Source organism: Cydia fagiglandana, chromosome 20 (assembly GCF_963556715.1).
Source record: "Cydia fagiglandana chromosome 20, ilCydFagi1.1, whole genome shotgun sequence".
Classification (NCBI taxonomy): domain Eukaryota; kingdom Metazoa; phylum Arthropoda; class Insecta; order Lepidoptera; family Tortricidae; genus Cydia; species Cydia fagiglandana.
This window is the reverse complement of record NC_085951.1, coordinates 11886530-12463245: the sequence shown is the minus strand read 5'-3', so window position 1 is coordinate 12463245 and position 576716 is coordinate 11886530. Positions and strand designations below refer to the sequence as shown.

At 39.5% G+C, this 576716-nt stretch overlaps 18 protein-coding genes, 3 long non-coding RNA genes, 1 other non-coding gene and 1 pseudogene across 28 annotated transcripts; 9 read left to right on the top strand and 14 right to left on the bottom strand.

The window, feature by feature from the left end:
• Positions 1-87094: 87094 nt before the first annotated feature.
• LOC134674456 (uncharacterized) lies at positions 87095-114766 on the bottom strand. Of its 2 annotated transcripts, none has more exons than XM_063532527.1 (9): positions 111358-114766; positions 103119-103296; positions 102931-102997; positions 93965-102848; positions 93629-93729; positions 92548-92733; positions 89810-92013; positions 89006-89413; positions 87095-88443 (listed from the first exon to the last, which is right to left on the bottom strand). In XM_063532527.1, exons 2-9 carry the CDS (start codon positions 103286-103288, stop codon positions 87423-87425), a joined length of 13041 nt encoding a protein of 4346 aa, XP_063388597.1. In that variant the 5' UTR covers positions 103289-103296; positions 111358-114766; the 3' UTR covers positions 87095-87422. The 2 variants fall into 2 exon arrangements, with proteins under 2 accessions (XP_063388597.1, XP_063388598.1); XM_063532528.1 differs by lacking the exon at positions 111358-114766 and adding an exon at positions 110860-110925.
• Positions 114767-122397: 7631 nt separating this feature from the next.
• Positions 122398-166846, bottom strand: LOC134674488 (eukaryotic translation initiation factor 4E transporter-like). The gene is made up of 25 exons (XM_063532588.1): positions 166264-166846; positions 158794-158965; positions 157368-157446; positions 156433-156661; positions 155611-155734; positions 154877-154969; positions 153847-153915; positions 152276-152375; positions 149235-149375; positions 148358-148465; positions 146819-146930; positions 146053-146181; positions 144408-144520; positions 143508-143591; positions 142542-142655; positions 141913-142033; positions 137706-137827; positions 136851-136953; positions 134961-135020; positions 133609-133769; positions 132148-132252; positions 130812-130889; positions 129953-130015; positions 129091-129199; positions 122398-127483 (listed from the first exon to the last, which is right to left on the bottom strand). Exons 1-25 carry the CDS (start codon positions 166541-166543, stop codon positions 127281-127283), a joined length of 3072 nt encoding a protein of 1023 aa, XP_063388658.1. The 5' UTR covers positions 166544-166846; the 3' UTR covers positions 122398-127280.
• Positions 135547-201630, top strand: LOC134674503 (uncharacterized). The gene is made up of 2 exons (XR_010099620.1): positions 135547-135664; positions 199791-201630. It is a non-coding gene; the product is annotated as an uncharacterized LOC134674503 (long non-coding RNA).
• Positions 173605-201630, top strand: LOC134674462 (protein suppressor of white apricot). The gene is made up of 17 exons (XM_063532540.1): positions 173605-173857; positions 174415-174584; positions 178669-178829; positions 180067-180283; positions 181028-181089; positions 183045-183255; positions 183635-183766; positions 184501-184651; positions 185409-185521; positions 192559-192833; positions 193466-193754; positions 194426-194568; positions 194752-194842; positions 195138-195183; positions 195911-195946; positions 197958-198402; positions 199486-201630. The coding sequence occupies exons 1-16, from the start codon at positions 173664-173666 to the stop codon at positions 198400-198402; spliced, it is 2736 nt and encodes a 911-aa protein (XP_063388610.1). The 5' UTR covers positions 173605-173663; the 3' UTR covers positions 199486-201630.
• Positions 201631-203264: 1634 nt separating this feature from the next.
• LOC134674893 (uncharacterized) lies at positions 203265-204925 on the bottom strand (annotated as a pseudogene).
• A 2544-nt stretch (positions 204926-207469) lies between these two features.
• Positions 207470-225442, top strand: LOC134674329 (inositol oxygenase). The gene is made up of 7 exons (XM_063532353.1): positions 207470-207564; positions 219822-219999; positions 220308-220516; positions 221251-221387; positions 221989-222123; positions 222775-222870; positions 225296-225442. The coding sequence occupies exons 1-7, from the start codon at positions 207553-207555 to the stop codon at positions 225402-225404; spliced, it is 876 nt and encodes a 291-aa protein (XP_063388423.1). The 5' UTR covers positions 207470-207552; the 3' UTR covers positions 225405-225442.
• Positions 225443-232693: 7251 nt separating this feature from the next.
• Positions 232694-329679, bottom strand: LOC134674458 (cytospin-A-like). 4 transcript variants are annotated; one of them, XM_063532532.1, is made up of 24 exons: positions 329603-329679; positions 289069-289124; positions 288570-288751; positions 288113-288491; positions 267688-268024; positions 266958-267113; positions 266061-266246; positions 264078-264202; positions 263592-263751; positions 262197-262292; positions 260491-260615; positions 258122-258263; positions 257310-257492; positions 256441-256572; positions 255071-255208; positions 253723-253885; positions 249241-251874; positions 243452-243556; positions 242327-242442; positions 240274-240418; positions 235555-235656; positions 234573-234696; positions 233534-233690; positions 232694-233218 (listed from the first exon to the last, which is right to left on the bottom strand). In XM_063532532.1, the coding sequence occupies exons 2-24, from the start codon at positions 289110-289112 to the stop codon at positions 233129-233131; spliced, it is 6021 nt and encodes a 2006-aa protein (XP_063388602.1). In that variant the 5' UTR covers positions 289113-289124; positions 329603-329679; the 3' UTR covers positions 232694-233128. The 4 variants fall into 4 exon arrangements, with proteins under 4 accessions (XP_063388602.1, XP_063388605.1, XP_063388604.1 ...); XM_063532535.1 differs by lacking the exon at positions 249241-251874 and having other exon boundaries at positions 329603-329678; XM_063532533.1 differs by lacking the exons at positions 232694-233218; positions 233534-233690; positions 234573-234696; positions 235555-235656 and adding an exon at positions 238546-238720 and having other exon boundaries at positions 329603-329677.
• Trnac-gca (transfer RNA cysteine (anticodon GCA)) lies at positions 288786-288857 on the bottom strand. Its single transcript has one exon. It is a non-coding gene; the product is annotated as a tRNA-Cys (tRNA).
• Positions 329680-338756: 9077 nt separating the features above from the next.
• Positions 338757-346229, bottom strand: LOC134674892 (uncharacterized). Its single transcript, XM_063533047.1, has 6 exons — positions 345773-346229; positions 344981-345115; positions 343947-344256; positions 342482-342655; positions 341506-341757; positions 338757-340944 (listed from the first exon to the last, which is right to left on the bottom strand). Exons 1-6 carry the CDS (start codon positions 346074-346076, stop codon positions 339771-339773), a joined length of 2349 nt encoding a protein of 782 aa, XP_063389117.1. The 5' UTR covers positions 346077-346229; the 3' UTR covers positions 338757-339770.
• A 461-nt stretch (positions 346230-346690) lies between these two features.
• LOC134674314 (protein mago nashi homolog) lies at positions 346691-347323 on the top strand. Its single transcript, XM_063532340.1, has one exon. The coding sequence runs from the start codon at positions 346832-346834 to the stop codon at positions 347270-347272; it is 441 nt and encodes a 146-aa protein (XP_063388410.1). The 5' UTR covers positions 346691-346831; the 3' UTR covers positions 347273-347323.
• Positions 347324-348353: 1030 nt separating this feature from the next.
• Positions 348354-349178, bottom strand: LOC134674769 (large ribosomal subunit protein uL18m). Its single transcript, XM_063532901.1, has 2 exons — positions 348917-349178; positions 348354-348755 (listed from the first exon to the last, which is right to left on the bottom strand). Exons 1-2 carry the CDS (start codon positions 349081-349083, stop codon positions 348404-348406), a joined length of 519 nt encoding a protein of 172 aa, XP_063388971.1. The 5' UTR covers positions 349084-349178; the 3' UTR covers positions 348354-348403.
• Positions 349179-349439: 261 nt separating this feature from the next.
• On the top strand, positions 349440-384933 carry LOC134674427 (TBC1 domain family member whacked). Of its 2 annotated transcripts, XM_063532493.1 has the most exons (8): positions 349440-349955; positions 370769-370890; positions 371963-372155; positions 374785-374968; positions 375891-376052; positions 376275-376307; positions 383483-383715; positions 384267-384933. In XM_063532493.1, the coding sequence occupies exons 1-8, from the start codon at positions 349819-349821 to the stop codon at positions 384274-384276; spliced, it is 1074 nt and encodes a 357-aa protein (XP_063388563.1). In that variant the 5' UTR covers positions 349440-349818; the 3' UTR covers positions 384277-384933. The 2 variants fall into 2 exon arrangements, with proteins under 2 accessions (XP_063388563.1, XP_063388562.1); XM_063532492.1 differs by lacking the exon at positions 376275-376307 and having other exon boundaries at positions 375891-376085.
• A 2647-nt stretch (positions 384934-387580) lies between these two features.
• Positions 387581-393522, top strand: LOC134674420 (uncharacterized). The gene is made up of 2 exons (XR_010099606.1): positions 387581-389624; positions 389758-393522. It is a non-coding gene; the product is annotated as an uncharacterized LOC134674420 (long non-coding RNA).
• Positions 393523-396342: 2820 nt separating this feature from the next.
• On the bottom strand, positions 396343-411313 carry LOC134674944 (phagocyte signaling-impaired protein). Its single transcript, XM_063533102.1, has 14 exons — positions 411152-411313; positions 410841-411065; positions 409774-409967; positions 407472-407770; positions 406288-406505; positions 405751-405920; positions 405197-405365; positions 404414-404536; positions 403136-403305; positions 402751-402941; positions 401131-401308; positions 400161-400284; positions 399273-399487; positions 396343-398640 (listed from the first exon to the last, which is right to left on the bottom strand). The coding sequence occupies exons 1-14, from the start codon at positions 411216-411218 to the stop codon at positions 398287-398289; spliced, it is 2697 nt and encodes an 898-aa protein (XP_063389172.1). The 5' UTR covers positions 411219-411313; the 3' UTR covers positions 396343-398286.
• Positions 411314-412711: 1398 nt separating this feature from the next.
• LOC134674479 (uncharacterized) lies at positions 412712-453873 on the bottom strand. Its single transcript, XM_063532577.1, has 2 exons — positions 453731-453873; positions 412712-414621 (listed from the first exon to the last, which is right to left on the bottom strand). Exons 1-2 carry the CDS (start codon positions 453734-453736, stop codon positions 413644-413646), a joined length of 984 nt encoding a protein of 327 aa, XP_063388647.1. The 5' UTR covers positions 453737-453873; the 3' UTR covers positions 412712-413643.
• Positions 453874-460598: 6725 nt separating this feature from the next.
• On the bottom strand, positions 460599-490959 carry LOC134674891 (eukaryotic translation initiation factor 3 subunit A-like). The gene is made up of 22 exons (XM_063533046.1): positions 490772-490959; positions 490323-490551; positions 489291-489465; positions 488108-488296; positions 486776-486884; positions 486143-486347; positions 483162-483328; positions 481862-481999; positions 481344-481548; positions 480838-480937; positions 480108-480337; positions 478262-478454; positions 477674-477778; positions 475459-475588; positions 473879-474081; positions 472744-472895; positions 464905-465152; positions 464482-464578; positions 464053-464220; positions 462921-463008; positions 462017-462353; positions 460599-461527 (listed from the first exon to the last, which is right to left on the bottom strand). The coding sequence occupies exons 1-22, from the start codon at positions 490818-490820 to the stop codon at positions 461481-461483; spliced, it is 3564 nt and encodes a 1187-aa protein (XP_063389116.1). The 5' UTR covers positions 490821-490959; the 3' UTR covers positions 460599-461480.
• A 653-nt stretch (positions 490960-491612) lies between these two features.
• Positions 491613-494883, top strand: LOC134674784 (uncharacterized protein F58A4.6). Its single transcript, XM_063532915.1, has 3 exons — positions 491613-492037; positions 493467-493581; positions 494447-494883. The coding sequence occupies exons 1-3, from the start codon at positions 491682-491684 to the stop codon at positions 494729-494731; spliced, it is 756 nt and encodes a 251-aa protein (XP_063388985.1). The 5' UTR covers positions 491613-491681; the 3' UTR covers positions 494732-494883.
• Positions 494884-507636: 12753 nt separating this feature from the next.
• Positions 507637-529851, bottom strand: LOC134674890 (bleomycin hydrolase). The gene is made up of 13 exons (XM_063533045.1): positions 529829-529851; positions 529193-529353; positions 522955-523112; positions 522036-522166; positions 518590-518704; positions 516125-516262; positions 515372-515492; positions 514738-514865; positions 513207-513334; positions 512279-512377; positions 511383-511503; positions 509263-509373; positions 507637-507880 (listed from the first exon to the last, which is right to left on the bottom strand). Exons 1-13 carry the CDS (start codon positions 529849-529851, stop codon positions 507758-507760), a joined length of 1557 nt encoding a protein of 518 aa, XP_063389115.1. The 3' UTR covers positions 507637-507757.
• LOC134674828 (uncharacterized) lies at positions 523416-524805 on the top strand. Its single transcript, XM_063532980.1, has 2 exons — positions 523416-524656; positions 524754-524805. The coding sequence occupies exon 1, from the start codon at positions 523416-523418 to the stop codon at positions 524511-524513; it is 1098 nt and encodes a 365-aa protein (XP_063389050.1). The 3' UTR covers positions 524514-524656; positions 524754-524805.
• Positions 529837-533705, top strand: LOC134674310 (uncharacterized). Of its 2 annotated transcripts, XM_063532337.1 has the most exons (4): positions 529837-530180; positions 530325-530426; positions 531600-531885; positions 532111-533705. In XM_063532337.1, the coding sequence occupies exons 1-4, from the start codon at positions 530034-530036 to the stop codon at positions 532152-532154; spliced, it is 579 nt and encodes a 192-aa protein (XP_063388407.1). In that variant the 5' UTR covers positions 529837-530033; the 3' UTR covers positions 532155-533705. The 2 variants fall into 2 exon arrangements, with proteins under 2 accessions (XP_063388407.1, XP_063388406.1); XM_063532336.1 differs by lacking the exon at positions 532111-533705 and having other exon boundaries at positions 531600-532085.
• A 6631-nt stretch (positions 533706-540336) lies between these two features.
• LOC134674506 (uncharacterized) lies at positions 540337-546135 on the bottom strand. Its single transcript, XR_010099623.1, has 2 exons — positions 546058-546135; positions 540337-540450 (listed from the first exon to the last, which is right to left on the bottom strand). It is a non-coding gene; the product is annotated as an uncharacterized LOC134674506 (long non-coding RNA).
• Positions 546136-555145: 9010 nt separating this feature from the next.
• On the bottom strand, positions 555146-571291 carry LOC134674792 (aldo-keto reductase AKR2E4-like). Its single transcript, XM_063532923.1, has 7 exons — positions 571229-571291; positions 563984-564079; positions 563281-563448; positions 561596-561712; positions 558943-559110; positions 557188-557388; positions 555146-555796 (listed from the first exon to the last, which is right to left on the bottom strand). The coding sequence occupies exons 1-7, from the start codon at positions 571262-571264 to the stop codon at positions 555608-555610; spliced, it is 975 nt and encodes a 324-aa protein (XP_063388993.1). The 5' UTR covers positions 571265-571291; the 3' UTR covers positions 555146-555607.
• A 3678-nt stretch (positions 571292-574969) lies between these two features.
• LOC134674320 (protein roadkill-like) lies at positions 574970-576320 on the bottom strand. Its single transcript, XM_063532346.1, has 2 exons — positions 576254-576320; positions 574970-576009 (listed from the first exon to the last, which is right to left on the bottom strand). The coding sequence occupies exons 1-2, from the start codon at positions 576286-576288 to the stop codon at positions 575154-575156; spliced, it is 891 nt and encodes a 296-aa protein (XP_063388416.1). The 5' UTR covers positions 576289-576320; the 3' UTR covers positions 574970-575153.
• Positions 576321-576716: the final 396 nt, after the last annotated feature.

Sequence of the window (576716 nt, the reverse complement as noted above, 5' to 3'; positions counted from 1 at the left end):
TTTTCATCTTGAGTACCTAAATTATGTGTATGAGTTAGTGAGTGAGTGTTATGAGTTTTAATTTTAATGTTTAGTTTAATTATTTTAATACATTTTTTTGTTAATAAATTTCAAGTTATAAGAAATAGTAAAAAAATACGAGTCACAGTCTCATAAATAAACTTGGAATTAATTTAAAAGTGGACAATTAACTGTCTTCTGTAAGTATTGAATTCACAGCGTCTGGCTCGATACTTCAGCGCTCAGCCATCTGAGCCTCGGAGTAGTTAACAACGGAGACGCCATGTCTAAAATTTTCGGTACAAAATAGTCTGCCGTTTTTTGCGGGGGAGGGGCACATCAAATGTATAGGTACGTCATGTCAGATAAACGTCAGTCCATACATATGGTTGACCATTGGCCGCCTTTTTTCGACAGAGGGGAACGCCTGTTAATGGCGGCTCCATTGTTAATTACTCCGAGATCTGAGCCACCATCAAGACCTCATCCATAGCCAGCAATAAATACCAAACACACAATCTCATATACCGTAAATCTGGGTGAGTAGGTTTCGCGGGGAGAGTTGGGTTATGAATGGGGAGAGGTTTGAGAGGGGGGTGAGAAGGGATTTTAAGGCTACTGCTACAAAAATAATGTATTCCAATTTAAAATGGGGCTATAGTAATACGCATAATAAAAAAACTCGATCCAACAATCTTCCATAGTCACCTTTGTATGAAAAACCCTCTCACCCCAAATACGAGGCACTACGGGTTGAGGTGGGTTTTCCTCTTTATCGTCAAAGTAATGAAATGGAACTACCCAAAATAAAATACAAACTAAAATACAATCGTCCGAACCACTTATTATATACACCATTCAGTTTTCACATGTAAAAATAAAATTTTATCGAGGTTTGAAAGTCAAATTTCACCCAACTCAGCCCATTTTACGGTACTTATTGAAAAAAAAACCTGATCCAGATTAGCCGGAAAACCGTCTATTGTCACAGTAGGTCCTATTGTGCCCACTTCATAACGGATTTTGTTCGGGAAGGAAAATAAATTGTGCAAGTAAACTCATTTCCCGTCACACGTTGGGGAATGTATTCTTTGAGGCGATATAAAGACTGTTTGGTGGAGCGTTGGAGATGGCGGATATAGTCGAAAGTTTGCTGCAGTAAGGCAATGCATCCTAATGCCTCTACATAAATTTCTACCATTTAAGGCACTGATTTAAAGTAACAGTCCATTTCCAACGACAGCAGCACTACCATTCGTTTTACTATGGAAATTGACAATAACACCGACGCGTTTAGTACTAGTAGTGCAGCTGCGGTCAGAAATGGAATGTTACCCTTAAGGATGACTCACGTTAGACCGGGCGTGTCCGGGAGGGAGCTTCCGGCGCATCATTTTCTATGGAAAGCATCACGTGATCACCTGTCATGTCATAGAAAAGTAAGCTCCGGAAGCTCCGATCCGGACACGGCCCGGTCTAACGTGAGTCATCCTTAAGGGTAACATTCCATTTCTGACTGCAGCTGCACTACTAGTACTAAACGCGTCGGTGTTATTGTCAATTTCCATCGTAAAACGAATGTAGTGCTGCTGTCGTTGGAAATGGACTGTCACCTTAAATTGTAGAAAACTATAGCATTTAAGAGTCACACATAACCGCTAGCCGTTACAAATGAGCCGCTCCCATACTCATGCTCTCATTTTAAGACTTTATACAAAGACAATAGAGCGATTACATAAGTTCTGTATATACCAAACATAGTACCACCCCACACTTATCTTATCTTATCATTTTCAGCCAAACTTGGACTTTAACTAAGAGCAACCTAAACAAACTACAAGTATGTCAAAGGTCCATGGAAAGAAGTATGATTGGAGTTAAATTGAGAGATAGAATTAGAAATAAGTTGATTAGATCTAAAACACGTGTAGAGGATGTAACCATTAAAGTTAAATCACTCAAATGGAGGTGGACAGGACATATGATCAGAGGCAAAGAGAAATGGAGCAAGAGAATTATATGGTGGTTCCTGAAAGATAGAAAAAGAAAACAAGCACCACCAAAAATGAGATGGGAAGACGAAATTGTAAAATTCGCAGGGAGACAGTGGACTAGACTAGCGAGAGACAGGGAAAAATGGAAAGGGATGGAAGAGGCCTTTGCCAAACGGCATACAGACCAAACCGATGTTGTCTGAAATAGTAATAAGTTAAATTATATATTTTGATAAGTTATGTACAATAATATGTAAACTCTTAAACTGTAATTTGTCTGAATAAAAGGCTTATATTATTATTATTTGTTTCTCCACTTTGGAATTCACGGGCCTACAAATCCCGGTCTTTTGATAGGCTTGCGTGGGGATATAGATCCAACACGTAGAGGCCCCTTGGAGAGCTTTAATGTCATGTAGAACGCCTGCTGGAACCCGTTCACAGGCGCAACAATAAACACTCATGAACCGGTCGCAGCAGGCATTGGGACTATTGCAGAAAAAGTGATTAGTATACCGGTCTATGGATTTGAAGTTTGGATGGACAATGAGACTGGGCTATTGTAGAGAAGTCCGGACACCTGCCATAACAATGCTAAAACACGTTATCGAGGCAGATGGTGACTTGCCGCTGACTAGATGGGCCCCTGAAACTGCCGTCGCGAAGACGATCAGGAGCAACATCGGTGTGAGCGGCTCAGGGGTGTCGAGAGGTGTGCGCCGCTTTCTACCCAGTGGCTGTTAACAGCCACTGTGCCAACTCGCGTCTTATGCATCTTTCACTTCCACCCCTGGAGCATATAGCTCTAACGACTCCTCTCTGAACGGCCAATCAAGGCAAGCCAGAGCTGAGAGTCCTGCGGGTCCCTTTGGGGTCCACTCCGACCGACGAAGACACGCCGGAGACGGAGACCCTGACCGACTCTCGGGAGCACTCGGGTCCGTGGGGTCGTTACTCCCCAACAGCTCGCCACAAGCTGCCCTGCGGGCTTATTATTATTATTATTATCATTTTCGGGGGTCCTTGCGGATATACACTTCTACCCATAGTGATCTTTTGTGCAATTACCCCCTAGGAAAGATCCGTCGACTACTCAAGAGCTTTTCCTTTTCTCACCATCTCCATTTGCCGGATGATGGAGCTCATGGGTTGCGTTTTAAAATCCTTTGGTTCCAGATATCCTGCTCGAAACTCCTTCATTCTTTGTCTGGCGAGGGCGTGACATTACCACATTAGGTATTTTACCTACTGTCTCCTCCTCTTCGCCACGCATACGACAATCGGTGTTGTCATAAACCTGTCTACAAAGTGTTTACAAGAACCTCTACTTGTATATTAATTGCCGTACTGCAGTGAGGTGGGTGCTATTACGCCCGTGGGCGTAATATCCGTCCTTTATTTCCCCGGACCGATATCCAGTGGACGTTTTTAATTCGGGGATTAATCCACCCAACTGATTGAGGTTCGGTGACAGAGGTCTAAAATGGGGTTTTTGACAAATTTACTCTTTTACTCCCTTGCTGAAGACCGATCTTATTTATAGGTAGAACCCGAAACAAGTAATGAATAAAGGATGACTCATATTCACATGCGCTGGTGGCCTAGCGGTAAGAGCGTGCGACTTGCAATCTGGAGGTCGCGGGTTCAAACCCCGGCTCGTACCAATGAGTTTTTCGGAACTTATGTACGAGATATCATTTTATATTTACCAGTCGCTTTTCGGTGAAGGAAAACATCGTGAGGAAACCGGACTAATCCCAATAAGGCCTAGTTTACCCTCTGGGTTGGAAGGTCAGATGGCAGTCGCTTTCGTAAAAACTAGTGGCTACGTCAAATCATGGGATTAGTTGTCAAGCGGACCCCAGGCTCCCATGAGCCGTGGCATAATGCCGGGATAACGCGAGGAAGACGAAGACACTAGACCGGCCCGAGGCGTCCGCCATGTCATTTTCTAATACGGCTGATCGGTGATCACGTGGTGCTTTCCATAGAAAAAAAGCGCCGGAAGCTCTGCCCCGCCCCGGTCCGGTCTAGCGTGAGTTTATAGTAGGTACCATAACAATAAAATACAATATTACTTATACTCCTACACTACAAAGTGAATGCGCCAAAATGCCAGGAATCCAGAACACCCCAATGTCCCCAATATCCCTTCAATAAATCAAACCAGCATTGTACTGGGTTATACAAGGGACTAGAAAGTATTCAAGACGAATAACTTCCATAAAACGCGTTTCTTGCGTGTCTTTTTATTATATTACCATTTGAGCTTTATACGTTTAAAATTTCAACTAGGGGAGACCGAGGTGAGTTGTGACAGAGGAGAGTTGTAATATCGTCGATTTTTTGGAATCTATTAACTAGAAACTAGGTCGCAACAGTGTGCGTTTGTTAGCTCGTAACTTGAACTAACAAACGCAAACTGTTCGACCCAGTTTCTAGTTAATAGATTCTAAAAAATCGACGATGTCACAATTCTCCTCTGTCACAACTCTCCTCGGTGTCCTCTACTTGTACATATATACTTCTCTTATGACATCTTATCACATTCAAACGTAAAATTTGACGTTTTCCTGCAGTAATATATGCACATCAGTACTAAGTCCTAATTAATGCATCATAGAGGTAACCATTTAAGTACTTATTTAAATAGTGCCATCTAGTTATAAAATATTTATACCTTTTCTAAGGCCTTAGTATGCTTTATTTCTGCTTAAAAACAGCTTTTCTCACTATAACTCCAGACAAGTCCAATTTTATACTTATAGCAACTAGTTACCCGTCCCGGCATCGCACGGCTTAACAAATTATACACCAAAATCCTCAAGAATCACTTTATTGATAGATAAAAACCGTATGAAAATCCGTTAAGTAGATTTTGAATATACATCCAAATAGACAGACGCGGTGGGGGACTTTGTTTTATAAGGTGTAGTGATAGTCGTGGCAGGTTTCATATGCAAAAAATTAAAATGGTACTTAATTAGTTTTTTTTTCAATATAGTTATTACTTTATGACAGATTAAGAAATTTGGTAAACAAATAATTAATTGACAATAATTGGTAATAATAAAACATAAAAACTAACTATGAATTAAAGATTTAAAAACGAATCTAAAATTAAAATAAACCTATTTAAAAATTAAACTAATACTTATAATATTATATAAAGAGTATTAAAAAATAAAATATACTAATAAAATAGATGAAAATTAAAATGTATAAACAACATTTAATGTCATCTATATCATATCATACCTAGACGATTATTGCGGCGTTGTATGGAGGTTTTCAGTCTTCTTTATTCACTAGTCTGCTTACACTGAATTATGTATGTAACTTACAGTGATTTATTTAGATTGTTTTGAGGGAAAACACTTGGCTACTTGGGCAGATTGTTTCTAAAAAGCTAGGGAATATGAAGTTTTCTAGATTGCTTTGTAAATAGGTAAGTTTCCTCTGACTTGCTTCAAAATATCATACGATATTTGTAATAATACTAATATACGTAAACCTTTAAAAAAATTGGAAAGTCACTAATCGATTATTCTTTCATATAACACACGTATAACAAATAATCGTCAACAGTTATGAACTTTGAGTAATAATCCCTAATTAGAACATTTAGAACAGAAACTTTTTATGTGGAAACTTGCATGAGAATTAATTCATCAAAGTTTCCAAAAATTGCCGAAAAGCTGTAATTTTCAGAATGTTCTGCAACTTTAAAAAGTAACTGTCATACAAAAAAAATGATTTTAAATTCTTAAAAAAACTGCAGGCGGAGTATATTTACGGAGAAGGATAACTTTCAATATGTGATAACGATAAGTGTCATATGGTTCGCTGTTAAATAATCAATGGCAGAAACTATATCCCTTGGACTAACCAATAGTAACATAGTTAATCACAGCTCCAGCTATCACGTGTAGTAATTGGAATTGAAATTGGAATCTCTTGCCATTGATGAGAGCGCTTTGATACTGAGAGCGGCTGACCTCAATATCGGTTAGCCAAAGGACCCGATTCACTGGTGTATTTTGCTGTTGGACCATTCAGTGGTCTCTTACGATGTCATCTTGGCTAGGCAGATAATTTTAGGCATCGACGCCACATGTGCTGCCCGATTCGATTCGAACTTTAGGATACGTCAAATATTACGGCAAGATACGATATGGATTAGATATGTCAGTGTCAAAAGTGTCATTTTTCTTTGAAGACGTCACATTTGACACTGACATATCTAATCCATATCGTTTCTAGCCGAAATATTTGACGTATCTTAAAGTTCGAATAGGGCCGTTAGTCTCTTTTCTTCTGTTAAGACTTAAGAGTCAAACGAACCCGACGCCAAAAACGGGACCCTAATTACTAAGACTCCGCTGTCCGTCTGTCTGTCACCAGGCTGTAACTCATGAACCGTGATAGCTAGCCAGTTCAAATTTTCACAGATGATGTATTTATGTTGCCGCTATAACAACAAATACTAAAAACAAATACTAAAAACAAAACGAAATATATATTTTAAGTTGGCTCCCATACACCAAACGTGATTTTTTGCCGTTTTTTGCGTAACGGTACGGAACCCTTCGTGTGCTTGTCCGACTCGCACTTGGCCGGTTTTTATCAATACGATTTAACTTAACAGTACATTTTACCTATTTTAAAATTGCCCCTTCCCCATTGAATTATGTTGCACAATAACTTTACCTCCCGCCAACTTTGCCACCCGCAGGCACAAAATGTCTTCGGCCTTTAGGATAAATTGTGTCGCCACTTGCAAACGTTTTACTGCATGTTTGTCGTTCGAAAATGCAGAAATATTGGCATTTTGTTGCATGCTATATTTGACTTTACTTTGTATGGTATTCTTTTGAAATGTTTTGCTAAACAACTGTGCTTTGGCACAGAATAAATAATGGTACTACGTACAGAAGACTCACAACTGTTTGACAATGATGACTTGATGACAATGATGAAAATTCAGATTTTCGCGTTTCGCGGTAGGCCACCTGTAAACAAACCGCCTTGATGCATCAATGTCATAGTAAAAATTTCTCAAAATACTGTTTAAGGCCCAGCATGTATCAGTTACTCTATGGTTTAGTATGTGCCCTAGTGCTGCATTCTGGCGGCAGAACATGCAGTAATACTCCCTATTGTCATCTTTGTGTGAAGTGAAGAACATATCGTGCAGACATTAATAGCCTATAACAAGAATATCGAAGATAATATAAACGACCAAACCTATACAAGTAAAAGTTAAATGGAGTCAAGTTTCTAACCATTAGCCGATATCTGCCCTTTGCATCCGCGGCACGCGCGCAAACGAATTTAGATTGGTCCGCTTTAGCGATTTCGTGCCATTACCTTCGTAGAATCGAGAGTTTGCTGACCATAATCCCAATAAATGGCCGCTAAAGCGATTTTTTACCTTTAGGGACAGAATAGATTTGGCACAATCTAGCGCCTAGCTATCAGTGGCTTCAGATTTTGTAATGTCTAAGTAATCAAACTCTAAGCGTCACTTGCAACATTCCACTAACCCGGGTTAACCGGTTAAACCTGGAGTTACCATGGCTACCAGTACAATTTGACACTGTGTTAACTGGTTAACCTCGGGTTAGTGGATGCTGCAAGTGACACTAAGATAAGAAGTGCATACGTAATTCACCTAAACGTATGAAACAGCTATTTTATAGGGTTGGCCCTATTCTATTAATGAATTATGGCTTATGACATTTTCACCCTTCAAAGTATGATCCGACATAAAATAACAGTTATAAAATAATGGATAATACTTAATTAATGTCGTTAACGGGTCTAACGCGATTAAATTCCATTCATCATTATCATCATTATCTCAGCCATAAGACGTCCACTGCTGAACATAGGCCTCCCCCTTATGGGGAGTGAATGCCATAATCGCTACGCTTGGTATAAATTCCATTATTTTACCTTTTTTCCGACGATAACACTTGAAAACTTCTTCTTGGTGGTCTTATCACTAAAGAGCTATCTCATCTAAAAAATCTTTGTCTATTTGTCTAATGTAATTCCATGTCGCCACCCACGTAATATTTACAAACTTAACCAAGACACAAGAGAAAGAACTTGCCTCATTTCCTGTGAAGGTTCAATAAACCTCGGTGATATGTTTATATCGACAAGGAGGTTAGGTTAAAAGTCAGCGATAGCGTTAAAATGTGTGTTAACCGATAAACTTCGGATGGCCCGTACGTTAAAACAATGGGCACGGATTTGGCTTTATCGGTGTGGCTTTAAATAGCTTGCTCGATAGCGAGAGTGGAATAACCGAACCATACCTATATGTAATTATTGCAAAATTTTCCAAGTCAAAGATAACTTTAAATAGAAATATTGCACGAAAATTATACTTAATCTTTTTCATTGGGCCCATATCCAGTCAAATCCAGAGATTGAAAAATAAGTTTTAATCTGTTTGATTTCTGGTTTAAGTTAGCGATTTAAAATATATTAGAGATTTTACTTAAAAATACCTATGTACATACTCATTCGTAAAGACTTTACCTATTAGAGATTATTAGGTTCCAGTGTAATAAAAAATAAATAGTGCGCCAAACTAAGCAATTATAAATAAAATTGTTAATTAACAAAATAACTCTAAATGATGACGTATTACTTAGCTATTATTTAGCATTAAGCTTTGACATGTTGAATTATTTTTTATTTATAATGATCGTATTGTAAATTAGAAAAAAATATCTGTCGTCATTTTAAGTATGTATATCCACCAAATGCGAAAACTTCAAAAATAACTCATCATACAAATAAACTTTAGGTTTGTCTTTTTAAATTCTTAAACGTGTACCCCTTATTTAGTGAACCACTTGTACCACTATCATCCATTTTATTAGGGATCCCTGTTACGCCTGTTGCGTGTCCGGGCACCTTTACGACCGTACATTGGTTTATGACCGGCGATAATGTGTAAAGGGTACTTAAGAAATTACCCTTGAGATCTTATGTGGGTGAAGTTAGAATGCGTAAAATTTCATTCAACTATTTATTTTACAGGCATTCTTGGAAATATTCTTTCACCCAAATGCAATTCTTCACTAAAAGCTTAGCTATACCAGTGTGACTATAGGTACCCTGTATCTTTAGGTACTTAAATGAAAGTAAATAAATAATGTGTACATTTTCGGGTAGTTATAAGGTTATAACATTTATTGATTAACCAACCAAATACAAAACCACCTGGATCTGTCACTGAACGACCTGACTTTAACCTACATTACTTATTTGATCATGTAATGTTTTCATCTACCCTCAACTGGCTTAAGAAGCTAATTAAGGGTAGATTTTGTTTACTCTTTTTTAAATATACAAACCATTTATTTACATACAATATTATATTATATTTTTAAATACCTAAAGATACAGACTAACTGTTTGGTACTGACATACGAGTAAACGCTATTGAGAACGTAACTAACTTTCTATGCATCTCGCTCTTATCCGGTCGTTTCGGGGCCCCCATCGTCAGGCCCCGAAGGACAGACAGTAACAGTATATTTGATTACCTACCCATAGTAAATAGAGGATCATAGTAGAAAAATGTTACTTTAATTCGCTTTATTTACTTTCCAAAAAAGGGCCCCAAATTCTAATGTGCTCAGGGCCCAAGCATAGTTTAAGACGGCCCTAATCATGGTAAGGCCCCAGTGTTAGATTATTCCTAAATATTTACTTATTTACAATTTCAACAAGCCGCTTCTCAACAATACCACTAAACACATTAATACCGTTAAAAACAAAGCCGCAATTGCAAACGCCGGTTCCGAACCCGCACTTAGCAGGTACAATAGACCGCGTAAAGATAATTGAATGGCCCAAATAGTGCTATTAAGCTAAAAGGACTTATTTTAACGTGCCTTTCGTGCAAGGAAACTTATGTAAATTGGCGCTTACGTCATTTTAAATAAAGCTCCAATACAAATTTAAAGTATTTTCACGTAAACGCCAATTGCATTAAGATCTTTGCCGTATACGCCTTTAGAATGCGGAGCCTAGAATACTGCCCGGGGAAGGAGGGGTAATGGAACTTGTATTGGGCTAACAATAGTTTTGACAACCGTGACAGGTATTTGTTTGTTTAGCTGAGAGTCAGGACTATAGTAAGTACCTTTTAATTGTTGTATTTGCCATTATGAGCGAATAATTTATAGATGTGTCTGACTGTCTGCAGACAGATCTGTGGCAGATAGGTCTCTATATATGTGACCATACATTGACAGGTCCGGTCTGCCTGTGAGATTTCTAGTCGGATAGATATGATGGACAGATCTGGATATTATGCATATCCTTAGAGTTAGACCAAGAAAAGTCTGCAGCGATTTTCATACCCCACGCAGTGCAAGTGTTATTTATTACGTCATAGTTTCATAGAAGTTTGACGCTTATTTATAAATAATGCACCGCGTTAACCGCGTAGCTATCAAAATCGCTACAGACTTTTCTTGGTCTAAATCTAGCTTTTCTTATTCAAAGGAGACCGACGATAGCAGATAGAGATAGCTGATTTCGTGAATTGAAGTCGTATTTCGTGATTCTATTGGACCCTATCTATAAATTTTGACTAATCATTCGAGATCCGGTTTAGTCGTATATGCTTCAATTCTGGATCCAAGCTAGTGCTTCAGTCTTCTTTGCATTACATATAAAGTACAAATAGTACTTTTAAAACATTCTGCAGCGCCATGATATTTAAACTATACTGAAAAACGTAATTCAGGACAAAAAAAAGTAAGAAAATGTTGCCACTTTTTACTAGCGCGTCTTGTATTTATGTAAAAATAAGTAAATAAAAGTACTTTTTTAAATCGTAGGAGTAAAACTACTTATAAATAAATTATCTTAGCGTGATTATTTATCAAAAGGAATTTAATATTTTACAAACAAATTATTACGTGTGGCAACATTGTCTTACTTTTTTTGGTCTTGAATTACGTTTTGCAGTTTAATCTAAAATGATTGGACAATTCTACCAACATTACATTCTTATTACGAGTATCTAGACCACAAAGGGGACCTGAAATTGCCTGAAATCGAGGATTACTACGAATAAAGGAGGAAAAACGATGGAACCAATTTCACGGGACAAATAGGGAAGGGAACACCGAAATGATATTGGATAAAAATATAAAGAAAGTAGAAAAAATAGGAGTAAAATACCAGCCGTATTCGAACAATGAGATACGTCTAAAACTAGATATTGAAACGATATGGTTTCATCAAACAAAAACGTCACTTTTGACACTTGTTTGACACTGACATATCCGATCCATATCGTTTCAATATTTGACGTATCTCATTGTTCGAATACGGCTGTACATTTTCTATATATTGTTTTATATAAATAAATAATAGAATGAAAATCTTATGAAATTCTTGTTCAACAACCTAATTACGTTCACAAGATTATTTAGAGATTAAAATAGCTTATGTTTATTTATTTATTTCAGCCATGTCTAGGAAGTATTGTAATATTTGTTATGAACACAAAAAAAAATTCACTATGATTAGAACCCAGGACATCCGGCTTCGTAGGCAGACTACCAACTGGGCTAGGAGGCCGTTAATAAACCGTTTTCCTTCACCGGTGGCTTGACGTTACATCATGATCCCCAGCCAGATCAGCCAGAGGACGTCCACTGCTGGACATAGGCCTCCCCCAAAGAGTGCCACAATGACCGGCCTTGCGCCACAATACATAAATACAAACAAATAATGCAGAATGCATAGGCCTATGGGGACCGTGCGCGATGGAGAGTCTGCCATCTTGTGGCCTGAATCGCAAATATATGTCCACATGTATACATTGCCAAAGCAAGTTCTACCATCTACCGTTCTCGTCGGTACGTTTCCTTGTGCTTAGTAGGTTTTGCCATCTTGTGGGCTACATACAAGCATAAACGACACATTTACGCCTAGCGCCAAAAATCTGACGGCTCCTATGCTGCCCCCTATAGTTCATGCACTGGGCCTCTCATCAATTTCGCACCACTACACTAAATTATATTCATTCGTTTGAAATAATAGTGATCGAAGCTCGGTAAATGTCAAGCCATTTGTTACAATTACAAATTATAGGCCCAATGGAGCCGACAATTTAAATGACAACGCGTAATGGGTGTCTAGGGATTAGGGACTTCTCATAAAGTAACACTTGATGTTCAGATAAAAGATAAGATTAAATATATTTTATAAGTATAGCGACCCTCCCCGGCTTTTCACGGGTTACACTAAACCTTAACAAAGTATACACCTAAACCTTCCTCGAGAATTACTCTTTTGATAGGTGAAAACCGCATGAAAATCCGATAACCGATAAGTCTGTAGTTTTCGAGTTTTTCGCGAACATACATACACACAAACAGACAGACGCGGCGGGGGACTTTGTTTTATAAGGCGTAGTGATGTAAACTTAAACTTATACAATTTAAGGTGGAATTATAATTTAATGAAGTTTAGTTAAGGCGAAGGTTCGTACTAAGAAAGTAAAGCAAAGCGCGAAGAATTTCGTACAATTACATGGCATTTGTTATCTCTTTATTTATCTACTTTATTTGTACCTATTTGCAATTGTAATATGTGTTTTAGTGATATGGACTTGTCTGAAACATTTTTTTTGCGTAGTTTATTGGCAAATTTAGTTTTTCAACGCTTGTTTTCAATGAACTGCACGGCGTTCACGAGGTTCGCTGATATCAAACAAATTTAATGAACGAAACATTAGCGGAAGTAAACTTTGAAACATTCAACCCTCACTATCGCGATCTTACAACCCCTTGCTGAAACCCTAATCATTTGTTACACAAACTTTTTAGAATCAGAATAAATTATGATTGATTCGGGCCAAGTTGGGTGCGCAGTTTGAGGAGTTTATTAAAACAATTTGTTAATGGAATTAATTATTAAATACGAGTTTTGGTATCCATCTTGGGAAGTTCGGATAACAGTGAAGTGCGGAAGTTTTCGGGTGATCTTTCGAATTCGTGATAAATTATTAAACAAGATGAATGTGATGAATCAAAGTCCTGGGTACAATTAATTACTTTTATTCTGCTCCAAGTTCTTACTTCAACACTTTCGATATTCTTAACTTAACACGCAGTAAGCCTTCCTACTCAATGTTACTGGTTCAAGCGCCAAAGCGAGAATGCCCCCTCCATCCCATGGTAAGTTACATTTATACTTTTTCATCATTTTAATTGGTGGGTAGGAGAGAAGGGTCATTTTCGCGACTACCGACAGATTAATTAACAAATGTTCGGGTAAACACAAATGACATTTCTAATCACTACCCACTGAATGCCATAAGTTTAACATAACTCACATAAAATAATTATAATTTATTCTTGAAATCTTATGAAATATCACACTCGGCCATCCGACTGCGTGCTACCTCCGGTGCACGATCAACAATAATATCACACTCCGCCGTGTTGCCCAATATCTTTTCAATCCTATTATAGTTACTCTGTTTGTACAATACCAGTACTCTTCATTGTACACCAGAATACAATAAAATAATACAAAGAATTACAGCAACTCTAGTAGAGGTAAACTTCAAATTATTTAATTTACTCATGGTATCAGGTATTGCAGATGGAAACTGTATTCATTCTTCAGATTAGTATTGCTGTTACATAAAAAGGGATACCTATTTAAATACCTACTTATACTACTGATCATGTTAACGTTCACGAAATACATCGTCCACACTGTCAACCCCATACGATTTGATAATTTAGCTAATTACACGCAGGATTGCAGACAATATTAGCGGCACGTACTTGTAGAATAAGCCCAAATTTTATTGCATTGATTTTAGCACTGTAACATACTTATTTTCAATTAAGTTTTACTTATAACAAACATGGCACGAGCAATAAAATTTAGCCTGATATATCAGAATAAGAAGAAAGACAACTACCACAGCATAAGCAATAATAACTGACATCAATAATCAAATTTGTAGACCTTTTATGGTAAATGTAAGAACTGTTTATGGGAAGCTATGTAATTACATTAATGGCTTAATCAGGTTTGTAATTAACAGTTGCAATTATATAATGTTTTCTCTCTGAAATCAAACATTTTTTTTCAAATTACAATACTAGTTACATGCTTGATGACGTCCTCCACTGTAGGTCCTTCTTGAGCGTCGCCTTGACTCTCGCGGTCCTTCTTCGTACGGGTCATCTGAGCGAGGCCCTCGTCGTCAGCGCCTGCTGTGGTGACGACATCTGTCTTCAGGCCCCTCACGCTCGGCTGTCGCAGTGCACAGCGTCCTCTGTGGTAGACCGTCGCTGACCTCCAGCGTCTACCGCGACTCTGCGTAAGTCTTGCTCGTGACGGCAGTCTAGGTGATCTCGGGGTGTCAATATCGGAATCAATTTTACCCTGTAATTAAATTTCAGTGCGCTGCATGATTGGTCGTTAAACTTTCATTCACCCTACACCAGCATACCAATGCTTTTTCCTGTTTAAACTCTTTAAACTCAAGGTAAACTCTTTAAACTCAAGGTAAACTCTTTAAACTCAAGGTAAACTCTTTAAACTCAAGGTAAACTCTTTAAACTCAAGGTAAACTCTTTAAACTCAAGGTAAACTCTTTAAACTCAAGGTAAACTCTTTAAACTCAAGGTAAACTCTTTAAACTCAAGGTAAACTCTTTAAACTCAAGGTAAACTCTTTAAACTCAAGGTAAACTCTTTAAACTCAAGGTAAACTCTTTAAACTCAAAAACTCTTTAACTCTTTAAACTCAAAAAAAAACTCTTCAAACTCAAATTAAACTCTTTACTTTAAACTCTACAGATCCTAACTCTGACTTTCAACTGCAAACCCGTACTAAATACAACATCAATGGACTCCGGGGCAGCACACGACATGGCCGCACTCATAAACAGCACATCTACATGGCTGTCGACTCTAGCAGCACACTACATGGCTACACTCATAAACAGCACACCTACATGGCTTTAGACTCTAGCAGCGCACTACATGGCCACATTCATAATCAGCTCTAGACTATTCAGACAATTCGTACTATATACTCATATTTAAACTCAAACTCTTCTAACTCTTATTTAAACTCAAACTCTTATTTAGGCTCAAACTCTTATTTAGACTCAAACTCTTATTTAGACTCAAACTCTTATTTAGACTCAAACTCTTATTTAGACTCAAACTCTTATTTAGACTCAAACTCTTATTTAGACTCAAACTCTTATTTAGACTCAAACTCTTATTTAGACTCAAACTCTTATTTAGACTCAAACTCTTATTTAGACTCAAACTCTTATTTAGACTCAAACTCTTATTTAGACTCAAACTCTTATTTAGACTCAAACTCTTATTTAGTCTCAAACTCGTATTTAGTCTCAAACTCGTATTTAGTCTCAAACTCGTATTTAGACACAAACTCGTATTTAGACTCAAACTCGTATTTAGACTCAAACTCGTATTTAGACTCAAACTCGTATTTAGACTCAAACTCGTATTTAGACTCAAACTCGTATTTAGACTCAAACTCGTATTTAGACTCAAACTCGTATTTAGACTCAAACTCGTATTTAGACTCAATTCGTATTTAGACTCAAACTCGTATTTAGACTCAAACTCGTATTTAGACTCAAACTCGTATTTAGACTCAAACTCGTATTTAGACTCAAACTCGTATTTAGACTCAAACTCGTATTTAGACTCAAACTCGTATTTAGACTCAAACTCGTATTTAGACTCAAACTCGTATTTAGACTCAAACTCGTATTTAGACTCAAACTCGTATTTAGACTCAAACTCGTATTTAGACTCAAACTCGTATTTAGACTCAAACTCGTATTAAACTCAAACTCGTATTAAACTCAAACTCGTATTAAACTCAAACTCGCATTAAACTCAAACTCGCATTAAACTCAAACTCGTATTAAACTCAAACTCGTATTAAACTCAAACTCGTATTTAGACTCAAACTCGTATTAAACTCAAACTCGTATTAAACTCAAACTCGCATTAAACTCAAACTCGTATTAAACTCAAACTCGCATTAAACTCAAACTCGTATTAAACTCAAACTCGTATTAAACTCAAACTCGTATTAAACTCAAACTCGTATTAAACTCAAACTCGTATTAAACTCAAACTCGTATTAAACTCAAACTCGTATTAAACTCAAACTCGTATTAAACTCAAACTAGTATTAAACTCAAACTAGTATTAAACTCAAACTAGTATTAAACTCAAACTCGTATTAAACTCAAACTCGTATTTAGACTCAAACTCGTATTTAGACTCAAACTCGTATTTAGACTCAAACTCGTATTACACTCAAACTCGCATTAAACTCAAACTCGTATTAAACTCAAACTCGCATTAAACTCAAACTCGTATTAAACTCAAACTCGTATTAAACTCAAACTCGTATTTAGACTCAAACTCGTATTAAACTCAAACTCGCATTAAACTCAAACTCGTATTAAACTCAAACTCGCATTAAACTCAAACTCGTATTAAACTCAAACTCGTATTAAACTCAAACTCGTATTAAACTCAGACTCGTATTAAACTCAAACTAGTATTAAACTCAAACTAGTATTAAACTCAAACTCGTATTAAACTCAAACTCGTATTAAACTCAAACTCGTATTAAACTCAAACTCGTATTAAACTTAAACTCTTATTAAACTCAAACTCGTATTAAACTCAAACTAATGGATTCTCTGGTAGCACACTACATGGCCACACTCAAACAGCTCATCTACATGGCTGTAAACATTAGACCCGGTTATATGATACCACCTACATGATATCTATAGAACCATTAAAGTCTAGTACACCACATACATGGTGACTAACTACATGCTAACTACACTCTTACCCACATACATAGGTAACTAAACATTAGACCCGCCGGTTATATGATACCACATACATGATATCTAGAACCATTAGTGTCCGACTATAGTACACCACATACATGGTGACTAACTACATGCTAACTACACTCTTACCCACATACATAGGTAACTAAACATTAGACCCGCCGGTTATATGATACCACCTACATGATATCTAGAACCATTAGAGTCACGACTATAGTACACCACATACATGGTGACTAACTACATGCTAACTACACTTTTACCCACCTACACAGAGAACCATTACAGTCTGGCCATAGTACACCACATACATGATGACTACCACCTACATGATATCTTTTGAGACACCCTTCATTCATTTGAAAACTAACCAGAGGCGTTTATCAGTAAGTATTTCATATGCTTACTAGGAAATTCCAACCTTGATTCTTATTTTGTAAATGGTAAGAACGAAATAAAATCATTTTCATTTTTTTTTTATCAAGCACGACTTGCTATTGGATCATTTAGCTCATATTAAACATACCTATTAGGTATTTAATAGATTAGGTTCAGTATTCGAAACTCAAATATAGGATGTGCATGTGTATGTAGACACTTTCATTTAACGACAGTACGTATTTCAACTAAATCTGCACAACAACCGATAACTTTCTGCATATCTCTTTACAATATGGTCATATTAAAATTTAAAAACCACTCAGTTAAATAAAATTGTTACTTTAACGACAATAAACGTACTTGCCTTTAATGGTACATGTACAGATGTATTTTAATTGCTAACGGATTCATTAAAATTTATTCAAATCGTATCCATTGTATTAAAGTTCGCTAAACACTGATAATAACATACTACTGCCCTGTACACACTAATCGTAACATGACTCTTGTAAAAAGTTAGGTTTTCGACTCGCAATCGCTATCAATTTTGATTACCAGCAGAGTCATAAATTACGTAACAAATCTACATTCGTTACTTCAACTTGACCATGATTGCGTATCTGCATATTATTAATCAGGTTTTAAGATTATTAGCATTACAACTTAAAACTGTCTATCATAAAGTCAAGAGTATATAAAATATGTATTATGTAGATATACTAGGTACTCACACGTTCTGGTCCTTTTATGGGCGCCGTTTACCACCACTTCTGACTTGTGATGAATCAAAGTCCTGGGTACAATTAATTACTTTTATTCTGCTCCAAGTTCTTACTTCAACACTTTCGATATTCTTAACTTAACACGCAGTAAGCCTTCCTACTCAATGTTACTGGTTCAAGCGCCAAAGCGAGAATGCCCCCTCCATCCCATGGTAAGTTACATTTATACTTTTTCATCATTTTAATTGGTGGGTAGGAGAGAAGGGTCATTTTCGCGACTACCGACAGATTAATTAACAAATGTTCGGGTAAACACAAATGACATTTCTAATCACTACCCACTGAATGCCATAAGTTTAACATAACTCGCATAAAATAATTATAATTTATTCTTGAAATCTTATGAAATATCACATGAATGTTAACGAAAAACACGAATTTACCAAACAATTTGCCATCATTTTCTGGTCTTAATCAGTAGGTCCACTTCACCAAATGTCGGACATTGATTTTAAAGTAGCAAATAATATGTAGGCTTAAAATATAATATTTCCTTTGAATGGCCGATAATATGTATTTCAAAATTGATTTCAAGACACTTTTTAAATTATTATCTTGGCTTTTTTTCTTCTCCAGATTTTCCGTATAAATTAGTAACTCAAGTTTCTTATTATTTATGCTAGACGACATTTTTTATACCTAATAGTTGACTTTGATAAAGCATAAACTTGTAAAACAGTCTTCCGGTGAAGTTTGACATGACATGTTGACATGACAATGACCGATAACATCACACTTGGAGGTCACAGCTCTATAAGGTCAATGGACTCTAATCTCAACTATTTTATTTTCCTATTGTTTATAAACTGACGCCTAGTTAATTAGATCGGGGACTTATTTTGCCTAATGTAAATATATTTTGTTACGGATATTTGAATCTAGATTTTAGATAATTATTGAATTTGTTTTCGGATAGAATAGATACCTACTAGATATAACTACAGTTTGCTTTGTTAAAAATTTAATAGTTAAATGTTACAATAAATGTGAATATTTCTATAAATTTTCTATTATTTTCACGACCTCTTTTGATAAGGATGACTCACGTTAGACCGAGCCGTGTCCGAGCCGGAGCTTCCAAAGCTTACTTTTCTATGACATGACAGGTGATCACGAGATGCTTTCCATAGAAAACGATGCGCCGGAAGCTCCGGCCCGGACACGGCCCGGTTTAACGTGCCATCATTCACTTCGAATGTTGGGAGCCGCTTTTTGGCAGCGAGTTCGTGTGGCTCATTAAGTTTGGTTTATACAAACTGCCCTAAGTCCTTCAGTAATATAGTAGAATAACTTTCAAACTAAACTCCTATCTATGTTTGATCAGGCTTAGCACCCGTTTCAGCGAAAAGTGACAAGAACTTTAGTGGAACTATTTTGGTAGTTCTATTTCCGTGATACCTATAGTAACGCTTTTGTGTAACACGTCCGCTGAGTCATCGGGTCGATCGGCCCAATAGGCAAATATGCGACTAGGGGCCCACTGATTAACAGTCCGCCGGACGGTATCGACCTGTCAGTTAGAACAAAATTTTGACAGTTCCGAACAACTGACAGACCGATACCGTCCGGCGGACTGTTAATCAGTGGGCCCCTTACAGTCCAATTTGATTCAATGTTATTAGAAAATCGAACATAACTTGTTTCTTTTTAAAATTGAAATTAAACAAATGCAACGTTGTTCGGCTTGATAATGATTATAAATAAATCATTAGAGGTAATTTGTATAGTCACCTGCAATAATATGTTACACAACGAAGGCCGCAAAAAATATCTGACACGATCTTATGGCTCTACAAATAAGATCGTGTCAGATATTTTTGCAGCCTTCGTTGTGTAACATATTGCAGGTGACTATACTATATAGTACTAGGGCCATGGGACGCTAGAACCTTATTCAGGCAATTCGCTTGACTTGGCATAGACCATGCCATGGGTCTGGTTGTGCGTTCAAATCCTGGTGCAAAAGCAGAAATCTCTGATGACAAGCACATACGCTCGAAGCTCATAAATAAATAGATAAAACAACAAACAGGTTATTCACCTCATTCATTTGTTTTCATTTTCATGCGATTTTTTTTCCTTTATTAAACCTACTTAAATGCCGCTAGAGTCTGACCAACTGTTACTTTAAGCGTCAAATTTCTATGAAATTATTTCGTTTACTTAACACTTGCACCGTCTGGGCTACCAAAAACGGTGCTAACTTAGCTTGGTTTCACTCTATCAACCGACAGAAAGATAGCTCGTTATTGCAACCTGATTTCTAGATGCGATGCCATCCGCACAAGGCTAGACCTTTAGATAAAAAAATGGAGCAGGTTAGTGGCCCACGCGTTTGTAGCCCCGTCTTACAAGAAACGACGCAAGAACTTAAATGTGCCTTTCATCAGGTCCTTAAGGTTCATGTGCATAAGGACCTTTCCATCAAAAAACCGGGCAAGTGCGAGTCGGACTCGCGCAAGAAGGGTTCCGTACTATAATGCAAAAAAAAAAAACAAATAAAAAAAACGGTCACCCATCCAAGTACTGACCACTCCCGACGTTGCTTAACTTTGGTCAAAAATCACGTTTGTTGTATGGGAGCCCCATTTAAATCTTTATTTTACTCTGTTTTTAGTATTTGTTGTCGATACGGCAACAGAAATACATCATCTGTGAAAATTTCAACTGTCTAGCTATCACGGTTCGTGAGATACAGCCTGGTGACAGACGGACGGACAGACGGACGGACGGACGGACGGACGGACAGCGAAGTCTTAGTAATAGGGTCCCGTTTTACCCTTTGGGTACGGAACCCTAAAAAGAGCCCTTATGCTCCATTACATACAAAGGAAAGCATATTTCCGATTGAAAGACACAACTAAATAATTCACCGTAGGTGCCTACATATATTCCGTTCCGTTAGAACTATCACGTGTTCCTAAATATAATATGTATTATACCTAGTACTAGCCTAGCCTCTGCAATAATGTCAAAAATTTACCTATAGCTATTACCTATTTTACTTTTTAATTTTAGTTATAGTTCGTTTTTTTTAGCATTAGAAAGAACTCCACAGAAGCAAGCGTGCAGTTTTTATCAGGCTCTTTAATTGTTAATAATTATTGAATTATCTAATGTAGCATGGTCAATACATATAATTTACTTCAAATGATTACCGCTAAAAGTGCCAGATTTGGAACCACACGCTTACTTCTGCGAAGTTCTTTCTAATGCTAAAAAAAACTAACTATAGTCTATTTTATTAAATTTGATTTGTGTTAATGCTCAATAGGATAGCACAAATTCGCGCATGGCATAAAAATATTTGTTTGTTACATCTAGTTCGGCAAGAATATTTCCTGCTGCCTTAACATATATGATGACTTCATATCATCATAAAAGAGGAAACTTCCATGGCCAAAGATAAAAACTTGCGAACTTTTGTCTTTAGGCAAAAACCTCTCAAAGTTGACTTCAAAGAAAAAGTTGTGAAACTTAATCTGTCTCACCTCTACACTTACAAAATTCAAACTTAAAACTAACGTATCAAGGTCCAAATAAAAAAATAAAAACCGGGCAAGTGCGAGTCGGACTCGCGCACGAAGGGTTCCGTACCATAAAGCAAAAAAAAAAACGGAAAAAAATGCAAAAAGAAAACGGTCACCCATCCAAGTACTGACCACGCCCGACGTTGCTTAACTTTGGTCAAAAATCACTGCCTGGTGACAGACAGACGGACGGACGGACTGACGGACGGACAGCGAAGTCTTAGTAATAGGGTCCCGTTTTACCCTTTGGGTACGGAACCCTAAAAAGGACTTCAAAGTTTATTGTCAAGGGACCACAATAGTCTTTTAAAAGCCTTTAGCACCTCATTGTTAAAAAGACAATACAACCTTGTCGGCTTAACTAACTTTAGGGCTACCTAGTAAATGGTTCTAATAGGTGAGGGTGATAGGTTTTTGTTTAGTGATGTGCCATTCTCAACGTGCCAAGGAATATTGACAATTAGTGGGAACTTTAGAATAGAATAGAATATCATTTTCAGTATAAGTACACAGTTATATATATACAATACATACACAGAAAGAAAAAAAAGACATAACTAACTTGTACACTGTAATTACACAGAAAAAGGTGAACACTCAGCATAATGCCGGGTCCTACTGGAGTAGTCCCCGACGCTGTTATTCCGTAAAAATTTAGTTAACTTTGTAACAGTTATTTATTTTACAAGGGGATAAAATTAATGTTGAACTGCCTTGTACCATTGTTAAATTACCTTTTATGATAAACAAAGATATTTTTTTTACCGCTCTTGCTTTTGATACCCGATCAGGAAACAACTCAAAATTTTCATCACTTTGCCACTCTTGTGGATAAAATGTAACTTTCTCATCAGTGTTTGAAGAATAAAAAAGACCCTATAGCTAGTGTAGGAAAAAAAGGCAAACGTAAACCTTAATAATATGTATTGTAAATGTAAAAATGTGTAAGGATGCATAGGTTCTATGTCTATGACGTAAGTCTTTCACGCAAACAATCCGGGACGAAAAATTACCTTCAAATAAATCATATTCTGTATCCATGCTTTATCCGCAATCATCGAAACAAATTAAATACGAAAATTTTCAGACGACATGTGCTGAAGCCAATATTATAGTTTCTACTTAAATTATAGTTGTAATTAAAACTTTTTGTTTGTACACGGTGGTATTAATTACAACATACTCCGTAATTAGTACGAGTGTGAACTGTGAATTAGGGTATCGATTTATAGTAAGGTCAATGAATTCAATTTCAGTGCCATTTCGTAACTAAATAATGAAAATGGTCTCATACTATTAATCATTAGGGACTTACTTAAGGACCTCAGTCCCTAGCGACTTTCATAAATTTAGAAGTATGTCATGTGTGCCCATAGACTAGGAATCCTCTAGACCGAGTTTAGAGCAATTATTTCATGCAACCGATGTTGCCAAAAATGCGGGGGTGCGCGGGACGAGGTGAGCGAAATCCCGTGCCGCGATTGGGCCGTTCAAAGACACGGACGTCACACAAACACACTTTCGACTCGAACATGGAGTAAAATTACCGTATGTGTGGCAGAGGGGGTAGCGCGACTATGCTCAGTCTGGAGGATGTTTTGTCTGTGTGTGTGCCCAACGTGTGTATAGGTACCAACATGGTAAGGTTTGGAGGATTAGTTTATTAAGCTACAAGAACTGCTAACTAATATGTAACCTAAATTCAACACAGAATAAATATTTCATTTCATTTCATTTCATATTAATGATTGTCACTGTGACAAGGTACGAAACGGTACGGGAATTAATTTCTTTGAATGTACATCACTATTTAAGGTGCTTCATTGTGTATCGGTTTTCGGGCATAATTTATAATAGGTATGGTATACCACCCGCAGCTAATTTATGGTAATGAGTGTAGCGTTGATGTATTGTATTTGAATGAATATTGATTAGTTTTTAATATGGGATGAGTTTCAATTTTTTTTAATTCCATAACTAGGCAAAGCACGCCATTGTCGCCATTTTATAAGTTGGTTGGTTGGTGGATTCGTGAAAAAATATTCAATGAGAGTTAAAAAAAATTATTAATATTTGTATTAATCATATTTACAAGTGTTTCTTGTTGCATCGGAATTAGAAAATATTTTTGATTAATTTATTTATTATACAAATATTTACATATTTTGATAAATTACCTGTATATTAAATATACGTTTAAATTATATATTATAATTTAAAATCAGTCTTCAACAATTAAATATTACAAAAAGAGCGTCAGCATTTATTTCAAAGCACAGACTTCATAGTTCTGTGTTTTTAAGTATGTATTCATTAATTATACCTAAATTGAAATACAGGGTCATTTTTGGACCGTTAGCCATATTGTGCGAGGTGATTAGGTAGGCCATACTGAACAACTTTTTCTATGAGACCAACTCCGAAATCACAATTTATTTTGGCCGTTTCATACATTTTGGTCGAGTGGATATCGACATTGTCTATGGGAAGGCCAATTTCTTTTTGGGATTTCAGGGTTGGTCCCATAGAAAAAGTTGTTCAGTATGACATACCTAATCACCTCGCACGATATGGCTAACGGTCCAATTAGGACCCTGTATATGTCAATTAGGTACCTATTCAAGATATATTTCAGTATAAAAACGGAAAAAACTGATTGAAAATGTTTTTCCCAAAGAACAGTCCAGAGTTGACCGTTCCCTTCGCCGTGGCTCTCCGACATTTGTAATTTAATTACTCTCGGAAAAGTGATTAATGTTCTTGCGTCACTTTCTTATATTTGTAGGAAATTTCCTGTTATAGGTTCCGCGATAAATTTCAATTAAATTGGCGGATTTTTTCAACAGAGGAGAGATTTTATTAATTAATTAATATATTTTAAAAGAAACTAGCCTTGGAATAATCGTTACCTACTGGGAAAAAATAACACAAGGTGGTTGATTTTGTTTTTCTATTTCAGAATTTTAGTGCTTACATAGTTATATTTGTCGGTAAAAAGTTTTGTAAGTACGAAAACACACAAAGTATTTTCTATCACTTCAAAACTAGCTACTATTTGTAATATCTACATCAATTAATGACAGTCAGTTTGTGCTTGAATATATGAAAAGTCAAGCCGCCAAAAAAATTAATTCTAGCTAACTAAACACCTATTTTTTTCATTATCCTACAATCTCTGAACACATTTTATAAACGTTTTATTTCTCTACATTTATAACATTAAAAAGCCTTATAAATTTTGACTTTATGTGAACATAAGCTTCTACGCCATACAAAAAAAAATCACATAAAATGGCCAAATACCAACACCATAAATTAAAAAAAAAACTTACTTGTCTCCCGTCAAAAGCACTGACACTTCAACTTTTTAAAACTACGTATTCGTACGGGTCCGAATCGCGGCGCGGGACGTGCGGTCTCCGCGGAAACCGGGAGAGGTATGACGGAGTACTGAGGGCGCGTAGGGTGATCATACTGTATTGTATGTAACCTACATTTGTGTAGATTATTAAGCTTTGTCTCATTTGTATACACTATGATACAAGATTATTACATTGTTTAGGTGGTTTAGAGATCTTGCTGGTAATAGTAACAACATTTAATTTGCATGTTGATTTATATGATTATATCAAATCAAAGCTATATTAAAGCAATAAAGGAGGGTGGGAAAATTGGCCTATATGACCAATAAGGACAAGCAACATGTCACTGGACAGCTTATTCCAAGTTCAAATACTTTTACTATGGCAGATAGTCCCAAAACTTTGTGTGAAAAAAATTATCACCGCAAAAAGTAGTGTGAGTTGAAACGTGACTGTATAGTTTTTTTCGATACCTACCTACTAAGTTCCTATGTCACAGATCATTAACGTTTTGTTATTGTGGATGATTTGGTGACACGATATTTGTGACGTCCCACAGGCAAAGGTACCTTATAGCGGGTATGGAGTTATGCATACCCCAGTAATCTACAATAAATAAGCTATCGATAACACAAAAGATCAACCTTCTAAGTTGCGTAGTTACAGAGATATGATTTTTTGAAAATAATGTTGTGAAATGAGCAACTTTACAATAGAGAAGTTTTAAGTTTAGCCGCCTAAAAAACTATGTTCCTGAAGTAAGTTACATAGTTGACTACAAATAATAATACCTTATATATCTGAGATTAAAAAAATGTTGCGACTTGTTCTGTAATGCAAATAGAAACCTTTGATATCGACTGATTTATGTGTATACTAACCAATCTCTTGAAAATAAAGTTTTATTTCATTTTCACGATTGATTGCAATGAGCTCTCAAGATTTAAATTGTATCTATTAGAAAACGACACTGGGAGACAGTTTAAGCTAAAAGCAATACCGATTTAGAGGTGAAAATGTATTTTCTGACTTTTTCATATAAAATCAGAAAATTGAATATTTTTACTTTTAATGTAACAAACAATCAATTTTTCTGAGCACATATGAAAGAAATTCTATCATTCAAATGAAATAAATCCTAAAACCCCAACTAAATACTATATTTAACCCCTTATGCCACTTTAAACTTACATAACAATTACAGTATTTGCTCCATACATTTACGAAAAGGTACCTTATGGAAATAAATCTAATAATGCATCACTACAAAACATCAATCACATTGAAGTTTATCTTTTATGAATAGAAAATATTAATTTACATTAAACTGCCACAAATTTAATTAGTTCTTCGTCATAATAATCTTAAAAAAGACCAGTAATTTGTATGTAATGAAAAGGTACCTTGTGGTTAAGTTACATGATGAGGCATGATGATGATGGAACAGTTAGGATAAACTAATAATATTTTGGGGTAAAGATGGTATAAATAGTCTATTTCTTATCAATAATATATTTTGGTTGCCATTGAAGACAAGCGGCATTGAGGTTCAATGACCTCAGATATTTCATAAGGTAATGGCAGGTAATGGCGTCGGGTATTGGCATTTTTCAGCAAACCAATGGCTGATTTATTGCATGCGACCAAACCAAATGAAGATTATTCTAGTTAAGAAAGACTTGACGAGAGTAACTTTGGTATAATAGCAGGCTACTTGGATTTGTAATGTCGGTCGATGTACGGTTATAATATTTGCTAGGCGCCCCAACCAGAACTGAAATTATCAAATTAGTTTTGCAGAATGCTAATACAGTTCTCTACCAAACTTCTTTTCCCGTATTGACTAGTTTTCTTGGGAATTTTCAATCTTTTTTCCATAAGGTACCTTTTCGACTAAACTCTGAGACGACATTACTAGGCTTATAACTAACTTATAACAAAAATAAAAACAGGTAAACAAACGTTACGCATTAAGGTTTCAGATCACACAATAAAAAAAATTGAGCATTTTTTCACCTCTTTACAAAACATTTCATATCTCCGAAACTAGAAACCCTCATAAGGTACCTTTTCCCGTGGAACGTCACATTTTAGTTTTTTATTAGTTTTCTTATGTTTTTTGTGTCATATTTTTTTTAAGAGAGATTTGGCAAGTCTTGACATACAAAAAATGGAGTATACCGATATAAAAACCTTTCCAATGGTATGTCGCTTATTTTTATTGGTTCATAAGTTCACCCTAAACGCATGTACAGTCGCCATTAGATATATCAGAGCGGCCGAGATACTCAAAAATATCTGACCACACACTAACGACTTGACGTCGACTTGACAATAGAGGCGTGTTCGGATATTTGTGGCGCTTTGGCCGCTCAGATATATCTAATGGCGACTATACTATCTTCGTTCCGTTGTAGGTACCTATATACTACAAATTCATAATTATGTACCCATAATAAATACGAGTACATACCTAAATAAATAAATAAATATTATAGGACATTTTTACACAAATTGACTAAGCCCCACGCCACGGTAAGCTCAAGAAAGCTTGTGTTGCGGGTACTCAGATATATATAATATATAAATACTTAAATACATAGAAAACAACCATGACTCAGGAACAAATATCTGTATCATCATACAAATAAATGCCCTTACCAGGATTCGAACCCGGGACCATCGGCTTCATAGGCAGGGTCACTACCCCCTACCCTAGGGCAGACCGGTCGTCGGTATAATTAAACTTAAGTAGAACAAACTCAACATACATCATTCTCCGACACCAACTCATTACAGTTTCTGCAAAACGACGATTGAATGAGTTTATTTATAACGGAAACGAAAGTCTCGTTTCAAAAACGGTATAACTCACACTGAAAAACAATTACGAGTAGGCCGAGCCACACTGGCTTGCGTGTGCGTGACGTGCGCGTGTGCGTGCGCTAAAATGTTGGAGCCGCACACGCACACGTCACGCAAGCGGTGTGCCGTCTCTCATAAGGATCTGTATACTACAACGCCGCATGCGCACGTGCACGTCACGCACACGCAGCCGGTGTGCACAGGCCAACTCTATCGCTCTCAAAATATTTACATTGAAGGAGATTTCTCAATTTTTTTTATATTTACTAGTAGGTAAGTCAACTTTTAACTATTTTAAGTGAAATTTGGAAAACAGTTTAACTTGCTACATGATCTTAAGCCTACTTATCCTCTAGCTACCCAGGGCCATAACCGTGAAAATCGAATTTCGCAAATTGCGGGCATTTTTCTCTGTCACTCTAATTACGCCTTCATTGGAGTAAAAGAGAAAGATCCCCGTAATTTGCGAATTTCTGTTTTCGCGGTAGCCCCTCAGACGTCAAAACGTGCCAAGTCAAATGCAATTTTTGATTTGTCAAAATACTTTAAAGATTCAAATTGGAATGGAACGGGAGACCTTTTAATATGCCTCTGGGCGGTTTGAGGATATAATTAGTTAACAGTAGGTAGAACTGTATCACAATCAAGACTAGTTTTGCTCTACTTTACAAGTTTTACATCGCCTCTCTCCATTCTTTCTAATTTGTGTAGATTCCTATACTACTTTGAATCAGTGTTGCCAACTAGGATTTTGAAAAAATGCTAGACTAATGTCTAGATTAATATGCCAAAATTATGCCAAAGTTTTTTGAAATACCTATGCTATAAAAATGCTAAAATATCACTTGAAATTAGACACTTAAAACACATATATTTTTCAAATTTGCCGCCTTCTTCTACAGACAAGATCTGCTTGATCAACTTTATATAGTCCGTCGACGTCCATCCGTCCACTAAAGTCAAAATTCATATGAAAATATGAACCACATAAGGCGATGGCGCATATTGTTGCTGCCAATTTGGTGCAAACTTGGCTTAGACTAAAAAATATGCCAGATGCTAAATGGAAAATTTTGGTGCTAAAGCGAGAGCGAGTGAAAATATGCCAGATCTAGCATCATTTATGCCAAGTTGGCAACACTGCTTTGAATAAGTTGAGTATGACAGTAGAATTGGACCATGTTAAGTTTTCATCCCGAAGACAACGTCAAGTCAGAGAGGATAGATACGGAGTTATATATTACAATATTTAGGGTACTTTCCCTCCATGTGACATAGGAGCTATTCATAAATTCCGTCATTTCAAATTAGGGGGGGGGGTCTGGACATCGGATGATCGTAGTATGACGTACGAGGAAATGGGGTCATTCGAAGCATGATTTTTGGATGATTTTAGCGGGGGGAGGTCCAAAATCGTCAAAAATCGATGACGTAATTTATGGACAGCCCCATAGCCGTGGTACGCCCTGTATAATATATCTTTGGTCACGTATAAACTTTATACAATTAAAGCTTATAGGTCTATGTATGAATTCTTACTGCCAAGTTTGTGCGAAGTCAGCATGGCCAGAGTGTAATAGGCGCTTAGGTCTTTACGTAGTGCAGTGGCTGGCAAGCCATGTGGCCACCCCCGCAAGGCGTCAATTCTGACGCATTCACACTTTTATTTCTTAGTTTTTTACCCGTTACAGACACAGTCAGGATATCGTAAATGTTACAAGTAGTTAAACACCCCAACAGTTTATTCCTTGTAACAGAAACAAAAATTAATAAAAAAAAATTCAAAATTTTATTCTTGGTCCAATCTTTTATCACTGACTAATACCTACTCATCGAGACAATACAACAAACAGAACTAGGTTGCGTTCGCAGAGTTGTTATGCCCACCTCCTGTGTCCATCATCAGATCAGCTCGATGGTACCATACTATTGTGTTGTCACCGAACTTACATATATTATGTATGTTTTGTGAAGTTTCAGCTTCGGGACCATCGGCTTTATATGCTTATCAAGGTTACTACCCACTAGGCCAGACCGGTCGTCAATTGAATTGTTAAGTTGAAAATAGAATGTTTCAATATTGACTCTTGTTAATTCCACCCGGTATACTGTCTATGCTTATAAAACTTACTTGTATATTTCAAATGGCTCTTCAGGACCGGCTGCTACAAAACTTGCTGAACTTTTTCGAAACTTAAATGCTGAAAAATATTCTTAAAACTAAACTACTACTGAAACTTAAGAGTCCCAAGCTCGGTTCTTCATACAAACGTAGTTATGCTCTCATTTTAAAACGACTAGCTAGTTTGCTCTGAAACTTTGTACTTACAATAGGATAAGGTATATCTAGTCCTGTTATTAGTTTATGTAGCTCCAGGTACCATAGTTAATAAATACAGCGAATTTAATTAATTAATAGAATTTATTCCTACAAAACTTGTTTGTGCTCTATTTCTATTGTTTTATAAACTGGTGCTATATAAATTAATTACAGGTCTAGATATACCTCATGTCATTGTATGTGCAAAGTTTCATTACTATTCAACACGTAGTTTTAAAATGAGAACGAAACTCCGTTTGTATGGGAAGGTGTAATTCGGCCGAGCTTGTTGGGGACTCTTAAGACGAAAAAGGAGCTGAGTTATTAATATTTTAGGTAAATGTACCCGTCTTGCTAACGGAAGCGGCTCCTAAGACTAGTGCGATAAGGACAAGGCGAAAAATCGAGGTTTCGTACTCGACTGTTTCCTCCTCCAAAACTTAACTAATCCTAACCAAACTTGGAAATCTCAATGATTATGAAATTATCTGTGTTAGACCGTTTTGCTTTTTTTGCTAATTGATATCAATTTTGAATACTACGCCTCTCATTGCGGCATAGTCAATTAGGTCATTTTGGCCATCTTTGAAGGGCTCTATTAGCGCCTTAAAAAACAAAAATATCAAAAAAAAGCAAAACGGTCCGACACAAATATTGACAGTATAAATCTGTGTTGAAAAAATCATTGCTCTAGCATCAAAACCCACGGAGGAAACAGTCGAGTATGTACGTTTGTATGGAGAAATGACCACTCCTGTTGGCTCTTAAGAACCCATCAACGTGCACACTAGCGCCACTGCTAAATAATGGTGATTATTTAAATTTAACGAAAGATATTAAAAAAGGGGGGCAGCTACGTACTGTATTTTGTGTTTAAGTACCTTATGAATAGATCCGACTAGTTTTTATGTTGCTGGATTTGTCAATCTATGCGTCCAAAGTTAAAACGGCCGTTTGAGTTCATAGATCGACGAATCCGGCAACATAAAAACTAGTCGGATGTATTCAAAAGGTACTTAAATACAAAATACAGTACGTAGCAGCCCCCTTTTTAGGGTTACGTACCCAAAGGGTAAAACGGGACCCTATTACTAAGACTTCGCTGTCCGTCCGTCCGTCCGTCTGTCACCAGGCTGTATCTCACGAACCGTGATAGACAGTTGAAATTTTCACAGATGATGTATTTCTGTTGCCGCTATAACAACAAATACTAAAACAGAATAAAATAAAGCTTTAAATGGGGCTCCCATACAACAAACGTGATTTTTGACCAAAGTTAAGCAACGTCGGGAGTGGTCAGTACTTGGATGGGTGACCGTTTTTTTTTTGTTTTTTTTTGCATTATGGTACGGAACCCTTCGTGCGCGAGTCCGACACGCACTTGCCCAGTTTTTTTTTAATATCTTTCGTTACATTTAAATAATCACCATTATTTAGCAGTGGCGCTAGTGTGCACGTTGATGGGGTCTTAGGCCGAGCTTGCTTGCTCTTAATTCTTGCTAATGCTTTTACCGAAAGCTGCAAAAGCTTCGGAAGTCCAACTTGTAAAGTAAAAGCTTGTGTCAGCGTACAAACGAGTTGTTTCCAAGAAGTTTGTTTCCACAAAATGAGCGTTAAAACGTAATAACTCCTTAGGATTTTTAAGGCGGTTACGACGGTTTAAAAGTAAGAGTGTAAAGTTACTTTCATGTAGTGTGCATGGACAGGCGTGGCTCACTCCGCGATTTCGTCGCTTTGCTACAGGTAGCTAAAAGTACATCCGTTCGACCCCAATTTTGGGGTTTGCCATAAGCCGCGCGTGGCGCTGTCGCCACCTAGCGGCCATATCTGTGCTGATCGTGATCGTGACAGACGCGTTTTGTTAGAGAGTGAGTCTTCTGTACCTAGTACTATTATTTATTCTGTGGCATGGATCGGAAAGATTCATAAATGTTTTTTTAGAATTCCGTACCTCATAAGGAAAAGAACGGAACCCTTATAGGATCACTTTGTTGTCCGTCCGTCTCTCAAGAATCAAAACCCTTTAGCTCGGGAACGCTTGGAGACTTTCTTCTGAGAACCCCCACTATACTATATTATCTATGCTCGGAAAGCTTCGACTATATAGTCAGAACAAGAAGAGACTGCAGCGGATTTGATAGCCCACGCAGTGAAAGTGTTATTTTAAACGTGAAACTTCTATGAAATTATGACGTATAAATGACACTTGCACTGCATGGACTATCAAATCCACTGCAGAATTTTTTTGGTCCGACTCTATCTCGGAAAGCATGATCAACAGACAATACCTTATTTGCGCACCTGCCAGCCTTGTTCGTAATTAAATCGCGGATCAGGGATTCCGGGATACGGTATTATTCGGAAACGTATAAACATATTTCCTTGACACAATACTGGATTATGCGGAGTTGGTGACGATGTTTGTTTCTTCAATTTTGTCACAGGATTGTTTAAATTATCTAAAAGAAACTCAAAAACCAATAGAAGAAGAAGGGTGATGTTTTCACGAATAAAAAATGACATTGCAATGCCGGAAAGCCGGGATAACGCCAAGAAGATTAGCGAATTTAATAAATATCATAAAAAAGCGCCACAAGACTCATACCTACGTGTAAATGGTTGTGTGTAAAGTCGGTTTACGGACGATAATTTTGCGTGATAACGTCATAAGAAAACGTGGCCGTAACGTTACCATGGAGACCTGTCCACAGCGTTAACATGGAGATTTGTCCACAACGTGACACTTTTTCGTGCATGCTACCGGTGTTCATCGATTTATAAGACGTTATCACGTCAAAACTCAAAACATATGCATGCCATAGAGTCTGTGCGGAAAGAGAAGAGTCGTGGATTCTATGGGACCCAATACATTCCACGACTCTTCTCTTTCCGCACAGACTCTAACAATTTTCAACTATATCTAGTCCAAAATATCTCAATACACTCTGAAATAAATAACGCTATGATTTTAAATGAAATTGGAATATTCGATGGTAGTAAATTGAGGTCATAAAATTGCTGCCTACTTAATTAATACTGTTTGATACAGACTTCAAAAGCCAAACAGTCCAATTAACTTGTGATATTCCAATAATTGCTTACTCGTGTGTTCTCGATGACGAACACTAATTTTATTTGACATTAATTCCATTTTATTATGACTTAAATGATGTTGCCATTATATTGCCACAATAAATAATCATACTACCGTATAAAAAGGAAACTTTCTACAAAACCGAAGTTTGACAGCGGTTCAGGATCGAATCATGCTGTCCCTTTCTAATATATGGCACTATCCCTTTCGGCTATTTAGGGTTGTCAAAATTCAAACCATTATCTTATCTGTGGTCGCGCACGCAAAGGGACGTCAAGATGTGTTAACCCTAAATAATTGCTCAGAGCAATGCTGAGCCGAACCAGGCGTGGCTCACTCCGCGATTTCGTCGCTTTACAACAGGTACAGCTACAAGTACATCCGTCCCACACCAATTTTGATGGCTAGCCATAGCCGCGCGTGGCGCTGTCGCCACCTAGCGGACATATAACCGTAACAGACGCGTTTTGTTAGAGAGTGTATTTTCTGTACCTAGTATATACTATTATTTGTTCTGTGGCCGAACGGAGCCGAGTTTGACCGAAGGGAGGAGTTTCCCCCGGTTGACGAGCAAAATTGTAAACATAAGTATATTTTTAGAGTAATTGAGAGAAAATGATAGCTAAAAACCACACACACCTACTGTATTTACAAATGACTTGGTTTAGCTTGCGGCTTCGCAGCGTGTTTTTTTGAAAATATTTTAAATTTCCCTCGGGAGTATTGCATTTTTCGTACAAAGCAAAACCTTTATGGACACTATCGGTCCGTAGTTACTATTTGCGCATAAATCAGAAGATAGTGTATGCATATACAAGCTTGGCAAAAAAGAGTAGAAATTAAAAAGTGGCAACACTGTAGTGTCGTCCCGTTTTCTTATAATTATATATATTGGTTTGAAAGGGACGACACAACAATGTTGCCACTTTTTAATTTCTACTCTTTTTTGCCGAGCTGTAGATAGTGTAGGTATAGTGCGACATAAAGAAGAAGAAATTAAATAAAATGGAACTAAAAAAAAATCCATACTAAATTGCTACCATGCTTAAGCATTTTACGTCAAAAATGTGATAGTTACGTAGGAAATGGCGCCCTCAATAATTTTCTACAATTTCTTGTAGGACTATACATTATTGTAAATTTCCCTACATAATTCTGCACCCTTCGTGCTCTCTCTCTCTCTCTCTCTCTCTCTCTACTACTATACAATTAGGTTATCTGAAGTATTTAACAGATGGCACCAGCGTCAAATTCTTGTTTTTTTTTTTAATTTCTTGGTATTGGTTCTGGCCCTTTAAGCCAAATCTACTGTGAATATACTGCCACTTTGTCAGTAGAAAAGGGCGGCAAATTAAAAAAAATGTAGGCGCAAAGGGTTGATCTCCCATAGACAATTTAAGTTTCGCGCCTTTTCTACTGACATGTTGGGTGTTTTTGAGTAAACCTATGGTGCTTTAGTCTATACAAACCTTTGACAGTTGCCAACCCCGCTTCTATGGGGTTATACATAAAGGTATGGCTGTTGACAAAACTTCCGCCTGTAAAATAAATGAGGGTAGTCCATAAAAAAGCGCGCAAACCAATTTGCAATACATCGCCGTCGTTAAAAGTAAATCTATTCCTAGTTAAATTGAAAATGGCCTTCTACAGTAGAAAAATGGTGCAGAACAAGGAGATTATTAAAGCGTGGAGAGCCGGACATCGGAGGAAAATACATAGTGATGAAGAAATCAGTTTACCTGTGATATGGTACGTAAAACGTTAATATAAATGAATAAAAAAATATTTATTTCAGACGTAAGTCCATTGGGGTTAGTATCATTATTACTAAACATAAAATTAGGGTTAATTTTATATAAAACTAAATAATACATTAAAATTTTAAAATAAACTAAAACGAAACTAACTTAATCTATGTAGTATATATATAACTAGTCTAGGTATGTACTGGTCTATCTTATGTACCTACTTATATACTGGTCTATCTTGTGTACTTATATAAATAAAATTGTCACGTGTTATATATGTAATAGTGTTATGAATAAATGAGTATAGTATAGGTAATAATGAGTACTGTAGGGACAAACTGACCCCACGTATGTCATGTATGCAATGCATTAGGAAATCTGGACCCTGAATTTTGTATGCTTGGAAACATGCTTGTCATACGCAACGCAACGCATGACAAGTATGATTCTAAGCATACAAATTTCAGGGTCCAGATTTCATAATGCACTCATAATTGTCCATTAATATTCATAAATTTATTTACTTAGTTGGAAAAATCCGATTTCTCAGAGGGGATTTACGTTTTTATATTTTTTTCTGGCAATCGAAATCATTAGTCGTTCAACATTTGAATACGTAATTTTTCCAACGTATTTGGTCCGATGCTAAAGTTGTTTGCTTAGTTTTCATTTCATCCTGATTTATTTAAAAAATGTATGAAAGTAAGTAGAATCTTTAACGTTTAAAATTAAAATAACGCTTAAAATATGTGTTAGAGGTTCAGCCAGCAGAAATATTCCGTTTTTTTGCCATTTTGGCTTGGCTTTAAAACAATTAAAACAGGATGCCTCACCAAGTGTCACCATACAAAATTGTCCATTGCCGTCAATGGCTACTTGCTGCGCGTTGACCCAGCGTTGAGTTGACCACAGCATTTACAATTTCGCAGCGGTTTACCGCATACGCGCGCCGTGTGTAAACCACCTAATATTCAGTTTGCATTTGCAATGTGACGAATAAATTGTTTGAAATATTTTTGTAACAATTTATGACGTATAACACTTTATGCTAAAGCTCCCGGGTCTCCTAGAAGCTTGTATTTTGGAGTCCTGTAACATTACGTTACGTTTTGTATATTCAAGCGGCCGCTATGGAGCTAAAGTGGTCACGTTTTTTCCTTCATTTGTAATCTCTTTCGCACTCATGATTGTTCATTTTGCACACTTCAATTTTTTTATGCGTCATTTTAGATCTGAGGGCGTACCGCGAACCACGATCAACGTGTTGCCTCCCTGTCACACTTACGTACGAATTTACATGTGCGACAGAGAGGCAACACGTCAAACGTGGTTCGCGGTAGGCCTTCAGTGTTCTGGCTCCTCTACACGATGGGCCAACGCCGACCACTCCAAGGGACGCATTTATGCCGCATGGCTACGTCCCTTGGAGTGGCCGGCGCTGGCCCATCGTGTAGAGGAGCCATTCTACGCATGGGAAGTCAGTAGTTAGAGGTTAATAATTTTTTGTAGCGGTGAGATTGGCCACTGGATGCGGCGCGACCGCCACCCCCGCAACCGTCTCTCTCTGCGCAGCTTCTCTGTCCTGCTCTCCGGCGCCATACGGCTCTACAGGGACCAAATCAATCTCTTGTTGAAAGGTAAAGGGCTACATGGACCTTGCAACAAGTTGCAATTTTCGATACATTGCCGGCTAAGTATGTGCAAAGAATGCAATCGATCGATCAAACGCCGTAATGTATCGAAAATCGCATGCGATTTGTTGCAATGTTAGTGGAGCCTTTAACATGTATTATTAGTAGTAGGACTGAACTTAATGAGTACTTAATTAATAAAATTTAATAAAAAGGAAGGAATTCATCAAAAATAGCATGATAGAATAAGGAGATATGGAAATGTACTGCGACTTTCTACGAAGCATGTCTTTTTGTGTTTATTATGTAAATTGTATGTGTTTGTACGTTATATTGGCGAGAAATAAAAGACTTTTTTATTTATTTATTATTAGTAGTAGGAGCAATTAAATAAGATGAGACTACGTTACTCGTTGGCCTCGTTGCAATGCCAGATTCCTTGTTAAATATGTATGTGTAAAAAAAAATTATTGTTTTGTACCTTCTATGCCTAGTACTATTATTTATTATGTGCTATTATTTACTTTTTGGCCCCTATGCGATCGTACTTTTGAACTGTAGTTACTTTTGGTTAGTGATATTTAATCTAAAATTCAAATTGGAAAGCAGAATATCTTGCATACTTCAGCCGAGACCCATCACGATAAGATTGATCGAATGGTGCAATCTCGGTTGAGAGCTGGCAGAAAACCAAATCGGTCTATTCGTTACCCTAATAGCATTTTCTTGTAGGGATTTTGTTGGGCCTTTGTTTACGTATTAGTTGGGCAACCGTTATATTTGGCCGTACGATTTGCTGGAGGGCCCTCGACAAAGGCCCTCCCGAAGATTCCCAACAGAGGGCCATAAGAGTATTTTTTTCGTTCGGCCTATTTAAATAAATCATACAATTATTCAACGGTGGTGGTTTTGGTTGGGCCGTGGTTGGGCCTATACACATTTGTTTGATGGTTGGTTAATCGTTACATTTGGCCGTACGATTTGCTGGAGGGCCCTCGACAAAGGCCCTCCCGAAGATTCCCAACAGAGGGCCATTAGAGTAATTTTTTCGTTGGGCCTATTTAAATAAATCATACAATTATTCAACGGTGGTGGTTTTGGTTGGGCCGTGGTTGGGCCTATACACATTTGTTTGATGGTTGGTTAATTGTTACATTTGGCTGTATGGCTTGCTGTAGGGCCAACTGCAAAAAAATAAAAAAGGGCAATTTTTTCGTTGTGCTTCTGTTTGCAAATTCAACAATTACCCAACGGCAAGTCAGGTAGGTCGGTAGATAGTCGCGCACCAGGTTGAAGGCCCAACACAGCTTGTCCCACAAAGGGCCTACATTGTAACTTTAACGTTGGGCCTTGTGTAGGATTCTTACAATACTACCGTAGGTAAATAGTTGTGTAATTTATAGTGGGCCTACAGTCTAATTATGTAATGGGCTTTTGTTTACGAGTCCTACAGTTACCCTACGTTAGGTAAGTGGTTGTGTAATACGACGTTGGGCCTTTGCTGATAAATATTACAATTACACTACGGTAGGCATTGGTTGTATCCACATGAAGGCCCTAGGCAGCAGTTGTTGTTAATCTTCTCTGTATCGTTCCAATTTTAGTATATGTACTGCCGAAGCCACACTACACACTACACACTCACACTACACACACTACACACACACACACTACACTATGTGTACACTTACTATACACTCTAATTTGTATATATACTAACCGCACTTCGAAACTTCGTAAGCGAGATTTATGTTTTTTGAGATTTAAATTGAGAAAATGTTGGTAAAATACAATTTTTTAAATTTATCTATAAATTTTATAGTTATAGTTATTAGATTTATAAGTTACTTTTAAAAAATATTATGATTATATCCGGAATAATCGAGAATATAACTATAACTTCGATGTTTGGAGACAGTAACGCCATCTAGTGACGCCACAAGCAAACTCAACTGGTAGCTATTTTGATGACGTCACGCAGCCCCTGGCCTCTGTTAAAATGCTCGTGTGATATTTATTTGTTTGTTTATGGTGTTATACTCTGTCAAGCCATTTCCGTCATTAGAAAAGAGCGACTAAAAAATGTAGGCGTGAAGGGTTATCATCCCATAGAAAATTTGAATTTCGCGACCTTTTCTAGTGACAAACTTGCTTGACCGGCTATAGTTATAAATGCGATATTTGTCCTCACTGGGCCATCGAATGATATCGTTGATTAGCCAACGTTACTAAAATACACAAAGGCCCATTGTTGGGCTTCAGTGCCACAGCCAATGTTGGTAAATGCGATATTTGTGCTCACTGGGCCAACGAATGTTATCGTTGTTTAGCCACCGGTACCAAAATACACAAAGGCCCATTGTTAGGCGTCAGTGCCACAGCCAATGTTGGTAAATGCGATATTTGTCATCATTGGGCCATCGGATGATATCGTTGACTAGCCAACGTTACCAAAATACACAAAGGCCCATTGTTGGGCATCCGTGCCACAGCCAATGTTGGTAAATGCGGTATTCGTCACCATTGGGCCAACGAATGTTATCGTTGTTTAGCGAACGGTAGCAAAATACACAAAGGCCCATTGTTGGGCATCAATGCTACAGCCAATGTTGGCAAATGCGATATTTGTCGTCATTGGGCCATCGTATGATATCGTTGATTAGCCAACGTTACCAAAATAAACAAAGGCCCATTGTTGGGCATCAGTGCCACAGCCAATGTTGGTAAATGCGATATTTGTCATCAATGGGCCATCGGATGATATCGTTGATTATCCAACGTTACCAAAATACACAAAGGCCCATTGTTGGGCATCAATGCTGCAGCCAATGTTGGTAAATGCAATATTTGTCGTCATTGGGCCATCGGATGATATCGTTGATTAGCCAACGTTACCAAAATAAACACAGGCCCATTGTTGGGCATCTGTGCCACAGCCAATGTTGGTAAATGCGATATATGTCATCATTGGGCCATCGGATGACATCGTTGATTAGCCAACGTTACCAAAATACACAAATGCCCATTGTTGGGCATCAATGCTACAGCCAATGTTGGTAACTGCGATATTTGTCGTCATTGGGCCATCGGATGATATCGTTGATTAGCCAACGTTACCAAAATAAACAAAGGCCCGTTGTTGGGCATCAATGCTACAGCCAATGTTGGTAAATGCGTTATTTGTCGTCATTGGGCCATCGGATGATATCGTTGATTAGCCAACGTTACCATAATAAACAAAGGCCCATTGTTGGGCATCAGTGCCACAGCCAATGTTGGTAAATGCGATATTTGTCATCATTGGGCCATCGGATGATATCGTTGATTAGCCAACGTTACCAAAATACACAAAGGCCCATTGTTGGGCTTCAGTGCCACTGCCAATGTTGGTAAATGCGATATGTATCGTCATTGGGCCATCGGATGATATCCTTGATTAGCCAACGTTACCAAAATACACAAAGGCCCATTGTTGGGCATCCGTGCCACAGCCAATGTTGGTAAATGCGATATTCGTCACCACTGGGCCAACGAATGTTATCGTTGTTTAGCGAACGGTAGCAAAATACACAAAGGCCCATTGTTGGGCATCACTGCCACTGCCAATGTTGGTAAATGCGATATTTGTCATCATTGGGCCATCGGATGATATTGTTGATTAGCCAACGTTACCAAAATAAACAAAGGCCCGTTGTTGGGCATCAATGCTACAGCCAATGTTGGTAAATGCGATATTTGTCGTCATTGGGCCATCGGATGATATCGTTGATTAGCCAACGATACCAAAATACACAAAGGCCCATTGTTGGGCATCCGTGCCACAGCCAATGTTGGTAAATGCGGTATTCGTCACCATTGGGCCAACGAATGTTATCGTTGTTTAGCGAACGGTAGTAAAATACACAAAGGCCCATTGTTGGGCATCACTGCCACTGCCAATGTTGGTAAATGCGATATATGTCATCATTGGGCCAACGAATATTATCGTTGTTTAGCCAACGGTACCAAAATACACAAAGGCCCATTGTTGGGCATCTGTGCCACAGCGAATGTTGGTAAATGCGATGGTGGGCCAATACAAAATTAATGTTGGCTACGGAACGAACCTCGTCCCAACGTTTTCCCTACCGTTGGCACCGTGGGCCCCAACGAAAATGCTACTAGGGTAGGGAGGTGTTATATAGTAGGTACTTCTACTACGTGGTATATACCGAGGAAAAGGTGGATGGACTGTGTGAGAGATGATATGAAACGAACGAAAATGAATGATAAGATTGATAAGATAGAGGTATGGAAGAGAAAGACATGCTGCGCCACAGAATAAATAATAGTACTAAGTACAGAAGACTCACTCTCTAACAAAACGCGTCTGTCACGATCAGCACAGATATGGCCGCTACGTGGCGACAGCACCACGCGCGGCTTATGGCAAACCCCAAAATTGGGGTCGAACGGATGTAGTTTTAGCTACCTGTAGCAAAGCGAAGAAATCGCGGAGTGAGCCACGCCTGGCTGCGCCGACCCCAAATGAATGGGATAAAGGGCAATAGAATGATGAGTGAAGGTAAGAGTAAAGGTGGCGATATTGGACAAAGCTCATTTTGTACCGCCTTTGACGTGACAAAGAGTCATCATCATCATAATTTTAAGAGCCTGCTTCTTGTCGGTGAAGTAGAAGCCAGTTTTCACGGTCCTCGGTTTAGATATTGTATTGTAATTACCTGAATAAATAATAATAATAATTTCCAACTACTACTGAAAACTGGCGTGACTACGCACAGGACCAAGTAAAATGGCGCGCTCTTGTGTTGGAGGCCAAGACTCATTTTAGGTCATCGCGCCAAACTATTAGCATAGAGAAAAAATACTATAGCTAGTGCTCACTCCATTCCATACATATTCCATACATTCTATACATAGCTGGTCAAGCAAACCTTGTCAGTAAAAAAAGGCGCGAAATTCAAATTTTCTATGGGACGATATCCCTTCGCGCCTACATTTTTCAAATTTGCCGCCTTTTTCTACTGACAAGATCTGCTTGACCAAGTATATTTTCATAGTCGAGTATTTCTCTATCCTAGTAGTAGGTACCTAAGTAAAGTTAGTATATTCCAACTACTAATACTATAGTAAAGTACTAATAGTAGTATACTTAGTACTAACTAAAGTTAAATTTTTAGAATGAAAGGTTTTCTTTTCTTTCGTTTCAGATACTTTCAAATGCAGTATAAGCCCAGTATCAGTCTTTCCACCTGTTGACCACACAATCTCAGGTCAGATTTAAAGAAGATGATAAGTAAATGTAATTATAAAATAATCACGATTATTTAAATCAAAGGAAATCTACCTACTTATCTTACGTATTATGTAATTATATAGCTATTTTAATAACAAAAGTTCCGTGAGACACAGACATATTAAATATATTAAAAACGGGTCACTCACGTATTTTAAGTCGAAAAACGCTCGACATGTTTCACTCCGTACCGAGGAGTGTCATCAGGAGCTTGCGTTTACGGTGACGGACCGGCGCAGACGCGCGGCTCGACGGTCGGGATGTCGAGCGTTTTTCGACTTAAAATACGTGAGTGACCCGTTTTTAATATATTTAATTATATAGCTACTTTAAACCATAGCGAAAATAGCGAAATATAGGTAAAGAAAGAGTGGTAACTCCATACAAATTTTCTTACCAAACCGCGAATTATTTCGAAGGCGACATCTAGCGTCAAGTAGCGGAATTTATCAGTACTGCTAGTCGACAATAGATGTCGCGACGAACGAAAAAGTTTGACGTTTAAAATAACACTTGCACTGCGTCAACTGCGTGTGCTATCAAAATCGTTGCAGACTTTTCTTGGTCTGAATCTACCTAGGCCGTTTACCTGCAAAATTTCTATGAATTGAATACCTAATGTTTTTTTTTATTTCAGGGTCTTCAGTAGAAGAATTAACCGAGTGTATGCCCGGTATAGAAGCAACTAACACGACAGGTAATTAATTGTCATATTTTTCGCAAATACAATTGTATTGGTATAAAAAGCAATATAGGTAAATCATACATTTAAGATCAGCATCAGATCTTACACTTTTAAGCTTAAAGCAGCACCTAAAACTATTATTGAACATAACAAATTATATATAATACTTAAATAAATAAATAAATATTATGGAACTTCAAGAAGGCTTGTGTTGTGGCTGCACAGGCAACAATATTATATAATACAAATAAATAATCTTACACTATTTTCAGAAAATAATACTGCTGAAAACGAATATCCGTCTGAATCGACTGAATACAATACGGACACGGAATCATTACCTTCTGATGATTCGTATGAAACTATTGCTGAGGAAGACTCTACCGTGTTTACAGTTACACCTAAAAGTATAGAGGTAAGTATGTATATTTATGTATATCTACATTTTTTTTTTTAAATGGCGCTATCTCAATTACAATAGAAGTTTGTGTTACAAGGGATCAAAATGATATATTTCCGTCAAGGGCGTAAATTGAATCCTGAGCGTAATGAGGGATTCAAGTGTTAACGCCCAAGACGAAATAAATTTGATACCGTGTGAGTCATGACACATACTGCTTTTCACATCTCCTATGAGGGAATTATGATGCTTAAACAAAATAATTAAGCTAAAAAAATAATGTGCAATAAAATGTAAAAATAGTCTGCTAGAACAGAAAATTGTTACTTTGATCCCTCCTAGCAGGGAAGAAAAGTTCCACTTTGATGGCCTAGCAGGGAAGAAAAAGCCCTTTTTCAAATTGGTGATGTGAACATATTTTAAAAAATGGAACTATCAGCTACAGAAACTATTAAATTAAGTATAAGTTAGCAATATTTTTTCTGTTGAGATAGCGCTATTTGGCTTGACATAAATCATCGTAAGGTTTTGTTAAGGTGTTGATTTTAAGTTTGAATAAAAATCCATCTAATATTTCCCAATAATGTAAAATAATTTATTTACAAACAAGATATATTATATTTATACAGTGGTATTACTAAATGAAATTAATAACTAGCTTAAATTTAAAATAGGCCCTTGAGGCATTGTACCAAGGATGCTGGCGGCATTTCCTCGCTGTATCGCAATGCCGATACGTTGTGCGAGGTAGCCGCCAGCTTTTCGGTCACCAGTTACGTCAACCAGATGCTTCGCGATTTCTGCGAACAACTTAGGGTCTCCCCAAATATATCGACGCGCATTCGGCAAAAGCCGATAGGAAAAAGCTTTATGTCCGCGCAATAAGAGCGAAAAAGTCGTCGTTCGGCTCGGCTCGCATCGACCGGCGCCGGCCGACGCGTCGTCGGCTTCTTCGCTCTTATTGCGTGGACATAAAGCTTTTTCCTATCGGCTTTTGCCGAATGCGCGTCGATATATTTGGGGAGACTCTTATGCGCGCTGGGACCCCATGGACCTAGAGTTTCAAGTCCAAATGGTACAAAATGGTATACTCTCTCCCAATAATTAGGTATCATATAAGTTCTGAAATAGTCTATTTTTTCAGCATTCTTACTCCGAAGAACAAGACACGACCGAAAAAACAAGAGACCAAATGATCCAAACATCGCCAACTCCATCCGAAAACTTCACTAATTTCGACCCAAGCCTCCCGTTTGGGTACATCATAGTCCACGATGACTTCCACTCTAGGATACCTAGCAAGATATTATTTTCTAGCCTTTCTGAAAACGCTAGATTCCTGCCCATTCACAGAACAATGCACTGAGAATACTTTGCCAGATAAATATATACCGTGCCGAAATTTCATTCATTTTGTTTAGTCCCCGTTAGAGAAAGTTTTAGTATTTTCTTAAGGCTCCTCTTCACGTTGGGCCAACGCCAACGCCAACGAGGGACGCAGCCATGCGGTAGAATGAGATAGCAATATCACTTGCTCCCTCTAACGCATAAATGCATCCCTCGTTGGCGTTGACCCAACGTGAAGAGGAGCCTATCGGGCTGATGATTTGAATATTTTGTTTGTTACTTTTTTTGTTTATTTCTGGAAGAATTTAGTTACGTTTGAATTCAATATATATTATTAATAGGTAGCAGGTTATTAATTAAAAAAATGACGACAAGACGTAACCTACAATTCCTATATGCATATTACTTATAAGCAGACATAAGTTAGGTACCTACATTACATAATCATAATTTAAGATAAATAATATTTAGTTGAAGACGATCTGTCTGTGATTATGTTTAAGTACGTTTATACAATTATTAGGAGTAATACTTATATTTACTGTGTTTAATTTCGAAATCCCCAACCTCAAGATACCTAAGAAAAATCACATCACATTGGATGCAACGCACGTCGCTCCGATGTTAGAGCGGGACAACGTTATGTAAGTGCTCTGTTTCGCTCACACACCGGATACGCCTTAATGTGATAATCGCTGTTTAGAGGTACGATCAAATAATTCAAATTTAGTAAATTTTAAGTCTGCTCAAGCCTATATGTCGGCGGCCGATCGTAAGATCAGGCAGATCGTAATGTTCCTGTGTAATGTTTTGACGATAGTCACATTAAACCAATGTATAGGTAGGATAGGTTCGTTAGGTTGCTTCATATGCCCGAAGGGCAAACTGCCCAGAAATAGGTGCCCCGCGTAGCGGGGCTCCGTCGTCTCAGAGAACGGGTCAAAGATTTTCACGTTTCACGACATGCTTAGGAATTTCACTATATGCCTGATCTTACGATCGGCCGCCGACATATACATCGATGCTATTGTGACGTACATTTTTTTTCCATTGAACGTTCCTATAAAACTTTAATATTGCATTTCAGCGCACTCGGATTATTTTTCAACAACTTGTAATCTAATCTACAAGGCGGCGTTGCTTTCAACACCCGTGTGGAAACTGCACGGGACTAACTTTAATAATGCACCGAGGCACTTTCAAGGCACTTTCGAGGCACATTCGAGGCACTTTCGAGGCAATCCTGTCGCGAGCTTCTCATATGTCAAAGATAAGTACGAATTAGGCGCGTAGTCACTCAGCCTCAGGAGCACTATCGGACTGGAGGGGCGTCTACGGTATACAGGGTGTGGCCTGTAATAAGAGCAAAAAAATAAAGTACATACCCTTTAACTAATCAGGAATCAAGTCCAAATAGTTTCAATTAATTAAAATGAAAAATTATTTTTTTATTATTTTCTAACAAAGTTAATCGACCCAGCAATGTACTGCAGACATATATTGCTTTTTAAACATGCAGTTCTAATGAAATAGTCACATTTTTCAACATTACTTAACAGTTTCCTTATCAAATAGACCTGATGGGCAAAAGGACGAAATGAGTAAAATGCTAATAAAGTAACTTGAGTTATTTATTAAGCAGTTCCAACTAAAATAGTGCACTTTAATAAAATCACTGATAATAATTATGTCAATCTTACTGGATAACCACTTCACAATTCACGAGAAAACTTACACTTTTATAATTTTGTAAGAATGTTTCCTTTTCACGACAACGACTACGAACGACAGTTCAACCTGTTCTCCGTTTGACTCCGCTCCGCTCCGACACGACATCGACATATGCACTACTAGGTGTAGGGCCTTCTCAAAAGTCTCAAAACGAACGAAGAATTTCACAGCTAATTCATCTGGCTGTACAACAGCGTACGGGCACAATCAGAATCACATTTGGTGCACCCAAATTCGTAGCTCTGAGTTAACAATAAAGCTCGGTTAACATTTACTCTTGTTTCGTTGTCACTATGTTACATAATTTCACGTGCATAATTGATTAACTTTATAATTTTATTATTTCTATTTTGCTTTATTTTGATTTAGCAACTTGACGAACATTGTCATGTATGTACCCACTAGTAATAGAGTAAACAAACTGAAAAATTTGCAATGCGTGGTTTATGTCTTGTTACTGTGAAGGTTTAATACAATTATTATGAACTTTTTGAAAGGCGACGCAAACGCAAAAGGGGTTTTTGACAAAACAGTGGTAGTTCCACGACTCTTCTCTTTGCGCACAGACAAAAGTCTAACCAAACTTTTATTAACGTATGCTGTCTTTATTATTTCTATGAACTGGCAATAATAGAGACAAGTGTATCTCTGATTCTGTTGTCGCTATCTCTATCATCATCGTGAAGGTTTGAGACAGTTTGAGATAATAATTATAAACTTTACTTATAATAAAAAGCAACGTACTTGATGTTTTTGCATGCAGTCTTTGTAAAAGTACTAAATATGTACAGGGTGCTTAGCCAAGATGCCAATCGTTTGCGCCGTAGTGAACGATACGCTAATGTCTCTCTCTCTCTCACTGTCGCACTAATATCGACGAGTGATATTAGTGCGAGTGAGATAGAGAGAGATAACCGTTTTGTTTGCTACGGCGCAAACTCAGCCCTCTGTTCTTTTCAGTGATAAAGTACCTTCGATAACACTAAAAAACACCCAACCAATTTGGTTGGTTGGCCGCTTCAGAGCCATGTAGAGTACAGATGAGGAAGTTGCGGAAAGTCAAAGTTTCTAAGAAGTTTTTGGAATGGAAAGTTTTATTTCTCATACAAAAATCACTTTGACCACGTCGTAGCTACGTCTATCTCTCTCTCTTCCTAGCTATTTATCCCAAATAATGAACAAAAACTTATACTTACTGCGTTTATTAATCTTAAGCAACTACATAACATTAGTACTTACATTAACACAACCAACAAACAAGAATAACACTTTTCAGTTTCCATTCAATCTTACCCGATAGATTGCTTTTTTGCTTTTTCTATTTTCGATGTGATGTGTCATTAGGTACCCATATTTTATCAAATTACTGATAAAATATGGGTATGTATGTATGTATTTTTTCTCCTCTAGACGACTTCTGGGTTAGATCAATAGAATACACATAGTTCTGATATTTTGATACTGGTGGTTGTTGAAAATTGCGGAGTATTCTCTGGTATACCGCCAACAACAGACTCGAATATCACCGCCTGATGCACGCTGGCCGATAGGATGCACCGCCGTCCTGAGCCCCGGGAAGGCTCGTTGTCCCGCAAACGTGGCACTACGTTCAACGTTGACGATGACACTGTCAGTCTGCCTCCGATCGGGAAATCGTTTGCTGTGCAACAGCTTGGTTTGAACTTCTTCTAGCTGCACCGTTCAATCATGTAATTCAGTCATCTTGTTTAGATTGAATTACATAATTAATTGTTATGCATACGCTTGACAGTTGTCAATATTGACAAAGTTCAAAGCATTTTTCAAATAGGTAGATAATGAAGTAAGTGTTTTATGGAGGTTTTTATTACGAGAATAAATTATTTAAAAAAATGTTTCCATTACATAGCAAAAAAAGTTTTTTGAGTTTGTCAACAAAACATAACGTGGCATTGCATATTGATAGAGTTCTGATTTCCTAATAATAAGAGCTACTTTTCTCTGTATTAATTTTTAAAATAAATTGTACTAAAAGGCGCGTACCAAGACGTCCCGGTACCATGACATCTTACGACAGATAAGCGACCGTAACGCAATGTGAAAATCCATTGCTTGCTAAACTTGACTTTAAATTAAAATTTCTCCTAAATTAAGAATTTTGAACCATCGGGACCACTTGGTGGTAACTTTGGGTACTCCAAGGAATCTCCAGTTTGATTTTTTGCTCTTATTAAGGGCCACACCCTGTATAAAGTGAAGTGCTATCAAAACGGGTCACTATGGAAATGCCATACTAAGTTTGCTCTGGAGTGTACTTCGAGTAAAGTTATAGCAAAATACCCATACAATGTACAAGATTGCCTGTCGAATATCAAAAGTGCGCCAAACGTAATGACGTCAACTTGTGGAATATGTAGGTATACTTATTGCTTATAGCAATGTGCCAAAGAGCATGTTGGATTGTAATGTAACTTTGCATAGTCCATAACGTAATTAGTTTATACCTACAAAGGTATAGCTCCAGTTTATAAAACAAACTAAATAGAGCAAAAACTATACTCTGTATCTTTAGGTCATAGATATAAACTATGGATGAGCGCATGCATATGAATTGCCCGTTGCGATCTTCATGTCAGCAAAAAAGCGCCATCTGTTACACACTGCGTACAACTACGTGAGCTCGACTCTCGCGATAACTTTGTACGGGCGTACAAGGCTTGTTAAGTTTATTCGCGGTTTATATCAGAAGAGCGTCGATTAAGTTTATGGTTAATCAAAATTATTTGTTGTATTTGTTGGCGTTGTTTGATATCCGTGTCGTCGACACTGACGCTCCTTCTTACCTCTCAAGACCCGTGACATCTGTACTAAAATCAGCTGAAGACGAAAAACAGAGAAAATATTCCACGGCCTGTGAAATGCGACATGCAACTTTCACACCACTTGTAACATCTGTTGACAGCGTCTATGCACCCCAAATGTCCTCCGTTATAAAACATATGGCAGAAACCATATCTCAACGTTGGAACCGATCTCTAAGTACTGTACTGGGCTGGCTGAGATGCAGGATCAGTAACGCCGTTATACGTGCCACCACCATGTGCATCCGAGGCACACGCCACCGGTTTAAGTCCCCCGCCTGGTGGCTTGGGTTCGACGACGGTGCCGCCCTTCCACACATCGACTGAAACCCCTTTTCTACCCTACCTACATATGTCTTAACCTAACCCTTTGCCTATGTATTACTTATGATTCTCGTAATAAATGCTTTAGTTAACATATTTATTGTATTAAAATGGGCGAACTTATCCTTATAAGTTTCCGTTCTTCTACGTTATTTCGTGATGTCATTATCGTCTCAGGTGGCAATGCAATATTTTAAACATTCGCGCAGTGCGGTGTGCCGCCCTGTGTAAGCCGGCTCTGTCAAGGTCGACAAGTTGGCCGAGCTACTAGCTACAGCAGTACAGTTCGATAAGTACCTCCCGAGCTTTCGCGAGTAAAATGCGGCGAACAACTATTTCTGTTAGTTTCTTGCTTGCAAAACAGGTAGAGTAAAAAAGAAGGAAACAGCAATACAAACTAACTATTTTGGCTCAGTGATCCAAAGAGAATCTTGGCCTCCGAAACGAGAGCGTGCCACCTGTCCACAAATATGATGCAAAAATATAAGTAGGTAATGGAAAGTATTAAATACAGCGATGTGAATTAATCGGTGTTTGAAAATGCGCGCTTTGTTTCTAGCGCTCACCTGTTAATTTTTTTTGAGTTTTACCTACAGTTAATTAAAAACTTTAACCTGACAAGAATTAATATACTAGGTACCTAAGTCAACGAATAAAACAATAACAAATACTTGATCTTGTTATTTCGAATGTTTTTAATAATTATGTAAAAGAAACGGGAACAAACTCTGTAAGACAGACAATAGGTACTTTAATTTCGGTAATTATATCCGGTAGGTAATCAACTAATCATATTTAAGTAAATTTACCTATACAAATCACGCAGTATGCATTTCTACTTCATAATAACTTCCAAAGAGAAATGACGTCCTTACAAGGTTAATGCATTAGCGCTATGACGTACGAGCGAACATTAGTTGCTCGTGAGAATGAAATAAAATTATCGTTTAAAATTGGTTTTAAGCAATAAATAAACCTAATTGGAAATTACTTACCGATGATATGAGATCCCATTTTTTTTCTTATACTTCCTATAATGGTTTTTGCACCCTTTTACAACGCAATAAGGCATTTTTGTGTTATGCTGCGTGACAACTTTCTACTGCGCAATTCGCCACACGACTGAGCGCCGGGGTGTGATAAATGCAAATATCACACCCATGTAGCGGCCCCCTTTTTAGTGCTCGTTAGCCGCGTCCTTACGAAGTAATATATATGTCCATGCTTTAGGTACTTAACCAAAAGTAAACAAATAATTTGTACATTTTCGGGTAGTTATAACATTTATTGATTAACCAACCAAATACAAAACCACCTGGATCTGTCACTGAATGACCTGACCTTAACCTACATTATTTGATCATGTAATGTTTTCATCTACCCTCAACTGGCTTAAGAAGCCATTTGAGGGTAGATTTTGTTTACTCTTGTTTAAATGCCTAAAGATACAGAGTATACCCATATAACCATTCCAGTCGCAGAATCATCAAGGTGGTAACTAAATGTCAGATGTGTCGTAACAGAGTCCACACAATGTGTCTAGAATTGTTTCGAAACAAAGTGTCGTCGCCGTGTGTACACTTTTCCGTAACAAGGTGTCGACACATTTGTGTGCACTTTGCGTGCGGTTTGCGACTAAATCGGACAGCAAATTTGTGACAGCAAATGTCAATATAAAATACCTCTTGAAAACCAAGGTTTGTCAAACTACTATTAGTGTCTCGTGTGCTCGTAAGTAATTCTAGTAAGTCATCATGGGCGATGCAAATGATAATAATCGACCAAAACCATATAAACACCCAACACCCGTCAACCTTTTACAGAAAAGTTTTTAAAGAAATGCAATAAGCTACTTAGGTCAGCCAACGAATGCTCAAAAAAGTTGTAGAGGGAAATGCTCGGAACACAATTTTTGACTCTGTAACTTGGTTTGGACAAGTTAGGAGGTAAACATATCAAAAGTCCCCGGCCGTAGCCCTTGAGCGGGGGGAAGAGAGGGGGCTTTGAATGTCCCATTTTCCGGTTTTTCGATTATATCTCGGAAACTATATTTATTACAAGTTTATTCAGTCAATTTTTTCGATATGTTGAATAGTTTTTGAGATATCCGCGCTTTAGGGCTCTCAATTTTATCTTGATATATCTACATCAGTGAAGGTGCTAGGCCGTGTATGGTATCGTTTTCCTATAAATCTGGGTTGCTGAATCCATTTAAGGTATCACATTGACACCATTCCACAAAATTAAAAAAAATCTTTTTAGGGTTCCGTACCTCAAAAGCAAAAAACGGAATCCTTATAGGATCACTCGTGCGTCTGTATGTCTATCCGTCTGAATACACAAAATAGTTATTTACCTATAGATGACAGGAAAATCTATTAGAAATGTGCAGTCAAGCGCGAGTCGGACTTAATGTACGGAACCCTTAATACGCGAGTCCGACTCGCACTTGGCCGGTTTTTTTTAAACTCCTCTTGACGCTTAACCGCTGAACCGATTTCGTTGAAATTTGGTATAGAAATAGTTTGCGTCCCGGAACAGGACACAGGATAGATCTTATAACCAAAATCATCTTTTTAAGGTGTGAAAAGTGGCGTGGAAATTTGTACGGGAAATCAATAACCGCTAAACCGATTTATATTAAATTTGGGATGGTCTACATCTTTGATTTAGTTAAAAATGATAAAAAAACATGACTTCAAACCTAAACTTAAACAGTATTAACTTCAAGAAGTCAATTCTGAATTCCCCCCTACACCTCATTTCACACCTTTAAAGGATGATTTTTGAGATAACTTATTATGTCCTGTCTCGGGACTCAAAATATATGTGTACTAAATTTAAATTAAAACTGTTCAGCAGTTTAAGCGTGAAGAGGAGTTTAAAAGAAAGTATTTTAATAAGTTTATATGTTTTTACTTTGGAATGGTGTCAATGTGATACCATAACTAAATTTGGTACTGCGAATTTATACGAAAATGATACCAAACATGGCCTCGTAGCTTTACTGTTGTAGAAGTCAAAATAAAATTGAGAGCACTAAATTCTTATTACTTGGCCAAACTTCTGTAGAAGGAAAAGGAAAAATAAAAGTCTTCGGCAGGAATATAAGACACAAATATATTATTTTTTTTGCGTTACTATTTCAATCATCAAATATAAACATACCTTGATTATATTATTCTAGTGAGATCCTCATTTTTTAATAACATTTACTCAAAAAAATTACAAGGTCGAAATGTCACGGAACTTGTGAGAGTAATATGTGAAAAATAAAAACTTTTATGACAAAAAAATTTGGACACAATTTAAGCAGCATCCAATTGCGTCGAGGAATCATCTGTATTTTTGCTTGTTTCATTACCTCCTCGCTTCTTTTTTTGTCCTTTGTATTCTGTAGCAATTTGTTAGATCTGAAAATAAAGATAACTTGCGTCGTCACGGATGTCGATTTATAGGTTTTAGGGAGTGCAGAATTCGAAAACGATGATCATTTTATAATCCAAGATGGCGGCTACGTATTTTGTCATAAAAGTCGTCATGAATATCGTTTTATAGGTTTTAGGAAGTGCCGATTTCGAAAATGATGACCAGTTTGGAATCCAAGATGTGTGCCGTGCACTTTGTCATAATAGTCGTCATGGATATCGTTTTATAGGTTTTAGGGAGTGCAGAATTCGAAAATGATGACCATTTTGGATTCCAAGATGTCTGCCGTGCACTTTGTCATATAAGCCGTCATAGATGTTGATTTATAGGTATTAGGAAGAGCAGATTTCGAAAATTATGACCATGACCAATAAAACGACATCCATGTCGACTTTTAACATAGTGCATGGCCGCCATCTTGGATTCCAAAATGGTCATCGTTTTCGAAAGCGGGCCCCCTAAAACCTATAAAACGACATCCATGACGACTTTTATGACATATTCAGTCGTGCGCGGTCGGCCAAACGTCACTAACGAACGTTCGTCAATTTTGCAATATTAACGGGCAAAATGGAGAAAAGTGATACGAATACATTGCAAAACTTGTTAATAGACCTAATTAAACCGATCGAAAACAAAGTGTCGGAGTTAAGTGCAAAATTAGACGACTTATTTGCTGAAATACGTGAAGTGAAATCAGTTTTACCGTTCAAAAATACTGTGAGGTCAACCGATCTGTCCAATAACAGCGTAAACAACAGCGCCTCGTCTACACCATGCAGCGCGGTGTCGACACCGACTAGCCGTCCTGCTCGCACTCTGGCGCCTGCGCCGCGTAAAACGCGCGCTTCCGCCATCCGAACGAAAGAGAAGCTGGCTGCGCTTGTAAGCAAACCGTCAAATTTCAAACAAAAGAACCAGCTACCAAAACCGGAGCCCCAGCGCATACCGACCGCCATGACAATACAAAATGACAACGCAAAAAATGCGGAAATTATCAAACCAAAAAGTGACCAAATTATGAATGATATTGTACAAACGGATGATTTAAGTAAACAAGTGAATAATACCCCACAAAACCCTGTACCGAAAACAAACAGTGAAAGTTCATCTACCGAGCCCTCAAACAAAGAGACCCAGCCCGACGAGCCTGGTTGGGAGCCCCCAAAGAGCCGTCACCAACGTCGGCGCAATCATAAACCTGCCCCCGTATCAATAAAGGGGACCGCAAAAAACACCGAGGTTGCCGGAGTAGAAGTGCTTAGATACTTACACGGGTGCTACTTCAAGTACGATTCAACGCCTGAAAACATTATTAGCCACCTAAGAAGTATTTGTGATGATGTCCAGTACACCGTGGAAGCTATACCATCGAAAAGAAATACTTACAAGTCATTCAAGATAGGCATACCTACAAATGTTTATGACAACTTCCTAACGGCATCTGCATGGCCCTTAAACACCTGCATAACCGAATGGCGGCCCTTTCTCCGGCCCAGGGAGCCAAGAGCTCCCAATGCAGATGCCAACTAGTCAGACGCCCACACCTGCAAAGGCTGCAAACCTAAACAATGATAACAGACCATTGAATAACACCGTACAAATGAAGATTTTACATCAAAACATAAATCGGCTAGCAAACAAAACGTATAAAATTGAATCTGAACTACAGATTAGTGATCAAATTGACGTGCTTTGTTTTACTGAGCACTGGCTACAGGCTAATCAAATAGATTCAGTGAACATATTAAACTACAACTTGAAGGCCCAATTCTGCCGATCAACAAAGAACGGTGGAGGGAGCTGTATCTATGTCAGGACCGGAATCCCATGCATCGAGCGAAAAGAAGTCATGGAACTTGCAATTGAATCCCAGTTCGAGATCTGTGCTGTGGAGTGCATCGGACTTGACCTCGTCATCGTGTGTGTATACAGACCCCCGAACGGTGATGTACCTTTATACCTATCTATGCTAAATAAGCTTTTAAGTTTTAATTTTATTCAAAATTATAAGGTGATAATAACTGGTGATATCAACATTGATTTAATACCTAAATGTAATAATGTAAAATTCCTATTAAATACAGTACATCAATTTGGGTTTAAGCAACTAGTAAATGTACCTACTAGGATAACTAATACATCAAAGACCTGTATCGATCACGCATATAGCAATATAAATAAAAATGACATTAAATCTGTATCGTGTTATGACTTGAATTTATCTGACCATTTCTGTGTATGTATAATTGTTGACATCTCAAATAATCAATTAACTCAACTTAACCATATTTCTAAAAGATCATTCACATTTCAACGAAAAAATGACTTCACTCAATGTCTTAATTTTTATCAATGGGATCAAATTCTTAATAAAAGTGACTGCCCTAGCAAAACAACTGAACTCTTAATGAATGTCATCAAACATTATTATGATATCTATTTTCCTATAAAAAAACATTTAGTAAAAAATACTGTAAGTGTGTGGGTCAACGAAGCTGTAAAAACTTTACGTAAAAAGATAAACAAAATTAAACAGGTTTTATCATCGCACTCGCAACCTGACAGCACTGAGTCACGCACCGATCGGCTGATGCTGCAAAGTTTAGAATGTGACTACTGGACAATGTTGAGGCAAGTACGTAGTAATTTTATTAACAACCTTATATCAAACAGTAATGGTGATAACATGTGTAGAAGTGTATGGCGGGTAATATCGGCAGAGACGGGCAAAAATATGAAATGCATGGGCGGTGCAATTGATGTATTTGTTAGTAAGGCTGCGGGCGGCAGCGTCGGCCAGCGTGCAGCCGCTGCCGCCGCGCAGCTAAACAGGTATTACATTGATGCGAATGTAAACAACTCAAACCCGTGCGCTCGCACCGCGCTCGCATATCTAGATCAATACCTACAAGATGCACCGCCTGCACCCTACATGTTTGAACCATTCACGTTGAATGAAATATTAATAACATGTAAAAAAATTAAACGCAAAAAATCCAAAGACAACAATGACATGTCTACTGAAATTATTGACTGCTTCCCGCCGGTTGTAATCTCATTATTCCTATTATTATTCAATAAGTGCATCCACGCCGGAGTATATCCTGATAGCCTAAAGGAAATTAAAGTACAGCCTGTTTACAAAGGCAAAGGTGAGATGCACCTACCTAAACATTTCCGCCCGATATCACTGATACCAGTTATTTCAAAAATATTTGAGCGAATGATGAGCAATAGGATAATGAATCATATTACATCTAATAACTTATTAAACCGGCAGCAATATGCCTACCAACCCGGGCGGTCGACGGCGGACGCGGCGCGCGATGTTGTGACGCGGGTGCTGGCGCACCTGGAGGGCGGGCGACAGGTCGCTGCGGTGTTCTGCGACCTGTCGCGCGCCTTCGAGATGATCGACCACTCACTCTTACTAGCCAAACTCTCCCGCTACGGTTTCAGCGGAAGTTTTCATGATGCTGTTGCCTCGTTTCTAAGCAATCGAAGGCAATCTACATACGTGCTCAATACGAAGTCAATTCTGGAACCGTTAGGATGTTCTGCTGTTCCTCAAGGATCCGTGATGGGCAATAACTTGTTTCTGGTCTTGGTAAACGATATCACAACCGCTTGTCCCTACCCCGAGTATGTGATGTTCGCAGATGACACCTGCATCATAGTCAACGCCGATAATTTAGACAACTTAAAATTGAAACTTTCCCACGTAATGCATCAAATGGCCGAGTGGTTTACGGCAAATGGTATGTTACTAAACGTTGATAAAACTAATATAATACATTTTCAGTTAAAAAAGACACACAACCCAATAAATATAAAAGTAAACGATATCACAGTTCCCCAAGTAGACACGACAAGGTACTTAGGGTACATGATCGACGCCGGGCTGACGTGGGCCGCGCACGTCGACCACATGTGCGACAAGCTGTCCTCGGCGTGCTACGCCCTGTCCAGACTCGCGCCCACCCTGTCTGCCAATAACCTACGTAAAGCGTACTTTGGATATTTTCACTGTGTCTTAATTCAAGGAATTGACTTATGGGCCACGTCGGCCACCTGGGAAAGACTCTTTAAATTACAGAAACGTGCCTTACGCATCATTGATCGGAAACCACTCGACCATCCGGCGAAAGAAATATTTAAAAATCATAAGATTTTAACCTTGCCAAGTATATATATACTGACAGCTTGTAACTACATACGCGAGAACCTACAAACCTACCAAACACTAAATAGGACGTCACGTAGGCAACCGCTGCTAATAGCTCCGAACCGGCGGCTGGCGAAGGCCCGTGCAGCGCTCAGTGTTGCCGGGGCGAGCATATATAACCATGTTCCTCTAAACATAAAAGAGGCTAAAACCAACGCTGTATTCTCTAAAAACCTGAAGGCAATGTTAATGGACCTAGCGTGTTACACTGTCTCAGAGTTTCTGCAAATGACCAACCCGTTGACCCTAACACATCAAATACCTAATATGTAAATCATAACCTGTAGGTATGTTTACTAAAAACAAATTAATGTAATAAATAATTTTAAGGTAATAAACTTAATGCATAATGTAAATAATTGACTAATTATGAACTGTGTGTACCTATTATGTGACTTATAAATATGTATGTGATATTTACGAATAAATGATCTGAAATCTGAAAGTGCATGGCCGCCATCTTGGAATCCAAAATGGTCATCGTTTTCGAAATCTGCGCCCCCTAAAACCTATAAAACGACACCCATGACGACTTTTATGACATAGTGCATGGCCACCATTTTAGAATCCAAAATGGTCATCATTTTCTAAATCTGCGCCCCCCAAAACCTATAAAACGACACCCATGACAACTTTTATGACATAGTGCATGGCCGCCATTTTGGATTTCAAAATGGTCATCATTTTCTAAATCGGGGCCCCCTAAAACCCATAAAACGACATCCATGACGACTTTTATGACATAGTGCATGGCCGCCATTTTGGAATCAAAAATGGTTATCATTTTCGAAATCTGCGCCCCCCAAAACCTATAAAACGACACCCATGACGACTTTTATGACATAGTGCATGGCCGCCATTCTGGATTCCAAAATGGTCATCATTTTCGAAATCGGGGCCCCCTAAAACCTATAAAACGACATCCATGACGACTTTTATGACATAGTGCATGGCCGCCATCTTGGAATCCAAAATGGTCATCGTTTTCGAAATCTGCGCCCCCTAAAACCTATAAAACGACACCCATGACGACTTTTATGACATGGTGCATGGCCACCATTTTGGAATCCAAAATGGTCAAATCATTTTCTAAATCTGCGCCCCCCAAAACCTATAAAACGGCACCCATGACGACTTTTATGACATAGTGCATGGCCGCCATTTTGGATTTCAAAATAGTCATCATTTTCTAAATCGGGGCCCCCTAAAACCTATAAAACGACATCCATGACGACTTTTATGACATAATGCATGGCCGCCATCTTGGAATCCAAAATGGTCATCATTTTTTAAATCTGCGCCTCCTAAAACCTATAAAACGACACCCATGACGACTTTTATGGCATAGTGCATGGCCGCCATTTTGGATTCCAAAATGGTCATCATTTTCAAAAATGGGGCCCCCTAAAACGTATAAAACGACATCCATGACGACTTTTATGACACAGTGCATGGCCGCCATTTTGGATTCCAAAATTGTCATCATTTTCGAAATCGGCACTCCCTAAAACCTATAAATAGACACCCATCTCGACTTTTATGACAAAGTGTTTGGCTACCATCTGCATGCAAGACATTTCTATTATTTTTACGTACAAAAATGGCCCCCTGTCAACTTCCAACCGAGATTTAATCGATAATTTATTCGATTAATGTTCAGATTAATTCAATTTCAATCTATGTTAGGTCGACTAAACTAATCGTGATTAAAATTTGAAGATTAACTTTTTTTATTCCATTAAGTCCCATCTCTGACCACGTCATTTTTACACTTTGAGAATATCTGAAAACAAATGAACACAAGGAGCCATTTTGCAAATCCAGTAACTTTGTTATTACTTTTGACAGCGCGTGTCATGTGTCTACACAGAGTCGACACAAAGTCGAAACATTTGCGACTACTTTGTGACTGCAATATTTCTCAGCCTTAAACCATATTTATACATCATAATTAACAAGTTTCGTAGTATGTAAAGCGTTATTTCTGTTATTTAAGTATAGTATACGCATCGAAGTACTAAAAATGCATCAAATAATATATTTATGAACACAAGCACTGAGAAGTAAACAATTTCATTTCCGGCTAAACTAAAACAATGTGGTGGCGCGTTGATTATATTACACTTAGTTTATCAAATCACTCGAGCAGTTTAATTCCCCATAATAATTTAAGTCCTATTGTAATATAAATGCAAACAATATATAATTACGTCTTGTAATCCGTTTTAGAGATGGCGTATTAATGTCACTTATTTTTATTTAACTATTTTTCCATCTGACAGTTTCCATTTGACAGGAACAAAATGAACGAATGAACGAATGATTTTGGCATAAAGTAGTCGCAAACCCGAAACAATGTGTGCACACGGCGACCACACTTTATGTCACTTTGTGTCATGTGTCGACCCTTCCCCATTTCTGGTAACTGTGTCGACACGGCGACGACTCTGCGACTGGAATTGTGACCGAAACAGACGGTGTCGACACAAGATGTGTCTACACCGCGTCGTAACGGCGACTGGAAATGGTTGTATGGGTAGTTTTGTGTGAAAAACTTAAATTCGCTGTATTCTTTGACTATGGTATTTGAATCCACATAAACTAATTATATACAGCAGGCGTATTATGGATGGCTTTATCCACGTTTATCCGCGTGATAAAATAACTGTCACTTTTTAACACCGGGGGATAGAAAGTGACGGATACCGTTTTATCACGCTGTCCGTGACTAGATATACCATATACCTTATCCTATTGTAAGTACAAAGTTTCAGATCATTCAATCATGATATGAGGGTCGTTCTTGTCTACGTGACAGCGTGATAAAACGGTGTCCGTCACTTTCTATCCCACAGTGTTAAACAGTGACAGTTATTTTATCACGTGGATAAAGATGGATAAAGCTATCCGTAATACATTTATTTATATGTATCTACGTTTGTATGGAGAACCAAGCTTGCTTGGGCCTCTTAAGTGCTACGTACATAACTTAGGGCCCGATTCGGTTTTTGAAATAGACATCTATTAGACATCTTTTAGACATCACCAAGATAGGATAACGATATGTTTAAGATCTAACCTGTCAAATTTGACATTTGCGCGATTCTGGAGATACTCTTGAACGATTTCCGCAGGATATGGCTTAGAGATCCAATTCACATCTAATAGATATCTTACTCTATCTAACGTAAAAGTGACATTGGTTGCTCGGATTGCGCTGTAAAAGAGAACTAGTTGATATCTAAACTATAACGTATCTAGAATGGATCTAGTGCGTGTCGTCTCTTGTGAATATCTTGAAGTTCGAATACAGCAGTTAGTTCTTTTACGCGTGTGGTTAGCTACTTTAATACTACATCTCAGAGCACTCTGCAAAACTCTAGATAAAACGCAATAAATCGGTACGATCAGCGGGTCTCGTGTAGAAATGCACCGGATATCCGGTTACTATCCGGTATTCGGCCTATCCGGCCATTATTACACTATCCGGCCGGAGACCGGATAGTAACATTTCTTGATTTCGGAGTAAACAAATTGGATTTAAGAAACAGACACGGTCATTATCATGCTTGTTTATTATTTTAAAACAATTTAATCATTCCACTGACTTGCACGCGCACTCATTTCGAACCTAGAAATGAGTCCGTACGAACGTTTACTAGGAAACAGTACGGTTACCATCAGTTTGTCACGCCGTCGAGAACGTAATTTACTTTCTATACATCTCGCTCGCACTCGCATATTAGTGCAAACGGGATGTATAGAAAGTTTATGTCAGTGACAAACTGATGGTAACCGTACAGGACAAACCTGCAGAATGCGCACCTAAAGAACCGAAATGTAGGTATAGTTCCGCTGGCCGAATATTCGGCGGCCGGATACCGGATAAACGGCCGATGGTCAGGCCGAATATCCGGTATCCGGCCATACAACTATCCGTTGCATCTCTAGTCTCGTGAAACTTTAAAAAGCAAAGTGCTGCGATACGTCGGAATCAGGGAGTCTTGCTTGCTTTTAAAACATAAGATAAATGCAATATATTTATTACTATTGTTATGCGAAAAACAGTAGTTTTGTTTTGCAGTCCTAGGATTTAACCAGAGAGAGTAACGGGGACGAAACTAAGGAAAAACATTATTGAAATAAAAATGCAGCCGAATGCAGCCCTGCAGCATTACGTTGCAATGTCATAGGTACATTGTAAATTACAATTTGTAATTGTAGTTTTACCCCCTTATTCATAAAACTTTACGAGCCTGATTTAGTTAAATTATGTTTTGTCCCTTTCTTACAAATACATAAGTCAAAATGACAGATAAAGACAAACGATTATTAGCTAATCGAGGTTTGTAGCGCGTTTATGAATAAGGGGGTTAGCTTTTATATTGCATTCTCTTATTACACATTTCCATATTCGATAAACCGATAGTACAGTACCGTAAAACGGGGTGAGTAGGTTTCGCGGGGAGAGGTGGGTTATGAATGGGGAGATAAGGTTTGAGAGGGGGGTGAGAAGGGATTTTAAGGCTAATATTGCTACAAAAATAATGTATTCCATTTTAAAATGGAGCTATAGTAATACGCATAATAAAAAAAATCGATCCAACAATCTTCCAAAATCACATTTGTATAAAACCCCTCTCACCCCAAATACGAGGCACTACGGGGTGAGGCGGGTTTTCCTCTTTATCGTCAAAGTTATGAAATGGAACTACCCAAAATAAAATAAAAACTAAAATACAAACGTCCGGAACACTTATTATATACACCATTCAGTTTTCATATGTAAAAATAAAATGTTATCGAGGTTTGAATTTCAATTTTGACCCTACTCACCCCTAGTTACGGTACCTAGCTAATAGGAACTGTCTAACAAATGTCCGCAATCGGGCGATAAAAGTAAATCACGTGGCTCGAGCGACTCCTAGATAGAGGTGTCTTAAGCTTGAGTTATAGGAAGTCGTGGAGAGAAATGAATGCGTTTTCGACTTTACTTGCACTTCCAACCCCCTTGCATATATATACCGTGTTTTTAGGGTTCCGCACCAAAGGGTAAAAACGGGACCCTATTACTAAGTCTCCACTGTCCGTCTGTCCGTCTGTTTGTCACCAGGCTGTATCTCATGAACCGTGACAGCTAGACAGTTGAAATTTTCACAGATGATGTATTTCTGTTGCCGCTATAACAACAAATACTAAAAGTACGGAACCCTCAGTGGGCGAGTCCGGTTTTTTTTCGTTAATTTCAAGAGTGCATTCATGAACCCAAATTTAATAGTAACTTTCTCAAAGACCCGGTGTCTTTAAGTATTCTAATTAACTCCAATTCGGAGATAATCAATTATTTAATTTTTCCGATAGGGCCCCTACGAGCGTGTACACTTGCCTTAGGGCCTGTTTACATATTGATTTGTGTTTAGTACGAGTTTATACAATTTCTACTAAAATTCCTCATCTACCCGGGTTTCATAATTCATATTTCTATAAGGAAAACATTCATAAAAACCTTTTTAATAAAATAAGACCGATATTTCACATGCAATAGGGGTTGATTGAGCTACAAATGTGGCTTATTCACTGGCCCTGCCGTGCCCCGTCATAGCATTAAGACTAGGGTTGCCATAAGTGTGGGGGCTCAGACCGGGACATTTAACGAAAACCGGCCAAGTGCGAGTCGGACTCGCCTTCCAAGGGTTCCGTACATTACACAATTTTCAACAATGTATATTTTGATGTTAAACGTGAGTGAAATGTTTAAAAAAGACCCGTAAGGGACGATCAAAAACTAAGTAATAAGGCCGACGCACGCTTGACTGCATATTTCTAATAGGTTTTTCTGTCATCTATAGGTAAGGAACTATTTAGTATTTTTTTTTTAATTTTAGTAGTTTCGGGGATAAAGAGGGGAAGTAGTAATTTTTTGTCTATTTACTTAAATTACTTCTAAACTATTAATCATAAAATTATTAATAAAATATATTTGAGATTCCCACAGCTCTATCACTTGATATATAACACCATATAGTTTGCAAAACTTTGTTTATTAAAGTGTCTCATTTACCCCCCAATAAGTGCCCCCTATGTTTAAAATTCATTTTATTTACGTTAGAATAGAATAGAATAGAATAGATTTATTCGTAAGCACAAACAATCGGAACAGTACATAGTATAAAAGAAAACACAAAATAAGATTAAAGTGCCACGAAATGGCCCCATCTCAGCATGTTGCTGGTGGCTTCCAGCGCTGATCTTCCGATGAGACCATCAAGTGAGAAGAATCACGGAAGGTAACAAACAAGAAGAAAAAAGACAGAAATAACATACAGTCAACAGTTAATTAAATAAGAAAAAAAAAGTTACACAGCAAGAAGATACAACATAATGACTATTTACAATTAAGATTAATTAATACATAAAACAAGCATCGTGCTCTAAATCGCTGTATCGATCCGGTCCGACCATATCTTGGCTGAGCATTACAGCTGTATATACTACTAGCGCCAACGGTGGCTACACTAACTAAAAAGCAATGTCAGACCAAATCAATATCGAGCGTTCATTAAATCTACGTTAAAAAATCTTGTAAGATTAGCTTATTAGCAAAACAGCATTGTAGGATGACGAATTTACGAAAATGTACGAAATACTAACATAACAGCACTCTACTAAGTATGGCGTATAAGGAATGATGAACCCTTGTCAGGCCAAAGGAACAAAACACTTGAGGTAAGCATAAGTAAAATAACAAACTACAGGCAGCTGGTATCAAGTCTGTAGGTTTCTTGGCTAAGTTGGTGATTAAGTAAATACAGTTTAATCTTTGACTTAAAGCTATGAATACTTTGCAGGTTTCTCAAAGGCGGAGGTATATTGTTCCAGACTTTCGACGCGGCATAGCGAAAACTTCCCCGAAACGCTGCTGTGGCATGGCGTGGCATTAACAATTGAATTCCACAGTTACGGCGTTCGCGGAGCTTAATACAAGAAAGCTTATTGAAGAGATAAGGCGGAGTACCATATTTAAGCACACCAAAGAGCAGACAAGCCAAATGAAGTTTACGACGGTGTTGCATCTTGAGGATCTTATGGCTGTTCAGAAATGGTGTCACGTGAGCTCTCAACGGAATATTGAAACAGAAGCGAGCACAGGCATTTTGAACACGTTGAATGAGTCTCTTTGTCTTTGCAAGAAGTCTAGGCCCAAACACTACATCCACATAGTTTAATTTTGATAGGACAAGTGATTCAACTAGTTGACAGCGTAGGTTTTCGCTTAAATATGGCCGAATTTTATATAAAACTTTAAGCTTGTAAAAACAACTCCTAATGGCCTCGGAGACATGCTTCTCATAACGTAGTCCACAATCCATTATGAGACCTAAATTACGCGCTTCATACACCCTCTCAACCGGTGTATTCATTAGCATAACATCGGTTGATATACTGACACCAGCCAGTTGTTGCCTGCTGCCAAATACTAGGTATTTAGTTTTATTTGGATTAAGCAACAGGCAGTTTTCTGTGGCCCATGATGCTATTGAGGTGAGATCTTGGTTTAATTTTTCTATAGCACTGTCAATGTCAGCTGGCTTACATGATATATACACTTGTATGTCGTCTGCATATATATGGTATTTGCAATGCGCGTTACATGTCCGTCTTCGGGTTATAGATTGACATAATATATGTGTACCAAATTTCCACTTGACTGTCACAAATAATGTAGGTACCTACCTAAATGAAAACGCGAGCGAAGCGAGCGCGAAATTTTTTCGAGATAATAGTAGGTAGATTTTTAGGATTCCGTACTTCAAAAGGAAAATAACGGAGCCCAAATAGGATCACTTTGTTGACCGTCCGGCCGTCTGTCTGTCTCAATGCCCCCTACTAAATAACTATGATTTATAAACCGGGACAATTTGCTTATGGGCCGGGACACCGGGACATCATGCTTCAAACCAGGACATGTCCCGGCGTACCGGGACGTATGGCAACCCTAATTAAGACTCATACGGCGGGCGGCGACAAGGAGAAATGTGTGCGCTTTATAAAATGCATGTTTTTCCTCTACTCTGCCATCGGCCGCCTGTCACACCAAAACAACTACACGGCATTATATGGGGCATTCTATGAAATTGCCTACCGTTTGTCTCGTACAAGCGCAAATTTTCTGCCCATTAAAATCGGCAGTGATTACCGCGGTATGTACAAAAAGGCGTTTTATAAGAAAGCCAATTGACTTTATAAAAATTTAAGTACACACAAATAAATCCTTCTCTTTTGACTGTCGAATAAGTATAGGACTAGTAAAGAAACACAAAGAAATTGATTCGAAAATGTAAACTTCCGAGAAAATACGATGGAAAAGTAGGTTCGTAGCTTTGTAATAGAGCCCGGCGGCTAATCCTATTGTCTATTGTTAAGTAAAACCGCACGTGCTACTTACCTGCAAAAAATGGTCATAATTATTCTATTTGGCACCTGAGCGCGGGCTAGTCCAACGCTCAAAAAACCAGTGTAGGTGCGCTCTCCGATAACGCGCCTTTGTTACGCATCTCGATGACACATTTTAGACTGGTTCTGGCCGCGTAGCCAAGATGCCAATCGCTAACGCTCCGTAGCGATCGAAACGCAACTGTCACTGTCACACTAATGGGGAAGAGTGATAGAGATACATAATGCTTTTCGTTGTCGAAGCGATAGCGATTGTAACCTTGGCTAGGGGGCCTGGTAGTGTTCGACTCGCCGGCACTCAGTAACCGATGTACTGGCCGCGTAGCCAAGATGTCAATCGCTTACGCTCCGTAGCGATCGAAACGCAACTGTCATTGTCGCACTTATATGGAAGAGTGATAGAGAGACGTAAAGTTTTCGTTGTCGAAGCGATAGCGATTGTAACCTTGGCTAGGCTGGCTGTACTTTTTATGCAGGTGGTTGTGGCACGTGGCACGAGCGGTTTTACTTAACAATAGACAATAGGATTAGCTCGGGCTCTATTAGAAACCTGAGCATTATTATACCTACATTATTCGACAAAACCATCCGGTGTGACGGACAGCCGGAAATGAAGAACGGCTAACCCGGCACGGTATCGGGACGTTTCATGCACGTTGTATACTGTATATAAATAATTTATGTAGCACATTGTTGCTGCCGGACATCTTGGGTACTACCATATTGGATTTTTAGATGAATTATTGTTGCAAAATTTTATAAGTAGGTATAGGTATATATACTGTAGATAGATTATATGTATACACGTTCATGCGTCGAATGGCAAAATAGAAATTAATGAAACAAACCTGTACCTGGGCATTTTCATTTTAACTTGTACTTTAAAGCGGGACTTTATAAGTCGTGTTTCTGTAACACTACCGGTACTGAACGCGTCGCTGTCATTGTCAATTTCCATAGTAAAATTGACAGTAATGCAGCTGCGGTTAGAAATGGAATGTTACCATAACCGTCACATTCCTGACAAAATGTCCGGTTTGACATTGACAATGACCGTCAGTTTTGTGACGATTGCTAACCGGCTGTTAATGGTACACGGTTAAGTGATTGATAATGCCCACCTACATATTTAAAATGGACATTCACATCAACATCATTAGAGTTGGAGCGGCTAACAAACCAGCCTTCGTAAAACAACTTTCAGATATAGGTTACAGGTAAGTATGTTTATATGTTTGTAGTATAATTTAATTGGACACTCGGCGATGTATCACCGAAACTGTGCCCTCGAGTACCCTCCATCGCTCACGCCTGTCACACGCTTAACCTTTGTGCAGCAACCCTTTCATATGTGACGTTTTAAGGGTATGGATAAACTGAGCCCACGCAATGCAAAGTATGCAATGCATTATGAAAACTGGACCCAGAAATTTGTATGCTTAGAATCATACTTGTCATGCGTTGCGTTGCTTATGAGTTATGACAAGTATGTTTCTAAGTGTACAAATTTCTCTAACCTACCCTACCCCCTACCAAAGAATAAATAATAGTACTAGGTACAGAAGACTCACTCTCTAACAAAACGCGTCTGTCACGATCAGCACAGATATGGCCGCTAGGTGGCGACGGCAAACCCCAAAATTGAGGTCGAACGGATGTACTTTTAGCTACCTGTAGCAAAGCGATGAAATCGCGGAGTGAGCCACGCCTGTCCCTGCCTTTTATCCCTATAAATGATGTTCGGATGTCAGCTGCAACTGCATTAAGGATGACTGGAGGCTCTGGCCCAGCCCCGGCCGGGCTTGAAAAGATGTTTGCCGAGTTTGTTGCCGGTCCCGTATTGGGATACCCTCCTCGGGGATGAGGAGGGATTTAAATCATCTCGAAGCAGAGGTGTAGGGTTGGAGCCGGTGTAGCTTTATTCGACGTTCATAAGCGCATTGTAATAATGCCTACTAAAATAATTAACTATAATTATAAATTTTTAACTTAAAAACCTGTGAGAAACAAACCGTGGTAGAAATGAAAATATTGGCAACAATACACTGCGGCTGAAAACCTCAGACAAGTCGCGGGTTTCATCACGGTGGCCCCGGGCAAGCTTTAATTAAATGATGAAGCGTGTGAAACCATTGTTATAAACTCACTCATTAATTTGTGGAAGAATAATGATCATAATTAAGTAAGTTAAGGATTAAAATTTAATACGTAGGGACTTGAGCGTAATTAAAAAGTTAATAATTTAGACTAAAACTACAAACCAATCAAAATTAACACAAAGACCAAACTTACGTACTAACTATTAGTAGAATAGAAGTATTAGAACAAATTAAATTATTTTCAGAAAATATTTTAATAACGCGATAGTAGGGGAAGCTGGTTCAATTCCAGCCTGGGGCAATAAACCTATAGCACGTAGCGACCCAGTACCTAGTACCTGGGGATTTGAGAAAAAATTGTACTTATCATTTAATTTTTTCGAAAAACCATCAACTTTTGGGTTATTTAGACTATTTGGAACTAGAAACTGGACTAGAAATTTTGGGTGTCAGGTTTGTAACGGTCCATACAAAATGTATGTGAAAAGCGTTACAAAACTGACATTTTTTTTTTTGTGACACATTTTTTTTTAATTCGTTAGTCCTCGTGATTCTGAGTAGAAATAGGTAACCCAAAACTTAATGGATTTTCGAAAAAAGTAAATTGGTACACTTTTACGTGAAAATGCCCACCTACACTTTTCATTGTGCGGGTAACGGCTCGTTAGCGGACAATAGGCACTCGTTCGTTTGTTTCACCACTTATTGCCACTCAGTTTTGATTAATTCGCTCTTCATTACGAAGGGTTACTTCATAATGGAAACGTGGTAGTTTTCAAGACACGTACCTAAGTCCTGATAGTGATGCGTTTTAAGGATGACTCACGTTAAACCGAGCCGTTAGCATAAGAGCATTGTTTTGTTTTCTAACTCCATTTTATAATTTCTGATGGAGCCTATTATAATAATATTTAGAATATAACGTCTATGTAGGCCCCGTTTTGAGAGTTCAAAAATGTAATAGGTACTTACATAACATCTTTTTTAACCAATATACCTACATACGTGTGGCATAACCACTAGTTCTTACGAAAGCGACTGCCACGATCTCTTCCTCTGCTGACTGAGTTACCTATTCCAGTTTCCTTCACCAGACAGCTTCAAGAAACTCTTTCGTAGGTGTTGGTACAAGCAGGGGTTCAAACTCGCAATCTCAGGTTGAAAAATCACTAGCATACAAACACTTAATCTCCAATATACAAAAGTTTACACATAAAAAGAATTGAATCCGCCCCATTAATTCAAAGTTCACCGAGGCAGACGAATGCATCCATCTGAGAACTGTCACGTCCCGAAATGGCCGGCGATTCAAAATGGCGCCGTTCCAATGGCCGCTCAAAATGGCCGATGATTTGCGGCCAGGCGCAATTGATGGATGAACATGTCGCTTGATGCTGGCAGCTTTGTTTTAAATCAGAGACGAGTGAACGTTATAGACTATTAATCTTTATACAGACGCCTCACCTGTACTTTTTCCTTGCTTTGTTTCTTGATTCTTTATCTTTCTGTTACTCCCAGAGTGCTCACTAGATGGTGTTGTGCTTTTATTTCTATATCCGAGTAATTTTTTGGTACTTATAGCTTATAACTAAAAGCCTAGCTAGTGGTAAGGTTGCGAATAAAATAGAGCGAGAAACGTTTTCATACAAAACATTATACTCGCTATATTTTCTTTATATAGATATAGTCAGACCGTAAAAAGTCTGCAGCGATTTTGATAGCCCACGCAGTGTAAGTGTCATTTTAAACGTCAAACTTCTATGAAATTATGACGTATACATAACACTTACACTGCGTGGGCTATCAAATCCGCTGCAGACTTTGTTTGGTGCGTCTACCTTGTTTTTACTTAAATGTTCACGCCATATTTTATGTTATTTCTGGAAGTTGTTTATAAAACGCAAGCGAAACATCGATTGTATTCGATTCCATGTAGAGTCAGACCAAGATAAGTCTGCAAAGATTTTGATAGCACACGCAGTGCAAGTGTTATGATACGTCATAATTTCATTGAAGTCTGATAACATTTGCACTGCGTGTGCTATCAAAATCATCGCAGACTTTTCTTGGTCAAACTCTAGCGGCGTTTTAGTAGCGGGCTTTTGACACTTAACATATTTTTATTGGACAGCACTATTAAGAGTCCTTATTATTTGCTCGTCTCAAATTTAAAGCGCATAATGCGAAATGTGTGTCAATTCATTGAGTTTTTTGTGCTCAGTGAATAGGTGGGCAGAGCGTTTCAATTTGATTAATTACTCGGGGGTGCGATTTTATGATGTGTCTATCGATCGATATGTACTGTACACTACATTTATATGTACATTATAATATACACACCTACATAGTTACTATTTTGTCGCAATCTGTAAAGAAACTAAAGAATTAATAGAATGCTTAGATGTTCCATAAAAAAAACCGGCCAAGTGCAAGTCGGGCTCGCTCACGAAGGGCTATCCGTACCATTACGCAAAAAAATCACGTTTGTTGTACGGGAGCCCCACTCAAATATTTCTTATATTCTGTTTTTAGTATTTGTTGTTTGCATTAAGTGACATTTTGAATGGTAGTTTCCAAAACGTCCCACTTGGCGCGCTATTAAATATCCCATACAATATATATATATATATTCACTTTCTTTGCGATTTTTCCTAAAATGGGCATTTCTAACTAAAGGTGTACCAAAAATTTTTGTATTAGAATTGGCAATTGTTATATTATTTCTATTCAGAATCACAAGCTTTTTCCATTTTTACTGAAAAAAAAGCGTCCCCACAATTTTTGGCCCGTTTGGTTACGGTTTTCAATACAACCTTCTATGACCGTAACAAAACGGACAAATAATAAATTTGTATGAAATTTTGGGGACACCCTACCTATTAGGATCGAAAGAGCTCGTGATTTCAGAATCAGGAGCTATTTCGAAAAAAATATAAAAATCCCAAAATGCAAGTTGGGGTACAACTTTAAATATAAATGCCGTAATATAATAATAACATTTATAGCCAGTTTCTAGAACACAATATCAAACATAACAACTATCTAGAAGAGTTGAAGTGATATTAAAATTACATTTCCGAGTCAGAGGCTGTCCGTGTCCGGGGCAGCTGGTGCAAAAAGACGCAAAAGTTTGACTACTTTTTGCGCAGCTTTTTTTAAATAGTTAGAACTTCGTTCAGTTGCAGTCTGAATATTTTATTTTGCGCAGAAAGGTTTCAAATGTTACGCTCCGTTTGACTCGAGCCGGGCTTCTATTTCCCATTGAGGTTCTAAATATCAGCTCATGTGTAAAAGTGTAGTGTTTTCATTGGTGCCAAACGGTTCTAAAAGGTTTGTGCTTTTCGTTTACTTTAGCGCCACTTGCACCATCGCACTAACCCGAAGTTAACCGGTTAAACCGTTAACCCAGTGACAAAATATACTGGTCACTATAGTAACTCCAGGTTTAACCGGTTAACCCCGGGTTAGTGAATGGTGCAAGTGACCCTTAGGCCTACTTGCACCATCCCACTAACCCGAGGTTAAGCGGTTAAACAGTCAACCAAGTGTCAAATTGTACTGGTAACCATGGTAACTCCAGGTTAAAGCGATAAACCCCGGTTTAGTGTAATGGTGCAAGTGGCGCTTAGTCTGTTAGGTACTTGCCTCGCTGATTCATACACACACATATATATATATATATAACTGATCAAAAAGTTACTATGATGCCCAGCCAGCCTTATAAATTTAATTTTTTTAATTTTTAAGTTTATTTCAGTAAAAAAAGAGTATACATTATACCGGGTGTGGCCTGTAACATGAGCAAATAATTAAAACATAGATTGTACTCCACAAACGGTGACACTTTTGTTCTACAGCTTTTAAAAATTATGAATTATTTAGACTCTCTATTTTTCATACAAAATAAATATTATCTTCAATGGACTACATCGCCACGCCATATCATTGTGATTGACGTTGCTTGTCACGCCTTAAACAAAACAAAATTCGCAATACATTGCGTCTTAGAATAAACTTTAAAGTGTATTAAAAATCAAACCACAAGTTATTTTTAAAAGTCGCTGAACAAATGTTAGTCAGTATGAGGAGTCCAGCCTACAGTTTAATTTTTTGCTCATATTACAGGCCACACCCGGTATACCTACTTACTCGTAATATTAAACTTGACAACTAATCTTAATTTTGAAAGGTCTTATTTTAAATATTTATACATAATTTTTTAGGCACCTATTTAATAGGTCATATAATTAAGTGACTTCGGCAGACTGCCCTCTCATTTTAATTAAGTATTTTTTAATAATATTTCTTGCTTGTCTACTCGTCCATCCTATAACTTTTAATAAAAGGCCTTTTTATTGACTTACGAAAGGTAAATTCAATATTCGGCCATGCCCATTCAGAACTGAATACAGAATCGTGTAAACCCTTAACTCAAGCTCTGTTTGCCTTGCACTCCTCAATACCTAACTACGGCGATTAAATATTGGTTCGGATTACGTCTGAAACTCTGAATCTTGTAGGCCTGCGTCCCACGCCTAGAATTCTCATATCATCGAGTAGGCAAACAAAAAGTCAATAGTCAATACCTATGTACAACTGACAATTGTACATCGAAGATTCATTGATGTACAATTAGGGTGGGTCACTCGTGTATGGAGAAAAAAAAAGTATTAGTTATCCTTCGGGCACACTTACAAAAACTTGCGTAATAATGCCAATAAACAGTATTTCAAATTATTCTGTAATCAGAATTCATTTTCTGCCTCTGGATCGATTTCAAAGTTTTCATATAAATATTGTTATATTTTGTATGGTCTGCTGAGTATATTTATGTATCGTCTCTTTATTCAAACTTTAGCTAAAAAGTTATACCATTTTTAGCTCGAAATAGCATGGTAAAGGTTCAGAGCCAATAAATATACCAAAAAAGTACTCAAAAAGAAACATTTTTTTTCATAATGTCCATACATTTAGCAAAAACTTTGACTAAAATCCGGAGGCAGTAAAATTAAAGCTAAAAATAAAATAAAAATATGTGCAATAATTAATCACCAAATGGCACCTTTTTTTTAACTGTGCCCCCTATGAAATAAAAAAAAAGTAAAAATGACCCACCCTTGTACAATCATTATTACTACTATTAAGTAGGTACATATTTGTCATTAGGTACAGTGAAGCTAAATAAAAGTTTGTCTAGTTTTGGTCGCAATCGGCCTTTACGTCTTTATGTTTGATTGCTCTTAAAACCATTTGAACTTGCACCTCTCTATGGTCCCTACACTTTTAGGCACCTTTTAGAAACGGTAAATTCAATACTTATACCATAGACGAATTTTTAGAAGATGACATGACATAAAACATTATTATAATTTTTTTTTTTCAATCAATCAATTTATTAATATACATATACATTTACATTTTTTTTTTCCTTGTATAAAATTAATTGACATCAAGTAGGTAATACTCTAGTGTTTGAATTTAGTTTAAACCTAGTATTGCATGATAATTACTTTAAAGTTTAAATCATTTACTTTGCTATTATAATTAGGCTACAAATATAATGACCACCAAAAAATACTTTGGTACCCTAAATAAAAAAATCATGCTTACCAAAAAAAAATACTGAACACCAAAAAAATAAGGCCTAAAATTACAAATGTACCACCATTTTAATTACGACTGCACTTCAAATTGTATTCGAATACCAAATATATTGAATGATTACCAAAAATCATTAATGATCACCAAATCTTGAAGACCAAATAAATGCGATATTTTCAACTAAATAAACCACTATGATACCAAAAAATTTATACATATTACCAAATAAAGTAAAATGATGCCAAAATTACTAGCCCCTCCCGCTCAACCCCCGTACCCCGCACCGCATAACTTAGGTAGGCATACTGAAATGCTACTAGAAAAGTATATTAGGTTAGGTTTGTACTGCTATCAGTTAAGTGGGCTAGGTTAACACTGCGACCCTTACAGAAACGAATTGCTACTAGAAAAGTGGGTTAGGTTAGGTTTGAACTGCGACCCTTACAGAAAAGAAATGCTACTAGAAAAGTGGGTTAGGTTAGGTTTGAACTGCAACCCTTACAGAAACGAAATGCTACTAGAAAAGTGGGTTAGGTTTGAACTGTGACCCTTACAGAAACGAAATGCTACTAGAAAAGTGGGTTAGGTTAGGTTTGAACTCCGACCCACACAGAAACGAAATTCTACTAGAAAAATGGGTTAGGTTAGGTTTGAACTGCGACCCTTCCAGATAAGAAATGCTACTAGAAAAGTGGGTTAGGTTAGGTTTGAACTGCGAACCTTACAGAAACGAAATGTTACTAGAAAAGTGGGTTAGGTTAGGTTTGAACTGCGAACCTTACAGAAACGAAATGTTACTAGAAAAGTGGGTTAGGTTAGGTTTGAACTGCAACACATACAGAAACGAAATGCTACTAGAAAATTTTGCTTTGCTTTAATAGGATAGCAAGATTGAAAAATTTGGTTATAATTTTACATTAAAATGGAGTTCTAATTTTGGTGGTCATTTACTATTTTTGGGTTTACAATGATTATTTTGTAGTGATGTACCGACTATTGATTTGGCCGACTAGCCGACTAGCCGACTAATCGGCGCTCGAATGGCCGATTAGTCGGCCGACTAGTCGGCTAGTCGGCCAGATCATTAGTTTCGTATAAGTTCAGGTGAAAAACAATAGTTTTGCTCTTTAGGTTGCGCTATTCATATATTAGCTTGGCTAAAAGGTGTTCTCTACAGGTTCAAAGACCTATCACAAGAATCCTCGTTCTATTTCTGTCTTTCTTTTATTTTGCGATCCTGAGCAGACCGTCAGTAGGTACAACTTGTAGGAGGTATTTCCAAGGCTCTATTTCTCGTACGCAGTCGCCAGTTAAGAACCCTCACCCTGACCCTGTGGTCAGCGTCTTTACAAGCAACGTGCCCTGTTTATAAGTCTCTAAATTTTGCAATAACATTAATAGTTCCCCATGGTTCCTCCATTAAAAAAAACAAAAACTGAATTATAATAAAATCCTTTAAGTATAAATTACACGAGAATCAGTTGAGATCGACCTGTAGAGGAAAACACCAGCCCACCACCATACGATAACGATCAAACGGTCAATTATATGAACAAAAGTTTTCACACCCTGAATAGGTATTTTGGTAAAATAGACATAAAACATATGGTAAATATTGACTGTTGGTTTCTTTTTTTTGTTTTTCTTTCACTAATAAGGTGCCGACTAATCGGCCATTTTTGCCGACTAGTCGCCGACTAATCGCCGACTACAAATGTGGCCGGATAGTCGGCTTTCCCGACTAGTCGGCGACTAGTCGGTACATCCCTATTATTTTGGTGTCATTTTATTTAATAGGATAGCACGATGTAAAAATTTGGTTATCAATTGACATTAAATTGGGGTTTGAAATTTGGTAATTATTTACAATTTTTGGGTTAATAATGATTAATTTGGTGTCATTTCCTTTAATAGGATAGTAAAATGTATTAAAATTGGTAATCATTTCACATTAAAATGGTGTTATAATTTTGGTGATCATTCATTATTTTAGGGTGGTAAAGTAGATTTTTTAGGTATTAAATTTTATTAAATCTGGTGATCAATTAAATAGCAGCCTTATAATTACTGTAATTGTAAATTTTATTTAGTTATTAAGTTTAGTTATTAAGTAACATGTCCTGTATTGTATACCTACCCTAGCAGGGTGTCATGCACCTACGAAGACTAAAATGTAAGACCTATTGTACTGATGAGCATGAGAACAATGGATTAAATGAATATGAATATGAATATGAATACTTATTTCCCCTTTCGCATTCAGAACAGGACAAACTAGTGGAACCCAGAAAAAAAAGTACTTTTATTTACTTATTTTTACATAAATACAAGACTCGCCAGTAAAACTGGCAACATTGTTTACTTTTTTTGGTCTTGAATTACGTTTTGCAGTATAGAAATCTCAAAGAGCACGCTATGAAAAATGCTATATATATAAGCACATACATTATACAGATGTGTCAGATAGAAGAGCATTGGTAGCGTAGCGGTAAGGGCGTCAAAACTAATGAAACTTTCTCTAAGAATAACTTTACTGAAAGAGGTATCTAAATATCTATCTATGTTTTTAGATGTAATAAAATTAGATTGACTTCTGAGTGAAAATAGAGTTCTGAGTTAGAGTTGAGTTCTGAGTTAAATAGTAGTTAACTTTAAGTCTAGCTTTAAGATTACTTTGCATGCTATTGTATAGCAAAATATGTCTGTGTACTGGATTTTTTTTTTCTATTTATTTACCACCTATTACTGTACCATATTTTATGCGAATAAAAGAACTTTACTTTACTTTACTTTACTTTAAAACCAAAAAACTTTCTTAATTTATTACAACTATACAGATTTAGCTCTGGAAAAGGTCTAAATATTTAAAAAAAGTGGGTTTCAAATAGTCACAACAAATAAATCGCAAATTTGTATTTTTGAAATAAGTTAAGCAATGACTTTTTTTTACAGTGTTGTATCGCTAGTACCTATAGATGTCACTACTCAATAAGAAATTAATTTAGATTTATCTATATAACTAGTGACCTTAAGTTTAAAATAATAATGTGCTCTCGGTCTATATCGTAAATATTTCCCGCGATTCCAGTTGATCGATTCAGTCGTATTTTAAATCGGAGGCACTGACAACGGTACCCACCTAAGGGTGGTAATCCACCAGAATAATATCTTGGCCCAATGTTCATTGCGTCTCAGGGCCCGATTCGGATTATGAAATAGACATCTATTAGACATCACCAAGATACGATAACGATATGTTTAAGATCTAACCTGTCAAATTTGACATTTGCGCGATTCTGGAGATACCCTTGAACGATTTCCACAGGATACTTATGACTTAGAGATCTGATTCACATCTAATAGATATCTTACTCTATATAACGTTAAAGTGACATTGGTTGCCCGAATTGCGCTGCAAAAGAGAACTAGTTGATATCTAAACTATAACGTATCTAGAATGGATCTAGTACGTGTCGTACTTGTGAATATCTTGAAGTTCGAATACAGCAGTTACTCTCTCACTAAGCAAAATGTGAGAGGCAAATACAAATTGGACAAAGAAATTGGACAGTATTAGGTAGAATACCCCCTAATCTAGGTTTGATTTGAGTTGGCGCGGAGCATTTTACAAACTTAGCTTTTCTCTGGGGACATGGCTAGTGCAGTTTTTAGGGTTCCGTAGTCATCTAGGAATCCCTATAGTTTCGCCAAATCCGTTTGTCTGTCTGTCCGCGGCTTTGCCCGGTGGTCGTTACGAACCGGTGCGTGACATGGCTCCTCTACACGATGGGCCAACGCCGATCACTCCAAGGGACGCATTTATGCGTTAGAGGGAGCAAGTGATATTGCTATCTCTCTACCGCATGGCTGCGTCCCTTGGAGTGGCCGGCGCTGGCCCATCGCGTAGAGGAGCCATCAGAGGGCCTACTGCGAACTACGTTCGACGTGTTGCCTCCCTGTCACACTTACGTACGAATTTACAAGTGCGACAGAGAGGCAACACGTCAAACGCGGTTCGCGGTAGGCCCTCTGTGCCCTTAGGGGCACTGCAAATTACAATTAGCTTAATTAGAACCATAACACGTAAATGACACTAACACAGCAAATGTAATAAAACTAAGGCACTAAGTAACAAGTTGACATCACACGCCAGCATAATTACTAAGTTATATCCTCAAGTCAAACCTTGCCAAGCAAAATGGAATTTTATTTTGTCAACACACAGTTCAAATTAGAATGGAACAGGAGACCTTTTTATAGGTCTCTGGGCGGCTAGAGGTTAATGCATTTACTAAGTAGGTTTAACTGCACACTACAAAGTAATTGTTACGTATATATATACCTGTAAAGTCTATTCCAATAGAACTTGCAAACTATGTAAACAAACAACGCAATTTTGATTTATCACTATTTCTCTTTGAATTCTCACACCACCTCATCAAATACCATTGAAACCATACACATATACACTATTGAAACGATCCGTTCCGTAAAATACATAAATATGTAACTGTATCTTGGATATTTAATTAAAAGTTTAAAATGGTTTCATAAGTTAGGTTATTAGGACCTGATGGAATGGCGGTTTTATTTCTTTTAAATTCTACAATTGTCTATGATGGGTAGTGTTGTGACTAAAGTTTGTAATATAAACCCGCTACACACTACCCAACCCACGCTCTGTACCTACCGCCACGGTTAAAAAATACATCAATACATGATTCTTAAGTACTAATTTGTCTCCTGATCGTGATTATACAAATTAAAAATAAGTAACTACTTGTTTTTTACTTTTGGTATTTTATTATTCGATATGGTTTGACATTAGTAAAGTAGTATGTAGGAGTCTTGCCCATCACTAGTAAATTGATCATTCAGAGACAATTTCAATATGGCGGTTTGTTTACATAGTTAGCAAGTTCTATTGAAATAGACTTTATATTATACCTGTACTAGCACTTAGGTACTGAATTTAATCGCCTAAACTACATGAATGTGGTAAGTTAAGCAGCTAGTTAGGGCTTGTGCACAAATCACGCGAGGTTCGATAGGGAGAGGGGGTTCAAGAAAAAATCACGATAGATCACGGTGGGGGGAGGGGGGTATAAGGAAACCTCACGTGTATTTTTCTACAGTGAACGAAACTAAGAAAAAAACCTACCACATCAGTACATACTTTTTCTCGGTTTCGTCAAAGGGCTTGTGCACAAATCACGCGAGGTCCGATGGGGGGAGGGGGGGGTCACGAAAAAATCACGATAGAGCAAGTTGGGGAAGGGGTACCCCCCTTAAAGGAAACCTCACGTGTATTTTTCTACAGTGAACGAAACTAAGAAAAAATTAATAACCTACCACATAAATAGATACCTTTTCTCGGTTTCTTTAAACAAAATAGCGAGTCTAAGTATTTAACGAAAATATAAAAATAAACACGATTTTCTATATTCAAGACTATTTATTTTATTTATATATACTATTACTACTACTACTACTAACTATTTATTCAAGACTATTTTTTTTTTATTTTATTTTTTTATTATCTTAAAATGAGGTCGAATGAAAAATTTTCAAAAAAATACACATGAGGTTGTGTGGGGGGAGGGGGGTAGCCAAAAACCTCACCAAATATCACCAAGGGTGAGGGCGGGTCAAAAAATAGCCGAAAACACCTCGCGTGATTTGTGCACAACCTCAAACATAAATCTTCACTCTGCACTTCAAAAAAGCGAGTCGATTTAACGAAAATAGAAAAATAAACAAGATTTTCTATATACAATAATACTATTTATCTTAAAATTTGGTCGAAAGAAAAATATTCAAAAAAAATACACGTGACGTTGTGTGGGGGCCGGGGAGGGGGTAGCCAAAAACCTCACCAAATATCTCCAAGGGGGAGAGTGGGTCAAATAGTAGCCGAAAATACCTCGCGTGATTTGTGCACAACCCCTAGGCAACCTGACAATACTTATTAGACTATAACCACAAATTACTACTTTGAAACTTTCTCTTGAGCTAAGTTAATCTTGGGACGTTCTAGTTGTCCTAATGGGATTAAAACATTTAAAACCAGAGGTGCGAACCTCCTCGCTTCGGGCAAACTCGGCTCCGTTCGGCTCAGCATTACTCCGTTCACTCCGTTGTGTCATCCTTAATTATTAAGGATGACACAACTTGAATTTTTACAACCCTAAATAGCCGAAGCTGGAGTCTAACCCCCTTATTCATAAACGTTTACTAAAGTTAACAAGCCGATAATACTCGTTTGTCCCTTTCCGACGTATTGGTATGATGGAAAGGGACAAACGATTATTATGGGCTTGTTAACTTTAGTAAACGTTTATGAATAAGGGGGTTAGTATATAATAGGGTCCCGTTTTTACCCTTTGTGTACGGAACCCTAAAAACGAAATGCTTTCAATCTATTCAAGACTGCAGCAAAGCAAAAATCTAAAGAAAATGTTCATAGCTAAGTAATCTTAACAAAAGATTACAAACTGCAAAGTGAGTGCAAAGCAAGCCAATCTAATTAAGACTCGTGGTTCCGAGTGGTTTCAAGACGTTGGCTTGGCTTGCTCGTCACAGATAACTCACCCTAGACGCATGACTTGCGTTGTCGCGCGCGACTCCATAAAGGATGACTTACGTCTAACGTTATAGTTGTTTTTTTTAGCATTAAAAAGAACTTGAAAGAAGGTAAGCGAACTTGGCATGTCTTTTAATTGAAAAACGCTTTTTAAAAATCAATAACTATTACTTATGAAAGCAGAAGAATATAAATGATCGTATTAAATTCAAAATTGTTACATATTTGCCGTAACTTATTTTAAAATGTGTTTTTCAATTAAAAGACACATCAAGATTGTTTACCTAATTTCTAATGCTGAAAAACGAAGCCCGACCGAAACGAAGACCGGGCCGTTTCCAGGCCAGAGCTTCCGGCGCTTACTTTTCAATGACATGACAGGCGATCACGTGATGCTTTCCATAGAAAATGATGCGCCGGAAACTCCGGGCCTGACTCAGCCCGGTTAACGTGAGTCTTCCTTAACTTGTAGAGGCTCCAGTGCCCGACACAGCTCCAATAATAGACATTTTCAATCAATAATAAAATAAGACTAGTACACCAATATGAGAGCGATAAAGATATCCTATTTTTATTCTATTCTATGTATAATGTCATAGCAATAAAGTTGACAGCAAGGTGTCGAATATTGGTTCTCAACATGTCGATTATTGGGGTGTTTACGCTACCTATGTCAAGAGCAAGAGCGACTTCTAGCAATTACGGAGTCACGCGTGAAACGCTAGTCATGCTAGCGATCAGGAGCATCTGAAGCCAACCATACTAAGTTTTCAAGCCAAGTTCTACGCCTAGTCAAAGCATCTACCCAAAGCATTAGGAATACGTATAAGGGAAGTTTACGCTACACCAGGTAAGGTGAAGTTCAATAGTCATAAAACGGCAGTGCCGTGTGGTGCCGGCATCAGAAAAGAATAGCACCACCCCATCTTGCCCGTGGGTGTCGTATAAGGCGACTAAGGGAAAACTGGCGACAGATATGCATATGAGCAAAGCTCGCCCGTATCCTTAGCGGGGTCCTTGCTCACAAGAGCTGTGCGCGCGCCACATCGACAAAAAAAAGTCATAAAGCGGCATCTAGGGCAGGTAATCGATGGGACTTGAAGTGCATTCGTCGGGCTTTCAGAGGGTCTAACGCGAACAACGTTCGACGTGTTGCTTCTCTGTCGCACTTGTAAATTTTTTCGTAAGTGCGACAGGGAGGCAACACGTCGAACGTGGGTCGCGGTAGGCCCTCTGTAATTACATGTTGGTATACAGCCATTCTCGGAAAACGAGTTATTGTTAGCTAATGAATGGTAGTTAGGGTAGACCGAGGCGAATTGGATCACAGGACGAATCGGATTAGACTAAGAAATCTGTTGATTTAAAATATGTATCACTACTAAATATTAAATAATAAATCTGTTGATGTTTACTTTAAAATATGTATCACACTAAATAATCCAGTAACTTTGTCCGATTGATGCATCAATGTCATAGTAAAAACTTGTCAAAAAATGTTTAAGGCCTATATGTATTAGTGAGTATTACGAGGGCTGCTACTTATGTATCGGGAATGGGCCACTTACTGGAACTATATTAAAAATATATTTATAACATATAAAAATGGAACTCTTTGGAAGCAAAATACAGTTTGTTTCACATGTTTATCAATTGGTTTTACATTGTAGCATTATTTAAAAAAAAACTTTGTTGCACCATCAACGGATTTCCTTGTGAAAATTTTCGTGTAGATGTTTTTTTACGATGTTCGGAGTGGATAAACTCAAAAATAGTGCATGGATCGACTTTTTTCGACTTTTGGGGAGTAAGTTCCATCGAAGGTCAATGTTTTAGTGAATAAATTGTGGTCGTAGTATATTACGGTATTTATGGTAGGACGAATAAAAAAAAAACGCTCAAAATCGGCTGTTATCCCACAAAATATAGATGCTGTGAACGAGCTTATAATGCAAGATGGTTATAGTATATATCGCAAGATAGAGGCATCTCATGGCAATAGTATGACGAGCATTTGTAAGATATTACATGAACATTTGGTTAAAAAAAAAAAGAAAAACTCGCGAAAGAGCCGTTCTTGCCTACAAAATGCACGTCTTGTATACCAAGATCAGAATGGAAAAAGTGCTATGAAAAGTCGTTTCTACATTTGCAAAAGTGCATCATTCATCTTGGTGGACAAATACAAAGGCAATGAAACCATTTATAACTATAGATATTTGTTATTTTTTGTGTTTCCGGATACATAAGTAGCAGCCCTCGTATATTCTTTGTTATGTATAGTATTAGTATGTGTAAGTTATTCTATGGTTTACTTAAACAACATAGTGCTGCACTCTGGCGGCAGAACATTGCTGTAATACCAGGGGTGCGAAACTCCTGACTTCGGTCAAACTCGGCTCCGCTCGGCTTAGCAGCATTGCTCCGAGCAATTATTAGGGTTGGCACCACTTGACTTCCTTTTGCGTGCACGACCGATAAGATAATCACTTGATTTTTGACAACCCTAAATAGCCGAAAGGGATAGTGCCATATATTAGAAAGGGACAGCATGATTCGACCCTGAACCGCTGTCAAACTTCATTTTTGTAGGAAGTTTCCTTTCTGTACGGTAGTATTATTAATTATTCTGTGGTAGTCAGTGCCGGATTTACCACTAGGCTGAGTAGGCTGAAGCCTAGGGCGGCAGATTTTAGGGGGCGGCAAATTTGGGTTAAAAAAAATATTTCATGTGCTGTTAAGATAGGGTAGACCAGAATTTATTTGTAAAATTTAAATAACAAGCATAATTTGTCGATTTTGCCGCCCTCTGTCATGTCAAGGCCTTTTTGAAGCACGGAACCCTAAAAATGTACCTACCATTTTCTCGAAAAAATTTCGCGCTCGCTACGCTCGCGTTTTCATTTAAGTACCTACATTATTTGTGACCCATCTGACTACATTCTAAATTTGGGATGGTCGTCGATTCTTGTATCTTAGTGGTATTATGGGTTCCGTATTTTTCCTTTTGAAGTACGGAACCCTACAAATTTACCTACGTACTATTTTCGCGAAAAAATTTCGCGCTCGCTACGCTCGCGTTTTCGTTTAACTAACTACATTTTATTGTGACCCATCTGACCACATCATTGAATGATAGCACAGAACCTACTTAGTAGAACGCCAGCGGTAATGTCCACGCTATCGGAGCAGCTTCCGTCTACTATACGGCTCATATGCGTCTACCGGATAAAAAACTAGCGATCCATTTGTATGGGATAGTCTTTCGAGCAGACTCAATGCCAGGCCCGACCGAACTCCTTAGCTATATCCAGCCTGACTGCCAATGCCTCACCTTGATTCTCAATGGCCAAAACCTAGCGGTACCCACCGGTAACCGATCAGATCAGGCAAATATAAAGAGGCTGCATCGTCATTGAGTGACAAAAACGGCCCATATAAATCTGTATCTAGAATGTGACATTTGTGACGTCACCTTATATGCATTTTAATATGGCTATGGTGTGTTGTACTATAAAATAAAACGCCTCTGACAGGAAAGCACTTTAAAAAACCTATAAGCGAGGCGGATAGGGGCGGCAAAATCGGCATAGCCTACGGGCGGCAAATGTCTAAATCCGGCACTGGTGGTAGTACTCCATATTAAGTGGTACATGTTGGTATTATACAGCCATTCTCGAGTAACGAGTTATTGTGAGATGAGCTAATGAATGCCAGTTACATAAAGCATTAGGAATACAAGGATAAGTGATTTAGACTAAATGGTGGTCATCAGATGAAAGATAAAGGCGCACAACTAAAGTAATAATAACGGCCATTATCTTAGCATTGCTTAATTCAAGACCATTAGATTACATACCATAACGCCATCTAGTTAGGCTGTCAAACCATAGTATAAATAAATAAGGACACGTCCTACAAACCCGAAGTTTGACAGAGCTTTTCGTTTCGAATCATGCTATCCCTTTCTAGTATATGGCACTATCCCTTTCGGCTATTTAGGGTAGTCAAAATTCTAGCCATTATCATCTTATCTGTGGTCGTGCACGTAAAAGGAAGTCAAGTGGTGCCAACCCTAATAATTGCTCGGAGCAATGCTGAGCCGAACGGAGCCGAGTTCGACCGAAGTCAGGAGTGTCTCCCCACTGACATTACGGAATGTATACATAAATGCGATTCTCTGAATACCGGGCGCTTATTTACTACCGGACTTGAGTAGATACCTATTGTAACATTCTACATCTTACAATTTCCATAGCACCTTTTTATCGTATCGAATTCTTAAAAGAGTGCAATCTCACTACGCGACGCCATTTTGTTTCAAATTCACGTCACGTTCTGACAAAATGGCCGCCATCGGAACGTCGACTCGTCGTGAAGCGTACGTTTTCAGAGCGTTGAAATTCTGCAACCGTGTACGTATTTTCCTTGTTTACTTTTCGAGTCGAACGCTCATAGACCGATTTAAGGCCGATTCACAGCTTGTGTATGCAGTACGGCTCCCATTGCATTTACTAGTGAAAAGGCTATCTACAATTCTACAACGTATAGGTACCTACTTTTTACGCATAGGTAGAGGTACTATGTTGCTGGCGAGAGAGATAGTCGAACGGTTTTCGCTTTCTGGTCTCCGGGAACTGAGGACATGAGGGATTAGACAATGGAAATATTCCCAAATTATATGAACGTGGCTAGCAACAGTGTACTTTTTACAATCTTTGAATCGGTATATACCAGTCTCTAAATTTTTCAACTAGCTAGAGATTTGTTCATAATCAAAAAATGTTGTCTAAAGTTACCTCATCTGTACCCAGTTATCCCACTCGACAGGACATAAGGGCAGTGCTTTTCTCGGCGAAGCAATCTCCGGTACCTACTTCCAGTAGGTAGTTCGTTTTGAGCACGCGGGTTTTGAGGGTTTGACTAGGTTTGACTCGACTCTTCTGCGCTCAGTTAAGGGATTGGAATAGCATTTCTGTATAAATAAAACTTTGCAATGTGCATTTTGTGGTCATCCGAGATGTAGAACGACGATTCGACCGCTTGAAAGTTAAAGTTTTCTCGTAACTCCACAGTTAGTTTGAAGTCATTTTTGACCGAACGAAAACGAAACTTGGCCAAAAATGTTTTTAGGTATCGGTCCGATACAGTAACTAAGAGCCGGTACAAGCGGACTGCAACCCGACTGCAATTTGTATCGAAACTGTGCAGTCGGCGTGCAGTTCCCATAGAAATTGTCGGATTGCTAATATCCGTCTGTAGGTATCGGCCTCTCCTATTTTTCAAGCGATCTTCGTGAAGTTTTGTGAGATGCTTGCGAGCTTAATTTTATTATGTAGGTAGTTTTGATATTTGCCGATTTTATTTTTGAATATTTTCCAAAATCGTGGGAAAATCCTGGGATTTCTACAGCTCACAGCGCCACTAGTTGGATAATAGGTTTGGAATATTAAAGATACTAATATGCATAGGTACCAACGTATAGTTACATATATTTATTTGTGAAAAATTGAAAGTGGTACTTAATACGTTGTTAGATCTCATCATTTTTCACACATTATTGGCCACTAGTCCCAAGAATTGCGACTGCCATCATCTGACCTTCCAAGTCAGAGAAAAAACAGCATTAAGATTAGTCCGGGTCCCACACGTTATTTTTATTTTTCTTTGCCGAATCGGAGAACATCAAACGCACAGTGAGCTTTGACCAAGCAGCGTCATTCCGTGGGTAAGCCAGGGCTATAACCGCGAAAATCGAAGTTCGCAAATTGCGGGGATTTTTCTTTGTCACTCTAATTACGCCTTCATTGGAGTAAAAGAGAAAGATCCCCGCAATTTGCGAATTTCGGTTTTCGCGGTAGCCGCTCTGAGCAACGAGCAAATTTACATACTTTGCTCTTTGGAGCAAATGCTCGCATCATTCGTCTCTTCGTCTAAACCGAGCCCTTTTCTGCCACCTATCGTAATATCTATGAACTTTTAACATTATCATCCGAAAGCGAACGCATGAACAGGAACACCTACGAGCAGTAAAGTGAAAGGGAAGCGCCATCTATTTTAGATTTTTTGTGATTTAGTTATTGGTACCTGGTCAGACGAGAAGGGGTATTATCCAAATCGTATTATGTTATGTATAAGTAAGTAGTTATGCATGTATGTTTGTATGTGGGTATGTTTGTGTTCAGAGTTCTTCCGTAGAATGTCAATAGATACTTTTTTATAACACGGCTACGATAGCTACTTTTTAAACCTACTTTGAAAAAGGGTGGATTAGTTTTTCAAACCTTTTCGGGGCCCAGAGGGTGCGAGAGGCAAGCAGGGATTTGTATAAATTCCTCGGAACTCGCACGCAGAGCGCAAGAGCAATAAAAAGTGTTATAATTATAAAAGCTTATATTTACCAGTCTGTAACAGAGAAGGATTTGGCGAGTAATCAACATACATAGTCTTCATTCAGTTTTTTCACATTGGATTACTTTAACTGGAAACTGACAAGAATAATAACATGATAAAACATGAACCTGACCACAATATTACAAACATTCTGCTAAAGACAATATTCATCTTATGTTTTTCGCAACAATAACCAAACAACAAACCTGTCATTTAATCATTTGCTTTGAAAGATGTGAATCAGGTCGATTCCCAGCTAAGCCTTGTGAATGACCAGAGAATCATAAGTCTTCTAATCTCCTTACAAAGATGCATTCCTCTGAAAAATAAAATCCTAGATGGCGACACTATTTAGGTCAGATTTTTTAGCTGTAACACTCTGTAAGGAGTATACCAGTTTTACAGGCTCTGGTCGGGTTAACAAAACAAAACAAAAAATAAACAAAAATCTTCTTTACCCCATCAAGGCTACTCTTAATGACAACACATAATTATATATTAACACTATTTAACTACTACGGTTTTACGTGCGCTATCATGTTTAAAACCTCGGGAGTCTCTCAGGTTGTTCGCGTTCACGAATGAAGCGGCCCTGGACAATAACTAGATAAAGACTCACAAAAGTATATAATATGTTTGGGTTTGGGCCAGTCCACAAGAATGTTGTATACGTAACGCCATTCTTCCAATAATTCCGAAAATGCTGAGTAAGCGATATTGGGTCCAGTAATATTTCATAACATGTCTAACAAATTTGCAGTATATTCTCATGTTTTACGGATTTGATTGAAATAGCTACCACGCAGGGCAAAATCATTACGCAAGCGACATTCTCGTGGAATACCTCTGCATACAGAAACGAATACACGTTTAACCGTAGTAGGTATTTAAATGTGATATTTAAATCAAAAGGTACCAGATTGCAGCACGTAACGTGCTTATTAAATGCAATTTTTTTTAATGGCTGAAACACTTTTTAACACACAACAATAAGTTACCTTTTGTTAGACAACATAAAGTGTCAGTATGACTCGCTATACTATTTTAACTTATAATTAACTACAACTATCTTGTTGAAATCACAGATTAACCCGTTAAATCACGGCGTATAGAAAACTAGAAATAATTCACTTTCAATAAGTCCCTTACACTAGTCACTTTCACTTGAAGCGTTTTTAATGCACTAAACATTTAGGATGGTTTTGTTATAATAATTCACTAAAGATGTTTTCATTACTCCACTAAGAAGGATTAATTGGTTCATTAATTTCTGTAGCACAATCTGAATCAACAGCAGAAAGGCAATGTAGTGTAGGAGGGGATGATAGTTTTTTCTCGCAATACCAAGACTCGAATGTTCTAATCCTGGCCTATAACGCTTTTAGGACAGTTTCGCCCTCATCACCGGGCACGAATTTCGTGTATTTCAATTTCAAAGCACTGTGCACTTGATTATGATGAGCTTTCAAGTCAATCATGTATGTGAATCTCTGGTTGCAATGCGAACAGTAGACGAAACTTCGAGTATCGTGATCTGTCTTGTAGTAAGCGTACTTGATCGGCATATCTGGATGTGCGAGCGTGAAATGCCGCTGCATACTAACGACGTCTAGGAATAGTTTTAAACACTCACTGCACTTCACAACTATGTCACCTCTTCTGGCGAACTCTGGCGCTTTTTGATCATGGATATGGGCTTTTGAATCGGCTTCAGTTAGCAACTTTTCACAAATTAAACACACTAAATTAGCGTCCTCTACTGGCTTTTTAGCGGACCCTGGTTTTTTCCCCAGTTTAGTTAAGTTCAGGTTTAAAGGTGGTCCGGTCGGTTTCTCAGTTTTTTTGAGCACTGGTGGTTGGTTAGGGTGTGCTGTGCTCATATGTTGGAGCACAATTTTATTATAGTTGTTATAATTGCAGTAAGAGCAAGTGAATGGTTTTAGATTGTAATGGCGAAGCGTGTGAGCGTCTAAAACGTGAGTGTATTTGGTTGAGAAGTCACAGTGGTCGCATTTGCCACCAGCACCGGATTTCTTAGCTGCCTGTTCGTCTATGACTAGACTGTCTTCATCGCTACTATCTGAGAAGCGTCTTTGTGTCGGATTTCCTTCATCGGGGATCGGGACATCTTCCTCATATCTTATTTCAAGTAAGGAGTTTTCGTCATCGTTAGTTTCTTCTTGGCTTTGAGGTTCGGAGATGACGGTGACCGGCATGCAGTTCATGCTGAGTTTTTGGACTCTGATCACTGCGGCGACCCAGGCGGAGCGTATGGCGGGGTCTCTAGCGGCCTCTATAGGGCGGGCGTTGAGGCCGGGGTGGATGCTCTTGCAGTGGAACTGCGCCTCGTGGTAGGTGGAGAAGTGGTTGGGGCAGTTGCTGCAGCACCATCTAGAAGATAATTAAAGCGTTATGGTAAGCTGATCTGTGATGGCAGAAAGTTCGAAGGTCATGATTTAACAAATACACAGCTTGATACTTGAATGAAATGACAAGGGATGTTTGTTATGTCCGAAATGGAGCTGCGCTGCGAGCATTTCTTGGGATTAACACTTAAATTCAATACATGAAAATAATAAATAAATGATATCTAAATATATGTAATGTATTTAATTACATAAACGGGTCTACCGCGATATACTTTCAATGTTTTTACCTTAAATTCCGACTTTTCAGCTGAGTTGCACTAGCAAAATATGCGTACAAAACGCGAGAGTTTAAAATGTTAATTATGTATTGTGTTATATTTTATATATATACATAAGTAGGTACCTATATTACATAAAAATCATGAATATGGTACATTCTATGGTGAAAAATATTATGATATTTAGACCATTCCGATAAAAAATAACTAAAAGACTTGCACTTTGCACTGTAAGTAAGCAAAATGTATGTTTTCAAGCCTAAGAAACTTCACAAGCAATAAATGCAAAGCAATTTCAAATGTCACCTTATTCTGGTCAATTCCGCCTCTAAATGCTCCTGAATTATTTTATCATCGGCCGTTTTGAACAGGCATTTAGGGCAGCAATACTGCATGTTGATCGGTACCCCGAGAGACCCGAAGATTTTCTCCAATTTCTCCATACTGAGGTTGGTCGTGTTTTGAACTTCTACTGTTTTAGAAGTAGTTGGAACTACGGGGCGTTCGTCTAGCATTTTCTGTTGAGCTAGTTTGTCCCTGTTTTTCTTGATGAGGTCTTCTTGGTAGGCTAGTTGTTGGGAGACCCAGGATTCAACGTTGACGTCGACGGTTAGCTCGAGGGGTTCCACGTTGTGCCTGTTGTGTTCCGACCACACGTGCTCTTTCAGGCCAGTTTGGTGGAACGCTTTGTATGAACATAGGCGGCAACCCCATCTGAAAAATTATACGTAATACCTATGTTTAAATTCAAGTCAAATAGAATAGAATTGTGAATAGAAGTTATTTTTAAGATGCTTTGGTGCATCCACGCCGCAGTTAACTTTTGTGCAACACTATAACAGTAACTATTAAGTACTATTATTAGCGTGTTGCAATAAAATTTACTGCGATGTGGATGCATTTTTGCAGAAAACAAAAATGCTACGAAATTGTAGAAAGTGAAAAAATCGCCACGCTCCGTTCATCAAATGCAATAATGAATGATCACGTGTTAAACATAATAACTACATCTTATGTTACACATCAATCGTCTGTTTCACTTTCCAAATAAAAAAATTTTTACTATTAATTAAGCATATAAGTAAGTAATAAATTTTGGGAATTACTCACTTCCTGTACTGAAGCTCTTCGAACAAGTGGGACTCCATAGCTTCCTTACTGTCCTCAACAACGACTTTACACAAAGAACACTTGTAGTTCAAACCGTTGGGCTCACAGAACTCTCCGTACTTCTTAAACAGCTCCTCTATGGAGGCCTGCATGGGGGCATCGGGGTCAATCTCCTGTTTCACCAAGTTGAGGTTCACTTGAGGAGCAGTCGGAGGCTGAATTTCTGGAAGAATTGTGTCAGTTGCTGCTGGTGGCGGATCAGCTTCAGCCTTCACTGTATCCAAACCGGTCTTCTGTCTTTGCTTCTGCCAATGGGGTATCCCATCTGGACCATTAGGAATGCTGCCTTCTCTGTAGTAGAAGTGGAATATCTCAGGCTCCCTATTTGGATGTGCAGTCGTTTGATGTTTAGTAACATTCTCCGGAGTTGATGTCCGGAATGGGCAGTAAGCGCACTTGTATTGCATTTTCGATTGATGCATTTTAGAACAGTGCTCGGCGACCTCAGGTCGGAGCATGCTCTTGAACTTGCACAGGCCGCATTGCCAAGGTTTCAGGTCCATGGTCGGCGCAGTGGTGGGGGCAGTAGGGGCGGACTGGGAACTCTCCTCCCTAACTACTAGCACGTTACCGCTATTATTGTGCGTCTCGGCCAAATGCTTTTCCAAAAGTTGTCTTTTATAATGGTAGTATGGACACACAGAGCATGCATATAAACGTATGTCATGCATTTTCAGATGCGCTATAATCCTTGATGCTGTCAAAGGTCTAGATTTGTCCAGAGATTGGTGCGGTGGGCAGTGGACACAGTGGTAATCATTTGTTCCGGAGTGTAGAGTTTCCCAGTGGTATTTCAACATGGCTTCGTCTACGGAGATGTATGTGCAGCCGGTCGCACCGCAAGTATATCGGTATCGTTCAGGCACATATTGCGGGAGCCTGGACGCCTTATCATGGGGTATCATGAGTGTAGGGGTCGGTTCTTTTTGAGTTTTCTCAGGGGCTCTATTCGCTATCGAACTGGAAGCCAGGTTGACCATCTTGTCAAAGTGGAACTCGTTGGTTTCTAAATGCGGCACCGGGTTGACTGGTGCCGTATGTGCGACGGGTTGTTGCGTTGCATGTTGTTGTAGATGCCTCACCATGTTCAAACGGACTTTAGTGTTAAACTCGCATATATCGCAGAAAACAGATTCGTCCAGGATAGGGTTGATAGGAAGCTTGTCTATATCCGAAGGTCCATACCGCTTCTGCTTGGGCGGAGGCCCAACGGCTGTGCCCGACGATTTGCGCTTTACAGCTCTGGCTTTACCCGTGTCTTTCTTTGCGAGGACGTATTGACTGTCGGTCCCGAAAGCGTCCCGAATTCCAACATCGTGGGCCACTCTTAGATGTTTCTTGAGCAGATACATGGAACTGTCTGTATGGGGGCACATCGGGCATTTTAAACGAGCAGGGATGTTGTGGGCGTCGTTGTGGTGTTTCAGGAAAAAGCCAACTTTGTTCGCCTCGAAGGGACAGAGAGCACATTTACACTTTTCTCCTGACTTCCAGCAATGATACGAATGTTTCTTGAAACCGGCAAAGGTTTTCGAGACTCTATTACATTTCTTGCATCTGAAAATATTTGATGGGTCATTGCCAGCTTGTGCTGATGTTGAAGGGTTTTGTTCATCGACGACCTTTTCGTCATCCGATAAATTAATGATTCCGTCTGAAAGATTGACGATGCCTTGTTTGGAATCTTCCTCGTCGCTGTCCAGGCAGATCACGTCGGAATCATTCTTCTCCGGTGTGGTGTCCATAGGTTCTTCTTTCAAGACTGGAGTTAGCTGCTTTGATATATTGGTTTCTGGAGCTGGAGTGACAGGTCTTGGCGGAGCTTCAACTGTTAGTGGCAGGTGCGGAGACACTGGTATTAAAGTGGCCATGGCTGCTGAGGCCGGGTCCTCCAGAAGGTTCGAGATTGCGTCATCCACGATGTTATCTTCTGGCAGGACTTCCGAAATAGGTGTGGCGGCTTCAGGCTCCATCTCTGGTTCAGTGGTAGGCATGTCAAGCAGGGGACCGATGAGTTTTTCCAGCTCGATGGAACGCTCGGCCTCTTTCACTGGGTTCTCTTTGCCCTGGTTGGGTGTTATACTCTCAGGTTCTAGGGCAGCCTTCTTGAGTTCTACCAGAGGCAAGATCTTTAAGTTCCCGCCCTGAAAGCAAAGGAAAACTAATGTTAAGACCGAAGTTCACACTTATAATAACTACTTGCTATTTGCAACATCATGCTTAGTCCGAGTGTTTTGTGTCCATACTGTATAGAATGAATGAATGAAAACATTTATTTTCAGGCAACTATTGGCCCATAGATAAATACCTTAAAACTAGCATACATATTATTACAAAATATATCTTAAAACTAAAAACACAATTATGGTTGCGACGCAGTTCGCAACCCCGCAGTGTCAGGGAGCCGGCCGCGGAACCGCCGGAACTTGACACCCTTCGGCCAAAACTCCTCCTTGGTGAAGGTCGCTAGATGTTCAGTCGGAAGGTTCAGCACAAAAGAATTAAAATTCACATTGTGTCGAGATTCCAACTTCACGACCCTCAGGATGAATCTCAGGATGGACGATGATGATGAATGTATAAAAGCATCCACTTTTTTATCGGAATAGCGCCAAGCCAAACGTGCCCGAATAACTCAGAGATAGTTATCGGAAGATAGAAGTAATAGGTAAACGTACCATGCCCAAAATAGTCCTGATATAAGCCTGCGGGTTCTTGCCAGGGTGCTTGGCGGACGCATGTGCCAGCAGCTCAGGTTCGTTATCCGCTCCGTGCACGCACAGAGTGCAGTGATACAACCTCATGCCGTGAGTCTTCAGATGGAGTATTAGAGCTGTAGCGTCCGGACACGAATCGCTGCAGACCTGGAAAGATGTAACATATGCTTAATTGTTTTTGATTAGAGTGTGGGAACATGACAATATTTTTTTGTAGTCAAGAGTTATCCTTTAAAGGGCAGTATGATGCAGATGATCGCAAAAAGTCGGCGCATAAATAATCAAAGGAACGAAAGATTACAATCCTCAGAGTTCTTGTTATAAGGTATAGTATGAATTATCTGATTTGATTTTTAGGCTTCAAACCCTATGGTATTAAACAAAAGGCATTGTTTATTTCTCATTAGTGAAAAGGATCAAGCCCGTTTAAAAGGCAATTTTAGCGGTCTACACAATGGCTCAAATTTATGTAACAGCTTTTTGTTACCTGTCGCACTAACGTGTTGTCTCAGAATGCTTTTACATGAATTTGAACTTATATGGTTCAATTTGAACGCTAAAATTATCTTTTTAATGGGCTTGATCCTTCTCAGAAAGTCATTTCAGATAATCATACTATAACGAATTGTATTAGTACAGTACCAGAGGTGTGAAATTAACTTGTGACTGATCAACAAGCAGAGAGATAATACATACGGCATATTAATAGACATACCTACATGCATCCATGTGTTTGTGTATCGTATCAATATTTTCTTTAAAAACATGGAAGTACTTATAAACTGCGTGTCGTTACACGTTTTTAAAGAAAATATTAGGTATACATAGGTGTGTGGTCTACAATAATAATCAGAGTAAAGTCAATTGTCTGTTCATATTTAACAAATATAAAGTCCCAGTTGAATGCCGGTGCAAATAAACAAGTCTGTAAGTATATTGTGTACTTATGAAGGGTAGATAAAGATACATTTTCAAGGGTACAGGCTGTTTTCCAAAAGCTATAAAACTATAAGCGAAATATGTATATTTTCCGAATACATACATAGCAGATGAATCCAGTTGCGTTTTCGTGTCTTTGTGTTAGATGCTCCCAAAACTTGGCGTGTGTCACGGTTTTAAACCCACATGGCTCGTTGTTTTCAGCTGAAACCGATAAACAATAGAATATTCAGACTATCAAAATAAAGCTAGATGTATTGACCGTATGACTACATAAAATGAACGGTCGTTATATTGTAATAATAACTTAAAAGAATGCCTGAACTAGTACATTTTAAACATGCTATTATAAGTCATAGCCATGTCAAAACATTGAAATTATGATTGATATATAATAGACTAATTACAGGCCCCATCATAATGGTCGATTGGTACTCACTTTGTTTACAAACGTAGAGCGGAACAGCACTATCCCGTGACATATTTTCCTCAGGGGGTTCGCAGAGCGCAGGCGCGCTGGTGGTCTTCAGCACGCAGCGGCGATCAGGCGTCGAGCCATGCACCCGGATTATATGCGACGCGACCAGCTGGCTCACCGCTCCCCGGTAGAAACATAGCCCACAAACCACTCTGCACTTCCCGTGGGTCTTGAAAACATGAGACACCAAGTCTATAGAGTTCCCAGATGAATCGAAGTCACAATATGCGCACAGCAATGCGTTCGTCCCGCCGACTCGCTGGTGAGTCGATGCGTGTAACAGCGCGTCTTCAGCAGAGTCCGTAGTGAAGGAGCAGAAGCGACCGGCGCATTTAAAGATCTGAACTAATTTGCCTGGAGTCATCATGGCGTCGAGAACGACTCTGTGCTTTTTGGACATGATTTCTGCTTGAGCTTCTTCGTATTTGTACTCTTTGGGCGGTTCGGTCTCTTTTCTAATTACTGGGTAAGTCGGGCTAGGACGTGGCGGTTCTACCGTTGGTGGCGCGACTGGTAGAAGGCTGACGACGGTTTCTATGACAGGCAACGCTGGCGCTTCCACAGCCGGTTCGACGGGGTTAACCAATTCTGCCAACGGTCGAACGTTGATGTAGGGTGTCGGTGCTCTTTCTACGGGTTCAGGTGTCGCTGCAGGAGTCACAGGCTTTTCAACAGGTTCTACAACTTTTTCAAGGACGGGGAAGGTATCGATATGGCTATCCAAGTAATGCGTTAAACACTCGCTGAATTTGTGTTCACCCTGTGACGTCACGATGACTTTGCACACAAAACAGTAGCCGTCCCAGATTTCAGAGTGCTTGAGCTGCACATGCTTCTTCATAGATATTAATAGACCCGTCTTATAATGATTGTCCTTTCCATTAATACAGCAAACGTACTCTTTGTTGCCAGCATCTGTATAGCTTATTTTGAAATGCGGGTAATCCATTATATCACTGGAAACTCCCTGGTTCTCATCGATCTGATCAGTATCTTCGTTGACTGCAGAGTCTTCTGCGAAATCATCCATATCGTCGTCCTCGTCTCGTTCGGCTTTGACCACACTGGAGTCCGTGTTGGCAAAATTGGACATGTCGCTCGCATTATCATCATTTTCAAAGGAAATCTTCGAATTAAATGAGTACCTATTAGGTTTTTCCGTCACCGGTACGTCAGATTTCTTTGCGGGCCGCGCCGCCTCAAGCTCGCTTTCTGTTATTTCGCTTCTGTCGTCACTGGCTTCAGTATAGCTCAAGTTGGATCGCGTGCTCCTTGTGGTTCGAGGTGTGCTTTCCACATGCGCTATGCGTTTAATTAGACTGTTGATAGTACTCTTTGTCATTACAGCGAAGTTTATGCTGTATACCTCCGTTTCTGTATCATTATGACGATGAATAACGTGCATTTTTAGGTTCTCGAGGGATATCTGGGTGTAATTGCATTTGCCACAAATATATCCTATGAGTTGACCTTTAATGTCCTTCGGTGGAGGTGGAATATCCAAGTTAAATGGGCACTTCTCTACATTTATACATTCAGAACATAATTGCTTGTATTCGCCTGTATGCATACTAACTACGTGCCAGAAGAATGATTCTAATACGGCCCTCCTTTTACCAAACTCTACGAAACAGAACCTGCAAGTATATTTCTCGGTGGGTATTTTACTGATCGCAGCAAAGTCAATGTCTCCACACTGCTCGATGGCTTCTCTCGCTATATCTGGGCTCATACGAGAAAGTGGGATTTCAGAATGCGGATGGTGCTTTTTATAATGGAACACTATGTCTTTCCAACTATGTGTAGATTCGCACAAACGGCACTGGTATTCGGAAGTATTCTTAGAGAAGCAATAGTTTTTATCAGTGAAGCAACCGTAATCTGGTATCGTATAAGATCGTTTTAACGGGGGAGCTGGTTTCGGAGGCGGCGACTGAGCGTGCTTTACTTCTACTTTCCTCTTCTTTTTAGGTTTAATAACACCAGATTGCCATCCACCTCTCTTGCGTTTTGGTTTTTTCTTTAACTCTACTAGCAACTCTGTGCTGCCAAAACTCTTTGAAGATGCCAACGATTCATTTTCAGAGTCAGAACCACTGTCTACACCTTTTTCGCTCGATTTACTTTCATTAATGGAGTCTGTTTCGAAATCGTAAGGATCTTTATCTGTCTGCGGAATTTTCGTCTTGGACTTAGGGCCAGGTTTGTATTTCACTAAAGGTTTCTCATCTTTATTCTTTTTCTCATCTGGGCTAACAATAGCAGGTTTCCCTTTGGGCTTCGGTCCAGGCTTCTTACGCATCGGCTTCTCTATAACAGTTTCGTTTTCTTCGATGTGTTTGACCTTTTCCAAAACAACTCTGGGTTCTGGTTTGCTTAGTTCTGAGTGACTGACTTCGGGCTGGCTAGATTCTAGGTCGTCGCTCTTTTCAGTTTTTTCGTCTATCATTTTAGCTAGACGACACATCCGTATACCAGTAGCATTCAACATTGCATCACTCACAAACATTTCCTTAATAGATTCCTGCAATTGTCTCAGTTCTCTTGAGGGTTTTTTCTGTTTAGGCTTCATCAGTAATCCAGCGGCTTCAGAGCGAGTCACGCGTTTTTCCTCATCAACTTTCTTAACTGGCTTACCTTTTTTAGATTTACCAGTTTTAAATCGCCTTAGTCCTTTCCTTACAACCTTTTTTCGGGTTTTTATGCTATCTGGTTTTTTAACGCCCTCTTCCTCATTGTCTTCCAGTCCAGAATTAACGTCGTTTAAGGCATCATTCGACTCATCCTTTTGTTCAAGATCTTGATTATTTTCTGCTGAATCAGTTACTCGTTGGTTTGTCACAGTTTTATCTTCACTTACATTTCCGGATAAATTATCAACACTTTCTATCGTTTTTTCTTTATTTTCAATATCTGTCTGAACATTTGGCTCGCTATCTGCCATCTTGCATGTCTCTGTTTCTTTGGGTTTATCAGGCTCAGGATCGTCCTGTTTTAGAATTTTTTCTTCTATTGGTTTTTGTTTTGTTACATCCTCTGAGTTATCTTGCTTAACTAGTTCCATTTCATTTTTATTTTCTGAGGTCTTAATGCTTGTTGTGTCCTCAATTTTATCATCATTTGTATTTTCTTCATCAGAAACAATTTCACTTAGTTTCTCAAGCTTCTTTTTAATTTTCTCATTTTCGCCAGATTGATCTCCAAGCATACTAAGCAATTCTTTTATTTTTGACTTGTCTTGTAAAATTGACAACAAACTGCCAATGGAGTCCATTTGTGAAGCGGGCTCCTTAGGAATCTCGATATTCTCTTTGGCTGGCTTGTTCTCCGCATCATGAGTAGATGAAATATCAGAATTCATTTCACATTGTTTTTCGATAGTACTGTCTGGTTTGTCTCCTGTTGGTTCAGAGTAGTTTTGACTCATATTTTCGGCTTCATTCGTGCTATCTGGCGTCGACTGACCATCCAGGATTTTCTCGTTTTCAGAGCTTTGGTCATTCTTAGAAGATTCTTCTTCATTTACTGATGTGGACACGACGGGTTCAATATCATTTTTATCCTGCATTTGACTTATTATTGTGGGTTGAGAAACTCTTGACGATTCTGTCTGCCCCGGAATCAAACCAGACCGGCCGGTCTGCTCGTCAGTAGTTTGATTAGAACTTTCTTCTTTCTTAGCACCAACGATGTTCACAGACTTTTCACACTCGGTTTCATTCGTTTCAGTTTTAAGAGTATCGAACAGATCATTCTTTTCACACTCGGTTTTATTAGTTTCAGTTTTAAGAGTATCGAAAGGATCTTTCATTATAGCGTTTTCTTCTATTGTTTTTTTAGTTTCTTTCTTAAGAGGACTGCTAGTCATTTTTTCTAACATATTTTCGATGCTAATATCATTGAAGAGGTCATTACACGTCTCTCCGGTTTTAGAAGTAGCTAGGTCATTGTCTAGATCTGCTATAAGTGAATTGATATTGTCTAGAACAGGATCGCTAATAATATTATCGGGAAAGAGATCTATTCCATCAAGACCAAAAGTACTATCCAGCTTCTCTTTATCATCTTCAGGTTCGATGACTTCATTAGAACTCTCGCTTTTATTGGAATTTTCCTGAATTGCAGTTTCAGTACTTTCCTCTTGGGGTACATCATTTTTGTCGGACTGTACAGATTTTCTATTAGTTTTAGGCGAATACTTTTTAGGAGAAGCCTTTTTACTAAGAACGTTGGTTTTACCTACTGATTCATCAGAATCAGAATCATAAATTACTTTCTTGATTCTGCGCGGACGTGTTTGAATAATCTCTTCTTCTGATGGCACAGATGACTGAGTTTCCTCGTTCTTTCGCCCAGACCGTCTTGTAACCCGTTTTTCAGACTTTGCGTTCATATCATTTTTCTCGTCATAATCCGCCTTTTTATCAGTTTTGGCAGTTACAGTATTTTTATCATTGTCTTTCTTTTTGTTGGACACTTGGTCGGATTTCTTTTTACCTTCTTTTATTTTTTTATCAACCTTGACCTCTGCAGTGGTTTTTTGGTTTACGTCTTTCACTGCCGATGACGAGGATGATTTCTTAACATTGATTTTGTCGGGAATGTCTTGCGTAACATCGGTCGGTTTTGGATCAGGTTCAGGTCGTTTTATTTTCGGAATTTTGAAATTTTTTACTGAACTGATGGTCGGAGTTTTGATTCCAGTATCACTAGAAATACCGTAACTGTGTCTGTCGTGGGATTCCGCGCGTTTTCTATCATATTGGTAACTAGACCTCTCATTAATTTTCTGCTCTTTGCGCTGTCTGGGGTCCCTGTAGTTAAACTTTTTCGTCTTATCATAGGTTTCTCTGCCTTGTGTTTTGTTCAAACTATGCTTAGTATTCGGTTGTATATCATAGCTGTCCCTTCGAATACGAGGATCACGAGAATTCGTGTTCTCTTTAGGCTTTGTTGGCTGTGAATCTTTATTCCATTTACGGTCGTTATTCCTGTACGACTCGAATTCCGCTTTCACATCTTTAAAGCTCTTTTCAGTTCTTGAAGTAGATAATTCTCTACCTACACTTTGAGCTCTCTTAAATCTATCTCTGTTATTGTCTTCCATTCTATGGAATGAATTACCCGGCAAAGTTCGACCTACACTGGGCTCACGGGTCAAAGATCGTCCTACGCTCGAAGCGCGTTGTCTGCGGGCATCAAAATTACAATCGTTACTTCTGTGCGAGTCGAGGAATTTCTGAAAAGTGCTATTAACGCTTGTGTCAATTGTAAAGGCACGTCCCGCGTGTGATTCGACTGACAATTCATTTCTAACACTTCTTCCGACACTGGACGCTCTCGCGCGATTGTCAGGCATAGACTGGCCGGCACTAGGCTCACGTTGGAATGTGCGTCTCGAACCTACCTCGGCATAGGGCCTAGAATTATCAGGACCGCGACTTCTATCTCTTGAGTACAGCCGTTCTCTATCATTTTCACATGGCATTGAACGACCAACACTAGGTTCGCGTCGTGACATTTGATCTCTTCTATAAGTCTGGTCTGGAGTATAAGGTTTTGGCTCATTTCTGGGCACACTTTGTTCTCTATTAAAGTTTCTCGGATCGTTTCTATGATATCTATTACGATCATTGTAAGATCCAGTATCTTTTCTACTACTATTTGATTCACTATCGTAGCTTCGATTCAATCTCGGATCGTGCGGGCTTTTTCCGTATTTTGGGCTCGGATTTGGATATGAGTAATCAGATCGTCCGAATGGGTGACTGGGAGGCGCTTCAGATCTTCCAAATGGATGACTGGGAGTCAAAGGCGCTTCTGATCTTCCAAAGGGGTGACTTGGCGTCATAGGTGCGTCAGATCTTCCGAAAGGATGACTTGGCGTCATAGGAGCCTCTGAACGTCCAAATGGGTGACTCGGTGTACGTGGCGAGTCTGACATTCCAAACGAGTGATTGGAAGATTCGGATCTACCAAATGGATGACTCGGCGTCCGTGGACACTCCGATCTGCCAAAGTAATGAGACGGGGTTGAAGGAGCATCGCCTCTGCCAAATGAAGGTGTAGGAGTACTTGGACAGTCGGATCTTGAATAATAATTGGACTGCTGTGGACCTTCCTGTCTGTGATATTCATCTCTACTACTTCTGTCATTTCTAGATCGGTTAGAACCCATGTCGTAATTAGAATCGTTATATCGTGACCTCGGTCCGTCTTCTCTTTGTGGATGACTGCTTCTCGGGTTTCGATCTTCCCATTTAGAACCAGATTTTTTTTCTCTGTCAGCATTCGACATTTCCCAGTTAGATATATCGGCGGGACTGCGCTCGCAGTGGTCTTGAGCTGAATACATAGGTGCATACACGTGCTTGCGACCATTGTCATCAGCATTGAATGGACGATTTGGATTGAAATCGAATGTCCTAGAATTAGGGGTCATATTCGGTGTTCTGCTTGGTGTCATATTCGGCGCCCTATTTGGTGTCATATTAGGTGCTACACTAGGATTTCGGGATGGAGTCATATTAGGGTAAGCAACAGGAGGCGAAGGTAGTAAAGCATCCTTTCTGACGCGTGGATCTACTGGAGCTACAGGCTTTTTTACTTCTGGTTTATCCACAAGTTTTCGTCCCTCGAGATTAACATCGCTCTTAGTTAGAATTGGAGTCGACGGCGCGAACGGGCTCATCGTATCTGGAGACATTATCGGGGGTAATTGTCGCATATCAACATCAGCCTTGGCGTTTACAACAACCATTTTCACAGGATCGGCAGGTATTATAACAGGTGGGGATACAGGTGTATCGTCGGTTATATCCATATCAGGAGACTTTGGAGCAAGGTCCATATCGTCGGGCGATTTTAAACCTGTATCTCTTTCGTCGTCGGAATCGTCGCTTAGTGCTATTTTAGAGATCAAATTAAACCTTTCAACTTCTTTCTCAGTTAATTTCAAAGATTGTAGTTTCATGGCTTCTTTTTTCGACTCTGACGAAGCTCTAGGGTTTTTTACAAAAAGTGAAGGTTTATTTGTAGGCACCGACTTTTTCTTATAGTTTTCTATCGAAATTCTCTTTTTCGGAAGTTCCTCCTGCGCATTAGAAACTTTAGTAACCTTTGGCTGATGCAAAGCTGGTGTTATAGCTTCAGCACAAGGTAGGGATATGGTATCACTTAATATCTCGTTTTTCAATGCTTGTAAAATATCGATTTCTGATACTATATCTTTCTTTGCAGGCTGTACTGTAGGCTCATTCAGTAAAGGAATTTCAGCGTCGGGCTTTGGCACAGATTCCGTGCTGGGTGTACTTGTCGTAATAACGTCTTTGTTTGTACTTTTTGTAGTTTCGTTATTTTTTTCCATGGACTCTACTGGACCTTTGTCTTTGGATGCTGACAGTACCACTTCCGGCTTATCAAGAGATTGCTTCGGTTCTGGAAGTTTATCCTTAGATACATCTAAAGATTGATCTTTGGAATTTTCGGCATTGAGAGCTGCTGTATTAATTTCAGTAGAATCGGAACTGTTAGAATTGTAGAAATTGACTTTGAAAGGAGCTGGAACTGGTTCCGGTGCAGATTTAGGAGCCTCATTTATAGAACTAATATTTGAATTGTCCTGTATATCAAAGTCATTCATATCTATATTACCAGTGTAATTTACTTTCCCATCCTTTTCAATATCAACATCATTGATAGAAATTATATCAGTGGAATTAATATCGTTCGTTTTTACTGGTGACAATGATGTACTTGTTTTTTGGCTACCGGATTCGACTACATCTTTATTTTTTGTAGAGTAGGCTGGTTCACGTGGTTTCGGTCTAATCGGATCGGTTTCTTTGGTACCACAATTATTATCATCGAACATTTCGAAATCGGTTAGGTCACATATTTTCTGGTTACCGGTAGCATTTTTAATATTGCTCGCTTCAAGTGGCGTTTCTTCTTTGTCAGAATTTATAACAAGACAAATTTGTATTTTACGAGACACTTGGTCTTGTTCCGTGCTAGATTTATTCTGGTTAGAAGACGCATCTTTAGTTTTGTCTTTTTCAACTACAACTAAATTGCCATAAATGTTTTCTATGGCTTCACTCTCACTATCGGATAATTCTCCTTCTTCAACATCAGCTTTGTTTTTCGATTGGCTCTTTTTGTTCTTTTTATTCTTGTAAGACTTTAAAATTAAGTCTGATATGTCTTCATTTGCTCCCGTCTGTTTCAATTCCCCAAGTATTTGGGTTCTGAGTTCACGTAGGGTAGCAATATCAACATCACGTTCGCTGCAATTTATTATCCTTGACAATATATCTTTTGTATTCAAAGAATTCAATCGTTCTTCTGGGACTTTTAAAGTTATATTTAAATCCTTAGACTTGCGAGAATGAGATTCTTTGGATGATTTCTTTCTTTCACGTTTATGATAAGAAGGCGAGTGTCTACGTGATGGTCTTGGAGGTGATCTCCTACTAAAAAGATTTTCATCACGAGGAGGCCCCTCCGATGGTGACCAGATTCTTTGTCTTCCACTTCGTTCCGGGGATTGTAAAACTCGCGTGTAGTTTCGTTTAGAGCTAGATTTATATGGCGATTTCTCACTTGAAGGATTCTTAGTCGGGGATAGTGAGCCCTTATTTGGCCTCCGCTGGAATAATGCTGGTTCTTTGGTGCCAGAGCATCCGACTTCAGTTTCGGTAGCCCGCGCTATTTCGGGCAGTGTATCCGGATCATGAGATTTCGCTGTTACAGTTTTAAGTTTACTTCGAGCTAAATTTAAGTCCGTCTTGTCAGTACAAACAATGGCTTCAGACGCGGGCTTGATTCCTGGTAAAGTGTCCCCCTGGAATTAAATTATATTAGTTTTATATTTGCCAGAAGAACAATAAATATTCATATTTACATAAAAAAATAACTTGACACACCTGTTCGACTTTAGCGTACAAATTAATAAGAACTTGTTCACACTTTAACAAGTTGTCCATTTTCATCCTAAAATAAAATAAAAATTATTTAATTAATCACAACACTATCTATGTATATTATAATAAAAAATGCAAGCAAAAACGGATTCGTAATAAAACGACACGTCTAAACAAAAACATGTAATAACCTTTTCTTCTTATCCAATAAGAGATCTCTCAGAGATCGTATTTTATCAAGCTGAGCCTGCCTAGGATTCACAGAACCACTGCTTGTATTTTCCAGTCTTTTGATCATTTTTTCCAGGAACGGGATGTACTGCTTCATCTCCTCAAACTTCTTGTCGTACTCGGAATCCATTTTGGCAGCTGAAACATACCAGATTAGTTATCAAATAGTTATTTTGACAGATACAAAGAAATTCCATCGCAAAAAATAATTTACATAACTTAAAAATAAAAAGCATTTTTAATATATATTCGTGTTTGGTCAATTTACTTTTGTTTTGTACGTCATGGCAGTTTTCATTCTAATATTCATTTTCATTAGCATAATGGGTATTAATGAATTGGATAGGATAAAAATGACTTTCGATTCGAACGTACAGTATACCACTAGACTAGGAAGGTTAACACTACGTTGTCGAATGGTAATAGATATTTGAAATCCCTGCAATTACTACATGAATCTATTGAAAAAAATACAGCTCAGGAGCTCGGCCATTTCTACTTGAAAACTATAGGTAATTAATAGGGATGTACCGACTAGTCGCCGACTAGTCGGGAAAGCCGACTATCCGGCCACATTTGTAGTCGGCGATTAGTCGGCGACTAGTCGGCAAAAATGGCCGATTAGTCGGCACCTTATTAGTGAAAGAAAAACAAAAAAAAGAAACCAACAGTCAATATTTACCATATGTTTTATGTCTATTTTACCAAAATACCTATTCAGGGTGTGAAAACTTTTGTTCATATAATTGACCGTTTGATCGTTATCGTATGGTGGTGGGCTGGTGTTTTCCTCTACAGGTCGATCTCAACTGATTCTCGTGTAATTTATACTTAAAGGATTTTATTATAATTCAGTTTTTGTTTTTTTTAATGGAGGAACCATGGGGAACTATTAATGTTATTGCAAAATTTAGAGACTTATAAACAGGGCACGTTGCTTGTAAAGACGCTGACCACAGGGTCAGGGTGAGGGTTCTTAACTGGCGACTGCGTACGAGAAATAGAGCCTTGGAAATACCTCCTACAAGTTGTACCTACTGACGGTCTGCTCAGGATCGCAAAATAAAAGAAAGACAGAAATAGAACGAGGATTCTTGTGATAGGTCTTTGAACCTGTAGAGAACACCTTTTAGCCAAGCTAATATATGAATAGCGCAACCTAAAGAGCAAAACTATTGTTTTTCACCTGAACTTATACGAAACTAATGATCTGGCCGACTAGCCGACTAGTCGGCCGACTAATCGGCCATTCGAGCGCCGATTAGTCGGCTAGTCGGCTAGTCGGCCAAATCAATAGTCGGTACATCACTAGTAATTAACCTATCTAGATTATATAGTTTGTTAACGATCTGGACGGCTTGATATTAATAACACGTAAGTCTTTCAACGGTTATAAAAGTAAATCTAACGAAGTACGTCGTAGCATTGGAGTTTATCGGTAGAATATATTTAATACCTATTTTTAGTATTTTTGAGATGACGGGCGACAGAGAGGTATGGAGGAGAAAGACATGCTGCGCCGACCCCTAGATTGGGACACGGGCAAGAGAATGATGATTTAGTATTTTTGCTCTTTGCCTAAGAAAAATATACAGGCTGTTTGGTACATCGTTTGCCAAATTAAAACGGCAGATAGGTTGAGTCATTCGCTATCTTCTCAGGCCTAGAAATTTTTAATTTAGCGCACATTTTTTTTTCACTTCTATGCCAGTTTTTCGTAAATTTAAAATTTTTACTAGCGTAGTAGCAAAAAAAACCATAGCCAATTTTGTTTTTCTGTGCATGAGAAGATAGCAAATGAGTCAACCTATCTGCCGTTTTAATTAGTTAGGGAGGCGAGGTAGCTAAATGGCGTAATTCAACGGCGCCGTCGAGACCTATCAAAATCGAAAGATAAAATAATTTCGAAAAGAAAAGCTCGTATGGCAAAAACCATTTTAGCGGTGGGTTTGGCGTGTACGGTTTTTCAAAAATGTAAAAAAAAACAGTTACTTGGGCATTCTCGAGCGCGTCAGATATTCATACTACGTATGCCCCGAGTGCCTCTGATAACAACGGTATACTAATCTGCCGGTTTGCGTGGTGGGGGTAGGCATATAAAGTAGTCAAAAATGCAAAAAAAAAAAATTTACTCGAGCGCGTTAGATTTTCGGAAGGGGTGTTAAGTAGGCCCCAAGGAAGCTTCCTTTAAAAAAACTGACGATTTCGGCGTGACGATAAGTTACGATGAATTTTTGAAAATGCAAAAAAAAAGTTTTTTTGAAATACTCGAGCGCGTCAGATTTTCATAAGGGAGGTTTATCTCGGTATCCTGAAAGCATATTTGTTTAATCTGACAAAAATGTTGGTGGGTTCTCTTAATCTGACCGAAAAAGGTTTTTTGGTTTGGTTTGGTTTCTTTTTTTTCCTTTCTTATGTAAAGAGACCTTTTTTGTGTAAAATAAAATTACCTTTTTTGTTTATTTAAACTTTTTTTTTGTAAAATGTATCGTTCGCGACTTATATGCCGCAACGCGTTCTTAGGAAGACGAAATGGCTCCTCCACACTTCCGGTCATGCGGAAACCGGCAGATTTTGTATTTTTAGTAAGTTTTAGATTATATTCTTCAAAATAAAAAATAAAAAAATCGCGCTCGAGAATGCCGGATTAACGTTTTTTTTTTACAAGTTCGCGACCCTATAACTCGGCGGCGTCAAGGACTTATCGTCAGATTAGTTAAATTTAGTCTTTAAACACTAAAATCAACCCCCAATATCTTAATCTGACGCGCTCGAGTATTTCAGACTATCCATTTTTTTTTACTAATCTGATCGTCTATCCTAGGCGCGCGTCACTACATATAGAGCTAAATACTTTACAAGGTTGTTCTATTAGGTCTAAGGTATCTCTCATATCTTAAACTGCCACGCTCGAGTATTGCCGAAAATTCCCCTATTCGCCTCCCTAACTATAAACAAAATTTTAGTTTTCGCTTTAATTACATTTTGATTTGCGGGTGGTATTTTCCTGAATAGTTTGATTATCCATATAGTACCTATATGTATACCTACCTTGTAACAAACACCAATATTTGAAATAAATTGTCGCATGGCAATTTACTACTCAGTTACTATTTTACCTTACATGTTATTTAAAGGTAGGTATAGTTAGACCTTGCTAACTCTGCGCCAACTTTGACAGAAAAGTGTGTAAATGTCTCATTATAAAAGGCATATTTCTAATAGAAATTTGACTTTTTTGTTGACATTTCCACACATTGTCATTATGAATCTAAGCAGAGTTAGCTTGGTCCTACTGATGGCTATGATTTGGCGTATGGCGCATGTAACTCACACAAACTTGTATATCCAAATAATAACAAACGTGACTTAGAACATAAAACCACAGAATAAATAATTGTACTAGGTACAGAAGGTTCACTCTCTAACAAAACGCGTCTATGACGAAAGATGTGACTGCAAGGTGGCGCAAGCGCGAGCAGGCGTCCGTTCCGTAGCGATGCGCGGCAATTACTACTACTAGACACCAAAATTGGTGTGGGCCGCATCAACTTGTAGCGACGCGATAAAATCGCGGAGTGAGCCACGCCTGCCTAAACTTAAACAGTTATTAACCTCAGACGTCGCCGAAGCTGACCATTTAAAACAACCTGCATCAAAAATTATGTAGGTACATACTTGAATAATTAATGAAAAACCAACCGATAAACCGACCTCCATTGATTGACCATATGAAAGTAGCAAAAACACTGGACACAAGCGACTACACAACACAATGACGTTAACTGTGTAGTGGTTAACCCGAGACTTGAATAAATTGAAACCATTGCTGATTACACATATGCTAACGGTGAAGAAGCTTCAAAAAACAAATAGATGTGGCAAAAGTGCATACCTACTTTATGAATGTATTCCATTCATAAAGTCCGTAATGTCAGTATGCACTTTTGCAGTTCGATGCATCTGGGAGTGATAATAACAGACTGACGCTACCGACGCATTCGGCTTGACGTTCAAATAACACGAGGCTTTTTTATAAGTTTTAACATGCTAATTCGTCAATTAATCATTTTATTAACCCTTTAACCGCCAGAGTCTGATATATAAGACATTACATATCCAGCTCATTTCGCCACAGTCTCATAAATAAGACAAAGATCTGATTTGGTTTTTATAGCACATTTATAACTCCCGTAACTATGCCAACCTTACTTTGCGTGGTACAATTACTGCCGGTGGCGACACGAGCACGCTCGCTCAAAAATTCCTGGCGGTTAAAAGGTTAATATTGATAAATAAGTGCGACGGATAAACCACGGATATAAAATCGGTAACCATGACATATAATAAGGACAGATATACAGATCATCAACAGATGACGATATGATATCACGTCTCGCTGCCTTCCGTAACGTTTCATTATATTAGACGAAAAGACAACAGCACAAAGTCCTCACGTGGGATGGCCAATCGGTATGAGAAACATTTTAAAATGCGAAAGATCTCACTCACGCACTCACTGCCCATGTGATCAGTATTCAATTCCCCAAAGTAATGGATCTTGCATACAGCGCATGTTGGTGCGCAAGCTACATGCGCGAATATTTTCAATCTAGATGCACTAGTTACTCGCTTGTTCTTGCTCATACACGGCTTCAGTATTTTTATCATCCCGCAACTTTACTTGCTCCAGTTATGCAAATCACGCTAGTTACTTGCGCACGACCTCGCGCACGCTGGCGCATGCACAACCTGCATGCTTCTTTATAAAGTAGCACGTTGTTTAGGTGTACCGACGCCTATAACCTGCACAAATACCCCAACATGCGCATGTTACATGTGCCGTCCGTATGCAAGAGCAATTTTACTTTCCATAGTAGGCAGAAAACACCATGCTACACCTGATGATAAATGCCAGACCGATTTCTTATCGCCTTTGCCTAAAGACTTGAACAAAAAGTACGTACGATCCAAGGCCCAATTTTACCATAATAAGCATGTGGTATTTTTAGTTGGAAGTAGGTAACTAATATAAACCCAAGACCTTAAAATAAAAATGTGAAGCCAGTGACGGCGCATGAGAATATGCATTGCCTGTGCGAAGTGCGTGGTGTGAAACAGAAATACAAGCTATGACAACGCATAGCTGGGGTAAAACGTGAATTTTAAATGGGAAGACGACGACATCTCATAGTATTTGACAGCTGGGATCTGTCACTATACTGTTACATATTGAACCAGTTCCGAGTCTTAGAGCCGTAAGTAAAGCACTGTCGACTAGTAGCCGGCCGGTCTCTCGGCGACCAAAACATAGGCAACTAAGGCCAGGAGACCAAGCCGAGGTCAATGAATAGAAAAACCTGCATACTAAAGGTATAAATGAGAATGCACCAATTTTTAAAAGTGGAAAGTTACCTATCGGCCGTCCAATGTCCGATCAGCGACGTCAAAGCGAATAACGAAGAATCGACTATTGTATCGGCAGTAAACGTACCTATACCAATAGTTGTCGATCTAGTATGAATAAAATAAATTCATATATTATTCGTCAATCACTGTTCATACACATAGCAAGTTCTTTTACTAAGATAAAAGACGCCCGCGAAGAAAATCTCTCTACGCGTTCATCACCACCGGCCGATACCTACCTCGACTTGCTTCAAATGATGGCCAAGGAAATTAAAACGTGCAAAACTGCACTCTTTTGCAGCTCGCTGTAGATACCTAGGTGCTTTTGTATGTTTCATCTAGGCATAGGTAGGTAATTTATTTAAGGCACGAAGTACAATAATAAACTGTACGTAGGTAATCAACTGACTATGTAGGTATCTAAAATGCTGACGACACCCATTGCTGCACATCTAACATCTTCCTCGCGTTATCCCGGCATTCTTGCCACGGCTCACGGGAGCCTGGGGTCCGCTTGACCACTAATCCCAAGAACTGACGTAGGCACTTGTTTTTACGAAAGCGACTGCCACCTAACCTTCCAACACAGAGGAAAAACTAGGCCTCATTAGGATTAGTCCGATTTCCTCACGATGTATTCCATCACCGAAAAACAACTGGCCCCAATTTCACATCGGTGACAGGTGCGACGAATTGTAAAATCACTATTGCTGACGTCACAGGCATCCATGGGCTACGATTACCACTTACCATCGGGCGGGCCGTATTCCTGTTTGCCACCATCATTGTATTATTTAAAAAAAACTTTATTATATCGGAAAATAACAGATATTTCTCCTGCGAAGTTTCAGACAATTGTCAAAGATTTAGAAGAATTGTAGATAATTCTTGACAGGTAATGAGTTACATGTCGGAATTTCGTGACAATTGTAGTGTCTTGTGACAATTGTCATAAACTTAGCAAGAGAAATATCTGTTTTTTTCCGATATCCTAAAGTTTTTTTTAATAATACAATGATGGTGGCAAACAGGAATACGGCCCGCCCGATGGTAAGCGGTAACCGTAGTTCATGGATGCCTGTGACGTCAGCAACAGTGATTTTACAATTCGTCGCACCTGTCACGTTGGTGAAACAGGGGCCTGGTAATATCAAATGATATTTCGTAAGTATATACGTTCCGAATCTCTGCTTTTGTCGTGCCCCTACCTAATAGGTACCTAGAAGTAGACGGTAAGATAAAATCATTAGCAGAATCTTAGCTTTTTGTTATGTTATGTAATATACTTAATCAAAACTTAAATACCTACCCACGTTCAAAGCACTCAACATTACTTACGAACTTACGACCGAGCAAAGAAAGAAGTTTCTCGAAATATCACGCCACCAATAGACAAATAGATACACTCCGACAAATATCTACAGCCACAACAGCTAAAACACTTCCGCGTGATATTATGTTTAGTAAGACATCAAATTACTAAATAACGCATTTACCACAAGTGCTAAACTAGTCTATAATATTTGCAATAATATAATGAATGTCTTGCTCGACAAAAAATATCGACGCCGTGGCGCCATTATAAAATCAGACCGAACATAAATTAATAAACTCTCATACCTTCTTACACTCGATCTCTTTTTCACAACACAAATACACTTTTTTAACTGTTTAATCTTGGTTTATGCGTTAAATACAACATTTTAATATAACAATCATTGTTCTGCCTTCAGTTTAATACAAAATGGACGCCAGCGCTCAAGTGTCGATCGAGTTCCGTCGCCTCCGGCTTCGTATCGTAGAGTGAATTCAAAATGGCGTCGCAAGCGGCTCCTCTTCTAAACTCGATTTCAAACAAAGAACACTGCTACCTGGCTGGTTGTTTAAAGTTTACAACGAAATGGGTGTGAAAAAAGAGATTTGAATTTATTTTAATATTTTCGTTATTCCTAATTATTACAATGTAAATAATTTTGTGTAAAAGTATTCGAATGAAACCGGATGCGCTCACCTAGTAGAAAAGGCAACATGATGTGACACGGTACGGAGACTGTCAACTCGTCTGTAGGATTTTATTATTACACAATTGTTTGAAAATTGGCATTAATCAAGATAAGTTATTCAGTAATTATACCTGCCTATATTTTATACTACATTTAATAATTATTTTGTACCTATTGATAATATGCATAGGTCATCAAACATGAAATAAAGAAGTAAAAAAATGCGGCAAATAAAAAAAATCCGTACATCAGCATTGAATTGGTAAAAATATTTTACGATTAAACGTACCTTATATTCCAAAACATTTTAATACATTTAAGTAGTAACTTCTGGTATATTAGTCCACTCGAGTAACTGCCGGAATATAATAAAACGCATAAATGCCATGACGATACCTATGTGGTCTATAAATTTAGATAATGGCGACATAAAAATTATTGATTAAATGCGCACGCCTATGCCATTACGTAATGCGTTCTCTTTGTGCTGTCTACGAATTCATACTCTTTGGCGCTAACGCTTTCAAAGTAAATCGGAATTATTAAATCAAAACTGGGTAATTTATAGTAGGAATTTCACTAATAGATATGTAGGTATGCACAATATATCCGTTACCTATTAACTATTTGTGTTTGATGTGCTAACTACTCGATCCAGTCTAAACCTGCACTGCGTAGGCATCTATATATGCGACGCCATTGTACGATTCATGTTTCCGTTTGATCGTTTCTTGCTTAATATTCATTGATTAAAACATTTATAACGAGTATTCAAACTTGCACTAACCTGTTTAAAAAAATAACAATATAAAAGAAACTAATCCTAATCACTCCGCGCGTCGGTTAGGTATAATGATGGCTGCACATTTTGCGTGCAGCTGGTCGATTCCTTTTTGCTGTTCTCTCGCGGCCAGGATGGCGACTGGATTGACGCGCGGCCGCGGTCGGCAACCCACGCCCCACCGCTCGGGCTTCGTCGGCAGCGCCACACTACGGATTCTTATTATTCGCGGGGCGGCACGCGGCAGGGGAGCACGTGCGCTGCCGGCCGATCAGCTAATAATATTTCTTTGCGAACAGTTGACGCGAATGTTCTCGAAGCGTTCACTTTTTCCGTTGACGTCTTTTGTTTCAGTATTCCTGCCAGCACGGTACTAAGTTCAGGTTGGTCGACAAAATACAAATTGACAGAGCAAACGTCATACGTGTGTCAAGTGAATTGCGAACGCAGAAGATAGTGTTTCGGGACGTGCTTAAATTGATTTTAATTCATGATTACGTAGCTATTCGCGACCCCGTTTTACTTTTACTGCATAACAAACGTACCTACATACACGCTACGTGTTTTCTTAGCAATTTCTTAGCGTCTAGGTAAACAAGGAAATGAAAATATTCATCACAAGAAGACACGCGAAAATCATGAAGATCAGTTCATTGAAACTCGAAGGTCGTATAATCCTATAGCAGGTGTTCATTTGAATTGTGATTTATATTGGTACCAATGGTACACCTACCAAATGTTACAAGTTACATCATACCATCACGTGTACCTACCGATAACCTTTGAATGGTACCTACGAGGCACTACGCAATAGAAAATGAGTTGTAGAATAGAATGTCAGGATTCGTTATTAACCGCTGAGTTTTCTCATGGTTTCCTACCTATTTTTCTTGTTAGGTTGGTATGCCGCCTGTCCAATTTCTGGAATACCAACCAAATGAGTAAAAGGGAAGTGGGAAGTACTTGGTCCGTGTTCTGGCAGTTATAGTTCGTTTTTTTTAGCATTAGAAAGAACTTCGCAGAAGTAAGCTTGTGGTTCCAAATCCGGCACTTTTAGCGGTAATAATTTGAAGTAAATTATATATATTGACCATGTTACATTAGATAATTCAATAATTATTAACAATTAAAGAGCCTGATAAAAACTGCACGCTTGCTTCTGTGGAGTTCTTTCTAATGCTAAAAAAAACGAACTATAGTTTATTAATCGATAAGTAAGTAAGCATTTTTCAAGCGCCTCCGTAAAAATATCAGCACCACTGATTTTGATTGTTAAATAAACGCAACGCTATAAAAATATAGTTTATAAATACCTAACACTTGTAAGTTGTTGGTACCTAGAGTTCTGTGATAAGAACACTAAGAACGACTATCAGTCGTAAACTTGGTTCTTTGACCCTCGCGTGTTAAGTACATTTTTCTCTCCTCGGACTTTGATATGAAGCTGTTAGAGTAGGTATTACTATATAATATTAATATATTCTGTGTGCAACACCTATATCTTGGTCGATAATCTCAAAAACTACTTACTGAACGGATTTTCGTGCGATTTTCAATTTTTCACCTATCAATAGAGAGACGCGATTCGGGAAATGAATTAGAGATTCACTAGATATGAAATAGTAAAGATATGTGACGTTCCACGGAAAAGGTACCTTTGGCGGCCGCAATAATATTGGAGCGGCGTTAATAATAGCGTACCTAAGCGCCAACCGCCATAAGGTACCTTTTTCCGTGGAACGTCACATATCTTTACTATTTCATATCTAGTGAATCTCTAATTCATTTCCCGAATCGCGCCGTGATTCTTGAGGAAGGTTTATGAACACCTGCTATAAGGTACTTTTTGCCGTGGAACGTCACATATATTTACTATTTCATATCTAGTGAATCTCAAATTCATTTCCCGAATCGCGCCGTGATTCTTGAGGAAGGTTTAGGTGTACTTATAATTTATTAAATGTTACTTAACCCGTGCGAAGCCAGGGCGGGGCGCTAGTCGCTAGTGACTAATAAGAGAGGTTCCTTACCTACCTTATTCCTAGTATGTACCTATTAGATAAAACAAAAAGATAACTAGCCGAGGTTTGAAGGCACGAAATCATTAGGAAATACTTCTTTATGTAGGCACCTATTAATTTATTAATAATAATAAATCAGGGAAAATATTGAATTCTGGAACTTGCCTTCTGTGTAGTGGTCTAATTAAGTACCTACTTACGGCACCCTCGTCATTCCTCGTTAATTAATAACAGTTATAGGTTATAATAGATAACATACCTAAGTAATTACAATACATAGTTATAAGTACCACATCGATAGAATAGGTAAATAAAGTCGCCTCCACTGCACTTTTGCGGGACATTATTTTCACTACAGTCACGTATTGGTGACCCTTTGTTTGACCCAGATATTACCTAGACCTAGGTACCTAACTATTTGAATTTGGTTATTGTGATCTACCTATTAAGAAGAAAACTCAAGGCACGATTTGCTAGCCTAAGCCTAGTTCACTTAAAAGAAATACATAGTTCTATCACTTCTATCTATCAACTATCGCCTATCTAGGTATGCGGGCGACATAACAAAATCCACAGCACAGTATAAGTACTTGTGGCATTGATAAAAGGCCTGACAAACTTCAATGATATAGGAATAGGACCTATATTATAGGTAACTCTAACCGTACGTTACATGGAATACTTACGTATTGATCGCTTCGCGTAACTGCGCATGTGTGGTATGCGCTGTGGGAGGCGAAAGCGAATTTTTAGTCAGTCCGCTAGCGGTTGCCTTGAGCAGTAGTCGCTGGTATTGCCCCGTTCAGAGATAGGTACCTAGTAATTATTTACATTAGAGCTTATCGGAGTTCTAATCAGGTCGTTCGTACGTATAGAGTCGTTAGGTATAAGTAGTTTTCGTTTGAAGGGTTTGATTTTATATCTCGATGCCAAAGAGTGGGCTAATTATAGCAATTGCAGTCAAGGTTTTATTCTGTTCCACACATCACAAAGTTCACTTTATTTCACACACTAATGATATTACATATAGCGATCCTGACGTCCTTCCCAATGTTCTCCAACCCATTTAACAAGGTCTCCTGTTCCATTCTAATTTGAACTTTGTGTTGACAAAATAAAATTTCATTTTGCATGGCAAGGTTTGACGTATGGGCGGCTAGAGGATATAATACCAACCTAGGTATTGTTTTTCAGCTATTTTGGGTATCATCAGCAATGATATGTCATGTTTAAGATTGGTACCTACATATATACTTAAAGGAAGAAACTTTTTCTATTATCTCGTAGGCTCGTAGGCAAACGAATTCATGACATAATACCTAGACGTAACTCATGTAGGTACGTAGGTATATTCTTAAGGTTCCGTCACACAGGCGCGTTTTCCGAGCAGGGCGTGAGCGTTTTATATGTTAAAGCGGCGCGCCCCGCTCACGCCGCCCGCAAAACGCGCCTGTGTGACGGAGCCTTTAGTTTTGCATAGTGTCCTTAATAATGCCCAACACAAATGGTTTGTGGTGTTGAATTTACCTAAATTTAGGTAATATGGTCCTAAATCTATTACGTACGTACCAAAGCACTTTTGAAGCAGGTAAGTTGGTTATTGAATCTTCCTTCAATAATACATTTTATATCACTCATTATATTATATTTCAAGATACTACTTTTAACGTCGCCTGCATTAAGCCTAACTTTGGCTGGTTTAATAAAACAGTATTTACCCACTACCAACTAGCTAGCTGTCTACGTTTGTCGAACTCTTTAATGGTTCCTCTACACGATGGGCCGGCGCCGGCCACTCCAAGGGACGCATTTATGCGTTAGAGGGAGCAAGTGATATTGCTAACTCATTCTACCGCATGGCTAGGTCCCTTTGAGTGGCCGGCGCTGGCCCATCGTGTAGAGGAGCCATAATAATGGTTACCTTGGGAAGAGGTGATCGTGAGTCTCGCACGATAGCTTGTTTGATCGACGATCGTGGAAGGCCAGAGAAGGGCAGGGGGCCGATTTTTGAAATTCGACCACTCGATTTCGTGTATTTCGTTAAATGATATCTCCACTACTAGGCGTTTAAATTCTACTAATAGAATTGAAATCGAGTGGTCAATACCACTAGATTCCAAATTTCGATCTCTCGTATTTCAAAAATTAGCATTTCGCCGTTTTCCACTGATTTTCGAGTGACGAAATCGAGTGATCGAAATTCAAAAATCGGCCCCCAGGATATGATCAAGATCTGTGTGAATTAACATAATTGTGATTATTTGAAGATTTCACAAAGATTCTTTGCGACCATTGCATGTATTGTCACAAAGAATCTTAGAAATTATAATGTTGAAAGTAACGAAAAACTCGACTTTGCGACTCGTGCTTAGAGAATTTTTTACACTTTTCATCCTCTGCAGCGAGAAGAGTTATTCAGAGGAAAAAGATCTGGTTTATTAATGGAAAAAGTGGAACAAGTCAAAGTAGAGTTCCAAGTACAATCTGATCCAATCGGAAGACAGTTCCGGAGTTAAGAAGTTTGGTCCTGGACTCACGGAGCACATCAGTCTCGCAATTTCGACAATTACTATAAACACTCCCTCAGGGCCGGATTTCCGCCTAGGCCCACAAGGCACGGGCCTATTAGGGGCCTAGGCAACCTAAGGGGTCATCCATTAATTACATCACACGTTTAGGGGGAGCGAGGGGGTCAAGAAAATGTGACATATTGTGACATGGGGGAGAGGGGAGACACAAACTTTGTGACGTCACTTTAACTTGATCAGTAACCGAAAATTTATTTAAATTATTTTATTCGCTGTACATTTAAATAACAAGTTTTAAAACGATAATCGTTTTTATTCGTTTAATTTTCTTTCCTAAGCAGTTTTGGGTTATAAAATTACTAATATTTATATCGTCAAAAATATTTTGATAAAATATTAATAATACTTAGGTAGTTAGGTACTTACTTAATTCGATTTGGCGATTTCGTAGAAAAAATGTGACGTCACACTAGGGGCCCAAGTAACATTTTAGTCCTATAATTTTAGTTTTTATCGCTAAAAGCTTGTATAGACGTCGTATTAAGGTTCCAGAGGTGACCACCTGTTGTATAAAAGCGTTTGGCAACACCTTTTTGCTCTATAGGCTTATACAGCTAATATATTCTATAAACAATTGATGTAAAGGTTTACATCATCATTTTATAGAGCCGTTATAGGCGTGTACTATGACAGGTTCAAATATAACCACTATAGAGCAATATTACTGTATAATAGTCTTTGGAATCACTTTTATGCAACAAATTTGCACTATTAAGGGTCCTCTGCAAGCCACTATAGTTTTGTGTTTTAACAGTGACAAAAACCCAACTATACAACGATTTTAGGATATAGTGGCTTTAGAGATCACTGCTATAGTACATAATACTTTAGTAGTTTGCTCTATGAAAGTTCCCTGCTAGCCGCTATAGTTCTGTGTTTTAACAGTGACAAAAACCCAACTATACTACGATTTTAGGATATAGTGGCTTTAGAGATCACTGCTATTAGTACATAATACTTTGTAGTTTGCGCTATTAAGGTTCCCTGCAAGCCGCTATAGTTTTGTGTTTTAACAGTGACAAAAACCCAACTATACAACGATTTTAGGATATAGTAGCTTTAAAGATCACTGCTATAGTACATAATACTTTAGTAGTTTGCGCTATTAAGGTTCCCTGGAAGCCGCTATAGTTTTGTGTTTTAACAGTGACAAAAACCCAACTATACAACGATTTTAGGATATAGTAGCTTTAAAGATCACTGCTATAGTACATAATACTTTAGTAGTTTGCGCTATTAAGGTTCCCTGGAAGCCGCTATAGTTTTGTGTTTTAACAGTGACAAAAACCCAACTATACAACGATTTTAGGATATAGTAGCTTTAAAGATCACTGCTATAGTACATAATACTTTAGTAGTTTGCGCTATTAAGGTTCCCTGGAAGCCGCTATAGTTTTGTGTTTTAACAGTGACGAAAATCCAACTGTACAACAATTTTAGGATATAGTGACTTTAGAGATCACTGCTATAGTACATAATACTTTAGTAGTTTGCGCTATTAAGGTTCCCTGCAAGCCGCTATAGTTTTGTGTTTTAACAGTGACAAAAACCCAACTATACAACGATTTTAGGATATAGTGGCTTTAGAGATCACTGCTATAGTACATAATACTTTAGTAGTTTGCGCTATTAAGATTCCCTGCTAGCCGCTATAGTTTTGTGTTTTAACAGTGACAAAAACCCATCTATACAACAATTTCAGGATATAGTGGCTTTAGAGATCACTGCTATAGTACATAATACTTTAGTAGTCATATGAACACTATTATACAACTGTTTTGCTCTGTAGTAGCGTTTTTGGGACATATTTTTATAGCATTAAAAAGCGCTTTCGTAGTTTTTAAATCCCTATTATATCTCATCGCTGTAAACGTCACAATGACTCTTTTATATCACAAAACTGTTGTATAGTAGTTTTTCTTTTTCTTTTAAAAGACAACAGCGTTATAGCTGAGTTTTTATGTCTTTTATAAACCGAGTTACTTAGATACATAAAGGTAGAAACCGACTACTTGTAAATGATAAATTTGATCTGTAATGGCTACTTATATCTTGCTTATATAAGTTCGGGCCTAAGCCACATAATGTGGTTCCGTACAAAATATTTTTATATTAATGAATTGATAAAAAAAGACCCCAGTGATATTAGTGATTGTAGTTCAGATTTATCATCAATGATTTAATACAAGCATATAATCGTGACGGTTTTGATATTTATCGCCATCCATTATTAGCACATTTTTTTTACCAATAACACTGAAAAAGAAAACAACAGTAATAACTACATCTTAATTTAAAAAAAATCCTACGTCTTTCTAAAGAGTTTGTTGGTGTAACTGGGTCACAGCAAAATTCTTTTGGAACCCTAATTTTAATCATGATGGCGGTGAATATTTCGTTGTAAGTTCTATAGTTAGCCTATAAAAGCGTCGGATTTACTTCTTGGCTGTATAGTAGTAACTATGGTGAATATCATAATATTTTATTAAATTATTTTATTAAAATCATAAATAAATCGAGGGGGCATTTAAAATTCCTCATTAACCTAATACTATTCTAACGGTAAAACTTCCGTCCCATATAGTTTTTGCGCTAAGGACCGAATTATTCGACATCTAAATGACGCATATTAATATAAAGTCTTTACTTGTCACCATTTTACTTAGTACTTACCGTTTTTGTGAAGTAAACACAACAAAACCACTCACAACAGTTGATGGAAAACTTGATAGCAAATTGCGTAGTAAAGGAACTATAAATTCTACAATAGTATAAAAAAGCACTATAATAGAATTTCAAATACTACTATAGTATAAAACAAGCACTATAATGGAATCTCAAATGCTACTACTACTATAGTATAAATTAACACTATAATGGCGTTTCTGACAACAAATTAGAACAAGAGTCATGCATTATATCACTTTTATAGACCTAAAACGTCACGACTGACACTGCTACAGGTCTACTATATCACTGAATGGCACATAAGATGCGCCATTTTGGCTTTATACAACCTTCATAGGTCTTTTATAGGACCTTAAGTGGTATTTAGGAAACGTTCTATCGACTGCTATAGTACCACAAATTGTTACTTGGGGGGGATCGAGGGGTTTACCAAATGTGACCAAGTGTGACAAGGAGGGGGGAGGGGTCAAAAAACCTAGTAATTCGTGTGACGTATAATTAATGGATGACCCCTAACAATGGTTTTGAGATGGAGAAGGGGGCCCGTCTAAATTCCAAGTGCCTATATAGGGGCCCTAGGTCACTAAATCCGGGCCTGCACTCGCACCTAGTGTCTTTAGAAAGTTTCTCAGCGCACGAATAATCTTCCAGCTTCCTTCTCTGCTTTCAAAGTGTACAAATGCATACAGACACACAGACCGATGCATGTATCGACTGACGCGGATATGAGAATTAACAAATACATCATTGTTTGTAATCCACATAATCTAAACTATAATAAAGGCATCTTTTTACAAGCTTTTGATATCAACTCTGTGATAAAACGGTGTATTCCCATTTGTCCCCGCCCTCGGTCAGCGGGCCGAAAGTTGATGCTTTCCGGCCGGAGAACGGAAAAGTGATTTTGACAATGTTTTTTTAAATATCCACTTTTTTTAACAATAAACGTCACGTGAAAATTAGACGAAGTATCGGGGCGCGTAAGAACTTTGCTATTGTCGGAAAAGCTGTTTCGACACGACATCTACACTCAATCCAAGGGTCAAACGTTCGCAATACCACGGATGTACTTGTAGCTAACTGCTGCAAAGCGACGAAATCGCGGAGTGATCAGTGAGCCACTCCTGCAAAACACACAAACTTTATTTCAATACTACTGGCGCCATCTAGTTTATGTTACGGTAACTTGTAAAACCCTGAAACAGCTCGTCTCGACATTCGCTTGTGTCACTTTTAATCGATGTTGCCATGACATTTTCTTGACCTGACTGCAGTTTGAGACGCAATGCATATTGGACAGATGGAACACCACCATTAGCAACTTCTCCAAATCTATGTGGGTAAAAATCAATTGTTTTTTTTTTCACATTCACAGGACAAAATGCCCACGGAGAAACCTAAGGAATTCGAAATTTTGTCAAATGGGACAGGCCTGTTTGTATGAATGATACTGTTATCCTTGAATTCCATAGTTATGTTATGTAGTGAAGTAGGAAAATGGAATATCAGTAATTTTGTGAGGTACAGTCAGCAGCAGAAGTCGCTATACACTCTGGGTGCTCAAAGAGAGGTAAACGTTTAAACTGTCAAAAAGTTGTTGACTGTCATGGTAGTATTTACTTGTGAGTGCTCAACGTGTCACAAATATGTTAACAGTCGCTATTCATTAATTTCTACACTTACAACAAGTCATTGATACCTTAGCTGTCAAAAAACCAATGGTATCTAAGCGGTCAACGTGTCAAATATATCTGAACAATATGGAAAAATAGACTTTAAAGCATACAAGTATGGTCGAATATTGATTAAAAGATAGCCATGCTAATTTCAGGTTTGCGTTTTGACAATCATCGAAAGCAGTACAGTCTTGTCATCACATACATCTATCTCACGTTTTGTCCTTCAAGCATTTGACAGGAGCCTCTCGGTCAACTTACTGCAAACTATTTCTTTTAACAGAATCGTCAAGACGAATGACACATAGCAAAAGCTAACTGAAGCCGAATTTAGAGCCAATTGTCAAGGCACGTCGTGGTCTCAGTAACAGGCGTTTGCTTTTCAAAACAGAGACCGCGGGTTCAAATCTCAGTCGTACGCACCTAGAGATTATACAGCTTTTTGTTTTTTTTTTGGGTTTCATTTCTATTATTAATTTGTGTCTTCTGGTTTTATGTTAATTTCGCATTAGTTTATATAATTTTTGAAGATAATGTCACATGTAGCGTAGGTATGTACGACTTTCTATCAGGACGTTGTAGGTTTGAACCCGCAGTGGGCGTTACTTAGATTACTCCTGTGCGGAATGCCATTTGATATTTACTACTCAAAAATCACGTTTGTTGTATGGGAGCCCCACTTAAATCTTTATTTTATTCTGTTTTTAGTATTTCTTGTTACTTATTATAGCGGCAACAGAAATACATAATTTGTGAGAATTTCAACTGTCTAGCTATCACGGTTCCTGAGATACAGCCTGGTGACAGACGGACGGACGGACGGATGGATGGACAGACGGACGGACAGCAGTGTCTTAGTAATAGGGTCCCGTTTTACCCTTTGGGTACGGAACCCTAAAATTGCTGGTCTCTTCGAAAACTGACTAAATTAAATTAAAGGATATGAAAACAATGCATTTTATTAATTTCAGACATCATGTTTCATAGTAACATTTATTGCTTAAGACCTACACAATCGATATCTAAATAGAAATAGTCTTAGTTTTATTTTTCAAAACGTTCGGGGTTCGATTCCCGAGCTGAGTACACATTTTTTTTAATGTATGAATGCAGTTTTTCGTGTTACTAAAATCGATGACATGATTCCTAAGAAGAGATCGGTGTATATCTTATAGTATCAGATTTTCCCATACTGGCCGATCTAAATGGGCCATCCTGTATAGTATATTTTAGTACAATAAGTGGGCTAAATAAATATATTAACATAGGTATATAATATGATCAACGGTTTGGAAGAACAGCCGCATATGACAGTTAAAAAAAAACGATCATTCTAGTAGAACCTACTTATTTATTGAATAAGTTTGACACTTAACGATAAAATACTTCTTTAAGAAAGGAGGTGTCAATTCGTAGTGCTACAGTATTTATTTTAAAGTTAAACAGATAAAATGTTGATGCTTAGTTACCATTGAAATAACAACTGCTTAGCAACTGGTGGCACCCTGGCTGCTGACGTACGTGATTGGCAGTGCGTGTAGGTATTAATGACAGCAGCTTGAATTTGATTGCTTAGTTACCACTGACTTTTTAACCGTTATTGTCATTGTGATTAAATAAGGATGTATGTGTTAAAGAAAAACTCAGAAGTTAAGGTATCTGTGACGAACTGAAAGCCTACGTGAAAATGACATCTTAGATGTCCTTATTTTTGTGACGATTGAAGTGTATATGTTTTCTTGGACACCTTGCCCGCTCAGGTATATCTGCTGCTGACTGTACAAATAGCAACACTTCTAACTGTACATCGGTGGAGTGGACCTTATTACAAAAGGCATAAGGTCAACCGACAGTTAATAGTGTGGGCAATGGTACGTATCAACTACCACAAGCTAAATCCTCTTCTTTACCATGAATCCGCGCAAGATATCCTCTAGCCGCCCAGAGACCTATAAAAAGGTCTCCTGTTCCATTCTAATTTGAACTTTGTGTTGACAAAATAAAATTTCATTTTGCTTGGACGTATGGGCGCCAAGAGGATATGTGTTCGCGCAATGAATTAAAACAAACACAAACTTTCAAATTTTCTTTAATCAATAATTTAAAGCTTACAGGAGACATTTTTTTTAAGTTGTAATACGTAAGCGACCGCATCACGGGACGCGACACAAACTGAAATTTCGCCACTATTCATTACTACCAAAATCGCTGGGCGCATCAAATGCGTCTGCGCGGTCTTCGTAACCAGTCCATGATTGCTTCACACAGTCCATAATATATCTGAAACCTGCTACACTATTCCGAATCTGAGCTCCCCATCTGAGCAAGCCGTTCAAATGGGGATATATTTACACCGGTACACAAAGGCATAAGGCGAAATGGTATACGCAATATTGCTTTGTTGAGCCAATTTTATTTGACACTGGGACGGTATAATCCAGGGTCATGAAATGATATCTAATTGACGTGCTCAGGTCTCGTTTTGTTCGAAAATTAAATGACCAATCAATGATAATGTATCTTGACAATCCGCCCTACCGTCCTAAGCCTAAACCCTAAATCATTTCGAGTATGAAGTTTGGAGAAGTTTGTACAGCGATAAATTTAAAATCGAAACATTAAAAGAATTTTTGGATGTATAATATAAACTTTAACGTTGACGGTTCCCGGAGGATTGTCAAGATCTTACTAAAATACTTGATTGGGATATATTGCAAAAAAACTCCACAAATCGCTAAAACGTCGTACAGTGGAATACGTAAAACGTTTAAAAAAATATACTATCCGTAGTTCGTGGAATCCCAAAACTCAAATGCTAGTCTTTTACATTTGGGGACGCTCCAAAATCCATTACAAAAATGTTCTTAACGAAATGAACACACGACATTCATCGTAAACCAAAATCTTCTCCTCTCATAAATGACGTAGTAACAAAAATGCTAACAAACACAACCGTAGACATACATAAACATTATACAATATATATTATTCTGCATACTATATTCCCGTTCATTCGTTATCATTCACTCGTTCCGTTCACTCAAAACAGTTCATCATTCGCATTTGTCAACTACCCAATCTTTCCCGCGATACTCCGTGAAGTGTCACCGCCGGTTCAAATAATCAAGCACATATAAAAAAACTAAATAATTCACTTAGCCATCAACATCACATAATTACCAATACAAACATGTCACAGAAGTATTACGTAGATATTTTGTTTGATTATTTAGTTTTTCAATCAATTCGCTTGTCGGCGGCTTACATTATCTAGTTCCACTCACTTTCTTTTAGTCAAATATCGGATGGCGCTATGTTTTTACATGTCTAAGTATATCTCCCATTTTAAATACAGATAAGTCAGGGCTACTAGTTCAATAATAATGATGAAACATATCGTCATATACAGGCTAGGTTACATGTGAACTAAATGACGGCATTTCTAGCTTATTTTTAAGCTAAAATATCATCAGTATTATTGACCGCATCCAACTGTAATAATAGTCAAAATAAGGGAGCTGACACGGGGCTAAATAATACATTATACGATACCAGAATCTACGAGTAAACTCACTATACAAAGAAATACATCAAAAAGTTAACCCCTCAGCTGCTACCTCGGACTACAGCTAATATTCCATGATAATCATTTGTCTCTTTCCGTCCTTGAAATGTGCGAAAGAAAGAGACAAAATCTTTATTCTATTACATGAGTTAGAAGTCAGTTGCGTTGCAAAGAGGGCAGACAACAAGTAGTGGCTACGCTTTTAGTGATCCGATCTTGTTCCAACTACATACAGGAACGACATTATTTATTGACAGTGTCTGCCCTAACAACCGTCACTGTTTTAAAACATGATTATGTAGAAATTCAATGAATGTCTTAAAAAATACTTTTTTAAACCATAACGGTAACTGTATATTTTTATTTTAAGTGGCAAAGTATGTATTATTGTTTTGTTTAATAACGCGTATTCATTCAGTCCATCAATTAAAAAACTCCGGTCTACATGAATCAACTTTATAAATATTATATTTTTCTTTATATTTCAAAAATGGAAGAAAATGTAAATATGTATTCAAAGTAAAATTATTTTCTACCATATTTTCTCATAAACGGTTTATCATGTAGACAAAAGTTCTATTAATGTAATAGACGTCGGAATTTCTACCAGGAAACATGTTTTACAATACTGTCAATAATTTTATAACATTTCAGGTATCAATATCAATCACATATATTTGACCATTATAGTTACAGACAGTCAAAAGTTCAACATTACTTTCCTTTCATTGCAATGATGATATTAGCTTCCTAACCTGAAATTTATATTGACAGGACATTTATTTGACTTTTTGCATCCACCCAGGTTTCAGTTGTCCATTTCACGAGTATTTTGATGCTAGCTGCCATTATGTCAAAATATCGCCGTTAAATTGCCAACGAGATTTTGGTCATTGTCATTAATTTATGCACTTTGTTACATTATTTGACATGTTATAATTATCAATTTAAGTTCCGGTAAAGTATGTATATAATCTAACGTGTCCGTTTTTAAAAAACACTGGTGATACTGGTTGTTACACGTGATTCGTCAAATTTGTCAACATTATAAACTGGGATTTGGTGTATCATTCATGGATGAAAAATATTTTTATTTCGAAGACATGTTAGCCATTTCGTTATCCAATCCACAGCATGAAAATACCAGCTTTTCATGCCATAGGCAGTTATTGATTGAAGATATGTCAAGTCGAAGAAAAAAATATGTCCTCAAAGTTTGACAACTGAAATATATGGGCTTGTACAAAGAGCAACACTTAACTGTACATCGGTGGAACTTATTACAAAAGGCATAAGTTCCACCGATGGACAGTTAACAGTGTGGCCGATGGTACAGTCAGCAGCATAAGTTGCTAAGCGGCCGAGATCTTCAAAATTACCTTGACACGCTCTTACACTTTTAACAATAAAGTCGCGTCAAGATCATTTTGAACACCTCGCCCGCTTAGAAACTTCTGCTGCTGACTGTATTGTGCCATGTTTTGAGGTCACTGGATTGTCAAAAGTTTAAGTTTGATAATCCAGTACGATACTCCGGCCCGAGCCATTTACATCAAGCTGTCAAACTCTAAGCAAGAATTTATCTTAGACTTTCATATACAATCAATAAAATTTTGCTATAGGTGATCCTCTGTACGTGCTTTAAGATATGATACAATAAAATGGCAACAGAAAAAGGTGCATGCAGGGACAACCCGGATATCAGGATGGCCAAGTGTTAGAACAATCTGTTAATAATCGGATCTGACTGGCAGCGACCGGGGATGACATAAAAGGAACCAGTTCACAAAACTTAAGTTAGTCACAAATAATTTACTTACATTTTTAAGCGTTTTTAGGGTACTATTTCAATTGTGTCAGTCCAAATAGTCCAAAGAAGCTTGAGCAATTAAACTGTGCAGTATTAAGACTATTTTGTGAGATATATTTCCATTAATCAAAGTAATACCACTTATAGGTTTAGTGTGAAATTAAACTTGATGAATCGATTGAAATAGTACCTTAAATTACGTTTCTCGTGGCCTTTATACATCAATCTAATGAGTTTCGGGCAATAAATAACTCAGTTCCAATAGCAGATTATAAACGAGTTTCGTCTAAGTGTGGTATTCCACCTGTCCAATGTCATTGCGTCCCACTCTCTCATTAAAGTAAAATGTGAGACACAATACTCATTGGAAAAAGATATTGGATAGATGGAATACCACCCTTATAATACAGAGTACAATAACCACTATCCATGCACGTGGTATCAAGATTGGATTACATTTCATACTCCAGATGTCACTACTGTTTTGTTAATTATAGTCTGTGCAACTATGGTGACCAACAAACATAGATATATTACTGTTTTCAACGTCCCAACTGGAAATATCTTTAACCGTCACGCCTATTTTTTGTATTTTCTGACTATCTCTAAATACAGAATAGTTGCTCAGACTATAAGGTAACTTTGCACATTTCCAAAGTGTGGAAATTACACTATAAACGTCATAGAGTCCGTCCAAGTTAACTTTGCATCGATTTGAACTGCAGAAAGTGAAAAGTTTCATTAGATTAACGTCACATTTGCATAGAAATTTGACATTAATTGATTAAAGTTGTGCCGGTCTTAATCTCTACGCCTAGGCATCAAAACTTACCAAGGCAATTACTATTTAGATTTGTCAAAATAAAGATTCAAGTTAGAATGGAGCAGGAGACCTTTTTATAGGCCTCTGGGCGGCTACAGGTTAAGAACGTTCTCCGGTTAGTATGAGAAATGTTTTCACTCGAGAATATTTATCACAGAAAACGAAGAACGTTCTCGAGAATAATACAATTCTAATGATGACATTGCCACACCTTGTCATTACAAATAGCATGAAGAGTTCGCTTGGTTCAACTCTTAATCATCATTGAGCTATTATTACTAACGTATAGAACCGGCACAGAGAAACAGTATTTTCGCCATGAGTTGATTTTTTGACATCATCAGAAGCAGAGTGTGAATCTCTTAAAAGCGTAAACGATATGAATATTACGGCGCTTCGACGTTTTGTTCGCGTGGTACAGGTTGCGATTGCGACAATTTCAAATGTTTGGTATGGCTTCTCTATAGTAATTAATAACTCAATGACTATAGGAATTTGAAGTCTATAGTGGCACTTTCCACACCGGCCGCGCAGCGTTAGCCCGGTCCGACTCTTAGTACTAGTCGCACCCTCGACAGACTGATCACCATCACCGGGCGCGCCGCGGCGGTTTACTATCTTCCAATACAATAAAATTTAGCGAACTCATTAACGATGACAGTTCGGTGCAACCGACCCTCACTCTTAATTTTTAGCCTCAACATTTCACACCGTCCGAAGAATCTACGCCGTTTAAAAAAAATGTATTCGTAGAGGGTTCAGTTGCGCAGAGGCGGCGCCGGCGAGTGGTGGTGGCGCTCCAGGTCCTCGAGCGCGAGCGCGTTGGGCACGTGCACGGAGGGCAGCTTGCCGGCCTGCGCGCGCGCCAGCAGCTCGGGCGAGAACCAGCGCGCCAGCTGGTTGTCGCCGCCGCCCGACCCGCCCACGCCCACGCCCACGCCCACGCCCACGCCGCCCAGCTCTGTTACAAATTATACGATTTCACTACATGTTGATAATGTCAATAGGGGCTGTCCATAAATTACGTCATCGATTTTTGACGATTTTGGACCCCCCCCCCCCCTAAAATCATCCAAAAATCATGCTTCAAATGACCCCGTTCCCTCCTACGTCGTGCTACCGTCATCCGAAGTCCAGACCCCCCCCCCCTAATTTGAAATGACGTAATTTATGAATAACCCCCTATGAAATTTATATGAATCACTAGCATATGACGTCACAATAAAATTACCTACCTACTCTTTATAGTTTTATACGGATTTTAAAATAGAAATTGTGTTCAAAGACAAATGCAATCCACGTTTCTCTAATAATCTTCTGGTGACTTATTTTATTGCATACATGGTGTAAAATAATTTACAGTGGAACCTGGATAATTGCAATCTGAGGGGACCGGCCATTTTTTGTCAATTAACCAAGTTTTTCATTTAAGCAGGTCGTGTCAATTAACGAGGTTCAAAAAATCGTTGTGTCAATTATAGAGGTTTTCATTAATAGAGGTTGCGTTCTGACAAATTTCTTTTATGGAGGTGCAAATAACCATTGAAAGTAGATTTACACGCTTACGTTCTGGGTTTCTGGTCTATATATAGCTTCTGTCTATACTTGCACTTTTACACTACATTAATTACTACTTTATTTTCTTATTAATCATTTGGGTTTAAAAAATTCCCTTGAATTGTAGAAGAAATCTTTATTGGAATGTAAAAAGCATACTTTGTTTTTGATTTAATCAAAACTATTTCACCTACTACAGGCTGTGATAGATACCCAATAAATAAATTGAATTCTGGATGAAGATATAAATAAAATGATCATTGTTATTAAAATATTGTTTCTGCTGTCTACAACTACATTATTTCAATTACAGAGGTAATAAGTAAGACTCGTTTCAATAATAGAGGTAAAAAGAAGAGCAAAAATAACGGATTTTTTTAGCAGTGTCAATTATAGAGGTCTTAGTTGCGATGTGGTCAATTACAGAGGCGAAATTACGAAAAGCTCTAAAATCTAAATTGCAATTATAGAGGTTCCAACATTTCAATTATAGAGGCCTTTTGGTCTCAAGGGACCGGGACCGGACTTTTGGTTGCAATTATTGAGGTTTTCCATTTATCCAGGTCCCAATTAACCAGGTTTAACTGTATTTTAAATACAGTCACGTACCCTATACAAAGATTAGAAATAAATACCCCTATGTCGCAAGAAACCGGAAAAAGACCGATTATGTCAATTGCATTTGAATAAGAATTAAGTTGCAAATAGTTCCAGCAGGCATTCCACCAACATGACATGACATATTATGTCCCCTGAAGACTTAAACTGGACTAATTGGGACTCCACAGCGACCTAAAGCTTAGACCTTAGCCGCCCTGCCCTGCCTGCCTTAGTGCCCTGTTTATCAAAAGCTTGTAACTTGTAATACAAGTGGAAGTCCCTTTTTGACAGCTTTTGTTAGAAAGGGACTTCCACTTGTATTACAAGTTACAAGCTTTTTATATAAACAGGGCACTGGCCTCGAATCTTTCTTTAGTATAAAATGTCTATTTCAGTTTATATTTTAATTACCGTTGAGACTCCTCTGATGTGACTGGACTAGCAATTGGTGCAGAGTGGTACCCCCGGCGATGCCGCGGGTCATGTTGTTCATATTGTTCATGTTGTTCATATTGTTTAGCTGCAATCATAACAAAACTCATTAATTAGTACCGTGGCCCCCAGAGCATATGTGCTGCAACCAAAAGGGTACCTACTTAGTGTCAGTCAATAAGACGCTATTTCCATAAAGCTTCAATTTGAAATCAACCTTATCGACCACCGACAATGTGGTACATTTTGGTTGTAAACGTCACACATGGTGGACGCGGTTAAGGACGCGATAACGATATGCCGCGACACTTGCCGTGACATTGTATTATTTGATGACCGGTCTGGCCGCCAGCCAGGCCAGACTCTGGCCTAGTGGGTAGTGACCCTGCCAAGCTGATGGTCCCGGGTTCGAATCCTGGTGAGGGCATTTATTTGTATGACGATACAGATATTTGTTCCTGAGTCATGGTTGTTTTCTATGTATTTAAGTATTTATATATTATATATATCGTTGTCTGAGTACCCACAACACAAGCCTTCTTGAGCTTACCGTGGGGCTTAGTCAATTTGTGTAAAAAATGTCCTATAATATTTATTTATTTATTACTCGATGTTAAGAGACGCATAACTCTGTCAATATCACGCCGAAAAACAGCGTCCGTCATTATCATGTTTGTGGTCACGTGACATACAGATAATTAAACTAGGTATTGAAATATTGAAACTCACATTTATAGACGGGTCTATCGAGAATTTATTCTATTACCTTAATCGTCTATGAATGTGAATTAATATGTGTTCAAATCGCGAGTTTTAAGCATTATATTATATTGAAACTCACCGCATTGGGTACTTGCTGCCTCTGTTGCGGATGCAGGAACTGACGTACGCTGCCCGACATTTGCTGCGAACGACAAATTTACAAATTGAGCAATTTCTCCATATTTTCGTCTCTATCGAAGCAAAAACTATGTACATATAATAGAAACATATAGTCATTTTATGCTCAACTTGTAACGGTACTCGCCCCGCTCGGCCTTATTAATGGTGGGCTGCTGTTGTACGGTCTAGAGGTTCCGTCACACAGGCGCCTTTTCTGGGCGGGGCGTGAGCGCGACGTGAGCGTTTTATATGTAAAAGCGGCGCGCCCCGCTCACGCGCCGCCCGCAATACGCGCCTGTGTGATGGAGCCTTAAGGCAGTTCTTCATAAACCTCTGTCACATCTAAAATGACGTTGATAATCGTTTGTCTGTAGCTGTTATTTTGACATATATATTAAATATTAAACATACACAAAGGGGGTTAAGGGGGTAGAATATACCGGGTGTGGCCTGTAACACGAGCAAATAATTAAAACATAGATTGTACTCCTCAAACGGTGACTCTTTTGTTCAACAACTTTTAAAAATTATGAAGTATTTAGACTCCCTATTTTTCATACAAAATAAATATTATCTTGAATGGACGCCATCGCCACGCCATATCATTGTGATTGACGTTGCTTGTCACGCCTTAAACATAACAAAATTCGCAATACATTGCGTCTTAGAATAAACTTTAAAGTGTATTAAAAATCAAACCACAAGTTATTTTTAAAAGTCGCTGAACAAATGTTGGTCAGTATGAGGAGTACAGCCTACAGTTAAATTTTTTGCTCATATTACAGGCCACACCCGGTAAAATGCAAAAATGAAACTACCTGCTGTTGATAATGGTGTTGGTAGTCTGCCGGTGACGGCGCGTATCCCATAGGTGGCGCTGCTCCGCTCTGGTTGCCCTGTCACAATTGAATTTATTTATTACAAAACATTCAGAAAATACAAACTTATTGTAAAAATCCCACGTGGAACGTTTATCTAGCAACAATAATGTCTGGAGTTGCGCGAAGGCACCCAATGGATAGAGAATACACACGGTGGCTAAAAAAACTGCATTCCCGTTGCCAGGGAAGTTTTGGAACTATACTGAGCAACATTTACTGTGGGACCAACCCCGAAATCGCGAAATGTTAATATGTATGTCGGCGGCCGATCGTAAGATCAGGCAGATCGTAATGTTCCTATGTAATGTTTTGACCATAGTTAAAGCCTGACAACAGTTTATTTGACCCTCGCCATTTTGCGGATTTTCAATGGTACTAATTTCTTTTACTGGCAACAAGTACTCTTTGACAACGAACGATAGACGTCACCGATGTAAACAAATAGAAAATATCTACGAATATATTCAAATATAAACGGTTTTATTACAAAAATGCCAAAAAAGTATTCCAAAGATGCGAGAAAAATTGTAGTGAATGCAATCAAATACTTACAGCTTAAAAAAGACGAAGGATTACATAGTATTCCAATAAACAATGTTTTAAAGTTGGTTTTTGAAATGACCGGTATTGACGTTTTATAGTGCGGTTGTATTGAACTGGTTATCGTATCGTATAGGAAGTAACTCAAGACAATTGGAGCAATTGTTGTGATCATGTTAAAAAAGTTGAAGACTATTATAGGAATAAAGGTCCTATAATCGAATTAGAGACTGAACGTTCTATAACCGAGGTTGGTGGCCCTGAAAGCGACACAACATCTGATGAAAATCAGACTTCGTCGGAGTCAGAAAACGAAGAATATATAGATATTGAATATTTCGAATCATTACATTATTAGAATTTTGACGAATTCAAAGAACCGAATTCTCTGTAAGCAATGTTTCTGACATTATACGAGTATCAACATGAAGCCAATGCCCACTACCCCGACTATACATGACGTACGCACATTATTGCCATACGTAAGCTGTTTGCAGCGACACTATCTCAGGGTTAAATAAACTGTTGCCAGGCTTTACATTAAACCAAAAATAGGTAGGATAGGTTAGTTAGGTTGCTTCAGATGCCCGAAGGGCAAACTGCCCAGAAATAGGAGCCCCGCGTAGCGGGCCTCCGTCGACTCAGGGAACGAGTTAAAGATTTTCACGTTTCACGATATGCCTAGGAATTTCACGATATGCCTGATCTTACGATCGACTGCCGACATGTATACCTTGACGATGGGCCGTCCTTGCGGCATCTTAGGCGGCTGCGCCCACTGCTGCTGCTTGGGGCTGGGCGCGTCGGATTCCTTATCTGCGGTCATTTTACGTAATACCTGCACAAAAGGATATAAGTACATTACTTAATTCTTCATTTGTTTTAAATGTTAAATAACAGTACTTGCTCTGCGAAAAATATAAGAAATTTGCAATAGAAAATAAATCGTATCAGTTGTCATATGTTTTATAATTATTTCCGATTTATTTTAAAATACGAAATTGGAGAGAACTAAAAAAATAACACTGTTATTCTTATTACCTGTAAAATTTATGTGTCTGTAGGAATAAGTTTAGTTAAATATGTGTATTTTTTGTAAGAAATATAAGGCTTTCTTATTTATTTATAAAGTATATGAACGCAATCTTAAACCAATGTAAAGTGCAACCCCAGAAAACCCTAAAAACGACTTCCATTAGTTCCATAACGAGTTGAATGAAAACAAACATGGCCGCTCCGTCAATTCGAGTGAGAAGAGATACTTACTCAATGTGGGTGTGAACGAGATAAGAGCAGCGTCAGCCGGATCGAGTCAGTATCAGTAGTCCCCGTGTCCTAGCTACTCGACGGTAGAGTGAGAGGGTCGTATATACTCAAGGATGTGGGTGTGAACGAGATGGGAGTGCCCTTGGGCGGGTCGTGTCGGCGGCGGTAGTTCTCGCGCTGTTCCTCTAGCTTCTTCTTGATGAGGGCGCTCTGCATGTTTTTTTTTTTTTATTATTATGAATGGGCTTACTCATGGCCACAGACTAGCCGAGGCGTAGACGTGGCCTACGATGGAGCGAGCTCGCCCAGAAGGTGCCTGTTCACTCTTGATTTGAAGGTTGCCGGGTTATAAGAACACGGAAATATAGACGCCGGCAAGGAATTCCATTCCTTGGCAGTGCGCATAAGGAAAGTAGAAGCAAAGCGCTTCGTGCGAATTGGTGGAATATCTACCAAGTAAGGATGGAAACCGGCCGTGCGTCTAAAAGTCCGATGGTAGAATGGGGACGGTGGAATAAGCTCGTGTAGCTCTTGGGCACACTCCCCGAAGTGCAACCTGTAGAATACCGACAGGCTGGCGACTTTCCGCCGATGGGCCAAAGACTGAAGCTTAGCCGTTAGCTTCTTGTCGCCAATCATCCTCCTGGCTCTGCGCTCCACTGAGTCCAAAGCGGCGAGTTGGTATTTAGCTGAGCCATCCCACAGGTGGCTGCAATACTCCATACACGACCGAACTTGAGCTTTGTAAAGTGTTAGAAGCTGTCCAGGTGTGAAGTATCGCTTCACCTTATTTAGGACGCCCAGCTTTCTGGCCGCAGTTTGTGCTTTAGACTCAATGAAGCTGCCGAAGCTGAGGACTGAACTCAGCTCCACTGTTGTATGATGCACTGTTAGTGACACGGGTAGAGTGAGAGGGCTGTATACTCACGGATGTGGGTGTGAACGAGATGGGAGTGCCCTTGGGCGGGTCGTGTCGGCGGCGGTAGTTCTCGCGCTGTTCCTCTAGCTTCTTCTTGATGAGGGCACTCTGCATGATGCACTGGGTGTGGGCGGCGAGCTCGCGCGGGGACGGGATGCGGGCTGGCACGCCTGTACAAATATTTTACTTTAAAAAAGGTCACCCAGATTGTGCCAAAAAGCGATTAACCACCTTAACGAAAAAATACATCAATATTTTAGCGACATTATTTTGACAACCTTAGCTAAGGTCAGCTCAGGACCGGTGGAATACCACCCTTATACGCGCACATCACAGTAAATACAATTAGGTATAGTTCACGGTCTCCAGTCATATGCAAAAATTTTAAGGGGGAATATTATGGGGGCAGCAACGCTTTGCAGCAAAAATTTTGATGTGTAAATGACGCTGTACGGACTCATATAAAACATATATTTTTCAGCTATATTATACAGTTTTTATAATATGTGAATCATGGTAGCTGACAAAATCAATTTCTTGAAGACTAGGAACATCTAATTTAAACTCCAGAAGACAAGCTGGCGGTCTAGCATAAGTTGCGTACTCGCGCGCGAGTCCATACTTGATGTATGGAGTCGCGCGCAGAACGCAACTCATGCTTGACCGACTGAGCTCTAATAATTTATGCATACGATACCCTCCTGGCGGCGTAGCACGGTGGCGTTTTTATCCCTTGTCACCATACCTGTCACGTTCTAACAAGTATGTAAGTGCGAAAGGGACGCGCATAGTGATAGTCGATAAAAATGGAACCGTGCTGCGCCCGCTGGGAAGCCTATTTTATTAAACCACATTTGGAACACATTGAGGTGCAAAATGTAACTTATTCTTTATTGTTGCCCGCTGATTAGCATTGAAATTTGATACTGGTGTATTTAATGTTAGAAAATGACGTTTTTGATCAAAATAACGGGGTGCCTAGCTAGCCACTTTTCTATTAGTACGACAGACAAACAAGCGTATCGCTCGCTACGGGGTAAACGATTGGCAACTTGGCTAGGCACCCAGGCCTCAAATGGGGTTGGCAACTGTCAAAGGTTTGCATAGATGGCGCCATCATAGCTGGCCCCTTTTTCTATGAGATTTGTCTTAAAGGGCATCCACGTTATTAAAAAAACAAAAATTTGACATAATTCTAGGGATTGACGGGGCAAGCTATGATGGCGCCATCTGCTAAAAACTTCCACCGGCCAACCCCGTTGACTCCAAAGCAGCGAACAACAACATTTTTTAACACAGTACAACACCAATACATGCCAACAATGAAACAACATGACACGGACACCAAAAGCACGTGGTACCTGGGTGGTGCACGGCCAGCGTGTTGGGGCTGGTCGGCATTATGGGGGACACGCAAAACGCTGCGTCCGGGGTTAGTTACCATGTTATTACGCCAATTTTAATTTTGGTTGAGTAGTTATAGTTCGTTTTTTTAGCATTAGAAAGAACTTGAAAGAAGGTAAGCGATCTAACATGTCTTTTAATTGAAAAACGCTTCTTAAAAATCAGTAACTATTACTTATGAAAGCAGAAGAATATGAATTATCGTATTATATTCATAATTGTTACATAATTGCCGTAAAATGTGTTTTTCGATTAAAAGACACATCAAGATTGTTTACCTTATTTCTAATGCTAAAAAAACGAACTGTAGCATCAAATAGATAGTGGTGATCTTTATTGACCGAGCGTCTTTCCGTTTCAGCTTGGGCAAAAATGCTTTCGTATGTCTCAAAGTGTTATTTAATTTCTCTATACTCTGTATCTTTAGGTATTTCAATAAAAGTTAACATACAATTTGTAAATTTTCCAGTAGTTTTATTCCAACCAAATACAAAAGCGCCTCTGTCTCGCGCCGGATCTGTCACAAGACGACCTGACTTTATTTAACCTACATTATTTGATCATGTAATGTTTTCATCTACCCCTCAACTGGCTTAAGGAACCATTTGAGGGTAGATTTTTTTTACTTTTATTTAAATACCTAAAGATACAGACTATACAGGTCGCAATTCTCAACCCATTTTCGTGACATTTTGTGAGCAGGTTCTATTATAAGTTGTTTTTGTCGATTCAGATTTGCATTTTTTTTTAATACGTTTATCGACTTTTAAGCTACAGAGCCACTATTTTATGGTAATAAAGGCGTCATATCAAATATTTTTGGACATTCTGGCTGTCATTATGTATTTGATGCTTACTTTATAAAACCGTTAATAAATGAATTTTTACGTTTCAAATACCACCACTATTAGTTACTGCGATTATCGGAGCGACAGATGTAATAACAATACATACAAGTACATCAGTTTTTTTTAAATCAAATACTTGTAAGAAAACACTAAAAACGAGTTGGAAGCCATGAGCACAGAATAAATAATAGTACTAGGTACAGAAGACTCACTCTCTAATAAAACGCGTCTGTCACGATCAGCACAGATATGGCCGCTAGGTGGCGACAGCGCCACGCGCGGCTTATGGCAAACCCCAAAATTGGGGTCGAACGGATGTACTTTTAGCTACCTGTAGCAAAGCGACGAAATCGCGGAGTGAGCCACGCCTGCCATGAGCCAGATGCGGTTGGTTATAAATCGCTTCAATATTTATATAAAGAAAGTGTAAGTAATTCCAAATAGATGAGGTTAAAATAAGTAACTAACACTACATACTAAATTTAAGTTTTTCTTTAAATTTAAAAACACATTAGGAAAGTGTGTGAAGGGTAGTTAGTTGTGGTATTGCGTCTTTTGCATCGGATCAGTACAGTCAGTAGCAGATATGGGTAACATCCTTATCTACTTCTGCTGCTGACTGTACTTGTAATAATGCAATAATATGGTACTCTTCAAAGGCCGCAAAAATATGTGTCACACTCTTATGGCTCTACAAGAGCATTTCTCAAAAAGTTTGTACATTTCGATCACATCTTAGATTTCTATAAAAATTGGTATTGCTCGTAAAGTACATGAAGCTGAACAACTTCCACCACATTTCCCAAAATGTCCCAGAAAGTTTCTATTAAACATTCCTTTTTTGTTGCCAAATGTGTATGGAAATCTAAGATGAAATCGAAATGTACAAACTTTTTGAGAAATGCTCACAAATATCGTGTCAGATATTTTCGCGGCCTCCGTCGTGTAACATAGTGCAGGTGAGTGTACACCACACGTTATAAAGATGGTGAAACGTACTGGGATGCGGCAGCGGCGACAGACGCAGCGGCTGGTGAAGCGGCGGCACCACCAGGTGCGGCGCCGCGCCCACGCCCGGCAGCGGAGACCCGCCCATCTGTTGCTGCAAACAGAATAGGGTTCTTGACATGGTATACTAATATACTCCGCCTGGTACTCTCTTCCCATCTTTTCTAGGTCACCTGACTGACACAAGCCTACGTCATCATGCGACAGGCCGACAGCACTATATGATATTGATAATACGCGATAGCGCTATATATAGCGGCCATGTTATTGTGACGTAGGCTTGTGTCACTCTGGGACGAGAAGATCATGTTTTATTAGACTATGGTTCTTGACACATGTTGAATTGTATAATTGAATCTAATGAAATAGACAGAATATGAGCAATTTATCGCAATAAATTGGAAGCTTAAAACATATATGGGAGTAATACAAAAATACGAGACCCCAACTGGCTAAGGAGCCATTTGAGGGTAGATTTTGTTTATTTTTATTTAAATACCTATACTGCAAAACATATTTCAAGACCAAAAAAAGTAAGAAATATTGCCACTTTTTTACTAGCGCGTCTTGTATTTATGTACAAATAAGTAAACAAAAGTACTTTTTTAAATAGTAGGAGTAAAATTACTAATGAATAAATTATCTTAGCGTGATTATTTATCAAAAGAAATTTACTATTTTACAAACAAATTATTGCAGTGGCAACATTTTCTTACTTTTTTGGTCTTGAATTACGTTTTGCAGTATAAAGATACAGAGTATTCAGTATAGACTGGAGCAAAAGCAGACATATGCGCGCAACAGGAAGATAGGTACTCATATTTGGAAGTTATGAAAGGGCCTTACCTGTCTTTGTTGTTGATGAAGCCGCAGTATAGTGAGTAGCACCTCGCGATGGCGCGACTGCAGCCCTGGATTTCCTAATTGCTGCATCAGATGCTGCACCGTTATCTCGCCCGCTTTCAGACCTACAACAATGCAGTATAGATATATACTTGGTCAAGCAAATCTTGTCAGTAGAAAAAGGCGCGAAATTTAAATTTTCTATGGGACGATAACCCTTCGCGCCTACATTTTTTAAATTTGCCGCCTTTTTCTACTGACAAGATTTGCTTGACCAAGTATAGTTATTTATCTAATACCTTTAAACGAGCAATTCTTGTTTATTTATTTATTTATACGTATATATATTTCGGGGATCTCGGAAATGGCTCTAACGATTTCGATGAAATTTGCTATATAGGGGTTTTTGGGGAGCGATAAATCGATCTAGCTAGGTCTCTGTGAAAACGCGCATTTTTGAGACTTTATATGTTTTCCGAGCAAAGCTCGGTCTCCCAGATATACACCGTGTTTTTATTGAATTCCGTTAACTTCGGGGTGTGGTTAAGTACGTTTAAGATAACTAAGTGGCATAGTTAATTTTGAAAAAAAAAAATTTTTTTTTGTAGTAGTAGTAGTAGTAAACTCTTTATTGTACAAAAAGACATATTAAAAATAACATACAATTAGCAAGAAGTACAAAGGCGAACTTATCCCTTCTTAACTTATCTTTGTTTTTTTTTTATAAAAAAAGTAACTTTAAAAAGTAATTAAATGTAGCATATAGCGTTGTTGTAACACGGGCATTACATTTAACTCAACCAAACAATTGAATTCTATGACATATCAATGTCATTTCGTACATTGATCGACCGAGATTGTACTTAAGTTCAGTAGCAAATGTATGAACTCATTCTTAACACTAATCAACATGTAAACCGGCCCTAAGACAAGTGTACACGCTTGTAGAGGCTTAATAAGAAAAGAAAAATTATTGATTATCTCCGAAATGGAGTTAATTAGAATATCAGTGTCTTCGAGAAAGTTACTTGATTTAAGCTCAGGAATGCACCCTTGAAATAAACGGAAATCAAGAAAAACACGGTGTATAACGTTCTAATCTAGATATACAACCTTAACCTCATTGTTCAAAAATTAAGGCCCACTTGCACCATCTCACTGACCTGGGGTTAAGCGGTTTAACCGTCAACCCGGTGTCAAATTGTAGTGGTAACCATTGGAACTCCAGGTTTGACCGGTTAACTCCGGGTTAGTGGAATGATGCAAGTGGGTCTAAGTAATTTAATAAGAGCATGAACATTCTTAGATTCAAACGTGATGTTTTCGGTATAGGGTATGAGCATTGTTGGAGAGCAAAGAGAATTTGAAATAGAAATAGAAATAGTTTATTCGTGGCATAAAAGAATAGGTAACAGACAAAAGAGAAAAAAAAGAGGAACAAAAGTAAATAAAAAATTACACTTAACATTACAACACATATCATTACATAACAGAACAAGTAAATAGCCACGAAATGGTCCCGACTCAGCATGGTGTTAGCCTTGATGGGCCAACGCTGGTCTTCCGTCGGGGCCATGGACGAGTGAATCACGGAAACATGACATTAGTAACATAGAGAGTTACTTTCATGGTATATTATGTAGCTACAGTACATTTTCTGCCATCTTTCGACAGACGATTAAAACTGTTAGAACGCCATTTGACTTTGTTCATTATTTTTTCACTGATATGTGTTAACTTGCTAGATGTTAATATTAACGCCATCTACTCGAGAGTAGACCTTTATGGAGGCTGCATTTCAGTCCGCCGCTGCTGCGCAAATATATAGTTCGTTTTTTTTAGCATTAGAAAGAACTTGGAAGAAGGTAAGCGATTATGACATGTCTTTTAATTCAAAAACGCTTTTTAAAAATTAGTAACTATTACTTATGAAAGCAGAAGAATATAAATGATCGTGTTATATTCATAAATGTTACATATTTGCCGTATCTTATTTTTAAAATGTGCTTTTCAATTAAAAGAGACATCAGGATTGTTTACCTTATTTCTAATGCTAAAAAAAACGAACTATACATAGTTTGGCAAAAAACAACTTGTCAGTCAGTAAGAACCAGGAAAACTTTACTCATTCCTTTCTTTGAGTTTCTTTTGGGTGCTAGTACGACAGAGGTGCCAGTAGAGTAAGAAGAAAGACAGTATGATGGTCTATTTGTAATAAGACAGTCCCGGGCCAAACTACGAGTATACAAATACCAGAGATATATATAACTCCGTATAAGATAAATAAAGTCTAAAAAAAAACGTGCCTCGGAAATCAAGAAAAAGTCATTCTCGAATAGATGGCGCGCACACCCTTGGCCTATTCTCGGCTAGATGGCGTTGACGACACCGTTTGATATTTAACAATTTTAACACATATCAGTTAAAGAACATGGGTCAGTATGGAACAATAAAAATTAAAAATCATTTATCCGTAAACATATTTTGATGAATTTATACATTTTCAATTTTATTTTAAGTTTTAATCGTGTGTCGATAGATGGCAGTAAATGTACCGTGACTACAAAATTTACTTTGGCAATAGCCCTCTATACTACTAGGTATTCGAGGCGATGCACACAAATGGTTACAATCCTACTTAAAAGACAGAGCGCAATGCGTACAAATCCAACATCATGACAAACAAACAGGTGAAGTCTCAAACATACAATCAGACACCCTAATAACCAATTGTTCAATACCTCAGGGGTCAGTTTTGGGATGTATCCTATTTTTAGTTTATATTAATGATTTGCCCAAAATTACAAAACACACTTGCATCATGTTCGCAGATGATGTGTCCCTCTTGTTTAGAAGCCCTAATAACCATAACTTTCAGAGCGATATCAATGAAACCTTAACAGAAATTACGAATTGGTTAAATGAACACAATTTGGAACTTAATATGAGCAAAACCAAATTAATTCAATTTCACCCGTACCAAAAAGACGATTTAGATTTATCGGCCACCTCAAAAGAACTTGGCATCGAAGAGGTTAGCTCTTTCAAACTACTAGGATTAAACATTGACACGAGTTTAAATTGGAAAACGCATATTGAAGAGGTCAGGAACAAATTATCACGTTTTTTGTTTGCGTTAAGTGTATTAAAAAGGAACACTAACGTAGAATGTGCACTCTCGGCATATTATGCATATGCCTATGCATGGTTGCGGTATGGGGTAGTCTTATGGGGGAATAGCCCAGACGTCGAAGATCTATTTATAGCACAAAAAAAATGCGTACGCGTTATAGCTAACATCCGACAACCAGAAAGCTACCGACCACACTTTATTAACCTAAAGCTTCTAACCTTACCATGTATTTACATACTGGAGGCTGGACTATTTGTAAGAAAACACATATCCAACTTCCAGTATGTTAAAAGCGCGCGTCGAAATAGACAACTAGTTCTCCCTGAACCTAAATTAACTATGTACAAAAACGGGCCCCATTACCAGTCGATAAAAATATATAATAAAATCCCTGATTCTATTAAAGACGTTGAAACTTATAATATGTTCCGAAATAAACTGAAAACGTGGTTAATTGATAAATCATTTTATTCTTATCAGGAATTTATGGCATCTGACAATAGTGATAATGACTGAGAATTAATTTTACTGAAACCGATAACTTTGTCTGAATGTAATGGAATGATTAAATGAATTATTATTTTATAAATGAATTGACATAATTATTATTATAAATAAATTGACACTATTATTATTATAAATGAATTGACATAATTAGTTATTGTATCGCTTAGTGTTAGTATGATTCACGACAGCTTAAATTTGATTATTAATATTTGACATCATTGCATTATATAAACAAGTATAGCATTTAAATTTGTATTGATTATTATTAGTGTTAAATAGATTCCATAATTATTATTTACTATGATGAAACTAACTAATTAAGCAATACGTGTAATATGTTTTGTAAGGTAACTTTAAGTATTTAGCTATTAAGGTTAACTTGCCATACCCTATTCAGGGTCCATGTTGTACAATTCAATTTAAAATACCATCTGTAAATACCATGGAATGCAATAAATAAATGAAATGAAATGAAATGAAATACTATCTATTCTCTTTGGTAAGACGAAAAACAGTAAGATGGTCTATTTGTAATGAGACATTCCCGGGCCAAACTATAGTCGTACATACCGTGTATGATGGCCTGCGCCTCGGGGCGCTGCAGCAGCTCGCGGTCGGCGGGCGACGGGCCGGGCGCCGGCGCCGGCGCGGGCGGCAGCAGCTCGCTCTGCTGCTGCTGCTGCTGCTGGTGCTGACGACAACAAACGACAAATATTAAGCTAATTTTACGTCAGTGTTTCAGATAACCTATAGGTCCCCATTTTTTCCCAGGTCCCAGTCACAGCTAGTGCTTAGAAATGGAGACAGATCGCGCGACTAACTAAAAAAAACCGAGCAAGTGCGAGTCGGACTCGCGCACGAAGGATTCCGTACCATAATGCAAAAAAAGGCAAAAAAAAAACAGTTACCCATCCAAGTACTGACCCCGCCCGACGTTGCTTAACTTCGATCAAAAATCACGTTTGTTGTATGGGAGCCCCACTTAAATCTTTATTTTATTCTGTTTTTAGTATTTGTTGTTATAATGGCAACAGAAATACATCATCTGTGAAAATTTCAGCTGTCTAACTATCACAGATCATGAGATACAGCCTGGTGACAGACGGACGGACAGCGGAGTCTTAGTAATAGGGTCCCGTTTTGCCCTTTGGGTACGGAACCCTAAAAATGAGGTGCGCGAGTTAAACTGTATACTATACCTGTTGCACTTGCAGCAGTTTGTAAAGCAGCTCTTGAGGGATGTGCGGCTGCGCCGGCGGCGCTTTCTGTTGTTGCTGCTGTTGTTGTTGTTGTTCCATGCTCTTGTTCAACATCTGGAAATTAATTTAAATTATAACAAATTATGAAATGATGACCGTCTCAACTCCCTAGGTTCCGCCGGAGAGACGAGGTGCAATAGGGTCCCGTTTTTACCTTTTGGGTACGGAACTCAAAAAGACCTTAGCGAACTCTTACTTCCGGCCCGCGAGCCTCCCCGGCTATTTTGTATGTAATTTGACAAAAGACAATGTCTGATAAGTCATAAATATTAACAAAGTGCGGCCCGCGTCAACTTCGTTATCTACGTGGCCCTTGTTAGTCGACCATCTTTAATCGCATCAAACTGTTTGAGGAAAACCGCCTTAACATCTTAGATGCCAAACACCAACAACGTAAAGAGAGACCGAAGCCTTCTTACACGTATACATACAACGCGTCTGGCCAACTCTAGTGTAACACCTGCAGAAGAGTCTTTAAGACCAAGTTCGGCCTGGCCAGCCGCATTCGGGCCCATAACAGGCGTAATCCGTCATTGTTGAGGTCGCCGTTATCGAAATCGATGAGGAGGACTATATATAATATATATCTACTATGTGGGCTGCTAAATGTTGTTGTGTATATATAATATGGTTTTAGTTGTTGTTATATGTAGAGGTGTACAACGTGTTGAAGTGGAAGGGGGAGTTGGAAGGGGTAGACCTCGGCGGACTTTCTCTGATCAGATCGGGGAAATCCTGAAGAAAGGCCAAGTCAAGAGCACCCTAAACCGGCGAGCGTGTATGAAGAATGTTATGAATGTGAAGGAAGCGAAAGAGGTATGTCAGGATCGTAGCAAGTGGAAATCTGTGGTCTCTGCCTACCCGTCCGGGAAATAGGCGTGAATATATGTATGTATGTATATGTACCTGCAATAGGCTCATGGGCTGCGGCGGCGGCCGCTGCTGCTGCTCGGCGGCCGGCACGGCGTGTCCGCCGGACACCTGCGCCAGCTGTACACAAATGACGACATATTAACTTATGGTTAATAAGTTTTTGGCAATAAATTCTTTTTTAGTACAGGCTTTTATCGCTGACTGTACTTTTCTTACGACAGACAACTAATACTCATCGAGACAACTCTAAAAACCCCTAACACAATTAGGTTGCGTTGTTTCATTACAGAGTTCCTATGGCCACCTCCTGTCTCCATCATCAGATCACAGTTCGACAGTACCATATTATTGTATGTATTGTCATCAGAACCACATACAGCTGCCAATTTTCATGACGCTACGATCCTTGGTAGATGGTTAAATTAGTTACATACATGTCGACCTAATAAAAGCTTATTAAAAAGGACACTTGTTCGATCCGAACACAGATATATGAAAATGAGGATCGGACATGCCGGCCGATTTGTACTGAGTTGCCTGATAATAAATGACACTTATTTTTTTTTATTCTACGCTCTGCGGATCCAAATCATAAGTCATATTATAGTGTGTAGTTTTCAAATAGAGCTCGACGGCTAATCCTATTGTATATTGTTAAGTAAAACCGCACGTGCTACTTACCTGCAAAAAAAGGTTCTTCATTATTCTATTTGGCACCTGAGCGCGGGCTAGTCCAACGCTCAAAAAACCAGTGCAGGTACGCTCTCCGATAACGCGCCTTTGTTACGCATTTGGATGACACATTTTAGACTAGTTCTGTAGCTTTCGACTCGGCACTCAGTGGTTGTGGCATGTGGCACGTGCGGTTTTACTGAACAATAGACAATAGGATTAGCCGTCGAGCTCTATTTGAAAGCTACACACTATACTCACAAGTCGCTTGAAGGCGGACAGGTCGTGGTCGGGGTGCGGCGCAGGCTGCGGCGGCCGCAGGCGCGCCTCCAGCTCCTCGAGGCTGTGGATCTTGCCACCCACGTTGTTCATCTCTGCAACATTACATAAATACCAATTAGTTTCATTCCACCGCCCTGGATCGGGGATCCAGAGGGCCTACCGCGAACCACGTTCGACGTGTTGCCTCTCTGTAGCACTTGTAAATTCATACGTAAGTGTGACAGGGAGGCGGCACGTGGAACGTGTAGTGCGGCACATATTTAAGTCGCTTAACTTCAAACTCGGGTAAATCAATCTGTCAGCTTATGCGATTTTGGTATTAAGAAAAGGTTTGTGAAGTTATGGCTTGTAAAGTTAGGAGCTTGGCCACAGAATAAATAATAGTACTAAGTACAGAAGACTCACTCTCTAATAAAACGCGTCTGTTACGTTCAGCACAGATATGGCCGCCAGGTGGCGACAGCGCCACGCGCGGCTTATGGCAAACCCCAAAATTGGGGCCGAACGGATGTACTTTTAGCTACCTGTAGCAAAGCGACGAAATCGCGGAGTGAGACACGCCTGGCTTGGCTCTCAAGGGATCTGATATAACTTTTTGATAGAGCGAGCCTTATGGTTTCGTCTTAGCAACATTTTACATGGACATGACTTCCAATATAAGAATAAAATTATCCTCTGTCCTCCGGGACTCAAACTATCTCTATCCCAAATTTAAACTAAATCCGTTCAGCAGTTTAAGCGTGAAGAGGTAACACACAGTCAGACCAACTTACGTATTTATAATATTAGTATTAGGTATACATACCAGGCCTGCGCGATCAGGCAGGATCGGCGCAAACATGTGGCTCGGCTCGCTGGCCGGCGGCCTCGCAGGGTTATCCAGGTCTGGCTAATGTCTTCAAAGGTAGCTGAGAGTAGGTGGCCGGGCCGAGATATAATATAACGTGTACTCACCAGGCCTCGGGACCGAGTTGGCGTTGGCGCGGCGCAGCAGGTCCAGCAGCGAGGGCGGCGCGGCGGGGGAGATCGGCGCGAACATGTGGCTCGGCTCGCTGGCCGGCGGCCTCGCTGGGTTATCCAGGTCTGGCTAATGTCTTCAAAGGTAGCTTAGACTAGCTGGCTGGTCAGAGATACACGGTGTAACATGAGGAAACCGAATAATTTTAAGCACGCATTTCTGAGGTCAAAAGAAGTAAAAAATGTAATATGAGTTTAGGTCAATTTCGCCAAAAAAAATTTTTTTTTTTGTTTTGGTTTTTCAATTTTTTGAATGTATTTGTACATAAAAAATAAATGTTATTGGTAAACTTGTCACTTAAAATTGATTTTTACATTTTTTTTTCGTAGAACCTACTTTTTGCAAAGTGTTACTTGTCACTTTTTGACAACTATCAATAAGGATATTTAGACTACGTCTCATAGTAGCAAAATCACCATCAAAAAGGCCTTTTACACTATGTAAAAATAAAAACTTGTTTTTTTTTTAATTAATAATATCTCTGAAACTAGGCGAATTTCAAAAAAGTTTATAGGACTTTTTTGTCTCTAAATATGATCAGGAATACGGTGTTAAAATTATTCGGTTTACTCATGTTACACCGTGTATAATATAACGTGTACACACCAGGCCTCGGGTCCGAGTTGGCGTTGGCGCGGCACAGCAGATCCAGCAGCGAGGGCGGCGCGGCGGGGGAGATCGGCGCGAACATGTGGCTCGGCTCTCTGGCCGGCGGCCTCGCCGGGTTATCCAGGTCTGGCTAATGTTTTCAAAGGTAGCTTAGACTAGCTGGCTGGTCGGAGATATAATATAACGTGTACACACCAGGCCTCGGGTCCGAGTTGGCGTTGGCGCGGCGCAGCAGGTCCAGCAGCGAGGGCGGCGCGGCGGGGGAGATCGGCGCGAACATGTGGCTCGGCTCGCTGGCCGGCGGCCTCGCTGGGTTGTCTAGGTCTGAAAAAGGTAACAATGCTTAAAAAACCACCGTGTATTTTTTTAAACAGACTTTATTTTACCGATTGCGATTGTGAATTCCCAATAGAGAGCCTGATAAAAACTGTACGCTTACTTCTGTGGAGTTCTTTCTAATGCTAAAAAACGAACTATACATCTGTTCAGTGTACAGCGCGAAAGGCGCATTCTGTAGTTCAGGACGACCATTTTCTCTTCAATTCACGAATTTAATAAAGTAACCGACATAACTAAAGTGCGCGGATGGAACGGAAATAAAAAGAAATGATCTATTCAGTAAGTAGCACAAGTGATTTAACAAATTGATGCCTTTTTTTAAGTATAAAAATACCTGTGTCAAAAGACTCCGCCCCTCCATAGAGATTCTTCGTAGAGGTAAGCAGATACAGAAAGATTTAAAAGAAAAATAATAATAAGTTACCGTCGACCATATTAGTGAGTAGCCTCTCGTAATGGCGCGAGTCGTTGGTGGGACTTTCGCGGCGGAACCAGCGGCTGAATCTGCTGCCGCCTTCGCTCTCACCGCCGCCATTCTGAAAACACACCGTATATTGGTTCCGTACACGGTGGGGTAACTGGCGGGAAAAATTTTAAGGAATTGAACCTTATGTATTTCTATTTTAAGTTCAAATTACTTTAATTTTATATCTCGTGTTATCATTATCACTTTTTCCCGCCGTGTACAGAGTTATTTGGGGTATTATCTATGAAACGGGACCTTATTGTCGATGGCGCTTACGCCGGATAGCGTGGCGCGGCATTGTATTCATAACGGGGTATCGTTCATAATGGCGTAAGCGCCATCGACAATAAGGTCCCTTTTCATAGATAACGTCACATTTGTTTTACAAGGGGGCAAATGTTTAACAACTCGTGCTAATGTTGATACCCGAGCAAGCAAAAAATTCCAAATTCGAACCACGAGGGTAGCTAGGGGTTCGAAAAGTGGAATCTTGAGCGTTGTAAGAGTTTCAAGGCACGAGGGTTAAACAAATTTTGGCAAACAAAAATTTTTTCACCACACCAACCCGAGGAAAATACTAACTAAAATATCAAATCAAATACAAATGAATTTTATTAAATATTTGTCATTCAAAATCATCGTTCAAAAGTAAATTCTACCAGCCAACATAAGGAAACACCCCAAAATTTGCACTAATTTACTTTGCCACTCTTGTGGATAAAACTCAACTTTCTCATTCGTTTTTGAACAATCAAGACTGCCTTTGCCAGCTGGTGTGGTGAAAAAATATAAGTAAACCAATTCCACACTCTCAACGGCATTAAACAAATGCTAAAGCTCGGTTTTCCTAGGATAGCGGTGCTGTCATATAGCGGCCGTTTCCACTCTCCATACAAAATAATACGGCTAAATATGGATGAGTAGTATTTTGTACGAAGACGGCCGCTATATGACAGCACCGCTATCCTAGGAATCCAAAGCTTAAGACGAAACAGGAGCGGAGTTTTAAATATTTTATGTTAATATACCCGTCTCGCTAACGGAAGCGGCTCCCAAAACTAGTGCGATAAGGACAAGGAGAAAAATCCTGCGTAAAAATCTCAAAAATCGAGGTTTCGTACTCGACTGTCTCCTCCTCCAAAACTTAATCAATCGTAACCAAATTTGGAAATCTAAATGATTATGAAATTATCTGTGTCGGACCGTTTTGCTTTTTTTTTGGCTAATCGATATCAGTTTTGAATACTACGCCTCTTATTGCGGCATAGTCAATTAGACCTTTTTGGCCATTTTTGAAGGGCTCTAGCGCCTTAAAAACAAAAATATCAAAAAAAGCAAAACGGTCCGACACAGATATTGACAATATTAATCTGTGTTGAAAAAATCATTGCTAGCATCAAAACCCACGGAGGAAACAGTCGAGTACGTTTGTATGGAGAAATGACCACTCCTGTTGGCTCTTAAGCAGTGCTACCACATAACAAGGTGATGACGTACCGTGAGCACGTCGGGTATGGAGTCCAGCTTGAGGAACTCGTCGAGGTTGAAGTCGGGCTGCGAGCCCGCCGGCTCCTCCGCCTTCGACTCCACCCCTGAATCCTTATCCTGCAAAGGAACCTCACGTTAATATCGCTTTCAATGTTAACCAGCAAACTGTAACCGACTGTCAGTTGACGACGAATCCTGGGGCCTAATGCGTTCCTTGTGTACATTTCCCAATAGGGATGTCTCCTGTATTTAAAATAAATTATTTCGTGTACGAAATAAAAAACCAGATAATTATTAGAAAAAACATAGAAAGCAGATATTTTTGAACACAATTTCTATGTAATAAATCGGATAGAAATATAAAAGTAGGTGAGTTGACGTCACTAAATTAGTTTTCATATAAATACCATTTTAAGCAAATCGTTTTGACAGTTCTAAAAAAACAAGCTGATTTGACTAGTAGGAGAATACCCTATATATATATATTTGGTCAAGCAAATCTTGTCAGTAGCAAAAGGCGCAAATTTGAAAAATCGCGGGTTATCAACACTGTTTTCGAATAATTCTACAATCGCGTGTCATTTGTGTTTAATCTGTGGAATGTGGATCGTGAATGACAGCCATCTTGTTTGTTTACATTCTGAATCGCTGCTATTTCAAGAGAAATTTCTGCTGTCATCATTAAATACCAATATATTAAATAAGATTGAAGAAGAAGGTGCCTACAATGTACAATCATGCTCGCTGCTCGTAAATATTTGTAAAATTTGAGGTTATGATTTTTAATTCGACGTACATTGCTGCTTTCTTAGCGCAATACTTCAGTTTGCGGTACTTTACTACTGACGTATGCGTATGTACTTTACTTGACAGACTATAAACTCACATTGCTAGTGTCATTGGAGTCTTCAATCGGTGCCGGCTCAGACGTGGACTCGCTCCGCCACCGCTCGAGCCGCTCGCCTCGCTCGGGGCGCTCGTTTCGCTCGGTGCCGGGCGATCTGGCACCGCTGTTGTTGTTCCATTTCTGTAGACAAAGGAATATTAACCCTTTATAAGGCATATGAGTTCAGAAATTATGCAAAATTGAACCATATCGCTTTAAAATAAAGTTCAATATCAGGTGGGAAATATATCCCCTCACTTTATAAAGGGTTAAGATATTTAACCTTTTGAACGCCATAAGAACACCTAAAGTGATTGTTTATACGACAACGGTTTCACTCACATGAATTTTTAGTCGCTATTGGCGACATGTTTCGGGCCCGTCGGGGGTCCTTCCTCAGGCTCGAGTGCTCGCGGCGACTGCAACTCGTGCACGAGTGAAGGAAGAAAGCACGCAGGAAGAAGGAAGGAAGAAAGCACTGAGGAAGGACCCCCGACGGGCCCGAAACATGTCGCCAATAGCGACTAAAAATTCAAGTGAGTGAAACCGTTGTCGTATAAACAATTTAAAATATGTCTCACGAAAGTTTAAGACCTGGCCCCTATTTCACCAACGTGACAGGTGCGACAATTCGACAAGTCTCATTGTTGCTGACGTCACAGGCATCCATGGGCTACGTTATCGCTTACCATCGGGCGGGCCGTATTCCTGTTTGTCACCATCATTGTATTATTTAAAAAAAACTTATTATATCGGCATAAAACAGGTATTTCTCTTGTGATGTTTATGATGATAATGATGACAATTGTCACAAGATTTCAAAGAACTTTCGGTAATTCTTGACAGCAAATGAGTTCTGTGTCGGAATTTCGTGACAATTGTCGTATTTCTTGTGACAATTGTCATTAGCTTCGCAAAATAAATACTTATTTACTGGCGATATAGTGGAGTTTTTTTTTTATTAACATGTTGGTGGCAAACAACCACACCGCCCGTCTGATGGTAAGCGGTTACCGTAGCCTATGGAGGCCTGTGACGTCAGTAACAGTGATGTCGACAAAAGCGACATTTGTCACGTTGGTGAAATAGGGCCCTGAAGTGATCGTAACTAGTCGTGCCCACAGCGCCATGAACCTATAGGTGTTGTGGCGGACGCTGTCAAAGTAACCTTCAAGCTTTCAAGTAAGGTTTACATTAGCTCGCTTACGCCCGTGACCTTGGCGTGTGAGTGACGTTTTTGTTTATGACACAAAGCGTTCAAAAGGTTAATGCAGTGCACAAATAAATACTAACCCCCTTAAGGTGACAGTCCATTTCCAACGACAGCTGCACTACTGTTCATTTTACTATGGAAATTGACAATGACAGCGACGCGTTCAGTACCGGTAGTGCAGCTGCGGTTAGAAATGAAATGTTACCATTATTCATAAACGTTTACTAAAGTTGACAAGCCGATAATAATCGTTCGTCCCTTTCCATCATACCAATACGTCGAAAAGGGACAAACGATTAGTATCGGCTTGTCAACTTTAGTAAACCTTTATGAATAAGGGGGGTAATACTATAAATGCGAAAATGTCTGTCTGTCTTCACGCCTAAACAACTGAACCGATTTTGACAGAACTTGGTATGGATATAGTTTGGGCCCCGAGAAAGGACATCAGGGTAGTTTTCATCAATCATCATCATCATCATTCCACGCAGAAAAATTCGCGGGCAGTAGCTAGTTTATTATAAACTAGCGTATATACGAAACTTCTACTGTTGTATAATAAAGGTATGGTGCCATCGCTCGAAAAGATGGCGCCATACCTTTGGCCTATACTCGTGTAGATGGCGACACCTTTTGACATTAACAAATTTAACACAGATCAGTGAAAGAACAAGGATCAAAGTCTAACTTTTAATTCTGTGTCGAAAGATGGCAGTAAATTTACTGTGACTACAAAATTTACTTTGACAATACGCCTCTATTTCAAATTCTCTTTGATATTGTTATTATGAGCCTATATTGTCCCACTGCTGGGCAAAGGCCCCCCTCTTATTTCTCCACGTATCCCTATCCGCTGAAGTCTCCTACCAGTCTCTGTCATAGGCGTCAAGTTCGTCTCGCCATCTCCGACAGACCAGGGCTCGGAACCGGTATTGAAATACCTGTTAATATCGTTCCAAAACCGTTATATTATTTCGATCATTAAAAAACCGGTTAATTGATGGAGCTCGAACTAACAAATTACGTTCTCCCCCTAACCGGTAAGAAGAGGGAACGGAAGTTTATGGTTCGCAGGGAACGATATAATACCGGTAACTCTTGGTTTTCGGAGACTATCGGTTAAACTCGTTGTCATACGTGAAAGAGATAGAAATACTTACTCGTGTTATCTCGCTTCAATATTGTCAATTTAACCGGTTAATTTCGTTCCTCCAAAACGAAATGAGAACGTATATGGCATAAACCGTTATCTCAAAAGAACAGTTCTTTAACCGGTAACCGCAAACGGAAACGAAATCCTTTTCGTTCCCGGGCGAATGAAGGAAACCGGTTTGACAAATGAGAACGGTTTCCGAGCCTTGCGACAGACAAACCGTGGGACCCAGCGGGTGGTTGTTTTGGCCCACAGATCATCCGGCATACGGCAGACGTGTCCCGCCCTGTCCCACTTAAGCTAGGCGGCAGTTTCAGCTACGTCAGTGATTCGCGTTTTGGAGCGCAGTAAGTATTGTATTTTTTATGCGATCGGTCAATTTCACGCTCAAAATACTACGCTCCATGGCCCGCTGACAAACCTTGAGTTTGGATTTTTTAACTTTTGTCAAAGACCAAGTCTGCGCTCCGTAGGTAAAGGTGGGGAGAATGCACATGTCCACGAGTTTTCTTTGGTATAATTATACAATATCTACATATATAGATCTGAACGAGCTCGGTGCCGTCGATTGGACAGAAACGGCGCTAGACAGAGAAGCATGGCGTTCCTTAGTGTCAGAGGCCAAGATCCACTTCGCTTCGGGTCGCTGCCCCACGGCAGTAAGTAAGTACATACCTCAGTCTCTTTGCCGCTCGTCGAGCCGTTCTTCTTAGTGGGCTCGTCGAAACCGCGGAGCTCGATGGTGTCATGTTGAGATGTCGGCCCTCCACTAAACCTGCACACACAAATATAACATTTACAGCACATCTGGTGCTACACATAGACTAGGAATCCTCTAGACCGAGTTTAGGGCCCCCCCACATCTGGCGTCTTTCGAGCGTCGGCTTCTACAATTCTATGGCCGACGTCGACGTAACGTCGACGCAGCGTCGACGCAACTGCGCAGCGACGTCATTTTCCATAGCGCTGGACCGACGCCGACAGACGCCGACGCTCGAAAGACGCCAGATGTGGGGGGGCCCTTAGAGCAACAGGGATGTTTCCTGTACTTAAAATAAATTATTTCAAACCGTGCACGAAATAACGCACCAGATAATGATTAGAAAAACATAGATAGCAGCTATTTTTAAACACAATTTGTATTTAATAAATCGGATTGAAATATAAAAAGTAGATGAGTTTACCGTGACGTCACTATATTAGTTTTCATATAAATTCCATACTAGCAAATCGTTTTGACAGTTCTAAAAAAGAAGCTGATTTGACTAGTAGGAATGTAGCCTATTATTTCATGCAACCGATGATGTCAAAAATGCGGGAGTGCGCGGGACGAGGTGAGCGAAGTCCCGTGCCGTGATTGGTCCGTTCAAAGACACGGACGTCACACAAAGACACTTTCGACTCGAACATGGAGTAAAATTACCGTATGCGTGGCAGAGGGGGTAGAGCTACTATGCTCAGTCTGCAGGATGTCTTTTCTGTGGGTGCTACATTACGACACGAGGTGCTATAATAAGCACATTACGTAACTACGTAGAAAATTTAAAGGGCCATATGTACTGTAAAACGCTGTACGATACATGTTGGAATAGGTAATCACAACTCGTGTCGATTTAAAACACTCTCTCCGCCACTCGTTGCGAATTTCCTATTTTTCGCACTTGTATCGTATATAACTTTTTATTAATACACTTTGCCGGCTCTAGTTTCTAAAGCTACATGCAATTTAAAAGGGAAAAGTTAGAACATGTAAAAGCTGTACATAAAAGTTTGGGAAGCCCTGCTATAGAAGACTGTCAAACTTTTCACGCAAGCGAACTACGATGACTTTGAGAGACGATGTGATGCAAATGGCCTTTTTTCTCATAAAAGCTAGGTTCGAGCAACCCTATTATTCAATTTAAGCATTACAATCGATAAGAAGCGATAATCTGGTTACCCGGTATAACTTTTGACTGAAAATATAGGTACTTATAGTATTATTTCCCGCGCCTCCACCATGTAATGGGGACGGCCTATAAGGGAGAACGCTGAGGGCATTAACACACGGGAATTAGGTGTTCTGTATATTCATTCAGCAAGATCACAGTTTATGTAAATGACAAAAAAGGCCACTTGATCGCTGCCTCTACAGGAACGCCGATCCGCACCCCGTTCCATCTCGTCAGATCAGATTCTAAATTTAAATAGCGCGACTAGTCAAGATAAAAAAGGCTGTAAAGGTTGCAAACCTTTACAGTACTCACCACTCTGGTTCATCTTCTTTCTCAAAACGTCGTTGAGAATAGCGACCACCTGATCTGCGGTTGTCTTCCCTGTGGAAAAATCGGCGTTAGTTACAAGAAATTGAAAGCACAGATGATTTTTTTAACCTCACACTATAGCGTCCTCAAAGAGACCTCACACTAGCGTCTTTTGAGCGTCGGAGTCTAGTCAGCGCTATGAAAAAACCGGCCAAGTGCGAGTCGGACTCGCGCACGAAGGGTTCCGTACCGTAAGGTACGCAAAAAAAAATTCTGTTTTTAGTATTTGTTTTTATAGCGGCAACAGAAATCCATCATCTGTGAAAATTTTAACTACCTATCACGGTTTATGAGATACAGCCTGGTGACAGACAGACGGATAGACGGACAGCGGAGTCTTGGTAATAGGGAGTTTTGCCCTTTGGGTACGGAACCCTAAAAACGGTGTCGCTGCGTAGTTGTGCCAACGTTGCGTGGAGCAGCCATAGCCATATTTCACCAACGTGACAAATGTCGCATTTGTCAACATCACTGTTACTGACGTCACAGGCCTCCATAGGCTACGGTAACCGCTTACCATCAGACGGGCGGTGTGGTTGTTTGCCACCAACATGTTAATTAAAAAAAAACTCCACTATATCGCCAGTAAATAAGTATTTATTTTGCGAAGCTAATGACAATTGTCACAAGAAATACGACAATTGTCACGAAATTCCGACACAGAACTCATTTGGTGTCAAGAATTACCGAAAGTTCTTTGAAATCTTGTGACAATTGTCATCATTATCATCATAAACATTACAAGAGAAATACCTGTTTTTTGCCGATATAATAAAGTTTTTTTAAATAATACAATGATGGTGACAAACAGGAATACGGCCCGCCCGATGGTAAGCGATAAACGTAGCCCATGGATGCCTGTGACGTCAGCAACGATGAGACTTGTCAAATTGTCGCACCTGTCACGTTGGCGAAATAGGGGCCTGGAGACGACAGTGTGGGGTGGCCCTAAATCAACAGTTGAACATCTTACCTCTCTCTCTGTTTTTCGTTGTTGAATCGGTCTTCCCTTTCCCTCTTAATATCAGAGGAGTAGGAGTCACGGGTAAACGAACGTCGCTCGAACCTGCACCATAATAAAATGCCTATTGTAATTTTTTAGGTTATATTATTTTGCTCCTTTTAATACATCTCCTTTAACCATTTTGCGAGTCATAAAAATAGCATATGTTTCAAACTATCTGACCCCGTTTTAATCACATTGCTCGTCTAAAAAGTAAACATACTGACACTAAGTACTGTTCTTACTTATCGACCCGGAAAATGTACAGAAAAGTGTCAGTGTCAGGTGTCAATTGTCAGTGTGGCGAAATAGGCACCAGGTACACGGTCTAAGTGCTTTAATACTGATACTCGTACCTATTGCTGTTGGGCTGGTGTTGGCGAGGCCGGTAGGGCTCCCTGGGCCGGTAGTACAGCCCGAGCCCTGTGCAACATGCTCCCTAGCCTCTCTACAGGTACTTACTCGTACCTATCGCCGTTGGGCCGGTGTTCGCGAGGCCGGTAGGGCTCGCTGGGCGGGTAGTACAGGCCGAGTCACGTCTAACATGCTCCCTAGCCTCCCTACAGGTAGGTACTTACTCGTACCATTCGCCGTTGGGCCGGTGTTCGCGAGGCCGATAGGGTTCGCTGGGCCGGTAGTCCTCCCAGCCCGAGTCACGTCTAACATGCTGCCTAGCCTCCCTACAGGTAGTTACTTACTCGTACCTTTCGCCGTTGGGCCGGTGTTCGCGAGGCCGGTAAGGTTCGCTGGGCCGGTACTCGGGCTCCTCCCAGCCCGCATGCGGTACATCTCGCACCATGATTCGCCCGGAGCCGATACGCCGACCCGCTGTAAAAAATATGGCGTTAATATTATCAGTATCCAGAAAACAGGTGCTAAAGTTATAATCAGTTAATATTCCACACCTCTGTCTGACTGGGATAAGAACTATAGCCAATGTGGAAAAATGTTGGCAATACTATACAATGCTGTGCCGAGTCTTGAGGCATGCAACACCTGTATTTGCCGAATTTACGTTTATATAGGCCTTTTAAGTAATAATACATAATTTACAGTTCATTCGCAATAATGATTCGTTACGAAGAAATGAAAAGGCCATGCTTGTATAATTCTAAGGAAAAATTAAAAGATTTAACCACACCAGTGGAATAATATGAGCTAATCCATACCTGTGAAGAAAATAAAATTGGTAATTGTGAGCTGGTATGGTAATGGTATCTACCTGGTTCAGGCTTGGCTTGAGCGGGCGCGGGGCACAGCGGGTACTCCGGCCTCGTCCTAGCGACATGCGGAGACGGGGCCGCCACGGCAGGCGCCCCACAACCACTCGTGAAGGAACGTCGTTGGGCTGACAGCACTATGTTAACACTATACCTGGTTCAGGCTTGGCTTGAGCGGGCGCGGGGCACAGCGGGGACTCCGGCCTCGTCCTAGCCACATGCGGCGGAGGAGCCGCAGCGGCAGGCGGCCTACAGCCACTCGTGAAGGAACGTCGTTGGGGTGACAGCACTATGTTAACACTATACCTGGTTCAGGCTTGGCTTGAGCGGGCGCGGGGCACAGCGGGGACTCCGGCCTCGTCCTAGCCACATGCGGCGGAGGAGCCGCAGCGGCAGCAGGCGCTCCACAACCACTCGTGAAGGAGCGCCGTTGAGGAGACAACACTATACCGCTGCTCGGCTCGCTCTCCTTACGGACGCGCTCGCGAGGGTCGGCGGAACGACGCTCTCGTTCGCGTTCGCGGCCATACACTCCCTGGAATAGGAGAATTGAGATATCAGACAAAAGCTTTAAATGCTACATTTTGTTACCTATTAGCTACTGCTACTATAAAGCCCCATTTAGAAGGCTCAAGAACTTGCATGCGATTTTTGTTACATTGCGGTATTTGGTCGATCGACCGAATTCATTCACTAGGGCCGGTGCAGACGGACTCCAACCCGACAGCAATGTGTATGGGAACTGCACGCCGGCTGCAATGCCAGCTTGAAATAAATGAATTTGAATTTAATTTAAACAATGACCTTGAACACTATGTAACTCTGACACCGGGGCAGGTTTTCTCAAATCTATTTATTGTCCTGGGGAGGACAGCGAGTGAGATTTCTGAAGTTGCTATTTAATAATACTGCACGGCAGTATCATGGAATAATTCCATGATCTATATTAATATAATATTTCTATTCATAATTCATAATTCTTTATTGCAACCATGGTACAGTATAGATGTTAAGTATAATATATGTACAATGTCTCACATGGACCCTGTAAGGGCACAGCATAGCTTACTTATAACATATAATTATTAATTTGTTTGTATCAGGTTCAGATCGCTAATAAGTTTATTACATTTATAATTAGAATTTAATAATTAATTAATATAGGTACAACCTGGTTCTACCTGGTAGGCTGCTTGATTGTCACCAATATGGTATCAAAATAAGTATAATAGAGAACATACCTTGTGGTTTTCGGCTGGTGCGTCGCCTCTGGCCCCTCGATCATCTTCGTTAGGCGAGTCGGACCTCTTTTTCAACACCCTGAAAAGACAAAACAACCTTTTTAAATGCCTTTTTACAAATTTTATTTACATATTTTTTGATTTTCAGGGTTTCGCTGCGATATTTAGGTACGCCAATTATCTGTGTCTTTTTCCGCAGTTTTATTGAGTCTATACCTCTCTGGGTGAAAATGTCAGAGAATGATGTAGTGCACTAACCTCGACACAGATAACCGAAGTTCCCAAAAATGCGGCCGGAATACAAAGCTCTTCGGGCAGAACTCCCTCCACGATAGTCATTTGCAAGTTGCAACGACCTATACTCTGTATCTTTAGGTATTAAAATAAAAGTAAACAAAAAATACCCTCAAATGTCTCCTTAAGGCAGTTGAGGGTAGATGACAACATTACATGATCAAATAATGTAGTTTAAAGTCAGGTCGTTCAGTGACTGATCCTGGAGGTTTTGTATTTGGTCGGTTAACCAATAAATATTACTACCCGAAAATGTACAAATTGTTTGTTTACTTTTATTGAAACACCTAAAGATACATATAGACAGCGCAATCGGAGCTAGAACATTATCAACTCCATTTTGTTGCTGTACGACCTTTGGTATGCTTTGTCATTGCATCCCTCTGTCAAGCTGTCAATATGAAGTTCATGTTTTGAACAGCCAAACAGTAGCATACGAATAGTTAAAGGCCCGTAAAGGCAGGTTTCGTCATTACCAAACTAAAATGGTATTAGGCGGGACATTTTGCTAGGCAGAGTGATAGCAGGTGGACTAAAATGTTAACAGAATGGTGGCCGCTTTCAGGTGCAAGAAGCGCCTGGCGTCCGTTGGCTCGGTGTGTGGACGACATCAGGAAAATTGTGGATCACTTCTAGATGCGATTAGCTCAGGACCGGGACAAGTGGAATACTAGAAGAGAGGCCTATGCTCAACAGTGGGCGATAAAGGGCTGATATGATGATGAAAGGCAGGTACTCACAGCGCGAGCGCGTCGCAGCCCGCGAGCGGCACGTCGAGCCCCTTCTTAACGAGCGGCGAGTGCCGCAGCCGTAACAGCTGCTCCCGGGTGTAGGTGAGCGGCCGCCGCGCCGGCCCGACGGCGAGCACCGCCGGGTCGCCGCCGCCGCTCATCGACCCGCTCTCGTCGTGACCTGCTCACAAAGGCAGGTACTCACAGCGCTAGCGCATCGCAGCCCGCGAGCGGCACGTCGAGCCCCTTCTTGACGAGCGGCGAGTGCCGCAGCCGTAACAGCTGCTTCCGGGTGTAGGTGAGCGGCCGCCGCGCCGGCCCGACGGCGAGCACCGCCGGGTCGCCGCCGCCGCTCATCGACCCGCTCTCGTCGTGACCTGCTCACAAAGGCCGGTACTCACAGCGCGAGCGCGTCGCAGCCCGCGAGCGGCACGTCGAGCCCCTTCTTGACGAGCGGCGAGTGCCGCAGCCGTAACAGTTGCTCGCGGGTGTAGGTGAGCGGCCGCCGCGCCGGCCCGACGGCGAGCACCGCCGGGTCGCCGCCGCCGCTCATCGACCCGCTCTCGTCGTGACCTGGTCGCAAAAAAAGAACAGTGTTATGGTACCATCGCCCACGCTGTTAACTGTCCATCAGTGGACCAGTGCAAAACGCATAAGGATTAAATGTTCAAAGAGTAATGGACCATCGCTATTATGAAAGTATGCTTTGAGAATCCTTCGAGCAAGGTAAGGCCTTCTCAAGAAGTCATAGAAATGATTCACATCATGATATCGCTATCTTCTCGTGTGCCGACATTCGTCTTCAGTGCGATTTACAGATCGTGTTTTATTAAGCCTGTATACATTAACAGTACCTACCCATTATCATATTTTGCAATAGTTAAGTACATACATATATTGTTAATTCAGTCTCTAATGCTCACAATAGCAGATAAAACCCCTGCCCATCACGTCGTCGTGAATCGCCTAAGACCAATCAGGAGCAATCGTCTCGATGTTAGATATTTTTGTATAGCTCTTAACTTATTTTTTTTATAAAAGACCTTTTCATTACAATTAAAATTACCCAACCAAATGCAACCAATACGCATGTGTAGCTTACTAATACCATTATACACCAACCGACATACATTGTACCGTCATTCTGCCCTATTGTGACAATTAGCTTGACCGGAAACGTCGTATCTTTATCCTAACTGTCGGTGACTTACGACCTTTTATAGTTAAAGACGAAAATGACCGGTTCCGGAACAAACATGGACGCAAATTGCTTCAGCCCTTCGTTTTGACCGTTGAGGGGTGGTTTGGAATACACTAGAGCTTTATTAATAATGCTTCATTCTTTCGATGGGATTATGGGAGTGTAAATGTGCCTAAGTTAAACCCTAATTTTTAATTTGCAATGTACTAGTTTTTGTTGCGAAATTACTGTCGCCGTTACAATTTATGTTTACGGGGTGGCTAACAGTGTTGCCAACTTGGCATAAATGATGCCAGATCTGGCATATTTTCACTCGGTTTGGCACCAAAATTTTCCATTTAGCATCTGGCATATTTTTTAGCAAAGTTTGCATCAACTTGGCAGCAACAATATGCACCATCGCACCATTATGTGGCTCATATTTTCATATGAATTTTGACTTTCGTGAACGGATGGACGCCGACGGACTATATAAAGTTGGTCAAGCAGATCTTGTCAGTAGAAAAAGGCGGCAAATTTGAAAAATGTATGTGTTTTAAGTGTCTAATTTCAAGTGACACTTTAGCATTTTTATTAGCATAAGTATTTAAAAAATCTTTGGCATAATTTTGGCATAATCTAGACATTATAAACTTAAAAAAATGTTGGTTGACCTGTGTTGCTACAGTGTGAATGAATTTATTTTAAGGAAGTGTGAATGAGCCTGAAAGAATAATATTATATAAAAAAACGGAGATATTAAATGAGTAAATATAAATAATAATTGTAGTTCATGATAATAAAAACTGTATTTATTTAATAAACTACAGAGACAAATCTAACATTGTAATTTATATTTAACCGACGTGTAAAATTTGTAAAATTTTATCAATAAATGAATCTTATCTTATCTTATCTTATTAGCCTAGCATTTTTTCAAAATCCGAGTTGGCAACACTGGTGGCTAAAAAATAACTGCCAGGAAGGTTTTGGAATTATACTAAGCAACTTTTATTATGGGACCAAACCCGGAAACGCGAAAAATTTTTTACTGTTTCATACGTTTTGGCTGGTCCATTTTCTATGGGAGGGTAATCATACAATCTATAGATGGTAAAGTGGTACGTCCCACAATAAAGAAAGGGGAAAAATATTAACATTTAGTAAGTGCATTTATTAGTTTAAATTTTTTTCATTAAGTAGGTACCTTATAGTTTTCTTGACGACCATTTCACGTGAAGAAAGCAATTATTTATTTATTTAACATATATTAATTAATTAAATATGTTAAAAAGAGAAAACAATCAGCATGTTGACAAATATTCATTGACCTTACTGTAACTCAATAATTAATTATACCTACATATATTGATTTATGTAAAAAGGTAGGGTGAAAGGTGATTGACATAAACTTTCATGCATATTAATAATAAAGTGCATCTTTAGTGCCTATTAGAGATGCACCGGATATCCGGTTACTATCCGGTATCCGGCCTATCCGGCCATAGTTTTACTATCGGGCCGGATACCGGATAGTGTCCTTCTATCCGGCCGGATACCGGATAGTAACATTGCTTGATTTCGGAGTAAACAAATTGGGTTTAAGAAACAGACACGGTCATAATCGTACTTGTTTATTATTTTAAAACAATTTAATCATTTCAATGACTTGCACGCGCACATATTTCGAACCTAGAAATGAGTCCGCGCGAACGTTTACTATTAGGAAACCGGTCAAACCTGCAGAATGCGCACCTGAAAAACCGAAATGTAGGTATAGTTCCGCCGGCCGAATATCCGGCGGCCGGATACCGGATATTCGGCCAGTGTCCAGGCCGGATATCCGGTATCCGGTATCCGGCCAAACAACTATCCGTTGCATCTCTAGTGCCTATAGTAAACAATAGAGTAACTTCATTATATAATAATATACTCCGCCTGGTACTCTTCCCATCTTTTCGTGGTCACGTGACTGACACAAGCCTACGTCATCATGCGACAGCGCTATATGATAATATGCGATAGCGCTAATATAAAGTGACACTGACAATGTTATTGTGACGTAGGCTTGTGTCACTCTGAGAAGAGAAGACCATATTTTATTAGTATATGGAGTAACTTATACATACTGTGCCTCAAACTGTTTTTTGACAAGTTTTCTCAGACAATAAAATATGACATTGATGCATCAAGGCGGCAGTGGCGGCGCGTGAAACATATCCATAGGCAAGCCGGGGCTAATTTGGCTTACATATTTCCTTTACAACTATGCTCAAACGTCCAAAAGCAGGCAAGCCGATAGGAATCGGCTTTTATGGACGCGCCGCCACTGCAAGGCGGTTTCTTAACAAGGGTCTAACGGGAAACGCGAAAATCGTAAAGTTATCTGCCTCTTTATCGCTCGAATACGCAAGAGTGATAGGGAGGTTAGATAACGAAATTTCGATTTTCTTGTTTCGCGGCTGACCCCCAGATTGTGTTAGACTGTGGTAGTAGTGCCACCTACGCAGTTTCGCGTAATATTCCCTATTGGCACAGAATAATTAATAGTACTACCGTACAGAAAGGAAACCTCCCACAAAACCGAAGTTTGACAGCGGTTCAGGGTCGAATCGTGCAGTCCCTTTCTAATATATGGCACTATCCCTTTCGGCTATTTAGGGTTGTCAAAAATCAAGTGATTATCTTATCTGTGGTCGTGCACGCAAAAGGAAGTCAAGTGGTGCCAACCCTAATAATTGCTTGGAGCAATGCTGAGCCGAGCGGAGCCGAGTTTGACCGAAGTCAGGAGTTTCGCACCCCTGCTTTTGGTGACGCACGAAAAGCAAGGAAACGCGTTCGCACACAATCATAGTGAAATGATTGTCTTCATATTGTACAGTCTCCATCAGATACATCGGAGCAGCTAAGGCGGTCACAAATATCTGAGCACGCCTCTATTGTCAAGGCGTTAGAGTGCGTGTTCAGATATTGTGAACACCTTGGCCGCTCCTATATATCTGATGGCGACTGTAATCTTGCACAGTTTCCCGTGTTAGTTGCCCACAAAGGGCTCGGATTGTTATGGGTACGAGAAACAAATGCGTAGTGTTTTGTGTTTCTAACAATGCCTCCCTTACTTAAGCGTTTAAACCAATAAATAAACATGCCTCTTAGGTAAAATAGTTTCAGTCTTTATCTTTAAAAACATACTTTTTACAATCGTGTAAAAAGAACTGAACATTAAAAAACCGGGCAAGTGCCAGTCGGACTCGCGCACGAAGGGTTCCGTACAATAATGTAAAAAAAAAAGCAATTAAAAAAACGGTCACCCATCCAAGTACTGACCATTCCCGACGTTGCTTAACTTTGGACAAAAATCACGTTTGTTGTATGGGAGCCCCATTTAAATCTTTATTTTATTCTGTTTTTAGTATTTGTTGTAATAGCGGCAACAGAAATACATCATCTGTGAAAATTTCAACTGTCTAGCTATCACGGTTCGTGAGATACAGCCTGGTGACAGACGGACGGACGGACGGACGGACAGCGAAGTCTTAGTAATAGGGTCCCGTTTTACCCTTTGGGTACGGAACCCTAAAAAATGAATTAATAATTATAGAAGTAAATCTCTGCGTGTGTCCCATGACACGGGCACGGATAGCGTCCGCTCGGTGTGCCCCTAACATTGAATTGTCAAAAGGGACTCTACGTATTGGCTGCGGCTCCACATGACGGGGACACCGTTGTACAATCAAGGAATTTAATTTCTGAGCCACTTCGTATCTTTGTGCAGTGAAACTCAATATGAAAGCTGCTATTACTAATCTCGTATTGTCACTGTGACAAGGTACAGTCGCCATCAGATGTATCTGAGCAGCCGAGGTGCTCAAAATTATCCGAACACGCACTCTAACGTCTTGACAATAGAGGCGTGTTCAGATATTTGTGATTGCTATGGCCGCTACGATATAGCTGATGGCGACTTTGACAAAGCGGCACAGAAACCAGAGTCTAGACCGTATGGTAAGTTAGGTACTCATACTTCGTTTTTTTTAGCATTAGAAATTAGGTAAACAATCTTGATGTGTCTTTTAATTGAAAAACACATTTTAAAAATAAATTACGGCTAATATGTAACAATTATGAATCTAATACGATCATTTATATTCTTCTGCTTTCATAATAGTTTTTGATTTTTAAAAAGGGTTTTTAATTAAAAGACATGCCAAGATCGCTTACCTTCTTTGAAGTTCTTTCTAATGCTAAAAAAAACGAACTATAGTAACCCCCAATAGGGCCCACAGATTACCAGTTCGCCGGGCTATGTCACCCTGTCAGTTAAACGCAAAAGGTGACAGTTCCGAACAACTGACAGGCTGCTATCGTCCGGTGAACTATCTGTGCGCCTCTTAAGTGTATTTCCACCGAAAAAAAAAAATTAGTCATTAAACAGAATAACCTAAACCTCAGCAAAACGTGATCCGCAAGAACACCAATTTGAAACCGGAATGAATCAGTTTAAAATGCACTTTATGCAACTCTGCCACTAGACGCCAGACAAAACAAGACTACCGTTCAAATGTTATATTCTTATTGCTTGCGAACACTCGAGCGAGGTGAATGCTTAGCCGAACCAGGCGTGGCTCACTCCGCGACGCTTTGCTACAGGTAGCTAAAAGTACATCCGTTCCACACCACAATGTTGGTGGCTAGCCGTAGGCCGAGCGTGGCGCTGTCGCCACATAGCGGGCATAGCGGCCATACCTGTCCTGATCGCAACAGACGCGTTTTGTTAGAGAGTGAGTCTTCTGTACCTAGTACTATTATTTATTCTGTGACCGAACCTACTATAATAGTAGACAAGTATGAAATAAACCTGGTTTGAAGTGACGACAACTATCCTACTGTTCCAAGTCCAATGTTGTTTTTTGCAAAGTCATAGAAGTTTATTTTTTAACAAAGAAGGCACATTAATACCTTTTCGCAACTAAAGTAATGAAACTATTTTGAAGAAGTATGGCATGCCTTATATAGGCCCTTAGTGTCAAACATTAATTTTTCAAAAATCTAAAGGGCGTCCAAAACCGGCGCGGACGCATGCGACGGATATTATCTACAATGGCATCCGCCCGCTCCGTGAACCCGCGTCAGCTAGCGGAGGCCTTAACTCCAAAAAAATGAGATTCCAGAGCTAATGACTAAGGGGCCCACTGATTAACAGTCCGCCGGACGGTATCTGCCTGACAGTTTTTCGGAACTGTCAAATTTTTGTTCTAACTGACAGGCCGATACCGTCCGGCGGACTGTTAATCAGTAGGCCCCTATGACAGAAACCTCACGCACGCAGAGCCGTGGAAACAGACTACTAAAGGCATGTGCACACCGGCTGCGTGTGCGTCACGTGCACGTGCGCGTGCGGCGTTGTAGTATACAGATCCTTATGAGAGACGGGCCGGACGGCACACCGCTTGAGTGACGTGTGCGTGTGCAGCTCTAACAATTTAGCGCACGCACACGCGCACGTCACGCACACGCAAGCCGGTGTGGCTCGGCCTTTATGTAGTTACGGGTTTTGAAGTCTTAATCATAGGTATTACCACAGAATAAATAATACTACTAGGTACAGAAGATTCACACTAACAAAACGCGTCTGTTACGATTAGGAGAGATATGACCGCTAGGTGGCGCAAGCGCCACCCGCGGCCTATGGCTAGCCACCAAAATTGGTGTGGGACGGATGTACTTGTAGCTACGAGCACTTTTTGCGACGCGACGAAATCGCGGAGTGAGCCACGCCTGTTATTACACTGGTTTAACTAAGCAGTCTAAGAACTAAAGATTCGCCTCCGATAGCGTAGCAATGAGAATAAGCGGCCAGCAACGAAGGTTATAAAAAGTTAGACAATCGCTGGCGGATAGGAAATTGTATCTAACTTGAGTCACCTTGATAGTTTGGAAGTTTGGCCAACGTTAGGTTATGATGGCTAAGAAGACTTAGGGTCGGTTGCACCAAACTGTTCGTACCGTTAAAGAGTTCGCTAAATTTTTATGTATGGAAAGTTTCATAGTAAAGCGCCGGAGCGCGCCGGCTGACGTTGATCAGTCTGTCAAATGTGGTTGGTGCAACTGGCCCTTAGCTTTATGAAGCGTTTACAAAGGTCAAAATATCACCATAGGCTTTTACTTGTGAAATATCGTGTCCCTCAAATCCCATTTAACACCTCTCAACTGCGCCACCTAATTCGATCCGTGGCATATTATATTACACTTTCTACATTAAATGAACAATTTCGGTGTATGGTGTCTGTTACAAGGTAATATTAGGGTTAAAGAACGTTATTATGTACCTAACTCATGCAAGACAATGCTTTATTTTTTGTAAGGATCGGACAGAACACTAAATATTGTTAAAATATACTCCGCCGTCAATATTATAGCTAAATCATTCTCAACTGACACCGATCTAATGACACCTTAACATTATAGCCGTAAATTGTTTAATAAGGCTTCACGGAGACGATCAAACAAATATCTTACAAATACTTGAAAATAAATACTTAATCTTCATTAGTTACATAAAAATGATATAGTTCGGCCTTGGTTTCCCGCTGACATCGTACGCTGCGTACAGCGCCACATTCTATAGAAATATACCGTCTTTCTATACAATGTAACACGGAGACCGAGGTGTTAATAAACGGTAACTTACTCCAAGAAACTCGTTTAACCCGCTTCGAAGGCGGCCCGGCGTGGACCCGCGGCGGCAGATGAGCCGGCACCTTCCTCAGCGCACTCTGGTATCTCATCAGGAACGCGTGAACAGCACACTTGACAGGGCTCGAGTATTTCTCCGAAGGCAACGTCGCCACAGCCGCGACGGCAACTGTAGTCTTCCTAGAACGCCTCTTCCCAGCTCTGTTGCCCGCTCTACGTCTTCTCCTTTTACTCTTAACTTCCACTGGCTGCAATGGCGGCTCCTTACTGACCATCTTACGACCGACGCGCGTTTTGATCGTTATTTTGAAAGCGTCACAAGATGGCGGACTAAACTTAAAACTAACTTAACTTAGAATAAAATTGAAATAAAAACAACACGATTAAAAATTAAAAAGCTTAGACTACGGTGTCTAAGAGACAAGATGTACGCGGTACGTATAATCACGTTTAACGTCACTACGTAGGTGTCCCGGTAAGATAGAAAATAGTCAAAAATTCGGAAAGGCGGGAGTCGCGAAGCGCACGAAATCGTCTCAGAGACTGAAGCCGAGCGGACGACGAATAGAGAAATAGCTCGAACTACCCGCCATTTTGTGATAAAAATATAGACGTACCCGTATTTAGGAGAAATAAACTGGTTTCGTAGTTGTTTGTTACAATCTTGCCTTCATGTCTCGTTGCTAAGGGCAGCTTAGTTAATGCAGTTAATTGATCATTCATAAACCTTATTGCAAAGGAAATAAAGTATGTTATTGGTTAGTGTTCTTGTTCGACCACGTCCGAACTGTGGTAATTTTGTGATATTGGCTGAAAATATTCCTTATATGAAAACCTTTGAGATATAAAACGATAGTTTAGAAAGTCGTATATGTAGTTGAATTTAATAGTTAGGTGTTTAAATTGCTCATTGTATTAGTGACTACGTGGGAATGTTCCCAATTGTTAGTCTATTCCCGACTGTCCCCGAAAATCATTCTCAAATCAGAAAGTACTCCTTATTATTCATTTTCGATGGTAAAAAAAAATGTATCACATTCTATGTAGTTATTATATGTATTTATTACTCCCAAAAACATTGTATACAAAATAATCTAGTTATCATGCAGAAAAGTACAATTATATGCCATATTAGGGCCCCCCCACTTCGGCGTCTTTCGAGCGTCGGCGTCTACAATTCTATGGCCGACGTCGACGCAACGTCGACGCGGCGTCGACGCAACTGCGCAGCGACGTCATTTTCCATAGCGCTGGACCGACGCCGACAGACGCCGACGCTCGAAAGACGCCAGATGTGGGGGGGGCCTTAATAATACGCCTAAAGGTCAAACTCCCAAGCGTTTTTGATTACTCGGAATTCTCTCACATTTTGTATGAAATCGCGTGACGGATTCAGCTACCTATAGTACCTATGTGTTTTATATGATATTTGTTTAATCAAGCGTGACGTTCTCGATAACACGCACCAAATCAACACTCCAATGCACTTATTGCACCAGGTCAAAACAACCATATCATATCGGCTATCACCGAAATGCATGATAGCAACTATTAGGCAAACACAGGCCTTGAATCTTGAATTAGCGATATGTGATGACATACAGGTGATAATTGTGATGCATGACATGTTTTGTGTTTTTATGGAAATATATAAAAAAAATTATATAAGGTGCAGGGGTGTCCCTTAATGTTACCTCAATCTGACTGGTAGCTAATTATTAAGACAAATTATACACGTTACATTCATCGCAAGTTACGTAATAAAGGTGCAAGGGGGCAATTTCGACGGCGGGGTAATTTAAACTGATCGAAATATCTTCCATGTTTTACATTTGACGTTTAAAACAATGCGTGCACAGTCTGAACTCAGTTACCCAGACCAATCTGGGGTATCAATCGCCAGACCTATCTTGGTCTAACTCTATTAGGTACTTATTATAGGTACTACGTGAACAAGTTTGAAATGTGTAAAAAGTTATCGATCTACCGTGAACAGACAAGCGTAAACAACATAGTTTTCACGTGCCGCAGCTGCCAAGAATGCAGAATGCAACCGAATATTTCGCTAGTACGCCGCCACCATTTTAATTTTAAATTCGCTGCAATGACAGTGACAAACTGTTAGACCGTTATTGCGATGCTGGTCCTGGGTTCGAATCCTGGTAAGTATATCTTTTTGCGTAGTTACTGATTGGCACTAATGACTTGTTCCTGACTTGTGTGTATAGTCATTAGTCGTCTAGTAACCGTACTACCATCACGAGGGGTACCATCGCGAAATCCACGACAACGCGTGGTTCCACAAGACCTTGCCCGAAAACGCGCAGAGGCACAATCCACCTGATGATGCCGACATGACTCCATGCTTCAGCTGCCATAAATGCGGTCGCAAATGCCGGTCCCGCATTGGCTTATACAGCCACGAGAGACGTTGTTCCTCGCTTACAGACGCTGCATAAATCATCTGTTAAGATGTTAAAGGTGTGATGATGAACCGTACTACCCATAGTACCAGTTTTGCTTATTTTGGGACTAGATCAAGCTGTGTACATTTTTTTCCTACTATTTATGTGTGTATCTGTTTCTATAATATCTAATTATTATTATATTATTTTTAAATCTAACGCGCATTACTTTACTATATTATTTTACTGCCTAGGTACGAATTTATTTTATTACTTGCAAGTAGGATAAAACTACGCTATACAATAATATGCGCACAAAGTAGAAAAAGCTTTACAGTATTGACATAAAATTCATTTTCCCCCGACTTCGATTTCTTACTACGCCTATACTGACCGTAAATCAAAAAGGTCTTATGTCATTATGGAACTGTTATGTAGATATAGATAGGTATACGTTTTCGGTTTAACACGGCGTAATAGTGCCCTTTATTCATCGGAAAGTCAAAAAGGTCGTATGTCATTATGACATTCATATGGAGATATATGTTTTTGTTTTAGCACGGCAATCGTACAGTCGCCATCAAATATATCGGAGCGGCCAAGGTGTTCACAATATCTGAACACGCAGTCTAACGCCTTTACAATAGAGACGTGTTCAGATATTTGTGAGCACCTTGGCCGCTCCGATATATCTGATGGCGACTGTACCTAAGTAGGTAGGTAGGTGTTACGTGGCTGCTACGTTTATTTACGTGTTGATGTAGGTCTGGCTCGGATAAGAAACTACGTAGCAAATTACTACACCCACGATAACAACGCGTTACGAATACAACACTTGTTTTTAATCCGATTACGGCAAAGTCAAAAGGAATTCGCCAAGGAGGGTCGTTTGTGTAGTAAGCGTCATTGTAGTACTTATTGATAGTATGATTACTGCTTAGCCGATTTGGATAAAAATCATACTAAAATATATGAAGGTTAATTAGGTTAAAGGGAGGAAGGATAAAGACAGACAGTAACAGTATATTTGATTACCCATAATAAATAGAAGGATCATAGTAGAAAAACCGGGCAAGTGCGAGTCGGACTCGCGCACGAAGGGTTCCGTACCATAATGCAAATAATAAACAAAAAAAAGCAAAAAAAAAAACGGTCACCCATCCAAGTACTGACCACTCCCGACGTTGCTTAACTTTGGTCAAAAATCACGTTTGTTGTATGGGAGCCCCATTTAAATCTTTATTTTATTCTGTTTTTAGTATTTGTTGTTATAGCGGCAACAGAAATACATCTTCTGTGAAAATTTCAACTGTCTAGCTATCACGGTTCGTGAGATACAGCCTGGTGACAGACAGACGGACGGACGGACGGACGGACGGACGGACAGCGAAGTCTTAGTAATAGGGTCCCGTTTTATCCTTTGGGTACGGAACCCTAAAAATGTTAGTTTCATTCGCTTTCTTTACTTTCCAAAAGGGCTCCAAATTCTTATGAAGGGCCCCAGCAGTTTTAAGACGGCCCTGCTGACACGATCTTATTTGTAGAGCCATGAGAGCGTGTCACATATTTTTGCGGCCTTCGAAGAGTTACATATAATTGCAGATGACATACCAATATTACGAGGCATAGAGCTCTAGTGGGTATATTTCATTTTGACGTTACGTAACTCGATCCCCTCTGCAAGGGTGCAATGGAGATTGAAGGTCACGGCTCCCCTTTGATGAGCTATATGTATTTATACATGTGTTCAGCTTACTATTCTTATTGTCCTTATCCTTAGTAAGAGTTGAGTACGCAGGTTTAACCTTCGAACTAGTTTAGTGTTTAAAACACTTTAATTATTACTTGTCTAACTAACAATATAATAAAATGTGCAAATCGATTTTAACTTATTTTTGATTCCTTCTTCTTCCTCGCGTTATTCCGGCATTTTTGCCACGGCTCATGAGAGCCTGGTGTCCGCTTGACAACTAATCCCATTACCGAGGCACTAGTTTTTACGAAAGCGACTGCCATCTGACCTTCATACCCAGAGGGTAAACTAGGCCTTATTGTGATTAGTCCGGTTTCCTCACGATGTTTTCAGTTACAATAACAGTCCATATGAATATGACTGACATATTTCACTAAATGTTATCCCTTTTTAATAAATTTTGATGACTGTCCAATATAGTTTCATGCTGTTGAATACAAAGTTGTGATTGTTTTGATTGGCAAAAATAAAATTCAATATGCAAAGCCTCTTGCCATTGTAGTATTTGACGTTATCAACATGCGCACCACTGTACAATTAAGTACTACTACACTAAATACTAATACTACTAGTACTAATTATTTCTATGTATCTATATTTAATTTCTACATTTTTTCCTCTATTTCGTCCGCTATGTTGCTTGCCTTAACAATCTGTCATCCACTTTCCGGTCTTTTTTTACTAATGTTGGCACTATGTTAATTGTGTCATGTCATGTATTTGTCTGTGATGTCAATAATAATTTGTTTGTTTTAGGTTCCCAGTCTATCCTTCCACAAAAATCAAAATTAAACCGAACATTCTCAGAATTTCAGAATTTTCAGATTCACAGAATCCACCTTGTTAAATTTAGCGAGGAGTAAAAGCCATAATAAAAAAAAAGTTGCTAATGGCACAATTCCTGTTGGGTTGTTTGTGACCACTACTCAGACTTCTATAGTTATTCTAGTTTGTTAGCTGCATCTCTACCCGATACCAACTGTTTGAAAAAGGGCTTGTAACTCAATAGTTTGAATAGTTGTAGTATCACAGAATAAATAATAGTACTAGGTACAGAAGACTCACACTCTATTAACAAAAGGCATCTGTTACGAACAGGACAGATATGCCCGCTAGGTGGCGACAGCGCCACGCGCGGCTTATGGCTAGCCACCAAAATTGGTGTGGAATAGACGTACTTGTAGCTACCTGTTGCAAAGCGACTAATTTGCGGAGTGAGCCACACCTGGTAATATGCAGTAATTGTAAACTATATGGGCACAATCCATTGATTTAAATATTAATTTGTTCATTTAGGGTTATTCTTTATTATTGTTTAACTGTTTACAGAAAAGCATAACAAGCAATTCATTCAATTCTAAACAATGTGAGACCTATTGACATTCTGTAACTGTAATTCTTATATCAGATCACATTTTGCTTCCAATATGCTGTTGTACCCATCAAATTTGCAATTCTGATATATTTTTTTTTATTAAAGTGATTGCAAATCTAACTCTAGTATAATCATGGCAAACCCACCATATTGATGCAATGCAGTTACTTTGCCAACTCATAATAAATAACTATAAATGAAAAGATTGAAAAGGCATAGCAGGCAACTAATAACTATTCAGTGACCAAGAACTAGACGATAGTAAGCTCTAGAAGCCTCAACTTCTAAAATTATAATAAGAATAAAACAACAGTTATGTGGTGCCACTTTTTGCAGATTGACCTACTTAAAGTTGACTTCCTATATGCTAATAAGATAATAGAAACAATATATGATACACATCAAACACAAGACTTGGTTTACTAGAATTCCTAAAATGTATTCTTATTTATTATTGATGTGTATTGCAAAAAAATATGGAATAAAAACAAATCTAAGGTGTGATGCAAAAATAACTAAAATAAAGTCGGACTAAGGTGATTTGGTGATGGGAAATGATGGAATAAGTTGCAAAATATTTACCTTCGTCGTTGGAGCCATCCTTGGGGCTTTCATCGGTAGGATTCTCTTTCAAAGACAACAGGCCCACAGCTGACATCGCTCGGTAATCTCACTTGCTTCTCAGTCTTCTCTCAATTAACTACTAAAATTCTAAAATAACTGTACAATATTTACAAAGTGTTCCGGAAATTAATCTATCACCTAATATAATGTTTATATCACAGACTTTTCGTTTTTCACTAAACAATACGGAACAACACGTCCACGCACGAAAATACTATCAATATTTACAAGACTCTAGGTACAATAAACTTATTTACACATTAAAAACTAACGTTTATCAGCTAAATTTAACAAATACGCTCTAGCGGTCACAAGATACTCATAACTAAAAGAATTTATCAGTTTTAGATGCAAAAATATATAAAACGTCCGCCATATGCCTTTTGAGACCTCTATTGCGCAACGAAATTGTATAGCTACGATTGAGCTTTGCTGTCATGCCGATGCGTGGTATTCTTAATATTGGTCGGTTTATATCCAGTTGCCATTGTTTAGTTTTTTTGATTGAAAACGGCCTATTCCTTTCTTTGAAGTATAAAATTGAAAACAATGGAAAGATCTTTTTTAATAATTAAATAAATCAAGTAAATAGCTTCAGTAAATTATTTGAAAAATAAAATTAGATGCAAATAAATGTTGATAATCTCAAAAATCTTAATTATTATGCTTGATATTATATTATTACGCTGAAGCTTTCAATGCTCTTTTAAATTATTGCGTTTGTATTAAATAATAAATAGCAAGTAAGTATATAGCATTGCTTTGCCTTGAACATTAAATTCAATCCATTCAATCCATGTCTTTTTCGTTTTGTAAATTCTTATTTTAATGCATACAATTATAATGCTTCCGAGCAAGGAATGCTTCCGAGTTCCGGGCCGAGTGCTAATTATCAGACTTGGCAACATTGAAAATGTGACATATTTGAGACGTTTTGAAATATGGTCTGCAAAATTGCAAATTCCATTTTTTCCAAATCCAAAAGCTTTTTATAATAAAAAATAATTATCATAATTTGTTTTTCTTTTAATTTTGTATATCCTTAAATTAATATTCACTTAGTCACTGTAGCTCACAATGACCGTTTAAAGTGCTATTTATTAGTTTTTTACCTGTCCTGTTTGATAATTGATACGTAGGTTATTGTACTTATTGTTGAAAAACGTCCTATTGCCTGCCAAATGTTGTAGACTTGAGTTCAAGCGTTTTCTAAAATCTAAATGAAATAAATTTATAAAATGTCGATAAAGTGGACTGGTAGTGTCAGTGATTCCGGTATATTACGGAAAAGTGAGTTCAAGGAGAAGAAAGAAGAGCTTTTCGTGTTCGGCTACTCGTGCAAATTGTTCAGGGACGATGAAAAAGCCCTGCACATTGATCAAGGCAAACACCTCATACCGTGGATGGGGGATGAAACGTTGAAAATCGACAGGTTCGATCTGTTTTTTACTATAACTGTGGCTAAAAACTATAAAGCGATTGCAATGTGTTGGAAAATACTTAATATTGGAAGATCTTTAAGATTTTCGCAGAGGATTTTGAAGCTGGCGGGTTGAAGATCTCGCAGCGGGCGGCTGCTGCGTCGCATAATGTTATGGTGACACTCTTCAGCGGTATGTATTACTTGCACAGGTATAATTGCGTACGTATATTACCCAACGGACAGTTATGAAAAAGTTTTGAGGTTATGACATTGTTTTTGTTTTCCTCCAGAATCCTTGATAGGTCTTGGTAATATGACATACAGCCGGTAATGATAATTGTGTTTGAAACTGTGCTCTATGATCTCTGTAAATACATATATAATTATAAAAATTAGATTATTAAAACTGCCTAAATACCTTATGCCTGAAAAGTTTCTTGAATATAAAAGACTTAAAAAATAAGGTATTTTTTTCCTCAATAACATTAAACAAAGATCATCCCTAGTAATAAAACAACTGCAACACAATTAAAAACCCCTTATAACTTGTATCTCAATGTGGACAGGTATGACGCCCGAGGCGCGCTCCATGACGTGGCGTCGCTGGAGGCGCCGCCGGGGGGCTTCGACTGGCGCGTCGAGCTCACTCGGAACGAGCAGGACGTGGAGCAGCTGTGCGATGAAGAACGCTACCGAGCGCTGCATACTGATGAGGACGAGGAGGAGATGTATAAAGGTTATTATTAGATTTTATGTGCTGTTTTATAAAAAATTTAACTGTCATGAATCAGTAAAGAAAAAGTTACTGTCATAAATCATCTTTGTCAGCGACCTGGCCCCATAGACAACATTCCAATTGTAGCAACAACAACAATAATACTCCATAGCAGACGAATCGCAACTGTCACTGTCACACTAATATGGAAGAGTGATAGGGAGACAAAGTAATTCGATGGCGAAGCACAAGCAATTGTCACCTTGGCTAGGCCGCCTGATTGTTGTTTGGACCCGGGTATGTCCTTAAACTACGTCCAAACCAGCGGTGGTAGGTCCCGCAAGGGGCCGCCTGGTTTGCTACCACCCTCCCGCCGGAGTCAGGCGCCAAGCAGCCTTGCTGCGTTTCGTCTATGAGCGGGAGTACCATTGCCTTTGGGGGATGATTTGCTGTCAGTTGTGATGCATAATGCCGGTTTTTGGATCCTTGAGTGACGTCGGGCCGAGCAGCTCTCGCTGGAGGGTAGCGGGATCCGAGGCACGGTCTTGCCGGTGGCCGACCGCAGGAAGTTGGGGGCCCAATTGTACGACAGCCACGTGCGAGAGGCTGCCCCGCCACCTAGCGAAAAATCCTGGAATAGCTCCACCGTGCCAGTTGGCGACTGGACGGGAGGACCCGGTGGGTTATTTCAGGGGGGCTCGGGTGTCCCCGCAGTCTCCAAGTGAGCTCCTCATTGTCCGGATTAGCTCAAGTGATCCAATTGGTAAACGCAACACCTCGACAGGCATTTTTTCACCCATCCCACACTCCACAAATATGAAAACAAAAAGAAAAAAGAATAGGGTTAAACACCGGCTGCACTTCCTCCCATTGAAAGTGCACCTCACCAACATCAGGGGGTTGCACTCAAATATCGATCCGGTCCACCACCATCTTGAAACCGAAAAACCGCACCTATTCTTTTTGACGGAGACGCAAATCAAAACCCCAGCGGACGCGTCGTACCTCAACTACCCAGGCTACTCACTGGAACATAAGTTCAGAGCACGTGCTGGGGTCTGTGTGTACGTCCGCGACGACATTTGCTGCAAGCGTCTCCGTTGCTTTGAGGCTGCCGGGTTTTCCACTTTGTGGATTATGGTCGACTCGGGCTCAGAGAAAACTCTGTATGCCTGTGTCTACCGATCGCACAGCGGAAACCAGGAGACAACTAGGCTCTTTGACCACCTTACTGAGATGGCAGATAAAGCCCAACAGCGGTACCCCGCGGCTCAACTCGTATTCCTTGGGGACTTTAACGCCCACCACGAGGAGTGGCTGTTCCCGTACAAGAATACTTGCCACGCTGGGAGGGAAGCGCGCAAATTTGCTGTATCCCTAAACCTTACCCAGCTGGTAAATGTTGCGACGCGGATACCGGATGTTACTGACCATACACCCAATTGCCTTGACCTTCTGCTGACAACTGATCCAGACAGGCACTCGGTTTCGGTCTCAGCTCCGCTAGGATCGTCCGATCACTGTCTGGTGAAATCCGTGTCGATCCACTCTCCTCCTGATCTCTGCCCTAGGGGCACGAGGAGAGTATGGCGATACGAGTCAGCGGACTGGGATGAGATGCGGCATTTCTTTGCGTCTTTCCCCTGGCAGCAGGTCTGTTTTTCTTCGGGTGACCCCTCGTGTTCTGCTGAGGCTGTTGCGGATGTGATTCGGCAGGGAATGGAATATTTCATTCCGTTCTCCGACCTATCGCTCGATCACAAGACCCGAGCATGGTACAATTCGGACTGTGCTCGAGCCGAGGCTCTTAAGCAGTCTGCATACCAGGCTTGGGTACTAGCCCGCGATACCAAAGCTGGAGCACAGAGGGTTCGCGCGAAGAAAAAAGCCTTTAACTCAGCTGCCAAGTCATGCAAACGGGTGCTTCGAAAGGCTCGATTCGACCACGTCAGTCGAATAGGGGCCAAACTCGCCTCCTACCCTCCTGGTAGCAAGCGGTTCTGGTCCCTGTCGAAAGCGGTCGAATCCAACTTCTGCCGACCCACATTGCCACCTCTGCAGAAACCTGATGGGACACTGGCCCACTCCGCGACAGAGAAAGCTAACTTGTTTGCTTCTCTGTTTGCGAGCAATTCACGTCTAGATGCAGGCTCAAAACTTCCACCTACGCTACCTCATTGCAGTTCCTCTATGCAGAGAGTTGCTATACATCAAAAAGAGGTACGCCGAGCTCTGCTGAATCTTGACGTGAATAAGGCCAATGGACCAGACGGTATACCTGCACGTGTACTAAAGCAGTGTGCGCCTGAGTTGTCTCCTGTACTGACACGCCTGTACCGCCTCTCTCTCCAAACAAGAACGGTGCCGAAATCCTGGAAGCTTGCAAACGTGCAGCCAGTACCCAAGAAGGGTAGTCGTGCTGATCCCTGCAATTACCGACCAATCGCCATTACCTCCATGCTCTGTAAAGTCATGGAAAGGGTACTTAACGGCAAACTGCTGGCATACCTCGAAGCAAATGATCTGCTCAGTGACCGTCAATATGGCTTTCGCCGAGGTCGGTCTACTGGGGATCTTTTAGCGTATGTCACGCACTGCTGCGGCGAGGCCATCGAGAGGAACGGTGAAGCGCTTGCTGTTTCACTGGACATCTCGAAGGCCTTTGACAGGGTTTGGCACTCAAGTCTCCTTAGCAAGCTTCCTGCTTACGGCATCCCTGCTGATTTTTGTAGCTGGCTATCTGATTTCTTGAGTGAACGGTCGATCAGAGTAGTTATTGATGGCTGCTCTTCGGACCTCATGGCCATTGACGCCGGTGTTCCTCAGGGGTCTGTTCTCTCCGCAACCCTTTTCCTGCTCCACATTAACGACATGCTGCAACCCAGCATTGTAGGTTATGCAGATGACAGTACGGTTGTTGAGAGATATTTGGCTAGTGCAAGGGACAGCAGGGAGGATATACGTTCACAGAGAGAGGCCATGGTTGAGCGAATGAACTTGACCCTTAGTCTCGTTTCCCAGTGGGGTGATGACAATCTGGTCACGTTCAATGCCTCCAAAACGCAGGCGTGTCTATTTTCCGCTAAACGGAGTCCATTCGACCTAACTCCTTCTTTCCGGGGTGCATCTGTACCTATTACCGACAGCCTGGAACTCCTCGGCATGGAGCTGAGTTCAGTCCTCGGCTTCGGCAGCTTCATTGAGTCTAAAGCACAAACTGCGGCCAGAAAGCTGGGCGTCCTAAATAAGATGAAGCGATACTTCACACCTGGACAGCTTCTAACACTTTACAAAGCTCAAGTCCGGTCGTGTATGGAGTATTGCAGCCACCTGTGGGATGGCTCAGCTAAATACCAACTCGCCGCTTTGGACTCAGTGGAGCGCAGAGCCAGGAGGATGATTGGCGACAAGAAGCTAACGGCTAAGCTTCAGACTTTGGCCCATCGGCGGAAAGTCGCCAGCCTGTCGGTGTTCTACAGGTTGCACTTCGGGGAGTGTGCCCAAGAGCTACACGAGCTCATTCCACCGTCCCCATTCTACCATCGGACTTTTAGACGCACGGCCGGTTTCCATCCTTACTTGGTAGATATTCCGCCAATTCGCACTACAATAAGCGCTTTGCTTCTACTTTCCTTATGCGCACTGCCAAGGAATGGAATTCCTTGCCGGCGTCTATATTTCCGTGCTCTTATAACCCGGCAACCTTCAAATCAAGAGTGAACAGGCACCTTCTGGGCGAGCTCGCTCCATCGTAGGCCACGTCTACGCCTCGGCTAGTCTGTGGCCATGAGTAAACCCATGCATAATAAATAAAAAAAAAAAAAAAATTGTAATATGTTTAAAAACCATAGTACATCTTACCTTCATTTTAAAATGAAGGAGGCCTACACCCGAAGGGTAGAAAAAGGCTAAAGAGAGAGAGAGTACATCTTACATATTTAATCTGTCAAATTAGTGCCCATGTGATGTGTGCTACTAGTTGTAGCTTTATGTGTCTTAATATATGTATATTAAGACAGATGAAAGTATATACATTTTGTCCATGATATTAACTAAGCTTAGGTGATACTCCTCCCTCAAGACAAGCCTTCTCTATTTTCAACAGAGGAAGAACTGAAGCGTCTTCACGCTGCCGGCTATGGGCAGGTCGGGTTCAACTACGACACTCCAGCAGCAGCCCCAGCCCCGACCACACCAGTGGAAGTGGATGAGCCTTTCGTACCGACCCCGTCATACAGAGCTCTGTTTGCTCCTGATATACTATTGGTAAGAATACTCTATGATGTTGATTTAAAATTTGATGTTTATGTAAAACATTCTATCTATCTATCTATCTATCTATCTATCTATCTATCTATCTATCTATCTATTAAGCCCTTTTGTTCTGAGTTAGTTTCTCTAAGCTCAGTGTGCCGCTTGGCAAAGGCCTCGTCTAGCTCTTTCCATTGGGGTCTGTGGTGGGCCACTCTTCTCCAGTTCAGGCCCACTGTGAGTTCGAGAGTAAAACATTATTAAATAAAATCTGGGAGAAAACATATAAAAAGTCAAATTGTGCGTTTTTCCAGAGATAAGACCTAGCTAGATCGATTGATCACCCCCGAAAACCCCCGTGTAGCAAATTTCATCGAAATTGTTAGAGCCGTTTCGGAGATCCCCGAAATATATACATACATAACCCGAGTACGCATATACGCGAGTTTAGTGACCGCGCACATAATCACATACTAGAGATTTTGCACACAATATGTATGTAGACTTAAGTACTTTTATGGGAATAAATGGATATTTTTTAGGGTTCCGTACCCAAAGGGTAAAACGGGACCCTATTACTAAGACCCTGCTGTCCGTCCGTCTGTCACCAGGCTGTATCTCACGAACAGTGATAGCTAGATAGTTGAAATTTTCACAGATGATGTATTTCTGTTGCCGCTATAACAACAAATACTAAAAACAGAATAAAATAAAGATTTAAGTGGGGCTCCAATACAACAAACGTGATTTTTGACCGAAGTTAAGCAACGTCGGGCAGGGTCAGTACTTGGATGGGTGACCGTTGTTTTTTTTGCATACCGGATATTCGGCCAATGGCCAGGCGGAATATCCGGTATCCGGCCAAACAACTATCCGTTGCATCTCTAATTTAAACATTAACACATTCACTGTCAAGATGTTCTTTTTCTTATGGAAACAGGACGCCCGGCACCGAAAGTGTTAACCTCACGTTTTGAGGACGGCGTCGTTGGACTGGCTAAAACCAACCTTAATTATTCGCGGCTAAGTCCCAGCTATTATCGTGTAAAAATCATGTCCTTATACTATTTTTCCGTGCCTCAAAAGGAAAAAACGGAACCCTTATAGGATCGCTCCTGCGTCTATCTGTCCGTCTGTCACAGCTCATTTTCTCCAAAAGTACTGGATCAATTAAGTTGAAATTTGGTACACATATGCAAATTCGTGACCCAAAGACGGACATTTTAGGTAAACAGATGAATTTTATTTTTAGCCTGACTCCGTCAAGCAAAACACAATAATAGAGAAGACGGCGAACTTCATCGCGTCCCAGGGCGCCCAGATGGAGATCCTTATCAAGGCGAAGCAGGGCGACAACCCGCAGTTCCGGTTCCTGGACATGGGGGCTCCGCTGCGGCCTTACTACCTCGCCCTGGTGGCGCTTGTGAAGGCTGGGAAGTGGCCGGAGAAGGCACCGGAAGTTGTTGAAGGTAAGTCAACCAAAGACCTCTACTTCCCACCTCCATCGACCTCCAACACCTCTAGATTTGCAGGCGTCCATAGCCTACGGCGACTGCTTACCATCAGGTGGGCCGTATGATTGTTTGCCACTGATAGTAAAGTATTAATAAAAAAGCCATTGAAACTGTAATTACAAATTAAAATCCTTGCATCTTAGTTTCGCAGTAAAAATCGAGTATTGAGATTTGGGCTGTGTCAAGCAGGTAGTTGTTATTTAAAAAGTTTGCCAGAGATTTACACAGTATTAGACACATACTCATAAATAAATAAACTGGTAGATAAAAACAGTTATACATTTTATAATATTTTAATCTTTCGCGTTTTGAACACGTATTAACTCACATTTATAGACGGGTCTAACGCGAATTTTATTCAATTACCTTGATTTACCGACGTTTCGACACAGGTTTCACTGGTCGTGGTCGCGGCTGACTGAGCAAAAAAGCTCAAAGCAAGCCAAGCTTTTGAATCTTTTTTTTTTAACTGAAAGGCAAGGTAATTGAATAAAATTCGCGTTAGACCCGTCTATAAATGTAAGTTATACATTTGCAATATATGGTGTTGATGTGTACAAGGAATGTTTGACCTCTACATATGATGTGAAACATCGATATATTTTACTTATATGAAATATAGAATGTTTGAACGTGAACTTTACGGTGATGGTGCGGTGAATGTTAATGAATAATTAAACAATTTATTTCATTTTACAGAAAAACAGCCTGAAACTGATGAATACCTGCATCCCAGCTTGGCGTCAACGGTCATTGAATCTGTAAGTAAATAACTATAGAAAAAATGCTACTTGTTTAGTAAAAATACACTATAATACAGTAAAATTATACATTTTGCGTTTGCGTCAAATCCGCTAGTTCTGATTTTTTGCAGGCTTAAAAAAAAAAAATACAAAAATTCTTTATTTCATTAAAAACCATTACATATTTTTACCAATGGCTGGTGTCTCCCTGTAAGTTATTTACAAAATAACCTGTGCTGGGAGGCACCGCTCTTCCATATCTAATTTACAATTTATTTAGTATTATACTATCATATACTTAACTATTGTGTGTGTGTGTGTGTGTGTGTGTGTGTGTGTGTGTGTGTGTGTGTGTGTGTGTGTGTGTGTGTGTGTGTGTGTGTGTGTGTGTGTGTGTGTGTGTGTGAGTGTGTGTACTTGTGCGGCTTGGCTAGGCTACATATCCTAGCAAGTCTTCCACCTGATCGTAATTTTTATCTACTAACCAATTTACTACCTTATTTTTTACATCGTATTGTAGCTTTGGGTATATATCTAGTGCTTTGTTTAAAATATTGTATAGGTGCGAAGAACGTTTATTATATTGCCTATTAGCAAAAGTGGTGTTGGTTTTAGGTAGGTGCATGGCAGGCTTGTTTATGATGTTGTCCCAAAGAATAATCCAAGTTTGTGACCTTGAGCGCCGAACGCAACTTTGTCAAAAATCGAATAAACCGCAATTTTTTTTAGATTTCGGCGATTATAACCCTAAGTACTAGTTTTTGGTAGTAACTTCCTAGGGCGTTTTTAAAGTAGACTAAATTTGCTACAATAAGACACTAGAATTGTCTCTGTACATCTAATATTTTCCGAGATTTGCCTTTTAAAATTTTATAATTTTACATCTGTTGTTAGCTATAATATAAGGGTTAGGTAGGTAATTTATATGAAATTCATCACCGCCACGCTCTACTAAATATTTATATTCCATAAAAAATGTATGAGTGCCTTTTTTGAAAAAAAAAATTTTTTATTGAAAATAAATATTTTGTAGAACGTGGCGGTGATGAATTCCATATAAATTACCTACCTAACCCTTATATTATAGCTAAGAACTGATGTAAAATTATAAAATTTTAAAAGGCTTTATCTCGGAAAATATTAGATGTACAGAGACAATTCTAGTGTCTTATTGTAGCAAATTTAGTCTACTTTAAAAACGCCCTAGGAAGTTACTACCAAAAATTAGTACTTAGGGTTATAATCGCCGAAATCTAAAAAAAATTGCGGTTTATTCGATTTTTGACAAAGTTGCGTTCGGCGCTCGAGGTCACAAACTTGGATTATTCATTGGGCCAACATCATAAACAAGCCTGCAAAAAATCAGAACTACCGGATTTGACGCAAAATAGCCAGGTTACAAAATTCGACAAATTTACTGGATTACTAGGTTATATTGATATTTTACCGACTTTGCTCACGAAATCCGTGATTGAGGCATTCCAGAAAAGTGTCAATAAGTAGGGTAATTCGCCAGTAACTGGCCACTTTTAGTAACTGGCCGCCCTAAACTAAAAATGAATTCTATTGACCTATAAACAGATTTCTTTTTAGTATAAGGTTTCAATAACTGGCCACCTTATACTAAAATGAATTTTATTTATAGGTGAATAGAATTCATTTTTGGTTTGGGGTGGCCAATTACTAAAAGTGGCCAGTTACTGGCGAATTACCCTATGTGAAAAACTTAGCTTTACATTAAACGTCCCTAAAGCTGACCACTGACTAACAGTCCGCCGGACGATATCGGCCTGTCAGTTGTTCGGAGCTGTCAAATTTTTGTTCTAACTGACAGGCCGATATCGTCTGGCGGCCTGTTAATCAGTGGTTGGTTTAAGAAAGACGATCTTTTTGTGGAATGCCCCAGTTATGTTATGGTTTTCAAACATTCTACTTATAGAATTTAGTTTATTAATTCAATAATATTCTCTCAGGCACCATCCATCCCAAGCATCCACTACCGCCCCTCTGCCGACTGCGACTACACGATGCTGGTCTCGAAGATGCGAGGGGAAGCGACCCTGGATGACAACTATACCCCCGAGCTGGCCCCCGGAGAAGTGGCTCCACCGGGCACTGAACCTCTGCCTCCGAGACACAGGCCTGTGATATCCAGGGCGCCCGTCATGTACACTAGGGAACATGGTAATTATTGTCACACTCAGCCGCCATTTTGTTTCGATATTATTTTTTTATCGCCTCCGATCTGAAAGGTATGGTATGGATGTTATGTAGTTCAAAAAGCTAAGCGAAAACAGACAGATCAACTCTGAAGCCGTCTATCCATTGCCAACATTCCCGGGTCTTTACCAACATACAACACACTTGTCAGTAGAAAAAGGCGTGAAATTCAATTATTCCCTGGGAGATCAACCTTCCCGCCTACATTTCTTTTAATTTGCCTTTTTCTACTGACAAAGTGAGTGTGCCAAAGTATATTTAAAATTAATTACCACTGAATTTAGCTAGGAAAACGTAAATCTATACTTATTAGCTCCTTGACTAAAATAAGTGTCAATTTCAGAGTCTCCCCCTCCCGCGCCGCCCTTGCCGCCCGCCCCGCCGCGCGCGCCGCCCACGCGGCCCGTCGGCGCCCGCTCCACCGGCCTCAGCCTCATGAAGAACTATAACACTGACTCGGATAGTGATGCTTCTGGTAACTCAAATAGAACTAATTTATTTAGTAATTGAAATCAGGCAACAAGTGTAAACATACATATGTATTTTATAAACTTAAAATAAAACTAAACACTATTTAGTCGACAAAACGGCGTGGCACCGTTGCATCGGCTGCGCTTGTGTCGGATTCGGCAGTTTGCCCCGGAACCTCCGAAACACGACACCTTTCGGCCGTGATGATGGTCCCCTGCAGCGGTCGCGGCATGCGCACCACAATACTACTGATTACATACATACATCTATGAAGTCTTTGAACACTTGCAGATGTAGTGAGTAATTGTTTTCCGTCGTATTTTCTCGAAAACATTCGTATTTGTCATGCTACTTCAGTCAACGTTAATATTTTTTGTACCGACACTGACTGAAATAGCAAGACACGTTCGTATGTTTCCGTTAAATTACGATGGAAAACAATTATGCACTACATCTGTATAGGTATGTATAATTTAAATTGTTTTAAATATTGAGCGGGTTGTCATTGGTAAAACTTTTTCCAAGTTAAATAGGGAAATTTTGTCACTAGAAAATGCCGCATATTTCATTTGATAAAAGTCTGCGCTAAGGTTTTATCATCATGTAATTTTTTTCTAATGATGATGATTAAAATGAATTCGCGCCTTTTTCTAATGACAACTGTTGTCAATTTACCACTCGGTTACAAAAACTACTAAACTAGACATAATGTAGCAAACAAGTGTATTTTGTCAACAGATTACGACTCGTCCTCATCGGACGGCAAAGACAAACCCCTAATCATAACTCCGCCCGAGGACGTGCAAGTGGTGATCGACAAGATGGCCGCCTACGTCGCGCGGAATGGCGACGAGTTTGCAGAGATCGTGCGCGCCAAGAACGACCCGAGGTAGCGTTTGTTTTTATACGGACCCTCCATTCGGGTATGCGAGACATCGCTACACTTGCATAGCGCTGTCTCGCTCAGTGTGATAACCGCAGCAGCCTCCAATAATCACGCCGCCCGAGGACGTGCAAGTGATCGACAAGATGGCCGCCTACGTCGCGCGGAATGGCGACGAGTTCGCCGAGATCGTGCGCGCCAAGAACGAGCCGAGGTAGCGTTTGTTTTTATACGGACGCTCCATTCGGGTATGCGAGACATCGCTACACTTGCATAGCGCTGTTTCGCTCAGTGTGATAACTGCAGCAGCCTCCAATAATCACGCCGCCCGAGGACGTGCAAGTGATCGACAAGATGGCCGCCTACGTCGCGCGGAATGGCGACGAGTTTGCCGAGATCGTGCGCGCCAAGAACGATCCGAGGTAAGGGTAGTATCTGTCCAATATCGTGATCCAATGTCATTGCGTCTGCCTCTCTCATTAAGCAAAATGTGAGACAAAATACACATTAGATAAAGAAATCGGACAGGTGGAATACCACCCTTACCGTAACGTGGCGAAACGTATGTCATTGCAACAAAATTTGAGAAAGTACCATTTTACGCATGTAAGGTAGAAGTACTAGTGCTCGACGCTTCAAATTTAATCCTTGTCACTTTGACATAAAGTGCCCTTGTCGAATACTAGTACATCGTCGAGCACTAGTACTTATACCTTATAGTTCTTGGCGTACATAAGGTTTACAAATATTCTTCTCTCCCCAGGTTTACGTTTCTGGAGCCAGACCACATTTACCACCCTTATTACACGCGACTTATGCAACAGAAGCGAGGAGGGGCGAATGGGACCGGGAAGGAGGAGCCTAAGAGAACCACAGGTGTGTATTTTTGCCCTTTTGAACGCCACAGACGTCAATTGACGTCAATGCAAAATCGTGACAACGACGCGAAAGACTGCATTTGAAGCGGATCGTTGTTTCATGAAAATCTACTGAAAAACACACCAGTTCTAGGTTGGCATTATTTATTCACAAAACCAGGCGTGTCTCACTCCGCGATTTCGTCGCTTTGCTACAGGTAGCTAAAAGTACATCCGTTCGTCCCCAATTTTGGGGTTTGCCATAAGCCGCGCGTGGCGCTGTCGCCACCTAGCGGCCATATCTGTGCTGATCGTGACAGACGCGTTTTGTTAGAGTAAGTCTTCTGTACCTAGTACTATTATTTATTCTGTGACAAAACTAAATTTTACCCCCGTGGCGTCAGTGGCACGGCGAATGGATGCACCGTTTGGCGTTCAAAAGGTTAATAATATTACCTCATAAATTATTTACCTCTCTATAACAGAAATAACGGAGTAAGTGTTATTTATCGGGTTTGAGCTATTTAACCCCCACAGTTGTGTGTGTCGCGCGCAGACATGAGGAAATCTCATCCTCATCCATATTTATTTACAGTAAAACAAGACAAGGAAAACACTAGATCACAGTATAGAAATAAACTGCTATTACCAAAGACTAACCTAGAGATGTGTAAAAATAGTCCCCAATATAAATGTATTTTAATCACAAATAAAATTCCCAATTATATTAAGCAAGAAACTCGAAACACGGTATTTAAAAACAAACTAGTAAATTTATTAATTGATAAATGTTATTATTCGGTTAAGGATTTTCTTAATGACAATATACAAATTTTACCTTCCAATAAAATTGGTATTATGTTTCCTTCCACATCGAAGATCTTCATTGTTTCATTGAGAGAGTAACGCGATCGTTGACCGATCGATGCCGCTAGCGTCTATGCAGTCGCTCCGCTCCACGCCGTGACGTAGTTCCGCTTCCCGTCCCTGCCAACCATTGCTCGCCTCCCGCTAATCTCCGCCGCCATGTCATTGTTGAGGAGAAGTACCGTCGGCATAAAAGTAGCCTAGTAGCCTGCCAGGAAGGCATTACTCAGATCTTCGATGTGGAAGGAAACATAATACCAATTTTATTGGAAGGTAAAATTTGTATATTATGTGTTCCGTACTCCACATCGAAGATCTTCATTGAGACCTGTTTATTATCTCCTGGTGGCGAGTGAGCGGGCGCGCAAGCGATAGGGCTACACCTACTGTCATAGAACTCAGAGAAAGAATAAATATGTATACACCATATTGCAACCCATGAAATCACAGTGACTCGTTATAATGTGAATTACAGGAAATTGAGAATTGAAATTGTAATCTCAGGTTCGAATCTGACGTTAAACTGGTTTAAGAGAATTCTCATTCGAAATCGCATCCGATCCGCAGAATCTCGGCGAGTCATGTTCCCAATTAACATAAGCGAAAATATCGCTAAGTGAATAGCTTTCCAGCCAATTTAGTTATTAAGTACATCGTGGATCAAAAGCAATCGTAGGCGAGGCCGGCTTGGATGAGACTGTGGCTGAAAGAAATAAGCGAAGTGTCCCCTAACATTTTGTGTAATTCTCGCAAGGTGACGTACCCAGACTACCTACTTATACTGGGTCTATACTTTATTCCGGAGCTTCTAAGAGTCCAGTCGGTAAGACACGTTATCTGGTCTAGAGCCGAATTTCGGACACAAAATAATAGCGTTAAAGTTATCTATGTAATTGCCCGGGCTACAGTGTAGTAGAGTAAGGTCATTGACCCTGCGGCCTGATGCTAACAGCAAAAGTGCGGCAGCTATTCTATCGTACTTCTTCTAACGTACCTAACGTTGTAGGGCTATTTAAATTAGGGCAAGTAGATGTCTCGCGTCCCAAGCTGGTGCTTTGGGAGGCGCTGGTCTCGCTATTAATGGCGTTGGAAGAATGCATAGTGTCCGATAGTGGTTCATACACAGCACTTGTGAGAGGCTTATGAACGAGTATCGTTCTGAAAGCTAACATGGATAATAGAAATAGACGTCTGAGTAGCTCGCTACTTCACTGGATAGAGGTACCTGGCAGTTGATCTTATTTTTGATGCACCATAAAGACAGTTTCTACATTGTGGCCGTACATGCAGCCTAGACAAGGGGACGATCTAGGGGCTCCCGTTACTGGTTTTCTATACAAACACAGTACCGGAATCGGGAATATCCGGTTCTTCCATATTAGTGAGACAGTGACAGTTGCGTTTCGTTCGCTACGTAGCGTTAGACCTTGGCATGTTATATGCATGCGCCAGTCACGCCAGTAGCGGACGTCACTCCTGATCCCGCCAGCTCGGTGTTGGAGCGTCCTATCTGACAGGAGCTACGCCTCATTCTTAAGGTCGTTGACTCGTAAGGGAGGGCGGTCTGACGTTGTGTTCACTAGGACCGCCAGTAAATTGCAAGCTTACCACAGCTGCTTTAAGACTCTCCTTATCACGCCGTCGCAGTACACAGACTAGGCTGGGAGGTGGAGACATCCATGTCAAGTCTCACAGGCAGCTGTCAAACGTCGTGGTAGCAGTTCAATGAGTCTGTTAAGAAATACCGTGGCACAGTGCGAGGGCTCTCGAAAGCGGAGGCCGGCCAACAAGGCGCCTGTCAGGTGAAGACAGTCTCGGCGGCTGCTGGGCGCAGCTGCCACTCGGGCGCGCAGTGACTTCTTGATAAACCGTCGCCCTCGGGGGTTGTACCGACCTGGCAAGTAGCAAGCAACCAGCGCGACCTGTAGACGATCTGCTGACATCAGCAGTTTTTGCGACAGCCGTAGTAACGGAAGGGATGTAGTGTCGCCGTCGTTTTATGTATACTGTACCGGTGCGGTTGTATGTTTACACTTCTGTCGTCAGCGCTGCAGATGCGGCCCGTTAACGGTTACTCTTCGCTGAAAGGGCCTTACCTCGTACATTGTCTACCAATATTGGAGATTGTAACGGACTGCTTGCATAAGATGAGGAAGAAGGTGGTGCGAGGCTTTCGGCAGCTCCGTGTTGCTGGGGACTGCGAAGGCTTCACCTTCCTCCATGAACAAAAGTTTGCGAATTTGAGACTGAACAGAAGGCATTGAGTCTCATTTCTGCGAGAAACTCTGCAGCAAGGCAGGCCTGTATGTCGCGAAAACAAAAACTTTCAATCGGGGTGTTGTGCCGCGTGTCCCACGTGATGTCTAGGAGCGTGATGGTCTAATTCGCTTTATCCGAAGAGACACCCTATATCGAGTTAGTATAGGGCATCGAGTTAGTAGCATGCTTTTAAGGAAATCGAACTGATGAGATCAAGTCTAAAATCGATTTTGGTGCTTTGCGTAACAAAACTGTTTCGATAAAGTCGAATACAGACAGATGGAAACTGCTGGAGTCCTCCTGGCCCCTTTCTCTTAGCACCGGAAACTCAAGCTTGTTCAGGCGCAGCGGGTTTATTTGTCCCATTTTGTTTATTATGGCTTTTCGCACGAGTTCGTCTTTGTAAGACGGAACTTAAGCTGGAGAGCGCGAGCAAGCAGAGATAATTATGTGAAGTCTGCAGACCTTTTCGATGCCTTTCACCTCGGTTTCGAGCGGTCGCACAGGGCCTTGTCGCTAGCTGTTCTCCGGTTGGACCACTCCATGGCCTCGAGAAGTCGTAGGAACTTCGAAGCGACACAGCGAAGTCGATCAGCACCTTTATGAAGCCCGGGAACACGACGTATTTTCTTCTGAGTATCGACATATCTTACCGCTTTCAACTCCGGGCAGTCGAGCCGCGCTAGGACGGGGCTCTTTACGACCTTGTCTGCCGTCGCCGGAGGATTCTTTGACCGAAACCAAGAGCTTAGCGGTCTGTTCGTGCTGTACCATACCATACCTATACCTGCACCATAGCTATAGGCGCCTGCGTACCTCAATGGAACCATGTGGACAGGACAAAACTGATACTGTGGCGCCCAGCGAGCAAGGGACGACATCGTCGTAGTTGCAGCATCGGTGGACAGCATCGGCGTGATTGTGGCAACCGCCGCCGCTCGGGAGGCACCGGTGCCTGAGGCCGGGCGGCTCATGGCGGCCGCCACTGGTTCGGGAAGCGCTGGTGCGTGAGGCGAGGACCCATAGTGGCGGCCCGCTCTAGAGGCGTTGTCGCGTGAGGCGGGCGGCTCCATCGTGGCGGCCGCCGCCACCGGCTCGGGAGGCGCCGGTGCGTGAGGCGAGAGGCGCCATCGTGGCGGCCAGCTCGGGAGGTACCGGTGCATGAGGCGGTCGCCGTCTGGCTGGCTGGTCTGGGAGGCACTGGTGTGAGGCGAGAGGCGCCATCGTGGCGGCCAGCTCGAGAGGCGCCAGTGCGCAGGTGGTGGTGCCATCGTGGCGGGCGGCATCATCGTGGCGGGCAGCACCATTGTGGCAGCCGCCGCCGCCGCGTCGATGCGTAATGCGAGAGGCGCCATCGTGGCGGCCAGCTCGGGGGGCAGGCGGCGTCATCGAGCGGGCGGCGCCATCATGGCGGCCACCGTCGCCAGGCTCAGGTGCGAGAGGCGCCGTCGTGGCGGCCAGCTCGACAGGCGCCGGTGCGCGTGACGGACGTTACCGGCACGGGAGGCGCCGATGGCTAGGCTCGTAGCTGCACGCATCATCACGGCGACGCTGTTGCCCTCGGCGGTGCCATCGTGGTGGCCACCACCGGCGCGTAGGTCACCAGCGACGTCATGACGGGCGGCAACCAACGCGGCGATCGTCGCTGTACTCGTAGCATTTCCACTGCTTACACGTAACTTACCTTCCTTCCGCTCGAGCAGTCGGGACGCAGAAGCGGTCCGCCTTCACCTTGGCGCGATCCACCCGCGATGCGCCCGCGGCTGCAGGAGCGGGCCTGTGACGTCTCGCAGAGCCACGCGGATCTCTCGGAGTCCCGCTGGACTGGAAGCGTCCGCACCGCAACTGCAGCAACAGGAGCGGGCGTGTGACGTCTCTCGGAGTCCCGCGGACTGGAGGCGTCCGCACCGCGACTGCAGCAACAGGAGCGGGCGTGTGACGTCTCTCGGAGTCCCGCGGACTGGAGGCGTCCGCACCGCGACTGCAGCAACAGGAGCGGGCGTGTGACGTCTCTCGGAGTCCCGCGGACTGGAGGCGTCCGCACCGCGACTGCAGCAACAGGAGCGGGCGTGTGACGTCTCTCGGAGTCCCGCGGACTGGAGGCGTCCGCACCGCGACTGCAGCAACAGGAGCGGGCGTGTGACGTCTCTCGGAGTCCCGCGGACTGGAGGCGTCCGCACCGCGACTGCAGCAACAGGAGCGGGCGTGTGACGTCTCTCGGAGTCCCGCGGACTGGAGGCGTCCGCACCGCGACTGCAGCAACAGGAGCGGGCGTGTGACGTCTCTCGGAGTCCCGCGGACTGGAGGCGTCCGCACCGCGACTGCAGCAACAGGAGCGGACGTGTGACGTCTCTCGGAGTCCCGCGGACTGGAGGCGTCCGCACCGCGACTGCAGCAACAGGAGCGGGCGTGTGACGTCTCTCGGAGTCCCGCGGACTGGAGGCGTCCGCACCGCGACTGCAGCAACAGGAGCGGGCGTGTGACGTCTCTCGGAGTCCCGCGGACTGGAGGCGTCCGCACCGCGACTGCAGTAACAGGAGCGGGCGTGTGACGTCTCTCCGAGTCCTGCGGACTGGAGGCGCCCACCGTGGCCCGCAGCGTCGCGGTGTCTCGGAGTCACCTTGGACGACAGCAGAAGACGCGGCGGCCCGCGTCCCCGCACACGCTCCCGCGCCGGGGGACGGGGCGCCCCGGTCGCGCCGCAACTAACAACACGAGGTACTCCCAGGCTACTGCCTGAGAACCCTCCTTTAGTGTCGAAGTAACTTCTGAACGCCAATAAAATTAGAATATCTTAAACTGGCTCACCGGATGGTTCGAGACAATCCAAACCTCCTTATCGGCGAAGCGCGGCCCCCGGCAGCGGCGCGCGCGGGCCGTCCGCCGCCGCGCCGCCGCCGCCGCCGCAGGCACGATGACCGCACGTTCCCTCTCCGATGCGGAGCGACTTGTTACCACTTGTTAACGAAAACCACTGACGCACTTCCTACTTCGATCTCGAAAATGCGAGTTAACGGTAACGATTTTAGCAGCATGGAATGTGAAAATTAATTTAGCGAGAAAAAAGTGGGTAGAATCGAAAAGCACCGTTCGATGACTTCGATCGCGAGACCGCCAAAAGACTAATAGTAGCGATCTCTGCCATATCTCACTATTTAATCGACCGAGCTTTGGATCGGAAATGTTAAAGCACCATGCTGCAAAAATATACGCAAAAAATATTTGCGGACCATCGGTCAAGACGGTCGACGAAACAATGACATGGCGGCGGAGATTAGCGGGAGGCGAGCAATGGTTGGCAGGGACGGGAAGCGGAACTACGTCACGGCGTGGAGCGGAGCGACTGCATAGACGCTAGCGGCATCGATCGGTCAACGATCGCGTTACTCTCTCAATGAAACAATGAAGATCTTCGATGTGGAGTACGGAACACATAATAGTTTATAACATCTATTTTTGTAATATTAATATGTAATTGTGATTTATAAATGAACCCAAACTTTAGTCCTTAAGTTAATGTTGTGTGCCCTTACAGGGTGTCATGGTCTGACTTGTATTTTATTGTATAACATCTGGATTTACTTATGTATGTACATGACTTTACAACAAAATAAATGAAATGAAATGAAATCTACTTACTATGGGATTCAGTCGATTTGTGTACGATTATTCCGTAATATTAATATACCGTCAATCGGGGTGAATAGGGATGACTGGGATGAATAGGGACAACACTTAAAATTTAATTTACATGACAATTTCATAAAAAATACCCACACAAAGCGTATCATTCGGTTGGAAATAGTAGTAGATTTTGTATGATACAATTTGTGTGGGTAGTTTTTAAGGTAAATTGTCAGATAAGTCACATTTTATGTGTTGTCTCTATTCACCCCGGTTGACGGTATTATTATTTTTTATTTATTGCAGCACCAGTGTCATTCTCAATAAAGAAGCTAAAAGAACCGGATCCGATACTCCCAAAACCGGCTCTCCCCTACGAGTCCAGCTCCGACGAGGAGGCCGAAAAAACCGAAAAGACCGAAAAACCGGAATCGCCCAAATCGCAGACTCCCGTCAACCAGATACCGCAGGCGGTGGTGTACAAGATGGAGGCCCAGAAGGCCTCGCAGGAGCCTCCTAAGATGCCCGTTGTGGAGAGGAAAGAGGATAGCATGCAGCCGGTTTTGGTGCAGCCAGAGAGGGTAGATATACAGAATGAGCAAAAAATACATTTAAAAAAATCTGCGGCATTTGTTGATAATTTTAATAAACGTTTGCGTTTGTGTATCAAAGCTAGGGAGTATATTTTGAAAATAATACGTTATGTTTTAGCTAAATGATTGTATTTTTGTTTTTCTAATTTTTTTTTGTTAATGCAAATTTTGGGCCACCCTGTAAAGGCCATGCCCGTTGGCTATTTTGCCACCTCGTGACATGAATCGAATAATTTTACGCTTAACTCATACCGGTAGCAAAAAATTAACCTTTAGGCTAGTTCTCAAACTGACCAACATTTGTTCAGCAACTATTAGAAATACAGCAACTTTAAAAAAAAATGCCTTCAATTTACGCTGTCATCAGACACGCTTTAAACAAAACGCAATTCGCAATACATTGCGTCTTAGAAATCTTAGAATAAACTTACAAGTGTGCTAAAAATAAAAATACAAGTTTTTAGAAGTCGCTGGACAAATGTTGGTCGGTTTGAGGAGTACAACCTACAGGTAATTTTTTAGCTTATGTATTACAGGACACACCCAGTATAAGGGTTTTTCTAAAAACATAACATTTTTTTCATTTATCCTTTGGGTTTACCATTTTCTTTTATTTTCAGATTATCCCTAAACCAGAAATACCACAGCCACGCAAAGAGAAATCCTTAACCCCAGAAAAGAAAATAGAGAAACCAAGAGACAGAGATAGTCCAGTCAAAAGAGACAAGCGGAAACCCAGCAAAACATCCAAATCGGAAAGTAGGGAGAGAAAGGGAGATCGGAGTGTGGATAAGGAGAGGAAAAGAGATAAGGAGAGTGTGAAGAAGAATGAGGTTGATGAAGTTATATCTTTGGAAGACAATGATGACGATTTGATTGATTTGACTGGAGACTATTCGGATACTAAAAGTAAGTTATCAATAATCTCTAACAAAATTAGTTGCACTCATAATAGGCCCCCTGTAGGGGGCATGAAAAGGCATGAACTGTAGGGGGCAGCATAGGAGCTGTAAAATTTTTGGCGCGAGGCGTAAATGTGTCGTTTATGCTTCCGATGTAGCCCACAAGATGGCAGAACCTACTATGCACAAGGAATAGTACCGACGAGAACGGCAGATGGTAGCACTTACTTTGGCAATGTACATGTGCACATATGTTTCCGATTCAGGCCACAAGATGGGTCTCTATAGTTCTAATGATGTTAAAACATCTATTATAAAATTATAGAGGATACAGTTTGCGAGATATTTTGTTTACATGTTAGAAGACGGATAATGCACACGAACATTTTCGCAATACACATTTGCTTCTTAAGGGGCCCACTGATTAACAGTCCGCCGGACGGTATCGGCCTGTCAGTTGTTCGGAACTGGCAATTTTTTGTTCTGACAGGCTGATACCGTCCGGCGGACTGTTAACCCTTTCATTCGTAGTGGCAACATACTTGCCATCATACTTAAAACAAAAACGAATCTTTACTACAAGAATTACGGTTCGAAATTGAATGACTAGAAAGGAATGTCAAATGGTTAAAGGGTTCAGTGGGCCACTTTACATCTCAAATGATTTTCCTGTTGTAGTGGAGGTGGAAGGGTCGGCGTCGCGGGAGAAGCAGCGGTCGCGGCGCGCGCGCGCCGCCGAGTTCCTGCGCCGCGTGGGCGTCGACCCCGCGCACCCCGCCGCCGCCGCCGCGCTGCCCGCCTGTTCCCTTGCCAGCGCCATGGTACCACCACATAGACATACATACCATCGCCTACAACTGTACATAGGTGGACCTTATGCCTCTTGTAATAAGGTCCACCGATTTACAGGAAAAAGCTTTATGCCATAAGGCAGCGATACCGCTGCAAGCGACTTACATATAGCAAGAATATGCGTACATATAAAATATTGTTGTTGCTTTTAGGTGGACACGCTAGAATCCCTTCGAAAGAAGAAAGAAGAGGAGGAGGAGAAACGCCGGCGCCGTGAGAAGAGACGGCACCGCTCCAAATATGGTACGTCACTACACATTATAATACAAAGACCAGCGCCGCGTCTGTCTGTTTGTGTGTTTGTTTGTTCGCGATTAACTCAAACTAATGAACGGATTTTCATGCGGTTTTCACCTACGATAGACTGATTCTTGAGGAAGGTTCAAGTGTATAATTTGACCGTGCGAAACGGTTTGGTTTGGTATTTGGTTTGTCCGTGATTTTTGTATGAGAGCAAACTTTCTTCTGCTTCACACATTTATTTTTTAGTCAAAATTTTAAAGTTTACCTTTACGTAACGTTTGCCCATTTTTTTCAGATGACGACGATGAAAAGGCCCATCGCAAGAAGCGCAGAAAATATAGGTAAGTGTGGTATTCCACCTGTCCAATTTCTTTGTCCAATGTGTATTTTGTCTCACATTTTACTTAATTAGAGATTGAGACGCAATGACATTGGACCAAGATATGGGACAGATGGAATACCTTACAACCGTAGGCTTAAACTTCCATTCCAGCCGTTCGTCGTTCTGTATTCGTGTGTGCAAACAATTTTGAATAACTGCTAGAGATGCAATGGATAGTTGTTTGGCCGTATATCCGCTATCCGGCCGCCGAATATTCGGCCGGCGAAATTATACCTACATTTCAGTTTTTCAGGTGCGCAATTGTGCAGGCTTTGATCTGTTTCGTAATGAAAGTTCGCGTGGATTCATTTCTAGGTTCGAAAATGCGTGCGCGTGCAATAGTGGAATGTTTAAAATGTTTTAAAATAATAAATGAGTAGGTACGATTTTGGACATGACGGTTTCTTAAATCCAATTTGTTGACTCCAAAACGAGCAAAATTACTATCCGGTATCCGGCCGGATATTAAAAAGAGGGCCGGATAGGCCGGATACTGGATAGTAACCGGATATCCGGTGCATCTCTAATAACTGCTACAAGCAGTCGGGGAGACAAGCGCCAAAAGAATATTGGGTATTCCGAAAACTACTCATAATTCCAATATATAATATTACAGTCAATTTTTATGAATTATTCCGGTTATTTTACGATAACTTATAAGTTATTAATTTTTCTAATTGTTTCAGATCTTCAGAAGAAAATGAAGAATCAGATATAGATAGGTAAGTTTCCATCAAAAAGCCGTCTAAATATTTTTGTATTTGCGATTCCCGCGGCTTCGTGGGATTCGGTGTGTCTCATTTCCTTTCTCATGGGATAGATATACAAAAACAAAGTAGCCTATGCTAACATGAAAAATTACTTAAATACCGTTTCAGCAGAGAAGGTAAAAACACGGACATATTTACTTCCGTAGATAAAATATTCAAACAATCAATCATACTTTTATTACATTATTTATTTATTTATTTTTCTTCTTAAGTTACGTTAATTATAATATGAATATAAAAGTAAAATATAAAAACACTTACAAAACAAAAAAAAAAGATATAAACACATTATAAAAAACCTAACCCAGGGTGGGACAGGGCCCAAGCTGCCGGTGGTCAGGGTCGCAGAGTGAGGAATCGACGTACTATACAAGACATTGTCTCAGAGAGTTGTAAATTACATTATTATTATTAAACTTTCTTTATTCATTTTTCGTCTTAAGTTAGGTTAATTATAATATGAATATAAAAGTAAAATATAAAAACACTTAAAAAACAATAAAAAATACATATAAACACATTATCAAAACCTAACCTAGGGTGCCGCCGGCAGCGGGGCAGGGCCCAAGCTGCCGGTGGTCAGGGCCGCAGAGTGAGGAACCGACGTACTATACGCGCCGTGTCCAAAATTACCGCCTTCTGCATCTGACCCTTGATCCAACCACCCAGCGAGAGTCTCTCTAGGTGTTGGTCGAGACTCTTCGCTATGAGACCGTTCGCTGACACGACTATCGGAACAATGATCGTCGAGTCAACATCCCACATGGCGGTTATCTCGTGAGCTAAGTCTAGGTACTTGCTGGACTTGTCCTTCTCGGCCTTCACGAGATTTTCATCATGGGGGATGGTGACGTCGACGAGCACGGTCCGGCGCTGCGATCGGTCTATCAGCACGATGTCGGGCTTATTGGCTACAATATTCCTGTCCGTGATGATAGATCGATCCCAATAGAGCGTGGACGACCATTTTCGAGAACTGGCGCAGGTGAGTACTTGTAGTACGGCACTTCGCGGTCCACAAGGCCGTATAGGAGGGCAAGCTGCTGGTGAATAATTCTGGCTACGAGGTTATGTCTGTGCAAGTACTCGCCGTTAGCAAGATGAGAACAACCGGAGATAATATGCCTGAGTGACTCTCCGGGACGGCGGCATGCCCGACAAATGTCGACCGTACCGTCCTTCAGGATATATCTCCGGTAGTTATTCGTCATGATAACTTCGTCCGCAATTGCACAGGCAAAACCCTCGGTTTCTCCGAAGAGGTCCCCGAATCGTAGCCAGTTCACCGACGCGGGCAGGTCTACATCGGGTCCCATGAGGGCCTTGTAGAACCGCCCGTGTAGCTGCTTATCCTTCCATACCGCCTTGCGGTCCTCGGTGCTTAGTACTACAGGTTTGCGCCAGTTCTCGTTTGCCAAGGAGAGCGGCGTGAGGCCCCTGTCAGCTGCCACCACATCACGATGCATCCCACACTCGTTGTTGAGGAAATAATTCCTGAGACTGTACACCTCACGGTTGTGGAGATTTTTGGCGTTTAGAAAGCCGCGACCTCCACATTTCCGTGGGATGTACAATCTCATAACAGACGAGCGTGGGTGCAGCATACGGTGTGTGCTGAGCAGTTGTCGGAATCTCCGATCCAGGGCATCCAGCTCGGTCTGAGTCCACCTTAGTATGCCAAAGGAGTATGTGAGTATCGGCATTACCCAGGCATTGAAGGCGCACACTTTGTTGCCTCCTGACAAAACTTTTATTATTATTATTTTATTACATGTCAACACATTATTATTTTATACATGAAAACATTACTTACACAAAATATCATTATTATTTTAAGTAAAATAAATTTATATTAGTATGGATATTGGCAACGTCGACATGACAATCAAAAAACGATTTCAGACTTCATACAATGTTAGTACTCGTACTTAATGTTATCTATTAATATTTCTCTATATTCCAGTTCTAAGAGGAAAAAGCGTAAAAAGGACAAGAAGGCCAAGAGCAAGAAGAAGAAAAAGCGAGAAGTAGAGGAAGAGGTAGTTCACGAGCTACCCCCGAACATCGACTTATCCAACACTCTCAAAGTACTGCGCACCACTTCCCCCACTAAAGAACTATGCCAAAATCTAGAAACACAGCAGCAGCGGCAACCATCCTCTGACGAAGAAAGGTACAGAAGGAAAAAGAACGAATCTTCAAGCGAAGACGAACGGCATAGAAGGAAAAAGAAAATTGACAAAGAATCTTCTAGTGACGAAGAAAAAGAGTATAAGAGGAAGGAAGAGAGCGAACAGAAGGAACATAGAAGGAAAAAGAAGAAGAAGGAAGATAGGGAGTACAGTGAGGGGGAGTGGTCGAGCGACAGTGAAGAGGATTCTGCCTCGAGTATTAGTAGAGATGACTAGGTATGGTCTGGGACAACAAAAATTTATTACATTAAAACAATCATAAGTACATAGGCAAAGGGTTAGGTAATACATATGTGGGTAGGGTAGAAAAGTGGTTTCAATCGATGTGTGGAAGGGCGGCACCGTCGTCGAACCCAAGCCACCTGGCGGTCGACTTAAAACGGTGGCGTGTGCCTCGGATACACATGCTGGTGGCGCGTATAACGGCGATACTGATCCTACATCTCAGCCAGCCCAGTATGGTGCTTAGAGAACGGTTCCACCGTTGAGATATGGTTTCTGCTATATGTTTTATAAAGGAGGAGTATGGTCTTAGTTACATTTTAGTACTTTTAAAACCTCTAGCGTCCCACGGTCTTAATACTAGTACCAAAGAGAATTTGAAATAGGGAGTTACTGTCATGGTAAATTATGTAGCTACAGTACATTTACTGCCATCTCGCGACTAGGCCAAAGGTATTGCAAATGCTTTTCGAGCGATCGCGCGTAATATTCATATTTTTCAAGTTAACACATATCAGCGAAAGAATAAGGATCAAAGTCAAATGGCGTTCTAACAGTTTTAATCCTCTGTCGAAAGATGGCAGTAAATTTACAGTGGCAACATAATTTACTTTGACAATCCGCCTCTATACGCTCTATTTTGTTTGCTAGTACTAAATATCCATGAAATATGAATAGTTATTAAATGGCACAGTTGGTTTCGAGCGTTTCATTCGATTTTGAAATAAAACTAATTCAATTTTATTTTCTCATACCAATTCAATGATTCTACATAAGTGACATTTTTTTGTATGTTAGTCCGCTAGAGTTTACGTCATTTAAACTAAACATTTTACGAAATCGAAAAATTATGCTTTTAATGTACCAAAATCCTAACCTTTTTATTTCTTAAACTCGTAACACTTATCACAATATTACGTAGTTTATTCAAATAAAACAGTATTTCTAGATTTTTTAAAACGAATTTGAGCAGTATGGTAACGCAGTGGATGCTTATTGTTATTTTATTAGTTCAAAAGAGTAGACGTGCGAATTGTATGTGATACCACTAATATTATTTTCTGTTCTTTTTTTCAGATTATATATTACTAGTATACCTAAATATTTGTAAGTATACAATAAAAGGCATATTTCATTCAGTTCGTGCTAAGATTACTTTTTATGTCAAACTGTAAGATACAGAACACCATTGTAAGTACATTAACGAACATTAACCATTATCATGCGAATGTGTAATTATTCAGACAATTTATTTTTCAATAAAATTTAAGGAATCGAATTAGGGTACCATTTTTTGTAACTTAGAAAATAAAAAATACTAAAATGTTTTAAAGTTTGAGTTCTCGTTTCTTTTTAAAATTTCCATATTTTTTAGCTTAGAGGATATAAACAAACGGATACGCCATGTCTGTAATTTTCGGTACAAAAAAGTCTGCCGATTTTTGCGGGGGAGGGGCACGTCAAATGTATAGGTATAGTTTGTAGCTTTCCAATAGACCCCGAGCAATATTTGGCACCTGAGCGCGGGCTAGTTTAACGCTCAAAAAAGCAACTCTGTGTAGATGCGCTCTCCGATAACGCGCCTCTGTTACGCATCATAACGTAAAAATAGCCATGTCAGATAAACGTCAGTCCATACAATGTGTATATAGCCGCCTATTTTCGACAGAGGGGAACGCCTGTTAATGACTACTCCATTTGGTTATATCCTCTAAGTTTTTTGTGTCCAATTTAATGTGATAAATTTCTCATTTTCCTTTTATTTAACTAAAATTTGTTATAATATTCAACATGTGTAGAATATAATAATTATCCCATTCCAATTATCTCATTGCCACATGTGTTATCTAATTAGGGGTCATCCATTAAATACGTCACACGCTTAGGAGGAGGGGGTCAAGAAGTCACAAACTTCGTCACGTCACTTTAACTTCACTTTACGGAAGTGTTCTTTTTGTATTCGCGGTACAGTCAACTGTAAAAATATGGGTGCATAAATCATCTCAAACATATGTCCCACAGCTCTTATGTCGGCGACTTAAGAACTATGGAACATATTTTTACCCATAATTGTGGCCTGTAACCATATTTTTACAGTTGACTGTACAGCTCAATAACTAGGTTTTGCAACGTTATACCTTATTTATTTGTTAAGAGGAGACATGAGCTGAGTTTCAAATATTTTAGGTAAATATACCCGTCTCGCTAACGGAAGCGGCAACTAAAAGTAGTGCGATAAGGACAAGGCGAAAAATCCTGCGTAAAAATCTCAAGAATCGAGGTTTCGTACTCCTCTGTTTCCTCCCCCAAAACTTAACCAATCGTAACCAAATTTGGAAATCTAAATGATTATGAAATTATCTGTGTCCAACCGTTTTGCTTTTTTGGCTAATTGATATCAGTTTTGAATGCCACGCCTCTCATTGCGGCATAGTCAATTAGGCCATTTTGGCCATTTTTGAAGGGCTCTAGCGCCTTAATAAACAAAAATATCAAAAAAAGCAAAACGGTCCGACACAGATATTGACAATATTAATCTGTGTTGAAAAAATCATTGCTCTAGCTTCAAAAACCACGGAGGAAAACGAGGAGTACGTTTGTATGGAGAAATGACCACTCCTGTTGGCTCTTAACCTTTTCGACGCCGTGTCAAACATAAAAGCAGTCACACGGACGCCACGTCACCGATGTGTCAAAACTGAAATTGAACTTTATGCATATGCACGTAGGTCTATGTTGCTCTGTGGTCTGTGACCGATTAATGCGTCTTTGGCGTTGTGGATATATCGGTCATTGGCGACCAAAAGGTTAATTTTTAATTCATAATCGGTTCCCTATTAAACAATTGCTGTTATTAGAATATTTTTTATCAAAATAATAATACTTCAGTAGAATTGCTAATTTCGTTGATAACAATATTGCCAAATATGTGTAGTCACACCAGGGGAGTGGGGGGTTGCCAAATGTGACCAGGTGTGACAAGGAAGAGGGGAAGGGGTCAAAAATCATGAAAATCGTGTGATGTAATTATGGATGACCCCTTATCAGTGTCTTATTTCATTAGTAGTTAGACCATTTGTAACTAAATAAAGTACAAATCGTTATAACCCTTAAGGTATCACAATAATGTACATTTTAGTTGCTGTTTATAGTGTATAAGATAAATATATATGCCTTGTTTATTATGTAAAATATATTTATAATAAAGTACTATAATTGTAAGTTGCTTTTGTTTGATTTGAGATAACCCTCGATATAATTATAAAGTAAGAACTCTAAGCACCAGAAATTTCGTACATTGACCTGCCTGTTCCTATCTCTATCGCTCCCAGTCAGCACACAGCCCAATAAAAATATACATGCATTCCCACAAGGTTCACGATGACTGCACACGATAGGCGTGGCATTCAAAAGGTTAAACCATGTTTTACAGTGTCGTGACAAGCTTAGAGATGAGAGCAGTGGCGTAGCTAGGTGTGAGCGATTGGGGCCTTCGCCCACGGCCTCGCACTTAGGGGGGCCTCGCAAAGCCAATCTTATTACCTTAGGGAAACACATTGAAAAGGGCCTTGCAGATGTGGTTTTCGCGCACGGCTAGATTAGTTCACGCTACGCCACTGATGGAGACAGTGAACACTGAACCAATCTAGAAATCGTATCTGCGAGGCCCTTTTAGTTCACTGTGTCCGAAGAGGGCTCGCGAGGCCCCCCTTGATACAGTCAAGGAATTTAAATTCCGACCCATTTCGTACTTTGTCACAGTGACAACCGTATGAGGTCTCTAGCGGCTTTCATATTGATTGTCACTGTGACAAAGTACGAAATGGGTCGGAATTTAAATTCCTTGACTGTACTTTTCCAAATAGAGATAATATATATAGGTATCTTTAAAGTTGTCATTCAAAAGTATCTGTCTGTCATTCTATGGGCGGTCTAATGGGGCACTAAAAATGGTACTAGTTCAGCGGTGTTACTCACGAATTCCAGCCAATCGTGCAGTCTAACGCAACTAGTTGCGACCAATAGCGCGCGTGATGCGAACTCATCAACCAATCGCGTTGTAGCGGTGTCACACCGCTGTAATGGCCCCTGTCATGCCTCATTATTATTGCCCGTAAAGCCAGTCCGTTTGTTCCAAGGAAGGTACAGTTGACGCCGAATATATGTTTACATTTTTCGCCTTATTACAAAGTAGTAAGGTGCAAAAGTGTAAATTATCTTTGTCGTCGACTGTACATAAAAACCGGGGCAAGTGTTTAGTAATTTTTTACAAACTTTTATTTAACTTTCAATATACCTATGTAATATGTAGTTATGTAACTACATTATGTGTAATATGTAGTTATGTAACTACATATATTTGTACGGGTCAACTATTGACCCATTTTCCGACTTCCAATGAAGCTGAACATTTGCATAGATACATATGTAAGTCGGTTGACAATGCAATATTATGGTATCATCGAGCTATCCAATGATGGAGACAGAGGTAGCCATGAGAACTCTAATAAAACAACGCAACCTGATTGTGTTTGGGTTTGGGGTTTTTAGAATGGTCTCGATGAGTATTAGTTATATATATCTCTGGTATTAGTTCTGTTGTATGTGGAAAGAAAAGTAGAGTCAGCGATAAAAGCTTTTACCTACCAAAAATTTATTTTTTAGCAAAAACGAATTAGTAATTGTTGTTATAGCGTTATACCTATATAATTGTTATATAATGTCAGCTATCTAGCTATCACGGTTCATGAGATACAGGTGACAGACAAACGGACAACGGAGTTTTAGTAATAGGGTCCCGTTTTTACCCTTTGGGTACGGAAGCCTAAAAACCTAAACCTTCCTTCTTCGTCGGTATCACTCTTGACAGAGTGGTCGTGGTCATCACTTCAGGTGTTGGTGGCAAGCTTCACAACACGTCGCCACTCTTCTCTAATAGCCGCCTTCCTCGTGCATTCATGTAGTGATGATGAGCCATTTACTGCCGCCTTTATCTGGTCAGTCCACCTCATAGGCGATCTTCCTCGCGGCCTGGTACCCTCGACCTTTCCCTGGACCACAAGTCTCTCAATAGCCACCTCCCCTCGGCGGCATACGTGACTAAAAAAGGTGAGGATACGAGACTGCACCAAAGATGATAAACGCTGCTTGATGCCGAGTTCTCGAAGTATAGACTCGTTGGTACGGAATTCAGTCCACGATACTCCGAGCATTCTTCTCCAGCACCACATCTCTAGGGCGTCTATCTTCTTCTTCTCTACTTCCCGCAGGGTCCACGTTTCTGAGGCATACAAGAATATGGGGAATACAAGTGCCAGAACTAGTCGGATTTTTGTGGCTCTATATATGTTGCATTCCTCCATATTTTCCTCAACTTGTCCATTGCAGACCTAGAAATAGCCATACGCCTCTTCACTTCGTCGATACATCCACCGTTGTTCGTAATTAAGGCTCCCAGATAAATGTATGATTGCACCACATCACAATTAGCAATTTGTGCAAGACTGACAGTATTGCCTCCACGTTTCAGCTATTGCCTCTATGTTTGTCACCGTCTCTCCAGTAGAGTTTTCGATGGCCCAGGTCTTGCAACCCAGGGTTTTTGTGATGGCGCGAATTTTTTGGTGTAGGTCCCTAGATTCATGCTTATTTGCATGGACTTCCACTTCTGCACAAATGTCCTGAAGTTGGTCGTTCTTGTCCCGCCTGCAAGCGTCCTGAATTCTAGCGGACTTTTCGTTGAGGGATCTTATATCAGCTCCAGCTGCTTTCATGTTTCGCCTTTCCTCCACAAGACTTAATGTTGCATCGCTCATCCAATGCTGCCGTTTTCGTTTCCGTACGTTTACACTAGACTCTTTGACCGAGCTCACCATAACATTCTTAGCCCGATCCCACAACTGATCCGGAGTCTCTGTGTTGGAGTCCACGTTCGTCCACGGTATCATCATTTACTCCAGTGCACTTAAAAACTTCGCATTGTCAGTGACTTCAATCTTTCGTCGTGTCTCGAGTTTCCTAACTGCTCTTAACTTTAATTGCACTTTCGATATCAGCAATTGATGATCTGACCCGCAGTCTGCTCCCGGTAGAGTATGAGCATTCTTGATAGATGTTTTCCATCGCGATCTTATCAGGATATAATCAATTTGATTGCGATGTTTGCCGTCTGGCGATATCCAAGTATATAATCTGCGTATCGGTGATGTTCAAAGAGTGTTCAAAAACCTAAAAGATACTGACAAATTGAGAACCTTTCAAAATAGATTAATAATAAAATACACCATAGTCACCATAACTTACAACGTAGTATATATGTTTTTATTTGATGAACTTGAGGACATCGCATGCTATTTTATGGTTTCGATAACCTCAAGATAATTATGTTATCTTTGTTATGGCATTCGCGACCATCATGCTACATTATCATGGCGAATCTAGTTTTCAGTTGTTGGTTGTTTTCCATTCCATGGCGTTTATCTAGTTTCTTTTCTAGAATGCTCTTATCTTCTGTCATAAAGGCATATGGGGCCTATACCATAGAGCAGTGGGGGGCAAAGTACGGCCCGCGGGCCATCTGCGGCCCGCGAATGGATTTTATCCGGCCCGCGGCCGGTCCTATGAAATAATTAGTATATGGGCTATATGGCCAATGCCCAAGATTATCACAAATCAAAATAAATTTTGGCTACAATGCTGGCCCTCTACTTAAATTTCCTAAACTTTCTGGCCCCCCATGAAAAAAGTTTGCCCACCACTGCCATAGAGTAAGTAAAGAAAAAGAGTGGTAAGAGTATACATCCATTTTCTTACCAAATCGCGCGTTAGTTCATAGTCGACATCTATCGTCAAATATTAGAACTGACGAAAAATTTACCTATACTTAGTTCGTTTTTTAGGGTTCCGTACCCAAAGGGTAAAACGGGACCCTATTACTAAGACTTCGCTGTCCGTCCGTCCGTCCGTCTGTCTGTCACCAGGCTGTATCTCACGAACTGTGATAGCAAGATAGTTGAAATTTTCACAGGTGATGTATTTCTGTTGCCGCTATAACAACAAATACTAAAAACAGAATAAAATTAAGATTTAAATGGGGCTCCCATACAACAAACGTGATTTTTGACCAAAGTTAAGCAACGTCGGGAGTGGTCAGTACTTGGATGGGTGACCGTTTTTGTTTTTTGCTTTTTTTCGGTTTTTTTTTGCATTATGGTACGGAGTCCCTTCCTGCGCGAGTCCGACTCGCACTTGTTTTTTAGCATTAGAAATAAGATATGCAATCTTGATGTGTCTTTTATTTTAAAAACACATTTTAAAAATTAGTTACGGCAAATATGTAACAATTATGAATCTAATATGATCATTATATAAATCTTGATCTTCTGCTTTCATAAGTAATAATTACTGATTTTTAAATTTTTTTTTAAATAAAAGACCTGTCAAGATCGCTTATCTACTTTCAAGTTCTTTCTAATGCTAAAAAAACGAACTATACTACTAAACAATTTACAGCTAATATTATAAGAAGGGGTTGAAAATAGAGCTTCGAGTAATCCGAAATAATATTATATTAGCTGAAAATTGTTAAGCATTAGTTTCTGTTCGCCGCGACATCTATTGTCGACTAGCAGTACTGATATATTCCGCTAGTTGACGCTAGACGTAGACTACGAAATAACGCGCGTTTTGGATGGTTTTGGGAACAAACCGATGTATCGTGTTAACACTCTTTCTTTACTTATATTGAAGATTGAAGCGAATAAAAAATTACACCACCACTTTACGTGTAGGGGAGGTTTTTTTCGCAAAACATTTTTTTCTTAGATATTGTACGAGTAAGTCGGATTTATCGATTTATCCAAGCCAAATTGCAGCTTTATATTATAGCACTAACGCTCACGGAGCAAAGCCTAGAACAGACGGAGAGACAGACACAAGGACATAGCGAAACTATAACGGAACCCTAAAAAGAACTACCGTCTGTTGGGCACCTACTTTCGGCTGGGTCCTGTCTGTAATACATGGAAGTTGGGACAACAAGGCAATCTGATATTGTTCTTCTAATATTGTTGAATTTCTAGATAATGTATATGTCGCAGTCAAAAGTGTGAACTGGTCAAAAGAACTTTTAACCGACAAAAACAGGCAAAACTGCTTTTGACTGAGCATGTTGGTCAAAAGTAGTTTTACCTGAAAATCATTGGTTAATAGTAATTGTGACTGTTACTATCAGTCAAAAGTACTCGCAGAAATAGGTAGGTTAGGGTTATTTTTTTTTTGCTATGCTCAAAAAACGAAACTGTTCCCAGAGATAGGTAGGTTAGGGTTATTTTTTCTTTGCTACGCCCTAAAAACGAAACTGCTGCCAGAAATAGGTATGATTTTCAGGTAAAACTACTTTTGACCAACATGCTCAGTCAAAAGCAGTTTTGCCTGTTTTTGTCGGTTAAAAGTTCTTTTGACCAGTTCACACTTTTGACTGCAACATATATATCTTGAATGGTCCTTCGAACCGGATTGGGATGCTACTGGGCGGGGATACAACAAAGCGAGCAATTACTCCATCTTCATTGACTTTTGATCCTGATGCATCTGATCTTTCACGATTAGGTAATCACATACAAGGCATATCTTCAATACCCACTTTCGACCCCTAAAAGTAGTTCCAAAACGATAACTTATATACCCGTATTGTACTGCGAAAAGTCTTTTTAAAAACACTCGCGTGCTAAGGTCACACGATATGATAATTATTATTATAAGCAATTTGCCACTTGTTTGGCAATATACGTAATTAGTGATAACGCGACCTTTGACACCAGTTGACTTATTATCACAGCAAGCATTCCCTATCATTAACGAGCTAAGGCCAATCCATTCTTCAGAACCAACGTAACTATGACGACATTCGAGAGCTTGAGGACATCTATCTTTGTCACACCAATATAAGAAAAAACAAGAGAGATAAAGATGGAAGTAGGTATTCTTCAAGTTCCGAGTTCCGACAAATCCGGTAGCGCTTTTTGTACTGACATGAAAGGAAGGTAAGCTGAGGGAATGAAACAACGTCATTTTGCGGTCGCATTTAAAGATCCAGCGACGCCGGAGCTGATCATTGTTGTCCTGTGAAGAAGCAGACACAAGATGGCTTCTACCGTAAGTCTCATTTGTTTTGTTTTCGTAGGCGCCATTCATTTAAGTAAATAAATAATAATAAATAGTATAGGACATTATTACACAAATTGACTAAGTCCCACATTAAGCTCAATAAGGCTTGTGGGTACTTAGACAACAATATATATATATATATATTATATAATATACATAATTATAAACGACGATTAGACGACTAGACAACTTGACGACCGGTCTGGCCTAGTTGGTAGTGACCCTGCCTGCGAAGCCGATGGTCCTGGGTTCGAATCCCAGTAAGGGCATTTATTTGTATGATGATACAGATATATGTTCCTGAGTCATGGGTGTTTTCTATGTATTTAAGTATGTATTTGTATATTATATATATCGTTGTCTGAGTACCCACAACACAAGCCTTCTTGAGCTTACTGTGGGACTTAGTCAATCTGTGTAAGAATGTCCTAAAAAAAAAAAAATACTAAAATACATAGAAAACACCAATGACTCAAGAACAATCTGTGTTCATCACACAAATAAATGCCCCTACCGGGATTCGAACCCAGGACCATCGGCTTTACAGGCAGGGTCACTACCTAATAGGCCAGACCGGTCGTTAAATTATATTACATGATACGAATTTTGGCAGATTTGACCAGGGAGGGCCCCTATGTTAGAAAAGAATAGGCTGACCTTCTCCCCCCTATATTACGTAGGTAGGTAAGAATCTTAAGGAACAATTAATACACGTTTGGTTTGTTTTAGTGTTTATTTTTCAAAAAAATCATTTTTGATACGTCTAGGTATCTCTGCACCGTGCTTGATAGCATAGCATAGAGTGTGGAAGTATCATTTTAAACGTCGTAATTTTATAAAAAATTGAAAAAAATATCGCATATTTGTGATCTTACGTAAGAACTATGAAGCCCCCTCCCTCCGGGGTCCATATTGGGTCGCATAATAATTGATTGTCCTAATGAAATATTACGCATAAAACTCATTTCGCGTAATTGTTATTGTGCTGGAAATATTACAATTTCTGAAAAATTATAACACAAACCTAACCTAATAACCTACCCTATTCTACACAACCTATGCAAAATATTTTCGAAAATAGGTACTTTCTGTTTCAGCTGGAGAAAAAATATGCGAAAAGAGATTTATGCGTAACATTACATTATGACAATCAATTATTATGCGATGAGATAGGATCCCCTCCCTCCGCCTTCCTTGTAGGTAAGAAAAAATAAGATATGTTCGATCCCCTAAATCGTCTACGTAGGTAATAACTAAATTAATAGCGCAATCGTGGAATGTATGAACTCCTTTACATTCGTTCCACGACTCTTCTCTTTCCGCACAGTTTATATCATTTAACTTTTTGAATTGTCAGGACTTCTCAAAAATTTCTGTTAATAACTATGTCGAAAAGGTAAAAGGCCATATGTACTGTAAAACGTTGTACGATACATGTGCGAATAGGTAATTCGCAATCGGTCTTGTTTTAATTTTATTTATCGCCACTCGTTGCGAATTTCCTATTTTTCGCATGTGTATTGCAAGCAGTAGGTGCATCTGATGCTCCATTACGATGACGCCATGTGTGCTATAATAAGCACATTACATTAAGTAATTAGAATAACAATAAGAATAATAATTGGGAACGTTATCAATTACGTCGAATCTCGCACTTTTTATCGTAAATAACTTATTACATATTTAGGTATACTATTTATTATGTGTTGGGTGATCTCAAATCACATCACATGTCATGTCGGACGCTATAGACTTAACCCTTGATAACCTTGTCGATACTTATCGTTGTTATGTATTTTTATTGCGAATCTATTTAATTGGATAATTGGTTGTTTTCAAAGGCGCTAATCTACTCGTTTTCGGTGTAAATATTGTGTAATAAGTAGTTCCTGTACTTATGTAACTTAATATTAACTCCATGAAGAAAAGAAAAAAACCTCGTACCTATTCCAATAGGTATCTCTATTAAATTTTATTATTATTTTGGTTTGGTAGGTATACTTTTTATGAATTTTACACAATTACCTACTGACACAAAGTTTTACAGTAGGTACATATAGCCCTTTAAAGTTTTGACATAGGCACGTACTTACTGTCCTTAATCCCGCCCTAGGGCGGCAATAGCACCATATAGGTACTGTATATTATTTTTTAATACAGTTGCTCAAAAAGTGCTACTTTACGTAGCTGTTTAGCGTGCGGAAAGTTGGTTATCTCGAACTAGTGCTTTTTACTTTTCCAATTTTTTTAAATTTATACTTGTTCCAATTCACGACTACTTATTGATGAGTGTTAATATTAGTTTCCTTTAAACGTCGTAATCAGCATAAAAACCTACCGTTAATGTAAGAATACGAAAAATATTACATATTTAATATTTAATTACTTACCTCTTCATCATTATAACACGTTTATTTTTTAATATTCAATATTGAAAATTCCGTTCTTAATAAGTTGACTGAATGGAACGGAATAGCTGCCAAACGCCCATAGATATAATATACTCAAAGACGACGTCTAACCGAGCTGTCACTGTTACCACTTTTGTTTAGTGTACGATTAACAATGTTTTTCTTATTTTTTCGCAACTGTATTAAAAAACGTCGTTCGATACACGTGCGGAAATGTCATTCTTCACTCGTCCCGAGTCTTGCCACTCGCCTGCGGCTCGTGGCAAGATATCTCGGTACTCGTGAAGTAATGACATACCTTCCGCACTAGCATCGAAATGTACTATTATAATTTCATAGAAGTTTGACGATTAAATTAACACTTCCACCGTGTGTGCTATCAAAATCGCTACCAACTTACCTTTATTCTAACTCTAATTATTTGGTACTAGCTGTGCCCGCGGCTCCGCCCGCGTAGAATTCGGTTTGTGTCAGTAAGCTGCTAAATATATAAAAAATAGTAAATTACATTACGCTGTATTTTTTATTCAAAAAATTATAACATTTATAATTTCCTGCATGATAATTTCTTAAAATAATTCTATCTTATTGTTTTGTACTTTTTAGAGCGCGATTTGTAGTAGTCCGACTACGCCCGACGCTTTTAGTATGAGAAAGTCGAAGTCGCCTAGCTTTGGACCGCATTCAGCGCGCCACGTGCGTCGGGCTTAGCCCGATGCTTTGAGTATGAGGGTGCCTTCGGCTCCCGACTTTGGCAAGCGTACAGCGTGTCACGTACGTCGGGTTACGCCCGACGCTTTGAGTATGAGGGAGGCGCCCGGCTTTGGAACGCATACAGCGTATTACGTACGTCGGTCTACGCCCGACACTTTTAGTATGATGGCGCCGAAGGCGCCCGGCTTTGGAACGCGCACAGCGTGCCACGTGCGTCGGGCGTAGCCCGACGCTTTGAGTATGAGGGTGCCTTCGGCGCCCAACTCTGGCAATAGTGAGGATGTTAAGTGCAACAACCTTTTTTTGTTTGATTAAAGCATGAAACTTGGCACAGCAGTTCCTTATATCAAAATAAGCCGATTTAGATCGGTAGCCCGAAGGACCCCCCCCTCTGGGGCCAGGGAGGGGGGGACAAAGAACCGCTCCGCCCGGCTTCATTCTAAAAAATCTAAAAGGCCCCGTTTAGCTAATAGGTCATATTTGGTATCAATTTCGGATAAATCAATAACGTAGAATTCATTTCTGTTATTAAAAAATTGCAATTTGTCGAACAAAATTAAAAAAAATTAAAAATAATCTAATTTTTCAAGAGTAATTTTTATCTTTTATTTGGTGTCAAAATTAAACTGCCTGGTTTTTCTACATACAAAAAATATGTCAATAAAGCCTATTTAATGCAGATTTTAAAAACATAACTTTTACATACCTTTATTTAGAGGAAATCGCATAAAAAAAACTTTTATCGTCTCGCGCCGGTGAATATCTTTTTACTGACATCGGCATTGATATAGACAACATCCGAAGTACACACTCTGTAGACCGATTAAAAGTATTGTTTATTGTTGTAGATCCTATTATAAAGATAGAAAAGCGTACAAATATTTTTTTATGTGTCGTTCAGTGAAAAAAGGGACCTTGGAACAAATTATCACAGAGCCTCGCATTTGTATAGAAGCATACTCGTATTTAGTTAGTGCCAACCACTCCATGGACTCCATGGTCGCTGTTCTCAATATGGGATATTACTGCAATGTTCTGCCGCCAGAGTGCAGCACTACCGACTCTAGTAAATTCATAGACTAACTTATACAATATAAACATAACTTTTATTTACCTTTATTAAAAGAAAATTGCATAAAAAAACTTATACCGTCTCGCGCCGGTGAATATCTTTTTACCGACATCGGCATCGTTATAGACAACATCCGAAGTACACACTCTGGAGACCGATTAAATGTATTGTTTATTGTTGTAGATCCTATTATAAAGATAGAAAAGCGTACATATATTATTATTTATGTGTCGTTCAGTGAAAAAAGGGACATAGGAAAAAATTATCACAGAGCCTCGCGTTTGTATAGAAGCATACTCGTATTTAATTAGTGCCAACCACTCCAAGGACTCCATGGTCGCTGTTCTCAATGAATAAGAAGTAAACTGTAAGTATATATGTCAGTTTCAATCATATTCTGGCCACAGTAGGGTTGTCAGAACAGTTTGGAAACAGTCATTTGCTTTTTGCTTCCATTCCCAAGAAGACAGACTGAGCGTTGAGGGGGCTTTTGACACAGCAACCTTCGAGGCTGTGGAGGAAAGTCTGAAGAGTGAGGGCATCTGATCGGCAATAGCGCAATGGATAGGGAAAATGCTAAAAGGTAGATCCATTACGGCGGAGCTGGGAGGAGTAACAAAGACGATTAGTCCAAGAAGAGGGATCCCACAAGGGGGATGCCTGTCCCCCCTGATGTGGTGCCCACTTCTAAACTCAATGGTAAAAGAGCTCAACAGAGGAGGCATGTACATGCAGGCTTACTCTGATGATGGAGTGCTGTTAGAGAGAGGAATGGTTGTCACTGCGATAAGAGATATAATGATAAGAAGTCTCAGACAGGTACTGAGATGGTGTAGAGAGAGAGGGTTGGATCTCAATCCATCGAAAAAAAAGCTGGTGCTATTCACTAATAGAAGAATAAAGGAGATGAAACCCATAAAGATACAAGGTATAGAACTAGACATGGTGGAGGAGTTGAAATATCTGGGCGTTACTTTAGACAGTAAACTCAGGTACAAAACTTACATCAAGGAGCAGACGGCTAAAGCTATAAGAACACTGTTCCAATGCAAAAGGGCAATAGGAAAGAACTGGGGACTGAAGCCAGGAATGATCCACTGGATCTACAAGGCGATAATACTACCCAGGGTGCTATATGGAGCCGTGACATGGTGGTATAGAGCACATATTAAAGAAAACCAAAGAGACCACCTAACCAAAGTCCAGAGATTAGCGTGCCTCATGATGACGGGGGCTATGAGAATGACCCCGACACACGCAATGGAGGTAATACTAGGCTTGAAGCCACTCTGGATTGAGGTAGAGAAAAGAGCCACCGAACAGTGGTACAGAATGAAAGCATGCAACGAATGGAGAGGAAGCTGCGTAGACAAGAGACACGCGCTGATACAAAGAGAGGCACTATCAAAACTTGAAATGTTGATGGCCAATAATGACCTTATAAAGAGGCAGGAGATATTTGACAAGAAATATAGAATACACATAGGAGACAGAGATAACTGGAAGGTGGAAGTCGGACACCCGACGACCATCTGCTTCACGGATGGCTCAAGAAGAAGCTCGATGTAACTAGCAGGAGCGGGCATAGTGATCCTCAAACTGGGATAGAATCAGTACCACTGGGTAGATATGCTAGCGTGTTCCATGCCGAGGTATGTGCTATAACGCGCTGCGCAAGCATAATCAAGAAGAGCGTAAAACAAGAGGGCGCTGTCGTAATATACACAGACAGCCAGGCAGCACTAAAGGCACTAAAGAAAATATCAGTTACCTCCTCTCTCGTGAGAGAATGTCGAGAGGAGCTCAACTTGATAGGCAAGCAAAGAAGTGTCACGGTGGCATGGGTTCCAGGACACCAGGGAGTAACGGGAAACGAGAAAGCTGACGAGCTGGCGAGGATAAGGGCGGAGACGGAATACATAGGTCCGGAACCGGCTCTGCCTATGTCAGCGGATGTCACGAAGGGAGTCATAGAGAAGGTAAAAGAGATGGAAGCACAGAGAGAATGGGAAGAAGAGACTGGATGCAGACAGTCGAAGATGATGATCAAAGGTATAGACCACAGGAGAACCAGGTATCTTCTGAAACTAGGTAAGAGCAGTCTGAGACTATTGACAGGTATCATTAAAGGTCACAATACTCTCAACAGACACCTCAAGATAATGGAAATTAGTAGAGACGCCTCCTATCCACATTGTGGTAAGGAGGAGACTAGCTTACACTTACTAGCAGAATGTACTATGTACGCGGCACCGCGATATAATACATTCGGTAGAGACACACTAAAAGAAAACGAATTAAAGGACGTCGAACTCAAAGATGTCCTTTTATTCTGCAGGAAAACAAGAAGATTTGAGGAGAATAGTGTGGGAATGCCGCCGGGACAGTAACCTGAAGCTCCAACTCCAGGGAACTGGGCTGAATGAACGCGACAAGCGATCGACAGCCCGCCTGCTTCTGACCGGGCGTCCCTACACTACATCTACATCTACATGTATAAGTTAGTCTATGAATTTACTAGAGTCGGTAGTGCTGCACTCTGGCGGCAGAACATTGCAGTAATATCCCATATTGAGAACAGCGACCATGGAGTCCATGGAGTGGTTGGCACTAACTAAATACGAGTATGCTTCTATACAAACGCGAGGCTCTGTGATAATTTGTTCCAAGGTCCCTTTTTTCACTGAACGACACATAAAAAAATATTTGTACGCTTTTCTATCTTTATAATAGGATCTACAACAATAAACAATACTTTTAATCGGTCTCCAGAGTGTGTACTTCGGATGTTGTCTACATATATCGATGCCGATGTCAGTAAAAAGATATTCACCGGCGCGAGACGATAAAAGTTTTTTTTATGCGATTTCCTCTAAATAAAGGTATGTAAAAGTTATGTTTTTAAAATCTGCATTAAATAGGCTTTATCATCATATTTTTTTAATGTAGAAAAACCAGGCAGTGTAATTTTGACAATAAATAAGAAACAAAAATTACACTTGAAAAATTAGACACTATGAGTTTTTTTTTAATTTTTTCTACAAATTGCTAAATTTTTATACCAGAAATGAATTCTACGTTATTGATTTATCCGAAATTGATACCAAATATGACCTATCAGCTAAGCGGGGCCTGTTAGAATTTTAAGAATGAAGCCGGGCGGAGCGGTACTTTGAACCCCCCCTCTCGGGCCCCAGAGGGGAGGCTCCTTCGGGCTACCGATCGAAATCGGCTTGTTTTAATATAAGGAATAACTGTGCCAAGTTTCATGCTTTAATCAAGAAAAAAAAGGTTCGACCTTTTTTTGTCACTTAGAACCCTAGCTACAAGCGTACAGCGTGTCACGTACGTCGGTCTACGCCCGACTCTTTTAGTATGAGGGCGCCGAAGGCGCCCGGCTTTGGAACACGCACGGTGTGTCAAGTACATCGGTCTACGCCCGACTCTTTGAGTTTGAGGGCACTGAAGGCGCCCGGCTTTGGTAACCATACAGCGTGTCACGTACGTCTCTTTTAGTATGAGAAAGTCAAGGTCGCCTGGCTTTGGACCGCGTGCAGCGCGCCACGTTGTCGGGCTACGCCAGATTCTTTTAGTATGAGGGCGCCGAAGGCGCCCGGCTTTGGAACGCGTACAGCGCGACACGTACGTCGGGTTAACTCCGAAGCAGTGCCGGATTAAGATATTTTAATGCCCTAAGCATTTCTAGACCATGGTGCCCCCTCTCCCTAGGGTCATTAAGTTTACATTATTTTTTTTGGTAAATTGAGTGAAGTTCATTGCCGCATTACAGCTGAGAATGGAAATCAGTCACATTATTTTATCTCGATAATTGACAGTGCCGCAGCAGTAATGTTGCAACAGAGTACCTAATGCTGCTGCAGTCGCCACCCGAATGTCACCTTTATCATATCTTAGGTTAGAATGTAATTGAAAACGCGAGCGAAGCGAACGCGAAAATTTTTCGATATAAAAACGCAATTTGATAGACGGTTGTACATTTTTACTTTTAGTATGGAAATCAGTCACATCATTTTATCACGAAAATTGACAGTGCTGCAGCAGTTACGTTGTAACAGAGTAATGCTGCTGTAGTCGCCACCCGAACGTCACCTTTATCATATCTTAGAAAGTGATTGAAAACGCGAACGAAGCGAGCGCGAAATTTTTTCGATATAAAAACGCAATATGATAGACAGTTGTACATTTTTACTTTTAGTATGGAAATCGGTCACATCATTTTATGACGAAAATTGACAGTAACGTTGCAACACAGTAATGCTGCTGCAGTCGCCACCCGAATGTCACCTTTATCATACCTCAGAAAGATATTAAAAACGCGAGCGAAGCGAGCGCGAAAATTTTTCGATATACGCAATTTTACTTTTAGTCCCAACCAGGCGCGAATCCAGGATTTCATACAAAGAAGGGATGGGAGTGATGGGACAGTTTTCTACCAGCCTTGCTTCGCATAGGGCTCGATATTTAAGGGTTCCAGCGAGGTTGTTTTCATGCATAAAAGATGCAAGAAAGCAGAGCTTGGAATTGACCAAGAGAATTGAATTGGCGAAGTGTAAGCAAGGCAGTAGGCCCAGCTGCGAAAGAGGAAAGCTTGGATCCACGCCCAAGTGTAATTAAGGCAGAAGATTAACTTTGCCGTAAGGTAGAAGGCCTCGCATAAGACCTAACGCCGAACCGCAAAAGAGTGAGAGAGAGTGAAACCCAGATAAATAAATATATACCTACATACAAACACGAACGCTGAAAACATTACACTCTCTTTCACTTTTTTTTTGGGTAGTCGTGAAAAAGATGTCACTGTGCAATGAGGGGTAATTAATTTACTGTCGTTTAATTTTGTTGTATATTATTAAATCGACATAATTATTCAATTAAATTTGTTGATGTCCGTACCCCCTCATCTAAACTTAGAGTTAATTTGGCAAAAACCTTCCTCGGTGGCTATTCATGTCACTACGTATTAAATTCAGCGCCATCTGTTAGTTTACCAGGGTACTCAATAGTGGTAGCACATATTTGAAAAAAGTTTGCCCCTCCTTCCTAAGTAGCGCCATAAGATTCAGGGGCAAACTTAAATCAAGCGAGTGTTGCGGGTACCCCCCCTTTTAGAGGTTGAGTTTTTATAGCCTATAACCTGGCCGGAGATTTTCTCGATAGATTAGTAAAGTTTGCATCAAAATCCGTTCAGCCGTTTTCACGTGATGCGCGTTCAAATAAACAGACAAACAGATAAACAGACAAACAGATAAACAGACAAAAATTCTAAAAACTGTTGGAACGTGTTCTGTTATCGATTCCAAGTATCCCCAGCCAACTTTTTTTCAAATGTACAGACTTTCTACCCTCTACAGCTTTATTATATCTAGACACGCGGCAGCGTGTCAAGCCAAGTTCAAGCAAAGGAACTGGCTAGCCAGCGCCGAGTGTAATATTACACGAACCACTTGGTGCCACTTTTGACCCTTCTATAACTCAAAACATCTTTGACGTAAACACATAAAACTACGTGTGTTTAATTATATCCATAAGGATATCTAGAAGCCCAAATTTCATGAAGCTAGCTCAAACGGTTATAAAGGTATGAAGGTCAAAAAGTCGTAAATTTTAAGACTGACTTATGACTTATAGTACCTAAACCTAACCTACTTCCAGATGACCTAGAAGGATGAAATTTGGAATCCAGCTTGGTTATTGTGTGTAACCGTAGGAAAAAATCTAAAAATAAAATAAAGTTAAAAAATAGGGGGGGTCCCCATACAAAAAAACCACTTTTTATTGGGACTGACATATAAGTACCTAAACCTAACCTACTTCCAGATGACCTAGAAGGATGAAATTTGGAATCCAGCTCGGTTATTATGTGTAACCGTAGGAAAAAATCTAAAAATAAAATAAAGTTTAAAAATAGGGGGGGTCCCCATACAAAAATCCATTTTTTATTGGGACTGATATAAGTACCTAAACCTAACCTACTTCCAGATGACCTAGAAGGATGAAATTTGGAATCCAGCTCGGTTATTGTGTGTAACCGTAGGAAAAAATCTAAAAATAAAATAAAGTTTAAAAATAGGGGGGGTCCCCATACAAAAATCCATTTTTTATTGGGACTGATATAAGTACCTAAACCTAACCTACTTCCAGATGACCTAGAAGGATGAAATTTGGAATCCAGCTTGGTTATTGTGTGTAAGCGTAGGAAAAAATCTAAAAATAAAAAAAAGTTAAAAAATAGGGGGGGTCCCCATACAAAAAAATATTTTTTTATTGTAGCGTTGGAACCGTTACAAGCAGATATTTGAAACTACCCCAATATATGTATTATTATATTTGCTATATTAAAATAAAGTTTAGTCAAAAAATAAGTGGTGCCCCATACAAAAAACTTTTAATACGCTCTAAACAACCGGCCAACGGTGTGTCGTCGGCGGCGCGCGGTACCACATAATTATACAAAGAACAGAAGTAAAAACCATACAGCGGAAACACAAGAAAAAACATTAAATCTCAATACCTGCCTAGTTTTCTTTACAAAAAGTATTGATATCCCACCAAAAACATAAATGTAAAAAAGGAGAGCCAAGTTCAATACAAAAATTATGCTTGGCTGTGGGGCTCGCCGCAAAAAGAATGGAGATCTAAATGACTGCCACTGCCAAGTTCTATGCAAAATCCAAATATGTATTTATAGGAACAAAATAACATTATAAACAAGTATTAAACTCTATTTCTTTGCTTTATTGGATACCTATAACAATTGCTGTTATTTAAAAAAATGTGAGATCTTAAAGTAGGTTAGATTTGGCTTGGCCAGGTTTTATCAGAATTACAATATATATAAAATGATTGATATAATGAAAACTGGCCAAGTCAAATCTAACCTACTTTAAGATCTCACATTTTTTTAAATAACAGCAATTGTTATAGGTATCCAATAAAGCAAAGAAATAGAGTTTAATACTTGTTTATAATGTTATTTTGTTCCTATAAATACATATTTGGATTTTGCATAGAACTTGGCAGTGGCAGTCATTTAGATCTCCATTCTTTTTGCGGCGAGCCCCACAGCCAAGCATAATTTTTGTATTGAACTTGGCTCTCCTTTTTTACATTTATGTTTTTGGTGGGATTATATATAATGTATAGATAACAGGATTTTCTATTAGCTCTGCCATTAGTGAAGCTTGAGTTCTCCTATAGTCTGTCACAGATGGCGCTAAAATGAAAGTATTTCTAGAAAGTTAGAAATGGATGGTGCAACTGTTTGCTAATATAGGTACGTACATTTGAAGTGATAAGAATTGACATTGACCTTCGTATCATCACCTATTGACCTCTTATCAGTTGCTGTTAAAAGCATTTAAACTATTTAAAGTCCGCGCTTTGCTGCAGACCCTCATTGTCATTAAGCAATTAAGTAAACGCAAGATGTCTAGAGACGTAAGTAAAATCATTGTATTTTATTAAATCCCTTTTTTGGCATCAAGTAGGCTGAAGTCACCAAAAATTGAACGATCAAGCGACGACCCTAACTTTTTTTTTCTCCTAAGCACCTGATACACCGTGTTACAATACGTTTAAGAAAACTAAATGGCATAGTAAATTAAAGAAAAAGATATATATTTTATAAAATGTATTTAAATGCAACATAACATTTATATAATTTTAATAAAATAAATTGTTATGAAACAACCAAAAAAAAATTGGTTATTTAATCTACATTTTCCTGGTCTGGCGATCTGGCGTTGAAATTTTCTATGGGAGTCAATTTTTTCCGCGATTTCGGGGTTGGTGCCGCGGGCCCGCGGGCCGTTTGTTGCCGACCGCTAGTCTAAGTGCCAGTTGCACCAACCACATTTGACAGACTGATCAATGTCAGCCGGCGCGCCCCGGCGCTTTACTATGATACTTTCCATACATACAAATTTAGCGAACTCTTTAATACGAACAGTTTGGTGCAACCGATCCTAAATGAACCCTTACTCGCGTAGCGGCATTAAACTGCGTATGAACATAAAGCTATTTCATTACAGCAAGGACCAGTGGGCATTATCGACCCGTCGCAGCTCTTCCGCCCGGAGAAGGTGTACGACGGGAAGCCCGTCGAAGCCTTCCGGGACTACATCATCGATGACAGCGACCCCATCAGGAGGCGCGTCCGCTTGACCTACTACGACATGCACACCTATCAAAATGTGGAGTTTGTCACTAGTAAGTGTTCTAAACTGTTTATACTTACATTATTATTGCGACATCAATACAATCAATTTCAATACAATATGTTCATAAAACTATTAACTAATCTAGCTTACTGACTAACTTAGTTATACTAAAACGAAACTAAACCACGAATTAAATATAAAAAACCTCGCCAAAGTCTCCCGCCTCTGGAATGGTGCCAAGATGCTGGCGCCGTTGCCCCTTTGCACCACCAGACTTAAGAGTAAGTTCCTTTAGTTACCTTATCATCATATCAACTGAAAAACTACTAATGTGGCTACAAATCATTTATCTTACAGAGAAGATGGAAAAATGGCTGAAATTCAACACCTTCAAGTCCACCATAAAGGACGCTCTGATAAAGCTGAACGAGCTCGTGGACCAGTCAGACCCTGACTCCGACCTGCCGAACATCGTGCACGCCTTCCAGACGGCCGAGCGCATCCGCCAGGACCACCCGGATAAGGAGTGGATGCATCTCATCGGGCTGATCCACGATGCGGGCAAGGTATGTGCTGTAATAAGACCCTGACTCCGATCTGCCGAACATCGTCATCCGGGAGCATCCGGATAAGGAGTGGATGCATCTCATCGGGCTAATCCATGATGCGGGCAAGGTATGTGCTGTAATAACCCTGATCCGACCTGCTGAATGTCGTGCACGCGGTGCACGCCTTTCAGAAGGCCTAGCGTATTCGCCAGGATCACCCGGATAAGGAGTGGATGCATCTCATCGGGCTGATCCATGATGCGGGCAAGGTATAATACAATTTTAATTTATTATAATTTTTGTAATTACTTTTATTATGTAATGGACGGTGTATGATTAATACCAAATAAAGATCTATCTATCTATATATGCTGTAGTAATATATCTCTCTTGCGATAGAATCCGAAACGAGGAGATTCGGCGATGGACTAAAGTAGTAGTTATCGACTGACGGATTGCTACTCTGAAATGGGCCTGGGCTGAGCACGTATGTCGCAAAGATGATAGGAGATGGAGCAAGCGCATCCTAGCGTGGACGCCTCGTTCAAAAAGACCAGATCACAGACCTCCAACAAGATGGGAGGATGACATTAAAAAGATAGCAGGCCCACTCTGGAGGAGAGAAGCAGCAAATCGGGCTGCTTGGAGGAGATTTGGAGAGGCGTATGCCCAACAGTGAACATAGACGTATAGCTGATTCTCTTAGCGAGGACTATGCAGAAATGAAGTACCTAAAATGTTATTCTCATCAGGTTATGGCGTTCTACGGCGAGCCTCAATGGTGCGTGGTCGGCGACACCTTCCCCGTGGGCTGCAAGTGGGGCAAGAGCATCGTCTACGGAGATGACAGCTTTAAGGATAACCCTGACTCTTACGACCCTAGATACAAGTGAGTTCTTCCATCTCAATGCATTGTCATTCACGACAAACTATCACGACACTACGATGAGGAGTGGCGGTATCACTTCCATGTTCTTAGAGATATGTTGCAGCACAGCAGCATTCTTTATAATTCTAGTAGGTTTCTACCTATGTAATTCACTTTAGGGCGTCCACTTGCTGGCGCGGTTGCATGAAATAATATGAGTTACGGTGGAGTAACGCCAGTCGCGTAATGTCGTGGTCGAGCCGTAAGTGGCGCGGACGTATGCGTGTGCGATAAATTTTACCTACAATGGCACCCGTCCGTCCTCTGCGTGCACCCGCGCCAGCTAGCGGATGCCCAAGCGTCCGTCGTTTTATTACCACAATACCTACTTACCTGATACTAATAAACGCGCCTGAATTTTTCTTCCCGTCTCGAATGGGAGAGAATAAAGTAGGTTCTTGTTTCGACTGACCTAAGGGTCCAGATATATCGACATAAAGCTTTTTCTATCGGATTTTGCCGATTCCGCGTCGACATATGTGGGGAGGGGGGGCCATAAGAATTACCGCCCCATCTAAATTATTTAAAACATGTTCTCCAAACTTAACCTTCATCTTTTCAGCACCGAATGTGGTATGTACTCGCCGAAGTGCGGGCTGGAGAAGCTGATGATGTCCTGGGGACACGACGAGTACCTGTACCACATGCTGATACATAACAAGTGCAAGTTCCCCAAGGAGGGCCTCTACATGATCAGGTAATAATGGAATAAAGTCAATACTTACTACACAAAGGGGTCTAAGCTACTGCGATATATATATAGTTTGTCAAAGGACTGTCTCATTTCAATTATTAGACTGAGATAATCATAGGTATCTACTAAGGCTCGGTTGCTGTTCGTATCGTTAAAAAGTTCGCTAAATTTTTATGTATGAAAAGTTTCATAGTATAGCGCCGGGGCGCGCCGGTTGACGCTGATCAGTCTGTCAAATGTGGTTGGTGCAACTGGCCCTAAGTAGGTATCTTTGTCTTACACTAGTACTAGCACCCAAAAGAAAAGGATGAGTATTATTTTTACTGACAAATTGGTTTGACCAACTATAATTTCATTGTTTTTACCTTAAACTCCGACCTTTCAGCTGAGTTGCACCAGCTGTGGTGTAGTGTGTGGTGAGGTGTGGTGGTGGCGGTAGACCCGTTTGTGTAAAGGCTCCTCTTCACGTTGGGCCAACGCCAACGCCAACGAGGGACGCAGCCATGCGGTAGAATGAGATAGCAATATCACTTGCTCCCTCTAACGCATAAATGCGGCCCTCGTTGGCGTTGGCGTTGGCCCAAAGTGAAGAGGAGCCTTAATTATGACTGATATGTTGCTCAGCAAATGGTAATTGTAATATATTTCGTTTAGGTACCACTCATTCTACCCGTGGCACGCGGGCGGTGACTACAAGCACCTCCTCAAAGAGAGCGATAAGGAGATCCTCGATGCTGTCCTCGAGTTCAAGTGAGTACTATATCACAGAATAAATAATAGTACTAAGTACAGAAGACTCACTCTCTAACAAAATGCGTCTGTTACGATCAGCACAGATATGGCCGCTAGGTGACGACAGCGCCACGCGCGGCTTATGGCAAACCCCAAAATTGGGGCCGAACGGTACACTTTTAGCTACATGTAGCAAAGCGACGAAATCGCGGAGTGAGACACGCCTGACTCTATAATTATCTACTAAGTACGAGTAGATATGGATGTAAAATAATTAAATTCAGCATTGTTTTAAACTCGGTCTTAATCAGTCAGCAGCATGTGTCCTATCCTAAATCCTTTGATACACGCTCTTTTTAGGGTTCCGTACCCAAAGGGTAAAAACGGGACCCTATTACTAAGACTCCGCTGTCTGTCTGTCTGTCCGTCTGTCTGTCAGCAGTATCTTATGAACCGTGATAGCTAGGCAGTAAATTTTCACAGATGATGCATTTCTGTTGCCGCTATAGCAACAAATACTAAAAACCAAATATAATGTTTAACTGCAGGGGTCCCATACAATAAATGGGGCATTCCATGAAATCGTCTACCGTTTGTCCCGTACAAACGCGAATTTTCTGAAGATTTGCAGGTATAAGAGTTTCTTTTTTATGACAAATAGTCAAAAATATGCACAGACAAATAATCGATTGCTTTAAATGCCGAAAAAAAAGTCGCAACACAGGAAATAAAATGCGTTTGTACGGGACAGCCCGTGGAATGCTCCAAATGTGTTTTTATTTGCCGTTTTTTGCGTACCAAATGGTATATGGAACTCTTCGTGCACGAGTCCCAGTGGCGTGCACTTCATAAAGGCAAAAAGGCACTGCCTACCCTACTATAATTCCGATGTCCAGTGGCGTGCACTTCATAAAGGCAAAAAGGCACTGCCTACCCTACTATAATTGCGATGTCTATCCTCTAAACTACTTAATTTAATTTATACTTGATCGTACTATCAGTAATCGATATAACTTAAAACATTCTAAAAATTAATAAGCGCTCCATCTACCGGTTAAGCATTGTCATCAAGTCATCATCTATAATTCTACGCGACGAAGTTTACACCACGCGGCACTAGCGCCGCTATGTGCAGTCGCGTGCACAGAGATTTGAGACTGGGTAGGCAAAATTATATCAGAAAACCGGGAAAGTGCGAGTCGGACTCGCGCACGAAGGGTTCCGTACCATAATGCAAAAGGTTTAAAGGTTTTAAGTTATATCGATTACTGATAGTACGATCAAGTATAAATTAAATTAAGTAGTTTAGAGGATAGACATCGGAATTATAGTAGGGTAGGCGGTGCCTTTTTGCCTTTATGAAGTGCACGCCACTGGCTATGTGCCTTGCACGGCAAAGACAAAAAACATTTTCGTCTAAATCTTTCTATGTGTGCCTCTCCGAGAGTCGTCGTTACGCGGTTACAGTGTAGTGGGCCTTCCTATAAGTACGAGCACACAATTATACAAGTAACGCACACATTTAGACGCAATAGGCAGTGCCTTTCGTACCAAACCTAAACGAATGACGCCCGAAAGTTTCCGAATAGTTCCGATGTTTACGTGACTATTTTAAAAAGTAGCATTTGCTATGGTAATTTAGTGCAAATACGAGACTATTTTTTTATTCGTTTACAGTATTTAGTTAAGTTTATTTACATTTTTTTATTCGGTCGCCATTGTTTGTTTGTTTTGGTGACTTTATGAGATTAAAGTTGCCGGAAATTATAAAGTGCGATTAGTGAAAAAATGGATAGTGTGTGCAAACTATTAAAAATGATGCGTTTTCAAAGCTTTCGTTTAGCCAAAAAAAAAGAAGTAATTGAAAAGACTTGACAACAAAATGAAAACCATCACGCAATTTTTTTGGTGAGTTAGTAGCTCTCATTTTTAGGGTTCCGTACCCAAAGGGTAAAACGGGACTCTATTACTAAGACTGTGCTGTCCGTCCGTCCGTCCGTCTGTCATCAGGCTGTATCTCACGAACCGTGATAGTTAGACACTTGAAATTTTCACAGATGTATTTCTGTTGCCGCTATAACAACAAACACTAAAAACAGAATAAAATAAAGATTTATGTGGGGCTCCCATACAACAAACGTGATTTTTGACCGAAGTTAAGCAACGTCGGGCGGGGTCAGTACTTGGATGGGTGACCGTTTTTTTTTTGCATTATGGTACGGAACCCTTCGTGCGCGAGTCCGACTCGCACTTTCCCGGTTTTCTGATATAATTTTGCCTACCCAGTCTCAAATCTCTGTGCACGCGACTGACGAGTCCGACTCGCAATTGGCCGGTTTTTCTCTTATTGCTTTTAGAATCAATTTAGCCTTACCGCACCATACCGCATTTACTTATCCGTATCAGCATCAAGGGTTTACTACATTTTGTATTTTTTTTTCAGCAAATACGATCTTTACACGAAAAGCGCCGCCGTACCCGACATCGACGCCCTGTGGCCCTACTACGAGAAGCTCATCGAGAAGTACATGCCCGGAGTCCTCGAGTGGTAGACCAAACGCGTCCTAAGTCCATCCCCACCCCACACTAGCGTCTATGGAAAATGGCGTCGCCGCCCTGGGCTATAACCGCAAAAATCGAAGTTCACAAATTGCGGGGATTTTTCTCTGTCACTCTAATTACGCCTTCGTTGGAATAAAAGAGAAAGATCCCCGCAATTTGCCATTTTAGGATTTCGCGGTAACCGCTCTGTTGATCCAACGTTGCTTCGAGCAGTAGACTAGGAATCCTCTAGGCCGAGTTTAGAGCAATTATTTCATGCAACCGATGATGCCAAAAATGCGGGGGTGTGCGGGTCGAGGTGAGCGAAGTCCCGTGCCGTGATTGCGTTCAAAGACACGGACGTCACACAAAGACACTTTCGACTCGAACATGGAGTAAAATTACCGTATGCATGGCAGAGGGGGTAGCGCGACTATGCTCAGTCTGGAAGATGTTTTGTGCTTCGAGCAGTAGATACTAGACGCCGACGCTCGAAAGACGCTAGTGTGGGATGGCTAAATACAGCTGTCAAAACCCAACCTTACCATGTATGATATAACAAGACTCACTAATTACAAACAAGTGCAGAGCCATATTGAACCGTACGGTAGCGCCAAAACAAGGTTGTTGGTTTTTGTTAATTTTTTTTTTTGCACTTAGTGAGGTTGGTGGCCACCCATTATAAATAAATATCGGAATGCATTTCATGTTTGGTCTTTGATTTCCTACTTCGATAAACTACCCGATGATTTATTATTTAACCCTTTACCAGGCTCACATTTCAGTAATGACAATCGAATGTCAGTCCTACTCATCGATAATAGAACACATATTTGAAGTGCCGTATGTGTGAAATATAGCTTTAGCCTGTTAAAGGGTCAATTCTGTATAAGACACTGCACTGACTCAGCAGCAACAAAGTGGGGCAGTGTCACTATTTCTATACTGTGTAGCTACGTAGACTCAGACCTATTCAGACTATGCCGCACAAGAAGTTTCACATATAGAAGTTTATTTAATGAGGTCATTTATAGGATAAAAACAGTAAAAAGACAAAGTTTATAAATAAGGAACTTTAATTAGGCTATATTTACACAGGTACAATCATATCAAAATAGATAATTAATAGTTCTGAATACATCCAACAAACAAAGGTAACCAAGCCTAATATTACCCTCATAATAATTAAATATCTTCTTATTAGAAGATTGTTAATATTTGCAACAGAGATCGAACTAAATCGCAAGTTTTCCCAATTACCGAAACACTTCAAAATAATGGTTTCTAGAATTAATAATAAGCTTTCTTCAGGCTATACTGTTTTGATGACTATGTATTTTTGCTAAGTAATGTATGCTAACAATTTTAAGCCTTTATAAGACAGAAGAAACATATTTCCCACCTGATTTTGAACTTTATTTCAAAGTGATAGGGTTCTATTTTGCATAATTCTTGACAACCTTATGCCTTATAAAGGGTTAAGAAATATTTCGTTAATAGAGAACATATACTTATTTCACAAGGCATGTATATATATATTTGCATTTAAGACTTGCAATTGGAATTAAGGTTCGAACTTGTAAAAATCGCCCGTTGATGTTAAATTCATAAAAATATGACGTTCACAATAAAATACAATCGGCAAAATCAATCGAGTCATGCGCATTCAATAAAACTTCATAATAAAAACATTCACTCGTACATGCTAAATTAATTTAAATATAATTCTAAAAGAATCCATTTCAACCAATCAAATCACAGCATTTCATGTTCGATAAAAACTCATCTGTGATTGGTCAAGTCCAATTTTATAAATTAACCGTATTTTGTACACGAATACGGATATTAAAGATGAGTTCTAAACTCTATGGAAGATATATTTAAGGTCTATATTAGGTTTTAGCTGTGTTATTAACCAGGCGCGGATCCACCGTTGTGGGCACGGTGGGCATGCCCACAACCCTAATAGGGTGCCCTATTGATTCCCCGAGTAGATTTTTGTTTTATAGACGCTTTGGCAGAGAAACATTTAGAAGAATTTCATTAGGTATAAGTACGCAGAGTAGTGAGTTGATCGATACGCAGATTCACTTTTCGTAGAATGATCGTTTGGTGAACGTCAAAATTGCCCGAGTAAATTAACCATTGGCCGAAACACGGTACCTAGGTACATCTATATATATAAATGCAAGTGTCCTGACTGACTGATTCATCAACGCACAGCCGAAACTACAAAAGCCAGAAAGTTGAAATTTGCACACCAGATTGCATTTATAAAGTGTACAAGAGATAAGAAGCGATTTTGAGAAATTCAACCCCTAAGGGGGTTAAAAAGGGGATGAATGTTTGTATGGGGTTAAAGTTTTCTTTCAAGCTAGGAATTTGAAACTTCGTAAAAAGATATATTATTAAAATACAAGAAAACTAATTTCAGCGTTTTTGAAAATTCATCCCATAAGGTGGTGAAAAAGGGGTTGAAAGTTTGTATGGATATCAAACATTTTTTCGAGTGTGGAACTTGAATCTTTGTATTTAAGGATATTATTAGAAGACAGGAAAAGTAATTTCAGCGTTTTGTAAAATTCATCCCCTAACAGAGTTAAAAAGGGGTTGAAAGTTTGAATCCACTACAAATGCTTTGAAACTTCTTAGAAAGACGTAATAGCCGATTACAAAAAATAGTAATTGCAACGTTTTTGGAAATTCAACCTTTAAGGGGGTTAAAAAGGGGATGAAAGTTCGTCTTGGAGTGCAAATTTTATTTTAAGCTAGGAACTTGAAACTTTGCAAAAAGGTATTAAATTAAAATACAAGAAAACTAATTTCAATGTTTTTGTAAATTCATCCCCTAAGGTGGTGAAAAAGGGGTTGAAAGTTTGTATGAATATCAAACATTTTTTTTCAAGCTAGGAACTTCAAACTTGGTAAAAGGGCATTAACATTGTATTAAAAGTTTGTATTTTAAAGTTTGCATCGATGAAAATTATAGTATTCAAGACGTAAAATGTTCAAGATAAGAGTCCACGCGGACGAAGTCGCGGGCAACAGCTAGTAGTTAAATAGAACTCCTAGCTGTCATACACGCGTATTTAATTATTTATATCAGCTGACAATTCAAATTATTATAGTGATACAGAAAAAACAGCATTTTCTTAAATTGTTAACTTAATGAGTCTTAAATTTAAACAATCAGAAATTTTTGTACAATTTCTTAAAATAATTTCAGCTTTTAATTGACTGTCATATGAGTTTTAGAGCGCAGGTCTATATGTATGGGTACCTATGGAAAGGGTTCCATAGACCTTACAAAAAATCGCATGCCATTTTTGGTAAAATTCCGACTACTTAAGTGTAGGGGCAACTGCTCTACATGTGGACATTTTCCAGATTTTGGCCTTATTATCTGTACCAAATTTCAACTTAATTGGTCAAGTAGTTTCGGAGAAAATAGGCTGTGACAGACGGATATACAGACACACGAGTGATCCTATAAGGGTTCCGTTTTTTCCTTTTACGGAACCCAAAAAATGCATTTTTTTTTAAGTTCACGATGGTAGTCTATAGTTAGTAGTTCTTTAAATACCGACAGTGTCCACAGGTAAAATGAATCATTTATGTGAAACCAGAGTCTACCAAAAATTAGTCGACTTAAAGTTACATCTACGAATAATTGACTCAGCAAAACCATTTTCGGCGAAACGTTGTAAGACTGTTACTTGTAAGCGAATCGACAATCTACTAAAAATTGGTCGGGGAATCATTAGGGGAGGTACCCCAGCTGAATACAGAGCCCTAATTATTTGCAAGAATATAGATTATTTACTAACAGGGGCAATTATTTCTAGCTTAATGCCAGCTTTTAATTTACAGCTGAAGGAGTTTTTTAGCGTAGTTATCCATCTAAGTGTGTATAGACTGAAATAAATGGCTTGCGATCCCTCTGCGAATTTATTGGTCGGGGAATCATCAGGTACCCTCGACTCACACTTGGCGGATTTTGGAGTGGCTGTGACCACAACCTTTTTTGAGGGCTGGATCCGCGCCTGTTATTAACTTATGTACGCACGCAGTATGCGAAATTCAACCGTAATTCAGCGACTTAAGGTATAATTTATAGGTTAGATTTTCATAACAAGATACAGATACAAAATTCGAATACACAATAATGAAAGACATAATAAACTTACGTATATCTAAGAGTAATAGAAAAATACATGTACAATGGTGAAGCGATTATAAAAATACCTACATATGTATATTGGCGTATAGCATAGGCAAAATATGACTTTATTTTCACTACCAATATCTTAGAAATATTAAGGAATAAGTATGTAGCAATGCTATCATTTTGTTTCATAAAAAAAGTAAGATTTTGTAGACTAAAATAGTTATTTACGATACAAGTGCGGAAAAGAGGAACGTACATTGTACGTTTTACAGTACATATGGCCCTTTAAACTTTTGACATACGCACGAAAACTGCTATTTCTCGCACTAGTACTAGTACTAAAAATAGGACCATATGTACTGTAAAAATATTTTAGTATAGGTATGCCCGGGTTGATTTTTAGATTTTGAATGATGAAATAACAAAATGATAGCATTGATAACAAAGATGATTATATTATATTATATTATATACTAACATATAAAGCAAAGATTTTTGCTAGTAAAAAGGGTGTAGGTACACTGTCCAATTGTACAGTCTAATGGCTCCTCTACACGATGGGCCAACGCCGGCCACTCCAACGGACGCAGCCATGCAGTAGAATGAGATAGCAATATGACTTGCTCCCTCTAACGCATAAATGCGTCCCTTGGAGTGGCCGGCGTTGGCCCATCGTGTAGAGGAGCCATAAGAAACAATCGTGGCCCCGATTTTGACAGCTTAACTAGATGACACTTCACATCGCCATGTTTTGTGGTAACGTAGCTAAATGTCAAACAAAGGTCAACTTTTGACAGTCATATTTACCGTTTAATGTACGGAGCCTTATAGCGCCATCTATTTCAGCTGTCAAATTTGATGCACGGATATTTCTTAAGACTTGACACATCTTTTACAAATTATTGTGACGTTCTACGGCAAAAGGTACCTTACGGCGGCTTGCGCTTACGTCGCATAGCGCCGCAATAATACTTATTGGAGCGGCGAACCTTTACCCGTGGGATGTCACAATTATCTTTGATAGATAGATAATCGATACATTGAGTTAGCCGGATTATAGCTAAATATATAATATATTGGAATATAATATACCTACTAAGATACATTGCTATAATAGTGGAAAAATATACTAAATGCAATCTTAAGGCCATCAATCCAATATCAATTCTACTTGGAATTCCAGTAAATGGTTTTGTAGGACAGATTATGAGCAAAAATGTGTTTAATAGATCAATACAGTTTTTCATTTATTAAAAAAAAACTTTATTAAAAAATTACGTCCTATCTCTAGGACACTCGAACGTTATCACACTGTCCGATCTGACAGGCATTTTTTTACATTTTACTTCTTTACGGTCGTATCCGACGTCCCGTATCGGATCGGATGGTGTGAAAACGCTCTTACATGTCAAAGACAATTTTACAGCGAAATCTCTCCGATTTTTGGTAATAATCTGAGTCACAAAACCTAGATAGCAGTTCTAACTCTAACCTTAGCTAACCAATCAGTCTTCTAGCATGGAAAGACGGATGTCACAATTCACAATAATTCCTCTTCTCCTCAATATCACGCTTTCAAGGCCATTTAGAGTATTTACAATTGTTGATATCATCTGTCACCTGTTCAGTGTCGCTAACATCAAGGAATTAGAGTAGGTATATATATATAAAAATCGTAAGAAATAAGATTTCCCATTGTATGCGGACCCCAAACGCCGCTTCGGTTGCGTGCAGTGCGACATACATACATACATATATGTATTATGTAAGTGTGTATAAGTAAGTACAGACTCAGAGCGATGTCTTGCTCACACACCGCAACTGCTTGCGGATCCACATAGTGCGATACCTAACCGCAGAAGACGGATTCAAAATAATGACATGAAAAAGTTATCGATGACAACATTCCATATGTTGTCTTTCTTAAAGGATAATGGGGTTTGAAAGATGACATCAACAATGACTCATTTCAGTTTCATTATAAGTAAGGCAATTAGAAGTCACTCGGCAATCGCTGCATATCACACCAACTTCGTAATGTAGGAATGTCAATACAACCGTTTACGGCGCTTTTTATTTCACAAACGTTCGTTTTAAGGACCACCCCACACTAGCGTCTCCCGAGCGTCGGCGTCTAGTCAACTCTATAGCTGGGGGCCTACCGCGAACCACGTTCGACGTGTTGCCCCCTTGTTAGACTTACGTACGAATTTACAAGTGCAACAGAGAGACAACACGTCGAACGTGGTTCGCGGTAGGCCTTCTGCTGGTCGACGCAACGTTGGCGCAAGTGCGCAGCGACGCCATTTACCATAGCGCTGACGCTCAGGGGGCCGATTTTTGAATTTCGACCACTCGATTTCGTGTATTTCGTTAAATAATATCTCCAATACTAGGCACTTAAATTCTACTAATAGAATTGTAATCAAGTGGTTAATACGACTAATTTCCAAATTTCGATCGCTCGTATTTCAAAAATAAGCATTTCGCCGTTTTCCACCGACTTTTGAGTGACGAAATCGAGCGATCGAAATTCAAAAATCCGCCACCAGAACTCAGAAGACGCTTGTGGCATGTAAAGTTACTTCAGTAAATTAGATTTGGCTATTGATATCATCGCAAAATTCGTACCTAATCGAATAAAATGATTCAACATTCAAATACTGAATGTATAAATTAATGAATCATATCTTTTCAATCGTAGTAATTTATTTACAGAATTTCTGTAACCGCGTTAATTTTTTAAAACCACTGCGTGATTGAGATTCCATTGCGAATAATAACCAAAATAAATTGAATACTTATAGGTAAAACTCATGTAACTTTACATCATATCAAAACTGGACCATGATGATCATGATATATTATATTGATCATGATGGGTGGGATCATCATTTCAAAACTGTTTTTATTTAAATTGCCACAAGTGCCTACGTGTAACGCTACGTCTTACGTAGGCGAACAACGCGCGAACGCGCCGCGCCGCCTGACATTCGCGTGCAAATCGCGCCGCACCGCGTTCGCAACGAGATCGCTTACGTAGGACACTTCTATGGGCATCAAAGGATTGATTTCGCCGCGCCGCGCCGCGCCGCGTTCGCGCGTTGTTCGCCTACGTAAGACGTAGCGTAAGAAATACACGACTCTAAACATTTTCACTACAGAGTTTTATCCAGTATACGACTGGTTTACCTACCTCTGACAAGACCTCGTATTTTTTGTTATGACACCTAAAATGGTAATGAAGCGACCGGATATAAGCTCTAAATCAATAGTCTTATGGTATAAAGTTGCATTTCGAAGTTTCTGTACATAAGATAGAGTTAACTAAGATAACTCTGCAACTATTTTGACAGGACAGACTGTGATGTGTATTTAATTTATACGTCATAGTTTCATTGGTGTGACAATTTAAAATAACACTTGCATAGTCTGGGTTGTCAAAATCGCTGCAGACTTATCTTGGTCTAACTGTACTTGTAATGATGTACGTGTCTAAAAAGTCACAACTCCGCGTAGTGTGTTGAATGATTATGAATTCTATTGTGTAAGGAATAAGGTGTTAAGTTACGTTTCGAAGTGTTTGTAGATGCTGGTCACGTAGGCCATGACCTGCTGCCAGTCGGGGCGCTCCTGCTGGATCATGTCTTGGATGTTCTGGAAATAATGTTACCTATGTTAAGAGGGGGGGTAGAGCCAGGAATTAGAAAGAAACAAAAGATATGACATGTTTCGCGACTCGCGCGAAACTTTTTTTTCACCACACCAGCTCGGAAAGGTTTACTTTGCACTTCAAAAACTGATAGCAAAGTTGTATTTTATTCACATGTGACGCAAAGTAATCAAATGCATATTTTGAGTTATTTTCTTATGTTTGCTGGTAGAACTGACATTTGAATGATTATTTTGGATGATATTTAATAACATTCATTTGGATTTATCAGTAACTGGTAGCTACAACACAGTACATACCAGCGTGGTGGGTATGCCGACGGCCTCAGCGGCCGCACAGGCCACGCTGAAGTTGGTGCGCTGGTCGTGCGGTGATAGCGCCGCGTAAGGGATGCGCGCTTCGCCGAGGTAAGAGTGGAGCAAGGCGCATAACGCCATGCCGTCGTTCCACGATGAACTGTTGACAAGATATAACGTAAAGGTACTTTAATTAGCAGAAAACCGAGCCTTTAAAAAATCCAACCATATAGTTCAGTCAGTATATCCAAAAAACCGACCCTACCCGTGAATAATTAGTTCTTGGATTTTTTTTCGTAGGTCCCTCGCTGTTTTTAATTTTTTGCTGTAATAAATTTGTCGCTTTTTTTAATTTAATTTCCAAAATATCGGTCCTAGAAGAAAAATTGTGAGGACCTAACTTGTAGAGAATCAAATTTCCTACAGTTTTAGTCCTCACGGTTTTACTGTAAAATCAAAAATGGCCAAGTTATTCAAGAAAAACCGTTTTTCGAATATACGCAGGAGCCTGATTCAGTCTACTTTTTGAATTTACACTCCCAGTGACCCCCCCGAGGGACCTACGAAAAAAAATCCAAGAACACATTCACGGGTCAAAATCTATAATGACTGAACTACAAAGCTAATCTCCGTATCAATTTGGTCAATAATGCTTTCGTACATGCCAGGATCGCACGTACCGAGTACTCCGAGTAGAGTGAAATTGAAATTGTTACTCGGCCGAGTAAAAATTCCATACTTTGTTTTACTGTCTCGCCACTCTACGCGATACGTGTAACCGAGCCCTATGTCCGGAGATTCTCGTCCACAGACAGATCGCATTTTCCAACCGACTCTCGTCAAATTTGGTGAGCGAGTTTGACAATTCTATAAATTTTTTAGTCGATTAAGTTTATGGATCTTTTTAAATTGGCGAAGCTATGGGGATTCGGGAGGGCCACAGCTAACAGAGCCACTAGTTTGTAAAAAGTAATAAATAAGGTGTTGCAAAATTTATATTTTATAAGTCAACCAATATGAAAATCAGCTGCACCGGGCTTACCTGAAATTAGTGATGTCGATGTTACTATATCCGGCCGTCTTCTGTTGGCACCACTTGAGCAGCGCGTTCCTCTTGGAACCGCCGTTCTTCACTTGCAGCGCGTTCAGCGGGTCCTTTCGTTCACCTGGATACAATTATTGACATTATTGCCAGTTTAATAGGGATATGATACGTGATGTTGAATTTTATAACGAAAACCAGGTAAATAGATAGAAAATTAGTTATTTATTTACAAGTAAATTGGATAGATGGACTAGAAAAATATATGGAAATCATAAAAAATATAAGACCCAAAAGTTCCAAAATCTGTGTTTTTCTTACATATTTATAAAAAGGAAAAAAAGTACCATTCGATTCGTTCCATTAAAAAAATACATTGAAATTGTCCTTTATTATTAACTTCACCGTCAAAATCGCAATTTCAAAGCAAAAAGTTCAAGTATTTTTTATTGAACTGAATTTGAGAAATGCGGCAAGTTTAGGTAGGTAGGTTGGTCGGGATTTGGGAGGTAGGTATTGTATGAATTATTTGAGATGATTTTTTCACCTCAACGCTAAAATTACCTTTTAAAGGGCCTTGATCCTTCTCACTAATAAGAAATTCGGTAGCCACCGCGGTGCACAAAATAAACAATGCCTTTTTTTAATAGCTTAGGGTTTGAAGCGAAAAAATCATCTTAGATAATTCATACTAAGTATAGGTCGGTAGATACGTAGAAAGAAGGTAGGTTGAGGTAAGTAGATCCTAGACATCTACTAAGGTAGGCAGGTAGGTAGGTGTAGGTAGGTAAGTAGATCCTAGCCATCTACTAAGTAAGGTAGGCAGGTAGGTAGGTGTAGGTATAGGTAGGTAAGTAGATCCTAGCCATCTACTAAGTAAGGTAGGCAGGTAGGTAGGTGTAGGTAGGTAGGCCAGGGTAGGTTCAATGAAGTTAATGAGTCCACTAGTTGTGTTAGTGAAACATTTCCGCTTGTAACTCACATATGTCCCCGTAGCTGTTCCGTCGCACGAAGCTCTCGATGGCCTTCTGCTGCAGCGACAGCGCGCGCTGCTCGTCCGGGATGTTGGCGCTCGCCGCGCCCTCTGCCCGCGGGTTAGACACGGTACAAAGCGGAACGATACGACCGGGTGGCAAACAGGGCGTTACAGATTTAAGGCTCAGTTTTTTTGTTGACTAAGGCCATTGATAAAAATGAATTGAGTGAAATAATGTAACATCTTTTTTGGCAGCTATAGTACCTACAGTCCGTTTTTTTTAGCATTAGAAAGAACTTCGCAGAAGTAAGCTTGTAGTTCCAAATCCGGCACTTTGAGCGGTAATAATTTGAAGTAAATTATACGTATTGACCATGCTACATTAGATAATTCAATAATTATTAACAATTAAAGAGCCTGATAAAAACTGCACGCTTGCTTCTGTGGAGTTCTTTCTAATGCTAAAAAAAACGAACTCTAGATGGCGCAGTACGGCTCAGTAAAAGGTTACCAACATTTAACCATATATAAATTCAAAAAGTATAATGTCCTAGCGACATCTACTTTTTTAACCTGCATAATTGCAACTCCCAATTATTTGCACTACTTACAGTATTTATTGTTGATACTGTTTTCTTTACTTTTGAAAGGAAAAAATAATTTAGTATTTTTTAATGAAATCTCTGTATCAATTTTACCTCAAATATAAATGTAAAGTACATTATTTTATAACTTTTAAACTGAATTATTCCGTCTCCGTCTATCATCTTTTAAACAAAGCCTTAACATAACTTATTGAAGTAATTAAGTTTGTGTACAACAAATATAACTTTGCCACCCGGCTTTTTATCGTTAAATGATAGGAGATTAAATGCCAGTTAGGTATACGTCTACAATATGACATCATTAATAACGAAGGTAGATCACAATATAAAAAAAAAAACTTTTTAGTTTTTTCACTACTTTGACGATATATTTTTCTACGAAGATCACAAAGAACTTCATCCCACATAGTCGAATATTGTAAAATAAATATATATTATACGACATTCTTACACAGATTGACTAAGTCACACAGTAAGCTCAAGAAGGCTTGGAAGATGTTGGCAAATAATCAACTATCATTGAAAAATCCACGATCAAACATTTTCATCAGCTCTTAGCTACATTATTGATCAACAATGACAACATTTGATCAAAAAATATCTGCAGTGACACCACATCCAAAACAACAAACACAAATACCCAAAAAAATATTCTCTCCTTTTATATCCCAGAATTCAAATTCAAACTGACATTTCGATTAGAATCTTATCACCCAATCTGCGCAGTCCAATCATTTCAGTACAAAACCTTGTATCGTACCGTAAATTCAGGTAACTTTAGTCCAAAACTTACAACTATGGTCCAAATTCAAGTTCTAGTACAATACGTATAAATATTTTTCAAATTATATTGAGTATAGAAAAAGCTTTAGTTAGTTAGAGATATAACTCCGTATAAGATAAATAAAGTCTAAGAAAAAAACCGGGCAAGTGCGAGTCGGACTCGCGCACGAAGGGTTCCGTACCATAATGCAAAAAAAAAAAAGCAAAAAGAAAACGGTCACCCATCCAAGTACTGACCCCTCCCGACGTTGCTTAACTTTGGTCAAAAATCACGTTTGTTGTATGGGAGCCCCATTTAAATCTTTATTTTATTCTGTTTTTAGTATTTGTTGTTATAGCGGCAACAGAAATACATCATCTGTGAAAATTTCAACTGTCTAGCTATCACGGTTCGTGAGATACAGCCTGGTGACAGACGGACGGACGGACGGACGGACGGACGGACGGACAGCGAAGGCTTAGTAATAGGGTCCCGTTTTACCCTTTGGGTACGGAACCCTAAAAACGTGCCTCGGAAATCAAGAAAAAGTCATTCTCGAATGGTGCTATATATGGCTCGACCTTTGGCCTATTCTCGGCTAGATGGCGTTGACGACACCGTTTGATATTTAAAAATTTTAACACATATCAGTGAAAGAACATGGGTCAGTATGGAACAATAAAAATTAAAAATCATTTATCCGTAAACATGTTTTGATTAATTTATACATTTTCAATTTTATTTTAAGTTTTAATCGTGTGTCGATAGATGGCAGTAAATGTACCGCGATTACAAAATTTACTTTGGCAATAGCCCTCTATACTATCTATTCTCTTTGGTATTAGTATACCTAAGCTGCAAAATAAATGCACCGAGTATCAAAAAGGCACGTAATAACTGGACCATAGCTGTATTATAGGACTATAGATACCTGAGTTTACGGTATTATGAGCCTGAGTCTATCGGTTGTCCCATTAACGCCCCACATCACATGGCGATCCTGACAGATTGGGTAAAGTAATGACGCTAAGCTTTCGTATATCGACCTACCATTTCCTATCTATACTTCGTTTTTTTTTAGCATTAGAAATTAGGTAAACAATCTTGATGTGTCCTTTAATTGAAAAACACATTTTAAAAATAAGTTACGACAAATACGTAACAATTATGAATCTAATACGATAATTTATATTCTCCTGCTTTCATAAGTAATAGTTATTGATTTTTAAAAAGCGTTTTTCAATTAAAAGACATGCCAAGATCGCTTACCTTCTTTGAAGTTCTTTCTAATGCTAAAAAAAACGAACTATATATCGCACACGTGTTTTATTGCTATTCCGCTTATGATGCCAGCGATCAATGCCACTGTACGAGAGGGACAGCAATAATTATGTGCGTGCGAGAGATGGCAAATGGCGGGTCAATGTACGAAATTTTACGTGCTGAGCGTCCTTGCTTTAGTAGGTTGGCCAATCGAGGTGTCATTTTAATAAATGGAGTATAAAAACAGTTTAACTTAACTCAGCATCTTTTTTATAAGCCATGCTTTTGTTAGCTTTGGAACTATAATATATTAAATTTAATTAGTACTTTATAAAAAACAAAGGAATGACGGTTAAAAATGCAACGTTGAATAAAATAATTAAGCTTTTATTTTACGTATTATCGAGCACCATTTTTATATATTAAACACAGATATTTGAATAAATGCGCATGCGTTAAAAGTTAATAAATAGTTGCGAACACACACAAGTTAGAAAGAGATGGCAAGGTTGGCATTAAGCGCCTCTCTCATTCCTCCATGCTGTAAGAATAAAAAGCAGAATACGTCATGCGACGGGGGGAGGACATTTAAAATAATATAAAAAATAATATTAGACGTAGTTATTCACCTATAGATACATTTATTATGGATGCACATAGGAAATAAATTGCCAGTAACTGGTCACTAGAGTAATCTTTTTCAGTTACTTTTTCCCCTCATTTGCCACCAATTTCGTTCACGGAGATCACTAAATTGAAAAATTTTTGTGGGTGCCTAGTTTTTGGCAATCTATCCCGTATAATTGACATTTGGGACCAAAAACTGTACATATTTATAATTTTTGAGTTACTACATATTTTTGTTGTTATTAGCAAAGAATCATTCATTGTATAAAATGTGTAAATTCTACGGAAAATCATGCCCCGAGTTTCACAGTTGAAAATGGTGTTGTATTGCGCCATATATTTTGTGTTAGTTGAATTGTTTTGCCATCAATATTTGGCAACTAGGGTTACGGCATAATGACGAGATATATCGTATCATTCGTCGATATCGATAGATATCGACGAATGATACGGATCCGTTCAGCGCCATCCACATTTGTCATCAAATTCGAAGCACGAATATCTCTTAGATTTTACACATTTACCCCCCTATTCATAAATTCGCTAATAATCATTTGTCTTAATCTGTCAACTTGATTTGTATATTTGTAAGAAAGGGATAAAACATAAATTAACTAATTGAGGCTTTAGAGCGCGTTTGTGAATAAAGAGGTTAATATACTTTGGCAAGCCAGCTTTGCCAGTAGAATAAGGCGCCAAATTTAAAAAACGTAGGTGCGAACTATCTATGTCCCACACAAATTTTAAATTTCATTACAGAATGAATAAGTAAGGCCCACTTGCACCATCCCATTAACCCGGCGTTAAGCGGTTAAACGCCGCTAATTTGACCTAGTGTCAAATTGTATGGGTAACCATGGCAACACCAGGTGTAACCGGTTAACCTCGGGTTAGTGGAATGGTGCAAGTGAGCCTAATAGTACTACCGTACGTACAAAAAGACACTTTCTACGAAACAGAAGCTTGACAGTGATTCAGGGTCGAATCATGATATCCCTTTCTAACTTATATCACTATCCCTTTCGACTATTTAGGGTTGTCAAAATTCAAGTAATTAACTTATCCGTGGTCGTGCACGCAAAGGGACGACAAGTTGTGTCAACTCTAATAATCGCTCGGAGCAATGCCGAGCCGAGCGGAGCCGAGTTTGACCGAAGTCGAGAGTGTTACTCCATTGATTTCGCGCCTTTCTACTGACAAAGTCGGATTACCAGCCATACTTACATTACAATGAATAGTTTGGCTATGGAGGCCAGCAGGCCTATGAGCACGCAGGGGCACTTACCGGTGGAGACGGGCGAGACGCGGGCGGCGCGCGGCGCGGGGGGCTTGGCGTAGCCGAGGCCGGGGCCGGGGGCGGGGGCGGGGGCACTTACCGGTGGAGACGGGCGAGACGCGGGCGGCGCGCGGCGCGGGGGGCTTGGCGTAGCCGAGGCCGGGGCCGGGGGCGGGGGCGGGGGCACTTACCGGTGGAGACGGGCGAGACGCGGGCGGCGCGCGGCGCGGGGGGCTTGGCGTAGCCGAGGCCGGGGGCGGCGGCGGGGGCGGGCGCCGGCTCCGGGAGCCCGTTCTGGGCCGGGGGCGCGGGCGCTGCTGCCGGCGGTGGGGGGACCTGGCCTCACGAAATCAATTTGGTCACAGAATAAATAATAGTACTAGGTATAGAAGACTAAGGGCCAGTTGCACCAACCACATTTGACAGACTGATCAACGTCAGCCGGCGCGCCCCGGTGCTTTACTATGAAACTTTCCATACATAAAAATTTAGCGAACACTTTAACGATACGAACACTTTAACGATACAACTTAGGGTCGGTTGCACCAAATTGTCTGTAACCGTTAAAGCGTTCGCTAATTCTTTTTATATGGGAAATTTCATACTTCCCTGCTGTTTGACGTTAATCAGTCTGTTAAATGTGGTTGGTGCAACCGGTCATAAGGGTCGGTTGCACCAAACTGTTCGTATCGTCAAAGAGTTCGCAAAATTTTTATGTATGAAAAGTTTCATAGTAATGCGCCGGGGCGCACCGGCTGACGTTGATCAGTCTGTCAAATGTAGTTGGTGCAACTAGCCCTTATTCTCTAACACAATGCGCCTGTTACGATCAGGACCATACCCCGGCCGGCGAGAGCAAAAATGCGTCTGCTCCTAGTGCTTAATTAAATATCGACTATTCTATCGACATATGGATGTCGATAGAATAGTCGACTTTTAATTAAGCACAATTTTTTTTTAAACTGAGCCATTAGTATTTGTTATTTATTTCAACTTGATACCTCCACGCGTTTCTAAGAATAACCCTAAAACAATTTTCTATCAACATAAAATTATTATTATTATAAAGTTATTCACAATAAGTATCAGAATGTGTTGAAGAAGAAAGTTGGCATTTTAACTTTAAACAATTTAAATAAATTGATATCTGGCAGAGAAGTGGAACTACCTAATACAGAACAAATTCATAATCACTATGAATTATTTCGTTTTGCTCCGATTACTACAGTAGATTTAGAACGGTCCTTTAGTTGGATGAAATGGATTTTATCGGCAAGGCGAAGGAGTTTAAAATCAGAAAATTTAGAAAAAATGCTAATTGTATATTACGAAAATTACATAAAATACTGAATAAATACAAACACTTGGTTTTAATTTTGTTTACAACAATAATTAATACTTCTGCATATCATAACGGTGGTCCAGTACATCGTGTTGTTTTTATCGACATCGACCAAAGTGTGTGTCCTCGCACTATTAAGCTGTCAACGCATTTTTGCTCTCGCCGGCCGGGGTATGATCAGGACAGATAGGGCCGCTAGGTGGCGACAGCGCCACGCGCGACTTATGGCTAGCCACCAAAATTGGTGTGGAACGGATGTACTCTTAGTTACCTCTTGCAATGCAACGAAATTGCGGAGTGAGCCACGCCTGATATGGTTTACGTTTCTTTTAATGTCTTCTTGTAAATCATGTAAGTTTTCTTGTAAATTTTTTAAATGATGACGTAAACTGTTCGTGTGAAGTCAGGCCCCGTAACCAACGTGCCAATCGCTTACGCTCCGTAGCGATAGAAACGCAACTGTCACTGTCACACCAATATGGAAAAGTGATAGAGAGACACAAAGCGATTCGATGGCGAAACGATAGCGATTGTCACCTTGGCTAGGCCGCCTGTTTCTTTTGCGTCTACTTTTACAGTAGCGTAGCGTAAACTAACCCAGCCATGGGCGTAATCACATCTGCGAGGCACTTTTATTTCACTGTGCCCGAAGGGGCCTCGCGCGAAGCCCCCCTTGGGGCGCGAGGCCGTGGGCGACGGCCCACTTCGCCTACGCCTAGCTTCGCCACTGTACAGTCGCCATCAGATATATCGGAGCGGCGAAGGTGTTCACAATATCTGCACACGCACTCTAACGCCTTTACAATAGAGGCGTGTTCAGATATTTATGAGCGCCTTAGCCGCTCCGATATATCTGATGGCGACTGTACTTCTACACCATTGGGAGTTTAATAGGAACTTACCGTAGGCCACTCAGTAACCGGGGTTGTGGCTGGCGACTGCTTGGCCGCTTTAGCCGCGTTCTCTATGCTCTCGATGAGCGACTTCACCGAAAGCCGGGAGTCTTGGCGAGACACGCCTGAAACAATTCATACAAATGATTATGGTGAATTTAACTAATGACATCCAGCACGAGACCCTTTCGAAAGCTTTGGCAAAGACGTTTTTCTTCGAAATCTTTTCATTTCACTTTTTAACTGTTTTGTAACTTTTGCATAGCGAATAATTGGGTATTTCTAATTTCTAAGCCATCAAAAAACCTATCAATAAGGCAACATAGAAGTTGAAAGCGAAAAAACGAGAAATGAATGCATTGTATGAAAAAGTAACCTCGACACGAAAATAAAAAGAATGTTCAATGTAAAAGCAGGTTCGTTGGTTTATCAGGGAAAGAGTAAGCCGTTTAAAGGCTTCTTTCTAGGAAAACGTGGTCGGATCTCTGTTTTGCAAAGGGTATTATACTGTATTTAACAGTTATTTGTTTTACAAGGGGGCAAAGTTGTTGTTTAACCGCTCGATCGTGCTCAAATTGATACCCGAGCAAGCGAAAGATTCCAAAATTAAACCACGAGCGTAGCGAGTGGTTCGAAAAATGGAATCTTGAGCGTTGCGAGGGTTTCAAAGCACGAGGGTTAAACAAAATTTGCCCCCGAGTAAAACACAAAATTTTTCACCACACCAACCCGAAGCAAATATTAAATGTAAAATATCACACAAAATTAAACCAAATCAAATCCAAATGAATGTTATTAAATATTTATCATCCAAAATCATCATTTAAAAGTCAATTCTACCAGCAAACTTAAGTAAACAACTTAAAATTTGCATTTGATTACTTTGCCTCACATGTGAATAAAATGCAACTTTGCTATCAGTTTCTGAAGTGCAAAGTAAGCCTTTCCGAGCTGGTGTGGTGAAAATTATTTTACACCATGCATGAAATAAAGCACCAGATAATTAGGTATTAGAAAAAACGATGATAGAAGTTATTTTAAACACAAGTTATATTTAATAAATCGGATTGAAATATAAAAAGTAGTTAAAAAAAAAGGTCAAAAATGTCCAAAAATAATTGTGGAAATGTTTACCTTTGGTCCGCCGGTGTGACGCGGCGGTCGCCATGATGTCCTGCAGCGAAGCGCTGGTCAGCAGCGGCGGGGGAGGCGGAGGCTCCTCGGTTCTGGGCGGCATCGCTGCACAAATATACTAGTAACTACACCATCACCAGCTGTAACAGCTACACAGCTCACTATTGTAAACCTTATCCAGTTGGAATAAGGTTTAGGAATGATGAGGTAATTTTTCCGACCATAGTATTTAGGTTCGGCCTCTATCTTCAGACGATAGTATTTAGGTTCAGCGCACACTAGAATTATCTTCTTCTTCGTTACACTCTTGACAGAGTGGTCGTGGCTATTATGTAAACTTTTGAGCGACTCGTTTAACGACACGTCGCCATTCTACCCGAATTATACTTTCTGCCAAATATTCATTCCATAATTGTCCCTAAATATTCTTAGACTAAGGCCCGGCGCCAGAGGCGTAACTAGGGGGGGGTTGGAGGGGGCAAGTGCCCCGGGCGCCGTCCAAGGGGGGGGCGCCAAAATGGGCAAAAGACTACCTCTCATCCTGGTAATCTGGCCCACAGCTCAGAAAAGCAAAGAGAAAGCCGATCTTTTAGGTACTCTTTTTTGCCTAGAACTCGACCTTAAAAGACGACGGTAGCGCCCTACCGCCCACCATCCTTCAGTGCGAATACTCTATGCCAGAAACTTCTATCAAGCAGAGGGATATTCGGTAGGAGTTGCTATGCTTTCATTTTATAAGGCGAGCGGGCCGAGTGCTTCAGAGAGTTCAGAGCTGTGTTCCGTGTTAGCGCGTCTTTTCCCTCAGGGGTCTCCTGTCGGGAAGTTACCATTTTATGGACAGTCCAAGAGACTACCTATGCAAATGGATCCCTAGCCCTTTGTCCGGCAGGCGCATATATATGAGCCGTAGTAGACGGAACCTACTCCAATAGCTGCTGCTGCATATCTGTGACATGTTGTCTATCGGACGACAGTAGGTACGGGGATTCCTATATAGGCTGGTTAAAAATAACTACATTCCCGTTGCCAGGGAGGTTTTGGGATTATACTGAGCAACTTTTACTACGAGACCAACCCCGAAATCTCAAAAAAAAAGTTTACCCTCCCATAGAAAATGGACCAACCAAAATGTATGAACCAGCCAAATTTTTTTTTCGCGACTGAGGGGTTGGTCCCATAGTAAAAGTTGCTCATTATAATCCCAGAACCTCCCTGGCAACGGGAATACAGTTATTTTTTAGCCACCCTGTATACAGGATGTTCTCTACCGCTCGTAGGTAAGTACAATGAGCTGTTGTCTGAAGAATTGTTTGACATGCTGCCTAGTTGCCAACGGTGACAGCTTGCCATCACTGCACCGCTCGCCGTATTAGGATAGGCAGAGTGTTTATTCTCACACCCTAGAGGCCTAGAACCTAAATGGTCGCGTACTGTGCGGTTTAAGAGGAATTCCTTCCACAGTGGTCGGGAGGAAATTTGTCGAAAAAAGGGAGCTCATTCCACAATAAATTGATTAAGTTCCTTTTTCTCGAGAGGCTACAGTATGGAGATCTCCAAAAAAGTGCATAAGTTTTAAAATGGTCGGCAACGCGCTTGTAACTCTTTTGGAGTGTAGACGTCCATATGATGCGGTGACCACTTACCATCAGGTGGGTCGTAAACATGTTACCCACCGATGTCACAGAATAAATAATAGTACTAGGTACAGAAGACTCACTCTCTAACAAAACGCGTCTGTCACGATCAGCGCAGATATGGCCGCTAGGTGGCGACAGCGCCACGCGCGGCTTATGGCAAACCCCAAAATTGGGGTCGAACGGATGGACTTTTAACTGCCTGTAGCAAAGCGACAACATCGCGGAGTGAGCCACGCCTGCCGATGTATTAAAAAAACACATATACACTGTATTGTCTAAATTAAAAGTAAATTTTAGTTAAAAAAAAGTAACCCTTTTGTAGTTCATTTCGTTTGTGTGGGGGGGGGGGGGGCGCAAATTTGGTGCCTGCCCCTGGCGCCATATCCTCTAGCTACGCCTCTGCCCGGCGCCCATCACTATCGGCATGGCACGGTAAAGGAGCCTTTGGCATATTACCCAGGCGTTCTCAGACATGCCAAGGTTTTCAGAAATGCTAAGAACGCCTCGGCATACCTAAGACACCTTAAGGATTTCACAGTATAAAGCCTCTGAATTCCTATTTCCAAATACGCACTAAACGGCAAATACAGTACCTATTCGGCCGAACTTTTTGTATGTGGACGATTCTTTTTTATTAGTAATGTCATTGTTAAAACAAAACATTAATTCAGATATAACGAAAAAACACGGAAATATGACTTGTTGCATAATTTTTCATTTTTCTTTAGAACTTACTAAACTAAAGAAAATCTTAAGACGCTGAAAAGAAAAGTACAATGCTAAAGTGCATTTTATTATTGTGTGTGTAAAACAACAGTTACTGCCACCAAATATAAGCCTGGATCAACAGTGCTTAGCTAAGCGATACAAACGAACTTAAACTATTCTGTGCTAAATTGCTAATGTGATCTTAATTACTTTAAGGGGTACCCAGCCGCATAGCTGCTTTAAATTCAACTATAAGTAGTGTATCTTTAGGTATTTAAATAAAAATAAACAAATAATTTGTACATTTTCGGGTAGTTATAACATTTATTGGTTAACCGACCAAATACCATACTGCCTGGATCTGTCACTGAACGACCTAACATTATTTGATCGTGTAATGTTTTCATCTACCCTCAACTGGCTTAAGGAGCCATTTGAGGGTTACTTTTATTTTAATACCTAAAGATACAGACTATCTATAATTTTATTCACAAATGAATTGATAACACGGCATTGAGCACTGGCCCCAATTTCACCACGGTGACAGGTGCGACAATTGTAAAATATCACTGCTACTAACGTCACAGGCATCCATGGGCTACGTTTACCGCTTACTATCGGATGGGCCGAATTCCCGTTTGCCACCATCATTGTATTATTAAAAAAAACCTTATTATATCGGAAAAAAACAGATATTTCTCTGGCTGAGTTTATGACAATAATTGTCACAAGAAACACTACAATTGTCACAAAATTCCGACATAATATAACTCATTACCTGTCAAGAATTATCTACAATTCTTCTAAATCTTGACAATTGTCAGAAACTTCGCAAGAGAAATATCTGTTTTTTCCAATATAATAAAGGTTTTTTGAATAATAATGATAGTGGCAAACAGGAATTCGGCCCGCCCGATGGTAAGTGGTAAACGTAGCCCATGGATGCCTGTGACGTCAGCAACAGTGATGTTTTACAATTCTCGCACCTGTCACCGATGTGAAATTGGGGCCTGGTGATTTCCACCTTTATCTTCTTTAAGAACACGGAGTGAAGAGAAAACTGATCCTGCAGTTTTTAAACATTTGGGCGAATTGTGAAAATAGCACGTCACTATGCAGGGTTATAATAGTACATTGTAGGAGAGGACGGAAAACCGCCAAAAGATGGACGAGTGAGTTCGAGGGCCGACACGTTAGTGGAGGCCCTCGAATAATACGAGTCCATCTTTAGCGTTTCCGGCCGAGGCATTACATAGTGCTTTTCACGACTACTGCGAGGAAATAAGAAAACATTTGCAAAACTATAAGTACTAGCCCGCGATTTCTCTGGTAGCAAATTACTAGCCACTGCCTGTACTGTCTCTTGAATTTCAGTAGGCGTCAGCGTAAGAATATCATTTTCTTCACTAGAAGAACTCATTTTTATAGCGAGCGCGTTTCTTATATTTTTTAGTCAAACACAATTTACACTATCCAATTCAGTAAGTATTTTCAGATCCCGCCTTTTTTACTTTTTTTACCACTTTTAAGAGGCGTTTTTCTGTTATTTGCTTCAAACCGACTCTAAAATTAGAAGCGTTTTTGCTAAAAAAAACCACAAACAGCTATAAAAGTAAAAAACGCCTTAAGCGTGAACTGTATGGATAATTGTTAAAAAAAATGAAGTGAATGGTTTTGACATTTCTTTTTTTTTAAACAAGAAATTGGTTCTATTAATAACCTAATTTTATTTTTGAAGGAAAAAGTTGCGCAAAAAAAGACCTTTTATTGTTTTTTATGTTTTAAATTATACTCATTGCTGTAGCGAACTGTCACCAATGACAGATGATGATAACAATGAAACATTGTAGTAGTGGTAGTTCAGGTGCTACAGCTATTGCCTACTTTCCAGCTTGGTTTTAGACCATCTATTGCCACATTTCCGAACAGTGGCGTGAAAAATACAAATCAATTATAGTCTAGCAAATACAACTAGTCAGTCAGTAAGAACCAGGAGAATTATACTCATCCCTTTCTTTTGTGTGCTAGTACTTGTTTGAAATGAGACAGTCTTGGGCAAAAATATAACAACTTAACCTCTAGCCGCCCATCCGTCAAACCTTGCCAAGCAAATTGAAATCTTATTTAGTCGACACAAAGTTCAAATTAGAACGGAACAGGAGACCTTTTTATAGGTCTCTGGGTGGCTAGAGGTTAAAGCCGAGCCACACCGGCTTGCGTGTGCGTGACGTGCGCGTGAGCGTGCGCTAAAATATTGGAGCCGCACACGCACACGTCATGCTAGCTGTGTGCCATCTCTCATAAGGATCTGTATACTACAACGCCGCACGCGCACGTGCACGTCACGCACACGCAGCCGGTGTGCACAGGCCTTAAAGCTAAAGCCTGCGACACACTACACACAAACCGCCACCACCCTCCACCGCATGAGTTCAAACAACACGACACTCGACGTTACTTCTCACATACGAGTATTTACGGGTAGGGTATTTCAAACTGACCAGAGGAATGTATATGGGCAGTTTGGAAATATGTATAGTCCTTATTAGCGGCCAGATCTTAAAAAAGTGTTTGGCAAAGATTTCATTTTTGGTACAAGCTTTTATCGCTGACTGTACTTTTCTTTCCACAGGCAATTAATACTCACTCATGGAGAGAATTCTAAAAACACCAAACACAATTAGGTTTCGTTGATTTATCACAGAGTTCCTATGGCCACCTCCGGTCTCCATCATCAGATCAGCTCGATGGCACCATAATATTGCATTGTCACCCGACTTACGTATGTATGCAAAATTTCAGCTCAATCGAAAAACGGGAAGTGGATCAAATTTAACTTTCAAGATTTGATTACAGACAACGGTCAGGTGAAACTAAATAAAAGCTTGTAAAATCAGCCGCAAGCCACAACAGAGCTTTTGGCATTGGCATAGCTTCGTAAGGCCCACGGTCCTACACGTAGTACTTACTTTCAAAAACCATTTTCAATTCGAACAGAGTTGGCTCGTATTCAAAACAAAAGAAATTCGACTGTATTTCTTTCACTATGAATTTCAAATCCAACTGCTATTTTTTATGGTGGGGGTTTTAGGAGGGTAGACAAAGCTTAGAAGGCTTCAATGGTGGCCCCTCAGACTTATAAATCTATGGGTGGCCCATAATACGAAATATTGGAAGTGGATAAAAATAATTAATTACTTTGAGTTTAAAATAGAACGAAACAATTAAAATAAACGCTTTTGAAAATGGTTGAATTCACTTAAGTAATTCACTTAAGACTAGTACTATAGGTAGAACACTGGGCCTTACGGGATTGTTCTAGAAAATACATGTTATTTTGGCTTAGCGTCTAGCCCGAAAATTGTTGATTTAAAGGACTTTCCGCTAATAAGGACATCAGACCCAGTTATTGACATCACACTGGACGGTGAAGCCTGCACTTACGTAGCGGGCGCGCCGGCAGCGGGTCATTCAGAGACCTGATCGGGTGCGACAGTCTTTTATGCTCCAGTGTCTTCCAGTGGTACATCTTTTTTTCGCGAGGCAAAGAACCGAAGTTAGGCTCAATTGTGGGCGCTTTCTGACCTTGTAAAGATAGCTTTCTAGCAGCGTCAGACGCTGGGGCTTTTTCTAGGTTATGAACAATTTCACTTATAGGACTGATAGGCTGTTTTTTAGTCAATTCTTTTGCACTTGGTGATCGGGATAGCGATATTACAGATTTGGTTATTTGAGCCATCTCCTTACGAATATCAGTAAGTTCCTCGTTTTCTTGTGTAAGTATTATTTTTGGATTGACACGCTTCTCTTTCTTAGGTCTTTTAGGTCTTCTTGGTACAACTAATATGTCTTCTCTTGGGATGTTAGCTAGCTCGGTTTTGGCAAGGTTTTTGTTGATTTTGTCATCGTCAGCAACGTTATTTTCAACAATAATTGGTGTGGTTGGTTCTCCTATTTCCTCGTAATAGTTTTCTGTTGACAGTTCGGACGACTGTCTTCGATGTGACAGTGGTAAGAATGGATTGGTATTCTCTGTTCTCTTAGGTTCTACTCTAGTAATAGTTGAAGCCAGAGACTGAGAAGTATTGATGCGAAATGGAACATTCTGTACTGGCTGATAATATTTATTGTCAATAAGAAAATTTGGCTTTATCGGCAACTTAGCGACGCTTTTAACTTCAGAAGGTTTGACTTTGGTCGGGGATAATTTAGAGTCTGATATGCTTTCATTTGATCCAAACGTTTTCCAAGACAGAAAAGGCAATTTTGACTTTGAATTCTTTTGATATAGTCCCTTTTTCTTTTGACTGTCATCGCCCTTTAATGGACTTTTAGGAGCCTTTTCCTCATTAGCCCGAACTTGGTCTGTATCATCGAAATAAATTGTTGCTTTTTTGCTTTCTTGTTTAACTTCTACAGGCGTGACATTTGGTCTAAAGAAGATTGGTTGTATTAAGACTGGACTTATGACGATTGGGGATGACGCATTACTGCTTTGCAAACTAATATTACCGTCGACAATTTTTATCGGAGTTAAGAAGCCTTTAATTCTTTGATGCTTATTTTCAAAAGTAGGATTACTTTTACAAGCGACAGTAGTGTCTGGAGCTTTTTCAAAAGAAGTATCACTAAGAGTGTTTATTTTTAAATGGTAACTGATATTATCATCAACTGTTGCTACAAGCTCAGAATTATTTGGGACTGACTCATTTGTAACTTCTATAAATGGGTTTTTATTTTTAGAACATTTTGTTTCGACAAGTTCAGATGTGTTTTGCACATTTGAATCTATCATATCAAAATCCCTTTCCTTTTCATGCGTATTGTTGTTTAACTCAATTTTAACTATTTCTGGAGAGTCACACCTCTGATTATCTGCTTTTCCTGTATTCTTACTAACAGCGGCAATAATTTGTACATGTTTATCTGTGTCTATATCCTTCGAAGGCCTTTTCGCTGTTCTACCATTTTTAATAATTCGTTCAATCGCCGAGCGAAACGTCAATTTAAGGTCATCATTAGCTTTCTTAAACTCTTTTGCAACAGGGTCTTCAGGAACTATTTTTGGATCTGAAATGGGATCTGATTTGTTAGCGATATTCTTTTCTTTAACTTCAGTTACTTTGGGGATAACGTCTTGAATAAATGGCACAAACGGATTGGTTGGAGATGTTTTTATATCATTAGGATATGGGAAAGGAAGAATAGATGCTGCTTTGACGACTGGTATATTATTGTTACTTTCCTTATCTACTGTTTTATCTAAGACCTTAAATTTTTTAGGTTCCGGTGTTTGGTCTACGTGATCACTTACAAATGTATTGTTTTTCTCGAGAGGTGAAAGGAACACGCTATCAGAGCCTTCAGTAAATAGTGATGTCTCACTATAATTATTAGCACCTAAAAACTCTATACTAGTAGCCTCTTTTAATGATGTTCTAAATGCGCCATGATTATGTATATTATCTAGACTGTAAGCTTTTGGTTTACCATTATAAACGCCTCTTAGGTTTGTACTAAAAATAGTACCATCTCTAGGTTTAACTTCAAAGGATTCAGATTTGGTCTTATCTTTGGGATTATCATTAGCAACAATAGGAACTATAAATTCTTCAAATATTTCTGGCTCATCTGCATTATCAAACCCGTCTTGCCTTTTTACCTTTTCAGCAGCAATATCAATAGCGCCTTGCTTGTTAATTTTATCAACAGCCGCATCAACAGCATCTTGCCTCTTTAGCTTTCTATCTTTTATATCTTCAGCATTTTTAAATGTGTCGTTTTCGTGTATATATCCTTTATCTTCATCATTTGTTTCATCTGTCGTAACATTGTCAATTTCAATTTTGATTCCTTCATTCTTTGCCTCGGGAACACTGGATTTATAGAACGCCTGATTGACTATGCTCGTATCTTTCAAACTAGAGTCAGACACGCTATGTACTCTGGATAGATACCTCGTTCTGATATTACTGAATATGTCTTTGTTAGATATATCGCTTTGGGAGTCTCTGAACTCGCTAGATTTGTCGTCATCTGAGTAGATGACGCTATCCATCGAGACTGATCTGTCAACACCTGTATGTACAAATAGATTAGGTATGTAGTACACGTAATGATGTAAGTCGGTTAGTTTGTGACGACTACATCGCAAGCTTTACACTTAATTAGTACTTATGCTGTAACTGTGAGGTCCATCAAACAATTACTATCAGTATTTAATATACCGAAGCGAAAAAGGTACTCAAAAACATCCGAGCACAATTTTTGATAACGTTTTGTACAGCAATATTAACGGTACAATACAAATACGTTTATAATTTTAGATTTTTTATATATAAAATGCTTTGATCCTCAATATTTTGTAGTTAATGCTTTAGTAGCTTAGTTAGAGTACTTAAACTAAAATACGAGACTACCCAAAATAATATTTTCTGTCATCATCTGTTTTCTAATGATTAGCAAATTTTTTTAAATAGGTATTTAAAAAATAAAATTCGAGAATATTTTCCGAAAATCATCACAGCTACAGCAACGTTAGTTAATTTCGCTAATGTTTTTATTATATTATTATTTATGTATGGACCTTTATATTGTTTAAACCCTACCATGCAAGTCGTGTTGTTTCCTATTTACAAGTAAATATTACAAAAAACCCATTCTAAACTTACCTAAATACACCATTTAACATGCACTAAGATCTATAACTATAATAAACCAACAAATAAGAAAAAACAAGAAAACTATACAAATATAATTACATTGTTCACACAACTACCTATGTTTTATATGAAAATTAATTTTCTAAAGTTACAATTAATTATGTATTACAAGAATTATTTGTGACGTTCCACGGCAAAAGGTACGTTATATGGCGGCTGGCGCTTACGTCGCGTAGCGCCGCAATAATATTGGAGCTGCGTTAATAATAGCGTAAGCGCCAACCGCCATAAGGTACCTTTACCGTGGGACGTCACATGTATTGTCCAAGTCGAAGAAAACATTCGTGCTTCGAATTTGACAGCGTAAGGCCGCTCCACACTATATCTTAGAGCTGTTTCCCACTGGCGTCCAATTTTTTGCGGGTACGGTATTTTGCAGGATCCAGTTTTCTGTATACTGCAAAACGTAATTCAAGACCAAAAAAAATAAGACAATGTTGCCACTGCAATAATTTGCTTGTAAAATTGTAAATTCCTTTTGATAAATAATCACGCTAAGATAATTTATTTATTAGTAATTTTAGTCCTACGATTTAACAAAGTACTTTTATTTACTTATTTGTACATAAATACAAGACGCGCTAGTAAAAAAGTGGCAACATTTTTTACTTGTTTTGGTCTTGAATTACCTTTTGCAGTTTAGTATGTATGCAGGATCCCGCAAACAGAATCCTCGTGTGAAAGTTACTATATTAGCACCTATATTACTAAAACGGGATCCTACAAAAAACCGTGCCCGAGCGTTTTCCAAAAAATATGTAGGTACATTTAATTAACGTCTTCAAAATATTGACTTCTTGGGCTTATTTTACTCAGAATCATTTGTACATTCAAGCCTCATACATGAAAAAATGTGTCCCAACATTTTGTATGAAAAAATATTTTTCCATTGCGTCACGTTCATACAAATTAAAAATCATACATACAAAAACGTGACGATCTGGAAAGGAAATTTTAGGACGCATTTTTTCATGTATGAAATGTCAATTTTTTTTGGGAAACGCTCACCCGCGAAAAACTGCACGTGAGTGGGATAGCTCTTATGGCTCCTCTACACGATGGGCCAGTGCCGGCCACTCCACATTCATGCGTTAAAGGGAGCAAGTGATAATGCTATCCCATTCTACCGCATGGCTGCGTCCCTTGGAGTGGCCGGCGCTGGCCCATCGTGTAGAGGAGCCATTATGGCGATTGTACAACGTACCTTTGAGCGAATGTATCTGGTCCTCGAGCGCCCGTATCCGGTCGCGGGCGGCCTTGTTGTCGGACACGAGCCGCTCCAGCTCGCGCTGCGCCTCCGTCTTGAAGTCGTTGGCCACGCGCACCGTCATCAGCAGGTCCGACTGGAACTGCTTCCATTCCGCTTCCTGATATTAAAAATACCCAATGACTTAAGCCTTTATAAGGCAGAGGGAATATATTTCCCACTTGAATTTTAACTTTATTTCAAAGTGATAGAGTTCAATCTTGCATATTTCCCGACACCGTTATGCCTTATAAAGGGTTAATACATATGTGACGTACGGAAAAAGGTACCTAATGATGGCCGGCGCTTACGTCGCATAGCGCCGAAATAATATTGGAGAGGCGTTAATAATAGCGTAAGCACCAACCGCCATAAGGTACCTTTACCAGTGGGACGTCACAAATAATAATCCCGAGTTCCTTTAAAAAGAACAAATTAAAATAGAATGTCGAACTGTAATGAAATAGAAGAAGGTTCCAAATTCAAAACTGCAAAAATGACTCTGGGTCTTCGGAGGCTAAAACTGGTCATTATAGTTAAGAAGTCAGCAGGTCCGATTGGATCTGCTTCCATTCGGCTTCCTGATATTAAAACATACAATTGAATTCTGATACGCAATAATGTGTGAACCCACATTCATTTTGCAATAAGATATCAACTCAAAAAAATACGCTTACAGTTGACATTTTATTGAAAAATTTATGTGGGTTGACACATTTTTGCTAAACACCATCAAATTGCATATGGGCAGACGTGGCTCACTCCGCGATTTCGTCGCGTCGCAACAAGTAGCTACAAGTACATCCGTCGCACACCAATTTTGGTGGCTAGCAAGCCGCGCGTGGCGCTGTCGCCACCTAGCGGCCATATCTGTCGTAATCGTAACATACCCGTTTTGTTAGAGAGTGAGTCTTCTGTACCTAGTACTATTATTTATTCTGTGATAAGGATGATCGATCTAACACGCCTTAATGCAAACTTTGCCGGCTTTCAACTTAGTTTGCACAAATTAATTTAAACTGTGATTTTAACTAACGATGTATTTATTTAAGGACACTGACCAGTTACATCACAGCCGGTTTCTCTTAGAAATTAATGTAAAAACCTAGACCACAGTCTTATGCGTGTATGTATGTGTTCTTTGTGACTTATTAATTTTCATAACAATTTTCGTGACACGCATCGCACGCACACGCGACGCGGGTTGTGTGGCATCTTTTACAAATATGCATACATTACAACGCGCTCGTGGACGTCTACGCACACGCATCCAGACGCCACCGACTTCTGGCACGTGGTTACTTACGTCTCTTTCTCTTTCTCTCGCGAGCTGCGCGTTCCGTGCCCGGGCGTCCGTGAGCTGCCTCTCAACTTCGGCCGCATGCGCCAACGCTTCACCCGCTCTGCTCATTAACGCTAGTTTCTCGTCGCTCGCTACTTGGACCTGTATTCAAGTTTGAGGATTAAAATTTGTCGTCTGTGTATAACTTGAATCGTATTTTTCTCTGTGTCAGTTTCGTAACGGTTTCTTTTTCCCGTGTGAGAGAAATACCCAACTGGCGTGAAGTGGCGCAGAATAGGGCAGAATGGCGGTCTCTTGTGTCAGAGGCCAAGATCCTCTTTGGGTCACTGAGCCAATGATGTATGTATGTATGTGTATAACTGAAATGTTAAATGTGGTGGTTTCAGAAAAAGGTACCATTTACTTTTTTTTTTTAACTATGAACTTTTGGGTTATTTAGACTCAGAATCACGAATACTATTGAATGAGACAAAGACAAAAAGTGTTCCCAGTTTTGCATACAAATTTTGGTGTCAGTTTTGTAACGGACAATACACAACGTATGTGAAAATGCGCTACAAAACTGACATGGAACTCATTTTTTTTAATATATAATAATAAATAAATAATAAAGTCTTTTTTATTTCCCAAATACATAATTTACATCGATATTAGTTTATTTTATTTCGTTTCTTAATTTATAGGGACCCCTCTTGTAGGGTATAGGCCTCCTCCAGATTCTTCCACCTCGTTCTGTCCTGGGCTGCTGTTAGCCAGCTTTTGCCGATTACTTTAACAAGATCATCCGCCCATCTTTGTCGTGGATGTCCGACTTTCCTTTTTCGAACCGGACCGGCCCTTTTTCCAACCGGACCGGCCCATTTGGTTTTATATATAGTCCTAGTGATTCTGAATAGAAATAACCTACAAGTTGATGGATATTCGAAAAAAAGTACATGGTACACTTTTTAGTGACAATGCCCAAATACACGATGGAATGACTTGCTCTGATTTCGTAGCGAATTGTGGGAGAATGTATCAAACCTCGTTGAGTGATTGAAGAGGTCTTATTTCGTCCAGCACTGGGGCACAAGTTATGAGTACTTGAATGTCGATGTTGATCTAAGGAGGGTATCCCATCTGTCCTGTAAAGTATCTTGGTCCAATGTGTATTTGCGGCTCACGTTTTGCCTACTGAGAGAGTGAGACGCCATGCACATTGGACAAAGAAATTGGACAAGTGGAATACCACCCTAAGCTAGTAATATTTGACGCCTTAACCGCTAAAACGTCAACTGACGCGCACCACTACAGCCTAATATCAACCTTCGTGCATTCCCACAGGGTTCACGATGACGCGCCGTGCACTTCAAAGCGTTCAAAGGATTAATCACCTGTATTTGTAATTCAGCAGTGGCGTCCTGAGCAGTCTGAAGCTCGGCTTGAAGCGCCGCTTTCTCCTGCCGTAGCTGTTCTAGCTGGAATTCCAGCTCTGAGATCGTGGACTTAGCATTATTGCGGGATACCTGGAATTGTAATGAGGCCTGATTATGGTTGTGAAGATTATGTTAAATAAGTAACTTATCATGACAAACTGGGCACTATGCTGCGAAACGTAATTCAAGACCAAAAAAAGTAAGTCAATGTTGCCACTGCAATAATTTGTTTGTAAAATTGTAAATTCCTTTTGATAAATAATCACGCTAAGATAATTTATTCATTAGTAATTTTACTCCTACTATTTAAAAAAGTACTTTTATTTACTTATTTGTAAATAAATACAAGACGCGCTAGTAAAAAAGTCCCCAAACCGCATTGGGCTAGCGTGGGGACTATAGCCCAAACCCTCTCGTGCTTGAGAGGAGGCCTGTGCCCAGCAGTGGGACGTATATAGGCTAAATTATTATTATTATTAGTAAAAAAGTGGCAACATTTCTTACTTTTTTTGGTCTTGAATTATGTTTTGCAGTTTAGACAAATATATGGAAATGACAAATAAATAGATGGAAAGTTGCCAGTTATGAGCCATTCTGAAATAGGCCGAGATCGATGCTTAATACATCAGTGAGTACATTGCTCATGTTTGAGTTTCTTTTTTGCGATTGGCAGTTTTTTGTGGCCTCGGAGGCTTTTGTTCGGAATTTGTATAGAGGAAAGCCTATAGTCGTCGACGACATGTTTCATCCTGCCCGTATGTAGGCACTTCAAACTTTGTGTGTGTCATTAAAGGGTTGAAATTACTTGAAACAATGTGGGAACTGACCAGCGCGTCGTCGTGCAGTTTTCTAGCGTCGCTGTGCGCACGATCTAGTTGCCTCTGCGCGTGCGCGAGGCGCTCGTGCAGCTTGTGCGCGCGCGCCGCCGCGGCGTCCGCCTCGCGCCGCGCCGCCGCCGCCGCCGCCTCCGCCTCCGCGCAGCCTTCTGCCGCGCCGGCGCGCTCGGCCAACTGAGAACATATTTACATTTAATAAGCTATAAACACAAATATCGTGACACCCTGTATCCATTAATTATAATTATAAAATCAAAATTGTTTCTCGAATGTTAAATTGAATAAATGAACCCTTTAACCACCGCGCCTATTATACGTAACGTGCCATAAGCCTTATTGAAATGTGTTACATAAAACTGTAATTTTTCGCGTATGTGACCGTCTTTGACATTCAAACGTGTCACTGTTAGAACTTAACTGAAAGCCTTGTTAAATAAATACTATTAACAATCAGTGCAGTCTTTGCCGCCCTAATCCCCAGGCCCTATAGCCGCCCCTTTCTCAGCACCTATCATATTGACTACATTTTGAGTTTTTTTGTTACCATCAGCAAATTTTTTATCACAATTTGCCCTGGCCTTAGGGCTAGTCCGCCACTGTTAACATTTCTTTCCCGATTTCACATTAAGAAGAGCAAAGGAACTGTAAGCCTGACCTTAGATTTAGCCTGCTCCAGCAGTTCCCCGACTGACCTTAGCTTTAGCCTGCTCCAGCAGTTCCCCGACTGACCTTAGCTTTAGCCTGCTCCAGCAGTTCCCCGACTGACCTTAGCTTTAGCCTGCTCCAGCAGTTCCCCGACTGACCTTAGCTTTAGCCTGCTCCAGCAGTTCCCCGAGCGACGTGAGCTGTATCTGCCTCGCGCCGGCCAGCTCGCGCGCCGCGCCCGCCTCGTGCTCCCACTGTAATCGTTCTGCCTCGCAACGTTCCACTGTGCTTTCTAACGTTCTGTAAGTAAGGTTGTGTAAATTAAAACCAAAATATTACTTTGCTAATCCGCGTAAAAGATAACGTGCTAGTCAATCAGTGCTAACCCGTACTTACTTGCGTATTTTTTACATGCAATTAATGTTTAAAAAAATACGCAAGTAAGTACAACGCGTTAGCACTGATTGACTAGCACGTTATCTTTTACGTGGATTAGCAAAGTAATATTTTGGTTTTAATTAATATTGATTTCTGCAAAGTAACGCTTGATTCTATTCACTAAGGTTGTGTAAGCTATTAACAGTACTCCAGCATGCAAATATTTGTAAACAGTGTTAATTGCCAATGGCCATGGACAGCCATACCGTGATATGAGAACTGGTCATGGATACAGCTTCACAAAAAAGAGTAGAAATTAAAAATTGGTAACACTGTAGTGTCGTCCCTTTCAAACCAATCTATACATATGGGGCCCCACTGATTAACAGTCCGCCGGACGGTATCGGCCTGTCAGTTAGAACAAAATTTTGACAGTTCCGAACAACTGACAGGCCGATACCGTCCGGTGGACTGTTAATCAGTGGGCCCCTTAAGAAAACGGGACGACACTACAGTGTTGCCGCTTTTTAATTTCTACTCTTTTTTGCCAGGCTGTAAAATGTTATGATGTAAAACCCGAAATCGAGAAAAATAAGTCAACTGTTCCATAACATCGACATTCCCCAAACTGTAATGATGATGAATCAGAATTTATTGTATTACGATATCAAGGTTGGATCGATAATAAAAGTAGCTCAGTAACTCTCGAAGCTGAGGTAGACAATTCGACATAACATCATAACATAATCACCTTGCTTTTTTTATTTAAAACGAGTACGTACTGATTTAATTATAATTTATTTTTATATCCTTTAATGTCATTACTTATTCCGTGTACTCATAAGTCCCTGCCCCAATATTACAGGGTTATATGTTACAATTTCAAGATGGTTGAAATTCGACTTAATGTCACTGTAACAAAGTTCAAATTTCAGTTCGTTAAAAGTGAAACATAGAACCCTGTAATATTGGGGCAGCGAAGTATTGCATGACCCAAAACATAGTAAGGAATTCTAGCATCATTCAATGTCATCCTCACTAAAGTTTTTTGGTAACTTTTTCCTTTTGGTACAACGGTGAAGAAAAGTCAACGGACCGGGACCGAGAAGCTGTTTTTAGCCGCAGTTTTTGAGTTAAACTACAAATAGGAGGAAAACAACTCATTAACTCATCTCGGATGTATCTGAATGACCTTGAAAATTGTGTACATTGAGTACCATTATAAAACATATCCAGTGTCCACAGATCCAGTGTCCACAACACAATCCAAGAGACACAACAACATTATGTGTGGTGGGTGGTTTGAAAATGTGATGTCTACCCCAAACTTTTCCATACACTTTTCGTCGGGTAGATGCACAAATCTCTGTTTTGACATTTTGCTGGGACATCAGTCAGCCGCGACCACGACCAGTGAAACCTGTGTCGAAACGTCGGTAAAATCAAGGTAATTGAATATAATTCGCGTTAGACCCGTCTATAATGTGAGTTAATATACAATCCAAGAGGTTACTGTGGGGCTCAGTAAATTTATAAAATATGGGTCAAACAGATCTCAGAGACAAAACTAGTGTGTTCGCGCGAACTGTACATTTTTCTCTCCTGTGGGAAAGGAGGACCTTTTCACGTGGATAAGGGTTAAATAAGAAAATTAACCGTTATAGCCCTTAACTCTTGTGTATGTCTACAGGAACGGCATAACACAGTGATCTGTTTGACCCAGATATATCATCATGACAGATACAGATTGGCCACTAATGGTTAATTATAGTCATGTAGAACGAATGAGTGAAAGAAGGCTAACAAAGAGTGTATAAGGGAGAAGTGGAAGTGGGAGTTGGAAGAGGTAGACCTCGGTGGACTTTCTCTGATCAGATCGGGGAAATCCTGAAGAAAGGCCAGGTCAAGAGCACCCTAAACCGGCGAGCGTGTGTGAGGTATGTTATGAATGTGAAGGAAGCGAAAGAGGTATGTCAGGATCGTAGCAAGTGGAAATCCGTGGTCTCTGCCTACCCCTCCGGGAAATAGGCGTGATTATATGTAGGTGTGTATGTATGTATAGTCAAAGCATATATGTATTTTTAGATACAGTCTCTTCCAGCATAATGGGCTAAAATAAGTAAATCAAAGCCAGTAATAAATGACTTACCTAACTCTTTCAGCAAGCGTTTCGTTTTCTTTGGTTTTCTCGTCCAGGGACGTCTTCGTTTCGGATAACTCTGCTTCCAGCTGCTCTTGTTTGGCTATTAGCAGTCTACGCTCTTCCTGGGACACCTGGAAATAATAGTAAGTATTACTGAAATGTTCTGCCAACAGAGTACAGTACTAATTTGTTTAGTAAACCATAGAGTAACTTATACATACTGCGCCTTAAACAGTTTTTGACATGTTTTCACTATGACATTGATGCACCAAGGCGGTTTGTTTAAAGGTGGCCTACCGCGAAACGCGAAAATCGAAATTTATTTATCTGCCTCTCTATCGATCGAATAAGCAAGAGTGATAGAGAGGCAGAAACCGAACTTTCCATTGTCGTGTCTCACGGTAGGCCATGTGATTGACCTAGTGACGCATGATGTGTCATTGATGATGTCAATGAGGTTTGTTTACTGTATGTGATAGTGGTGCCACCTACGCAGAGCTTTGCCTAATATTCCCTGTTATAAAATTAGTCTTCTTAAGCCGGCGCTTTACTATGAAACTTTCCATACATAACAATTTAGCGAACTCTTTAACGATACGAACAGTTTGGTGCAACCGACTAGACATGTGTAAGTAATGCTCGTAATATCACAATTGAGATATCTCTCGAACACGTAATATGCCATTACTCGTCACTCCGAGAAATCAACCATTACTTCAAACATTACGCATCACGCGAGCCGAGCGCCGAGCGCGCGACCACGCGAACGCCAACGACCGGCCGAAGCGCGCGAAATGGATTCAATTCCACTTAGGTTGACGCGCCGATATGAATGGTCAGTTAAAGTCTACTCACAGAGCGCGTAATGTGTAATGCCACTTGTGATAGTGTCATGTTTGTTCGCCATGCCATGATTGCTTTGTTATCTCACTCGCACTCGATCTCAGCGCTCGGTCGCTCTCGCTCTGCGATGCTTTCGGCTATCTTCGGAATAATTCGGATCGGTCCGCTCGGCCGATCGCCGCTGTGCGTTTAAGTAGACGCAAATTTCACTAATATTCTTACGAATAAGATTTTCTGCATCTGCAATAGATTTAAAACTCTAATGCGTCCGCGTAGAGTTTAAAATGTTTTCTTATAAGAAGAGAAGGACGCGGCTAAATCGAGTAATTTGTTTGAGATTTTGAAGTTGACGAAAACAAAACCGTTTTTTATTATTGTTGTGAAATGTTTGGTTGACTTTCGCGGTTCGCGGCGCTAAGTACGACTTATTACTTGTTTATCCCGTAATTTAGTTGTGGATTAGTGCATATGAGTGTAGAAATTTGATTTGTGTATATACTGTATATAGGCTGTTTATTTATTTATTTATTATATCCGAGACGCCATAGAATCACTAGAGTGCCGTGGATGCGCTACGTAATTGAGGAGATAACTGTAATGTGGCCATCTCGCGCGCGCCCGCGCGCTGTTTCACGTTCGGGTCATGTTTCGAGTGATGAGTGATGTGATATCTCAGTGTACCATTACGTGTTCGGAAAAGTGATGTGATATAGCATCACTTTTCGAAGCACTGTTTCGCGCATGTCTACAACCGACCCTTATTGTTCAAGAACATTTCAATATTAGCATTAAATTATTTTGTTGGGTCACTGATTTGAAATATATAATAAATAAGAGCGGGTATGACAAAACTTTAAGCTTGGAGATACCTTCAGAACAGCCAGCAGTTGCTGGTCGGTGTCTCCAGAAACCAGGGCCTCGGGTTCCACGCCTTCGCGAAGCAGCATTTCCTGAAGAGTGTCCACCTAGAAAAAGAGGTTTTCAAATTAATAATGTATTATGTTTTTATTATGAAATAAAATTAAAAGAAATATGCTTAGTACTTTCGATTGTCCCATAGATAAATCGCTAAAAACTAGCATAAGGTAAATATTATGAAAAAATAAATATTAAACCTAAAAAACCAGAAATTATGGCTGCGATGCATGTCGCAAGTCGCAACCCCTCAGTGTCAGGGATCCGGCCACGGAACCGCCGGATATGACACTTAATCTAATATAGGTGGCGAGTGACAAGTAACAGTCACTAACTAACACCATTGAAATTATTGGACAATAAACCGTGTTACAAGGGGTCCATACCATATTGGGTCGCACAATAATTGATTGTCCTAATGTAATGTTCCGCATAAAACTATTGTGCTGGAAATATTAACATTTCTGAAAAATTATAACACAAACCTAACTAAACCTACCCTATTCTACACAACCTATGGAAAATATTTTCGATAATACTTTCTGTTTCAGCTGGAGAAAAAATATGCGAAAAGAGATTTATGCGTAACATTACATTATGACAATCAATTATTATGCGATGCGATAGGATCCCTGTTACAAGTGTAATAAAGTGCATTGTTACTTGAAATTTTTGATAGTACTTAGTGACTTTTGCTTGTCACCTGACGAATATTTTCTTAGTTCCTGTGTCAAAACCTTCCGTGATTCTTCTCACTTGATGGTCTCATCGGAAGATCAGCGCTGGAAGCCACCAGCAACATGCTGAGATGGGGCCATTTCGTGGCACTTTAATCTTATTTTGTGTTTTCTTTTATACTATGTACTGTTCCGATTGTTTGTGCTTACGAATAAATTCTAATCTATCTATTAATATTTCTATTAATTCTATTCTATTCTAAAAACTAAAAATCACTACTAAACTTACGGTACGTATTTGGTGAATCTAAATACCACAATATCAAGTTTTAGAGAGCGACCAAGGAGATCGAAACCACCATACCTTAGTGCGACTGTCCTCCAACTTCTCGGTCTGCCGACACAGCGACTCGAGCAGCGGTTGCTTGTCGTCGGCCAGCCGCTCGTTGTCGGCGTGTCGTCGGCCAGTTGTGTCTGCAGGTCGGCTAGCTCGGCTAGTGGGTCTTGTATGTTCGTACCTTAGTGCGACTGTCCTCCAACATCTCGGTCTGCCGACACAACGACTCGAGCAGCTCTTGCTTCTCGTCGGCCAGCCACTCGTTGTCGGCGTGTCGTCGGCCAGCTGTGTCTGTAGGTCGGCTAGCTCGGCTAGTGGGTCTTGTACGTTCGTACCTTAGTGCGACTGTCCTCCAACTTCTCGGTCTGCCGACACAGCGACTCGAGCAGCACTTGCTTCTCGTCGGCCAGCCGCTCGTTGTCGGCGTGCGCGTCGGCCAACTGTGTCTGTAAGTCAGCTAGTTCTGCTAGTGTCGCTTGGAGCTCTTCGCTTGTACTGAAATGGAAAGATTTATAGTGAGTCAGGTTGTCAGAATGCTGCCCAACTAGACTTTGTAAGAACTAGAAACTTATAAGTCTAAGTGAGAAGAATACGACTAAGTTTTCACAGGACTCAAAAGACTTCAAAGTCTTTGAGCCGAGTGTAGTTTTGAGGTGTTCATGGAATGTCGCAAAAGTACAATACAGAAGACTCCATCATATTTTTTACAAAATTTATAACTAAATGAAAGGGTTTAGCCCTTATCGGTATAGAATTGCTAAAATTTATTTATCAAATTTCAAGTTTCGGGATCTTAAGAAGGTTAGGTTAGTTGAACATACCTATAGTGGTGCTCTTCCATCTGCAGAATGCGATCTTGAAGGCAGGCGACCGACACCTCGCTGAGCGATGAAGAAGAATGTTTGTCCCATTCGGGGGTGCTCGCGTCCCCGCTATCGCCCTCACCCTGAAACAAAAATATCCTCACATCACGACGCAGTCAAAACGTCCACTTTAGTCATACTTCTGCTGCCTTTGAATAAACCAAAACGGGCCACTACGGAAACAGTTTAAACACTTTAATTGGAGATGTCATCGCTGTCATTTTCTTTACGAAACAGTCTGCCGATATTTGCGGGGGAGGGGATGTCAAATGTATTGCTATTTCTACATGATTTGTACGTAACGTACAAAAAGTCATGTCAGTGACTGACAAAGTGAGTGCCGAACAAAAGTTTGCACAATTGTGCAAGATTTTTGGCAGAGTGGTAAACTCTTAAAGGCGACTCCAATTATTAAATGCTCTATTAAGCTTCTTTGACGCTGACGGTCTTTTGACTACCGCCTGAAAACTGCATCATACTTCATTTTGGGAAACGGGATGAACAGAAAAAGCAGGCAAATGTTAACAAGTTGTCCCTTCCTATCCTGCACACGACAACAATGCGGAAAAGGCGTATAAAGGTATTTCATCAAAAACACATCACGACAGTATTAGGGTAAAATTCAGATACGCCTACATTATATATATTTTTTACACTTGTTTTGTTTGTTGTTCCATCAAAGTACCATTGAAATTGTAGTCAGTTTCATTTTGCTAGAATCAGTTTATATTAAAACTCCCTCCGTCAAGTCATGTATACGACTGTGCGTATTTAAGTCATTATTCAAAGAAGCCTGTCTTCCGGCCGGTAAAGGATGTTATTCTGCATTAGAATTCCGATGTTTATTAAAGGAATGCAAAATAATGTTTTACAGTGAAATTATGATTGTCAAAAATTAAGGCGCTGAAATAGTATTTTATGCAACCGTTGTTTAAGAGAGGTCAAAAAAGGCAAGTGGCGCGTGAGTAAGCCGTAGTAAGAGTGAGGCCGGAAGCCGAAAATTGTTAATGAAGACGCCACGAGTATTTTTTGACTCAGTTAAACAACGTTGCATACAATACTTTTTCTACGACAAATCACTTACTTTGAAATAAAATTATAAATTTAACGAATATTTTTAATTTAAGAAATAGCAAAGATTGAAGGGTACGGGCGGGAAAAGAATTAATGAAATAAAAAAAAACATATCTATGGTTCACTCATCTGTCAAAGATGACAATTAAAATTAGGCTGGCAACAATGTATTTCATACAATATTTTTTAAGTGGTGATTACACGAAGTATCTTAAAAGTGCCAAAAAGATACTGCGTGTATGCACAAATACTTTTTTTGGGAATAGACTAAAGACTTGCCTTGACAACTATAAGATATGTGCACAATCCTTTAAATGACAAATAAAAGTAGGGGACTAGAAAAAATACAAATATTTTTAGACCAATACACGTGGAAGAGTGAAGTGTAGGTACACAAATTCGTAATAGCTTAGCTCTAATATCAGTTATTTATGTTGAGGTAGCTGGGTATGCCCTAGCAGTGATTCAAAATACAGGCCTCTGATGGCTAAAGGCTTTACACCATTGCACCAAAGCGTCGCTTTCGAACGTTTCTATTTGATTTTGAATGCTACGTAAGCTACGAAACTAAATTTTGTTCTGATAACGTCTCATGGCTTGACGGTTGTAAATGGCACCCTGGTTGAATGCTTCGTTTTTACCATAATCTAGGAATCCTCTAGACGGACGGCTCTCGTTTAGAGCAATTATTTCATGAAACCGATGCTCCCAAAAATACTGGGGACGAGGTGAGCGAGTCCCGTGCCGTGATTGGTCCGTACAAACACGGGCGTCACACAAAGACACTTTGACTCGTATATTTGTGGCAGAGGGGGTAACGCTACTATGCTAAGTCAGGAGGATGTCTTGTCTGTGGTTTCCACTTACGTTGTGTGCGAGAGCAATAGACGCAGGCGCCGATGAGTGCATCCTCCTCGGCGCCGGCGCTAACAGCAGCTGTCTCTTCTCGCTGTCTGACAGCGGCGAGTGCGCCACGCCGCGCAGCCGCGCGCGCAACGCACCGTTCTCGTCCGCTAAACGCTCCATCGCCGCTTCCCGCTCCGCTTCTGCCATCTGGGAAGGAAATTAAGCTTTTGAATGATGTAAACTAAAGTGAAGGAAACTTACAAAATGCAAAGGTTTTCTCAAGAGACAGTTCACCTAAAAAGGAGTTATTGGAGCGTTGGTATGACATTTTTAGGGCTCATTTAGACGATGCGAGAACTTGCATACGAGTTTCATTACATTGCGGGTTTTGATCGGTCGGTTGAATTGGGCGTAACCAACAGTCTGCAATGTAACTAAAATCGCATGCGAGTTCGCGCGCCTCTAAATCAGCCCTTAAAGGGTTGCATGTGACACCCATGCCACCAGTATAGTGATGTCTCGCCGCATCTCTCTATTCGTAGGTCCTCACTTAGAGTTCTTCTGTTGAGAAACTTGAAATTAAGCGCAGCAGCAATTGGCTTGCAGCATCTTCTTCTCTGGATGAATTTCTCACCAGCCTTTCCAATTGGGAGCGTAGCCGTTCCGTCTCGCTTGCTCTTTCGATCAACTCCTCGACTCCTGCTTGGAGTTGAGCGCGTTCCATGGCGCTTGCCTCTTAGTTCAATACCTGTGTATACTCGGATACTTGTCTCACCTTGACCCTTTCCGGCTGGGAGCGTAGCCGTTCCGTCTCGCTGCATCTTTCGAATAACTCCTCGACCCTTGTCTGAAGTTGAGCGCGTTCCATGACGCTTGCCTCTAGTTCAATACCTGTGTATACTCGGATAGTTGTCTCACCTTGAGTCTTTCCAGCTGGGAGCGTAGCCGTTCTGTCTCGCTGCATCTTTCGACCAACTCCTCGACCCTTGCTTGGAGTTGAGCGCGTTCCATGACAATTGCTTCCAGTTCCCGACGAAGCGTTTCCAGTTCTCGAGCGCCTGACGCTAGTGATGCCTGTTAGAATAGATATAAGTAGTTATAAAAAAGTATATACTTATAAATAATTTTGTATTTAAAAAATTGAAATAACGCGTTATTGTTATCAAAAGGCCTAATAGTAGGTATAGATTTATAGGAATTATATGTTGCAAAAATTCAGTCAAGTAAATGGATCAATTGATGGGCGTAGTCAATAATAGCGCTAATTTAGACCCCATCTAATAAATTGTGGCTTTCCATCATAGAAGGGTTCCTATGCTTCAAGTGCTATAATGTTCATTATTAACTGAAATTCTATCAGACATTCTGATAGAACCGTTCTTATTGCACATGAAGTATAAAGGACCCTTCTCTGATGGAAATCCACAGTTAACTTGCTCAAATTGGTTTCCGGATTACGCCGTACAATGCCACACGATGCGTAGTGTTAAATTGTATCCCAGTTCCCAATTATTATCAATAAATTATTCTTTGTATGGGAAAGCAAAAGAGAAAAAACCTAAAACGTGATGAAGCTCCACACTCCGTAGGGTACAAATTGGAGACAAACAATTTTTTTGGCCTTTATATGTATAGTAATAAAGCATACCTCAGACGGCAATCTCGGTCGCAGCTCCACCTCCTGGAAGCCCGGCATCTCCGCATTCAGCATCACCGGCAAGCTCACGCACTCCTGCGACCCCCGCGACAGCTCCTCAGCGCTATCATACGGCCCCCGCGCATCTTCAAACTCCCCCTCCCCCTCTTCCACTACGGCATTATTGTTCCCTAAATTCTTCTTATGCGCCTTATGAAGCTTCTCTTTCGACCCGAAGATCTTTAAAGTCTTGTCCCTCGTTGGCGCAACCTTATGATGCTTAGAATCGAGGCTTGAAACAGAAGGAGCGCCTTTCAGTGCGGGTTCTTGCTTCCCTTGGCTTGGTCCTCTACGGAATAGCGATTTGAATTTCATCATCTTGAACACTTTTTATATCATGTTTCGTTCGTTCGTTGTCGAGTAAGTTTTTTTGCGTCCACGGCTCGCGGTTCGAATTAGCGTCGGTAATGTCGGTAACTAGATACACAGTTTATCTATAAATAGATTATCAGTTGGTAATTACAGATGATTATTCCACATGGTCGATTAGATAACGATTAAAACAAATTTGGATGACATTAAAACAGAAGATATTAGATATATCAGATATACAATTATACACGGTGTAACATGAGGAAACCGAATAATTTTAACCACGCATTTCTGGGGTCAAAAGAAGTAAAAAATGTAATATAAGTTTAGGTCAACATCGCAAAAAAAATTTTTTCTTTGTTTTATTTTTTAAATTTTTTGATTGTATAAGTTGGATAAGAAGTTGGACTGAGAATACTTGGGAGAAAGGCAAAGAGCAGACGGAAGAAGTGGTGGAATGAGGAGTGTAAGAGAGTAACAGAAGAGAGGCGACATTACAAACTACTGGCCGAACAGGATAGCCAATGGAAAATAAACCATGAACAGCTACAGAAAGAGGTGAAACGGGTAATCAAAAGAGAGAAAAGACAACATCTTGATAACTTGGTCAGAGGTATGGAAGCTTTCATGAAAGCACAAGAGTCCCGAAAATTCTTCCAAGAGGTGAGATCTTTCAGGAAGGGCTACCAACCCTCTACACAGATGCTCATTGATGACAGTGGGAACCTAGTAACATCACGTGAGGAAATTGAAGGTATGTGGCGGGATTACTTCGAACGTCTGCTAAATTGTCCTCCTATAGAAGAGCAAGCCTCGTTAGCAACAGACGACAATGACCTGCATGTAGAACCTCCTTCGTTCGAAGAGGTACACAGCGCTATCATTAGGCTAAAAAACAACAAAGCTCCAGGCATTGATGCGTTGCCTTCCGAGGTGTGGAAGTATGGCGGAGGGGCTGCCCAATCCAAGCTGTATGAGCTAATTCTCAGAATCTGGGAGCTGGAACGACAGCCCCAGGAATGGAATACAGGTGTCATCTGCCCCGTGCACAAAAAAGGCTGTAGAAAGAAGTGCTCAAATTACCGAGGGATTGCTCTGCTTCCCACGGCGTACAAAGTTTTGTCGTATGTGCTATTAAAAAGGTTAGAACCGTACGCGGAAAGAATCCTAAGCGATTTTCAGTGTGGGTTCCGCAAGAACCGTAGCACAATCGACCAGATCTTCCTCCTCAAACAAATCATGGAGAAAAAATGGGAGTGCGCTCAGAGCATCCATTCGTTATTTGTGGATTTCACAAAAGCATACGACAGCATTGACCGAGGCGCCCTGTATTCCATTTTGAGAAAGTTCCATATTCCCAAGAAACTTGTAGATATGATCCAAGTAGCCACTAGTAAAAGCCAAATGCGCGTAAGAGTTGGTAACGAGCTGACGGCGGCTTTCACGGTGAGTACCGGTCTGAAGCAAGGCGATGCCCTGTCCCCTATGCTTTTCAATTTGGTTCTGGAACATGTTGTCCGAAAACTACTCACGCTTGACATTGGAGTCGAACTGAATGGAAGGCATAGACTGATAGGGTACGCGGATGATCTAGCTTTGCTAGGGGAAAGCCGTGAAGAGGTAGAAATATCGGCAAGTATCTTGGAACAAGAAGCAGCAAAAGTGGGTCTCAGAATCAACCATGATAAATCGGAATACCTCCACATGAAGCGGTACAGGGACAGTCGCACCCAAAGACAGAACCTACTTGTGGGTGAAAACACTTACAAAGGAGTGTCCAAGTTCAAATACCTTGGGTGCACTGTCACGGATACATACACAAGGGAGGACGAAATCAACATCCGAACTCATAACGCCTTACGCTGCAGTGCTGCGCTCCATAAGGTTTTGGTGTCTAAGTTTCTTAGTAGACGTACTAAGCTACGGATCTACAAGACCGTGATCCGCCCCATTCTGATGTATGGGTGTGAGGCTTGGACACTAACACTCAAGGAGGAGAACAGCCTTTTAGTCACAGAACGTAAGGTGTTAAGGAAGATTCTGGGACCCGTCAAAAGAGACGATGGCAGTTGGAGGATCCAAAAGAATGCCGAAATAGAACACCTGATAGCCGAGCCGAACATAATAGGTGAGACCAAAGCGCATCGTCTCCGCTGGCTTGGCCATCTCGAAAGGATGGGTGAAGATCGGGCAGCCAAATGGGCCTACCTGGGTCGACCAACTGGGCGCCGTCCTGTTGGTCGTCCTAAATACCGTTGGGCAGATAGAGTGGAGGCAGATCTCCGTGAGCTCGGCGTCGGCGAAAGCTGGCGGGATACCGCTCTGGACCGATCAAAGTGGCGTGCTCTTGTGTTGGAGGCCAAGACTCATTTTGGGTCACCGCGCCAACAAAGTAAGTAAGTAAGTAAGTATAAGTACATAAAAAATAAATGTTATTGGTAAACTTGTTACTTAAAATTGATTTTTCCATTGTTTTTTCGTAGAACCTACTTTTTGCAAAGTGTTACTTGTCACTTTTTGACATCTATCAATGAGGATATTTAGACTACGTCCCATCAAAAACGCCTTTTACACTATGTAACAATAAAAACTAGTTTTTTTTTAAATTAATAATATCTCTGAAACTAGGTGAATTTCAAAAAAGTTTATAGGACATTTTTGGCTCTAAATATGATCAGGAATACGCTGTTAAAATTATTCGGTTTACTCATGTTACACCGTGTATGTATATGTCGTGACCAGATCTTAAAATTGATTATTTCATCATGTGGCAATCATTCGTGAAATGATCGGTTGGCGACATCATGCATGAAATAACCAACCCCATTTAACATGACCATATCATGAAGTGATCAATTCTAAGATGGCATATCATGAAATGATCAAAATAGATGAACTGCCGGCGTATTATGGATGGCTTTATCCATCTTTATCCACGTGATAAAATAACTGTCACTTTTTAACACCATGGGATAGAAAGTGACGGACACCGTTTTATCACGCTGTCACGTAGACAAGAACAACCATCATATCCGTACTGGTCACATATTTACCACTAGGTAGACGAATACAAGCAACCACATACAACGAAAAGACGCAATACCTACAGAGACAGACTGGATTTGCCATTCCAAAACATGACAAGGCGCTACCTGTAACGTAGCCATCAAAAATATCTGAGCATGCACTTTTGAGAAAAAGAGTCGACATGAGTTAGTTAACTTCAACTATTGGTACTCATATTCATTGATTTAAAATATGCCTTATTTCGTAGACGATAGAGTTAAAAATCTATCAAACGCAATCGTTTTCATACGAGCAAAAGAAATGCAGCGATCGAAACGCAAAATGCATTTAAATTTCAATTACCCTTCCTGCGTCAAGTTAATTTCAATAGGGTTACCAAACACCATACTGGAGTCAGTTATGTAACGCTGCCATACATGACCCAAAAAATTTTTATTAAGCTATGAGCTTCATCACATCTGATATTTGAGTAATTCTAAGCATTTCTAGCGTGAAGTGGGGGGGAGGGTGGGGTACAAAGACGGCCGCCATCCGTCATCTTTAAAAAAAATCTACTCTGATCCTGGTGGGTACTAGGGCAAGTTTGGTATCATTTTCGTATAAACCAAAGACGTAGAATTCATTGCTGATATTTGTTTTTTCAATTTCATAGTAATTTTACAAGAAAAACGTAAAAAGGTGAAAAATTTGGTTGGAGATTTTTGCTACGCGGAGCCGAAACTACAAAAGATAGAAAGTTGAAATTTGCACACTAGATTACATTTATAAAGTGTACAAGAGATAAGAAGCGATTTTGAGAAATTCAACCCCTAAGGGGGTTAAAAAGGGGATGAAAGTTTGTATGGGGTTCAAGTTTTATTTTAAGCTAGGAATTTGAAACTTCGTAAAACGATATATTATTAAAATACAAGAAAACTAATTTCAGCGTTTTTGAAAATTCATCCCCTAAGGTGGTGAAAAAGGAGTTGAAAGTTTGTATGGATATCAAAAAAATTTTCGAACGCGGGACTTGAATCTTTGTATTTGGGGATATTATTAAAAGACAGGAAAAGTAATTTCAGCGTTTTGTAAAATTCATCCCCTAACAGGGTTAAAAAGGGGTTGAAAGTTTGAATCCATTACAAATCCGAGTAGACACACATTTCTTATTGGCTCCCAGGCTTGAAATGCTTAGAATTACTCAAGGAACATATGTGATGAAGCTCATAGCTTAATAAAAAATTTTTGGGTCAACTTTATAACTGCTTCCGCTACCAGGATTTGTCAGTCAGGCAATATTTATAACTAAATTCTAAAGTATTTACCTACTGTGGGCCCAATTCGGATTATGAAATAGACATCTTTTAGACATCACCAAGATACGATAAGGGGTCATCCATTAATTACATCACACGTTTAGGGGGAGGGAGGGGGTCAAGAAAATGTGACATATTGTGACATGGGGGAGGGGGGAGACACAAACTTTGTGACGTCACTTTAACTTCATCAGTAACCGAAAATTTATTTATTTTGTTCGCTGTACATTTATTTAAATAACAAGTTTTTAAAACGATAATCGTTTTTATTCGTTTAATTTTCTTTCCTAAGCAGTTTTGGGTTATAAAATTATTAATATTTGTATCGTCAAAAATATTTTGATAAAATGTTAATAATACTTAGGTACTTACTTAATTCGATTTGGAAATTTCGTAGAAAAAATGTGACGTCACACTAGGGGGGGAGGGGTTTGCCAAATGTGACCAAGTGTGACAAGGAGGGGGGGAGGGGTAAAAAAACCTAGAAATTCGTGTGACGTAATTAATGGATGACCCCTAACTATATTTTATGTTTAAGATCTAACCTGTCAAATTTGACATTTGCGCGATTCTGGATATACTCTTGAACGATTTCCACAGGATATGACTTAGAGATCCAATTCACATCTAATAGATATCTTACTCTATCTAACGTAAAAGTGATATTGGTTGCCCGAATTGCGCTGCAAAAGAGAACTAGTTGATAGCTAAACTATAACGTATCTAGAATGGATCTAGTACGTGTCGTCTCTTGTGAATATCTTGAAGTTCGAATACGGCAGTGTCTTAAGAATTAGACAGAAACTTTGTAAGACACACTTTATGGATTGATAAATAGATTTTTGCATTACAAGGCGGCATAGTTGTTATTTGACCCCTTAAGCAATTATTTCGACTTTCCAGACTGTTTAAAGACAGTATTTATGAACTACGAGTATATAAAGTAGGAACCAATTAGGTTTAAGTACTAGATGTCCTAAACAGAGATGTGACTTATTTGAAATACTTGTATTTAAAATGCAAATACAAAATGCAAAATACCTATTTTGCATTTTGTATTTAAATACCTTTCGATGAAAACTATTTTGTATTTTATTTCAAATATTTTTTGGGACCTATTTTCTATTTTCAAAATACAAAATACTTTATAGTATGTACCTATGTAAGTACATAATGTAGGTATTAGTTACAATCTCTTTCTGATGTTACAATCCTAGCAACTCTCTCATTCTTTTAACATGGAACTGGTGAATCTGTTTAGTAACGTCGCACATGACCACAAGCATAGCGAGCGGTTAAAAAGGTGGAATCATGAGGGTTTCAAGGCACGAGACTTTTCTGCCCTGGTGAAACACAAGCGGGACGTTTTCATCACACTAACGAGAGGCATTATACTCGCAGTAAAATATTTCAAATATAAATCAATGTTTTTAAAATTGGCCGTTAAAAACCATCATTCATCCATCCTACCGGTTCATATGAGCAAACAACTAGAAATTTGCACTTTAGATAGAGGACTGATTGACACACTGTTTTCAATGGATAAAGAGAGTCTTTTCAACTCGGAAATTCTGAGTAATAATACTTTTTAATTCAGGCTAGGTTTCATTATTCAGAGTACCTTTTATCGCAAAGTATTTGTATTTTGAAAAAGTATTTTGAAAATACCTATTTCGTATTTTGTATTTTAAATACAAATTCAAAAGCTATTTTGTATTTTGCATTTGAAATATTATATCAAGGAAGTATGTATTTGTATTTTGTATTTAAATACTTTTTATAAAGTATTTTTCGCATCTCTGGTCCTAAAGCAGGGAATAAGTTAAGATATCTACTATTCACAGTACCTAAATTTTATATCCATCAGCCAGGGCTATGGTCAATCATAGATATAAGGCATTCACCGACTTCAAAAAAAGAGGTTATCAGTTTTTTTTAAGAAAAAATAACGAATAGTTGGTCAAGCAGATCTTGTCAGTAGAAAAAGGCGGCAAATTTGAAAAATGTAGGCGCGAAGGGATATCGTCTCATAGAAAATTAGAATTTAGAGCCTTTTTCTACTGACAAGATTTGCTTGGCCATCTATAAATCAGGATATTGATGTCTCGCTGGCAACCCTATTAGCTAGTCCCCCAACGGACGCTCCCCTGTCCTATGCTAATAGGGCACACCTAGGGGCTTTTCATTGCTTTGTTCATTTGTTGCTAACATAGATAGCGTTTTAATGTTCTTTGTTCTCAGGTTCAATGACGAATGGCATCAAAAAGGGGTTATGGATTATTGTAAAAATAACGAGTTTCCAAGAAGTTTAATGTCAATATTTATGATGCGCCGCCATTGCTGCTCATATCAACTAAGTATTTGGTATATTTATAACTGTTTGTCAGGATCGTAGCAAGTGGAAATCCGTGGTCTTTGTCTACCCCTCCGGGAAATAAGCGTGATTATATGTATGTATATGGCGGCGGCCGATCGTAAGATCAGGCAGATCGTAATGTTCCTGTGTAATGTTTTGACGATAGTCACATTAAACCAATATATACTTAGGTAGTTAGGATATGTTCGTTAGGTTGCTTCAGATGCCCGAAGAGCAAACTCCCCAGAAATAGGAACCCCGCGTAGCCTAAGAATTTCGCGATATGCCTGATCTTACGATCGGTCGCCGACATATATACCATAAGCATCGCTCTGCATACAACCTAACCGAGCAAGGAGCTCGTATACGTCCACTACCATAACGTGATGCAAAAAATTGCATTTGCATACAATGATGTAAAAGGTATACCACACTGTAGTGTGGGTATCGTACAATAAGTACAATTGCTGGTGTGTAGGTGCTGTGAAATTAGCCTTGTGAGAATATTCCAGCCTTGGAGGCTTGTGACTTGTGACTCGCCAGTCTTTGCCAGTCGCTTTTCGGTGAAGGAAAACATCGTGAGGAAACCGGACTAATCCTAATAAGGCCTAGTTTCCCCTCTGGGTTGGAAGGTCAGATGGCAGTCGCTTTCGTAAAAACTAGTGCCTACGTCAAATCATGGGATTAGTTGTCAAGCGGACCCCAGGCTCCCATGAGCCGTGGCAAAATGCCGGGATAACGCCAGGAAGAAGAAGGAGGCTTGTGACTTTTGATCAGCAAGATATTGACTCCAATCCTCAAGCTTATTCGTCTCTATATTTCCAGATCCCAGGTATAATCCGACAACAGATTGTAGAAGATTATTGAGGGCTCCACTTCCTTCGTAACTGTCATATTTTTGACGTAAAATCTTAACATGGCAACAATTTCGTACTGATTTTTTTTAATTCCTTTTTATTTAATTTCTACAATTTTTTTGTCGCACTTATATCTTGACTTTAAAATTTGCTTGGTTGCTTTATAAAGGCAGAAGCAGGCGTGACTCACTCTACGATTTCGTCGCTTTGCTACAGGTACCTAGCTAAAAGTACATCCGTTCGACCCCAATTTTGGGGTTTACCATAAGCCGCGCGTGGCGCTGTCGCCACCTAGCGGCCATATCTGTGCTGATCGTGACAGACGCGTTTTGTTAGAGAGTCAGTCTTCTGTGCCTAGTACTATTATTTATTCTGTGGCAGAAGCTACTAACTGATCAAAACTCCATCTGAATTCACCGTGTAGTTTTGAACTTAGGGGCTAGCCAAGATGACAATTATTAATAGCAAAAGGCAAATAATCGAAACTTAAATAATGTACAGAAATATAAATGGTCAAGCACATCTTGTCAATAGAAAAAGGCGCGAAATTCAAATTTTCTATGAGACGATATCCCTTCGAGCCTACATTTTTCAAATTTGCCGCCTTTTTCTACTGACAAGATCTGCTTGACCAACTTTAGTCACGTGATTTTTAGTAGCATCTGTCATTCTGATACGTTTTTTCTTTTCGTTTGGCGTTTGTCGATGTACGATTGTAATCTTGGCTCCCCTCTTTTAATGCCCAGATAAGAAAGCTTTAAATCAATCGAAATCCAGAATATCAAACCGAGTGTGGTGATCATTTTCGGTCAGAATTCTTCTTTTTGTTAAAAGGGGCCATATTGGGCATAGATAGGTATTTTTTTTTTTCAAAACAATGCCTGGAACCCACATGATCTATTATAGCATGAAGGGTGTGCGTGCGTGACCAAAGACAATAATCGCTAATTTGATGTTTCCTTCCCTATTCTGCCAGTCGTTCGAGTAACGGTGTCCAAAACATGCAAGTGTGTGCGGCAAAGTAGTAAGACTATTACATACCTACTGAAATTATAATACGGTTTGTAATGTAATTATAATAATAAAAAATACTAAGCCTTAAGGCACTTCATATTCAAAATACCATAGTAAGTGTAAAGGCTGGCGTCCACTACACTCGCCGAGTCGAGTCGAAACGCGTAGCCGCAGAAATTCGCCTGACGAGGAATACGCGCGGAGAGTCGAATCGGCGCGCCGCGGCTATTCGTCAATGGACGCAGTTGCATAGAAAATATAGGAGGCGAATTATTGCGATTCGATTCGATTCGCCTCGGCGAGTCTAGTGGACGCCAGCCTTAAGTACCCAATTTAAGTAGGCACGTGAAATGTAGAGTTGAGATTTGAATAATAACAATGGAAATTGTACGCCTTATGGTGTGCGCTAACGGTAACACAAACGAAACGTGCACTCATAACAATTCGACACGCCCAAGGTCGACATTTATCGAGTTATTATTTAAATCATTTACAATAGCAAGATAACGCGATCGCGATATGTTATACGAATGTGTAACCTTCACACACACAAGGGACATTGATCGACGTTGAATGAAAAGTTAACAAGAGATAAAAACAGGTTATTTTAAACCTTGTAAACAAAACGTAAAAGCGCGCGAAAATCAACCAATGGGAACTAATCGCTAGGAATGCCACTTTGATTGGCCGCGATCATTCGAAAAAAGAACAAACTAAGCTTTACGACCGTTACGCATTAAGTTTCAGTCATTTTAAAATCAATCTCGATCTTTATACGTCTCAAGTGGGTCCAAAATGGCAATTCCTTTTTTGATTTGATAGTTTTTTTTTTTTAAACGCAGTAGTGACACGGATACAGGGTGAACGGCCAGCCATGGCCGCGGGAGGTCGCCCGCTGCCGATATGGAAGCTGGTCTGTTGTCTATGGTTAATATATTCTATATTTGAAACGAGCATAAATATTCATACAATTAATCTATGGAGAAAACTTAAAATATAAAATGAGCTGGATATCGATTCCGTATTCAAACCACAGATAAGTAATTTTTAAATAGAAAATACCCAAACTTATGAACAAAACACTTTCACTAGCCTATATTAAGAGTGTCCCACTGCTGGGCAAAGGCCTCCCCTCTTTTCCGCCATTTAGTCCTGTCCTCTCCAATGCAGTTGTGCATTTGACAAAATGAATCTAAGGCGCCAACTCCGTTTTGATCTTCCTCGCCTCGAGTTCCAGTCTGTGGCTAGTTTGGTTGAGAAATTAGAAATAAAACTGAAATGAAACCATGTTTTTTACGAAGGGGCGCGGGTGTAAAAGTTACAAAAGAATTTCTTGTCTACTATTAAAGTAAGTAGTGGGAACGCATTCCGAATGTCCCGATGCGGTCGATGATGTCAATCGTGAAATCAACACTGTAACGTAATAGATTGTATTAAAACATACAGGCCATGCTGTGTCTCAGTGCTCTCAGTGGTTCAATACATAACAAATCTTTGCAAGCGAACTCAAAATATTATCATCATCTGTCTATTTAGTTATGGCGGCTTTTTTTCCACAGCTCAGTAAGAAAGTGGTGTGATCGATACCTAAAACTAAAAAATTGGCGCAGATATTAATTAATGCTACTACTTACTTAGTGTAAGTTGAGTGAATAAGCAGACAATTTTTCCTATTATTGGGGTTTAGTTGGAACATGGAAGACTTATGGACAATAAGGGTATTGAGAATAATGGGCTGGGACCAGTGGACTTGGCGCCCTCCAATGCGCAACATTTTTCATTTTTATAAACCCAGATTTTCTCTGGCCCTCATTCCATACCTACCTAGTTTTCACGTTGACTTACCCCAAATATATTTACTGCCTCTTGTATTCACATAAAAAATTACCTAAAAAATAATAATATTACTGCTCTTAAAGCATTGATTGATACAGTTTCAATACCAGACTATATAAAATAGATATAGCCCTGAACTTAGAGCAATAGAAGTAAGGTGGTCGACCAGCCACGACCTAGAAAGGACGGACTGAGCGTCGCGTGCCAATCATGATGGTAAAGGTAAACGCGCCCATCGTTTGGATGTAGTTCGTGCCTGGATTGTTATTGACCGAGAGATCACGAAGCGTCGTCGATTCAACTCGTCGTCGTTACATATCTCGTAAAGCCATTAGTTTATTCGTCCACTCACGTGGTACCACCAGCCCACAAGGGAACAATAAAAAAAACGGGCAATAGGTACTTATAAAAGATTATATAATTGATATAAACTTTAAGAATATATTGATAAAACTGTATATCAAAATTATGCATGAACAAAATAAGGAGCCTAATCGATTTTAGCACAGTTTTAATAAAATTTTAAATACTTTAACGATGTGCTAACACTGAAATTGAGGATGACACCAACAATTTGTTGCCAGAAATTGATGACTACTATAATTTATTTTAACTTTTGCATATACATATAAACTGCCTTAGGGGTCATCCATTAATTACATCACACGTTTAGGGGGAGGGAGGGGGTCAAGAAAATGTGACATATTGTGACATGGGGGAGGGGGGAGACACAAACTTTGTGACGTCACTTTAACTTCATCAGTAACCGAAAATTTATTTAAATTATTTTATTCGCTGTACATTCAAATAACAAGTTTTTAAAACGATAATCGTTTTTATTCGTTTAATTTCCTTTCCTAAGCAGTTTTGGGTTATAAAATTACTAATATTTATATCGTCAAAAATATTTTGATAAAATATTAATAATACTTCGGTACTTACTTAATTTGATTTGGCGATTTCGTAGAAAAAATGTGACGTCACACTAGGGGGGAGGGGTTTTCCAAATGTGACCAAGTGTGACAAGGAGGGGGGGTGGGGTCAAAAAACCTAGAAATTCGTGTGACGTAATTAATGGATGACCCCTTAGCATCAGATTTTCAATGCCTCTAATTTCAGATTGTAAATGTCTTATCTAATATACTTGGTCAAGCAGATCTTGTCAGTAGAAAAAGGCGGCAAATTTGAAAAATGTAGGCGCGAAGGGTTATCGTCTCATAGAAAATTTGAATTTCGCGCCTTTTTCTACTGACAAGATTTGCTTGACCGTCTATAAATACCTAAATTTTAAAATATTACCTACAGAAACATAGCAATGTGCTAAACATAGCTACTACCTTCATTTATTTTTAGTTTGATTAGCTGACATTTCTGCTCAATTACATTGACTATCGTAAATTGGGTGTGACATAGCGCAGGTTAAGTAGAGTGGCCTGCCTTATTATCAAGAGCGTTGAGCATGAAATCGCGTTTGACAATTTTGAGCACAAACTAATTGGGATTATTGTTTATTGTATGGCCTCAGGCCATGACAGTTCCCTCCACTTCCCGGTTTCCGATTGAGCTTTAATTTTGCATGCATGTATAAATCGGATGACAATGTAATTATTATGGTACCATCGAGCAGATCTGATGATGGAGACAGGAGGTGGCAATAGGAACTCTGTGATGAAACAACTCAATCTAATTGTGTTAGGGGTTTTAAGAATTGTCTCGATGAGTGTTAGTTAGCTAGTTTGTCGTAAGAAAAGTACAGTCAGCGATAAAAGCTTGTACCAAAAATGAAATTTTTGCCAAAAACTTATTGGTTCTTTACTTCGTGTGAGGCTTGCATGAGTCACCTGTGTAAGTTCAGTCTACATTGAAAAGTTACAGCTGATAGTTTTTTTAGGGTTCCTTACCCAAAGGGTAAAACGGGACCCTATTACTAAGACTTCGCTGTCCGTCCGTCCGTCCGTCCGTCCGTCTGTCACCAGGCTGTATCTCACGAACCGTGATAGCTAGACAGTTGAAATTTTCACAGATGATGTATTTCTGTTGCCGCTATAACAACAAATACTAAAAACAGAATAAAATAAAGATTTAAATGGGGCTCCCATACAACAAACGTGATTTTTGACCAAAGTTAAGCAACGTCGGGAGGGGTCAGTACTTGGATGGGTGACCGTTTTCTTTTTGCTTTTTTTTGCTTTTTTTTTTTGCATTATGGTACGGAACCCTTCGTGCGCGAGTCCGACTCGCACTTGCCCGGTTTTTTAAACTCGTCGATTACATATTTGAGGAAGTTCCATCCTTCTTATCAACAAGGTCGTCGTATGTCGCGAATTACTTTATCGTATTTATTTTGATTTGATTGATGTTGATTAGATTGGTAAGACGGAATATCGTTTTATTCGTAAGGGGTCATCCACACGTTTAGGGGGAGGGAGGGGGTCAAGAAAATGTGACATATTGTGAGTATTGTGACATGGGGGAGGGGGGAGACACAAACTTTGTGACGTCACTTTAACTTCATCAGTAACCGAAAATTTATTTAAATTATTCAGTTCGCTGTACATTTAAATAACAAGTTTTTAAAACGAAAATAGTTTTTAATCGTTTAATTTTCTTTCCTAAGCAGTTTAGGGTTATAAAATTACTAATATTTATATAGTCAAAAATATTTTGATAAAATATTAATAATACTTAGGTACTTACTTAATTCGATTTGGCGATTTCGTAGAAACAATGTGACGTCACACTAGGGGGGGGAGGGGTTTGCCAAATGTGACCAAGTGTGACAAGGGGGGGGGGAGGGGTCAAATAACCTAGAAATTGGTGTGACGTAATTAATGGATGACCCCTAATTGATCTTCAGAATTATACTTTTCTCTGAAGAGTTCTTATGAAACACCCCTTTAGGAGTCAACATTCTATTTCTAATATCAGATTCTTATTATATTAATTTATGTTAAATTGCGTTTTTCTTATCTTAAATTGACTTATCGATTTAATAGCCGTTATCTCCTCCTATCTCTCTTCCTACCGATTCATTATAAAATAGATCAATCATTCGCGTGTCTCGCACTCGAGCCATGGGAATGGGAAACGATCTCTCGCAGAAAGTCCCGTTGCAAAGTGCACTGTCGTCTAGTTGGCAACACTTTCTCTGTAGAACCAGTCCGAGTCCAATTGACCTCAGACTTTTCAAAAGCGTTTAGGCTTGGTAATTAATTAATTTAGAAGAAAATATTACTATCAACGGTATGGTATTTCGCATTTCATTGTACAAAAGTATCTACAGTTTATATTACAATTCTTTTTCTAAGGCATGAGCATCAAAACCACCCAAACATCACATATATTTATCATCAAATTTTATTTTAAATGGCTCTACAAGGACTCCAGCTTCGAAATATATAGTTTTCTGCTGTAATAATGGCGTCCTGCTGTAACGGACGTTCGATTCTTAATTTCGGTTCGATTATTTGAAGTTACCCACCCTCTTTACCCAACGGATCACGGAAGTCCTCTCTTAAGTACTTTTATTCAGAATATTTTAGAGTGCTCTTCAAGTATCGACGTCTTGCTGTTTTAAAAATGGCGGTAATTTTAGCAGATACTTACTATTTTGATTACTCAGAATTAAAACTGTCTTCTCTTATTAGCCAAAGGTTTTGGAAAATCCACTCAAGAACCTTAAACTAATAACGCATAGACAGATAGTCCCCATACGGCTAACCTGCCAAAACTGAAGCCGAAACACGATCGATGTGTGCGTGGAACGCTCGTGTTTTACGCTCAGCAAACACACACATATATATAAAATATGTTGCCAGTATTCATTTGCTTCTCTCAAAGTAGGGGAATTTTAACAACATCCACACTTGGTTATTAATAATTTGGAAGTGTGTAGATTCGATTTTGTAGCAAAAGCTTTTGTTTATTTTGGGATTTATTGCATTTCTATACTTTGTGAAATGAGGATTAAATAAATAGCTGATAAGTTTTTACTATTTTTATTTATTTAACAAATGTGCATAAAACAATAAGAATAAATTTAAATAGGACAGAGAATATTCGACCGTGTTTAGTCCGTTTCCAATATTTCCTTATTGCGTCATTCCGATTTAGACTAATTTTTTCCTTCCATCTCGCAGACAGAAGTGCATCAGTCAGAAAACTGAAACGAACATTACATAAAATAAATATAAGAAAAAAACTAAATACTTTACCTAAATAATTAAGTTAATTATAATTTTCTATAATGAATCAATGAAATTCAATTGAGCGTATTTATTTTAGAATGAAGACGTCATGTCCCATTTGGAGGAAAAAATATTCACTACACTGGCAACATTTAGAAGAAATGGCGGCTGACGAAAATTTGGAATTTTGTATTTACGATTATGTAAAAATATCACATTAAACTCGATAATTACGCGTGAAATGTAATATCAGGCGGTTTGTTTTTATTATATGATGTGTTATGACACCCATTCACTGTACAAACAACCATCTTTCCTTTAGTTTTTGATTTTTAAACGGGAGGTGTACACAAACCGATTTGACTTTGAGTACTGCGAGGGCCGTTCGAAATGTTCGAATACGATGATACGAGTGTGACGTGACGTCGCACTTGAAATGGCTTCACTGGGGGTGTACGGACTAGGTATCTATGCCTTATAAATCTATGTCAAGAACTATTTGTGAAGTGTCCTTAAAGTAAGTACTTAAACATAAAATATTCAAGTTCGACGACTTGTTTATCCCTTGCCAGCTACCTTCGCGTATCTATTACTTGGCGTTGAATACCACAAAACAGGTTTGAAATAGGCATTTTCGCTTGCATACAAAGTACTAAATTCACTTACATTTCTGCATTAAAGCCCTCTGCTAACTATAAGAGACAGGCAACTATTTACATTGCGTGGCACCGGCGTCTAGGAATGACGTTGGGGCGCCAGCGGCTCATTATAAAACACAAGTATAGGTATTAATTGTTCAAGTAACAATGCATATTCGCTATAATATGTACCTACTACAGATATGATCGTCTGGTCTTAATAACAAGTACTTTTATGAGGAAAAAACAGTTAAGAACACTTGGTAATTCTGCTTACGTTTTGTATGAGTAACTTATGAATGTATCACTGGAGCAATGTGTATGTGGTTAAGGCAAGTCTAGCCCTCCTTTTCCTCGGTTGCTGTAAGGTTCTTAACTAGATTCCAGTGTACGTGTAAACAATTTTACGTCACCGGGGCTGTAAATTGCATTTACAGTTTCCTTGTGCACCTGACCGGAAGACATAAAATTGTGTACTCACTCACCACGGGTCATTAGGATACATACTGCATTTATATAACCAAAAGATGTTTTTGCTGTTATTCGCTAGGTGCACGACGGGAGCTGCCCTCTTTTTGTGGGCTTTTTTACGTACAATTTTACCTTCTTATCAAATCAGAAATCTACAGGAAATTCTCAGTGTCAGGTGTCAATTGAGAATCGCCACACTAACCGCTAGCATGCACTTCTACACCGCCGCTGGCGTGGAATGTAATTAGTGCAATTAATCAGCTATAGAGTAATCAGATAATTACACTGCAACACGAAGACAGCCAAATGAATGAATGTTATGTATGATGTCTCATAATTGGCGTAATATTACGGAATACTCCGAAGCTAAATACGAATGGATGTGAAGTAATCAGAAGCTTATCTTGAACGTGAGATCTTTGCCAAACAGTTTTAAAATGATACTCCCAGTCGGTCTTTTTCTTAGCTTTCGTGGCTCATAGTAAGTGCTCTACTTATTTCTCCGATGCCAAGCATGACCAGAACTTGGATAGTTTGGTAAATTGATCTTAATTAATAATTCTTCTTACTTCCATTGTCGCCATTGACGGTCATCACAAATACGCTGAGCGAGTGAAAGGTATACAAGACTCTTTGTATTCGCTTACATTCGTCCAATCCAAATAAACTTTCTCTGGCAAAAATTGCTTCATGTGCCTCGTTATATTTATCCAGATAAGTAGGTAATCCTTTGCAAGGAGATTATACTGTTATAACATTACTTTGGAACTCACCACTCGAATGTAGAAAGCAGAAACTTTCGATGTTCAACGTCAAAAATAATTCGTGTTAGTCAAGTCAAAGTTCATTGATGCGATGAGGTTGTTGGAAGTGTGATGCACGTCCCAATCACGATACTTTCTACCGTTGTCTATGCGGAGAATAACAAATTAGATAACAGTGTTCGTCGAACGTTAAGTCAATATTCAAGACTTGAACAAACTCTTATATCCAATGATAAAACCAAACCAAAACAGCTTAAAGGGAACATAAATCAAATCTCCAATGTAGGCCATATCCATCTTAAAATGGTATATTCGTTATCCTACTTTGAAATCAATCAAACCTGAAAAGCGAGTATTCAAGGGTGCAGAATTCTTGCTCATAGAGGTTTCTCTCTAATCCAAGTTTCTCGCTCCTAGAGGTAAGGCATAAGAGATATCCCGCTTAGGCAGGATTTAAAATAAGTCGCTGAGATATGCTCTAAGTATGTACTAAGTTCTTCAACCTAAATAATATGCATCAATAATCAACCAACGCATAGAAAAGAGCTACAAAACAATCCATCGGTTACCCCATCTGTTTACCATATGCACGTATGACTCGTACATTTAACCCCACTAAATTAAATATCACAGAGCCACTGTTCTTGCATGAGTAATGGTGCCGTAAAATTATCGCTTTGTAAGGAGCTGCGTCGCCCTTGGCGAGGCACTTGGTCAAACAATTGCTATCGTATCCAGCTCATTTGTTATATTTAAGTGAAGAAGGTTTACAAGAGTAATAACTTATGCCCGGTTCCTTTATTCCATAAACCGTTAGAGAATTAACAAACCTACCGTTTTGACAGATCTGAAAAGTGATTTTTTTATGTAGTTTAGTTCCCTACCGTTAAATCGTCTATAAGTATTAACAACACAAAACTAAAAAAAAACAAAAGAAGTAGTATTTCTTGGTCTTTTAGGCACTTTTAACAACAAAGATCTTAAAACCACTTGAGAAGAGAAACCTAAATATACTTTGTACAATATGTGATGTAATGTGACATAATGTAAGACATAATAACAATGCCATAGGACGAAACGAAATATTATTGTCTGAGGTTCTCAGGTAAGAGTAGTTGTTTGTCAATATAACAAAAGAAGGTCCAACTCCAACTATGTCACTTGTTATTGTGGTGTTGTTATCGTCTCCATTACATTTAAATCGTCGCCAAATTTTAATATGTCTACTGTTTCTGCATCAGCAGTGCTTTTCACTATTTCTTTCTTTTCTGCTGTCATTTTAAAATTGTACGGATTGTACCTACTTCTTTCCGTCCAAACAATGTCAGCATTGTGATTTCGCGTATATTTCCTTAATTTCTCGTTAAACAGTAAATAATAGCATTACATCATGCATCAAAAGCATCATTTTCTATGTGTCATATTCTATTCTCGACCGTCATAAAATCATAATTTAGGGCAGGTCAGGAAGCCGCATTTTTCAACAAACATTTATCTTAGTAGGCGACCGTTAAGTTATGACTGTTATGAGCTCATTACGAACTTCCGATATCCGATTACTGTCTCTCGTTGAAACGTTATATGAACTGCTACAGAAAGCAGTCAACCGATTCCCAAAAAATTAAACGCTCAAAGGAAACATGATTCCAAAGAGTAACCGATTGTAAATGTTATTGTCTTTCGCTGGACATTGACTTCTCGTACTTGAATAAAATGACTTAATTTAGACAGAGTTTGTGTGTGTCAACTGTTTATTTGAAATTACAAAATTATTTAGGTACTTATTTTTTTATGGGTACTTACTTCGTCCACAACATAATTCTAATTGAATTTTCTGTGGGGTCCCGGAATGTTCATTTTGTAAGGTCATCCATAACTATTTACGCAATTTTATCTGAATCGTAAAGCCATTCAGTTTAGATTGGCTATGGTGGCTAATTCAGAGGTCGAGGACTCGATAATTGCGTCTCCAAGCCTCCATGCCTTTGTCTCATCATCATCATTCATTTAAGAGTTAGACTCTTGTCGGTGGAGCGATTTTTATTTAAATTCAAGGTCGCATATTGAAAAACAATACGTTGCATTGTTGGAAATTTTGACACAGATGTTACAATGCACACGTAGACATTGTTTACTTGATTTTAACACAGATTGTAATGAGTATATCGCAGTTTGCATGGAATTCTACGCACGTACGGTAGGTAAACACCTACACCTAATACGTTAGAAGACATCAATACATTCTTTGAATGTCAGATTGTAAGTACAGATCCTACTATAGGTCCCTTCCGTCAGTCTTTCATGGCCTTTGAAAATATGCCTTTTTTTAAATGAGGTATCTAATACGCACATAGGTTCCTGCATTGGTTGCATACCTATTCTAATAACTCTTTATCTTATTTCAGTTTTAATCTTCCAAAGATCAGCGTTTTTAGCGAGGGAAAAGATTTAACAATTAGGCTAGGAAAGTGTCCTTACTGTCGTTTGCAGAGGCCATAAGCACATACCGACCTATCTTTATACTTATTAAGTAGGTAGGTACAGGAAGTTAGCATGATTCTTAATAGTGCAGTGTAGATCATTAAAATACACAGCAACACAACAGCTATTAAGTAATACACCATTAGTTAAGGCTGTTCTGCTTAATGGCAATTTAAATTGGATGCCTACGCTACGCTAAATAATTGAACAGCTTCAATTGACTTGTCAATTACCATGAAGAAGTGTAAAAAAGAGTAAAAAATCGTTAAATTTGAAGGCTGATCTTAGCAGCGAAACAATTTATCACTTTCACAACCCGCATGACACACTGACATGCATGAATTGCACGACAAGAACTCTTCTCTCACCAACTTAAATGAAACAAGACGAAGTAGAACCGAATAACAACTTCAATCCATGTTAACCACTGTACTCCGACCGAATTAGCAATTAATCCCAACACACGTTGACACTTCACAACACTAAAAACGCACCATGTTACACTGATTATACCAAAGTTAATTTTGTGAACATTACGTTGGATTAACTTTTTAAAAGTTCGAAAAAAGAAAGCACAACACACCCGGCCAACCGGATGGCATCCGCGGCCCAACCGAATCAAACAAACTTGCTGTTGACTGTTGACTTGCCCATGCCGCTCCCTCTCGCTCTGATTTCAATGAAAAAGCACTATCTTCCCTTTCAATTATTATACCACTCGTTTCAAGAACGCACCGCAAAGTAATAACAGCCTCCTTAAAAATAGTCGTGTTAATTCGGTCGGGTTATACCATGACGAAAACATTCCACAGGTGTAAGAAGGACAGCAATAGACAAACGTGTTCTTCTGAATGGTGTTGAGGAAAAAATGTATGCGGGTGCGAATGCGATAGCGATAACGTAAAAAATGTTATTCAAATCACGTGCACACTGCGCACATACTGCGTAAACACCGTTATATTGTTCCTGCGATTCTTAACTTTGTGTGTTTGAAATAGAGTGCATTTTAGCGTAGTGTGTTTTATGCATTTGTGGAATTTATACCTTTATCCGGTAGAAATATTTTGGCGCGAATATCGCAAAACTTACTCGACCACTGAACTTTTATTTTCATTTTATAAATAACTAACTAGTCTTACCTTAAGGATTGCACCAGCAGTTTCTTTCCAACAATTTTCGTATCGTTTGCATTAGTCCAGACATTATTGTTGTTGATGGTTTTGATTTTTGGTTTAGGTTTTTCCGGAGCTCGAGGTTTTAAAGATGGCGGTAAAATGCTGTCACTTTTTTCTAATTTTTGAGGTTTTGCCGCTAGCGGTTTGCTCGATTGTCTGACTATTTGCAGGACTACATTGGGACTTTTCAAGTCTTCTTTCTCGGATCCCCCAGGATCGGGAGTCAGCTGACCTCGGGCCAATGGCCTCTCCGGAACACTAGGCTTTTCAAGTCGCCTAGAAGCTGTCTTAGTACGAAATGTACTCCGTTTTAGTGTTGATTGTTCCGGCGGCGGCGGGGGTACTAAAAAAGGATAAGATGACATTTTAATTTGTTCTTTAAAAATATTGAAAGCGTTAATGATTATTTCCGTTTATGTACCTGTCCTTGGTCTATTTCTAGTTATAGGTTTGGTCTCCGCGCTGCCTATTTTGATGGTTTCTTGGAGAGTAGTTGAAGAAGCGGTCGGTACCGCCTTCACACGAGAGCTGAATGTAGTCCTGAAGAAATTCGCCGAAAACCCTTTCCTCGTCACTTGGGAGCTGGCAGTCGGTTGAGGATGTCTAGAAAAAAAATAAAAACAAAAATGTTGTTTTAAGGGGACACCCGGGTTTGAACCGGGGACCTCTCGATCTGCAGTCGAATGCTCTACCACTGAGCTATATCCCCGATGAGAAACACGTTGAAAATAGCGTACACGTTGCGATAAGCGGCACGCCATCTGCATACGTTAACGTGAACTAAATGATGTCATACTTTTACAACAGATGGCGCGGTAAGTATGTCTTATCATCATCACATTAAAAATATTTTTTTCGAAAGAATTTTGTTATTTACAAGCTAATCTTATTACATAGTTGAATGTAAATATTGTACTTACTGGTTTATGGAACTGCTAGGCACCCCTGGCGCCTTCTTCTGCATAACCTCCTCGATCTGAAACAAATTTAAACAGTATTTTAGTATTAGCGTCGAGTTCAAAAAATAAAGTAAGTACGAGTACATATGATATTCATATATATAATGTATCTAGGTTTGACGACCGGTCTGGCCTAGTGGGTAGTGACCCTGCCTGTGAAGCCGCGATGGTCCTGGGTTCGAATCCCCAATTCATTAAATAAATACTATTATTAAATAAAATATGGTACCACTACAAACTGGTACTCCCGTCTTCTTGTAACTCCAGACCATAGCGACATACTTGATCGATCTTCCTAAGGCCTAGGAGCCTTAGCCGGTCCTACTTTGTAGTACTTATTCAGTTCGATGAAATTTAAATCATAGTCAATCGGAATAGAGTCGCATTTGTTGTGTTTCGTTCAATTATCAAACAAAACTAATATAAATTCTATTTTCTGCACTATAGGTTCAAATTTCAGTGACAAATTCTGGATTTTTCCTTTGTTTGGCTGGGCTTTAGGCTTTTCTATTGTGGTGGCAAACAGTCGCACAGCACACCAAATGAATGCGAAATACTACACTATCTTAGACAATAAGAATGTGGGTATATTCTGTTTGTTAAAACCACTGATTAAAAATAACTGATTAGTTTAAATCCTTGTGCCTAAACTAACTAAAACTAACGCAGTTTCGGAAATATTTCCACAAAACTATATATGAAATTAAATAAAATGATAATTCACTAGTTTATGTATAGGTGACAGATGAACGATAACTGAATTGACAATTCCCTTGACAATGTCAGTTTGTTAAGGAAAAGGTTGTATCGTTGTATGTTCATTTGTACACAAAAGATTTTAGAAAAATGCCGGTCAAGTACGAGTCGGACTCGCGCACGAAGGATTCCGTAACATTACGCAAAAAACGGCATAAAAATCAGGTTTCTTTTATGGGAGCCCCACTTAATTAATATTTATTATATTCTGTTTTTAACCGACTTCCAAATCCCAAAGGAGGAGGTTATCAATTCGGTTGTATGTTTTTTATTTTTTTTATTTTTTATTTTTTTTATTTTTGTTTTATTTTTTATGTTTGTTACTCCATATCTCCGTCATTACTGGACCGATTTTGAAAATTATTTTTTTGATTGTATGTATATGCATACAGATTGGTCCCGTTTTTGTCAAAATCCAGTTCTGATGATGGGATCCATGAGGAATCGACGGAACTCCTCAAATCTTAAAGGCATACATATGGTGATTTTTGTGTTTTTATCAACAAATCAAGCATATACATTCAAAAACGTGACATTTGATGAAGTGGAACTGCTGATGATGATCAGAACGGAACTCTTCAACGACGCATAGTTCACCTTTGGCGATTTGTCCTCTTCGTTATGTTTGTTAAGCAAGTTAAGTTTTTAAGCCACAATTTTATCAAGCTTGAGTTCTGATGATGGGATCCATGAGAACTCGAGGGAACTCCTCAAATTTTAAAGGCATGCGTATAGAGATTTTTGTATTTTCATCAGAAAATCAAGCATTTTCATTAAAAACTGTCGCATTTGATGAAGTGGAACTGCTGATGATGATCAGAACGGAACTCTTCAACGACGCATAGTTCACGTTTGGCGATTTGTCCTCTTCGTTATGTTTGTTAAGCAAGTTTAGTTTTTAAGCCACATTTCTGTCAAGCTCGAGTTCTGATGATGGGATCCATAAGGAATCGAGGGAACTCCTCAAATCTTAAAGGCATACGTATAGAATTTTTTGTATATTCATCATAAAATCAAGCATTTACATTAAAAACTGTCGCATTTGATGAAGTGGAACTGCTGATGGTGATCAGAACAGAACTCTTCAACGACGCATAGTACATGTTTGGTGATTTCGAATTTCGATTTTGACTTGGACTGGGACCCGGACTCATACCCGGATCCGGTTCGGACCCGGACTCGGACTCGGACTCGGACCCGGACTCGGACCCGGACTCGGACCCGGACTCGGACCCGGACTCGGACCCGGACTCGGACCCGGACTCGGACCCGGACTCGGACCCGGACTCGGGCCCGGACCCGGACTTGGACCGGGACTCGGACCCGGACTCTGACTCAGAGACCCGGACCTTGACCCGGAAAACCACTATGATACCTAAACTAAATAAACCACTATGATTACCTACTATAAAATGTGGGTATGATGATGCCAATCCCCTCCCGCTCAAACTCCCGTACACCGCACCGCATGCGCCGTTAAGTGGGTTAGGTTAGGTTTGAACTGCGATCCTCACAGAACCGAACAAAAGTGGGTTAGGTTTGGTTAGAACTGCGAGTCTTACAGAAACGAAATGCTACTAGAAAAGTGGGTTTGATTAGGTTCGAACTGCGATCCTCACAGAACCGAACTGCTATCAGAGAAGTGGGTTAGGTTAGGCTAGATAACTACGACCCTTACGGAAACGAAATGCTACTAGAAAGTAGGTACTGGTTTTACCTCCTTTTCTACATAGTGCACCATCTACCATAATCTTTCACCGGGCCCCATAGAAGTCGGTTATTTTTCTTAAAAATTATTAGTATTTATTGTTATAGCGGCCACAGAAATACATCATCACTATCATCACAAACTTGTCCGGCTTTTTTTGTACCTATACTTAAGTTAGGTACTAAAATGTTCATGCCAAGTTTAATGCTATTTCAGCTTGTCCTCTTAAAATGAGAAAGTTACTCGTAGCTACAGTTGCGACTGAAGAAGTTAAGCTTTAGAAAACTTCAGAAATTATCAAATTTTACAAGTAGATCGATAAATATGTAAATTATATTGGTATATCAGTCATACCGTAAAATGGGGTGAGTAGGGTCAAAACTGAAATTCAAACCTCGATAACATTTTATTTTTACATATGAAAACTGAATGGTGTATATAATAAGTGTTCCGGACGTTTGTATTTTAGTTTGGGTAGTTCCATTTCATAACTTTGACGATAAAGAGGAATACCCACCTCACCCCGTAGTGCCTCGTATTTGGGGTGAGAGGGGTTTTCATACAAAGGTGATTTTGGAAGATTGTTGTATCGATTTTTTTTTATTATGCGTATTACTATAGCTCCATTTTAAATTGGAATACATTATACATTATTTTTGTAGCAGTAGTCTTAAAATCCCTTCTCACCCCCCTCTCTAACCTTCTCTCCCCATTAATAACCCACCTCTCCCCGCGAAACCTAGGTACTCACCCCGTTTTACGGTACCCAGACAACAATAAAATGTAGTTTCCCACAATCTTCATGGTCCATTAGGTCTTGTACCTACTCGTATGTATTTACGTATTACGTACTGAACTACTGACCTTCGATTCCCTTTTGATTAAAATGCCATTGTCAAGAGCGAACGTTTGATTTTTGCCGTTCAGGTTGATATAATATACTTAATAGTTGGAAAATTTAAGTGAACACATACCTAGAGTTAGGCCAAAAAAAGTCTGCAGCGATTTTGTTAGACCACGCAGTGCAATTTTAAACGTCAAACTTCTATGAAATTATGTCGTAATTAATAACACTACTGCGTCGGCTATCAAAATCGCTGCAGACTTTTCTTGGTCTAACTCTAGTTAATTTTAGTGTCCAACGTAAAATGCTTTCGGATTTCACTTTATGTAGGTATAGCCTTTGTAACCTGAACATACGGACGACCCGATTGACATCAAGCCCTACAGAGCTTGTCCTTCTTTAAGGATGACTCACGTTAGACCGAGCCGTGTCCGGGCCGTAGCTTACTTTTCTATGACACGACAGGTGATCCCGTTACGCTTTCCATAGAAAACGATGCGCCGGAAGCCGGCCCGGACACGGCCCGGTCTAGCGTGAGTCATCCTTTACTCAAAGGACCGAAGGTCTCAAGGCAGTTAAAAGGTGGAAACCATTCTACTGACCTTGGGTTTCCTCAGCAGCACGCGCATTGCCACCGTCCGTTCTGAGACTTCTGAGCCGCCGAAATGACATCGCATTTGGTGCGACAAAAATTGCAAAAATATTAGACGGTCCAATGCAAGCGTTGAAGCGGATTTGGTACCCTACCCCTCGAATCCTCGAATCTGGGAGACCGAGCTTTACTCGTAAAACATAAAAAAACTCAAAAATGCGCGTTTGTGAGATAAGACCTAGCTAGATCGATTTATCGCCCCCGAAACCACCCATATAGCAAATTTCATCGAAATCGTTAGAGCCGTTTCCGAGAACCGAAATATAAATATAAATAATCAAGAATTAGATAGATATTGTAGACTTTGTAACCTGGACATAAGGGTGACACGATTGACACCAAACCCTACAGCTTGGCCTTCATTACTCAAAGGACCGAAGGTCTCGAGAAGTCGAGACAGTTAAAAGGTGGAACCACACTCCACTGACCTTGGGTTTCCTCAGCAGCACGCGCATTGTCACCGTCCGTTCTGAGACTTCTGAGCCGCCGAAATGACATCGCATTTGGTGCGACAAAAATTGCAAAAATATTGGACGGTCCAATGCAAGCGTTGAAGCGGATTTGGTACCCTACCCCTCGAATCCTCGATATGAAAAAATATCTGACAGACCGAGCTTTGCTCGTAAAACATAAAAAAACTCGAAAATGCGCGTTTGAGAGATAAGACCTAGCTAGATCGATTTATCGCCCCCAAAACCATAAGCAAATTTCATCAAAATCGTTAAAGCCGTTTCCGAGAACCGAAATATAAATAATCAAGAATTGGTCGTTTAAAGGTATTAGATAGGTAGGTAGATAGATATGTAAGGCTTTGTAACCTGAACATAAGATTGACACGAATAAAACCAAGCCCTACACAGCCTGGCCTTCTTTAATCAAAGGACCGAAGGTCTCGAGGCAGTTAAAAGGTGGAAACCACTCTACTGACCTTGGGTTTCCTCAGCAGCACGCGCATTGTCACCGTCCGTTCTGAGACTTCTGAGCCGCCGAAATGACATCGCATTTGGTGCGACAAAAATTGCAAAAATATTGGACGGTCCAATGCAAGCGTTGAAGCGGATTTGGTACCCTATTACCCCTCGATATGAAAAAATATCTGGGAGACCGAGCTTTGCTCGTAAAACATAAAAAAACTCAAAAATGCGCGTTTGAGAGATAAGACCTCTAGCTAGATCGATATCTCTCTTCCTTGTCGTATCCTCATGGCTGAGGGACGTGACGAATGTGGACACTTTTCACCAGCGGTCTCCAAGCCACTCTGTCTTGAGCCCAGTGCATGCTAGCCTGCAATGTGGCGTTTGTCTCTGACGTTATTCTGTCCGCCCAACAAGATCGATATATATCGCCCCCAAAACCACCCATATAGCAAATTTCATCAAAATCGTTAGAGCCGTTTCCGAGAACCGAAATATATACCTATAAATAAACAAGAATTGCTCTCGTTTAATATCTAATACCTAGTATTAGATAGATAGGTATGGCCTTTGTAATCTGAACATAAGATTGACACGAATGAAACCAAGCCCTACACAGTCTGGCCTTCTTTAATCAAAGGACCGAAGGTCTCGAGGCAGTTATAAGGTGGAAACCACTCTACTGACCTTGGGTTTCCTCAGTAGCACGCCCATTGTCACCGTCCGTTCTGAGACTTCTGAGCCGCCGAAATGACATCGCATTTGGTGCGACAAAAATTGCAAAAATATTGGACGGTCCAATGCAAGCGTTGAAGCGGATTTGGTACCCTAAGTACCCCTCGTTATATTACTCTGTTCTTTTACTTATAAAGGCAAAGACAAAAGACAAGGTTAAGAGGTAAGAAAAGTGGTCATTTCTCCATACGAACGTACTCTTTCCTCCATGATTTTTTAACTCAGTTTATTTTTATCAATTACCTGTCTCGGACCGTTCGGCTTTCTTTGATATTTTTGTAAGTATTTCTAAACGATAGAGCCCTCCAAATGTAATACCTTTAAACGAGCAATTCTTGTTTATTTATATTATATATATATTTCGGGGATCTTCGAAACGGCTCTAACGATTTCGATGACTTTTGCTACATGGGGGTTTTCGGGGGCCTTATCGATTAGGCTGCCATCTGCAGCTGATATTATAGGCATCCTCTTGTGCCTTACACCACCGCCACCACCCACACCCACCCTTTGCATCGATACCTACAAAAACGGCCCAGTCGTTGAACCCTTCCGCTATGATATCATTTACAATGTATTTGCAAGTCTCGAGTAAATATTTATGATTGTCATGTGAAATTCATTAAGGGGTCATCCATTAATTACGTCACACGTTTAGGGGGAGGGAGGGGGTCAAGAAAATGTGACATATTGTGACATGGGGGAGGGGGGAGACACAAACTTTGTGACGTCACTTTAACTTCATCAGTAACCGAAAATTTATTTAAATTATTTAGTTCGCTGTACATTTAAATAACAAAAATAGTTTTTAATCGTTTAATTTTCTTTCCTAAGCAGTTTTGGGTTATAAAACTACTAATATTTATATCGTCAAAAATATTTTGATAAAATATTAATAATACTTAGGTACTTACTTAATTCGATTTGGCGATTTCGTAGAAAAAATGTGACGTCACACTAGGGGGGGAGGGGTTTGCCAAATGTGACCAAGTGTGACAAGGGGGGGGGAGGGGTCAAAAAACCTAGAAATTGGTGTGACGTAATTAATGGATGACCCCTAAACGCCTACTTGCAAATGGCTGCATTTAAATGTTACGTACACTGTGAAGTAAGGGCCGATACAGACGGCAACGTCGGCATGCAGTTCCCATACAAGTTGCAGTCGGGTTACATTACAGTCCGTCTGTACCGGCCTTAAGCGTCCTCTCAAAGTCCTACTCGCTCGAAGCGTCATCTGTCCAATTTCTTTGTCCAATGTGTTTTGCGTTGCATCTCACATAGACGCACTGACATTGGAAAAAGAAATTGGATAGGTCTAATACAGGGCTCTTCAAAACCCCGACCCGCGGGCCAAAGCAAAGCGTTCCAATCCGGCCCGCGGGAACCAGGCTCCAGGTGTTTAGCCCCAACAGCAGCAAACAGATACACTAACCCCCCCCCCCCCTCATACACCACCCCGGCGTCGACGGTGGCCCTCGCGAAAATTCTGAGGCGTAATATGACCCTCAGGTAAAAAAGTTTGGAGACCCCCCCGGTCTAATACCACCCTAAAATGCAGTCACCGAACAAAAATAAACACTTTCTACGGCGTGTTAATTTTGCGAGGTAAACATTTGGTTCATACTCAGAGACTAGTGCGGTCGCTTTTATAAAAACTATTAGTGCCAGCGCCAATTGCTGCGATAAAATTGCTATACTTAGAGGATCCCGGGGCTCCCTTAGCGAGACGGGGTTAAAAACCGGATCAACACTTGAAATATGATGATGATGATTAGATAGGACGATAGGAGAAAGATAAGCGGCGTTGAGTTTCGAAAGAAAATAAGTTGTTTTGAATTGAGTCATGTAAACACGTCACACCCTTTAGGGGGACGTACCGCTGACTCACTTAGGTAGGGGTGAGTGAGAAGAAAGCCGTGTAGGTACCTACGCCGCCGTCGCCACACTTGCCGCTAAGGCGCTTTTAACGTGTTTGCTTTGCTGGCTGCGTCCCTTGGAGTGGCCGGCGTTGGCCCATCGTGTAGAGGAGCCATAAGAGGTACCTACTGACGGTGCCACAGACACACACACAGCAGCCAAACTCATAACACCCTTCTTATTGCGTCGGAGTTTAATAAAATGATGGGATTTCATTATCTTATACTAACAAGTATACCGGGTGTGGCCTGTAACACGAGCAAATAATTAAAACATAGATTGTACTCCTCAAACGGTGACACTTTAGTTCAGCAACTTTTAAAAATTATGAAGTATTTAGACTTCCTATTTTTCATACAAAATAAATATTATCTTCAATGGACGCCATCGCCATGCCATATAATTTGTGATTGACGTGCTTGTCATGCCTTAATCATAACAAAATTCGCAAAACATTGCGTCTTAGAATAAACTTTAAGATGTATTAAAAATTCAACCACAAGTTATTTTTAAAAGTTGCTAAAGAAATGTTGATCAGTATGAGGAGTACTGCATACAGTTAAATTTTTTGCTCGTATTACAGGCCACACCCGGTATATGTTATACAAGGGCGTAGTATAAAACAAAAGAGTTAATAGAAAAATAAAAGAAAGATAAGATAATGTTAACAAAGGATTTACCGGAATCAGAGGTATATATAACTCCGTATAAGATAAATAGTCTAAAAAAACACTAAAAACGTGCCTCGGAAATCAAGAAAAAGTCATTCTCGAATAGATGGCGCACACACGCGTTGGCCCATCGTGGAGAGGAGCCATTAAGTGGGTAGGTGCACCGCCACCGATTTGGATGCGGTTTATTTCATTAGAAAGAAAGAATGTTTTCCAGCGCTGGGTCTTAAAGGAATTTTATCAAAATTGGTTCATCCGTTTCATTGCGTTGAGGTTATTGAGTTTTAAATTTTCATATGATCATCATCTCTATCTAAAATTACTTTGTGACTTTATACATTACAAAGGGTAGGTCACAGCCAAGCAGAATAATTAATGTCACTTTACCAGTGGGGAGACAATCCTGACTTCGGGTAAACTCGGCTCCGTTCGGCTCAGCATTGCTCCGAGCAATTATTAGGGTTGGCCCACTTGATGTCCTTTGCGTGCACGACCACAGATAAGACTTGAATTTTGACAACCCTAAATAGCCGAAAGGGATAGTGATAGGGATACTTCGGTTTTGGAGGAAGTGTCCTTTCTGTACGGTAGTACCGTAAAATGGGGTGAGTTGGGTGAAATTTGACTTTCAAAGCTCGATAAAATTTTATTTTTACATGTGAAAACTGAATGGTGTTTCTGTTTCTGTATATAATAAGTGGTTCGGACGTTTGTATTTTATTTTGGGTAGTTCCATTTCATAACTTTGACGATAAAGAGGAAAACCCACCTCACCCCGTAGTGCCTCGTATTTGGGGTGAGAGGGTTTTTCATACAAAGGTGATTTTGGAAGATTGTTGGATCGATTTTTTTTTATTATGCGTATTACTATAGCCCCATTTTAAATTGGAATACATTATTTTTGTAGCAGTAGCCTTAAAATCTCTTCTCACCCCCCTCTCAAACCTTCTCTCCCCATTCATAACCGAACTCTCCCCGCGAAACCTACTCACCCCGTTTTACGGTACTATTATTTATACCAATATACGAAATTGTTTTGTGACTGTCTATTCGGCATGTCAGCAAGGTGAGGTAGGCCGCATGAAGGTAGCGATGCGTGGGCGGCGCGACGCTTGCAAAATCGCAAGTAATCGTTCTAGATTCGCCGGATGCGACTGCTTGCCTAACTAAACAACTTGCTAACGCAGCCGGTGTAACAGACATATATAATTGTTATAGGGTTTGATATATTTTTGAGACTTTTTTGCATGTACCGTAAAATGGGGTGAGTAGGGATTACGAGGGCAGTTGGGCTATGAATGGGGTAAGGAGGGATGGTAGGGGTGAGATGGTATTTTTAGATCAAGTTATGAAGTTATCCCGCCAGTGTTTAGGGTCGACTCCTGCGGCCTTAAACTTTTGGCGCGTCAAACGATGATCCCTATGACAATCATCGAAGTCGCTTTTGGACGGGCTTAATTATAAAAATAATTGAAGAAATAATGTTTTTACCGTATTTTTATTATTTAAATGATGCATGTCTAATAACAATATGTCAGCGAATTAGGAAATATACGGGACATATTTTTGACTAAGTTGTGTACACCCATATTTTTACTCCCTTTTATTTTTATAAATAACCACATCAACTTTTGTATCATAATTAAGGCTGTTCAATTAAATCCTACGGTGTGACATCAATAATCATTAACTGCATTTACTATTAATAATTGTAGCATTTACAACACTTAATTCTCTTTAAATATCCAAGTCAAGGCGTCTATCATTTAAGTGCACGTTTATGATGGTCGCTGTTATCGACGTGACAGTGCGATATTCGTACAGTCTGTCTCTTTCATTCGCGCGGAATTAAAAAGTGACTGTTGCTCTATCACATGGATAACAGTGTCCATTACACGCCCGGTATACTGTGTTGTAATATCGCACCAATTTTTAAACCGCAATGTTTATTTCTAATTTTCAAATCGTCATACGGATTTCTGCGCTGTTCTGTAATGTGAACTTTATTGCATAAACAATAAAGTTACTTTTACGATGTATATTTTAATGAGATACGAGATGTTGTAAATAATCAGTGAATATGCAATTTACGTTTTATTGGCTTAAATTAACACTGTTATAAAACGTTAGTTAGGTATGTCAGGGGTGCGAAACTCCTGACTTCGGCCAAACTCGGCTCCGCTGGGCCCAGCATTGCTCCGAGCAATTATTAGGGTTGGCACCACATGACTTCCTTTTGCGTGCACGACCACAGATAAGATAATCACTTGAATTTTGACAACCCTAAATAGCCGAAAGGGATAGTGCCATGTAATAGAAAGGGATAGCATGATTCGACCCTGAACAGCTGTCAAACTTCGGTTTTGTAGGAAGTTTCCTTTCTGTACGGTAGTATTATTATTCTGTGGGTATGTTAAAGTGTGCTCGCGTGTTCGCATGATCTATTGCAGTAACTATTATGCAATAGATTTGACTGTATTTACCGGACCATTCTATCCTTCTAGCGTGAGTTAGGCTACCTACATTTTTAAGTTTTTTAACCGATTCTGAAAGACCTTATGTATATGAATAAACCTTTTTTACAAGCTTTTATTTAGTTTCTGTCCGTCTGTCTGTCTGTCTGTGTGTAATCAAATCTTGCAAGTTAAATTTGATCCACTTCCCGGTTTCCGATTGAGCTGAAATTTTGCATACATCGAGCTGATCTGATGATGGAGACCGTAGTTGGCCATAGGAACTCTGTGATAAAACAACGAAACCTAATTGTGTTTGGGGTTTTTAGAATTGTCTCGATGAGTATTAGTTGCCTGTGGAAAAAAAAGTACAGTCGGCGATAAAAGCTTGTACCAAAAATGAAATTTTTGCCAAAAACTTATTTATTCAAACGTTATAATAGTAGGTAGGTTATGAATAACATGAAAGGGATCTTATGATAACGAGCCGAAACTTAACCTTGCGCCGTTATCTTACCTAGATTACTTTCGTCTTTCGGTCTGTTGACAATGATAAACTTTAACAGTGCCGTACTTACCGTAATATGTGACGTTATCTATGAAAAGGGACCTTTTTGATGGTGCTTACGCCATTATTAACGATGCTCCGATATAAATACAATACCGCGCGACGCTGTGCGGCGTAAGCGCCATCGACAATAAGGTACCTTTTCATAGATAATGCCCCATATACCTACCTAGTACTACCTACCTATGTAACTCCGTAAGGAAAAAAATTATTTGCCTCGGAAAATTCAAGAAAAACATAAGTAGGTTTTCTTAAAAACATAAGTTTTCGAGCATAAGCTCGAATAGATGGCGCCAATGGCGCCATATCTTTGGCCTATAAATTCAAGAAAAACATAAGTTTTTCTTAAAAACATAAGTTTTCGAGCATAAGCTCGAATAGATGGCGCCAATGGCGCCATATCTTTGGCCTATACTCGTGTAGAATGTAGATGGCGATACTGTTTGATATTTAACAATATTAACACATATCAGTGAAAGAACATGGGTCAACAATAAATAAATTAAAAAATCTTTTATCCAGATAAGATATACTCTCTATAGTCTATCACTACGTGGTGTGTCTGACCATGGGGCTTTAAATCCAGGGCTTGATTTTACTCGCTAAACTGAGCTACTTTTACTATGGGACCAACCCTAAAATCGGGGATTTGGCTTTTCCATAGAAAACGTCGACATCTGATCAGCCAAAATGTATGAAAAAGTATTTTTTTTTCGGAATTTCCGGGTTGGTGCCATAGTAAAAGTAGCTTACTTTAGCGAGTAGAATCGAGCCCTGGATTTAAAGCCCCATGGTCAGACAAACACTGTAAGATATGAAATGAGATATTCTCTTTGGTACTACCGTATTGCAGGCTGAAATACGCGTACTTTGTCGCAGTAACGTGTAAAAAATGTCAATCCAAACCAAAATCCAGATAACCAGTGATTGCTTTACTAGTAATTATTTCCACCTTGGGTGTTACCACTTGAATCCCTCTCTACGCTCAGGATTCTAAGTATCCTATGCTTACGCAGTAAATATGTCATTTTGCTCCCTTGTTCCTTTGACTTTGTATAGTTATTTGTTGTTGTTCACTTTATAAAGCCGACCACTGACTAACAGGCCGCCGGACGATATCGGCCTGTCAATTACAAAAATTTGACAGTTCCGAACAACTGACCGGCCGATATCGTCCGGCGGACTGTTAGTCAGTGGTCGGCTTTAGTGTATCCAGCATTTATAACAGCAACATTGTTTTCGATATCGCGATACTGCAGCCATTACTGCCTTTTGAGATTGAGATTATAAAAACTCGTTCACTTAAAATAAATATCGTATTTTAAACTTCTACATTTTGCGATAAAAAAGCAGGTGTTTGTTTCGCGAAAACATTTGTATTTTAAGTAATATGGCGTGTTGATAAGGCGGAAATGTTTTTGAGGTAGGATACCGCTTTTATCGTATTTTTATTGAGATATTAAATTACACTTAATGCTACTTACATACGAATATCGAATTCATTCATGGTGTAAATTGTTTTTAGTTGCAGATCAGGGTAGCAGGTAATTAATAGTTATTTACGATACAAGTGCGGAAAAGAGGAAATTACGCTTAGCGTTTTAAATCGACACGAGTTGCGAATTAAAAGCAACGTCGGGCGAGGTCAGTAGGCTTGGATGGGTGACCGTTTTCTTTTTGCATTTTTTTCCGTTTTTTTTTTGCTTTATGGTACGGAACCCTTCGTGCGCGAGTCCGACTCGCACTTGCCCGGTTTTTTTGACCGAAGTTAAGCAACGTCGGGCGAGGTCAGTACTTAATTGGATGGGTGACCGTTTTTTTTTTTTGCTTTTTTGCATTATGGTACGGAACCCTTCGTGCGCGAGTCCGACTCGTTTGTATATATTCTGCGAGTTTTCCTGTGTGATTGTGTAAAATATTGTACAGCCAAAGTTTTTCGCGCTTCTTTCACCATCGGCGGCCCGACAGCGTACCGTAGTTGGTATTTTACCCGGTTATTAATAGGTACAAAACACTATATTTATCTACACACACGCTTTGTCCAAAAACCGGGCAAGTGCGAGTCGGACTCACGCACGAAGGGTTCCGTACCATAAAGCAAAAAAAAAAACGGAAAAAAATGCAAAAAGAAAACGGTCACCCATCCAAGTACTGACCACGCCCGACGTTGCTTAACTTTGGTCAAAAATCACGTTTGCTGTATGGGAGCCCCACTTAAATCTTTATTTTATTCTGTTTTTAGTATTTGTTGTTATAGCGGCAACAGAAATACATCATCTGTGAAAATTTCAACTGTCCAGCTATCACGGTTCGTGAGATACAGCCTGGTGACAGACAGACGGACGGACGGACGGACGGACGGACAGCGAAGTCTTAGTAATAGGGTCCCGTTTTACCCTTTGGGTACGGAACCCTAAAAAGTAGCAAAACAGGTCACTCTGACCTTTAGCCCTCATGACAAATCCGGTAGTTTGAGCATAAATCTTCCGAGCGAGCTTAGATCACTACCCTAGTAGCATTTTCGTTGGGGCCCACGGTGCCAACGGTAGGGAAAACGTTGGGATGAGGTTCGTTCCGTAGCCAACATTAATTTTGTATTGGCCCACCATCGCATTTACCAACATTCGCTGTGGCACAGATGCCCAACAATGGGCCTTTGTGTATTTTGGTACCGTTGGCTAAACAACGATAATATTCGTTGGCCCAATGATTACATATATCGCATTTACCAACATTGGCAGTGGCAGTGATGCCCAACAATGGGCCTTTGTGTATTTTGCTACCGTTCGCTAAACAACGATAACATTCGTTGGCCCAATGGTGACGAATACCGCATTTACCAACATTGGCTGTGGCACGGATGCCCAACAATGGGCCTTTGTGTATTTTGGTAACGTTGGCTAGTCAACGATATCATCCGATGGCCCAATGATGATAAATATCGCATTTACCAACATTGGCTGTGGCACTGATGCCCAACAATGGGCCTTTGTTTATTTTGGTAACGTTGGCTAATCAACGATATCATCTGATGGCCCAATGACGACAAATATCGCATTTACCAACATTGGCTATAGCATTGATGCCCAACAATGGGCCTTTGTGTATTTTGGTAACGTTGGCTAATCAACGATATCATCCGATGGCCCAATGATGACAAATATCGCATGTACCAACATTGGCTGTGGCACTGATGCCCAACAATGGGCCTTTGTTTATTTTGGTAACGTTGGCTAATCAACGATATCATCCGATGGCCCAATGACGACAAATATCGCATTTACCAACATTGGCTGTAGCATTGATGCCCAACAACGGGCCTTTGTTTATTTTGGTAACGTTGGCTAATCAACGATATCATCCGATGGCCCAATGACGACAAATATCGCATTTACCAACATTGGCTGTAGGATTGATGCCCAACAATGGGCCTTTGTGTATTTTGGTAACGTTGGCTAATCAACGATATCATCCGATGGCCCAATGATGACAAATATCGCATGTACCAACATTGACTGTGGCACTATTGCCCAACAATAGGCCTTTGTTTATTTTGGTAACGTTGGCTAATCAACGATATCATCTGATGGCCCAATGACGACAAATATCGCATTTACCAACATTGGCTATAGCATTGATGCCCAACAATGGGCCTTTGTTTATTTTGGTAACGTTGGCTAATCAACGATATCATCCGATGGCCCAATGATGACAAATATCGCATGTACCAACATTGGCTGTGGCACTGATGCCCAACAATGGGCCTTTGTTTATTTTGGTAACGTTGGCTAATCAACGATATCATACGATGGCCAAATGATGACAAATATCGCATTTACCAACATTGGCTGTAGCACTGATGCCCAACAATGGGCTTTTGTGTATTTTGCTACCGTTCGCTAAACAACGATAACATTCGTTGGCCCCATGGTGACGAATACCGCATTTACCAACATTGGCTGTGGCTAGGATGCCCAACAATGGGCCTTTGTGTATTTTGGTAACGTTGGCTAGTTAACGATATCATCCGATGGCCCAATGATGACAAATATCGCATTTACCAACATTGGCTGTGGCACTGACGCCTAACAATGGGTCTTTGTGTATTTTGGTACCGGTGGCTAAACAACGATAACATTTGTTGGCCCAGTGAGCACAAATATCGCATTTACCAACATTGGCTGTGGTACTGATGCCCAACAATGGGCCTGTGTGTATTGCTTGTGGCGTCACTAGATGGCGTTACTGTCTCCAAACATCGAAGTTATAGTTATTTTCTCGATTATTCCGGATATAATAATAATATTTTTTTAAAGTAAATTATAAATCTAATAGCTATAACTATAAAATTTATACATAAATTTAAAAAATTGTATTTTACCAACATTTTCTCAATTTAAATCTCAAAAAACATAAATCTCGCTTACGAAGTTTCGAAGTGCGGTTAGTATATATACAAATTAGAGTGTATAGTAAGTGTACTTGCTTCGGCAGTACATATACTAAAATTGGAACGATACAGAGAAGATTAACAACAACTGCTGCCTAGGGCCTTCATGTGGATACAACAAATGCCTACCGTAGTGTAATTGTAATATTTATCAGCAAAGGCCCAACGTCGTATTACACAACCACTTACCTAACGTAGGGTAACTGTAGGACTCGTAAAAAAAAGCCCATTACATAATTAGACTGTAGGTAGGCCCACTATAAATTACACAACTATTTACCTACGGTAGTATTGTAAGAATCCTACACAAGGCCCAACGTTAAAGTTACAATGTTGGCCCTTTGTGGGACAAGCTGTGTTGGGCCTTCAACCTAGTGCACGACTACCTACCGACCTACCTGACTTGCCGTTGGGTAATTGTTGAATTTGCAAACAGAAGCACAACGAAAAAATTGCCCTTTTTTAATTTTTTGCAGTTGGCCCTACAGCAAGCCATACGGCCAAATATAACAATTAACCAACCATCAAACAAATGTGTATAGGCCCAACCACGGCCCAACCAAAACCACCACCATTGAATAATTGTATGATTTATTTAAATAGGCCCAACGAAAAAATTACTCTTATGGCCCTCTGTTGAGAATCTTCGGGAGGGCCTTTGTCGAGGGCCCTCCAGCAAATCGTACGGCCAAATGTAACAATTAACCAACCATCAAACAAATGTGTATAGGCCCAACCACGGCCTAACCAAAACCACCACCGTTGAATAATTGTATGATTTATTTAAATAGGCCCAACGAAAAAATTACTCTTATGGCCCTCTGTTGAGAATCTTCGGGAGAGCCTTTGTCGAGGGCCCTCCAGCAAATCGTACGGCCAAATATAACGGTTGCCCAACTAATACGTAAACAAAGGCCCAACAAAATCCCTACAAGAAAATGCTATTAGGGTATCTACCTATCTCCATTCAAGGCTGCACCTCGCTTCCTCCGATGATATATTACTGCTTTGACACCTCTTGCGAACTTAAGAGCCAACAGGAGTGGTCATTTCTCCATACAAACGTACTCCTCGTTTTCCTCCGTGGTTTTTGAAGAGTGCAATGATTTTTTCAACACAGATTAATATGTATTGTCAATATCTGTGTCGGACCGTTTTGGTTTTTTTGATATTTTTGTTTTTTAAGGCGCTAGAGCCCTTCAAAAATGGCCAAAATGGCCTAATTGACTATGCCGCAACGAGAGGCGTGGCAATCAAAACTGATATCAATTAGCCAAAAAAGCAAAACGGTCCGACACAGATAATTTCATAATCATTTATATTTCCAAATTTGGTTACGATTGGTTAAGTTTTGGAGGAGGAAACAGAGGAGTACGAAACCTCGATTTTTGAGATTTTTACGCAGGATTTTTCGCCTTGTCCTTATCGCACTACTTTTAGGTGCCGCTTCCGTTAGCGAGACGGGTATATTTACCTAAAATATTTAAAACTCAGCTCCTGTTTCGTCTTAAAGGAGTGTACACACTTATTTTCCATCGTATTTTTTTTTATTTTTTTTTATTATGAATGGGCTTACTCATGGCCACAGACTAGCCGAGCCGATTTTCACGGAAACGTACGAACGTGTCCTGCTATTTCAGTCGGTCTCGCTCGGTAGGTACCAAAAGTACTGAGAGTGACTGAAGTAGCATGATAAATACGAACGTTTCCGAGAAAATACGATGGAAAACTATTATGCACTACATCTGTAACTCGTTTTAGGGATAGATATACATACTGATATTACTGATTTCTATTAAAGGTTTAGGTACGAGGTACACTGAAGCTGCAATAAAACTGCATACTTTTAGTATGGTACCTACCTATGTTATTCTTTAATGGTATGTTATCGGATATTGTTTATAAATAACTAGGAACAATATACCTACCCTGCCTTGCTAATGATATCAATAGATAATGAAGAGATAATGCAGTTCAATAAGGCATTGTCCTGAAGTGGTGACCTCAGTAACATGAAATGACGTAAGAATGTCACATCTTATTACCTTTAAACGAGTTCTTGTAGGTATATAATAATAATCTCGGAAACGACTCTAACCGTTTCGATGAAATTTGCTGTATAGAGTTTTCGAAGGCGAAAAATCGATCTAACTTGGTTTTGTTTCATTCGAAAACGCGCATTTATGAGTTTTTATACGTTTTCCGAGCAAAGCTCGGTCTCCCAGATATTTTGGATATGACTAACAACGACCAGAAACATGCATGTGACACCTCTCTGTACTCTATTATGGTAACATTCCATTTCTAACCGCAGCTGCACTACCGGTACTGAACGCATCGCTGTCATTGTCAATTTCCATAATAAAATGAACAGTAATGCAGCTGTCGTTGGAAATGGACTGTCACCTTTATGAGTACCTATCGTTTAACGTCAGTCTGGCCTTTTGCTTAATATGCCACTAAAGTTAAGTAAAAAACGAAACAAATAATATAATCAACGTAGTTTACTCTGAGTTTACTTACCGAATTCTTATTTTTAATATAATTATATTGAATCGAATTCAGGAAACCGTTAATTTTATAGTTGATAAGAATACAGTGCTATTATTATTATAAATGATTATAATTATAAACAACAAAACAAGTTAGGTTCTTATTAGGTATTTATTTGTTCTTAGCTCGTTAAATTTGTCTAATTTATTATTTAATATTTTTTTTTTTTTTTGTCAATCAGTGCTAACTAGTGTCCGACCGAAACATGTTTTTTTGCCGAAACCGAAACCGAATGTTCGGCTTTGGCTCTAGTTTCGGCCGAAACCGAAACCGAAACTTGTGTAGACTTGTTAAAATCGTTGAAAAAATGTCATAAAACCCCTTTTATACACATATTATGGGGCTGTCAACACCCAATATCCTTGAAATTGATGTTACTTAAGCAGTTTTTAAAGAAAATTACTAGAGTTAGACCAAGATAATTTTGCAATGATGTTGATAACACACGCAGTGCAATTGTTATTTTAAACGTCAAAACTTCTATGAAATTATGACGTATAAATAACATTTGCACTAGTTGCACTGCGTACGCTATCAAAATCATTGCAGAATTTTCTTGGTCTAACTCTATTCATTCACCAGTCAAGTTAACTTAACATGTAGAGACAGGGTCAACCAAAAACGCGAGCGCAATTTTTTTTGTTGACAATTGCGATATTGTACCGGGGTACCAATCTTCACCTGGGCCTAAAAGTCCGAAGTGCCCCAGTGAGGCGAACTTTCATGCGAAGTCAAAGCCGTGCTTCAGGCTTCTGGATAAGCAGTTGAGCACAGACTCCAACCAATGTCCATTGTATTAATAAGTGAGACCGCAGGCCGAGCATGGCGCAGCGAGGCCAAAGGCTAAGCTGAAGTAGAGGACACGTGGAACACAAACCAATAGTAAATTGAGGTAAAATATCTCAATCACTCTGAAACAATTAGGGCCAGTTGCACCAACCACAATTAACAGACTGATCAACGTCAAGCAGCAGAGAACTATGAAACTTTCCATACAATAAAATTTAGCGAACCTTAAAACGGTGACAGACGGTTTGGTGCAACCGACCCCTAGACAGTGTGCGCGTTATAGATATTGACAATTTGACAGCCTCGTAATATTGCGTCGACCGTCCAGTGCCCCTCATTAGTGGATTTGTGTTTTATAATATACCAATTAATTTCTGTACCTATACATGAATCAGTATAATATGTAGGTATTAATATTGTTATCCTTCTTATTCCCCAACTTTTGGTCATATTCCGAAGTGCCATTTCGTAAGTTTCGGCCCGGCCGAAAGGTTCGGCCGTTTTTTGGCCGAAACCGAAACTACAGCCGAAACATGATTTTTTGGCCGAAACTGGCCGAAACCGAAACCGAACCTTCGGTCGGACACTAGTGCTAACCCGTTATACTTACTTGCGTATTTTTTACGCGGATTAGCAAAAGTAATATTTTGGTTTTAATTAGAGTATGAAAACGTTATCAGCGAAATTAATATTAAACTTATTTATCCCCTGTTGTTTTACAATAGCAAAAGTGTGCAATAGTATACTAACCAACGACAATAATATTTACGGGTCGTAACTGCAGTTATTTCCATTAAAATTCGGCGCAACGAGGAGGCAGCGGATTTGGTTCAAAATGACAGACGTCAGAGCCAAAATCACAACAAAATAATACCAATTGTAATGAATTGTTGAGTGTATTGAATCATTTATATATGTTAACCTTACTACGCTCTAGTGTCCTTTGTGCAAACAGTGTATTTTGTGGATCCCATAAGTAATTGCTCGCACTACACTAACCAATGGATTATCAGGAGTATCTAAGACGTACAGCCACAAGGAAGTCCTGCACATAGAGAGAGGAAGCCCCCCAGTGTCCTTACCCGTTGAGCTGGGGCTCGCGCCAGGACACCTATCATCTTTATAATTATTTATATCCTTTACACTTTTAAGCCTTTTGTTATAAGTACTGTTAGTTTTATTATTTAGTTTAATTTTATTGTAAGTAGTTTATTTTTTCACTTTTAAAACCAGTCCTTTGTTGATGCCCCTTTCAAGCCTATCTTGCCCTACTCCACCCACTGCATTGCCAGAGAACCTTGTTCGTTGCCCTGAATGTATAGAACCGAGCTTTTTTAAAGGCCCTAGAGGCCTCAGTATTCACATCGGCAAAAAACATAAACAAAGCCTCAGCCAGCCTACACCTTCTACACCATTTCAACCTAACGCTGTAGCCAGTCCCGATTCCCAGTCATCTAACTCAGATGTACCTTTCTGGCAAATTCTAAGCGATCTAAAAAACACACGCCCGGTCCTAAAGCGCATACCGCGCGGTGCGCGCGTGTCCGTCGCCAAATTTCTTAGTGAAACAATCAAATCAATAGTCTCAAAAAATTCCATTCACAGCTGGGAAAATTTACTAACATTTACCTCTAGAGTGCTGCACATAAAACCGGATCAGAATACCAAGTCACTCACGAAAATTATTAAAGATAATTGCAGCTGTGATTTTTCAAATTATCCCGCCGCTGATGGTTCTAAGCGCTCAAGCGATAATATATTCAAAAAAGTAGAATGCAAGATCTCCGATGGTGATATCAAAGGCGCCGCCCGCCTTTTGTTTTCTGACGATGCAGTGGCCCCGGCCAATTCTGATACCCTCGCAGCCTTACTTGCTAAACATCCACCCTCAGACCCGAACCTTCTTCTTCCTGATCCCCCGCAACCCAACGATCCCAGTCTGCGTGCATCCACCGATGATGTTTTCGCAGCAAATTTTAAGGCATCCTCACATCGTCTGATCAAAATTAATATACATTCGGCGTATTGTATCATTAAACATTGTTTATTCGTCCCAAAATTTACTTACATTCTCCGCGGATCACACCTTTGGAAACACCCTTCTTTGTTATCAAACTTGGACAACTTAGTTTTAGAAACACTCACCACCATTTTCAACATTTCTTTTGGCGAAAGAACATGGACCCAGGCTAGCCTACCCATTAGGTTGGGCGGCCTGGGCATCCGCAAAATTTCCAGCGTGGCGCTACCCGCTTTCTTGGCTTCGGTACACGGTGCTCAAAACCTCATCGGGAAAATTTTAGCCCCTTCCCTTGGGGCCCTGGAGGCTTCGCACTGTACCGAGGCCAAGAACGTATGGCATTTAACATGTCCTAACACAGACCCGCCTGTCAACCCATGTTCGCAGAGGCAGTGGGACGAGCCTCTCTGCCGTCTAACTAGGAACCGTCTCCTAGATTCGGCACTTAGTCCGACAGATCGCGCTCGTCTTCTTGCCACTGCGGAATGGGAGTCGGGTCTGTGGTTACAGACACTACCGTCCACAACTGTGGGCACATTGCTGGATAATACTACATTCCGTTTGGCCACATGTTTAAGAATAGGGGCATCAACAAACATACCCCACCGGTGCCAATGCGGAATTATGGTGGATAATCTGGGCCACCACGGCCTCTCATGCAGCCGTAGCGCTGGAAGGATCCCCCGCCACGCCAGCCTCAACGACGTCATCCGAAGGGCCCTTGTCAGTGCCAAGGTACCGGCGGTCCTCGAGCCCAACGGTCTGGCCAGGGTCGATGGCAAGAGGCCTGACGGAATGACGCTGGTGCCTTGGAGTATGGGACGGCCACTTGTCTGGGACGCTACGTGCGTTGATACCCTGGCGCCGTCCCATATTCCAGGCACCAAAGTTGGCGCTGGTGCGGCCGCATCCTCGGCCGAAAGCCTCAAACGCCGCAAATATGTCACACTAGGTAGTAGCTACATATTTGCGGCGTTTGGTGTGGAAACCTTGGGGCCGTGGGGACCTAGCGCGCGTCGCCTGTATGGGGAGTTATCAAAGCGCCTCATAGAGGCCTCCGGTGACCAGAGGGCTGGCCTATATTTTGCCCAAAGGATCAGCATTGCCATCCAGCGGGGCAATGCGGCCAGCCTTCTGGGCACCCTAACTACGGACCATGACTTAGGGCAAATTTTTTATTTATAAGTTTTAGTGATTTGTTATAAAGTTGTAAAAATGTAATTTAAACTAACAATATAATAAATAATTCTACATTAGAGTATTTATTTATAGAGTTAGAGTAGTTAAACCAAGATAACCTAGGCCTAACTCTAATAACTTCTTGCCTGTGTTTTGATAAGGATCATGGATGCATTGATGCATTTTTGGAGATCCATTTTTCTGCCTTAAGGTGGCCACTGGCCACTGACGAGCCTTCCAACAGTCCAAATAGCGTAGCTGCAATCCAAAATCGGTCCGTGAATGTCAAAAACGTACAATGTTTAATATTAGGATGCCATCCATTTGGATGAATCCATTGTAACGGCATCCATTTGGAAGGCTCGTCAGTGGGCTGCTTTATACATCAGTAGGTACGTACACAACCTAGATTTGAACCCACGAATTTTGACCACCACATATGAAAGCTTAATAATCCCTTTAAGAATTATTACAAAATACATATTAACTCAGGTATCACTTATTCACAAAAAAATATACCAAACTCAAAAATCATAAGTACCTCTATCCCGTTAAAACACAAAACGGCATTCCAATTTTAAAACACAATCACTAAAATCACCTGAAATCACTCCGTTATCAACTTATCACTGATAAGGTATTGCGCGCGGTCGCGGATGCGAGGTATACTGAACTAACACACTACTAACCGGCGAGTCGGTTGATTTCGAGTGTTGCGTTATTTAGGATGGGGGTCTGCGGAGGCGGAGCGGTAGCGGACAGCGGATTACGTTACGCAGCAGTGGTTTGGATAGTATTGAACACAATCACTAACAGTATCACAGAATAAATAATAGTACTAGGTACAGAAGACTCACTCTCTAACTAAACGCGTCTGTTACGATCAGGACAGATATGGTCGCGACAGCGCCACGCGCGGCTTATGGCAAACCCCAAAATTGGGGTCGATCGGATGTACTTTTAGCTACCTGTAGCAAAGCGACGAAATCGCGGAGTGAGACACGCCTGACAGTATCTGAAATCAGCACAGTATCACTGATAGTGATAAGGTAACGCGCACCGCGCGCGGACGGGCGGTGGATGTGAGGTGTAGGTATAGTTTGAATAATCTCAGGTGAATTTATCGAATTCGGGTGCTAATCCGTTAAACAAAAGCCTTTGTTTCTTTTAAGAGCGATCTACAGCTCTTGCCAAAGCAACCATGTCGTTTAAAAAGCAACTATCGTGATAGTATTAAGGTTCAAATGTATATGACAGCTTGTTCAGGGAACAATTAGGGTGGTCTTGTTTTTTGAGATAGCAAAAACGGTGTTATCTCCGAATGGGCTGATTCAAGAATTTGAACCATATAATTAGAATAATAAATTTGCTTTTTAAATGGGTTTGTTCCTGTTACTTACGTCGGGGCTATTAGCAGTAAGCATTGTAACCACTGCATAAAGGAAACAATATCTTTTGTTTATCAGATTAGGGTCGAGCCCGAATAATTCACCTGAGATTATTCAAACTATACTAAGCTACTAAGTACTAACTAACCGGCGAGACGGTTGATTTCTAGTGTTGCGTTATTAGGGTAGGGGTCTGTGTAAAATGCCAATCGAAAATAAAATAATGTAGGTATGGAATTAGCCACTTTTGACTTTGCCTTTCATATTCATATATTTCGTACCTGGGCGTCAATAGAAACAACATTTTTTTCCTTTTTCTTTTGAATATGGTAGCAGGTTGCAGTATTAAATATGGTAGTATCGAACAAGGGAAAAAACCCATTCACACTTATAAAAGAAAAGCTAGCAAAACTTCTACTTCTTAGGCGCAGGTATTTTAGGGGCCCTACCTCAACATAACTAATCACGCTACGCGTATCCACGGCCACAGCCTTAGCGAGTGGGAGTGATAAGCCTACTTGAATGACTACGGTTGCAACGGTTTCACAGTAAGAATACATTGAATATATTTGCTATTAATTCAACTAGCTATCCAACAACTTTTTGTAAGCAAGCATACGGCCCGTCTTGCAGTAAACGGTCATCGTAGCCTGTGGACGCCTGCATCACCGGGGACTGAATCTTTTTATTAGGTAAAGAAAGTGAGATAATAATTATTAACAATAAACATTGTTCATTTTAACGTAGATTATCGATGAGCAGTCGGAAATTTTCCAATATTGCGAAATTTCACATAGAAAATACTAAAAATTTCAGTTTTCAAAATGAAAGTTTTCATAATTTCCCATTCCTAAGTACAATTTTCCTGATATTACCGTGAACTTTTCAAAATTTTTTAAAATATGTTTTCGCAATTTTTGTAACGTTGATTGATTTACAGGTTTTATTTTTTATTCGTGCATTATAAAAAAATAATATTTACACCCAGCCGGACTAGGTTACTTATCGTATTGAAAGGTGGCCACTGACGAGCCTTCCAACACGGTCCAAATAGCGTGGCTGCAATGCAAAATCGGTCCGTGAATGTCAAAAACGTACAATGTTTAATTATTAAGATGCCGTCCCTTGTAACAGCATCCATTTGGAGGGCAGTAAAGACTTCATTAATTTTGAGTTTCACCAAATTATATATTTTGAGTTTATTAATTTTGAGTTTCACAAAATTCTATTGGATCTATTGAATGTAGGTTAAATACTGAATAGTGGATATACCCATTTAATTACGCAATAGTGGTCCTAAAATAGGCAATCTGTTGAAAATAGAGTTTTATAGGCACTTGACAACCGCTATCGACAAACATGCAGTAAAAGCCATCGTGTGGGATTGTCATAAAGTAAGGAAAGTTTGGCCAAGTGACCTTATGTTAGCATAAGTCAAAATTATGCAAGTTTCTCGTTTCTATTAACATTCTCTCTTGACAACGCGACGTGGTAGGTAGAGGTAAGTACAGTCACCACACGGGATGCACCCAGTACCTACCGTCTTTACCATAGCTACCATAAGGGCACACGGGGCCCGTGCCCAGGGCCTCCATTCTCAGGGGGCCCCGAAGGACAGACAGTAACAGCATATTTGATTACCCTTAATATATGTATAGAAGATCATAGTAGAAAAATGTTAGTTTAGCTTTCTTTACTTTCTAAAAGGGCATATTTTTTGTGCCCAGGGGCCTCAGCATAGTTTAAGACGGCCCTGGATGCACTATGCAAGTTTGCGGCGAATGAAAGATGCCATATCAGCCATATCTCCAAATTCTCCAACCACCCACAGTGTGTGTCGAGTGTATCGCTGATCCGCACATTGTGCAATGCAATACATGTGGGTGATCCGACATGACATGTGTAATTAAACTAATGAAAACATTAATTTTGTCACGATATCTCAGTTTTTACATACGGCAATCGGTGGCCAATGAAAGCCATATATCCAGCCACCCCACACAGTGCAATGCAATACATGTCATGTGGGTGAATCGACATGACATGTGTGATGAAAACATTATTTTTGTCAGGATATTTCAGTTTTTACACATGGCAATCCTAGATGGATTAGACTTGAAGCGGTGGCCAATGAAAGCCATATCTCCAGCCACCCAGCGCCATATTGTATCGCTGATACGCACATTGTGCAACTATCGATGCATGTGGGTGAACCGACATGCCAGGTGTGATGAAAACAGTCATTACTATTACAAGTTAAAAAAAGGATATGTAAGTATAATATTCTAATATGGACTGATTAGTCTCCGCCCGCGATTTGGTTACGTTTTAAGAACACGCTATACCGAGCCGGCGGAACTTCCGGCGCTTCGTTTTCTATGGAAAGCACCCCGTGATCACCTATCAGCCGATCAGCCGTCATAGAAAATTACAAGAAAACAAAAGAAATTCAACTTAGAATACAGTTTTCTTATCTCTCTAAACTATGTCAATGTCAGTCAGATCGTCGAAATAATCCATGGAAATTAGGACCTTATCTATACATGCATAGATTCTAATCTCGACTTCCTTTGCAAAGCTGTGTTGCGAAACATAATATCTGTATCAAATCAACACATTATTTACAAAGTTATTCGTGCAGGTGGACAAAAATGTTAAAAACATGAAGTTTGTTTAAATTTTAGTACTTAGCTATTATTATAATTAGTTTCCTGATTCCTGTATATGTATAAGTTCAGTTTATGTTTATTTTCTTTTGGTAGGTACTTATCATGAGTTGGTCTTTCAGATATGAATATAGTATAATGTACATATTTAGCATGTTATAGGTATCAAAGCCTATTTGAATTTTTATTTAGCTAACTCGAGACTTTATCAACTGACTGTAGCAACCGAAAGTTATCTTCTAACTTATCTCCAGAGACATTTTTATTTTTGCATGTAATTTTATTCAGTCATCATTCGGTCTTCTCGCCGCTTCTTAAATTATGAGACCAAATTTTGGCGCCCGGCGCGATCATGCGAAAAAATAAATTTGTATTTGACATGTTGATCGTATCTCTGCGTGGGAGATTTCGCTGACAATGACATATTATTACATAAACAAGTTGCCTAATTAGTTATCAAACGACATTAAATAATAGCAGCAAAAAATTAGTAGGTACAAATAAATTAATCTGGTTCCGTAGGTAGGAATTAATTTTTTTAACCAGAGCCTCCTTTGTCCTTTAATATAAATTCCGTAGGAATTCATTTAAATAACTTATGTTGCCGACATATAATATATATTTATGCTGGTTATAGTTTTAAATTGTCTATCGTTTCACTCGCATTTCGTTTTCGAAAGAGGGCAAAAGGACAGACAATTAAAGTGCAACCATCTTAGACCCTCGCAATTGCTGTATACCTACTTAAGGTAAACGTACTAGTGCTCGACATGCTAATGCTCAATAGATGACACCTTGCTGTCACCCCTATTGACGATGACTTAAGTTTCAAGATGACAACATTGTCATCTTGAAACTGACATACATACATAACACATACATACAGAGTACATACTGGGACCGCGTCGAGCACCAGTACGTTATTTACATATTTCATTTTCTCCACGACTACCTCATACAGAGGTTCCCTACGATTTAATGTCAAGGTGGACCACCACCCAATACTTTCCCGGGTCCTTAATTATCAAAAAAAACCTACCAAAATCCCAAATTTGCAGACACCATAAAGAATTAGACCATCGATCCATTTCATTCGCAACATTCGTCATGCCATGATGGCAACATAGAACAAAAGGCGTCGGGACAATGCGCTCCGATTCGTTATGTTATGACTGCCCACGGGCGATCCATCATCGTACTATCTTTTGGACGGCGTGTGGGTGCTATGCAATCATATGTGGTTATTAGGTATAGATTTGCGCAAATGTTAAGAAACTTTCCGATACTTTGTTAACTTTCATCAGGTAACGGTCATTCTGCGGAGACCTTAAAAAAAACTCTTTTTCAATCCTTGTAGGCTTGTATGATGTGAGATCAATCAATAAAGCTTTCAATAAACTCTCAAATTCCATAAAAATAGTTTCAAAATAATTCTCGCTAGTTGACTGAGGATATACTTACGATCTAAATCCAATTGTGAATACAATTGTCACAATGTACCAAAAACAAGAACAAGTGGAGACAAGAAAGTCCGATCGATAACATTTTTTATCGCAAAATTCACAGACAGCCTCAATAATAGCTTGGCTGCTAGCCAGACTAGGAATTGGACGTGGCAGCAACTAACGGAAAATAAGCTGCTTCTGGCAGCTAATATCGTAATCGGTTTTCTCTCTATCTTGATGCTACCAGCTCGGACTTTAGTAGCTACCGTGTCCGTTATGAACGGTTTCTAAAGGTTAACACTAAAGTTGACATCTGCAGTGTTCTTCAGCGTCATCTCATCTTTCTCGCGTTGTCCCGGCATTTTGCCACGACTCATACGAGCCGGGGTCCACTTGGCAACTATTCCCACGAATTGGCGTCTACTGATCATAATTTTTAAACTCCTAAATTACTTTAGTAGGTAATTAATTCAAAGGTTAGGTTTACATTTCTTTCGGAACGGAGATCTTCGCTAGCGCTTCGGTCAAAAAGATGCTAAATAAATCTTGACCCAAACGTAACAATGATGCTGAATACTTCATCAAACATCAAACTACCTACTTACGTGCAAACTGAGCGTTGTTAACCTCCTGAGACCCAGAAGCAATTGTTTTGTTTTTGAAATTGGAACCCTTGGTTACACAATAAAAGTTCAAAATAGATTTTCGAATATGTACAAAAAATTGTACGCAGGGACTTATGAGGTTAAGCCATTTTTTGCCGCGATTAAGTTTCGTAATCGCTCTTGGATTTGTCAATCGTAAGTCTGAGTGATACTGAATTGATTGATATGTTTATGCTTCCTCATCAGTGTTGCCAACTTGGCATAAATGATGCCAGATCTGGTATATTTTCACTCGCTTTGGCACCAAAATTTTCCATTTAGCATCTGGCATATTTTTTCGCATAATTTAGTCTAAGCAAAGTTTGCACCAACTTGGCAGCAACAATATGCGCCATCGCCTTATGTGGTTCATATTTTCATATGAATTTTGACTTTTGTGGACGGATGGACGTCGACGGACTATATAAAGTTGGTCAAGCAGATCTTGTCAGTAGAAAAAGGCGGCAAATTTGAAAAATATATGTGTTTTAGGTGTCTAATTCCAAGTGATATTTTAGGATTTTTATTACATAGGTATTTCAAAAAACTTTGGCATAATTTTGGCATAATCTAGACATTAGTCTAGCATTTTTTCAAAATCCGAGTTGGCAACACTGTTCCTCAATTAGGTGTAAACAGCTGCTAATGACAGTCATTAAACACTAGTTAATGCGACAAAAACATGCTAAACTCAAGTTATTTAGAGTAATCCAGATCAAATGAGTTAAATCCGGTATGATTTAATCCAGTGGAATGGGGTTAGGTTGTCTACTTTCAATCAGGAGGTCGCAGGTTCGATCCCCCGTCTCGTACACTATGAGTTTTCGGAACTTATGTACCTATCAATTCGAAAATCGGAACGGAGAAGAGATGTGGATTACAACCAATGGTATTGGTCGATTTACCCACGTCTCCTCATCTCCACTCATCTCTACCTCTGTGGAAAGTAGGGTTACCAGATGACAGGAATTTTCCTGAATTTTGGCCTTTTGTCAGGAATAGGGACGGAACACAAATATGTCAGGAATTTTACGACATTCATATTTGATACACTTTTTTTTTAGGTAGGTACTTAAATTAATATAAATAATAAATTTAAAAAACTTAAATCGCGACTATCGGGTAGACCACCCCTAGGGAATGCAAATCGGTTATTTTCGGTTATTTTTTGTATGGAAATAATCGGTTATTAACCGAAACCGCGGTTATTTCCATACAAAAAATAACCGATTTGCATTCCCTAACCACCCCCCGTCGTCGTCGTCAAAACTATGAATGTCAGGAAAAATATTCGGAAATCAGGAATTTTGTCAGGAAATTGTAAATTTGTACATATATGGTAACCCTAGTGGAAAGGCAGCCCAAGCCGTGGTAAAAAGCTGGAACAACGGTAGAAAGATAATGATGGAAATACGTACCAACCTAGAGTTGAACAAAGAGAAGTCTGCAACGATTTTATTAGTGCTATTTTTAAGTTTTTTGTCAAACTTCAATGAAATTATGACGTAAAATTACACTTGCAAATCTTGTAATACGTGTGATATCAAAATCGTTGCAAACTTTTCTTTTTGCATAACATTCGTTTCATCAATACTTCAATTCACCGTACTGTTTATAAACTTAGGCTCAATAAATAAAGGCAAAACAACACTTTCATATTTACAAACAACATTGGATTAGATAGCAAACACATAGCGTGCCACAGAAGGCTAAATCACTGTGAAAGAAATAATGTCGTAAGTGACAAATGGCTTTATACTTATAGTACGCTCGTCCCGGCCTTTTCTTATACGAACCCAGCGCCAAAAAGCCTTTCCCATTCCCACAAATCCCACAATAGAATAGAATTTTCCCGCAATAGAAGTTACGCTTCCAGAATCCGAATCTTTTAAAGGGCCGAAGCGTAGCTCTGAAAACCCTATCTTATCGATCTTCTTTGTCAATCTTCTTCTGTCAAAAATATTTTTAACCCCCGCAGAAAGAAGGGTGTAATAAATTTGACTGCTTTGTATATGCGTGTATGTGTCTGTCTGTAGCCCCGTGGCTCATAAGAGCCCTTCAACGTGCACACTAGCGCCACAGCTAAATAATCGGGATTATTTAAATTTAACGAAAGATATTAAAAAAAGGGGGCCGCTACGTACTGTAACTATATACATCAGACTAGTTTTTATGTTGCTGGATTCATCAATCTATGCGTCCAAAGTTAAAACGGCCGTTTTTGTTTTGAGTTCCTAGATCGACGAAACCAGCAATACAAAAACTAGTTTGATGTATTCAAAAGGTACTTAAATACAGAATACAGTACGTAGCGGCCCCCTTTTTTCAATATCTTTCGTTAAATTTAAATAACCACGATTATTTAGCTGTGGCGCTAGTGTGCACGTTGAAGGGCTCTTAACTTAAACGAATTGCGATTGGATGCGGCTTTTTTTTAAAAGCAGGTTTTCTAGCGGTGGTTCTTTTAATACACGGTTTATTAGAATCGGTTCCTCTGTTTATGCGTAAGAGGATTTTTTTTTTTCAAATAAGGTATCGAGCAAGTCTATTTGAAATACCAAATGCTTAGCTCTAGCTGTCACTTGCTTTGCGTACTTGCGTCATTATAAAGCTGGGTGCACAATTGTAACAATCGGCATTGGCGCGAAAGGTGCGCGGGCGATCCGGGTCAGCACGTGGGCTTTCCGGTCGGCGGGATTCACGACACGCCGACGTTTTCACTGCGTTTGCAAAACGTTTCTTGTACGTTTATGTTATGTACCCTTTGACCGTCATAGACTACTGACACGCGCGGATACAGCTTACAAATAATAGTCCTGAGTTGTAGGGTAACATATTTAACCAGAATAGGTAGAATTGGTCGCGCGATTGTCAATTTCGCGCCAAAATATCGCGTAAGTTTAATCGTTTAATCGCGTCGTATTGACCCCATAGCACACACGCAATAACCTCTGGGTTGGAAGGTGGATAGTATTCGGTTTAATAAAAAAACCGGGCAAGTGCGAGTCGGACTCGCGCACGAAGGGTTCCGTACCATAATGCAAAAAAAAAAACAAAAAAAAGCAAAAAGAAAACGGTCACCCATCCAAGTACTGACCCCTCCCGACGTTGCTTAACTTTGGTCAAAAATCACGTTTGTTGTATGGGAGCCCCACCCATACAACCATTTCCAGTCGCCGTTACGACGCGGTGTAGACACATCTTGTGTCGACACCGTCTGTTTCGGTCACAATTCCAGTCGCAGAGTCGTCGCCGTGTCGACACAGTTACCAGAAATGGGGAAGGGTCGACACATGACACAAAGTGACATAAAGTGTGGTCGCCGTGTGCACACATTGTTTCGGGTTTGCGACTACTTTATGCCAAAATCATTCGTTCATTCGTTCATTTTGTTCCTGTCAAATGGAAACTGTCAGATGGAAAAATAGTTAAATAAAAATAAGTGACATTAATACGCCATCTCTAAAACGGATTACAAGACGTAATTATATATTGTTTGCATTTATATTACAAAATAGGACTTAAATTATTATGGGGAATTAAACTGCTCGAGTGATTTGATAAACTAAGTGTAATATAATCAACGCGCCACCACATTGTTTTAGTTTAGCCGGAAATGAAATTGTTTACTTCTCAGTGCTTGTGTTCATAAATATCTTATTTGATGCATTTTTAGTACTTCGATGCGTATACTATACTTAAATAACAGAAATAACGCTTTACATACTACGAAACTTGTTAATTATGATGTATAAATATGGTTTAAGGCTGAGAAATATTACAGTCACAAAGTAGTCGCAAATGTTTCGACTTTGTGTCGACTCTGTGTAGACACATGACACGAGCTGTCAAAAGTAATAACAAAGTTACTGGATTTGCAAAATGGCTCCTTGTGTTCATTTGTTTTCAGATATTCTCAAAGTGTAAAAATGACGTGGTCAGAGATGGGACTTAATTTAACTGTTTATTCGACTAATTAATGGAATAAAAAAAGTTAATCCTCAAATTTTAATCACGATTAGTTTAGTCGACCTAACATAGATTGAAATTGAATTAATCTGAACATTAATCGAATAAATTATCGATTAAATCTCGGTTGGAAGTTGACAGGGGGCCATTTTTGTACGTAAAAATAATAGAAATGTCTTGCATGCAGATGGTAGCCAAACACTTTGTCATAAAAGTCGAGATGGGTGTCTATTTATAGGTTTTAGGGAGTGCCGATTTCGAAAATGATGACCATTTTGGAATCCAAAATGGCGGCCATGCACTTTGTCATAAAAGTCGTCATGGATGTCGTTTTATACGTTTTAGGGGGCCCCAATTTTGAAAATGATGACCATTTTGGAATCCAAAATGGCGGCCATGCACTATGCCATAAAAGTCGTCAGGGGTGTCGTTTTATAGGTTTTAGGAGGCGCAGATTTCAAAAATGATGACCATTTTGGATTCCAAGATGGCGGCCATGCACTATGTCATAAAAGTCGTCATGGATGTCGTTTTATAGGTTTTAGGGGGCCCCGATTTAGAAAATGATGACCATTTTGAAATCCAAAATAGCGGCCATGCACTATGTAATAAAAGTCGTCATGGGTGTCGTTTTATAGGTTTTGGGGGGCGCAGATTTAGAAAATGATGACCATTTTGGATTCCAAAATAGTGGCCATGCACTATGTCATAAAAGTCGTCATGGGTGTCGTTTTATAGGTTTTAAGGGGCGCAGATTTCGAAAACGATGACCAATTTGGATTCCAAGATGGCGGCCATGCACTATGTCATAAAAGTCGTCATGGATGTCGTTTTATAGGTTTTAGGGGGCCCCGTTTTCGAAAATGATGACCATTTTGGAATCCAGAATGGCGGCCATGCACTATGTCATAAAAGTCGTCATGGGTGTCGTTTTATAGGTTTTGGGGGGCGCAGATTTCGAAAACGATAACCATTTTCGATTCCAAAATGGCGGCCATGCACTATGTCATAAAAGTCGTCATGGATGTCGTTTTATGGGTTTTAGGGGGCCCCGATTTAGAAAATGATGACCATTTTGAAATCCAAAATGGCGGCCATGCACTATGTCATAAAAGTCGTCATGGGTGTCGTTTTATAGGTTTTGGGGGGCGCAGATTTAGAAAATGATGACCATTTTGGATTCCAAAATGGTGGCCATGCACTATGTCATAAAAGTCGTCATGAGTGTCGTTTTATAGGTTTTAGGGGGCGCAAATTTCGAAAACGATGACCATTTTGGATTCCAAAATGGCGGCCATGCACTTTGTTATAAAAGTCGTCATGGATGTCGTTTTATAGGTTTTAGGGGGCCCCGCTTTCGAAAATGATGACCATTTTGGAATCCAGAATGGCGGCCATGCAATATGTCATGAAAGTTAACATGGGTGTCGTTTTATAGGTTTTGGGGGGCACAGATTTCGAAAACGATAACCATTTTCGATTCCAAAATGGCGGCCATGCACTATGTCATAAAAGTCGTTTTATAGGTTTTAGGGGGCCCCGATTTAGAAAATGATGACCATTTTGAAATCCAAAATGGCGGCCATGCACTGTCATAAAAGTTGTCATGGGTGTCGTTTTATAGGTTATGGGGGGCGGAGGATTTAGAAAATGATGACCATTTTGGATTCCAAAATGGTGGCCATGCACTATGTCATAAAAGTCGTCATGGGTGTCGTTTTATAGGTTTTAGGGGGCGCAGATTTCGAAAACGATGACCATTTTGGATTCCAAGATGGCGGCCATGCACTATGTCATAAAAGTCGTCATGGATGTCGTTTTGTAGGTGTTAGGGGACGCAGATTTCGAAAATGATGGCCATTTTGGAATCTAAAATGGCGGCCACGCACTATGTCATAAAAGTTGTCATGGGTGTCGTTTTATAGGTTTTAGGGGGCCCTGATTTCGAAAATTATGACCATTTTGGAATCTAAAATGGCGGCCATGTAGTATGTCATTAAAGTCGTCATGGCTGTCGTTTTATAGGTTTTAGGGAGCGCAGATTTCGAAAATAATAACTATTTTGGAATCGAAGATGGCGGCCATGCACTATGTTAAAAGTCGACATGGATGTCGTTTTGTTGGTCATGGTCATCATTTTCGAAATCTGCTCTTCCTAACACCTATAAATCAACATCTATGACGGCTTATATGACAAAGTGCACGGCAGACATCTTGGAATCCAAAATGGTCTTCATTTTCGAATTCTGCACTCCCTAAAACCTATAAAACGATATCCATGACGACTTTTATGACAAAGTGCACGGCACACATCTTGGATTCCAAACTGGTCATCATTTTCGAAATCGGCACTTCCTAAAACCTATAAAACGATATTCATGACGACTTTTATGACAAAATACGTAGCGGCCATCTTGGATTATAAAATGATCATCGTTTTCGAATTCTGCACTCCCTAAAACCTATAAATCGACATCCGTGACGACGCAAGTTATCTTTATTTTCAGATCTAACAAATTGCTACAGAATACAAAGGACAAAAAAAGAAGCGAGGAGGTAATGAAACAAGCAAAAATACAGATGATTCCTCGACGCAATTGGATGCTTCTTAAATTGTGTCCAGATTTTTTTGTCATAAAAGTTTTTATTTTTCACGTATTACTCTCACAAGTTCCGTGACATTTCGACCTTGTAATTTTTTAAGTAAATGTTTTTGTTTATCTGTGAGGATCTCACTAGAATAATATAATCAAGGTATGTTTATATTTGATAATTGAAATAGTAACGCAAAAAAAATATATTTGTGTCTTATATTCCTGCCGAAGACTTTTATTTTTCCTTTTCCTTCTACACAAGTTTGGTCAAGTAATAAGAATTTAGGGCTCTCAATTTTATTTTGACTTCTACAACAGTAAACCTACGAGGCCATGTTTGGTATCGTTTTCGTATAAATTCGCAGTACCAAATTATCATTCCCAGTGGCGGATTTGCAGTCTTTGCCGCCCTAGGCCCCAGCCTTGTAGCCGCCCCTTTCTCAGCATCAGCACCCATCATATTGACTACATTTAGATCAGGCAACGGAAAGATATATTATAGGGGGAAATGCTTGGGACACATTTTTTACTTAGTAACTTTTTTGGACTCGTAAGGCACTGGTCCCACCGCGAGGTAGTAAGCTATGAGCTATCGGCTATAAACACGAACAAAAGATAAGCACTCCCTACACGGGAGTGAGACACGGCGATATTTATAGTTACTCGCCCAGCGGTGAGCTATAAATATCGCCGTCTCTTATTTACACGGGAGTGCTTATCTTTTGTTCGTGTTTATAGCCGATAGCTCATAGCTTACTAGCTCGCGGTGGGACCAGTGCCTTAGGAGGTGAACATATCAAAAGTAGGGGGGTTTGGTTTGAAGGTCACATTTTTCGATTTTTCGCTTATTAAAAAGTGACTCAAAAAATAATATAAGATTGCAATACAAATATGATGTTTGTACGATTAGATCGTCTAGTTTTATACTAAGCAAGAGCACATATGCCTCAGGAATAAAAATATTTAATCACTTGCCTGAATACATTAAGGCCCAAGAGGGGATCAGATTTAAAAACCAGCTCAAGAAATGGCTGTTAACAAAAAGTTTCTACAATTTAAATGAATATTTTATGTACATAGACAATTAATAGTTATGATATGATGTTATGTTATTGTACTTGTTTATTTGGTTTTTTTTGCATGCATTAGGTTAGTTTATAATTGTACGCCCGAAATGGGCAAGCTGATGGACTTCTGCAATATTTATAAGACCTATGTACCAACATAGCTTTGACAATAAAGAAATCTTATCTTATCTTATCTTATCTCAGAAAATATACGTCCTTGTGACATGATCATAGGAATAGGAACATAGATTTTACGAAAAAAATAAGCAAATACTTATTAATTTTAAGTGACAGTTTTACCAATAATATTGACTTTCTATGTACCTACAAAAACATTCAAAAAATCTAAGAAAGAAGCATAAGAAAAACATTTTTTTTGCCTATTTTCTTGAATAACTGCTAAACTATATTTATCCTAAAATTATTAAAAAAAAATGTGATTCTTACAATGAGCTCTTTGATTTGATATGTAACACGATATAGTTTGGAAAACTTTATTTTTATATTTTCTCATTTACCCCCCAAAAATGGCCTCCATATTTAAAATTCATTTATGTACGTTACACGTCCATCTTTGGGTCACAAACCAAAGTAAATTTATAGTTAAGTAAAGTTTGGGGGGTCGTGTTTTAATTTATCGCCACTCGTTTCGAATTTCCTCTTTTCCGCACTTGTATCGTAAATAACTATTTTAGATTTTTTCATTTACCCCCCCAAACTTTACTTAATTTATAAATTTACTTTGGTTTGTGACCCAAAGATGGACGTGTAACGTAAATAAATGAATTTTAAATATGGAGGCCATTTTTGGGGGGTAAATGAGAAAATATAAAAATAAAGTTTTTCAAACTATATCGTGTTACATATCAAATCAAAGAGCTCATTGTAAGAATCACAATTTTTTTTTTAATAATTTTAGGATAAATAGTTTAGCAGTTATTCAAGAAAATAGGCAAATATACATATGTGTGCCAAATTTCAACTTAATTGGTCCAGCAGTTTCGGAGAAAATAGTCTGTGACAGACGGACAGCCAGACGCACGAGTATAAGGGTTCTGTTTTTCCTTTTGAGGTACGGAACCTTATAAACGGGGAACAAGGCGCGAAGGCGTCAACAATATGCGAAATCGACGCCACACTCGCGTTCGCGGCTTCGCGCACAAGTGTGGAGGGCCCTCGATATCGTAAAAATTGTAGCTTGTAGCAAATTTAACCAACTTTCATTTTGTATAATGATCATGTCGTTAGAACGCATAGTTTCCAAGATATAAGTGAAAAACTGAAAAATGTGACCTTCAAAGGCTACCCGGCTCAAGGGCTACGGCCGGGGACTTTTGATATGTTCACCTCCTAGATAGTCCAAATGAAGTTAGGTGCAAAATCAAAAATTGTGTTTCAAGCATTTCCCTCTATAGGTACCTTTTTTTGATAATTCGTTGCCTGACCTAATTTTGAGTATTTGTTGTTACCATCTGCGAATTTTTTGTCACAATTTGCCGCCCCTAATATCTCGCCGCCCTAGGCCCGGGCCTACTGTGCCTTATGGGAAATCCGCCACTGATCATTCCAAAGTAAAAACATATAAACTTACTTTCTTTTAAACTCCTCTTCACGCTTAAACTGCTGAACAGTTTTAATTTAAATTTAGTACACATATATTTTGAGTCCCGAGACAGGACATAATAAGTTATCTCAAAAATCATCCTTCAAAGGTGTGAAATGAGGTGTAGGGGAGAATTCAGAATTGACTTCTTGAAGTTAATACTGTTTAAGTTTAGGTTTGAAGTCATGTTTTTTTTATCATTTTTAACTAAATCAAAGATGTAGACCATCCCAAATTTAATATAAATCGGTTCAGCGGTTATTGATTTCCCGTACAAATTTCCACGCCACTTTTCACACCTTCAAAAGATGATTTTGGTTATAAGATCTATCCTATGTCCTGTTCCGGGATGCAAACTATTTCTATACCAAATTTCAACGAAATCGGTTCAGCGGTTAAGCGTCAAGAGGAGTTTAAAAAAAACCGACCAAGTGCGAGTCGGACTCGCGTATTAAGGGTTCCGTACATTAAGTCCGACTCGCGCTTGACTGCACATTTCTAATAGGTTTTCCTGTCATCTATAGGTAAAGAACTATTTTGTGTATTCAGACAGACAGACATACAGACGCACGAGTGATCCTATAATGATTCCGTTTTTTGCTTTTGAGGTACGGAACCCTAAAAAGATTTTTTTAATGTTTATGGAATGGTTTCAATGTGATACCTTAAATGGATTCAGCAACCCAGATACGGCCTAGCACCTTCACTGATGTAAGTAGATATATCAAGATAAAATTGAGAGCCCTAAATAAACTTTCAAGAGCGGATATCTCAAAAACTATTCAACATATCGAAAAAATTGACTGAATAAACTTGTAACAAATTAAATTAACTTTCATTTTGTATAAGTGGCCATGTCGCTAAGATGCATAGTTTCCGAGATATAATCGAAAAACCGGAAAATGGGACATTCAAAGCCCCCTCTCTTCCCCCCGCTCAAGGGCTACGGCCGGGGACTTTTGATATGTTCACCTCCTAACTTGTCCAAACCAAGTTACAGAGTCAAAAATTGTGTTCCGAGCATTTCCCTCTACAACTTTTTTGAGCATTCGTTGGCTGACCTAAGTAGCTTATTGCATTTCTTTAAAAACTTTTCTGTAAAAGGTTGACGGGTGTTGGGTGTTTATATGGTTTTGGTCGATTATTATCATTTGCATCGCCCATGATGACTTACTAGAATTACTTACGAGCACACGAGACACTATACTAATAGTAGTTTGACAAACCTTGGTTTTCAAGAGGTATTTTATATTGACATTTGCTGTCACAAATTTGCTGTCAGATTTAGTCGCAAACCGCACGCAAAGTGCACACAAATGTGTCGACACCTTGTTACGGAAAAGTGTACACACGGCGACGACACTTTGTTTCGAAACAATTCTAGACACATTGTGTGGACTCTGTTACGACACATCTGACATTTAGTTACCACTTTGATGATTCTGCGACTGGAATGGTTATATGGGGCATTTAAATATTTATTTTATTCTCATCATCATATATATTATAAGCCTAGGATTGCACGATCGAAAGGAGCTATTATCGGGAAACAATATAAATTTTTCGAGATTTTGGGACTTAAGTCGGAAAAAAATACATTCAAATTAAGGTAATTGTATTAAAAAACAACGATATTTTACGTCAGCTTGCTCGCTCGACGGCAGTTCGTAACTTGAAATTATTGTTTTATAACGTGAAGCTGTTTTTCGGGACAGTTTACACTTTGTTGGGAATCGGGAACACATGCTAAAAATCGGGAGAATCCCGCCAAATCCCGACCATCTGGCAACCCTATATAAGCCTAGGCTTATGCCAGTCATGCCTAAGTGAACCATGGCAAAAAATGCTGCGACAACCCTAATAACCACTAGAGAACATACTACTACCATATTTTGATAGTTCAACGTACCTACCTAGCTATATACTATGATTTATTTTGTGGTTCAACGGCGTGTCTGCGGTATTCAGGATGGATGCAAATATAGCGTGATGGAGTCTAACAGATTTACGATCAATACTGTTATTTCTATTAAAAACACTACCTACTTACTAAATATTTAATAACCGACGTCCACGTGATCTCAAACAGATAAGTAACATTTGAAATCACAGATTGTAATCAGAATAGGGCCGCAGTTTGTTGACATCTATCTGCATGAGTCAGCCGTCCTTGTCGAATCTGTGCTGGTGCTGGGATGTCATTTCAATTGGTTCAATACATCAACAAAGGGTTAAAATGTAAACACACCCATACATACACACGAAGGTGTTCTAGAACACACACAGTACCTAATTTAATCTCGAGAAAATAGTAGTTTGTGTTACAAGGGATCAAAATGATATACATATTTCCGTCAAGGGCGTACATTGAATCCTGAACGAAGCGATGGATTCTACAATAAAGTAAAATCCTGAGCATAATGAGGGATTCAAGTGTTAACGCCCAAGACGAAATAGTTTTGATACCGTGTGACACATACCTACTGCTTTTCACACCAACTATGAGGAAAATAAAAAAAACTTAGTGTTGACACAATCTGATGCTTAAACAGATTATTTAAGCTAATAAAATAATGTACAAAAAAAATTAAAAATAGTGTGCTTGAACAGAAAAGTGTCACTTTGATCCCTCCTAGCAAGGAGGCAAAGTGCCACTTTGATCCCTCCTAGCAGGGAAGAAAAAGCTCATTTCCGAATAGGTGGTGTGAAAAAAGTATTGATCTTCTTTTGTTCAGGACATCAGTTTTATAGATGGTCAAGCAAATCTTATACGATATCCCTTCGCTTTTACATTTTTAAATTTGCCGCCTTTTGACAAGATCTGCTTGAGCAACTTTATTAACCAGGTTTAAAAAGTTTTTTTTATAAATACTTATATAAAGAATATGTTTACTTAGTAGGTACACTTACCCATGATTATGAATTTTGGGCTGGTTTTATCCACTAACTCACTTCAATTCACATATTACGATCGTACGATGTAACTTGGTAGTCGGGATTTGTCACTGTTAGAAAATATCACTGGTTAATTACAATCATTCTTTGGAGTTTTTAGTTTAATCTCATTTTAATCAGTCTTAAAATAACTACTTTTAATCACAAAGTTTTGAAGAGATCGTAGGTTACAATTTTGAGCTAAATTTACATGTACTTGAACTTAACATTTATATAAAAAATAAAAACAATTAAAAAGCTATGAACTTTTTCTTAATCCAAGGAGGTTAGTTAAACAGCCAGTCGGTCTGTGCAAAAACAACTGAACTACGAATCGTTTCTAATCAGAGGGTGACCACGCGGCAGTGATAAATATTCATGTTCCTACTTTATAACTTACACTAGTAAATATATATATATATATCTTGAATATTAAATTAGAGATCTGGTTTGGACTTGTAAATTAAGACCTGTAGAAGGATATGGAATGGAATTCCACAAAAAATATGCAGATAAGTATTCCCAAAATAGAATGGCATTTTTATATAAAAACTAACACTTAAATTTAATGTTAACAATGTTTTGAATGTTGTCTGTTTTGTGTAGGTAATACCTTTATATGTGAAATAAAACTCGAGTACCTATACCTCATTATAATACACACGTATCAGAATATGGTAACAACTACACTTGTTCAAAGTCAGAAACCTTCATTTACTATTCATCTATTGGATACGAGAACTATCCTGGAAACTGTTATTTTTGTGGTCACCGTACGTATAACGAGCGTCAACAAAAGAAATCGAGCGGCTGAGGTAATGTCGCACAAATAAATGATTGCGACTTTCTCAATACTGCTGTTACACAAGTGACTGTACTGCTGTTTGCGTTGCCTATCCTCCTGGGGGGCTAGCCAAGATGAGAATCATTGATAAAAAGCGGTAGGTTCGTGCTTTTCATAGGTGCGCTAACGTGCCGGCTTTGCTGGAGCCCTCCGGCGTCCTCATGAACGATGGTAAGAGATGGTAAGCATTAGCATTGCAATTATGAAACTACACAACGGGACTTAATCGCGTATTTAAGTTTTAAGATTTACCTCCGACGTTTCGAGGACGGCGTTGTCCCCGTGGTCTCGGAGAAGACAGTCTTCTCCGAGACCACGAAACCACTTAAATACGCGATGAAGTCCCGTTGTGTAGTTTCATAATGTTAAATAATCGTGAAAGTTTAAATTTGCATTGCAATTCAGCGAGGTAATGCTGCCAGCGTCTACGGCACCTTGCCAAGGGGTAATTTTTTATTGTAGTAGGGATTTTATTCTTTTAATTACTTGTAGTTTATAAGTTTTTATACGATATTGTGTACTTAAATTGTATTGTTATCTTTTCATAGTATGTCATCCGGATCGAATATCCCGATACATTTCTTCTCGTCGATGTACGATCGTCATCGCCTAGACTAGCCAAGGCTCTTAACTGGTGATCCGTAGATCTCTGGAGGTTCCAGGAAATACTCTGTGACATAGTTTTATAAGTCAGGATATTAGTTTCGTCACTTAATTTCTGACAAGCTTTGAAAGAAAGAAGTAAATGCACAAAACAAATAGATACAGAAGTCAATCACATGCATGTACTTCACTTTTCATACCTACGCTCGGCGGTCGCTCTAGGGTTGTTAACTATAGCTTATGCACAAAAAACTATCGTGGTAGTGGCACTCGTATCAGCTCGTATCTAGTTGTTTGATTTATTGTTGAGGATGGAACGGGATGAAATGGAAATATAAATTAATAATAACTGAAATATTTTAATTTTAATGTCATTGTTAAACTGGTAGTTTAAAAAACGATAATTCACCGTTTAATGTTGAATTTAAACAACCATCTACTGAACAGTTATAATAACTTTTATTTTGTTTCTCCATTATTGCACAAAAAAGTTCACAGACGCGTGTCTCAAGCGGATAGCACTCGCGCGCGCAGTGGTCCCAACCGGTCCGAGATATCGTGTCTGTGAGCAGTGTCTATGTGTGCGTTGCTCGAACGCACTTTGTATGTAGATTGATTTCTGTACATATTTGTTCTGTGGTAAATGGCAAAATGCATTATGTTTCACGCCCTCGTCGCTACAAAACAAAGTAATAACGCCGGGACTATTACATGTAGTGTGATAAATGACTAGGATATTACCGATTTGGACGCCACACCGACGACACATCCCATGATGCAATCTGTTATCTAATGTGCTGACTCCACACTTATGAAGTTATGACAATACACACACTGCGAATACTTTCTTACATAGGAAGTTTATTTAGAAATTAAAAATCAGCCTGTATGTCGCATTGTCAAATACTTTAAATTACAACTGTTTATCTTTGTTGCACACAAAAAACTACACTTTTAAAAAAATATTAAAAATTTTCGAATAACGTTTCGTTATTTTGGAACGTTAACCTCACCAACACATTTTTTTTTTTCAGATACAACACAAATGGCAAAACTGAATTACGAGTGGACACTTGTATCAAGGAAGCCTTTTGCCAACAGTACAGTGGGATAGCACGGTTTATAAAATCACAAACTAAGAAAATTATATAAAATTAACCACAATCGAGCGGCGCCTATTTCTTTCCAAACGCACTATGTAATGTAACTACACTACCACTAAAATAATGCACGGAAATTAAATTAACGCACTTTCTAACATTTCTAAGACATTTGGCAAGTAGTCCATGATTTTATTACGACTTTTTAATGCTTCACGCATATGAATAAGCCTTTCACTGGGACTAAAATTACAGAGATATTATGATGACTTTAAATTAAATCTGAGTGTAAGATGGTATTACCTATGTACCTATAAAATTGAGTGTACCTAATGCATTCTCATTTTGTTGGCCAGAAAAATGGTTAACAATTTATGGTCCCAAGAAAAGGTGTTTTTGATACCGTAAATCCACCAAACTAGTTCCAAAGCTCATAAATTGGGGTTACTTTGATCATCGATCTTTGAGGAATAGGGAACAGGAGAAATTTAATAAGGCGATTGGCAACCTAATAGAAATACGAATACCTTATCGTTAAAAATCGTTGATCAATGTAACCCTACAAATCAATGTAACCCTAGTTTACAGGTAATTCCCAAGATGAAGTACTTAAGTAAAAGTAATCCAATTAAAATACGAAAGAATCGCACTGTCTAAGGCGTTTAAATTGTCCTCATATGAGACAATCTCGAATATTCAGCTAAGTCTACCTACTTGTTACTTAGCTACAAACAAATGTAGAACAAGTGCGCTTTGTGTGCACTAATCAGTCCGTGTAAGGTTTGCGTCACGGTATCTAGACCGTGACCTGACTTGCCAAAGGGCAGCCGATATCAAAGGACAGGGAGGACTTATGATTGTTTACATATTTTTGGCTATTTGACTCGACGACAGACTGTCGAATTGATACAAAATATTTGACTCAACTTTTCTTCTCTCTCTCTTGAGTCAAATAGGCCCCCTCTGGTATAAAGGTAGGCAAGTTGCTGTGATTAATTAAGTGCTGTGTACGTCTAATTTTATTATAATAATATTATATTAATAGCAAAATAAATTTGTTTTATGGAAAAGGTTGTCGCGATCCGATGTAGCGAAGTATTCTTAAATAAGATCTAACCACTAGTGGTTAATCTTTCATAAATCGAGTTCACAAAAACAATAATTGATTATCAGGTGAAAAAAACAGACGTCTTCTAATGAAGTAGGTAGGTACTTACCTACAATGTTACCTAAAACCTAAGCCCTAACAAAAATTCCCATTTATAAACGAGGTGTTCTAGATGGTTCTACTTACTAAATTATTAGGCAGGGTGCGAATGCAAAAGTTAATCAATCATATTTTATGATTCTTATACTGCAGTCGATATACATAGAGGAAAAGTAGCAGAAATCAGTTTTGCTTAAGAATCGATCCTACTAAGCACCTTACTAACATAGAAATAAGAGCTAGTTTGCAAATACCATGGTTATCACTAATTTAACGGTCACCGAACCTAAATATCAATACCATTGGCGCCAAATAGTAGTTGCTTTTATGGACCAATGTAAGTTATCGTCCGAAACAAGCTGCGCCGGCAAAAATTTACATATTTAATGACCCCACACGGGCCTTTCAAACTTAATTGTCGAATTTAGGTACAATACCATAATAATACTCTTGATAAAAACTGGTAGTGCCAATCTTTTTTGATTCAGGAATGCGATACAAATACAACTTCAACAAATCAATATTAAAATTTGTATTTATCCTGTAATCCTGTTGTAATTATCAACAATGTAAATTAGATGTGAAAAGAAGCAGTTTGTTAAAAACATTGTAACCTATCACTCTCTTCAAAACGTAAACTCTCACAATCAATACCGATTAGCCAATTACTTATAACAGACGCAAATAGCACGCAAAACGGACCTAGAAAGTGCAGCATCGAAGTAAACAACAGCAAAACGCATTATCTCGTGCAGCGCGATCGATAACGCGGCGTTTCGCGCGTAAAATGCGTTTTTTTTAACCGTTTTTACGCAAAATATTTTAAGCACATAGAGCACAACACTATAATTACCGCTGAAAAACGTCACTGTAACTTTTTTTTACATATAAATAAACAAATGGCGTTATAAAGTCGCGTAATCGCGCACACGTCTGTTGTCGGGCGCTGTTAACTATAACCTAGCCGGCCGGGGTGGCGCCGCGGCGTGGGGAGGGTTCCATTCCAGTGCCATTCATGATAGGGGAGGCTGACGCTTCCGGATTCATTGCCCTACCTGCGTAACTAAATGCTTTGGCGCCTTTTCGACTCAAATCGAGCACAATTTAAATGTACGTAAATATAACTTTACTAAATAGGATCCTTTTTTTATTGGATTTATTTAGGTACGTAGGTACTATTCATTGGGGTGCGATGTTAAGCAAAACGTAAAGTACCTACCTAACTATTCTATTACCCAATTGTGGTCAAATCAAAAGTGGTGATAGTCAAATGTGGTCAAATCAAAAGCATGGGTTATGACTTATGACTGTAGCAGTTTATTTATATTTTATGTACAGTCGACGTCAAAGATATGTTTACACATTTAATACCTTACCCCTTTTAGTAAAGCGAAAATTGTAACCATATCTTTGACGTCAACAGCACGTAGATAGGTTTGTTTATAATGCTGTTGGTTCCACCGTAGCGTCAAATTGCAGCTTTCTAGCACTAACGATCACGGAGAAAAGCCTCAGATATGGCATTAGCACACTTATACCTCAATAACGGTGTAGAAATTATTCTTCAACTCTTCATTCATTCACAAAAAGTGGAATCTTGAGCCTTGCGAGGGTTTCAAGGCAAGAGGGTCAAATTTTCAGTAGAAAAGGCTCAAATTGTATGAAAAGGTATGACGGGTGTAAAATCAAGTAAAAACTGCACATTCTATTTCGTACAAACTTTATTCAAATCAAAAAATAAAATCTACAATAATCCTTTACCTTTAACTAATATGTATAGTTATAAAATTTGTTTTAGCTTCTTCTCAATATTAGCATTGCCAATCCTTACGGCTCCAAGGCATCATTACCCTCCATGTTTTACAAAATTGATATTTATATTTTGTAAACTTAACACTCCGTCACAGACCTAACCAAACACAATCAAATTAAGCACAAATGTAATTAACAAAAAACGTAAGCTAACGGTCAAGTGACGAACTTCAACTTTTCTAAAACATCTTCGACAATAAGCTTAACAAATTATATTAAATCTTCTTTTACAGCTAATTTACAATGCATAATCTTTACTTCTTTTAATAAAAATACATATCTGATTTATCAAAGAACACTAGTTTTATTTACCTATGTTTTTTTGTGAAGTCGGTAACGATTGAGGCACATTTTCTTATTACATTTTACTTCCTTTGAGGTACTCCTACGCACAGCTTTTTTGGGTTGCCAGGACGACAGATTTACTAGGGACGCTCGATGTTGGTTCGATTAATCGATTATATTCACACAACGAAAATACTAATCGACAATTCGAGGTAATCGATTAATAAAAGATCGACTCATCCCTCTTTACGTTTCACACACATTGTTACTTTTATAAAGTTGAGTTTTATTTGAACATTTAATAATTGGAGTATAAGTTGTAGATGTAGTTGGTCCACATATGATATTGCTTTTGGCAAAACAAATCTTTCTATCGCTTGGAAAAGACATACATTGCTTGTAAAGCAGTCACAAAACGCTCAAAATCGGATTTTAGTGCGTCCACTCTGTGGGATGCAGCTTTTAATTAGAAGAGAAACTAATTTGTCAGTAGAAAGAGGCTACAAATAAAAAAAAATAGGCGCGTAAAGTAGTTCTTCCATCCAAATTTTTAATATTGCACCTTTTTCTACAGACAAATTAGTTTCTCAGATTACATATACGGTGGCTAAAAAATAACTGCATTCCCGTTACCAGGGAGGTTTTTGCAACTTTTACTATGGGACCAACCCCGAAATCACGAACAAAAAAATTGCCCTACCATAGATAATGGACCAGCCAAAATGTAAGAAACAGCAATTTTTTTTTCGCGATTTCGGGGTAGATCCCATGTAAAAGTTGTTCAGTATAATCTCCAAACCTCCCTGGCAACGGGAATGAAATTATTTTTTAGCTATCCTGTGTAGCAACTAACTAACTGTTAAAGAACATGATAGTACAAAAAGCTTGGTCTAGTAAAGCTTGGCCTGGTTAAAAAAATATAACGCGTTTTTGTAACTGCTTAAACGTGTACGTGCATTCAATATTCACTTGATAAAGTTAAAATTTTGCAAAAATGTAGTATACGATTTCAAATCGGTGTGTCACTGCAACCCTGTTACACAATAAAATTCATTAAAAAATACAGAACGCTCAGTCCATTAACATGTTGGTTAGTCAAATGTTACAAATATTCATAAACGTATAGTCAACAAAATTGCGATACGCAAACGTAACGTAACTGTTTTGGTTTTGGAAAACATCAATGGTTTATCATCACATAATTATCGATACTTATTATAACATAAATCAGATGAGTTAGTTGACAGTGAATATATTTACATAAACAAATTTCTTGAAAAATCTGCAACAAGGTGCTCATAAGGTGCATCCACACTGAAGTTAACTTTTCTGGAGCAGGGGCATTCCACGAGACTGTCGCTTACATAACGCTTTTGCCTTGTATGGCAGCTACCTCAATAAAATACGTGAATCTCGAGAATATACTGCCAATTTGTTAGCCAAGTCATGAAATATTACCTGACCCAATATCGCTTACTCAGCATTTCCAGAAGTATTAGAATTGCGTTATGTAAGCGACAGTCTCGTGGAATGCCCCAGCAACAGTGTGCTGCGGCAACTAGGTAAGTTATATAATGTTACCATCTTGCAATTCTTGCACGCTTCGCTTAAAAAAATGGCATGTCCCATTGGACAGATCCAATGGGACAATATAGCCGGTATTAAGGTAGGGAGAGCAAAATTATATTATGCGTCAGTATCAAGTGTGCTCGTAGAGCTAGACGTACGGTGATAATGATAGTAATAGAGTAATAGAATGTAGGCGTAGGCGCTTTTCAGTAATTAGCCTTTCTATGGCACTCGCGACACCTGTTACAAAAACTTCTACAACGTAAGGACGTCTTGGGTGTCAGAACGGCCGTGTTGTGAAATACTTAGCGATGTTACGATTCGACTTCGCAAATCGGTTCAAACCGATTTAGGTCTGAAGTCGACTAAATCGACGTGAGTGTTCCGGAAATCGACTTAAGATACGTTCACCCGCTCTAAACGCATCCTTTCATATTTGTTGATTCGTCACTTTCGTTTGACATATTGAGGATTAAAATGTACGCAAATCGATTTCAAACCACGAAGAAAAATGTTGCCATGTACATTGCCGCCATTATAGAGTCGAGTCAAGTCGAAACTTGGTATCTACAGGTAAGGTAAAATGAAACTTATTGTTTAAGTAGTAAGGTTCAATTTCGCATGGGCTTAAAGCGATTGATTTGGCGGTATACTTGGATCGGTTTGGCAGTTTTGCGCCGCGTCGCTTTGCAAACTCGAACTCAACAAATTCGCGGCAATGACACGAAAGCGCACGAGACCGCACGCTCTTTCCTGCTTGCTCGTATAGTGCTTTCCCGTTTTAGCTTTAGAAATTATAAAATTATGATTTATCGCGCAACGAAAAGTCAAAAAATATTACAAAAGTTTTAAGGCAAAGTTTTTGCTGTCGTGATAGTCTAAGGATTCTAAGGATCGAACAAAGCGTAAAATTGACAATTCAATTTCCTCAACTCAAAACCAAGTGACTACGGAGCGGTTTGAACTACTGATACTTAAAAAGTAGAAGTTAAATCGACTTGGCCAAATCGGTTTGCAAACCGATTTGGGTTTAAATCGGAGTCGACTTATTCGGTTTGAAATTTTTTCGATTTGACCCATCACTAGAAATACTGACCTCGCTATGGTCAGGATGGCCGAGTGTGAGAAATAGTCTTCTTGTGCTTGTTTCAAAACGTCACTAGAAGCTAAATAAGTGATAGTAACGCGATAGTTGAAGTTTACCAACAGTCACGTGGACTGCCGGGTGTTGACAATGGTTAAATAAAAGCTGTCAATGTTACATTCAAAACAACATTAATGAGCAAAAATATATGTTCAAGAGACGCCAAAACCATTTATGGAGCTCAACCAGCCCTGTTGCAGTGTTGCTCCACAAAAGTTAACTGCGGTGCCACCTTTATAGTTTTTCATAAGAATCATTAGTTATTTTATTATTTATGGAAATATATTTACTGTTAACCGTATGAGATAGCTAATATACTGGATAAAGTTAAGAGAAAAAAGTAGATTGGTTTTGTAATGTAACTACACAAATTTTACACTCCAATTCATTAATATACCTACATCAAAGTTTTAAATTAACAATTTATAGGCACTCCTAAAATATTAAACAATATTGTTACAATTAAAAATTTCTACTTTTTTCTCTTTACTTAACTTAAACCAATAATTCCTCTTATTTTTCTCTATTGGTCTAGGTCAGCGGTCGGCAACCTTTTAGCAGCCAAGGGCCACATAGCAGTTAACGAAGTGAACGCGGGCCGTACTTTGTTAATATTTATAGGGTCTTTGCTAGTAGCCAGGGAGGCTTGCGGGCCGCAAGTGAGAGGTTCGCGGGCCGCGGGTTGCCGACCGCTGGTCTAGGTCCTAACTGAAAACACAGTTCTATGTAACAATATGGAAGGCGCATTAAGACAAATACAAGTTACATGGATATGTCTAACATGTCTATCTTAATAAGAATTCCGTAACAAAATAAGATGTCATTTTAAGTTAAACTAGCTACTCTCATCACTAAAGGATAAAGCTAGTAAGGAAGTACACAAAAGAATTCTTTTCCTAAAAGAATAACTCCAATAACTACGTTTCTTCAAAACTAAAAATTGCCTTTAATACGTCAATACGAAAATTTTCGTTTCAAATTTTACATTTTTCTGTACACTTCAAATATATAAATATTATATATAGCACTCTTATTAAATTTACTACATTATTTGAGAAAAGCACTCTTGGTATAGTATGCATAATTTCACTATTATAATTAAGGGTAAATATAATTATATCATTGCGAAAGGTTCCCCCGTCGAGATATCTCGAAAATAATGGTGTAACTATATATCTGACTCGCGCTTCATAAGGTTCGGTGAAGTTACATGTAGCCTCGGTGATGAAAATTTAATTTTCACACGCTTAAAGATAAATGCAGGACGATATCGGCCGTAAATACGCATAAAATAAATATCTATCGGGGCTAATTCATTCCGCCTGGTCCACGAGTTAAACTTACGTTTATATTCAATATACTCTTTGTACTATCGTTCGCCGCGCGGCGTCGACCGCGGCCCCGAGAGCGGATCGCTAAAAATAAAAATCAACAACAGAAGTTTGACCGGAAACGACGCGGTCATCTTTGGATCCCGCCCGGCCGGGGCGATAAAATATGAAAAGTCAAAGAGTACTTTGGCAGTACTAGAAGGCACCGTTATCCCCGCACTCGCGGGTAACCGCGACACACTACACTAGTCACTTGGCGAGCCGCCGGCGCAGGCGGTTGCGCAGCGCCAGCGCCGGCGCCCACGGGCCCGACGCGCGCTTGTTGAGCGCGCGCGCCACGCGCTCCCCCGCCGAGAGGCGCGCCCTGCTCGCGTCCAGCCGCGGCGCCTTGTGCGCCACGCCGTCCTCCGCCGCCGCGCGCCGCTTGCCCGCCTTGCCCGGCGGCGGCGGCGGCGGCGCCGGCTCCGCCGCGTCGTTGCGCGAGCGCAGCGCGCGCGCGCGCAGGCAGTCGTCGGCGGCGGCCGGCGTGGTGGAGTGCACCTCGGGCTCGGGCGCGCTATCCGCGGTGCGCGGGGAGCGGCGCGAGGCGGGCGCGGCGCCGGGCGCGGGCGACGGGCGGGCGCGGTTCTCCTTGCAGCAGCCGCGCGGACGCGGGCGGGGCGCGGGCGCCGGCGGGAGGCGCCGCGCCGCCGGGGCCCGCCGCGCCGGGCCCGGGGCGCGCGCCGAGTTTCCCGGCCGGGGCGCGGCGGGGAGGAGCGCGGCGGAGCGCGTGGCGCGCGGCTCGGGCTCGGCGGGCGGCTTGCGCGGCGGCGCGCGGTCGGGCGGCGCGGCGGGCGCGGGCGGGGCGCGGCGGGTGAGGATGACGACGCGGTCGGCGGGCGGCGCGGCGGCGGGCCGGGCGCGGCCGCCCGCCTGCCGCGTCTGCGGGCGCGGCGCGGCCTCGGCGTCGTGCGAGCGCAGCACGCGGTCGTTGGCCGGCGGAGCCGCGTCGCGCCGAGCCTCCGCCTTCGGTCGCCGGCCGCGCGGCCGCGGCGGGCCCTCCGTCGGCGAGCTGGAGGACACCTCGTTGATCTGTATACTGACGTCGTCGCCGTCGGTCTTCGGCTCCTCGGCCGCGGGCGACGGCGGGTCGACGGGAACGTCGGGCGGCAACGTCTTCTCCGACTCGGGCTCCGGGAGCACCGTGGCCGGCTCCGGATCGGGTTCCTCCCTCTGTTTCTCGCCGGCCAGCTCCTTCGTGACCGAGGACAGAGTGTTAACTAGCCTGGACCGCTGAAGAAGGCGCGCCATGAAGTAGGACTCGGCGGGGTTCCCGTAGTTGGCGATCGCGTCGCTCTCCTGCTCGCGCTTCTCACCGCGTTCGTCGCTGCCGGTCGAGAAACGCCCGTCGAGGGTTGCACACGGAGGTAGCGGTGTTCTGCTGCTAAAACAATAGTTTTGATTAGCATAATATTACACAAGTATTACATTTTGAACTATCGATGCACAAACTGCAATTGTATTGTTATATCCAATAAAGACACATTGTATGTCAGGATGGCAGAGTGTGTCAGTAATATGCAAAACACAGTAGCCGACAAACGACAGGAAACTTAATAAAATGTAAGCGCGGTAGACTTTTCAATAATTAGGCTTTCTATAGAAGCACTTCCGACACCTGTTACAAAAACTGCTACAACGTAAGGACGTGTTGCGTGTCAGGATGGCCGGGTTGTGAAATACTGACCTCTCTGTGGTCAGGATGGCCGAGTGTAAGAAATAGTCTTCCTGTGCTAGTAGTCAAATTAAAACGTCTCCATTTCGAAAACTTTAAAAAACTAAGTGGTCTCAGGAGTAGCAGGCTTATTACATAGGAGTATCTAGTCATGATGGATGATGCTCACACCGTTCTGCGGCATAGCTCTCCAGTTCATCCGATGAGACCGGCGGCGCAGGCACCGAGGTCGTGAAACGCGTCAGCATGGCCTAGTTGTAAAATACTAACCTCTCTGTGGTCTCCGGCGTCGCAGGCTTATTGCTGTCGACATCCGAGTATCTCGTCATGATGGTGAGCCCGTTCTGCGGCACCGGCCTCGTGTCGGGCTCCTCGGGCGGCGGGGCGGGCGCGGGCGCGGGCGCGGGCGCGGCGGCGGGCTTGGAGCGCGCGCGCAGCACGGTGGCGCGCGGCGGCCCGGGCGGGTCCAGCATGAGCGTCACCACGGACGTGTTGTCGGCGCGCATGCGTGTGTTCGACCATCTGGAAAGGGAAACGAGTTTCTTTTATTGAGACTGGATAGTCTTGATGTGTCTGTTAATGTTTGTAGAAACTATAAGGGTTCTTCAGGGCTGTTTGGAAAAGCCTTTTTCCACGATTAAATACCTAATTCCTAAAGGCGACAACGACAAAGACTACAAGCACTATCTATAATAGACTTATTTTAGTTTATTTGGTACAGAAGGAACGAAAAATGATAAACATACAATATCTTGTACAGATGTAGTGCATAATTATATTCCATCGTATTTTCACGGAAACGGGGTCCCTTTGTTTCCCATAAAGTTTTAAGTCATAATGTATCGTTTGTCATATTATCGTTAGTCATAAAACTGAAACCGTTAACTTTTCAGGATTTTCGTAAGGTTATGCTGTAGATAGGTTAGGTTAGGTTAGGTTTGTTTTATGGCAATCCTGAAAAGTTACGCGTTTCTGAGAAAAACCAATTATGACTAACGAAAATTCGGACAAACAATACATTATGACTTCAAACTATTTGGGAAACAATAGAGACCCCACGGAAACTTTTTGTACTGAGACTGACTGCAAGCAAGCAAGACACGGTCGTACGTTTCCGTGAAAATACGAAGGTAAATATTATGCAGTATTTGTATTTATATGCCGGATGTTTTCTTTACTTATCACTAATAGAAATAAGTGAAATAACAAATAACAATAGAAAAAATGTCGTAAATGTACAATGTACCTCTCAAGAGCATGGTCAACTAAACTCTTGGACGGGTTCAGCCAGTCTCTCGGCTGGTTAGCAGAGCCGCCAACGAGTGCTGCCTCGTTGTGTCTCTCCGTCGCCTGCACCAGGCTCACAGCACCCTCCGGTGATATCATGTTCCATAGACCGTCTGTTCCGAATATTAGGCACCTGGAACAAAATGTGAGTATAATAATTAATAATTTTAAACAAAAAAAACATTTACATAACAGTAAATTTTTGTTTGGTCTTCATCACTAGTTCAAATGTTATTTTTCAAGGACTACATGCATGATTTATTATGAAAAATACGCAAATGTGTGCCTATGTGAGAAGAGTACCCGACTTCACCAGGATCTCATAATCTAATCCCGATGGTATCATTCATACATACATAAATGAAATAAAATAAATATCCCAAATAATGGAGAAGGAGAACCTTTTTGTCGTCGGACTCGCGCAAGAAGGGTTCCGTACCATTACGCAAACAATCACGTTTGTGGTATGCGAGCCCCTCTTAAATATGTATTTTATTCTGTTTTTAGTATTTGTTGTTATAGCGGCAACAGAAATGTCAGAAATACATCATCTGTGAAATGTGTGAAATTACAACTGTCTAGACAGTTCATGAGTTTACAGCCTAGTGACAGACAGACAGTTGAGTCTTAGTAATATTGTACCGTTTTTTACCCTTTGGGTATGGAACTAGAAACACCTCAGAGCCTAAGACTATTTGAAACAGGCTGAAGCTATAAATAATATGAATTGTAATATTTGAAAACAAAATAGTTTTATGTGGCGAGTTATTATAAATTAATTAAAATATTCCAAGGTGCAAATAATATATACAGACTCAACTCTGATATTGAAATGGAACCAAAACATGTTTGTAAAATGTGGACAATGTTAGGATTAAAATAATCTAGAATATGTTAACCCAATCTAACCTGTTTAGGAAGCGGAATTTCTAGTTTTAAAACACTGATGTAATTAATGCAGAATTCTGCCAATGGAAAATATATTTGTTTGTAATTTATGCGCTGTTCATGTATATCTATAACTTTGCAGTGTATATTATGCTAGTAATAAAATAAATAACTATAACATAATTTATTGGTTTTCCAGGTAATAAGGAAAATAATATATTTTTAAGATAATAAGGGAAGTATATACTATAGTAATATGTAGGTATAGTAAACGTTCATCTGTTCACAGTTGTTAACTATTGATTTGTTTGGAATGAAAAAGGGTATTATTGGTGTTTTATTCCATGTCTCTTGTTTCAGACCAGGTTTCATGATGTACAAATAGCTCTTTGTATAATTACGGTTTGCCTGTGTACATAATTATCATACCTTGCTTTTCATACAAACATAGTCCACATTTTCCTCTACGTTTGTATTGAGAAACGGCCGTCCCCTTTCCCCCTAACTGTGTTGATTATTGATTTACACATCCTTACCTAAATTTAGTAGGGTCTATCGTCAGCACTCCCACATCTGGGTCCGGACTGACTATGAACTCATCATTCTGTGTATTATAACTCCATAGGTCACCCAAGGACCTGGCCACAGCCAAGAATGGGATCTCATCCATCGGGGTATTCTTCTTGATAGGTCCTTTGTGGCCCTGGCGGGGTCTGTTCCATACAACTCTTGGAACACCCGCTTTGGAGACCACTTTGCCACCGCATTTTTGGATGCGTTCCATTTCCGCTGTGGATTCGGGTTTGTGGTCTGATGTTAAGGGCTTGGCGGCCCATTCCTCGCTCCCTGCAAGAAATATCAATCTTCAAAAAAAAATCCATAAAATCCTTAAATTATTGCTTCAGTAAAATACGTTTCACAGTGTTTTTGTTGTGTAAATACACATGCATTTATGCATGTAAATTCATAGAAAAGTGTTGATCCTATTCTTATTTTAATAATAGAAAGAATTATCTTGTTTCCTGTTTACTAACATGTACAACCATATCTCTCATGTAAATGAATTATGCTCAAATATAAGTAATAAACATTTATATTTCTCTAATAAGTAAATATACAGCTACAGGAATCATATGGATTGCCATGCAGTGTTGGCCGAAACGTTAATGCAATTGAAAATGTTGGCCATTAACCATTATAAATTGAACCTTAAACCGTAACGGACGATTACAGTTTACGATTCAATTTATAATGGTTAATGGCCAACATTTTCAATTGCATTAACGTTTCGGCCAACACTGTTGCCATGAATATCAAAATCAGGTGAAATTAAAACAGAGGGCCCAAACTGGCATTTTTATTGTATTCTTAAGATAGAAACAAATAGCAAGATCGGGATCAGGGAAAGGTTCTGGTCATTACTAAGTATAAACTTATGTATCTTTATAAACTGAACATAAAAGGCTTTTTTATACTTATATTTATTTTATAAATATCAACCCACATACAACCTGGAGGCATACAGTGGAAAAGGAGGTTGCGCTGGACCGCGAATAATGGAAATCCTTACCTTCTTTCTGGTAACCAAGAACAATTGCAGAATCCCCGACATGGCCTATGTATATTTTCCCTCGCCTTATAAAAGCTACGCTGGCCGTTGTGCCAGCGGTGCTTGGTAATCCTGTCACAGTCTTTGGCCATTTCTCTGTAAATACAAATTAAACATATAAGTTATGCGTACAAGAAATCTTCATACTGGTTCTGTTTTGGCTGTTTTCTACTTGCAAATACCCAAAAGTTGTAACAGATCTCTATAGCAATAATTATACAATCATTTGTTAAGTTGTTATACTTATGATTAAGTTTTGAGTTGGTTTCCCTTTGCTCTAGAATAAAGAATATTGTTCTGACCTCATAAGTGGCACAGCATTGCAAAACTAGGTTACTCTTGAGCACTAAATGTTTTACAGCCTTTGCAACTTTCACAAAAGTGGGTATCAATTTTGGTAATGGGATCTTGGGCCAATATAACAACAAACTGGCGTGACGGCTTTCACTTTGGTAATCCCACTTACATAAGCAGGAAACCACATCCCAAAATCTGTAAATACTTGTATGCATAGTACATGTTATCTAACAGACCCACACAAACAAAAACATCGCCTAACGACCATTTTAACATCTTTTGTTGACCCAATGTCAAACCACTCAAGACAAAAAACTCCCGCCTTTACAAGGTCACGCAAACAATTCTTTACAATCACCTAGGATTCTCATGGGAAGCATTGGCAGCAATATTTGCGCAATGGTAGTGTAGAAACAGCAAAATAGTTAAAGAATAACCTCGCACTTGGACGTTTACCTAGCTCTTTCCACATGTTCAAGTGGGTCAGCATGTAACCATTCCTGATAGCTTTCAGCACGTCCTCATCGTTGTCCGACCAGAACTGACGCTGCTTCACAATAGAGTCCATCAAGTGCTCCTTCGCGAAAGCTGCGGCCTCGCTCCCGCCGTGCCCATCGTAAATTCCAAAGAAGGCATACTCCAAATCTCTCTCGTCCTCGGTTTGTTGATACGCAACGGAAAACAAATCTTCCATATACTTTCTCCCGCCTTGGCTACAATGGCCCGTCACACGTAAATTAACACCAATTGACGCAGGCATTTTACACTAGAACACTACAAACTGTTAACAAAATATTATGACTTCATTTTTAACACAAGCGTTCCTTCAGACATTTTGCATTTGCAATTACGCGAGTCTCGACTGACTAACGAGAGGTCACGTGGACATATTGATCACAAGCGGAGCCAGTGCCAATGCGGTTTACTGTATGTTAGAAAGAGATAGCTATATTTTGCTCAGTTAGCTATGAAAATAAAGGCGCCATGATATGTTCCGCCATTTTTTAATGACGCGTCAATGTAGTATCTTATTAAGCTACACATTGTAAATTAGCGATCTTGAATATTTTTAATATAAAATCAATATCCTTATAAATTATTACTTATTTTATTGTATTCTTAAGATTACAAACAGGGTCCAAATTTTAGGTCCTTTGGTAAATGGAAATAAAAAGTTCACTGCGTTTTGTTGCTTGGTAATATATTATTTTTCACTGTTGAAAATACATTAGTATTTTAAATTAAACCTTTTTTAATGTAGAAAATGGATAAATATATTTAGAAGCATAAATATAATAGTTTACGTTTAGAGAGCAATTTGTTCTACTTCACTGGCCAAGGATAATAAAGCATAGGTAGCGTTTCCTTTATCTGTGGCAAGTTGGCAACTTGGCGGAGTTCACCCGCTTTCACATCGATGACACAAACATAACCCTGTTTTATTTACCAAAGGAGCGTAAAAAGTAATTTCCCACTTATAGAATTTGTTATTTTAGTGAGCGAAATCCGTAGAAAATGTCGACAGACTTTTATATACGGTATTACGTCGGTCACAGGGGAAAATTTGGCCATGAATTCCTCGAGTTTGAGTTCCGGCCCGATGGCAAACTGCGCTATGCCAACAATTCTAATTACAAGAACGATACAATGATCCGGAAAGAGGCATACCTACACCCCTGTGTAATGGAGGAACTGAAGAGAATAATTGTGGATTCCGAAATAATGCACGAAGATGACCGTTTGTGGCCCCAACCCGATCGGGTTGGTAGACAGGAGCTAGAGATTGTGATCGGAGAGGAGCATATCTCGTTCACCACCTCGAAAACTGGGTCTCTGCTGGATGTCAACCAGTCCCGCGACCCAGAAGGTCTCCGCGGCTTCTATTACCTTGTGCAGGATTTGAAATGCCTCGTGTTTTCTCTCATTGGACTTCATTTTAAGATTAAGCCTATATAATTTTAACTTTAAGATTTACTGCTAAATGACTTAATAAATATGTAAACCACTTGTAGTTGTATTTATTACTAATTCCTGCTTTTATAGCAGATTTTGCAACCACACATACCTATCAATTGAAAGTCTGTAAAACTTTGCTTGTTTCCTGAGATATACAAAATAATTTAACATAGTCTGCAGTAGATTTCATCCTGAATTGCAATTCAGTAGATGCCTACCAACAAAGTAGATTTCAATCTACTATAAGGTCAATGTCGGTCAGACTGGCATATATATATATAAAATTTATTACTGGGAAGACCATCATAAGGCAAGAAGTCTTGTATTTGTATATACATACGTTGCTCATACAGAGAAAGGAAGTGCTTTACTTCTGTGATGTTCACATTTTCATCTATCAATCTAATTACTCTTGGGATAATTATTGCTCCATACAGCATGCTCATACCATCAGCCAGCTGCCATGACACTTACTAATGTTGCCAGTGCATCTGCCTATATTTATTGAACACCACAACTACTGCTCTCCCTTCTGGAAGTGGAGTATGTGTACAGTCAACGTCAAAGATATGTTTACCCTTTTGCACCTCACTCCTTTGTAATACGGTGAAAAGTGTAAACATATCTTTGACATTGACTATACAAACACATGAGTTAAAAGCTACAAACGTGCTTATAGACAGTCTTCCCTTGACCTTCATTGTGAAATTTAATAGCATAAATGCTTGCTTATTTCATGAAATCAACTCTACCACTTCCTAACTATCGTTCTTCAATCAAAACATGAGCAGGCCTAGGGCCCGTTTCTCAAAAGCTTGTAACTTGTAATACAAGTAGAAGTCCCTTTCTAACAAAAGCTGTCAAAAAGTGACATCCGCTTGTATTACAAGTTACAAGCTTTTGAGAAAAGGGCCCCTAAGTGAAAGGGTGTACCACAGAAAATATCACTATTTATTTTTATACTTTCCAAGTCTGCACCAACAATTAAGAAGTTATTATATGCTGAGTGGCTCTGTTAAACCAAAATATACAATTTTGATTCTGACAAGTCTGGCTTAAATTTGAAAGAGAAAAACAACACTGCAATAAATCTAACAAATATATTTCTACACTAATAATTACACTTTGAAACTACTCTTCAGTAACATTCCATGGTTTTTCAGGCCTATGTTTATCCCAAGGATAAGGCTTCTTATAAACCTCAGGCTCTTTCAACTTGATGCCCCCGTTCTGAACCTCTTTGATAAGCCTCTCTATCTTCCCTCCTTTTGTAGCTTGAATGTCACAGTACATTTCAGAGATGCCAGCCTCTAAGCATCTCTGAGCAAAGACTTGGCCAACACTGATGTAAGCACACATGTCTTTTGTGCTATAAAGTTGCTTTTGGAGTGCCCAATCAGAGGATTTCACTTCAACAACTGGACCGTTGAGGTAATGGACCAACTGTGCTGTTACTGAGCGGTTACTCGAGGTGAGAATCAATCTGAAACATTAATATTATATTATAAGACTTCCGAGGGACAGAAAATAATTGAGGACTCGTACACATACAATCACTATGTTGTGTCCCTTCCTAGTTTTTATACTCTTAAGTCTATACTAAATTAAGCTTTACTAAGAGGCTATTCATTTTGCCGTTCTTACTTATGCCAAAATTTTCTGCCAGGGTTATCTAAGTGATATCCATCAGGTTTGCGAGCTACACGAATCCTCTCTAGGTTTCTAGGGTTTCTGTTTACGAATTCCGCTGGAGCAGATGACGCATTCCTTGCGAAAGGAGGAACCAAGTAGAGCTTTCTTATAGAGTTCATTTTAAGTAACGTATTTTAGTAACTAATCTATTTATTCAATGTAAATTAATTGAAAACACAGGAAAGGAAAACATAACCTAGTTAATTTTTGACAAGTAAATTAAGTAATATAATTGCACTACTGAATCTAATTATGTTGTTGAATAGAAACAAGAAGAAAACAACCTTAATACAACTAATTACAGTCTATTATTCCTAAATACATTATGAGATTTATAAATAGCGTGATTAGTGTCAACTTGAACACAATTACAGCAAAATGTTGCCAGTCTAATACATTTTATTACTAAAATAACCGTTATAACAGGTTATAACGACGTTAATAGCGAAATAATTTGGCACAACACTAGCAAATGTGACGTATGCTACTAGGAGGCTATGTTTTATCTGTACCCTCACATATTTCTGGCCCACCCACACTTTGTTGAATTTTGATAAGAAAAATATTGGTTTGTGTTCATCGTAAGCACGTATCGTTGCCATATTTACTACAGTTATGGTTGTGCGTCGAAACAATTCGCGCTGTGAACGTGATTTCAGTTCTTTCTCTATCGTATTGTCAATGTGAAACGAGTGTTTGCTGTGGTTTCGTCAGCGGGTGTTAACACCAGAAACAGTTACGTGTTTTGCAATTAATTCGTCCGCCCACTCGACCGTCGGTAGAAGCGGGTGTACGCGGCGTGCGTGATGATACTGGGTGCTAGATAGTGCAGTTGATTTGGGACAGATTCGGATATGTCGCTCCAGAAAAGTGTTAAAAGTGCCGGAGGGGATCGCAGCGAGCAGGCGGACACCACTTCTATATGTTCCTCGGTGACCACCCAGCCTGACAGGCATGGGTTTTTCGGAGGTGCTCAATACAGTCCAGAGCCGTAAGTAATGTTTACATTCTTAACCAATCATAACTAGTGAGTCATAATACTGCATGTATTATGCACATCTGTTTGACTAGAAAAGCCATGGCCCGTACGTAATTGAAAATAAAAAAAAAACAGTTGTGTTTTTGTTGGTTTTATTTGAATAACAATACATGCAGACTCTCACTCTAATTACAATAAATGTGAAAGTGTATGGTCAGCAGAGAAATTGCATACTGACAATTACATACTCATTTCTTACTTTTCAAATTACCTTGGTCTTTGAATAATAAAACTTTCTTTGTGCAAAATTATTAGATAGGTATGCAATCCTGCTTTAAACAATATGAGGATAGACAACAAATAACAAACATTGACTGATGAATATATATTTAAAAGTATTTTTGTAGACCTATTGAACTATTGTCAAATGAAAAGCTACAAATAATTTCTTATTTTTATATATGTTTACCTCCTGGAGTTATCAAAGAGACTAATCAATTATCTCTGACCCAGTTATGCTATTCTCATCTTATCTATTTAGATTTACTACTTGTGTTTTAGGCTACTTAATTTGAAAGTAAGAAAAAATATGTTGTCTATAGTTCGTTTTTTTAGCATTAGAAAGAACTTGGAAGAAGGTAAGCGATTTTGGCATGTCTTTTAATTGAAAAACGCTTATTACAAATCAGTAACTATCATTTATGAAAGCAGAAGAATATAAATGATCGTATTAGATTCATAATTGTTACATATTTAATGTGTTTTTCAATTAAAAGACACATCAAGATTGTTTACCTTATTTCTAATGCTAAAAAAACGAACTATAAAATACAAACTTGATCTCAGGACAAGACAATAATGTCACTGATTTTGTGAATTCTATTATACACTGTGTATTTGAAAAACAGGAAATATTGCCCAGAAAACCATACATTGTGTTTATATTTTCTAAAAATTAGACAGAGCACATAGTGGGACCATGCTAAGTCTTGATTCCAAATGCTATGTTCAGTATGGAGCAGGGGCCCGTTTCTTGAATGCATGTAACTTGTAATACAAGTGGATATCTCTTGTTGGCAGCGTTTGTTAAAAAGGGACTTCCACTTGTATTACAAGTTACAAGCTTTTGAAAAACGGGCCCCTGGTTGGGGATATGTATGAACATTTACTGCCAAATTGGTGCAAAGTTAGCATTGTCAGAGTCTATCATAATTTACAACTTCCATGAGTAACATTCCATACACTTCAGATTCTAATAAACAATCATCATAGGTAAATTATTAAATATTGATGATGTGCCTTATTTCTACTGTGACTAAACTGGGAATCATATTTCCAATAGCATTGATAATGGGGCCACCTGTGCTATCAGTGACTGGCAAAACAAATGACTCATCCCATGGAGTTATTGCAAAAGATCAGTATAGGATCTTTCAAATAAAAAAAGCGGCCAAGTGCGAGTCGGACTCGCCCATGAAGGGTAGCAGCAAGTAACATAATAAAATAGTGGTTTACGATTTATGACGTATTAAAAAAACTACTTACTAGATCTCGTTCAAACCAATTTTCGGTGGAAGTTTGCATGGTAATGTACATCATATATTTTTTTAGTTTTATCATTCTCTTATTTTAGAAGTTACGGGGGATGACACACATTTTACCACTTTGGAAGTGTCTCGCGCAAACTATTCAGTTTAGAAAAAAATTATATTAGAAACCTCAATATCATTTCTGAAGACCTATCCATAGATACCCCACACGTATGGGTTCGATAAGGGTTCCGTTTTTTGCCATTTGGCTACGGAACCCTAAAAAAATATCAATACGGTCTGCAAGCTTGTGGTCTGCTTGGAAACAAATCCCAAGAATTGGAGTAGGCAATAACTAGTGCCTACAATCTGACCTAACCCAGGGGCGAAACTAGGCTTTGTTGTTAGTTCAGTTGCCTTATGATGTTTTCCTTCACCAAGTGACGCATGCAAAGTAAAAATTTGACAGTAAATAAAAAAAATTAAACACCTTTTGGCTGTTATGCTAAAAATGTAGTCACCTAAAATAATATTGTTTACTCTTCGAAAGCCACAAAAATATGTGACGCGCTCATTGGCCCTACAAATAAGATCGTGTCAGATATTTTTGCGGCCATCGTTGTGTAATATATTATTGCAGGTGACTGTACAATCCCCAATTTCATTGATTTCTTTGCAATAAACAAGTCACTTACATGTCATATATCAATCCAACCTAACAAAGCATGTCTCAAGTGCAAAAAATATAATGCACAAGAAGATTGAATACAACCGAGCAAAGTAGAAACCCTGTAATTGTATCACAATACACATAATACAGGAAAAACTAATGTTTCTCAATTTCCCACTCGTAATGGCGGATTGTTATCTATCGCGGTTTTTCGTGCGAGGCTATTTGAAGGAATTGTCTGATTTTAATTATCGTTACATTCTGGTTGATGTGGGCAAAAATATTGAAAATTGGTGCAAATGTTTTTAAAACTATTTATTAATTGGTGTAAAAATAGCTTTGGCAACAACCTGTTAGCCTTTAATTGGTAATCACCTTTATTATGAAGCTGGAAGACTGAAATCCCGTATTTTATCTTTCATTTAATTCTGTCAGGAAATCCCAAATTTCTGTCTGGCCACCCTACGCACGAGATGCATAGGAAATCCTAAAAAAGAAGATCCACCAAGTCATTATCTGGACCGACGATGTAATAAACATTAGCAGGCACTGACTTGCATATTCAAAGAATGAAAAACACATTATGCAAGTATTCTTTTGTAAATCCATTGGTCTTAGAAATTGTAAGTTAGAATAAAATAAATCGACCACAAATCTTTGCGATAAGACTTATGTTAGATTGCATAGAAGGAGATAACAGCTACGAAAATAGAAAGTGTACATCTGTTATATTACGGCCAAGGAAATTGTGAACAAATGCATGCGATTTGTTTCCAATGCAGGCCACACACGTAACGATAAATCGTAGCGATTAAACTGTGCAGTCCGATTTGCGCAGTTTTATCTGCCGTGTGTATGACAAATCGTTGTCGATTATCGTAACGATTAGTAGATAAAACTGCGCAAATCGGACTGCACAGTGTAATCGCTACGATTTATAGTTACGTGTGTAGCCGGGGTAATAGGGGGTATTACTGCAATGTTCTGCCGCCAGAGTGCAGCACTCAGCTAGCTAGTAAACCCATAGAGTAACTTAAACATATTGTGCCTTAAACAGTTTTTTGACATGTTTTTAGAGACAATAAAATATGACATTGATGCATCAAGGCGGTTTGTTAACAAGGGCCTACCGGGAAACGCGAAAATCGAAATTTAGTTATCTGATTCTTTATCGCTCGAATATGCAAGAGCGATAGAGAGGTTAAATAACGAAATTTTGATTTTCTTGTTTCTCGGTAGACCCCCAGATTGTGATGGATTGTGGTAGTAGTGCCCCCTACGCAGAGTTTCGCGTAATATCCCCTATTATCTTGTACCTACGTGTACTTACTACTTATTTATAAGTGTTACACAATGTGGTAATGCCGATTATTGCTTGTTCAGGGGGCCGATTTTTGAATTTCGATCGCTCGATTTCGTCATGCAAAAATCGGTGGAAAACGGCGAAATGCTAATTTTTGAAATACGAGCGATTGAAATTTGGAATCTTGTGGTATTGAGCACTCGATTTCAATTCTATTAGTAGAATTTAAACGCCTAGTAGTGGAGATATCATTTAACGAAATACACAAAATCGAGTGGTCGAATTTCAAAAATCGGCCCGCTGTTCATTGCTTTGTTTACTATTAGATAATATTGAGTGTGAATTATAGCTTTGAAGCTACAATATTAAAAGGCCGCTAAAGTCTAATACCTACTCTCAATTTCGGATTTGCCTAGACCCGGCACGCCAGTCCGTTTGACACGCGCATGTGTAAGACGGTTGTATTGTATAGAATAATATGTGAGATGGCACATCACTAGCGTTGCGTTACGCTATCCTTAAGTTAGATCCCTGACTCCCATTTTGGATGACCTGAGCATCAAAAAAGTCCTGTGACTCATGGGACCTTCAGGAGCCCCGTGATGGCACCTCAATCAGAGGGCAATTTTCCAATCGTGATACCTACGTAGCTACATCGTATTGAATAGGACCAAACGAATGGAAAATAAATAGATATTATTCGGTGCGTGACCCTGAACCGTGCAAACATAAATTTGTATTTCTAACCGAATTAATTTACCCCCCCACATCTAGCGTCTTTCGAGCGTCGGCGTCTGGTCAATGGTGGAAAATGACGTCGCTGCGCAGTTGGATCGACGTTGCGTCGAGCAGCGGCCATAGAGTTGTAGACGCCGACGCTCGAAAGACGCTAGATGTGGGGGGGCCCTTACTAGATCAAGATGCCTATGACCGGCAATTGAGATCAGGCTACCTAATAGAATATGACAGGGTGACTTCAATATTTGTTTTATTAGAAAATTAGCGATAATTAAATACAGCTAAACAACGGAGTTACGTAGTACATATACTATTGGGCATTAACTGAGTCCCAATTAATTGTTTTGTATTACCAATTTGAAGTCACCCTGTAGAATAGAAGAAACGTTATTCAAGAAATGCTTAAACTAAACTTAAGTAGGTATTTAATATTAGTTTTTTAGGGTTCCGTACCCAAAGGGTAAAACGGGACCCTATTACTAAGACTTCGCTGTCCGTCCGTCCGTCCGTCCGTCACCAGGCTGTATCTCACGAACCGTGATAGCTAGACAGTTGAAATTTTCACAGATGATGTATTTCTGTTGCCGCTATAACAACAAATACTAAAAACAGAATAAAATAAAGACTTAAATGGGGCTCCCATACAACAAACGTGATTTTTGACCAAAGTTAAGCAACGTCGGGAGTGGTCAGTACTTGGATGGGTGACCGTTTTTTTTTTTGCTTTTTTTTGGTTTTTTTTTTGCATTATGGTACGGAACCCTTCGTGCGCGAGTCCGACTCGCACTTGCCCGGTTTTTTATAGATAAAACAGTGAGTACCTATTCATGTAAACTGCTCTTTTGATGCTCTTGTAATTCAAGATAAATATACTTGTATTTTATGTGAATGTAAATTTTTTTGAGTAATAAAGTTTAAACCTAAGTAAAAATAAGACTTCTAAGAGGGAGAAGGACCAAACTGGCCACAATTAATTAAATAAACTGAAATATAGTTACCTAGGTACATATTAGGCCCCCCCCCCCCCACATCTAGCGTCTTTCGAGCGTCGGCGTCTACAATTCTATGGCCGCTGCTCGACGCAACGTCGACGCAACTGCGCAGCGACGTCATTTTCCATAGCGCTGAGTGGCGCTGACCAGACGCCGACGCTCGAGGGACGCTAGATGTGGGGTGGCCCTTATATTTTGCGTCTTTTGCATATCATCCTCACTTCGATATATGCGCTAAAAAGTAAATCTACCAAGTTTGTTTGTGCAGGTGATAATATTCTCGCACAATTTCAAGGTAAATTAAATTCTCGATGAGTAGCGTTTCCTTTTTTTATTTTTCTTGGCGTGTTGTAATTTCCGATGCCGGAATAACCGGAAAGGCGTCAATGAAATGGAGTAACTTTATTTATGTAATCCAACATTCCAACATCGTTCTGAATTTAGTGCGATTGTCGTCAGACAATCACATACTGTCGTAAGACTCGTAAGGTACCTGCCAAAGTGCCTTTCGGAGCATTCACTTGTTTTGGTCACGGTTACGCGAATTGTGTCTCTAAAGCTGTGTGATAGTACTTATGGTGTAGAGCAGGGGTCTCAAAACTTTTTTACCTGAGGGCCATATTGCGCCCCAGACACTTTCGAGCGGGCCACCGTCGGTTTTTGCGCCAGGAGAGGGTGTCTGGCTGCTGCTGTTAGGAACAGTTCCACTTTCAATGAATGCTGAGAACCGGAGGGCCGGACAGTGGGCACTCGCTTTGGGTGTCGGCGGACCGGATCGGAACGCGTTTCGAGCCGGATTTGGGCCGCGGGCCGGGGTTTGGGCACCCCTTGTGTAGAGTGTACTGTCAGCATCAATTATAGCGGATAGAGCGAGTAGTGTAGTGGCAAATACCTACTTTTGCGTAATCTCATTCACTACTATGTACACAACGATGCGCGCAAAATTATTTGACACGTTCTTGTTTGTAGAGGCATAAGAGCGTGTCATATTTTGCGCGGTTTGTTGTGCAAGATATTGTTGCACATGACTGTACAGATTATTTATACATGTAGACAACTGTTATGACATGATTATTATTTAGTCCAAAGTTAATAGAGACTGACGTGTCGTGCCTAATGTGTCTAGAATGTCTAGATCACTGAATAAGAAAATTTGCGAAACGTGCCACCATCAAACCGCACAAGTGACCACGAAAACAACAAAAGGCACCAATGAAGAATACTGCACTTTCGTAAACGGAAGAAACATATAAACATCTCTTTCACTCTTTTTAATATGATTTATACCAACATACATATAGCACCAAGCAAAATTTTGCCTTGTAATCTAAAGCAGACCACTGACGAGCCTTCCAAATGGATGCCGTTACAATGGATTCATCCAAATGGACGGCATCCTAATATTAAACATTGTACGTATTTGACATTCACGGACCGATTTTGGATTGCAGCCACGCTATTTGGACTGTTGGAAGGCTCGTCAGTGGCCACCTTAACACACACATGCATGCACAGACATGTTGAAAGTTCGGTCAACTCGACTCGCAAAAAGATACAAATTGACTGAAGTTTGTTCTATACTTAAATGTTCGAATACCTACAGATGTAGTGCATAATTGTTTTCCATCGTATTTTCTCGGAAGTGTTCGTATTTGTCATGCTACTTCAGTGAACCTCAGTACTTTTTTACCGAGATTGACTGAAATAGCAAGTCACTTTCGTAGGTTTACGTGAAAATACGATGGAAAATAATTATGCACTATGTACATCTGTACTTTCGGATCAATAAATAAACCAAGTCAAGCTAATAGCACGATATTTTCTCTTATTCACAATCTTTGTTTAGTTTCGTTTCCGAAGCATATCGTACGCTTTCGCTCTGTAACTATAAGGCTGCAATTAAAATTAAATCTGTATTTATATCAAATCGTAAAATTACATATTTTCCACACATTCAAAAGTCAATCGTATCTTTAGACTATAAGGTTTGATTTCGCTTGGAACGAACTCATTGCCAAACCACGTTATCACCGACAATTGCTCTGTATAAAGCTCTGTATCTAATTAGGACAATGACCACTTTAAAATGAACCGTATGTATTGTCATTAAGAGCTATTTTAAAAACACTTTTAATTTGCTAAAAGAATAACCAACTTAGTTTAATTTAAAACTGCAAACATGATTCATTATTTGGTTACCTAGTTGATTCGTTAAATACCTAAGCCACTGGATTTAATACAGGCTCTTTTGAATTAATTAATTAATTCAATTTTCAACAAATTTAATTCAATTCTAAGACACGTAATAGTAGATAGTGTAAAATATTGTAGTCGCAAAATTGACAGCGCTGTAGGTACGGCGCTATACTTTTTAGGGTTCCGTACTCAAAGGGTAAAAACGGGACCCAATTACTAAGACTCAACTGTCTGTCTGTCACCAGGCTGCATCTCATGAACCATGATAGCTAGACAGTTGAAATTTTCACAGATGATGTATTTCTGTTGCTGCTTTAACAAAAAATACTAAAAAGTACGGAGCCCTCGGTGGGCGAGTCGCACTTGTCCGGTTTTGTGGTGACTGGATTGTCAAACACTTGTGCTTTACGATCTATAGTTACTGTATAATGTATGGAGCAGCACAAATTATTTTTTTTTGTACTAGGGTACATAAATAATCTTTGTCTATTGTTCAAACTATGTCATTTTTTGCTACAATATGCATTGTTACTTGTATCGTGAGTTATGTAGTTATCGTAACGTGTTATCGGCCGATCTAAACTTGCATATGCATAGTCGATATGTTAATTTTGTATCGCGGTAACAGTCATTCCCTTGCGAAACCTGAATATGTTCATTATGCATTGAATTGCATAGTAACATAGCGTGGAGTCCATCGATTCTAGTTTTTTTTATATAGAAATTTAAAATAGCACTCTTCAAAGATTAAACCGTAAAGTAACTAAACATTTTATTGTACGAAAAGAGAGGAATATTGGTTACATCCGATTAAAACAAATGTGTAGTACAAAGGCGAACTTATCCCTAAGAGGGATCTCTTCCAGTACCTAGTGCGGTAACTAGCACTATTACGTGCGTATGTCGAAAATGTAAAGGGCCATATGTACTGTAAAACGTTACGAGTTACCTTTTCGCACGTGTATTGTACAACGTTTTATAGTACATATGGTCCTCTAAAGTTTCCATGATAAAAATAACCAAAGTGTGTCTTCAATGATTAGGTACTTACATGTAGATATGTACACAGCAGTAAAGCTAACATCTTGATGCTAAGTAGTTAGCATTCAGTGGGCGTGTGAACGACCGAAGGGTCACGGAGAGCCTCTTTTCGATGATATAACTCGGCCTACTTGCTAAACGGCCTAGGTGACCTAGGTGTAGCGTGACGACACTAGGGAACGAGTCATCATCATCCTCTTAGCGTTTGTCCCGTAATGTGACGGGGTCCGCTTTCCTACTTCTCTCCTTCCATTTCGCTCTATCCTGGACATCGGTTTCCGCTAACCCACAGGCGTTATACGAGGCCTTTACTGATCCTTTAGCGGTAAAAATTGAGAAAAATAACAGGATCAAGCCTCAGCGTCCCCTTAATGTCCTAAAAATTATCGGTAAATATGTTATCTGTTGAGAATCTTTGGTTGTTATTGCATTTCATTTTGCACAGGTAATTAGCGGTTTGGTTTAATAAAAGATACAATGCATCGTCAGGTAGTCTTTCAAGTGGTTCCCGACATTTTAAAACCAACCGACTATACTCGTCATAAGTACCTATTCCTTTATATAATACTACTTGTACTTAAGAGATAATCTGGTTGAAATTCATTGTGCGCCTGCTTCCTTCACGTCTCTCAAGAACGTGTAGGTCGCAAGGTCCTCTATTTTCTCAAGTGACCCCGGTAGTTAGTTCACAGTTGGAGTTGTTTTAACACAGTAGGAAACTTACTTTTTTTGTCCTATTTTGTATTTACAATGCATAACGAAAGTATTTTTTTACGGTACTTTTGGTGCGATATTACGACACCGACACCGGTGCTATAATATAATAAGTACATTACGTAACTTACGTCGAAATGTTAAAGGGCAATTTGTACTGTTAAACGCTGTACGAGACACGTCCCTCCCTCCCTTCGTCACTCCCTTCGGTTTTGTTTTAAAATTCGCCACTCGTTGCGTATTTCCTATTTTTCGCCTTGTATAGTAAATATTTAAGGAAATTGAAAAGTAAAAGCTTTATATTTTGTTAACAACAGAATTAAAAAAGGTTATAGTTTCCTAGTAAGTATAAAAATACATGTAACGAGATACCAAGTAAAGGCTTGGCCACACACAGAGCGCGACGCAGCGCCGCGTCCGCGCCGCGTGATGCCGACGCGAAGCCTGGTCAAACAGGGCGCGCGCCGATCGCGCCGGCCTCACGCTCTCAACACGCCCTCAAGGCGCGCGTGAACGCGGCGCGGCCGCGCGGGAACGCGGCGCACCGCTCGCTGCCTAACGTCCGATCCTACTGATGTGACCTTGCGCGACGCGGCGGGCCGCCGCGTTCGCTCGGCGCAGCGCTGCGCACGCGCCGCGCGGACGCAAGGGGCCGCGCGGCGCGGGGCGCGACAGAAGCGGGGCGTGATACCGGCGGGCGGGACGCAGTCTGTTTGACGTCGGTAACCTGTTAGCATGTGCCGCGGTCGCGCGGCGTGGACGCGGCGCGGACGCGGCGCTGCGTCGCGCTCTGTATGTGGCCAAGCCTTAAGAAAAGGCCACCGTCTTTAAAATACAAAGGAAGACCTAATTACGTGGGTAGCACATCCAAACATTTCAAACGTAATTTCATTAAGGCCAATACATATCAGATATCGTACGCACCGCTCTGAGGGCCTACCGCGAACCACGTTCGACGTGTCGTCTCTCTGGCGCACTTTGAGATTCCTACGTAAGTGTGACAGGGAGGCAACACGTCGATTGTGGCTCGCGGTAGGCCCTCTGGGCTATAACCGCGAAAATCGAAGTTCGCAAATTACGGGCATCTTTCTCTGTTACTCTGATTAAGTCTTCATTAATTAAGTAAAAGATAAAAATCCCCGCAATTTGCGAATTTCTGTGAAGAATCTAATGTGTGGTGAATCGTCGCCCGCATTGTTATGCGGGAGGGATATAATCACAAACCGTTTTCTTCCACGATTTGCCTCCATCTCTCAAATATGCAAGTACATATTGCAAGAGCCTTAGAGAGGCAAATGGAAGATTATCGTACTGTAAAGTGGACGGCTTATATGGGAGGACGCTGAGGGCATATATAAGGTGCTACTTTATTAGTTGCAGATATTTTAACAGATGATACTTTACTTTAAAACAATTAACTTTAAATAGAAATTAAGAATATTTAATTATTATTTTTTTGTTTTAATTTACCGAACAAAAAATTAATTAATAATTTCGCCTAAAAATAATCACCATGTGCATTTAACTGACAAGACGTTTAACACTATCTGTCATGTCACTCATGTCAACAATTGTTTGTCTTAAATGTCATTATGGTTCGGCGGGAAAACTGCGAAAGGTTAGAGTCTGTGCGGAAAGAGAAGAGTCGTGGGATTTGAGGGCGCGCCAGTGCTATTTTATGGTTTTTGCTATGCTGACAACACTGGTCACGTGATTATAGTACGACACTAAAGGTCATGATACTTGAATCCCTTTTCTTTCGGTTTTTTACCACGGCTTACTAAACGGAGCCTGGTGGTGGTGTCGGCTCGTCAACTCAATCCTCTGATTTAGCGCAGGCACTAGTTTTCTTTTTAAAACACACTTGTTTTTATGTCTCAGATACTAAAAAGTGACTGCGATTGACAAAACTGCTAAAACTAGTTAAGAATCTGCCCAATACAACTGTAATTTTTTACCAAACAAGATAGAGTCTCATTTATGTACTACCTAATCTGTGCATTCTAACAGTTATTTAAACCGGGTAGATCGGGTAGAAATTGGGCAATAGAACTGTAATTTTATCTGGGATATATTTCACCCATTGTAAACTTGACTTGTAATGTATGTGTATGTATATGTGTACATTATTAATAATAAATATGAATATAAATAAAAATAGTGCATAAGTAGGTAGGCCTTATTGGGATATGTCCGGTTCTCTCATCTCACGATATTACGCCGTCAATCACGATACGAAAAGTCACTGCTAAATATGAAATAAAATTTCGTAACTAACATAACCTACAAATAAAGAAATATTTTATTAGAAAAAGTTTCATTCTTTGTAATCGAAGTCTGAATTAAAATATTCAATGTCACTTATGTTTGAGCTAGCTTCAGAACAACCAGGGACACTCATAGAACTATCTTCATCTGAACTGGATGTGCTTGAATCCGGCACGTAGATTACGAATTCTTGCATATCACCTACTTAGCGGTCTTTTATTCGAGATACCGTAGGTACTTTTACACAATCCTGAAAAAGAAATTACATATAAATATGCATAAAATGGCAAGTATCAAGACTATTTGTCGGTTATTTTAAAGATCATGAATGACCTGCATATTAATGAAAATTAATATATTTTGAATGAATATACTTACCGATTATGTACCGGAGACAAGTTACTTAGGGGGTTTATTAAATAGGTAATTATTTAATATTAAATACAACATCAATACCCGCGAATAGCGGAAACACGTTCCGCGATTTTTTGTAAGTCGATAGTCGGCTTTTAGCCGTTTTCTTCCCGCTGACAAAACCGAACAATGTTAAATATAATTTTCCTTGTGGTTTTATGTACGGTTTTATCGTGTTTTGAAAATATTTTATACATAAAACTTGCGGTTTTTGTTAATAAAAATATACATTGACAGAAGTTTGTTTACTTTTTACAAGACAGGTGTCAAAGGTTTGATTGCCATATAAAATTTAAAATGTTAGTTCCCGTTTCTGCCACGACTCTTCTCTTTCCGCACAGACTCTATTAGGATGGAAAAGTAAACATTTTGGGTATTCAACTTTTCTTCTTGTTCCTAAAGCGGATTTTTATTTTGTGTTCGATTTTCTTGCGTCAGATTTGAATGAAATTTGGTGAGTACGGAGAGTTCCTTATTCTACGCTGGATAGATACATAATCCCAAAAAAATTGTACTGAATTTTTAGTAAATCAGTGGAAGAAATTGAAGGACATACCTACTGGGGAATTGCACCTGCGTGTTAAAAATCGACAAGAAAATAAAAATCCAGCCATTAGGGTAGTTAACTAATACTAGCCTTTGATAAGTGAGTGAAAGGAATTTTAAAAGCAAGCATGAACAAAAGAAAACTTTTATTAACATATTTTTTTACAAAAATTGTTGAAAATGGCGACCCTGGTTTTCAATACACGATAATGCTCGCTTTCGGATGTTTCTATTCACACGCAACAAAATCTCTCCTTCCCTTTTCATGATTCCAAAAGCGTTGGTAATGCGAGCCCGTAATTCTTCTGATGTTCTGATCGTGTGACCGTCGTCTTCATACACCAAATCTTTGGCTCGTCCCCAAATATGGAAATCGAGCGGGGTTAAATCTGGTGAGCGGGCTGGCCAGTTCAATGCACCTGCTTGAGCCCCACCGCGGCCTATCCATCGCAATTGAAATTGTTCCGTCCGGCGGGGGCACCGTCCTGTTGAAAGTACATCCCCCTACGAAGATCGACTGGTACGTCCTCTAGCAATTCCGGTAGGTCTTCTTGTAAGAATTGTAGGTACGTCCTTCCATTTAGGCGATTAAGAAACACTGGACCCAACAAACAGTCTCCTAGTAACCCTGCCCACACATTGACGCTGAAGCGAGTTTGGAAGTGATCAGGGCGAGCTAAGTGGGGATTCACTTCCGACCAAAAGTGTGAATTGTGCAGGTTAAACAATCCCACCCTTGTAAAGGTACACTCGTCAGTCCACAGTATGTTATGTATGTCTCCTAAGCCACTGGCAAAATAATACACGTGGTTCATAATCCTAAGGCTGCAGTTCTTGGATACGGGTGCATTGTAGTTTGCATCGTGATAACATGTTACCATGTTAAAATAATCATCGTCTGTGTAGCGGTAAGGCATTTCAAAATAATTTTTATGCAAACGACACAATCAGACGGCAAATAACATGACATTGACAATCAAGTATTTGATTTATCGACGTGAAGTGGCCAGACAGTTAGGCGTTAGCTAAAAGAGGTCCTTAGAATCTGTTCAATGAGTTCACATTTAATAATCACATTAACAGGGTGTTTTTACGTAGCAAATTTGTTTTTCAGATTTCTCCAAAAAAACATTGTATAAGCTATAATGTTTCATACTTAAATATACTCCAGGAACCGAGTACCATCAGCTGTATAAATATCTGCAACTAATAAAGTAGCACCTTATATACGCGGCAGATCAGTTCTTTCGTATATTTCTTCAGTCTTACAATTTAAGAAAATATCAACACTCGATGGCTGCCTCTAATCGAAAAGCTGAAGGTAAAGGCAAGGTTGCAAACCAAAAATGGACAAAGTCGCTATTGCTATCTACTCCTTCTTTGCGTTATTATTGTAATGTCAAGAAACTCGATCAGATACAGTTTAACATTGAACAATGTGTCCAATTTGCACATACCGCTGGCAATGGGTAATCAATACGCCATTAGTTCCGCTCGTTCTAATTCGTAGTGCAATTCTCACTGCGTAATGGGTTTGCCGACCTCAGGCCCAAGGTTAGCCCCATAAGGATACCTACTTCCGAGACAGACTGTAGTGTATAATAAATAATATTTTTTTAAAGTCGCGGTGACATTGTAGTGTATAATAACGTGGTTGTACTATATATTATTGTAATCTCAAGCTAGGTAGGATGTGAGGCAGGAAAAATGATGTTTTTAATCGATTCTAATAATTAACAGAAATAGTGCCTCGGATAAGATCTGCCGTCAAACGTTGGGCTATTGAAGTACAAGGGTCCTCTTGTTATTCTAACCTGGTTAATGGGGAGACTTGGTAGGGTGTTGAAAAGACACAGCCAAATATCTGTCATGCAATTTAATATACTTCGCTAACTACTTACAATGCACTCCGCTTTAGGGCGGGCGCTGCTCAAAATACAATCGGTTTCTATAAACCGTCGGCGGTTATGGGGTGACACTATAGTAAACCTTAATCTACGATCGCGAGACGGACGAGACGCGGGGTTTTGGCCAAAACCTGGGATAAAAGTCTAGTGCACTCACGGGTACCGAACGTAGCTATCATCCACAGGCCCGCTGGTATTCAACGCAGCAGGCGGATCGCTGACGGTGGGCGGCGGGCGTTCCTCAAGCTCCGGCTTTGGCAAGCCCGGGCGAGAACAACCCGCGGCGCTCGGAAGTTCCACAAGAAGGACCCGCGCGATGATACCTTGGGATCGTCGGACCGCGGCAAGGCTGTCCGACACACGGCTCGCGGGTCAAGGCCGTGCCCTACGGCTTGATGGTGGCGCCAACATGACGCGCCTCGGAGTCGACAGGCCACGCAAGTGAAGGGGAGGCCTGTGTGAAGCACCTCGGGTTCGCTGGGCGGCACGCCGTACCGCTCGACACACAGTCCGCAGGCCTGGGAAACTGCGCCCTGCGGTGAAGACCAGCGTCCCCACGACACTCAGCACATCAGGGGGCGCGCAACGACGCCTGGAGAAGCACGACCGGTGGCCATGCTTGCGCTCGCCGGTGGCACGGAAAGCACTCGGTGGGCTACGCCCTTTTCGCGCACAACACACACACACACGGCGCACTTTACATATATCCCAATCTTCCACCGGCCGGGGCAGGCGGCGGAAGGGGGCGAGGCGGTTTATTTCGATATTCAATTAGGAGCTGTATAAATGCTAGCGAGCCCCAATTCCAACTGACACATCCATCACCAATTCCAAAATACCCCAGCCCTCCGTTTCGATCCATATCGACGCATCAAACGTCAAACCAACTTAAACCTTTTCCAAATCAAATGACTCTCGAAAAATATCAATGCTCATTAATACTTGTAATATTTTAAGTGGTTAATAATAATTACTAATAATTATATTTTTATCGTACGTTTTCTACCTTGTTTCATTCAGAATACCTTCCTTCCGATGCGGTAACTAAACGCATAATTTATTTTCTGACAGTTGTCCTGTCAAAGATTTCAACCCATTGACACCGTCAAAATCGTCATTTATGTTTCATAAAAATTCCGAAAATGATTCTAAAATACGAACTAAATTAGGATGTGACCTACTTGGGCAGTTAGGATGGGTCACGAGGATCACTTTGATATACGTGAAGCCAGGTTTGGTCCAGCAACCTCTGCACAATCTGGGTGACAAGTTCCGTTCAAGTGGCATACTCTTTGGACTTGTTTCTTCGAAACCAGTTAGCCAGGAGGCAGGATATGTTAATCAACCTGCGGCCAAGAAGGTACGTTACGGTTTTACCTAAGTGTCACACTGTGGTGTATGTTATTTTGTTGGAAATGCGACAGTCATGTTGTACCGGTTATCTTGTATGGAAAAGTATGTATTTATCCTAAGCAAATATGTAGCATCGCTACAAGACTTATACTTTACTTTTAACTCTGTCTATTCCGCGCGTTTTCATTTTACTGGCTATCTACTGTTCGACTCTCCCCGGTTGGACTCTTTGGGCGGTCCGGTCATTTTTTGGTCGTTTTAATTCGTAGTGCAATTCTCACTGAGTAATGGGTTTGCCGACCACAGGCCCAAGGTTAGCCCCATAAGGATACTTCCGAGACAGACTTATACTTTACTTTTAACTCTGTCTATTCCGCGCGTTTTCATTTTACTGGCTACTCTTTGGGCGGTCCGGTCGTTCTAATTCGTAGTGCAATTCTCACTGCGTATCATACCTTATCATACCTTCCTGGCCGGTTTCGACCACGGCGACTGTATAGTACTGATTACTGAGACCGACGTTCGTGAGCTCTCAAGTGGCTGACATAACCGATTTTAGCAGTAAATGTACGGCCACATTCACTGCATGTCAGCACCCCTCCGACAAAATTGTAATTGATGACCGCAGGTGGTTGGGCCTTTAACTCGTCGCGCTTCGCGTCGAGTTCCACTCGCCTCTGCTCTGTTCACTGAGTAATGGGTTTGCCGACCACAGGGCCCAAGGTTAGCCGCATGAGGATACTTCCGAGACAGGCTTATACTTTACTTTTATTTATCTGTCCATTCCGCGCGTTTTTATTTTACTGGCTATCTACTGTTCTATACTCTCCCCGGTTGGACTCTTTGGGCGGTCCAGTCGTTCTAATTCGTAGTGCAATTCTCACTGAGTAATGGGTTTGCCGACCACAGGCCCAAGGTTAGCCCCATAAGGATACTTCCGAGACAGGCTTATACCTACTTTACTTTTATTTATCTCTGTCCATTCCGCGCGTTTTTATTTTACTGGCTATGTACTGTTCTATTCCCCCGGTAGGACTCTTTGGGCGGTCCTAGTTCCGGTCGTTCTATTCCGTAGTGCAATTCTGAGTGAGTAATGGGTTTGCCGACCTCAGGCCCAAGGTTAGCCCCATAAGGCCCATTCGCACCATTCCACTAACCCGGCGTTAACCGGATAACCTAGGAGTTGCCATGGTTAGCCATACAATTTGACACTAGGTTAATAGTTTAGCGCCCTGTAGCCCGGGCGTAAGAATACGGCTACGGTATCCCCTGCCTGTCGTAAAAGGCGACTAAAAGGGGTTCTCGGGGTCGGAGACGGTCGCAGCTAGGGACTGCGACCAAAAAAAAAAGAGAGGTCCCTCAAAGAGGCTTAGCGCTAGGCCGGCACTGGCGCGTTCACTGGAGATCCCAGAGCCGTCCGAAATGCGCTGAGAAGGACTACTGGGAGGTTTTTAGTCGGTGAAAGTCCGACATAACCTCCGCGCTGTCCCTGCGGTGCGGAGGTATCCATAACGGATTTTCCTCCCAATAAAAAAAAAAGAAAAAGGTTAATAGTTTAACCGCTTAACCCCGGGTTAGTGGAATGGTGCAAGTGGGCCTAAGGATACTTCCGACAGACTTATACTTTTATTTATCTCTGACAATTCCGCGCGTTTTTATTATTTTACTCATTATCTACTGTTCTATTCTCCCCGGTAGGACTCTTCGGGCGGTCCTAGTTCCGGTTGTTCTAATTCGTAGTGCAATTCTCACTGAGTAATGGGTTTGCCGACGTCAGGCCCAAGGTTAGCCCCATAAGGATACTTCCGAGACTGACATACTTTACTTTTATAGACCTGTCTAGTGGGCTCTACAGACGGATCCGATTTATCGACACAACATAGATGGAAGTATTGTGAGAATGACGGAAAGATTGTACCTATAGTTCGTTTTTAGGGTTTCGTACCCAAAGGGTAAAACGGGACCCTATTACTAAGACTTCGCTGTCCGTCCGTCCGTCTGTCTGTCACCAGGCTGTATCTCACGAACCGTGATAGCTAGACAGTTGAAATTTTCACAGATGATGTATTTCTGTTGCCGCTATAACAACAAATACTAAAAACAGAATAAAATAAAGATTTAAGTGGGGCTCCCATACAGCAAACGTGATTTTTGACCAAAGTTAAGCAACGTCGGGAGTGGTCGGTACTTGGATGGGTAACCGTTTTCTTTTTGCATTTTTTTCCGTTTTTGCATTAGAAAAAAGGTAAACAATCTTGATGTGTCTTTTAATTGACAAACACGTTTTAAAAATAATTTTCTGCAAATACGTAACAATTAAGAATCTAATACGATAATTTATATTCTTCAGCTTTCATAAGTAATAGTTACTGATTTTTCAAAAGCGTTTTTCAATTAAAACTATTAAAAGACATGTCAAGATCGCTTACCTTATTTGTACTTCTTTCTAATGCTAAAAAAACGAACTATACGGATGGAGATGATCATTGAGAGAGATGTCTTTCGACAGCGACGTCCGCGTCCTAAGATACATCAAAGTTGTGTAGTTAAAAATAGAGGGAAACATACTGTGTGGTACCAACTTTAACTGAAACTTGCCTGCCTATTACGGCTTTGTAGTTAGTAGTCATCTCAAAAACATATTTCACTAGTGAAGTCACAAATATGAAACATTTTTATCGCCCCCGTAAGGGCGTCATAAAGTCATAACTCATAACTGTCATAATGTGAATTGACGCACACTCAGGTAAATGTGGACGCATATGTGACGTTCTACGGCAAAAGGTACCTTATGGCGGCTGGCGCTTACGTCGCATAGCGCCGCAATAATATTGGAGCGGCGTTAATAATAGCGTAAGCGCCAACCGCCATAAGGTACCTTTACCGTGGGACGTCACATATTATTCAGTGCAAACCTATGAGTACCTGAAGTGCGTATTGTTGCCTAAGTAAAGGACAGTAAACACTATAAGCATAGCGATGAATCAAAACAGGTTTTTGAATAGTGCTCATGCAAGCTGGCTATAGTCAAGTGTCAAAACTGGGTGGCAGTTAATTTATACGGAATTGCAAGTATTAAGTTGATATCTATAGTTAGTTTTTTTAGCATTACAAAAAGACTACGCGATCTTGACGTGTCTTTTAATTGCAAAAAGCTTTTATTTATTTATCAGCGGCAACTGGTTTACCAACTATAGTTCGTTTTTTTAGAATTAGAAATACGGTAAACAATCTTGATGTGTCTTTTAATTGAAAAACACATTTTAAAAATAAGTTACGGCAAATATGTAACAATTATTAATCTAATACGATCATTTATATTCTTCTGCTTTCATAAGTAATAGTAACTGAATTTTAAAATGAGCGTTTTTCAATTAAAAGACATGTCAAGATCGCTTACCTTCTTTCAAGTTCTTTATATGCTAAAAAAACCGGGCAAGTGCGAGTCGGACTCGCGCACGAAGGGTTCCGTACCATAAAGCGAACTATAGTAACGAACCAACGATTAGTGAATTGCTCTGGCTTCGCACGGGTTACACAAAACCTTAACAAATTATACATCTAAACCCAACCTAAACCTTCCTCAATTCACTCCATTGATAGGTGAAAACCGCATGAAAATCCATTCAGTAGTTTTTGACTTTTTGAGTTTATCGCGAACAAACATAGACACAAACGGCTAGACGCAGCGGGGGACTTTGTTTTATAAGGTGTAGTGATAATTAAATAATTTGAACTTTCTACGTATATATAGTATATAGTAGTATATAGGTCTATTCTACGGCAGTCTGTCTAACGATGATAAAAAAAACGGTCTTTCGTCCGTGTGATCCTCCACAGCCGGACCACCTCGCCTGATTGCGAAATGTACCTCTAATGTACTTCATGTACCTCGTCGGAAATTAAACGTACCTCTGTAGTTTGGCAGATATATGCGTTTAAAAGGGGTCCGGCTGGGGAACGGAAAATTATACTTTTTTTCAACTTGATGTACTTTTCTTATTTTTGATATATCTGGTTAATCATTTTTAACATTATGTAAAGGATATTCACAGTCACTTGGTATGCATTTTAGACTAATCCATTCAGCCATTTTCAATTTATAGCAGTTTCGAAGTCAACTGTGGATTGTGAAAATTTTGAACGTTTTATAATAATTTGTTAGACCAAGTATTGAAAATGTTACAGTATGTTATATATTTGTGATTTACTCACAAAGCCCCTTCATTTGGTACCTCACATGTATGTTTACACGAAAATAAATAAAAAGTTTGTACTGCCGACTTTATGACGTCACAGCAACTATCCTCACCACTTTCGCGCTTGTCATCTCATATATTTGGGTTCAAGGCATTACACTGAATGCATCGATACCATGTTCACCCATATCCGGGACGACATGAGCGAAAATCGATTTCTAGAAGATTTTTCTTTCGCTGGCCGGTCTACTATAAGAATGTCCGTATACCTAATATTTATTTATATATTACGCACAAAGCGGCAAAATAAATCACGTTTGTTGTATGGGAGCCCCACGTAAATATTTATTTTATTATTTTTTTAGTATTTGTTGTTATAGCGGCAACATCTCTGAGAATTTCAACTGTGTACTGTAAAACGTTGTACAATACACGTGCGAAAAGGTAATTCGCAATTCGTGTCGGTTTAAAAGACTCCCTATAACCACCCACATTTGTATCTAGTTGACACGTTAGACGACTTGCCCGAATTGAATATATTTGTTTTCTACTATGTTGCTATTATTTTTTGACAGGCGCTTACGCGTATATTCAAAAAATGAAATGTATGAAAATTAATTTATGAGACCATTTTTTAAATAAAAAAACGATTTATTCAGAGGTACGTAGCAGGTACAGGTACATTCATCTGTTATTTAAATTATATCTCAAAATAACAGATATCATCGCATCCAGGCGTGGTCCGGCTGCAGATTTTACTCCCCAGCCGGACCCTTTTTAAACGCATATATCTGCCAAACTACAGAGGTACGTTTAATTTCCGACGAGGTACATGAAGTACATTAGAGGTACATTTCGCCATTAAAAACTGAGCGCAATCAGGCGAGGTGGTCCGGCTGTGGAGGATCACACCTTTCGTCCATGGCGCTAAATGAAGTGTGTTTTATTGTTACAGCAAAAGGACCGTGTCTCCGAGTACGATACTAAAACGGGAGCAGAAATGGCTGCGCATGCTCAACAAGTGGGAGGCCTTCATGAGCAAGAACTATAAGAAAGTTCGGGAGAGATGCAGAAAAGGTGAGAAATGTCACGTAGTTGTCTATTGCGGTTATCTTGAATAGACTGGAGTCATCCGGATTCCGGATGTGATGATTGAAGAGAATTCCTACTTATGCTAGGTACGTCCTGTACATCCGAGGTCAAATATATTATTATAGTAACTAGCCTTTGCCCGCAACTTCGCCCGCGTTGAAGATGATAGGCTGGATGCCCCTATATCCTGCTAGGAATGTACGTGTCCCGTAATCCCGTTAGTAATAGTTTTATCCGCCATTTTACAACCTCCTGTAATATACCTGTATATTAGTTATCGTTTATATGATGTACCGTTCAATCGATACCTTGGGACTTTAAATTCCCCTAGGGTAGCCATTCAACCGTTTTCTGCAGGTACATATTTGAAATTTCTTCGTTCCACTTTGTGTCTTGGCAATAGAAAGTTATTATAACAATTGGCGTCAGTATAAGGAAACGTTTGAAATCAAACGCAAACCCGTTACATTTTATGTATTTAAGTTAGGTACTTTAATATCAGAACTATTTTAGTTTTTACAATGAGCAGCATGTTAGGAGAGAGTGATACATATCTTCTAACAAACTGTGCCACTAGACTTATATCGACCGGGATATGAACCGTGATTACCTTTTGTATTGTTTTCTCGGGGAGCTCGATAGCAATACAAAAGTTAATCACGGTTCATATTCCGGTCGATATAAGTCTAGTGAAACTAACCGTGAATCATTAAAACTGAGACTGTGCCACTAATGCCTCTGGGACAACGGGATGGAATAACAAAAAGAAATAACCACCCAAATAATTATTTTTTGTGGGCGGGGCACATTGCCCGTAGAACCGATGGCTATTGGGGCGTAAAAGGTTCTCGAGTGGCGACCACGTACCGGAAGGCGCTGCGTGGGTAGACCCCCCACAAAGTGGACTGATGACCTGGTAAAGGTCGCGGGAGTCCGCTGGATGCTGGTGTCGCAAGACTGAGTGTGTGTGTTGTGGCACTCTTTAGGGGAGGCCTATGTTCTGCGGTGGACGTCCTCTGGCTGATATAATGATGATGAATTCTTATTTGTACTCCAGGTATACCTGCATCAGTCCGTCCCAGAGCGTGGCTTTACCTTTGCGGCGGTGAACTCCTCATGAAGAAGCACCCCACAGAGTACGAGGAGCTGCTGGCGGCACCCGGCGATCCGAAATGTATGGACGACATCAGGAAAGACCTGCACCGACAGTTCCCCTACCATGAGATGTTCATCAGGGAAGAAGGACCAGGGTAAGACTTTTATAATCCAATCCAGGTATAAATCAGTCCTAGAGCGTGGCTCCTTAAAGAATCCCGTAAAAAACCTGCTGGCGGCGCCCGGCTACCCTAATGTATGGACGAGATTAGGAAGGAGAAGGACCGAAGGACCTACACCGACAGTTCCCCTACCATGAGACGTTCATCAGGGAAGAGGGGGCTGGGTAAGATTATGACCAATCCAAGTATACCAGCAGCAATCCCAGTCCTTAAAGCACCTGGCAATATAAAGACCTGCCAGCGGCGCCCGGCGATTTGGCTAAGCGTATGCTGAGACGCAGGCGACGCAGTTCACGCAGCGCAGCGCAGAGCAGATTTTGTAAAGTATAGAACGTCCTTTAGCTACGCACGGTGCAGCGCAAGGACGTTCCATACTTTATAAAATCTGCTCTGCGCTGCGCTGCGTGATCTGCTGATCTGCCTCGCCTGCGTCTTACATAGGCATACGCTTAGCCTGAATATATGGACGATATCAGGACGGCCCTGCACCGACTTTTTCCCTACCGTGAGGTGTTAATGATGTTTGATGATGTTCATCCAAAAAAAAGTAAGTACCTATATGTAGGTCCTTACTTTAAGAGAACATAAACATAAACATAATTTATTTAAAAACACGTATTTTCACGTATACATATATAAATTTCACGACAAGGTTCATGTTAAATGTTGTATCTATTCTTGTTAAGTACTGTTACTTTACGTGACACGTGAAATACAAGAATTACGTATGAATTGTATGAATTTCTCTATAGGAAGCGTGCATGAACTGTAGACGGCAGCACATATGCCGCCTATTAATTGGCGCGAAGCATTATGTCAAGTTTTCATTTTTAGATTTAAACCACTAGATGGCAGACCCTTCTATATAAAATAGAGCTAGCGTGTAGTGTAGTGTAGGGGGCAACACCTGCTTAGGAGCGTGAATAGTTATCGCTTTCGATTCAGGTCACGAGATGGCAGACCCTTCAACACGCGGGGTCACTATGAACTTATGAAGTGAGACTACGAAAACCGGTGTCTTTGAAAGTACCATTAAATTTTGATTGACTGGTTAATAAACACGTACCAAACATATTTGTATCAACTTTACTATCAAATCCGCAAACTTTGAAATCCATTTACGACGCAGAGGCAAAATCAACATTATTTATATCTGCATAGCGTTCAAAATAAGATGGCAAGAAATATCTCTAAATGTTATTAAATTTTGCAGTATAGGACTAATGCACTGCACTGATTGCATTCCGCAATGCATACTTGCTGTGAATTTGGCAATTAAAATAGTTGCGTAGCAATTGGAAATTAGTGTGATATCAAAAAAAAATTTTTTTTTTGCGATTTGTGTCCTATGCTGTATGCAATTGAGCTGATATTAGTTTGAAGTTTTAAGAAAAGTTATGACGTTTCTACCAATAGACCGTGTATAATGAATATAATATAGAACATAATTTAGAGGAAAGTTGCCAAATTAAGAACACAAGTCACAACACGAATAGTATGCCGTTTACGAATTTTACTCAATCAAGTTGTAAACAAGATGCTATTTTGGCGCATTGTGTTTTGCCACAATGAAGAAATCTAGAAAAATATACTAAAATATTTATCCTCCTAAGGGGCTATTCATAAATTACGTCATTTCAAATTGGGGGGCGGGGTCTGGACATCGGATGACGGTAGCATGACGTAGGAGGAAACGGGGTAATCCGAAGCATGATTTTAGGGGGGGAGGTCAAAAATCCTCAAAAATAGATGACGTGATTTATGAACAGCCCCTAAGTCCCAGAGTATTTTTTGAAGATTTGAATTTGTAACCTTCTTTTATGTTATTAGCTTCAAAATTCGTTTTCAATATGTTCTTTTAAAAGTAACTCAGGACACCTGAGGTTATAAATAAACTAAGCCTTATAAAAGTTATAAAATATATTGTTTATTTTTATTGTGACGGGATATAACCGTGTGGTATTTACCGGCTCTGTGGTGAATCACAAATCGCAGTTGTAACAACACGGCCATGAATATTTCAGACGTCATTAATTCCGTGGTCGGACCGGGCTTGCCCTTTGACGAGCCCAAAACCTCTAATATTCCAGTAAATACCTTAATGAGTAACATCTGGGTAAGTACTTTACAGCCGAATTCAACCAAATCAGGAAATATTATTTTATTATTTCCATTTTAACACTACAGTCCGCTCTGGACGTGGTCACGACTCACGACGTATCGCTGACCCAATATTACAGCGTTCTATGTTTCACTTTTATCGAACTGAAATTTGAACATTGTTTGAATATTGAGCCAACGATATGTGAGCAGGGAATGTCATGGTAAAACAATAATAAGTCCTTATTATTGTTTTACTATGACTATTAGGTACTATGTAATTGAGCCTTGATCTCTCCTGTTATTCTATACTGGAATATATTGACGGCTTCCTAGTCTAGTCTGATGATTGATGTCTACAAAACAGGCGGTCCCGAGTTCGAATCTTGTTAATGGTATTTATTGTGTTACAGACAACAAAAGCATAAAGCATGTTACAGACAAGAAAATACACGCCACAATGAATATTAAGTATTCTACAGTCAACATGTCTTTATTTCAGGCAACAAGAGCTATTCTCAGTCCTGAAGGCGTACTCCGTGTTCAACCCGAAGGTGGGCTACTTCCAGGCGCAGGCGCCCGTGGCGGCGTTCCTGCTCATGCACATGCCCGCCGTCCAGGCCTTCTGGTGCCTCGTCAGCATCAGCGACAAATATCTCAGCGGTTATTATAACCCTGGCTTAGAGGTTGGTTTGGTCATCATCATCCTGAGGCCTTTGGGCCTACCTCGAATGTAGAAAATCGAATTTAAAACAAAATCATACCATCTAATATAGTAATAATCATAATACAAAGGGAAAGGGATAGATAGGGGGTAGGGGGGAGATAGGAGTAGGGGGGTAGGTAGGGGGGGTTAGGGATAGGCATAAGCGAATTTGACATATTCCAATCCACGGAACCTAGGTTTTTGTCAGTTAGTAGCCGATACCTGGAGTCAATAACGACGCCGAGCTCAATTATTGTATAGTTAGTACTTAAGTAAAATCTTACTCTCAATGTTTATATAATGTCACTCCTTTTAACATGTGTAGCTTGACTGTAAATGTTAAATTATGGAATAAATAAATAATAATAAAAATAAGTAGGGTAGGGTAGAAATTTCAATCAATGTGTGGAAGGGCGGCACCGTCGTGGAACCCAAGCCTTGTCTAGCTCAAATCGAATTTTCATTATGTTTATATCGTTCTCACATATTCGAGTGACAAAGAGGCAAATAGACGATCGAATGGAACAGATGATTTAAGCAGTTTTACGCTACGGAATGTGTCTCATATGGAATGTATGTATAATGTGGGCCAATATTTGAGTCTGCGTTTGTAGCGCAGAGTCTTAGAGGTCTTGGAATAGATAATTAGTCCTTCCCACGATAAAGAAAGAAAGAAGAAACTTCCTACGCAAGTTTAGCTTCCTAGCAAGCTAAACTGTGGAATGAACTTTCGCCCGCGATATTTCCCGACCGATGCGACCTTCCAACCTTTAAGAAAAGATCATACTCTTATCTTAAAGGCCGTCCCAACCCCTCTGGTGTTGCAAATGTCCGTTAACTGCAGCTGCTCATTTGCCGCCTATATGATAAAAAGTATACAACTAAGTACCCCTAATTTCCAGGTATTACAACGAGACGGCGACATCCTGCACGCGCTCCTCCGCCGCACGGCGCCCGCCGTCCACCGCCACCTCGTTAAGCACAAAGTAGAGCCCGTCCTGTACGCTACGGAATGGTTCCTATGTGCCCTGACACGCACGTTGCCTTGGGACAGTCTTCTGCGTGTCTGGGACTGTTTTCTATGTGAGGGTGTTAAGGTAAGGCCAATAAAGGTATTTAAGGGCATAGTGGGAGTTACAAATTGGTGCCGCGTGACCAGGATTAGTTTGAGTATTTCATATGCCGGTAAGATTGTCAAACCACCACATTAAGCACGAAGTTAAACCCGTTCTATACGCTACAGAATGGTACCTATGTGCCCTGACACGCACGTTGCCTTAGGACAGCCCAGGGACTGCTTCCTTTGTGAAGGAGTCGAGGTAAAGGTGATTGAGAGTATTTAAGACGGTATATTTAAGTAGTAGTATAGTAATTGACTGTAGCTTACAATTGGTGCCTTGACCAGGATGCCATACTTTGGTATGAGTATTTATGTAGTCATCATCATTGTCTTGCCCTTATCCCATTCATTTGGGGTCGGCGCAGCATGTCTTTTTCTGCTGTAAGATTCATTAAAATTACTAATTATTAGAAACAGATTTAATGAAATAAAGAGTTGAATAATCATTGGTAATCTATAATTTAATAAATTTAAAAGTAACGTGATTGATAGTTGACCTTTGTAAATAGAAGGTAGTTGGAAGAAAGAATAAAAGACGACTGGCATGGCGGTTAACGGGCATTCGGTTACGGGCAGAGGTGAAGGGAGGACCATTGTGAAGTGAGAGGATTGGAGATTGAACTGTAACGGAATATTGTGATCAAGAAATATATTGCTGTTATGAAAGAAGGAATTTTTATTATACATCAGAAGTGGTAAGTACCTACAAGTCACTATGGTATTCCTGATATTAATATTAGAACTGATTGAGTTAAATCTTAATTACCCAATTAATTTGTTACAATAGTAACAGTGGTGTAAAATTATTATGATTATATACCTATACATATATTAGTAACACTTATATTGGTTGTTGTTTAGTTGAAATTAATTATCATTTCATATTTCCTATGTTAGGAAGTTTATGTTTAACGGGCGCTTAGAAACAAAGACACCGTTAATTTTATCAAGAACAAAATAATTGGGTAAACCCATTTCGGCCTATTCGTTCACTCGAGAGCAATTATACTGCAAGTTTTCTCTTCAAGACCAACAGTTAGGTTTTTTTTTAGTGTTTGCTGTAATGCCGATCCATAATATAATTAAAGCATTCGTTACATCGCGGGTAGCGTGAAACCTTTGGAACACCGTTTTATTTTGAATAGTTCGGATACGTTTATGATTATTTACAGATGTAGATCGAATTCTTTTAGTCTATGTATGTACCGCTTATTTGGTTACAACTTTTACCATATTTTCAATATATCACTTATCAATACGTCAGTATTATATAGCGGGGTTAAGTGTATTCGAAATTATAAACTACTCAGACTGTAAATAAGTAGGAATGATACTTTTACTGGTAGTTACCGACCCGCCGACCTGGCCGGGGTTACAATCGCTGTCGCTTCGACAACGAAAAGCATTATGTCTCTATATCACTCTTCCATATTAGCGCGACAGTGACAGTTGCATTCCGTTCGCTACGGAGCGTAAGCGATTGGCATCTTGGCTACGCGGCCCGTTTCGTATTCCGGATCCCGTTTCTGGATTTGGGTCCGTGCCGGATACTGGAACCGTGCCGGATGCATACCTGATTTGTGCCGGATGAGTTCCGGATCCATGCTGGATTCGTACCGGATCCGTCCCGGACTGGTGCCGGATCCGTGCCGGATTGGTACCGGATCTGTGCCGGATTGGTATCGGATCAGTGCCGGATCCCGAATTTGTTCTAGATTCCTTTTCTGTACCAGTTCTAGAATTTTCTCGTTTCGAAAAGCCTGTGTTCCGGATCCGTACCGGGATAGGGATCTGTTTTAAACGTCCCGCATTTAGACCCCGGAAGCAGTAAATAAATAAATAAAACAGTTGAATTTAGCTTAATAAGAACAATTTATATTTGTCTATTATTAACAACCCAAAGATTTAGAACTCTTCCATTGCTGGTGTTGTTTTCGAGTTCCAGACTATGGACCATGAGGAAAAAAAAAAAAAACATCCAGGCGGCGCTCGAAAACTCCTGAGCGTGACCGAAAATCGAAATCTGATGATGGACAAGAACGTCGAAGCCGAAGTCGCAGGGAACAACAGGCGGAGTCGCAACCGGCGAAGCCGCAGCAGCGGCAGACACGGCCGAGGCAATGAGAGATGGCTTCGAAGATCAACACGGAAGGACAACGGCCAGGATCGCTTTCACGTGGAAGCCGCACAGGACAGGAACGGATGGCTTGTATATCTTTGTCGTCTTCAGTTGTAGATTTTAATAGATGTCGTTTATTGCTTAAACTGCGAATATTTTGGTACAGTATCCTTGGTTTTAAGAAGTTCGTTGCAAAGCTCTGCTGATTGCTGTTGATCAATTCGTCAATTTTTGGTGGGGGCAACTGACGCTTAAGTGGCAAGTAAATAACGATATGATGAAAATACCTACATATGATGATAAGTATAATATTATCGAATTATAAAATTTCTGGATTATTTTAATTAATGAGTTACGGATTAATGAGTTACGGATTAATGAGTTACGGATTAATGAGTTACGGAGTAATGAGTTACGGATTAATGAGTTACGGATTAATGAGTTACGGACTAATGAGTTACGCATTAGTGAGTTACTGGATTGATCAGTTACTGGATTGATCAGTTACTGGATTGATCAGTTCCTGGATTAATCAGGTACTGGATTACTGGATTAAGCAGTTAATGGATTATAGAGTTAATGGATTATAGAGTTAATGGATTATAGAGTTAATGGATTATAGAGTTAATGGATTATAGAGTTATTGGATTATCGAGTTATTGGATTATTCAGTTGAGTTATTGGATTATTGAGTTGAGTTTTATTGAGTTGAGTTTTATTGAGTTGAGTTTTATTGAGTTGAGTTTTATTGAGTTGAGTTTTATTGAGTTGAGTTTTATTGAGTTGAGTTTTATTGAGTTGAGTTTTATTGAGTTGAGTTTTATTGAGTTGAGTTTTATTGAGTTGAGGCTTATTGAGTTGAGTTTTATTGAGTTGAGTTATTGGATTATTGAGTTGAGTTATTGGATTATTGAGTTGAGTTATTGGATTATTGAGTTGAGTTATTGGATTATTTAGTTGAGTTATTGGATTATTCAGTTGAGTTATTGGATTTATTCAGTTGAGTTATTGAATTATTCAGTTGAGTTATTGGATTATTTAGTTGAGTTATTGGATTATTTAGTTGAGTTATTTGATTATTGAGTTGAGTATAGGATTATTTAGTTGAGCTATTGGATTATTTAGTTGAGTTATTAGAGTATTTAGTTGAGTTATTGGAGTATTTAGTTGAGTTATTGGATTATTGAGTTATTGGACTATTGAGTTATTGGATTATTGAGTTATTGGATTATTGAGTTATTGGATTATTGAGTTATTGGATTATTGAGTTATTGGGTTATTGGGTTATTGGGTTATTGGATTATTGGTTCATTGGATCATTGGTTCATTGGATTATTGGTTCATTGGATCATTGGATCATTGGATCATTGGTTCATTGGTTCATTGGATCATTGGATCATTGGATCATTGGATCATTGGATCGTTGGATCATTGGATTATTGGATTATTGAATTATTGGATTATTGAATTATTGGATTATTTAATTAATGGATTATTGAATTATTGCATTATTGGATTGTTGAAGTATTGGATTATTGGATTATTGAATTATTGAATTATTGAATTATTGAATTATTGAATTATTGAATTATTGAATTATTGAATTATTGAATTATTGAATTATTGAATTATTGAATTATTGAATTATTGAATTATTGAATTATTGAATTATTGAATTATTGAATTATTGAATTATAGAATTATTGAATTATTGAATTATTGAATTATTGAATTATTGAATTATTGAATTATTGAATTAGAGAATTAGAGAATTAGAGAATTAGAGAATTAGAGAATTAGAGAATTAGAGAATTAGAGAATTAGAGAATTAGAGAATTAGAGAATTAGAGAATTAGAGAATTAGAGAATTAGAGAATTAGAGAATTAGAGAATTAAAGAATTAAAGAATTATTGGATTATTGAATTAAAGAATTATTGGATTATTGAATTAAAGAATTATTGGATTATTGAATTAAAGAATTATTGGATTATTGAATTAAAGAATTATTGGATTATTGAATTAAAGAATTATTGGATTATTGAATTAAAGAATTATTGGATTATTGAATTAAAGAATTATTGGATTATTGAATTAAAGAATTAAAGAATTATTGGATTATTGAATTAAAGAATTATTGAATTAAAGAATTAAAGAATTATTGGATTATTGAATTAAAGAATTAAAGAATTATTGGATTATTGAATTAAAGAATTATTGGATTATTGAATTAAAGAATTATTGGATTATTGAATTAAAGAATTATTGGATTATTGAATTAAAGAATTAAAGAATTTTTGGATTATTGAATGAAAGAATTATTGGATTATTGAATTAAAGAATTAAAGAATTATTGGATTATTGAATTAAAGAGTTAAAGAATTATTGGATTATTGAATTAAAGAATTAAAGAATTATTGGATTATTGAATTAGAGTTAAAGAATTATTGGATTATTGAATTAAAGAATTATTTGATTATTGAATTAAAGAATTAAAGAATTATTGGATTATTGAATTAAAGAATTATTGGATTATTGAATTAAAGAATTATTTGATTATTTAATTAAAGAATTAAAGAATTATTGGATTATTGAATTAAAGAATTAAAGAATTATTTGATTATTGGATTTTTGAATTAAAGAATTATTGGATTATTGAATTAAAGAATTATTGGATTATTGAATTAAAGAATTATTGGATTATTGAATTTAAGAATTATTGGATTATTGAATTATAGAATTATTGGATTATTGAATTAAAGAGTTATTGGATTATTGAATTAAAGAATTAAAGAATTATTGGATTATTGAATTAAAGAATTATTGGATTATTGAATTAAAGAATTAAAGAATTATTGGATTATTGAATTAAAGAATTAAAGAATTATTGGATTATTGAATTAAAGAATTAAAGAATTATTGGATTATTGAATTAAAGAATTAAAGAATTATTGGATTATTGAATTAAAGAATTGAAGAATTAATGGATTATTGAATTAAAGAATTAAAGAATTATTGGATTATTGAATTAGAGAATTAAAGAATTATTTGATTATTGAATTAAAGAATTAAAGAATTATTTGATTATTTAATTAAAGAATTAAAGAATTATTGGATTATTGAATTAAAGAATTATTGGATTATTGAATTAAAGAATTAAAGAATTATTGGATTATTGAATTAAAGAATTAAAGAATTATTGGATTATTGAATTAAAGAATTATTGGATTATTGGATTATTGAATTAAAGAATTATTGGATTATTGAATTAAAGAATTATTGGATTATTGAATTAAAGAATTATTGGATTATTGAATTAAAGAATTATTGGATTATTGAATTAAAGAATTATTGGATTATTGAATTAAAGAATTATTGGATTATTGAATTAAAGAATTATTGGATTATTGAATTAAAGAATTATTGGATTATTGAATTAAAGAATTATTGGATTATTGAATTAAAGAATTATTGGATTATTGAATTAAAGAATTATTGGATTATTGAATTAAAGAATTATTGGATTATTGAATTAAAGAATTAAAGAATTATTGAATTAAAGAATTAAAGAATTAATGGATTATTGAATTAAAGAATGAAATAATTATTGGATTATTGAATTAAAGAATTATTTGATTATTGAATTAAAGAATTAAAGAATGATTTGATTATTTAATTAAAGAATTAAAGAATTATTGGATTATTGAATTAAATAATTAAAGAATTATTGGATTATTGAATTAAAGAATTAAAGAGATATTGGATTATTGAATTAAAGAATTAAAGAATTATTGGATTATTGGATTTTTGAATTAAAGAATTAAAGAATTATTGGATTATTGAATTTTTGAATTAATAGATTATTGAATTAGTTATTTGCTATGGATGGAGGCACGGATATATGGTAATGATAAAAAAAAAAAGACGGAAATAGAGGATGTTATGTTGTGATGAGACACGTTTGTGTCATGAGAGTGATTCAGTAAGTAGCACATTAAAAAAATAAAAATGGAATCAATAAAAAAACAAGAGAAATAATGTGCTACACGTAAAATTTGATTAAAAAAATGGTATGTTGTGAGACACGTTTGTGTCATGAGAGTGGTAAAAAAAAAACGGAATAAAAAAAAAAACACGAGAAATAATGAGTAAAAAAAAAAACATAGCAGTCGAATATGTTAAGTAATGTACTTTATATGTATTGATGCATAAAAAAATATGATATATTGTTGTATAATTATTGAATAGAAACTTATATATTTAGATGGATTTATTGGATTTGAAATTATTATGCGAAGATATAGATTAATTCAATAAATAATAAGAAAAATGTATATAGACAGACAAAGAAATTGTATTAAATGGGTAATAAAGCATTAATAATTTTCTTACTGAATGCCCGATGATTTGACATGCCGAGTGTAAGATTAGATGACAGACGCGATTAGTATGACTGTGCATGAGGACATGCACAATGTCAGGATGGGCGAGTGTAAGATTCATTAAAATTACTAATTATTAGAAACAGATTTAATGAAATAAAGAGTTGAATAATCATTGGTAATCTATAATTTAATAAATTTAAAAGTAACGTGATTGATAGTTGACCTTTGTAAATAGAAGGTAGTTGGAAGAAAGAATAAAAGACGACTGGCATGGCGGTTAACGGGCATTCGGTTACGGGCAGAGGTGAAGGGAGGACCATTGTGAAGTGAGAGGATTGGAGATTGAAGTGTAACGGAATATTGTGATCAAGAAATATATTGCTGTTATGAAAGAAGGAATTTTTATTATACAGCCATACCTCTCTCTCGCCCGTCATCTCATCATTCATTTAGATTGACATTTGATTCAAATAGACGTATATTTAGTGTGAAAGTCACTTAGTCAAGCAAATATTTGATTTGAGCCTGTGCTGTATGCTACCCTGCACGTTGTCATGAGACAGTATTACGAGTGTGGGACAGCATTTTATGTGAAGGAGTCAAGATGTGTAAGGTTATAAAGAGTAGGTAGTTACAATTTGGTCCGCCCGTGACCTTTTGACCAGGATTACAAAGCTCATTATAATTTCATGTAAATTAGAACAGTTAGGCGTGAGGGTTTTAAACTGCTACATCAATAATGATAATTGCTACATTTTTTCTGTCCTGTTTATAAATGTTTAGTAACTCTATCTTAGACAGTTTGCAGCTAAGTTAATTTTAAAGTAAATTTAATAGTTTTTGTAAACTCAGTCAAATTTCCTTTTTCCCAGGTTCTATTCAAAGCGGCCTTAGTGATACTCGCAGGCGCGCTCGGCCCCGCCAAGGTCCGCAAGCGCGCCGCCGGCCTCTGCGAGACGCTGGAGGTGCTCCGCCACCCGCCGGAGAGCATCCTGGCCGAGGAGTACCTCATGTACCACATGCAGCGGTTGGGGCTGACGGAGGAGGACTTCGAATTCGAGCACCAGAGGCAGACTGCGCGCCGGCGGGCGCTGTCTAATAGGAGGTAAGTAAATACATTTAGGCCCACTTGCACCATTCCAGTAACCCGGGGTTAACCGGTTGAACCAGGAGTTGCCATGGTTAGCCATACACTTTGACACTAGGTTAATACTTTAACCGCTTAAGCCCGGGTTAGTGGAATGGTGCAAGTGGGCCTTAGTTACATAAAAGATATATATTAGTGGTACTGCTAAATTAACATTCTATTCTATTCTATTCTAATAAGTTTAATAACTAGCTTAAATCTAAAATAGGCCCTTGAGGCATACTAATGGCAATATTGTAGTGTCGTCCCGTTTTCTTAGATAGATTTGAAAGGGATTATTAACCCCCCCCTCTCCCCCTCTCTAAAATCATCCAAATATCGTGCTTCGAATGACGTTTCCTCCTACGTCATGCTACCATCATCCGATATCCAGACCCCCCCCCCCCTAATTTGAAATAACGTAATTTATGAATAGCCCCCTTATACTGAAATTGTATTGACAATGTCAACGTTACGTTAACTATTAAAGTTGCTATATGTTATATGTATAACTTATATTTCCATTCCAGTGGCAGCTGATTCAGCGACTGTTCCTACAGGCGTTATTCCAAGAATAACGCGCGGGACATATTCAACACTCTATGAGCTACCACGGTGCACCTGACGCGACATGCGAACTATTTAGTGTATGATATTGATAGTGAATATAGTGATAGTGTTGTGACTGAGTGCTTTCGGATAACGGTATGACGTTTCAGTTACTTTTTTCTTTAACGTTTTTAACGCGTTATTTCCGTTAAAACAATAGTGTCTAAAGGCTCTAAACAAGCTACCATCTTGTTTATGGATTACTTGTAGTCGACAATATATTTTATTTCTATTGTTTTTTTTTTATAAATTCTAGTTCCTTATTTCTATTTAAATTTAATTTTTATTTAACGATCCGGAATTGAAATATAAAAATATATTGGAAATAATTATTTGAATGTTTAAAAGTAGAGGGTCGTTTCCAGTCCTCTATAAAGTAAGTTGTTTTTGACTATTACTATTAAAATTATATTTTCTCGAATCTTTTGATGTTTGTGACATAATAATGATGAGTGTGTGCAATAAAATTGAAGTAAACTTTGTATTGCTCACAAAAGCTATATTTTGTTCAGTATTCGTTTCATATGTATTTCTTCTTCTTCTATATATGTGACATTATCTATGAAAAGGGACCTTATTGTCGATGGCGCTTACGCCATTATTAACGATGCTCCGATATAAATACAATGCCGCGCGACGCTGTGCGGCGTAAGCGCCATCGACAATAGGGATTGCAAGCCGGACTGGTTTTGAATCCGGCCGGATCCGGCCGGATTTTGGCCTCAATCCGGCGGATCCGGCCGGATCCGGCCGGATTGGTATTGCGGATAAAAAATTCATCAAGTCAGGTATTTTATCATGTTTTTAGCGTTATATGCGAAGTTAAGGATATTTTTTAATGGATTAATAAAACGGGTGTCTTAACAGGAGACATAGGCTCTCCGAAACATGTCGCGCGAGTGACTAAAAACAAGTGAGTCTAAACCGTAAATTATTCAATGTTAGTATGTCTCACAACGGTTTAATTCGATGATGGCTGTTGTAAATTTCAAAAATCAACGTTTTCATTACTTAACCACAAATAAAATCCTCTTTTTCTCTTAAAATATCTATAGCCCAACCCACATTTCCAACAAAAAGGTGCTCTCAATTCAACCATTTTAGTTTTAGCAAACAAAATCAATAAACGTGTATACCTATACAAGTACATTTAGTAGCATAATAATAACAAAATAACATATAAATAATAATAATAAATAAATATTATAGGACATTTTTACAAGGATTTTAAGACACAAAATAACATATAAATAATAATAATAAATAAATATTATAGGACATTTTTACAAAAATTGACTAAGCCCCACGGTAAGCTCAAGAAAGCTTGTGTTGTTGATACTCAGACAACGATATATAATATACAAATACTTAAAATTAAATACATAGAAAGCAACCATGACTCAGGAACAAATATCTGTGCTCATCACACAAATAATTGTCCTTACCGGGATTCGAAAACCCAGGATCGCGGGTCCACAGGCAGGATCACTACCCACTGGCTAGGTCAGACCGGTCGTCAAAAGTCAACATATATTTCTCTATTTAATTTTATAAATATTTATTCATTATATTTTAAATGCAGGTAACACTTATTATAAGTGGGCTAAAATGGTTTGTACAAAATAAAACGAAAGAACATGTACATTAAATTACAATGTAACAACACAATAAATTGAATATAAACCAATCCAGTACTTACGGTGCACGGAAATCTCACGACACATATTTCGTCGGCTAGAAGACTGGCGTCAACTAACAAACAAGTTGTTGTGTTGCTGTTTGCGAGCGCGAAAATTCGAATACTGGCGAGAACTTTTAAATTTTAGCAGTGTTTTAAGCTGTTATTTTATATTTTAGCGCTTTATTTCACTTTACCGGATCCGGGACCGGATCCGGTGAATTTTGCCGGATCCGGTATCATGAAAAATGTGCCGGATCCGGCCGGATTACCGGATCCGCCGGACCGGATTGCAATCCCTAATCGACAATAAGGTCCTTTTCATAGATAATGTCCCATATATTTTAAATTAATGTTAACCAAGATCGGTATTCCCGTTGTGTAGAAACTTTTGATTATACTTAACGCAATACCAACTGGCGACTGAGATTATAATGCTATCTCTTTTACCCTTATTCAGATCTACCAAGAGTGAAAGAGACGGTATTATGACCTGACACGCCACTTAGTTTTGCGGCAAGTATAATAAGACAAACATACCTTGAAATGCTAAAATTGGCATTATGTGATACATGTATTTAAAATAGGATACAGTAATCACTAATACCTATTTATTAATAATAATAAAAAATCTATAGTCTGTTTTTTTACTATAAAGTATTCATTCATTTTCTATACACTAAACAAATGAGTGAGTTCTATAATAGGGTACTTGACTGTATTTAAAATAAATTATTACTGATTATAATTTATAGAATATAGCACCAGAATATTAAAAGAGAAACGTAGACAGCAGTTATTTTTAGACACAATTTCTATTTTAAAACCCGTATAAAACTATAAAGAGTAGGTAATTTTATTGTGACGTCACATGCTAGTGTTTCATATAAATTCCATAGTGGCAATTCGTTTTGACGGTTTGAAAAAAGAAACTGATTTGACTAGTAGTCAAATACCCTATATCCTATGGGCAGTACGTCATAGTAAAAAACATAGTATTGTTTTTTTTTTGTTAGTAACTTTAGCGTTACGAGTTCATTAATATCATCAGCATCACAAAACAGATAGGTACAGAAATCAACCTACATACAAAGCGCGCTCGAGCAACGCACACATAGACACTGCTCACGGACACGATATCTCGGACCAGTTGGGACCAGTGCGAGCGCGAGTGCCATCCGCTTGAGACACGCGTCTGTGAACTTTTTTGTGCAATAATGGAGAAACAAAACAAAAAGTTATTATAACTGTACAGTGGACGGTTGTTTAAATTCAACATTAAACGGTGAATTGTCGTTTTTTAAGCTACCAGTGGTTTCAGAGAGAATGCGTATGCGAATTTATTACATTGTACATGAGAATGCGAATTTATTACACTTAAAAATATAATAATCGTGTATTTCGCCAATCTCGGAATCATCGCAAGATATTTTCTGTGGCAAATTTGTAATATAAAAATGACATTAAAATTAAAATACCTATTTAGAATAGAATAGAATAGAATATTTTTATTCGTGACAAAACTTATAGATAAAACAACAGGTAATACTACCATGGTCATATTTGAGTTATTAATGTTATTATTAATTTATATTTCCATTCTTCCCGTTTCATCCTCAACAATAAATCAAACAACTAAATACGAGATACGATACGATAGATACGAGTGCCACTACCACGATAGTTTTTTGTGCATAAGTCATAGTTCGCAGCAATCGCAACCCTAGAGCGACCGCCGAGCGTAGGTATGAAAAGTAAAGTACATACATGTGATTGACTTCTGTACTTATCTATTTTGTGTCAGCATTGATCATTTAATGCTAATTTTTCCAGTTTTTTTATAATTGTTCCATTATCAAAGGATACTGTGTCAAACTGTGTAAATATAGGATCGTGCAAAACCTATAATATAATTCATAATATTTTGTGATGAGTACTGTAATTATTAAAATTACATATCTATGTAAATATTAATTATTCTAAAGAACTTAGTGTAAAGAAAATAATTGATTGGTATAATTTGATTGCCGTTTAATCAAAATAATTTTTAAATATATATCCAATTCTCTTATACCTACTCACTCAGTTATGGTATAGTATACAAAATTACTAAAGAAATAGTGTATCCTCATATATGGCAAAGTTTCTCATTTTGACATAAAAATACCTCGTTCCCGAAAATGCTAAAGATGACAAAAAATAAAGAATACAGACCATAAAGGTTTAGTACCACTGGTTCTACTTTTTTGATCTTCAACGTAGGCCGCCGCCATGTGCTTTAGATCGTGGGTCGCGAGCAGTTTGCACTTTTTTTAAATAATTATACCTAAATCCATCTCTTTTTTCTTCTAATGAGTTATGGGCCTTAATCCGTAAAATTAATGATTGAATGCACAAAATGTTAATTAGTTATATAGTTACTTGTACGAGAGCTGTCGCAAGAACTTTGTGCTTATACAGTATGTGTCTGACCACGGGGCTTTAATTCCAGGGTCTGATTTTACTCGCTAAACTGAGCTACTTTTACTATGGGACCAACCCTAAAATCAGGGATTTTTTTTTTGTTTTTCCATAGAAAACACATCTGATCAGCCAATATGTATGAAACGGTAAAAATTTTTTTGGGATTTCGGGGTTGGTGCCATAATAAAAGTAGCTCAGTTTAGCGTGTTAAATCGAGCCCTGGATTTAAAGCCCCATGGTCAGTAACACCCTGTATAGCCTGTACATTTTATACCAGTCAATTAATACTTTCAGCGCAGAGTACAAGGGCAGCTGTAATTATATGCTTAAGGCACTTTTCTAATACGTAATACGTGATTGTGAATTGTAAATAGTTTCTTATTCAAATATTCAGCATTTTTACCATAAAAAACACCTTAATATGTGGGCAAAATCTACAAAAAAAAGATTTTTTATTTTAACTACAACTCAAAAATATGTAGTGGTAGTTACATAAGAATAAATTAACATCACGTAAATGAGTTTAATACTTTAAAAAATGTATTTATAATATGTTTAATTTCATTAATATCTCTACATTTCTTTTATCCTGAAAATTAAGTGGATGCCCAAAAAAATATGCCTGTCCCTTTTGTTGACACTTGACACTTCTTGTCGTAATAAGTGTTAAGTAGTGACACTAGCGGCATCGCACCAGCTTGAAATGAAGATCTAAGTCAAGCATTTTTTTATATTGCCCATGAAAATGCTTTGAAAACTATTAGCACAATATTGACCATTCTTATGAATACTTATAATCCTTCTATAGATTTTATTTTATATAAACACCCGTTTAATTAAACAACTTTTGGAATCTTGTTTTCAAACTCGATAGGTACTACAGAGGGCCTACCAGGTTCGACGTGTTGCCTCTCTGTCGCACTTGTAAATTCGTACGTAAGTGTGACAGGGAGGCAACACGTCGAACGTGGTTCGCGGTAGGCTCTCAGGTGTCATCTCCATATAATTTATAACCTAAAAATGCCTCGCATTCGATATCGCAAAATTGTATTGGAATGACGTCTGTTTGCGTACCCATCGAGTGTGAAAAATACTATAGTAAGTTTTACAAGGTTTCATTAGTTTGGTAATATAGCTGGTCAAGCAAATCTTGTCAGTAAAAAAAGGCGCGAAATTCAAATTCTCTATGGGACGATATCCCTACGCGCCTACATTTTCAAGTTTGCCGCCTTTTTCTACTGACAAGATCTGCTTGACCAAGTATAAAATAGGTGTCAAGTACATAGTATACATTCCTGTTAGTCTCTAGTCTTCCCTGGGTTCGAGTCTCGGCGCTGTCAAGATTTACGTCGGCGATACTCAAGGGGTTACAGATGTAGTGCATAATTGTTTTCCATCGTATTTTCTCGGAAACGTTCGTATTTGTCATGCTACTTCAGACAACCTCAATACTTAAATGTAAATATATTTTCACCACACCAGCTCGGAAAGGCTTACTTTGCACTTCAAAAACTGATAGCAAAGTTGCATTTTATCCACATGTGAGGCAAAGTAAACAAATGCAAATTTTGAGTTGTTTTCTTATGTTTGCTGGTAGAATTGACTTTTAAATTATGATTTTGGATGATAAATATTTAATAACATTCATTTGGATTTGATTTGGTTTGATTTTGTTTGATATTTTACATTTAAAATTTGCTTCGGGTTGGTGTGGTGAAAATTTTTGTGTTTCACTCGGGGGCAAATTTTGTTTAACCCTCGTGCTTTGAAACCCTCGCAACGCTCAAGATTCCATTTTCGAACCACTCGCTACGCTCGTGGTTCAATTTTGGAATCTTTCGCTTGCTCGGGTATCAATATTAGCACGAGCGGTTAAACAACAACTTTGCCCCCTTGTAAAACAATAGTTATTTGTTTACATAATTTAAAAGTCAATTCTACCAGCAAACATAAGAAAACAACTCAAAATTTGCATTTGATTACTTTGCCTCACACGTGGATAAAATGCAACTTTGCTATTCGTTTTTGAAGTGCAAAGTAATTCTTTCCGAGCTGGTGTGGTGAAAATAACTATTTTCACACACACACAATTTATAGAACCTCAGTACTTTTTGTTTCGTGACTGACTGAAATAACAAGACACGTTCGTACGTTTCCGTGAAAATACGAAGGAACATAATGATGCACTACAACTGCACTAAATTAAGTTCGTTGAAAATTAAATTGCTTTCAATTGAAAACATGATTTTATTTTGTTTCGTTTATGTTCTAACGATACAAAATTAACTCTATTTCCTACACTGTATGTTCAAATTTCACTGGCAAATTTTCTTACTCTTGTATGGGCCTTACGAAGCTATAGGTAATATTTTTGCATGTGAAATTCTATCAAATTTCAACAATAATCTTGGCAGCTCCGAGATTGGAGTCCTATCAGCCCCATGTGTACAAGAATAATGATTGTGACAGATTTGATATTTTATAAACAATTATACAGCAAAATGTTATTTACGAAATCGGACAATATTTTCTCGACTATCCCAATAGATAACTACGGTTAATATAGAGATACATATATGAATACATCCACAAAGCAATATTTTTAGAATTTAGTTGTATTCCAGGGAGCGTGCATGGACTGTAGAGGGCAGCACTAGAGTCCCCATGTTTATTGTCGCGAAATGTAGTCAAGCTTAAGTTTCAAATTTGCGCCGCAAGATGGCAGAACTTGCAATGAGCAAGGTAGCGTGTATGAACTTTATGGGGCAGCACCGACTTTTAAGTGTGGGTGTCAAGTTTAAGTTTCCGATTTAGGCCACAAGATGGCAGATCCTCCAACGCGCACGGTCCCTGTACTGCATTATCAATGGGGTTGGCCGGTCTAAGGGCCAGTTGCAAAAACCACATTTGACAGACTGATCAACGTCAGCCGGCGCGCCACTATGAATCTTTCCACACATACAAATTTAGCGAACTCTTTAACGATACGAACAGTTTGGTGCAACCGACCCTAAGTGTTTAGCAGATGGCGCCAGCATAGCTTACCCTGTCAATCCCTAGAATTGTGTCAAATTTTTGTGTTTATCATGGAAATTTTAGGGCCTGGATGCCGGCCCTTTTAGCCAAATCTCATGGAAAAAGGGGCAAGCTATGATGGCGCCATCTATGCAAACCTTTGACAGTTGCCAACCCCATTATCCCTTTTCCTTGCAATATAGAATTTTCTTCATTTTGCGCTTATTGTGATGGCGTTTTTCTGAATACTACATGGTAAAACATGGCTGAATTATTATATTTTATTTACTTACCCATATTATATTCTATCACAGTATGATTTTGAATCCACGCGGTTCGAAATTACTGCTACATATTTGCTTTAACCTTTTGACCGCCATTGACTTGATATAAAGTCAGTGCATTTCGTGTGCCACACGCCACGACTTGATATGTTATACGGGTCTTGTCTACGTGCAATTTGTGGCTTGGCGTTGATGACACTATTACTCCAATGACGTGGCGCAGTGGCGGATTGGTCCTAAGGCCCAGGGCGGCAAGATGTTAGGGGCGGCAAATTTTGACAAAAAATTCGCTGATGATAACAAGAAATAACTCAAAATGTAGTCAATATGATTGGTGCTGAGAAAGGGGCGGGGCGACAGACTGCAAATCCGCCATTGTGGCGGCGAAAAGGTTAAAATAAAATGTTAAAATCTTTACCTTTGTACATTTTTAATTTGACTAATCTGACTTAAACGGTAGCCCGTTCTAATTCGCAATTAATTTGCTGTCTATTTATTACGATTTCTACTTAGGCTATGATTTACGTTAGTCACGCGCACGCGCGTATCGGTGCATAATGTTTTTTGCTCTAGTTTAGCTTTATTGTTACGGTTTGTATTTAAAAACTGACATAAAATATATTTTGAGCTGAGCTCTTATAGTCATAAACTGAGAATAAAATGGTTTCAAATTATGTTTTATTATTGATCCTTTGGTATTAAATCACTAATTTTGTTTTTTGAAGAAGTTTTAGTCGATGTAGGTAATCAGAATAGATTTTATTATAGACAAGTCATCTAAAATGATTTGCGACGTTCCATCAGATAAATTCAATAGAATTTATGTTGGAATTTCTGATAAAAAGGTTCATATTGCACTTGTAGCGTAATGTAAAGTGTGATGTAAAGTCACATTTGATTGATTTTGCACTTGAAACCCTTTATTCTCAGAGTGTGATAACTGTTTATACAGATTTCTGGCATAATTTCGATGTTTGGGTTTGAGATTCTTTTTTATTGAATGTTAACTTTAACAACATATTTATAATTTTAATATTTTTGTTGTTGTTCTCACTAATTTCAACGATTAGCTTTAAGACATATTTTTAAAATAGCTACAGAGTAGAATATTGATCTTAAAATGTGTACAATTTAATAAGATAATCAAGCAATCTGACAATATAAAAATATCGAGCTAGACTCGTTTAAATGATAGTTCAAATTCGCGTGAAAATCCCTCCGGTCTCATTATTCCTATTTTGTCCTCTGTTGTAAAATAGTCAAGTATTACAAATATTTCTATTTCGCCGATAAAAGATTGAAATACCTATACTCTGTATCTTTAGGTATTTAAATAAAAGTAAACAAAATCTACCCTCAAATGGCTCCTTAAGCCAGTTGAGGGTAGATGAAAACATTATACGATCAAATAATGTAGGCTAAAGTCAGGTCGTTCAGTGACAGATCCAGGTGGTTTTGTATTTGGTTGGTTAATCAATAAAGGTTATAACTACCTGAAAATTTACAATTTTTTGGTTACTTTTATTTAAATACCTAAAGATACAGAGTACACAGTGTCATTATATTGCAGTTCGACTTCTACTCTATAAAATAGTTATATTGTTCCATAATTCCAATTCACCACACATTCCTGACAGACTGCACGTCGAATGAAAGGCTTCATGAATATTTTTGTACTGTGACCGACAAATTCATTTACTGCATTATTTGTGTTGTAAATAAATAATATGAAAGTTATTTCTTTATTATTTACCCACCTTGACCGATCCTGGCCACGTTTGCACCATCGTGTTTCATATTAAGTGAAATATAAAACTTAAAAAATCCCAAAAGTTAAAGAAAAAAGTGTAGTGTATAACTTTAAGGGCGTCCGCTAGATGGCGCGGGTGCACGTAGAGGACACACGCACGCCCGTGCCATTGCAGGCAAAATCCGTCGCACGCGTCCGCGCCAGTCAGCAACGCTCATACTAAAGTTAGACCAAGAAAAGTCGACATTTTGATAGCCCACGCAATGCAAGTGTTATTTATACGTCATAAAAGTTTGACGCTTAAAATAACACGTGCACTGCGTGGGCTATCAAAATCTCAGCAGACTTTTCTTGGTCTATTTTCCGTTAACCCTCTCATCCGCTTCGTACAACCGCGCTAGCTAGCGAACGCCCTGAATAATATGGCTCGCCTACAGCTTATAACATGTAAACCAGCTCTAAGAGAGGAAAATAAAACAAATCCGGACTGTGTCAATTATAATTACATACAAAACTGTAATATCCACCCATAACGTATCCGCAACGCGATATCGGAACTATCGGAAGGCATACAGGAAGTTAGACTACGTAAAGAATAACTCTTATTGTTATTATTTTAAGGTTCACAATTATTTGGATAATGAAAAGAGATTGACATAGACATACAAGTAATCTTGTGAAGTCAATTCATGTTCCGTATACCTACGGTAAAATTTACAGGATAATAAGCAAATTTTACAGATGTTTTAGAAGTAGTTTGTGATTGACAGATGATTCTCTACCTTAATACAAGCAAAATAAAGTTGATATATGGCAGTACATAGTGTAAATAAAATGGCACGTCTACACAAACTTATTGGATTCCGGCAGCCAAGTGGCCAAATGTATCGTAACACACCTTTGTTACCATAGGAATAAGGATGTGTTTCGATATAGCCTCCTAAGGCCGAAGGACTATTATTGTATAGCCTGGCAAAACAGAATAAAATTTAAAAAGTGGCAACACTGTAGTGTCGTCCCGTTCTCTTATATAAATTGATTTGAAAGGGACGACACTACAGTGTTGCCACTTTTTAATTTCTACTCTTTTTTTGTCAGGCTGTACATCTTCATTCGATGAAATTTTAATCATATTCAATGGGGTTGGCCGGTCGAAGTATTTAGCAGATGTCGCCAGCATAGCTGTCAATCCCTGGAATTGTGTAATTAGAGCACCGTACAAAACTTTGTTCACGGTGCTCTTATGGGATCACTTCGGTCTTGCAAATCGGCTAAATGCGTTTTTCTCAAAGACCGTTTGATGTAGGTACCTGAAATTTGGAATAGTAATTTTTTTTATGGAGTGTTTATGCCTTGGATGCCAGCTCTAAGCCAAATCTCATAGAAAAAGGGGCAAGCTATGATGGCGTCATCTATGCCAACCTTTGACAGTTGCCAACCCCATTGGAACAGTTGCTTTTGCTGTTTCGTTCAATTTCCAAACAACGCAAAATCAACTCTATTTCCTAGGTTTTAGGTTTAAATTTCAGTAGCAAATTTTGGATTTCTCATTTGTATGCCAGGGTCTTAGGAGAAACGATTCTGGCTGTACAGCCCGTATTGAGGGGCTATTGCACTATCAATATATGTCATAATACGTAAATAATAGTAACAAGGCAAATCCAACTGATTTATCCTAAATACGCGGCAATATTGGAATTATGTACATATTGGCAGTGTATTGTATGCCTAATGAGTGGCGTACATAGTGTGGACGCGCCTTAAAATATTTTTTTTTATATTATGATAGAATTGCAAAAATATATCTATGCAGCATAAGGTCGTTGCAGCGTATTTTATTATGCAAGCTCATATATTTTATTAATATTGACTAATACAGTGAAAAACACAAAAACAGTAAATAAGATATTTTATTCACTAGCGTATTTAAAAACGCACTTTGACGTGTTTTAAATTGACCATAGACAAATTCATTAAGATCAAAATGTAGTTAAAATACACTCATGGACAAATTTAGAGGAAAGCAAAAAAAAATTTAATTACTAATTTTGAAATTACTTAGATGCTGTCATTCAGTATTAAACCTTTTTTTGCGTTATATAATAGTGGTGGCGGTCTATGGGGGAGGCCTATGTCCAGCAGTGGACGTCAATGGGTGATAGCACAGAATAAATAATAGTACTACCGTACACAAAGGACAATTCCTACAAAACCGAAGTTTGACAGCGATTCAGGGATGAATCATGCTATACCTTTCTAATGTATGGCACTATCCCTTTCGGCTATTTAGGGTTGTCCAAATTCAAGTGATTATCTTATCTGTGGTCGTGCACGAAAAAGGACGTTAATTGGTGCCACTGCCAACCCTAATAATTGTTCGGAGCAATGTTGAGCCGAACGGAGTCGAGTTTGCTCGAAGTCAGGAGTGTCTCCCCACTGCTGATAGGTAGGTAGGTAGGCTGCGTTCCTCTAAATGTGTTCATGAGTATACTTGTAGATAAAGGTGGTATTCCATATATCCAACTTATTAGTCAAATGTGTATCGCGCCCATAGAAGGTAGAATCCTATAGAAGTGCTATACGCGTGCGTGAGGGACAAAACATACGCAATGCGATACTATGATTGGTCGAATTTATTTGTTGCCCACCATAATACATACTAAATTTACGGTGGGGAATAAAAAATGTGACTGTGACAAGGACAAACAATAATAGCGCTTTCGCTGCTACTCCTACTGAAAGATAAGACTATCCCGTTCTGTCAGTTCCCCCCCACCACTCTTGCCTAATATAGTTAAATACTAGATTCATGATTGCGTCTCACATTTTGCTTTAGGTAATGAGAGAGCGGGACGCACTGAGATTGGACTAAGAAATTGGACAGGTGGAACACCACACTAAGACCTAGAAGGCTAACATGTTCAACACATTATGTCTAAAGATGTAACTAACGGCCAGCGTGTATATTTTAGTAAATAATAGCCATATAAAACCATAAAATTACATTATTTACACGATCAGTACCTCACTAGATCGAACTAGAATAAAACCGGCAAGTGATATGAGTATAATATCTACACTGGATTAGGGCACTTCACGCTGAGCAAGAATGGGTACAAATCAAAGAGAATTTGAAATAGAGAGCTACTGTCATGCTAAATTATGTAGCTACAGTACATTTTCCTACCATCTTTCGACGGACGATTAACCTTTTGGACGCCAATGACCGATATATCCGCACCGCAGGTCCAACGCCAAAGACGGATTAATCGGTCACAGACCACAGAGCAACATAGACCTACGTGCATGTGCATAAAGTTCAATTTCAGTTTTGACAGTTGTGACGTGGCGTCCGAGTGACAGCTTTTGTGTTTGACACGGCGTCGAAAAGCGAAAAGATTATAACTGTTAGAACGCCATTTGACTTTGATCATTTTTCTTTCACTGATATGTGTTAACTTGTTAAATATTAATATTAACGCCATCTACTCGAGAGTAGGCTGAAGGTTATGGCGCCAACGCTCGAAAAGATTGCACCATACCTTTGGCCTAGTGTCGAGCAGATGGCGTTAATATTAATATTTTAATAAGTTATAAAAACTATATTTTATTGATAAAAACAAAGAAGGAAATATTTTTTAAGTTTTATTGTGTTTGTTTATTTCTTTCTTTTAATAAGTTAACACATATCAGTGAAATAATAAGGATCAAAGTCAAATGGCGTTCTAACAGTTTTATGTTCTGTCGAAAGATGGCAGTAAATTTACAGAGGCTACATAATTTACTTTTGACAATCCGTCTCTATGGACTCTATTCTCTTTGGTACAGATGTAGTGCATAATTGTTTTTCTTCGTATGTCCTCGGAAACGTTCGTATTTGTCATGCTACTTCAGACAACCTCAGTACTTTTTGTACCGAGACCATACCGAGACTGACTGAAATAGCAAGACACGTTCGCACGTTTCCGTGAAAATACGAAGGGAAATAATTATGCACTATATCTGTAAATGAAGCGATTCTATTGGTTCTTAACAAGCACATCCCTGGTAGAAACGCAGCCTTTGGCCGCTGACTGTGACCCTAATTATGAACGTGCCCCAATTTTTGAGTTCACGTATCTGTATTTGCAGCTTGATATTTGGCAAACACGAAATAGAGTGAACTTATGTGTAGAGAATAGCATGTATAGTAAAATTCATAGAAAAACATGCTGAAACACATCATGGACATTCTCCATACATTTAATGTATGGAGTTTACCATTGCTTTTTTTTCTAGTTTAACCCCTTTTGACATTTGTAGCATGCATGCATGCAAATTGAGACCACAAGGTTCGTAAATAAGTTAGATTTTTTTTACACTACGAATGTGGCAAAAGTATATATAGGATATAGGTACAGTGCAGAAAAAATAATGGACCTCCCACCGGGCCCATTAATTAGTTGGTTCGATTCCCGGACGAGGGTAGCGAATTTAAGAAAATCGTTGAATGCAGTTTTATTTCTTTTTAATAATAAACGAATGTTTCCGTTAAGTAAAGTAAGCTAATTTAAGGTTTTGAACTTTTGAGGTACCTACTTTCCCTCCAGGGACCATTATTTTTTTCCATACTGTTTTTGCAACAACAGGGTTACCACATGCGCGTTGCCTCTGTACTTTATGGACGTTTCCTATGAACCTTACCATAAACTCTAAAAACGCACAATCACATCGCCACAGCTAATATCAATATAACAGATATGCATATCACATCACTGCAGGCTCTTCAAATACTTCACTTTCTTCTTAAGTATATTCCCCAGATCGCTCATAACATCTTTCAGTCCACTATTAAGTTTATTCTGAACCGGGCACTGGTATTTATCTAAGGAAAGTTTTTTTAGTTCATGTTCTAGCGTTGAGTTGAATGTGTATTTTGGCCAGTCTTCGATGATTTGTTCGAGGTCTGAGACGGAGTCTTGGACCGCTTGGTTGAGATTGGAGAGTAGTTCTGAGGTCCGGAGCTCGTCGGGGGACTGGCTGGTTTTCTTTTTGGACTTTTTGGTGTTGGTCGGCGTTGAGAGCTCGTTGCAGACGCCGAGGAGGAAGGTGATTATGCCTATGAACTGTGGAAGAAAAGTAAATGTTTAGAATTTTTTTCGTCATTAAGGTTATTCTGCTTGTAGCGCATATTTGTGAACTATGTTTAAATTTTAACATAATTGATCCAGAAAAAATATAGCAAGCATTTAATTATTGATTATTTCGGGCACTATTTCCAATAGGATGCTATTGAATTCGTTACCGGTTTACATACTAATTGTTGATCATTGCCAGCAAGAAATTTTTGTGTCAAAACACTTGCTAGTGAAGTAAAATCATAGCTTGCTTCTTGCTGGTCGCCGTCGGTTAGACAATAACATAAGAAATAGGATCTTTCAGCTTATTTGTTAACTATTGACTCGTGTGCGAAGTTGCCAGCTCGCCTACTATTGTCAGAGCGTTCGACTATACTTTTACTACTGTCCTCAGCTGTTGATTCTCGTGTGACGTTGCCAACTAGCACATTAGCGCAAAAGTGTGTAGCTACCAGTGGCGGCGCGTCCATAAAAGCCGATTCCTACCGGCTTGCCTGTTCTTGAACGTTTGAGCAGAGTTATAAAGGAAATATGTAAGCCAAATTAGCCCCGGCTTGCCTATGGATATGTTTGACGCGCCGCCACTGGTAGCTACATATTTTCTACAGCTATAAACTCACCTCTAAGTAGACACTGAGGTGTTCTAAAGCCTCTCTCATGCCCCATCCCTCTCTAGGCACCACAGTCCTCAGTTGTTGACTTGCGCCGCGTATTTCACGCGCAGCCTCCTCCGCTAGGGCGTGCGCGCGCGCCGTGTGCGACGTTGCCAGCTCGCCGACTAGCGTTAGTGCGCAGGAGTACAGTTCCCGGTATGGTACGGGTGATGATACGAATGCTGGAATGAGAAGGAAAGTATGAGTTGGCCAATAGGGGGGGGGACATTACTGCAATGTTCTGTCGCCAGAGTGCAGCACTACCGACTCTAGTAATTTCATAGACTAACTTATACATACTGTACCTAAAACTGTTTTTTGTCAAGTTTTCACAGACAATAAAATAAGACATTTTATGCATCAAGGCGGTTTGTTAACAAGGGCCTTCCGGTAAACGCGAAAATCTAAATTTAGTTATCTGCCTCTTTATCGCTCGAATATGCAAGAGTGATAGAGAGGCAGAAACCGAACTTTCGATTGTCGTGTTTCACGGTAGGCCATGTGATTGACGTAGTGACGCATGATGTGTCATTGATGTTTGTTTACTTTATGTGCTAGATGTGCCACCTACGTAGAGCTTTGCCTAATATTCCCTATTATATTCGTCACTAGAAGTTGCGAAATTATATTACAGTAGAATCCGTTTATTATGACTCCGCTTATACTGACCAACCGCTTACTATGACGTAATTACTCGTACTGTGCGAACTGCGAAGTTTAGTTTTCATATAAAATTATTTGTGATTCAGATAAGATGACTTCGCTTATAGTGACAAATCGCTTACTATGACCTAAAAATCCTATTTCCATGAAATTATGTCCGGTGTACGGTTATACACGGTGTAGCAATTTTACCGATAATTCTGCTGGGGAAGGGTTCGGAGACCCGCCACCGCCGCCGGGTGCCGTACAGGTCTCGACATTTCGCCATCGCCTCGCTAAAGGCACCCACACACGCCGTCAGCTCTTCGTAGTGAGCCTGGAATCATGTATAACTATGGTTTAAGACATTTATTTCTCAAAAGATTTACATAAATCCCTTACTGAGAAAACAATAGTTTTGCTTAAATCTTAATAGGAGAGGGTAATATATTAGAGGTATGTATAAAGTCATGGTATAATAATATACTCCGCCTGGTACTCTCTTCCTGCCTTTCTAGGTCACCTGACTGACACAAGCCTGCGTCATCATGCGACAGCGCTATATGATAATATGCGATAGCGCTATACATAGCGGCCATGTTATTGTGACGTAGGCTTGTGTCACTCTGGGAAGAGAAGACCATGTTTTATTAGACTATGGTATAAAGTTATAAGGTGGGGTTTGTGCACAAATCACGCGAGGTTCGATAGTGGGTGGGGGCAGGCGTGGCTCACTCCGCGATTTCGTCGCTTTGCAACAGGTAGCTACAAGTAAATCCGTTTCACGCCAATTTTGGTGGCTAGCCATAAGCCGCGCGTGGCGCTGTCGCCACCTAGCACCCTAGCAGCCATATCTGTCCTGATCGTAACAGACGCGTTTTGTTAGAGAGTGAGTCTTCTGTACCTAGTACTATTATTTATTCTGAGGTGGAGGTCACGGCAGATCACGTTGAGGCAGGGGGGTATAAGGAGTCGTCACTTGTATTTTTCTACAGTAAACGAAACTAAGAAAAAGTACCTACCACATGAGTACATAGTTTTTCTCGGTTACAAAAATCTTCACTCCGCACTTCAAAATAGCGAGTCTTATTTACGAAATTTTGCAGCGCGTGGCCTTGACCGGTCGGATAGAAAAATTTGAAAAAAATACATGATAGGTTATGTGGGGGAGTATAATACATACCTTTTTCTCGTCAACAGGTCTACCGTCAGCCAGCTCTATGCACAGCGCTATGGAGGATACCAGGCCATCTTTGAGCCTCAAGTACGCGAGCTCCTCTTCAAAGCTCCTGGCTTTCAGGTCCGGGTCTTGGCATTGTGGCGGGTCGTAGCTCACTATTACGCTCAGGTCACGGTTGTCACTGAAACAGATAATGTTTGTCCGTTTTTAGTGCTCAATCGGTTAAATGCATTTTTTTTCAGAGACCGTTTATCGTCAATAGCGAAAATTGTGTGGTTTGCCGATTTATATATGTGGGCATTTATTTAAAAGTTTTAACTTTAATATTTTTAATTTTAACTTAAAAAAAAAAGTGTACAGTCGATTTCTATACAATTAGTATGGCGACGTGGGTACTTAAATTGGGGAACCGATCGCACCATTTACTTTTGTCAAAAACCATCAAGATTTGAGTTATTTCTACCCAGAGTTATCTCTGCTGCCGCGGCGTCTGAGATGCACAGAGGGCGGCATTATTTGATATCCGTGTCGTAGACACCGACGCTCCTTCTTATATCTCACGTCCCGTAGCATCCGTCCTAAAATCCGCCGAAGAAGAGAAAATACTCGAACGCCTGTGAAAAGCGTCACGCAACGCTCGCATCCCTAGTCACATCCGTAGATGGAGTATTCGCTCCGCAAATGTCCACCTTCATCAAACATCTCGGTGAAGCCATCGCTGACCGTTGGGACAGATCCCTTAGTGTAGTTATGGGCTGGCTAAGATCCAAAATTATAATTTCGATAATACGAGCCACCAGTATGTGTATCCGTGGAACACGGCACAAATTCAAACCCGTCCAACATTTCTTCGGTCTCAATGACGGTGCAGCCGTACCTAACCCATCTACCTCCACTCTGTACTAGCGCCATGTATTTGTTGTTGCTTATTCTGTTTTTTTTTTTAATTTTACATTTTTGATGATTAAATGTCGTTTATAATTTCTACCCAGAATCACGAAGACTATCGATATAAAAAGAAAAAAGTTTACCAAAAAAAATTACAGTTTTGCGATGCATTTTCATATAGGTATATTTTTGTATGGATCGACATAAAACTGATACCCAAAATTTATATGAAAACTTGCCAACATTTTTTTCTTTGTTTCTCTAAATAGCACTCGTGATTCTGAGTCGAAATAATCCAAAAGTTTTTAGTTTTCCGAAAAAAGTTGATGGTACTATTTTTTCTGAAAACCCCGATATCAGTGTATATATCGATCGTAAAATTCCTGTGTAATATTTTGACGGTAGTCACATTAAACCAATAGATAGGTAGGATAGGTTCATTAGGTTGCTTCAGATCCCCGAAGGGCAAACTGTCCAGAAATAGGAGCCCCGCACGCGGGGCTTCGTCGACTCAGGGAACGAGCCAAAGATTTTCCCTTTCACGATTAGCCTGGTGTTACGATCGGTCGCCGACGTACATATATATAGTTTGTCAAAGGACTGTCTCGTTTCAAACATAGACAGAGAGAATCGTACTATCTTTGCCTTACACTAGTACTAGCACCCAAAAGAAAAATATGAGTGCAATTTTTTTGTTCTTATTTACTAAAAATTTTGGTTTGACCAACTACTTACACAGGTTCCTTGTGCAGCGGCGCAGGCGCATGAAGGGGAGCGGGCGGGCCGGCCAGCAGCGCCAGCAGCGCGCGCTCCCGCGCCGCCGCGCCGCCCCACGCGCAGCGCCGCAGCACGCTGTTCCAGCGGCCCAGCTCTACTAGCTTCTCGAACGTGCCGTATTTGTACGCGTATGTTAAGTGTTCTACGCTCTGAAAAAAAAAACGATCGTTTTTATCTCATTCACATTTAGAAACTACAAAAAATCATTATATGATAACGTCAAGGTAACAACCGCAACGCGCTTAAATTACTAAAAAAATACTAAACAAAAATCAACGAAATCGCGGAGTGAGCCACGCCTGGCTCTACTCCCAAAAGCCGGTAGATACTGTTTCTCACTTACGTCTTTATGTTGGTGGTCGCGGAAAGCCCTGGTGTCAGCTAACAGCTGCAGGGCTCTCGCGCAGGCCGCGGCGCCGCCGAGCCGCGCGCAGTGTAGCCAGCCGAGTGAGATCAGTTGAATATGCTTCACTTCCAAGCGCTGGTAGATACTGTCCGCCGCCAATGCGTTACCTGACGAAACGAACGTCGTGTTTTCATATCCATACAATATTTACATCATCAAAACATCAATATCTTTAGCGTCATCGGCCTGACACATGTTCGCCACGGGCACATTACACCTGCCAGGCCTGTGGTCGTGTTTGCTGATCCCGTATTGGCTTACACAGCCACGAAAAACGTTGTCTCCCTACCTGACACTGCATGCAGTCTGTAATAGACTCGCAGGCCGATGAATGACAATATTTACAACGTAATTATTTAAAGACATAAAAAACGTAGCATTAATGAATACAACAAACAATCCAACAGTTACGGCGCCATTCATTTATTACGTAAGACGTTTGGGGGGGGGGGGGGGGGGGGGGGTTGAACATGTCATATTTTTTCTTACAAGGGAGTAGGAGGGGTTTTTTATAGTTGTTACGTAAAATTACAAAGATGCGAAAATATTAAATTACTATGAAATTATGATATTAGCTTAGACGGGCTCTAGTACCATTGTAAGTACAAAAACACGTTCCAAAAATTTTTTATTGAAAACTAAACACTAAAACAAACCATGTTAGGGGTCATCCATTAATTACGTCACACGAATTTCTAGGTTTTTTGACCCCTCCCCCCCTCCTTGTCACACTTGGTCACATTTGGCAAACCCCTCCCCCCCAGTGTGACGTCACATTTTTTCTACGAAATCGCCAAATCGAATTAAGTAAGTACCTAAGTATTATTAATATTTTATCAAAATATTTTTGACGATATAAATATTAGTAATTTTATAACCCAAAACTGCTTATGAAAGAAAATTAAACGAATAAAAACGATTATCATTTTAAAAACTTGTTTATTAAAGTACAACGAATAAAATAATTTAAATAAATTTTCGGTTACTGATGAAGTTAAAGTGACGTCACAAAGTTTGTGTCACCCCCCCTCCCACATGTCACAATATGTCACATTTTCTTGACCCCCTCCCTCCCCCTAAACGTGTGATGTAATTAATGGATGACCCCTTACGTAATATAGGAGGAGGGGTTCGACCTATTATTATTTTTTCTTACAAACTGGCATAAAACGTCTTACGTAAGAAATGAATGGCGCCGAAAAGGAAATAACTTACCTAGGAGATGGTAGAGCGTGATCAACAGTAGCTTGACGTGGAAGTTAGCCGGAGAGCGGTGCAGCACCAGCTCTAGAAGACATAGAGCTTCCACCACAGGCTCTGAGGTTTGTAACTCGATCGCTGCCGCAAATATAAGCCGTTAGTAGGAGCATAGGCGTACGCACCGTGGGGCAAGTGGGGCAACTTAGGAACAATTAAACCCTACTTCTGCCCAAAAATTGCGGGGGGGGGGGGTCGAAAATCGTCAATAATAGATGACGTAATTTATGGACAGCCCCGTAGTGAAAATGAGACGATAAACCATCCACTGTGTGATTGTCACTCTCGCAAGACTGATAATCATTGCGTTGTGTGCCTGGATCAAAAGGACTTCGAACGCTGCTCCAGAGACCCTCTCAGAAAATATAGACCCTTCCTCAATATCAAAATCGCATAATCTGACAATGGATTTATCCGAGTTTAAAGCATCCCAAACAAAGTCTATGTATACTCCCACAGACAAGACATCCTCCAGACTGAGCATAGTAGCGCCACCCCCTCTGCCACGTATACGTGGCACGGTAGTTTTACTCCATGTTCGATTCAAAAGTGTCTTTGTGTGACGTCCGTGTCTTTAAACGGACCAATCACGGCACGGGATCTCGCTGACCTCGTCCCCCGCACCCCCGTATTTTTGGCAGCATCGGTTTCATGAAATAATTGCTCTAAACTCGGTCTACAGGATTCCTAGTCTATGCTCCAAACTTAAAGCAACTATTAACCAATTAGAGCAAAACTCACCAGCAAATATGTAGTGGTGCGCGGCCAGTATCGCGTACCCATCGGAGTTGGCTCTTAGGTAATGCGCCCGTAGCCGGTCAGCTAGGGATAGACAATCCGCCGCGGGGAGAGGTGCCGCTGTCAGACGCCATAATGAGAGGCACGAAATATGACGTTGGATGTCGTCGGGCTGCAAAAAACACTTTTATAAGCGTACTTGTGTTGTTATATTGTGCTATATTTTGCTGTATAGTTACGTATTTCATTAATATACGACTTGACCAATTTTAAATACACAAAAGTAAACTTAAATATGCCAAAGCCACATTTTTCTCGGTTTGGACCGGCAACGATGCGGTAATACAAAAATTTACATTTTGGTGCCGTGACCAGGATATTTCTTACTCTGGCTTTGAAGCGAAATGCAGGTTTAATAATAACGTGGAATGCAGGTGGAATATATGAAGGGTTTTTGGGCTATTGGTGTATTTGTTACTGATCGCAAAGTCAAGTATACACACTCATCATTGTCTATTGAAATTGAAAATGGAAGCGGTCAAAAGGTTTAGACTCACCGTGGTAGGCTCGCTATCCTCGTCAAACCCTAAACACGTGAGGAAATCCCGGCAATGCTGCTCGCGTTCGCCCTGCGGGATCATTTCCAGATAGGGCCGCAGATCAGGCACCGCGCATGGCTTATTAGCGAATACTCGTAAGTATTGCAGGCATAGTGCTACGCCGCTACCTAAAATGTATAGAATATATGATAGTCTTGACCGAAAAACGATGTGTGTCATACAATCAAGAAGAAATCAAAATTGAAATGGAATTGATACGACCCAATGTATCGAAAGCTTTTTGGCAATAAAATGTTCCATTTTTAACCAAAATGGTACTTATTGCCGGTTGTCAATAAGGTGTTTTGAAATCAACCTTATCGACAACCAACAATGTGGTGGTACCTTTTGGTTGAAAACTTCATATATTAGGTGTAGGGCTCATACTACTGTAAAAACTAATTTAGTTGCTGTTTCTTTTTTTTTAAATTTAATCATGAAATAAATATTGCAGTTGTAACATTTGGGTGGGTGGGTGTGAGGTAGGTATCTTACCTAAAAGCTCAGTGGGATTCCCATCCACAGCCAGCCGTTTCCACAGCTCCAGTCTTGCTAAATAAGGCCCCCGTAACACCCGGCCCGACCCCATGCCCTCCACCAATTGGCAGATGAATTCATGGCACTTTTCCGCAGTATCGTCACATCGGTCGCTCTTGTCTGATTCCTTCATCAGATGGAATACTGATTCGAAGTATGGGACGTAGTAATCCCACCTGTAATAATAATAATATAATGGGGTTACATTTTAGTATTAATATACACCGTGTTTTTATTGAATTCCGTTAACTTCGGGGTATGGTTAAGTACGTTTAAGAGAACTAAATGGTATAGTTAATTAAAAAAAAATATCTTTTGGTTTTTTTTTTAATTAAGTTTAAAAAATAATTTAATGTAGCATGTCGCGTTGTTGTAAGACAGGTATTACATTTAACTCAACCAAACAATTGAAATCTGTGACATATCAATGTCATTTCGAACATCGATCGACCGAGATTGTACTTAAGTTTATTAGCAAATGTATGACCTCATTCTAAACAGTAATTAATATGTAAACCGGCCCTAAGGCAAGTGTACACGCTTGTAGAGGCCTTATAGGAAAAAAATAAAATATCAATTATCTCCGAAATGGAGTTAATTTGAATATCGGTGTCTTTGAGAAAGTTACTTATTTAAGCTCAGGAATGCACCCTTGAAATTAACGGAAAACAAAAAAAGCACGGTGTATTTGACCGCCAAAAATGTCAACTGACGCGCTCGGCTACAACCACAGCCAAATATTAACCTTCGTGCATTTCGACTAGGTTCACGATAGCGCGCCGTGCTCGATGAGCGTAGCGTTTAAAGACTTCAATCGATTATATTGCGCATAAATAAATGAATGACTTTTTAACATATCCCAGCTTCTAAACCCTTTCATCTTTCTGCAGTAAATAGTAATGTGCTAGCAGACGGTCTTATTGCTAGAAAGCAACATTATCTATCCTTATGGTAATGTTAGTTTTAGAAAATGTTAATGATGTCGCTTTACAAATGCCTGTATGGACTGTATGCATGGGCAGTGGCTTCTGGCAGAAGTTTATCATAAAGTGGGATCTATCTCTATGAACTACAAGATGTCCTCCCACTTCTGCAGTACCAGAATCATGATGTATAGTGAAAAATATTAAAAATAAACATACCTATCAGGATTATCATACAACAGCTCCTTGCACAAGAGATTCAGCGGCTTCCACCTCTTAAGCTTCTTCAAATAAGGTATAACCGCCTGGGTGATAGCTCCAGGCAGAAGTTTGTCATAAAGCGGACTCTCTATGAACTTCAAGATGTCTTCCCATTTCTCCTGCAGCTCGAGGATCATGATGTAGAGGCGAGCTTCTTGTTCGGCCTCCATTTTGTTTTCGGAGATGAAGTTGTCGACCATTCGTTGAGCTAGGGCGAGGAGGATGCCGCGTTTGGATGCGTCTTCCGATTCTTTGGCCTTGAAGTAGAAAAATGTATCCATTATGTGTTTCAAACAAGATGGGAGACCCCAATGGAAAGAGCTGGAGGAGGCCATTGCCAAGCGGCACACTGAGCTTGGAGACATACTCTAACTCTGAATAAAAGGGCTTAATAGATAGACTTACTTCTAGGCACTTCCAGGGGATGAGGGGCCCCAGGGTCTCCCTGTAGTTTAGCCGTGTAAGATAACAAACAGATACTGATATAAATGTCATATACTCCAAGGCCTCCAGTGCCCCAGGCTGGAATCGAACCAGCGTCCTCTGCTATATAGTAGTAGCAGTGCTGTATAGTAGTGTTTCTACTAAAATAAAAACATTTCAAAATATTTTCTAAAAATAATTTAATTTGTTCTAATACTTCTCATAGTATAGATAGATACAGACATAGTTTCCGATTTAGTGGAATATACATATAATAGGTATCTACACGGTGTAACATGAGTAAACCGAATAATTTTAACAGCGTATTCCTGATCATATTTAGAGACAAAAATGTCCTATATACTTTTTTGAAATTCGCCTAGTTTCAGAGATATTATTAATTTAAAAAAAACAAGTTTTTATTGTTACATAGTGTAAAAGGCCTCTTTGATGGTGATGTTGCTGCTATGGGACGTAGTCTAAATATCCTTATTGATAGATGTCAAAAAGTGGCAAGTAACACTTTGCAAAAAGTAGGTTCTACGAAAAAAAAATTTAAAAACTAATTTTAAGTGACAAGTTTACCAATAACATTTATTTTTTATGTACAAATACATTCAAAAAATTAAAAAAAAAAAACAAACCAAAAAAAAAAATTTTTTTTGGCGAAATTGACTTAAACTCATATTAATTTTTTTACTTCTTTTAACCTCAGAAATGCGTGGTTAAAATTATTCGGTTTCCTCATGTTACACCGTGTATAAGATATAAGGTGCCAGGTGCCTATAATAGTTGCTATTGTTAGCAAATTCCATAGAATCTTATCTAAAATGCCAATACCACAGCAGTAAAAGTGTGACTCACTTTATTGTTGCCATTTACCTATATGGAATAAATGTTCCAATTAGAACAATGGCACTACGTGACATTTTCTACACGATGCCGTGCCGTACTGAACTTTCATTAGGCAATTCACACACAGACACCATCATCAGTGCAGTGAGCGGAGCTACAAATCATTCGACAATCATTCGACCCGAGAGTAACAACAGCAGTAATGAGTCATCATAATATGGTTCGAATATTTGAAGATGCCTGATTAGTACAGATGTAGTGCGTAATTGTTTTCCATCATATTTTCTCGGAAAAGTTCATTTCATTTCATTTTATTTCATTTCATTTATTTTGTTGTAAAGTCATGTACATAAGTAAATCCAGATGTTATACAATAAAATACAAGTCAGACCATGACGCCCTGTAAGGGCACACAACATTAACTTAAGGACTAAAGTTTGGGTTCATTTATAAATCACAATTACATATTAATTTTTTTTAATTACATATTAATATTACAAGTATTTGTAGTACAAAATGCAAGACACGTTAGTACGTTATGTATACGTATTATGCACTACACCTGTATGAATTCTTGAGAAGTATTTGACATGACGTCTGGCAGCAAAATCCTTGCATTTTTTTCACAAGGATTTTTCGTCATTTGATTTATAAGGATTTAGGAAATGGGAATGAGAACATGAGAATATATATAGACTGGCTTGCTTTGACAGACTTACTATCACATTTAAAATAATAACTGGGAGACCAAGCTTTGCTCGACTAACATATAAAATAAAAAATGCGCGTTTTCGCAGAGATAAGGCCTAGCTAGATCGATTTATCACCCCCGAAAACCCCCATATAGCAAATTTCATCGAAATCGTTACAACCATTTCCGAGATCCCCGAAATATATATATATATATATATATATATATGTATATAAATAAACAAGAATTGCTCGTATAAAGGTATAAGAAGAGTAGGGATTTTTAGGTTACCTGCAGAACAATGCTCATGACAGCCCAAAAGTAATACGGGTTTTTAGGTGCAAACTTGTAAAGTGTCATGGCTGCCCGCTGCTGCGCCCGGTAGTCCCCAACGCGGACATAAGACATGAATAGGTGGGAGTGCAGCTCCTCGCTAGTCGGGTCCACTTTCACTGCGGCTTCGTAGAGGGAGCATACTTTTTGCACTGGGGGATGAACACATTATTTAATCAAGCAATCCACGTTAGTCTAAATAAATTTAGATGCATAGTTTCTTTAGAGACAAAATATTGGATTTAGTATCCTAAATAATAGTTGCTCCATTACAGAAGTGTATTAATAGGTATCTTAATTAGGATACAAATTTTGAGAGTAGATTAACTTTGTTTCCAGGCTTTTAAAGGAAATTTCAGCCAAACCTTACCAACAAGGTAGTCAAATTTAAATAATAGAGTAGGACTATGCTAAGTTTCCATGAATCAAGTATGAACAGGCATGGCTCACTCCGTGATTTCATTGCTTTGCTACAGGTAGCTAAAAGTACATCCGTTCCACACCAATTTTGGTCATTAGCCATAAGCCGCGCGTGGCGCTGTCGCCAACTATAGTTAGTTTTTTTAGCATTAGAAATAAGGTAAACTAAACAATCTTGATGTGTCTTTTAATTGAAAAACACATTTTAAAAATAAGTTACGGCAAATATGTAACAATTATGAATCTAATACGATCATTTATATTCTTCTGCTTTCATAAGTAATAGTTATTGATTTTTAAAAAGCGTTTTTTAATTAAAAGACATGTCAAGATCGCTTACCTTCTTGCAAGTTCTTTCTAATGCTAAAAAAACGAACTATAGAGAGTGAGTCTTCTGTACCTAGTACTATTATTTATTCTGTGGTATGGAGGTTATATGGATATGTATGTATTGTTAAATGCCAAGTTTGTGTAAAGTTAGCAGGGTCAGAATCTATGAGCATAACTTGAATATGATACGGTACAGTCGGCGTAATAGGCTTTCATGCATAGATATGATTCTTACGTTACTTATCTGACTGTACTAGCATTTTTACGAAACTTACATTGCTGGCATTCCCTGTAGCATATCGTCATGGCCTGCAGCGTGGTGTCGTCGCTCGGCTTCTCCTCCGCCAGCGCCTCCAGTACCGAGTGAGCCTCCGGCGACTTTCCTAACCTAAAAAGCGACAGGGCCTTCAGAGCCCGCGCCGCTTGCAGCGAAGGACTCTTTTTAAGCACCTTCTCCGCCTCTTGGAGGGCCTTCTTATTATTCCCATTGTCCAACCAATCTAGAAAGCACAAAAATAACCTGAAAAACAACCGTCTCCCAGGGAGCGAACTCTGAAAATATAACTCATTTTCACACTCGTATTACCGTAAATAGGACGCAACCGGCGTTCAACAATTCCACCGTCATGCATGTGCTGTGGCCGGCCCGCCATTTTTCATTTATAGAGCCCTTTTTTTTGGGGTGAAACAAGATATTTCGGCTCTTTTTTGGCTTTTTACAGCACGTTTGTTGTCGTTGGTTAGGTCGATTCTCTGACAGTGACGTTTTGTAAAAATGGTGCCAGGAAAAATAAATACTAAAAGGCCACCATTCAATGGTTTCGTTCGTTTCGTTTCGCTGGACGTGTAGATGCCATCTACTAGATGGCAGCACTGTTTCAGATGAAGTAAAATGAACATTTCCATGATATTTAGAGATATATATAACTCCGTATAAGATAAATAAAGTCTAAGAAAAAAACGTGCCTCGGACGGCCAAGAAAAAGTCATTCTCGAATAGATGGTGCCATTACCTTTGGCCTATTCTCGGCTAGATGGCGGTAACGACTAATTTAACAATTTTAACCATAGATATAAGAATATATACAGATACCTTCCAAGCGAGCTGTCAGTGGGACCACTTTTTGTTTAGTGTACGATTAACAAAGCGACCCACTTTGCTGTAGCCATGTCGATAAAGTCATATCGATAAACTATCGACATTTCTTGCAATTTTAATTTTACTTCAAAGGTTTAACTATACCTAAAATGAACAACAACGCTTTTTTTCTTTATTGTGGTTATCATATCACAATTTTATAGTCACGCCCCAGGAGAGAACCAAGGGAAAGTTCAGATATTTAATTAAAATACATAAATACCTACTAAAATAGGTGGTCCGCAATAATTGAATTATTTTATTACATTATAATATATTCATTATCCATTAGCATTTCAATTATGACAATTATGTTTATGTTTAACGAAGATATTGAAGCTTCAATAATCGCTATTTCATTCCGCTGTATAGCGTTTATCGATATATAACGTGATTAAAATCGGCTTTTCACATCCCTAAAAGAGCACACATATACGTTTTTACGCACACATGCACAACCTGGGTCGCCTAAAAAGGGGACACTTGGATTTGAAGTCCATCTTGTCAACAGTATGGTTGTCCTTTTTTGACAAACGGCATTTTTAAAAGAGCAAGGAGAGAGAAATGATACTAGTTTCTGCGCCGTGAAAGAGAACAGACAGAGTAGGGGGCTTGGTTGCAATGATCCCAATTCCCAATAAATACGAAATAGATGATGGTAGCGGTTATGGCGTCTATGCACTAGATGGCGCTCCTATCATAAATGTTGTCGGGGTTTATGAAAATTAAGCTATTTATTGAGCTATTACGTATTAATACTATCATGAATCGTCTTAAAAAGCTTCTACAAAAGTTGCAACAAATGACATGCGATTTTAGATAGTTGCTAGCTAATTAAGTAGCAACCAACTGATCGATCCAAGAAGATAACGATATTTCAAGAAGTGGGCCCTTCGGTCAAATACCTATAGATACACGTAGTTTTAATGCATCTTACATCACGTCAAAGGCGCCGCCAGGGCGGTAGAGGGTAGGGGGCAGGGTCAGCTGCACAAATGAGTGACATGAATACCCAAATTCATTTAATTTAACAACATAAATATAATTTACAAAAATTGAATTAGGTCAGCTAATTAAAACTATACTTACTTAACATAACATCAAGTACTTTAGCCTCCGTGGCGCAGGCTTTAAAAACACTTGATCTATATAAGGTCAGCTGCATTGTTGGCACAGTTTTTATATTAAACTACTTATACTCGATCGAACATTTAGTATAGTCATTGCATTCTTATTGATTAATGAACTTAGACTCTAATTCTAAGAGCATAAGAACGTAAAATGTCTTTATGTTACAACTACAACTTTAACAACAGACAAGCGAAACGAGTTGATCAATAAAAAGAGCAAAATTAATAGGTACCTACGGGTTATTCGGACCATATACGTAAGGCGCAACTTAGTCAATATTTGAAAAAAGTAATACAAGTCAATTTCTTATAACGACTACCTAAAGCTGCATTGATGTGTAATAACAAGTGATTTTATAAGCCTTTGCCATGGCGTCAGTCCAAAACCGAACACTAATACTGTTACCGGTTTAACTTGACCAGAAATACGGCAAAATTTACTATGACTTTATCAACTTCTAGGTACGTGTTTTCCACTTAACATTTTTAGTGACTTTTACCTAGCTATTTTATTATTACCAAGCCTTTCTTAATGACTTTCTTAAACCCTAGACTGAGAATATATAACGCAACGGAAATACATATGGTACTTTATTGGCGTATGTCGTATTGGCGTATTTATGGTCAAGTTTTAATAAAACCAGTAATAACCATCAGATTTCCACGTAAACATGGAAACCACGACAGTGATCAGAATTGTATCAAAATCTCATTTCTTCACAGATTCACTTTGAACCATAGTCTTATTCACACAGTCACTCACACTAAAAATATCACTATTAAAGGCAGTGTTAGGTAATAATTTTAAGTCTACTTCGCTCTGAGATCTACTGTCTCGAAGCCCGAGTCGGAGATCGTGGCTACTTTAGGTGTGGTCAGTTCTGGTGGGTGTTCTCTCGAAAGGGAAGATCGCTTGTGTCGCGGGGGCGGGACAGGCGCGGGCGGGGGGGTTTTCTTCAAGAAGCTTTTGATTCTCATGCCTCCTCTGTAGTAGTACAGGTAGAAGCCGGCGAGGACGGACACAGCGACAAGCAGCGCGACGACCGCCACGACGACGCCGTACCACGCGCTGCTGGACGTGCTTTCTTCTGGCACTGGCACGGTTGGCCGTCTGCCAGGCGGCACGTAGCTCGGTCTCGGCCTTCTTGTAGTAGTCACGAAGCGATCTCCAATAGCGATGTCCGCGCAAGCTCTGAATTCCTCCTGCGGCCCGCAACCCACTGCCCCGGTCCCGTTCTCACAGGTACCCCAGTTATTTCCGGCTATATACCGCCATTGCAACACGCAGTGCGCGCATTCCAGGCCCTCTGGCAAGCGGTACTTCATCTCGTAAACTTTATTTCCGTCGCGCGGGTAGTATTTGGTGCCGTCTCTCCCGTCGATTTTTAGGACGTTTTTGTCTAAGCATTCCTGGGTGGTGGCTTTGGGTTCCTCGCAGACTCTGAATTCGAAGAAGCCGTAATGATTGGCGGTTAGTTCAACTTTGATTGTGATGGGGTCTTGAGGGGCGTATCTTCGTACGATGACGCCTTTCCCGAAGCGTCCGCCGAGCTCGTGGGCGCGGGGCACGGGGGAGTCCCAGGCGTCCCCGCAGACCCCGCACTTCCCCTCGTTCTTCTTCCACTGCCGCGTGAAGCCGCCGCAGTACAGCTCGTGGTCGTTGTAGTTGTGGGGGGTGTCGAAGCCGAACCGCCACGCGGTGGCGCGGGAGGGGGGCTCAGTGAGGCGACCGTGGCCGCTGGCTGGAGAGCAGAGCACTGCTAGCAACCCCACCACGCACCATATTATCTGGAAAGATGAAAAAGGACTATGAATATTTTAATTTTAATTATTTATAAATATTTATTGTTTGAATGTTTAGACGTCTATCTACTTCTATAAATGAGAAACTACAGTAAACTTAACGGTGTATGCCTGAGTAGGCGGCTTGCCAGCTTAGCCTTAATGTATCGTGTAGGTAATCTGGATTAGTGAATATTATTCTATTTTTATACATACAATGTCGATTAATGTAAACGAAACTTTATTGCTTCCTTTAATGACAAATAAATAATGGTTAAAATAATGGTAGTCAAAATTGTCCAAAACTGATTATGTCTAATTCTTCTTCTTATATGTTAACGTTAAACATACCCTGAATTTCCTATTATTTTAACGTACATATGTTGTTGTTATTTTTACTTTTACTTAAGATTTTAAGCCAGCCTTGACCTCAATCAAACCTTTTTATTCGATGCAATGGTGCCTTAATTTCCACGGGTGCTCATCGATTATGGTCCGATTTTCCACGCCGCCGGGCCAATTAAAACATCCATAGGATTATCTTCTTACACAACATTACGTCAGTGACCAATTGATAATATGCACCAATTCCTTCGACCGCTTTCTCAGCTTATAATGGCCGCTCTTCACGCGTTATGGGATTGTATCTATTATTACTATTATTAGAGACCACAAAACTTCGATAGGTATACATTTATTCATAATGTTTCAGTGTTTTTATACTTTTTATTGTTTGAATCGTGGGTAAAGTCCAAATTACGCTATTGAGATTTTATCACGGGATGTTGTTTGTTTACGGCAACACTTAGCTTACGAAATGTGGTATATTTGTTTTTATTATTATGTTTGTTTTGAATTCAATTTAAATTGTATAACCTGCGTATGACGACAGATAACGATGCCTAATTAACATTTACGTAGGTGTTAATTGCTTTATCTAATTTAGATGGGTATCTAAAAGCCTTTTAATGTCGTAATCCTAAATCCTTTCTATTAATATATAATAGAACAGACATCCCATCAAACTTAGATTCGAAACTTTAAGTAGGAGCAGATCATGACATATACCTACATATGTGAAATCTACTAACATTATTCATTTAATTAAAAATTACTAAGTAATTGATTTGAATAAAAAAAATCTTGATTTTATGTGTCTTGAATTGTCGGATATATTGTAGTTTGTAGTTAGGTATAAACATTACAAATTAAGTAATACGCTTTACAGTAGGTACACATAGTGCTACTTTACCGCACTAGTGCGATAATAGGCACATTACGTAACTATGTCGAAAATTTAAAGGGCCATATGTACTGTACAACGTTGTACGATACATAGGTAATTCGCAACTCGTGTCGCGGTCGTCGCCACTCGTTGCGAATTTCCTATTTTTCTCAATTGCATCGTAATATTCGTTCGTCGTACTCTTGCATTGTACTATTTCATCATATCATAATGCTTAGTAACAAGCAACAATGCAGGTAATGATAATGAGTATCTCAGGCCATTGACACCCAGCATGATGTTACGTTTTGCAAAGCGCCAGTCATCTCCATGCGTTCTGCCCACATAACATGGTCGTGGTCGTGACATTGAGAGCTATCGCGGTAGCAACATCGCTTACCGACTAGTCTTAAGATTCTTAAGCGAACCAGTATTGAGAGTGATCTTGAGATCTGTTTTTTACAAGCTTTTATTTACTTTCACCTGACCGTTGTCTGTCTGTCTGTCTTGCAAATTTCCGATTGAGCTGAAATTTTACATGCATATGTATATATAAATCGGATGACAATGTCACCATTATTATTATTTGTATCTCCTTTTTTGGAATCACGGGCCTGTAAATCCCGGTTTTTTTTTATAGGCTTGCGTGGGGACACAGATCCAACACGTAGAGGCCCCTTGGAGAGTTTTTATGTCATGTAGAACGCCTGCTGGAACCCGTTCACAGGTGCAACAATAGACACCCATGAACCGGTCTCAGCAGGCATTGGGACTATTGTAGAAAAAGAGAACAGTATACCGGTCTATGGATTGAAGTTTGGGTGGACTATGAGACTGGGTTATTACAAAGACGTACGGACACCTGCCATAACAATGTTTACACAAGTTATCGAGGCAGGCGGTGACTTGCCGCTAACTAGATGGGCCCCTGAAACTGCCGTCGCGAAGACCACCAGGAGCAACATCGGTGTGAGCGGCTCAGGGGTGTCGAGAGGTGTGCGCCGCTTTCTACCCAGTGGCTGTTAACAGCCACTGTGCCAACTCGCGTCTTATGCATCTTTCACTTCCACCCCTGGAGCATATAGCTCTAACGATTCCTCTCTGGACGGCCAATTAAGGCAAGCCAGAGCTGAGAGTCCTGCGGGTCCCCTTGGGGTCCACTCCGACCGACGAAGACACGCCGGAGACGGAGACCCTGACCGACTCTCGGGAGCACTCGGGTCCGTGGGGTCGTTACTTCCCAACAGCTCGCCACAAGCTGCCCTGCGGGCTTATTATTATTATTATTATGGTACCATTGAGCTGATCTGATGATGCAGACAGGAGGTGGCCATAGGAACTCTGTGATGAAACAACGCAACCTAAATGTGTTTGGGGTCTTTAGAATCGTCTCAATGAGTATTAGTTGTCTGTCGTAAGAAAAGTACAGTCATTAAAACCAAAATATTACTTTCCGCAAAGAAATAAAAATAAATAAATAAATAATAAATAAAAATATTGATTTCCGCAAAGTAACGCCTGATTCTATTCACTAAAAGTACAATCAGCGATAAAAGCTTGTACCCAAAATGTTTTTTTGTCAAAAACTTATTAATATTTACGCGTGATGATAAGCTGTTATTGTAGTCTATGGATACTTGCAACTTTAGCGGTTTAGCAAGCATGTCGCCCACACTCTATTAGTACCTATACGAGTAATATACCTACATACAAGTGTTCACAATGTTAAGGGACACTTAAATGCAGTTATGTACATTTCATAGTTCACAGAGCCTTACCACAGAATAAATAATAGTACTACCGTACAGAAAGGAAACTTCCTATAAAACCGAAGTTTGACAGCGGTTCAGGGTCGAGTCATGCTATCCCTTTCTAATATATGACACTATCCCTTTCGGCTATTTAGGGTTGTCAAAATTCAAGTGATTATCTTATCTGTGGTCGTGCACGCAGAAGGAAGTCAAGTGGTGCCAACCCTAATAATTGCTCGGAGCAATGCTGAGCCGAGCGGAGCCGAGTTTGACCGATCTCAGGAGTGTCGCACCCCTGGCCTTACCTACATAGTCCTTACATCCTTGGCATTCTGTTCATATTGTTCAATAGCACAATTTTATATTGTACCATCAGATTAAAAGACACTACTCTTATCCAAATATTGTTGGTAAAAACGTGCTAGTCTTGATCTTCAATTTATTCTAGTTGTCCGATGATCTATCTAAACCTTGGCAGTCTTTTGTTGATTGGTGAAGCAGTACGGTATTGAACTTGGCTCCCGTCATTTTAATCATTTAATCATTTAATCATTGCAATCATGCACAACATTATAAGTATACAAGGTACACACACACACATATGTGAACATGAACCCGGACAGGGTATAGCAATTAGTTTTAATCTTGTACTGTCTGCTTCACCAAAGCAGTACGGTACCGTTTTAATATTTCTGTTTTGGCGGGTCATATTGTACTAGTTCTGAGGTCTAAGAAGCAACGGGAATACAATAGTACAAGCACTTCGTGATCGGATAGATGTGTAGATGGTAATGGGAGTAGGTGTGTAGTCAAATGGTAATGAGATTTCGCGTTTTACGGTATTCGCGGAATACTAACATCGCGGAATAATGTTACAGGGAAAAGTAAGTAGGAAAGGACACGCGACGCGTTTTGCGTTTTAATGATCTTTGGTAATTAAAGGATGACCAACGAATCTCACAAGCATAGAGAAAGAAGAAAGTTGCTGATGTGGTAGCCCTACCTTTATTCTAACCGCGGTTTTTTCACGAGTAGTCATAACATATTGACACCATCACATCACGTAGTTTTACGGTTACGGTTGTACGTACCTACTTTAACTAAACCTGTGTCTCACCACTAATTTGTTTTTTATTGATTTGCTAAATATCTATGACACTGAGTTTTGAGGCATGCTTTAAGGGAAATTAAGCCTGTGTACTGTAAATCGAGTATCAATTTCAATATCTGGGAGCTTTGCCAGGCGTGGCTCACTCCGCGATTTCGTCGCTTTACTACAGGTAGCTAAAAGTCCATCCGTTCGACCCCAATTTTGGGGTTTGCCATAAGTCGCGCTTCGCGCTGTCGCCACCTAGCGGCCATATCTGTGCTGATCGTGACAGACGCGTTTTGTTAGAGAGTGAGTCTTCTGTACTGTACCTAGTACTATTATTTATTCTGTGGCTTTGCTCGGAATACATATTAAAACTCAAAAATGCGCCTTTTTCCAGCTAAATATATCGTTTTATAGCTAGATCGTTTTTTTAACGTGGTATTTGGTAATAATATACAAGAATTTAAAGTTTAAAGGTACGAGTATAAGATTGAATCCTATTTAATCAAGATACGCTTAAAGTTTTGTAAAAAATGACGTGTGAATTGGATCACAATTAAAACAATTTTTGTCACACTGCCTAGATAAGCGGCCTAAAATGTTTTTCCGACAGATATTCTCACAAAGGTTCAGTTCGATGATGCAATGACCTATTCTCATCAGTGAGAAAGTGAAATGACGGGGTTTTTGTGAGCCGATCTGGTACAAATCATTGATACGAACCAAACTGCGAGGTATTGACGATTAGGTATCTGATAGCTTATTGTATCATTTAATTTACTAAAGAGTACGAATAGGTAGGTCATGTAAAAAAAATTAAAATAGTTTTTTTGGTAGACCAAACTATAATCAAATGAAAAGTATAAGCCGCGGGCATAAGACAAAACAAAACAATAGAACAAAAGACATCAACGAGCGTTTGGCTCAATAGGCCACTTCGTTTTATTATAATGTATAATAGTAGCTAAATTACAATGCAAGTGCGAAAATTTTAAATTCGCAACTCGTGTCGATTAAAAACATTCCCTTCGGTTGTGTTTCAATTTATCGCCCCTCGTTGCGAATTTCCTACTTTTTTCACGTGTATCGTAATGTACTACCTATTATTAGATAGCTCGTTGACCTCATTTAAGACATAACTCTATATATACCCTCCCTATCACGAACCAATACGACATTACGTCTTACGTGTGTACCACTTATGGGGCCTGTCAAGGCCTTTTTAACACATCGTGAGAATACTGCTGAGATCACTATTGTTTAACGAATCTATAGTTTTTAGTTGCGTTTCTAATGCGGTAAGTGCTTGTATTTTTTGACTAAAACATCTATAATTAAAGCGTTTCTCCAATGTGTGAAAATTGGAAAATTAAGGGCCAGTTGCACCAACCACATTTGAATTTGACAGACCGATTAACGTCAGCCGGCGCGCCCGCAGCAGCGGTTAGAAATGGAATGTTACCATTACTCGTACTATGAAACTATCCATACATAAAATTTGCGAACTCTTCAAAACGATGCGAACAGTTTGGTGCCACCAGTGGCGGATTTGCAGTCTTTGCCGCCCTAGGCCCCAAGCCCTGTAGCCGCCCCTTTCTCAGCATCAGCATCCATCATATTGACTACATTTAGATCAGGCAACGAAAAGATATATTATAGAGGGAAATGCTTGGGACACATTTTTTACTTAGTAACTTTTTTGAACTCGTTAGGGGGTGAACATATCAAAAGTAGGGGGGTTTTTCGCTATTTATATCTCAGAAACTATACGTCCTTGTGACAGGAACGTAGGTTTTACGAAAAAAATAAGCAAATACTTATTCATTTTTAGTGACAGTTTTACTAATAACATTGACTTTTTATGTACCTAAAAAACATTCAAAAAATCTAAAAAAGAAGCATAAGAAAAACATTTTTTTTGCCAATTTTCTTGAATAACTGTTAACTATTTATAAAATATTTGAGATTCTTACAATGAGCTCTTTGATTTGATATGTAACACGATAGTTTGAAAAACTTTCATATGTGTGCCAAATTTCAACTTAATTGGTCCAGCACTTTCGGAGAAAATAGGCTATGACAGACGGACAGCCATGCAGACGCACGAGTATAAGGGTTCCGATTTTTCCTTTTGAGGTACGGCGGAACCCTATAAACGGGGAACAAGGCGTGAAGGCGTCAACAATATGCGAAATCGACGCCACACTCGCGTTCGCGGCTTCGCGCCGCGATTCGCGCACAAGTGTGGAGGCCGGGGACTTTTGATATGTTCACCTCCTAGATAGTCCAAATAAAGTTAGGTACAACGTCAAAAATTGTGCTTCAAGAATTTCTCTCTATAGGTAGCTTTTTTTGAGAATTCGTTGCCTCGCCTAATTTTGAGTTATTTTTTGTTATCATCAGCGAATTTTTTGTCACAATTTGCCGCCCCTAATATCTCGCCGCCCTAGGCCCGGGCCTACTGTGCCTTATGGGAAATCCGCCACTGGGTGCCACCGACCCTAAGTGAAATAGGGTAGTTTTTATCATAACAGAATATCAGGGTACATCAATTTATAACAATTATAACGTACAAGTGGTAGCTGGTATGCACCCCACCTGTTTCAGTGTAATCGTTGTATGGCGTACCTATGCATCTAGGTATTGACCTAGGTAAGTATAATAAATATATATAATATAGAATTGTACCTGTAGTTCCTCGGCTAAGGCTAGACTCTGCATCGACAGAGTGTGGATCGCCACCATAGGTGGTGGTGGTACCCAACCCAAATATTAGGTAGTAGTAACATTTTTTTAGGTAGGTGAACGTAGCAATGTACAAATTGCAGAACATTCCCAAAAAGCGGAAACGTTCTCGAGAATGTTCTCAGAACATTCCTGCAACATGGAAATTATTGTTTAAACAAGAAAATATACTTGAAATAAAGTTTAAATAGGCATAACTTAAAACTAAATGTTATTATGCATATATTACTGTCTATTACAGTTAGCTATTTTGTTGATGTGATAAATTTACCAATAAGTTGCTTAAATTCTCACTTTATATCAGAGAACATTTCGACTTTCGACAATTTTTTCCAAAAATTTTTATTAGAATCTAGAGGCCTCTATCTCTCGCCATGCCAAATCTCAGCGCGCTCGGACCAACTTGAAAAAATAAAAATAAAAAGTCGGCCATTTTGTTTTTTTTTAATGCAGTTTGTTTTGTCTCGGGGCCCTCTATGACATTTGGTCGAGCACCCCCCACCTATCACGCACCGTTTAAAAGTTGCCATACAAAATAAAAGTGGCCAGTTTTCCCGCAATTGTAGTATTTTACCAAAAAAAATTTTTTCATAGGTATCTAGGGGACCCCGAGATTCCGTGACCAAAATTTCAGCGCGCTAGGACAAAATTCAAAATGTTTAAAAAAAAGTCGGCCATATAGAAAAAAAATGGCGGCGTCAAAAACTGCTAGGGTCCCTCTATGACATTTGGTCGAGCACCCCCCACCTAAGTCTGACCGTTTGGCCGGGCCGTCATACATTTTTCTGACCGGAAGCGGACGACCAAAAGTCGGAATTTTCTGGGGGTAAGGACTACACCTAAACTATCGTGAATATTCATGGTATAAACTACGATAAATAAATAAATTCTCGTTCTCGAGAACATTCTCAGAAGTTACCGAGAATTTCTCATGTGGAAAGTTTCGCAACTTTGGAAAGTTCTCGTGCGTGCATTGCTAGGTGAACGTCATATTCCTATGAAAATACGGCATATTATTATATAATTTTCGACTTTTATTCATCTTTGTCATACTCGTTGTTAAACATGAACTTGTGTCTTTCTCTTTCGGTAAGTGGGAGCTCTGTAGAGATGTGTACATATCTGGCTTGCCCCGGTGCGACTAAAGGCAACTTGTACAATTTGTCACAAGGTAAGCGCTTCAATTTTGGAAGGCCTATAACATTTTTTTTTTATTTTTTTATTCATAAGCCATAAATTGTATGTGTACATGTTGATGTTAGGCAATACAGTGAGAATCAATACAATTTTACCCAGTGGGTGTAGCTACATATTTACTTACATACCTACTTATTAACTAACCGTTTATATTATAATATTCACTTAAGCTGTAGGGGCATAACTCAATGACAAATTTTTTAAGTGCTGTCACAAATTTCAAGTCATTGAGTGACTTAATTTCTACTGGCAACGTATTAAACACTTTAGCAGCAACATAGATAGTGCTACGCTGGAAGATTGCTGTCGTAGCAACAGGAGCCCGGATGTCGTGAGCAAACATTGAGTTTAGTCTGTCGCTATTAAAGTTATTTTTTGCAGGAAATTTATTTACATGCCGGCGAACTAGTTTGCAGTTCTAGTGAACATATCTTGAGTTATTATAATAAATCATGTAAATACCCTTAGGAAATATTCCACCGTTTTGTACTGACAAAGCCGCCTTGCCAGAGTATTATAGGTATGCGCACTGTTGCGCACGATTAAAGGACGCCAAAAATACCTATTCGATTTATTTTAACAGTACCTATAACCGTGATAAGGCATAATTACAGTGAACAAACTTGCTGAGAATGACATTTAAAAAATATGCAGTTTATTTGCCAATAAACTCAGCCTTGAAACTATTACCCATTTAAAATTCAATGCATTTGCAAACCATATTCCCAAGTACAATACGTAACAAAGCGTTACATAAACCTACTTTATGAAACCTAACGAGGTTTCAAACAAAAATATCATTGAAATGCACGTTGCATCGCACCTTTTGTAGACCGCCGCATCCACCTTATAGATTGGCTCTATAGAAATTTAAACAATACAAAAATAAAAATGCCGACAACGTCGTCGTTATTATCCAGTATTTAAGGACGAATTTCGATTAATTTATATATGCTAGAGGTTAGGGCAGCCATTTTGATTTTGCATTTTCCCGCCATGACCAATGTTGCCACATCAAAAACAATTGGCGATTGTTTGGCAACGCGGGTCAGTTCGAAACGTGACAAGCATGCATGCAGATAAATATATTGCTACAATAAATTTAATCTGTGCTTTGATGTAAATTAATTTGGTTTAATTTTAAGCTTACTTAATAGAGAGTTGATTCGACAATAATTTTTTCTCAAAAATGGACGGCAAAGTCGACTTTGCCGTCTAAAAAATAGGTCGCGAAGCGCGTATTAGTTTATGGTCAGTCAAAAATTAAAAAGTTTAAAACATTGCAGTCCTGATTTTGGGACTGCAATGTTGCATACAAATTCCATTATTTGTCGAGTTCCAAACTTTTTAAAAGTTGAAATGGCCATATCAAATGAAGGCACAGGCCCATTAAACAGCCAAACAGATGATTAGTACCGCGACTTTTTAGCTGTCTCAAATAGTTTGGCGTATTTTCGGCAGAAAAATACACTAGCGATGTGACGAGTCCACTTTTTTTCGATTCGAATCATTCGAATCGATTCGGCCACTGATCCGAGTTGAAATTCGAACTGACTCGACTCGACGGTTTGCGTGGTTCGCGACAAGGTCACGGGCCGCGGAGCCGCAAACGAGTCAAGCGGCAGTTGTTGTAAACAGAACCTTCAGGGCACCGAATTAAGGTTTATTTTTCAATGGCCATACTAGCAGTGAACTCGACTCGGGATGGCGAATCAAGCGGCAGTTGTTGTAAAAAGAACCTTCGGGCTATCGAATTAAGGTTTATTTTTGAATGGCCTTAGCGTAGTGTTGACTCGGCTCGGAGAGTTGGTGAATTGACGATTCATTCGCCGAGTCAGCGGATCGGATACCAAGTTACCAGTCAGTTTAGTGGCCGAGTTGATTCGGATTGCCAATAGTCTTGATTCGAATCAACTCATCTGTAGGTTGATTCGGATTATTCGAATCAGATAACTCGACTCGCCCATCGCTAAAATACACTTCAATTTTTTTTATTAAAAAATAAAAAGGCGGCAAGGGCTTTTTTCTGTGAAAATATATACGTAAGAACGTTGGTTTTGTAAAATATTTCTATGATATTTATATTTCTTGCACCATTTTTGAGAAAAGCACTATATATGACTCGGCTGGAAGGCTACTTGCTGGCTTCGGATTCAATTAAACGGACTCCCAAGGTCGTCCGTTTAAAACGAATCCTCAGCCTGCAAGTAGCTACTTCCGAGCCTCGACAATAATGTACTATTAATAGCACTCTGGCAAGTTGGCTCTGTCATCAGAAAAGGGTAAAATGGAGGCGGGAAGGGACGATTAGATCCCCCATACAAATTTTAAATTTCGTGCCTTTTCCTACTGACAAAGTTAACTTACCAGGGTCTAAGAAAATGGTTTATGATCAGTAAAATAAGTTTCGAGTAGGATCGTTCACATCCGCTTCCGGTGAGTTCTCGCTTTGGCGGTAAACCAGTAAACCACAACTTCACGCTCTATGGAAATCAAGGTATTCTATCGTATTACCTTTCATCAGCTTTATGTTATGAGTTATAATAAATCAGCCTGTTTAAAGAAATATAGGCAATGTATGAGGAAGTGTAAAATAATGTGTTTGTTATATTATGATCGATATGAATATTCAAGTCTGTCAAGCCATTTCCGTCTGTAGAAAAGCGGCAAATTTAAAAAATGTAGGCGCGAAGGGTAATCAAATCATCCCATAGAAAATTTAAATTGCGCGCCTTTTGCTAGTGACAAACTTCTTTGACCGGCTATATGTTTTCAGTACCCAGATAATAAAAACGTGATAAATGGACCCGAGACGTTAACTTTCCTTGTTTTGTCCACAAAAGGGACCTTTTTAGGGTTCCGTACCCAAAGGGTAAAACGGGACCCTATTACTAAGACTTCGCTGTCCGTCCGTCCGTCTGTCTGTCACCAGGCTGTATCTCACGAACCGTGATAGCTAGACAGTTGAAATTTTCACAGATGATGTATTTCTGTTGCCGCTATAACAACAAATGCTAAAAACAGAATAAAATAAAGATTTAAGTGGGGCTCCCATACAGCAATCGTGATTTTTGACCAAAGTTAAGCAACGTCGGGCGTGGTCAGTACTTGGATGGGTGACCGTTTTCTTTTTGCATTTTTTTCCGTTTTTTTTTTGCTTTATGGTACGGAACCCTTCGTGCGCGAGTCTGACTCGCACTTGCCCGGTTTTATTATTCTGAAATGTGTTTGACCCGATTGCCGTTGCCTTAGTAGGATGTATTAGGTATAGTGTACTCGTAGACCTGCATACCATAACATCTCGATTTGACACGCAGCCTCACTATTGTTTGATACTTAGACAAAGATGTTTTGAAAACACCTTTTGAACCGGTCCGCAGCCGATCTTGCGGATGATTAGCATTCCACTCGCGACTTTCGTGAGTGGCATACGAAAGAAAGTGAAAACTTAGCAATATGTTGACCGGAACTTTCGGACAGGGTTATTACTGTTACGGTTATTAGTTGTAATACTTGTAATTTAAGAAACTTAATAGTAACTGTTTGAGATGCTCGAAATTCGAAAATGGAACGCACCTGAATTATATGTTTTTAAAAAGCAAATTTATTTAGAAATAGAACACAAGTTGCCGATTCGCTCTAATTTAAAAAATGAATATGTTACAGTAATTTTTCCAAAACGGTTCCCGCGTTTTTTCTTTGAAACGATGGAGCTTAACCGCGAACATTTGCGTGCTATGATATTTTATGATTTTAAATTTGGTTTATCTGAACAATTGTGTTTGCAACGATTGCAGTCAGCGTTAGGAGATTCTGCTCCTTCACGGGCAACAGATGGTTCAACGAATATAAAAGGGGTAAAACCAGCCTCGAAGATGACCACCGAAGTGGTCGCCCGCAAACAGCAGTAACTGCAGAAAACGTGTGGACTACTGAAATGTTGGTGCGAGAAGATCCACGAATAACATACAAGGACATAGAGAAGATCCTAGCGGTCAATTCGGGGGGCGTTAATATAATCCTACATCAATATCTTGGAGTGAGGAAGCTCTGTTGTCGTTAGATCCCGCGTTTGCTCTAACAAACTGATGAAGTTGCGATTTCTGTCCTATCGGATCAAGACTGGCAAAAATGTTTTCAAAGTTGGTTTAGATGAATGGAACTATGAATATAGAATGATAGAGATTATTTTGAAAAAATGTAATATAAATAGTGCTAATATCTTGAATAGTTTTTCTGTATCTCAAAACTTATCGAGTGACCTACGTAGCGCTAAAACTAAGTATTAACTTAATTGCCACCATATAAAGATCCAGTTGTTATCAAATGTATTGTAGCAGACTAGGTGTTAAGTATATCATATATATTTTAATATTGCCAAAGCGTTTGCATAGTTCAGATATTTTTGAATGTACCTACTTGCTTGTACACGACTTACTTTCAGGTTATAAAATCCTTAGTTTCCGGTCAAATAGGGTTGGCCGGCGGAAATTTTTAGCAGATGGCGCCATCGCTATGATGGCCCTGTCTATCCCTAGAATTATGTCAATTTTTTGTTTCTTTAATACCCTGGATGCCATTCCTTTAAGCCAAATCTCATAGAGCAAGGGGCAAGCTATGATGGCGCCATCTATGCAAACGTTTGACAGTTGCCAACCACATTGACCCTTACCTTTTAACGTAGAATAAGAATCCTGAAACATTATAACCAAAGCAAGTTCTTGTAAGTTAACAGTAAATTATTATTCACGAATACATAATGTATGTTTTCGCGATGATTAATCTATCTGTCTTGCCATCTAACAAACATGCAATGTTTATGCAACCTACAACCAGCATCAAAAACCCAAGCACTTAACGACTGTAATTAGTATCAGAAGAAGGCTGTCTAAAATTGAAAAGTAGCCCTGAAAGTTGCTCTGCACACTTATAAGTCTTGCAAGCAATGAATTGCATCAGTAGACTGGTCGGGCGAGGTTCACTGAACCATACCGATGTCCATAAATGTGATCCTACCCAACTAACATTAGGCGCTAAATTTAAGGGTTAGAAGAGATTTATATAAGCGCCTATTTACTCTTTAGGTGTTGTTAGTGCTCTTAAAATAGGAGTTATAGCCGGCTATAACCCCGTTTTAACCCCGGATTGGGCACAAATTTTATCACCATAAGATTTATAACAGTGCTACAGTAGGGTTAGCGGATAAAAAAAGAGACATAAGAGCGGTATAGTGGAGCTATAATAGTGTTAATTAATTCTTTAGGAGCTATATGGGTTGCATATAGGTGACTACAAACTGTTGTAGTAGAAGAGCGCTAAAGTAGTGCTGTAATAGCGTTGATTAACAACTTAGGATTTAAAAGGGTGCCAAATAAGCGACTACTAACTGTTTGAGTAGTAGTGTAGAGCTATATAGATGATACTTTCAGCTTTAGATGGTATATTAGCATTTAAAGTCAATATTTGTAACACTCAAGAAGGTAATTGCACATTTTTTCCTTAGCCCTGCCTGCTTTGGTTGCACATGTTTCCATTTTGTATTATTATTTGTAAGCTTGCACTGTGACAGCTTGAAGTGAAATGTAATGGCGGATAAATAAAAGCAAATAATTATTTTAGTTCACTGATGCCGGTGTTATCTGCGGATTTATGATGGCGAAATTAATTACACTGTCAATAACTATATGTATTACTAACAAAATTTTAAAGGGCCTCTGATCCTTTGCATATTTATCTGATAATAATATTTTTTAAATTGTGGTCCACCGTATTTAATTTTCGCAAAATTACACAATATACGTGAAGTTCGGTTTTAAATACAACAATACTAACATTATGTCTATATTGAGTAAAAGTATCGATTTTTATTAAGTATTTACGTTCTAATTAACAGTTTTTGTTTTGCTTATTGATTCATCGGTCATATTAACTTAGGTTGTAAGTAAGACTCTAATAACACTATAAGATGTACTAAGGTATTGAATAACGCCCGTCTGCGACTACATGATCTATAAAAGTGTCTCATAACTTCTCTTTTCGACTGTAAGTGAGACAAGAGAGTTAAGAAGCGATTGCGAGTAACGGAGCTATAAAAGAGTTTTAATCGCCTGTTTAGAACCTTATGTAAGTGAAAATTGCAGCTGCATATTACTCATATAGATGTTAAGGTGGTAGAATTCACTTTGAGCTATAACACTAGCTGCTTAAGATCCATTATAGCGGCCAAAACGGCTACTGTGGATCTTAAAGCTATACATGGACCTCTTAAAGACCTTGATGTCACCAGAGCCTGTAAGCTTAGAGTATATAGCTATTCTACAGCCGTTATATGTCTTTAGGTGATAAAATAAGTGCTAAGTGTCGCCTAATTGTTTGTTGGGTATAAAGTACCTATGACTTTGTCCTGCAGAAATGTACGTGTAGAAATAGTATGACGAAGGGCAAGAGTTATAAAATTTAGGTGTCCTATCTATGCCATATATCTTACTGTGTGAAACTGCGAATATACTATAGGTATGTTATGTAGCTATGACCAAAGAGTTCGTTGTTTAAAATAATCCATAATTTCTGTGCTTTTATTCTCATGAACAAAGTCTAAATGTTTATGAGGTACACAGCTTATCAAACATAAACAAAGATTATCAAACTTCGCGCTATCTACGGTACGGCGTACATTATAGCACAAACTGTTTGAGTTCAAGTCGTATCCGCTCTTCTCTTCGCGAGAGGATAACCATCTCCTATCATGATGACCCAACTAGCTTGTTGTACAAAGTCATATCTCCAACGCTTATCATTTGCCGTACCTATTCAAGACGTTTAACATAGCATTTCCACCAGGAAATGCTATGTTAAACGTCTGGTCTTGTGAGACCACTCACAATGTGGAATGGGCATCGCTTTGCAGATTAACCAATGTATTCGTTCATAAATACATCTCTCTCTCTAGTCTCTCTCATACCAGTGAACCTATATCCCTTTCTTCAGAGTTCGGAGGCCTCTTTTTCTCCTGCACTTCGCACGGCATCATTTGCATTTATTATGGCTGCACTCATACCATCCCTTGCATCGTCATGTCTGTCTTGTATCTGTTCTCAATATCCAGCTTCATATGTTTAACATGGACAATTTGGACAGCTTCGGGTTACAAAATTTTACAGGGAGACAATGACATCACCAATTTCGCTAGTAATATAATAGCCATGTCACGCGCTGCCATTAGCGTCTCGAACTGGGCCTCGAAGAAGTTGTGAAACCGATGAGCGTTTTATTCATGGCTAGTGCTTGTGATGCAAATGTCACCATTACTGACGATAACGCAAATTGTCTTTGACTTGCTCTCTCTGGCAAATGGTCTCGTACTTGTAGGTACTTATGCGGTTATCACACTGCGCACCTGCTCTGATGTGTGAGCGAGTCAGCGATATATAGGTACCTATATAATTTGTCAAGCCAACATTGTCAGGGGCGAAATTCAAAATACGAGATGGACCTTTTGTGCTTACATTTTTCAAATTTCGGTGTCTTTTTCTACTGGCACGGTTGGCATAGCTTGCCAGACTAGTTAGATTATTTCCAATTTCAATATATATAAATATGTTTTTGTTATCCACTGACTGCTGACTGTAGTGACTGTGCATCGACATAACGTAAACTTTATTAGAATTTGGAATAAGGTTAGAGAAGCGCGTATAGGGCCATACACTTTATCAGGATGGCCGAAGATAAACTTGAATTTATTTTTGAGACATTTCACTTGCAGGTGAAAAGGTAAATTGTAAGCTGCAATTTGTAACCACAGATTTAAACTGCTGGAGTGGAATAATAGTCGATATCTACTCGTATTGCCATACAACGTGGTATTTTAAGTGAAGGCTTGTATTCGTCTGTAAGTCAAAAGATTTTCATGCACATATGGGATGAGATAAACAATAAGAGACCATGTTTTGCTCTTTTGTTGGACCTATCTAAAGCGTTCGACTGTGTAGCTCACAATACTGTTTTATGCCAGCTAGAAAACTTAGGAATACGAGGTAGCGCTCTGAAACTTTTCAAAACTTACTTATGTGATAGGAAACAGGCGACAGTTATAGAATCGTTTAATGATGTAACAAAATCCATAGAACAGGAACAGTCATGTTTTGAGACTGTCAACGTAGGAGTTCCTCAAGGAAGTGTATTGGGTCCACTTATTTTTCTAATTTACATTAATGAATTACCCAAAATTGTCAACGAACCATGCGTTCTATTTGCTGATGACGCCACACTTTTATTTTCAGGGTCATTATCAGAGGAACAACTTGAACACAATATAAATAACACACCAAGTGTTGTAGTTGAATGGCTAAAAACATTAAACTTGAACGTAAATTTAAAGAAAACAAAGCTTGTTCAATTTAGAAATTATAGAACTTCGCCTATGTCCATAACCGTAACACAAGGAGCAGAGACAATAGAACAAGTGAACAGCGCTAGCTTTCTGGGAATTACAATAGATTCTCATCTTAATTGGAGATCTCATATAGAAGATTTAAACTGTAAAATTGCAAAAACAGCTTATGCCTTATCTATACTCTCTGAAACATGTTCAGAGAATGTTGTTAAGAGCGCATACTATGGGAATGTATATTCACAACTCACGTACGGTATTATTTATTGGGGTGATTCTGTGGACGTTTTAACTACTTTCAAGTTACAAAAAAGATGCTTACGAAACATGTTTCACTTGGACAATCGTCACTCGCTCAGAAATGTATTCAAGGAAAAGCAGCTTTTGACTTTAACTGGAATCTACATACTTGAGCTTTGCCTCTTTATAAAGCGCAATGGAGAGTACTTCATAAAACTGTCCTCACTTAATGACAAATTACGCATGCAATATAAATACAACTATCATATTCCAAAGACCAACAATAAACTAATGGATAAAAGTGCCTATATTGCTCCAATAAAAGTTTTTAACAACTTACCTATTGAAATAAAGTCAGTCGAAGGTAAACAATTTAAAACTATTTTAAAAAATTGGCTTATTAATAGAGTCTTCTACAGCATTAAAGAGTTTGTCGATTATGATGATAGAGTATGATGCATGTAATATGTTACTAGTTATAGGATAGTCATAAGAATTATATTGTACGTCCGTGATGGATAAACTGTTGGTTCATAATTGTAGTATTGTCAACATCTTTGTACACAGTTATACAATAAACTATTATCTTATCTTATCTTATCTTATCTTATTAGGTGACTCTGATATTTCTGATTACTTACTTCCTAAGTTCTTATTACCTACCATATAATTTGGGTGTAAGTATATAGTATTTCGTTTTTAATCTGTTTTTCTTACATACATTTCAATGAAATTCTCAATAATTGTCTGTCTGAGTTTCTATTGCAGCCTTACTTCTGGAAGTTATAGTTATAGACCATAGCTACTGACACTGACATAGATATTTTCACAGATAAGTATACCTTCTGCAGGCGAGAAACTGGATTTGCAACTATGTATTTGCATAAGTCATTCATAGTAATTCAGACTGCTTTCACTCCACGGTTTTGTAAGTCAATAGTCTATTCAACTGCCCATGTCAACATTAACTTATTGTATCGTAAGTTGCTTAACTAATTGTAAGCATAGCAAGCTCGGTACATCTAAGAAGACCGGCGCTCAGTCATTTATTGTTTATTTACTTTTTAACATACTTCATTTTAACATGATTACATGAAGCTTATCTTTTTAGAGCATGTTAGGTAATTGAGGTGTGTAGTTTAAAAGATGTTTAAAAAAAGGGACTCTTACGAGTATGAGTTATATAATAAGTGTAAAGAGTTAATATTAAAAGGACCGATAAGTGCGGTGTAGTGTAGCTAGTGTAACTAAGGGCCACTTCGCGTTTCAGGTTTAGCCAACTAACTCGGAGTTAACCGTTTACACAGTACAGCTTAACCCTGTATAAACGGTTAACTCCGATTTAGTTGGCTAACCCTGGAACGCAAGTGGTCCTAAGACCTGGAAAAAGGTCTGACAGTGGACGGACCGGTTATATACCTATACTCTGTATCTTTAGGTATTTAAATAAAAGTAAAATCTACCTTCAAAGGGCTCCTTAACCCAGTTGAGGGTTGATGAAAACATTTTACACGAACAAATAATGTAGGTTAAAGTCAGGTCGTTCAGTGACAGATCCAGGCGATTTTGTAATTGGTCGGTTAACCAACAAATGTTATAACTACCCAAAATTGTACAAATTGAATGTACAAGGTCAAGCAAATCATGTCAGTAGAAAAGGGCGCGAAATTCAAATTTTCTATGGGATGATTTCCCTTCGCGCCTACATTTTTCAAATTTGCCGCCTTTTTCTACTGACAAGATCTGCTTGACCTATATATATTTACTTTTATTTAAATACCTTAAGAAGTTAAGATACAGCTAGACTATAAATAATCTAAAATAAGGTCATTGATTAAGTAAATTTGTGAAGTCATTGTCGACTTCTGTCCAATGGAAAGCTTTTAATCTGTCCTTGTAGCAAATAACTATTAATTATCATATATCACAAGTTTCGCTAAAACAGCATTGACCTTTCACAACGCCGGCGCGTGTTCCAAGCCCTTTACTTTCCATTTTGAAATAATATATCACTCGATAATATTGAGTTTACAATATAATTATCGCAAAGAGAAGGCAAATTATCTCAATTTCGTTTTATGTAAGTTTGGTAATGTGTTTGGAAGTGTCGAAGTTACGTGCGCGTGCGATTATAAGATTTATAAGTTGCCAAATGGAGATGCGCACGACTAAGCATGCGTGGCAATCGTGCCATGGTAAAATATTGGTCAACATTAGTTCCTTTCAGACTCCTTATCCTAAGATATTGTATTGAAGAACCAAATTAATCCGCATAAGCCTATTTTCTTGTCCAGTATCTATACTATAGTGCGCCGTATGCAAGCCATTTGCACAAAACGGCACAGCACAAAAGATGAGCGGAGAATGCCGAGATGAGAAGAATTAACCAACAACAGAGATGTCGATTACGACGACCAACACACAGTGTTGCCAACTGGGATTTTGAAAAAATGCTAGACTAATGTCTAGATTATGCCAAAATTATGCCAGAATTTTTTTAAATACTTATGCTAAAAAAAATGTTAAAATATCACTTGAAATTTGACACTTAAAACACATACATTTTTCAAATTTGCCGCCTTTTTCTACTGACAAGATCTGCTTGACCAACTTTATATAGACCGTCGACGTCCATTCGTCCAAAAAAGTCAAAATTCATATGAAAATATGAACCACATAAGGCGATAGCGCATATTGTTGCAGCCAAGTTAGTGCAAACTTGGCTTAGACTAAATTAGGCTAAAAAATATGCCAGATGCTAAATGGAAAATTTTGGTGCCAAAGCCAGTGAAAATATGCCAGATATGGCATCATTTATGCCAAGTTGGCAACACTGCCAACACATGCGGATCAAGTCCGCACGCTTCTCCGGTGTGTGAGCGAGAATTTAATATTATGCACGAGTATAGCGATGCCTCGTTCGCACTCCGTAGAGGCTTGCGGATCCGCATCCAATGTGTACTGTGTAGAGCGGCTATTATAGTATAGTAGTTAGCCGTTAGCGGGTAGTAGTATATATAGCATGTATTAGCCCACAAATACACATTCGTTTTACATAATATTGCTTGTAGTAGGTAATACTATGTGCATGATTGTTAGGGTTCCGTACTCAAAGGGTAAAAACGGGACCCTATTACTAAGACTCCACTGTCCGCCTGTCTGTCTGTCTCTCACCAGGTAGTATCTCATGTACCGTGATAGCTAGACAGTTGAAATTTTCGCAGATAATGTATTTCTGCTGCCGCTATAACAAATACTAAAAAGTACGAAGCTCTCGGTGGGCGAATCCGACTCGCACTTATCCTGTTTTATGTACTGTATGTAGTATAGTTTAAAAACTTCATTGCGAAAATGTCTACGAGGGCCTAAGTTTTATTTCATAGTTGGGGTCGGTCACGGTCACGGTTGGATAACCCTTCTACTTTTTTGCAATTTAAGGTTCTATCAAGCGGAAAAATGATGTCAATTGTGTGTTTATTAAGTACTTGTAATGGCTGTGGTAATATTAGTAAGAGAGATTATTTAATCGATTGATTTTGTGTATCCAGTGTTTGTTTCTTTAATGAACACGCTGGCGCTGAATATATATTTTATAATAATATAAAATAATATGTACCTATTACTTTTTTTTAATATAAGTATCACCTAAGGACTGTTCAGTTTACTAAGCGGACACTCTTACACCTCTTTTAATCGGCGAATTTAAAATCAATTGACGTACAGCTCATAACAATATAATTAACAATCCCTTATTTATCAATTGCTACATATTTGTTCCCATAATAGTCAAATATTTTTCCCGAAGGACTGAACAAATTTGGAACATAGCAAATTAGTTCTGCAATAAGGATGCACAGGCTAGTATTCACTGCGAAAAATCGTAAATATGTACAAATTTTCCAAGTTAAACGTGAATAAAATTATTAAAACATTTGCAGGGCATCATATGCTTGAAGATTTTACAAAATCCCGGCACAGAAGCGGCCCGGCCAATCCAGAAACAAAAGTATTGTCATGCGGCTGTTAAAATCAATAAATTACTTATCGGTTCGCGAAATTCCTAAGACAGCAGGCGTTAGAGTAGGCACAGATTAAAAAATAAGAAGTATGTACAATAAATGGACCCATAGAAAGAAAAAAATGGACAAAAGAATTACAGAGCAGCGAAAGCAATCGAAAAAAAGAAGCGTCAAACTGTACTACATTTTACATTAAGATAAATTTCGTAGCATTTTAATGGACAACGGAAAATGCGTAAAATGTTGCTGTAGTACGTTACCAATGGCCCTGATGCTACCATGCCGTTGTAGAAGATCATATATTCGACGAGGAGAGTAACATCAAAATTGACCAATTCATGAAGAAAGTCCTTGTCTGGCAGGCAATTGGTTCCTGTGGCCTTAAAAAGTTTGTTCTATTTTGCGACATGAACTTTGGTTGCGACATTTACAGAAAATAATGCATCTAATAACGAGTACTTTCCGTCTATCAGACGCATAATGTCACCTCTTCATTTCGGCCTGATTTGGCAAGTGCCCACTATGCTGGTCAGAAAGTGAAGCTACTGAATTTGAAAAACATTGATTTCGTTCAAAAACAAGTCAACTCATCTAATTGCCCGGAGCTCCACTCCATCGAGTGGCACTAGACCAATGTGAAGATGCACTTAAAAAAGGGTAGATGAGAAGCTAAAACATTGAAAGAATTCAAACGAATGTTGTTTACAACTTGTCAAAAAGTGTCAAAAATTGATGTGCAGGCACTTGAACGGCGCAACCGTGTAAAAGTACGAAAATCTTACCGATGTTATTATATTATACTATATTTACATTAAAATGTTTTGCGTTGGTTTCCGTTTTTATTATATTTATCTAAATAAAGCGATTCCAGAATTAGAAAAATGTAATTTATACTTTTTTGTGTGTCCGCTTAATAAAATGAACAGTCCTTATAACCGTAAGTGTAGCTTTCGCAATATATTATCTTTAGAAGACATAAACGCGCGCGCATGTCTTAAGGCCGTAACACACTATCGCACCGCACCAAGGTCACTATTAAATAGGCAGCGTGACGTATGAACTGTAGGGGGTACCATAATGGCTCCTATACACGATGGATCAGCGCCGGCCACTCCAAGGGACGCATTTATGCGTTAGAGGGAGCAAGTGATATTGCTATCTCATTCTACCGCATGGCTGCGTCCCTTGGAGTGGCCGGCGTTGGCCCATCGTGTAGAGGAGCCATGATACCATGTAGGCCATAAGATGGCAGAACCTAGCTAGGTTTTAGGCTAGGCGTTTTATTGTGTATTGTAGCTACAATACACAATAAAACGCACGTAGGGGTGGTATTCCACCTGTCCAATTTCTTGGTCGAATGTGTATTTGCGTCTCACATTTTGCTTATTGATAGAGTGAGACGCTAGGGCACCGACCCACGTTAGGGCACCGATTGTACGTTGTCTATTACGTTTTTACATTGTAATTAAGTCAGACGTTTATGCGTGTCCGTAATTTCCAAGAACTCGTTGCTGAACTGCCCTCGCCCTGTCGCTTAATTTAGCACTTCCGAAGTGAATGTAACTGCGTAACACTAGGCAAAGACAGCTTTTTAAGATCAGTGTTGCCAACTTGGCATAAATAATGCCAGATCTGGCATATTTTCACTCGCTTTGGCACCAAAATTTTCCATTTAGCATCTGGCATATTTTTTAGCATAATTTAGTCTAAGCCTTAAACTTGGCAGCAACAATATGCGCCATCGTCTTACGTGGTTCATATTTTCATATGAATTTTGACTTTTGTGAACGGATGGACGTCGACGGACGATATAAAGGTGGTCAAGCAGATCTTGTCAGTAGAAAAAGGCGGCAAATGTGAAAAATGTATGCATTACAATTGTGTTACGTCTTTCCTGTAGACATACACAAGAGTTAAGGGCTATAAAGGTTAATTTTCTTATTTAACCCTTATCCATGTGAACGGTCCTCCTTTTATTTGGAGAACTATGATAAAATCATTACTTACACGCCCACAAGCTGTTAAGTATTGCCCACAGGAGAGAAAAATGTACAGTTCGCGCGAACACACTAGTTTTCTCTCCTGTGGGCAATAGTTAACAGCTTGTGGGCATGTAAGTACTGATTTTATCATAGTTCTCCAAATAAAAGGAGGACCGTTCACATGGATAAGGGTTAAATAAGAAAATTAACCTTTATAGCCCTTAACTCTTGTGTTTGTCTACAGGATAGACGTAACACCATAATGTTTTTGACCCACATCACTTCTGAGTAATCTTAAAAATAATCTAAAAATTCTCGATTTTAAGTAAAAAGACTGTTCGATTTGGATTTTAAAAACATAGAAGAGATTGTATTAGTGGTGGTAGTGCCTAAACTTAATATTGAACCTAAACATTCTTAATAAAGTTTTTATTGAGGCGCTGGCAGTATCCAGAGCGGCTACCGCGAAAACCGAAATTCGCAAAATGCGGGGATCTTTCTCTTTTACTCCAACGAAGGCGTAATTAGAGTGACAGAGAATAATCCCCGCAATTTGCGCACTTAGATTTTCGCGGTTATAGCCCAGTATCCACTGATCAAACCATACTTGCCAAAGAACTGGTTTGCCTACGCCACTCCCGATATGCTTACCAAGTTCAAAACAAAATCGTTTTGCTTTGTTTTGCTACTGGACCTGTTTTCTTATTTTTGTCCAAGTTGTTTGTAGGCAATGTACCTAGCTAGCTCGCTTGATACACAAGGTTCAAGGACTAAATAATATAAAACCAATATTTTAAGTATTTGTAAGATATCAAAGGAATATATGTTAATTGTCATTCATTTGCAATAATATTTTGAAAATGGATGGACAGTAGAGTCTGTTCGGAAATAGAAAAGTCGTGGAATGAATTGGGCCCCATATTACATTCCACAACTCTTCTCTTTCCACACAGACTCTAAAAATAACGTTAATCCCGAAGTTGAATACGAAAACCAATAACGAGGTTTTTTTCTTACTTTCTTTCAATGACACATTCGCCGATAAAAACGTTCGACTTAGTAAATTGACCAAATTCGATTATCCAATTCGTAACAGTGAGTGAAAGCAAAAAGTAAATAATGTCTGCTGAACTCGTGACAACTTTTTAATTCACCCGCCATTAAAGTTTAAAGCCACAGATAGGTAAAATTCGCAAATCGTGCAGGCAGCCAGCTGAGCCAGCTTTTACCCTTTCTCAGACCGACACCACAAATCATACCCGCTAAGTACTATCTCTCCCATGTATTTTGCAAGGAGAAATGCATCGGTTTCTCGACAGTGACATTAGAAAACGATTTATAACTACGTACAAAAACGAGAAAGATGGCGATATGCACATTTTAGCGCCATTAGTAGTGCTGACTTGTTATAATACTTTCCCGCGTAAAAGTAGGTTGCCGCCAGGGTCAAGGTAGACATAAAATCACGGTAAAGTCTCGCTGTATTTTAATTATATCGATTTAGTTATGATACCTACGTAAAAGTTTCTACTATCCAAGGCGAAACGAAGAATTCAAAATCAATACAGTTGTAACTTTTGTCAATCCAGTGGTAACGTTTGACACATAAGTTTTACATTTTTAATTGGATTCGAGTTTCGAGGTACCTTTGCTAAGAGCATGTACAGACAATAGTCATTGTCTTTTTATTGTCAAAAAGGGGTCTCTACAAACGAACCTTAAAGATTTAAAAAAAAAATATATTTATATAACATACTGTAATCTCTTAGAGAATCAATAAAGGCTTTTTATTTTATTTTATTACGATACAAGTGCGAAAAGTAGAAAAGTCGCAACGAGTAGGAAATTTGGAGGCGATAAATTGAAACACGACCGAAGGGAGTGTTTTAAATCGACACGAGTTGCGAATTATCTTTTCGCACGTGTACAACGTTTTACAGTATGTAGGTACACATGACCCTTGGAATTTTTGACATAGGCACATATTGTCTTTAATCCCGCCCTAGGTAAAGTGTGCTACTTTACCGCCCATATGTACTGTAAATAAATAAAATATGAACCAGAATTTATAGCTGGTCAAGCAAATCTTGTCAGTAATAAAAGGCGCGAAATTCAAATTTTCTATGGGACGATATCCCTTCGCGTCTACATTTTTCAAATTTGCCGCCTTTTTCTACTGACAAGATCTACTTGACCAAGTATAGATACTACATAGTGTAAATAGAAACAAATAAGCATGGTAACATCATAACATGTCAAAGTTTACATTTATTTGTTTTGAACACTTCAAAACACATGAACGCATATTACGCAACGCGCCATTTTGTAAAATGGTCACCTGTCTTTGTTCTTTTGTTCTGCATTATGGCGGATTGACGAGAGCCATTGTTATTCGGACGACAGTGAAAGTGGCATAATTATTGTCGGACACTCATGTTACACAACTCTGGGAAGAGATGCCAAGATAATTCCTGAGATCGTCCGGTTTCCTGTGAATTTGTATAACGATTTGCGGTGTGCGTGACTGTTTTCATGACCATTAGATGGTTACGTTACGTTTGGGGAAAAGCGGCAGATATTCAGACAATATTTGTGCTGCAAAAACGAGCTGTACGTTCCATCTATGGACTGGGCGCTCGAGTATCCCTAAGAGAGAAATTCAAAGAAGTTAACATTCTTACCGTTGCATCTCAATACATACTAGAGAATATTATGTATGTTCGGAAAAACATCCACGAATTCAAGGTTAACAGTGATATCCATAACTATAACACTAGAAACAAACATAAACTTGCCGTGCCCGCCCACCGCCTCCGTAAGGTTAGTACGTCTTTCGTCGGGAACTGTACACGTTTTTATAACAAAGTCCCCACTGATGTAGTGAATTTACCACTTCACAAATTTAAGTCGCACATTAAGCACTCCTTGTTATGTAAGGCGTACTACACTGTAAATGATTTTATAAACGATAGAGATGCTTTTAAGCCGGTAGCTTGATTGGTTTCATTAGTATAATAAGAATTAAATAAATATTGTTTTTTTTTTTACACTGAATTAAATATGCTAGTGTCCAGTAGAATTGACACATGAGACAATGATGTTCTCGCTTGATTATATTGTTTAATTTAATTTTAGTTTTGGACACTTGGAGACCTTATACATCTCTAAGTACATATTTATTTATTTGATTTTTATTTTTGATTGTACATACTTACCTATATTTTTAATGTTTCTGACACTTAGAGACCTTTACATCTCTAAGTCAACTTAGGCTAGTAATTATGTGAAGCTATATTACTGTCTTTTTATGTTACATATGAGCACAAAATGCCGTGTCTTACAGCTACATGTTATTACTATTTTAATATTAATATAGGCCGGTAGCTTGAACATGTCATGCTCGCTTAAAAGTCTTTGCTTACGGTGGCGTTGTTGATCGGGTCGCCACTTTCCCGAATGAAGGTTGAGGGAGGCGATGGCTGAGATACGCGTCATACTCGTGAACGGGTGCTGTTTGTGGAGACTGGTCTGTTAAGCTAACACGAGCTATTATACTTAGTAACTTTTATTAATTAATTACAGTGAGACGCCTCATTCTGTTCTCGTATGTTTCTTTTCTTTTAATGAATGTATTAATTATACAGGATATTGACTCTTGGAGACCCTATACATCTCTAAGGATAACTTGATAAACTATATAATCGTATAGTTCTGACACCTAGAGACATTTACACCTCTAAATATTATAGATTTTTTGTGTGTGTTTTTTTATCTGTATTTTGTATGTAATTCGACATTAAGAGACCATATACATCTCTTAGTAATTGTAATACGTTAGATTGAATTGTTAGTTTTAATTTATAAAATTGTTGATGTTATTATTTTTGCTTTTATGTAAATTCAATGTTGACGTGTAAAAGTGCCCTTGTGGCCTATTTGCTGAATAAATGTTGATATTTGATATTTGATATTTGATATTTGATACACAGAATTAGAGCTATAACTGCGCTGTGCTAGTTACAGTTTCATTTTTCAATTTGAAACGAACCGTGCAGTCTAGCCTCTAGGCCGTCATGTTTTGAGACTCGCATAGCTTCTTTCGAAAATGGGTAAAGTGACGGTCTATCACACAATTAAATTTAACAGCTATTGAAATAACAGCTACAATAATTCCTTCTTGTTTAAAGATTATAAACATCGGAGCGGCTACCGCGAAAAGCGAAATTCGCAAATTGCGGAGATCTTTCTCTTTTACTCCAATGAAGGCGTAATTAGAGTGACAGAGAAAAATCCCCGCAATTGACGATTTTCGGTATTGGCGGTAGCCCTACTGATGTCTTTTTGAATCGTGCCGTGCTTTGAACGACTTCTAGTATACTTTTCGTCACCGCATCCGGTACGTCATAAAAGTTGCTGCTATTCTTCTCTTCAATCCAATCACATTAGTGCATTTCGTCTCAGACTCTCAGCTCCATATCGGCTATTAGGTAACTATCAAAAAGATCTGACCGTAGGTGCTGATAATAATGGTGGTTCGCTGTGTTGTGATGTGGAGATGTTATATTCCAAGTGACTGCGCCTACTGAAGTATATCTATGCATAGATATACATGTTTTACGACACCCTTCACTTGTGTTGAATATTTACTTGCTTACCGTCAAAACTGTCTCTTAGTGTTTTAATAAGGACAGAAAGAAATGTCCGACCGGCACAAAAAGAGAAATTACGCACATTCGCGCGATTAATCGCATGCGCACGCTCCACTCGTTAACAAAACTATACACATCATTACGCAACGTAAACACGGTCTTATGCCGACAGGATAAGGGTGTTGTCAGTTGCCTAATGTAATGCCGGTTAGTCACGCCACTGGACGGCTTTGTCAAACGCTTCCTCCTGGTTAATTGCTACTACCTGTTATACTTGTTACAGATACCCTAAGGTACTAGCAAGGTAAAAGCAGGAAGTGATATATACGTGTGCAGTGTTTCTTCTGAAGTGACTATGACTATTGATGAGATAATGCTCCGTGCGTGAACTCTTAGTTGATGAGTTCCGATAGTAGGAAGTGCAGGGTACAATCCTAGGTCCCCTTGTTAACCTCGTGCCGCCCAATGTACATTAGGATGTACCAAATGAAAATGAACCCAATTGAAAATACAACAAGATTCTAATTTCCTTGGCTATAATTTTGTATGGTGGGCGGCACGAGGTTAAAATGAAATACAAGTAAAAGAGTAATGTAACTAACCTGAATAAATGCTGCGTTTTAAGTATTGGTTGTTTGATGGTAGCATTGTTTGAGTCGAATAATTGAATCATCATCTTTCCAATCCAATTTGCGTTTCCGATTGAACTCGTTTGTATATTTTATACTAATTTATATTCAGTCGGACCCGGGTATGTCCTTAAACTACGTCCAGGACCCGGGTATGTCCTTAAACCACGTCCAAGACCACCGGTGGACGGGCAGCAGCGTCCCTCAAATTCGGTGTACTCGACTGCGATCGCCAACCCGCCTGCCAAGCGTGGCGATTATGGCATTCACCCCCCTAAAAAGGGGGAAGCCTATGTTCAGCAGTGGACGTCTTATGGCTGAGATGATGATGATGATATTCAGTTGTAGATACTTCGTTTCACGGTGAAAATTTGTAGATTTAATAGGTACCTACCTACTATTCGTATGCATCTAAGACATCTAAAGAAGTCATAAACCAGTGGAAAATCAACAAAGTTTATTGGTTTTCTGAAAAACACAAGCTATGGATTGGGAATTGGAACCAACGATCGCTGATAAGAAAATTGCACTCGTGGTAAGCTTGGCTGCCACAGATTTTTATACAGACTATTAGGTATCATCTCATTTAGAATGGTCCTAATTATATAGCTTGTATGAAACTAAAGTCGCTCACATGAGACGCCGCCTGACTCCCCAAGTAGCCGAAGATCAGAACAATGAGCCTCAACAATGCAACGCACGGAGGGGGAAAATGTGCACGGAAGTGGGGACGACCTCCGGCGGGCTTTGACTTGTGATTGATACTCTTTTGTGGAGACTGGAAGATATGTGAGAAGCTGAGAAGAACTATTAGTTCACATCGGTACTTGTCTGATATTAGTTTGGGTTTGCGAGTAATCTATGTAGGTAATGATAAAAACTAAAAATATTGATATTTACCTATAGTGGCCTCGGAATGATGCCCAGGTTGGAATTAAATAAATAGGGTTGTCGATTATTTACCGATTTTGCTGTCGATAAAATAAAGCGCAAGTACCTATTTTATGATATATCTTATCTATATTGTTTTGAAACAGTATAACTGTAAAGCGCCAAAAAATATCTAAAACAAATAGTCGAGCCCTTTAGTTCTTATCAAATGCTAGCGACCCGCCCCGGGCCGCACGGGTTAACAAAGTATACACCTAAACCTTCCTCAAGAATCACTCTATTGATAGGTGCAAACCGCATGAAAATCCGTTCAGTAGTTTTTAGGGTTCCGTACCCAAAGCGTAAAACGGGACCCTATTACTAAGACTTCGCTGCCCGTCCGTCCGTCTGTCACCAGGCTGTATCTCACGAACCGTGATAGCTAGACAGTTGAAATTTTCACAGATGATGTATTTCTGTTGCCGCTATAACAACAAATACTAAAAACAGAATAAAATAAAGATTTAAATGTGGCTCCCATACAACAAACGTGATTTTTGACCAAAGTTAAGCAACGTCGGGAGTGGTCAGTACTTGGATGGGTGACCGTTTTTTTTTTTGCTTATTTTTTGTTTTTTTTTGCATTATGGTACGGAACCCTTCGTGCGCGAGTCCGACTCGCACTTGCCCGGTTTTTTGAGTTTACCGCGAATATGCAAACACAAACAGACGACGCGACCGGGGACTTTGTTTTATAAGGTGTATGATTTTCGAGCATGTGCCGTTAATTTAATTACACTTGGCGCTGGCTAGCCAGTTCCTTTGCTTGAACTTGGCTTGACACGCTGCCGCGTGTCTAGATCAGTATTAGTCAATAATAAAAGGAGCCTGTCCTGAATTGGAGTTATTTTGGAGCAAAATAAGTGGGTTTACAGAAATACCTGTATTCATGTCACGGACTCTTACAACTAATGTTATACCTACTCATGTAAAACAACCTTAAAAGGAACGAATTTATCAGACAATATTACTGCCAGAGAAACCATTTTGTTTGTTATTCAAATGCATACTTGTGAGACGTATTCTTAATACCTTTTCGTTTTAGAGACCATGTAGGAGGGCTCCACTTAGTAAACATATTATTTAAATGTGAGTTAGAACGACAAAGAGTGACATTCCATTTCCAACTGCAGCTGCAATACTGTTCATTTTACTATGGAAACGCGTCGCTGTCATTGTCAATTTCCATAGAAAATGAACAGTATTGCAGCTGCAGTTGGAAATGGAATGTCACTTAAAGGATCAACATATTTCTTACAGCTGAGTAAATATATGAGAGAGTCTTGTATTCTAGTGTCGAAAGGAAGGCTGAATGAACTTAATTTGCATGGAAAGAATATAAAGATGCAATATATGAGTTTAATGAGTTACTTAATTACATGTTTGACGTCTATTGTTCTGCTAACTATGCTTTGTTTTAGAGGAGGGGGCATCGCTTTGATTATGTACAACAGTGAAAAAGGTTAATTTAGCTTTTATGGAGACGATAACAAAGACAGTTGATTAGGTTAGTTATAATGAGTTCAAAAGTGTTATTAATGTTATTATATGCTTTTTATAGGTACGTGAATCGAAAGCAAAAGTTTTATTTTCTTTGGGGACCATATATAGTCACATAAGAGTGGTTTGCATATAAATATTTATAGGCATCAATTAAAATATAAGCAATAAGTGGATTTAATAACATTGATAGATATTGCCGCCGTCATTTCATATCTTGAAAAAGAAAAGAGTGCCGTCGTGTTATTGATTCGAAAATTAACGTAAGCCGCATGGACTAAGAAATTCAACTAGGTCACGCCATTGTACGAACTGCGAGTTGAATAGTTAGAAATTATATTTAGCCTAATGGAATAATTGGAGTGCGATGATAAGTTTCGTAAGTTTGATTTGTTTGTGCGTGTTTCTATCGGAAGGAAGGAATGTGTTTAATTCAAGTCCTATTTTTATTTGCTTCAAGCCCTAGTTTTATTAAGCAATCTGCACGCTATGCAAATAATTAACAACTTACGTAATGTAATGTGTAATGGACGCAGGTATTTCAATTAATCAATCAAACTTTTATTGTACCTATTACTAAATTATGGTTTTACTACGGTTGTTCGGTATTATATCGTAAAATGCTGCTATAAACAATGTCTAAGGATATCTAACACATTATGTCTCCAAGGTAAATACGAGTACATAAGTTTCAGCGGAAATTATCTGGCTTGACTAACTCATACTTTTATTACTTGACCCACGAAAATTAAGCGAATGGGCCATACTCGTACAATTTGGACGTCCAGTTGAGCGGGCGAGCCGAAGGCTTGTATCGACCCCCGGGTCAAAACGTTTAAAGATCCTGACGGTCTAAAATAATCTATTTAATTAAAAAACATTAAGTCAAATGATTTTGGGTTTTTACAATATCAGACCCCAAGATTTATTTCCAACATAAAAGCGCAAAAAATCCACTGTTGACAAATTATGCAAAATCCATTGTGGGAATTAATTAGTGATAAAATTATCACAAAGTAAAAACAATTAGACAAAACCAGCCCCACAATGGTGCGAACGGCGGATAGTAATCTTTTTGGTCTAAAAACGTGGCAGTTGGCAGTACTGAATTTAGGATGTTACATCATCCATTGTACGCTTGCAAATTGGACAATGACACACTTAATAAATTTGCTTATCTGTAGTTAAGGTGCCGTAGGTTCAGACATATTATTATAATACTCTGTGAGTTCAGAGAGCGCAGTTTTTGAATGATCGTACCGCTTTTTTAGATCACAATACGGTTTCCAGAAATTTAATTACCAATCTTGAGGTGTTTCTCTAATAGTGGTTTTCTTGATTCGAATCCTATTTTTTTGACTTTCGCTCGATAGGTAAAAAGTCACAAACATGTTTTAAACCCACTTTAAAAATTTCTAACAATTTTTTGCACGTATATATGGCAATAAGCTTATAATATGAATATTGCTTCTAAAAATGCACAATTTATTTTTGAGGGAACTCATTGATACTTTTTTGTTAAAACTTACAAAAAAATAAAATTCAAAGAAATGATATCCGCGGTCCCGAGCACGTGTCACCTACATCTCGCTCACGCTTACGCTCAGTGAGAGACGAACATTCCCACTAGTTACCACCAAGTTCTTACTTTTGGTGGAACCCTGGAATTTCTTTCCCAGTAGTTACCAGTGGTAAAAGATGGGGAAAAAATTCCCAGTAGTTACCACTGGTAAAAACTTGGTGGCAACTAGTGGGAATAACCCAACCTACGGGGCCTTAACTGCTACCTAGCTATATGATTTTTGGATTTGCTTTTACTTAAGCCACATTGTTTAGAGTTTTAACGGAAATGCTTATTAAGATTGCTTGCACGCGATTTCTGGAGCTGAATGGCGAAATCAGACGTGAGATAATGAATTTAAAATAAAATGCACTCATGACATAAAAACGATACGTTATCTTCTCACATACTAATGGAATAGAATTTGAAAATAATGCAGCTTGTTGTTCTCGCTAAGATCAGAAAACAACGTCGAAACGTATTTTGGATCCATATTACGCTATGTACCGTCAGCAGCAGAAGTTGCTAAGCGGGTCAGGTGTTCAAAATGATCTTGTCAAAGAAAACGTTGCTTCAATTATTCCCAGAAGTCAAATATTCCATGAAAAACCCATTTAATTTTGAAACAAGCCGTAAAAATTCTTCAAACCGAGTCGTGATTTGCGAAGTCTCCAAACGACTTTAGACGCGTGTCACGACTTTCGTGTCCTCGCAATTCTCATGATCCGACTAAGTGGTTTAGGTACAATATTTTTAGAGCCGTTGAAGGATAATATATTGTAGAATACTGCTTATCACATTCATCGGTTGGAACATACCATGCACAAGACATTCCTCATTCTCATCTTCACATTCGCAGATATTCAGGGGAGCACAGAGGTCGCGACAATTTTTTTACGATAGCAAACACGGCGACTGTCCTTTATTTCGTATTAACTAAATCAATCCAGAAGGAAACTAGACTGTGCTGTGTTAGTACAGTCGCCATCAGATATATCGGAGCGGCCAAGGTGTTCACAATATCTGAACACGCACTCTAACGCCTTGACAATAGAGGCGTGTTCAGATATTTGTGAGCACCTTGGCCGCTCCGATATATCTGATAGCGACTGTACCTAATTGGGGAAACACGGATATATTTAGTAACGTAACTTCGAATAGGTAGGTATCTAATTATGTTATGTTTTTATCCAGATTTTTGTTGCATTTTCAGCTTAGGTATAAACATTAATTGTGTGGATTGCGTGCGGAAACAAACCTTGCTCTTAATAAAAAATATGAAACTCGTAACATGAAACACGTAATATAATAAATAAGTTATAATTATAACACGTATAATAAGCCGTTATAAGTTGAATCAATTGCGTTCAAGATGCATAAGATGTTACATTAAAATTGATTCAGCTATAATAAAATAAATAAGTCATAACTTGTTGGTAAGCCACCTAAGTTTATCACTGTGTTCAAGATGCATTTAAGACGTTATACATTCAAAAATGTTCAGCTAAAAACCTATTTAAATAGGTAACAGTAAGGCGGACGTTATACGCTATAAGGCTATATATGAAATGTATGCCAAACCACATTTTAGGCAATAAAAGACGTAAAAATTCCTAAAACAGAGCCATAATCATAAGGCAGTGATTACCCTACTTCCGAATGTTTACTAAATATTGCTCTAATGATAGCCGTAAATGTTTCCGCAGAAGGCTCGACCTTTCACTCGCCGTTATGTTGTTATGTAAAGGGCAATTCAGTACGAAATAGTTACCAAATGTTGACAAAATATTGAGGAATTTATATCGAGAGATAGGCATCATTTTGGCGGTGTGTATACAGTTGACTTACTGCTAGGTAGGTACCTAAAAGTAGGTTTACCATAATACAAATTTACAATTCCTGACAAAATTCCTGATTTCCGAATATTTTTCCTGACATTCATATTTTTATATTTTTGACGACGACGACGGGGGGTGGTCTACCCGATAGTCGCGATTTAAATTTTTTAAATTTATTATTTGTTAATTATTTGTTATTAATTTAAGTAGTAGGTACTTAAATTAATAACTAATAAAAAGTCTATCAAATATGAATGACGTAAAATTCCTGACATTTTTGTGTTCCGTCCCCACTCCTGACAAAAGGCCAAAATTCCTGACATGTCAGGAAAATTCCTGTCATCTGGTAACCCTACCTAAAAGGCAACAGTAAAAATAATAAATGTACCTACATTATATAGGTACAGCGAGCACCAAAAATGCACCCGGACACTTTTTGCATGAAATCCATACATAAAGTGGCCATGCAATTTTTCGGCTCGGTGTACAACACGCAAAAGCGGTTAAGAACTGCTAAGTTAATGTTTATGTATTGAAGGTGTTGAACACTACGTAAGAAACCGTTTAACTCGAATAAATTGGAAGTATTACGTATCAGCAATTCAACGTATTATTATCGAATTGCTGAAAAACGTTCGATAATCCTTGTACGGAGCGTGTTTATTTTAATAATCAATGCAACAATGTTGCACAACTGTATTTCCTACGTTATTAAGTTATAAAAAATTGTAAACACCTGTAACTGGCTATTACATATATTATAACATTTTCATCACACTCGCTCAGTAAATCTGTAATTGCACGCAGGTTTAGCGGGAGTTATAGAAAAAGCGTTTTCCATAGGGAGTTATGAAGTGTTTAGTGCCATAATGAAATTTTTTGTCTTTAAATACTTCATTTTTGTATCGCAAGTGAGATGAAAAACATTGTGTGTAACTCGGGGCGTAATAATATTGCAAACTCGAGTCTATAAATCGCTCCGGCAAGCCGTCGCGATTTAACTTACTCTCGTTTGCAATATTCAACTTACGCCCCATGTTGCATAATGTACTATAAAACAACCATTTATTTATTAACTAACTTGCCTCCCGAGTTCGTTCGCGAGTTTGCTTGATGAACGGTAGCTAAAACAAGGTAGTTTAGGCACCTAGACTAATGGCCCGATTCGAACTTTAAGATATGTCAGTTAATAGATCTAGAAACGATATGGATTAGATATGTCAGTGTTTGCGTGTGTCATTAGACTCATCTAATCCATATTATTCCATATCGTTTCTAGATCTATTTAATTGACGTATCTAAAAGTTAGAATCGGGTAGTAGGTTTCAGACCTTTCTATTGCTGTTCAATACATATACACCGTGAAATTTTAGTGGTTGTTTTCCCGCGGCAGGGCGATTTGCTATCGGTAGTACTTTCGAATTATGATAGACAAACTTACAAATAAACTGTTTTCCAAAAAAAAAAAATTGAAAAAAATAACCTAAACTCGAACAAGTGAAAAACAATAGTAACACACTAAAACTGCAAGTCGACGACAGTTCCCGATATTGTAAACAGATAAACAAATAAACAAGCACATGTTACTTTTTTAAACTGTGTAACAGGCTAGAGTGCTTTACTGTTTGACAACTGAAATTAAAATTTACTTAGACTGTTCCTTCACGATTAACAGTCGAAATAAAACCTTTTTATTAGTTTGATGATTGCCATTACTTTGTGTCAACTTTGGTAAATCGAATAATTACATCCTCTTCGCTTATTAAACTAAATAACAGATCCTGTCAATGTCATCACTGCTATTTCTAGTAAAATGGATCGACATTACGAATATTCTAATTTAGAGTACGTCGCGATGGTGCAGCTGTACGCTAGGGCTAACAACGACTCCCAGCCGCCCGGCGACTTTACGCGGAACCGGACCATTTACAGTCGCTGCGTCTTCGGGGGATTTTAAACCCCCAAGTTCCACTCGCACGAACAATTGTCGCCGCAACACAGCGGCTGCTTAACCACGGGCAGTTTCAAACGCCAGCACATGCACAGGGCAGAGGTGATTGTGTATTGAACGTGGCGGATTGCAGTTCGAACAATTATTGCGGTATCGGGAAGTTTAAGTGTTTGTTTAAGTTTTTGGTCATTAAAAGCTTGATCTTAACTTGTTATGTTTACTTTTAAGGATCTGCAAACTAACTCCACGTAAAATGTGTGAAGGAAAAATAAATGGAACTACTTTTTAGGTTATTATGTTTCATTCACTCAAAAGAATTAGGTAGGTACTACTGCAGTGCTACTACTGGTGTTAGGTCACTTTCGAGTTTTGTTCGACACATTTATAAATCTGGCATTTCTTAACATTATTTAAAAAAAAGATTACACATCGACTGTATATCGATAGCAGAATCATTTCGTTGCGGGAAAACAACCACTAAAATTTCACGGTGTATAATAAACAATACAAATACAATTCAATACAATAAAAAAACATAATAATAAAAAACCGGTCAAGTGCGAGTCGGACTAGCGGTCCAAGGGTTCCATTTTTAACAATGTATTTTTTTATGTGGAACGTGAATGAAATGTCTTTAAAAACCCCGTAGGGGTCGGATCAAAAACTAAGTAATTAAGTCCGACTCACGCTTGACTGCACATTTCTAATAGGTTTTCCTGTCATCTATACCTAATCTATTTATGTATTTCTGTTTGTGTAATTTTTTCAAAATTGTAGACTCAGTAGTTTCGAAGATAAAGGGGGGGGGGGGGTCGGACAGGCAGACAAAGACAGACGCACGAGTGATCCTAAAAGCGTTCCGTTTTTTTTTTCATTTTTTGGTATGGAACCCTAAAAATAAAAAAATATCATCAACGTGCAAATTTTCAGTTTTTAACCCCATTATCTACGTACGTATACGTCACGTTTTCGTGTGCGAGCGGCGCCGGAATCCGCTTCCTATGCGTTTTCGTATGTTTACACGCATGGCTAGCTGTTATACAACGAGGCAGAACGCGCTGTCGATGTCGATAGTTTACCAGCTTAATTTGTAACAATTATCTGAAAGGCAGAGCGTTACTCCCGCAGACAAAACAAACTTTCTTAGATGCGAGATCTGAGGGTTTTTTTACATCGAAAATAGAAATTAAGTTTAAGTTATCTGCTTCTCCGTCACTCTTGGTCTTGTTTGTTAAAGCGATATAGAAGCGAATAACTACTGTTAGATACGTGGTACGTGTTATAAAATAGTCAAAAATAATAAAGAAAAGTCCTTATAGGCTAAATAAACCCGCTTTCATTTTAGGCAGGAAATTTCTATAAAATTATGACGTTAAAAATAACACTTGCACAGTATGTGCTATCAAAGTCGTTGTAGACTTAGTTTGGTCTAACTCTAGCTCATTTTGTCTAGGAGACCAGCTTATTCTTGCCAAATATCAAACCTACCCTAAAATTCTATCTAACCTAAAATTCACGGTTAATATGAACCGATAACAACTAGTTATTAGTGTTCCGTATTTTTAGTGTTCCGTACAAAACTTTGTTTAGTTAGAAAACAGCTGAATGGGCTACAAGATTAAGCAAATTTACCTTAATGAAAATATATTTTTTTTTTGAGATATCAGCACTTTTATAAGAATCCTGGTTATAAAAGGTATATAAAAATGTGGATATCTCAAAAACTATGACATTTTCAAAAGGGTAATTTTGCTTAATCTTGTAACCCATCAGCTGTTCTATAAGCCCTTAGACGTTGGTTTTAGGGACACCCGGTTATATGTTACAATAACTGTAAAAGAGTGAATTATTAACGAACTCCTTAAATATGTTGTATTTTAAAAAGTTAACAAGTGTATTAAGGATAAATATTAAATAATTTGGTCATCGCTCGAACAATTTGCTTCCTTAGTGGCGGGGTTGGCGGTGACCCGTGTGACTCAGGCCATGAGTCAATCAGTTGCGAACTGCATTCAACTGATTAATACATTATATTCGCAGAAATAATTTGATTAAACTTCTATTTATAGTTTAGTCTAGATTGACAAATCGCTGCCCCGATATTACAGGGTTCTATGTTTCACTTTTATCGGGCTGAAATTTGAACATTGTCATAGTCTAATTTCAACTACCTACTTATCTTGCAAAATGTAACATAGAACTCCCTAACATAGAACCCTGTAATATTGGGGCAGCGAAATGCCTTTTGGTTATATGTTACGTTAGAAACGCCTAGCCAAGATGACAAACATTGATAGAAAACGCCAATAGAAACTTAAATAATGTATGGAAAAAGTCGCATGTATTTTCGTAGCATATCTGTCATCCCAATACATATTTTTAGGGTTCCGTACCCAAAGGATAAAACGGGACCCTATTACTAAGACTTCGCTGTCCGTCCGTCCGTCCGTCCGTCCGTCCGTCTGTCACCAGGCTGTATCTCACGAACCGCCGTGATAGCTAGACAGTTGAAATTTTCACAGATGATGTATTTCTGTTGCCGCTATAACAACAAATACTAAAAACAGAATAAAATAAAGATTTAAAAATGGGGCTCCCATACAACAAACGTGATTTTTGACTAAAGTTAAGCAACGTCGGGAGTGGTCAGTACTTGGATGGGTGACCGTTTTTTTTTGCTTTTTTTTCGTTTTTTTTTGCATTATGGTTCGGAACCTTTCGTGCGCGAGTCCGACTCGCACTTGCCCGGTTTTTTTCTTTTCGTTTGGTGTTTGGACATCATGAGTTGACAGCCACTACCTAAATAAACAATATAGGTAAACATGCATTTGCATACAAATTTGTAAATTTACTGTAGGAACCGAAAACTAAATGTTGGTCCTTCGAACCGGATCAATATAAACGCAGTAACTAAAAAGTCTTGTTAAAATAGCGCAGTTGTTACTGAACCTGTACTAATGAAGTTTTTTAGTTTTAATTACCAATAGTTAATAACTTCAGGAGCCGACATTTGAATAACACAACAACCTTCAGCGTTAATGTGGCTTCAATGCAATGCAAGTGCTCAGAAGCAACACAACAGTTCATTATTCAATAATCAACTTTAAAATCAGTAGAATACGGTTCACCTGTGCAGAATGCAGCAGGAAATGTATTAATTACTTTTTTATTATTTTATAACACGCGTGATTGAATAACAGACGAAAAATAAAACTGCTTTCACTGTTTTTAGTTTTCGTTCATTCAACTTTCTCTGAAAGCATTAAACAGGCGATATTTCTAAAAAACGCTTTTAAACTTAATTGGCTTTAAATTAAAACAACGGAAACAATAAAACGACCAAAACGAACGGCCGAATAGCTGAAAACCTTGAAAGTATTGAAACCAACATTTAAAAAGTTAACCAACAAACTTACGTTCATTTTTCCACAAGCACTAAAATACTCCTTCACGAACTTCACTGAACAACAATAGAGTATTTTTCAGTATTTCACTAGTATTTAGTTCCGGTGCCGGTTCGAAGTATCACTAGTATCCGAACGTACGTCGTGCCACGGCGGCGCTGGATTCGCGACTGCTCGAAAAGGCAAACTTTCTCGCCAGCGATTCAGTTGCCCAGTTGCCCTGCCACTTTCGACTTGATATGGCTAATACATTATATATTTGTTTTGATTGCTTTTTAGATGTAGATTTATTGTAATGAATGGTTTGAAAGGCTTCTAAAATATTTATAAATAATCTATCCACATATGTAGAGCCAGTTACGCAAATATTTGTGTCTTAAGGTGGTTCGCCTAGGTTACTCAAAACTTAACTCTCGCTAGATGGCACCACTATTGCAAAATTTCAGGTTTTATTTTTTTGTGAAATGGTCATGGTATTTGTATACTTCAAAGTATGTTTCGCGCACTCTTTAAATAAATATTGAACTATTAAAATAAACATTGAATACTTCATTGTGCAAAAACCACCTTTTTAATTCGACGGAGTGTTGCTGTCACGCTTTTTCCTACTATTACTCACACATGCAAACAGTGTTTCCGTGATCCTTGTAGTAGACAATTTCACACAACGTAAGTATGTTGCAATAGCGTAACGGTATGTTCGTGAAAATACGTGCAAGAGGATTGGGGTTCAAGACTGGTGCGAGTAGGTAATTTCTTTTTGTTTCTCCTTTGTGTTATCTTACCTTTAAACGAGCAATTATTATATATATGTTACTGTAAAAGCCCGAAGTACGGCAAAACCTAGGATTTACCGGTAAAACCTAGGTTTTACCGATGCCGATCGGTAAAAGCCCGAAATGTTTTTAAATCTTACTAGTTTACTTCGGGCTTTTACCAACACCGATATGGTAAATCCTAGGTCTTACCACGGCGACCGGTAAAGTTTGAATCATGCACTGATTCTTGAGATTATTAGATGAAAAGTAGGTAGGTTTGGATCTCCCGGTTCTGCTGAAGGTGAAAGAGAACTCTACTAGCCTGCATCGTGGCTAGGCACCCAGGTTTAGGTATAGTTAACTTTAAAACCGAATCTGCAGCTGGCCACTGTATTGGGTAATAGAAACGCGTTCCGTATGTGTTTCGCTTTCCAGATGACCAGGGTGCCTAGCCGAGATGCCAATGGTGTACGCTCCGTAGCGAACGAAGCGCAACCGTGTCTGTCGCATTAATATGACAGAGTGATAGAGAGAGGTATTACCCTAACATTCGCTACGGAGCGAATGACTGGCATCATGGCTAGGCACCCAGATTTAGGTATAGTTAAGATTACCGCCGAATCTGCAGCTGGTCACTGTATTGAGTAATAGAAACGCGTTCCGTATGTGTTTCGCTTTCCAAATGACCAGGGTGCCTAGCCAAGCTGCCAATGGTTTACGCTCCGTAGCGACCGAAGCGCAGCCGTGTCTGTCGCATTAATATGGCAGAGTGATAGAGAGAGGTATTGCCCTAACGTTCGCTACGGAGCGAACGACTGGCATCTTGGCTAGGCACATAGATTTAAACGCTTTTTAAAAATCAAAAACTATTACTTATGAAAGCAGAAGAATATAAATGATCGTATTTGATTTATAATTGTTACATATTTGCCGTAACTTATTTTTAAAATGTGTTTTTCAATTAAAAGACACGTCAAGATTGTTTACCTTATTTCTAATGCTAAAAAAACAAACTATAGTAATAATTGTGTTTTTCATTCATAGATAAAATCCATTATTTTTAACCACAGGAAATTTTATACATTTCTTTTTTATTGCAGTGAGGATGTCCTGATTGTAAAAATAAGAGAGATTAGGTAGAGTATAATTTCTAATTTTCTTTGTCAAAAATAAACGAATACGTGTAGCCCATACTTAATCAATCGATTTATGATAATAAGAAAAATTAAATAAAAATAAAAAAAACAATACGAAATTTAGATGTAACAAAAATACAAAAAGTTATGCTCCAGCATACAATGACTGGGGATCGAACCGGGAATCTTCCGCTTGTAGTTAAGCAAAAAAGCGACTGTTTGCATAACACGCCATGATAGTTCTTAGCTAAGCTGACGAACTTCGGGTACTTATTCTCGCTTAGGTCAAATAAGTACCTGTCAAACGTCAGTGTCAACAAAATTGCACTAGACATGACGGCACTCCAAATTCGCGCCGTGGTCAGCCCGGCAACGTCGGAAATGGTATGGCAACGTCGCAAATGTATCTGTACACGACATTTGTGACACACACATACGTAAAATTGATGAAAATTTAACTATGATTTTTGCATGATTTCTGTATGAAACATTGTTTTCCTGTTAATTTCGCGCACACGAATATTCGAAGAAAGATAAATGCGGAAATATTTATGTACTAATAGTGTGTAGTTACTTAATGAGCTTTGATTGAATTTTGTATGAAAAGCGAACCACCTTAATTCATTCATAAGGCAGATGTTGTTTTTCCCTTCACCAAGGACTAGTTGTTTGCACTAGTTTAGGCGATGGGCGCGCGCACTGTTAGTGGAAGTCTGCATACAATCTCACATATACCATACAATAGGGTTTTCAGAAAAAATGGTATATATAGTTGGTCAAGCAGATCTTGTCAGTAGAAAAAGGCGGCAAAGTTGAAAAATGTAGGCGCGAAGGGATATCGTCTCATAGAAAATTTGAATTTCGCGCCTTTTTCTACTGACAAGATTTGCTTGACCATCTATATATACCTACCATTTACTTTTTTTCGAAAAATCCTCAAACTTTTGGATTATTTAGGCTCAGAATCACGAGTAGGTACTATTAAATGAGATAAAGAAAAAGTGTCCCCAGTTTTTAATACAAATTTTGGGTGTCAGTTTTGGGACGGTCCATACAAAATGTATGTGCGATATGCGTCACAAAACTGTAATTTTATCGGACACATTTTTTTAAATCGATTTAAACTTACGTGTTAAACTTGTGGGCAATACTGTGTTAAATACTGGACCATTAGTTACCGGTTTTATGGTACCTACCGTGCTAAGAAAGAACTTGATTAACACCCCGGAATCATATGTTTTATACTTCGTTTTTTTAGCATTAGAAATTAGGTAAACAATCTTGATGTGTCTTTTAATTGAAAAACACATTTTAAAAATAAGTTACGGCAAATATGTAACAATTATGAATCTAATATACGATCATTTATATTCTTCTGCTTTCATAAGTAATAGTTATTGATTTTTAAAAAGCGTTTTTCAATTAAAAGACATGCCAAGATCGCTTACCTTCTTTGAAGTTCTTTCTAATGCTAAAAAAAACGAACTATAGTGATTTGTTTTTTTAAGATTTTTTTTCTATGTGAATGATATACGAAGCAAACAAGCAGATGAATCGCCTGATGATAAGCTATTACTACCGTCGCCCATGGTCACCCGCCACACCATAGGGGTTGTAAGTGCGTTGCCGGCCTTTGAGACGGGAGTACGCTCTATTCTTGAAGGTTTAATGGTCTGGTAATTATAATTTCATATGTAATAGGCGTGATTATATGTAGATATGTATGTATATGTACAATATACAACAACCAACATAAAAATCTAGTTTAATTACAGCTACTTTATAATATGTTTAAGACTTTATTACCAGGAAGTGTAAAAAAACATTCTTTAATAGCAGCACTAATGTATATACGAGTAATATATTACCTTCGTGTTACTTAATACAGCCGGTATCGGTATTGTTACGCTACTAGGTACTCACTAATAATTTTGCCAGGCCACGCTAATAACAATTATCAATTACTATTAGCTTATGCCCGCGACTTACATGAGGAAACAACTCGAAAGTTGCACCAAATTACTTTGCCACTCGCCACTCTTACGGATAAAGTCCAACTTTCTCATCAGTTTTTGAAGAATAAAGCTTATCTGCTAGCGTGGTATACAACGAACTGCAAAAGTGTATGGATACAATGAAGACATTCACTAAGTAGCCCAATTTCGCGGCTGGGTATACAGTCAGTGAAGCTTGCATCAAAAATGGAATTGAAAAATAAAATCTTATTTCATACACACTGTTTAAGATTCGAAACCATAAATAAAGGTTACTCTAATATTTTCGTCTAATAACTCAGAATGTATAGACGGCGGTGATTCACTAGCAAGTAGTTCTTCTAATTATCAACATGCAATACAATACAATTTACGGTTTACTAACGAATGGGCCAAAATCGTTTCCCAAAGTATCACATCCCAAACTATGTTTCCCAAATTATCATTTCCCAAAAAAATGTTTGGCAAAACAACTTATCGCAAATTTTCAGTTAGCAATAGTCTTTTTTGGCAAGTTATTGTTTAGCAAATAATTACTTGGACAAGTTTCATTTTACCAAATATTATTTAGTCAAATGTATCATTAAGCATAACTTACATGTCCCAAAATATTGCATGGCATACAATTTACATACCAATAAAGTGGAGGCTGCAGAATTTTATTTGTCTAGTATTTATAGCTGATCATTACATATACATAGTAAAATGTAACGTCAAAAAAAAACATTCTTACTGACAAAAATATGTAGTAAATGATCACTAAAATTAAAACTCCATTTTAATGTAAAATGACAACCAAATTTGTTACATCTTGCTATTCTATTAAAGCAAATAACACCAAAGTAATCATTATAACCCAAAAATAGTAAAAAAACACCAATATTTAAACCACATTTTAGTTTAAAATGTCAAGCAAATTTTTAATTAATTTTTCCACTTCGCTGACCTTTTTCTAGTACATAGTATTTCGTTCCTGTAAGGATCGCAGTTCTAACCTAACCTAACCCACTTTTCTAATAGTAATAGCATTTCGATTCTGTGAGGGTCACAGTTCTAACCTAACCTAACCCACTTTTCTTATAGCGGTTCCGTTTTGTGAGGATCGCAGTTCAAACCTAACCCAACCCACCCAAATTACGTAGAATTTAACGTACCTATATTAACATAACAAAAAGTACAAATTTAAATAGAGATGCCTATTTGTTAAATTTGCGTAGTGACAATTTTGACCAAACATCTTTTTGGAATATAATATTTAAAAAACGTTTGCTAAATAAGTTTTTGTCCTAATAACATTTGACAAAGTAAAATCATGCCAAATGATAATTTGACCAAATAAATTATATGCGAAGTGTAACTTTGCTAAAGGTTCCTTTGGGAAATGAAACTATTGCGATAAGTTTGTTGGGAAGTGAAATTTGGCGAAATGTATTTGGCCGAAACGAAAGTACACCACAATTTACCAACACGCGTTCACGAAATTGTTGAAGGCTTGCAAATTTTCTCAGGGCACGTTCCCTGCCCTAGTATGTGCCCAATGTGGGGTCACAACTTCAAAGTTGAAACTCACTTGGGGGCTATTCATAAATTACGTCATTTCAAATTAGGGGGGCGGGGGTATGACGGTTGCATGAAGTAGGAGGAAATGGGGTCATTTGAAGCATATCGATAACGTTATTTATGGACAGCCCCTTGGACGCGTAGTTATCATAGATTCGGGTGATAAAAAAAAACAACAATTTGAACCAATAATATTTATTAAGAACTATCTACGGCATTTTTAAGTTCGGGATCTTTAACATGGCATCATAGAATAGAATGGTTAAGCTCTTTTATCAGCAAAACGTCAAAAAAGTATCTAAATCGGTTAGATAAATTATACATATTATGTGGGCCCGACGCTATCAGTAAAAATTACTTGTCATTAATTTGTTTCATCCGAATTTTCACATCAGTTCATTCAAAACAGTTACTTATTTATACTGGCTATTTCGAATGTCAGTCTTACATTATGACATTAAAAAACTGCATCGAATGTTATCACTAAATCGTCGTTGCTTTGATACCTACAAATAATTCCCTAAAAGTAATGTCATTATCAGCCTTACTGATAGTGTCTGGCCGGCAAAATTTATTGTGGGATAACATACAAATATGAAGCAATTTGTGACAAAATATGACATAAGTAGGTAATATTAGGCACTGAAGTAAAAATAACAAATAACCCTTATACCAATCGTAAATGCATCCGATGTAAAGTAACATTGAAGCGTTTGGGCAAAACATTTACATAATCGAAATGTAGATCTAACATTCTGATTGATGAATGATGTTTTAAAATGTATGTATTTTTGTCTTTAGCGAGCTCAGCAGCCTAAACCAGCCATAGTACTTGTACATTCGACGTCAAAGTTTATACTTTTGCACTTCTTTGTAATATCTAATAATAATTAGGCGAAATATATAAACACATCTTTGATGTAGATTATACATGGCCGACAGTGCTAATTAATTAATATAAATAATCCGCTAGGACCCAGGATTTTATTAAAAAAAACGTAAGCACTTATTCTAGTCCCGTAGAAGTTCAGGAAAAGAATTCATCAAAAATATCATAGAAGGGAAAGTTGAAGCAAACAGGAAGAGGGGAAGACCAAGGAGAGCGTACATGGATCAAATAAAGGAAAAAATCAACGTCGTGTCGTATCGGGCTGTCAAAGAGAAGGCGGAGGACCGCCAAACATGGAAATTGCTCCACCGACAAGAGTCATACTCTTAAATATAATATATTTCTATCATATTATGATGATGAGAAGTTCAGGAAAAAAATTAAAAAATTATTTATTTAGGTAAAGGTTTCATTTTAACAATACAGTTAATGTAGTCTCCTAGTAAATATAATATACCTGTGACAGGACAGGAAATAGAGGAGATTTGGGATGTTTTAGGAAGTAAATAATAAGGGGTTACGTAGGAAATAAGTAAGACAAAATATGCCCAAACACGTCAACGTAATGTTTATTACATCGTTAGTAAAAGCATTGATACAATTAAACATAAGTCTGAATCGGATTACATGAAAAAGGGGTTCAGTACGAGACCTTTAACGACCACTTTGATTGCCACTAGCGTTGTGAGGGTTAAAGCCAAGTCGATATGTGACGTTCCACGACAAAAGGTACCTTATGGCGGCTGGCGCTTACGTCGCATAGCGCCGCAATAATATTGGAGCGGCGTTAATAATAGCGTAAGCGCCAACCGCCATAAGGTACCTTTACCCGTGTGGGACGTCACATATGACGTCGATCATATGAAGTTACCCCTTTTATTATTTAAATAAAAACATTTGAACCATGTTTATTTAGCACGCACGCAGCGAACGTGACATAAATGCGTGTTTAATGTTTATTTTAAGTGTATTGGCAAATGCTGCCTTTTATCACTAAGAGATATTTATATATCTCATTTATCTGTTCTTTATTACATAAAAGAGGTGCACAATACAACAGACAAGGCTTAAAGCCTCACAACACTTTACAAGCTTACTGATGGCGCCAGCACCAAATGAAAGACGCCATTTTGCGTCTTGCACGAATATGGACTTTATTGTAATGCACGTGCGTGTAATTTACACTGTAGCTTGATATCATTGGCGGTGTACGATGCGTTCTAATGTGAAATCAACTAAACATGTCGAAACAATACAAAAAACATGATTATTATGATGATTATTAAAGCACGCCAAAATTATCGACGAATGTAAATTTAGAAGAACGTAACTTGGCAGCAGTTATACAATATTCAACCTAGTACAGTACACAACAGGGTAGAGTTTGCAAAGTGGTCTCGGTTGATACTGAACCCTCGTGTGCGCTTAGCGGCGGGTGACGGGCTGCCAGTCGTCACCGTCGGGGTCGCGGGCTAAAACAATGAGAAAACACTCAATATGGCGGTCAAGAGGAGCACAGGAAACTGAACTAACAGGCATATAAAATCGTTACTATACCTATAATTGCCAAACATCAATGATTATGTTTAAAGTTTGAAACATCTTAAAATAAAATATGTACCTAGACGTGTTCGTATGTCTGTTAATTTAGTTTTCTGTGGCAAAAATGACAAAAAATTGACAAACACTTACTTTTGAAGATCAAGTAGGGTCGTGATTATGAATTTATTCACTGTTCTGTTTATAATATTTGGTAATTATATCGATGATCTATTGTACATGTCCATTTGAGATCATAACAGAAAATTCGAGTTATTATGTGATCGTGTTTGTTAATGAATTTAGTTTACTTTTTTAAAGTGTAACATTTTTTTAATGATTTGGTTTGCGTTTCTTCGTAATACTCACTTAATAGGAATACTTACATTTAATTTGCGCAAAAATAAAATAAGTGTACTCACGTTTCTCCTCACGACGTGGCGGCGGCGGGCGTCTATCCCTGTCGTCACGTCGCGGTCCGTCGCGATCATCTCGCCTCGGCCCGTCACGGTCATCCCGTTTCGGTCCATCACGGTCCCGGGGCCCATCTCGGTCGTCACGTCTCGGGCCGTCACGATCGCGGGGTCCGTCGTCGCGGCGCGGCGGGTAGCGGTCGCGGTCGCCGCCGCGGTCGCGGAAGCCGTCGCGGTCGCGAGGCCCGTCACGGTCGCGCGGGCCGTCGCGGTCGCCACGCGGGGCGTCGCGGTAGCGGTCCTCGCGAGGTGGCGCGTCTTTAGTACGCCAGGCTGATGATCGTTCCTGTTATAACATATACATTAGTGTGAGAGCTGCTTAGCTGTAAAAGCAGATTAAGTTGTAGTGTGCTGAATTTAATCTCTAGCCGCCCAGAGACCTATAAAAAGGTCTCCTGTTCCATTCTAATTTGAGCTTTGTGGTGACAAAATAAAATTTCATTTTGCTTGGCAAGGTTTGACGTATGGGTGGCTAGAGGTTAAGATTTTGTAACATTCTATTTTCAGTAGTGGAATGGTTCTTTACATTAATTTGTTTCTCTACCACTGACAAGATATCCTCCAGGCGCTAATAGCGCTACCACCTCGGCCACAAATATACAGTAGTTTTATTCCATTTTCGAGTCAAAATGTATTCGTGTGACGCCCGGGTCTTCGAACGGACCAATCACGGCACGGGACTCGTTCACCTCGTTCCCCGCACCCCAGTATTTTTGGCAGCATCGGTTCCATGAAATAATTGCTCTAAACTCCGTCTAGAGGATTCCTAGTGTACGGTTTGTACTCTGTTAAGTCTGGTAAAGTATCGTTATACGACGTTTCAATAAGTGTTTAGTTAGTGTGTGAGACTCACGGAAGGCGCCGGCGGGGGGTCGGCGGGCGCGCGGCGCCAGCTGCCGCCGTCGGCGCCGGGCCCGCTGGAGCGCCCCACGTAGCGCGGCCTGCACCAAACAAGCTTTGTTACTACCAACACTACAAACTACAAGCAACCGAAGCGAACTCCAGTAACAACGACCGACAGAACATTTATGGGCCGGTTGCACCGAACCATTATAGTACATTATTGTCGAGGCTCGGAAGTAGCTACTTGCAGGCTGAGGATTCGTTTTAAACGGACGACCTTGGGAGTCCGTTTAATTGAATCCGAAGCCAGCAAGTAGCCTTCCAGCCGAGTCATATATAGTGCTTTTCTCAAAAATGGTGCAAGAAATATAAATATCATAGAAATATTTTACAAAAGCAACGTTCTTCTGTATATATTTTCACAGAGAAAAGCCGTTGCCGCCTTTTTATTTTTTTAATAAAAAAATACAAGTGTATTTTTCTGCCAAAAATACGCCAACCTATTTGAGACACCTAAATAGTCGCGGTACTAATCATCTGTTTGGCTGTTTATTGGGCCTGTGCCTTCATTTGATATGGCCATTTCAACTTTTAAAAAGTTTGGAACTCGACAAATAATGGAATTTGTATGCAACATTGCAGTCCCAAAATCGAGACTGCAATGTTTTTAACTTTTTAATTTTTGACTAACCATAAGCTTCGCGACCGATTTTTTAGACGGCAAAGTCGACTTTGCCGTCCATTTTTGAGAAAAAGCATTTGCTAAATTTTATTATATGGGAAGTTACATATTACCCTGCCGATTGACGTTAATCAGTCCGTTAAATGTAGTCGGAGCGACTGGCCCTTATAGTAGTCTTTTTGAAAATGGTTCGCGAAAAAAGCCAAATGTCACATCACAACGACCTAGCCGGGTCGTAAATAGGGAGTGCTCCCAGTACTGGTTTTCTATACAAACGAATACAATACCGGAACCGGGATTGCTCAGTTCTCGCCATACAAACTCAATACCGGGAGGATTCCCTAGTCGTAAAAAGGAAGCGGAGCTTCGTAGAGTCAAACAATTGAACACACAAATTGTGTATCTGTGTTCTGACCCTGATTTGGGGTCTGTTGATTTACATAAGTAACAGGAAGCCTACCTGTCGCGTTCCGGTTCCCTTGTGTCCCTGGAGTCCCTCGGTTCGCGAGCGTCACGCGGCTCCCGTACGTCCCGGGTGTCGCGCGGCTCGCGAGTGTCGCGCGTGTCGCGGGTGTCGCGTGCTGAACGCCAGGCGCCTTCGTCGCGCGGGGGACCACGCTCGTCGCGTCTGAGAAAGGAAATACATCAAATGTAACAATGTAAAGATGGAAGCAATAATACTTGACACGTACAGTTCGCACACGGAAATAGAGCTCAGAAGAGAATACTTAGCGTGGACCGTCAGGAACAGAATAGTGCTTCCGTGATATTCGTGTACTGTTTGTTATAACATTGGGCATCTTGAAAGCATACTAAATAGAATTATAAATACCATAATATGTATACAAGTAGTGGAGATTCTTGAGAAGGGTAATCTAATCAATGTTACCTGTCCCTGTCGTCCCTGGCGGGCGGCGCGCGGTCGTCGCGGCGGCGCTCGGGCGAGCGCGGCCGCTCGTCGCGCGCGCCGGGCTCGCGCATGCGCGCTGAAACAAATATATTATATAATAATAAATCTTTATTCAAAAAAACATAGTCATACATTTAACAATAGGTTAAAAATATCTTATAAAGAACGCCTTTTTAATAACTTCTACCTGAACTAGGAAAATCCTGAATCTCAAGTAGAGAAAGTTAAATTTGTGTTAATTTAAGTAGGCATCAATTAGATAAATTTACATTCTAGAATTATGGCTAAATAATGATTAACTGATTACGGATAGACTTGTGCATTCTCCCGAAAAGAACAATGCTAAATATAGCTTTTATCGAACAGAGAGGAAATGAGGTTTTCCTGAAAGAATGAGCTAACCCGGGCGCCAGGGCTCCGCCTTCTTGTCTTCCTTGGCGTCGGCCTTGGTCCGCCAGGCGTCCTTGTCGTCGGGCCTGGCGTCCTTGTCGCGCGGCGGGGCGTGCGGGGCGTGCGACGCGGGCGGGGCGGGGCGCCAGGAGGAGGCGGAGGCGGAGGCGGCGGCGCGCTGCTCCTCGAGGCGGCGCTGCACCTCCGCCTCCTTGGCGCGCGCCTTGGCCTCCACGCGCGCTAGGTATTCTTGGTGTTCCCTGACAAAAAAAAAATATTTAATCGTATGGCGTAGTATACATAAACATTCTCAAACAATATGTAAGTAGCTAGTAAATAAAATAATGCAATCATTAATTAATAAACATAAAAAATGATTGACGACCGGTCTGGCCTAGTGGGTAAGTGGCCCTGCCTGCTAAGCCGATGGTCCTGGGTTCGAATCCCAGTAAGGGCATTTATTTGTGTGATGAACACTAATATTTGTTCCTGAGTCATGGGTGTTTCCTATGTATATAAGTATGTATATCGTCGTCTAGCACCCACAGTACAAGCTTTGCTTAGTTTGGGGCTAGGTTGATCTGTGTAAGATGTCCCCAATAAAAAAAAAAAAGGTTTTAACTGTATGTACTTTTGTACTTACTTTTATTAAATTTGTGTTTTGTGTCATTGTATTGTGTGTATATACAATAAAAAAGACTGACATAAAGCACTTCCCTTAACATTGTAATTTCAAGGTGTTTCAAATACAAAAAATATCAACAACCCACATGATAATTATAAGATAAAGCGTCAGAGTGCCTAGCCAGGATGCCAATCTTTTGTGCCGTAGCAAACGAAACGGTAATATCTCTATCAATCTTCCATATTAGTGCAGAGACATTTAGCGTTTCGTATGCAACGGAGCCGTAAACGATTGGCATCTTGGCTAGGCACCCTGTTAATTTCCATCTGACGGTATTGAATTTTTTTTTATTTTACATGTCATCACGTCCGTCCTTCATATCACCCTCCATTCTTCATCACTAACAAAGAGAATAGATATTATAAAGTCTATTTCAATAGAACTTGCTAACTATGTAAACAAACCGCCATATTGAAATTGTCTCTGTATGATCAATTTACTAGTGATGGGCAAGACTCCTACTTACTACATTACTAATGTCAAACCATATCGAATAATAAAATACCAAAAGTAAAAAACAAGTAGTTACTTATTTTTAATTTGTTTAATCATGATCAGAAGACAAATTAGTACTTAAGAATGATTTATTGATGAGCCGACTTAATCATAAGATGTATGGCTTATAAAATAAATAAGATTAAGGTGGTTCTCCTTGCTCGATTTTCATACAACTTTCTTGGCACCCTAGCTCCTATTATATAGGGTTTCTTCACTTGTATATGTAATGTTTGGGTAGTATATATATATCTGTCTTCGCAGAACGTAAAAAAATACTAGATTTTGATTAAAATTATTAAGAAAAAAGCCTTTGAATATTGGTAAAATTTTGCCTCATTGCTTGTTTGTGTGAGTGATGCTTATAGTATCGGTGTAATTCTAACATGGCGACTTCATTTGACAAGCAATCATTTTTAATTTGTCAAAGGTGTAACAGATGGCACTTTAAAACCGCAACACAGATTACCTGTGTATTTTGTTTTATTTTCACTCAATAGAGGGAGGTATATTTAATGCACAAAGCATGTTACGAGTATACCTACTCATTTAAGAATCTCCTTTCTGATATAATTTCATTCCCAGATTTAATATAACTTAATAATTATTATGATTATTACACAATAAAATACATTAATATATTTATAGAAAGGTCAGTCCAAACAATCATTCGCGTTACGGTCGTCCACCGAAAACCCTTGTGAATTCTGCTTTCGTTTCGGTAAATGTTCTCTGGAAAAGCCTATATTTATTGTAACAATGATTTTTAAACTAAAATACCTAGCTATATTTTTCTCAAAAATATATATATAGGTATGTGGAGAAAAATGTCATCTTCTTGTAAATAAACAAGATTCTATAATATCTTCTGCTTGTGCATAACAATAACATTAGTAGATGATACTTTTAGGGTTCCGTACCCAAAGGGTAAAACGGGACCCTATTACTAAGACTTCGCTGTCCGTCCGTCTGTCTGTCACCAGGCTGTATCTCACGAACCGTGATAGCTAGACAGTTGAAATTTTCACAGATGATGTATTTCTGTTGCCGCTATAACAACAAATACTAAAAACAGAATAAAATAAAGATTTAAATGGGGCTCCCATACAACAAACGTGATTTTTGACCAAAGTTAAGCAACGTCGGGAGTGGTCAGTACTTGGATGGGTGACCGTTTCTTTTTTGGTTTTTTTTTTTGTTTTTTTTTGCATTATAGTACGGAACCCTTCGTGCGCGAGTCCGACTCGCACTTGCCTGGTTTTTTTTCAAAAATGCTGCCTTTCACCCGAGTTAAAACACTCTACTTTTCATTTCGCATACGAGGAAAGTAAAATGCATGTGTTTTTTTAAATACATTTTTATAGTAGGTATTTTTGAGAGTAGGTATTTTTGAGAGTAGGTATTTTCAATTAACAATTTGGCCAAAAGTAATTTATGGAATGGGGAGTCAAATATCAGAATGGAAATTGTATAACAAATCCATTTATACCCAAATTTCAATTGCTTATTGTAAAAAGAATAATAAAATCGTACTTGTAATTGGAACCTAAACTGCTCTAGTGCAGAAACGTATCATTTCCTGCACACCTTTTACAACAACAATGACCCTCTTTCATATATTCGGTCAAATTGTGCTTTTTGAAAAACTAATTATAGCCAGCCTTTTATGAATGTAGTATGATACCTTAGGGTATGGTGCTTTACGCACACTAGCGTCCCTTCCCCTCCCCCTGACGCAACCCACCCTTTTTGCATGAAATATGTCCCGGTTCACAGTTTTTTACATTTTTTGAGGAAAGTATACATTTTAGGAAAAAAAGTGTCAATGAAAGAAATAATCCTTAATAAATTCTTAATAAAAAAGGTCATATTCATTTTTTTTATATCATGCACCTAATTCATGTATTAGCTTGTCAAAATTCGAAATAACATAGTTTTTACTTAGGGTTCGAAACTCATTTATTATACACGGTGTAACATGAGGAAACTGAATAATTTTAACAGCGTATTCCTGATCACATTTAGAGACAAAAATGTCCTATAAACTTTTTTGAAATTCGCCTAGTTTCAGAGTTAATACCAATAAAAAAAAACAAGTTTCTATTGTTACATAGTTCAAAACGCCTTTTTGATGGCGATGTTGCTACTATGGGATTTAGTCTAAATATCCTTATTGATATGTCAAAAAGTGACAAGTAACACTTTACAAAAACTAAGTTTTACGAAAAAAAAACCATTTTAAGTGACAATTTTTATATACAAATTCATTCATAAAATTAAAAAAAAAACCAAAAAAAATTTTTTTTTTGGCGAAATTGACCTAAACACATATTACATCTTTTCCTTTTTTTGACCTCATGTATACATTTTAGGATAAAAGTGTCAATGAAAGAAATAGTTCCTTATTAAATTCTTAGTAAAAAAGGTTATATATTCATTTTATAACACTTATTATAAAAGGTGTCCTCAAGAAATGCGAAAGATTTTATTTCTGAGGTCAAATTAAAAGAAGGAAAAAATGTTTGTATGAGTTTAGGTCAATTTCGCCGAAAACAATTTTTTTTATTGTTTTTAGGGTTCCGTACTTCAAAAGGAAAAAACGGAACCCTTATAGGATCACTCGTGCGTCTGTCTGTCTGTCTGTCTGTCACAGCCGATTTTCTCCGGAACTACTGGACCAATCAAGTTGTAATCTGGTACAAATATGTAAGTTTGTAAACAAATGAATTTTAAACATGGGGGCCACTTTTGGGGGGTAAATGAAAAAATTAAAAAATAAAAATTTTCAAACTATATCATGTTACATATCAAATGAAAGAGCTTATTGTAAGGATCTCAAATATATATTTTTTATAATTTTCGAATAAACACTTTAGAAGTTATTCAAGAAAATAGGCAAAAAATGACTATTCCCCCCTCCCCCTTTATCTCCGAAACTACTAGGTTTAAAATTTTGAAAAAATACATAAAATAGGTCTATGATGACAGGAAAACCTATTAGAAATGTACAGTCAAGCGTGAGTCGGACTTAATTACAGTTTTTGATCCGACTCCTACGGATTTTTTAAAGATTTCACTCACGTTTCGCATAAATAATGTTTAGTTTTAAGTTTATAAAATACATATGTATGTTAGTCTGTAAGGTATTTGTAATATGGGCCTTGTTCCCTGAATTAAATATCTAAATAAATAAATAAATAAAATAAAAAATACATTGTTAAAAATTGTGTAATATACGGAATCCTTGGAACGCGAGTCCGACTCGCACTTGGCCGCAATTTTTTAATTTTTTGAATATATATGTATGTACATAAAAAGTAAATGTTATTGGTAAACTTGTCAGTTAACATGGATTTTTACTTTTTTTTCGGTAAACATAGTTTTTGCAACGTGTTACTTAATTGTCACTTTTTGACATATCAATAAGGATATTTAGACTAAATCCCATAGTAACAACATCGCCATCAAAAAGGCGTTTTGAACTATGTAACAATCATCATCATTTCAGCCTATATACGTCCCACTGCTGAGCACAGGCCTCCTCTCATGCGCGAGAGGGCTTGGGCTATAGTCCCCACGCTAGCCCAAAACGGATTGGATGTAACAATAGAAACTTGTTTTTTTTTTATTGGTATTAACTCTGAAACTAGGCGAATTTCAAAAAAGTTTATAGGACATTTTTGTCTCTAAATGTGATCAGGAATACGCTGTTAAAATTATTCGGTTTCCTCATGTTACACCGTGTATAATAAATGAGTTTCGAACCCTAAGTAAAAACTATGTTATTTCGAATTTTGACAAGCTAATACATGAATTAGGTGCATGATATAAAAAAAAATGAATATGACCTTTTTTATTAAGAATTTATTAAGGATTATTTCTTTCATTGACACTTTTTTCCTAAAATATATTCTTTCCTCAAAAAATGTAAAAAACTGTGTACCGGGACATATTTCATGCAAAAAGGGGGGGTTGCGTCAGGGGGAGGGGAAGGGACGCTAGTGTGCGTAAAGCACCATACCCTATGGTATCATACTACAGTCATAAAAGGCTGGCTATAATTAGTTTGTCTTCCCCATACATTAGAACACAATTTAACCGAATCAGAAAATGCATGAGAAATGAAACGGATATTTCTTGTTTTCTTTGCATTACCATTTTTCTCTCGATAATTTAATCAATTTGCAACATAAGTAGAAGAATCCTCATATATCCATAAATATCAAAATATAAAAGGACATAGGTACATTTTCAGAAGAATTCCCCGTGCGACGTTGCCAAATGGTTTAAAGTACAACATGCTCGCAACGTTTGGATGTCAATAAGTCGACAATGAAAAATTATATTTCAAATCAATTCAAACTTGATATTTTTGACAGTAATGGGTTACTTAAATAAGAAGGCATTTTTCGCCCGGGTCTACTATGGTCAAATGGTCTAGTGGCTTTTAGCTATTGAGTATACTAACAAGTTGAACAGCATGACAGGGTTCAAACCACGAACAAAGACTCATTTCTTTTTGTATTTATTTATTTATTTAGTTTCATCTTTTTGGTAATTTTATATGCCTTATTTTAAAAGTTATTTTAAGTAAATGTGTTGTATTTGATTATTTCATGTAGGTATATCATTTCAATAAAATTTTGGAAACTTTTATTTTATACCTGGTCAAGCAAATCTTGTCAGTAAAAAAACCGGGCAAGTGCGAGTCGGACTCGCGCACGAAGGGTTCCGTACCATAATGCAAAAAAAAAACGGTCACCCATCCAAGTACTGACCACTCCCGACGTTGCTTAACTTTGGTCAAAAATCACGTTTGTTGTATGGGAGCCCCATTTAAATCTTTATTTTATTCTGTTTTTAGTATTTGTTGTTATAGCGGCAACAGAAATACATCATCTGTGAAAATTTCAACTGTCTAGCTATCACGGCTCGTGAGATACAGCCTGGTGACAGACGGACGGACGGACGGACGGACGGACAGTGAAGTCTTAGTAATAGGGTCCCGTTTTACCCTTTGGGTACGGAACCCTAAAAAGGCGCGAAATCCAAATGTTCTATGAACGATATCCCTTCGCGCCTACATTTTTCAAATTTGCCGCCTTTTTCTACTGACAAGATCTGCTTGACCAGCTATACTTCGTCGATAGTTGACTTCTTATATACCTATTCTGCGATCCTAATTAGCCTCATGCATGACTTTTTTTTAATTATTTTAATCATTATTTATATCCTTTGAAAACCGGAAAATAAAAATACTTTTATAAATCTTCCCATAATATTATTAAAAAATAATTAAAATACTGAAAATATTTTACTCACGTAAGTTTAGTTTCGAAGAATAACATACGCTTAAAATAATTCAAAAGAGAATGCTAAAATTATAAAATAAAAAAAAACTGGCATTGTCGGGGTTTGAACCATGTATCTTAGCTACAATCTGATTTTTTTCAAAATAGAGGCTACGGGTGCCACGAGCACATGACATTTGATGGTCGAAAACATTAGTTGCTTCTGAATGCGTTGTAATTCTTAATCGTTGCTCAAACAAGAATTTATTATTTAATTTCCAATCTTTTTTCAACAATAAACATTTCATCCGCTGCGCCCTCTAGGTTACTTTACTGTAACATTACGAATCTGCTGACATTTGACACTGACTTTAAGGTGACTTTAAGTACGTAAGTGTGCGTGAATGCAAGAAATTGCAATATTTTGCAGTTGGATTCCGGTAATAACGAAATGAGACAATGTTGAGTTGAACATGTCTCGATTTAGATGTAGTATTTTTTATAGTTTTCGCACATATCAACACATCTTATGAAACTTTGTATTTTGGGAGAAATAGTGAAAATCCACAATTCGTGCACAGTGACGCCATCTTTTGGCTGATAATCGGCATCCCATCCCTAGACATCCACCTTAAAAAAAAATGATTTATTGATGTATTTTATAACCGTGGCGATAGGTACAGAGCGTGGGTTGGGTAGTGTGTAGCGGGTTTATATTACAAACTTTAGCCACAACACTACCCATCATAGACAATTGTAGAATTTAAAAGAAACAAAACCGCCATTCCATCGGGTCCTAATAACCTAACTTATGAAACCATTTTAAACCTTTAATTAAATATCCAAGATACAGTTACATATTTATGTATTTTACGGAACGGACCGTTTTAATAGTGTATATGTGTATGGCTTCAATGGTATTTGATGAGGTGGTGTGAAAATTCAAAGAGAAACAGTGATAAAACAAAATTAGGTTGTTTGTTTACATAGTTAGCAAGTTCTATTGGAATAGACTTTAGAGGGCTATTGCCAAAGTAAATTATGTAGTCACGGTACATTTACTGCCATCTATCGACACACGATTATAACTTAAAATAAAATTGAAAATGTATAAGTTAATCAAAATATGTTTACGGATAAATGATTTTAAATTTTTATTGTTCCATACTGACCCATGTTCTTTCACTGATATGTGTTAAAATTGTTAAATATCAAACGCCATCTAGCCGAGAATAGGCCAGAAGTCTGTACGCCATCTATTCGAGAATGACTTTTTCTTGATCCCGAGGCACGTTTTTTTCTTAGACTTTATTTATCTTATACGGAGTTATATATATCTCTGATCACTAATAAACATCAAAATATCAAAAGCGTAGTTACCTCTCCTTCTTCTCTTTCTCCTCGCGGGCGGCGGCCTGCTCCTCCGCCAGTTTCCTCTCCCTCTCCTCTCGCTCTTTGCGCTCCTCTTCCTCCTTGATGCGGCGCGCCTCCTCCGCCGCGCGCTCCTCTGCGCGACGCTTTTCTGCCAGCCACTATAGGGAGAAAAATGAGAAGGAAGATAGTTTCAATTTACTAAAATAGGTATTAATAACGCGACTTTTGCGTTGGCTATTTAGTTGTGGATTCAAGGTTTGTATAGTGTGCATCAAATATAGCTTCAAAAGTGGTCAAATAGTTTGTTACACCATATATTTAGTACAGTGTGAGGAAATTAAGCTAGATACGAGTAGATTCCATGATCGTTGAGTGTAGACATCATAGATGGTAGGATCCTATAGATGTGCTATACGCGTGTGTCCGTGAGGGTCAAAACATACGCAATGCGACGCTATGATTGGTCGAATTTATTTGTTGCCCACCATAATCCCTATTAAATTTACGGTGGGGAATAAAACAAATATGAGACGGTGACCAGAGCCCTGTTTATCAAAAGCTTGTAACTTGTAATACACGTGGAAGTCCCTTTTTGACAGCTTTTGTTAGAAAGGGACTTCCACTTGTATTACAAGTTAAAAGCTTTTGATAAACAGGGGACAGGACAAACAATAATAGCACTTTCGCTGCTACTCCTACTGAAGGATACATAAGACAATCCCGTTTGGTCATTTCCCCCACCCCTCATGCCTGATCCAGTTAAATACTAGATTTGACGACCAGTCTGACCTAGTGGGTAGTGACCCTGCCTATGAAGCCGATGGTCCCGGGTTAGAATCCCGATAAGGGCATTTATTTCTGTGATGAACATAGTTTAAACTATTTAATTTAATTTACTTATTTAATTTACTAAAATATTTGTTTCTGAGTCATGGCTGTTTTCTATGTATATAAGTATGTATTTATCTATATACGTATGTATATCGTCGTCTAGTACCCATAGTACAAGCTTTGCTTAGTTTGGGGCTAGGTCGATTTGTGTAAGATTGTCCCCAAATATTTATTTATATTTATAGACATAGTGGATCATATTATAGTTCTGTGGTCGCGGAACTATTTAAGTGTAGTGATATAAACAAACCTCCTGGCGGCGCTGCTCGGCGCGCTGCTGGGCGCGCTCCTGGCGGCGCTTGGCGCGCTCGGCGGCGAGCTTGTCGGCGAAGGCCTTGAGGCGCTGCTGGTGCGCGGCGCCGCGCTCGGCCGACAGCCGCGACACGAACTCGTCGCGGTGGACGTGCATGCGCGACAGCCGCTCGGCGGTCGCCACGTCGCGGGTGCGCGCCTCTGTAAGTGAGTGCATGCATTTGTATTTGTATTTTGTATTTCTAAGTAATACGAGAAGTCAGAGAGGCTACAGATTTATTGCATAATTGTTTTCCATCGTATTATCTCGGAAACGTTCGTATTTGTCACTCTACTTCAGTCGACCTACAGTACTTTTTATACAGAGACTGACTGAAATAGCAAGACATGTTCGTACGTTTCCGTGAAAAAAAAAAAACGAAGGAAAATTATTATGCAGTACATCTGTACTGAATGATAGGAGTCGAAGCTATAAAGTGCCTCAGTTTCGTGGACACATTTTTGAAAACTTCGCTATTGGTTAGCAATTAGCATTAGCATTTCCGATTACTTGATATTGGTCCTATATTTCTACCTGAATCTAACGTGAAAACTAAGGACCGAATAACATCCTTAAAAAATATTTTCTTTTAACCAATACCAATGAAAAACTTGTGCAGGCTAAATTAACACAGGACGCCAAGAAGCGTCCTGTCGCGTCTAGCCTACATAATGATTTACCTCCGAGGCCTACCACTGCGTAACAATGGCAATATTAGCAATGGGATTTATTTCGGAGGCCACAATAAATGAAGTGAGTGGGTAGAATCGAAAAGCACCGTTCGATGACTTCGATCGCGAGACCGCCAAAGGACTAATAGTGGCGATCTCTGCCATATCACACTATTTAATCGACCGAGCTTTGGATCGGAAATGTTAAAGCACCATGCTGCAAAAATATACGCAAAAAATATTTGCGGACCATCGGTCAAGACGGTCGACGAAACAATGACATGGCGGCGGCGATTAGCGGGAAGCGAGCAATGGTTGGCAGGGACGGGAAGCGGAACTACGTCACGGCGTGGAGCGGAGCGACTGCATAGACGCTAGCGGCATCGATCGGTCAACGATCGCGTTACTCTCTCAATGAAGATCTTCGATGTGGAGTACGGAACACATAATAAGTGCATTCCCGTTGCCAGGGAGGTTTTTCGTATGTCTAATTGTCTGATCACTGATCAGTGCGCATGAATTTGAATTCATTGTTTAATACAATAGGTTTTAATTCATTCGCACTGATCAGTGCTTAGACATACGAAGGCTAATACTGAGCAACTTCGACTATGGGACCAACCCCGAAATCGCGAAATAAAATTTGGCTGTTTTGAAATGGACCATTTTGGCTATTCCATTTTCTGTGGCAGGGTAAATGTATTTTTCACGATTTCGGGGTTGGTCCCATAGTAAAAGTTACTCCTCAGTATAATCCCAAAACCTCCCTGGCACCATTAGGCATTAAGTCCGCCATTATGTTTATTTTTATGTTTTGTGCAATAAAGTTTAAATAAATAAAATGTAGTCCTACAAGTGTCGACTTACCGATAAGTTGTTGTATGCGTTCCTTCTCCTGTTGCTCCCAGAAGGCCTTGTCCTGGACCTGCTTCTCTTCTAAGCTCTTCTGCAGCAGAGGGATCTCCTCCAGGCGTTTGGCGCGCTCGAAATAGTCCACCTACGGTGATATAGGAAGATTTATTATAGTATTACGAGTACATTTATTTATTTATTTCTATTCGGAGATCCAACAGCTGTTAACATGTTAATAGGTTTTATAGATGTGATACAAAAAGCCAATTACAGGTTCTCACCAGTAAATACAGATTAAGAAAGACAATTGGTGGTTAGCACTAATGCACTACACATTCATTTAAAGCCAAAAGCTGAGTAAATAATTTTGAATTCTATTACTAAAGAAGATTCTAAAGAAACAAGGAAGAAACACAGCACAATGAAATTTCTAATTCCATTAAGCCATGCTCATTTAAAGAACATGTGTAGAGTATTAACACATTCAGTGCCGAAAACCCGACTATCGGGTATTTTATGATACTTGGGATCGTGGTACTACTGCTTTTTATGACGAAATTGTTGTGGCCTGGCGCGGACGTCTTGTTTGGCTGGGTGGCAATGATTGTGTTAAGGCTTATTTAGACGGTACAACTCGCAAGCGCGATACGTTTGCGAGTACAAAAGTTAATAGCAACACATACGAGTTTTCGCCCGCTCTATCTGAGGCTTTACGCATTATCTCTTGTTTTCACAAGTATATCCATACATCGGGGTTTTCGATGCGGGAATGTTTTACACTAGCCAAATAACAGGTAAAAACTGTAAAAAACTATACTAATTTAACATTTCAAAGCACATTTGGACCTTACTACATTAATACATTTCAAAGTTATAAATACACGAAATCATTCCCGCACCGATGTATGCTATGCACAACGCACTTAGTAAAAACACTGAACATTATTTCACTTCACTCGATAATAGCCTCGAGCCGCCCATCATATAAAATTATAGCCTAGGAAGTTGGAATCTTGTTGTATTTTCAATTAGGTTGAATTTCAATTGTTCGAAAATTTTACGAGACAAATGAAATGCCACCTACTTTGTTTTTAATTAAGGTTGACATTCCATAGAAACTGAGTGTACATCCTAATGTACATTGGGTGGCACGAGGATAGACGGAAAAAAATGTGCAGGCATAAATTAACACAGAGCGCTTATACAGCGGCCTGTCGCGTCTAGCCGACAACATGATGTGCCTCCGAGGCCTACCATTATGTAACAACGGTGACATTACCAATGGGATTTATTTCGGAGGCAATGCGCAGGTGTGCACCGTAAAGACTGCTGTCCCAACGCCGATAAAAAAGCGACTATGTTATCGCTCAAGAAGAGCACCGTAAGTAACTAACAATTAGTTGGCTATAAAAATGTATGAACTAGACTTATGGCGGTCAAAAGGCTAACAAGAGTATTAAGGCTGCTTGAACCATAGCTTAGACATATACCCCCTCATTCATAAAAGTTGACAAGCCGATAATAATCGTTTGTTACTTTCCGACATATTGGTATGTTGGAAAGGGACAAACGATTATTATCGGCTTGTCAAGCCGATAATCATCAGTCTGTATCATTAAGTATTAAAAAAAAAAAAAAAAAATATCTAACCCTTAAATGGCTCCTTAAGCCAGTTGAGGTTAGATGAAAACATTACACGATCAAATAATGTAGGTTAAAGTAGGTCGTTCAGTGATTCCCTGAGAGGGAGACCGTATTAGATACGGTCCACACAAATTTGAGGCCATCAAGGGTCTCCGGAGGCGATGGTCTGCCAACACGGACCAGAGCTGGTGGGCTGTAGAAGTTAAGCGCGAGCGTTCCTACAGTCCACCGTTACAGCTCAATGACGGCAGACGGCGGGGTTGTTTAGTGGGTAGACTTGGGTCCCATCATCCCAAGGAGTCCCACATAACCACTCGGGTCCGTCCCCGCACCCGAGTGGTATGCGTAATTGCATTTTCCCCCTCCTCAACAGAAAGGTCGTTCAGTGACAGATCCAGACGGTTTTGTATTTGGTTGGTTAACCAATAAATAAATGTTACAACTATTTGAAAATGTAAAAATTGTTTGTTTACTTTTATTTAAATACCTAAAGATACTGAGTATAAGCAGGCGTGGCTCACTCCGCGATTTCGCGGACGAAATCGCGGAGTGAGCCATGCCTGGTATAAGTAGGAATGGCAGTTACCTTCTTCTCCTGAGACTTGAGCCTGGCCTGCAGCTCGCGGCGCTCCTTCATCAGCTCTTCAGCCTCGCGCTGGGCGATCGCTTCCGCGTCCATTTTCTTCAGCACCTACATTTAAATACTTAATTGGATAAATATTCCAGCTTTTAATCCTCTAGCCGCCGCATATGTCAACCCTTGCCAAGCAATATGAAATTTTATTTTGTCAACACAAAGTTCAAATTAGAATGGAACAGGAGACCTTTTTATCGGTATCTGGGCGGCTAGAGGTTATATACTCGATACCTTTGGTAGTATGATTCGGTCAAATTGTTTCTTGAAAAACAAATTACTAGTATAGCCAGCATTTAATGAATGTAGTATGATACCTTTGCTTATAGTGCTTTACGCACACTTGTGTCTCATCCCCTCCCCCTGACGGAACCCCCCCTTTTAGCATGAAATATGTCCCGGTTGAGTTTTTTTTGAGTTGAGTCTAGCAGGTCTGAAGCATGTCTGTCTGTCCTCGATGTGTATACATATATCTAGTGTGTGTGTGTGTGTGTGTGTGTGTGTGTGTGTGTGTGTGTGTGTGTGTGTGTGTGTGTGTACCTCCTCATCAAGCTTGGACAGCACGCGCTTGCCGACGTCGCTCTGCGAGATGTGCGCGATCCTCTCGCGCAGGTGCCGCTCGCGCACGGCAGCCATCTCGGAGGCGTGGCGGCGCTTCTCGCGCTCCTCGCGCTCGGCCTCCTGGCGGCGCGCCTCCGCCGCGGCGGCGATGCGGAGCTGCTCTTCTTGACGCCTGAACAATTATTCGTTACATAAAATATGTAATCAATTAAATAGTTTTAGTTCATGAATATCGAAGACAATAATTCATTATTAATAAAAATGCTAAGTCATCATGGATGAATTGGATCCCCGGGGAATTTTCTATCACTTCTCTGATTGCTCGCACGCTCTAGGAAACGCATAGCGATATTTTTCGCATGATTACACACACACACTTTAACAGCGTCTAAGTCTCTCTTTCTCTTTTTAGCCAATCAGGTTACCTGAGCTCCTCCTCCTCGCGCACGGTGTTGAGCCGCTCGATGTACTCCTTGCGCTCCTCGATGATCTTGTGCCGCTGCAGCACGCGCTGGTGCTCGGCGTGCTTGTGCTCGTGCTAGTGCCGCACCATGTGCTCGGTTACCTGAGCTCCTCCTCCTCGCGCACGGTGTTGAGCCGCTCGATGTACTCCTTGCGCTCCTCGATGATCTTGTGCCGCTGCAGCACGCGCTGGTGCTCGGCGTGCTTGTGCTCGTGCTAGTGCCGCACCATGTGCTCGGTTACCTGAGCTCCTCCTCCTCGCGCACGGTGTTGAGCCGCTCGATGTACTCCTTGCGCTCCTCGATGATCTTGTGCCGCTGCAGCACGCGCTGGTGCTCGGCGTGCTTGTGCTCGTGCTAGTGCCGCACCATGTGCTCGGTTACCTGAGCTCCTCCTCCTCGCGCACGGTGTTGAGCCGCTCGATGTACTCCTTGCGCTCCTCGATGATCTTGTGCCGCTGCAGCACGCGCTGGTGCTCGGCGTGCTTGTGCTCGTGCTAGTGCCGCACCATGTGCTCGGTTACCTGAGCTCCTCCTCCTCGCGCACGGTGTTGAGCCGCTCGATGTACTCCTTGCGCTCCTCGATGATCTTGTGCCGCTGCAGCACGCGCTGGTGCTCGGCGTGCTTGTGCTCGTGCTAGTGCCGCACCATGTGCTCGGTTACCTGAGCTCCTCCTCCTCGCGCACGGTGTTGAGCCGCTCGATGTACTCCTTGCGCTCCTCGATGATCTTGTGCCGCTGCAGCACGCGCTGGTGCTCGGCGTGCTTGTGCTCGTGCTAGTGCCGCACCATGTGCTCGGTTACCTGAGCTCCTCCTCCTCGCGCACGGTGTTGAGCCGCTCGATGTACTCCTTGCGCTCCTCGATGATCTTGTGCCGCTGCAGCACGCGCTGGTGCTCGGCGTGCTTGTGCTCGTGCTAGTGCCGCACCATGTGCTCGGTTACCTGAGCTCCTCCTCCTCGCGCACGGTGTTGAGCCGCTCGATGTACTCCTTGCGCTCCTCGATGATCTTGTGCCGCTGCAGCACGCGCTGGTGCTCGGCGTGCTTGTGCTCGTGCTAGTGCCGCACCATGTGCTCGGTTACCTGAGCTCCTCCTCCTCGCGCACGGTGTTGAGCCGCTCGATGTACTCCTTGCGCTCCTCGATGATCTTGTGCCGCTGCAGCACGCGCTGGTGCTCGGCGTGCTTGTGCTCGTGCTAGTGCCGCACCATGTGCTCGGTTACCTGAGCTCCTCCTCCTCGCGCACGGTGTTGAGCCGCTCGATGTACTCCTTGCGCTCCTCGATGATCTTGTGCCGCTGCAGCACGCGCTGGTGCTCGGCGTGCTTGTGCTCGTGCTAGTGCCGCACCATGTGCTCGGTTACCTGAGCTCCTCCTCCTCGCGCACGGTGTTGAGCCGCTCGATGTACTCCTTGCGCTCCTCGATGATCTTGTGCCGCTGCAGCACGCGCTGGTGCTCGGCGTGCTTGTGCTCGTGGTAGTGCTGCACCATGTGCGCGCGCGCACGCTCGCGCTCGGCGCGCCGGCGCGCGGGGAACAGCGTCTGCACGGCGCGGGACAGCACTTCGGCGGCGCGGACTAGTTGCTCGCGGACCTGGAAAAATACATATTTGTAGAACTCAAATTCCTACTCAAAAAAAAATTAATCTGTTTATTTTCAATTCATAGGTTAGTTTCACAATCAATCTCAGTTACAATCTCTATATTTGGAGATTATTTTAACTCTTAGCGCTACATGCACCATTCCACTAGCCCGGGGCTAACCGGTTAAACCTGGAGACAGTATGGGGTTAGCAGTACAATTTGACACTGCATTAACAGTTTAACCGTTTAACCCCGGGTTAGTGGGATGGTGCAACTTACAAGTGGACCTTACTGCTGACAAATTTTGTTACTCAGTTAACATAGAAATTAGCTCCTACAAATTCAACATGTTCCAGCCCGGCAGTTGGCGTAGCATTAGATTCCAAAAAGTCCTTGAGTGTTACAAATTGACCGGTATCTTCTTAAAATCCAAATTGATTTTACCAAGACTGGCTCCATAGTCTAAAAGTAAATCCGAGGTCGGCTAGGTAAAAAGATGTAATTAGATACCTCCTCAGCGGGCGTGGCCTGCAGGATGGCGCCGCCGCAGGCCTCGTCGGCGGCCGAGCACCACTCGCCGCCACCGGCCTCCACGCCGAAGTGTACGCACCTACACAATCATATTTTCATAAGATATTCGTCTAACCTAAACCTAAGCGATGCTTATGTATGCTTGATACATTGTTTAAATACTTTTTTAAATACCTAAAAAGGTACATAATAGAAAAGTCTGTTAATTCACTGACATTTTCGTATTCGTTCCGCATTCCTGATAAACGGGCAAAATTCCTGACATCTGGTAACCCTAATTATACTGCAAAATAAATAATTTTTACTAGCGCGTCTTGTATTTAAGTAAATATAAGTACTTTTTTTAAATCGTAGGAGTAAAATTACTGCGTGATTATTTATCGGCAGCGGCAAGCTGCAGCCGAGGGAACTGCACGCACGCGTAGCACTGCGCCACCTGGCGGACGAGACGCACTAGCGCTACGTCGTTTAGTTATCGGACTGACTTGTTGGCGTGGTCGACGCGGATCTGCATGTCGTTGTGGCGCACGCAGTCCACCAGCAGCCGCTCCAGGTGGAACAGGTCGTCGGTGGCGGCCAGCTGCAGCAGCCGAGGGAACTGCACGCACGCGTAGCACTGCGCCACCTGGCGGACGAGACGCACTAGCGCTACGTCGTTTAGGGCGGTCGTGTATTGCACCAGTGGTGAATCTGTTAGGAAAAAAAATATTATGACACATTTGTTAGGAATTTGATCCTGTCCAATATTTGATCAAATATGTATTTACCAAATTATAACTGAGGCAAGAAGTTCCTCAGGCTTAAAGTTCCTTACGCCTCTATTTTTACAGGTCGTTAAAGTGAAAAGTCAGGTGTTACTCACTGGGCTCCTCCTACAGGGCCTAGATGACCCCCTTGACGTTGTGGCAGATGGTCAGAGGGTCGAACTCACCTCGAGCCAAGCATATAGCTGCTGGAGCTGCGGAGAAGCCAGTCCCACCACGTTGAGACAAGTGTTACTTACTGGGCTCCTCCTGCAGGGCCTTGATGACCCCCTTGACGTTGTGGCAGATGGTCAGAGGGTCGAACTCGACCTCGAGCCACGCATACAGCTGCTGCAGCTGCGGAGACGCCAGTCCCACCACGTTGAGACGGACCACATCTGTGAACAACAATACAATTTAATATTGTTTATTTAAATACTAATTACAGACAACGTCTTTATTGCACTGACAAAATATTAAATTACATAAATTACTAAAAGACATAAACAGGAATATAAAACTAAAACTAACTACAATTAAAATAACTGGTCATATTGTTTATGGTCATTTTTAAGATTTAATATAATTTAAATAGCTTTTCAGTGCAGGAAAACATCGTTATGTAAACCTGCATATATCCGCAAAGAGACTGGGGACTATAGCCATGCCTTTCGCGCACGAGAGAAGGCCTGTGCTCAGTGGCGGGGCATATAAGATTTTCAAAAGAAAACCATGATGATGTCACCATCAGGTTTCATCATTCTTCAGAACATGTGGATGTTTTCAATTGTACAATGATCACGAGTTTATAGGGTGTCACAGGCTCACAGTAGTCTACTACTGTCAGAGAGTTCTCAACCCATATTGCGACAAGCTCCTATTGAAAATCGAAATTGAAATCTCGCGATGAAGCATTTGAATTTGAGACTAAAATCGACTGGACTACCAACTGAGCTACCAAATCTTACCACCAGAGACAGAGGAGTTCCTACGCGTACCTCCCGACTGCATCATCATATCACCTCCATATTAGCATATTATTGCATTGTAATCAGAATTATGGAAATACTACAAAGGGCTTGTGCACAAATCACGCGAGGTTCGATAGGGGGAGGGGGTTCACGAAAAAATCACGATAGATCACGTTGGGGGACGGGGGGGTATAAGGAAACCTCACGTGTATTTTTCTACAGTGAACAAAACTAAAAAAAAACCTACCACATGAGTAGATACTTCTCGGTTTCGTTAAACATACATCTTCACTCTGGACTTCAAAATAGCGAGTCTATTTAACGAAAATAGAAAAATAAATAACATTTTCTATATACAATACTATTTATCTTAAAATTAGGTCGAATGAAAAAGTTTCAAAAAAATACACGTGTAGTTGTATGGGGGGAACCTGGTAGCCAAAAGCCTCACCAAATATCACTAAGGGGGGGGGGGGGGGTCAAAAGGTGGCCGAAAACACCTCGCGTGATTTGTGCACAACTCCAAATTTCAAGTGACTCAGATACCAGGAAGTGGTATTTTTGAATAGTTTAAAAGTGCAATGTGTACCTTTAAGCAGGCTGGTCCTGGTGGGCGGCTGGGCGAGGCCGAGCAGCACGGCGAGGCGCTGCGCCTTCTCGACGGGACTCTTGTCCGTCTCCACGAAGCGGTCGAACTCCGGGTGCAGCGAGGGCAGCGGCACCGACAGCACGGCCACCAGCACGCGGCACGCCATTCTGGTAAACAAACGAGTATGTTAAAATTAATTAAAAACTATTCCCTCACTTAATTTTAATCGTATACCGCTCGATATATCAGTTTGGGACACAGTGGGCTCTGAATAATAATAATAACCCCGCGGGGGCAGCTTGTGGCGAGCTGACGGTGAGTGGCGACACCGCGGACCCCTATTCCAGAGGGCCCTGTCATCTGGCCCTCGCCTCTGTGCTTGCCTTGATTGGCCGGCCAGAGTGGAGTCGCAAGAGCGGGACCTATGCTCCAGGTTGGAAGTGTAAAATGTCATAACGCCGGCGGCCCTTGAACGGATTACCGGGATCTGGCTACCGCAGACTCACCTCTCGACAACCTTACAGCCACTCCAAAGTGTTGCCCTGTTGTCGCACTGAGCGTGCGGCCATTGCGGGGCCCACTCAATGAGTTGGCGAGTCACCACCTGTCTTATACAATTTTGAGACTGATTGTCACGGCAGGTGTCCGCTAGTCTCTCCCATAGCCCATTATCCAGACCATCCAACTTTCAAATCTATAGCCCATGACCTTAGTTCCCATCGCAGCACAAAAGTGCTGCACTGCAATAGTCTTTGCACCTGGCGGGGACCATCTCCGGATGTATCACATTGTGCGTTTGGGGATGGTATCCGCCACGTGTATCCCTTGCTTTTAGATTAAAGTGTCTTAAAGGGCCTCTGCGCTGTTGGCTTCGGCCCCACGTACGCCTCCCAAAGGTCCGGGACCCCATGGTCCCGAGGTATGGAAAAGACATACAAATAATAATAATAATAACCCCGCGGGGGCAGCTTGTGGCGAGCTGACGGTGAGTGGCGACACCGCGGACCCCTACTCCAGAAGGCACTTTCATCTGGCCCTCGCCTCTGTGCTTGCCTTGACCGGCCGGCCAGAGTGGAGTCGCAAGAGCGGGACCTATGCTCCAGGTTGGAAGTGTAAAATGTCATAACGCCGGCGGCCTGCTGAACGGATTACCGGGATCTGGCACACCGCAGACTCACCTCTCGACAACTTTACAGCCACTCCAAAGTGTTGCCCGGTTGTCGCACTGTGCGTGCGGCCATTGCGGGGCCCACTCAATGAGTTGGCGAGTCACCACCTGTCTTTAACAATATTGAGACTGATTGTCACGGCAGGTGTCCGCTAGTCTCATCCCATAGCCCGATATCCAGTCCATCCAACATTCAAATCAATAGCCTATGACCTTAGTTCCCATCGCAGCACAATAGTGCTGCACTGCAATAGTCTTTGCACCTGGCGGGGACCATCTCCGGATGTATCATATTGTGCGTTCGGGGATGGTATCCGCCACGTGTATCCCTTGCTTTTAGATTAAATTGTCTTAAAGGGCCTCTGCGCTGTTGGCTACGGCCCCACGCACGCCTCCCAAAAGTCCGGGACCCCATGGTCCCGAGATCTGGAAAGGACAAACAAATAATAATAATAAAGCCCGCAGGGCAGCTTGTGGCGAGCTGTTGGGGAGTAACGACCCCACGGACCCGAGTGCTCCCGAGAGTCGGTCAGGGTCTCCGTCTCCGGCGTGTCTTCGTCGGTCAGAGTGGACCCCAAGGGGACCCACAGGACTCTCAGCTCTGGCTTGCCTTCATTGGCCGTCCAGAGAGGAGTCGTTAGAGCTATATGCTCCAGGGGTGGAAGTGAAAGATGCATAAGACGCGAGTTGGCACAGTGGCTGGTAACAGCCACTGGGTAGAAAGCGGCGCACACCTCTCGACACCCCTGAGCCGCTCACACCGATGTTGCTCCTGGTCGTCTTCGCGACGGCAGTTTCAGGGGCCCATCTAGTCAGCGGCGAGTCACCGCCTGCCTCGATGACGGTGTTAACATTGTTATGGCAGGTGTCCGGACCTCTTTTACAATAGCCCAGTCTCATTGTCCACCCAAACATCAATCCATAGACCGGAATACTGTTCACTTTTTCTACAATAGTCCCAATGCCTGCTGCGACCGGTTCATGGGTGTCTATTGTTGCGCCTGTGAACGGATTCCAGCAGGCGTTCTACATGACATTAAAGCTCTCCAAGGGGCCTCTACGTGTTGGATCTATATCCCCACGCAAGCCTATCAAAAGACCGGGATTTATAGGCCCGTGAAATCCAAAAGGAGACACATAATAATAATAAATATTTGAGGAATGAGTGCTAATGATTTCTACGTGAGTTAGAGCTATTTTGACACTATGAAAAACGTGACATCGAAAAAGTTTTTCATCATCTTTCGCTCAAGCATCATTTTGCCACGGCTCATGGGACTTGGGAGCCTGTGGGGTCCGCTTGGCAACTAATCCCAAGACTTGGCTTAGACACTAGTTGTTACGAGAGCGACTACCATTTGAGCTTCCAACCCGGAAGGTAAACTAATTGGGATTAGTCCGGTTTCCTCACGGACGTATCATGTTAGACAGTGTGCTAAAACAATCCACCAAATAGCTTTACTGGAGTATGGTAGATTAGTAGATACTTTTCACACGTTGTCCGATCTGATACTATTGCAGCTGACATATACTCACTTCTGCAGCTCCTCCTGGGTAATGTTCTTCATCTCTCGGGACAGCTGGAACAACTTGAGTAGAGCTGCAGCATGGAACAGGCAGTGGCCGGCCTTCCAGAAGACCAGGGCTCGCTTATATGGTCATGGTCTACTTACTTCTGCAGCTCCTTCTGGGTAACGTTCTTCTTCATCTCTCGGGACAGCTGGAACAACTTGAGTAGAGCTGCAGCATGAAACAGGCAGTGGCCGGCCTTCCAGAAGACCAAGGCGAGCTTATATGGTAATGGTCTACTTACTTCTGCAGCTCCTCCTGGGTGATATTCTTCTTCATCTCTCGGGACAGCTGGAACAATTTGAGTAGAGCGGCTGCATGGAACAGGCAGTGGCCGGCCTTCCAGAAGACCAGGGCGAGCTTGCCGTAGTAGTTGGCCATGGTCTTGGCCACGGGGGTCTTCTTGGACATGTTCATGAGGCTGTGTATGTCCTCAATTGCCTTGTAGGCTTCCTGTTAAGGAAAAGAATATTTTTAAATAAATCAATAAAAAGGATTTTTATACTACAAACAAGCATACGGCTCGCCTGATGGTATGCAGTCTCCGTAGCCTATGCCTGCAACTCCAGAGGTGTTCCATGCGCATTGCGGATCCTAACACTCCACACCCTCCTTAAGCTCTGGCAACCTTACTCACCGGCAGGAACACAATATGATGAGTAGGGTCTAGTGTTATTCGACTTTTAACACAATCCTTAGGTACAAACCCTCTTTGGTTAAGAGGTGGGTATTTATTTGGGTGTTTTTCACTTTAGTTGTCATTTATGTAAAAGTAGTATAAATCTACAATCCAGTAATAGGTCAAAAAACTCAAAAATGCCATTATTGTAAAAAATCCTCTTAGTTCTATGATTGATGATTGGTAATCTTGTATAACTTGCCTGCCAAAGCTCCATCTGAATGGCGCTGTCCAGCTGGAACAGCCTTGTCTCCAGGTTGAGCTGCTGCGTCTCCGGCTTGGAGATGCTCACATTGCCGGTTTGCACCTGGAATTATGATAATTGTTAGTATTTTTAGAATACTAGTAACAAAAAAAAATTGCACATTAATGATATTATGATATAACATTCTTTTAGCTCCAACAAAAATTGATTACATTAAAACAATCATAAGTACATATGTAGGCAAAGGGTTAGGTAATACATATGTGGGTAGGGTAGAAAAGTGGTTTCAATCGATGTGTGGAAGGGCGGCACCGTCGTCGAACCCAAGCCACCTGGCGGTCGACTTAAAACGGTGGCGTGTGCCTCGGATACACATGCTGGTGGTGCGTATAACGGCGATACTGATCCTACATCTCCGCCAGCCCAGTATGGTGCTTAGAGAATGGTTCCACCATTGAGATATGGTTTCTGCCATATAACATTCTTTTATGTCTGTGTTTTCTTGTTATTTCATTTGTGCAGGCATAAATTAACACAGAACGCCAGTAAGGCGACCTGTCGCGTCTAGCCGACAATATGATGTGCCTCCGAGGCCTACCATGTCGCAACAATGGAGATATTACGAATGGGATTTATTTCGGAGGCAGCTTTATTTTGACTGCGCTAAGGGGCTCTAACTTCATTTGTGCATAATATGGGTCATGCGCACGATCACGGTAGCGTGGTAAAGGGTCCCTGGGGCGTTAGCAATTCTCCCAGAGTAATTTCAACCATCGGGATATTAAGCCATACCCTATCCTTATGCCGCCCACCATTTTAATTTATAGCAAAGGAAGTTTGAATCTAATTGTTATATTATCGATATTAAACTTTCGTGAGACATATTTTAAATTGTTTACATCAGCTCAGCTTGTTATATTAATTGAATTAAGCTTCAATTGTTTCAAAATTTCGAAATTAAAAGGAATGCTATTCGTTTTAATGAAGGTTGAAATTCCATTGAAAAATCATAATATTCATTGGGCGGCAGGAGACTAAACAAAGATACTTACGGTCTCACTTCTTCCTCGGTCCCTCATTGCTGAGGATCGCGATACTTACGGTGGGCTTGCAGATATCCTCCAAATGCTTCCTCAGCTTGTCGCAGAGCTTCCTGAACTCGGTCTTGCGCGAGTACTTCAGGCATAACTGGAACGCCATGCGCGCGATGTCGTGGTACAGGGTCTCAACGTGCGCGTTGGTGCGGAGCAGCTCCAAGCATTGGCAGTAGGACTCCCAGAGGAATTTCACCTGGTGATCTATGTGAGCGTTAAGGCGTTACTTACGGTGGGCTTGCAGATATCCTCCAAATGCTTCCTCAGCTTGTCGCAGAGCTTCCTGAACTCAGTCTTGCGCGAGTACTTGAGGCAGAACTGGAACGCCATGCGCGCGATGTCATGGTAGAGGGTCTCCACGTGAGCGTTGGTGCGGAGCAGCTCCAAGCATTGGCAGTAGGACTCCCAGAGGAATTTCACCTGGTGAATCAAAAAGTTATTTTAAAAATTACAGTGACATAAGTAATAAGCCCCCTCCAGACTATGCGCGTGAATCGCGGGCGAAGCCGCGAACGCGAGTGTGGAGTCGATTTCGCTGTCTGCGAAAATCGACGCCACACTTGCGTTCGCGGCTTCGCGCCGCGATTCGCGCACGAGTGTGGAGGAGGCTATAAATTCATTTCGCTCATTTTGAGGCGACTGGCGGGAGCATGCACAAAGCCGTGAGGAGTGGCGAAAGACAGGGGAGGCCTTTGCCCAGCAGTGGGACACAATATAGGCTATATAAAAAAAAAAAGTAATAAATAGCCTTTGCATTCAAATGATGTAGAATGAAATGATTGGTAAGACTTTTCTATCAATTTTTGTATAGTCAACTAAAAACTGATTATGTAGAGACATAAGACATAGTATATGTTTTTACTACATATCTATTTGCGAGTTCCTGTAATTGGCTCTATATATCTATTTATGATTCCATTGTCATTTAGTTAGCTGTTGGATCTCCTTATGTAAATAAATAAATAAATAAAAATAAATTAACCCAGAATACATAATAGTGGTGCATTCTGCTGCGTTTAATCCATATTTGCTGTGCCTCTGAGGCCTACCATCTCATAACAATGGAATTATTAGAAATGGGATTTATTTCAGAGGCATAATATACTAGAGATGATATAACATGCTGATGGGCCAGGAAATTACTAAGTCGGAGCTCTCACTTGCTTCACCAAAGAAGCAATGAGTGTTTGGCTCTAGTGTAATAACAAACTGATTAAAAATAAAACCAGTGACTTAGAAGTTTTTGACATTGTCTATGGCTGGATTTGAGAGATTTTTATAATATTTTTTGGATTTTTAAGCAATTTTTTGAGGAAAGATCCTTTTTTGCTATGTCTGATTTTCCTTATAAAAAACCAAATACAATTAAAACCAAATCAAGTTGTCTATGGTTTTATAATATTAAAATACCTACCCATGGAGTAAGTATAGTCCTGTCAGAGCGGTCCTGTGCATCCTCCCCGGACACAGCACTTAGTAGGATGCTCTCAGGTGTAGCAAGGTTGTCAAGATCATCAGTGTCGATGACAGCTTGTGTGGATTGCGCCCGGGCGGCCTCCGTTCTTTCTTCAGCCATTCGTAAATAGCCTCTGTGGATACACAATTTTTGTATTACTTTTAAAGTACATATTTGTTTGGCACATTGTGAAGATTTAGCAATTATCAGTAGCATTGGGTGGTATTCGCTTACTATGCGTCTCACTCTCTCATTATGCAAAATTTGAGATGCCAATACACATTGGACAGATGGAATACCACCCTTTGAAGAAAAAAACTATGTTGAAAACAAACTTAAATCCCTTCTGTATGTGTAATTGTGTATGTGCAGAAGGAAAGAGAGCAAACAATTTTAGCACACGAAAAACAACAACAAAAACATTCAACAAACAACATAAAAGAAAAATCTTTTGTTTTGTACAAAAAAACAGTAAACAGTGTAGGTTGCCACTAGCCACGTCAAATACTGCTTTTTATTTAATGGTGAACTGAATTTATGTAGTACATGAAATCGGATAGCATTGAATTTACACTAATGCAGTTCATTCATTATTCATTGAATACAATCCAATGTACTATGTTTACAAAATGACCTAATGCAAATAGGAAAATTACACCAATTTAGATGACATAATGCATGAGCTATACGCGTGCCTCTGTGAGGGACAAAACATATGCAAAGCGACAATATTAAAAACATGTTTTATCATTCCTGACAACATACCAAAACAATCTACGTAATTCGGTCAGGTTATTTGTTGCCCACCATAAACCATACTACATTTTTGGTGGGGCACAAACAAAAAGTGAGACTGTGACAAGGACAAGCAATAATACCACTTTCTACGCTACTCCTACTGAAATTTCCATAAGTACATCTCGTTCAGTCGTTTGGCCCCTCCCCCATGTCATCTCTATGTTATTGTACCTCTATGATCCAATAGCTTACCTAATAACTTGCTCCAAAGATCCAACATTCACCGACTGGAACATGTTTCGGTACTGGAACAGGCCTTCTTTCGCGATGTGCGACTTGCGGAGGTCCACGCACAGCTCCAGATATTTGAACATAATGGGCTCCAGCACAGACTCCGACCAGTTGTATGCCCATTTCTTGTTGCGGAACACCTCTTGCAAGGTGTCCAGCGCCCGAGCGGGCTTGTTCAGGTCCATAAACTCTGTGAGATGAGACGCCGAAGAAATGCATTTTTAGTTTGGTTATGTTAATAACTATTTAAAAACAAATCTGTTATCAAGGACCAACTATATCTAATTTGCTATTAGAATTTCCATATTTAACTAATTGTGTGGATAATGCTAAGAGGGTGGGTCTGTTACGAAATAAAGGTCAGAGATATAACGTGCAACGTGGTAAGATTGCATGAAACTTTAACTCACCATTGGCCCGTTTGAGGGCATTTTCCGGTCTTTGACCGTATCGCGCCATGATTTACACTGCACTTTTCACTTCATTAACACAATTTTGGGACGTTTCGTCTTGGTGAAAGGGAATAATTCGTAAATTATTCCTTTCCAAGTCACCGGCCTGACAGGCTGCAGGACAAAATGGCTGTCTTCATATGTCAGTTCCTCCGTTTTCCTTTAGACGATTTGTGTGTAATTTCAACCAATTACTAATATCGTTCGTCAAAAGCACTTGCTATCGACCAATAGAATCGCAGGAAAAAAGCGCACTAGCTACGCGTCATTCTAATTTTACGTAAAGGGAAACAGAGTGACTTCCGGTTACTTAAAGCACCCATGCACGACGAGTGGCCTATTTTATAAAGCTACAAGTTACAATTTACAAGCGGAAGTCTCGTTCTAACACATAGGGTTAGAAAAAGACTTCCGCTTGTAAATTGTAACTTGTAGCTTTATAAAATAGGCCAGAGACCATTCTTTTCATTTCATAGAATAAAATATTTGGTAGTTATATAAAAAAAGATTACTAGTAATATTTTTTTGTATTCATAAATACATAAAAATATTATAATATTGATACAATAGAAAAAATATAAGAACTTGCTTGAAATTCAAATTAACGAAACCTTGCATTGTTTCGTTGATTTGTTGTTGCATATGTATCCAATCGCACTTGTCATTGTCAAATGCTCAAATGTTTTTGACAGTCACGCGCGAAACTTCATTCATGGATTGGATATAAAGACGAATATTTTTGCTTATCGTTAATTTGTACATACACTAGACATTGTTTGAGAACAAAAATAACGTTTAGTGCTGTCTCTCTACTCACCAGTATTTAAATATCAAGATCCTTATCAGTCAAAATTATAACCTGGTCAAGATGCCATTAGTGACTAAAATTCGCCTATTTCGTAGTAATTATACAAGTTGTTATATATCTGAGGAATTATTCGTATTCCCAGACAAGAAGTATTATGATAATCTTGGCGTGGAATCTGGGGATGCGTGGGAATTCGACGTAGAACGATGTGATGGAGATCGCAAAACCAAGTCACTAAGATTGGTTGCAAATGCATTATTTCTGCAGCCATTTGTGAGAGAATGTTTGAATTCTGCGGTGTATAGGACTAATGTGGTGAATCATTTGAATGAACGCTGTGGGAATCCTGAGAATGGGACGGCCTTATTAAAATTAATTCTGAAGCCCCCTGATTCAGAAGTTATAGATTATGCATGGTAAGAAGAAACATTTTTTTGCATTGTTTGAAGGTACATTTTGCATAAACTTTAACATTATTTTCTGGTTTTATTGTTACTATTGTATATTTGATTCTCGACTATTAAAAAAACTCACTTTCAATGGCTAATTCTATTCCATAATAACTATTTTCAGTAAAATCTTCATGAAATATCTTCCAACACAAATATTGTAGGCTAAATTCTCTACATGGTATTTTATGACTTTTGAATAATGTAAGCAAAAAAAAAAGGGAGAAACATTATTTACTATGGACTTCTCATCTCACATCATGACCTTTGGGACGACCCAATCCCAATTCCACCTTTCCAATTTCTTTGTCCAATGTCAGTGCGTCTCACTCTCTTATTTAAGTAAAATGTGAGACGCAATACACATTGGACGGGTGGAATTGTATACTTGGGTTGGGTGGTCCCAAAGGACAGGTGGAATACCACCCTTTAACAATCGCTGTGGTAATTGATGATGATGATATCCTGTTATCCCTCCTCAGGGACATAGGGCTCTCAGATGATTTCCATTTTTAGGGTTCCATACCCAAAGGGTAAAACGGGACCCTATTACGAGCCCCGATGCAAATTAATTCGTCTAGTTCCACGCAACAATTTTGTTTATTCTAATAAATTTTACACATGAGCATAAAATGACCCAGTAATGGGAACCATAGTAGTAATGTTTAATGTAGTTTATTTTGATCGTATAATAAAATTGCATGAGACTTTTATTGCTGAAAAAACGTACTTTTCAAAAACGTTGTTTAAATCATATTGTCCTCTCCTACAGCACTGCTGCATGCATGGGCTCGAAACAAAATTGTCAGTACATTGGCAGAGCCCTGTTGCTTTCTCTAGTAATAGCCCTTTTCGCATCTGTTATAATCCCACCCGTCAAATAAAATAAACAAAATTGTTATTTTTTTTCTTTCAGTACAAACGGTATTTCTTGTATTTGGATTTAGTTATTGTAGCATATTACCATATAAAGTTAAACTACATTAGTATAAGCATTAAATATTAGTAATTTTTAAACTAGAGCATTATTTTTGATCAAACGCGAGAACCTCAAAAACTGGTCTTAGTAGACGAAAACATATGCATCGGGGCTTGTACTAAGACTCTGCTGTCCGTCCGTCCGCCCGTCTGTCTGTCACCAGGCTGTATCTTACGAACCGTGATAGCTAGACAGTTGAATTTTTCACAGATGATGTATTTCTGTTGCCGCTATAACAACAAATACTAAAAACAGAATAAAATAAAGCATTATGCAAAATTTTCCGTTCCCCTTCGTGCGCGAGTCCGACTCGCACGTGCCCGGTTTTTGACAGTCCATCGAGGCCTCCTCCAGCTCCGCCCAGCCGAGGCTTGCTGATGCAATTTATTAATTATTTATAATTTTCACTAATTCCAGGAATGAAAGGATACTAAAACTGGTATGGAGCAGGGTAGAAATAGAGAATGCATTTTCTTGGCTGTCCACCCTCGGAGGTGCCTACTCGGCTCTTGGAGATTACTTTGAGGACTGTGTAAGTTGCTTTCCTGTCATGCTTATGACATCTTGTGTTAAAAAAAAAAATTCTGTTATTAAAAAGTTAGTTAGACAGCTCTCGGATATTTCAGGAAAATTTTACAGTAATAAAATTAGCTGCATCCTACAATTATAAAAAAAAATAACAGCACCTAAAGAGGACTGCGAATTTATATTGTAATGCTGGGTTACTTATTTGAGTAATTATAAAAACAGAATGACCATTTGTTCACTTTAAAATTCATAAGTATTAGAGATGCAAGGGATAGTTGTTTGGCCGGATACCGGATATTTGGCCTGACCATCGGGCGAATATCCGGTATCCGGCCGGCCCGGCCGCCGAATATTTGGCCAGCGGAACTATACCTACATTACAGTTTTTCAGGTTCTGCAGGTTTGACCTGTTTCCTAGTAAAGGTTCAGGCGGACTCATTTCTAGGTTCGAAATGAGTGCGCGTGCAAGTCAGTGAAATGATTAAATTGTTTTAAAATAATAAACAAGTACGATTATGAGATTATGACCGTGTCTGTTTCTTAAATCCAATTTGTTTACTCCGAAATCAAGCAATGTTACTATCCGGTATCCGGCCGGATAGTAGGTCACTATCCGGTATCCGGCCGGATAGTAACTGGATATCCGGTGCATCTCTAATAAGTATTCACTTCCAGAGAGTAGATCCTTGGCAATCAAAGTAATTTACCTCTGCTTCTATTTTTGTTTTATTTTATTAAGGTGTGCAATAAAGAGTATTTGTATTGTATTGTAATTTTCTTGTATGTACTCTGATCTGTACACTCAGCTACTCTTAGCTAAACTAAGCAAGATGGATTTCCTTTCAATCAGATTTTTGGATTAATTACAGGCAGAAGAAGCAGGTAGGATATCAATACGGCAATACAAACTCTCCCAAATGCTCGGAGACGACGCTTTAGCGGCCAGGAGCAAGCTCTATTCTGCACTCTCATACGCTCAGAAAGGCAAACTCAAACTGTCGAGGCATATTGTGAGGAACGTCCACGCATTTGGTAGACTTACTCATGATAAGAGGTTGGTGCGTATGTGCCAAGGCGTTTGGGCGAAACTGAAGTATCTAAGGGCGATTAAAAACAGTTCTGGTAAAGGTGGAGGTAACGGTAAAATTGTGTAATTGTGTCGCTTAACTCCATACTCGGGTAAATCCATTTGATCCTCTCAGCAAATATCTATCCTATTATCTTTTCTTAATACATATTTACCCTATTATCTTTTCTTAATGCCTTATTGAGCTTACTGTGGGACTAGGTCGATCTGTGTAAAATTGTCCTGGGGGCTGTCCATAAATTACGTCATCGATTTTTGACGATTTTCGACCCCCCCCCCCCCCCCCCCGCGCCCTATAATCATCCAAAAATCATGCTTCAAATGACCCCATTTCCTCCTACTTCATGCTACCGTCATCCGATCCAGACCCCCCCCCTAATTTGAAATGACGTAATTTATGAATAGCCCCCTATAATATTTATTTATTTATTTAATACAAGAATCGGCATAATCTGACAGATGGATTTACCCGAGTTTGAAGTTAAGCTACTCAATTGAGATATTTATAAAGCAGTGTATTGATTGAAATACGTATTTAACTTGAATTGTCATAAATGAAAACTGACTATTATCACTGCCTGTAAGAGTATTTTAACAAGGGTAACTGGAGGAATATATTGTTTAGTTTTTTATATGTCGGCGGCCGATCGTAAGATCAGGCAGATCGTAATGTTCATGTGTAATGTTTTGACTATAGTTACGTTAAGCCAATAAATAGGTCGGACAGGTTCGTTAGGTTGCTTCAGATGCCCGAAGGGCAAACTGCCCAGAAATAGGAGCCCCGCGCGGGGCTCCGTCGACTCAGGGAACGAGTCAAAGAGGAATTTCACGATATGCCTGATCTTACGATCGGCCGCCGACATATACACTAAATGCGAAAAATGATGCTTATGTGTAAAATGTTACTGGAAGTCTTATTATAATAAGTCTTAGTTCATGTCAGTCATGAGTACACAGGTGGTACTCAGTGTTGAAAAGAAATAATGAAAAAATTAAAAACACGACTGCTGCATTTTAAAGCGAACTGAAAAGCTAAAAATAATGTTAATATGTTAGTCACATAATTTTATGAATCTTAATTGGAATGTAAATGTACACTCACGGTCATTCACAGTAAATACAAAGGGCTATGTACATTAATGACCGTGACTGTAGGTACGTGTATATTTAATTTCAATTAAAGTCGGGGGACCTTGATGTACCTAAGTGCATCTCAATCAAAAGGTCCCCCGACTGCAATTGAAATTAAATATACACGTACCTACAGTCACGGTCATTAATGTACATAGCCCTTTGTATTTACTGTGAATGACCGTGAGTGTACATTTACATTCCAATTAAGATTCATAAAATTATGTGACTAACATATTAACATTATTTTTAGCTTTTCAGTTCGCTTTAAAATGCAGCAGTCGTGTTTTTAATTTTTTCATTAATTTATTTTATTTTAAACATTTTAGTGAAAAAACTAAGTAAAACTACCATTTATAAAGATTTCCCCCGGCCATTTAGTTTGTCCACAAAGTTCTTTTTATGTGGATAGAGGTATTAGCTCCCGGGACTGGGGTACCTTATAATTAAGCTCACCGTTCCGGAATACGGGCGTCTTTTCTGTGGATAATATGTGAATGTGTTCACAATTTGGGACATTTGATATTAAATATAGCTTCTTAACTTCTTAAAAAGAAGTGGAATTTTGAATTATAATGGCCATGAGGGTTTGCAGATCCACAATAAAGACTCATAATTTTAACTGTCACTAAAAAAGATTTTGTCCCCATTATCTTCGTCGCAACGCAACTTCAGCACGACGCACAATAGCACCAATTCAAACATCAATAATACGCGACAGACTGCATGTAAAAGGGTCTATTCGACGCTAATGACTTTAAAAAGTGTTAGTATACCTACCTCCATACAAGTGATGAACTTGCAAATAAAAGTAGGTAGCCCTGAGAGACTAGATGGCTGAATGCCGAGCTCTGCGTAGGGCCAAACACCCAAAGCGTCCAAGAGAAGCGAGCTTCTTCGCGAGGCTGAAGGCTAAGCTGCGGGACGTTAGCGGTGAAACACAAAACCACTGTAGGTACATGTGTTAAAATACGTAAGCTGAAGACCGACCTCCGCGTAAGGCCGAAGGGCTAGGGATTCTAGCAATTCCTGTAATTTCTACAAATATCTGACCGAGTTCCGCGAGTACTAACCTGCCGCAGCTCCGTCTTCGGCCTTGCGTGGAATTGCGACTTCTCAATTATGAATAGAAATAGAATAGAAATACATTTATTTATGACAAACAAACACAGATGACAAAAACATGTTGACAAATATACAATTATGATACTAGGGGAAATTGTAGAAAGCGCGTACCTGTCGGACGCTCCGGGTCTTCGGCTTTACGCGGAGTTCGATCTACGGGCTTCGCATTTAGACACTGGCTATGCCCGATCCTTTTTGTATGAGGGCTCCGAAGGCGCCCGACTTTGGAACGCGTGCATCGCGCCACATACGTCGGGCTAAGCCCCACGCTTTAAGTATGAGGGCGCCAAAGGCGCCCGGATATGGTAAGCGTACAGCGTGTCAAATACGTCGGGCTACGCCCAACTCTCTCAGTATGAGGGCGCCGAAGGCGCCCGGCTTTGGTAAGCGTACAGCGTGTGACATAACATCAAGCTACGCCCGACTCTTTCAGTATGAGGGCGCCGAAGGCGCCCGGTTTTGGAACGCATACAGCGCACCACGTACGTCGGGCTGCTTTGAGTATGAGGACGCCGACGGCGCCCGAGTTTGGTAAGCGTACAGGGCGACACGTACGTCGGGCTACGCCCGCCGCTTTGAGTATGAGGGCGCCGAAAGCGCCCGGCTTTGGTAAGCGTACAACGTGTCACGTACGTCGGGCTACGCCCGACTCTTTTAGTATGAAACAATCGAAGGCGCTGGGTTTTAGACCACGTGCAGCGCGCCACGTATGTCGTGCTATGCTCGACTCTTTTAGTATTATTCAAACCCTATCGCTTAAATCGAAGTTCACACGTTTAGATTTCTATAGGGCGCTTTAGTTCCTAAATTCACTTTATAAAAATATACCTATACAAGTCATATGGATGATTTGTATATATTTTTATGATCAGCGGTAAATACCCTTTTATTTGATAGCTCACTAAATAAGATAGATAGATTTATTTTTCTTAACACATTTTGTAAATCCTTATTTAACCAAAATAAGATTTAAGCGCCTATTTTGCATATATATTTTAAATCGCCTTTCAAAGCTCTTCATTTTGAGACCCCACTCGATAGGTTTGCAAGATTTTTTTTTCTAAACGTCACGCAATATTGCGTATTGCGTCCGCCATATTGGTTTTATAATGACGTCACATAGCCTATGTCACCCGGGATGATGTAAGGATTCTAATGATATATCATACATCTAAATCGGTTAAGGCATTCAGAAGTTATGGTGGAATAAAGAAACTCACATAAATAAATATATACATACAAACATGAACGCTGAACACAATACACTCTTTTTGTTTGGGCAGTCGTGTAAAAATATAACTGTATTATAAATGGGATATTACATACTTCAATTTATACAATATGTATACAGATTTATGGGTTATTGCTAATATTTTGAACTATTCAAAATAACCTGAATATACCTTATTAGATTGCTACTCGCTGATACAAATGTATATGGCAAATACGAGGGTCGCACTGAAATATTCGGGAATGGGACACTTAGAAATAACATAATAGAAAGAGGCATATAATTTATAAAAATGTAACTCTTTATAAAACTTTTAAGGTATATTCCATTTGGTTGTCATTTGTATTTAAGAATTACTGGCAATTTGAAAATTGTATGTCGAACATTATTTGAATTTTTGACCAAGTGATTTTTCGAATCATATTTTTTAACGGTTTTCAATATGCCCTCATCGAACAAATAAAAGTTACAAAGGGCTTCTGTTATTTTTTTATGAACTAGATTTCATCGTACGTTCGTTTGCAGTTAAAATTAAATATGAAAGTCACTTTCATTTTATCCCATGGGTGATCTTAAAGAAGCATGTCATTCCAAAGCGACGTCAAAAATTAAAATCGCATTTGTGCTGTTAATTAAAAAGACTGCCAAAAAAGTTGCATATCGGCAGATTTCGACATTCCTAAATATTCATATGACAACAGTAAAAAAATCTTTTATATACATATATATGTAAAAAAAACTTCAATTCCGTTGGCTACTCCACGAATTTCATACAAAACCACTAAGGCCCCAAAATCGCCATACAAAAAGGACTTTGGGATTATGAGCCGTGTGCATTACAGAATGATTACTTTCAAAAGAAAATTTATATGCGTGGTCAGTTTGAGTTTAAGTATGCATTAAAATAAAGATTGACTGTCTAGATGCGACAGTTTTCTCTATTCCCGACATTTTCAGTGCAACCCTCGTACCCCATTTTTAATTACATTTATAAGGAAAATGATAATGTATTTCCTTAGGCACCAAAAAGGTGTAGCCCCTTGTAATATAATTACTCGGCTCTTAATTTAATATACTGTTTGTTGCAATAAACCTTTGTTATTGAATTATGTTTTTGTTTACTTATTTATGAAGCACTCGGCGATATATTTTATTGGTTTGGTTTTTTGGGACCCTTTACGTGAAATATCTTTAAAAAACATGGTATTCTGAACTTTATGAGCGCATGCGTGAGGGCATTAGGGCAGGCGTGGCTCACTCCGCGATTTCGTCGCTTTGCTACAGGTAGCTAAAAGTACATCCGTTCCGCCCCAATTTTGGGGAAAGCCATAAGCCGCGCGTGGCGCTGTCGCCACCTAGCGGCCAGATCTGTGCTGATCGTAACAGACGCGTTTTGTTAGAGAGTGAGTCTTCTGTACCTAGTACTATTATTTATTCTGTGATTAGGGTCTTGTTCTATAAACGATGATCACTTGTATTGTATTGTATCGGATATTGAAGGAAAAAGAAAATCTAGTCATATGTCGAAGATGAAGAGAATTTGAAACAGGAATATTGTCAAAGTAAATTATCCATTCAGTACAATTACTGCCATCTTTCGACACAAATGATTAACACTTTTAGAACGCCATTTGACTTTGATCCTTATTTTTACAAAGATATGTGTTAAATTTGTTAACCTTTTGGACGCCAATGACCGATATATCCGCACCGCAGGTTCAACGTCAAAGACCGATTAATCGGTCACAGACCACAGAGCAACATAGACCTACGTGCATATGCATAAAGTTCAATTCCAGTTTTGACACTTCCGTGACGTGGCGTCCGCCTGACAGCTTTTGTGTTTGACACGGCGTCGAAAAGGTTAAATGTCAAAAAGTATCGCCATCTACTCGAGCGTAGGCCAAAGGTACGGCGCGACCGCACATACTGACTACATTATTTACTTTGACTATATTCTACATTCTCTTTGGCGAAGATAATACTGATAACCAGTTCAATAGTGATATTCGAAATAAACTTTTGTACCTACGTCCCCTGTTATTTATATTGGTGCTGTAAATAAAAGTGATTCATAATTATAAAAAAGCGTTCATTTCATTTTTAACACATTTACCACTGCTACGGGCGTAGCCGATAACCGATAAACCGTAATCGGATTAGTTTATCAATCGAATCATTTAAATCTCGTGAATAGGTGTTTCTAATAACAATGTATAGTGGCCATCAGATATATCGGAGCGGCCAAGGTGTTCACAATATCTGAACACGCACTCTAACGCCCTGACAATAGAGGCGTGTTCAGATGATTGTGAGCACCTTGGCCGCTCCGATATATCTGATGGCGACTGTACATATCCTCCTAAGGCCCAGCCATACAAATGGAAAATCCATAATTTGTCACTGAAATTTAAACCTATAGTGCAGGGAATAGAGATGATTTTGGTTTTGTTTGAAAATTTAACGAAACAAAACAAATGCGACTCTATTCCAATTGAATATGATTTAAATTTCATCACTCTGAATAAATACTATAGGTAAGACCTTGGGCCTTACGAGGTGGTGTGGTATTTAGGTTCTTATTAGCACTCAAAGGGTTGATAATAAATAAGAAAAAGAATTATACTAAGATCTTTATTATGGTAACAACTCGTCGTTACAAACACTGTTGTATAAAAGTAAAAATTCACGGCACCGCAAGGACCATTTAGACCATCAACTTGAACAAAATAATGCCTACCACATAACTCAGACATTTGGTAAGTTTTCTAGTAGTAGCTTAGTTTGGTACTAAATCTAGTTTATAAGTATAATGAATTCTTACTTAAGTAGATTAAGTAATAGAAAATCAGTAGCAAGCAGTTTTAACTTGAGCCACCTAAATTATCTGAATTAAGTGGTATCATCCAAAAATTGATCATCTGTGGGTCTCACATTCATTATACAAGATCCGGTCTGTAAAACAAGGAAATAGAATACTATAGTCTGTCGATTTGTAGTTGGCCCCGAACTGCTAATCCTTTGTCTATTGTTAAGTAAAACCACACTTGCTACTTACCTGCAAAAAAGGGTCTTAATTATTCTAATTGGCACCTAGCGTGGGCTAGTCCAACGCTCAAAATACCAGTGTAGGTGCGCTCTCTTATAACGCGCCTTTGTTACGCATCTCGATGACACATTTTAGACTGGTTTGACTCGCCAGCACTCAGTAACTGTAGAGATTACTAAGACTGCTGTCCGTCCGTCCGTCCGTCTGTCACCAGGCTGAATCTCACGAACCGTGATTGCTAGACAGTTGAAATTTTCACAGATGGTGTATTTCTGTAGCCGCTATAATAACAATTACAAAAAACAGAATAAAATAAAGATTTAAGTGGGGCTCCCATACAACAAACGTGATTTTTGACCAAAGTTAAGCAACGTGGGGCGGGGTCAGTACTTGGATGGGTGACCGTTTTTTTGCACCTTATGGTACGTACGGTTTTTTTACAGGTAGAGAGAGGCACGTGCGGTTTTACTTAACAATAGACAAAGGATCTCGGGGCCGTTTATAGATCGTCAGACTATACTTAACTATTGCTGTAGGATCATAATACTATACTATCATGATTCGTGAAAACATGATATGAACACATTATCCTGGTGTAACGAAAATATTTAACTATTATGGGCAATACGGTCTGTTCCATCATTCAGACTTATTTATAATGAACACAACATAAGATTATTTAAGGCACTTGTCCCACCGCCGACGATGAGCGATAAGCGAGTAGAACGATAAACTAGAAACGAGTGGGCGAGCGGCGAGAAGCGAGTGTTAGCTCCAATAGTTTTGTCGCTCGGCTATAGGCGAGTGTTCGAGTGCGACGGGCTATTACTCGCGTCACTCGCTCGGGCGGTGCAGCGTAGCCGAACACGCAGACGTCGCAGACTTGTTCAAACTACTAAGCGAGCATCGCCGAGCGAGTACCGCTGAGCTAGTTTTATCTTATCGCGGCGACAAACTTAGTAGAGCGAGTGTTTTCGCCGACAGTGTGAACAGCCAGCGAAGGACTATTAATATATATGTGTTTCTTTTACTAACACAGGACCCTAATCTTTTGTTCGTTTCTTGAGCGAGAAAATCGCCGACAGGTAATCGCTTACTCGCTCGCTGGTGGGACAAGTCCCTTAAGCTATTGCACGGATTACATACGTATACTTCGTGGTCCAAAAGTTTCATTCGATTTTATACCCTATCATTACTTAATGTAGAGTTCAAATACGGCTGTTCATGGGGTTTTTAGCTGCTAATACGGCCACTTAGTATTCTGAGCAAATGTTTGCTCTTCCCATTTACTATTAGAGCAAGTGTTTCCATTAGCTGAACGAACGAACAATTGCTCGCTCAGGGGCCGATTTATGAATTTCGACCGCTCGATTTCGTGTATTTCGTTCAATACTAGGCATTTAAATTTGAAAACGAGTCGTCAATACCACTAGATTCCCAATTTCAATCGCTCGTATTTCAAAAATAGCATTTCGGTGTTTTACACAGATTTTCGAGTGACGAAATCGAGCGCCCGTAATTCATAAATCGGGCCCCAGAACTGTTAACTAAATGAAAACGCTGCTTTAATTATAATGAAAGTCAAAGGACAAGATAGAATTAACCAAACTGCGCATTTCTATAAGCTTCAATATCTTCAAATAATGGTTTTATTTATTAATTCCACACTGTACCACCACACTATTGACTGACAGGATTGAGTTGTACTATCGGTATCGCCTTGGGTCGTCCCATTCGTTTTTCGTCAAGTTCTTAAATTAGTCCTATTCTGCTTTCGTCACTCATTCTACATTCGTCACAATCGTCGGTGGCTCTCAATGTAGAATGAGTGACGAAAGCAGAATAGGACTAATTTAAGAACTTGACGAAAATCGAATGGGACGACCTAAGACGATACCGTACTATCATGTAACCATTTACCAGGCTAAGGGATATATATTTCCCACATACGGCACTTCAAACATGTGTTCTATTTACGATGAGTAAGACTGTCATTCGATTGTCATTTTTGAAATGTCAGCCTGGTAAAGGGTTAAACTAAAAACCATCCGCAAGGTACACCATGGTGACCTCGGATCTATATCTGAATCCCTAAAGTCTTTTCTCCTATCTTTGCATTCCCTAATATTGTTTGTCATACATAATGATCAGTTGTCCTAATACTCGCATACCTTAATTTTGGTTTCCATATTATTGATTGCTTATCCTAATGTTATTAAGCATTTTTATTTAAGCCCGCGGAGCCGGCGACGGTGGCGCGCGCGCCGCGTGCGCGACCGCTGGTGGTGCGCTTCGCGCGCCGCAGCGTCCGTGACGCTCTTCTTCATGCTGCACGGGTGCGTCGGTTCCTCAAAACACGTGATTTGGGGCTGCCAGGTGACATATCTATTTATATAAATGAAAGGCTCACTCGTACGAACAGGCGTCTGTTTGGAAAAGCAAAAGAAATGGCGAAAAATCTTCAGTGGAAATATGTATGGTCCTACAATGGTCGAATCCTTGTACGGAAAGCGGTCGGACTTGTTGCACATCGTATCAGCTGTGACGCTGATCTAAACAGTGTTTTTTCTAACGCCTCAGCTGACAAAAATAAATGAACTTGTCAATCAGTTTGTCTTCTTAAGGAATTTAATTTTGTTCCGTATTGTGTGTTTTACTATAGAACATGCATGTGGTAGGGTTGGTGTATGTAGAATATATGTGTACATTTTATCTTGTCTAGCAATTGGGGGGCTCCTGAAAACGTTTAAATATTATATTATGCTGCATGCATATTACTTATCTATCTTATCTATATTCTATCATCGCGCGCAGTGTACTATTATACTTATATATTACATAAAGTGAACAGAAAACATAAAAAAAAAGTTTGTTTAAGGTTGGGATTACTGAACGTACGGTCGCTAAACACAGGGCGTGATGAATTAATAATAACAGTGAAAAAAAACTCTCCACATATTCTCGCTCTAAATGAAACTTGGTTGAAATCAGGTGATAACTCGGGTGCACCGCAAATTCCTGGGTACGTATTTAAGCATAAGCCTAGGGCGGGTGGCGGGCGCGGGGGTGGTGTCGGCTTGTACGTGCGGCGCGAGATGCGCGCGCGCGTACGTGCACATCCACGGGCCCCGCTCGAGCAAATGTGGCTAGAGGTGAGCCTGCCCGGCGCCCGCCGCGCCGCCGTCGGCACAGCATATCGTCCTGACGCCGTACCGGTACCGCAAGCCCTAGACGCCCTGAGTGAGTCTATTAATGCCTTTGCCTATTGTAATTTTATTTTTCTGTTGACTGATTTTAATGTTGACCTTATGCGACCGAGTAGCAACGTCGCTCAGGATCTAAGTGCTTTTTTTAGCGAAAACAATCTAGAACAGTTAGTGAAAGAACCGACACGAATGGGCGACACTTCTAGCACACTTCTAGACCTAGTAATAACCGATTCACCTCAGCTATGTACTCGAGTGGAGGTGCATCATAACCCATCAATTAGTGACCACGCTCTTATTGTTACGGATTTTAATATCGCAAGTCCTCAGCAGCTACCTCGGTTCTGCTATAAACGCGTGCTTAATAATATAAATGATGCTGCCTTTACAAAAGATTTAGAGAGTATACCTTGGTCAGAAGTTATTCATATGGGTAACGTCAATGGTATGGTAAACCTTTTTAATCGATTAATAATTGAACTATTTGATAGACATGCTCCATATAGAAAAAAACGTATTCCAGATAATATTAGTCCTTGGATTACAGATACAATAAAAGAAATGGTGGCACTTAAAAATACCGCATTTTTAAATGCCCGTCGTACTAAGGCGGAACCTCAAATTGAATATTATAAAAGTTTGCGCAACTATGTTAACACGGCAATCAAAAAAGAAAAGCATGCCTACTTTGAATGCTATATTAATAAAAATAGAAATAAACCTTATACTATGTGGCAGCATCTTAAAAGACACACAGCGGTTGCTAATGCGGCCCCGCCCGGCATACCTCAACATCTTAATAGCCCAGATGACATAAATAACTTTTTCCTCAATCTGCCAGGGGCTTCAACCCTTGACCCTGATACAATAATTTTTTTTAGGACGAGTAATTACACTGAAAATCAGTTTCACATAGAATCAACTACCGAGTCGGAAATTCTGAAAATTATAAATGGCATTGATACGGGGGCAGCGGGTTTTGATGGTATAACGATCCATATGATACAGATGACCTTGCCGACTACTCTACCCGTTATTACGTACATAGTAAATAAATCTATAGCTGTTGGTGTGTGCCCGGACGACTGGAAGTGCGCTCGTGTGAAACCCATTCCTAAAGGCTCCTCAGTGGAAGACTTTAAAGATCTGCGGCCAATTAGCATCTTACCTGTGTTATCTAAAATAATTGAAAGGGTGATATGTAGACAGCTCACGAAATATTTAGAAAACAATCGAATTTTGCCCTTAACGCAATCAGGCTTCCGTAGCGGACACGGCACGGCCACGGCGCTTGCGCATGTGGTTGACGACGTGCTAGCGGCCTCCGACGAGGGCTGCGGTACCGTTTTGGTTTTATTGGACTTTTCCCGCGCTTTCGATTGCTTGAGCTCTGAGTTGCTACTTGCTAAAATGCGTTATTATGGTATATCAAACACAGCATGTGAATGGTTTAAGTCGTTTCTAACCACTAGGACCCAGTATGTAGAAACTGAAAACAGTGACGGGGAGTTGCAAAAATCACAGGTTAAAGCAATAGAAAGAGGCACACCCCAGGGGTCAATTTTGAGTCCGATTCTTTTCATCCTGTATACGGCGGATCTTCTGAAGTGTGTTAAAAATTGTAGGATACACCTGTATGCAGATGACACCCAGATCTATTACTCTTTCAAAAGCTGTGACACGAAAATAGCTGAAAGTTTAATAAATTTGGATCTAAGCGCAATATCGCGATGGTCGGCTAAAAATACGCTCGTTTTAAATCCATTAAAAACCAAATTCATGATCCTCGGAACTACCGGACAATGTATGAAAATTAAAGAAAATAATCCACGTATTAAAGTTGATGATCAATTAATTGAACAAGTTAATGTTACAAAAAACCTAGGCATTTTAATGGATAGCGAACTACGCTTTTGTGAACATGTTAATAGTAAGGTTGGAAACGCATATTACCGTTTAAAGGCCCTTTATACCTTAAGGGAGCACTTGTCAGAAAAGGTACGGGAAACCCTCGTTGAAGCCTTAGTTTTGTCACACTTTAACTACTGCGATACAGTCTATGGGCCTCGGCTATACGCTAAGACCGCGCGAACTATTCAACGGGTACAGAACGCGTGTGCTAGATTCTGTTACAACGTGCCAAAGCGCGCGCATGTCACGCCTTTCTTTAATGAAAAAAAGTCCCTAAAAATGGCGGCGCGGAGGCAACTACATCTAGCAACACAGGTATATAAAATTGTTCAAACTCGCAGGCCTGAGTACTTGTTTAAAAAGCTTAGATGGCCGAAAAATAAAGACCGTGGAGTTCGCAGTATGCATGTTAATAAGTTAATTGTACCGAAGCATAAATTTATAGGGTTCCAAGGTAGTTTTACCTATCGTGCCTCGAAAATATGGAATGATTTACCACCCCCTCTCCGTACGAATATGTCATTACCGACTTTCAAAGCTAATTTTAAAAGAATTCTTTTAAGAGAACAATAATGTGAACGATGATTTAAATTAAATTTAAACTTAAAGTAAATTTTAACCGTTTGGGGCCCAATTGCTGGACAGGGATACGTGAACAAGTATTTCTATATAAAATTGTAATTTAGATTTAAATGAGCACCTAAGTAAATGTTAATACAGGCTACGAAGGCATGTATTCCCCTATAGCTAGCAATTTTTTTTATACGCTTAGAGACAGGTACGGGCTGAAAAACAGCGCTGCGCAGTCGCCAGACTCGTGGCATAAGCTGAGTCCCGAGCCTATTGTCGCACTTAGGAATTAAACATTAACAAATAGTTCTAAATGTTATACCTATTATATAAATAGTTATTAAAAGATGTATGTATACTTATCGCTATTCTGCTTTGTGCTGTAATTAATGCTTATTGCCTTTATATAGGGTGGTTGACTGTCAAGTCAAATCAAGTTCTCTTTTTTTTTTTTTTTTTTCGACGTGTCGGAACGGTTAGCGACTATGGAGTGTATATGAACGCACACACGACACGATGTCACGTTAAAATTACATTCTCCTTGTATATCTCGTTAATTAAATATATTACATATATTCTATATTTTATATACAGTCAACAACCCTATCGGACTTTAACCTTATAATGTAAGCTGTAACCTTTTTTGTTTTCTCTTTGTTCGATTTGTTGCGACAATAAATGACTTTTTATTTTTATTTTATTTTATTTTTTATTTTCTTTTTTGCGAGGGTCGCAGTTCTAACCTAACCAATTTTTAGAAGCATTATGGAAAATAATCGTTATGACAATTGATCGTTAGGGCAAGTGACTTTTAGGAAAAACGTTGTTAGGGATTCAGAAGGACGCCCGGAGGGCACACAGACGTTGTAGTTATTCCTCAGAGCACAGAGGGCAAGCTAGGGTGCCCATGGGGTCCCAGGCCGGCAGGACTTGCGGCGTCTGCTTGAACACCTCCAACACTTCCGCTGGCACGTACTTCTTGTCTACCACCACCTGAACAGAAACAAAAAACAAGTTAAATTGATCTTTTAAATGCCATTCTTCTTCTGCGTGTTAGGGGCTATATAAGGCTCCAAAGCCTATATATCACTGCGACCATCCCTGATCTATTATGATCGCCACTTACTAAAGTGTCATTCTATAGAACTTGCTATAGTTCGTTTTTTTTAGCATTAGAAAGAACTTGCAAGAAGGTAAGCGATCTTGACACGTCTTTTAATTGAAAAACGCTTTTTAAAATTCAACAACTATTACTTATGAAAGCAGAAGAATATAAATGATCGTATTCGATTCATAATTGTTACATATTTGCCGTAACTTATTTTTAAAATGTGTCTTTCAATTAAAAGACACATCAAGATTGTTTACCTAATTTCTAATGCTAAAAAAACGAACTATAACTATATAAACAAAAGTCACTAGTAAATTTATATTTTTTTGACAGTTTCAATATGGCGGTTTGTTTACATAGTTAGCAAGTTCCATAGAATGACACTTTACAACCCTCAATCCAAACCTGCAACTTCAAACAGCTGCAGGATCTTTTTGATCTCGAGAGACTACCTCCTCCGGGCGCAATATGTGTCCGCCCAGGATTAGGTCACGAGTACGCATTAGGCAAGGGCACTCTGTGAGAGTCTGCACCGCCCCATGTCACGTTTCCCCATAGTGTGCATGTGCTTATTTAAATTCCATATTGATTTCCTTAAAAAATTCACATGTAAACTACACTCGTCGTCACGGAAATCGCACACCTTCATATGGTGCGAGTAGGGTTGCCATATCGAAGAATTAAATGTCCTGATAAAAATCCTGACTTCACCCTAAAAATTGGGACATTTCTTGTAACAGAGATTTGGCGTAGCTTGAACGACGCCCCGGCGGCGCGCTACTCTCTGCGGTGTACTGTATCGTTGAAAGAAATATTATTGTTTTCGTTGATTACTTACTATTTGTAAGTAACTTTTATGAATCCTTTCATTAATGAAAACTGTGTTAACTTTGTTATAAATATATATTAAAAAAAATATTTATAAGGTCTTTCCTAAAAATCCGGACACTTGCCAAGTCCGGCCGCAATCCGGACCAAGGGTCAAAAATCCTGACATGTCCGGACAAATCCGCAACCCTAGGTGCGAGCGATACTATCTCTTAGTGAAATGGTTTCGTCTTAATGAATTTGACATCATTTTTAAAGCTAATTTAATAACCTTTAATCTGATGTCTCTTTTGTTTACGTGTTTTATTTATTGTTGATATTGTAAGCCTTTGAAAAAATCGCTTGCGCCCGAAGGTGTGCGATTTCCGTAACGCTGAGTGTATAACATGTGTAACATATCTACGGGTTATGTTTTGAAATCGAAAGATATTATTACCTCGAAAACGAACTCTCTGAACCAAGGTTCGGTGAGCAGGAGGTATCCCTTATCATACTCCTTGTCGCTGTAGGAGTTTTCCACCCGGAACTTGGTCGGCTTGCCATTTTCCTATAAACAATTAAATAAACACAATTTAAGTTCCTATAGCTATGTACCTTCCTTCGGTTTTCATCATCATCATCACCAGTACACAGCATGCATTTCTCCCCAGAAGATCGGTGGCCACAAACCTGCTCACGTTGACCCATATTTTATCACGCGAGTTGGATAAGAAAGCTCAGGTGGACGTCGTCTATCTGGATTTTGAAAAAGCTTTCGATCGGGTAGATAATGACGTCCTTCTTTTAAAACTAGGTGCTATGGGGTTCACACCCAGACTTATAAATCTTTTTGCGAATTATCTATCCGATCGAAAACAGTACGTGAAGTATGGTCCTTACGTTTCAGAAAGCTACCCCACGCGCTCTGGTATCAGTCAGGGGTCCAACTTGGGACCATTTCTTTTTGTGCTGCTGATAAACGATCTGCCTGTCGAAGTGCATCACTGCACAGTGCTAATGTTCGCTGATGATGTGAAATTGATTAAACCGATCCAAAGCCAAAGGGATTGCGAGGAGCTGCAACGGGACATAGAGGCAGTTTATCGTTGGAGTGTTGAAAATGAACTCTATTTCAATGCAAGTAAATGCGAAATGATGTCTTTCACCCGGTCCCATACACCTCAAATATTTAGTTACAATATTGGCGGCGCCGGCATATCGCGCTCGGAACAGGTACGGGATTTAGGAGTTCTCTTTGACTCAAATATAACGTTTCGCGAACATGTCCAGGCCGTGGCTAAGACTGCGTACAGCAGACTGGGTTTCGTTCTGCGCAATTCAGCGCCCCTGACTGTGGAAGCCATGCGTGTGTTGTATGCGGCACTCGTGCGCAGCATTCTCGAAACGAATGCAGTGGTGTGGAGTCCGCATGAAAGCAAATATACACTTATGCTGGAGCAAGTCCAAAAGTCGTATCTTAGGGCATTATACAAAAAAACACACACCTATTATCCGTATATGTACCCTACTCTGTTTCTGCAGGGACACCTAGGGTACGACTCGCTCCAGTTACGGAGGATGCTCTCTTTGGCGAAATTCACGATCGGTGTTATTAGAAACAGAATAGATAGCGTAGCCCTTGTCGAGGCCTTCATGCGATTATTTGTGCCTAACCAGTACACTCGCGCGCGGCGCCACCCGCTGCTGGCGGAGGGCACCGCGCGCACGCGGGCGCACGCGCAGGCGCCGGTCGCGCGCGCGCACGCTCTGCTCAACTCCGTGCTCGAGGCACACCCAGAGTGTGATTTGTTTGTAAGTGCAATTGGACGACTGATGATTGAGTGTAAGAGAGTGATAGAGCGAGAGATGCCTGTAAGTAGTATTTTATAATAATGTTATGTAAATACTTGTGTACCCTAGGTATAAGTATTACTGTCTCCCAATTTGTGCCGCTGTGGCTTTAGCTGTTAAGGTACAATTGTCAACTTAAATAATAAACAATCATCACTAATAATCGTACATCTAAGAGTTCGTAGTGCTTCAAAATATAGCCTAATAAATCGCGGTTGGACCTTGAAACACAAGTTCTATTTAATAAATTGGATAGAAATATAAAAAGTAGGAGAGTTGACCGTGACGTCACTATACACGTTTTCATATAAATTCCATATTAGCATCGTTTTGACAGTTCTAAAAACCGGGCAAGTGCGAGTCGGACTCGCGCACGAAGGGTTCCGTACCATAATGCAAAAGAAAAAAAACAAAAAAAAAACGGTCACCCATCCAAGTACTGACCCCTCCCGACGTTGCTTAACTTTGGTCAAAAATCACGTTTGTTGTATGGGAGCCCCATTTAAATCTTTATTTTATTCTGTTTTTAGTATTTGTTGTTATAGCGGCAACAGAAATACATCATCTGTGAAAATTTCAACTGTCTAGCTATCACGGTTCGTGAGATACAGCCTGGTGACAGACGGACGGACGGACGGACGGACAGCGAAGTCTTAGTTTTACCCTATGGGTACGGAACCCTAAAAAGAAGCTGAATTGACTAGTAGGAAAGTAGCCTATACTCACATCAGTTCCAACAGCGGTGAAGACCATAGCATGCGTCATGCACGAGTCCCCGTAGTGGAGTCGGTCCGCCTTCTGAAGCCCGATCTGCACCTCCGTGTTGAACACCAGCTTGTAATCATGCCTACAATCATAATAATTTGTAATCAATTACATATGCAGTTTCTAACTTCTGCCCGCGACTTCGTCTGTGTAAAATTAGTGTTTCCATATTCAATTTCACCGCATTTTAACCCCCTTCAGGGATGATTTCTATCCAGTGTCTTTCCCTGGTACTTAAGCTATCTCCATACCAAATTTCATCTAAATTGGTTCAGCGGCTCAAACGTGAAACAGACAGATTACTTAGACTTTCGCATTTATTATATTGGTATGGATTAACTCTTGTCCCCAAAGTGTTGAATGATGCTGGCATGTTGTCATACTCCCTACAATAAGGGCCACCCAACACTAGCGTCTTTTGAGCGTCGCCTTCTCAGCGATATGGAAAAAGGCGTCGCTGCGCACTTGCGTCGTTGCGTCGAGCAGCAACCATAGAGTTGACTAGATGCCGACGCTCGGGAGACGCTAGCGGTGGCTCTAAGGCTGGTTTTAGTGTCATGCGCACCGTCCGTGCGGATCACTCCGCACCGCCAAACTGTATGAGAAAGCAGTCCGCGAGGACCCGTCAACTGGGCTCTATGACGCTCCCTGAACTTAATACATATTGGGCCGGTGCGGAGTGATCCGCACGGACGGTCCGCGTGACACTAAAACCAGCCTTAGAGCCACCGCTAGCGTCTCCCGAGCGTCGGCATCTACCAGCCTTAGTACAAACAGCAACACTCCTAATTGTACATCGGTGGACCTTATTACAAAAGGCATATTGTACAGTTGACAGTGTGGGCGATGGTACTCACGCGTCTAGGTCTTCGAGTCCGTTCTTCCGCTCGAAGCGCTTGCTGACCTCGCAACCGAACCACACCGCCTCGCCGCCCGCTATGCTGTCCTTCACCACTCTGTAATAATAGTTATTTGTTTTACAAGGGGGCAAAGTTGTTGTTTAACCGCTCGTGCTAATATTGATACCCGAGCAAGTGAAAGATTGCAAAATTAAACCATGAGCGTAGCGGTTGGTTCGAAAAATGGAATCTTGAGCGTTGCGAGGGTTTCAAAGCAGTAAGCACGAGCGTTAAACAAAATTTGCCCCCGAGTGAAACACAAAATTTTTCACCACACCAACCCGAAGCAAATATTAAATGTAAAATATCAAACAAAATCAAACCAAATTAAATCCAAATGAATGTTATTAAATACTTATCATCCAAAATCATCATTTAAAAGTCAATTCTACCAGCAAACATAAGAAAACAACTCAGAATTTGCATTGGATTACTTTGCCTCACATGTGAATAAAATGCAACTTTGCTATCAGTTTTTGAAGTGCAAAGTAAGCCTTTCCGAGCTGGTGTGGTGAAAACAATATTACGTGACAAAATATAATGCGCATTATTGTAGTCTGTATTTTTAGGTATTTAAAAAAGAGTAAATCAAATCTACCCTCAAATGGCTCCTTAAGTTGAGGGTAGATGAAAACATTATATGATCAAATAATGTTTTCATCTACCCTCAACTGGGTGACAATGCAATATCATCTCATCTGATGATGGAAACCGGAGGTGGCCATGGATACTCTGTGATAAAACAACGAAACCTAATTGTGTTTGGGGTTTTTAGAATTGTGTCGATGAGCATTAGTTGCCTGTGGAAAGAAAAGTACAGTCAGCAATAAAAGCTTGTACCAAAAATTTAATTTTTGCCAAAAACTTATTGTAAATTGTGACTCACTGTATGAGTGTCTCGATGGGCTGGTTGTTGTAAGCGGTATGGCGGCCGCCGACCACGTTGCCCAGACACTGCAGGGTGAACAACCTCCCGAAAGGATTGCTGGATCGCGGGTCGCTCACCAGGCAAACCTAAAAAACAAGACTACTTTTAACACTTTAATGAGGGGATGACTGGTAAGGCTTGAATCGATTTTTTTTAAATCTTGACAGTTAATGTGGAAACGTTCACTTTCAGTGCCAAGAACCCGATAGTCGGGTTCATTTTGTATTGGAATTAAGGCTCTTGGCACTGAAAGTGTTAATTGACCGCATATAACCCTTATTGCAACGAAATCGGATCTATAAAACCGGACAAGTGCGAGTCGGACACGCCCACCGAGGGTTCCGTGCTTTTTAGTATTTGTTGTTATAGCGGCAACAGAAATACACATACATTATCTGTGAACATTTCAACTGTCTAGCTATCACGGTTCATGAATTACAGCCTGGTGACAGACAGACAGACGGACTGTGGAGTCTTAGTAATAGGGTCCCGTTTTTACCCTTTAGGTACGGAACCCTAAAGGTCAGGATAGGACTGCCCGTTACCTATCGTTGGATTTACCTTATCGTCAACATCGAACAGCGGCCTGACGTGTTTGTCGTAGAACTCCTTGGGCGTGAGACTGCCGAACGTGTTGTACGCCTCCTCCTTATTGTAGTAGTCGAAGGTGAACTACTCCGGGGCAGTCTATTTACTGTAGTCATTCATCATGATACCTTATCGTCGACATCGAACAGCGGCCTGACGTGTTTGTCGTAGAACTCCTTGGGCGTGAGGCTGCCGAACGTGTTGTACGCCTTCTCCTTAATGTAGTAGTCGAAGGTGAACTACTCCGGGGCAGTCTATTTACTGTAGTCATTCATCATGATACCTTATCGTCGACATCGAACAGCGGCCTGACGTGTTTGTCGTAGAACTCCTTGGGCGTGAGGCTGCCGAACGTGTTGTACGCCTTCTCCTTATTATAGTAGTCGAAGGTGAACTTCTCCGGGGAGTCTATTTACTGTAGTCATTCATCATTGTACCTTATCGTCGACGTCGAACAGCGGCCTGACGTGTTTGTCGTAGAACTCCTTGGGCGTGAGACTGCCGAACGTGTTGTACGCCTTCTCCTTATTGTAGTAGTCGAAGGTGAACTACTCCGGGGCAGTCTATTTACTGTAGTCATTCATCATGATACCTTATCGTCGACATCGAACAGCGGCCTGACGTGTTTGTCGTAGAACTCCTTGGGCGTGAGACTGCCGAACGTGTTGTACGCCTTCTCCTTATTGTAATAGTCGAAGGTGAACTACTCCGGGGGAGTCTATTTACTGTAGTCATTCATCATTATACCTTATCGTCGACGTCGAACAGTGGCCTGACGTGTTTGTCGTAGAACTCCTTGGGCGTGAGACTGCCGAACGAGTTGTATGCCTTCTCCTTATTGTAGTAGTCGAAGGTGAACTACTCCGGGAAGTCTATTTACTGTAGTCATTCATCATTGTACCTTATCGTCGACATCGAACAGCGGCCTGACGTGTTTGTCGTAGAACTCCTTGGGCGTGAGACTGCCGAACGTGTTGTACGCCTTCTCCTTATTGTAGAAGTCGAAGGTGAACTTCTCCGGTGGAGTTCCTGTCGACAAAGTGTTACCTTATGTACAGTCACGCTCCGTCATTGTTATGCCATTTAGGGTTCTACCAAGCGCGGCGCACTCCGCGATTTCGTCGCTTTGCAACACATATCAATGAAAAAATAAGGATCAAAGTCAAATGACGTTCTAAAAGTGTTAAATGATTACCATCGTCGAAAGATGGCAGTAAATGTACTGTCTACATAATTTACTTTTACAATATTATAGAAATAGATGTATTTCAAATTCTCTTTGGCGAGTCTTTAGTATTCCTTTACGTATAAGGCAGCGTACTACGTAGGCGAACACCACGCGAACACGAAGCGAAGCTATGCGGCGCGGGGTGAATCAATCCTTTGATACCTATAGAAGTGTCCTACGTGGGCGATCTCGTTGCGAACGCGAACGCCTTGGGCCCGCCGCGCCGCGCCGCATCGCGTTCGCGAGTTGTTCGCTTACGTAAGACGCAGCGTAGTACGAAATATTGAAATATGGTATGTGAACGTACCCAGGCAAGTGGCGACGATGTGGTAGATGACTCCAATCTGTCGGTTGATGGTTGCTTGGATGTCATCATCAGACACCTTTTTGGCCACTAAGTCGCGTAGCTCCTTTGCAAACTCGCGAAGCTGGAACAGAAATTATCTAATTTAAAAAAACTATAATTTAAGTGCACTCTATTAGATGACAGATACATTACAGGAAATTTTCAAATTATTTATATTTACTGAATAAAATAGAAATAACTTAACCTTTTCGACGCCGTGTCAAACACAAAAGTTGTCACTCAGACGCCACGTCACCCAAGAGTCAAAACTGAAATTGAACTTTATGCATATGCACGTAGGTCTATGTTGCTCTGTGGCCTGTGACCGATTAATTGGTCTTTGGCGTTGAACCTGCGTTGCGGATATACCGGTCATTGGCGTCCAAAAGGTTAATACACAGACAAAACATCCTCCAGACTGAGCATAGTCGCGCTACCCCCTCTGCCACGCATACGGTAATTTTACTCAATGTTCGAGTCGAAAGTGTCTTTGTGTGACGTCCGTGTCTTTGAACGGACCAATCACGCCACGGGACTTCGCTCACCTCGTCCCGCGCACCCCCGCATTTTTGGCATCATCGGTTGCATGAAATAATTGCTCTAAACTCGGTCTAGAGGATTCCTAGTCTATGGGTTAATATGAGTGTTTTATATAAGGACGTGTTTTTGTATGGATCGTTTTGAATACGCCTCTATACTAAATTCTCTTTGTACCTTGGTCTTGATGAGGGCGTTCATATGTAAGCTCTTCCTAGAGCTGAAGGATTCGGGGAAGCACTTCTTAGGCATGACGCCATATTTATTGACGAGGTTCACGATCATGTCCCATTGCCCGCCGTCGTTTATTGGGTCCTGGTGAAAAAAATAATTGTTGTTTCAGTGATTCTAGAGAACAAATACATAAATAAATATTATAGGGAATTTTTTTTTACACTCATTCACTATACTGCAAAACGTAATTCAAGACCAAAAAAAGTAAGAAATGTTGCCACTTTTTTACTAGCGCGTCTTGTATTTATATACAAATAAATAAATAAAAGTAGTTTTATAAATAGTAGGAGTAAAATTACTAATGAATAAATTATCTTAGCGTGATTATTTATCAAAAGGAATTTACAATTTTAGAAACAAATTATTGTAGTGGCAACATTGTCTCACTTTTTTTGGTCTTGAATTACGTTTTGCAGTATAAGTCCCACGGTAAGCTCAAGAAGGCTTGTGTTGTGGGTACTCAGACAATGATATATGTATATAATATACAAATACTTGAATACATAGAAAACGTCCATGACCCAGGGACAAATATCTGTGCTCATCACACAAATAAATGATCTTACCGGGATTCGAACCCAGGACCATCGGCTTCGCAAGCAGGATCACTACCCGCTATAGTTTCGTTTTTTTAGCATTACAAAGAACTTGCAAGAAGGTAAGCGATCTTGACATGTCTTTTAATAAAATTGAAAAACGCTTTTATACATCAATAACTATTACTTATGAAAGCAGAAGAATATAAATGATCGTATTAGATTCATAATTGTTACATATTTAACGTAACTTATTTTTATGTGTTTTTCAGTTTTCAGTTAAAAGACACATCAAGATTGTTTACCTTATTTTTAATGTTAAAGAAAAACTAACTATAGTTCCAACATATTGCGCCTTGACGGTTTGTTCTAAAATCGAACAACACAAAACATCCAACTCTGTTGCCGTTCAAAATGATTTAAAATTGAAAGTACCAGTACTAATGTAATGATGTATCATATGTATTTCATATGATGTAACCAATATTCCTTTATTTCCTTTCTTTTCGTACAATATAGTTTTTACTTAGGGGCTGTCCATAAATTGAAATCATCCAAAAATCATGCTTCGAATGACCCCGTTTCCTCCTACGTCATGCTACCATCATCCGATGTCCAGACCCCCCCCCCCCCCATTTGAAATGTCGTAATTATATTTAAGACGGCAAAGTCTATCCATATTTCAGCACCTGTAGTCTATAATAAGTTGGCAAAATTTATAACAGAGGCTGTAAGCGATCCAAGTTTTAAATATAAATTTAAAAAATGGCTGATTGGAAAATGTTTCTACAGTTATAAAGAATTTATTAAACATAAAGAAATAACATTCAATGATGTGTATGAATATTAAATCATAACAATTAAATAATGATATATAAATAATTGCAACCTATTATCTTTATAAGTTGTAACCTTGATGAACAAATAAGTTATATGTAAATAATGTCTTAGTTATAATAATTTAATAAGTAATTTGTAAGTTGTGACCTGTAATTTATCATTACCAATAAAGGATGTCTATGTCTATCCCCTTACTCACTAATAGGTATTAGAACTGCAAGTAGATAGAGTTCAAAATAGCGCGGTTAATATTTGAGAAAGTTTTATCTTATACCTAAAAGTCATATAATTATAATTAATATAATAAGTCTCGCGGCTGTTTAAATATGACACGGTATATAAATGCATTTGGTATTATCAAGTAATTCAACTATCATATAGCACGTTTAAATACTTCAATTACAACGTAACAATATACACATGTTTCAGATAACACTGATAACAGATATGCTTCACTTTATTTGATGAGCATTACGTTACTAATTGAAATTGTTTTTTTTTTAATTAGATGGGGTTTACTTAGGCAAAAAAATGTTTAAATTTTTTTAAAGTGTGACATTGTGGTCAGATACAAGACAACGAAAAGAATTTTGTTCCAACTCCCAGATCTTACAGTATTTAAATTTTTTGCCGTCTTTATAAAATGAATTAACTTTTGAAACGAAGCATGTATAGGTAGGTATGTATAGCTGAAGTGGCAATGGGCAGGCCACATTGCGCGCAGAGAAGATGGCCAATGTGGTCGAAAAGTGCTCGAGTGGAGACCACGGACTAGCAAGCGTAGCGTAGGACGTCCACCCACAAGATGGACAGACGACCTTGTTAACACGTTCAATGCGGTAGGGGCTCGAAAGATCCTATACAAAGTGTGGTTAATTACGACTTACTAATTGCCGCAGCGAAGGTGTTAAGGCCGCCGGAAGACGCTGGATGCGGGTCGCTTCCAACCGGTACGAATGGAGGTCCATGGGGGAGGCCTATGTTCAGCAGTGGACGTCTTATGGCTGAGACGATGATGTGTAGGTACCTTACCTTCAGTAAGAAATTGACAAGCCGACCGTCCAACTCCTCGCCCTGTTTTGCGGTGGCGACAATATTGTTCAGCCAGTAGTGGGACCGTTCGATCTTGTCCCAAAAGAACAGATAGCTGGAACAAGAAAAAAAATGTACGCGTATAGACAAAACTATTGACTATTTCACCGCCATCAACTTGATATGGGTCCATATTGGGTCGCATATTAATTGATTGTCCTAACAGTGTTGCCAACTGGGATTTTGAAAAAATGCTAGACTAATGACTAGATTATGCCAAAATTATGCCAAAGATTTTTTAAATATGCTAAAAAAAATGCTAAAATGTTACTTGAAATTAGATACTTAAAACACATACATTTTTCAAATTTGCAAACTTTATATAGACCGTCGACGTCAATCCATCCACAAAAGTCAAAATTCATATAAAAATATGAACATAAGCCGCATAAGGCGATGGCGCATATTGTTGCTGCCAAGTTGGTGCAAACTTGGCTTAGATTAAATTATGCTAGATAATATGCCAGATGCTAAATGGAAAATTTTGGTGCCAAAGCGAGTGAAAATATGCCAGATCTGGCATCATTTATGCCAAATTGGCAACACTGTGTCCTAATGTAACATTACGCATAAAACTCATTTCGCATAATTGTTATTGTGCTGGAAATATTAACATTTCTGAAAAATTATAACACAAACCTAACCTAAACTACCCTATTCTACACAACCTATGCAAAATATTTTCAAAAATACTTTCTGTTTCAGCTGGAGAAAAAATATGCGAAAAGACATTTATGCGTAACATTAATTACTTATGACAATCAATTATTCTGCGATGAGATAGGATCCCACTTGATACAAAGCATAGAGAAATCGTCGAGTGACAAGCAAGTCACTAAGTACTATCAAAAAATTAAAGTAACAATGCACTTTACTACACTTGTAACACGGTTTATTGTCAATTATTTCAATGTTAGTTAGTTGGTGACTTTTGCTTATCACCCGACGAAATATAAAGGGGCCCACTGATTAACAGTCCGCCGGACGGTATTGGCCTGTCAGTTAGAACAGAATTTTGACAGTTCCGAACAACTGACAGGCCGATACCGTCCGGCGGACTGTTAATCAGTGGGCCCCTTAAGTAAAGAAAAGGGTAACTCCATACATCAGTTTTCTTACGAAAACGCGAGTTATTTCGTAGTGACATCTAACGTCAAGTAGTGGAACTATCAGTACCGCTACTTGACACCAGATGTCACAAGTGTCGCTACCGACGAACAATGTACTGCTAAAACGATTTACAACTAATATTAAAAGCAGGAGTTGAAAATAGAGTTCCGGTAACTCCGGTTATAAATTATAATATTAGCTGAAAATTGTTGAGCATTAGAGTTTTCGTTCGTAGCGACATCTATTATCAACTAGTAGTACTGATAAATTCTGCTACTTGACGCTACATATCCAATACGAAATGACTCGCTTTTTCGAACGAAGGGAATGGACAATTTTAATATGTATGCCTACTAGGGCAGCGGTTCTCAATCTTTTTTTGACTGAACCCTTTTGGAAAGCAAAATACTTGATGGAACCCTACAATAAAACAATAGTTTTTAGAAGTGTGTTTAAAATTCTAAAGCATAGTGTTCTAAATTCCTGCGGTACCCCTGCAGAGGTGTCGCGGGACCCTAGGGTTCACACACCTAGGGAACACACTTAGAGTATGGCTGTACTAGGGATCCATAAGGATTCCCCCTGGGACATCAAAAAAAAAAAATGGCTGTACTAGGGAATTAAGTTAACCCTTTGAAACACCACGCCTATTGAGCGCGGCGCGACATCGTTAACCATGTTGGAATACATGAAAGTGGCTATTTAGGAATAAGAGACGTTTATTCCTTGAGAACACCTGGCCCCTATTTCACCAAACGTGACAGGTGCGACAATTAGACAAGTCTCATTGTTGCTGACGTCACAGGCATCCATGGGCTACGGTTATCCCTTACCATCGGGCGGGCCGTATTTCTGTTTGTCACCATCATTGTATTATTTAAAAAAAACTTTATTATATCGGCAAAAAACAGGTATTTCTCTTGTGATGTTTATGATGATAATGATGACAATTGTCACAAGATTTCAAAGAACTTTCGGTAATTCTTGACAGAAAATGAGTTCTGTGTCGGGTTTTTCGTGACAATTGTCGTATTTCTTGTGACAATTGTCATTAGTTTCGCAAAATAAGTACTTATTTACTGGCGATATAGTGGAGTTTTTTTTTAATTAACATGTTGGTGGCAAACAACCACACCGCCCGTCTGATGGTAAGCGGTTACCGTAGCCTATGGAGGCCTGTGACGTCAGTAACAGTGATGTCGACAAATGCGACATTTGTCACGTTGGTGAAATAGGGCCCTAGTGTGATCAGACATTACAATTGTACCAATCAAATCACCATCAGATATATGGCAGCGGCCAAGGCGCTCACATATATTTGAACATGCCTCTATTACCAAGACGTTAGAATGCGTGATCAGATATTTTTGAGCACCTTAACCGCTCCAATATATCCGATGGCAACTGGACGCGGTATTCATCCATATCTCGCTTGTACAATGGGCAATAAATTTAACTAGGACAACTGATATAAGCAGGAAACAATGGAATATTATAATAACAGTTACCACAGGCGACATATGTTGCGGTAGATTTCATATCAACCACAAACAAACCACGTACAACGCGACAGCATAACAAATAAACTAGGAAAATTAAAATGAGAATGGTTGCTAACTAATAAATCGTTAAGGTTCCTAAATAATCATTCAAAATCAAAAGTGATCGATACGATACCCCACTCTACAATCTCTACATAAATGTATTTTTTTAACATAAGGCGTCCGATTAAGAATAAGAATAGAATAAGAATAAGTTTATTATCAAAAGAACACATAACAGAATATGTCAGGAATCTCCGCACTAGGCTACGCCTGTGTCGCGGGGAACCAGTTACAATTTAAATATGAGATCTAAGTTACACAATCAAGTCTAGTAATATCTTAGGTATGTTTTAGATATAATATCACAGACTTAAAATGAAATGATTGTTGCTGTGATTGTCTTAGAGTGTTGCCACCCGAATCGATAGATGGGATATTTCTACCTACACCAATCGATCGATCGAAGTCGACTATTCCAAATCGAGGTCGATCGATTGGTGTGGTAAGTTCGCTTAAATCTGAAGTGACACACTTCTGATACAGCAACTTAGCTTGTGATAATTGTAACCCCTAAAGCAATTCCTTGTCTCTTCGAGAGGTTCTCTTACCTCTACGTGGTTCTCCTACCTCTGCGAGAGGTTCCCTTACCTCTGCGAGAGGTTCTCTTACCTCTACGAGAGGTTCTCTTACCTCTACGAGAGGTTCTCTTACCTCTACGAGAGGTTCCCTTACCTCTGCGAGAATTCAAAGTCGTCGATGGCGTATTTCTTGCAGAACGGCAGCCGCATGACATTCAGGGCAGCGAACAGCCAGCAGCGCCCCGAGTTTTCCTGGTTCGTCACCGGCTTGCCTTCCGATTCTATCTTTAAAATAAAAATGATTGTTTAGTTTTTTTTTTGTGTGTTCCGTGCAAGATCTACGGGACGCAACAGACAGGGCGTTAAGCATCGCTACCTTATGGTCCCGCTTAATATGAAAACGAAACCATCGACACGAGAAGAAGTCACCCAGTGACGATGTAACCCCAGTAATGATATAAAAGTAATTTAATAGTAGTTTTCTTTATCTACATTTATAATTTTATATGTAGCTATGAATATGAACTGCTACTCTACGTCTTTATGTTTATGAATTTCAGAGACAGCGAAAAAAAACTTATTCCATAACAAAATAATTATCACAAGAATAAATAAGTTTTTGGAAAAAAATTCATTTTTGGTACAAGCTTTTATCGCTGACTGTACTTTTCTTACGACAGACAACTAATACTCATTGAGACAATTCTAAAAACCCCTAACACAATTAGGTTGCGTTGTTTTATCACAGAGTTCCTATGGCCACCTCCTGTCTCCATCATCAGACCAGCTCGATGGTACCATAATATTGCATTGTCTTCTGATTTATACATGCATGCAAAATTTCAGCTCAATAGGAAACCGGGAAGTGGATCAAATTTAACTTGCAAGATTTGATTACAGACAACGGTCAGGTGAAACTAAATAAAAGCTTGTAAAAAGCTTCTTGACATGGCACAAAGAGCAACACTTAACTATTGGTGGACCTTATGCCTTTCGTAATAAGGTTTACCAATGGACAATTAACATTGGGTTATGGCACAGAGGACAAAATCCAATCAGTTTCAACTTCTTACCTTGATGTTAAACACATGTAGCTGGCTATCCTGTCTCCGTTTGCTGATAGCCACCTCGAATGGGTCAAAACGGGTGCACACATTCTGAGCCAGCTCATTCTTGGGGTCCGCATAGAACTTGTTTCTCAGTTCTGTCAATGTTTCCACGCTCAGGGGTTCTAGAGAGGAGAAAATATTAATTATTTAACAACTAATTATATCAGTGGCGTATTTGCTCTAAAGCCGAGTAGGTCTGGGCCTAGCGCAGCCAGATATTAGGGGTGGCAATCTATATGATGGGTGCTGAGAAAGGAGCAGGCTGTAGCATTTACTACAGGGTCTGGTGCCTAGGGCCGCCAAAACTGCAAATTCGCCGCTGACTAAGGTGCAAAATAGATTCTTTGACTAGTTTGGACTTTGTATTTCAGTCCTAAATTTTATAATACTAAATTTTTTTAGAAAACCTTAACAAAGGAGCACCTATGTTAATATACATCAAACCGCCTCCCCCTGTTACAGCTGCGGCTAAGCCGCATAAGCTGAACAAGAAGCAGAGAAGGAAGCGCAGAGAGAGACTAGCAGCTCTCAACACCGCCCCGGCGCCTCAACAGAGCGTCTCTGGGAAGGGTCAGGCGCAGGCTGCAGCTGGTCCACCAGCAGCGAACCGTGCCCCTCCCCAGGAAAAGAGGGCGAAGGGGACCAGGGCCAAGAAGGAAAGTAACCAGGGTGCCCGGTCTTCTGCCAAGAGGGCCCGACTGGATGAGACAATATCTCCCAGAGGAGAGCCTAAGAGGCAGAAGACTGGACCGCCTGGTGAAACCCCCCAAGCTAGACAGCCCACCTCAAGCCTTCCCGCAGGCCCACTCTTCAGGGGCAAGCCCGTATGGGCGAATGGCTCCCTCAGATTGTGGTGCGAGAACCAGGCTACGCTAGCATGGCTCAAGCGCAGTGTGGCTACCATCACCCTCGATGAGGGGGAGAAGGTGGTAGTCAAGCGCCAGAGCGAGGTACCCAAACGAGTACGCTGCGGCATCCTGTTCCCGGGTGTCTGGGAGGACTTTGGCGAAGTAGGCCGAGCCCTCCGCTACCAGAACCCGTGGGCGGAAATAGACCGCTGGCTGCTCAACCGGCGAGAGGTGCAGGGAACGGAGACGTTCGCTGTGGTCAGTGTGCCGGAGACAGTCGTGCAGCCCCTTGTGAGCCGCGGACGCCGGCTCGGCTTTATGCTGGGTTCGGTGTACGTGAAGTTTGAGGGGTCACGGGGCAAATTCAGGGAACAACCGCCCCCTAGCAGCACTGTCGCCATAGATGGCGCAGCTGAGGCACCTGCCGAGCCCATGGACACTTGCGTGACGACGCAGGCACCTGTTGACGAAGTCCAGGAGCCTGAGTTGCAGGCCCCAGCGCAGTCTCCTTCCGTCCCCGAGAAGGACGAAGAAGAACTTCTTCGTGACTCCTCGGGGAGTGAGGGGGAATGCGCGCAGGGGCTGGGCAAGCTGGCCATCGGCAAGGAGGAGGAGGAGCCGATGTCGGCGGAGGAGGGCGATCCTGGTGGAGGAACCCCCTTCGCCCATTGGTAAATTCCTCCAAGCCAACCTCCACCACAGCGAAACCGCAACGGCTCAGATCCGGAAGTGGTTGGAGGTCAACACAACAGCCGTAATTCTGATCCAGGAGCCGTGGGTCAGAAGGGGCTCTGTTTGCGGTCTCCGTAACATAGGAGGTAAGCTAACAGTCTACTCGGGTCCGGATAATCCCCGGGCCTGCATATACACAACTAAAGATATACATGTGCAACCTCTAACGAGCTTCTGTTCTAGAGACGTGTGCGCCATAAGGCTGCGCGGGGCGCAAGACACCAGCATGCAGGAGATGGTCGTAGCCTCCGTGTACATGCCGGAGGCGGACGACCCACCACCGCACGACATGACAAGGCTGGTCAACTACTGCGAAGAGGCGGGGCTCGAACTCATCGTGGCAACCGACTCGAACGCACACCACCCCCTATGGGGCATGGATACAGGTAACGAGAGAGGTAAGAAGCTTGTCGAGTACCTATTTACCACGAACCTCAACCTCCTTAACACAGGTTCGAAACCAACATTCATAAACAGACGCAGCAGAACAATCATTGACCTGACCCTAGCATCTGAAGAAGCATCGAAACACATCTCAGGCTGGCATGTATCGGAGGAGGTGTCATGTTCAGACCACAGATGGATTCGATTCGACATTCAGGTAAAAACATTCACAGCAGTGCCTAGAAGGGACCCACGCAGGACTAATCGCGACCTGTACACCCTGCGTCTAAACACAGTACTGGAACAGCAGGAGGGTCCCCTGAAGATAGTAGGCATAGCTGAGATAGAAGAACAGGTAAGCACCCTTACAAACACCATCCTGGATTGCTACCATCAGGCATGTCCCTTAGCTACCCCATCAACAAGAAGTGGAAGGAAGAACAACTGGTGGGGACCTGAGCTGGAGAGACTCAGGGGCAAGATGAGGAGACAACTAAACAGAGCTATGAACACTGGCACTGACGAGGACTGGGATAACTACAAGTCCACCAAGGCCAAGTACAAAAAACGACTCAGGTACAGAAGCACAAACTCATGGCGCAAATTCTGTACAGACATTGAGACCACCATGCAGGCTAATAGGGTAAGGAAGGTTCTCTCCAACAACTCAACCATAACCTTGGGATCCCTACGTAAGCCTGACAACTCTCTCACCAACTCACCGGAGGAGGCGGAACGGGTCCTGGTGCAAACACACTTCCCGGACTGCGTGATATCGCACCCAGTAAGTTGGGAGGAGGAGGAGACCACTCCGTCGGAGGACGAGTGGCAGCAGACACATGAGGTAATCAGCCCGCAGCGCACGCAATGGGCCATAAACAGTTTTGACTCCTTCAAATCTCCAGGAATGGACGGGATCTTCCCTGCGCTACTTAAGTGGGGCGGGAGGCATCTCACTTTGAAGCTGACCACCATTCTGCGCGCCTGTCTGGCTCACAGGTACGTGCCGAAGCGGTGGAGAGAGGTCAAAGTCATCTTCATACCGAAACCAGGTAAAAGCGATTACTCAGATCCCAAATCCTTCAGGCCCATCAGCCTGACCTCATTCATGCTTAAAACCTTGGAGAGGTTGTGCGATAGGCACCTGAGGGAGAGAGTGCTGAGTAACGTGCCCCTGCATCCCAACCAACATGCCTACAGCCCTGGCAAGTCTACAGAATCGGCACTTCATGCAGTGGTAAGCAAAATTGAGGTAGCGATTAAAAACAGGTCCATGTGCTTAGGAACCTTTATAGACATAGAAGGAGCCTTCGACAGGACTAGGTTCAGCAGCATTGCAGCAGCACTGGTAAGACATGGTGCGAATACAGTCATGACCAAATGGATAAACAACATGTTGAGCCAGAGGATCATAAGACTTGGGACAGGCGAGACACAGCAGGCAGTAGTGGCAAAGGGATGCCCCCAAGGGGGAGTTCTATCGCCACTTCTATGGAACCTAGTGGTGAACGACCTCATAACAACATTAAACAACAATCACTATTACACAATCGGCTATGCTGACGACATAGTGATACTAACAAGCGGCAACCACTCAGGTACGGTATGCGATGTTACCCGCTCTGCACTAGCCATCGTGGAGCGCTGGTGCGTTAACAACGAACTCACAGTCAATCCTCGCAAGACGGAGCTGGTAATGTTCACCAACAAACGCAACTTGGGAAACTACCACCTTCCCAAACTGTTCAATACAGAACTCCAACTATCGGCAGAGGTAAAGTATCTAGGGGTAATACTTGACAACAAACTGAATTGGAGTAATCACCTAAATGGCAAAATTGATAAAGCTACAGTCGCGTTCTGGCAATGTCGTAGAATGGTGGGTAGAACCTGGGGATTAACTCCTAGGCTAACTCTATGGCTTTACCAGGCAGTGATAAGACCAATAATAAGCTACGGCGCGATAGTATGGTGGCCACGCACCAAACTATCCACTGTTGAGGCTAGACTACAACGACTCCAGAGGTTGGCCTGTATGGCGACAACGGGCTGCATGAGGACAACACCAACCGCGGCCCTGGAAGCCTTACTGGGTCTGCCGCCGCTGCACCTCTTCATACAACAAGAAGCGCTGGCTGCGGCGGTACGTCTCAAAAAATCTAATCTCTGGAGACCGCCTAGGGTGCCACACACCGAAATCCTCTACGAGGCCATAGGTAAGGAACCGCTTATAGAAGCGGTGACTGACAGGATACCCAAGCAGTTCGTCTTCGACAAAAAATACAAAATACAATTACACGAAGAACCCCATGAAGGACTCAACCCAAGGGAGCTGAGAATCTTCACGGACGGATCAAAAACAAGGTCAGGCACTGGCGCTGGGGTTTTCTCAGAGGACCTAAACATACACATCTCGACACCACTTGGTGCCCATAACACAGTCTTCCAGGCGGAATGTATGGGCATTATAATGGCAGCACACGCAATCGTCTCAAGGGAAGCAATGGACTACCCCATCCGCATACTCTCTGATAGTCGGTCAGTACTACAAGCTCTACAAAGTTTTACTTTCACTTCAGGGCTAATTTACGAATGTCACAAAGCTCTGTCAGAGGTATGTACCACCAATGGCGTAACTCTGCAGTGGATCAAAGGACACAGCAACTCACGAGGTAACGATGCAGCCGACATCCTGGCGAGAGGAGGCTCGGAACTGAAGGTGGCAGGACCTGAGCCAATCCTACCTCTGCCATATGCCTGGCTCCGGAACACGCTGCGACACAACACCAAGGTAAAACACCAGCAATATTGGTCTAACCTAGGCACATGCAGGCAGGCGAAGGAAGCCCTCCCGACACTCAACCCCAATCTGTCGCGGAGGCTTCGACAGCTGAAGAGACCACAGCTCCGGCTTTTAGCTGGGGCAATAACTGGACACGCCTCATTTAACAAACACCTATTAACCCTACGTGTTACAGATAGCCCCCTCTGCAGAGCATGCATGGAGGCAGAGGAGACAGCCGCCCACGTCATTCTCGAATGCCCAGGGGTGGCAAAATACCGGGCACAACACCTCGGCTCACCGGGGTCTCTCCCAGAAGTCGTCGGCAACATTAAGGGTCTGCTAGGCTTCTTGGTGGAGTTGGGTTGGCAGGAATAGTGCAGCCATCCCATCACGCAAAATAGGCGCAATAATAGACGTCGAGTTGCGGAAAACAAGCCCGCGATAACCTATAACCTATAACCTATACATCAAACTGTGTAAAAATATTTTCTATAAATGTTTATTGGATATTTTCAGAGAGGAAAATGCGGACTATGTTTGTATGGAGATTCCCACTATCCTCCTCAAGCAACTTAAGATGTATTTATTACTGAAGTCAAAGCCGAGAGTATCTGTAAAGTAACCATAAGTTCCTTGTCAATTGTACAAACCCGATACATGCTGCATGGTCAGATCACCTTCATGAGATGGTTCCATATTTATTTATACTCACTACACTTCTATATTGTCAAAGAAAAGTAAACTCACTTGGTGAAATCTTTAGAGCATTTTTATTTACACATGTACTGTAGAACGAGAATTTCTTAAAAATCTTTCTTTGAGTCCAAATCAATCTGTTCATCTCATAATGAGAGGATCAAAAAAGGATTTCAAAATAGATATAAAATAAACTATTGCTCAAATTTATTTTCCTTTGACAATGCAATAAAGTATCAAACCTAAATATCAAACTCTGTTCTAGAGAATCATTATTAAACCAGTATTTATTAGAATAAAAAGCAGGTTTTATACTTGATATTTCGTAGTCGTAAAAAAAACATTCAGTCACGAAAGGATTTGTAAAGAATAGGTACAGTCGTCAGATATATCGAAGCCGCTAAGACGCTCATAAATATCTGAACACGCCTCTATTGTCAGGGCGTTAGAGTGCTTGTTCAGATATTGTGAACATCTTGGCCGCTCTGATATATCTGATGGCGACTAGACATAGATGAGTCTGACATTCTGAATTGAAATCAGCTGACAAGAAGACATAACTCAAATCAAAACAACAAGTGTTTATTGATCGCAAACAAAGGTAAATATACGGTTAATAAAGCTGCATTGTAAGAGAACAGTCACTGTTTATTCAAATTAAATATTTAACTTTACTTTGCCAACGTCAGAAAACAAAATGAATTAAAATAGTCCTAGAGTTCCTAGATAGGTTATGAAATAATAAGAGCGTTCTTACTTGACGACATTGTAGACTTTCTTCTTATCAAATATGAACCAAAGGAACGTCTAACAACACCAAACACTGAAACAATTGTAAATATTTTATTAAATAACGGACCTACGGAACAATAAAACCGGTGATGTTGCACAAAATTTATGAAGCAACTTACTCTTTCTCTCTCGTAATTATTCAACTATCTATCCTTTTCTTTGGCATCATCGCTTTCATTGGATGAAATTTGTTTGACGTTTTATAAGTACGTTCGGATATAATTGTTACGAATATAACTAAAGGAAACTTTAATAAAAATAACAAAAGTAGAAATTTTATATCTAATATATATTCAATAACAGGGCAAAATCATTGTATAATTGACCTTTCAAACAAGTACAGAAGACAAAAACGTATTTTTACTTTGAAGACAGCAGCACTATTCTAGGAGCAGAGAAAAGGTATTCAACATAATACTGGCAACACTGTGATTTCCCTTTGAAGCGGTAAATTTGAACACGATTTTGGACCACTGCGATATACATAACCAGACATAACTTAGAATTAATATTGAGAGAATGGAATAAACGAAAACTATAATGGCAACAACATTTTTTTCAAGAATCTTACGTAACATTAATTCAGAAATTATTACTTTACCTAAAGTCATGTAATAAACTCATCTAAGCGAAGAAATCAATAACTTAGACATGTAACCCGCCTATTTTAAGGCGTCAAGCATCCCAATGGATAATATCCCAGTCTGTGGCTTTCCCGCATACACATCAGACGGAAATTTAGGTCAAGGACTGGAAAAGTCGTCCCAACCTAAATAAGAGATTAGGTTTCATCACCAGTTGTGAAAATGTCGTTAAAGGCATATGAAGATGCGTGTATTCGGGCGGAACTGTTTGGGCAGCCCAAGCCTGACAAAGACGAATTTTTAGAAAAACATAAACACTTGGATATAGTCGAATTTGAAGAAGTGGATATCAAGACCACCATCAGTGAGGTAACATTCAGTTTTTCTGGTTACGGACGTGCTAGTAGTTTATAATATGAAAATTGTAGCGCTAAATTAAACTCTAGGTATTTTGTTAAAATTATAATTAGCGTTATTACTGCGTCTTAAACTTCTTTTGTTTTTTTTTTTCAGAATACGGCTATGCTAGATGAAAATATCCAGCAAACTGGTGGTGGTCTCAACGAGTTAAATTCTATTTTAAATTCTACGCAAACGAAAATTAATCGACTTAAGGTAAGCCTGTGTGTAAAATATTTGCTCTCATAGATTAAACTAAAAAAGAGAAAGCCTTAGGTACAGTCGCCATCAGATATATCGGAGCGGTCGAGGTGGTCAAAAATATCTGAACACCCGTCTTGACAATAAAGGGGTGTTCAGATATTTTTGAGCGCCTTGGCCGCACCGATATATCTGATGGAGACTGTATTTTATAATTTGGGATAATTTTGCCGACTTTTCACTCTCTTTGCTTCTTTGCATTGGGTACCTAATTAACACTTTCTTTTGCATCCATTGAAATGATAGAGAAAGCGCATTCAAATGTAAATTATAGAGAGATCTTAGGGCTAGGTATAAGGTTATATAATCTGTACCTTAGGACATTTTTATTGCTTACTTTTGCTATGTTGACCGTACGTGTAAATAGTGTGGGGTAGTGGACCTGGACCCCAGGACCTGTAGTAGCTACTATCTATAGACTGAACTATAACCGCGAAAATCGGAGTTCGCAAATTGCGGGGATTTTTCTCTGTCACTCTAATTACCTACGCCTTCATTGGAGTAAAAGAGAAAGATCCCCGCAATTTGCGAATTTCGGTTTTCGCGGTAGCCGCTCTGCCGCCTTGCTGCCGCCCCTAAATATCTTACCGCTCTAGGTCCAGCCCTACACGACTTCAGGGCAAATCCGCTAGGTAGTACTGGATGTAACCACCCATCCACACACCACGAGCAGTGCGTACCGTTATTTGTATGATAATACTATTACTTAATCTGTAATAATATGTCGCTATGTGTATATTGGAGATTTTCTTTAGTCAGGCGTGGCTCATTCCGCAATTTCGTCGGTTTGCAACAGGTAGCTAGAAGTACATTCGTTCCACACCAATTTTGGTGGCTAGTCATAAGCCGCGCGTGGCGCTGTCGCCACCTAGCGATCATATCTGTCCTAATCGTAAGTCGTAACCAAAGAGTAAAGTAAGTATGTCGTAACAGACGCGTTTTTTTAGAGGCTGAATCTTCTGTACCTAGTACTATTATTTATTCTGTGCTTAAGTGCGACTTTCACTGCACCACCACAGGCAAAAAAGCTGGAGGGGAATGCCCCTGTGGCCCGATTGAGTATTGCCATGTAAAATATATATGAATAACCACCATTTATTTTTTATAATTATAAATTTTGATTTCCAGGGCGTCTGCGGTAGCTTAACTAACTTCTTCCGAGTTAAACTATCAGCGAAAGACAACTTATCCTACTCCAGCGAACAGAGTTACGTCGGCCAAACAAACTACGACAAAGATTCTGTCCCAGCCAGGACTGAACTTGGCTCTATAAACCAGGACCTTGGTCCCGGTGATAACGAGATGACGCCGCGCGCGGGAAATTCACAAGATGGCGGCAATCTAAACAACGCCTTAGACGATTTGAAAACGATGCAGAAAAACGACTCCACGGCCGCGGCTTTTAAGGAAGCGGGTGAGAAAATGGCGGGTCAAACTAACAAACTTGAGAATTTACTTGAAAAGGCTGAAAGAGCACAGGGCTCTATGTCTCATCAGAATAAGCAAATGCGGTCGTTTCTACGATAGTGTGCCGCGAAAAATTAAAATTATCTACATATACTGCCTTGCTAATTGTATTTAAAATATTTGAAGTGCATAAACGCCTCAATCATGTGAGACTTTGTTTTACGGCGTGTAGGAGCTATGGTGAAGGGCCTCTTCAGCCGAGAGACCCTACGATGAAGATACCAGATGGAAGATTTGTAGAAGGTAAAGGTATGTCGACGCCTGATCGTAAGACCAGGCAGGTCGTGAAATTCCTAGGCATATCGTTAAACGTGAAAATCTTTGTCTTGCTCCCTGAGCAGACATAGCCCTATTTTTGGAGAGTTTGCCTTTCGGGCAACCTAACGAACCTATCCTACCACCTATATTGGTTTAATGTGACTACCGTCAAAACATTACACAGGAACATTACGATTTGCCTGATTTTACGATCGGCCGCCGACATGGACATATTGTATCCCCTGTGCGCCCAAATTTGACGAATGCGCCGCGAATACACTGCGCCTTTTGTGATTCAGTCGCACTGCACTGATACAATATTGCGATAGGATAAATAGTGCCAAGTTAAAGAAAATGTGAATACACTTCTTGACAATATTACAATTAATTAAAAATGTATATAAATAATTATACCTACTAATCTTTAATCTTGATGTTCTAGAATCTTGTTACCCTTGTATCTTGTCTATTGCTAAATTTCGCTTTTCTTCCATGTTGTTGAATCCTTTAAAACTAAGTATTTTATTTACCTAGTTAAACGTGGAAATTACATAATCAAAACATGCAATAAGTCTAATTTACTTTAAGATTATACATTCAAGCAATTGCCATGTAATATAGGTACCTAGTGCAATATTATCTTCTTGTAAATGAAATGGTAAGTATGTACCTACTTATTTACATATTGAATACGAATTACTCAAAGGAAATAAAGCACAGTGTTGCCAACTCGGATTTTGAAAAAAATCTAGACTAATGTCTAGATTATGCCAAAATTATGCCAAAGTTTTTTGAAATATATGCTAAACAAATGCTACAATCATCAATGCTACAAAATCAGAGGTCAATTTAACCGAATAAATTTGCCATTAAAAAAAATCATAAGTACATATATAGTCCGTCGACGTTCATCCGCCCTCAAAAGCAAAAAATAATGTGAAAATATGTACCACATAAGGCGATAGCGCATATTGTTGTTGCCAAGTTCGTGAAAACTTGGCTTGGACTAAATAATGCTAAAAAATATGCCAGATTAGTATCTGGCAAAATGGAAAATTTTGGTGCCATAGCGAGTGAAAATATGCCAGATCTGGCATTCAATGTTTATGCCAAGTTGGCAGCACTGATAAAGGACGAGGTTAAGCAAAAAGTATTACTATAAGTACTTAACTAATACCTACGCTTAATGTCAGTGCTTGTTGGTCACCGTTTAGTACCTATCTACCTAACCTATACCTAAATTACTTGCAAATATTGCCCACAAAGGGCCCGGTACATACCGTGGGTCCGAGGCCGCATACGGCACTTCTGCCCTATTAATTCAAATATGTATTTCCTTTACAATGATGAACCTCGACAAACACTGTCATTTTTAAGTTTATGTAACATATAAGTAATATATTCACTTCTACTTGATATTGGGCCTTCAAAAATGATTCTTACATTTTCAATAAAAAGGATTCAAAAACGTAATTTGTTGTTAAGCATTGTGATACACGGACGTTTGGTGTCAAACACGAATGTAATTATATTTTACGATTGTAGAATTATTAATTGCAATAAAAGCTGTGATTTGCGTACCTACTTTTTTATATTCAAAGATACCTACTTAGTTAAATTATACTACCCCCTGTCTTCTCATCACGCGGGAGTGGGTGATGGGTGATATGAACAGTGTGAACACACCAAGAGGCAATCTATTAGAACATAGAATAGGTACTCTTTATCACTCTTTGGGACACCTCAAAAAGCTTAGAGAAAAACAATTTATTAAAACGATAGAGACAGACAACTGAGACAACAGGGGTTCTTATCACTAAAGATGAAGATCTTCCGGACAATCGTACCAATAAACAATACAACACAAGTCACAATTAACATATCAATGCACCTAATAATTTCTTATTTTCCAAAGTCTAAGAAATACATAAAATAATCGCCTAAAATTTTTTGGTAAGGTGTAAGTATTGAACCTTATACTTACAAGAAGATATACTAGGTATAGGTAGGTACCTGACGTGGTTTCCGTCCGAGTTGGAGGGTCAAATGTGGCAGGTAAAGCTAAGTAGATGAAGTCCATCCGCGTAAGTAACCAAGCAGAATACAACCGGAAAAGCAGTAAAATAAGATGTTCTACACCAGTAGCAAAAAAGTTTCCTCAAAATACCTATGTGCTTAACGTCGGTAAGTCCTACGTCGCTACAAAACTTATAGATCTTAAACTACAATAAGGAAATTCACTCTTCCTGAATGTACCATTGTATCTACCTACAAGTTGTGCCTTGCCAGTCACGGTCACACAAAAACAACAGCCATCGGGCGTGACATCGATCTATATAAGTACCTAATTACTGTAAAACCCATCATTCTCGCTGTACAGAGTGACAGAGCATTCGTTATGTTTCTCGCACTTCTTTATTCTTTAATTATTCATCAAACAGTGACCTTTGCTAATCCATATCACAAGTATCCATACGCGTTTCTACTAGACATCGGTAACGAAGAAGTACAAACGAATTCCAAACAGTTCAGAGTGTCTGTGCCTGGTGGTTCATTGGCTCTAAGGTATCCAGCGACCATAGAAGGTGATACCATAGCCCATGTAAGAGTCACTGGAATAGATTTCGACAATGACTTAAAAGCGAGTATCGTTGATGGTGGACCTGGCTACAAGTACGTTGTTATTGTGTTTATGGGCAATCCAGATAAGGCGTACGATGCTGTAATTACCGTGTCAACTTTGGATGATGAAAGCATCGACGTTGAAGATGTGGGTCAAGCAGGAACTGGTGAAGTAAAGGCAAGTTATAAAGTTGTAGAAAGCGGAGAAGATTCCAATGATCGTGCGGAAACTCAAAAACATCAAATTGGTCGCAACCATGAACAATTACCGTCAGCGTCAAACTTTTACGATTCTGCGGAAAATTCGGATGTAGATTCCAATGATAGTGCGGAAATTGAACAGCAAAGAAGTGATGGAAGCCACGAACAATTACCGTCAGCTTCCAACTTTTACGATTCTGCAGAAAATGTAGAAGTGAATGGTAAAGAAGATGAAACCGATTCAGATATATACTTGAATAGTGGTGAAGCTCTAAGAAACGAAGAAGATGCAAGAGTCAACAGTGATGATGCTGAAGATGTACAGGATTATGCCGAAACGAACGACCGAAAGGAAAACAACGACTACGACGATGCATCGAAAGCAGAGAAATACAGTGTTAAAGAAGATTATGATACCGACGAAAATCAAGCGCCGAGTTATTTAGATAGTAATTCATATGACAAATACAAGAATTTAAGACCGCATTTTTATAATTATGCAGTGGCCCAAGCCAATAATGCAAATGAAGTGGATTATAACGATGACTTTAAAGGCAATGTAGTATATGCCCCAGAAGATCCTGTGGAATTGGACCAGATGTTCAATGATGAAGAAGTACATAACGATAGGGAGAAGTTTAATAATTATGCAAATGATTATTCTGCTATCGCTTACTAACTTATTAATTAGTACAAATAAATAAATGAGTCGCTTCAAACTCGGGTAAATCCATCTATCAGATTATGCAATTTTGGTATTAAGAAAAGGTAATAGCGTAGATATTTGCTGAGAGGCTCGAATGGATTTACCCGAGTTAGAAGTTAAGCGACACGAATGTTCTTTAAGATGTAGTTAATGTACATAAGTCAAATAAATAAGTAAGTATTAATTTGAATACAGAATTGCGTTGAGAGCTGTTTTTATTATTATTATTATTTGGAGCCTGTCGTGTCCCACTGCTGGGCAAAGGCCTCCCCCCAACCTCTCCACAAATCCCTGTCAAGTGCTATGTCTGGCCACTCCTTTAAGAAGGAGTCTAGTTCATCCCGCCATCGCCGGCAGGGTCTGCCAGGTCCCCGATTTGAGTTTTCGGGCTCCCACTCTGAAGTGATTTTGCCCCACAACTCATTCGGCATTCGGCAGACGTGACCAGCCCGGTTTTTATTAATTATAAAATATTAATAAAATATGAAGGGCTACCAAAACTGACCGTAGCCTTCCATATTTTAGGACAATTATTTTTCCTGAAGTAAGTACGTAAGGTATGTACTTATAAGACGAGGACTAAACAAGGTGTATTGTAAAATGAAGGCAATTGTGGAGTGGAGACAGTCAAATGGGGTAACTCGTCCTATGGTAGGTAATTCTTTAAATTAGCTCTACATATAGAGTATGTGCAGAAAGAGTAGAGTCGTGGAATTTAAGGGAACCAATACATGATATGACTCTATCCGCACGTTCATAATCAAAAATTGCTGTCTAATGACTCTACTTATGCATGAAGAAGGAGAGGTCCCGGGTTCGAATCCTGGTAAGGGCATTTATTTGTGTGTTTATCACAAATATTTGTTCCTAAGTTATGGATGTTTCTATGTATCTAAGTATTTAATATATAGCATTTTATGTATATATATACATATACATATATCGTCGTCTAGTACCCACAACACAAAGCCTTATTGAGCTTACCGTGGGACTAGATTGATATGTGTAAAATTGTACTATAATATTTATTTATATATTTATTCGTAGTTACCCCATTTAACAAGGAACTAAATCAAAAATCAAAAAAATATCAAAATATATTTACTGTAGGTATATTTTGTATAAAGATTTACTGAATCGGATTACATGAATATACCGGAATATATCGGATTACATCCCAAGTAGCACAGATAGCTCTATAACTACTCACTTTTAGTTCTATCTAACGCTCTGTGCGTATTAAGACACTTATAAGAGCACACTCGTGGTCCTACAGCTGTAAGTATAATAGATCTCAGTGATATTTATATAGCTTAGGGCTGATTAAAAGCTGCATTACGGCTCTGAAAACTACCATTAATACGCAAAGAGTGATATAAAGGTATATTGGCTACGACCCTATACAGCTTTAAGGGTTATCAAATGCTTTAACCGTTATAAGGTCTGTTTAGTGGATAAAATTACGCCATGTGCTGTATAAGGAGGTAATTGTGGACTTTTATTACGTTGACTTATTAAGGGAGCACAAGTGAACTATTATGAAGCTAATAGACGTATAATGGAACACATGTGGCACATAATACAGCTTGTCGCTTAACATGTTTACCACTAAGCAGCTTTTATTACACTGACTTTTAAGGGAGCACGAGTGAACTAATATGAAGCCAATAGACGTATAATGGAACACATGTGGCGCATAATACAGCTTATCGCTGAACGTGTTTACCGCTAAGCAGCTTTTATTACGCTGACTTTTTAAGGAAGCACGAATGAACTATTATGAAGCCAATAGACGTATAATGGAACACACGTGGCGCATAATACAGCTTATAGCTGAACATGTTTACCGCTAAGCAGCTTTTATTATTCTGACTTTTTGAGGAAGCACGAATGAACTATTATGAAGCCAATAGACGTATAATGGAACACATGGGGCGCATAATACAGCGTATCGCTGAACATGTTTACCGCTAAAGCAGCTTTTATTTCGCTGACTTATTATAAGGGAGAACGAGTGAACTATTATGAAACCAATAGACGTATAATCGAACACATGTGGCGCATAATACGGCTTAGCGCTGAACATGTTTACCGCTAAGCAGCCTATTATACTACCATTGGGACTGTCTGCATAGCGGCTGTTAAAACGTTCATAAGATGCCTTATAACTGTTTAGAGGTTCACTAGTGTATCGAAATAACGACTTGGACTTTATAGTGGGATATATAACAGTCGTATGCTGCATATAAGAATTTTAACGGTTCACGTTGCTTTTTAACATTGACCGCCATTTTATTGTATATAGTAGTGGACCCTATAATGGACGTGGAACCAGTAATGGGACAAAAAAACATAATTCCTCTAAAATAAGTATCTAAAAGTAGTTTATAAACACTGGCTGTATATTATCATAAATAAGAGTCCTAGAGCTGTTTCAGTTTGAAGTTTTATTAAATTTGGTTGTTTTTTAAGAAATTGGCGTCAACCTAAAGTTGTCGTGTCACTGAAAAAAAATACCACTACGAATTCTTAACAACTTCGCTAAGAGAGGTGAGTTAATTTATTAAATTTTAATTAATTAATACTTGATGAAAACTAGAATGTGTTTTGTTAATTGCATTTACCATGAGATAAGGTATACAACACACTATGTTGTGACTCCACAGATGTAAAAAAATAGTGGTATTTTGCCCAATCCCATTATAGGAGCTGTAAAACTGCGTACCTCCTATGATGGGACAAAACAGAATGATGCTTGCTATGCCATAATTTCATGTTTAAACAATACAGAAATAAAATGTAGTTAAGAAATATGTTAATCAGGAGGTATTCTCGGACTTCGGATAAATTCATATCGTTTTTCCAAACTTTTATTTAACTTGCCCTGTTAGTTCGTGTGGGTCCAATCTTGGTAGCTGAATTTGAGCCACTTTTCGATTTCCGATTCAGTTGAAATTTTGTGTAAGTACGTAATTAAGTATGCAAATCGGATGATAATGCAATATTATGATAACATGGACCTGATCTGATGATGGAGACAGGAGGTGGCCATGGGAACTTTATCGCAATAAACCCTAACTAATTGTGTTTGGGTATATTAGAATTGTCTCGATGGATCTAATACAATAATAATTGGCTGTGGAAAGAAAAATACATTCAGCGATAAAAAAGCTTATACCAAAAATTGTTTTATTTTGCCGTAATTTATTCCCCATTTCAATATTTTATACTGATAGAGCAATTCCCATTATAGGGGGCCCATTACTGGATCCACGTCCATTACCGGGGGCCCATTACTGGAACTTTGGTGTCCATGACTGGAGAAAATAAGCATAGTTTTAATTTGTTAAATATGTGGAAACTAATTGCAGTATCTTTGATACAACACGCCTAAAACATGAAAGACGGGTAGGACTTTCATCTTTTAACACGCTAAGCGGTAGACCATTTACATGTATAAGGGAAATATCATAAATACTCCAAATTTCCTCTTAAATGTCCCATGACTGGTGCTGTTACTATATAACCTACAAAATTGAAATTGCTTTTCCAACTTTTAAGGGTAACAATATGGTTTTGTGCCTGAGTTCTTAACCTAAATCATTAGTTTAGTACTTCCTATAACGTATTATTAACTTTTTATCTCATAATTCTGTCCGAACCACTGAAATAGTTTTTACACATAGCTTATTTATATCATTAATTTAAATAAATACTGATTATTTTCGTGGCGCACTGAAATTTTCTTAGATAATGTATATATATAATGTCAATAAACTTGCATTCCCACACATCTTTCTCGCATCAATATATAAAAGATCATGTACAAACATTTAACAAAATGACTTATGGTGTCGTTGCGCTTAACGTTTTTGCTTCAATATAAATATGTTCACCTCTGCGTTCGTCGTCACTTAATATACTAAATATAATAGCAGATTTTTAAGGCAGAGGTGTAAAAGTATGTTATTAATTATCTTTTATTCAGCCCAACGTCAATCTTTCCCGGTATTAGGGCGCACATGTGACATATTAGCTGAATAAAGGGTAACTGGTGGTCTCTTACCCAGCCAATATACACCTCTTATAACTCCTGTTACCCCTTATAATTCCGTTAAATTGCTGCTACAACGCTCTTAAGTAGCTATGTGAACTTAAGGCTGCCTAATTTGTGCCCATTTAAGAGTTATAAAAGCTGAAAAGACGCTTATACAGCTCTTATGCAGTTTTTATATTCCAGCTTCAAGCGTATTCGTACTTCATTATGCGGCTGCTATACAGCTAATCTGTGCTACTTGGGATGACACGAAATTCCAATTATAATAATAAATCTGTTCCGTATATTTGTCTTGTTTCAATTGAAACCGTGATCCGTATTTTATCAAGTGAACCGTAACGTAAAGTTTACGTACCTACTTTTTTTTTGTTCCGCTGACTGACCTTATTGTCATGATCATCAACTTTTCCTCCTTTTTTTTCTTTATCAGTGGTACCTAGGTACTACAACGCTATCATTAATGAAGATATAATTCATTATTATGCAATTTACTTTAGCTGATTAAATATTTTCGTGACTACAGGTGACGCTGTAAGTGATAAGTAATATCAAACTCTTTCAATTTCACATTTATTTCAAACATTGTGTTAGTATGGTTTCTACCTGCATAAGGAAAATGTGTTAATTACTTGTGCTTTAGATGGCCATAGTGCAGCGTCCTTTTCACCCTGTAAAGAAATATCACCTGTTAGTTTTACATATAGTGAATACAGTCTGTTGCAATGGGATTGGCAACTGTCAAAGGTTTGCATAGATGGCGCCATCATATCTTGCCCCTTCCTCTAGTTTTGTTCTATGAGATTTGGCGTAAAAGTGCTGGCATCCAGGTCCAGGCCATAAAATTAAAAAAAAATCTAGGTTTTGACAGGGCAGGTGGAATATTTACGATACAAGTGGAGAATTTCAAAACACGACCGGAGAGAGGGTTTATACTGTCACGAGTTGCGAACATAGACCTAGGATTCGCTCACGCTTGACAGACAGCTTAAGTGTGCGAAAAGGAAGCCATCACGTATATGAACATCCCATGAGTGCGAAAGAGTCAGACTACCAATGAGAAAACGTAACCACTTTTGAGTTTGACGACGGCCGCGGACGACCAAGAGCGTATCACGGTAATTTTCAAATTGAAAAATATACACGGATTAGGACGAAAAGTATTAAATAAAGTAATTCAGTGAAGATGGTGTCTTGTAGAGTGCCGGATTGCAGTGTCATAGGTCCAAATAATCCAAGCAAATACTCATTTCAGAGGATTTATGATATTCCGAGCGAAATTTTCATAGCGATATTTTGTCAAATTAACAGCGTAAAAAGTGTAAGAAGCCGGTTTATACAGTTCATTATAAGTTTTTCTTCCGTTCCGTGCTAATATTTTATCATATTAGTCAATAATTTAGAATATTTTGTGTAAAAACATAAACTGTTAGTATGGGTCAATTTCTGAACACGATTTTTTTTCTGTCCGTGATGAAAATCGCGGGTTAGCATCAAATAATACTTACCATTTTTTTTTTACATATAGAAGCCACACTTTCACACCGGGTTCCATATGAATTCACTGATTAATTGGTTTTTAGAGTACACTTAAAAATACCTAAAGGCTCAAATTACTACTCCCGTGCCCTGTCCGGAATCTACTTTTGAGCATAATGAAAAATCCTACGAAAAATTCTACATTAGTATCACTAATTTAGTGTCAAATACTTAAACTAGATGATATTTACTATCACTGAGCACATACACTATTAACTTCATTGTGGTAAATAACTCGTGATCGAAGTTTAAATTTTGTCCGAGCTCGCGAGTAAAATTTCGTCGGCAAAACTCAAAGGGCTCTCACAGCCGACGTCTGTATCTGAACCGCCTCGTGTCCCGCCTCACCTGTACTGGCAATATTCGGCTGATTCTCAAAGCAAGCGGATGTACGTCAAGCCGCGGCGTGTTCGAGCAAATCGCATAAGTATTTCGGAATCCGGGTGGGCGACAATTTTGTTCTAATTTCGATGCCCCTTATAAATTTTATTTCCCACATAGCTTTTCAAAAACAATTGTCATATTTAGGAGCCCTTTATGTATCTTTATGTAAGCGATAACATAACAGTATGGTTAAACACGATTTAAATTTTTGGCGAATTTTTTTATTACGAATTCTAATTTCCGTGCCCTAATTCCCATAGAATATTTACCTAAAACAGCTGATTAAGTGGCACGGGAATTAGAAAGTATTACATTTATTGTCAACAAATTTTTAATTGGGGGCACTGTAAGTTAATTGGCAATGTTTACGTCATATTATTATTACATATATATATATATTGGCATTGAATATATATTATATGTAATAATAATATGACGTATATCTTTCTATTTTACATTTAAGGAAATCTCAGAGAATGCACAAAAATCTATGAACGGTTTTTTAGTATAAGTACTATAGTACATACTTACAGGGTGGACCCGAATAACCCGGGCAATTTTAATACGTAAGGTAAGGTGGGGTAAGACGACACTGGGGTAAGACTATCACTTGTTAGAATCCTCGTACTGTTAGTCTTGCGCCACCTTACCTTATTCATTTATCATATTATAATATTAAAATATTATATAAACATAAAACTATTCTTGGAATTATTACATATTATAATACCCGTACCTAAGGTTACATGAAACAAAATGAATCAAATTTACAATGGTTTTATTTTGTAAATTTGACAGCTGACAGCGTAAGCCGTATAAAATTTAAATATCTGGGAGACCGAGCTTTGCTCGGAAAACATATACCTACCTAAAAACTCAAAAATGCGCGTTTTCCCAGAGACACCTAGCTAGATCGATTTTTCATCCCAGAAAACGCCCATATATGATCAAATTTCATCGAAATCGTTCGATCCCCGAAATATATACAAGAATTGCTCGTTTAATAGATTAGTTGTTATAAATTAGCTTTTCTAATAGGTACAAGAAAAAATAAATATATCCTATTCTTACTATATTATAAATGCGAAAGTATCTCTGTCTGTCTGTTATCTCGTCACGCTTAAGCCGCTGAAACAATATCATCTTGATAATACATATTTGGCATGGAGATAGTTTGAGGCCTGAAGAAGAACAAAGGATCTGGGGCCACGGCAGTGCCGCCGCCAAGTCGAGCAAAACAAAGTGGCACGGCCGTACCATCAAATCTCAATAACATTCTATCTAAATAACATTTAATTTGAGCATGTAGTCTAAGAATTAATACACTTTAAAATCCCTTAGTTTTGTCACTGGCACAATCACTCTCAATCAATATTATTTTAAGGTACTTCTAGCATACCCACAAGTTCCAAATTTGAAACGTAATTAGGTTTTAGCTTTTTAAGCCAATAAAAATCTAATAATACTGCAATATTAGTCACGTTCTAAAGATTACTGCATAATTAAGTTTGTAATCCTATAGAAATATATGCGATAACAACGTTACCTTTTAGTTCTTACAATTAGTAGGGAAAATAAAGGTACACTACGATGGACGATGTGAGTATGAATAAAGATGTATTATGATATGTATATGTCGCAGTAAGATAGATAAAGCCGTTATATAGTTATAACTATATGACGTAACATAGTTATATGAAAGCGTTTCATTACTATCTTACTAGGTATATAACTATAATACGGCTTTAGTTTAGTGATATAGTTATATTACTGGATTACGTTTAGTGATATAGTTATATTACTGGATTAAGCTTAGTGAAATAATTGTAGGTAGGAGTGCAGGCAGCGGTGCGGCGGAGGTATAGTTATATCCCTAGGGATATAGTTATATGCCGTATAATACTTTTTAGCAATATTACGTAAAAGTACAGGTCGATTCACGAAAGCTGGCGCGAGATTTCTACTGAGTGACAGCTATTTTCATTGAAATTCAGTCAAATCTCGCGCCAGCTTTCGTGAATCGATCGCAATGCCTCATAAACCCTTAAAAATTGTAGCATGAAAATATATATAATAGTTATCTTACTAGGAATATGATTATAATACGACATATAACTATATCCCTAGGGATATAACTAAACCTCCGCTGCACTGCCGCACTCCTAATACCTACAATTACTATCTTACTAGTAATATGATTATAATACGTAGTTACGTACTATACGGCATATAACTATATCCCTAGGGATATAACTATACCTCCGCCGCACCGCTGCACTCCTACTTACAATTATTTCACTAAACTTAATCCAGTAATATAACTATATCACTAAACTAAAGCCGTATTATAGTTATATACCTAGTAAGATAGTAATGAATCGCTTTCGTATAACTATGTTACGTCATATAATTATATCCCTTGGGTTATAGCTATATAACGGATATATCTATCTTACTGCGACATATATACATAGTATCAGTATGGTATGGGTATGTTTACCCGAAAAGAAGGACAGCCTACAAAAAGAGATAGGATCATTTCAATTCATGTAAAAAGATGCAAATCTCGCAACGCAGTTCTTCTAAAAAGTTTTGGGATGTAATGTGAAACCAAGTCGGTTATTTTAGTCAGTGCCAGGGGGTATTTTGTAAGCAAGTTTTTTTTAGGAAGATTATGATATTTTTGAGAAATTACTTAACCAACCTACGCTTTGAAGATTTTCCCGCAGGGCAGGGACACCCCGTATACCTATGTGTAAAGTAAGGCGGGGTAAGACTAACTTAGTTTATTTTGATCGGGGCAAGACTAACAGTATGAGGATTCCATACAAGTGATAGTCTTACCCCGGTGATAGTCTTACCCCACCTTACCTCATATGTGTTCAAACAATTTTTTGGGTTATTAATTTATGAAGGCAGCATATTCGATTTCTTCAGATTAACTTACACAATAACTTCTTCTCACTGTGCCCCTATTTATTTCTTAGTATCATTTCCTGTAAGACCATATACCAGATCATACACCTTGTACCTAACTACATGCAGATACATAATGACACTTTTTAATTAATAGTTTTGTATATAAAGGCGGACAAGTTTACGAAACTACTCAAAGTATTGTTTTGAAATATGTACATTTTACTAAGAAAGAGAGATTAGTTGCCTTTAAAATAAAGGAAAGGATTAGTCATATACGTAGTTTTTAGTGTAACATACTTTCGTAGATTTGTCGTTCGAAACTAAAATTAAAGAAGGTAAATATGTCCGATGCCACTTCAGTATGGTTGCAGTATATTATTGTAGATTAAAATATACATAAATAATAGTTTTAAGTACCAAAATAAGTTAAGAAAACAATTCCCGTGCCGTGTTCTAATTTCCGTCCTAGTAAAATCTAATTTACATGGACACACTAATTCCCGTGCCCTGACCAAAATTTTAAATTTAAATAACTTTTATAGTTTTATGAATATTTTTATCCCATAAGAAAATTAATATTTATTATATTTTTTATCAAATTCTCAGCATATTTTTTTTTGTGTAATGTTGGTATTTCAAAATTCCATGGAAATTAGACAAAAATGCTCGTTTGGTGAAATTGACCCGTATACGCTAGGCCTTGACAAAATGTTCATATGACAGTATCGATAACTTGTCGGTATATTAATAGCTATGTAATTATTTCTTCACAAGACATCATTAAGATATTATCTTTTATAACCGACTTCAAATAATAACGATTGTTATACTTTTTTGAAGGTGTTCATGTTTAGCGTGTCATGATAACTTCACTTTCCAACACAGTAAGAGTTACATTAAGATAAGTCTGCAACGATTTTTATGGCAAACGCAGTGCAAGTGTTATTTATACGTCATAATGTCATAGAATTTTAGTGTTTAAAATAACACATTTGAAAAAGTAGTCGATAAAGCAATCAAACATCGACAGATTATTAATATGTTGTAACATGACATCACTATTTTTGATCTCACATAGACAATTTACGCACACACTTGCATTTCATTTTTGGTCACACTTTGGAAGATTGAAAGTTGTTCTTTGTCATCTAAATTCTATGGTTGCGAATTACCTATTCGTACGTGTATCGTACAACGTTTTACAGGACATAATTATGGCCCCTTTAAGTTTTGAACGTAGTCGCATAATGTGCTTATTATAGCACAGGGTCTAGTAAAGAGCAGTGGCGTAGTTAGGCGTGGGCGAAGTGGGCCGTCGACGGCTTCGCACCCGAAGGGGCCTCGCGCGCCGGGCACATTGAAAGAAAAGGGCCTCGCAGATGCAACTTCGCCTACGACTAGATTAGTTCACGCTACGCCACTGTGTAAGAGCAGACCTTGAGTGCCGCCACTGGAACTGCCGCTGCTGCCGGCGCTACCGCCAAAACCACCGCCAAACCCGCCACCCACGCTTCCGCCTGCGCCTACGAAACACAAGATGTACTGTAAAGGCTCCTCTTCACGTTGGGCCAACGCCAACGAGGGACGCATGCGGTAGAATGAGATAGCAATATCACTTGCTCCCTCTAACGCATAAATGCATCCCTCGTTGGCGTTGGCGTTGGCCCAGCGTGAAGAGGAGCCTTAAAATATGCCTACTTTGCATCAAAGGGCGAACTGAGAACTCGCGGTTCGCCAAAAACTCCGTCACGATTAACCCTTTACCTACGGGTGTCAACCAGAGTTGCCAGTAAGGCAACACCGCTGCAGTACGGGTGTCAACTATAGTTGATCGAAGTAATGGTCATGTTCAACATTTTTTTTAAACAAATCGAGAACTTGTGGCTTGGTAATAGCGGTCACATTATGCACTGTGATTAGTATAGATACAAAGGAAAAATATCATAATATTTCGGTAGATGGCTCTGACATAAACATAATTTTAAAATTACCGCTTTTTTGCTGGCAACTGGAGTTGACACCCGTACTACAGAGGTGCTAATAATTGAATTCAATATGGCGGACAATAGTGTTGTTTTCAAATTTCATCAACTTCTTGTCGATATGTGAGTACGGCGTGGGAGTGTTTGGAGTGTTATTTTTAGTGTTTTTTACCGTTTTTGGTTCAAATATTGGAATTTAACATGTTATGAAATCATTATTAGGTACTATTTTACCTAATAATAATTTCACCACAATCCTAACTTATTAAATTTGAGTTTAACATTTACTAGGTTATCGATATATCGACAAATGTGTCGATAGACGCACATCACTATTTTCCATAAGTGGCAAATTGTTTTCGTGCAACGTTTTTTGTGATTGATTTTTATGCATTAATTTCATAATAATTATCGTTATTTAAGTGTTTATTTGTGTTAAGTATATTATAAACTAATGTTTTTAAACGTAAACTTGTGAGATCCGCGAGTAGTAACTTAAAAATCTTCAATTTCTTAGTGACTGGTATATTGCTGGATAGCAGAAAAAATAGTGAATATTATTACTCCAAGTGATTATTTATTGATTAAGCACATTATACTTATTGTGTGTGAAGTTTTAAGTTTGTAGCTGTAATACATCAAAAGTTACAAGTAAGTGAAATAATGCCTAACCCTTTGACCGCCGTTGGCATGTATACAAGACAACGATAGAACGATACACTGGCGCCGCTGTCTTGTATACAAGACACAAATTCAACCGCTCGGTAAATGTGAAAAAACATCAATTGTAGTATATTTTTACACTCGTGTTAATGTTTTAGGTCTTTGATTTTTAAAATAATAGCATTTAAAGCAGATAAATAAATCCATTCTTTTATAATAAGGCAATCAAAAAAATTGCTCCAGTTTTCAACGTTTTTCATGTTCCTCGTCGCCGTTGTCTTGTATACAAGACAGCTAGGGATGGGAATGTTAATTCGATATGAGAATATTAGAGATGCAACGGATAGTTGTTTGGCCGGATACTGGATATTCGGCCTGACCTTCGGCCGAATATCCGGTATCCGGCCGCCGAATATCGGCCAGCAGAGCTGCACCTACATTTCGGTTTTTCAGGTGCGCATTCTGCAGTTTTGACCTGTTTCTAAGTGAACGTTCGCGCGGACACATTTCTAGGTTTGAAATGAGTGCGCGTGCAAGTCAGTTGAATCTCTAAATTGTTTTAAAATAATAAACAAGTACGATTATGACCGTGACTGTTTCTTAAATCCAATTTGTTTACTCCAAAATCAAGCAATGGTACTATCCGGTATTCGGCCGGATAGTAGGGCACTATCCGGTATCCGGCCGGATATTAAAATACTGGCCGGATAGGGCGGATACCGGATAGTAACCGAATATCCGGTGCATCTCTAGAGAATATTCAGAATAAATATCAAGTGGCCAATCGGGTTTTATTTAAGCATTTGAATACCTGTTAAATGCCAATTGGTGATAACTAGTAACTAGAATACGTTAAACGAGAGAGAGACAGGCATAACTATAGCTGGAGTTCAGGGAACTTGTTCAGCTGTCCATAGTAGAGTCAGACAAGTAAATCTGCCCTTGTGGTCTATTTGCAGAACAAATGATTCATTTTGAGATGATAGTGTAGTGGGGAGTGATACCCTGCAGTGACCGCTTCGCACAAGAATGGTACCTACAGGCGGACGCTCGGACTAGTCAGTGTCGCCTAACTATGAGAATGTTATGTATTTGAAATTGACGAAAAATTATTATAATAATAATAATAATAAATCATTTATTTCAGACAACATCGATCCATAGGTATAGGTACATTTAAGATAAAATTAAAAATATATAAAATTAGGTATAACATAAAGATTCTTGACTAGACATTACAATTAAATTAAACTTAGCATTTGATAATAAATAATAAAATTCATTGATTATTAAAAGATTAAAATGTAATACTATAAAAAACACTGTAAATATATGCGCAGTCCAATCTAATTAAAATGTCAAAACTTAAAACTAAAATCAATAAAAATAGGTATATAATTTATAGATCCATGACTAGACATTAAAAATAAATTAACTGAGCATTTGATAATTGATAAAAATAAAATTGATAAGCAATAATAAAATATAATAAAATAATAAAATTTATATCTGAGATTTCATTTAAATATTAAAATTATGCGCAGTCAATTTCAATTAAAATGTCATGACATAAAAAACTATTCTTAAGTTAGGATAAAGTGGGAACATGGAGACTATCCCAGTGCCTTGCTATAGGACAATCTAGCCTATTAGCCACCAGACTTAGGATGCTGTTGGAGCTCTCACGTACGCGGCGCATAAGGGAGGCGGTTCGTTTTCGTATTATGGCATGAAAACCATCTACTCGCGTATCCGCAAACATACCCGAAGCGCTACAGAACTTAGGAAGACCCAACAGCATCCTAAATATGTTATTATACTGAACGCGCAAGGCGCTGACTGCCCTCTGAGTATAGTTGACCCACAGGCTGCAAGTGTAAAAGGATTGGCAATATGCCTTAAACAGAGTTATCTTAACTTCCTTTGTACACCGAGCAAACCTGCGAACCACCATGTTACCCCGGACAGCCAACGCCCTGCGCTCCCTCTCAACGTCTAGATCATCCGAGAGGTATTCCGTGACCCAATGACCCAGGTACTTGAAATTCTTGGTCCTATTCAGAGGTATTCCGTACAGCGCGATTTCCGGTAAATCTAAAATATGGTAGGGAAGGTGTAATACGGGAACTGACAAGCTCTTCTAAGGAACATGTCGAATGTGAAACATGCATTCCCGAACATTTCTGATCCCCACCCTTACCCAATATTATTGTTCTTCACTCATTGACAATTCAATCCACGTGTCATTTTCCCCAATGCAGTTCCGGTACATTTATATTATCGACACACGATGCGCGGCTCTAACCATACGCTTATAAAGTTTACGTACCGACAAGCGCTTACGCCGTTGACCTAGAGACTATTATTACTTAATCCGCGCGGAAACGGTCCTTGTCGGTCTGCACTGCGGGCAGTCCATGCGCGCCGTTGTCATGTATACAAGACTTCTCGTAGAGCCTATAGTGCGGTGATATTACGTCATGAATCGATATTGTTTAGAGGTTGTTTTTAATGATAAAGACTTTTATTTTTAACATTGTCGTGTGTAAAAAATATGTTAATTTTTGGCATTCTCGAAATAAATTAAAGTTGGTTAAGAACAAAGCCAAATTGAGAAGATTTTTACCATAAATTGTAAATATCGATATCACATTTTCCAATCCCTAAACTTTTTATTAGTTGTTTACTTAGAATTTACTCTGGCGTGTGAGTGAGCGTCTTTGCGGACTAGGTCCGGCGGCCAAAAGGCTAACCGCTGACTCTCGCCAAAACATGCCCGTATTGGGCGGTGACGGAGCGATTAAATAGCCCGTAGGTAAAGGGTTAAATTGTCAGGTGACAAGCAAAACTCACTAATTACCACCATAAAGCCATCATTAGTGAACCATATTATTACTTAAATAAGGTTGATTTTTTAAAATTATATTTTAGTTATTAGTGAGTTTTGCTTGTTACCTGACGAAATAAAAATGTGGAAATTCAAGATGGCTGCAGTTTTTATGATTTCGACTTTATTTTCATTATGATCGGGGCAAAAATAATAAAATTATAAGATGTGTGGCTATTTTTTACAATTTTGATTAGAGTTTAATCAAGCTAAGTTGGCAGTCTTTTTGATAGCACAGACTATGCAGTCAAAAATCCGAACAACGACATCGTTTTGAAAAATGAAGACCACAGAGGGCCTACCGCAAACCATGTTCGACGTGTTGCCTCTCTGTCGCACTTCTAAAATCGTACGCAAGTGTGACAGGGAGGCAGTACGTCGAACTTGGTTCGCGGTAGACCCTCAGACTCACTTCCCGAACCGCCGCCACTTCCGCCACCACCTAGAAAAAAAGCCGCATTTATTTAAATCTCAGACCCAATAACCATTTAACTTTTGCATTGTTATCAAATGTAGGGGTATTAAATGTACAGTTCGCGCGAACACACTAGTTTTCTCTCCTGTGGGCAATAGTTAACAGCTTGTGGGCATGTAAGTAACGATTTTATCATAGTTCTCTAAATAAAAGGAGGACCTTTTCACGTGGATAAGGGTTAAATAAGAAAATTAACCTTTATAGCCCTTAACTCTTGTGTATGTCTACAGGTAGGCCATAACACAGTGATCTGTTTGACCCAGGTATAAACTCGGCTTATTCGACGAAGCCGGTTGGGTTATGGGTTACTAAGTGAAAATGTATCAAACTAAATAAGAGTAAACATTAATTAAATATTTTTCGGAAATTTTATAGACTTACTCTGTTGCTCCTCTGCATGACCCTGGGAGTAAAAACAATATTTAAATACAACAGCTAGGTATAATACACAATATATACTTATACAATACACCTAGGTACGAAACTGTATACTTATACATATTATACAAAATCATAAGTTGCGTACGGTACGGCTAAGTCTTGGAAAATTTACAAAATTGTTAATAGGTAACAGGGATTAGTAGAGGTAGATCAAGATAAGTCGCAGCGATTTTGATAGCCCATACTGTGAAAGTGTTATTTTACTTATTTTAAACGTCAAAATTATATCGTACCTATAAATAACACTTGCACAGTGCCGTCACAATCGTTGCAGAGTTATCTTATCTTATTCTCTTTAATTGAACTTCAGCTCAGTTAACGTTGCGAAGATGGCGAGACGACTATCACACCTTCGTTTACAAAATTGGCCGTTATTTGAAGTAAATAATCGGGAGTAAGAGTTAGACCTTAGGGGACCTCTCTCACCTGAGGTCTAACAGTTAAAAGGCCTCCCTTAGCCCAGCAGTGGAACACTCACTTAGGCTAAAAAAATCCCAGTTGGTTCCAAAGCCGAGTTTTCATCTCGCCCAATATACGTGCGGAAAGAGTAGAATTGTAAAACGGGACCCTATTAATAAGACTTCGCTGTCCGTCCGTCCGTCCGTCTGTCTGTCACCAGGCTGTATCTCACGAACCGTGATAGCTAGACAGTTGAAATTTTCACAGATGATGTATTTCTGTTGCCGCTATAACAACAAATACATTGGCACCGTCCCACCTCCAACGGACTACTGTAAAAGCGGGCGGGGCGGCGGAAAGCGCCGAAATTCTAAAACGTAACAAATAGGTATAAGAGCCTCGGTAGAAAGTACCATTTTGTACCATTTGGAGTTGAAACTCTAGGTCCATGGGGTCCCAGCGCGCATAAGTTGTTCGCAGAAATCGCGAAGCGTCTGGTTGACGTAACTGGTGACCGAAGAGCTGGCGGCTACCTCGCACAACGTATCAGTATTGCGATACAGCGGGGAAATGCCGCCAGCATCCTTGGTACAATGCCTCAGGGGCCTATTTTAGATTTAAGCTAGTTATTAATTTCGTTTAGTTGTACCACTGTATATATATTGTTTGTAAATAAATGATTTCAATACAACAAATACTAAAAACAGAAGGGCTCCCATACAGCAAACGTGATTTTTGACCAAAGTTAAGCAACGTCGGGTGTGGTCTGTACTTGGATGGGTGACCGTTTTCTTTTTGCATTTTTTCCCGTTTTTTTTTGCTTTATGGTACGGAACCCTTCGTGCGCGAGTCCGACTCGCACTTGCCCGGTTATGTTTCTTTAATTTAAAATAAATACATTTTATATACTACTTACGCTAGCGATGAGAAGCACGGCAACGAACAAAATCAGGAAACTCTTGAACATGTTGCTTGTATTTCACTTTTTCAGTAAGTACAAGTGCATCCAGCCACGCCTTATATATACACACTGAAACGCATTGAGATAATAATGATCACATTATAATCGCCTAAAATGACACAGGGTGATCGGAAACCATGCATTTATCTTTACGATGCAGCCATTAAGTTGTTGAGGATAAACGGCGACTGTCAATTTAGCTATTTTCGGAACGGATTATAAATAAAACGTAAATAACGTACAGTCACTAGCATACTACATACAAAGAATTTAACCTTTTGGACGCCAATGACCGTTATATCCGCACCGCAGGTTCACCGCCAAAGACTGATTAATCGGTCATAGACCACAGAGCAACATAGACCTATGTGCATATGCATAAAGTTCAATTTCAGTTTTGACACTTCGGTGACGTGGCGTCCGGGTGACTGCGTTTGTGTTTGACACGGCGTCTTTTTACAGTACTATTTTTATATTGTTCTTGATTTCATTGCAATTTTATCTCGGATAGTGGCCATGCGCACTTGCATTAAATTCTACATGCTATCTATTTATAATATGGACTAATCCTATCAGAAATCGTAATTTTATAGCATTTTTGGTGCAGCGGAGTGGTGTTAACGGAATTGGTACCTAATTAATTAATTCCAACTGAAATGGTAAATTAAGGTTAAATATTAACGTAATTAACGCTAATTAATCATTAGGGCTGAAATCGTTTATACCAATTCCGTTAACACCACTCCGCTGCACCGAAAATGCTATAAAATTTACGATGTCTGATGATTATACAAATGAGTTCCAGAGGGCGTAGCCAAGATACCATTCATTGATAGTAAACGCCAATCTAAACTTTAATATATGTCTGAAATGGTCACGTGACTTCGTAGCATCTGTCATTCCAATCGATGTTTCTCTTTTCGTATGTCGTTTATTGTCGATGTCAGTACAATTTGCGGTCGTGGTTGCCGCTCCCGTATTGGCTTATACAGCTATGAAAAACGTTGTCGCCCTGCCTGACACTGTTTGTATAGTCTGCAATAGACTGAAAGTACAATTTGCCCTGAAAACCAGCGCAGTCTTACGCTACGTCTTACGTAGGCGAACAACGCGCGAACGCGGCGCGGCGCGGCGCGGCGAAAGCGGCCGCCGCCGCGCCGCGCCGCGCCGCGCCGCCTGACATTCGCGTGCAAATCGCGCCGCACCGCGTTCGCAACGAGATCGCTTACGTAGGACACTTCCATGGGCATCAAAGGATTGATTTCGCCGCGCCGCGCCGCGCCGCGTTCGCGCGTTGTTCGCCTACGTAAGACGTAGCGTTACAGACACTGCTTACGCTGAGCGGCATCCTATTTGGTGTATGTTTACTGTATTGTTAACTTTATGTTGTACTTACCTAATGTATGTTTTTTACGCCAAATGAATATTTTCTATTTCTATTTAAGTGAATATTGCCCTGCTAAGCCAAAGAGCGCTATCTCAAAAGAAAATTCATTGCTAACTTATACCTTTTAGGTTCTATTACTGAGAATTCCATTTTCAAAGTCATTTATTTTTGAGTTAACGCTATTCGGCTTAGGAGGGCTTTGTCATTTGAGTTTCAATATTTATTTTAGAGTATATTATAGTAGTCTATATATATAAATGCAAGTGTCCTGACTGACTGACTGATTCATCAACGCAGAGCCGAAACTACAAAAGCCAGAAAGTTGAAATTTGCACACCAGATTGCATTTATAAAGTGTACAAGAGATAAGAAGCGATTTTGAGAAATTCAACCCCTAAGGGGGTTAAAAAGGGGATGAAAGTTTGTATGGGGTTAAAGTTTTCTTTTAAGCTAGGAATTTGAAACTTCGTAAAAAGATATATTATTAAAATACAAGAAAACTGATTTCAGCGTTTTTGAAAATTCATCCCCTAAGGTGGTGAAAAAGGGGTTGAAAGTTTGTATGGATATCAAACTTTTTTTCGAGCGCGGGAATTGAATCTTTGTATTTGGGGATACTATTAGAAGACAATAAAAGTAATTTCAGCGTTTTGTAAAATTCATCCCCTAACAGGGTTAAAATGGGGTTCAAAGTTTGAATCCATTACAAATGCTTTGAAACTTCTTAGAAAGACATAATAGCCGATTACAAAAAAAAGTAATTGCAACGTTTTTGGAAATTCAATCCCTAAGGAGGCTAAAAAGGGGATGAAAATTCATCTTGGGGTGTAAATTTAATTTTAAGCTAGGAACTTTAACTTTTTGGAAAAAAAAGGTAATAAATTAAAAAACATGAAAACTAATTCAAGCATTTTTGAAAATCATCCCCCAAGGTGGTGAGAAAGGAGTTGAAAGTTTGTATGGAGATCAGATATTTTGTGAGTGCGGAATGCGGAACTTGAATCTTTGTATAAGGGCATAGGTACCTATTATGAGAATACAAGAAAAGTAATTTCAGGAACCAACATCAAAATCCACTTGCCTTAAAACTTCATACAACTTGCTAAAAAAGAAAAGTACTTAATTTCAACATTGCTTGGATATGAAAATTATAGGTACTAAAGATGTAAAATGTTGAAGATAAGATTCCACGCGGAGTGTCGCGGACGGAGTCGCGGGCAACAGCTAGTTATTAATAAATCCATCTCGTCTTTCTCATATTCTTCTGGCTTTTTGACAATTATAGGATAAATATAAACAAGGTTTTAATTACCTATTAATATATTTTATTTAAAGTAAAATGTAGTATCTAAAGAGGCAAGGTCAAGGTCAGTGCATGTAACTGACGCGTACACTCGTTAAGTGACATAGCATTTATAGTTGGTCAAGCAGATCTTGTCAGTAGAAAAAGGCGTCAAATTTGAAAAACGTAGGAGTGAAGGGATATCGTCACATAGAAAAATTTTCTACTGACAAGATTTGCTTGACCAACTATACATAATAATCGAAAAGTTCATTTTAGGTAGTTTTAATTAAACCAGTAACTAAAAATTATGTGATGAAAATCTCTGTCTGGACGGACATCTTTACGGACAGACGGAAAAAGCCACTAGATATTTTTTTTTACTTCGAGTTAGAGGGTTCAAATATCACCATAAATCTAAAATTGGTGATTAAATTGGAGATTTACGCCAATTTCATTTCTGATTAAATCGGTCGATTTGATCGGCCTGACTCCACTTAAAATGAAAATTAATCCCTCTCAAAAGGGTAGTTAGGATAATCCTTCCAGGTCTTGGGGTCGATGACCCTGACGTTCTTGTTGAACTGCCCTATGGTGGCCACCTCCTCGGCGGTCAGCTTGAAGTCGAACAGGTCCAGGTTCTGCGCCAGCCGCTTCTGGTTTGTGGATTTGGGGATGATGATTAGACCTCGGTCGAGCTGTAAGAGAAAATGTTATAGAATTTATTTTCTTGGTATATCGACTAGAGATGCACCGGATATCCGGTGACTATCCGGTATCCGGCCTATCTGTCCATTATTTTACTATCCGGCCGGATACCGGATAGTAACATTGCTTGATTTCGGAGTAAACAAATTGGATTTAAGAAACAGACACGGTCATAATCGTACTTGTTTATTATTTTAAAACAATTTAACCACTCCACTGACTTGCACGCGCACTCATTTCGAACCTAGAAATGAGTCCTAGCGAACGTTTACTAGGAAACAGGTCAATCCTGCAGAATGCGCACTTGAAAAACCGAAAGGAAACAGGTCAATCCTGCAGAATGCGCACTTGAAAAACCGAAATGTAGGTATACCTATAAGTTCCTAACTATAGTTCCGCTGGCCGAATATTCGGCGCCTGGATACCGGATATTCGGCCGACGGTCAGGCCGAATATCCGGTATCCGGCCAAACAACTATCCGTTACATCTCTAATAGCGACAACGCTAAAGGTAGTTATTGTCACTCACATTCGTACGAATAGGCACGCGTAAATGGGACTTGTGGTGGGACTAGATTTGTGATTGGTAATAGCGATGATCAATTTTAAGATTTGAATTTGGAGAGTATATCAATCAAGACCAGGACCGTCTTAAACTATGCTGGGGCCCTTGGGCACATAAGAAATATGGACCCTTTTGGAAAGTAAACAGAGCTAATTAAACTAACATTTTTCTACTATGATCTTCTATTTATTATGTAATCAAATATACTGTTACTGTCTGTCCTTCGGGGCCCCCTGAGGATTGGGGCCCTGGGCACGGGCCCCGTGTAAAGACGGTACTGCTCAAGACTAATCTTGAGTAAAAAGAATCCGAACGGACTGTATAAGTGTATAGAAACTTACCAGATACCGCAGCACAACTTGACTGGTACTCTTCCCGTATTTATTCGCAATGGCGACGAGTGTAGGGTCGGCGCTGCGGGGTGGGGGGGTGTCCTTAGTTTTACGGGAGACGAGGAATCCGAACGGACTGTATAAGTGTATATAGTACCTATAGAAACTTACCAGATACCGTAGCACCACTTGACTGGTACTCTTCCCGTATTTATTCGCAATGGCGACGAGTGTAGGATCGTCGCTGCGGGGTGGGGGGGTGTCCTTAGTTTTACGGGAGACGAGGAATCCGAACGAACTGTATAAGTGTATAGAAACTTACCAGATACCGCAGCACAACTTGACTGGTACTCTTCCCGTATTTATTCGCAATGGCGACGAGTGCAGGATCGTCGCTGCGGGGTGGAGGGGTGTCCTTAGTTTAACGGGAGACGAGGAATCCGAACGGACTGTATAAGTGTATATAGTACCTATAGAAACTTACCAGATACCGCAGCACAACTTGACTGGTACTCTTCCCGTATTTATTCGCAATGGCAACGAGTGTAGGATCGTCGCTGCGGGGAGGAGGGGTGTCCGTAGTTTTACGGGAGACAAGGAATCCGAACGGGCTATATGCCATCACGGCCACGCCTAGTTTCTGACAGTGGGACACTAGGGGTTCCTGTGTTAGAGTTGGGTTCACCTGAAATTGATGACTTTTTAAGAGTTGGGTATATAAAAACACACACAAGAAAGAATATCATAAGTAACTAAACATAAAACAAAGCAGAACGAAAATATTACACAACTAATACATATTTCTTTTATTTTCTTTTAATTAAAAAATGTGTAGTAGTACCTATCTCTTGCAGACGTATTTGCTTGATAAAAAATAGTATATGGGGTTGGCACATAGCACATTGTTACTGGTGAATTCTATAACTTGAGACTTCGGTGCCGTTAAGAACATTCTTATGGTAGATGTTGCTATGTACCCATGGTACCCACTAAGGTGTGTGACACCAAAAGACGGAATGAAGAGATTCGCACGCGTCTCGGTAGCTCACTTGATTAATCTCGTAAGTCCCCGTGTACGTGTACAAGTACAAATTAAATTAGAGTTTTGAACTAAAATATAAATCAAAGAAAGTTCCAAATTCAAAAGCGCCATTTGCCCTGGGTCTTACGAGATTGAGATCAGTGTTCCAAAAGGTCGCTAGTTCTAATTTTGCCCCAAGTGCAGATTTTTCCTATTTTCCTTTTAAGTAATTAAAAAAATTGTAATACCAGTACGTATTTATATATATAGTACATACCTATTACCTTATGTATACCTATATACAGGGCGTCCCACAGCTATGCCACATGGAGGGAAAGTACCCTGAATATTGTAGATGGAACATTTTACTGAAAGAAGACATTATTTTAATTTTAAAAACAATTTAAATTGCATTCATGATTTTTAAATAATTACATGGTTGAACCGGGAATCGAACCCGCTACACGAGAAAAAAAAAACATCCTGTAGCTTTTTCATCCCGATCGAAAGGCTTCATCATAAGGATTATTTGATGTGAAATTTAGCGAAATAATCAAAAGAAAGCGGCTTTGTATTCAACAGAATGACACTCATTTTGAGCATTTGATAAATTAAATTGGTTAATTTGAATTAAAAATGTTAAAATTCATGGGTTTCTTTTTATTACCGACACTATGTTATTTAGCAAAAAATAATCCTTATGATGAAGCCTTTCGATCGGTATGAAAAACCTACAGGATGTTTTTTTTTCCGTGTAGTGGGTTCGATTCCCGGTTCAACCATGTAATTATTTAAAAATCTATGAATGCAGTTTAAATTGTTTTTTAAATTAAAATAATGTCTTCTTTCAGCAAAATGTTCTATCTACAATATTCAGGGTACTTACCCTCCATGTGGCATAGCTGTGGGACGCCCTGTATACCTTTACCTGCACCTTTTATGTATGTCGGCGGCCAATCGTAAGATCAGGCATATCGTGAAATTCCTAGGCCAGAAATTCCGTAAAAATCTTTCGCGGGGCTCCTATTTCTGGGCAGTTTGCCCTTCGGGCATTTGAAGCAACCTAACGAACCTATATTACCTATATATTGGTTTAATGTGACTATCCTCAAAACAATACACAGGAACATTACGATCTGCCTGATCTTACGATCAGCCGCCGACATGTATACCTATAGTCACAATAAATATATTATGATTAACTATGATTATACATACCTCTACTTGATTGACAGCAGGTTTGACCTGACTGTTCGCGAACAGTCTATCCACTTGAGAGCTGTTGAAGTTGGACACCCCAATGGACTTGGCGAGGCCCAGCTTTTTGGCCTCCTCCATGCCCCTCCATGTTTCTACGTAGTCGACGTCCGCGGGTGACCCGTCAGCCTGAAATTGGTTAAATTTACGCTTTACCCTTTGACCACAGAAAAATAATATTACTAGGTACATGAGGTTCACTCTCTAACAAAACGCGTCTAGAGTCGCACCAAACAAAGTCTGCAGCGGATTTGATAGTCCACGCAGTGTAAGTGTTATGTATACGTCATAATTTCATAGAAGTTTGACGTTTAAAATGACACTTGCACTGCGTGGGCTATCAAAATCACCGCAAACTTTTTACGGTCTGACTATATTACGACTGATATACTATACTCTGATGTATCTTTATTTAGGTATTTAAATAAAACTAAATAAATTCTACCCTCAAATGGTTCTTTAAGCCAGTTGAGGGTAGATGATAACATTACATGATCACATAATATAGTTTAAAGTCAGGTCGTTCAGTGACAGATCCAGACGGTTTTGTATTTGGTCGATTAATCAATAAATGTTATCTTCTTCTTAGTCGGTACACTCTTGCCAGAGTGGACGTGGTCATCATTGTAAATCTCGATGAGTGATGATCTTGCTAATACGGCGCCATTCGTCGCGGACTGCAGCTTTCCGGGTACATTCGTAAACCGAGCACTTAGTTGCGGCCTTTATCTGGTCTGTCTATCTCATTGGTGATCTACCACGTGGCCTGGTGCCTTCGACCTTTCCCTGCACTACGAGGCGCTCTATGGAGTCATTACCACGACGAGAAATATGGCAGAAGAAGGTCAGAATGCGTGACTCCACTGTGGTTGATAGGCGCTGTCTGATGCAAAGTTCTTTTAATATGGAGTCATTTGTACGAAACTCTGTCCACGATACTCCGAGCATCCGTCTCCAGCACCAATCCCCAACGCGTCAACTCTCTTCTTCTTGGTTTCACGAAGGGTCCAATCCATGTCTCCGACGCATAAAGGAAAATGGGGAATATTAGGCAGTAAACGAGTCTGGTTTTCGTGGCCTTGGTAATGTTCCTATTACCCCAAATCTTTGTTATAATAAATGTTATAATTAACCGAAAATTTACAAATTGTTTACTTTTATTTGAATTCCTAAAGGTAAAGGTATAGTTGGCGCTAGCGCGAGCAGGCGTCCGTTGCGTAGCAGTGCGCGGCAACTACTATGACTAGACACCAAAATTGGTGTAGGCCGCATGCACTTGTAGCGACGCGACGAAATCGCGGAGTGAGCCACGCCTGCTTTGACAGACAAATACGTCAACTGACGCGGGCGGCTACAGCCCAATATCAACCTTCGTGCATTCTGATAAGGTTTAATAACGCCCCGTACGATAAGCGTGGCGTTCAAAGAGTCATCACATCTCCCCGGCGTGTGAGAGAAACAGCGCTATGCTGCTACATCGTTGTCCCGCTTAGCCCCCATTCGCACGGGAGCTTTTTCAACGCGCGTTAATAAAGCGTTTGAATGACACAAATGGATAACCATCTTCGAGCAACACCGGCTTCCGACACGTCGGAAGGGAGGGGCCCAAGCGATATCTCACCGTACAAATCATTCTGCCATTTTTCGCGGGGGGAAGGTGCACACAGTCGCACTTCTCACACACTTACATACAAAATCCAATCAAAGGCCCTACCGCGAACCACGTTCGACGTGTTGCCTCTCTATGGCACTTGTAAATTCATACGTAAGTGTGACAGGGAGGCAACACGTCGAACGTGGTTTGCGGTAGGCCCTCTGTAATGACGACACAAATACATAGAAAATGACACACGTCAAAGACAAATCTTGCAAACCTCGATCTCTTTTTGTGTACGGACGAGTGACTAGTGTCACAACACGTACACTAACACATTTTCTTTGAAGTATGTCATTGTATTCTGAGAGATGAGAAGTCGGATTTGTCGCTCGACCGATCCGCAATTTGTACTGAGCGAGTAAAATCGATAAATCCAACAATTACTTGAGACTAAAATATAATAATTGTATTTAAATGTAATTAAACGTATGATATGTAAAAAAAAATATTACATGTGAAATGTAACACTTTCTTTTTGTAAATTTGATGTCCCCGACCTCTTTTTATAACAAAAAACCGAGCAAACAGGCATTTTTGTGCAGCAGTGTTCACGCGCGCGTCTGGACTCAGTCTAGTGAAAAATCCAAGTGCAACTAGTTTTATTACCCGCGCTAGATTTTATTGACGCGCTAATCTTGTACCTCGGCAGAGGGGAAATAGTGCGAATGCCGCCTCCCTTCCGTGTTGCTCGAAGATAACCATGTATGTATTCACACGACAGCGGTGGCACTTTTTATCAAGCGTTGTTGGATTTTCGACTTTAAGCCTTAGTCGTTAAGTCGAATTTAGAGTGTGGACTGTGGACAGATTCAAGCGCTTTTTTAACGCGCGTTGAAAAAGCTGTCGTGCGAATGGAGGCTTACACACCAGAGTGGCATACGTTGTTTAGGAAAACCGTTACTTTCTAAGCAAACGGCTCTGCCGATTAAACACAATTAGTAATAAAAAAAAACTTACATTCAGTGCTATCGGGAAGTGGATCAAATAGAGGTCGACGTAGTCCAAGCAGAGTCTCTTGAGGGACTCCCGGAGCGCCGGCACCACTTGGTCCTGGGCGTGCCTGTCGTTCCATAGCTGGAACAAGTTTAAGTTAATTAAGTAACAATTAACTCTAATTCCTAAGGCCCAAGGACCTACCTATAGTACTTATTCAGTTCGATGAAATTTAAAATTAAATGATGTTCAATTGGAACCGAGTCGTATTTGTTTAGTTTCGTTCAATTTTCAAACAAAACCAAAATCAACTCTATTCCCTGCACTAAAGGTTCAAATTTCAGTGGCAAATTCTGAATTTTTCATTTGTATCTGGGCCTTATAAGAGGCTAATATTTCGTCTCGCCAAGATGATAATCGTTGGTAGAAAACGCAAATCGACACTAATAACTAATAAGGGTGCTGTTCCATATGTCCAATATATTGGTCCAATGTCATTGCGTCTCACTCTCTCATTTAAGCCAAATGTGTGACAAAATACACATTGGACAAAGAAATTGGACGGATGGAATACCACCCTTTAAGATAATTTATGAAAATAGTCACGAGACTTTTCGTATCATCTGTCATCCCGATGCATTTTACTTTTCGTTTGGCGTTTGTCGATGTACGATTGTCATAAGCTCGCGCGCCCAATGTTTTCCGATAACCTCTAGCCGCCCAGAGACCTATAAAAAGGTCTCCTGTTCCATTCAAATTTGAACTTTGTGTTGACAAAATAAAATTTCGTTTTGCTTGGCAAGGTTTGACGTATGCGCAGCTAGAGGTTAACCTTGGGTTAACCGATTTCGGTGATATTGATGTCATTTGATATTTTATACTGCAGTTCAATGAAAACTTAGTATAAAAATAAATTAGAAAGTACGTACGATTACAGCATGCTGTCAAAAAAATAGCAATGTGAGATTTTTCACAGAAAATTACATATTACAGTCGGGAATTGTGGGCGTATCATACTATCTTGAGCACATCAGAACCTTCAATCGTGGATGACGAGGGCCTTCAATGAAATACGTTGTTCAACTCACAAAATAGCTCTAATGCCGGCTACAAATGTAACTATATACATATATATATCGTAGCGATGATTATTATTCTGTGCAAACCGATTTTCGCAGATCGTTGTTGGTTATCGTTCATCGGTAATTTCAATTTATCTCAGTCTGAAATCGCGACGAAATATAGTTACCTACGTGTGTAGCCGGCATAATAGGAAGATGAAGCGGTTATTTAAGTTATTTTGCGATCCACTTTGACCCTAGTGGATCATGTTCATTGTTCATCTCATCAGGGTGCGTAGTCAACATGCCTATCGCTTACGCTCCTTAGCGAACGAAACGCAACTGTCAATGTGGCACTATGGAAGAGTGATAGAGAGACACAAAGCGTTTCGTCGTCGTAGGGCATACGATTGTCACCTTGGTTAAGCACCCTGGTGTAAATATTATCGAATCTCACCATAGTGGTGACGAACAAGTCTTTCCTCTTGACCAAGCCTTTGGCAATGGCGTCGGCGATGCCCTGTCCTACTTGCGGCTCGTCCTGATAGATGGCAGCAGTGTCTATGTGGCGATAACCCTCCTCGATAGCCCAAAGCACTGCTTGACGAACTTAGTCGATAGGTGCCTGGAGGAAATATCGAATCTCACCTTAGTGGTGACAAACAAGTCTTCCCTCTTGACCAAGCCTTTGGCAATGGCGTCGGCGATGCCCTGTCCTACTTGCGGCTCATCCTGATAGATGGCAGCAGTGTCTATGTGGCGATAACCCTCCTCGATAGCCCAGAGCACTGCTTGACGAACTTCGTCGATAGGTGCCTGTAGATATACATATTAATTTATTAAATTAGGTAAATTCACGAAATAATATACGAGTAATATAAGTATTGTTTTAATTATCTATTGTCTGAAAGTAATATATGTAATGAATGATGCTGCGCTTAAAAATATGACACGCAATTGCCCGTAGCAGGCCACTGGATAAATCGTTGAAATCGTTAAGAGAATCTACTGGCTATAATATAACAGCAAACATCTTCGATCGCTTGTTCGTCATTTTGCCTCTGTCGCGAAAATATGCTATGGTTCGCCTGAGTCGTTTGGATTTCTAAAGTTAATAAAAACATTTCCTATATACTGGCAAGGCGCAAAGTCTGTGGAGGGAGAAGTGGCGCTGATTGTCACAAACACGAGAAATCTTATGGAATGTAAAACATTACTGCTAATAGCGGCAGCCATTGGAACTAATTTTGACTCCATAAGATTTAACGTAGAAAAGCCGACAAATAGAGGGCACCTCCTGGTCTGCACCTAGCGAATAGGCAGTTATAACAAGTAAAATAAATAAACTTACGTCTGCCGCGGTGCCTCTGCCGGTGCCAAGAGCCACGACTGGAATCTTATTGCCATCGTTCAGCTCGATGACGGGTGCCTTGCCCGCCATTATGGTCTGGAACAACACATCTAAGTTGAAGATATGCCTGCAATATGTAGTTCCACTACGCTGAGTTACAATACCAAGTTCTACGCCAATTGCCAAATCGGTGCAATAAGACCTTGATACGCGTTATTTTTTTAATTTGTCGTCCTAACTAGAATTCTAAAAATATAGTGTGTCTGTGAGCTCCGCTATAAAAAATCCAAATGCTAAGGAAATTAAGCACTTCCTGGCTGGGGTAAATGGAACTGTTGACAACTAAATGCTATAGGTAGGTAGACCGATTTCCGTCTACAATACATCGTCATTTGTTTCAAAAAACCGGGCAAGTGCGAGTCGGACTCGCGCACGAAGGGTTCCGTACCATAAAGCAAAAAAAAAGGAAAAAAATGCAAAAAGAAAACGGTCACCCATCCAAGTACTGACCACGCCCGACGTTGCTTAACTTTGGTCAAAAATCACGTTTGCTGTATGGGAGCCCCACTTAAATCTTTATTTTATTCTGTTTTAAGTATTTGTTGTTATAGCGGCAACAGAAATACATCATCTGTGAAAATTTCAACTGTCTAGCTATCACGGTTCGTGAGATACAGCCTGGTGACAGACAGACGGACAGACGGACGGACGGACGGACGGACGGACGGACAGCGAAGTCTTAGTAACAGGGTCCCGTTTTACCCTTTGGGTACGGAACCCTAAAAAGGTCGTTAGATATAAAATAACATATTTCTGTGCGTAGGTATATATATATAACTGGCTAATCGACTAATATAATTTCCTTACAAATGGATCTTACCTAAACGCGTTGTGGTATTAAGAAGTTGAATAAAGTAATTTCAAAGCACAATTAAATTTCGGCGAGTACCTACGCGAGTGCAACTATTACGTCAGTGTATCACAAAGCGAACACGGCGACTACTTTCACATTCGCTGCTTTTGTTTTGCCAGCTGTCACAATACCATCGCCATCGCCCACACTGTTATCTGCCCATCGGTAAACTTTATTACAAAAGGCATAAGGTCTACCTATGGACAGTTAAGAGTGTCGCTGTTTGTATCTATTAATACTTATCTTATCGAGATATTTACCTACTCTTCAATGGTTTCAATTCACTTCGTGGTTTATCGGGATTTGCCCAAAGATTCGTTTTGGTAGACATTTAAGGAAAACAGTCCTAAGCAATCTGAAAGTCCTCAATCTAATACCTTTAAACGAGCAATTCTTGTTTATTTATATGTATGTATATTTCGGGGATCTCGGAAACGGCTCTAACGATTTCGATGAAATTTTCTATATGGGGGTTTCGGGGGGTGATAAATTGATCTAGCTAGATCTTATCTCTGGGAAAACTCGCATTTTTTAAAGTTTTTTATATGTTTTCCGAGCAAAGCTCGGTCTCCCAGATATTAATAATAAAAAGCGCCATTATAAAGGTACTTGCCATTCTAGATTTCAGAGGACAGAAAGCAAACCTAGATATATATCTGAAAAACAGATCTTTATTATTTGCTTGTCTTTGGATCTATGCAGGAGCCAATTCCTAAAACTGACTTCTAATATTTCAGCAGCTGACCGTTTAAAGTTTGCAAAATAGGGATATAAATATCGCCGTACATTCTGTGATGCTGTTATAGTTCATTGCCCGCGACGAACCGGATTAACATCTAACATCCAAGAAGCAATAACTTCTATACCTAATACCTGTTGCCATCAAGGTGCCTTGACACCAAGCTGAGTGGAAATCTTTTCAGTGACGGTATAATCTTTTATGCTAATAATTATGTTTAAGTTGTTTATAGGTTTCCGTAGCCCAAATGGCAAAAACGGTAAGTAGGTATAGTTTTTTCATGCCCATCTGTTATTCCAGCCATTTTTTGTTGTTTAACCGTCCTGGATATACCTACCTAATTTAATTTTATTGTATTAAATGCAAACATAGGGAAAAAGTGGTTTCAGTTAAATCTCACGAAATTTTTGTATGATGTTAATTTGGCTCTCCTGATTATTTTTTTGTATGGGCACAACTCTCTCAGAAGTATACTTTCAGAAATAATCAATGTAATTTTTTATACAAAATATGTGTTTGTTAGCCATTTACGTAATTTCCTCCTGACAGTTGGTGGCTGCACCTTATAACGTCAGTAACTGTCAGTGTGTGTCATAACAATATATCGATTTTAGTAAACAATGTAGCAAACGCGTAAATAGAAAATTACATACTTGATTATTTCTGAAAGTATACTTTTTTTTTTTTTTTTTTATTATGCATGGGTTTACTCATGGCCACAGACTAGCCGAGGCGTAGACGTGGCCTACGATGGAGCGAGCTCGCCCAGAAGGTGCCTGTTCACTCTTGATTTGAAGGTTGCCGGGTTATAAGAGCACGGAAATATAGACGCCGGCAAGGAATTCCATTCCTTGGCAGTGCGCATAAGGAAAGTAGAAGCAAAGCGCTTAGTGCGAATTGGCGGAATATCTACCAAGTAAGGATGGAAACCGGCCGTGCGTCTAAAAGTCCGATGGTAGAATGGGGACGGTGGAATGAGCTCGTGTAGCTCTTGGGCACACTCCCCGAAGTGCAACCTGTAGAATACCGACAGGCTGGCGACTTTCCGCCGATGGGCCAAAGTCTGAAGCTTAGCTTCGTTAGCTTCTTGTCGCCAATCATCCTCCTGGCTCTGCGCTCCACTGAGTCCAAAGCGGCGAGTTGGTATTTAGCTGAGCCATCCCACAGGTGGCTGCAATACTCCATACACGACCGGACTTGAGCTTTGTAAAGTGTTAGAAGCTGTCCAGGTGTGAAGTATCGCTTCACCTTATTTAGGACGCCCAGCTTTCTGGCCGCAGTTTGTGCTTTAGACTCAATGAAGCTGCCGAAGCCGAGGACTGAACTCAGCTCCATGCCGAGGAGTTCCAGGCTGTCGGTAATAGGTACAGATGCACCCCGGAAAGAAGGAGTCAGGTCGAATGGACTCCGTTTAGCGGAAAATAGACACGCCTGCGTTTTGGAGGCATTGAACGTGACCAGATTGTCATCACCCCATTGGGAAACGAGACTAAGGGTCAAGTTCATTCGCTCAACCATGGCCTTTCTCTGTGAACGTATATCCTCCCTGCTGTCCCTTGCACTAGCCAAATATCTCTCAACAACCGTACTGTCATCTGCATAACCTACAATGCTGGGTTGCAGCATGTCGTTAATGTGGAGCAGGAAAAGGGTTGCGGAGAGAACAGACCCCTGAGGAACACCGGCGTCAATGGCCATGAGGTCCGAAGAGCAGCCATCAATAACTACTCTGATCGACCGTTCACTCAAGAAATCAGATAGCCAGCTACAAAAATCAGCAGGGATGCCGTAAGCAGGAAGCTTGCTAAGGAGACTTGCGTGCCAAACCCTGTCAAAGGCCTTCGAGATGTCCAGTGAAACAGCAAGCGCTTCACCGTTCCTCTCGATGGCCTCGCCGCAGCAGTGCGTGACATACGCTAAAAGATCCCCAGTAGACCGACCTCGGCGAAAGCCATATTGACGGTCACTGAGCAGATCATTTGCTTCGAGGTATGCCAGCAGTTTGCCGTTAAGTACCCTTTCCATGACTTTACAGAGCATGGAGGTAATGGCGATTGGTCGGTAATTGCAGGGATCAGCACGACTACCCTTCTTGGGTACTGGCTGCACGTTTGCAAGCTTCCAGGATTTCGGCACCGTTCTTGTTTGGAGAGAGAGGCGGTACAGGCGTGTCAGTACAGGAGACAACTCAGGCGCACACTGCTTTAGTACACGTGCAGGTATACCGTCTGGTCCATTGGCCTTATTCACGTCAAGATTCAGCAGAGCTCGGCGTACCTCTTTTTGATGTATAGCAATTCTCTGCATAGAGGAACTGCAATGAGGTAGCGTAGGTGGAAGTTTTGAGCCTGCATCTAGACGTGAATTGCTCGCAAACAGAGAAGCAAACAAGTTAGCTTTCTCTGTCGCGGAGTGGGCCAGTGTCCCATCAGGTTTCTGCAGAGGTGGCAATGTGGGTCGGCAGAAGTTGGATTCGACCGCTTTCGACAGGGACCAGAACCGCTTGCTACCAGGAGGGTAGGAGGCGAGTTTGGCCCCTATTCGACTGACGTGGTCGAATCGAGCCTTTCGAAGCACCCGTTTGCAGGACTTGGCAGCTGAGTTAAAGGCTTTTTTCTTCACGCGAACCCTCTGTGCTCCAGCTTTGGTATCGCGGGCTAGTACCCAAGCCTGGTATGCAGACTGCTTAAGAGCCTCGGCTCGAGCACAGTCCGAATTGTACCATGCTCGGGTCTTGTGATAGAGCGATAGGTCGGAGAACGGAATGAAATATTCCATTCCCTGCCGAATCACATCCGCAACAGCCTCAGCAGAACACGAGGGGTCACCCGAAGAAAAACAGACCTGCTGCCAGGGGAAAGACGCAAAGAAATGCCGCATCTCATCCCAGTCCGCTGACTCGTATCGCCATACTCTCCTCGTGCCCCTAGGGCAGAGATCAGGAGGAGAGTGGATCGACACGGATTTCACCAGACAGTGATCGGACGATCCTAGCGGAGCTGAGACCGAAACCGAGTGCCTGTCTGGATCAGTTGTCAGCAGAAGGTCAAGGCAATTGGGTGTATGGTCAGTAACATCCGGTATCCGCGTCGCAACATTTACCAGCTGGGTAAGGTTTAGGGATACAGCAAATTTGCGCGCTTCCCTCCCAGCGTGGCAAGTATTCTTGTACGGGAACAGCCACTCCTCGTGGTGGGCGTTAAAGTCCCCAAGGAATACGAGTTGAGCCGCGGGGTACCGCTGTTGGGCTTTATCTGCCATCTCAGTAAGGTGGTCAAAGAGCCTAGTTGTCTCCTGGTTTCCGCTGTGCGATCGGTAGACACAGGCATACAGAGTTTTCTCTGAGCCCGAGTCGACCATAATCCACAAAGTGGAAAACCCGGCAGCCTCAAAGCAACGGAGACGCTTGCAGCAAATGTCATCGCGGACGTACACACAGACCCCAGCACGTGCTCTGAACTTATGTTCCAGTGAGTAGCCTGGGTAGTTGAGGTACGACGCGTCCGCTGGGGTTTTGATTTGCGTCTCCGTCAAAAAGAATAGGTGCGGTTTTTCGGTTTCAAGATGGTGGTGGACCGGATCGATATTTGAGTGCAACCCCCTGATGTTGGTGAGGTGCACTTTCAAACTTGGTGCACTTAAGAAAGAGTGGTAGGTAACTCCATACTCCATACACCAGTTTTCTGGCATCTAACGTCAAATAGTGGAACTATCAGTACGTTTACTTGACACCAGGGCCCAGTTTTATAAAGTTACAAGTTACAGGTTACAAGAGTACAGGCTACAGGCACCTGTAATGCACTGTGAACGGCTACAGGTGTTTTATAAATACACATAAATAATTACAGTTGTAAAGAACCACGGTCAATCTCGATTACATGTGAAATCTACAGGTGTGAAGGACATCACTATTTAAAAAAAATACGTGTGTCATAGATACTCGGTTCTCTACTAAATTATGTTTTTGTTTGCTGTAAAATATTAATTACTGGAAAAATGGCCAGAAATGAAGGAAAAATCGAGTGGTTGAGAGCGGCGTTCCATGCCAAGGATATACTTTTTGGGCCGTTTTCAGATTCAGATTAAGTTAGATTTAATGAAATATTTACGTAATAAGTAAATAACATGTAAATAAGTACTCTTTCACATTCTTACATTAAAATGTATCGTTTCGGTAGCGGCTCAAAGATAAATAGATAAATACGGTGTGTATCGAAAATTATGAATAGTACACTTTACCATAATGTGAATGCACTATACTTAAATAAAGAGACGAATGCTAATAAATCAACGACAAATATCGGCAATAATCCCTTTCCATTTCCTAGTAGATAAAATAAAACGAATCGTCAATAAAATCAATATCAAACATATTGTCACTTTATTTCCTATTTACTATATATTTCAGATACATTAACAAAAACTGATAAGGTCAGTGCATGGAAAAGTATGCATGCCCTGGCACAATCGTTGGCGTTGGTGCTTAACAATAAAGAGTAAAGTTTAAAATCTCTCAGAAAACGAGTCTACAAGTAACTGCTGTTGTGCTGTTACAGGACTCAAGACGTATGTAAGTTTTTGTTACAAGTGTACTAATCTACACTTGTAATTTACAATATTTTTATAAAACGCTTGTTCGATTATGAGTTTAAAACTATAAAACTCCCGTATTTTCGTCTATGGTTGAGCTACAGGCACTTGTACCTGTAACCTGTAAAATTGTAACACAGTACTTTTATAAAACGCAAATTGTAAAAAACGGAGCAAGTGTTGCCAGTAAACGCCTGTAAACTTGTAACTTGTAACTTTATAAAACTGGGCCCAGATGTCACTGACGAAAAATGTACCTATATACTACTAAAACAATTTGCAACTAATATTATAAGGGGTTGAAAATAGACTTCCAGTTAATCCGGTTATAATATTAGCTGAAAATTGTTGAGCATTAGTTTTCGTTCACCGAGACATCTATTGTCAACTAGCGGTACTAATATAAATCCGCTACATGACGCTAGATGTCGACTATGAAATAACGCGCGTTTTCGTAAGATAACTGATGTATGGAGTTAGCACTCATTCTTTACTTATATTCCTCTATGCATTTTATCATAGACACCCTACCAATTAGGTACCTACTTAACAGTCAACACATACCGGTATAATTTGTCCTAAAATTCCAAAGACAATGAAAATACTCAAGTACCTATTTCTAAACTAAATACCTGACTCAGTCTACGAGTACATATACCTAATTACTCGTATGAGGACCCCCTTTTCCCGGAAGATTTGGACTGGGTCATCTCCTCTTCCTCCCATGGCGAAAATAAGTCTAAGCCATGCCAAATCTCATTAAAATTAGCTCATTCGTTTAATAAGAATGTAGATAGCTCAGAAACAAAGAAGTAATATTAATAATAAATAATTACCTAGTAGATGCCAATCAAAATTGTTAAAAATCAATGTATTCTATAGGTACTACCTAATTAGAAAATAATATAAGTTGGTCATTATCATGGTTATTAAACCTATTAATAACCAATTTGACCTCAGCCATTGACTTAGAATATATAAAACTAGACAAGCAATTAGATACCTGAATTCCGAGGCACAATAGGATCGCGAACCACATCTTGAGAGCACGGCGGGCATACTGGTTGTGCAAACGCCCTCACATATTACCTATATCAACATTATCAACCATCAAGAAACCGGTCACGAACGGCTTGTTTGATTAATAGTCAATAGATGCATGTCGTATATCAACTATAAATACGTTTAAAACCGGCCAAGTGCGAGTTGGACTCGCGCATCGAAGGGTTCCGTACCATTACGCAAAATTACGGCAAAATAATCACGTTTGTTGTATGGGAGGACTTTAATATTTATTTTGTTTTTAATATTTGTTGTTATAGCGGCAACAGAAATAAGTAGCATAAGTACATCTGTGAAAATTTCAACTGTCTCTAGCCATCACGGTTCATGAGATACAGCGTGGTGACAGACAGTGCAGTCTTAGTAATGGGGTCCCGTTTATACCCTTTGGGTACGGAACCTGTGGACGACGCACCTTTTTATACGTTTACTTTTTATAATTTTATTGTAATTTTGAATTCCTTTGTTCTTATAATTTTATGTTCCTTTTGACACCACATTTTTGTTCAGTCTTCTCTCAGGTTTCATGAAATAAAGTACTATCTTGAACCAGTGCGCCTTTATCATTAACAGAACCCTAATAATAAAATTGCGAAAAGGATCACAATTTTTATTTCTCCTATCACGATCGGTCTGGCCTAGTTAGTCGGTTAGTGACCCTGCCTATGAAGCCGATAGTCGGGTTCAAATCATTGTAAGCGCATTTTTTATTTGTATAATAAAATACGCAGATACTTGTTCCCGAGTCATGGGTATTTTATACAAGGCTTCTTGAGCTTACCTAGGGTTGTAAAAAAAACGGTTTTTTTTCTGACTTGAAAACATGAAAAAAAAACCGTGAAAAAAAACCGTTTTTTTTCTGGAGTACGTTTTTTTTCAAAAATATGAAAACTCAAGATTTGCAAGGCGGTTAATACTTTTATACGGTTGTTTTACTTGTTTTAGACTTTATGTTAACCATTAAACCAATTTAATTTAACAACTTTGATTAATAACAACATAAATGAAATCTGTAGTGGTAGTTATCGCAATTTACTGTTGGCAACACCAACGCCTTTCGTCGCCGCATCGGGGAATTCAGGAATTCCCCAAAAAATTTTTGTATGTATATAAATATTATATAAATAAATCACGAAAAACCGTTATTGTGGCATATTTTTGTTCATCTGAAAAAAAACGTAATTGAGAAAAAAAACCACGGTGCCAGGTTTTTTTTCATAAATTTGAAAAAAAAAACATTTGGTTTTTTTCTATTTGCAACCCTAAGCTTACCTACTGTGGGGCTTATACTTATATTACAGTAGGTACAGCTAGTTGATAGCTGTACCTACTGATAAATTCCACTACTTGACGCTAGATGTCGACTACGAAATAACTCGCGTTTTGGTAAGAAAACTGATATACGGAGTTACCACTATTTCTTGGCTTATATTAACTCAATGCGGTAACGTTTAGGTACCTGTTGATTAGATCACAGAATAAATAATAGTACTACGTACAGAAGACTCACTCTCTAACAAAACGCGTCTGTCATGATCAGCACAGACATGGCCGCTAGGTGGCGACAGCGCCACGCGCGGCTTATAGCGGGCCACTCACACACCTGCCGCAGGGGCAATACCGGTCGCACGGCGGTCGGAGCAATTTTAGGCTGTTTTCTACACACTAGCCTGCCACTCAGTGTGTAAGTGATAGTCCCGCTGAACGCACGTCGACGAGAATGGCTCCTGTGTTAAAAAACATTATTTATTCGTTGATTTTCAGGTTTATAATGCCAACAGCAGAATAATTTTAAGACCTCTTTATCTTAATTTGGCGTACTAACTGGGAGTATAGAATTCGCGCTGAGAATAAAAAAAAAATGTTTTTTTTTATTCCACATGTGGGGCCGGCCTTTATATACATCTATTATCCGTGTCCAAATTTCACGTTATTTATTCATTGTGACAAGTGACCTCCGTTTGGTTCGGTAGTCGCCAATGAACTGACTGGAATTGCTCCAATCGTACTACTCATGTAACAACCTAGCAGGGCGGTAGATACAATCTAGGGAGCTAGGAAGGTCTTGCGCCCCTGCCGCCCTGCTGCAGGCCCAATCTAAAAATTGCCCCTGCTTCTCTACACACATCACAATTAAGGAGGCAATTAAGGGTCCAATTCCAATATTGTCCCTGCGGCAGGTGTGTGAGTGGCCCGCTTATAGCAAACCCCAAAATTGGGGTCGAACGGATGGACTTTTAGCTACCTGTAGCAAAGCGACGAAATCGCGGAGTGAGCCATGCCTGATTAGATCAACAAGTACAGTGAGCTGATGCGAAATTGCATGGAAAAAATATGAATGAATTCTTTGATAAAGTCGCCATGCACGTTTGCGGCTGATGGTACCTATTTAGGGTTGCCAGATCGAAAGGCGCTATTATCGGGAAACAATATCAATTTTTCGGGATTTTGGGACTTGAGTCGGGAAAAAGATACATTCAAATTAAAGTTATTGTATTAAAAACAACGATATTTTACATTATTGGCACTACGTCAGCTCGCTCACTAGACGACAGTTCGGAACTTAAATTATTGTTTTATAACGTGAAGCTGTTTTTCGGGACAGTTTACACTTTGTCGGGAATCGGGAACACATTCTAAAAATCGGGAGAATCCCGCCAAATCCCGACCATCTGGCAACCCTATACCTATTACATAAAATCACCTATGACAAATTGATTCGATTAATCTGTAGGTTTCTTTTGATGTAATGATAATTGAAACTCTATTGAAACTGAGTAACATGAATGAGGTTGTAGGTAAATTATTACAGAGTTGTACAATAACACAGTGCAACGACGTCGGAGAAAGCAGTTTTTTAGGGTTCCGTACCCAAAGGGTAAAAACGGGACCCTATGCTCGTGCGTTAGAACTCTCGCAACTCTCAAGATTCTACTTTACGTCTTACGCTCGTGGGTCAATTTCCGATTTGCTTGCCCCGGGCTCAATATCCTCGTAAGCACGAGAGGTAAATAGTGTAAATACCAACTTTGCTCCCTTGTATAATACCTATTACCGTCAACCGGGTCCTACACCCAGCTGCAAAAGTGCATGGCACCTTTGAATGAATTCCATTCATAATGAATTCTTTATAGCTAATACGTAGCTAGTAGGAATAAAGAATTTATTAATCAGAATTAAAAATAATAAGTACGGTCTATACAAATAATCAACAAAAACTAAATGTAAGAAAGAAAATAGAACTGTAGTCTAATATCCAGTTCCTAATGAATAAAACAATGGTTTACACTTAATAATATGACTTTTAATGAAACGAAATATAATAATGAGTGACATGGTGTCATATCAACATGTTTACCTACGTAAACGATTTTTACATGAAATTAACAAAAATATATTATTACTTTAAAGGCTCCGTCATACAGGCGCGCTTTGCGGGCGGCGCGTGAGCGGGGCGCGCCGCTTTTACATATAAAACGCTCGCACCGCGCCCGGAAAACGCGTCTGTGTGACGGAACTTTAACTATAAAATAACGAGATCAATTTTTCAAGTCCAAATATACATCTTGTCGAAATATAATTATAACTAAGTTATGTTATCAATAATCATGAATTGTAGTTGGTAATAAGACTGATCACAGACCTCCAACAAGATGGGAGGATGACATTAAAAAGATTGCAGGCCCACTCTGGAGGAGAGAAGCAGCAAATAGGGCTGCTTGGAGGAGATTTGGAGAGGCGTACGCCCAACAGTGGGCGCATACTCGCTGAGGAAGAAGAAGAAGAAGTAAGACTCCACTCTGAGCTGACTCAGAGTGAAATCATCATGAGCACCGTCTTGTGGCAGTATGACAGACTGATAATCTTTAGTTCAACTTCATCTTTTTAACCTGATTGGCATTAGTAATAACAGAGTCCCTGGTCAGCTGCAAAGTAGCAAAAGTCAACTCTGGTATATTATTCTCACAGGCAAATTTATGTAGCGAGTATAAATCTTCTGAAGTAGCCGTTTGAGCTAGTTTTTTAATACAGCGTTCCTGAAGATCTTCAATAAGGTAGCATCTTGCTAACAGTAGTAGTGGTTTAAGCCCATCATTAGGGAGTGTACCCAGGTAAATGTAGTCCTTTAAATGTTGCAGAGTTACCAGAGTAACTCCTTCCAAAGTTATCTGGCCTTCCTCCGTCTCTTGCCATTCTCCGGCCAGCATCCGCTTGAACACGTCACTGTGAGCAGCCAGGCAGGCTTTGTGGACAGCTACACTACCGTCAGGGGTACTTAAGTTGAAGTCGGTGAAATCTGTGTCTTCATATAACTTAGAAGAAATCATGTCCGTTTTCACTTTAAATGCAGCAATATAGTAGTCGCATGTAGTGTAATAATAGGCGGTGAGATTCGGAAGCAACTGTGGTGTTATCTCGGCCATGCATTGCCAGTCTGACCAACGCTCCGGAGGACAGAAGTCCGTCTTCACATATTTCAATCTATCGCTTCTTAAATCCACATTGATTGTGGTACACTTCTCACAAACTAGCCTCTTGGATGAAAAACTGCATACTATTTTAATTTTTTTCGCAGATATTTTGGAATAATCCCATTTGAATCTAATTTCAATCAAATTGTTGACGACAAATGGGATGGAAACAAGGGTATGTTTTTCGCCACTACAGGTTATTGTATAAACAAGTTTCACGGCCGGGCCCGACAGCAGTTGCATAGGAATTCTGTAAAATTAATAAGAAAAATACTATTTGTTTCACTTTTAGCCCGGCCAAGAAAAAAAATTAGACATGGAAGGCTCGTTATGAATCATTATTCAATACTTATGTGTTTGTATCTAATTTATATGTTGTGTATAAAAACCATGAATCAAAATCTTATAATAGGGTCTACAGCTAAGGCCTACATTAGAGCTTTATTCAATACGAGACTACAGTTGTCTGAATATTATCTGAGCTTAATACTTACGCTGCTGCTATTTTCTCTGGTACTGGTGCGCTCATGGTGTGTATAATACTTATAACGCTTGGTCTGTCTGCTCAAACATGAAAAGTTGAAAACCAATTTCTTTACTTCCTCCTTTCAATCGAAAACAAGAAGAATAATTAAGTTTTTTAGCCGTTTGATATGAGATCAAATAGCGCAAAGAAAAACCCGCCGCGCCGCAGTTCGAAACTGACAACCATAGATAGACACACGCAGGTTTTTTTGAAGCAGTGTTGTACCCATGTTGTACCATAAAATAATTGTGCTTGCACACAATACACGTCCCTGGTGTACAGCAGGCTTAAAAGCTCAAACATTGATTGGTGCATCTATCTTAGCTTTACTTTGCACATGTTGCGCGAACTACATGCTCGATTAGCATCCTAGTGAGTATTATATTCTTTGAGCATGCTCAAGCCAAATATATACATCAAATTACTCGCGA

Coding starts and splice junctions, on each gene's coding strand:
- LOC134674456 (XM_063532527.1), bottom strand. CDS start 103,288: ATGGATTCCGAGTACGACAAGAAGTTTGAGGAGATGAAGCAGTACATC. Junction 102,849..102,930: donor TGTACGCTAAAGTCGAACAG/GTGTGTCAAGTT, acceptor ATTTAATTCCAG/GGGGACACTTTACCAGGAAT. Junction 89,414..89,809: donor GAAGAGCTTCAGTACAGGAA/GTGAGTAATTCC, acceptor ATAATTTTTCAG/ATGGGGTTGCCGCCTATGTT.
- LOC134674488 (XM_063532588.1), bottom strand. CDS start 166,543: ATGGTCAGTAAGGAGCCGCCATTGCAGCCAGTGGAAGTTAAGAGTAAA. Junction 143,592..144,407: donor TGTCCGCCTTCAAGCGACTT/GTGAGTATAGTG, acceptor ATTTGTGTACAG/CTGGCGCAGGTGTCCGGCGG. Junction 136,954..137,705: donor TTCATCAACAACAAAGACAG/GTAAGGCCCTTT, acceptor TTCTGTTTGCAG/CAACAGATGGGCGGGTCTCC.
- LOC134674462 (XM_063532540.1), top strand. CDS start 173,664: ATGTCGATAAAGTGGACTGGTAGTGTCAGTGATTCCGGTATATTACGG. Junction 174,585..178,668: donor CGAGGAGGAGATGTATAAAG/GTTATTATTAGA, acceptor TATTTTCAACAG/AGGAAGAACTGAAGCGTCTT. Junction 178,830..180,066: donor TTGCTCCTGATATACTATTG/GTAAGAATACTC, acceptor TTTTATTTTTAG/CCTGACTCCGTCAAGCAAAA.
- LOC134674329 (XM_063532353.1), top strand. Junction 220,517..221,250: donor TGATCCACGATGCGGGCAAG/GTATGTGCTGTA, acceptor TATTCTCATCAG/GTTATGGCGTTCTACGGCGA. Junction 222,871..225,295: donor GATGCTGTCCTCGAGTTCAA/GTGAGTACTATA, acceptor TTTTTTTTTCAG/CAAATACGATCTTTACACGA.
- LOC134674458 (XM_063532532.1), bottom strand. CDS start 289,112: ATGCAGAAGAAGGCGCCAGGGGTGCCTAGCAGTTCCATAAACCA. Junction 234,697..235,554: donor GAACAGCTACGGGGACATAT/GTGAGTTACAAG, acceptor AATTGTATCCAG/GTGAACGAAAGGACCCGCTG. Junction 233,691..234,572: donor ATCGACATCACTAATTTCAG/GTAAGCCCGGTG, acceptor TCTTGTCAACAG/TTCATCGTGGAACGACGGCA.
- LOC134674892 (XM_063533047.1), bottom strand. CDS start 346,076: ATGCCTGCGTCAATTGGTGTTAATTTACGTGTGACGGGCCATTGTAGC. Junction 344,257..344,980: donor TCTTGGTTACCAGAAAGAAG/GTAAGGATTTCC, acceptor TATTTCTTGCAG/GGAGCGAGGAATGGGCCGCC. Junction 341,758..342,481: donor GTTGACCATGCTCTTGAGAG/GTACATTGTACA, acceptor TTCCCTTTCCAG/ATGGTCGAACACACGCATGC.
- LOC134674314 (XM_063532340.1), top strand. CDS start 346,832: ATGTCGACAGACTTTTATATACGGTATTACGTCGGTCACAGGGGAAAA.
- LOC134674769 (XM_063532901.1), bottom strand. CDS start 349,083: ATGAACTCTATAAGAAAGCTCTACTTGGTTCCTCCTTTCGCAAGGAAT. Junction 348,756..348,916: donor GGCAGAAAATTTTGGCATAA/GTAAGAACGGCA, acceptor TTAATGTTTCAG/ATTGATTCTCACCTCGAGTA.
- LOC134674427 (XM_063532493.1), top strand. CDS start 349,819: ATGTCGCTCCAGAAAAGTGTTAAAAGTGCCGGAGGGGATCGCAGCGAG. Junction 370,891..371,962: donor TCGGGAGAGATGCAGAAAAG/GTGAGAAATGTC, acceptor TTTGTACTCCAG/GTATACCTGCATCAGTCCGT. Junction 372,156..374,784: donor ATCAGGGAAGAAGGACCAGG/GTAAGACTTTTA, acceptor TCTTTATTTCAG/GCAACAAGAGCTATTCTCAG.
- LOC134674944 (XM_063533102.1), bottom strand. CDS start 411,218: ATGGCGGGCCGGCCACAGCACATGCATGACGGTGGAATTGTTGAACGC. Junction 406,506..407,471: donor TTGTATGATAATCCTGATAG/GTATGTTTATTT, acceptor TTATTATTACAG/GTGGGATTACTACGTCCCAT. Junction 405,366..405,750: donor AGGATAGCGAGCCTACCACG/GTGAGTCTAAAC, acceptor TGTTTTTTGCAG/CCCGACGACATCCAACGTCA.
- LOC134674891 (XM_063533046.1), bottom strand. CDS start 490,820: ATGGCGCGATACGGTCAAAGACCGGAAAATGCCCTCAAACGGGCCAAT. Junction 472,896..473,878: donor CCGAGCAGCGCCGCCAGGAG/GTTTGTTTATAT, acceptor TTCTCCCTATAG/TGGCTGGCAGAAAAGCGTCG. Junction 464,221..464,481: donor GCCAGGGACGACAGGGACAG/GTAACATTGATT, acceptor TTCCTTTCTCAG/ACGCGACGAGCGTGGTCCCC.
- LOC134674784 (XM_063532915.1), top strand. CDS start 491,682: ATGCCATTAGTGACTAAAATTCGCCTATTTCGTAGTAATTATACAAGT. Junction 492,038..493,466: donor GAAGTTATAGATTATGCATG/GTAAGAAGAAAC, acceptor CACTAATTCCAG/GAATGAAAGGATACTAAAAC. Junction 493,582..494,446: donor GAGATTACTTTGAGGACTGT/GTAAGTTGCTTT, acceptor GATTAATTACAG/GCAGAAGAAGCAGGTAGGAT.
- LOC134674828 (XM_063532980.1), top strand. CDS start 523,416: ATGTTAATATACATCAAACCGCCTCCCCCTGTTACAGCTGCGGCTAAG.
- LOC134674890 (XM_063533045.1), bottom strand. CDS start 529,851: ATGAGTTTATTACATGACTTTAG. Junction 523,113..529,192: donor AAAGTCTACAATGTCGTCAA/GTAAGAACGCTC, acceptor TCTCCTCTCTAG/AACCCCTGAGCGTGGAAACA. Junction 507,881..509,262: donor TCAGAGAGTTCGTTTTCGAG/GTAATAATATCT, acceptor GTTTCTGTTCAG/GTGGTGGTAGACAAGAAGTA.
- LOC134674310 (XM_063532336.1), top strand. CDS start 530,034: ATGTCGTTAAAGGCATATGAAGATGCGTGTATTCGGGCGGAACTGTTT. Junction 530,181..530,324: donor TCAAGACCACCATCAGTGAG/GTAACATTCAGT, acceptor TTTTTTTTTCAG/AATACGGCTATGCTAGATGA. Junction 530,427..531,599: donor CGAAAATTAATCGACTTAAG/GTAAGCCTGTGT, acceptor TTTGATTTCCAG/GGCGTCTGCGGTAGCTTAAC.
- LOC134674792 (XM_063532923.1), bottom strand. CDS start 571,264: ATGTGGTTCGCGATCCTATTGTGCCTCGGAATTCAG. Junction 557,389..558,942: donor CTGCTGTCAATCAAGTAGAG/GTATGTATAATC, acceptor CATCAATTTCAG/GTGAACCCAACTCTAACACA. Junction 555,797..557,187: donor AAGTTGTGCTGCGGTATCTG/GTAAGTTTCTAT, acceptor TTTCTCTTACAG/CTCGACCGAGGTCTAATCAT.
- LOC134674320 (XM_063532346.1), bottom strand. CDS start 576,288: ATGAGCGCACCAGTACCAGAGAAAATAGCAGCAGC. Junction 576,010..576,253: donor CCAGAGAAAATAGCAGCAGC/GTAAGTATTAAG, acceptor TTAATTTTACAG/AATTCCTATGCAACTGCTGT.